Genomic DNA, 556,467 nt, shown 5'->3' with positions numbered 1-556,467 from the left:
CCAGTCTCTGGGAGTCGGGCTCGAAGCTGGCGCCCTTCGACCAGGAAGTTTACCTGGTGCTGGGCGTGGGCGTGGGTGGTCTCAGTGACTTCCCGGAGAACTGCCGCACTGGCCCCGATCGCCATCCGAAGCCCTGGCGCAACACCGATCCCAGGGCGGAGAAGAACTTCTACAACGACAAGAAGAGCTGGTATCCCACGTGGCAGGGCGAGGAGGCGGGTCTCCAGGTGGACTGGGTGAAGATTTACTCCCTGTGAATGTGCCATGCCTTATCTCTAGCGACTGTAAGTTGTCGTGCGACAATAAAAATGATTAACAAATGTACATCACGCTTATTTGAAAAGTTTCCGCTCACCGTCGAGCATAAGCTTTATGGGCAAATGTTTGAAGGGGTTTTCTATTCAAGAATGCAGTGTATCTTGACTTGTTTCTGCTTGTTTTAAGTGAAATGAATGAATGAATATTAAACTGCCTAAATATTAAAATCGTCAATCCATTATAATCATTTGAAGTTTTAATCCAAATACTTGACACAATTTTCTACACTTTACACAGACACAGTGACTTTCCCTAAAGATCAGGTGAGGGTTAAGCCACTGTTCTTTACTCATTCGCTTTCAGCGCCCCCTTGCGCGCGATAGCGCTCTCCAGTGATGCTTGGCTGCTGTTTATGTGCCACTTCCGCCCATTTCTCATCTCTTTTCCCACATGCTTCACGACATCGCGGCCCATATTGCGGATGATGACGGTCCAGAACAGTTGCACAAGAGCCGCTGAGAAAGTGATGACCCTCGCGTGTCTTCCTTATTTCCCACCCAATTTCTCGACTCATCGCGCGCGCCCTGGTAAATTGGGCACTTTTTGGCGCACCGCGAAGGAGAAAACACAGCGCCCGAGGGTCTGGCGTGAGCTCAAAATATGCACAAAATCAATTGAACAAGAGGGAGTTAACGAAAAACGACGTGTTGTGCAAGAAGCATGAAGATGGGATTAGTGGCAAGACATGCTGAAGAGGTCCACAATAGACTTTTGTAGCGGCGAAGGCAAAGCTCATTAGGAGCGAAGTTTGCATTTGGCGGATTTTCCAAGAGCCATGCTCGAGTCTCTGGCATTCCTGGCCATCACCTCCAGTGGCAGCCCAACACTTTTGCTTCCGCACCTCGGCGCGGGCAAATGCAATTTGCTGGCACAGCTGCAGAATGAGTGTGCACGCAATCCCAAGAGACTGGTTATTACATTCGCCGAGGATTGATTGCTCAAGACAATCTGCGTTGCGTTGGAGCCAAATCTCTGCTCTCATTTGCCTTTCTTCGCCAGGCCCGCGGTATTTCTGCCCCACGGGAGGATTCCTGACCTCGCGCGCTGGGCGTCCAAATGGGATTTTCCCGCATCCACTGACTTTGGCCACATCACCATCTTTGCTCACTGCTGCAGAGGCAAAATTTTGCATTTTCACGCAAATTGCCAGCTGTTGAAGCAATTTTCCACCATCACAACTTCCCCATGTGGAAAACTCTCCTTGACAGTTGGTCATAACGTCACGAGTTTGCCGATGCAGCAAATGGAATGCAGCTGAACGCCTCTGGGATTGGTTTTCGGATGGAATTCTGCGGCCACATAACGGTGGCCCACGTGCACTTTGCATTATGCTGGAAAGTATAGGAAGCAACGCAGCTCGGGATGTCGCGAGACGACCCCCTGTGTGCCCAGGAGGAAGTGACCAGAAGCGGAGACTTGCCCGTTATTCCGAGCGCGATTTAATAGCAATAAATTTATTGTGGCCGCTCAGCAGCGCCAACATCGGCGTAAACAATGAGTCGTGCGCGGCAAAGGAGGTTCAAAAATTTGTCTTCAACTCCATGTGTTTGCTTTGCACCGTGGAGAACATTGAGCATTTGATGCTGCACTTGAAGGCAATTTGGCGCGAGAACTCGTGCAGCATTTCTTCTCCACCTCTCTATATACTCTTTCCATTTGGTTGCTTTTTTATTGTGCGAAATTAGCCGTTATTGTGTTGAATATTTGCAAGACAAAAAGAACAAAATCCAAAAATACACGATAAAAGTAATATCTGTGTTGAAAGTCAAAAGAATGACATTGTCTTAAGACATTGTGACGAATTGTCTGAGATGACGCGATGTTCTTGGCCTCTAAAAAGGATTTTAGTGTTCTTATAAATTGATATCTCTCAATTAGAACATGATAATTTTCACCCAATTTGAAGAATCCCGTTCTAAATGTCTTGTGAGAACATGTTCTTCAGCGTGTTATTATTCAATTAACGGAAGCTTACAAAATTTTTCCCATCACGCCAATGATTACACATCTTCTGATGGGGAGAAGTGTGGGCGCGTGAGTCACTCAAGGTACAATCTTCCAGAATTCCATTGAAATTATCCGATATAGAATTGGTTTTATGGCCGAGGCAAAAAAGCCACCATAAAATCATCAAGACTCGCTTGTTCCATCAATGGCTGACAGTGAAATGCTGCACCATAAATTATCGAGTGTGGCTCACAAATATTTCGTGGAGCAGCAAATACTTCCTCATCGTCAATTGACCATTAGAACACTTCTGGAGATAGACTCCAATGCAAAACACCGCGCGCGCGCGCGCCCTTTCCAGACGCTCTCCGTGCCATTCTGCCGCTCACCTCGATCCTCCTGACCACACATTCCACTCCGTGAGGCGACTCTATTGGATTGAATAATTGCGTTCTCGAACGTGTGCGCCTCTTCTGCCCGTTCTCGCGGCCTCGGCACAACGGCATCGCCGGCGAAAAGGCGGCAGAAGGAAGAGACGGGAGATGAGTTGTGTATACGCCAAAAGAAGCAACACCGAGAGGCATCTTGTACGTACATGATAATTGTACAAGAGTCAACGACACCGGTGAAAAGTGCTCATTGCCAGGCTGAAGAAGGGAATTCTGCGCCGTGCCATGAACTTGGCTAGCCGAGCGCCGCGAGCCAAAAACACGCTCGTCGATCGATTGGTTCTACTTTGTTGAAAAATCGCGTAATTGTCCGCGATCTCGCGTTCTGGCCAAGGCGCATATTCATCATCAAGTACATCACGCGTGGCACACGAACATCTCCGCAGCATCGATTGGAATCGCGACCTTTTGTCTGTCGCTCCGGCGGCCGCACAATAAATTAGTGCGCGGCGAGTGAGAGCACTTTCCCGCAATTCCGGAATCGAAAGTGAAAAAATTCACAAAGTGGAAAGATTCAATTGCTCAGATAAGTTCTGCATTTGGCTCAATTTGCAAACAATCGGCTCTCACTCGCTCAGCACTTGCGGTGGAATCCAAGTAATTGTCCACGCAGCGAAGACAGCGCTCGACTGCTTAAGACACACACACTCGCGCAAGTTCAATGATCCTAAAGCGGAGATGATGACTCCAGAAGGAAGGATTCAAGGTGATTTCAAGCGAATCCTGTGGCGTACTTTTCGTCATTTTCCCCAATGACGAGAGGCGGAAAATATGTTCTCTCACAATCACTTGTGAATGTCTCAGAGTTGTGATAATTGACTGACTCATGTTGATTGACGAAGAAAATCAGAAATCGCTGTCACGAGACTTCCACGGCAAGATTGAGCGGACCTCCGTGACAAAGGCGTATTTTGTCAGGCTCGATTCTTCGCTAAAAATCGATGGCGAAACAAGAAGAGCGACAAATTAATAGATCGCCTGTGTTGGCGATCGATTTCTGATCGACAGGTGTCGCTCTCATTGGGCATCTCAGCCATGGAATGGAAGGAATGCGCAATGAGCTCCCTTCAATCTTCATTCTGATACACAATGCGTGGTTTTTCCCATGGCGGCACCAACAGAAGAGACAGTCAAATTTATCGATGACACAGTCTTGACCTTTGCCTCTGAGGCATGCATAAATTGTCACCCCAAATTAGTGGACGAATTTGAATGATGAGGAAAAAAAATCAACCATTTATCAATGATGGGAATGTTGAACACAGAAACCAAGTGAGTGAATATACAGCAAAATGGGTAATAAATCAGCGAGAAAACTACTTTGGGTATCAAAACAGGCAATATCGGTGGCAAAAGAGACTGGCGGAGAAAAATTATGCTGAAAGCTTGCACAATCATTGAAATGAATGTGCTTTCATTGCACAATGATGCCTGAATTAACGTATAAAATATTTTTTACACATCTTCGTCAACACGTTTGACGAGTGACAGACAATGGACTTGGCGAGGAGATGCGATTAAATATTTATTGAGACCCATTCACTGCTGTCCGAATTCGCATTGTAGATCTCTATGACCACACATTTCTGCCGAGTGACTCTGTTTTCCTATCTTATCGCCAATTAGAGACTTCGAAAATCAATCATAAAGGCGCACAGCAATCAATATTCAGCTTGACATTGCTCGAATTCCTTTTCTTTCTTGGCTTTTATCGCACTTGAGCCATAAAAAGAAGGCCTAGAAGAGTGTTAAGAGCTTTTCAGTATGCTTGAATAGGATTCTATGCAATTCTCAAGTCTTATCAGCACTCACAATTGGCATCTATAAGATCGATAATGTTGTTTGCCAGAGTATAAACTTCCCTGTAAATTAATAAATCAAAGATCAACAAATTGAAATATAACCGCTCTTTTTTCTTGCACACCGCGATCTTGAAACTCCCAGCCCGATGAGTGTCAATGTTTTATGAGTCAACTAGGGTGAGAATGACAATGAGCAAAGTAAATATTTAAAAAATAAAGCAAATGACTAAATCCCATTAATGTCTCCCTGATAAGAATTTCACGCAAGCAATTTCTAAAATAAATTCCTTCACGGCGGTCCATCATCATGAGTTCACAGCGGGGTTAATCTCGATCCATTTGAACCTCATCAAGGAGAGTTGAGAAGAGTCGCGACCAGAGATTAATTGGGTGATTTGCGCCGCAAGAAAATCAGAGCAAGAATTTGAAAGGCGAAAGAAATGTTCTCAGAATCAGATTGAGATGCCTTTTGTTCTTCCAACGTGAGGCAATTTTCTCAAGCACAAAGTTGTATCTCTTCTCGACCGCACTCAACAATCTCTCGTAAACTTGATACACTTCCCAATCAGCATTTCCACGGAAGACATTCCAACGGATGTCTGGCTATGAATCTGCTGTCCAGTGCAATTTTGTGTACCTTTATTATTCCGTTTGCCTTTTTTTACAAACCGTCGCTCAGATTAAGCTCATATTTCTCTCAGAGAATCGAACACACTTCGTCTTTTTTCACAGGGGGAGGATAATATGCCTTAAATTTGTACACCACTTTCGAGATACTTTCGGCACATGAAATTTTCTGACTGTTTGCACACAAATTCTTTTTCTCTGTTTCTCTTAAAAAGAAGTAAAGAAGGTAAAAAATTCCATAAACTTTGTGCGATAAATGATAAATCTTACGAATTGCACAGGAAATGTCCACGACTTTTTTAAGGATCATCAACAATAACAATCGATTTTTGTCTTAAAACAATTAGCACAAGACGTTGTGAGTGTTTTATGCTGTCGTTCGGATAAGATTGAGTACTTTTTAGCTGCTGATACGCAATATCCGGATGTAGAAGCGAATATTTTCAGATTTTTAAGCTATATCGACTTCTTTAACTGACTTTCTTCGCTCCCAGCAACATTGTAGAGCCCAATATCGCCGCGTGTTTGCATATTAATCCATATTACAATGTTCTCAGAGCTCACAATGTGTTAGATTGTGCTTTTTTGTGCCCTTCGTGTGCACACATTTCTCCGCCAATGGGACAAACACTGGGCAAAGTGCTGCATTTGCATTTCCAGAGTCACACAGAGCTCGGCATGAAGATGTTTGCTTGGTGATGGGAAATCCAGAGCAATTTTAACCGTGTTACATTTTTCCCAACAAATCAGTTTGTGTTGTGACCGCATCGTGGCAATTAGCAACTCGTCATTGAATTCATTATCGAGCGCTCTTCTTGCGCGGATCTTTTGTGTGCTAATTCAATTTATAAATCCATCTGTGAACTCTTAGACATCTGCATTGAACTCTTATAACTTGGCGCACGCTTTTTTCCTCGATTAAGAGTTAATCTTTTTTTTTCTTCCCTTCCCAAATTGCATAAGTGGCGCGTTTTTGCACCTCACCACAAACAATATGGCGAGAGTTATTGCTCAAGATTTATCAGGGCGCGAGAGTGTGGCTGAAAAAAAAAGAGACAAATAAAATTATCTTATGGCCCACAAGTTGGGAGATTTTTGCCGCGCAGTGCAGTTTGCCGCTGAAAAAAAGTGACTTTTATTATTTCAAACATTCGCTGGAGTGACTTAAACCTTGTTGCAAAAGGCAAAAACACTGTTGGCGCGCGCGCGAGAGGAAAAAAATTTCTCCGCTTCGGCGTCCAAATACATTATTAAATATTATTACGAGGCGATTATTTTGTGTGAAATCACCTTCCTCTTCCCCACTGAGATCAATTGTGAGGTGAGTTGAGGTGAAATGGTGGTAGATTAAGATGAGGATTTGAGCGAGTGTTGAAGTGCTGAAATCATCCATCTTCAATCCGCGTCGCGTGCAACTCAAACTTCCATTCAGCGAAGATAATAGTTTTGTGATAGTTTAGCGATTACGGTACACAAAATTCAATCAAATGCGCCCGTGAAAGAATTAACTGTGTGCGTGTGTACTTTTTCCCTCGACGCATTGTTCCATCATCACGATGGATTTTCCTCCCGAAGAATTTTCCAGCCCAGCTGCGCGCGCTCTTGTTCATTTGCCAATGCATCGTCAATGCGCGCAAACAATTATTAAATTGTACATCTTTTTTTCTCTCTCTCTCTCTCTCTCTCACTCAATTGGCTTGCATTGTTGCACCGTCTGACCCAATTCCATTCCATTCTCATCGATATGATTATTGTGCTATTCATGCATATCTTATGCGCTGGCATAATGTGGGCAATTTTGCCATAAGATCTCATTTCTCTCCATCTCATAATCATGCAGATTTTCTCACTGGTCGGCCTCTTGACTCTCTTCCAGGACGCGCAACACATCTTCCGGGGCGAACAAGGAATCAATGGCCAGAGACATGAGAACGCGCCGCTACTTTACAATCACGTGGTCGTGAGCACTTCACATTTCCCAGTGAGATTCCATGTGATGTGACGTAGTGGTATGCTTCTGTGTCCAATCGCATTGATTTATCGCTGCAATTAGGCGCACTACATGCACAATCAATCACACCTGCGACACATTTCTGCAGATGCCTCGAATTGCCATCGTCGCAGGAGGCTTACATCCCGCTCGCCGGCGTGCCGAATTCACAGGAATTTCCACCATTTTCACACTCCTTCGCTTTCACCTGTTTCAGCGACTATCTCAAGCTAATTTTAAAAGAAATGCATTTAGCACGTTTGCCATCTAATGTTTAAGACACGAAAGTTTCCTCTTGAAGCTTATGAAATTGGATTAAAATATGAGCGAAGTGAAATTATGCAGTAATGGCCATTCAAATTGACGTTTTACGCCGACAAATTGTGATCTGTGAACAAATTGCTTTAAACATACTAAGTTTTCGAAGAGGGCGGGAAAATTCTGCTGCCTTAAAGCTTTATTAAACTCATATTAAGACATCAGAAATTTTTCAGAAGGCATATATTTCTCTTGATCCTTTCTCAGAAACCACAAGATAAGTAAGGCATTGTGTCTTGCCTTGAGCTCTTGATTGTCTTACAAAATCACAACAAAGTTGAACTTAAATATAAATCAATATTCATTTAATCGAATACCACTTTAGCTTCCTTAATGAAACACTGTAAATGCGAATAAAAGCAGAGAAAATCATATTATTTTTCTAAATTCCTTTCTTATACTTCAAGATAAATCCTTCAAGACACGTTCATCCTACACATTTTCAACATTATGTCTCATTTCTTCACATCTTAAACAACTCAGAATGACTTACGATATAAATTTTATAAACTGAAACAAATAATGGAGTTCATTTTGTGTACATTTTGAATAAATTTAGCTACTTTTTCTCACAAGCAAAACACCCGTGTGACGAGAATATGTAATCAATTAGATTTTCTCAAGGTTTCCACGAAATGTCGCTGATCAATCGCAAATTCCACGGAAAGATTTCTCTACATGTGCAGCGTGTGATGCAAAGACAGCGCGCGGTCGGTGATATTTTGAGTAAACAAGATGAGAGGAATCCAATGAATTTCCGCGGAAAAGTGAGAGTGCCGGCGAATCATTCCAATTCGCGATGCCCTCAATATTGGCGGAAATATTCATTGATGTCACTTTAAGCAATTCCGACGCGGAAAATTCAATCCGCCGCACTTCATGTCATCTGCACTAAATTGAGAATGATAGTTGAGCTCTTGGGCACTCCTTTCAATCACCATCAGATTCACAGTTAGGGAAAAAAGCATCGACAATTTGCTGTGTTTCTTGAGGAGATTTTGTCGGATAAGACAACAGATGCGCCGCAGTGTAACAATGGATTTGCCACTCATTGGAGATGAATTAAGAGATGGTGTGTTGGAAATTTGGAATCACTTGGAAATTTACTGGGCAGGAAATTGAAAATATTTGCAAACTTGGCGCCCCTCCAGGACGGGATTGATTAAAATGAGGCGCGCAAAAGGGGAGAAATTGAATTGCGTCGCGACAGATTGAATTTGCCTGAGGCTCTCAATGGAGCCGAAGAATGTCTGCAGAATGCCAGTGAATTGGTGAAAAATCAATTTGCCGTCCGGACGCTCTTCTCACCTTTCTGGCGACACAGGATGTTCAGTCGGACCGTCGGAGAAAAAGGGAACAAATAAGAGTCCGTGTGGGATTTATTGGTTGTTGCTCACAATGCGTGTGCATTGCGGGTCGCCATGGTGTATTTTATAGCAAAATCAACTGATTGTGACTCCAAGTGGGCGAACGTGTTTGAACAACAGTCACAGAGTGGCTTTTTTCTCCCTCCTCAAGAACTGCGCGCGTCCAGAGGAAGCCACAAGAAGTCTGGCTGTATTAATTCAAGTATGACAGAAATATTTCTTCTCGCATTTTTTCCATCTTAACCACCTCAAACCCGGCGATACCGAAAATTCCTCCATTTTTCGTCTTACACTTCAATTTACATTTCTTCTCTCGGCGATCGACTTTTTGCTCAAGTCACTCTTTTGACTCATGGTTCTTTAATAGACCGATGGCAAGAACATTAAATTGCTTTTTTGTCCCATGATTCGCCCAGGGTTCTTGAGAGGCGAACGAGTTCTCGAGTGCTGATCTTTCGGGAGCACTAAATTGAAGCACAAATCTCAGAAGTTTTAGTACTAAACATGATTCAAAAGATGAAAAAATCCCAGCTTTACTCATTAAAGATGTCGTCCAACAAATTGCTTCAGTCATTTGAAGTCCAAAAACAGCCGTGGTTAATTATAAATGACACTTTTTCACTGCTCGCGTCATTATTGCTAAAACCAAATGCATTTTTAATGTTCAGCCACGGTTTTCTGGTTGCCAACAAAAAACATTTATGCAAAAGTATACTGCAAAAAAAGCGGAGTATGGAATTTTAATGCAGTTGCGAAGGTGTAGCATTATTGCAAGAATTGTCCTCTGGATTCTCTCTCTGTGTGTCGAAAGTTTGGTGGATTTTTCAGATGGTTGAGTGGAAAATCTAGTTTCTGGGGACTTTTCCTATTTTCCCATATATAGAATTGATCCTGGGCAATTTCCCGCACGTCTCTATAAATTCGGTTTCAATTTCAATTCCACTGAGAGCGAGATGGAAGCAAGTTTCATGTGCCGTTCTTTGTTTCCTGACCTACAATGCGTCTCACTGCGATCTGGCCGCGAGGGAGATTCATCTCAGGCTGGGAGGCTGCGTCTGGCTCTGTCTGGCACGTGGATGTGCTGGCCCAGTGCTACCTGTGTCCCCGAGAGTCGTCTCGCTCTCGCCGGATGCCAGATTGGCAGTGCGATTGCGTGCCGGACGCCACTGCTCGATGGGTTTATCTCGCCACTGGCGTGCTTGAGAGTGAGCGAGACGAGTGTACGCTCGAATAGTGGCATCATGACACCGTAATATGAAACCAGCAAAGAGAGTCGAATCAGTTTGAGTTGAGTGTGCAATGAGTGAGTTCGTTTCGTTGACGTGGAGGCGATTTTTTCACTAAAGTGTCAATTTTCCACCCTCTTTTCCCACCATTTCTGGCGCTCGAGCTTCGTCTGTTCGTGTTTTCCGGGTGGGAAGCGGAAAATTTCCCGTGCGAAAGTCCTGAGAGACTGAGTGTCGCTAAGGAGTGTACAGGACATCACCTGAAACGTCACGCGAGTACGTCAAAGTGACAGTTTCTTAAAAAGGATATACATCTTGATATATAACACACAAAAATATCAGTGGCAGGATATTTTCTTGCTACACACACAGCAAAGTGTGCCACATTTTCAACTTTATAGTCGCCTAAAGAACGATTTTTCAACACAAGTATTTACTCGTCATCGCATCGAAGTTCGCAATCGAAGAGGGAGAATCCTTTCTGGAGACAGCGAAGAAGAAAAAAGAGGAGTGAAAAGTGATTTGAATTGAGGTGTAAAGTTTTATGTGCGGGAAAAAGCCATCGAAGAAATTTGTGTGCTGAAGCAAGAGAGGCAAAAGTGTGTCGTATGAATAAATCCCTTCTTTTTGGATAATTAATTCGAGAGACACAAGCATCGATTTGGCGTCTACAACGGTCAATGATGACATAATGGACTACCTTTTTTGCCAGGTACTGTTGGCACTTCTTTTCCCATTCAGTATTTACTTTCAGTGTTCTTTTGCGGATGCAAAAGTGCTTCTGTGGCGGCAAGAATTGCTGATTTTTGTCAAAATTTACCCACTCAATTAGCATCAATTCACATTTATTCAGTGGGAAGAAAAGTCTCAGAGGCGCGCACTTTGTGCTTAGGGTGAATCAGTTGGACATGAGTTGATGTTTCTCATGCAATGGCGGCAATTTATCGATCCATCGCCGAAAAGGACACCCACCCAGTTTTTTTTTTGTTGTGTTTGGGAAGAAATTTTGGTATTTCTTGCAGTGAAAAACCCCCGAAAAATGGGATTTTCTTCCTCAAGCCAATAAACATTGGAAGAAATTGTGGCTCTCCAGAAGAATTCGGAGAAAGTTGATGGCTGTTTTTTTTGTTGATTGGGAAGGGCATTTCATGAAATATTGATTTTTATTTCGTCGCAGTTGAGCAAAAGATTTTCCTCGATCCCTGTGACGTTGGGAGGTATTAATAAGTAAAGCTGCTTCATTGGAATACTTAATGGCACCTTTCACGTGGGTTTTCCTCATTTTCCGCATCTGAAAACGCGTTTCTTTCACAAAATCCAATTAATTATTCGGTTGATTTCATTCAATTACTGGCGGATTTAATGCAGAAAATTTGATGACCCCTAAAGCAAAGGAGAACCTTGAGAGCCGATGGAAATCGGTCAATCTTTTCTGTTTTCACCTTGACGAAATTGCCTGAACAGTCAATTAGTTATAAGGGAAGAAATTGATGAAGCCACGCCCACTCAGAAGCTCCGCCCCGGGAGTGAATAAATGCAGATTTTTCGTAGATATTTAGAATATATTTTGCAAAAAATCATGCTCTGCATCTCGAATTGTGTTGTTTCCACTGTTAAAAAGGGGAAAAATTTAGTTTCTTAAATTTTTCTACCTGTCACCTTAATTCAACATAGAGTCACATTGAGTGTTCAAGTGTTGGATCAATCATCAAGTTGTAAAATGGTCATCGAGAAGCCGTGTGAATGAGAAGAAGACGATAAAGCGATGAAGTCTGATGGTTAAAGAAATCAGAGACTCTCTGAGCTTGTGATACGTTATTTGACCTTCTACGTTCGGTTTCCCATTTTTAACCCGTTTGCTATCATTATTCCGGTTATAATGAGGGGAATTTGATTCAATTTTCATCGTTCTATTCCATCCCAGGTGATGATTCGTCTGTCGCTTTTTCTTTTTCTTTTGGGAGAGAAACCAATCATTTCATGTGGCGGTGGCAGGAATTTGGCAAAACTTACAGACAAATATTTGTGGATTCCTCCCTTTTTGCGCTTCTGTCTCGCCGATAAAATTGGATGGAATGACAGAGACTGCGAGATTAGAGCGTTCCACATAATGGCGAGGGATGTTTTCTTATGCAAATTCCTCGTATGTGGGTTGGATGTTGATGAACATGGAGAAACAAATAGACAGGAACATAATGATTGTGTTGGGAGAAATCCGGGGGCATTTTCTATGGAAATCTGATGCTCCTGGAGAGACTAATGAGTGTTGGATTCTTCACAACTCAAACACTCGCACTAGATTTGCTGTTATGATGAAATGAGAGCCCATTTTTTTGCTCCCTTGTTGTGAAAATTGAGTGAGAATTTCTTGGGCTCCAGAAAAATGCCTATAGATATGCAAATATGTCTGAAATACTTTTTTTTGGGCCCAGAGCACAGAAAATATGCTGATGATGGGCGAAACAAGGAGAATTCTGTCACTGATGAATTTTTCATCAGATGCTAAATTCTGGCAGCTCTTAAAGAGTACTTGATGTGAATTTGCATGGGAATTTTGTGTGTGAAATTTCTTGCTCTCAAATTACAAATCGATTTTGTGGTTTTTTCGACTTTGTCTTTTGGATTGGTTTTGCTTTGTCTTTTCGCAGCTCTTTGAAGTGCGTAAGTGAGTAATTTGTCCATCTTTTAGCTAAGATAGAAAAAAGGGAAGTTAGGCTTATCTCGTTGCCATTATCAAAAGTGGAAATCGCAATTCCTCATCAAAGAGCAAATATTTGGTTAATCTAAAATTTTTTCGCTGGAATTCAGTGATTCACAGTCAGAATTATCGCCTCTAGAAACTCGCTTGATTTGATTCTTGTGATAGTGAGAGCTTTAGCGATTGCGGAGAATGAAGTCTCAGGATGTAAATTCAATAGAAAATCACCACACGTCAAGTATATGAAACCTAGACAATATCACGTAAATCACTAAATTGGTAGGCAGTCGTTTTTTTTCCCTCCTTCAGCTACTCAATGGAAATTACGCGCCAAAGAGACATGAAAGATACATGCGAAAGACAGACGTACGAATTTTTTGTTTTCGGTGAGAGAGAGAGAATAAAATGTGGTTAAATTGTTGTATTATGATTATGCAAGATTGAACCACATTTGAAATTCAATTTATGTGAGCCGCGCTTTTCTATAACGTGCCAACCACTGAGTTGAAAATTGTGGTGCACAAACATTGGGGCGATTTGCTGCAGTTGGGCGCGAAGTTGGAGTGTCTCAGAGGCAATTTCTTGGCACTCTGGCGAGAAACTTGTTTTCCTCCTTATTTATTTTATGGTCATTTCTTCAGCCATTATATACCGTTGTCCCGACTGTGATTAGTATCTAATTAGGCCTCTAAATGTCTACCTGCAATTTTCGCTGAAAGGTCAATTCTTCCTGCTGATGGGGAATTTTTCACTTGTTCCACATTCTCGATGGCTGCACTTTATTCCCTCTAATTCAATTACCGCGTGTTGGAGACAGTTGCAGATACGCTGGCAAAATGTGGCCGATTGGCGCGGACAAGAAGGAGATGTTATGGTCAGAAGTGGTGTACAGATCAGTAGAAGTTTAGGGAAGTGTTGCAATTTATGCAATATTTGAGGTGTTTGTCAAAAAAAACCATAGATTTTATTACAATGCCTTCCACTATCCTCAAGTTTACGTGGAATTTTATGTGCACCTGAGAGATGGCAAACAATTTGCCACAATCCCTCAGGGTGGCAGCATAGACATTGAGAATGGCGTTCTATAGGCAAAGGTTATTACACTGGGAGTAATCCTCGTATGCATTTCTGGGCTTCTCTTGTATGCATCTAACCTCATTTCCCGTGCAATTATTCACCCATTGCGCCGCTGAATGGTGGAGCCTCTGCCACGGCTGTTTTTTCCGCTCACTCACGGGGGAAAATTAATTTTCATGTATAAGGCACAAGAGCGCCAAACACCACGAGACGACGGGGTATGTTTATGCTCGCAAAGGGAGGGAAATCAATTGGGAACGTTGCCATGACAATCTCAGATGGGATTCGGCGTCAGCATCCCAACTTCTGATGATATTCACTGGGTGTATATAACGCACTTTTTCTTGCTGTGCCATCGCAGGAAAGCCAGAGAGACTCCACTTGTTCGCAAGTGGCCTTTTTTCTTGCCTTCTCTGCATTTCCAGTGCGACTTTTTCTCGCCAGCATCCCAACAATAAATGCATTACTCGAGAGGCAGAGAGAGAGATACAGATAATAGGCATCTCTGGGCAATTTATCTCCGACTATCAGATACAACAAACAGTCGTCACAGATTAGATTTAATGGAGCTAGAGTAGGGTCATGAGTTCTGTGAAAATATATGAAAATTTCACAGTAAGAGAGATATTTTCTTCCGTATCTGAATTGGTTTTATCAACTATTTTTGTTGCAAGTGGAGAAAGGAGGGATTTTCATTGGTCTTATTTGAAGGAAAGTCGATAAAACAATTGAAAAACTATGTCAAGAAAATGCTAAGCAGTGAATATGACCTCGTTTTAGTCACAATATCATTTGATTTATCAGATAATTAGCTTGCTCTTTGATCTGAGTGCAATGGCTAATTGCATTATTACATGGCATAACGAGTTAAAAAGAAAGCTTTGGGAAAAAATTATGCATTGCGCGATTATTATGTCACTTGACGATATTTCTATGCGATAATGAGATAATTTCACGATAAAATAATACTCACGTTGTCAAATAAATGAAATTTTCTATTCAATAGTGTATAAAATGCTTGCTTTGAAGGTTGAAATTGGGACGTTTTAGCGCATAAAAGTTATCACTTCGCAATATTCAGATATCTCTCTCAACTCCACACTTTATATCGCACTTCTCGCGTCAGTAAAGCTGAGACACAGTCAGAAGTTTTATGATCCAAATAAATTAGACAATTTAGTAGGCATTCACATATGATTGACAAGCGTAACCCTTCACAAAAAACAGCATCTGAGGGTGACCTTAAGCCCAAAATCTCCAATCAATAGCGCATTGAGAGGCGTCTTGAGGCAAACACTTCGAGCCATTCTTCTGGGATCTCCCATAAAGTTTCCCAATTGGCCGAATTAATTGAGATGGTATTATATCGACTGTGAATTTAGTACCATTTTCTTTTTCATCCATAATCTTCTCTGCTGGGACACAATTGCTGTTGGGCCCTCTCTGAAGCTGGAGAGACGCTGAATTAAGGCGTCTTGTGGGAAAAAATTGCTCAACACCTGAGAAACCACGAGCCATAAAACACTCCCGTGAATTAATTTCTGACATTGCATCAGTTTTTGAGAGCACCTGAGAATGAATTCCATCGAAAATAGATATTATGTGTGGCGGCAGCTCGAAATTCGTGTTTTTCACACATTAGATCGCCTTTTGCATACAAAATGCGATGAGAAGGCGAAGAAAAAAAGTGGTCACAGGCTTGTGGGTGGGAGGAAAAGTGGCTGAAAAGACGGTGGAGAGTGAGAGAGACCCTGAAAATAATTCCAAGGAAAGTCACAAAAAGTCAATATTTATCGCTGATCTCAAGCGAACGGAGGTGAATTTGATGTTCCTGTTCTTTTGACCTCTGATTTCTTTATGCTCTCCATTTCGCATTTTCAGGACGTGTGTGCGCGCGATTCGGCACATTATTTGTCAAATGTGTGGCTTTCAATTGACTCTCGGCATGTAAATTTTCCATATTCACCCCAACTGCCAAAGTGCCAGAGTGGTCAATCATGAAAATCCATTTTGCCATCTCAATTGCCAATTACAGTTCTGTGACTCTTCCATGCCTTTTGTCTCTCAACAATTCTCGCGTGTCCAACAATTCCAAGGACAAAATTGACCTCATCAGCAAATTGCTGGGTTTATCTACGAGCGCTTTAGTCTATATTTTCACCGATTCCACCATCTCATTTCAACTGTCACATAGCATTTCGCCTCCCTCGTGGTTGAAAATGAGGAAGTGGTCAATTTGGGTTTATTTTGAGGCTGTGCGAGGAAAAAGTTTCACTGCTTTTGCACCAGTGAAAATTTCCCGACCCCGTCAAAGTGTGTGCCTGATTGGCTTCCATTGTGAGGAAGTCGAAAAAGGATTTCCGCCCAGACAAATTTCCCACGAGACATGACAATTTTTCCCCAATAAAGATAAATTGTCGCCTCTTCAATTGCTAATGAATTCACATTTCGTTGCCGATAAAATACCTTCAAGATTGCCTTCTATCTTTGGATTGTATATACAGCAAAAAATTCATATTTAAATTTGTTAGATTAATTTGTCTGATGAAAAGTCAAGCAATTAATCCAACGGCTTCGTAATTGATGTGATGTTTTTTTTCTTGTGTGAACACATTTAATGAGAAACATTGAGATTCGAAATACTGTCGCACCAGATTTTCGAGGAAGGGCACAAAAAAGACACAGTTTGACATTTAATTGAGTGTGTGATAAAAAAAAAAGCCAGATCAAAGAACATGCCATCCGGAGTGAAGTTGGACTATTTGAATAATAGAAGGGGGTTTGCATATGTAATGTCCAGAAAAAGGTTAAATGCCCGTTGATCAAACAGGTGAGCGGCTTCGAGTGGCTTATTGACAATGATGTCATCTTAAGCCATGCTTTCAGCCAATATTGGACTGCTAAAGAGATCTTGTAGTTTCTATAGAGCTTTATGGATCATTGGCAATTTGAGCGTGCGCGCGAAAAAAAGTTGTCCACAAAGAAGGAAATGAATAAATGAGGAATACAAATTGTCACGCAATCAATTTGATATATATATATTTTAATAACTTCGAAGCTCATGACTTCGGATAACACACGTCTGCAAGTCATATCATTTGCATTAACTCTGTTCACCTCTTTTCAGGCTCACTAAGCATTCAATGAGGACAACCAAATAGGGATCGAGCGAGGGTGCAACTGAGTGTTCGCTATGGATCCTGGAGGCTACGCAGACGACGATTTGCCACCGCCAGCCTCTCCGGAGCCTCGCGATGGTTGGCTCCTGGTGCGGATTCACGTGCCTGAGCTGAACGTGTCCAAGTGTCTCCAATTCCCGGCCGATCGGCTGGTGTGGAATGTGAAGCAGCAAGTTTTGGCATCTCTTCCAAAGGTAATGAAGCCCATCAGAAAATTCTCTCTCTCTCTCTCTCTCTCTCCCTCTCTCATTCGCCGCGCGTCGACAGAGTTGCGAGTGCCATAGATGGAAGACAAGACATTAATTTACGAGAGATATGTGCGAAAATTGAGTGGTCAATGGTGGCTTGAGATAGTATTCAATTAGAGTTGAAAGTGTATTTTGCGATCGTAAATTATGTGGAGATGTTTACGAGTGTGGCTATAAAAATTTGCTGAAAATGGACAATATTGACTGGGATATTATTTTTGTGGAGTCTCTAGAATTTCTGGGAATTCACTGCGGGAGGGGTTAATAGGTTTCCCATGCTGATAGTGATCTACTTTTGGGCAGATCTTGATGACTATTGAGCAGCTATTGGACAGAAGTTGAATTTATTGGCAAAATTCTTTCGCAAAATTAGATGGAAAAATGCATAATGTGCACTTTGAGTTGCCTAAAGTCCATCGTAAAAGTCTTCTAATGGCCACCATAAAGCTCTCATTAAATTTATTAATTGGAATTCCTTGTACGCTTCCTGCAAAATGGCTCGCCAACAAGTCACCTGCTGGCAATTTGTATGGCTTTATTGGCAAATGGCAATCAGTCGATCATCATTTCACTATTAGGAGACGCGCTCAAGGAAATCTCATTTATGGTCTCCAATCTAGATATGAATGCTCGACTATCGCAACTCTGACGCCTTCTCGCATGAGATTTTCGGCCGTATCAGACGCCGAAAGACTCCTCATTCGCGGCCAGCAATTGACTCCAAATGAGGGTCAATTAAATTGCCTCAATTGGGCCTCAAACAGAGACTGAAAAATGAAATTCACTCTGTTCCACTTGCACATGAGAATGTCTCAATGAAAGTAAATGCCTTTCTTGCCATCCGACAAAATTGAATCATTTTCTGTGTTACTATTTACTTATCTTATCGTCAACACTTTTGACCATGCGAAACACACGCATTTTGTGGTAATCGAGCCTCATAGATGGCAATCATCCAATAATATTCGCTTTTGAAGCGCAACGTTGACCGAAATCTTTGCACACACAATTGGGCAATTTCGATATGTTTTCCATGCGGAAAATTGAACGTTTTCTTGCGGAGATGCTTTTGTCGACTCTCTGCACATAATTTTGAGCAAGTGTATTAAATTTTTCTACGCTCTGGGACTCTCACTTGTGTAAATGCTCTGCTGTGTAATATGGTATTTACACAAGTTGCCTCAACTTTATTATTTCGAGTCGCCTCTTTTTTTTCGTCCGACACTCGCGGGAAGTGAACAATGGCGCAGCTTATTGAGTGCGAGAGAGAGAGAGACAAATTCCGCCAAAGTGAATAAAGTGTAACATAAGAGTAGCTCTCAAGTAGCAATATTAGAGTGTGTATTTTTTTCTTATCGCATCACAGCCTCTAGAATTAATGGAATCGCAATCATAAATTTTGCTGATTAATTTCTCACTACAGTTGAGACACCGCACTTAATCAAGCGATAAGACAGTGGAATTGTCTCTTCTTTTTCGGAAGAAAACTACGCTAAATCTTGTGGCATGGAAACATCTTGGTGGGCGTTAATGGTTTTCGAATAATTGATAAAAGCAAATTAGCATTCATTTTGTGAAATCTCACTGTTTTAGCACTTTAAATGCGATCATGTGAGTTTCATATGGAAATTATATGTGAAATGGTGAAGAGGAAAATTGCTTAGAAGTTCCGCCCACTCATATGCGCCGCCTCCACACAAATTTGGAAACAGACTCAATTTTGGACTGATAATACAACACAAAATAGACAATTATTTGTTGTAATAAAGCCATGTTTTGCATACATTCTCTGAATTGTTGCAGAAGTCAGTGTGAATTTTTCTGATTATGGGTTAATCAAGGGCGCACTTTTCATGAACCAACTTTTGAAATACCTGAAATACAAGAGAAGCGAGTGTAGAAAGAATATTTCGGGTGAAAACAGGCTCATTTTTGTACGCAATTCAGTCTCTCTTTAGTCATCAGTAATCATAATTCAGCCAAAATGCCCTGAAACTTTAAACTGCTATCAATCACGTTCAGTTTATTCATCCCATTGGATGAACAGAACGGCCAAAATTGCCCATATTTCAGCTTAGTGGGTGAAAATTGATAAATCCCTGTCGATAGTGATATCTTTATTGTTTGGTTGTGTACTTAAACAATTATTCAGCAGATTGTTTGCCTTCCAGCTGCAAATTAAAGCCCGATGCCTTATCAGTCCAATCTCAGTCGTATTTGTTCTATTTATTCCATACTCAAGAGATTTGTTCCATTGCAATCACACTTGTTCCTTGCCACAAGAGCGTATTACACAATAAAGAGCAATTCAAGTTGAGAAGCAGAAATGGTTGTATTTTCTAATTAAATCTGAGCAGTGAATTTGCGGTGAGTTTTCTCTCACAGCAAATGCAAGTCTTTTGCCAGTGACAATGGACTAAAAAAAAAGGCTCTTTCTTCACAACTTCCTGCGACGGAAGGAAGTGGAGGCAACAATTGAAATTTGTACCTCAAATCATTGATTCTTGTGGGAAAAAGGCACTCTTTTTTCTGTGCTCTTTTTTCTCTCCCACCTTCTCAGTAATTGTGTTTACTTGCCATTGAATTTCCTGACCGTAAATTTTGCTTTAGTGGGCATAAAAAAGTCACTGCAAGAGTGTATTTATGCAAAATTTCAATTTATTAACTCTCTGTCTCTCTTTCACATGATATTTGTCATTATTGTTTTCCACCATTCATCGTTTATTTAATTAGGCACTTTTTTTTTAATATTTTATACTACAATTCTCTTTATATATGTTTTTATTCACGTCACCGTCAACGCTCAACGGGCTTTTCTTTTTGCTAATTCTGTCGTTCACACTAAAATGTTGTTCTTACACGGCTAAATTGTTGCACACAACACAACACCAACAATTTTCCTACATACAACAAAAAAAAACTCACGACGAATGTGTGGCTTCAGGTTGCTTTTTGGTTTCGGGTAGGTGGAAAAAGGCTACATATCAAGCAATGTTGTTGTTGGAACGCACTTTTCTTGCTGCAAGTTTCTGCCTCTGAAGCACGATTAAAATAGGCATGACAAAATATTTAGAATCTCTCTATATATTGCAACCTTCATGGAATGCTCACTCAAGATATTATACGAGCAATTCGCGCGCATGATGTTCCTGATTGTTTGCTGCCCATTAAATTGCCTGATTCATCTTTTTACATGCATTTATGTCACACTTTTATGTGCTTTCCAAAGACGTTCATTTTTGCCATTACCATATAATTTACATAATTCATCTACACTTTTAGTTCACTTGGAGGTTCTTTTTGCCTCCGCGTCACTTGAACTCACAACAATAGAAATAATTGTAAGGACAATTTAAGGCTCCGCCCCTTCACCTGCCCCGCCCTTAAATCTGAATATCCTTCATATGAAGCTTGAATGTCACTTTAAGTGATCTTTTTCAGTGTCATTCACAGCACAAGAACTCCAATTTCAGCTCCAATGACTATGGATTTGATCTGATTATGTCTCTCTGTGGCTTTTTCAGTGGTGTCACCAATTCAGGTGACGCTTCTTAGGTTTCTTCTACGCTGTGGAATTCACTTTTCGCATATAGAATAGCATTTTCTTTGCCGTTCGTGACCGTGCAAAGTCATCTTTCAAGGGGTTTCTCAGATTCGCTAAACGCTCGATTAATTGCTCAACCGGGAATAAAAATGGGTCACAAAGTCATAGAGAGCAAAATGTGGATCACACGTATTATGGAAATGAGATTTAACATCTCACACTGTCTTCGCCCACAAGTGCATCGCGAGTGACGTTGGAAAAATTGTATGCAAATATAATTCCACATGGCATTGTCACTTAATGCCGCGCCACGGAGTTGAACATGTGTCAAAATGTTGTGATTTTTTGGGCGTACAATGAAGGGGATTTTTCTCCTCCTCTTGATGCCCATTGAAATTGCAACCAACTCAGGCTCATTTCACATTCAATGGATGTGAATAATTAAAATTTTATGCGGCAAAATAGATACTCCCACGCTTGCCAGACACTGTTTCATTTCACCCATTTATATTGCAAATGCTTGCGGGGCGGCGGCACAATTGACAAACTTCTTAATTGCAGAGCTTCAATTACAATCGTCATCTGAGGCAGTTTTGCTGCAGCCCCAAACTGTTGTTATCGTTTGCCATAGAGAATAGACAGTGTTTATGGGTGTCTAAAGTGTATAATTTGATCGTGAGGCGTGCTTTCTCACTCGATGCCTCTTGCCAGAGAAGCCCGGCATTTAATTTGTACAAATTGTGGTGTGTAAGAAAAATTTTATGGTGACTTGAGAAACAAGCAATTCCGTGCCCCTTTTTAGACAATTGTCTGCACGCCAAATTAATTGAGACAGATGAACGGACGGCGCAGGGAGGAAAAAGCGCCGTCACTAAATTATTGGCCGCATGGATAAGAAAAACATCACAATGGTGTTGGGCATTTCGCGAGCAAAAACGCCACTTTTGCAATCAATTCGCCCAGTAATTAATGACGCGATAGTGACAAGTCGCGCACGGGGAAATCAAATGCAAGAGAGCCGCGAAGGGAGAGCGAAGAACCAAGGCCGTCATCTCGCGAGATTATTATTTATATTCGCAATATTATATGTTTAATGTGCTGCGTTGAGCCTCTTTTTTCTTGGGAGCGCTGTCGCGTCTCAATGGCAAATCCGGCGATTCCAGTGGCATCACGAGGCTGAAAAACAACACCTGTTGTTCTTCCGTGTTCTCCCACAATCATCTCAGGTGGGAGACTCTTGTCGGGCGTCTCAGAACGACGGAAGAGTGAGGAATGTCTGTGTTTTACTTTCATTGTGAATTGAGGGAGTTTTCTCGCGTGGAATCTTCATTTGGCAAATGGCATTTTGCGCTGATGGGTAAATACAATAAGGAGGGGAGAAAAAGCTTGAGAATTAAACTTATTTGCCCTCCTTAAGATTTATATATTTTAATAAATGAGTGAGATAGACAAATGGAAGAGAAGAAAATGATCATAATTTCAGTTTTTATTGGCAAATCTTGATGATCTGAGGATTAGTTGGGAAACTCTTGCAAAATGTCATCTTTTTTATGTTAAATATCTTAAGAATAAGGCAATAAACTCTATTTTACCTTTCAAATATCAACTAAAATCATGCTTCAATTTGATTTTATTGAGCTTACAGTCTCAGAAAATTTTAGAATTGTCCACACAAATTCCACAGAGCGCTATTAAACTTAAACCCATAAGAATCCTTTTAATCCCCAGCGAAATCTCTCTTCACTTTTAACTTTTAATCCCAGAATAAGAGTATATTTCAGTGGGATATCGCATTGAGAGCTGTTTGAGAGTCTTTCTCTTATATGTAGAAGCGATTTTATATTATTAAGTTATTTATTAACAAGTTCAAAGCCTCTGGAAGTATAATCGATCAATAATTTTCCCCCACTTGAAAGTCCAACAACGCCCGTGTCTCTAAAGAACTTATCACAAATTACAGAAATCTGGTATTCTATGGATTTTCCCCATCGTCTTTCCCTCGAGGGAAAGACGTCTCTTTTCTCCTAAATTACAACGTGTCTGAAAGTGCTGAAAAATACCCCGTAATTAATGACTTCCCCCCGATTATCTGGTAAATTCTCTCGTCCAGTGTGAAGAAGAAAAAAATCGTTAATCATTTCACGCAATAATGGCAATATTCGAAGTCTAAGTCGTCGCAATCTCACCGAATTGCATAACGACCACTGACTTTATGGTGGCTTTAAGACTTGACCATCGCGCGTCCACAAAAACCACCGTGAAGTCACTCTTTGGCTGTACAGTTAAATTGGCGGCAAGAGGTGTGATTTTTTACCTTCTCCGTTTCCAACTCTATGACATAATTTTGTCATGAAGAGACTTTTTCCCAGGAAAGACGGCAAAAAATCACCCACGAGGCGCAGAACTGATGACGATGGCATTCCACGAAGTCTGCGTGTCACCTTTCATGAATCTGCCCAGACAATCTCCCTCGTGTGGGTTCCTGTGCTGCATTGGAAACCCTTGAAAAAAGTCCCGGCGCGTGTTTAAGTAAATGAAACCTTATGGCAGCGCATTGAATTGCTCAGCAAGTCAGCAAAATTGCCAGAGAGTGATTAAAGTGCTGATTGTGGGCCATCCTCAGGGAGTTGTGGGTGTTGTGACAGCAATTCCCGAGGGGCGATGCACATGAAAATTGCGCCTTGGCATTGATTTCTAATTGCCGCACACACGCTAATCGGTGCGCGGCGCAATTATGGAAAATCTTGAGGAATTGCATGACCGTTGGCGCTTTTCTTTGTCGGTTGATCGCAGAAAAATCGCTCAACAAGTGGAGATGTTTTTTTTTTCTGTGTTTGACGATTAATTGGTAATTATCTGGCTAATTAAAATGCACCTCTCTGTGATCACTTCGCTGATCCCAGAGACTTCATTAATCATCAATCGAAAGTTTTGTGAGAAGAAATCCGCCGCAGAGCAAAATATCACACATTTTTACGTCATTTTGTTAAATAAACTACACATACTCACAATTTGCTTCAATTTAGCTTAAAGAGCCATTATTTCCTAAGTCATTTTCTTGTGGGAACGTGCCAAAGTGTCTCACTCTCTCACCTCTTGGACAGATACAATTGGGAAAAAGTGTTAAAATTGAAGAATTTCACTAATTATTTCGATTACGTAAGTTCATTGCAAACCATAAGCTTTGTATGTTGATGATTTTAGTGAAAAAATTCCCATTACTTTGCCGTGGTTTGTAAAAGTCAAAAGAATGAAGGTGTAATTCTAAGAAACTATGGAAAGTTTAAAGTCTTTCTCCTCCTCTGTTATTTGAATAAATATTTCACTTTTGCGACTCTGCAAACTATTGCAGCTTAAGCATTCTTTCGCCAATTTATTTGCATTCAAGCGATTTATCATGATATTCTTAAGTTATGCATATATGCATAAATAACAAATGACTTGAGGATATTATCCGAAAATTCTTCTGTCTGCGCGCAGTGTCGTGCTATTGACCCCTCAACGGAGGCGCACCTGAACTTCTGAGGGGCTCAGGAGGAATTGCATGATGTTCGCCTTTGCCTCCCTTTTTATTATTGCTTGGTTTGTTGTTGAAATTAAAAGCCAGTTTATTGAGCCTCTCCTTGATTTTTTTTCCCTTCTCGTGACATGACAATTTCGAGGACAACACAATGTAAAGAGCGCTTCTTTTTCAACCCCTCTTTCGACAGGAGCTCAAGGAGTCATTCAACTACGGCCTCTTCTGTCCGCCATCGAATGGGAAAGCCGGAAAATTCCTCGATGAGGAGCGTCGCCTGGGGGATTATCCCTTCAATGGGCCCGTTGGGTATCTCGAGGTGAGTGTCCTGGATCGCTTTCTGCACTTTTTCGGCTAAACACACACTTTCTCTCCCCTTTTTGGCAGCTGAAGTACAAGAGGCGCGTGTACAAGATGCTGAATCTGGACGAGAAGCAGCTCAAGGCGCTGCACACCAGGGCGAATCTGAGGCGCTTCCTGGAGTGCGTAAGCGGCGGTCATGTGGAGAAGATCTCCAAGATGTGCGCCAAGGGTCTCGATCCCAACTTTCACTGTCCGGAGACGGGCGAGACGCCGCTCACGATGGCCACGGGTGCCAAGAAGCCCAACAAACTGCTAATCGCTCTAGTCAACGGGGGCGCCATTCTCGACTACCGGACACGCGACGGCGCCACGGCGCTCCACAAGGCGGTGGAGAGGGACTCCCTGGAGGCGGTCTCGTGAGTATCATACCCTCAAATTCAATTCATTTAACAGTGAAACCGCGTCCAATTAGGGCATGGAAATTGAGTGGCTTTGATGCATATTTCACAAAAGGTCCCTTTGAGTGCATTTTCCCTGGAAATCATTTTTGCAGAGAGTCAGGAAATTTAATTAAGGGATGGTTTTGCACCGTGTGTGTGATTGAATTTCATAATGAAGCCTGCAGTGAGGAAAATATTAAACCACAGTGGAAAAGAGTTAATCAATGATATCATATTGCTAATAATTTTAAAGTCAATTTAAAACACAGTTAAGAGCAAAATTGTTTGCAAAACAATATAATTTTCGACCTGCCATTGTTAGATAGATCATTTGATGTGATTTTATTGATCAGTTCAGGGCTATATTGGATATCACGAATGATTACGTGCGCGTTTGCAAGTTGATCAGTGAGAAACAGCCTTGTCACCTTCGCAACAAACTGTGCTAAATCATCAGCAACTGCAGAAACTTCTTCTGGGATTGTATGTGCAAACGTGAAAGAAAGTCTTCTGAAAACATTCTAAAAATTCGCCAGAGTCCGAGGCGTTGCATAACTGATAACGTTGGCTGATGAATCGAAAGTCGCACGAGGCGTCAATCAACTTTCGTCGCGTTGGCCCACATCTTGGGTTTGAGTGGCAATGGAGAGACAATGGAAAGCTGATGGATTGCTTAGCATGAATTTGCTTAGCGGGGAGTTTATGAGGTTGTGTCTTGGCGAGATGAGGAATTTGCTCAACAACAAGAGTCTAGATAGAATTTGCACAGAGCCGCGCGCGCGCGCGCGAAGAAGGTGAAGTGGAAAAAGAGGTAAAGGAACTCGGCAAACTGTTCACAATCAGGTGCGGATTGTGATCAAGCGCGCGGGTCAAATCCGAATTCAATCGTGCTGCTCTGCCAATTGACATTGCAGAGACATTGATCTGTGAGTGGAAATTGATCCAAGGCGAGAGAAGTCACTAATATTGATGAGGGCATGCGAGGTTGGGGTGAATGAAAAAAAAAATATGTATAAGAAAAAAGAGAGCCAGAAAGCCTGTGATATTTATGACACGCAATCTGGGCATCAGACAATGAGAGAATCGATAAATCCGCACCTGATGGCGAGAGTCCGCAAGATTGAAGAAGTTGGAAAGGAGCAAAAAGAGGCAACAAACGCGAGATTTCTGTGCTCACGGTGAAAACTGGTTTTACTCTTGGCCATATTTGAGCCTCTTGCGAGGCGAACCCGCAAAGTATTCAACTATTGTACCTCGGCCGAGTGTACGCAAACAGAGACTCTCGGCATATGAGGTGATTTGCGGTGTGGATTGCCATAATTTTATTGGCATCCACTGCGCGCAATCTGGTTCTGTGCCATGCTCTCAAGAGCTGTGTCTCGAGCGTCGCGAAGAGGGCGAACAGAGGCAGAGCCTTATGTCATCGTGGGAGATTCACGTCGCGCATAATTGGGAGTCCTTTTGGTCTTTGGGCGCTGCGCCAGGAAAAAAGACCATTGACCGTCTCGTGGTCTTCAAGAGGATATCGGCTTCGATGTCCTACTCGAAATGCCAACGATCTACGATGAGTTCACCATAAGACTTGACCATAAATTCATGAGCACAAGATTGAGTGCAAAAAAAAACAGTCCCGCGAGAGACGAGAAGTTGCGCACGGGAGTGGATAAAAAAGGGAATTCTTCTAAGCCAAGCAAGAGCACTCTGGTGAATGACAATCAGCACAAGTTCTGCGCGGTGCCCACACTGGTTTGCCCAAGAAGGCGGCGGAGGAGAGACGTCTAATGTCCGGATGTCCAGCCACAATCTTTCAGCCATAAATTTCTCTCGCAATTCTCCTCCTTCATTCTTTCACCGCGCACCATTCCAGGGTTCATTGTGGCGATGTGTAATTGAGTTTAATTTGTTACTAAATGGACGTGGTCTCACTATCTGGTCTATTCTCGGGTCGTCAATCTCATGAGCGTGCATTTCTCTTGTCCAAACCACACTCACACAGAACTCTTCTCGAGCTGGGCGCTTCGCCAAACTACAAAGATATCCGCGGAATGACGCCCGTGTACTTGTCAGTGACGAAGAAGACGGACGCCAAGATATGCGAGGGCCTCCTGCACGATCACGCCACGCTGGGCACGCAGGACACCCAAGGATGGCAAGAGGTGCACCAGGTAAGTCTGCTGATCATGCAAACGGTGGTGGTTCCATATATATATTTATTGATTTTCTCAGCGCGCCCTCAGAATTTCTGCAGCAATTCAATTAACCCATTGACTTCCGCCACCATCACAGCTCTCAATCTGTCTATATTGTGAATATTTAACCTAGCAATTTGCATCTCCACTCATCAGTAGTGCAATTTTCTCCAACTACCCAACAGTTAAATAGCCTCCGCTGCAGAGGACTGATTTTTAATTGCTTTCCGGAAGTCAATTAAAAGTTGTGTACTTTACAAAATGCTCTGAATTTTCGTGGTTATGGACGAGTAGGTAATTGATGGAGAATTAAAGTTCTGATGTTGTATCATGAAACACTGACTAGAGAAATGGAGAATAGAATTCTCAAAAATAGACTGAAAATGGGGGCAAATAAAAGCAATTTCCGCTTACAAATCCATTAAGGGAAAGCATAGGAAAAATTCAAGTAAATTTCAAACGTATATGAATAAAATGTTTGCTAGATTTGCACTTTAAACTGAATTACTTCACTTCACATCGAAGATTAGACTCTGACCTAAGTTTCTCAGATGGTTTTATGGGTTAACCAAATGAGCTATGTCAATAACCCTTTAGTTTCCCATCGCAACTGATTAATTAAAATTCTGTTATGCATGAAAAATGCCTGAATCTTAGACGTTTTAGCTTATCCCATTCATTGATTTGATGGAAACCGTAAAATTCTTCAATATCTCTCCCTCTCTCTCTCCTGTTGAGAGAGAGAAGAAAAGAGAGGAAAAAAACTGTTAAGAACGCATCTCGTTGGCGAGAATGCATCAAGTTGAAGGCTTTTCAAGGTCTAACGATGATAATTGCAATTTCTATGATTTATGATCGTGATAATTGCACATCACTCATGATCCATCGATTGAGATAATATTTAGGTTCTGCGCCTTGATAGCGTCTGGCGGAGATTGAGGGCTGTTCTGGTGTGTGCTGAGCCTATTTATAGTGCCGAATTGAGTGGCTTTCGCTCTGTGAGAGGGCGGCTGTGGTTGGGGGTAGTGCTAGAGTTGGACTCACTTGTTGGTGTCTCTTGTCGCCGCAGGCCTGCCGCAATGGTCTGGTCCATCACCTCGAGCACTTGCTGTTCTACGGTGCCGACATGGATGGTCAGAATGCGTCTGGCAACACGCCGCTGCATGTTTGTGCTGTTAACAATCAAGAGGCTTGCGCTAGAATGCTTCTCTTTCGCGGCGCCCAGCGCGGCGCCCTCAATTATGCCAATCAGACGCCGTATCAGGTAAAAAAAAAAGCATAGAAAAGACTGGTGACTGACTAACCTCTTTGCTGATGATCTTCTCTTGCATCCCTGGCCAATCTAACCTGTTGCCTCCCAATCTGCAGGTCGCCGTGATTGCCGGCAACTTGGAGCTCGCCGAGATGATCCAGAACTACAAAGCTGAAGACATTGGTAAATATTGGCCAGAGCGCATCTGGAAAGAAAGAGAAATTTTATTAATTGAATGTTCCTCTTTCTCTATTCTCTTATTATTTTTTTCACCAGCCTCTCTTTCTCTCTCTCTCTCTCAATTGATACATGATGTCTTTCCTTAATAACTCTGGGCACTGTTTTGCCCAAAGAGTGAGAGAGAAAGGGAGGTTTTTTTTCAATTAAATTTCAATAGCTCTAAATTCACTTCATTGTTCTCGTTGTTTCGCCTGTTTATTAGCTATGGATTTTATTAGCTTTCTTACTACGTTTTTTCGTTGTTGCCAAATGAGAATACCTTTCTTAGAATGCTCAAATCCATCATCCGAAATGTTAGTCCAGAGAATTCTGAAAAAAAAGAATTTGTTCGTTTGAATGTGATTAGTTTTTCCCTCCATTCAATATAATTGTTGATCTCTTCATTTTGTCAGCGATCAATGTTGAGTGAGATTTTGGCCGCACTCAGAGAAATTCGAGTCTTTTTTTTTCATGTTTCATGGGAAAATCTTAGCCAATTTTTACGTATTTTTCTATTAAAGTTGAATTGTCGGTAATTTTCTCTGAGTGCATTTAAATCAAAACCATGAAGATTCACCTCGATTGGCAATCAATCAATTCTCAGCACTGATCGCAAGAGTCCTAATTTCATTTCATCCGTAATAATGTTTACAATTTCTTTTCATCACTGTTACATGTTACGAGTTCTTAATCTCTTTCTTATTGGCCTGTTCGACATTAGTGGCAGCACAATATTGTTTAATTGCGTGCTTCTTGATCTAGAAATGTGCCTTGGAATATAACTTCCGGCCTCACGGCCGGAGTGGTGTTGAGATATTAGGGAAATGCAGGGCGAATAAACTGGCACACAATGGGACATTGGAGAGCATAAATCTGGTCAGTGAAGACACACACACACACTTTTCTCCACAGTCCCCTTCCGCGGTCCGCCAAGGTACAATCCGAGACGGCGCTCGGGCGTGGCGTGGGGCCCCGCGAGCGCCATGGGGCGCCTCATGGGGCCGCCGTCGCCCTGCCCGAGCGAGCATCCCTTCAGCTCGGCCAGCTCTAGCCTGTCGGAGAGCTCCTCCAGCCACAGGAGTCACGAGGACGACATCAGCATCGTCACAGGTAATCCGTGCGCGCGTCATCCGCGGTTGCATGTTGCCATGCTGTTGCATGTTAGTCGTGTTGTTGAACCCTTGCATCTTGCGCTTCTAACCCTTCCTCTGCTCCACCATTGCTCATCCTCTCGCTCTCTCTCTCTTGGCTTCCCACCGCGATGACACTGGCTCACGAGTCCCTCCTTTGATCCCCACAGACAAGAGCCTCGGCGACACCAGCGACATCATCAGCGACTCCTCGGGAGTGGGCACCAGCTCGGACAGCGCCGCCTGCTCCATCGGCCATCCCAGCACTACGGTCGTCTGCATGGAGCGATACGTGGCCCAACAGCAGGGCCACCTCACCATCCAGCCGGGAGATGTGATCGAGGTCGTGGGCTCCACTGACTGCGGCCTGCTCGAGGGATATGTGCGCGGCACCAACAGATCTGGCCTGTTTCCCATTCATCACATCCAGGAGGTGAACATTCGCCAGAAGAACATCACGAACGTCTCGACAGCAAGTCAGGAAGTCAACACCAGACAGACACACTTTGTCCAGGACTTCAATGCCACAGAGCCGAGAATAAAGAAAGTGTAAGTTACGCCAATTCCATCCATTTGATCCTTCCACTCACGACCATTTATTATCCCTTTCAGAGGTCTTTCGGAGCCACGCACGGTTGTTCTGCACCGTGGAAAGCGAGGCTTCGGATTCATCCTGCGCGGTGCCAAAGCCACATCTCCTCTCATGCAGCTGAAGCCATCTGAACGGTGTCCAGCTCTGCAATATCTAGACGATGTGGATCCCGACGGAATCGCCGATATGGCTGGCTTGCGTCCCGGTGACTTCCTCATAGCCGTAAGACAGCAGCACTGATAGTGTTGTTCTGCTCTTCTCACACTCTTCTCTTCACTTCTAGATTAATAATGAGGACGTGAGGGCGGCTTCTCACGAGCACGTGGTGGATCTCATCAGGAATTCCGGCGCACTCGTGTCGATGACGGTTATTTCGCAGCTCTTGCCCGGTCAGCCTGTGCCACAGGCGACTCAGAGTGGCTTCCGGACGCCGCTAGCCAATCGCCAATGTGCCACACTGCCACGCCACATGTCAGGCCTGATCCCAGGACACGGAGGCAAGATGCCGGCGCCTCTGCCGCCACGGCGCGATCCCAAAACTACCCTCAGCGTGGGTCGGGCTCGAGCGAAGTCGATGGTGGCGGGCTTGGAGGGTGGCAGCACGGCCGATGATGACGACTTGACGCCCACGGCGAAGTCCAGTTCGGCTGAGAGTATCCACCAGACACAGAGCGCCGTATCGACACCCACTCAGGGCGGTCCGGGGACTCCGATACAGCCCAGGACGGCGAGCATCAAGGCGCGGCCCACATCGGGCAGAATCACTGCGGCGGAGCTAGAGGAGTTGTTCCAGAGGCAGCAAGGCGACTCCACGGGTGACGCACGTTACTCAGCCATGATGACCACCTCGAGGTTCCAGTCTGGCGGCGACAGCGGCACTCCGACGCCACAAGTATCGCCCCAGAAAGCGCCTCTGGTCTACAGCAGTGTGGCGGACATGAAGCGGAAGAAGAGCCGCCAGGGAGGCGCCGGATCACGCGTCAAGCCATGCTCAATTCCTCTCGTCAATGGCGAACTCCGGCGTAACTTCCACAGCACTCCGGATCTCGCGTCGGCTGGCCAGTGGCCGTCTGGGAGTGTCAAGGGCCATCGCAGCCAGGACGATGTGAATGTGCTCCACAATTCACTGCAGCGTCTCAATCTGCCACCGCCCACGCACCCTCCACCGCCGCCGCCCGTCGGCCAGGTGGTGAAGGTCGACGTCTCGCGGTCGGAGTACGAGAGCGCGGCATCTTTGCAGCAGAAGCTGAAGCTCCAGGCGGCCAAGGAGGCGGAAAATGTTGAGGTCATGTCCAGCTTCAGGCCAGCCGCCAATGCCAAACTGTATGCTTCGCCGCAGGATATCCGCAATGTGGGCTATCGCGGACGTGGAGACGCCAACAGGCGGATGACGACGTCGATTGTGGGACCACAGCCCGTGGGGAATCAGTACGCGCAGCCCTGTCGCTCCCTCTCAAATGCATCCCAAAGGAATCAGCCTGCGCCTCAGGCCGCCTCGAATATCCCGGCGCCACCCATTCCCGATCCCGACTACAGCCTCAGCGAGTCCGACGGCGAGGAAGACAACTCGGTGCTGCAGGCCAGAGTGACGATCAAGACCAACGGAACGGCCAAGGAAGCGCCGCCGACGCAGGCTGAGAGCAGCGGGAACAGCAACACTAGGTGAGTCTCCTTAGCTGATATTCGCTTCCATTTCTCCGTAAACTGTAATGTTTATCTCAATTTGCTTCTCTTCCGCTCTGAGCAAAACTCTTAGGCAAAGTAATTCAATAACTATACAGTGGAAAATACACAAATAGAAGCACAAATTGATATCGATTGCTATGCAAACTATCGAACTAAATTCTCTGTGAGAACACTAAAGTTTCTAGAAATTCTCAAACGAAAACATTCCTGAGCGACAAATGAGAATATTGCAGTGGAAGTTAGAAATGTAAATTTCTTGCAAAACTCAACAACTTCCGTTTGTTTGCAATTACAGCGGAAGCAGCACCGGATCCAGCTCAATGCCGCACTCCTTCTCTGTGGAGGAGATCCAAAAGATGCGCACCAAGCTGAAGTCCTCCAAGTCATATCCGCACGACTTGCTGGGCGGCCAGGCGGCGGTGCAGCAGCCAGTGGCCGAAGAGGGTGACAATTCGTCGTCGGGCGTGAGCAGTGACCAGGAGATCGCTCTCAGTGGGCCGGAGAAGCCCAAGGGTGCTCTGCCGGCGCCTCTGCCCAAGCCCGAGGCCGACGCTGAGGTGCGCAGCGATGACGACGCGAGCCCCAGTCCGCCGGCCAAGGGATTCCAGCGCCACAACAGCCTCACGCGCAAGCAGGCCGCCAGCATTGCCATGAGCCGCGCCCTGCAGACCAAGCCCGCCGTGTCGCTGGCCCAGCTGCCGCCGCCAATCGAGACGGAGTCCGACGATCCTGACTGCGCCGTACCGCCGCCCATGCACCTCCTCCACCATCGACACCACATGCACGCCCTGCCGCACGCAGCCCCCGACGACAGCCTGGTCCTGGCGCCGCCGCCGCAATTCTGCGACTCTTTCGACGTCCAGCCCCAGCGCAGCGTGCGAATCGTGGGCGCCGTGCCCAAGGCCGGCAAGATACACATGCAGTAGAGCCCGCCCAAGAGTGACATCAGTCGGGAGGCTTGCGCAGGGCGAAAGTCATTACAATATATGCAATTTCCCATTCATTCCCCCAATTCAAAAGAACCCTCAGGACCTTGATTAACTGTGAAAGCATCCGCAATGAAAGCCAATGCATGTGAAAGCACCTGAAATTAGTAGAAGAGCTTTTTGATGGCGAATTGCGTTTGCCAGAAGATAGCGCGCAATGGCGCAAGCAAGGTTATCTAAAAGAGAAAATCTCGATGCTTCTGCAAATGTGTTCGCTGAAAGGGATTCAATATTGGATACAAAATGCCAGCATGCTTCTGTGGGCGATGTTTGAAACTTTGAAGTACAAAACCATGAGAGTCATTTTCAAGGTCTTTCCATTGAAACTGGGAAACTTGCTTTGAGTTGTCTTTTGAATCCCAGCATTCAGTGGCATTAGGAGCGGCGCAAAAACGGCAGGAAAAACCTTCAAGTATTCTTGAAAGGATATCAAACGGTAAAAGTTCAATAAATCCTGTCTTTGATAAATGATCATTTCACTTAAACTACATTTTTATGCCCTGCAGTGAAAATATTCCTCTGCAAGGGCTTATTTTCTCTCTACTATTGGCTTAATTAAAGACATTCAATTTATTTTCAACACATTGATTAATGATCTTGAATACAGAAAATTTGAAGGTTTTGTTTTGCTCATTGTAATTGAAATGGAAAACTAACGCCTGCAGAAAGTAGTCAAAAATGTACGATATTTCATCACTTTATTTGATCCCTTTGTGCATTGAAGTGTTAGGAAAAGTTAATCAGAGAAAAATTCGTCAATTTCATGCATTAACATGCGATGTATTTAATATCTTTAGCTTCTGCGAACACGAGCCTTTTCAACTGACTGAGCATTCCTGGGGACAGAAAATCCCTTCCGGCAATTAGATAATGTTGCAGATATATTGGAAAATGTGTCTAAATATTAGTCATTGAAGATGTTCACTCACATTCACCTTCGCATTCACGGAAAAGAGAGAAAAAATATCGATACACATTAGACTTAATACAGAGATATTTCTGGGGGAGGGAAAAAGTACAGCGCATAAGAAGTGGAAAGAAAAGTCGCTCATGAGAGGATAAGACGATGACAGAGGAGGTAGAGGAAAAATTTATACCCGTCTTAGGAGTAGATAGAAATGCACGAAATAGTTTTTTTCCACGAGACAAGAAAGTATTCTCGGAGTTAGAAAAATTTTTGCTCAATGAAAATACTTGGCCTCATTGAATTGAATTTGCCCTCCGTTCAACATCACATGCGATGAAAAGGAAAAATATATATCCACATTCACCGGAGCAACGAAGAACTTCGTCACGTTTTATAAGGACTCTTTTTATCCTCTTTCTACAGAATTTTTCACCAGACATTCGGCAACAAAAAAAGACCTAAATACACACGATTTTTTCGATACAAATGGCAAATCCATAAAACTGATATTTCACTTTGATAGTGTGTGTAGTTGATAGAAGATTTCGAAGGTGGGGAATTAATGGAAATTCTTTGCTATATTTATACCTTTGCAGGAGATTTTCAGTTTTTTATATTATATATAAAAGATGACTAGAGACAAATTAGTAATTTAAATGAGAGGCATGATGAAAAGTATGTAACACTGAATATTAACAAGATTGATATAGATGTTTTTTTTTCATTCATTCATTCATTAGGACAAATTATCTATAATACTATCGTATAAATTTCTTGGTATTATTTTGTAATTTTGTGATATAAAATTAATTCAATTTATGCAATTCTTTCGAAAATAAATAAACATCATTAGTTATTGACTTTTGTAGATCCTAAGTTTGCTCATAAGTTTATTTATAAATGCAGTAAGAAAAGACAAGATGAGTGAAGAAAATTCAAGTGTGGAAGAAAGCAAAATAAAAATTATACAATTACACTATCTACTGTTAAATGAATTATTATCAGTACGTAAAGTATAATTAAAATATAACAATTTTGAAGACAGTGAAAGAAAAAAGTAACATTGCAAGAATAAATTCAATTTAAAACATTAAAGGTGGCATTTGTACTTCGACTCATCATCGGAGTCACTCTTTGGTCACACCCAATTTTCCACATTCTCCCCCTGCTGATGTTGGCCAGCGGAAGAGGGTGGGGAAAATGACTAAAATACTTTCCAAGGATTTTCGGTCATTAGCAGCGCATTAAAGTGGGCGACAATTACCATTTTGCGGCAAAATTATATCGTTTATATTGGGAAGATTCATAATTGCTCTGATGAGACCAATTACTGCATTTATTAGCTTCAGAGAAGTTGAATATTACAATTAAATCCCAAAGCTTTTTCCCTCTTCTTGACTCGCGACGTCGCGAGGGCACAAATTGCGTGATGAGGTAAATTTTTAATACCCATCTTTCAATCGCGAGTTACAAGTTGGGAGGACAAAAGCATTCCCAGCATCATTAAGAGTGACATAATTGAATCAATAATCGGATAATTGAGAGCAGTCATCAGCTTTTCCGTGGCAAATGCGCTGAGTTGCCCAATGATTGAGTGGCTTCTTCATGTCCCGTGGCCGATTCCATCGAGCCTGGCAGCTCAGGAAGACCGATTAGTGTGTCGGGGCGCAGCTTAAGGGATTACTTCTGGCAATTGAGACTCGAGTAGCATCGCACTCTGAGTCCGACTCTGATCGCTTTCCCCTTGTGCGAGAACTTTCCCAAGAGAGAGCGGAAAGCTCTCACTGGAGACAGCAATTACAATGGAAAGAGTTATTATTGCTTATCATCGCTATGCAGAGCGAAACTGAGAGAGCACAAAATATCTTAGAACGACTGAGAGAGAAAATACAGTGACCAGAGCGTGAATAAGGACAGCTTGTCCTTATCGCACAAACCTGTAGAAATCCTTTAGGGATCTTTAAAGCTAAATCCTTCTTCCCAAAAGGCCGAGCAGACGCCAGACGCGTCCTGCAGTATTCCATGAAGAATCCCATCCTAATCGTCCATTCCATTCAAAGAGTTAATAAATATCATACAAATGCTAAGCCGATAAACCGCAGCGATAAAAATAATATCTGACATTCTAAAGAGCTTGCAGAGTATCCAGTGTGTTCCTATTCCAACGAACGCTACTGTGCGCTCAAGAAAACCAGGGCTTAGTGAATTACAAAGAGACTTCACTGTCGCTTGCACGTTGAAACAGGGGACTCTCCAGCAGTGCTGCGTGACTGAGCGTGCGAGAGACGACGGCCAAGCAGCTGAAAGCCCCCGGAGCCTCCCCAGATGCCTTCGACTGGCAGACGGGCTGCCGTCTTCTTGAGGAGAGCGCCTGAGAGTCTCTCTCTCTCTCTCTCTCGAGCATCCCGACGCTCCCCTCTCGAACCCCTAAAACGTAGAGCAACAAATCGCCGTGAGAGCGAGAGAATCACCGCCCCTGCGAGTGGTTCGGCAATGTTTTGCCAAGCTTTAAATTTCAGGCTCCAACAGTTTTCCCCGGGCCTTCCACAGCACCATTTGTGTGTGTCTGTGCCGTGCAGAGATTTTTCCTCTGAGCGCCTTTTGTCCATACACTTTCTGTGCGTTGTGTGTGCCTTCTCGCCCTTGTTATTGGTTTTTTTTTTGGTGGGAGGGACGCAATCTCTGGGCTTTCGCCCTTGTTAACAGGCCAGCAACCCGTCACTTCGCGCCGCATAGCGTGATAGTCCTCACCTGGTCTTTAAAGGGGAGCCCATCGGATTCAACAGGACAGAGAGTCACCCTTCATGACTTGTCCCTTTTCTCCCATGCCAACACGCTGAATGCGAAATTAATTTTCCCTCCCAGAACTCCACATTTTGCCATCCCCTCATGCAAAGTCACAAACAGAAATATTCTCTCAGTGACAAATACAAGCATTTGCCTGTGTCATTCGCAAGTGAATTATTTATTTTCAATATCTCTCTACGACGTTGTGGTTTAGCAAAAAAAAAGAGAGAGAGAAACGCAAGTCAAAACAACTTCTTCATCCGCTGGGAAATCGGGAGCAATTTTCAAGAGCAATTTCACATCAATTCTCCCCACGAATTATCCTACAAATTCGTCCCACGGCACAAAATTCATGGAAAAGTGAATATAATTAACGACACACGGGGATATTCTCACTCAATCCTCTCTAACCATGGTTTAATAATTTAACCCCATCCTCATGAGGACACAAATTCCACCCCCGCGTGCGCTAATCCTCGCCACATTCAATTGCAGTGCTTTGAATAGCCCCCACAAAGCGGATCCCGACATTGGGCTCTGCCAGGAGTGTTTGAGAGTAAAAAAAAAAAAGTGAAAATGAAAGGACGACACCTGAGACGACGATTTAGTCTTCAGCCGTCTTTCATGAAGGACGACTGCGAAGACAGCAAGCACAGGAGAGACAAGTAAGATGAGCCTCATTCCTCGCCAAGTCAGAGCGATTCACACTGTGACTGCAGAGAAAACGTGTCAACCGTATTTTAATATAAATAATTCCTTCCGCACAAATGCGAAGCAGTGTGACTTTTACAAAGCATACTTATCATATTTCAAATGTTACACAGGAGTCTCTTGAAATTAATAGCATCTCTTTGGATCTCAATCACAATAAGAAATCACAAAGTCACAATGATAACAACTGGCTTTGACCGCATTTTTACTTGTCAATTGAAGGTTTTCGCCAATAAAATGGTGACAACTGCAGAGATAGAAAGTGTGTAATGCTGAGAAGAAGAACATACTCTTAAACCACAAAAGCCTCTTTTTATTGCAGACAACTTGGCACTTGTTTTCGACAGTCAGTAAAGTGATAAGATAATTGAGAGGTTAGCAAGAGTAATACAACACGTAGAGCAACACAAGATGGCTAAAGAGATTTAGAATAAGTCATTTTACTTTTCATAGCATTTTTTCTGACGGTCTTTAAGTTAGATTTCACAAGTGGGCGGAACATACAAGTGGGCGTGGCTTTTCCCTTTTGTCCCTTTTCACACAGCTTATCAGTACATTTTCCAAATCACGGCGCTCAGCTGATGGCCCAAGCTCTCTGGATGTCCATAAAACACTTCCCTTCTACAGAAGCATGGAAAATATATGGTACACAGGCGATTTCCCTAAATAGAAGTCTATCAGCTTTTTTTTGGTCTCCCATTGAGTGTGGAGAAAAATCCCTCCTAAACAAGTGGAAAGGCAAACAAAAACCCCCCACACTATATATTGTCTCAAAATATCAGTGGAAAACATCCGCAAGAGTGTCCTTGTCATAAAACACTCTCTCACTGAAACAATCAATGGCTCATAGTTTTGCCATATTCCATCGCACCCAAAACATCGAGCTTCCACACTTTCAGGGTGATCCTGAACATTGGGTGCCCGATTATAAAATCACCCTCACTTTGTGGGCAAAAAAAGGCAAACGAGCCACCCTCTTTCGCATTTGAATGTTGTGGATTTCGCATTTCTCCCCTGCCCTGGCTCGGAAAAGTTCTTGTGTCGCTCCCATCCTCGTGAGGATTGATGGCTCAAAGACGAGGCCCTGAGAACAATCTCAGAATGGGTGCGTGTGTGTCTGAATTAATGGCAGAGCCGCCAAGGGAGTCGCAGAATACACAAGAGACGACAGTTGGAGGCAAAAAATGGCCATAAAACTAATTAAATTAATTAAAATATTCACAAGTATGAATTTGAGAGTCCTCCTCAAATAGGGAAGGCTTTCCCAACGGCACACCGTACGCCCGCTCAGGATTGTTGTGTGTATTTTGCCATATTTTCCACGTGGAAAATTGGGCGCAAAGGGCGAATATTTATTGCCATCGATTGAGGTTACAAATCAAAATTAAGTACACCAATTTAGACCTCTTATTTCCATTCTACATATATGTATATCCTGCAATTTGTCATATTAAATGAGAAATAATCGCATGTAATTTATATTACACACTAAATCTCATGTGAATTGGCTTCAAATTTAATTATACAATGAACACACAATGAAAATGCAATCATCAGAGACTATGAATTTACTAGATACTTTCCTCCAGCACACTAACTTTCCCACTCAGTTGTGTAAGTATACTTTGCAAATGTTCCGGGAACTTTGGGGCAAATTTGAATCTCAAGCAGTTCAAATTGCAAACCCCAATCAAGGAGTTGCATCGTACAGAAGCTGCAAATACACATAGCTAATAATAGCTCAGACTATGCCAAAGAGAAAACTAGATCAATACGATTCGTTCACCTCCGGTTTAAAGTCAAGTGTTGCAATTGAATAAACATAATTTGCTCCGTATCTTAAGCATTTATACAGTGCGCTAACGAACAGCGTCATTTGAAAAACTTTTAACAAGTTCTATAAATTACCACAATCAAGTTGAAAACTGTCGACTCTGTGAATCTCATTGTGGAGGGAGAGAGAAAATATGTCCCTGGAAATCTTTTTCATATTGACAGTCCGATTGACAATTGATAAAAGTTTATCAATTTTCCACACTTCACTCAGGATCATTCAAATGATTTTGTGTACAGTTGACAAGGCAGTGTGGATGACTAATTAGAAATTCCGCTCACATTGAGATTGATAGACATGTCAAAAAGCACCGCAATGGATCCTTTCATGGTCGCAAAAGTGCCAACTTGGCAATTTTCAACACTTGACGACAATCCCTAAAACTCACACACACACTCGTTCAAGTGTGGGATGGCAGAAGAAAAAGTGTGTGTCTTTTGACGAGTGCCTATTGACCTGACCGGAAATTGATTTTGATGACCTTTTTCTCCCATTGAGAGTGTCCAATTTCAACTACACTTCTACCCAGGGTCCATCGACACGATACGGAAGACTCAATTGGCTCGTCCAACGTCCGCCACAAGATCGTCGTGATGGGCGCGGCAAAGGTGGGCAAGAGTTCCCTCATCAACCAGTTTCTCTACAACAAATTCACCCCAAAGTACAAGAGAACCGTGGAGGAAATGCACCAGGGGAACTTCTCTGTCTCCGGCGTGGGACTCACGCTGGACATCCTCGACACATCCGGAGCTAATGAGGTGAGGAGGCAAATACGGGATTGGGGGGCCACATGAGCCTGAAGGATATTCATATTGGAAGCAATAGACATATTAGCTGACTGTCCTATAATATTCTATTGAATTTTGACCGACAGTCGCGGGATTATCGATGAAATTTTAGATATTAATTGAAAGAAAAATCATTGGAATGTCTGCAATCGTTTGGTCTGTTATTTAATTACAAATCAGGCAATAGAAATGCAATTTTGTCCTTTTGATAAAATAATCTAATTTTTCATTTTACGCATAAAAGTTTCACAACGCGGAGAAAATGATGTTTTTAACCCAGAGAAGAAACAACTAAATTACAAATGACCCAAGAATCATTCATCAAGTTTGAGCGAACCTTCCTATTTCCATGATTAATCGTCATCTGTGTGAAACTTAGAGTAGCGTCGCTACAGCTAATTACCGGCCACAGTGGCCCCCGCCCTCCCCTAGGCTGCTCATTACCGTGTCACTTGAATTTGCACAGTTTCCGGCCATGCGGGCGCTCTCCATTCAATCAGCCGACGCCTTCATCCTCGTGTACGACGTCACGGATGCCAACAGTTTCTGCGAACTGAAGCTGCTGAGGGACCAAATCCACGAGACAAAGGCCACGTCTTCCGTGCCAATTGTGGTGGTGGGAAACAAGACGGACCTCCTGATTGAGGACAGCGATCGCCGCGAGGTGAGACCGAGAAATCCTGCCCATATTGCCTTATGTCGCCCACCTTTTCTCGTCCACAAATCCCCCCCACAAAATATCACCACGATATTGCCAAAGCCTCATCCAGGGATATCAGAGATTATCGATTCGCCACTAAGCCTCAATATTGGGCAAAACAACTCCACATCGAGATTCCATTCTGGACAAAATGCCACGGCATGCGAAGGTGTTGTCACGCGTATTTGGTGTGCATTAGTTGGGCCACAAAATACGACTATTTGATTTTGCCCGAAAAATCCTCTACTCGGAAATCTGTTCAATTAAATTCATCATGTATTTCCATTAAGTCCCTTTCCATGCCCATGCTTTTCAGCTTTTCCCAACCAAAATTCCATGAGAATAAAATAATAAATTTATGCACTTATGAAATATTTTACCATCGAATATTAGAGTGGTTTAAAGCGCTCTTTGTGGCAAAAATGGAGATTTTCACAGAACATTAAAAATTTAATTGAAAACATTTTGCTTTAACCTATTTTGCTTAATTAATGTATTTATAGGCGTTTTTCCTGCTAAACGTCAAATTGTAGTCACCGATACCAGTGATAGATGCTCAATTTCCAGGAAAATTCAAAGCTCTCACTCATTCTCTCTTGCTCACAATCACACTTATTATTCACACTAAGTGTAATAGAGTTTGCAATGCAAATTCCAGTGAAAAGCACCGGCATTTCTTTGAGCTGAAGTGCGTGAATTATTGGCCCCTCGGAGCGCACATGAATGAATTTTGCATAAATCCTCAATGCTGTACTTTTTTTAATATTGTTTTAAGAATTCCTCTGCGTCTCCTTTTATCACAAAAAAAGAAATTCAATAAAATCACAATTGTTCCGAAACGACAATTTCTCTCAGGGTTCGTTTATCTTCAACATTGAAGCTCAACTTTTCCCGATACGGATTCTCGTTCATTTTATTCTCCCTCTTTCTTCACCATTTTGGGAAAGAAAGGGGAAACTTTTTCCACTTTTGCTTTGTGACTTCTTGCTTGAGAGAATGCGAATGAATAAATATATGTGAGAGTAGATTTTCTTGGAAAATAAGGGGATAATATGCACGAAATTAAGCACATAAATTGGTCGAGATAATTTTTTTTTTCTCATATTTAAGCGCAAAAATTACCGGAAAAACCTCTAGAAAATATTCACACAGCAGAAACAAACTTTCAAAACACAGAATTTATGAAGTTTTGGTAAATATATTTTTATGATTAAATATACTTCAAAATCCAGTTGTTTGACAATCACTGGAATTTTCATGGAATATTCATCGCAATATTTTCCCCTTTTGCTCATACTTCTTTTGTGCCATTTGACGTGGATAAATGCCGCGAGAGAGGTTGAATGCTGCGCAGGGTTAATTGAATATATGTGATATTTTTCTGACACTCATTTGCATATTATGTCAGGTATTCCCTTTGATGCAAACGCCCTCAATCATCTGGCTGGCTGTTGAGTTATTCCTTTTGTGCCGCCGGATCACAGAGAGAGAGCAAAAAAAAAGCTGCAATTTCGCTGTGGGTGGTGGTGAAGGAAGGAAGCAGTGAATATGGAACATAATTTAATTAAAAATTCACTGCATTGGAGCTGAATGAGCGCCCCTATTGTGTGGCATTATTCAGTCTCTGTCACTGTGTCATTTGCAAGCTCGCGGCCCGGGAAAGGGTAAACAATCAACAGGGGTAGAATTGTCGTGTTGAAAGTAGGCGGGCAAGAGACAATTGAAAAGTGGTTTGAGCCTGTTCGATCGACTCGTGTTGGTTCAAATGAAATTTGCGGGTGAGAATTGTTGCACAGATGAGTCGAAGAGTTGCGGCGCTTTTCCAATAAATGATTCACAAGTGTGTGTGTGTGTGTATGTGATTTGAGAGGTTCTGGCAAATGATATGCAATTCAATAAGCTCCCGAACTACATACATACAAACAGTAACTTTCCTCCGTGTGGGCCGCAAATTGATTCTGCGACAATTTTCCCAACCGCACAATTGCGGCGAGACGCCGTGAAACAAAGAGAGAGAGTGTGAGTGAAGTTTGCTTCGCCAAATGAAATTAGCAGCATTGAAGGAATAATTAGAAAACCACACAAAGTACAATTTTCTCCCCATTTCCGCCTTTGGCACTCTGTGCGCCGCACAAAAGAAAAACCCACCCAAACTCCCAGAGTCATATCAGATCAACATGTAAAAAGGCGCCGCAAGAGCATGAAAAGCGTCTGTGGTGAATTTTTCCACCGTATCCAAACCATGAGCACCAAATAGAAAATCATATTAAAATGCTACCAAGGCAGAAAATTGATTTAAAATCACTAAAACGATTTGCACACCCGCGAATGTGCACACAGACTCTTTTGCCGTACATCGTCTCGATCCCGACGGGGGAAAAAAAAGGAATAATATAATAATATTGGAGAAATTACGATTGTCGAGACCAAATTAATTCCGTGACAATTTGCAGAATTCAATCAAAATTGAATATTAATTGAGTTCTCAGGAAGGAATTATCGCGTGTCTTTTTCTCCGTCTGGTGAATGAAGTGCTGGGGAAAACTTTAAGCTCCTTAATGGAGTCCTTAATGAATGCATGAGATACAATGTATAATGAAACCTTGGGATGGGAAGAAAGGATGAATGAAGATACAATGAGAGATTCATTCATCAGGCCGTCAACACACTTTTCTTTCATGTCTGTGAAACATGAAATGCTTAGACAACTGCAAATTGTCTGTCTGCGTGTATAAAATCAGGGCGGAATTGTGCACGCGGAGTAGTGTACTTCCGCTTCCGACAGTATCGCAGCAAATTTGCAGTTTAAATCAAATTATTGCGATCCATTCAGAATGTGAGATATTCAAATTTCACAGTGATCATGTGAAATACATTAAATTGGCCAAGACAGAAATCAAGTTGCTTGAAAACCGTTAGTGTTTGAATTGGAGAATGTGAACAAAGAAAATACACTATCTGAAAATGTGTTTAAAAATTGCAAAAGAACAAACCTTAAGAATCCTTTGTGTAATGAAAGAAAATTCAAGCACAATAAAATTTCGGTGTACATTTTCAACTTCACTACATTTCCCATTGTAATACTTTTGAGATTTAACCCTTAAGCATACTTAGAAGGGATTAAAAGAAGGATTCAAAAGAAACTCCACTGAAATGAAAACCAATTTAATGAAGAAATGAAAATCTCCACAATCCGCTCACCGTCAATTCACCCCTTTTTTCTTTTGACATTCGCTCAACTACATGCGATTTCACGTGAATCATCACAACAAGCATGTTTTTTTTTCACACTTCCTCCAACGTGAGGAAAGTCTATTTGATAAAGTGTTTCCTCTGTCACAATCACAATCAGCGACTGAGTGTGAAAATGTGTCAGAAAAAGTCCCTTCTCCGCAGAACTTTTGCCACACTTGCTCGTGTGCATTATTAATCCCCCGTTCTCATTACGTTATTTTAGATGAATCGGGAAAACACGGAGAATGTGGTGACGATGGATTGGGAGAATGGATATATTGAGTGCTCAGCGAAAGACAATGAGAATGTCACTGAGGTGAGCGCATTAAAGTCAGCAATTAAGGGGTTTTTCTCCACTCACCTCTCTATCTCCCACATTGAAGATCTTCAAGGAGTTGCTGGTGCAGGCGAAGATCACGTACAATCTCAGTCCGGCTCTTCGTCGGCGGCGTCGTCAGTCGCTGCCTCCGCCGCAGCCCGGCGGCTCGTCCTCTGGCGGCCCTCCTGGCACGCCGCAGAGTCTGCCGCCGTCGACTTCCCACGTGCCATCGCCAGCTCAGCTGCAGCACCTGCAGCAGATCCAGGCGCGCTCAATAGGCGGCAAGAGGAACTCCTGCATCTTGTCTTAATCCCCCAGCTGAGTCACTGGTAATCAATCGATTTCCAGCCACCGCAGATTGTAAAGCTGCTCGACTCAATTCATAATGAAATGATTAAGAATTCATTCGACGGAAAATTATTGCAAACAATGATGAATTATTCAAATATTGATAACCGGTAGATTTTCCGCAAACACACACACACTCACCATTTTCCCATCCCTTTTCCCAGTGCTGTGTGAGCTTCCGTTCGGGCGGAGAGACGTTAGATAAAAGCCGTGGGATGGAAAAACAAAACCGGGGAGAACAAAAAGCCTGGCGAAGTAACCAAAAATTAACATTAAAATAAATTTAGAAGATTGCGAGAGGAGAAAAAAAAATGAATTAAAATATACTTTAATTGGTGTCAATTGGACTGCTTTTCTTCATGCATAAAAAAAACAAATAGAGGAAGATAGAGAAAAAAAAGTGTGTATAAAAATATAAAGAAAGCGAGATGTGTTTTTAGGATAAGCAAAACGCTAAAATCAAAAGATAATAAATTGATCTTCAACCCCAAAAAAAAATTGTGAGGGAAAACGTGTTCCTGTTTTCCCAGGTCTTAAGCAGAAGCGCGCCTCATGTTGAAGAGTGAAACCCTTCATGACAGAGAGAAGACGGCAAAATCACTTCCACCGAATCCCTTGTGGGAACCACAAAGTTTCCACCGTGAGCTTTTCCTCAATGGAAACCCCTTTGAGAAATACAATATTTATCTATACAACTTTTTCCCCAGTAGAAATGTGGACAAACTCTAATCTGTATGACGTAATGAAGTGTATAATAAATGTTTCTATGTGGCTGATAGGCGTAGTAATGGAGATAATATGAACTTAGCTGTTTAAAGGAAAAAAAAAGAAGAAAAACTTGTGAAGATATTTTACATAATGTGACAATCATTATTCTACCCCCCTTTTTTCGAGAGGTATTTTTGTGCATATAAATAGAGAACAGATAAATAGTGAAAAATGTGTAGCAAAGTAATAAAGAAAGAGGATGTGAAACTAAAAATACAGAATATCTATTTATGGTAGGGAAATTTGCAAGGAGAAAAAAGCCCACTTTGAGGGAGTCAAAATTTTCTTTTGCACACACACAGAGAGGCACTCAATAACATGAGCTAAGTAAAGTGTATTCTGTAGATGAAATACCATGAAAAATAACACATACGGGTTAAGTCAGTGTACTTAAGGGACTTTTGAAGTATGAGATATAAATTTTACGATGATTGTAGATTAGCAAATGGTTGAAGCATGTCAGCAGAGTGAAGAATTTGCATTCTCCCTCACACACACAAGACTTCCATTCAACACAGTGTCTGTATTTGACAAAAAAGAACTCTGATATTTATTCTTTGTCGTTATTTTTCATTGTCTCCTTACAACTATTTACTTAAAATACAAGTTTGAGAAAGGAGAAAACTCCATTCCCTGCTCCAAGTGTGTCTCCATGAGACGCACATCATTACTTTTAGTAATATTCTCTGTAATCATTCCTTTCTTCACTCTGTCTCTCTCTCTAAACGTGAACCATTGACAAGGATAATCAATATTCCTCTCCTTTCAAAAAGATGTCTAAGAATATTGCAGAAAAATATTGTAAAATCCCCATTCATCTCCAAACATCTTTCCACACCGCAACATTGTCACACACTTAATGCCATTGATAACCATTTGATAGGGGACAAGAAAAACTGCAATAATTCCCTCTTTCATTCTCTCTCTCTCTCTCTCTCTTTTGTGTCTGCCTGGCGAGAGATTTTCCATTCAAATTCGCACAGATTCCAAAATAAATTCCAAGACAAATCTCCTATGCTAGCAGAAATATTTCAAATGTCATGCGAAAACTCCTCCTGATTAATTAGTTTTACATCTTTCCATCGCACAATTCTGATTCTGACACTTTTGGCATTGTGTTTTTGTCCTAGCAAATCCCTCTCGTCTCTGTCAAAATCACCCCCCAAAAACATCCCCAGAGACTTTATACACAATAATGTTACTTTAAAATTGGTATGTTTAGATAGTGACTAATGAATATTTAGACTTACGTTGTGTAACAAATAAAAACTGACAATTAGAATCCTTATCAGCTAATGTGCTTTTCTTCTTCTTCCCCTTTAAAACACTTCAGCGGCTTTCGTAGCAAAAAGAAATACATATTTCTTGTATTGGAAACTGTTGGCAGTTTCGCTTTGAATACTATCGAGTTTTGGTAGTTTTTTTTTTGGACAGTGTCTGGCTGAAAAATCGGTGGGAATCCAGCGAAGCCACTCTTAAAGATCCGTATGTAGAACAGGTTGCATTCGTGGTGTTGTGCTGGATGTTTGCTGCTCCTCGCACGTTTCGTCCTCAACTGGAAAGGAAGGCACAAAAGCTCAATTATTTGCATTCTTGGACAGTAGAAAATTTCTATGCACTTTCAGACCAAGAAGATTGACTCGGAGATGCTTCTGAGAACCATTAAATCCTCAATTCTTGGAAATTCACCTTAACAGTTTATAAATCTAAAGCTGATAGTGGATAAAAATTCATGAATTTCTCAGAACTTGTTACCAATGTTGCTTTTGAACATTAAAGTGAATGAAAATCTTTACATTTCAACGATTTTATAACATCAGAAAGATATTTTCTAAGTCAATTTCCATCCTGATCAACAATCAAATTGCGTAGAATACATCGAATGCACAGGAATTCATGAATTCCAATGACAAATGGCATAATTTTGCATATGCGAACATGTTTTACATTCCCCTTGTGAGTCAATTTCCAGCTGAATTGCATAGAAATAGAGCACATTTCGCTACCTGGCGGCGATTGCTGCACGCTTCCCGCTCTTGTGTCCTTCCTCTGTGGCGCTTGGTGGGTCTGCGTGGTGGCAGCGCCGCGCGATGTGGATCCCAGCCTCTCCAGCACGCTGTTCCTGCTTCTGCCGAACTTGGCGAAGAAGCTGTTCTCGATCTGCAGCTGGGCATTGGCCGTCTTCGCGGCGGCACAAGTGCACGCCTTGAGGAAGCTCTTCTTAAAATTGTCACTCAGGAAGGCGTACAAGATGGGATTCATGGCGGAGTTTGAGTAGCCCAGGCAGCCGACCAGCACGAAGATGGTGATCTCGAGGCGAGACTTGCACACCACCGGCGGCGAGTAGATCATGGAGATTTGCAGCACCCAGTAGGGCAGCCAGCAGCCCACGTAAGCTGTGTGTGTGTGAAGTTTATGAAAGAAAAATGAATGTAATCCTCCTCCTTCTCGCCCTAAATTCCCATTCCATCGTCTGGTCGCACCAAATCCGACATTTGACTGACAAATACAATTTTCCAGGCAAATTGATTGCAGATAAATCACACAATTGGAGTCCTTCTTCTTCTCTTTTTCCCGTGATTTTTTTTCTCATCACTGCAAATCCTCAGGAGAAAGTCACCTTCTCAAGTGCCTCTCTTTTGCAACACTCTTGAGGCTTCAAGAACACGCTCTTCGCATCATTTTGGGGAGGACATTATTAAATTTCATGTTGACTTTAATCACTGTTCCGCAGCTTTTTTGCCTCTCCTTCTCCCACATAATTAAATCTATACGCAACATAAAATATCACAGCTGTGAGCATTAATTTTGCAGCAATCTTTGTATCTCAAATTTGCCATTTGCAACAAAGAACTTGTAACACAACATAAATACACGTGTAGGAGAGTTCAACGAGTAAATAATCCCCTCCTTTTGATAAACTAAATATTCCCGGTGAATTGAAAAAGAGTATTTTCATGGTAAATTAATTAGATTTCCCAGAGCTTCTCGCAAAAGTTTTAAAGCACATCAAAGGGGAGAATCCACTTTATGCCCTGCGGTGGTAATTTTTCCATTATACCCTCTCCTCGAGCACGAGTGTGCCAGGGAAAGTTTTCAACAAATGCAATATCGCATTGTTTAATGCAGTTTTGTCTGGTAAATAATACTCTCGCTCACTATCTCTGGATGTGTGCGAAGCGCAGAAAAAAATGATTCAAATGAGATTCACTGATGGTTGGAAATGGGATATTTATTAAAAGTTCAACAATGATACTCAGATTGCAGCTCAACTCCATTAAATCCCTCCCAATTCCCTGAGCACGTCATTTTAAATTCAACGACTCTGCTCATTTCAATTTCCATACAGCTCTTTCTCGTCCATCTTCGCGCGCGTGTTGTCAATGCCCTCAAGAATTGCGGCCGAAAAATTAATTGTGCGCAAGATATTCCCAACCCTCATCCCCATTTCCACACAGAAAAAGGGTTGCCCGTGAGGTGTGCCCAGAGAGCGAAAAGGTTCATCGCTATTTGATATTATCATAGCCAAACAAAACACCTTTTCCCCAAAACTCGTCAAAGCAGAAAGAGCCCCCAGAAAAGTGTGTTATGCAAAGTAGTGAAGAACCGAGAGAAATCGACAGTCTATTTTGAATATTAAAGGGAAATTTTGTGACTTTAACCGTGATAGAATTGTCTCTATTTTCACCATGAAACATCCTCGATTGAGCTTCATTCCAGCAGAACAACTTCTATTTGACTTTCGCCAGCAAACAAATGGGCGTCGAGTATTTTTTCAACCCACCCACAAGGCCAAAAGGATGTTTAGCGGAAAATTCACGGGGCGCCAAACTGTTTCAATGATTATCGTGATTTTTCACAAATGAAGTCAATTTCGTGCAATTAGTGTTGCTAGAATATTTTCACCAAATGAAGCACAAAGAAGTGCTGAATGCAGTGTAAAGCATTGTGCAGCTTATTAGGTGTCACGCCCACTCGAATACTCCGCCCCAAAATATTGAGGTGTTCAAGATAACTACATTGACGAATGTGTCTCTATAGTTGATATTATTACGCGCAACTCTTCTCTGATCAATTGCACGCCCCCTCGACGAGAGACACCCATTGTTGGATAATTGCGAGTCGGAATCGGTAAGCCTGGGGGGATTTTGGCGGGTGATTTTGTGTTGTTGTCTTGCGATAGTCCTCGAGGAAATGTGCAGAAATTAAAAGGAAATATTTGAGAGTGATTTCAGTGGGAAAGCCCCAAGAATTCCACTCTGATCTCCGCACATTTTTCTCCCTTTTCCCCCTCCCCAACCCACCTAGAACTTGCGGAGGGACATTTGTGGCTGTGGCGTCGCCAACCTCGTGCCAGGGGGTTGAGGAATTAATTCTCGCATGTCACACCACCGCAGAGAGAGAGAGAGAGATAATAGTATGTGGAGAGTTCATTCACCTGTGATGACGGTCAGCACCAGCTTGGTCACTTTGCGGTGCGAGCGCCTCTTCTCCTTGGACTTGCTCTTCGGCCCCACCGTCTGCAACTTCCGGATGACGAGATAGTAGAAGCTGAGGATGAGACACAGCGGAATGGCGAAGCCCAGCATGAATGAGTACAGCGTGAATGTCGTGCCAGAGCGCACTTCCGCCTCCTCCGGCCAGTCAATTATGCAGGATACCTGGAAGATTTCGCGTGTACAATTAGGACTACCGCCTTGAGTATTTCCACAACATAAAGCACAATTTCCAATTACGACTCTCTTGCGAACTTCCCACGGATGACTGTTATGTGGAATTCGGTTTGTGTGTGTGCGCTTGAAAACCCTTTCAGCATTTTATATATCCTTTTGAATGTGTGAGCACTACGCTCAGGAGAAGACACACTGAAGCAGATTTACAAGATATCCCTCTTATACTGAGTACGTTATCACTAAAAGAGCTCTCGACGAGATGATGGATATGTGCTCAACTAAAGTGACTTCACACAAAATTCACCTACACACACAGACTTTAAAAAGACACAACATTTGTGGGTGATTCGCATAAAAATCCGTATTCTTATAATTTATACCACTACGGGCTGTTATAATCTGTTATAAAACATACTTTACTAGGTCAATTACATGTGAAATAAGATCCAGATTGTAAAATCTCAGTTCACGTCGCGACTATAAAAAGACAGAATGTCCAAATGACTTCAACTTTCCACCCATTTGAGTTAAGACCACCCAGACGTTCGCCCAAATGAGGGAGTAATTTACGATTGTCTCGCATGTTTAAATTTTCGCCATGCAGTCGACAGAAAAGGGATTTTTATGGGCAAAATGACCTAAATGACTATGAGAAATGCTCACACTTTTGCTAATTATTGGCCACAATAATTCAAACTTAATTCACCCTCAGAGAGACACCATAAAAAAGAAGCGAGCAACACTCGGATATTTTTGACGGTCGTAAAAAAAAAATCCCGTAAAAGCGGGATGAAATGAGGCCAGGAAGAGTTTTGCTATGAATATTTTTCCTCATATTCTCAAAATATATGTACAAACAACTAATGAAAGACTAAAATGGGAAAACTTTCCAGTCAAATCCCTTGTGATTGACTTCAACCGCCAAAGTTTCCATCCGAGCTTATGGCGAGAGTGTCGAGGAAGTCTGAAGAACCCATCAGTTTGTGTGCAAGATGGCCAAGACAAGTTGAAGAAAAGTTGCCATATATTGTGCATTATTGATTTTTCCTTGCTATTTGCAACATATTAACTATTAACTGTCGGCATAAACACATGCACATATTAATTGCTATTGGAAATGATTATTGAGTAAAAGCCACTGTTGCATGAAATATTAAACAGAATATGAGTTAATTAGTTTATAGTCAATTATAACATGTTTGCATGAATTGATATTAATTCCGAACTTTCCAAACAAAGCCTCCACGTGGCCATTCATTGGATATTAAAGTAGCCTCATCTCCACACTCTCACCACTGTGCTGCGCGCATAATATTTTCCACCGTTTAAGCTCTCTTAAAGGCGCATCACAGGAAAGCGTGCAGGAAATTCGCATAAGGAAAGTTTTTCTTTTTTTTTTCTCTCTCTCTCTCTCTAAAGTTTCTCCACCATCTGTCGTGGGCAGTAAAATAAAAAAAAAAAAGAGCAACTCACAAATCTCGAGATATACACTTTTTTTTCTCTTCTTCATCCCGAAAAGAAAAAAAAAACTCCCTTAAAACCACCACAACTTAAATCCTCACTCCATCTCATGTCAAGTGAAATATTCACCCCCGGGGAATCTCTCGTCGCACTCTGTGCGTTGTACATTGAGGCATATTTGCCGCACAACATAAATTCCCCAGAAGACTACAATTCGAGGGACTGTAGAGAATGCGCGTAATCAATCGAGGGAATCAAACAAATGGGGACAAGCCGCCCGTGGGCGTGAGAGGGTGGCATTCCTTGGCTGTTTGTCGACAGAATTCCCACGTGAGAAATCTCAATTTATTCACGATGGAATGGCGCATGGAATTTCCCATCGTATCGCATCATGATTCATCATTACACCGCGTGTGATGAAAATCCCCAGCGCCTCTGATCGGCAGAGCACACAATGCAGAAATATGCAATATTTGTTTCCCCCCCCCCCCCCAAACACACGAAAGCCCTACAAAAAGCTCCACAAAAGCGCATTGTCACTGTGGATCCAATTCGCGGAATTGCGTATGTTTAACGCCCCAAGCTGTGATGCTGTTACGCAAACATCCACAATAAGGGGCATTAAAATTGCAAATACTTCCAACAACACGACAATCAAAATGTCCTCTGCTGAAATGGGAATAATTCTTATCATCAAAAATTGCAGCGAGTGAAAGGAAACAGATAGTAATCGTATTAATTGCATTTTCACATCACTTCTCGCTACCGAATCAAATTATCTAGAGACTTTTCTCTTCTTTCAGCTTCTACAATATTAAGATAATGTAATGAAAAAGACAGTAGAAAAGTTTCCATTCTATTTAGCATAAGGAGAATTGGTATTTTGTGTTTTTTTACATTGGAATTTGAATTTTTTTAAAATCCTACAAATGGAAAATCAGCGAAATTATTGAAGCATTCCATTAAAGTGACAGCTAAACTAATTTCTAGACGTTAGAAAATGATTTTCTTTGTTTTCTAGCTCTTTAGTGCGCTTTCAATCCATTGAAAGAATCTTCAATCTTGAGCGAAACTCACCGTTCGGTTCCTGAACGTCTGGGCCGTGTTGGCGTACATCATGATGGGCACCATCGTGAGGGCCGACGTGGCCCAGGCCACGAGGGACACCACTTTGGAGACAAAGGGCGTCCTGTAGCGCGGCGAGGAGATCGGATGGCACACGGCGATATATCGGTCTGCCGACATGATGAAGAGAAAGATGGACGAGGTGAACTGGGTGATGGAAGTGCTGATCATGTAGCCTTTGCAGGCGGCGCTGCCGAACTTCCACTCGCCCACGTACATCGTGGCAATGAGAAAGGGGATGCCGATGAGGAAGCACTCGTCGGCGATGGCCAGATTGAGGATGTACATATTGGTGACGGTCTGCATCTTGGTGAAGCGCACCACCACGTAGATGACCAGCGTGTTGCCGCACAGGCCCACGATGCACACCACAGCGTACAGCAGCATGGACACGACACTGCCCACGGGCATCTGCACTGACGGACAGTGCAAGTGTGCCGGGGTGTCATTGGCGCCCACCCAGACTCCGCCGTCTAGCGTGTCGTTGGGCCACATCACCACGCGGCGTTCCTCCGCCACTCGAGCGCGCCCACGGAGATTTACGATGCGGATTCACGCGCTGCTCGTGGCAACCTGAAAAATGAGCCACATCCATCAACTGTCCCAGAGATAATTGCACAAGTGTGGGTGGTGGAGCCGAAATTCATTATTGACTGCCACAGGCACACACCCAAGCAATATACAGGGGGGCGAGAATCCTGGGGCGGTTCCGGGACAGCGAACACACACACACACACACGCTGACACTAATGATGGGAAAATGAAGTGAGAAAAATATCGTGGCAACTTCTTATATCACCACAATAGAAGAGGAAACAATATAAACAGAGTCATGAAGGGCGGCATGAGGACAACACCGCATTGGCGAACAAGTGGGGGCGAATTTAATTAATTACAAAAATTGGCAGGAAACAGAAAAGGAGAAACTGGGCCACTCTTTCTCTGGGGCACACGAGAAAGAAAAATTGCGACAAGGGTTAAATTAACTTCAATGAAGAGACATTTGAGTGCTTGATGGCCTGAGAGGAAGTCAGGAATTCATCTTCATTATTGGGTGGTTTTTTCGCAGAGAATGAGAATCACTCTCAGAGTTAATTACTTTACAAAGAAATTAAATAGTGCAATCATTGCAAAATTAGTTCCCTCGTCAGCTGACTTCATTTGTCATAGTTTTTGATAAAAATTTTCACATTGATTTTACCATAAAATACCCGCAACTCAAACTCAAGAGATCACTCGACTATTTGTCGATAAAATTTCAATAGCCAAAGTCCTGATTGGGTGTATTAAATCAAGAGACAAAGTGCACAAATGTAATTTACGTACTGCAAACTCAAATAAAGGACTAAAATGTGTTCGAAACAGATAACAAAGTAATAAAATTATCAAACAGTTAATAAAATCAAATTTATTGCCAAAGTTTCGTGGTGGAGTTTTCCGATTACATTGTCTGCACGAGCGAATACTTTGTCACACTGTGAGACATTTCTTTTTCTCCTGGGAATTAAATTAAGTTGTCTGAGAACAGGTGAAAGAGGACAAATTGAAGTGCCTCAATATTTTTTTAATAGTTTTCCTCACTCGTGATTCTTTGTTACATTCTTCTCAGACCCCCAGAATCAAACATAATATAATTACATTGTCATTTGAGATACAAAGAAAAAAAAACAAACTTTTTGCCATGTCATAAATCACGAAGAAAGTTTTGCCAAGTGTGACACTTTTTCAAAATTAGCACTTTTGTTTACCCGAGTCAATTTGAAAGTGTCTCAGTCTGCAGAAGTCTTCGCCAGCGGGAAATTGAATTGAAAAGCACCCACAGTGAGCTTTTGCAGATCTTGACAAAATGGTAACTTTGTCAAATTTAATTAAAGAAAAACTCTCCCTCTATAAACATTTGCTGATGTCCGTCCGAGTGGGTGTGAAAGGATGAGAGATGAAGAGCACTTTGCCATGCGATAACTTTCACTCTTCCATAGTGTGAAAGGAGATTTTAAGTGTGAGATTAAGACAACATAAATTTCAATGAAAATTATCTCGCATCCTACTTTTTCCGCTTTCCACTCAAACACACACACAAGGAAAAAAAAATCCCACAGAAAGGAAAATGGATAAAGGGCAAAAAATTGATATCGCTTTTTTAGATCTTAATTTATGTTCCGCTCTCTTTTTCTCCGTGTTGTTGCTGCTCCTCATGTTAGCTTCCGGACGTTTTCTTTTTTCCGGACGCACACGCGGGGCTGAAGAGTGTCGTGGTGGGCAAAAGAGAAGGAAGAAACTTTCATATCTCGAGAGGATTATTCAAATTTTTTTTTTCCTTTTTTGGGAAAGGCCATAAATTTGAGATTTTGCCAATAGGGTGGAGTGACCTCTGTCGGTGAAATTATTATAATTTCTCAACCATAAACAATTTCCCATTCCTTATACGGCCGAGCAGACCCTCTCTCAATGTCCATTGTACTTTAGAAGTCCTGCGCCAAGACAACACGGATATTGCAATCAACCAGATTAAACAATTTCCTTGAAATTCTCATTCTAGGCATAAAATCTACACAGACTTCTACAAAAACTGAAGATTTATTACTCAATTTCAACTTCAATAATAAATTATGAAGATCCTGATGGTCCCATAAAATTATGGCACTTTATAGGACACTCTGATAATCGCCAATTTGACTGTTTTTTTTTTTTAAATTAACCAAGTGCAATTTTCACATTTTATGCCTCCCAAGATAATCTTTTTCACCACAACTTCACTCTCTGTTCACCACAAATTTCATCCCCAATCTTCTGAAGGAGAAAGATAAAGCGTGTCGCATCAATCGTTTATCCCAATTGAAAGGGTGGGCGTGCGGGAAAGGGACAATTTTTATATTAAACCCCATAAAAAGCGCGTCGCTCTCCTTGCCTTCCCCGTTCGCATTGCACGTCTATTCTCTAGTCGCCCCCCATAAAACATGCCAAATGGGATTTTTTCACCAGCGAGAGCCACAATGAAAGAATGGATGGAAGATTTCCCGTGACTTTTGTGCGCTACATTGGGGGGATATTTTGCAAAGCTCACAAAAAGCGAACCCCAGGGAATTTATCAGACAATTCCCCAACCCGTCGACCCCCCAGTGATCCATCACGCGGCTAAATAATGAGGCTCCAACGTGCGAGGTAAATGGCAAATTTGTTGCAAATAATTAAGGATTCACTGTGGCTTTTCGCTCCGCTCGCACTCGACTTAGTTGCGGGTAGAGAGAATGGCTTTACAGCCTGCCTGCCACCCACAAAAAAAAGAGCTTTGCAGTGTTGGAAATAGCGGCAATTTTCCACTCAAAATCCAACGTGAGAATGAGGCCATTGGTTGTGAGGGTGTGAAAACATTTAATGTATATATTATCATGCACAGTGAAATGATATAAACAGCAATAAAATGTGTTACACGACGATAATATACCGAATATACATTTTTATGTATGAGAAAGATGCAGCGGCAGCAGAGCCACCGAAGAGGCGGCATTAAAATGTGGAATGTCGTGTGAGAATCGTAAAAAAGGGACATCCCGAGGTGAGAGTCGACTGAGGACCGCACCAAGAATTCCGCATACTCCTTCGTGGATTTATGTATAAATATGAATAACCAAGTGAATAACTTTGCGTATCGCGGTTTTTATGGCCCTGAAATCCCACTAGGCTCCGAGGGATAAGAAAGAGTGGCTCACAATGGCAGACCAAAAATATTTAGATGCGGAGAAGACATAAAAGATAAGAGATAAAGTGCCTTGGAATTTAATAAGTAATTTGCAGAGCTGATCAAGAGAATAATAGGAAGGAAGATTAGACTGTGGAACTGAATGCGAAAGAAGCAGCCAGCTATCGCAAGAATGAAAGACGCATTTATCTTTGAAATGATCATGTTTGTCATCAAGCGTCTTCAAACGCAAATCATCTCTTCACTAATTACATTTTCAGCTTCAAATCATTGGAACAGTGCCAGATAGAGTTATGTATTTGAATTTGTTCCTCAAAGAATACACACTAGATAGAAAGGCAGCCAATTTAGGAGAAAAAAGAAGATTTGAGCATGCCTTATCAAAGATACAGATTTCGGAAGAGAATCATTAAATTTTCAAATGGTAACGAGTAAAAAGATAAGGAAGTCAGTAATCCCAGGAGAAGTGTAAAAGCGAATAGGATAAAAACGGACAGCACAGAACGGAGAAAGCGAAGACTGAAGGAAAAAGCAGTACACACCGCCAACTATTAACAAAGAGGAGACAAAGCCTTGGCCGCGGCGACTCGCACCTCTGGCATGTGTGAGAAGCACCTTGTGAGAGTTCCCATAGCAACTTGGAGCTTTCTCATCATACACATTTTATGAATGTGCTTTCAGCGAAACTTTATCCCGTCGCTGCACTGAAACTCCCAAATGGAAGGAGGACAAGCACAAGTGTGGATGGGAGTTGCAATAATAAAATATGAATTAATCGAATGAACCTTTTATGACCATCGCGCGGGAGCTCTTCTGAGGTGTAACCATAAAAAGCGCGAGGGAAATTCACTCGATCGTCTTGGCCTCCTTCTGGGATTGAAAAGTGAAATTTATCCTCACAAATTTTCCACACTCGCACTCGCGATTCGTCGTCATGTGAGTTGTTGTAGTTCATTTGGAATCAATAATACAGAGAGTTGCGGGAGAGAAAGTTCATATCATTCAACCCTCTCTTCCTCCCTTTCTGTGCCAACACCCCACAGATTTGCCCTGACTCATGTGTTGCCTCTCCCATATGACCAAAAATGCCGCGCATCAACCCCAAATATTTGAAAAGGGTTACTTCTCCTTTTTTTTCCCTCGTCCTCCCAGAAAGCTCGCCACTGAATTTACGCGTCCGTGGCAAAAGAAAGTCCCTCACTTAGCCAACAGAAGAAAGAGCTTTCTTCTCCCATATCGCCTTTCTTGTCGTCCATTCTCGACGGTATAATAAATTTCCTTTCAAAGGAGGCGAATTTCCTTTTTGCTCATCGTCTTGTGAGGCAAAAGTGAAAGCGATTTTTGTCTATCATCCACATCACATCGAATAGAAAGACACATGACGCTTTTTAGGCCATCGAAATTAATAAACCATGCCCGCTGTCACGTTGTCTGATTCATCCTGTGGTCGAGGGAAAAAAGGGTCAAATATGTGATTTATTGAGATCACACAAAAGGAGGAGAGAATATCGATAGGGAGAGTCAGACTGTAAGTTGCCATAAAGTGTGCCATAAAACTAACCAACAAAATTGGTATGCGACAGCAACACAGAAGCATAAATGAGCATGTGATAATTACACTTGCTCTTGTCCACAGATTCTCACGAAATAATTATTTCATGGGCCAACTCAATATTCTATCAGCAACGCACAGCTAAACCCGTGAGGTGACACACTAATGATGCCAATTACCAAACATATTCCCACGTGACATGTTCTCCATGCACGTTCACGGATTTATCACATATAATGTCTGCGGCAGTGTTAGCTGTGTGTTTCCAACGGATTACACGACGTCTCAAAATTATTATTTCGCAGCAATTCTTCCCCTCTATTCAAGTGTTAAAATGCAAATATTCCAATGCTATGTTTCCCAGGGTGGCATAATATTTATTTTATGGCTCTTCTCTCAAACTGCAATTCTCATGCCGTTTGGCGCGTTCTCTAAATAAATATGCGAATTATAGACATTTCCTCACATCTCCGCTCATCCATTCCAACGCCATCAACAAGCACAAAACACACAGAGACACCATTTGAATGACTTGGACTTGGCAATTGGATGCCATAAAAGACAGATTTCTGTGTGAAAAATTTTGCCATAAAATTTATTTTCCTCCGCAAAATTGCAAGAAAGCGGAAAACCAATGCGAAGAAGAGATATTCGCAATACCACATATCAAATGGAAGTGGATTTTATTGGGTAAATTTTTATTATAAATCCTCCTTCCCTCACCGCAATAAGGATGTGCGCACGGGGTGGCGAAATTAGACATCCAAAGTGGATTTTGATTGAAGAATTGATTTTTCCTGTGGCTTCTCTGCAAGCAATTCGAAAGACGATATAATGGAAATTGATAAGAATTCTTCAAGTCAACAATGCCGAACACACACAAGTGCACAAAATTCCATGCCTTGAAGAAATAATAATCGGTCAGGACTTGTGGATTCTCCCACGTTTCATCCTCTCACATCGTGTAATTTATTTATCTTGGGCGACACACAATTTTCCTCCTTGTTGGAAAAGCTGCATTCTGGCCATTAGCACGAAAGGAGGCAATATCTGGGACGAAGTCGCCGCTCTAGATTCACCCACTTCTCGTGAGAGACTATTTATTTTTATGATTATTTCTAAACAATTGCAATAGTCACAATACACTCGAGGGTTGGATATCGCACGAGAAGGAAAAACAATTAAGCCAAAAATAGACGACAAAGTGGAGAAGGTGAAAGACTTTTCAGCTACATTAGTGTCAAGAACAGGAAGAGCTTTTAAGATATAACTTTCAATTCCATTTAACACTCTTTTGGTAGAAAATCTTACATTGCATATTCAGACGTTATTTTTTCCACACTCTTCCAAATTAAAAAAAAAAAATGAATCAATTTATTCAAAGATAAGTAATAGAATTCAAACAAAAATAATAAAAAATACTCAATATCAGCTTGAGAAAACCTATTTTGTTCACCTGACAAGTTGAACAAGTTCTTATTGAGTGAATTCTCGACCGATTTGTGAAATATTCCCATCAACAAACTCTCTAGACGAGAGCAAGTGAACTCCTTGTGAACTTTCTTGGATATCTTCGGAAGAAAACTTCACAAAGTGAATATCACGCAAACAAGCCATTTTTCCCCAGCAAAACCCAAAGCATCATGAAATACATTTTTCTCGCACCTTTCTCACTCTTTGTCGTTGGCAGGGGAAAAAAACGAGCAAACTCTGGGCAAGTGGATTGAATTTCACACGATAAAATATTGTCAGTGCCTTCAGGGGGTGTCTCTAATAATTTTCCACCCACACCCAGAATTGTCATGTTAGTTTTCCGCCGCGACAAAACAAACAAAAGAGGCCACACACTCGCGCCTGGAAAAATGTGCAGTGTTGTGCGCTGCAGACAAAGACCTGCACTCGAAACACCACGTCAAATGGCAAACTTGAGCATCTCACAGTGAAAAATAGCGAAAAGTCTCACCATAAATCCAGCCACAGACGTCCCGATGCGGCCGTCTGTCCAGTCACACCATCGGCATCCAGGCGATGCCCGCAGAAAGACCGTCGCGCAGAGCCTCTCGCCGCCCAGAGACGCTGCCCAGGAAGACTGTGTTGAGGGTGCTTCTGGACAGGGAAGTGCCACTTCGCGGGGCGTGCAGAGCGCAGTGAATGTGTGGGGGCTTCAGAGGAGAGAAAGGGTCGCGAAAGAATGTGACCGGGACATCCTTTTGGGATGAGAATTGACATTTAACTGATGCGAAACACTCATTCTGACTTTTCCTCGCCCCTCCTCAACACGTTGGGTGGGAAATTTTCGCCGCACCGCGAAAATTTTCACCATGGTGAGCATTTTCCGACGTGGACTTTTGGGCGGGAAACATTTCGCGCCATTGCAAAATTCGCTGCATGGCGAAAACACAACCCAGATGATCGACAATCCTAAAGGAATATGGCATGACAAACTGCTTACGGTGGGGAATATTTCAAGTTTTACTCAAAAATTTACCTGAAGATGTACGAATTTAGAGAAATTTTGACTGTAATGCTTTGTCTTGACAAATTTTTTATCAAATTCTCTAGCATTTAAGCCAGTTAAGCAGTTTCTTTCTATATTTTTAAATGTCCAGAAAGTTTTGTTCCCTTCTTGAATCACAAATTTTAGCAAAATAAAATAAATTACTGAAAAAAGAAAAAATATCTAAGGCAATTTTGCACTTTACTTCCACATGAATAATTCAAGTAAATGACTAAAATTACAAACTACTAACTAGTATGAAAACATTTCTAGTGGATCACCCTGTGAAATCACGTCAGCTGGGATTTCTCACCTAACCTCACAAAAGGAAGCGAGAAGTGTAAACAAACAGCTGAGGAGAGACTCTTCTTCCCTTCCCTGGCCAATTTCCAGACATACCAGACCGCAAACACATTGAGCAGGAATGTCAGACGGTGAGAAACTTGAAATTCGCATGGGAATGTCGTTAAAATTGCCTATTTTCCCGCAGAGGAAGTCATCAAGAGGCGCCTCTTGATTGACGGCGACGGAACTGGCGACGACCGGCGACTGAACGTCCTGCTGAAGACCTTCATCAAGTGGTGCAACACAGCCGACACTCCGGAGAACACCGCTGCCACGTACGACCGGATGCAGGCGCAGCTGGCGCAGTGCGAGTTCGCCGTGACCAAATCGGACTTCGCCACGCGAATGATGCAGCAGGAGTTGAAGAACTATGAGAGCATCTCGCAGACCATCGAGAAGGGCATCGAGCTGGCCAAAGTGCAGATTGAGCACAGCAAGGAGAACCTCGTGCTGGCCAAGAAGATCCGGAAGAACCGCATGGAGTACGACGTGCTATCGAAGGTGATCAACCAGCAGCCGGACAGGAAGAAGACGCTGCAGCAGTTGGATGTGGTGAAGGAGGAGCTGAATCAGCTGCAGGACTCGCGCCGACAGCTGCAGCGCAAACTGGCGAGTCGCCGGAAGGAGTTCCTCGTGCTCATGCGAGCGATAAAGGAGCTCCAGGGCAGTCTGCAGGACGACGATGAGGAGTCAGGTGAGGAGAACGCCGAATCACCGCCACATTCACCGCCTCTTCCGCGACCCATGTCGCCATAACAAGTCTCTTGTGTGGAAGCCGATTGAATTTTTATTGAATAAAACACAACCCCTTTTTGCTACCCCAACAATTGAGACAGTTTTTCTCCAGTCAAAAGTTCCCTAAATCCGAACGTGGAAAAAATGCACTAATATATTAATTTTGGCACGTTATTATGCTTCGATCGAAGCACCTCAATTTAAGCTCAAAAAACACCTTCAAAACATTTGGCAAAAGTGACGCGCGCGAAACCTGTGAAATCGGGAAGGAATTGCAAAAAAAGTACTCACACTTCAGAAGCCCAGCTTAATCTTCATCTTGCTGGTCTTGGGCACGTGGCGGATGGTGAGTGAGATCCTTCGGCTCCTCGTCAGGACGGTTCCGGACTCGTGAGTCGTTTCGCAGAGACTCAAGTTCGTCACGCGTTCGTCAATCTTGTCCTCGAAATACTCGTCAATCGAGTGCAGGTGATCGTGATAGGCCTCGTCCTTGATCAGCAGCAAGCTGCGCGGCTCCACGAGGATCTGCTGCTCCTCCTCGCCGCCGGCGCTCCTCTGCAGCCGCAGAATCGTGTGCGATCCGCAGGAGATCGTCGAGATCACGGGATGAAAAAGCGGCCCGTCCGTGTGCGGCATGATTCCCTGGCCGGGAAGGTACTCATTCACCAGCACGTGGTTGGCCTTCTTGTCCTCCAGCACGCCCAGATTGTTGATCTTCTCCACGAACGTCAGCAGCCAGCGCGGCATCTCCTCGGCAATCATGCCGTTCTTGTGCGGCACGCCGCCGTAGTTGATCAGCCGGCGGTTCAGCAGCTGTGTCCACTTCGGCTTCGGCGCCGACGCCACGGACGCCAGGATGTGTTTCTCTTCATCCGACGTGATGAAGTTGGGAATGTAAATCACAGTCTCTGGACACTGGAATCAGTAAAGTCGTTAACTCATTAACGGATAAAGGAGTAAAAATATCGAACTCCGAAAGGTAATTCTAAAATATCAAGATTTCAGGACAACAAATCCTAAGTTCCTAACTTCCAATGCTTTTAGAAGAACAGCCTGACTTAAATCCTTAACGAGAACGTAAACGAAATTGATAAACTAGGCATAGATTTGTTGTTCCCATCGTCCTATTTGGTTAAATACTTATGAAGGACGAGTTAAATATCTTTCTAGCCAACTCATTGCCTAGGATATCCTTTTTTCTTAGGCTGTCCTTCAGTTTTCTGACGCCGGAGGAAAAAACTCCATGAAAAATTCCTTTCTAAGCACGTTATGGGTTAACTTCGACGGTTTCTCGAAGCTTTTCATGGCATAATCGCCTAAAATAATAATTCTCTTCCGTCCTCAATTAAGCTCGCCTGAGGAGGAGTTTTATCGCCCGCCAGACAATCAGATAGCCTGAAAATGTATCACCGCCACCCAAATCTTCAGCCCTCATCCTCAATCATCGCCTCTGATGGATGATTCAGGGCAAAAATTCGCAATTATTCAGCCGAAAATGAGGCGCACGTGAATTGATGAGGAGCCTTGAAGAAGGGATGAAAAATTGGTGGGCAAATCGAAAAGGAGTGACCCAGAAATATTTATCTCCTTTTTACGCACCTGTTGCTCAGCGCGGTTTGATCGATAGCGCCAAGTGTGGAGAATCCAAGGCGGAATGGGAAGTTCTCAAGAGGTGACTTCAGTTCTCAAGGAAGTGGCGAAGAATGAACAACGCTGACAAGGCGAAAAAGTCCAGGAAGTTCACGCACTCGTGCTACTTCCACAAGTGCAATGAGATCCTGCACCTCATCGTGGAGTGTCACTGTTCCGGCGGCGAGGAGGCCAAGAGTGAGCCAACGAACAGGAGAGTCAGCTTCCAGAAGCTCAAGGAAGCGCCCGGAAAGCGCGAAAGACGTCCTTCGCGAGAGCCCGTGTCTCTGAACTATGTTCTCATGGAGAAATACCTGAGGGACGAGGCTGCTCCGCACCGAGGGAAGCTTCTGCAGGCCATCCGCTGGCGACTGACGGGAGATTCTGGTCTTGGCGCCAAAACAGCCCGCGAAGTTGTGAAAAGTGATCTTTTGGGCGTGCGAAAGTTCACCGGGAAGATTCTAGAGACGCTCTTGTGGACGTCCGAGAGGAGGAAAGAGACACACCATCTGCAGAACTCAGCAGCGAGATTCCTCAATGCACTGGCCAGTTATCCGGAAGGTGTTGAGTACCTTGGAAGAGCTTCAGTTGTGGAATCCCTGACTTTCGGGGAGCAATTCGCCTTCATCTCTCTGAACAGGCAATTTGTGGACACTCACACTGCTGGTCAATTGCTGGGCACGATGAGACGCTTGAGTGGACGCCCGGAAGTAGCCAGAGAGATGCTTTCCCGGAACTTCCTGCCTTGGATCATTGAGTATCTCGAAGAAATTGAGTATTCTGGTGGAGATTATCAAATCCATGAGGCTCTGGGACTCCTGACAACCCTTGTCAGTTACCCTGAAGCCTTTGGAGAGGAACTCTTCAGCAGAGCTGCTCAGTTTCTGGCCTTGTTGGCCAGATATCTCAACAGAGGCAATGAAAATCACTCACGGAAGATTCACAGCATCGCACTGAGTCTCTTAAAGCGCCAGGAAATTGCCACAGTGGCCAGGGCGATGGACTTTGAGAAGATCCTAACAACTTCACCTGGTCAGGATGTCAAGAAATCCACCCAAAAATCATCCGGAAGAGAAATTGACAATGAAATCGATGACAATGACCCAGTTTCTGATCTGCCAGGACTTGAAGGTGAAATCTTTCTGGAAGAACACTTTGCAGAGCTGAAGCCAGAGGTTTTGAAGAGTCAGGAGAAGACTTCCCAGATTCCTGTGCGGGTGGAGAAGCCCGGAAAGAAGGAAACTGCAGAGGTGTTGAAACAACGTCCGAAGAGAGTGTCTAAGAAGGATATTCTAAGTGACAGTGATCCAGAAATTTCCCAGGCACTCAAGGCCATCTTCCCAGGTGATGGAGAGCAGGAAAAATAGCGGGAAATCCCATCTTAAGCCTCAGACATAACCTCACTCTCCTCTGCAATCTTTCAGCAGAGCATTTCAGACAATTTGTAATGGTATTCAATTATTTTCACTCACCTGCGTAACAATAAAATCACTATAATCCATCTTTGGGCTTGGTTTTTCTAGTTTATTGCGTGGAAATTGGTGAAAATAAACAAACAAGTGAGGAAAACATTTCTTGCTCTAATTTTGTGTCGCTTGACGCACTATGAAGCATATGTTGCATAGCATCAGCTGTTGAAATAAGAAATAGAGAAATTCATGTTTCATGCGTTTAAAGCGTGTTTCAACAGTTCATGGCCACAAAATAAGTTCAAATTGACCCAAATTTATTACAGAACACATTATTCTGATATATTTTAGCGCATTACATATAATTCCACTGTAAATAGTGCAAATCTGCCGAGTGGATCAGCAAAAACTCGTCTGTTTTGTATCAGAAACTCAAATTACATGCGCATTCAACTGTAAACTGCACATTTACAATAAAGGCTCAATTACAATCCTTCACTGAGCCTCGAGGAGTCTCTTTGCAGGCGGTCCGGCATTGTTTCCCGCACCCTCTCACAAAAAGGTGCCGTGGCAAGAAAAGAGGCTGATTGTGCAAACAAACCGGGTCACAGAATTCCCACTCCAATTGGCACAATAATAGTGTGTCTTTCGCTAGTCATTTTCATGTGAGATAATCTTTGTCAATTTGTTCTGAAATCACCCACAAATTGTTTAGATTTGCGGGTGTAATTTGTGGTAATTTAATTAAATGCTCACGGAAGGGCACTTTTGATGGTAAAATTGGTAAAATTACATAAGAAAAAAAAGATCGAATTGACAGATAAAATTACAATTCGGCGGAAGGGTGGAAAATTCGCACTTTTCATGGACAAGTAACATTAATTTTTACAGTTTTCCTCTCAAAGTTGTTTGGTTTATCTGTTTTTTGAAATATTTCTTCTAGAATTTGACTGTTTAAATGATAGATAAAACCAAGATCTTGAGATTTCGCAAGTGTTCGGAATTCCTCGTGATGCTATCGTGAGGCGGGAAAATTCAAATTGAAATCAATTACGAGGGTAATAAAATAATTGAGACACAAAAGGGAAAATGTGCCTTCGAATGAAGGGGAAAAGCTTCAACTAGAACTTCCGTTTCCCGAAAAATCTGCCCTCAGTTCACACATCAATTCGCCAATATGTGAAAATTGCAGAGTTCCGTCTCGCCTTCTCGCTCACTCACCCTCACATGGGAAATTACAATATCATCCCAGTATCGAATTTCCAGCACAGGCTAAAGGGAGAAGTTATGCACAGCTTCTGGGCTGTGGATTATGATTCTACAGCGCGCCACTCATGAGGGCATGAGAATGATTGGGAGACAAAAGGGGCGTCTTGAATTTCGCCTGAGCTGGTGTTTCTCTCTGGCAATCCCAAAGGACGAGGAATCAGCCAAGGTTAATTCACTAATTGAGCCTCATTTCCAAACGCACTGCGTCGCATTCACTTTGTCCGCGTAATTATTTTTGATTAATCAATTAGTATAATTCATCATGACGATTTGAGGGAATTAAATTGAGACCAATCGAGAGTTATTGAGAGACAAGAGCGCTGTTTAAATGACGAGCAGAGGCGAAAAACAGTGAAAAATTATCCATAATTTCCGAGAGATGCTGCATTGGCGTGGCCATTGTAAAATTTCCCCAGCAACTCATCGCCCAGAGTTTTAAGAACATATTATGGCCATAAACATGAGGAGGAAATTTGAGGAAAGCCAAAGAGGGTGAGAGACCGAAGCGCGTCAGAGCTCAGCTGTCAATCAAAGGCAGAGTATAAATCGGATTTAGCGATTTATTAATGTGGCGAAAGAGCTCAAATTTGGGATGCGTGAAAGGAAGTTGTTTAGAATGCATCGAACGAAGAGTCCCAGTTAATAGAGCCCATCCGGCAAGGGTTTCCACGTCATGGACTTTGCAAGCGCGCTGTGTGTGTGTGAAAATGGAAAAGTTTCTCGCTGGCGCTAATTTTAGGTGAAAGTGGAACAGTAGGACTCTGTCTGGCGATGGCTGGAAGTTGATGGAGACATTAGGACATCAGGCAGAGGGAGGGAGAAAAAACTGGCGCCTCTTCTGGAGACAGAAACCAACTGGCTTGTCATGAAGATTACATCTCGTGACTTCTCTCCAGAAAACTCCTTCATTATCGATGGTGACAAAAGTCGAGGGAAAAGAAAAGTGGAGAAAGATTTCCCGAAGATTACTCAGCAAAAAAAAAACTTTACCAAACACAAATATTACTTAAGCGTGAGTCTTTCAGCGGAAGTTTCTTAAATCCCACTAATATAGAGAGGGATGAATTAGATTTCTTGCACTCTTCTTCTTACGTATTTGCCGTATTTGTTACGTGTCGACGGGAAAAATTGGGAGAAGTGGAACAAATTTATGGAAAAAAGAATAACAAGTGATTTTTTACATTATAAATTATTATATTCAATTCTCAAGCAGTGAGCAAAAGTAAGAATTAGATTTGAAAAAAAGAATCAAGACAACTGAATTCGAAAATCAAAATGCAATAGACTTAATTTTGCAGCACAAATTCTCAATACAACTAAAAAGAAGAACACTTCTTAGACTCTCCTTGGCCTTGGTTTAAGTTTCAGTGCTAGAATTCGATCGATAAAATAGTAAAATAATTCTACAACTTACTTTTCTCTATTTGGTTTAATGCCTTTTTCAACAAAATCGCAATAAAAATGCTCTACTGGCATTTTAAAGTGTTTATCTTCATCTTGAGGTTTGAAAATACCGTGTGTTTGTTTGATGGTATTTTCCAAAATCCATCCACATTCGGTAACATACGCATTAGCTTGGCTGTTTTGCTCGTCGCAAGAGAAAAAAGCGACTTCCATTGCAATTTTTCTTCCCATAGATAAAGTTTCCTTTCAGCGCTCCAGAGTGAAAAGTTTCCTTTTCACCGGTGGAAAGTAAATAAGTATCTTTACAACTTTCCCACCTTTCCGCCCGGATGGATTGGTGCGGATTCTGCGGAAGAACTTCGTGCCTGTTTTCGCAGGCGCACGCCTTGGAAAAATTGAATTATTTAAATCTTTTCCCCAAAATCTGCCAAAGTGGGTTTACTCGTGTGCCTCTTTTTTTGCCATCATTGGGAAAAGAAGACGAAAAAAAAAACCGTGCGTTGCGCTGAATTGTTTACGCGAGCCGCGAAGATCTTGTGTCAAGTTGTCTTGCATCATCGCCAAATCAATGTCACTCGTGGAGATGTGTTTTCCACCTTCCTGGCATTTTGTCACCGCGGAGAAAATGACTGGGGACTCGGTGAGAGGCTGCGGCTGTTGGTGAGCCCCAAACCCGAGCGCGGGCAGCAATTGCAGTGCCGTTTGGCGCGTCCCGGGGTGGAAAAAAGTGGATTGTATCCATTACGATGTGAAGGAGACAGACGTATGATTATGTATGGGGCATATTTTATTGATACCCCAGACCGCAAGGACGCCGGCGCTGCGTCGCACAGGCAAAAAGTGCTCTCCTTTTTGCCCAGATGTGTAATTTGTGATAGCGTCTCAAAATATCCCATCTGCCTCTAGACAGAGCGAGAAGCCCCTCTGGGTGAGCAATGAATCCAATCCCTCTCAATGTCGCCCATCCGGTTGATGGTGTGGTATTCCGGGCATATGCCGTCTCCCTCTGCGGCACCGCTCCGGCCGCGTTGCCCTGGCATTGGCGCGAAAGAGACACGGCGCACCGTAGTTCCCTCCTTCCCAGCCGACGATTGGCGTTCTCGTGTCGGCTAATCGTGAGCCAGGCAATGGCATATTCTGGGCGTTCCTCGGCGCCGACCAGAGAGAGCTGCGACCTGAACAATGGCAAGTCAGTAGCTATTCGACGGTCTCACGGCGCGGGATACTCGCGCGCGCGATCTGCTCAAGCACCCAAGCGAACTGTCCGCGGCGATCGAGAGTGCGTGGTGATCAGGAGTGGCATCCGGTGTCGCAAAGTGAGCAAGATAATCATCCAGGGTGTCGACGGTGCCGTCTGTGGCGTCCCGAATGGGGGTGGGTGGCGGTGTGCGAGTCCGGGAGTGACTGTGGATCAAGAGTGTGATACGTGCACAGCTGGCAAGATAGCGCCCAACGGCCACACTCTGGCGGTGGTGCGTCCATCCATGGTGGTGCCGCCGGGTGGCAGTCCCCCGGCGGCCTCCGGCCACCCACAGCAGCCCCATCACATTGTGGCGCCCAGCCCTCTGTTCGCGCTGCCCACGCTCAACTTCACCGCCGCCCAGGTGGCCACGGTGTGCGAGACGCTGGAAGAGTCTGGTGACATTGAGCGCCTGGCCAGGTTCCTCTGGAGCCTACCCGTGGCGCACCCCACGGGCATCCGTGAGCTGGAGAACTCCGAGGCGGTGCTGCGAGCACGCGCCATCGTGGCCTACCACACCGGACACTTCCGGTGAGCGTTTGTCCTTCCTACTCCCTTTCAATACTCGCTTTCAACAGTTTGCTGTCCAGTGGTTCGCATTCCTCAAACGCAAATCTCTCACGCAAAATTCAACCAATTTCCCCATAAATCCTGTTTAATAGTCACTCACGAACATTGAAATCATTTCTGCGTATTCATCCCCAAATCTGTTCCCATTCGTTGTACAAAACATCTCCTCCTTTTATGCCAAAGAACATCATTACTTTTTCTCCTACATAGGGATCTGTATTCAATTCTGGAGAGGCACAAGTTTACAAAGGCATCCCATGGGAAATTGCAAGCCATGTGGCTCGAGGCGCACTATCATGAAGCGGAAAAATTAAGAGGTCGGCCTTTAGGTAATTTTGTTAGTTGACCAAAAAAGACAAGCCTTTGAAAATTGTCTGAAAAATTCCGAATCTATATTAGTTAATTCACCAGCATCGATATTCATACGCTCTAATCCAATTCCGCCGCCGCACTTTGCAGGACCCGTGGATAAATATCGGGTGCGGAAGAAATTCCCACTACCCAGAACGATCTGGGATGGTGAGCAGAAGACTCACTGTTTCAAGGAGCGCACGAGGAGCCTCCTTCGCGAGTGGTATCTCAACGATCCCTACCCGAATCCCAGCAAGAAACGTGATCTAGCCCAGGTAATAGCCTCGCACCCACATTCCACAGCCCACACTAACCCTCCCAAATCTCCGCAGGCGACTGGATTGACCCCAACGCAGGTTGGCAACTGGTTCAAGAATCGACGGCAACGAGATCGAGCGGCGGCGGCGAAAAATCGGTGAGTCTTGAGTTTGTTTTCTTGGGATTTGTGGTCACCCTCCCGTCAGAGGTAATCCCCCATAAATTATGTGGTTAGTAGAGTGTGGAAATCCCCAAGCACAGAGACCCTCTATTGATAGTGACAACAGATTTCGCAGCAGGGGCGCCTCATTATTTCCATTGTGCAGTCCTAAATGGTGTTTGGGACACATGCAATAAAAATATTTGTTGCTTTCCATTCCGAATACGGACAAAAAGGACGTGCATCACACTTTCGGAAAAATATTATTTATTGGCCTCTGCACTGGACGTCTCAATCGTTGTGGGTTTATTCTTAATTTCCCCGGCTCAAGCACGAAAAGAGTGAGACCAGAGTTGAGCTGGGCATAGGAAAAGATAGATGAGAGATTAATTCGACTCGTCGGTAGCGTTATAATCGACAAATTAATAGATTTTTACAAATGGATAGAGTTTTAAAAAGAACAAGAAATAAAGAATATTAAAAAAAATTTGAAAAAAACTCATTTTGTTTAATATTAAATAAACTTTACTATTGTTCAAATAAATTATAAGTTTAATATCTAAGTAAGTCTTGTCCTAAAATCAAAATCTTCATCTTTATCTACACAATTCCCGCGAGACAGTCTGTGTGGCTCCTGTTCCTTTTGGAACAAGAAGCTTGCGTGTCGAGTGTTCCTCTATCGCGAATAAAAATGGTTAAATTACACCTGAATATCAACGGGAAATGCGGCCGTGAGTAAGAAGGATTGTGGCTGGGAATCAAAACAGTGGAAATGTTTAATAATTGCAGATCAATAAATTTTGTGTGGCGCGCGCGTTAAAAGGAAATTGTACGGTTGGGTGTTTGTAAGTTTCTCGAGAGGAAGGCTCCGGCTTGAATTTATTATCAAACGATATCCACCGTGATGTCTTATTGCAAATAAATGTTTCAATACTAAAATATGATACACTGTGGCCGAAGGGAGAAGCTCCAATGCTGGCAGGGGAAGATTTATGGCTCATGGCGATGGTTTTAATCGTCCCGCCACTGGTCTCGTGCGTGTGGTCAGGCTTTTTGATGGAATAATCAAGACTGGGTCAGAGGCTGGCCCAGCTGGCTAATTATGGGACAAAAAACCCGCCCCCCGAAAAGCGTTTTGGGGGGTTTCGGGGGCTGAGATTTTCACTCTTTGCCACTATGATAATCCATGTGCTCTTCTGGCCTGTTTAACAATTCATCTTCGAAGCCACTCTTGGCCTATTTGTGTCAATATTTGAAGCTCTGCTCGGAGCTTTTTGGCCCCTCTGTCTATGTGGAAAAGCTCTCTGGGTCGCTGCTCATCCGCAACGCCATAAGCCATTGAAAACAGGAAATTGCTGCTGAACAATTTATTAGGCACAGAGGCGGCATAATGAATTATTGGTGGAAAAACATTTGTCGTATGGGGAAAAACGTTTCTAGTGTTTATCTCTCATTGGTAGGTTTTTCTATCACATAACACAACTCCCTATATTTGTTTAATTTGACCCTTTTTGCTGTGCGCGCATCTCATTTTTCTGACACATTCTCGACTGCACTTTGCAAACTTTAACACCTCCATTGCGGAACGTCATTTCCTCTTTACAAAATCCACCTTTTGATGCACTTTTCCTCCTCATCGCTCTTTCGCGCCGCGCGTTAATTCCGCATCAATGTGCCGAAGGATAAATTGTTGTGGAAGCAATGATGATGATTGTGTTACGTCTCCATCGCTCTCCCACCCTTCCCTTCTGACACCCATGATTAATTGACACACGATGGGGTTAATTATTAAAAATAAAATTACCGACTCTCTTCTCCTGATGCACTTCATATGGCAGCACTCAAGGGGCCGTCGGTAACTGTTGTTCAGCGATGAAAATGCAAAAGAAATTTCCCCTCTCTTTTGTTTGTTGCTTCAGAGGAAAAAGGTGCCAATTTATTAATGAATTCACAAAATTGAATCAACACCTGAATTATTGCGAAAAAAAACCCCCACATTAATTCACCATGTAAGCTCTCTTGCTGACTAAATATCTTTCAACACCTTTTTCGCAATTGTAGTGGAAATATTTGGTGCGTGTTTCTATCGGGAAAATTTTAATTGCCAACAAATTAGCCAGTGAATATATTCAATACGCCACTTAATGAGGATTTTATTGAACAATTTGCTGGGGCAATTAATAGACTTGCCAGAGCATTGTCCCCTCTGACTGCCGCGGCAGTGCGGAATGCTCTCGCGGCCCTGGACCGCGGAGTATGTAAGGAAATGGTCTCGCGGAGGCACACCTCGACTTCATTTAGGTGTCTGTCACTCGGATTGGCTTACACAGTCTCTCAGAAGGTCTGCAAATGATTGTGCGCCTATTTTGAGGGGGTCGTTCAGTGTCGAACAACTGAAACTCTCAATATTTATGAAGTTGTTGTACAGCACACAAGAATCTCTTTTTATTCCTCATCTTCCTCTCAATCGGCTTGCGTCTCTTGGCCGCTGGGAGTATTGCAACTCGATATGCAGGCACAGTTCGGCATCAAAAATAGTGGAGCAGTTTACAAAAAAAAAATCCTCATGGGATTTCTCATGGAAGACCTTCATGGGAAGACGTTTGAGAAGATTAACGTTGGACTGTCTGATGAAAATATCAGACTATCATACGAGATTCCCATAGATTTTCATAAGATATTCCCATGTTTGATCCAATTCACGAGGCAAAACGAACAAGTTTTTTTTTTATTAATACCAATAATTGTGCTCCAGTATTTTTACCACTGCAATTCAATATATTATTCCGTGCAGTTGAGGCGAGATCGAAGGCTTTTCACTCTTTCAATGTATACACAAGTACAATAAATCGATTTACTGGCTCTCGTGGAGTCGCGTTCTCTCTCAATTTTCATCTCCTGCAGTTTGATTTATGATCTGCGTTTCATTTCACCGGTAGTCACAATGATGAGTGTTTGATTATTATTGAGCACTCCAGCATCCCCTTTTTCTTCCCATCATCTTGGACAATTCCTCCAGTCTCTTCGGCGAATCTACTTGAAATGCAACACCGGGAGGCTTCTTGATGAGATTCACCATCGAAATTGTCATGTCTTTTGTCGCGCAGGGCTTTTTTATCGCCCCCAAACCTGGTGGTCAAGTTGTCTTAATTTAATTTTTTCAAGTCATATTGATGGGCAAATTGGTGGACAGAACTGCTAATCTGTCGCTGAAATTCTGCGTGATTTTCGAGGATGAAACACAATCCTTGACTCGTGTTCGCTACATTACGCTGTGCGTGTCTCAGTTCAGGTGGAAAATGATGTTGAGAGATCAGAATTTGAGCCTGAGACTCCCGGAGTTGCAGGCATATGGAAGATACCCATCGAAGATCATCTCCCATTTCGTCCATATCCATTTCATGTGGTCCAGTTTCGGTGAATGGGAGTGGAAAAATGCCAAAAGCCATTTTACACACTCGAGACTAGGGTGAAATTTCAGCAGACAAATCTATAAAAAAGTGCCCACAAGATACACTTCAACTCTGGATTCGAAGTGCGCGGTGAGCAATTTCTCAATATAACGTTGAAAAATACCTCATAACAATTCCAATTGAGCCCCAAACAAAGACACACAATAGTTCTTTATGTGATGGAAAAAATACTTTTCCAATTTTCCATGGAGAAAATTCCCAATGAAAGGCAGAGGACAGGCAATCTAATTGAGGGCACGAGAGGAAGAAATTGAACGTGCTAAAATGATTAATGAGGCAGTTGCGTGATGAAATTTGTCTCTAATCAACTCACAATACAATCTAATTCCCAACTCCACTGCATTTCATATCCCATCTTTATCTCCTAATGAGTTCCGATTTACTTGATTTATCTACATTTCCTATTCCACTGACCGTTTTTCTCCTGCCTCTTTTTCCCTCCTTCCTTCTGGAGTCGCCACGAGAGTCGTCTTTTTTGCATTGCTGGCCCAAAAATCGTCCTGAGGCTCTTCAGGTTGAATCGAGTGGCTGAGAAAGTCATCGTAAAAATGATTAGTTTGAGCTCGAGTGGCCAGACAAATAGAATTATCAATAAAGTTGCAAGTCACCCTGTCGTCTTGTTAGCCCGCAGAGCAAGACAGCATCTTTTTCACTCAAATTATTACTTCTTTCAATTGAATTGGAGGCACCCAGATTATTGTGATAATCATTCTGTTGGCGCCATTTAATCTTCGTCATTTCATTCAATTCCTTCTGCATCGATTGTCTCCCTGTTGGTTTCCCCATTTGTTTCTCTGTTTGCCAAGAGTGACCACATCGAGAGGATCTGACAGTCCTTGTGACCAAATGAATTGCTGGTTGCATCGAAGAACTATTAAGAGCCCCATTGAATAGACATCATTTCCTCGATACAGAAGCTCATCGAGACGATAAATTTCTTCTCATTGGAGTGTATTTATAAACATCTTAAGCGAACTCTTTCAAAAGTTGGATTTAAATGGATGGAATTTCTATTAGTGACGCAGTTCTCAAGTGTCATTCCTATGGTTGATGTGTGTGTGTTTGTGAGATTGAATATGAAGCATCTCAACGAGCTTATAAATTTCTCGGACCTTTGAACTGTTGAATGCAAATATTTGGTTAAAAACGTCTTTTCTCTCACTTCATTCAGCTGAAAATCAAAGTTTGGCCTGATTTTTGTGAAAAATCATCCACTATTTTCACGACAAACAACGACAAAAGTTCATTAGTCTTTCCACTCTTTTAAGGAAACTCTTCGAATTTGTCCCAATTGTACCAAGCAAATTAGCAGAGGAAATCAAAAAAGTTTTCTTGGCACTTCCATAGTCTCTAAAACTGTACGTCTCTCACCCTCACGGCCCGCAATCTTCATTAGTCAAGATTGTAATCGATGGCTGTCACAAAACCTCGTGTGTTTGTTCAACTTAACACAAACATATTTCATTTTACATACTTTCCTGGAGTGTGAGAGGCAAATTGAGTCTCCCGTAATGTTGTTCTTTGTGTCAAAAAATTTTTCCACCCATCATTTTCGTTGCAGACAGAAAAATGATTTGGTGAAAATCACCAGCTAATGATTGTGTGGCAATTTCCAGGCACTGTGTCAATGCTTGATTAGGTAGTCTTGGCGGTGTGGGTGGAAGTTTTCCACACCTTGAGATTGTTCTCATGGCGAGAAGGCTCAACGGGGTGTCCCTATTCTTGGTGCTGTCGTCAAAGGAATTCAATGATATTCCCCGCCAATTACTCTCTTGTCGATGGCAGCGAAGGCACTTGGCATTTTCCCTTTTTGTCAAAGGAAATCACACACTTGTAAATTACTTTGACTTGGTTCACGAGGTTTTGTTTCGAAGTTCAACGGATTATCTGCTACATAGTGGAAAATATTGATTTCCCAAGACGAAAAAAAAACCACCCAGACGTCACTTGTTATCAAATTTGTGAAATCTCGTCCGGCTAAGAGCCATAATTTGACGCCATGTGAAGAAGTGTCAGGCAAAAAGTAACGTACAATTGTGTCATGATTATTGAGTGCATTTGATACACACCGTCTGGCTTGTGTGACTTGGCAAAAATCGCGCGAATCGCGAGTGCATTTGCCAAGCAAATTTACAATGATGACAATGCGTTGACGATTTATTCCATTACGACAGGTTGGAGAGAAAATGTCCCATTGTTTTATTAAGGACAGTGAATTTGCAACTTCTTTCCCGCGTGTGTTTTCGGGTTAATTTGCGTGTGACGAAATGGCGCGAATTGCAAAGGTCCACAGAGAAGAGATTAATGATCAGTGGCGAGAAATCCTTTTGATTTCCTATCGACATCTCAAGTATAAAATTACATCTTTGTGCATGGATGATTCTCGGGATGCACCGAGTGAGAGAGATTGCTCCGTCTGTGGCTAAGTATCAAATTGCCATTAATTGACTCATTACGTCCAATCGGAATGGTTGGATAATCAATTCGATTTGCCTCACCACCAGAAGCTCAAGAGCATCAGCAGGAGGGAAATATCGTTCATAATTGAAAGAGATAGACACATATGATGAGATTCTCTTTGCAATTCAGCGATTAAAATTGATTTTCCTCTACCATCTTTTCTGGAGGATGTGTGTAAAAAGTGTGGTTTGGCATTGGAGATTGTTCCAGGTGTCGCCACTGTATCAAAATAGCATGTTGTGCAGGGTCCAAAAATAGCGCCGAGTATGTCTAAATTAATAAATTGCACCAGGGAAGGTGGGCAAGAGTCGAGGCGCGCAATTATGAAACAATAATTTATGTACTGCAAAGAGAGATGGATGATTTGTATAGTCCATGGGGCACTCTATCTCCCCATGTACCTTCCCAGCAGATTCCATTCTCTCACATATTGCATTTCGCTACTGCATTTCGCATTCGATTGAGTTGTTAAAGACGCTTTTTTGCACGCCATTCCCGCTTCTCGCGGCTCTCTGTCTTGCAAAACAGAGATATCAAGGAGGGCCGAACTCGACGGGAGGCACCCTTTGGGTTCTCGAGTTCAAGGGGACTGAATCCTCGGGAAATCGTGCACTTGAGCTGCGAGGAGCACATTAGATACGGGTTTGTCAGAGCGTATGTTGACTGTTAAGACGTTATAGGTGAGTTTGTAGCAGCCCTGCAAGGGCGATGCAACTGAACAAGGAGTTCAGGCTGTTTTTGACCGAATCTCCGAACACCAGCACAACATCCAAGCTTCAAATTAAACATGCAAACCTCATTTAATGCTCCTAAACGTGCACTTGCAGTGGATTGTTTGTGGTACTTCACGAGCGAGTATCGCGAGAGATTTTCCTGCTTCTGTGGCAAAATTAAGTCATAATACGTCGGCAACACCTTGCAAGAGAACAAACAAATGGTCGGCGGGGCGGCGGCCGGGGGAGGGCGCAAAGAATGGAATTGTAATGCACCCGAGAGATACTTTGATGATGGAAATAAACATTCTTAAGGTTCATGCGGTGCGGAACTGAACACGCCAATTCCACCTCAATAAACTCCAGCTTTTCCATCACTTTTTCTTCCCATCCGTGATGTCTTCATTCGTCGTAAAATTGCCCAAGTGAATCTCCCAAGAGAGTGATTAGAAAATAGCGCTGGAAATTAATTGAAACATCTTAACTCGATTAGCGTGCGCGAAGGGCTCAGGAGGGGAATTTCGGTGTCTCTGGTGAGTTCAAGGGCATAATACTCAGGTATTTCGGCAGCGACAAGAAATCGCGCCGAAACGCATCGCGATTTAGCGCCACAGATGACGCCAAATACCACAAATGCCATGCTCTTCTATTTCATCCTCCCCGTTTATTATCTTTATCGCGATATGGCCGCAGAATGCGAGGCGACGAGAGGCGGCAAAATTGCTTAACCCTCTCGTTTTGGCTTTGCATACATTTGTGCACCCCCACACCCTCGCCGACGAGTGCTTGTGTTTGCTGAGGACAATTCACTTTGAGGACAATTCTCGGGGCCCTTCGCAGAAATACACTCAGGAAAAACAACCGACTCTTCATTGAGCCGGAGGAAAACACACTCGAGCCGAATATGGGCATATTATACAAATTCTTATTCTGCAGAACACACCCTTTTACGCACTAAGTGGGCCTTTCAATTTATATTAAATCAACCACTCGCTCAAAAGGATGCTCTTTTCGCCAGAAGTGCCAGTGGGAGTCTAAGAGGCGCGCCAAGCTAATTTCTGACTCTAGAAAATGTGGTCAATAAAGAGACATATTTACTATAAGATAAGATATATGAATTCATATCTAATATAATGTGTTATTCTGACATCAGACATGATGGAAAAAACTCTTTTTTCTGGTTATTGAGGCATTATTCAGCCCATAATGCTCGATCAAGGGTTAATGTAAGACTTTTTTATATTGCCTGTAAATTTTGTCAAAATTAATCAATCCAAAAATTGCCGTATAAATATCCAGACATTGGAGACAAGCCCAAATCCAGCAGCAAGAAGTGTAATTCGACTCTGAAATACCCATTTTTTACCACTTCTACCCTCTGCCAATCTCACGGTTTTTCGAAGGCCCGTGAAAGCCCCCCAAAATGGAGTCAATACGGCGTAAATCGTCTCAAATTTCAGACTATTTAACCATCATCGAGCATCGGATTTTGATCTCTGACATTTTCGTCTCTTCTTTGTGATTTTTCTCCACTTCTTTTTTTTCTGCTCTGCACCATTTTGCCACTCGAGCCCCTTTTTGTGCACCACTTAATCTCCCTCATTCACATCCAACCATTTCCACCCACCGTGTGGCCACGGAATTATTACAAGGTAAACCGTCAAACTGCGCTGATGGAGTTGCACTTCCGAATTCCTCACCGATATGCCCATTGTTTTCGGCGGTCAGGCAATTTGCCAGTGATACAATTGAGAGAAAAAAAGCAGTCGGTTTGAAAAGGAAGATCATAAAGATTTTTAGTGCACTCAAATTGCCACTCTGTGTGCTTTTTTTATATTTAATCCTGGCGGAGTAATCAATTTAATTCGCCAACGCCCCGCGGCATGATCGATTCCGGCGGTTTTGTGACATAAATTTGTGCCATTTACTCCCCTTGTGCCGTCAGAAACCACATAGCAGTCATAATTTGGAGTGCAAAAGAGTGTGTTATTATGATGAGAATATTTTTGTGGGGTCCAATTACACATCCACCAGAGTGAATTCGCCTAATTCCACCACGCGAAGCAGGTGTTTAATCAATGAATTTAAAAATTTTATTTGTATATCGCTGAGGTAATGATGCCACATAAAAATCACAGAAACCGTCAATTTTCGTCATAATACATTAAAACTAGTGCTGCTGCGGAGGAGCATAAAAAAGGGCCGATTGTTATCTTGCCCCAATGGCAAGAAGCATTCATTCCAACTCGACGCGTTTCTGGTAATTTTTCCTCCCATGAGCCTGTCACATCCGTCACAACTTTTTTTCTCCTACCTTCACATCCACATTCAGCCAAAACATCTATTAGTCGAGATGGAATTATCAGCACATCAAGATCTCTCTTTTCACTTTGGCGCACTTTTAGTTCGCCCATCGCACAGGGTCCAATGCGAGGGCAATCATTAGGCCAGAGAGAAAAACGCGTAATAACAGCTATAAAGCGACAACTTTACACCTCATTTTGGTAAATAATTCGAGCGGAGAAATGAGCACGAAGAATCTCATGTCAGTATTGCTGTTGATGCCACAAAGTCACCCTCATTGTTTTTGCAAACTCTCTAAATACCGTCAATGTCTCGCTCATTGTTCTGACGAAAAATCCTCCCTTGAGCCCCTGAGTGACACATTTCAGCCCAGAGAGCACACACAATCCTAGCCACCCTCGAAGGATCTTCCGAGGAATGTGCTGAGCGAGGAAGAGAGCCGAAGTGGCGGTGCAATCATGTGAAGTTTCCAACCTAAGTCACAATGATTGCTCAATTAGTGAAAGTATATTTGAATATATTTCCAGTGACTATTGTGAAGAATATTTCAATCACTCTTTTTCGCACCCTCTTTATATTCTCTCCATGAAAATTCTCACAATGGCAGAAGCTTCTCTCAATCTTCTCCTATAGTCTATTAAATAATAAAGTGTCAGATGCTTTGGAAACAAAGAGAATCATATTTCAGAACATGTGCTGAGAGAGAGAGAAAGAGAGAGAGAGAGGAGAGTATTAGGAAAAGGTGACTTAATGCACTATAATCTTCTTCTGGACAAACAGCCCTTGTTTTCTCTTCCATCTACAAAGAAGCTTTTCTCCACCCCAAAAGAAAATATACATTCTCAACTTTTCTCAACAGATCCCAAAATCCCCCAAAGACTCTGTGAGTTCATGGGTGCGAATTTCTTGGAAAATTTGTACGTCTCTGAGAACCCCTTTTTGTCCCCTCCCCACAGCGGCGCAACATGATCAAAGGGCGCCCAAAAAAGGGGGTGGCGAAGTGACTCCCATCGTCTGCCATGTACTCTGTAATCTGCCTCTCACACCCACGCCAGCAGCACAGCTTCTGTGGGGCGACAATGAGCGCAAGTCCCGAATGCGCGTCGCACCTAATCATTCGCATCCGTCATTGATCGACAAGGTGATTCGCCAGAAGCACGCGATTTTTACCCCCAATTCGAGCCTCAAATTGCCAGGCAGAATTTCTGGCTGCCATCGAGAATGAAATTGAGAGTCTGAAGATCGAATTTCCATAAGATTTTCGTGGCAAATCACACGGAAAATTGAGAGGTAATGACACAGTGCGAATTCATGGGCTTAACCCTCTAACGTGTTTTGTCCCGCTGAAATATGAGTAATCAATGAAATCAATGTCCATCGGTTTATATAGAATGTTTTAGAGACGTTTTGTTGATGAATGTAAAAAAAAATCACGGATTCTAATAGCAGAGAGAAAATGCAAGGAATTTCCGTTGATTAATCATTTTATTCAAATCTGACTCTTCTTGGAAGTGTTAAGGATTTTTCTAGTAAAGTCTTCCACGGAAAAAATAGCATGGTATTTTTGTTGGTTTTTATGTCACAAATGTACATCGAGAATCCACAATTTTGGACTCTTCTTTGCTATGCAATTTGATGTGACAAAAAAAACAGGCTATTAAAGTACAAAAGTGACGCTCTTGACAGAACTGCAGTATCGCTATTTCACTTAAGCTCTCAATTACAGCACATTGTAAATATTGTAACACATTTAATGCGTGGCAATTGGTGCTTGGGTAATACGAAAAATGGTCACGTGTCACTTGGCTCAATGCGACTAACCCTCGAGTAAATCCGACGCGAGTGGGTGCGAAAGGCGCGCTGAATTGAAATAATATTAGAAAAATAAATATCGCAGCTCGCAAGATACTAATTGTCTAAACATAACATGCATCTTGGGCGCAAGGGGTGGAGTTCGGCGAGGGTGGAAATCCTTGGCTCGGATTTTCCCTGCACACACGGGCTCAAGTGTACACAGAGAAATGGGGATTGAATTTATCCCTCTATATTCCTCCTCCATGTGACAAATTGAGGGTAAACAGCGTGTAATTTGAATTGTTGCAGCATTGTCCTGCATGGAAATCGATTTGTATTGGGGGATGTTGAGCTTTCCCTTCTCAATTTTCCAACTCTATTTTCCGACCTCATCAAATGACAATGAAGTGCGGAAGAGAAAGTGCGGGGAAGGGTTTAACGTCGCCCTGAGAAGGCAATTTGTGAGGATTTTTTTTTCTTCTTCCTTTATAACATATAGAAAACTCGAGTGATTCTCCGAAACTCTTTCGACGTTCGGAATTTCTTTGTCTCCTTCAGTCGTTATTTGTGGAATTAAAATTTACAACAATATCTATTCTTTGCGTGATCAATTTGCAAATCAACCCTTTTGGCATTTCATGGTATAATTCAATAACGGCGAGTCACCCCTTTGGCAATTGAGATTTTTCTCCTTCGGCACTCTTTGGCAGGACGGAATTCTTGCGCGCTCAAGAGGGCAAAAAGTCACAGAGTAAATTAATTGAGAAGGCCACTAGAAATTGTGATAATGCGCGATGGGAAAATGTCTCAATTTGCATTCACACCGACCAGCTTTGGGTGCCACAATTACCATATGCGAAAATTCAGTGATACAGATTTCCACTCATGTCGAGACATGAGGAATGCCAATGGACCCTTTTTTGGCCCATCGACTCTCCGTCTCCAAGACGTTCCCTCATTAATGGCATTCCGAAAATCGAATGATACACATAAAATTTAATAGTTGAATAAGTAATTAATAACTTTTTCGCTCTCCCTTCGCCACATCCGCCTCGCTTATGCATGAGAATAGAATGTGAGGTATGCCAAAGACGGTCTCGCGAGCTCCTTTCTGGCTCTCTTGTCTCCGCGCGCATCGATTTTCCCCGCCATGGCGCGGAATCGCGTGAAATGTGTGTGGAAAGCGTGAAAAGTGCACAGCAGCTCCCCCGGACAACCCCAAAGTCACTCCAGCGAGAAACAAAGACGCGCGATGGTTGTGTGAATATCATTTTTTGCGATGTGTGCGCACTCTTTCTAAAATGAAGTCATTAGCGGCATTCTTTTGGTGTGCAATCAGAGGAATTCACATCTTCATGTATGTACATGTGTACTATCTGTTCTCCTTGGCTGCTCGCCGTGCTCAGTATTACACTATATCATCGCCCCGGCCGGCAGCCGCGCTCCCCCTGCGGCCAGGGACCATTCGCGCACACTGTATCCGTTATACATTCATTTTAATGCCCCGTGTTTATTATGACGGACAACGCATCGCGAATTCCGACAAAGTCCCAATGCTGCGGACGATCTTCTGGAACTGAAGTTCCTAAGCTCTTTACACTTCCGATTAATAGTTTCCGATCTGCGATGACATTGAACTAAAGTCTTCTTTTTCTGAGAATTTTCACAAAAATATTGGCTAAAGTAAGGGGTGATTTTTCATGCATGAATTTCATATTATTTTCCATAAAAATTCTGCGTGAAATGCAGACCTGTTTCGCACATTAAATTGGACTTTTCCACGATCCCCAAAATAGAGGATTTAGTAGAATATTATAACTTGCTGTGTAGTTAAACTTTTGCACTTATTAGCACAGTATATTTGCCGATGAGATTGTGTAATTTAGCATTAAATTTGCACCGAAGTTACACTTATAATCAAAAACTATCCAACAATCAGTGTAAATAGTGAAACTATAGTGTGACCAATAACATAATTTAGTGCATATTTCTCATATATGTCTACTAAATAGTCAAATTATAGATTACTGACAATAGCAAGTGTAATTCAAGAAATTGCCCTTCCTACCTTACTAATTAACTGATTATCAGGTTTGCAGTATGCAAACAAACACCTCGAAATGATGGTTTCACTTTTCAAAGCATTGGTTGCAAATTAATGAGAAATTCCGTGCAATAATCGATCCATGTTGGATATAATTTTGCCTGAAAATTGCAGCATTATTTATAGCACCTGACACTGTGTGTCGTTGCATTCCGGTGGCAATTTATCTACCTGCGGAATCACATCGAAATTGAATGATTTTTTTTCATGACGCCTCGCAGCGTCTCAATTCCAGGAGCGCGGCAAAATTGTGTGTGCGCCATTCGCGGCGCAAAAAGAGGACTTTAATCGGTCAATTGCAGAAGCGAGAAGTATAATGCACAAAAATGTGACAAGTTGAGGTGGGATTGAGACAAAAAGCGCAATTTCTTCTGACACAGACAGATGAATTACTCTTTACCAGCGATTAAATAGCAGCGTGAGTGAATTTTTCACCTAAACCAGGGTTGGTTTGGGGTCACAATTTCAAGAATATTGTTGGTCAGTGTTGAGCTGGAAAAGTGTGCAAAAACTCACAGATATTTCACCCTAATCACCGTGAAATGTGATGTTAAAATTGACACAGAGCCTTTGGCAAAATCACAACTAGATCCGGAGGACAATGCCGTCCCTGGACTCTTTCTTGCGCCCTTCTCGCGTCATTCCGCCAGCAAAATGGAACGGGAAGGTGAAGAAGAGAGAGAAAAGCTCATGTATGTTTGCAAACGACAAGCGGCGCCTTTGTTCACAGGTGATTTATCACTAATTATCTGTCTCAATTTATATTCTCCTGGAAGCATAGGACTATGTTGTTACACCTAAAAACAGACAAGGAGGCAACATTGACGCAATCGATTGAGGTAGAGACAAAAAGGCTGGGAGGAAGAGCCAACGACATTAACAAATTAACAACAAATCGTCACTAGAAGTGTCGTGAACAATATAAATGATCCGCGGCAGGGTCATTGAGATGGAAAGTCATCTTTGGAGTGTAATTTTAGAACGCACTTGCACAAGAGTTGACGTCGAATTCATCAACTGTCTCTGGGTTTTTCCGTATTGAAATTGAGAGTTTCAAATTTATTACATAACCTAAAAAAGCAATAAAATTCATTTATCTAAGCAAAATAATTTATAAAAGTTGCTTCAATTTGTTAAAAGAGAAGCATTTGCAGGAATTTCATGAAGTTCATGCCCTGCAACGCGTAGGCTTATCTTTCCTCAAACTCCAGCTAATCTGTCTCCCGCCTAATAGTCCCAAAACGTCGCCTGGGCGTCTTCAAGATGCCACTCTTCTCGGGACTTTGGAGTGCACAATAAACTGAAACGACAAGCGAAATGCACTCCTGACAGGATTTACCAATGGCATTCCATGTGACATTTGGTGACTTGCTGCATAGTCTTGTGCAAATAGGGAAGCCATAGTCGCGGTGGAATTTTCGTCACACATTTTCACACCCAATCGTCAGCGCAGAAGACAATCGCTGGTGGCAAATGTGTGTACATAAAATCCCCCAAAATGCCACATTAAACATCGCACAGTTTTCCCTGGGAGAAAACCCCTTCGAAGCCCCCAGGCTGTGTGGCTTCAACCCCTTTGCCGGCACCCTCGCGGGCAAATAAATTCGATTATCATTATTTACGCTACGTATTTCACACTGATGAAAGCCAGCAGAGATACTCTCTGTGCTGGTTGTTAATCAGTCGGTGAATTCTGCGGAATCTCCTGTGGCGGTAGAGATTTAATAAAGTCCATGATATTGGCAGGAAATTCTCTCTCTCTCTCTTCTGTCGTCACAGGAAAGTTTTCACTCTCAGACACTCTTGTCCCAGTGTAGAAAAAAGCCCACAAATGGACTGAAGATTATACTTTTTTAGGGATGAAAATCAGATCCAGGAAAAATGGATTTATTTTGGTGTGCTTTGTTTGATAGGAGATTAATATTTTAGTGAGTTTTTCAATTTAACTGGTAAAAAAATAGAATTACCCATTTTTTGTTTGGCATATAATCTATTGATGGAGCAGTTAAAAAAAAAGATCACTTTAATGGTTAAAATGGGAATTTTCCATGGAGTAAAATATGTAAATTTCTGAACTGAAACTTCCTTATAGATTCCCGAATATGATTTCCACCATATTTCCTCGAGATTGCATCCCTGAATTTGCTGTTCTCATCAAAGAATCGAAGGGAATGTGGCAAGGCAAATAAGATTCAAAGTCCCTGGAGGTTTATGTCGTCCTGGAAAGAATATTGAATTGATTCTTGAGGGCTCCAGTGCTGTGTGGCAATCGAGGGACGCGCGCAGGAGACGCAAGGATAGAACCCAGGGATATTGTATATTAAGTTAATAATTTCTGGAGTTGTGCACTGACACACAACGGAACAAAAATCTTAAGAGGGGGAAAGAGAGAGAGAGAGAGTCTGACAAATGACAATTTGTCCTGCCATGCGAAAGGATTTGGAATTGTGCCCCGAGGACACTGTTTACATGATACACAATTCCACGGCGCGCCAGTCTTCGGGGCAATGAATGCCTATTAAGTGAGTCTGGGTCGGAAAAATGATTTTTCCCATTTAAACTCCAACTAGTTAGTATGCCAATTTTTCAGAGGGTCTCGCACGAAACCTCACAATGCTTAATTCCATTTGCCATCGTTCGCCGGGAACTCGATTATGGAGTGCATTTGATTGGGGAGGGAAAATGGTTTCTCTCGTTGCGTGCATGATGCCAAGATCAAAAAGGGTTGCAGTTAATAATTCAGCAGTTCCAGAGCTTCACGGTGAGATTTGATGCGATAATGATCCCCTTCGGCTCACATCCTTGCATGGTGCTGACAATTGTCCTGACAATTGATACATCGCGCCGAGGGGACGGAAAATTCTTGCCGCTTTTCCTTCCTCCGCCCAATATATTCACTTTGCTATTGTTCCACACAATTTTTTCATCGAGATCCCTTTTAGCATGTTGATATTGTCAATTTTCCCGAAAGCGCCGGGGAGAGGAAGAGAGAGAGAAGAAATGGAAAAGGAGGCCAAAAGAAGCATGATTTTAAGGGTGGTCAATAAATATTTGTCTATTTGCTCTTTCATTCTTCACTCAAAATGATGACGATGGAGAAATACCTAGATAAATATTTATTAAAAATAATATTTTATTCATGAAATAGTTGAGATGGTGTGTGAGAAAAAAAGGCCTAAAAGGTGGCTTCAGCTGCCACTAAAGTGGTATTTTTGTACAAGCAGTTGAAGATCGAGTATATTTGGTATAAATAAGACACTCACGGAGGCTCTCATCTTCGATAAACTCCATTTAAGTCGCTTTTACTGCTTTAGAGGCCTCTCAGATCACTCAAGACAATCATAGAGGGAATCAGTTTTCATAAAAGAACATTTGCAAACGTCTTTTTGCATAACAGTAACAAGACAATTAACGAATTTTAATGGTGAAAACACAGCATTTGTAATTTGTAATTTGTCCGCGATCATCTCTTTCTTCCCCTCGCGTTTCGTGTATTTTCCTTCCTACTTTGTCAGCGTCTGACTCTGACATGTCGAGACAGCCACTGTGCGAGTAGGAAGGAAAATACACGAAACGCGAGGGGAAGAAAGAGATGATCGCGGACAAATTACAAATTACAAATGCTGTGTTTTCACCATAAGCGTTCAATAAACTCACAAAAATCTGCAAATAATTGCAGCTTGCTAAGAAATCGACCAGGAAACACATAAGGAAAGGCTTTCATGAGAATCAATAGAAATCCTGGATTTAACAAAGAAGCCAATCATTACCAAATTGAGGAGGAATGATACATGCGTGCACAAATGCAAGTTCTTCTGTAAACAACCGCTTGACGCCACACTGAAGGGTATTTACTTAAATTTGGTAACACAACAAGTTGAAAATGAGCATTAATTGATTTGTGGTGAATGGAAAAACTGTCTTGGGTGGGCGAAAGTCTCCTTCTGCGTTACTCCGTCGGATGTTTATTTATGGAAGTCAAATTCAAAATGCTTCGCCATGGAAAACTCGATACTAATATGTCAACTCAAGTTCGTATTTCTATCCAAATACGATGGGAATCCTCTTTTGCATTCACATCTCCGCGTGTTTACCGTTGAGCATTTTCTCAATGGATTTCCGTGGAAGTGTATATTCTGCAGGAGTTTCTCTATATATGGAAAATCTGCAACTTCTTCTCACGCTTCGCCACCCTCTTCAATCAGTGGGAGATTTATCTCTGGGGCTGTGTGGAAAAGGGAGAAAATTGTAACGATATCCAATTGACATCTAATCAATCACATTGGAGGAAATCTCATCGCAATTGTGCAAGTTTGTGATCATAGATTTTCTCTATGTGTCGCTCAAGTTTCCGTGTCAAAGTCGATTCAATGCAAATAGAGAGGAATTTTCGGGGCGAATTGAGACAAAATGAAATCAAGCGACACTCATTCGATTAGGCTCAATCTCATTGGCTTCATCATCAAGCTCAAACCCACACTTTGCAAGCGGACAGAGGAAAAACAACGAGCAAATTGGCAGGCAGTTTCGATGCTGAGAATAATGAGATCAAAACCAAAGCCTATTTTCAAACATCAACCAACTCACAATCCGCCTCGACAACTTTCCTCCAACTCGATATTACTTTTTTTCTGCCCCCGACTTTTGGATAAACTCAATTTTTTCTCACTCACACCACGTGAATTTCTTTGTTGGCGAGGATTTGGCCAAGGATGCGCCAGAGAAATGCAATTTCAATTCAATTTTGCACATAGAAGGATAATAATTCAGACATTCACTATGCGCGCGTCATCGTTGATGTTGTAATTAATGTAGTGACCACAAATTTCCCAATAATACAGCTTTATCGCCATTTAGGGAAACTGATTTTCTGCATATGGAATTTTAGTTAGTAATTTGCTAGATGAGATATGGAAAGCCGTGCGTAATGGGGCTATTATTGACTTAATTTATGCGCAGGTGTAATTAAATGTTAGGCTTGATCTCTCGCGATTATTCAGTCATTTTAATCATCTTTCCATCACTGCAGAATGCAGCAGCCGCCGCTGTCCAGCTCTGGCGCCACGTCGCTGCCGCCGCGGCGCGCCGATGCGGCGCTCTCGCCGGCGCCGTCGGACGACTCGGACTCGGATATCTCGCTCGGCACGCACTCGCCGGTGCCGAGCAGCATGTCGATGCAGCACAGCCCTGGATCAGGATCGGGCGGCGGAAACGATCGCGAGGAGCGGCTGGAGGAGCGCGAGAAGGACCTCAGCAGATCCTTCTCGGCTCTCAACTCCTTCCGCTTTGATGTTCACTCACCTGCGACGATGGCTGGTGAGTAAGTTTGTCTGAGAATTGGGATCAGTTTGACTTAATGGACTTCGTTAGGTGCGTTCACGAGCCGCTTCTTGCCCACTCTGCCTTATCGCCTGGGGGAGAATTCTCCGCCCATCGGCTCCCACTCGCCACCCATCGGCATGCCGCCCCACCTGCCCCTGCAGCCCACGGTCCTGCGGCCGCAACCGCACTTGCCCGGCCTGCATCACCAGCTGAACGGCTCGCCGGCGCCCCTGTCGCCGCTGCGCATCCGCGTGAGCTCGCCGGGCCGCATCAATGCCACCGAATTGGGCGCCGCGGCGATGGGCATCTCGGACGCCGGCATCATCCGGATAGCGCCCCCCACCGGCCCGCCGCTCCTCCACCGGCCCTTCTCGCCGTCGCCGCAGCCGAAGGACGTGTCATGATGGAGCGCGCCGCCGCGGAGCACACCTCCTCTCGAGGGCTTTCACAGGCCGTAGGACTGTCCGTCGGAAATCCCCTCCGCCAGTCAATTACTGGGCACCGCACGAGACTGCAGAGCGTCATCTTAGCGGCTTCTGTAAGTGTAGTGTTAGTGAATTAAAGAGCCTCCCAACGTCTCAGCTTCTCGCAGAGCATCGTTATCCATCTGATATGAGAATAATCTGCCATCTGAGATGATAATGAAGACATAAAACATCTCTCAACGTGAGAAGCAAGAGTCCGAGCGCCATTTTTAACCAATTCCCCGGCATGTGAGTGCAATTAAGGCAACATTGGCAAGAGGAGCACACAAAATTTTCAGGTGAACGCCAGAAGAAGGGAAATTACATTTAATAGATATTATACATTTAATAAAAAAAAAAATTTTATTTGATGCAACTGCGCTCAATGACGAATGTTAAATATGGGAAAGAGAGAGAGAGGAAAAGCGACGCAATTGCATTCGACGCAAACACATAAAATTTTATTGTAGTAAAATTAATTTTTACTCAAATGACTCATTGGAAAATATGCGTCATGTTAATTGCCCGCCATGCTTGCGACTGTTGAATTAATTAAGGCAAACATTTCGACAGAGATGCACTCAATGCTTCTCCAATCTTCAACTTGATCATGCCCAATTATGAGGAGGCGCAGACTTTGCGCGTGGATTTGAGACAGTCTTCAGCCCTACGATTTGCGAGAACTTCAACTCAGTCTCGACGACCTGTAAATAAGGAGATTCACAGAGAATGAATAGGAGTGGAGGGTATTTACAAAAGAAAAAACAGTAAACGTATTGAGATGATGAAAATGCAATTTTTAGGATGCACAATGTAAAGTTATACCTTTTGGTCCATGGCCAAATCAAAAAAAAAAGAACAGTGAATCTCTCACTATTTCGCGTGAGCGCGAGTAATAAAACAAGGAATTATGTGACATGAGGCAAGAATTACTGCGTTTCTAAACAGTGGAGAAGAAGAATTAACTTGAGTATAAGAGTGAATAAATGAGTCCCTCAGTCTTTTAATTAAAAAATTGTATGTTAATTAAATTAATATATATTATATTATTGAAGAATGGAATTAAGATGATGTAAGAAGTGGATATTGATGAAGCTGATGAGCATAAAGTAATAGAATGTATAAATAAAATGGAATAATTGAAATTCACAAGCAACCAAATGACTTTTATCTTCATTAATTTGGCTGAATGATGAGAAAAAAAACATATTTTTTATCAATCTTTTACTTTAGATGTAATTATTATTATTCAATTATTGCCACAGCTGACAGTGCGTGCATGCCAAGACAATTGCCGCGTACATATTCACCCATTCAGAGGCGAATGATGAGACTTCTGCACCCTCCAATTTGTGTCCTTGTTTGAAAGAGAAACTCTTAATTAGCGAATGGCGTCACTCAACCTGAGACTCATCACTGCGCCACCCCGAGTGGGCGGCTAATCAACTTACCCGCCACCCACGGGCGACCTCGCGACCCCTCGAGCGATCATTATGAGATAATGCCGCCGTAATTATAGATCGAGCCCGAAACTGGCGCGCGAGCGTGTGTGCGAAATTAACAAATTGCCACCCAGAGTGGGTGGGAAAAAGCGCCATGTCACAACTGGTTAATAAATTCCCGGGGAGAGAAGCAGGAAATTTTTGTGAAAAAGAAATATTAGTGTCATTGAAGATTAATTGTAATTGTTTGCTCTTTTTATCGTAATTTCCCTCGTGCATGTTTTCACCTCTTTCTACACATTCATCATTTGTCACAGCGTTCTAGAGGTAATTTTCTCTGGCAGTTTGTGAAAAGTCATTGCTGGAAATGTGATACAATCGTGGTATGGATTTGTAACACTGGAACTGAGTACAGTTTTAATTTTCAACATTGATTCAGACATTCAACCATTCATTCTTGAATAAAATTTGAGCTGTTATTGTGAGAAATGCAAAATCTGGAGCATAACTAAAGATTTGAACTCTCAAACTAACTAAAAGTACAAAGAAGTAACGAAGAAAGCTGTGAAATAACTTTTAAACTCTTGAATTTTAGCTTAATGTCTTTAGGAATTCCATTCCCAAACGATACTAAAACTCTGAAATTGGTTCAAAAGATTTGTTTGTATAAGAATTCTGAAACAACGTCAAGAATTTATCGAATTTTATCGATAAAAATTAAGATTGACAGAATATTTGACGGTATGTTGAAGAAACTCGTTTTCTATGCACCCTTTTAGGATCCTTTAAATTCTTAAAAGTGCTCTAAAGGTGAGTATAATGCAAGAGAGCATAACATTAAAGCATTGATGAGTAACGAAAGCATAGAAAATGTTTGTTATGTTAAGAATGTCTTCCGCAATTTAGAATTTCCGAAGAAGAACAACAAAAGCATCGAGATTTTACCAATAGTTTGCCAAAGAAACATTTCCCTTGCCAGAGACTTAAACACATCTGATGGATGGTAATTAGGCAGCTTTTTGCATTTACTTTGGTGTATATGTGATTTGTTTGTTGAAGGAAATGAAGAGAAAAAGCCTCAAAATGACCCACAAATCCGCTGTGTGGACAAAACATTGTAGAAAATGTTTGGAAGCCAGAGCTCTGAAAGAGCTGAAGAGACGACAATAATGATTATTATCTTAGCTCTAATCTGGGGGAGTTAAGTTTGGCCAAAATCCCCCAGAGATTAGGCGATTGAAAGCAATTCCTCTCGGTTGAGATTTCATGGGCCAAGAGAGTGTCCATTTCGTCCATTTATGATGTCTATAACACGCGTGCGAAAAGGAAAGGCCAGAATTCCTGGCATGCAGTGCTCTTTGTCCGCAGCGAGGCTGAGGCTCAGGGAGTCTATTAAGAGTCATGTGACAATGAAAAGGTGCCAGAGTAATCTGGGCGGATTATCGCCTTCGATGTGCTGAAATGTAACACATTTGCTGCAGGGCGAGAAAGGAGGCAGTCAGGGGATTTGGATGGGAAGTGATCTGGGCAGAGTGTGACAATGTGGCCTCGGAGAATAATGGCTGTGAGATGCCTCCGGAGAACATTGATCGTCAGCAATGGGATTGTGAGCGAAAAGCCTTTCAGTAAACATCAACGAGATCGCTGGCAACGCGAGAGGGAAAAAATCATCCCAAATGATCCATTAGAGAAATTGTAGGATTTTTAAATTAATGCGTATATTTATTCAGCTCAATTTTCTCCACTCCATCCGTCTTTTTGTTGATTGAAATCAATCAGGTGTCTGGCATATTAATTTCTCAATCATCACTGAGCCACTCTTTGGGGGTTTTCACGAGAATCATGAATGTGCGTCTCGCGCTGATCCCGCAATTCATGTGTGCGCCGAACGAAAATGGTGGAGAGATGAGGAGGAGAGTTACACAATAAAACATTTCAATTAATTGTCCATCGCTGATTCCGATCAGAGACAAGAATGCCTCAGAGTGTAAAACACTGGCGAGCCCAGGATCGCGGGATCCCGGAGGAGGAGGCGCGTGTCTCACTCCCCGCCGGATTATTGATACAAGCGTCTTGTTAATACATGAAATTCATCGATTAGAAAATTATTCACTCGCATATTGTGGATCCACATCTCACATCTCCCGTGATGGCTTCATTTCCAACAACTTCTCGCAAGTCATGCGAGACGTTAAAAATCTACATTGAGACCCCCTCGCGCTCCCAGACACCAAATCACGCGTTCTCCCAGAGAAATTGTGGCAATCATTCTTGCCTTCTCCCGAACACCAAATCCACTAATGAGACCCAGCGTGTCCATCTTGGAGTGGTTCTTGGAGCCATCACGAACACCATTTCAACGGCACGTCGCTCAATTTTGCATTAGCTTCTGTTTCAACCTGTCGTGCAGATAAACCTCCTATTTGCCCCTCACAGGATAAGGTTTAGCTGGGAGATCACATCTGTTCATTGTGGAGTAATACTGTTTTTCCGAGAATCTTCTATTTGAATCGCTTCTTCATTGGTTTTGACAAGGAAAGCCAATTGAAAATTTGATGTGTTGGCATTCTTCAACTTCCAACAAAATTCTCATCTCTATAGATAAAAAAGATTAAAGTATTATAATTAATAAACTCATAATTACCAATATTTTGACTTTGAAAATTTGTGTTCAAATTTTGTTCCTCAAAAATGTTATGTCAAGTTTTATGTTAGTAAGTGTAGTGGAAAATAGTGGACAAAGGCGAATTTTGCTTCATGATCTCAATATATAGTTCTTCATTTCGTTGCCAAGTTAATCACCCACAAATTGCCTTCCAGTCGAGACTTGGACAAATAATGCTGTGCCAAAGACGTCCTTATTTTACCACCCCGAGTCATGAATCAAAATATTCATAAATACAGCAAATAGCGAAGGTCGGGGTAAATGGCGCGGAAGAAGCCAAAGGGATATGGAAATTCTTTACACGTCTCAAGCAATATTTGGCAATCAGAGATTGTGAGACGTGAACATACAATGATAATCGCTGGATCTCCAACTCCATCTGTTTGTTGATTGTGCGCCGAGGGATCTCAGCGTATCTGACTTGGCCGGAATTATGGTTTAGAGAGAGAGAGAGTGGAATAAAATGAATGAATGCAAATGTATTCACCCTCGCGACATCGTTAAACGGCGCAATCAGCCATGCTGAGGATTCCTTGGCTTCGGGAGATGTTTTTCTGCAGGATGGACACAGTTGTGGCGTAATCAATTTGCAGATTAATCTGCGAAATGGAGCAGTGTGTGTGTGCAACCCTTCTCACGCACTCCGGCCGCCCCTTTTGTGTGTCTTTCCCCGCCACATTGAGGCTTCTGTGCGGTAATTTGTTGTGTTGTCATTTGAAATTTTCACAGATGGAAACTTCCCTCGGAAAGTGTGTTGATTTTACTCATCAACTCCGTGTTACGTCTCTTTGGGAAATTCAGTGGGTTTATGAATATTTCATTGAGGCTTTTTTATCCATCCAATTCAGTCACACTTGAAGGTGAGAAACCACAGGAATTCGCAGGTGAGTGAAATTGAAACTTTGTCAGTCTATAAATCAATTCACTGATTAATTGGTCATTCAGCGTTGAGTGACTTGAGAGGATTTCTCACTGCACACATATCGTTAAATCCACAGCGCAAAAGCGCCGCAAACTCGTTATTGGCCGCGCTGAAGGATTGTGGAAAAATAATTGGTGGAAAATTCGTTAACACTTGGAAAGTTGTGGGGTCAGAGAGGTGAACAGTTTTGTACGCATTTGCAGTTGAACAATGCCATCCGGAGAATCTCCAGACTCTCTCGCCTCTTCCTTAATGATGACGATGAGTGGCATGTTTGGCAGGTTTCTCACCGCAGCCGTAATCGACCCTTCTCGCCAGTGCCCAGAATTGAGAGCCCACAATAGATGAATTGTGCGCGCCCGATCTGTTTATTTATTTAGAATTATTTTATTGGACTCATTCCCATTTGAGATTCAAATGATGCCAAAGGGAGAGAAACGCCACAGAGTGTCAATCATCCATTTCAGTCGTCTTCTTGCCATGAATCAATTGGCCAAGTCGAAGGTTTCACGATAGGTGAGAAGCTTAGCAGATCATTGTTCACATCGGGCTAATCTGCAGGAGACTGAGAAACGAGTTTAGAGAATTTCCTGGGATTAGGAGAAAAATAAATGCATATCTTGTTGGCCTGGCAGGAAAAAAAAGGACATTCATAAGATCATTTCTATGCGACAAACTCAGAAGAAAAGCGATTTTATCAATTTGTTGGTTTTCTTTTCTCTATTTCGGCTTCTATCAGGAAAATTTCTAGAAAATCCATTCATCTCCTAAACTTGATTGTCAATTAACTTCCAATTCACGAATTAAATTTAAAAGAAGACAGAAAGTGTTGAGAAAGATATTTTCCAGACCGCCTTCAAAGTGCCAAAAGAGTAAAAGATTCTGCATGAAACTTGTGGAAATGCAATAGGAAGTGCTGTGCAGATTCTATTCCAATTTCCACATTCCATTATATTGCTTCTGTGCAGGAAAACCTTGTGGTTTCCTTATCGGTTTTCCATATCAGGATCAATTTGAAGGAAATTGTGTGAAACTCGAGGAATCTCTGGAAATTCACAGTGTTTCGAACCAATTTGTCACACTAGCACAATAACAAAGGAAATGTGAATAAATTAATTGTTCTCATCATTTCTGCCTAAATCACCTGTCGAGGAACACTGCAAAGTCCTTCACTCTCTTCAAATTTCATTCCTCTTGTGCAACACACAAGACTGAGTCCGTGCCTCGGCGTGTCATGAAAATATCGCCAGTCTCATGAAATTTTTACCATATCGATGGAAAATGCGTCGAGTCATCGCGTCCGAGACTCTTTGTGGGCATCGCGCGGGGAAAGAGTTGAGAAAAAAGTGGTAAAAAGCATGAGGCAAAAATGATTATGACTCCAGTCGATGATGGTAGAATTCCGTGGGGGCAAAAAGACGAGTTGGGAGCAGTCAAAGCTTCTGGTCTTTATTAATGTTGTAACATGTTAATGCTGAGGTTAGAGATACTGTGCGCTGAGTGCTTGTCTAATCAGGGTCGGACTGACGCGTGATAGGCAAATTTGCATGCAATCGAGCTGCTGCACCTGAACGTGATTTGTCTGTTTTCGCATGGGTGAATTGAGGGGCTAATTGGGCGCCCATGTGAAGGACAATCGTCTTCACACCACCGATAATCGCTTCGCTGGAAGTGTTCACGAGAAATCCTCATCGTCATCGTCTCACCGCGCAATGCTATGATTAATTCTCTAAGGTGAGTCCGCGCAGCAATTGGTGGGTTGAAAGTTGAAGAAAAGGAGAAAAAAAAACTCCGTCCAGAAGCTCTTCGCCACTGCAGAATTTCCGGTAATTTAATCTTCAATATTCAACATGAGTTGATTGTGCAAATTGATGTAATAAAAATTCGCACCGGAAACCATTAAACGTATTGTGGCTCATATAAATATTTTGGGCCATTTTCATTCCCTTTTGTCTCCCACATTGTTTAATTAGAGAAAACAGCGCCTGAATGGCAGCAAGTATTCTTGAAATTAATTTAATAAACATCCTCAATAGCTCAGTTTTTGCCATGAATCGCTCTTTTTGCGGGTTTAAATTTCATGTTGGCAGGATAATGAAGGTTGAATGGAAAAGTAATCTGCGGATTGGATTACAAGTTCATTGCTGTGCGGATTTTTTTAAAGGTATTTTGGAACTATAAGCAAAATCAGATCATGTTTCATCCTTCCTTATTCATGAATTAGGTGAAGGAGCAATTTATACCAATAATTCACTACAATTTGTCCGCATCAGTTTCAAGAAAAACCCACCATAGAAAAAAATGTGAGACAAAACGGTGAATTGATGCTGAAAAAAGGCATGATATTAACACCTGCTGTGCAAGTCCAGGAATTCCGTCTGGCCGCGAACAAATTGATTAAGAGGGAAATGAGAGTGAATAAAAATGTCTTGGCAAATGGTTGGTGGAAAAATATGAATTCCATATTTCGAAGGGATCACGCATAAGTGTCGAAGCGTGAATTTCATTCATTTGGTGAAAGTTTGACACGAATATTTAGGCTTAAGGCCGTTTTTTGTAGATGAGAAGGTGTTGAAGTTCCAACGGAAAACACTTAATTGCTATTTGAATTTGAATTCTGACAGCTGTCAGTTGAAAATTATCAACGTTCTGAGACAGATTTAAACAAATTAAAAGTCTTTTTCTCTACATTTTACCTTTATCTGTTTTGTTCGACAATGCTGCGACATTCAATAGACTGTCCGATGATACTCCTAGCGAATGTTATTGGACATTCCACCGAATTTTTCTAAATAACCGAATTTAGACAACAATTACAGCCGCTGAGGCCGGAAGGGGTCAAGCAAAAGGCGTTAACCGACAGTGCCGAGGGAAGTGTGAAGAGCCCCATTAATTATCCCATCATCAGCGATGCTTCTTGTCGCGATCGATCGCAGGAAGTGATGAGGTGGTTTCTGAAGGAGTCTCAACCTGCCCAGATGTCTCAATTCGGGGCTCCTTTCGCTCGGATGGCAGGTGATGAGAGAGAGAGGGAGCCTGGGATCTGGAGATGTGCGAACAAAAGATGTGAATCAATATCGATATCAGTAACCAATTCATCGGCAGCGATAATAATAATCAATCAATCGACACAATGAGGCTGTTGTAACTGGCCGAGGGGAGACACACCCATCATTAACTCCGCTCACAACAAGCACAATTTTGATTGAGAAGCCATGGCGATCATAGATCTTCATATATGGGAAATTTCTTCTGGCAAACGGTCAGATGATCTATCAAAATCATCAATTCACATGATTCTTCAAAAAGCCACCTCGCCTTTTTCCTACAACGCGCCAAGTGCTGGGCTCTTTGCCCCATTCCTCGATGGCTCTGGGAGATTAGTTAATAATTTTTAACAATCATCGTGTCATTTGCTGACTTCTCATACTTGATCAATTCACTCGGGCGCCTGATGTACACTTGCACGCCTCTTCGGGAAAAATCCCGGGCCGTCAAATTTGGGGTTTCTCATTTCTAAGCAATATGTGTAATGCCGGAGATAATAATACTTGTTGTATGGCGAGCATCGATCATGATCAATTTTGGCGATCGATTTTTTTTTCAGTGGAAATTCTCATGAACCCTCTGGAGTTGGTACAATTGGATGATCCATCAGTGTGCGCGCGATCCTCGCTGATCTCTTGTCAATGGATCGCGCCATGAAAATAACATGATTTGAACAATGAATGTATTTTCCCAGCAAATGTCTCGCGAAGACGCTCAAATCGGACGTGTTGAATTGAGAGAGATGCGTTGGAGAAGAAAAAAAATGTGGAGATCGGAATCCGTTTAACACGATTAATTTACAATCATCTGAGAAGAGTCTGGCCGACGAAGGTGGAATGCCGAGATGGTGAAAAAGACCTCAACAGCGTGATTCTCGAAGATGGGGATCGATGACTGCTCTTTTGTTTCGTATGATCGATGATTTATGTACAATTTATGATCTCATGGCCGATGGGGATCCGCGCTGATAAAAGTTTTGTTTGTGATCGAAGCATGTGCTGACAAATTGGTAGAGTTCTTGGCTCACAACTTCACCAATTCATCTTTTTCCCCGGGTTGACTTTTATTGTTTGAGGCCGAGAACTTAATCATATTTCGGAGGTGAGCGTTTGCAACACGCCTCATTTATTTTATGAGCCATGACATGACAATAATGCATGTTTTTTCTGCCTCTACACAGCAATCCTCCATTTCCGTTTTTTACCCGCGCGCGCGATGCAACTTTCTTGAGAGGTTCAAAAATTCACGCATTAACGGATCAATTGTAGCACATTTTGTGAATTGTTGCTCACGCCAACGAATTTTCAGCATTTTCCGCGTCAGTGCACAAGGAGAAACTGCCGTTTTGCTGTGCAATTTTGAAAATTCTAAGTAATTCTTGCTGATCATTGGCAATTCTGCGATCGCGTTGATATCGAGCCATTAATTGATTCGCACAAAAGCCACCATCGCGAGCCGACAAAGCAAGCTTGAAGGATCAGTGAAGATCCAGTAGTTGTGGCACTTCAAATGAACTCAAGTCCATCTCAATGGCCCAGAGATTCTCAGAAGATTTACTCCGCGCGCGTCTCTGAAGATTCTTTATGGTGGACTTTTATTCGTCGCCATATGAGATTTCCGATCATCTTCGAGTGCGCCGTGCATGAATTATTGCATGCTCTCGAGCAAATAGACTTGACGACTGATCAGCCCTTCAGCGCGGTGGACTTTGAATTCAGCACAATTCGCAGCTCCCATAAAACTCCTGACGAATTGCCGTCTTTGTCTTCAGCCAGCAATAAAATTTTCACACTCTGGAACGATACTTTCACGCACCTATTCTGAGTCGTAACTCAACTGGAGCCCCGTGCAACTGTGCTGGAAAAATGTCACAAAGTTGCAGATTCTCCGCCAGATCACACTGTGCAGAATCCAATATTCTCAATATTAAATCATATCGAGTGGCCGGCACTCGAGTGTCAACAGACAGTTGAGGAATCAGGGGCGAGAGCATAATGCGAAAACTGCTTCCGCTTCTTGGGCGCCCAAGGAGGGTTGTTGCAAATGCTGATGACATTCAATGTAAACTGTCCACTCGATTGAGTTTACTTGAGAATCTCTCCCCTTGTAATTTTCCTCCCTATTCATGTCTTTTATATTCAATTGCTTTCTCGTTTCTCGCCTCTGTCAATTTCCTCATTTCTCCTCCACTTCCCACTGGATTTTCCCTGGGCAGCCAATGTGTATCTTGATCTCTCGCGGAGTTCACAATTTCATTTAAGGATTCAGCAAAGGAATATTGAGACTGTTGTTCAGGAAGAAAGCTCAGAATATATAACACGAATAGGGGAAAGTGGAGAATTTTTGTACACACATTTAAAACAATAACACAAAAACAATAAAAATATTAGCTTCAAAGTCCATAGCGGACAGTGTGAATCCCGCGGGATTCCATTAGGGTAGTTCAAGGAAAATGTCTATGAAAAAGCAACAAAACTGCTCCAAAACACTGTTCAAAACAACCCCATTCACTGGAGTTCATTGATCACTGATAAAGCCAGGTATTCTCCATACTCTTCGCCACTCTGCAGCTCTGGTCAGTGGATGATGCAGAATTTTAACATGTTGATGATGGCAGAAACGGCATTTAAGAAGTCGAGTGCACAAAGCGCGCTCGCGGAGAGTCAATAAATCATCTTGGCGAAAGGGGCGTTGATTTTAGCTTGCAAATTATCTCAGCATTTGCCACTATTAGGGCTTCAATGACTGTCCGTGTCTGCGAGTGACTCCTGATGGATGGGCGATGTTGTTTTTTGGGTGCGAGACGTTTTAGGAGTCGGTCAGCAATGAGGGTCAGTGTTTACGTAATAATTTGATGGGCCCGCCCAAGGGTGGCCCTCGGGGCGCATTGGAGAGGATGCAAGTGTATCTTTTACTCTCTAATTACAGAGGCGTTAATGCCTGGCCAAGTGCCAGAGAAGTAAAGTGCCCGAAGAGGCTGAAATGATGACAAATGGCGCGATTGTTTGTGGAAACTATGGAAGGGGTGAGAAGAGCCAAAGAATTCTTTATCCCCCAATTTCCATATGCTTGCTCTGCCCTTTTTTTCCCATCCACAGCAATAACACAAACTTTTCGCCCTTCTCGGCTTGCACTCATTTTGTGGATTTCACGCGGGAAAATCTTTTCGCGAAATGGATTAACTTAAAAGCAAAGTATTTACTTTAATGTTAATCCATCACTCTAAAGTACTCCAACTTCCATCGCCACACTCTCCGTGTCTCTTTCGTCACCCGAGAAGCCAAGGATAATCCGCTCTTTTCGCGGTGTGTGGCTTCCCGAAATACTTTGTCGACTAAGAATATTGTCAGTCACGGGATGAACATGGCAAACAGCTGTTGATTTCCTGAAGAAATTGAACATATATCCGCACAAAGACGGTAAATTTGAATTCATATTTTAATTATCCTCCAAATTATACTATCAATTCCTGCCTATATTGAAATACTAACTCATTTTCCAACCAATTTCCAAGAATTTCTCATGAAATCCACGTTTAATCTCTTCTCCAATTCGAACCCTTTCTCTGAAAAAAAAAAGATCTTTGAATACAATATATGACACCTAAAAGGTGATTTCAATCCAAAATATTCAAGGGTTGTTCGATAGCAATCGAGCTGAATTGTTGTATTTTGAAATCTATTCTTCTGCTCGAAGGGTTGGTCGGTCGAGGGTGGGGGAAGCGCAGCACCGCCATCTCTTGGCAATGCCGGCAAGCCAGAGTGAAGCTCTCAGCAGAGGCGCTGAGCAGTAGCGCTGCTGGCAGAGGGTCTCTTAGCATTAAGAGAAGGGTGACTATGTTGAAAGCCATCGACTTCACCCTTCGCCGGTTCGCCCATGAATGAGTACGATTATTTCGCTCTCATCGGGGAAGTGTGAGAGCATCCAGTGGCAGAGGAGGGTCTTTTATCTCACCATCGGCTTTTCCACTGTGTTTTACATGCTCCGGAGGCGGGATCATGGCTGTACATAATGGCTGCCATGCTGCAACATTGCGCAAGTCAATGCCTCACCCTCGGCTCAATCCCGGGAAGACTCCTTTGTTTGCTGCCCCGTCACTGACAATGACGAGGAGTTCCATGATAAGGATATTGAAAATTATACATCGAGTGAGACGCCCGAAGAAAAGTGATGCTGAAGAGATTTAATACAATTTTAAAGCCCCCCGTAAATGCATTGTACATACAAATCCAATTCAATCAAACCAGAAAAAAATTGAGGATAAAGACCACAGAATTTGACACCCGAGGCCACAGACGTATTTCAATACAAATTATCACTCTATTTTTCACCAATTTTAACACCTCAGAAGCAGTGTCAAAAATATCACTTCCATTTCTCAAAGAAGGTTGACAAATCCCAATGAAACTCGATACTTTCCACTCACTATATTCCTCCAGACTTTAGTAGGAAAGACACATTAAACTTGGCACAAAATAATGGGTGAAAATCATTTTATATCATGCATTCAATGCACTCTCAGTCTCAATGTGATGCAAATTTCCAGGAGAATAGATTCATAATACCAGATTATATATTCAAGTTGCACATATTCGGAATACAAATCATTTATTAACCCCTTCCAAGTATCAAATGATTGTGTAAAAAGAATGGATTACAAAGAATACTGTAACATTGTAAGCCAACAGGAATTATTTATGTGATTTTAATTCAAATAACACTACAAAAAACAGAAAAATCGTATGATTAGTGCAGTTAAGAAAAATCAAAGTAGATTCAGCTGTTGCGTTTCTTATGTGCCTAAGAAAAAGGAGAAAATTTAAGCAATTGCGCAATAAAAAATTTTTCCTAAACTTCAAAGTGCACCAGAAATTCTCAGAGTGAGAATTTTAGAATCGAATAGAATATTTAACAATTAGAAGAAACAATTTTGGAGTCTTGCAGAGATTTTTGAGCACTTTCATTTGCATTTCTTAACAGGAAATTCTGTAATAAATGCTCAAATTTCAAGGTATTTCTTTCATTATTAATTAAAGTGTGAAATGTAAATGTCAAATGCAGGTTTAGGCAATTTGGATAAGCAGCAGCTATTGGGAAACGCTCGATTGGGTTGACAGAGTCCCATGGAAGCCGTTGTGTAAGAAAATTGTTGTCCATTGTGAGCAAATTGCCCAATGAATTAGGTTCAGCGATTGGGCAGCGCGATCACGAATTCCCAGCGTCATCGTCAAGTGGAAGATGAGGCCCAAATCCTGGGCCCAAGATAGCGATCAGTGTGACCACGGGCATTGTGAGAGGGAGGCTGAAGTTGGTGGCTTGGGATCTCTTTCGAAACGAGACCCATAACAACAGTAACAAACAAATAAAGTGTATAATTATAGCAATAATAATATATTTATGTTGAAACCCCATGAAAAGAATTTATTATAGATATTAAAAGGCTTCTCTCTCTCTCTCACTCTGTTCGTTAGGCAAAATGACTCGACAACTTCTTGCTCAACAACTGAGAGTTCTTTCAACTGCCTGGGCATTATTTGAAACACTTTCTAGATGGGTGTTGAGAGGCAATTTTCTTGTTGGTCATTTCGACAATTTTGTCTTCCATCTCGGCGTCAATTTCCTCCCATCTTTTTCTTTCAACGCAGTTTCACTGGTGTGCGGATATTGCCAAATTTGCATCAAGAAGAGATGCGACCTCAGGTGGAAATCAAATGTGTGCATTAATTGTGGTGAGAGGCGTTTCTCATGCTTGTCTTCTTCCTCAATCACCGTATAGTAATTATTGCTATTATTGCCAACTCTGCCTCTCCAGAGGCTATTTTCCACCCATCAATGGACACTCAATATCCCAGTCTGGGCACGCATAGAGCAACTAAATAGACACCTATTGAGTCTGCTTATTGATTGACTGAATTGATATGTGTTTTACCGATGCTGATCAGCACACCGCAGAGCCAAAGAGAGAGAGAGAGAGAGAGAGAGAGAGAGAGAGAGAGAGAAATGTGTGCAAGACGGACGTTTGGAGGAAGTGCAGGACAAGATGAACTTCATCAACGAACTCAATTTCCACCCTCAATCCGTCACCTTGAGCCTCCTCGAGTGCGAACTCCTCACTTCCGCATGGCAGAGTTGAGTTTGCCAGTCTCAAGACTTCTCTGCCAATCCCCCAGCTAAATGCTCACACCCTGGACAAATTGGGCGCGCTCGAGCACCCCTTCGTGACTCATGAGAGCTCAAGAATCTCTTGACAATTTGACGGGCATTTTTGAGGATCACTTCGACACATTCTCTGACATGCTCAACCCCGTGCAGCCAAATTAAAATGAATTCCATGTCGCCATGGAGAGGATTATCCTCTCCATTGGTCTTGTTTCAAAAACCTCCTCTTCACATTTCCTGGGAGAAACTTTCCATGATTTGCACGAGGGACGCGCAACTTTGGACAGTTCTTTTGATGAATTAAAAATTCACTATCCCCCCAGAATGGAGGGGCGTGGGATTAATGAACTTAGAGTCGAGGCGGAAGAGAGACATTTTTCCACTGAAATTGCATACTCGCGCGCGCGAAAATGGGCGCCTGGTTGAGGGGGTGGATTTGCAATTTCCCCCGCGGGAAATGGGATTGTAATATGAGGCTGTCGGCAAAGTATGAATACATCATCGCATGTATCATCCATTGTTCGAGCCCAGTGTGGCAGCCAAATTGAAAACAACCCCTCATTTTGGGCCAAATGATCGGCGGCGGATTGAAATTCTAACGACGACGGTTTTTGTCCCGTCACATGAAAGCCATACTTTGTGCGTTTTCACATGAATTTTCCCTCAGCACGACAATAAATAATATACGTGACAATGATGGTCGATTACATAAGTGACAAAATTCGAGGGCCTGTTGACGTGTCGGAGGGTCGGAAAAAAAGTCTATTGCACAAGTCGATACTCAACTGTGGCGTATCAGCATGAATAAAACATTTCGCCCCCTTCTGCTGTTGCCCTCCATCGGGAAAATTCAATTACACACCCCGAGAGAGGGTAGTTTTTCGTATATATGTTCTCAACTCGAGGGCTGAAAATTCTGCAGCAATTCCATCAAAATACGGCCGTTTTGCCATTGTGCCGTAATGAATTTATACACGGCAATTACACACATTTGCTACACAAAACTTCAGCCCAATTCCCGCATTCTTCGCCTCTCTTTGGGATCCCGCTGGAGAACTCCCGGCCAGCATGGGCGTCTCCTCATTAGCAAAACGCAATAATGGCACCGCGCGCTTCCTCTTAATTGCATTTCATCGCCGTCATTCTTTTGCCCCCTAATTAAATTCACACTGCAAATTGAAAATGTCTCACAATTGAAATGACAAAGTGTCTCGAAGGTGATTTGCAGCCGTGCAGAAAGTTGTCCAAGTTGGGAAAATTGATTTATTGCAGGATTAACAGAAGAGTGTCTCGCTGTCAATTAAAATCGGATTTATTGGCTTCATCTCCAGAGAAACTTATTATGCTGTCGCATCGTGTGAGGTCCACATTGTGAGAAAGGAGCGGATGAGAGAGCTTCATTTGTCAGTTCTACTCAAAGGATCGATTGAGGAAACGACTTATCTTTACGATTATAATTAATCCATGTGCCTTCATACAAAACTTCTAGGATATACGTGCTTTTTTAAGGCGTTTGAAGAAGCTTAATTTTGATTTGAAGTTTTTATGCAATCGCTTCATGTTGAATTAGAATTAGAAATACCGGAAATACTAATCACAAGATATTAAATAACAGCAAGAAGACTTGTATTGTTCTAGTAAAATTATCTAAAAATCTATCACTTTTGGTCAAAATTTCATTGGAAAACCCTAAAATGTGATCAGAAGAACAGAAAAAGGAAATTGTGACTGTTTTATTACTTATAGTTTCATGGCAATAAAGCAAAATTCTATATTTTATCTAAGAATAAATTTTTGAATGAATCAGATTTTCTGATCTTAAGCTTGATTTTATTACAATGCACAGTGACTTAATTCATTCTCTTTTATATTACGAATAAGAAAAAAATATTCAATGAATATTTATCCATTAAAAGCGATAGAATGATAATATTATAAAACATTCGTGCAACTTTTCTTACTTAACGTAAAATGAGAACTAAGAAACTATTGTGGTGTTAAGTAATAATTCAATAAAATATTTGGTTATATTATGTACAATTTACCTGTCAAGAGATAAAAGAAGCTCAAAAATTAACAAAAATAACGTATTTTGGACTTCAAAATCTATATTAAAGCCTCTCAATTAACACTGAAAGATTGATAATTTCTGTTCTTTCTTCAAATTCACTCTCCAGATGGGAAAAATCCGCCTTAATTAGTAAAAAGAAGCACTCATTTCCATTGCGAATCTCGAGATTTTCCCACTTTTCTTCCCCCAAAAGGCATTGGTGATGGCACAAAAAGGGAATGAAAAGCGCTCTCGCCATGTTTCTTTTTCCCTGAGCAGCGAAATGAAGGGATGAGGTAGGAAAAAAAAAACGCAAAGAAAGCGCCAGAAGAGCGGGAAGGGTGGTGACGAAGGGCGTTGCCGTGCATTATGTAAGCGACGGGGCGCGTCTCGAGGGGGCGCATAATGCAAATCACAAAATGAAACCATAACGAGGGTGAGACGCGTTGGGATAGAATCGGGATGTCATGCGAGCGTTCTCTCTATGAGGAAATTATCAATTGGTGCGTCGCATTTTCGGGGAATACATACAGTATATGTACAGCAGTGTGCTGGCGAAAGGGTGGGAGTCTGTGCACATTTTCCGAATAATTCCTCCTTGTTGAGTATTCAACTCGCATTTCCACCAGCGCCAACAATAGGGAAAACCCATCAGGAGGGCGCCATTCTTCCATGCACGGTCGCCAGCGGGGGGAATTACTTCAACGCGTTCAATATCATTTGCAATCGTGAGGGTGGAAGAGTGCTCTGGAGACCTGGGCTTTTATGACATATTGAACATAATATCGTTATTGCTTCGCTCCGAAAGATCCGCATTTCAGACACTCCGCATCAGCGAAAATTGCAGTTGTGACGCAGTCACGAGTCTCTTGGAAGCCACTTCCTCTCCGTTCTGTGCACAAAGTCGCGTAGATTTTCGGTCACACGTGAGCTCGCAAGACCTCCGCGTCCAGATGAGTGCACAAAAGGCCTGCAGATCCGCCGGAGTGACATGAGTACGTGAGATAAGAGCACATTTCACGCCTCAGACTTTCAACGCCCGTCATTTCGGAGATTTGATGAATAGAATTTTGATGATAAGTGCAAGATAGCAGATGAATGCACTCTGAGCAATTCAACCCTCTCGAAAGCCTCAATTCATGTTCAGCCTCAAATGCTCCAACCGCTATCCTTCCGTCGGGAAGACTGGCGTTCTCGCATTGTCGTTGGGAAAAGTCTGAATTACAGTCCAAAGTTCTTAAGCGACACATAAATTCAAATGTACATTTAGTTCTGATGTACAGTGAGTTCTGATGTAACTCTGCGGTTAATACGAGAAATGATTTGTGAAAATAACATTTAATTTCTGAAAAGTTATGCTGATATTTTTCAAAGTATTCCCTATGAAAATCAAATTATTCTGTGTCAATCGATTGAATACTGCTAATTTGCTAAAGTCACATATCCTTTGAAAGGCCTCAAAGTCGACTATGAAGCACTAAAATCAATAAAAGCTTGTGCTCTTGGAGAAGAAGAAGTTTTAATGGTGTTTCAAAGGTATTTTTTCTATTAACAAAATTGAATCTTTTGTGCATGAACTCAAACGTGTATTTTTTCCACTTAAAACTCACAAAGTTTCCTTGTAAAAATATATTTATAACATACAAAACGAGAGATAAATTGTACTGACTTAATATCAAATGCAGAAGAAACAACAATAACAGTGATTTTTCCCTGAATTTCCCGCACGGGAGTGAGAGAGAGAGTTTGGGGTTGATTAGAAGGCTTCCGTGGCTCTCATTTGGACAGAATTGTGAATCTTGTTGACGCTGTTCGACACGGCGCCCAGCATGAATCCCACCAAACCCTTGTTGTTCACCTTCTCCGGCTTCTCCAGCGTCTGGCTGGCGCGAGAGCCTGCAAGTGGGGCGCTTTTAGGGGCGACAAACACACAGAAGCCAACAACAGAGAAACTCACCGACGAGGAACTTCAGGACGATGCGATTGAACTCGAGCGGCGTCTCTTGGTGTGGCCAATGCGCGGCGCCCTCGATGATTTTCACCACGAAATTCTCACAGAAATCCGTGCTCTTGATCACAGACTCCAACCGGAAGAGCGGATCGGAGTTGCCTGCAAAAAGCATTCAAGTCCTTTAGCACACAGAGGATATTCTGCGCTGGCGCGCGGACACAAACCCGTGACGATGAGGCAGGGACACGAGACGAGGGATCCCTCTCTGATGCGGTAGAAGGGCAGGTTTCTGTAGTAGTTCAGCGGTCCATTCCAGTCCTCATTGCGACTGAAGATGTACTTGTACGCGTCCAGGATGTGTCCCTTCTCGTTCGCCGAGCCGTTCAGCGGCTGTAGATTGTTGTACTTGGACTTGGAACGCGTGTTGTCCACGTGCGTGAAGTTGCGCTCCAGAAAGCCACTGTCCGGCCGCACGTGCTCGATCTCCGGGAGGCACGGCAGCTGGATGAACTTGAGCCAGGCACTGTTGATGGGCACTTTGGAGCTCACCAGATTCCGCCAGATGAGGTTTGGGTGCGGCGCCGAGACGCAAATCAGCCGATTCACCACTCGCGGATTCGTGTGCGCCAGAATCCAGCCCAGCATTCCGCCCAGATCGTGACCCATGAGCGTGACTGAGTTCACGTTGAAGCTGTGAATGAAGTCCACAAGCTCACGACACACCTTCTCAATGCGATACTCTGAGCGCCACAGCGGCTTGTCCGAGTCATTGAAGCCCTTGAGGTCCAGCGCGATGACGCGAAAGAAGCGCGAAAGCTCCTTGATCTGCTCACGCCAGCCGATCCAGCAATCCGGGAAGCCGTGCAGCAGGAAAATCACGGGATCCGTTGCATTTCCCGCCTCGACATAGTGAAATTTGGTTCTCTGCAATGCGCAGAAAGACAAGTTCACAGATCAGAGATGCTTTTTTCTATGTTTTTCGAGAATTAATTGAAAAATTGGAATATCAGTAATTAGAGAATTTTCTACACTGTTTTAGCAAAATATCCAGCAAAAAAACATTAGAATAGTTGTTTAAATTGAGTAGAAGATAAAATACGCTATTTTTTCCGCTGTTATCTTAATTATTTAGACGACTTATTAACTGTGTAGAAACAATTTAAATTAAAAAAGTGTCGTCAAAGAACATTTTGTTAGCACTTTAAACCTGTTTTAAACTGTTATTTTGTCACTCTTTTTCAATCAAACAAATTGCATTTCTCCTATCAATTGACTTTTCACTTATAGGAAATCATCCGGCAGAGTGAATGACAATGACTTTGTGTTGCGTTCACTGTTTATCATTGCCAAAGCATTCCCTTGACTTCACGCAAATGCACAAGTCGCTCTATCATGCGAGACACTTTTTTTCCGCGGGATTCTCTGTCCACCTCTTGTTATCAGTGAAATGTCGGAAGAAGGTCACTGGCGGGGAAAGCACTGCCGATTGGCGGACTCACGCTCAGTTTCACGTAGGAATGCCGGCCGAAGTTGCTGTCCACGAGGTACGATGGTGGCTTCTCGGGCGCACTGTGGCTCCTGGGCGGCACCGCCCTGGGATTCACCACGGTCCAGAGGTAGTGGATCAACCACTTGACCATCACCCAGACGCCCAGGAAGGCGCCGCCGGTGCAGCACAGCAGGATGTCCCACTTCGGCACCACTTCCACCGCTCCGTAGTCGGACTCGTCGCTCTGCTGGAATCGCATGATCGACACTCTGGGACAGGAGGAAGAAGTTTCTACAACATCACGGAACACTCTCTGCACGATACAATTCCGAGCACTGCTGCACACTGACTGACTGGGCCGAGATTTATCGGCAACTCTGTGAGCTCCACTGACAGTGATAAGGCCCGATAAGGCGGAAAACGGGCGAGCGCCAGTGAATCTCGTGGCAAAAAAAGCACTGATCGATGACGAGGCGAGCGACCACACGATGCACTCCCAAAGGTCGTGCCTTGTAATCTCGACAGTTTTGGGCAAACGGGGAAAATTCACCGGGGAGAAGAAGGCGTCTTATTAACCTCGTGGACTTTGATTCGCAGTCATACGTAAGATTGAGTCAATAAGGCTGTAATTGCATCTTATGCACATTATGCAATGTTCGATTGGACGACAGGAGGGAACTGAAGTTGAGCAATCGCTGCCGATAAGCAATGAAGCTTCAGGTCTCTTTTCAAGCTCATTTTATTCATTGTCAATCGTAAGAAATACTGATGAATATATTGTCTAAAAATCATAGTCTTGATTTGAAAATTGTAAATTAATTCAATTAAATAGTTGTTAATGTGACTCCTTTCTCTGGTCGCCACTGTATAAAATTATCCTAATTGTAATTAAATAAAAATATATTGCAAAAGGAAAGTTTTTGTGACGATTTTCGGTGCTAAAAGAATGCTTAAAAAATACCCTCAAAACCTTTGCGAAGTCTGAAAAGCGAGTATTACAAATTGCACTTGAACTCCACAGAGTTGGAAGACTTGGACGGATTATCCGGCGGCGTTCAGCGTGAGTCTGAAGGCGATCTCCACGAGATTCTGCGGCACGTCGGCCAGGTGGCAAAGGTAAGTCTCCCTGCCGGTGGCCAGGAACAGCCTGCCAATGACCCAGAACTCCAGCGCGTTCATCTTCAGCAGCACGCCGTGCTCCTTGATGGCCACCAGCGAGCGGTGCGAGTTGGGCTTGCTGGTCTCCTGCGAGAGCAGCTGGCGGAAGCGGATGGTGTTCTGCAGGACGGTGTGGATGAGGAAGCAGCTCTGTCTGAAGGCGCGCACGAGGTCGGCACTGTGTGTCACCGTAGGCGCTAGAAGAATGCCCTCGCCGATCTCCAGCTGCACGAAGTGCAGCAGGACATTGTTGTGGCCACTCGTGAGGCGACTGGGAATGATGTCAGACACTTCCTTGAGCAGCGTCTCGGTTTCCGACATGTCAAAGCCACTGCTGCTCTTCTGGCTGTCCGGAAAGCCATCCCAATCGCTCTCGCTGTCGTCGTCCTTCTTATGCGAGTCCTCGCTGGGCGTCAGACTGCTAGCCACATCGACATTCTCACTGGACGTGCTCTTGCGCTTCAGAATGGAGATCAGTTCCATCTTCTTGGTGGGCGAAGTGCTGGGCTGCGCATAATCCTCACGGACAGTGCTCGTGACGCACTGCGGACGCCGATTGGAGGCGATCCAGGTGGACGCCAGCGTCTCAATTCCACCACTGCGGAGATGCTCGAGTGTGTCCTGGATTTCCTCCACATAGAATGGCGACGGTGGGATGAACTGGGCAGTTTGGCTGGCGTCCACGTATCTGGACTCCAGCAGGACAGCAATAGCCATTTGTCCACGCGCCACAACGTTGAGAAACCACCGTCCTGTTGGCATTCCGTAAATCTTCCCATTGGCCGTCAATCCGCGATCGCAACTCTTGAGGAAGACTTCCTTCCACACAACGCAATCCTTCACACTCTGCTCCGCGAGGAGTTTGGGAACGCTGTGAAGGCGCAGAAAGGCATTCAGATCAATCAAATCCGCCACGGGGAGATGACTGGCGAGGAGGAAGCCCTTAAAGAACACCGCACTGCCCAAAATATAGAACTCACGGTGCGATTTCAGCGGTTCGTAGTTCCACTCGCGATAGTCCATCGCCTCCATCTCGCTCAGGGCATCGTCAATCCTCAGCTGAGCCTCCTTGGGCAGCGGCACCAGGTGCACTTCCCTCAGGATCTCCTCGAAAGCGAAGGAATCGCCGCGCGCGCGGCGTATTCGAACGCTCCACTCAATTATCTGACAGAGATCTCGGAGGCTGGCCGAGTTTCCCTCGCCAAAAGCACTTGGCAGGACGCGATAGGAGAATTCCAGGACTCTGTGAATCTCTCTGGAGAGAAACACAGCCTCCTCCGGACTGCCACACTGTGTGGACAGAGCCACAATCATGAGATCCTCATTGAAGGGCGTGTAAACAATGTGGAACATCTTTCCGTTGATGTCCAGTGTTGTAACCTGAGGACTGGCGTGGAAATCCGTGGTCAGGAGTGAGTTGAGTGTCAGGAAAGTGCCTCTGGTGGCGTAGAAGCTGTTCTTCTCCTTCTCCGGGTAGCAGAACAGCGTGTCCTGATTGATTGGTCCCACATCTCCGTTCATTGTCAAGTACAGCAGCGCGAAGAGCTCATCTTCCTCATCAACGACGCCCGGAAAGATGACACTGAGATTGTTTGCCATCATTGAGAGATTAAAGAACTTCGTCGGGCTCTGCTGGGGCTCCTCAATGGGCTTCTCATCGGCGGTTTGCTGCAGCGTGAGCACAGCCTCCTTGAGAGTGTCATAGGCCAGCAAGAGTGTCTCCCAGTTCGCCACAGTCACTTCCTGATCGTCAATCTTCGTAATCCAGTCGCCAACCTTGACACTCTGCAGCACTGACGAGAATCCCGCCACCATGACGCGCTCCCCATCTGGGAAGGGACACGTGGAGATGCCCAGGAGGGATTCGCTGATGGATGTGCGGCGTCCGAACTTGTGGCGACGCGCAGGATCCACCAAAATCGTGAGTTCCTTCACTTGACCGGTGGAAGTTTCGCGAAAAGTGACCTTGTTCTCCCCACCGGACGCCTGCGGCATGGGCAGCTTTGGGCGTCTGGAGATCAGCTTTGACAGCTTACTGATGCCAGCACTCCTCGCGCTCCTGCGCGTGCTGACGCGGCCGAAAGCGTTCCGGACGGAAGCCAGAGTGTTGACGACATTCTGCTCCTTGTTGGCATTTTGCGCTGCCGGATGGAGTTCCAGGTAGAATAGCTGCCCATCGTAGGTCACGAAGGGCTCCCAGTCGGGGATGTAGCTGTCGTCACTGTAAGATTCCCCGAGAATTAGCCCAGAAACTCCAGCAGAAGCGCAAAACTCACCTTCCGCTATACGAAGATCGGGAGGAGAAACTCGATGAGGAGCTGTGATCACTCCACTCAGCCGAAGAGCTGGAGTTCCTCTCGCCCTTGAAGGGAATCTCCTGGGCTTTGCTCATCCCTTCTGCGAATAAACCCCTGATTTCCAGGAGGTAAATAAAGCCAACAAGTGGTTGTTTTTGACGTGAGGTCTGCGCCGAGTTTATTTTTCCGGTCCAGATGTTTGGTGAATTTGGCTGGATTCTTCGTTCGGGAATTGAACAGTTTCCTTGTTTACCCGCAACTTCGGGAAACGTTTTTTAAAGTGCTGCACTTTTCACTGAAAATGTCCCTATTTCCTGCATATTCTCAACCACCGGCTGATGAGAATTCCTCCAAGGATGAAGGTAGTATCTGATTTTGATGAAAAACCCGTGAAAATTGATGTTTCTACTGGATTTTCAGGTGGAAATGAATGGCTGTCAAATGCGAGTTTCGTGCCTCTTTGCCTTCCTGGAAAATCCCCAGAAAATTCATCATCTCCTGTCCCATCAACCTCTGCAGACACAAGAGCTGACGCTGAGGTGTTCCAAGACAGTCTGGAAGTGCCCAAGAGGAGGTCCAAGAAGAAGAAAAGCAAGAAAAAGCGCGAAGAACCTAACCTCACATTGGAGTTCACTGGCCAGGAGAATTACTATGTGGACAAGAAGAGTGAAATTGGCTACTTGAAGATTGACAAGCTGTACAATCCCGCCTGTCCGCGCTACTACACATCTCGGGTTGTCTTGGGAAAAGCGCCAAGGAGTGAAAATGTGAAGTACAGAAGGTATTTTACCCGGAAGCCCAAGAAGTCAGATCAAGTTCCGGACAAGGAGGGCAAGTATCAGCTGTCAGAGGAGGAATTCCTGGAGAAGAACAAAGAGCTGAATGCGAAGGTGAGGCAGGAGCCTTACAACATCGCCAATTGGGTGGAATTTGTGGAGTTTCAGTCGCTGACGTTAGTCAAATCGTCCACGACGAAGGTGAACATCGCCGAGCGAAAGATGGGTATTCTGGACAAGGCCTTGACACTGAATCCTGCTAATGAGGAGCTCTACGCGGTCTATGTGGACACCATCACTGCCGTTTTCCCCTCCTTCGAGGTCAGCAAGATTCTGGACAGACTCCTAGCGAAGGATCCCGTGAGCTTCACTCTCTGGAACGCCCAAATTCTCGCCACGCAGGGCTCAATGGCGCGCTGTGTGGTGCCGGACGTGCTGAAGCTGTACGACACGTGCATGAGCACAATGTACAGGAAGCTGCGGAACGACTCAACGATGCTGAAGCTCTTCACCAGATGCGCCTTCTTCCTCCGTCAGGCCGGTCTTCTTGAGCAGTTCTTCGCGCTCGTGAAGCTGGCGCTGGAGCTGAACGTTTCTCCGGACAAGTTCACTGGCATCGATCCACAGGAGGCTGATCAGCACTCTCTGGTGGAGTTTGAGGAAGTTGTGCTGAGCTCTGGTCTGCCTATGAATGAGATTTGGCTGCGGATCGAGAAATTGCGCACGAGCTTCAACTTCCTGCCTTGTCCCGTGGGCATGAGTTGCACAGATCCTCAGCGTTCGGTGTTCAACGAGGATGTTTGCCACTTTATCTATCCGTTGGTGGATCACACACGCTCCCTGGAGTTGATCTTCATCATCTTGCGCCTCCTCAAAGTTCCTCTGCCGCACCATCGCGCTTTCTGGGACGATGAAGGCTCACCTGCAGATCTGGACGCGCCTGAGGAGATGCTCAACTTTCTGCTGTGCTGGAACTTTGCCAGAGAGGACACAATTACAGAATCCGCAGTGAGTCTCATTCGGGAACTTGCGGTGGGGCCGAGTTTCATGACAAGTTGGATTGGGAGTGAGATTTATGCGAAAGTCGTGGCGGAAATGCTGCTGAAACTCGCTGAGTGTCATTCAGGACGTCAGAGGAGTGTTTTTGTCCTCCTCTGGATGCGCTTTCAGCGACTCCTGGTCACTATTGATCGACTGGAGGGTAAACTTGTGGAGAGTCGCGTGAAAATGTACAGGAAAATGATCAAAAGTGAACTGAAGAAGGAAGAGAATCGCCAGGAAGTGAATCTCTTCACTGAATACGCCCTGATTGAGTTACAATTGGCCGGCAGAGCGTTGGCTGAGAATGTTTTTATGGGAGCAACTGCTAATTCTGAGGGAGCTTTGAATGCAGACAGATTTTTCGCCGGAGTTTGCTTCTGTGAGATGTTGCTGAAGGAAGGCGACCAGGAAAAGGCTCTGATCGCACTTGGCAATCTTGTAATGCAGAAGGGAAGTCTTGATGCTCCGCAGAAACTTCTGCTGGTGAAGAAACTCCGAGATCTTCTCACGAATCTCGCGCAGGTTGAATTGCAGTGTGAAGAGATGGAAAAGGAACAATTTATCCTTCCGGATTACCTTGAGAATCTCATCAAAGCGAATGTCTATGCACTGTTTCTGGTTAAGACATCAGAAGAGGCACTAGCCTTAATTCACAGTCTAAGGAGGAGGTTTTGCGAGAAGAATGCCCGACATTCTTTCCTCCGGGAGACGCTTTTCGAGGTGGAGGCGAAGCTTGATACTCTTCGTGGCCACAGTGGGAGATTTGAGAGTGTCTCTGCAGCGCTAAAGCACTTTCCGGCCAATATCTTCCTCCACAAGTGCCTGATTTCTGTCCACTCGACGCCTTGGTATCGCCTCAAGAGTGCTCTGGTGAAATGCGACACTCCGCAGGCCATTCTCAGTCTCGTCGTGGCGGCGCGGACGCGTCACGCCGCCCAGGAGGATGAGATCATGCGTCGCAGTCAGCAGCTGCGCGTCCTCACAGCCCTCAGGGCGATCACCGGCGACGGGAAGCTCCGCAAGTGCCCGCTCATGTGGCGCCTCCACCTCCGCAGTGCGTACGAGCTCGAGGCCACTCTGCATCAGTGCCGCAACGTCCTCTTCTCCGCCCTGGACGAGTGCCCGTGGAGCAAATCCCTGTACCTCGACGGCGGCGTGTACGTGCCGCACGAGCTCACCCAACTCCAGGACCTCATCATTGAGAAGCAGCTGCGAATTTACGCCCTGCCCGAGGAGCTGGAGATACTGCGAAGCGATGGGGTGAGTGACTCTAAGTACATTATCCCTTGGCAGCCCTGTGCTCAGATGGGCGGGCGCGCTGCTAATTAACACGGTGGAATCACACACCTTTTGGCGGAAAGGATGCGATTTACTCATTATGTCCCTGAACTCATTCTCGGCACCGTCTCAGTGTCACGGTGTCGTAAAGTTTCACTAATGATGATGAAGAGTTGACACGGTTTCGAGGGTGGCAAAGTTCAGGAAACGAAACTTCTTCGCAGTTTCTCTCTTTTGCTTTGATGAAGTGTCTCTGATTCATTACATCTTATGTCTTTCGCCTTTTAAGTTTAACGTGATTTGTAACTTATTTGGAAAATTTAGTACATCTTCATCTTCCTGTTCAGTGCTTTGCAATGAACTTACATTCTGACAGTCTTTCCTTTTTTTCAGGTTTACGTATTGTGTCAGATAAATGCGTGACATTTCCCGTGGTTTCTTTTATCCTTCTACTTCGAGTTCCCTTTTGCCGATATGTCATCGAATCTCTTAATTTTCTGTCCTCTGTACTCTAGAATCTTCAATTTGTTGCTGTTCTACTTTGCAGCTTCTTTAGTTTCTGCCCCAGAAAATAACTTGCTCTGTTACATATTTTGTTGTTCCATTGTTTATTGACTTCTCAATTCTCATTCGATGCTGAGGAGAGCGTCACTTGTTCGCCCCTTGATGGTGAATGTGCCATCCATACTAATTGCGAGGAATCAGTCCTGGAAGGAAGACGAATGCGGTGCTCAAAGTATATCTCCGTTGATTAGCCCCACGGCGACTGGCGGCGGTAAAAGTGTCCTCCGGAATCAAATTCACTGGCTGCCTAATTAGTTATCTAACACGACTACAGGAGAGGGTGATTTAATTTGAAATGCGAATGGCTCAAAGTTGAAACGGAAACGGTTTTAATTTCTCTCGCATTTTGCCAAAAAAAACTTATTGTATAAATTCAACTAACTTTTGCCTCCGCATCTTTTTTTTCACGCAGTTGAGAAAGGAGATTTCTACATTTGTATAGTATTTGTATTTAAGTGAAGTTTCTCATTGTGTGGCCTTTTCTTTTGCCGCGTCTTTCGAAGGGGGGGCAAAAGAGGTGCGGTGTTGGGTTTATTAGGAAAAGTCTGTCTTGGCTGATGTGGTGAGACACTCCCTCGGGTGGATTTTTCATTGCCTGCCACAGAGAGTGCAGATTGAGGACGAAGGGAATCCGAGAGTTGGGAAGAGGGTGAAAAATGGAATGAAAAGTGTTTCAATTCGCTACTGTTTGTATGAATTAGAAGTTTGTGGTGAGCACAAAAGAGAGCAGCGCAACTTTCCTCCTATTTTTTTTTTCTCTCTGGGCATGCGAAAATGTGTGAGACGAAAGCAATGAATTGTTGGAATTGATTTAAAAGTTTTTCACTTTTCTTTCACGTCTGTTCTCTCTTTCTTCTCTGAGAGTTGCTGTTTTTTTTTTTAATGACGCCTCTTCGGAAAAACTTTCTAAATTATTCTTTTCCCCAGCGCGCTCACTTCATGTCATTTGAGACAAGTTGAAAATCTCTATTTCCTTCACACTTTTCCCTGCAAATGCTTAGTTGGAAAATGAGAGGGGAAGAGTGGACACTTTGGTTGCTCAGGGGAGAGATGTTATTGGTTGAATCTAGAATTTCCCATATGTGTTCTGTTTCATCAAGTCTTCCCTTCGTTTTTCCACGTACAAATTGGATACAGAGTTTTGTCGGAATGCTCTTTGATGATGGATCTTGAGTTTTTCTTCACTTTCTTGCATCTCGGAGCAAATTAAATTGGAAATGAGATGAAATAGTTAGGCATGTCTGAAGAGTTTTCTTCTGAAACTCTTGCTGATTGATCTTTAAGGTATGCGCAATGATTCACTTTACAGAATGTTGTGATACTAAATTTTGTAGGATGTTGTTTAGTGCAATTATTACGCATGATGCTTTTGCTACACTCACTGTAATTGTGATCATTCTCTGTGCAACAATAACACAATTCTAGATTATAACATGAAACTCTCACATGTCCAAATTCTATACTTTTCAAGCAATTAATAAGATCCAATGGCAAATTGGACAAAACTCAAACACCCTTGATTCCCCTATTTGAGTTGAATGTGCATTAGTGAGACAAAACGAGCGCCATTCGACAGAATACAAAAGGGATAATGTCAGTAAATTAGTGTGGATTTAATTTCTATTCACTATAGAATCAATTATAAATCAGTGGAGAGCTCTTTCATAGCACAAACAATGGTATAGATTCTATCGGATAAATCCTTTAATGGCACACAATTTATACTGTCAAGATGAGCTTGGACCCCCACTTTCAAATTACTAATTTGTTCTCACAACTTAATTGGATGCATTTTGCCATGGCACACATTCATGGGAGAAATTGCATTCATGGAGAGCAAAAATAATATTTACCATATCTCTTGAGCTCTGAATATGTTGTACTTCCCTTCCATCTTGCATGCCAACGGCGAGAGAAGAGACGCCGACACAATGTGGGAGGAAAAGAGATTTTTGACGTTATATTCAGTTTCGCCTTCAAAGTATCGGAATCATTCAATTTTCCATGGCATATTTGCATACCATTGCGCGCAAATTATCATATCTATCGTGATGAAATTATATTTTCACAATTCGCCCAAATTTTTACTTGACATTTTGGCTGGTGAGTGTAATTTATACAAAGCTATGTTGATTCTTGTGGGAATTCTGTGGGATGAAATAAATTTAAATTGCTCTATCTTATGGTATCTTGTTGATTTTGCCAGCACATAAATAAAAGCATTGTCTGCAAAATAGTGCGATAAGCACTCTAACGTGTATATTTTTCCGCTTTGTTAGTTTTAACTTACACTTGACAGCTGTCAAATGTAATCAATGCTTTTTTATCACTTGCATCTACATGTAATGATATATGAGGAGCCTTCAGGGCAGCCTTTCAATTAATCACGTGAAATGGTGTCCTCGAAATGTGTGTTTGATGTGATCAAATAAAATTTAATTACACCCTTTAATTACGCGGGGGAATATGACGTGCGAGGGGGCAATTTGACTGTGAGATAATGCTCTGGATGGCACATCAAAAGCCCAGAGAGTGATCCCTTATCAGCCATCCGGATATGCTCAGTTGTACGAAACATGGGAAAAGGGACTTCATAGATATAAATTTAACGGGTTGTTCCCAGCCGACCCACCCTCTTTTCACCCCTTCGCCTCGGGCCCATTCATCGTATGTTGGCAACATACACAAAATGGAAATTAGTACAAGTGATTTAATATATTACCATTATTGTATGGGAGCATCTTTAAAGGGAGATTTCCCTGACAGATTACAGCCATGGACAGTGAGAGCTCTCGAGATCCCATTGGGGACTTTATACACACCCTTGGCTTTGGGGATGAAATACAACTAAGCACTACATCTTGTGCAGGACATTTCATTTTTAATCCCAACACACATGTAAGAACATTCTCAACCACCTTTTTGGCCGACAGCTCAACATTCTCACACACACACACACACACACATGAAATTCATGGGAGTCTATTTGTCAATTGAGAATTCAGGGCTTAATTGCTGGGTATGTTTTAGTTTTGTCCCACTTTTAAATTACTAATTAATGCATATCATTTGTCAATGGGAGCTTTTATCAGCACACAAAATGAGGGCTTAATGAAAATCGATAAGATACTCTTAAGAAGGGTATTTTCAGTTAATTTGCATTGTCATCGTGAGAACTGCTTGTAGCTTTACTAAGCAATTCATAACATGTTTTCTCCTTTTATTCATACAAAACGTGAGATTTAAGATGATAGATAAGATTCCAGTTCTATGAATGCTGTGAAAAAAAAAGTATGAAATGTGAATGATTTGTAGGGCAATTTTCGTTGAAAAGCAACACAATTTCTGGAAGAAAATTGATACAAAAATGTCTTTCTCTAGCCAATTCTAGGCAATCACATTGAAACTCAGTGTGTGTGTGTGCGTTTTTTTTTCCTTGCGAAGAGACGTAAAGTCGGTAGAATTTTTCACATTGCTGAAGTGTGCAAAAAGATTTTGGGAGAGAAAAGTTAAGAAGAGAGTGGAGAAAACCAATAAATTATTCATTTGCTGTTAGACTTCCATTTCACCAACAGCGAGACATGCAATCAAAATTCATATACGTTTTGGGTGAGAAAAAATTCCTTTACAACTCCTTTTTGTACTGAAGAAATGTTGAAGAATCGCGCGCCATTCGCCCTCTTGGGCAGAGTTCAAAGTTTTTCACTCCTCCGGCAACACGAAGCGTGTGAAGGGGGGAAGGGGCGTCTTGAGAAAATTGCTGGCACAAATGAAACTCATCTCAATCTTGGAAGCCAAAGTTGGAAAGTCAACAGTAATTTTCTTCCGGACTAAAGAGTCATAGTCAGTGGTTTGTGACACTATTTTCCATGCAACACACTCACACCCTTTCAGATATGTCTTGAGGAAGTCATCATGGGGCGATGAATTTTTCAAATTCATCCACGAGGCAATGAAGAGCCATGAGCGAGAGGAAGTTTGAAAAAAAATAATAATAATCAGAAAATGTTTTTTGAAAGTGCAAAATTTTTCACAAAACTTCATACTCCGCCTTAATTTTCCCTTATGCTCGCAGCCTGCACTCTATGCTGCTGAATAATTTACTCATAGAACTTTATGCTTTGTTTCCTCTCCAGAGTGATAAGAAAGCACCCCTCAGAAAGTGCCTCAGGAACTTTTTTCCCCGTCGCTCTCTGAAATTTATATCAATTTCCAAATGAAACACTTGGCTTTTGATTTATTATTCACACACTTTCTTGACCATACATTTTAGAGGAAAAAGTTACTTTAGAAAAAGAGAGAGAGAGTGTTGTTAAACATCGACAGCGATTCATATAGAGGAACTTTTGTGTGTTCGTGAGAGTGTGACAGCGACAGGAACTCTCTTTTTTTGTTGTTCAGCACAATCCTCCTGATGCCACGCAGTAATCAGATAAATCCCAAATTGGCGCCTCGTATTTGCAGAGCTCTTCCCCCTTCCCCGCCCTCTTCCCCAGCATCACTTCCGATGCCATGTTTTTCTGCGCATTTCTGGCTGTTCGTCTCTTCATCACTCTAATTACATGATGGATTGGAGTCCCTCGAGGGCATCCCAATTGATCCCTTTTCGGTTTAAAATTATATCCCCGACGCGCGCGCCCCTCTCGTCGCCCGCTTGTCGATCAATGCCCTTTTCCGCGTGCAATGCTCAGTGAGGCAATTTTGAATTTTATGTACAAAACCATATACAAAGTGCTGAGATTGCAACGCACCAGCCACTAAATGCATATTTAATCCTCCATCATGACTCGAATGCATTTCCACATCCACCCTCAATTCCGGGGCTCGACATGCATTTTTCTGCGGGGCTCATCCAGCTTGTGTGTTTGCAGGCGGGCGTCCGGTGGGTGGCAAAAATGCCATAAATGTCTGAAATCTTGGTTTTTGAAATGGCAACGTAAGCGCTTAAATATTCATTATGCTCCATTCACATGAGCTCTGCGCAATGCTGGGTTGTGTGTACCTTCCGCTGGAATGGAATCACATACAGACGAGATTGCACACTCCAGACTTGCCATTCACGACAGGATTCACCAGATTCTGGGAGCATCTTCGGCGACATGGCATCAGAGAACCCCTTAAGACTCCCTCGACTGGATAAATAAAGTTGTATTGCGGGGAGAGTTGTCTGCTTTTGCCTTATGTCTCAAGAGTTTTCGCCCGCAGACGGAAAATGAAATTAGACACACACATATTTGGTGCGGAAGACTTTCATATTAAACCACACAGAGAAGAATAATTGGTTTGACTTGGGGTAAAAGTTTGTAATTTCCGCTGAAGAAAGTCATCAGATGTTGGGTGGTTTTTAGTCGTAGTGTTGTTGTTGTTGTTGTTGAAACGCAGTTTTGCTCTGTGTCACATCAATAGTTATGTACAAATAGAAATAGTTATTTTCACAGGACACTCCAATCTCACAAATTTAAAAGCTTTTATTGGAAATCTGAAGTATTTTTTTTACAAATGTGACAGAAACTATTTAATTTTTTGTCCATCTATTTTCATGTTTTGACGTCAATTTTAAGCTTTTATAATTGGAAATGCAAATCCGATATAAATGATGAAAATTCTTTGAATTTCGAAGCTTTTAACGTCGGAATTCTGCTTTTCCCAGAATTTCTTGTCCTTCTGAACATGTCTTTCTGAACATGAAAAATATGTGTAAAGAATTAATTCAGATCAATATTATGAACATCCTTCTTATTAACAACATTTCAACTTTAAGACAGACTTTTTTTTCTCTTAAACCCTCCATACAATCCTGTGCGCATCGACACAGAAGGTGTGAACTATTGAATGAAGCTGTAATTCAATAAGCCAGTCTCGCTTTGAGAAAATAGGGCGAAGTGGAAAAAATGTGACTCCCTAAATTTGATATAAAATTGCGTCCCTGTGACATATTTCGCCACCCTCGGCAGGAGACAAAGCTCTGCGAATGTGGGCTAAGGAATGCGATGATGGGTGAGAAATTGATGGGAGGTGAAGTGAAAATATTGAAAAAAAAAGCGAAACCTCCCACTCGATGGCCTCGGTGACGGAGGACTTCCAATCGACTCATAAATTTCTCCGTCGATTTATCAAGGAGATTTTAATAAAATCGGGCTGGCGGGCGGGTTCACCCTTCACACTGGTCCGAGGGTGAAATGCAACAGACGGGAGAACAGATCGGAGGCAATGGGGAGATTATTAGATTCCGCACTGTCAGGCTCAAGTGATGATCAATAGCGTCAAAATATTACATTGCTGCCGAATCACTTTCTTTCCCCTTTCAACGTCTTCTCACTCCTCGTGGCCGCCTTAGCCTTATCCCACGCTCCACACTGCCATCGAGTGTGATTAAGAATAATTGACTACTAATGGAGAAAATTACTGAACATTAAATGCTAATTAAAAGAAAGTGCCATGAATTATTTATACACGAATATATTTCGCAACATTTTCCCATCAAAATTATTTAGAGAAAATCATTTAAGAGGATTTGTGAAAATTTCGCTTTTTTGCAAACACTCAATTTTCCACATAACAAAGCGCGTCACGATTTTCAGCCCTAATTAAATATTGTATGAATTTGCAAATACAAAATTTTGTGGTGTCATTTCGGGGAAAAACGTATATAATTTCACGCTAGAATATTCATGTTCATGGTATGGAAATTCTTTTGTAATGACTATCAACGCAAATTGTCACGAGCAATTTTGGTTTTTAGATTTTCATATTATGTTTTATCGTGCTATTTTCAATATTAATTCAAGTCAAATAATATAATTTGCACAGAAATACACTTCACACATTCCTGAATATTAAATTCCAAACTTTCTGTCTGTTCACAAATTTTGTGTTGAGCAGATCAAAAAACCATTTAACAAAACCACGAAGATGCAAATTGTTTGCTCGCCTTCACAAAACACCCCTTTCAACGAGGGCACGAGATTTTGAGAGCAAATAAATTCAGAGGCGCGGCGGAGGCAAAGTTTTGGGCGGCTGTGTTTTCGGAATTTCCTTAAGTTCAGTCGGAGCAACAAAAAATCCTGTGAACCTTCACTGGCTGGAGGGAAATTGCTGAAAGATAAACATAAACTGCCCGCAGAAACTATCTTGAGCGAGAGATGCTCATGCGAATCCAAGGGAAAATTCATATCTTGTCTGGGTTGTGCCTTTCACTTTAATAACTTTCCTCTCCGCCTAATTCCGTCCCTCCGCCCGCCGGAAAGTGTTTTCTGATGAGATTGAAAATGGCTCCGATGTCGAAAAGGGACGCAAAATCCTCTGGTGGCTTTTTGCACATGGAACAATTATTTTTACCCCCAGATCACAGAGTCTCCATGGGCACAAGCTGATAAATTTTAATGTAAATTCATTAACTCTGCCAAAGGGGCGTCCAAAGGAATCTTCCGCACCCCTTTTTGGTGGAGTCTCAAGTCATTTTGTCATCTCAGAATGGTTTCGGGATTCAAAAGTACTTGCGAGATGCAAATTAGATGCGCTCTGTCTGCATCCTTTCCCTCTTTGAGTGCTTGGGTTTTGTGCTGCTTCATCAACTTAATTGCATGGTGATTAAAGACATGAATGGCGAAATCATCACACATTTCAGCGTGGTAAAATATATGAATCACAGAACAGCAAGTGTTGAAGAAATGTTGGAATTTATTGCAGTTTATTAATTGGAAGATAGTTCAGAGGGTTATAAGTCAAGGAGGAATTATTTACAGGAGAGTACACTGCAATTCGACTGCATTTTCTCAAGTCACAATTAATTTTATTTATGTGAATTTAATACATTAATAATTTAGTTTGAGACTTCAGTCCTGAAAATGCAAAAAAAACCAGTGAAAATTGACATGAAAACTTACATTTTACAGCCGAATCTTCCCACTAATGTAAGCATGGTTTGTGCAAAACTCTAATAGGATAATGTCAAATGAAATAATCAAAAAGTGATCAATTCAATGCAGATTTGCTACTCACAATTGGAGGGTTGAACAAATGGGAAATAATTAAAATCGCATTTGTGATTTGCATTTAATATCCCAAATCGATAGAGTCCGCTCTGGCGACTGAAATTGCCTTTGAGGCCGAAGAGCAGAGGCCTCTGGATTGGCATTCCCAGTGTAGCATAGTGATAGTTATCGTCTCATTAAGTCGTACATGGGAGAAGCTCATTGATGCGTGAACTGGCAAGATGGGGTGAATTCGGTGTGCCCATCTCAGCACACACCCATGCAACTTGCCCGGAAGTCTGTCGGGGTCCACAGTGTGCGGTGGGCGCCCGAGAAGGGGTAGAGGCGTCAGTTCATGCAAGCGGGGAGAATTTGATAAAGCAATTTGCGTGCAGAGGCGGAAAATGTTGACGTGGTTTTCTCTCTCTGCCCGGGCAACGTGAAAACATGCTGAGGGTGAATATCAAAGTGGAGAAGCGAGAAAAACAACCCCAGCGAGTTGTTCATAATCATCAGCGGACAAGCTCCGTGATGCCACGGCGATGGGGCGCGCGGAGGGGCTCAGAGGTGTCTACACAGGGTGAGAGAGGGGGGGGGGGGGAGAGTGTGTCACCGAGCGAGGGGAGGTGATAAACTTCACCACGGGCGGTTTATTGGAAACCTATTATCTCCATGCAATGGTCAATGTTGGGTGACATTCGCACACCACCAAATTTCAAGTATGGCCAAAACCCCATCCGCACCAGCATCACACACACCCCCCAGACCATGAACTAATTACATGGGGAACCGAGCAAAACTAATCTCCAACAAAATTTCACCGTGTGCCACGGGGTATTTCACAAATTACACTCGCCTCTATCATTTCCACAATCTCTCCTGAGAGCCACTCCTCCCGTAGGCCCATATCAACTGTGCTCCTCCGGAATAATTCACCGGCTGAATGGGAAAAATGCTAAAACACCCACTCAGCATTTCTCACCCCGTTTCTGGCTTAGGCGAGAGAGCCTAATTCCGCTAAAGTGCAAAAAACTGGAAGTGTGATAGCGAGTTGATGTTGCTTCGTGTGAAAGCGGAAGCGGAAATGCTGGAAATGATTCAATAACTCAGCAAATATTGATATGTTTGCATCTACTTCTCAACATAATACTTCATTTTAACTTGTTTGCAAACTTGCCTGAAGACATTTTGTCCAGCATTCAATTTGTCCATGATTGGATCTCTTGAGAACACCCAATCTAATTCCCCGTTTGTCTATTGACAAGTGCAATTTCACAATTGGGAAAGTCTTGTCGTTTTGGAAGACCAAATAGCGCTCTTCTCCTTCTGTGAAGTCTCAGAGACAAAAGGAGTCAAGAAACTTCCTATTTGGCAACATGATTTACCACACACACAACATCCTGAACACATGAAGGAGGGAAGAATCCTGCCTTTGTCCTCTCCTCTCTGATCCTCTTTCACTGCATTTGAAGAGTCGCTGGCCAACCTTTGTGTCCACCCTTCGTCATTTATTCCGCACAGAAATGGATTAGAAATTCCCCAGACGGACTGGTTTTTGCAGAAATCCACTTTGTGTGTTCTCTGGCCATCAAAGGTGTGATAAAAGAGATTTTTTCCCCCACACTCGACTATATTGTGTGCACACCTGTTTGTTTCCTTCGGGGCTTAGATTGAACAAGAAAGTCTGACAATTCCCTATTGAAGTTTTAATGAATCACTGAGCGTGCTGTGTTGAATTGGGTAAATTTTTGATAATTTTCATCCAATTAAAGCACAAGCATTAATAATTCTTCCCAATTTTCTTCAGATGAACTTTCTGTGGATGCTTAATTAAATATTGAAGCTATAGATAATCAAATTTGGAGGCGCCCAGGCGAAAATTTCATCCTCAATAACATTGAATATTAAACTTCTAATTAAACTCCTTCATCCAATGTTTGGTTATCAGAGTTTTCGTCGTAATGATTCCTGAAAATGAGCATTCTAGCACCATCAGCAATATTTGTGAGAGTTTTTGAGTCACGAAAAGTTAAAGCATTTTGCAAGGTTGTGTTTAAAATTTTCTTAAGATCATTAAGGGTAAACAATTAAAATTGGATGTTGTATTGAATTTGAAATTTTACTTACTTAAAACACTCAGATTCAAGTGTTGAATTTGCTGTAAAATATGAAAAGTTGACTGAAGATCTTACTTTTCTTCAGTTGAAAATACTGAAAGGGTTCTCAAAAGCTATATTATTCAGATGTTTTCATCGACTTTACAAGAATCTAACCAGTCAAGCATCTTCTATGCTTCAGCAGAATTATTACCATCTTCACAAACTTCAAGTACACTTCCATGCTCCTATCATTTTATTCATCAGCCCAACAAAGTGAACTTCTTCATAAGTTTTTGTATGTCGAAAATGAACATATCCTGTAGAAAATATTATACAAATGAAGCTGGCGCGGTTCGGGATGTTTAAAATTTCATTTTTCATACAAGTGGATGCCAGGAGAAGCAAATTAAATTTGCTTTCCCAAGTCCAAATTAATGAGGATCTGCCCAATTAAATTTTAAAGGATTTTTCCCCAATGTAAAATTTCCTTTCATCATTCTCACAATTAACCTTCCGCATCACACCGCAATATTGGCCCTTTTATGGTGCTGGAGAAAAGGGATTAATTTTGCATAATGAAAAATTAATGGGAAGAAAGGGCGCGTGTTTTTCCCCCTTTTTTGGGGCGGGTAAAAAAAAAGATTTTCATTTGATGAAAAATATATTTATTTCATTTTCCGAATCATTTATTTACTGAGCAATTATTGCACTTTTTCCACCGCAAATGTGTGTAATGAAATTTTTTACAGAAGAAAACCATGTTCATCAATAGCTTTTCCATTGATATTTGAGCTTGCTCAGTGAAAATCTTCTTAACTTTGCATGATTCACAATTTGATACTTTTGATGTCATTCTGAGCTTTGCTCACTTTGTGTGTTTTTTGACTGTGGAGGAAAAAAACATTTCTGGGGAATCGTTGGTGGAGCTTGAAAATGCGAATGTTGAGCAGGCGAGAGAAAGCATTCAGGGATGCACTTAGAAGTTGTGTAGTGTGGTTGGTTTATTATTCATACAGTCATTTCCAAAGTGTACACAAAAGTACACCAAACAGGAAAATGTTGGACAAAGAATGCGGTGAAAATTGAAGCTGATGCACAAATGAATTCAGTGTGTGTGTGTGCGTCGATATGGCCAGAGTGAAAAGTCAGGGCAATAATTGCATACACAGAGCAAGAGTGAGAGAGAGATTTTGCGGGAAATCCCGGGAGGTGGGCGGACATTTCCCGGGCATCCGGTTCTCGTATCCATCGCACATCTCCTGAATAATTCATCCCTGAGCATCGCCCACAGTGGCACACAGAGTCATGGGCGGAAAAGAGTGAGCAATTGCGAATCTCGAGGAGATACTCTTGAGGCCCAAATTCTCCAAATTAGATTATTTCATTAACCCCCAACCCGAATGTGCGGGCATCCCTTCTCGCAACTGCTGTCGCTCGGAGCCCAGAGATTGCCGTCAAATGCGCCTTCCTGGGCCAATCAATCGATACACGCCGCAGTGTTGGAGCCCCTGAATGATTCTCTGTATCAATATGTGTTCAATTTGTTACACTCTCGAGATCCTCTGGTGAGTCTTTCCGCCACTACGTGTCATCATTTCAATTTGTCTTTACCACCGGTGGCGTCCCACCCACTCTCTTCTCACCTGGAGAGATGCTCACCATTGCCATGGGGGAGATAAATCGCATTATCGCCTAACCCTAAAGCGATTTGTTTTTATGATGGGAAATTATTTGGGGTGGTTTTTTTTCTTCAGGAAGATCGTGAGGCATTACTTGATGGAATTGGAATGCGGTTGCACGTGTAAAGCTTTTAAGGGGAGTGTTTTGCCCTGGACAAGGATTCGATAATTACGCTTTTCTTTAAGAGTCCGGAAATTCTAAAAAAAAAACACTAAATGCTATCTCTTTTCTAATCAATTTTGATTGAACAATGGGATAATCCACAAGATATTCCCTCCTTGATTCATCACGCAGTGAAAATACCCAGTGAGAAATCATTTGAATATTGAGTGAAACTCACCAGAGATTTTTCTTCCAAGTCTCTTTCGAAGAATTAACCGACATGGGCAAATTTATCGCTACTGCCAGAACGTGAATTCATTTCACTGGCACCTGAGATTCCCGTGAGACCGCGTCTGGAAAACCCCCAAAAACTTTCCCAACTGTCGACTGGGAGTCTTTGGCATTCACTTGAGTGCGGCGAGAGGAGTTTTTGCATTTTTTACCATGTGTCTGGAATAATGTGAAAAACGTGGAAAATTGAGTCTCTAATGAGTGTTAGAGGCTTTGCCATTGGCTGTGTGTGTGTCTGTGTCTGTGTGTGTGTTTCTTGTTATGTGAATTTCACATGACACGTTGACGAACGGAGAGTTATGAATTTAAATGAGGCTCGCGTGCGCTCAACCCCTGATGAGGCCCCACTTCAATTGAACATCACCCCATCGTTAGGCACTCAACATGACAATTCTCTGCGCTAGTGCTCTGCTCCACACGGTTGCCTTTTAGGTTTGGGAACTCTGGGAAGGGCCCCACAAATGAACTATGCTCATTTCGTATTCATTGTTTCGTTAGTCGCTAAACCATCCTCAACTCAAGGCCAATGAATCTAGCCAAATGTGCGATAGTGCTAGGGATCATATTAATTAAGGACGAGAGACACACATGCCCAATACTGTGGCAGCTTGATAAACGTAGACGGAAGCATAACTACATATTTGATGATGTGTCGGTCTACAAATTGAGTGCCGTCGTCCTTTCAATAATTCACCCGACAGAGTTGCAATTTAACTTTTCACCCGTTCAAATTTCACCGATTTCCCATCGCATCGTCACCAAGCAGGAATTGAACACATAAATGACGAATTCCATATGATATTCTCCAGCCACCATGCGAAGAAGGGACTTTTACCTAGAAGTTACCGAGAGAGAATGTTTTAATCTCTGCTCACTTCCGCTTTCCACACACACACACACACACACATACTCCTAAATTCCCTACTTCAGAAGGCGACGGTCCGACAAGAAGTTGTTTCAGAAATGTGGTCAAATATCCCAAGAGGATGACATTATTTTGCAGCTCACCTGAGCAGAGTACTCAGGAAATTGATATACTTTCCCAGGAAATGCTACTTCGTCAATTAACACAAGTTTCAGTTGCCATCAAAATAGTTCTCGGCTGTGGAAATCAATTGGATTTCTCTGTTCACGGAGAGGATAGTGCATTCCTAATCCCGTAACGGAAATAATAGAAATGTTCAGATGCTCCGCCCACTCAAATGCCACGCCCATTCTCAAAATTGTGATCGCAGTTCTTCGCTTGTTTCTGCTAATGAGATTCATTTATCGACTCATGTTATTCACAAATTAGTTTGATTTTGACATCATACACGTGATGATTTGTGCTTAATTCCCCAGAACATTACATAATAAACCCTGCATATGTAATTGTTTTCCAAATACGGGAAAAATCCACATTTGACCATGATAATCTATGATAATCCATGGCTTGCAATCTATACAAAAAAAAATTCTCTGAATCTCACATGAAATCATTTATTCAAACAGATAAAAAAGCGATGCCGCACGATCTGGCATGTAAATAAAATTTATCTGCGATAAAAATGAAAAATTATGGCAATTGAATGTCCAGTGATTCAATTTAAATACATATATTTTATCACATCGCATTTGGTATCAAATTGTTGCAACATGTGCTGAAAATTTTTGCAGTGGCTTTTAATCAATAATCTCGATGGTGTGGACAAATTGATATGTTATCTTGCCCTAATCATATAATCCATCCTATTCTATGCGGGTTTTTGCATGTGTGAAAAAAACTTTTCAACACACTTGTGAGTGGAAAAGTTACAGTGAAAAATCCACCGCACATTTGTGAAAACACATCTCACTTTATATGCATTCCGCTGAAACTTTTGACTCAGCAGGAGTGCCATTAAATCAACTTTCAATACGCCGCGCGCTTTAGGATTAATTCACTTTGTCGCGCGAAAAGTCCCAAATGTGCACCCAACATGCCAACGTGTTTCATGGAAGAATGTGGCAAAAGTTTAATTTCGCCAAATTGCATCTTGCCTTTTTCCCACCCTCTGTCGAGGGCGTGTGTGTGTGTGTGTGTGTATTTTCCTCTCTCATATTATATTGTGCCACTTTGAATGGGAAATGTGCCGGGAAAAGAGGTTGAATTGCTGTTTGGCCTCTTGTAAATAATTGTGTGCTGTTTTGGGGAGGTGAAAGCGGAGTCTTCTTGGGCTATTATTACTTCTTTTCCCAGAGATTCACTCTCCTTTCGCTCAAGGTTAATGGTGACAAACAAGACCATATTTCGTGGGTATTCAACGTAAATTACACTGAGAGCACTGAGAGAAAAAAAAAGTGTGGGTAGGAAAAATGTCGACATGAAGAATAAATGATTAGAAAAGTTCAATTCAAAGAGTAATGTGATGATTGAAAAGACGCCAATTGGCGAATGTCTTTCATACTCTTCAATGTAATTTCTCAAATATTTAATCAATTTATCTTGAATAAATAACAAAAATATTGCCTCAGGGGAGGTAAAGAAAAATGTAATTGAGTTTCACAAGATCACAGATAAATTCACAGGAGAAGAAAGAGAGAGTGGTTGAGAAAAATTTCAATATTCCCTCCGTTTTCTTTTCTTCAGCATCTTCTTTAGGGAGTTTTTCCAACAACCCCCACGTTTGAGGATTGTGTGTGTGTGTGTGCGAAGGGATGATTTCACCCTATTTCGCATCTTGTTTTCCTGATTTATCTTGCTCCTCTCTGACTCCATCCTCATCTTTGATTTCCTTACTCAATCACCCTTGGAAGAATTCCCGAGGAATGCCAACCTCACTCCGTCGTGCACTTCCCATCGTTACATGGCGTAATCTTCAACCGCAACGAACACAGTCCGCCCACTCTTGTGTGTGGGTGGTTTTTGGCATGTTTGCCACATTCTTAATTCTTCTCCCCTTTTCTCGGTAGATTTGTAGACTGTGACGCGTCGACTCTTAAGGCAGTGGCCCACGTTTTCGGTTTGGCACAAGCAAGCATCCTCCTGTGCGCTCATCTCCGGCGAGAGCGAGCATCTTCAGCCTGTGTGTGCGACTCCCAACTTCACTTTCAAGTCACGTTTCCGCCGAAGCAAAACTAATTCTCTAACTATATAGAAAAATGATGGAATGAGCAAGACAGAGGGAAGAGCTATTGGATCTCGCACAAGAGGAATGAGGAAAAACACGAAAACCGAGAGCCAGAGATCGCACATCAATTTTTCTTGTCAGCACCAACGCTAGAACACATATTTTCTCCTCCACATTCCAGTGAAAAACCATCGTGATTCACTGCACACCAGAAAATGTGCCACAACAATATAAAAAAATATATATATACCATAAATAGCCTTTTGCGCGGCGGGACACATAATTATGAGTCGTTTTTCAATACACAGGCGGAATAAAATGCAAAGCCCAGGAAATCCCTTCTTCAAGCCCATGACTCAACGGATTCTTGACAATTCCTTTGGTTTCTCATCGTCTTTAATTAAGTTTAACCATTCTGTGAGGAAGAATTTGCCGATGACTTCTATTTTTCCGCCTTTCTATCTCTTCAAAACGATTTTTCGCTGGTGTAAATTTGCAAATAGACGCGACAAAGACAAATAACACAACTCGTGCACTACGAGAAAATTACGGAAAATTCAACCCACTTGAGGTGTAAATAATCGTTTAAGATCCGAAATTTAGCCACGTTTTTAGTTATTTACATCAACATTCCAGCAAGACACAAAATTGTAATTATTCAGGGGTGTTTTTCAAAGGACACCCCATCAGAGTGGCATGCGAAAATAGCCACAATTTATGTGGGCATTGATTTTCTTCATTGGACCCTTCTTTCCTTTCTTTCGCTTGTTTCCATCTCACTTTCAAGTCATGTCCTCAGTCACCGCAAATGGTGGAATAGAAAAGAGTTTTGGTCTCTCCAAAATAAATGGCAAGAGTTGTGAGTGGGAAAAGAGCGAGAGAGAGAGAGAAAAAACTAAATTTGTGTTGGAATTTTCTCATTTAAAATTTCCATCTCTTTTGCATATCTTCGTGTTAAATCGTTTATATTATCTCCGTGGAAAAATTTCGAGTTTCTCCCACTCCAGTGCCGTGGGATTTTTGTGAGCAAAACCAGGACAGAGATTGATGCATATTCACCCCCAAAAAAGCCACCCACTCGCAGAAATGCTCAATTCACTCCTCGTGAGAATTGATTTAGGAATTTTTATCGCTTTCGCGTGTCTCGCACTCATGGCAAAACTTGTACACCACCAAACATACATATCCTTCTACCTTCATCCTTAGGCCTGCACAGTGGCACTAAAGTTGTGTGCGAATGACATTCACAAAGCACAAATCTCACTTTAGCCCGCCAAAGTGCTTTTCCGCTGTGAATTTCCTCCGCACGAGACGGAGATTTTCGAACGGGGTTGAAATCCTTTATACATTTAGCTTAAATTTCTCGTCCTGCCATCTCGCTGCTATCCATGTTATTTTTGGCGGAGAATAGCAAAAACAGCACATTCAAGAGTGAAGAAGGGAGAGCACGAATCATATTGTATTCGAGAACTTTGTCAAAATTATTATTGTCCATTCGATAATTTCACGAAAAATAGTGTGAATCTTTCAAAGAGTCACTGTCTTCGGTAAGTTCTTCTTCCTCTGTTTAGGGCCTCGAATAAAATAAATAAAACTATTAATCGTGACAGATTCAAATTGTCGCTCTACGAAGCTGAATTTCCACAAGTCTGGTCACACATTCGGCTTGTCTGTCGTTCTCTTGATGGTGTGAGTAAAGTTGGAAAATGAGTTGGTGATTTTGCTAAGCTTTTTCACGCTCCTCAGTGAAATTCATTCACCCACTTTCCATCCGTGGTTCTGGGTTTCCTCTATTTTGCAAAAGAGATACGAATTTGTATGAATGGCGCGCGGTGCTTCTGTGGAGTGTGACATTTTTATTAAATTCCTTCCCTTCTCTCTTTCTCTTACAGAATTAATTGCAAGACGTCCTCAAATTTTGGAGAGAGAGAGGCAAAATAAATCGGATTGCTGGTGTTGTCGTGGAGAAAAAAGTGGGTATTCAAATTTCTTTTTTCGTGTTAATTATTCGTCTTTTTCTCTCCAGTACAATTTTCCTTTCTTTGAAATCAGAGAGAATTCGAATAAAAATCACCTAAATCTCAAAGTTTATCTCTCTTTGTGGAGTGTGTGATGCTGTTGAGAAGCTACGAAAGTCCCATAATCTCCCATGGCGGAAATACATTTTCACTTGGGGTTGGAAAATGTTCAAGGGGAAATGCGCGTGATTTCACATTTTCGATTAACAACGAGAGTGGATAATATTTTCTCAATAGTGCAATGCTCTTTATTGCCGCCCGTCGTGTGTAAATTTTATTCATCCCGCAAAAAACTTTGTTCAATATTTCTTTCCGCCTCTTCCAGGGTGGGTTATTGCCTCCCCCCTTTCTGTGGTGTTCCATAGAGAACAGTGCTTCTGGTGCTATGCACACTATTCAATTAAAAAAGTTTCACAAAAATTATGTTGCGTCCCACACTGGGTGAGTAAAAAATTACCCTCACGAGAGAGTGTTGAAATAATTTTCCAACCATGCTTGAAACTATGCGAATTGGGGCCGATTTTCACAGCAATGGCTTTTCTGCAGCACTCGTGCTTGCTTGTTTGATTGATTCCATTGGGGGATGATGGTGATGATGATGATGAATACAAAATGCATTGCAGTTTATTTCGCACTTGGAAAATACCACTTCTTCAATGCTTTTTCCATCACATCATCACCCATAAATGTTGTCAAAATTGTGTTGTGTTGTGTGAGAATAAACAACAATAGGAGAGAGAGAAAAAAAATAATGGAGGGACTCACAAATTCAGAGGGTGGATCAATCAAGATGTTTTTTTTTTTCTGCTGTCAGGCATTAGCTTGAAATGTTCGCATGAAATTATTCACGGTTAGGTAATTTGATTTTCTAGAAAAATTGACATGATGGAAGATGTTTTCAATTTTGCCCACCATCGGAAAAATAGGCACAAAAGTGGGGCCATTTTTCCTCCTACGATGTAAATGCAAATATTCCACTCACGATTTGGTAATTTGTCAACCCCTCGCGCTATCCGAAAAAAATAGAGCAGAGTGCTGGAATCATGTTTCATTTTAATTAAAATTGCTACAAGTAAAAATAAATTGTGCATCAATATCATTTTTCATGGGGCGCTCGTAGTAATTCTTCACGCGACCAAACACGATATGGCCTGAAAAAATGCGTGTTTTCCTCCTCAATTCTCCTGTTTTCCGGGTCACTGTTGGCCCTCCAGAGAGGCATGAATTACCATACATAAAAAGTGTTGTATGCCATCGTGGCGTGGAAAGTTGAATTAGAAAAGCTATTTTTGGCTTTCTCCCCTCACAAACAACCAATGTTTGCCCAATATCCATTGACTGGGAGTGATTTTTAAATATGCCCTACAAAACCTCCCTCCCTCTCTCTCTCTCGGGTTTTCTCTTTTTAGACCATGAAAATGCAAAGAGTTTTTATGCATGGAAAATGGGAGAAAAATTCCATCACAAACTCCCAGCATTTGAGTGTTTATGTTGATTTCAAGTTAATGCAATTGAGAAGGAAAAAAAACAGTTTTATTGCCCATTCAAATCTACAGGGATTAATCTTGCAATTTGTGCGAGTGGAAAGCGATATTCTAGTTGGAAAACAATTTTATTTCACAGTTGAATCTAAATGGGAATTTTTGAAAAGCATGTTTATTGAATTTGTCTCCATTTGAGTAAATCAATTAATATTGAACAGTCAATTGTACGCGGAAAATATTTATCTGTTTTTTTTGGTTGTTAAAAAAATTACTTGTGGACTTTATATGAACAGATTTAAAATGCAACTCTTTACTGTGGTTGAAGTTGAATTGCAATAAAATATCTTTTGAATTACATTCACGGCTTTTGACTCATAAGCCGACTAATTGTGCGCTTGATGCTCTGAAGTTATGCTTCAAACATACCATTCACAATTCCTCCAATCCGCCCTATTGAAATTCTTGTTAGGGAAATATTTATGTTGGCCAAATATGTGTGAAAATCTCACGTTAATCCTGCCGAATCGTCCATGGACGGTGAATTTGGGGAAAAAAAAAGAACCGCACGAGGAGTGTTTTAGGGGAAAATCCATGGCTATTGAGGCTCATTTGGCGGCGCTGAATCTCACCAATTAATTTCCCTTTTCCCAACTCCATGTGCGTCTCAATCGCGGCCTGAGGATTTATATTCATTTCCTGGGCACGAAAGTGCGCTGGGTTGATTCCTCAAATTTGCTGCCTCGGCCGCTGGGACTGCGCAGTGGGCGAGTGGGTGGCTGGGCGCCGTCGAAACTGCTAGCCTCGCCAGTGGGTGGCCGTTCATTCCCAGGCGAATTCGCCAGCACGAATAAATTCAGTTATATGGTCATTGTTGTTTGGTGTCTATTATTCTGCTCTCCACCTCGCCATGGACATGATCCCGATGATTGCCAGATGGAGGAAGAGACAAATTTACAGCAACAGATTTTTCTTATACCCACTTTTCTCTGACACCCACTCTTGATGGTGTGCGCTTTCTCTGGCGAGGAAAAGCGAGATGTGAAATGTATATTTCGTATGTCTGTCAATTTATTTCTGGGTGAGGAGAGAAATTCGTGCTGAAAATTTATCCAGGGAGTGAATTTTCATCTCTCATCCCGCAAAAGTGGTGCACATTTCGCGACAATACGCTCAAATACACCCCAATGGAAATGACTTTAATGAAGCTATTTTTGAGATAAGAAAAACACCGCACGAACATTGACAGCGATCCGCAAAGTGTGAGACTATGGATGAGATGAAAACACATCTTCAGACCTTTTTTCTACACCCACGAGACAATAATCTTAAATCTTATCAATCATGAAAAGGGAAAGTGTGCGCGCAGGGCGAGAAAAATGAAAAAAAAAAGAATTTCTCAACGCATAAAATTTCAATGTTGACGAAGAGCAAAGCGCAAAGGATGATTAAAGGGAGAATTTATGAAAATAATAAAAGATAACGATGGAAGCAGTGCGAGATGAAATTCTTTTGCTCAACTCTGAGGGTATAATTTTGTCTTAAAAATAAATTTTTACTGTCAGCCATACGAAAAAAGAGACGACCAACTGAAAAGCCACTTCAAGTGTCATGAACTGCAAATATGAGGCATTTTTCCACCTCACCAAGCGTCAATTGCCAGATCATTGTGTCTGGCGAGTGGTTGGACTGAGTGTTGGATGTTTGTGGGGTAATTTTCACGTGAAAATTAATTTTCTCATAAAGCGAGCAAGCAGAACTGCACTATGTTATGCCCGGACTGGGTTTTTGGAACAAAGAAAACCTCATGCAATTTCGCATAACATGCACACCAATTATGAAATTTTATATATCACTGTCGCTCTTACTCTACAACCACAAAATGCACCCTCCGGCTTCGCACTAATGCTCTGCAGCATTACCTAAAATTCACTCCCATTTTCACAATTGAGGTGAATTTTCCCATGTTTTCAGCATGTGAAACTATTGTTTAATTTTCGATATGTGGCATCAATTACTCTAACACTGTTTGTAATATCTTTTATGACAAGTTCATTCACTGTGATTTTCAATTCATATTGCAGTCACTGCTTTTACACTCGCTGCAATGTCAGGGATAATTTAATTCAGCTTCATACAAAGTGTGATACTTTATAATGTGTTCGAGAATTATTTAAATCCCTTGCGATGACTCTTTATGATATGTTGATTAATTTGTTAGCATAATTTGTGGTCTGAAAACCACGTAAAATTCAATTAATTATTTAAATGGGCGGGGCATTCGAGAGGGCGTGGTTTAATACTATATTAATGCACAAGGAATGTCATTTTGGGAGCTGAAATTAAAATTGAATGTAAATTTTGACAAATGCGTAACAAAGATGCAAAATCAACAGAAACTTCTATTGTTATTCTTCCAATGATTTCATCACTTCAAATCTCATCTCAACCTCAAGTCTCAATCTTGTGCCAAATATTCTCTATTAAATTTACCTGTCTTCCCTTCAGGAAATCGAAAAGGAAATGCCGGAGACGTGTGTGATTTGGTTGGAAAAATTGCATGAATTTCATGGGTAAATTTCACATCATGAGCGAATGCTCAGTTTGAGAAGCGCTGCGACGCCAGCTTGTAACTCTGACTCGTCGCCTCTCAGCTCCGACGCTTCAGTCTTGTGGCGTCCGTCGCGACGAGAGTACGCTGTTGCCAGTGAGCGCCTCTGTTCGCGACCCATCGAGCAATTAGTGGTCACATTCAGCTGTGCAGCCTCCCTGAAAAGTGTTTTTTTGTGGAGAAAAGCGTCCAAAAACTCCAGTGTTTGGACTGGGCAAATGAGAAAAAATTGTGTGAGCTTTCTTAATCCGGCCGCAGAATGAAAATTAGTGAGAGTTAGTTTTACCGGCGTGTAAATTATCTATACTTGTGGCAGTGAAGAGGATTAAGTGTAAAGATGAATCAGAACGTGGGGACTTTTGTGCTGGCCGTGTGGCTGACACTGTGGGGCTCTTCAGTGGGACAATCCACCGTCGCGGCGTCGGCCGGTCCCACCACTTGCCACACCGGCGACCGTCTGGCCGTCTACAGAGGCGTCTTGCACACCTACTGGACGCGCGAGCTCTTCCCCAAGCACTTCCCAGACTGGCGGCCGCCAGCACAGTGGACAATAACCATCGGTGAGTGTGTGTCATTGTTTCCCAATCACACAACAAACAAATCCCTGAACACTTCCCGCATCTCTTTTCCACCGTCCCCCAAAATTAAGGGTTTCACTCTTGCGAGAGAAGCAACAGTGATTTGATTGAGGATTAAGCACTAATCCATTAGCTATTGACCAAGGGTCAATTTCGGTCTGATGGCTAATATGGCCTGATGAATCATTCTCATCACCCAGAATTGCTATAGCAACAATCGGTGGATAAATCTCGAATGCACCTCATGAGCGTTGTCTGGATATGCTGTGGCTTCTATCTTGATGCTTTCTTGCTCATTAACTTAATGCGACGAGCGACGGTGTGGAGTTTAAATGCCTAACATCGGGGAGAATGTTGGCGCACTTCCGCTAGACATTGTGCTCATGGATTTCCATCACAGAGAGAGAAAGAGAGAGCATTTTGCCATTAATTTCAGTTTTATTGCAAAATCCCGTCCGCTTGGGGAATAAATCTCAATTGCAAATGAATCAAATTCACTCAAATGTGCTCTTTTTCCACGCCATTCGCCACGCATGATCTAATGTCTCTCTCCACTCTCGTCTGCATGAATTAGGTAAATTCAATTTGGCCAAGAGTGTCACTGGCATCGCTCAATGGAGTGTACAAGGAGGGTGTATGGTGTCGTGTGCGTGCGGCACACGTGAAAAGAAAGGCAAAATGTCTCGTTACTGAGCTTAATTCTATTAATAAATCCCCGTGGGAGACGCACAGAGAGCGCCTGGGCGCCCGAGTGCCTAAAAGGGGGAATCAATTTACTTCACTGTCACCGTTGTTGGGATATTTATGAATTTGATTGATGGGGTTGTTTTGTCTGACAAACCCAATGGTGGACTCCAACAATTCACATTCCCTCCTTTCCTTCCCTCCCCCCCGAAAAGTGTTGGAGAAACTACGAATTGTGGGGAAGCTTCGATTAAATTTAGGATGTAAAGAGTTTTGTGCTCTTGACAGTCTTTCCTATACTTTATGTTCCATAGTTTTTCAGTAAAGCTGCAACTGACAAGCCTTAAATAACTTCTAGTCGAGTTGATATGAGCTTTTTCAGTCATTCCCTTTTGATTTTCCTATCCGCTTATGCAGTGATTTGAAAAGGGCGCCGAAATGTGAGATAAAAACTTTCTGTAATGTTCTGTCTTTTTTTTTTAATTGTTGTCCTTTTAATATACTGGATCATACTGAGCTTCACTGTGTCTAACTCAGATTTTTAATAATAATGCTAGTAGATAGATTTACAAAATTTGTTGCAATGCAACAAGTGCCAAATCTAGGAGATAGATTTTCAGGGATCAACTCGAATGCAAATCGATCAGAAGGATGTTAAGTAGCTCTTCATGATCAAATATATCAGTTTTCATAAACTTTAAGTATCAATATACCGTAAAGTTTATCCATAAACATCATGTAATTTCCAAACCCACTCTTGATCATCTTAACTGTCTATTCCTCAACGATGTAATGAAATTCCGCATCGTGCAGACATTATACCGGGAGAAGTGGTGTCAAGTGAAGCAATTCTGCTTGTTATTTCACTATTGGAGCCTCCGAAGCATGCTTATGGCAGTATTGCACAAATTTCCCACCTTCCCTTATTAATCTCCAAAGTATTTTCCAATATGGCAAGCGAAGTGGAAATGCGCATTTGAAAGTTTTGATAGCTATGAGAATGAAGGCATCGGCGGGAGAGATAAAAGTTTCTCCCCTTGCTTTGAGCGTAAGACTTGCACAAGTGGCAAAAGTTATGGCCCAGAAACCACCCTGAGTGCCTCTGTGTGCAAGCCAAGGGGTGATACTGATGGGGGTGGAGATTGTGTACAAAGTTTCCTTGACTATTTACACTCACTCTTGATGAATATATGCACCTTGTTGTGTGGGGTGTAAATGTAATAAATTCATCAAAAGTTCCAATATTGGGTGGAAAAGTTGAAATATGTACACTATCACAGCACTAATATCGAGGGCTGTGGGGCGGTTAGATGAGATTATCTGCCGCAAAGTGGAATTGAGAGGAACTTTTACTCTTTCCACATTTTTATTATAGACACTTTTAAATCCCCACCTCATCGTGGAAAGTCATTAAAGAACATCGTTAGAGAAATTCCCGAAGAATGACTCTCATCTGCGCTTCTCCCCAATTTACCACACATATCTATATTGCAACTGAATGATCAGCAACACACACATTTGATGAATGCTTTATGGACCGAGGAGGAATCAGTGCTGCGCATCTTAGGAGCACGAAAGAATTACATGGCAAAGTGATTCAGTGAGACATTTATTTTGAGAATATGCTCCATGTCGAGGGGATTTTCCCCAACGCAAGAGAGAATATCTATCTTGAGAAGGTAGTTATTAAATTCCCTGTGAAATCACCCAACGATACGCTTCATGGGGGCTTTGGCGAAAGACTCCCATGAGAGATTCAACCTCATTTCTGACTCAATTTCAATGGTTTTAGCCGTGCTCAATGTGCAATATGAGGTGTACTTTTTCTCCTCTCTGGATTTCCTTATAACCCCGAGTGCACACACCATGGGTGGAAGTGTGAGAGGATGTGGGTGAAAATGTATGAATTTATTATTAAAACATTATCCTGGCGAAAAGGAACAAGTGTTGTGGGTACATTCGAGATAATTTATTTCCTTAATAAGCCTTGGGTGTGAAGCAATTTCCCCTTCTCCTTTCTGTGCAGGTTGAGCGGTAAGAAAAAATACGATTTCCTCCTGGAAACTCATTTAGAGAATGCGCTTTTTGTCTGGCATGGTTGTGTGTTTTAAAAAATGGTGCACATGGAAGAAAATTAGCAGAGCTTTCAATGATTTTTTGCATATAACATCAAAATATTCGCAATAAAGTTCAGGGGATTATCAGTTAAACAAACGTGAATGTTTTTCAAACTCTCAGAAATTCCCGAAGCGTGAGAATTAAATTAATTACCTAGTGTATTAACTAATAGAACAATATTGTACTTGCAATTCTCCTTCGCCTCCATTAATCAAACTAACACTTGAATATTTAATGAATTCTCACTTGAACTCATGCTGTAATTTTATTTGGGCACAAAAAACACCGCATTAATATTAAAATTCCCGGCGCATGGAGCACAACAAGAGCGTGGAAAATCTGCATCTGGTGAGAAATTTAATTTGATTTCATCCACTATCTCTTAATAACGCCGCAGGTAACACGGAAAAGTGGTTGAGATGTAATTTAATCATTTGTTGCATCCCCACGAGGCAATTGGAGTCCAGAATCATGTCTTCCGAGTGTGAGTTTTTGGAGAACAATGGCACAGAATCCCAGACTGTCAATTCACCCCCGCTCAGTCTAGCCCACGCCACACCACTTGTTCGACACAATGGAACTCGTGTACCCTTGGAAATGTCGCTTAAAATACACTTCCTACGTGTCAAGCGAGTGGCTACAGTTGCTAGACGAATTATTGCGACCAGTGGAGAAATTCGAATTGAAAAGTCGACAATTCATAGTAAAAACTTTTACATGCAGTTGCACAATAAAAGCGAGTTTCCCACCAATTTTCCTAATGGAATCGGAGTGACAGTAATTTTGTGCTTTTACCGCTCGAGAGAGAGATGCTAAAACAATAAATTCGGGGATTTCTACACTGGAAACGTATTTCTATAAATTTATTGTCAAAGCTCAGAATTCACGAGCGAAAAGCTTTGGGAATATGTGAAAAGTGGCGAAGGATAATTTGCAGGTTTAGTAGGAAATATTAATGTGTTTAATGGCTAAACTTTATTAAAGCCAAAGTGCTATATTCACAAATTTGAATTTTCTAAGCACTGAGAGAAACACTCATGAAGAATTAATTAATTGCTCTCGCGCTCCTTCATGCGTGACATTCATGCCGTTTTCTAAAGGACAGTCAGCGGACAAAGGAATAAATTGTCTATTTGATTTCCATCGTTTTTGAGAATTTTCTGAATTTTGAGTGAAGTATTAGGGAGTGTGGAAAACTTGTTCAGAAATCTCAAAATAATATAAAGTAGTGTTAATGTGCAGAAATATCATGAAATGTCTGTTAATATTCTTAGAGAATATTGTAAGACTGTCACTATCAAATAACCGGGAGTGAAACTGTGCCTGAGAACACGAATTTTCTTAAGACGATCGTAGAGTTTTTTTTTCATAAATGAACTCTTGATGAAAAAAGGTCATTCTTTCCAACTTTATCCCGACCCATTTGACTCGTGCTTGAGATTCTGGATAGCAGAAGCTTTGAATGTCTTATCTGTGCAATTAATTCTACAAACAGTGACTAATTATATCCCTTGTTTTTTTGAGATTCACTCTCATCCAGCATATCTTTTTGGCTCGTTTCCTAATACAATATTTACAGACTCAACAATGTGCCAGGGATTATTTTCCATCTCAAAGTCTCCTCCATCGCGATAGCCTTAAGACATGACCATGCGGAGGTGAAGTGATAAAAACACGGCGTCTTTCTTTCTCCTGCAAGTCATCGTGAAATTAAACTTGCTCGCGAAGATGGCATAAAAAGCGCGCCGTTTTAATGCTGTGCACGACATTTTAAATTTAGTATTACGAGCACCCCAGCGCGCATTCTGCGAAGAGGGTGAGAATGGCGGGGGATTGTAATTAAAATTTAGTATGAAATGCTAAAGGTGGAAATGCGCGAGAGAAGCTGCAAAGTGAATTCGGAGAAAATGTTTTACAATCTCGCTGTTTATGTGATGCCATTCTTTGTGAGTGTGCAAAAGCATTTTATTGTGGCATTCGGCCAATTTCCATCTCCTCTCCTTTTCCTCCCTAGGTCTTTTGCCACGCTTTTGCCCGACCGGTGGAAAATTCGCCCGCGTGCCGCGCGATGAGAATGATCAAGAGGAGTGAATATGAAAATGAGGGGAAAACTTTCAAATTAGAAAATTGTGTCAAAATGAATTTTTCCTCTTAATTCACTTTCCTGTTGCGTGTGTTTCTTCTCCTCACAACGCGCATCGCGGGAAAAAAATTCCGACGAAAATTCCAATTGAGTGTGTCACGATGAGGAACGGAAAAGAGAGAAATACACGCGTGAAAATTGGCACAAGGCGCACGATTTTTTTTGTCTCCCCCTCTAAAATTTCTGACAGTGTCCGAGAGTGAGATGGAATTTAATGGTATTGATGCAGAGATTGCGGAGGAGGAGGAAAGGAAAACAGTTGGAATACAATTGAAAATAAAAGTTCAACCCAGATTCAACGTCCATCGAGATTAATTGACAAGAAACAAGCGAGAAAGTGGAGTTCTTCTCATGAGACCCAAATTTAATCTCTTGATTCGCTCCTTCTCGTGTCTTTTTTTCCGGCCATTCTCAGTGTGGCGGACTTTCGGCTCAACTTTCTTTCCTCTGTATTTACCCGAGAATTTCCACACAGCCTGGATGGCAAAAGTTTCTTCATGAACTTTTGGCCGAAGAAATTGACTGAAAATACACTAACGCTTTGGCCATCCAGAGAATATTATTTTGGATCAATTTATTTGTGAATGCAAATGAAATGTAATTTAATATTCTTACCAATTACGATGGAAAGTTTCGTGATTTTCCGGACGCTGTCAAATTGTCCTCAATGGCAACTGTGAATATTTCATTCATGACAAATTGGTTGAATCCTGATCGTCCACAATCTCTCGTGGGAAATCTATTCGAACATTTTCATTGTTTTAACTGACACAAGACCCATTCAATGGTATTATTTTCATTGGAAATAAAAGTATGATTGTAACAATTTATACCGTGTCAGTAAAATGGGGTTAATTGAATAAATATTTCAGGTGAATTTTCAATTAAACTTAAATTGTATTCGACATTGTTAAAAATTCAATCAAAAGCATTTTTCCATACCCAAATATTTAAAATTATATTGGGAAATACGTGAAATATGCAGAAAATTCTTTACCTCATCAAATCTAGCTTTATTTCTCAATATATTCTAGAGATCTCTGAGTGTTATCGATAACTTTGTTAGCATCATTAAATGTCCCGAACCACGATTTTGCGTCACGTCTCGCGGTTGTGTGGCAAAAGTGCCCCGCAGTCACTTATTAATCAGTTGTGCGAAACTTTGCTAACTCCACATCAAATCCATACATACAATGTCAACTATTTTCCGAGGAAATTCCCTCTTTTTCTGCTCACTTCTTGCTCGTGTTGGCACAGTTTCTCGTTCGCCTAAAAGGTCTTCCGACCTTCGTCTCACTGACAAACACATACAAACTAATTAATTAGATTGATTAGAATTTCTGGGGGAGGAAAGTTGAGTGAAATTGAGTGGCACACACGCAATCGAGAAGTGCGCTGATTGTCGGATTAAATTACCGTCGAGGCGCGAGCGTGGGCGGAGAGCGATATTTGGAGAATTAATCCCTCAACTTTCTCACCGTCTCATCTCAACCCAGGTCGCACCCATTCGCCGCACTGGCGCCTCTTCCGCGAGGGCCAGCTGGCGTTGCCGGGCGTGAAGCAGTTCGCGGAGACGGGAAAGAGTGACGTGCTCACGGACAGCTTGGACGAGGGCGTGTTTGACGCCTTCACGCTGCCCGCCATCGGCAGCGGCAGCGGACGCAGCGAGGGGAAGTTCTTCGTGGACAGCAATCACAGTGTCGTGTCACTACTCACGCGGATCGTCCCGTCGCCCGACTGGTTCATCGGCATCGACTCGTTCTCGGTGAGTTTTGCCTCATTAAAATCATCGTCAGTTAATTGAAATATCATCTCAACTCAGGCGAAAAACATAATTTTCATAGTCAAAACTCGTGCAACTCGCGTATATGTTTTTCACCGCGAAAGGGAACCTGAATTATTCACATCAGAAACTTTAATTAACTCATAAACTGACAGCGTGAGACTTTTTGTACAGATATGTTTTAATTAATTTTCCCGTGGAAAATTGCGACCAGTCGCGTGTGAATATTGAAGGTGATTGATTTTAATTACGCTCATCAGGCGCAATTCTGAGCTAAACGAAGTTTCGTGGTGGAAAGAGTGGTAGAAAAATGCCGGAAAGCTTCCAAGCCATTGACACAAATCGTTCTCGTGTGGAGGAAAAAGGGGGAAAATGCTCACCGTAACTCCTTGTTATCGCTAATGCATTTCTACCATTCTGTCTCGCAAAGTGTGTTCAGAAAAGCTTTTCACACAGGCAAAGGAACAACAAAACTGTAAATCGTTAATTTAAATTTGAGCCTTTGAATGCCTCTGAATCCCACTTTTGAAAGTGTTCTTGACCAGATGAAGAGTTTTATCTGGCACAGCGCGGTCTGAAATTGGCAATCACGCGACATCCTTTCGACACTAAATGGCACCATTGAGGAGAGATATCGGCACAGCATCTCCGGATGAGCAGCGAGACAATCTCTCGTTAATAACCTTCCGCACAGAGAGGAGGCAAAGGGACCCGAAAAAAAAGCATTGTGACTCCCTATTCTCTTTGCAGTTGTGCTCTGGAGACACATGGATTGATAGTGTCACAGTGGAAATGAATCCAATGGACGCTGGAACGGATAATGGATTCACATTCACTGCCCCGAATTGGCCGACAGAGCCGCAGGGTGTGATTTATCGCATAACAGCTCGATATCCTGCCCACCCGGCCGGCAGCTTTTTCTACCCGCAGAGCGCTCGCTTGCCGCCGATTGGGACGTTCCAATTTATTAAAGTGAGCTTATTTCACATCTCAATTCTCTGCTGGTCGCTGGCGATTTGTGCACTTTGCCGCCATGCCAACCAAAATATGCCTCTCTTGCCCTTTTGCAGATGAAAGAGTATGAGCTGAGCGAAGTGTTCAATCACGAGGAGGACGATCGTAAATATGAGACTCTGGCCGTGGCGAAGACACACTTGAAGTCAGAGCGGAGTCATGTGGAAATGAATAACGAGCTGTCGGCCAACATTGAGCGGGAGCGCCAATATGAAGTGTCACCCTTGCCCAGCATCATCACCGAACGCGATCGGATTCGCGCCAGATTGCTGGCCAGACTCAATCCCAAGTAAGTTCCCTAAGAATTTCTGACTTGAGAATATATGGAAAGTTGCGTGAAAGTCTAAGTTGTACTGCTTTTCATTGGCTTTCTTTCTACATATAATTAAAAACCAACTTATAAGGATGTAGAGAAAGACCTATAAAGACAGCAATTAAGTGCTTAATTAAAAGATAATTACGCAAAGGAAAACTATGCTAAAATTTCCATTGAAGTTTCAGAAGATTTAATTAATACCATTCATATAAAGTGTAAACGATAAAATAATGTAACGCATAAACAGTTTTTTTTCCATGTGCTGAAATTATGCATTTATGTACATCACATAATAATTATTTGCTGACATATCATCATAAAAAAAAACTGTACACCGAATCCCAATAAAAGTCTCACTCTTGGGATGGCTTTTTTACAATTTCAGTCGGCATGAAAATTTACGATATGGTCATAATATTGGGAACATTTTCTATTCCCACGCGATGGCAATTGATTTCAAATGTGACTCTTCAGGAGCATTTGTCATACTGCTGATTTATTGGATATTTTCTGCAATTTTACCCTCCGCAAACACCCAAATATTTGCACATTCTTCCTCCGCCAAATATTCACCACCATTTCCGAACACACAGTTCTCGGTGTTTTCGGGGTGAAACTTTTTTTTTCACCCCACTTTGCACTTCTCTGCAGAGGATTTGTGCCAAATGTGAAATTGAAGGGAAAATGCTGTAGAGTTACAGTTGGTGGTGAAGCGAAAGCTTTGAGGTTTCCAAAGCTTCTTTTGTGAAACTATTTATGATGCCGTGTTAAGCGTAAACAATCCAATGCACTGATGAATTGTGGTCAGTCAAGTTCCATCGATTGACCGGAAACCACGAGATGATGGGGATGAAGAACATCAATTGGGCAGAAATGCGATATGCCAGTGTGTGGCTTTCTCTCAAAGCCTAAAGCTTCATGAACAGCTGAATAATTGGAAGCATAATTAACATAACTGTGGAACATTTGTTCCCACTTTATTGATTGCCTAAATAAATAATGTGCAGCTTTTCTTTTGAATTATGCTTAAATTTCAATGTATTTCAAGACGTACTCCTGAATTTTCTTCCAATTCAAACCCTTAAGAGAATAAGAATTCGTTTTATTTACTAGTGAACTTCTTTCTTTTTCTCTGCAGCATCAACAACAGCAACGACTCCGTGTCCACTGTGATCCCGAAGAACGACAAGAAGGCCCTACTCAGCAACATAATCGACAGCTACTCGACTGCAACTCCGTCACGGGCGCGCAACCGAGCGCGGCCGCGCCGTGACTGTCGCGTGAGTCACTGGACGGACTGGAGCGCGTGCAGCCAAACCTGCGGCATTGGCGAGATGCATCGCCGGCGACACGTGCTGAAGCCGGCCAGGCGAGGCGGCAGGCCGTGTCCGCCGCTGCTGGAATCCAAGTGGTGCGGTTCGGCGCGCGACTGTGCCGCCGCAGAAGACTACTTCAAGTGGTGAAGGCGTCAGTGTGTGCCCACGTTTCCCAAGGTATGTTTAGATGGCAAGCTACATAACCCAAGTACACGTTCCCCGCGACAAGATACACTGTCTGTAATAAATGTAACAATGGCGACAATATTTGTGCAGAAGAGAAAAGAAGAAGTGGGCGAAAAGGACAATTTTCCTCAAGAGGAGATTCTTCCAATTAGACTCGTTAGCTCACTCTGAATAAATTTATTAAATGTGAAATGTTCTCGATGTAAGTCAGCGTACAGGAGAGAAAGGTGCAGAAGAGGGCAAATTTTTGATTTGAATTTGCAAACCTGACCAGAGTTGCTAGGCTGTTCGTTGACTGAGGATTGTCAATGATGAGCCTTTCAGGGCAATTTCATTGCCTCCAAATGTGAGTATTTAGGAAAATCATAAGTGGAAAATGATACACATTTCATGAGAGAAAATTGAAAGCTCTTAAACATCATCATCATGAATACTAATATTTGCAAGCAAGGATTTGCATCCTTAATCTGTTTACACTGCAACTCTGTTCAATTTCACAATATCCACACTAAATTGGCGCTGCGAGAGCTTTATAAAAAAGTCAAGTGGCAGCGCGAAGGAAGAATGTGTAATAATTTTTTTGGCAGTAGAATCACTTTCTCTGTGTTCACTGAGCAAAAGTCTTGACAAAAGTGGAAATTCCTTTCCCAGAGAGGCTTTATATTGCATATTTTGAACAAGGAGAAAAATGAAGATGTGCGCCGTGAAGAAATTGTCTTTTTATTTCCTGCGTTATATTTTTCATCTTTGAGCTATTTTTCAACAGGAAAATAACCGGTGGCTTCTCTAAGTTGTCCTTTATTATCCTGGCCTCCCTTTCTCCCGTTTCGTCGATAAACACGCAGTTGGAGAGAAAGTGAGTGAATGTCGAATCGAAGGCACGTGAAGAATGTGTTTGACGAAAGGTCGATGAAATGTGTAAATATACAAATAAAGTAGAATTTTCAATAAAACTCACGTGGGAAGATGAGAAAATATTTGTAAGGCAATTTTGGGTTCTTCTGTTTCCCCCGTGTGGAATTTTACGAGAAGGAAAACAATCAAACTCTATGTACTTAGATAAGTCACTGAATTTCTGTGTCACTCAATATTCTTCGTGCGAGAAAAGGATGTTTTTAGAAAACAATTGAGGAAAATGACATTTATTTTGACTAGAGAGAGAGAGAGAGAGAGAAAGAGAGGAAGAAAAAAAAACATATTGTGGAAGCATGACAGACAGAGGAAAATATATCAATTAAATATAATTATTGTATTAAGGAGAAGAGAAATAAAGAGTGGAATCTTAGAAGCTCCCATTTTGCTTATCCATCGAGGAACAAGGGAAGTTGTGTGCATTCTTGTTGATCTTTTCCGCCCTGACCATTAATCATCCCCAGCTGAGTTAATGGGGTGTGACTAAATTCCACCCGAGCGCCCAACTTTTCCGCAAAATCCTCGAGCTGAGTTAAAATGTTATCAAGCTCCGGGGAATTGATGATAGAAACACACATCCAAGTGATGATTTGTCGAAACGGAAATTGGGTGAGGTCTCGGGGGAGGAAGAGAGTGAGGCGGCGCCACCCACGCCGCGGCGTCTCCGGAGCATTTCGTCGCCTGAATGTAATTTTCACACTAACTTTCCTCCCTTAAGCCACCGGCTGAAGTATTGACTTAAGCCGACACCGCACGGAATGTTTTATTGTTACGCGAATCGGTGTAGAATTAGTGGCTGTGTCGTAATGAAGTCTCCGTCTGAATTTGTGGTGAATTGACTAATGGCTGCAGAGAAATATATTGTGAACTCAATAAACTGGGCGGTTGGGAAAGTTCTTCAACACTTGAGGATACTTTATGATCTCCAGTGATGATTTAATACCCTAAAGAATCAACTATCCACACTTTGAACTCTCAAAACTTGCTCAGTTTTACACAAGTGTAAAAAAAGGCATAAAAATTCCACAAAATCTCAGTTAAACAGTGATTGTGATGCAAGAGAAAACAATACAATGTCTGTGTAAGTATTGTAAAAACCACTCATTAGCAAGACACAACATGGACCAAAGAGACATTCTGTACTCTTCACCAGACACCAAGTGTTGTACGTGTAATAAATCATCATGATGGGAAAATCCAGGGGTTTTCACTGTGTCGCTTTGGGTATTATTGACTCAGCAAATTTCACTGAATTAGTCGGTTTATTTTCAAGTACACACACAAGTGCGAAGAAGTATTAACATGAAGAGTAAATTTCAATTAATTCACATTCAATACGGCATTTTCATGAATTCGCTCATTTTCAAATTACACAGAGATTATTTAATTATACTTGTGTGAGACTCTCGAGGGTTGGCAGTTTATCATGCCGCATTCGCGGTGTATCTTTATGGAGTTTTCCATCCCCTTGTAAAATTCACATGGGGCTCGTGTGATAAGGACGATTCACGTGGAAAATGATACGCTGGCGAGATGTGGAGAAAAGGGTCTTTAATCTGTCATCAGAGCTGAAGAAGTGATTTTTTCTCCCTCAACTCTGCACAATGCATCATTGGGAGATGCTCGGGGAGATTGTCATGTGATTGAGACCTTTTGTGAGGGCAAACTCTGTCTCCCCCCTGGCTGGCTGGCTGGGGGATTGAAAAAGGGATAATTTTCTCCTCAAGTCTCGTATTTCATACAACCTCTCATCCCACCTCGAGGGCACTTCCGTCCTCCGGTCTGATTCATTGGGAAGAAGGTGGGCTTTTTTCCTCTCTGCAAAATGCGAGAACCCCTAAAGTCTACAAACGGAGATGTAAATAAATTCCCCTTTCAGGCCACGTACTTCCAAATGAGTATTTTATGGGAGTTTTCCATTATGTGTAAGACAGAGGAGCTGCGCCCCATTCGAGTGGGGACTGGCGTATGTAAATGGAAATTGTACATAAAAGATGTTTTCCACCCTATGCTCTCCAAGATATCCTCTTATCGCACGTTTCCTCCACACTTCGACTCCAACTTCCCGCCGCAATTTCGCAAGGGGATGCTCACCGACCGACTCTCTCTCTCTCCCAAGTGCTCCTCGCCAGATAATGATTCCACTCAATATGGTTGCCTTCCGGATTTGGGGATTCGCCCTGGAAGCGCCGCTGCTGAAGTGGGATCAAGAATTTCCATGCGATATGCCTACAAGCCTTCGGGAACCAAAAGGAGCAAACACCTCAAGCTACACGCTGAGAGATTTGAAGGTAATACTCTTAAGATCTCGATCGTTGATCGTTCAAAAAACCCATTCTGAATTGCAAATTCAATCAAATTGAGATACTAAACGATGAATTGAGTTAATGTTTGATTCTGTTTTTTAAAGAAATTATGCGAATTTGAAGAATTTCACTGAGTTTTCTTCGCTCATTGTGTAATTGTGGAGCATTCAGTAAATATTCTCACGTTTTTCTTTCGGCCTCGATAAAGGTAGTTTTATTTGTAGGTCTAAAATTTATACTAAATTATTCATCAATTCGCATTTTTGATCTTTCCATTGCGACGATAGAAGTCAAGATGTGAGTGTGGAAAATCCCTTGGCAGCAGAAATTTGGGTTTATTGAAACACTCCGATCACGTGCGATTCAACTGTAAAGTCTTTCCCAGGCAGAAGTGGGAGTTGGAGCGATTTCTTCCTTTTTAATCAATTCAAATGGTTTTCCTCGCACACTCGATGTAACATTTTGATCCTGTGCCAGCGATTGCATGCCAAACCCTCATAGCGAGCTCACTTTTTCCCTGGTATAAAGAGAAAGTTTTAAGCCCCGAACCAAACCCCACCGTTCGCCACCTTTCACGGCCCCGCGCGCACACGTCGATGGGAACATTTTAATGGAGAGTCGGTGGATTTCGTCCCATTCCCCCATATAATTCGATATTTTGCACCACACCGACGACGTGCGCATCAACAATGGTCGTACGATCGCGCTCTGCGGAAAATTCACACCGGCAAATCTGAAATGCCTCTCACTCAGCGATATTTCATGAATATAGATTCGCATTTAATGAGATTCCCACTTTATATTTAATAAAGTTTGCAAATATATTTCACAACAATATGCATTTTGCAGTGGAATTAAAGGCGGATTTCTCATCACACAATGCCACTGGTGGAGATGTCAGCAAATGGAATTACATTTCCATCAAATGTAATTAAACATTTACATTTGCAAACATGATACAGATTTATCCTTGGACTTATCAGCACTTTATTGATTGGAAAACTTTTGCTTCGCCACTTGCACAGTCAGTCGACCGCACTATTATCAGGATGGGGCGAATGGCCCCAAAAGAGATCCTGGAAGGTGAGGCGAAGGGGTGGTAAAAAAGGTGCTCGAGCAGAGGAAATAAACCAAATTGTCGGTTCATCGATGGAAAATCTATTTCACATTTTATTTTATTGCTTATCGAATATATTTCTCTTCTGTATTACTTCTCACCACTCAATATGTTTTCCCTTTCTATCGTTCTCTCCTGTGGTGGATGGAATTTAAATTCTTTGTTTCATCCCTCACACACCGCGCGAAAGAAAAACCACCCGAAAGAAGTGAAAAAAAAACTTCAACCCTTCTCAAGTGATCGACATTTTCCATTTGATCTCACTTTTTGCAATTTTCGCTAATGGTTTTTGTATCACGCTCTCTGTCGCTGCCAAAGCACACAGTCCCCAAACTAATAAATGATTTTGGGGAGCTGCGCTATTTTCCTGCTCGTCTTACCCTCAATGGTAGAAGGGGGCGAAAGGCAATTTTCCTGCTGCAAATGGAAAAGTTTATAGAGTGTCTGAAGTACTTGAAGTGGAACGTGGTCAAAGGCAGGAAAGCTGATTTTTCAGGAGGGAGGAATAGAGAAAGAGAGGGAAATCGCGTGAAAATCGGTAAAATTCGAGGGTGATAGCATTCCCCCGGAGACTTTGACCCCAACTAACAAGTCAAACTCGTTCCAGCTTTCCTCGTCATGTTGATATTTTAGCAATATTTGTTAGATTTCACAGTTCAAAAATATTTCGAGAAGAAATATTTTCTCTAGCGTTAAAGTAACTTGAGAAATATTAAGAACGCTATATGATTGAATAGAATCTGAAATCTTTGCTTATGACCGATAAAAGTAAAAAAAAAACAGTTGCATTTGCCACATTGTTTTAGAGTTTGTTATAGGTCAGTTGGAATTATTAACTTGAGAAACTCTGGTATTGATGAAGTGCTTCGTGATCGAAATATTCCCTTGAAAATTCCTGTGGCATTATTGTCACCAGGCTATAATGGAATTTACAATTTATTCAATGCTAAATCAAGTGCAAAATACTTAAATGATAAGCTTCAAGGTTAAAGACAGTGAAGAAGATTCACGATTTCAGTTCATTTGTATATTTCATGGATTTTGAAACCATGACAACAGTGATTTTATTTTCATAAGTTGGTAGAAGAGTTATGATCACGATTTTTCAGCATGAAATGGCGTTGACAACAAAATTTCCATTCTCGATCATACCAAATCTCGTCACGATTCTTGAAGTATAAATATGGCTGTAGTTTGTCAAATGATATCACACGTTAATTGAGTTTCTGTTGTGAAATATCCTTGGAAATATCAAGTAAAAGAAGGACAATGAATAGGTTTTCTGCTAAAACTCTCTTCATTTGGATGCTGGTTTTGGTCTTGCAATTCCTCCAACATGGTGAATATTACAAAGAAAAAAAACAATATATAAAAAAAAACATTCTGAGATTTGGGCCTTTATTTTAGCTGAGGCATGTGATGGTTTCCCGCTTTGCTTAACAAAAAGTCTTGGTGGCAAGAAAAAGAAATAACTGCAAACTTTCCAATTATGTACAAAGAACTATTAAAATCTCCAAAGCGTTAAAAGGTGTTGGTATTATGGTAGAGATATTATGATATTATGTTGAAAAATGAATAATATACTGAATTGAAAAATTATACCAGAATATTTTATTTATAAAAACATCAAGCTGATATCCCTGACTTTAGGACGACTCGGAACTGTTGACTGGGTACGCGTTCACCCCTCAAACGAAATGCCCAAAAGTGTCAAAAATCACACTGAAATTGACGCTCAAAGCTACCCACATGAGTCACGAAAGAGAAATTTGATTTCCAGCCGGAAAATAAACAATTCTCACACCCCTGCAAGTGTTAGTTTTCCTCCCTTAGCTTGAAGCAAGAGTGGTCCTTCAGTGCCACTGCAAGGGATGTTTTTCCACATTGACTTTCGCCACAATCTGTCGCTGCTTCCTTTAATTGAATTCTAATGAAATTGAATTGGAGGGGGTTTCTTGGTGGTAATTTTCCTACAAGCAATAACTTTAACAGTTCGTCTCCAGCGAATTCACGGCTATTCGCAGCTGCTTTGAGTGCACCAAAGAGACTGAGAAGCATGAGTTGGAAAGCCACGGATGTGCATGAAAGGGACCTCCAGCTAATTAATTTCACTTCAAACACCCAACCATTTTTGCCTCTGCTCCTTGTGCCAGAGAAACTGAGAAGGTGCAGCCGCACAAAAGTGGAGAGCAGAGATTGAAATAAGCTCATTTTCCGTGTCCTTCTGTCGCCCATCATCGTCCTTCCTGTGCACAGAGTCGAGTAAATATTTGTGTGTCTCTTTATCACTGCGACTCCTGTGCCACCCAGAGTGGGTGGGAAAAGGGTCAAGCTGCGGTCTTGTGTTCTGCTGGTCGTCGCCATAAATATCATGTTGACAAGAGTCCCTTTTTCCCCACACACACACACACACCCTCCGCCCACTCGCCCGTGAAAGTGATTTATGGCGACGCTGTCGGACACTTTTTTGCCGCCTCTCCACCCACCAGGCGCCCCATCTTCCCCGGTAATTGTCTCTCATCTCGTGTTCCGTCCATCCAAACACGGCCTGACGACACAGCACAAGCAGCGTCGAAACATGAGAGTGATTGTAAGGAAATTCCCCTGAAGAATCTGATATTTGCATTATTAGCAAAAATGCCTACGCTTCTTCTCCACACTCAACTGCCAGAGCCCGCTTTCTCACTTCCCAAGGTGAGTCTTCTTGAGCAATAATTCAATTACCATGAAGCTTCCCAAGTTAATATAGTGGTAATGATTTAGGGTTGAAAGGTTGATGGAAAGACAACCAGTGCCACTGACACTACATTTTCCCATTACATTAGACCCTAAATTTACTAACTCCGGAGGAAGTTTTCATGCAGAAGACTTTTCCTTTGATATGTCTAATATAATAAGGAAACTTTCACCGCAAACATTCATCACAAGATTACTTTCAAATTGAAAGCTCTGAAAGCTGTACACAAACTGCTTCTAGGGCTGCATGGAATTGTATTATAAATAAGAAATGCAGAATTATTGTGTGATTGATTTTTTGTGCATTTGCCTCAAAAAACCTTTTTTTTTTCATTTAAAAATAATGCATTCTAAGCATATTTCATAAGACTGACTTAATTATTCTAATTCTAAAATAGCTCCTCTTATAAATAAAAAAAAATTCTAAAATATTTCTAGGATTTTTTAATACGAAAACTGTCAGTCTAAAGGTTACTTAAAGTTAGAATCAATGCTGTAACGAATTTTTAATTGCATGAATTTAACTGTCCATCGTGTAAGGAAAATTCATAGACTGACGATGAGTGAAGTAGAGAAAATCCAGCAAAAATACGTTGATAATTCAATTACTTTGATAGCAAGAAGAACAATTGAACTCTATCCAGGCCTTGGCGGCCAGAATTTCTATTCTGCAGAGGAAGTGCGGTCCAGGACAGCGCTATTGAAGGTCCTCGAGGGCTTGATTTACGAGTGCAACAGACGCGGGTGCAGCGAGAGGTCATATTGGGAATATTCTGGCGTCTAAATTGCGCCGGCGATAGTGGATGAAATATTCCGGGAAAGATTTCGGCTGCAGTGCCCTATCTGGGCCGCCCCACCCGAAAATCCAGCACTTGTGGGTGGCGGCATATGTTGCTAACAAGGCGTAAATCATCCCCAGTTCATGAACTCTCCTGAGAAGAGCGCACAGATACTGGAGAGGAAGGAAGCCGACGTGGGTTTGAAGGCAACACTTTATCATTCCTCATCCAGCGCACAGCATCCTGATCGCTGATCATTAAGACTTCATCAGTGCCACATGTGGGATGCCCTCCACCCCTCGCGCCAAGGAAGTGTAATTAGTTTCTCTTCGGCACACTTTTTAGCGCACCAACGCTGAAGATTTTTGATTCGCTGTTTGTGTTCTCAGGGTGAACAAGCTAAGCATCATCAGTCACGTTCAAAATCCCGGGAGTTTTTTTCCTATGGCGAGGGAGGGAGAAGGGAAGGATTGAGAGGGGAATTCCAGAGACTCACAGATTTCCCAGGAGTTGGAAAATCACCAGAGAGCTGATACGATAGCTTTATAATGAGATTTATTAATTGGCATTTGCATAAATCATCTCTTCAGCAACTTCCATACGGCATAAATCAGTAAATCTATGTGATATCACACTCTGGGTCATTAATGGGTTAAAGCGCACAAATTAAGTGTGGGCAAAAGTGGGTTGAAGGGGATTTATACCATAGGAAAACTACATCACTGGCTAATTGGATAAATCGAAAATGCTTCTGTTTGGCGCTCAAGTGGGAATTGGCATGATTTTCCATCCACTTTGCCAATTGAGTGCTTTATGTGCCATATCTCAGTCATGTGGATTTTCTCTAGATTGAACTTCCCACCTCTTCAGCCCGCATTTCGGCAAAAAGACGCCCCGGGAAGTGGTGGAAATTTTATCCTTTCCGTCGAACACGCATCACGTTCCACTTGACGATGCTCATTTTCGCTCGTTTTCCTCCTCGCACCACTTTTTATTGAATCCCCCGCACACATATACACGAGATGCTGGCAAATATTCATTGGGCGGGTGGTTTGCCCTCCACCAAATTACCCCTTTAATATTTTATCGCGCACGACAAAATATGCTCCACATGTGGCGACGAAGATATCCACTCCTGGCCAAGTGACAACATCCACCAGGGCATTAGCCAAAGTGGCACGTTTCCCCTTCACGACAATATAAACGGCGAAGCAGCAATCTTCATGGGTGATTCTTCACCCAGACTTTTCACTGGAGAATTGAAAACAATTTGAAATTGAGAGGAATTTTTCATGGTAACTCTTTATTTCGATAAAAATTGCAGCACTTTCTTCACTGCATTCTTGCACAAAATGATAACAAAAGTCATTCCGGTGACAGTTACAAGGCTGATGATGGCGTACATATACCATAAATTGTTTGCTACGTAATTTATGTTGTTTGATAGGTAGCATTCGTAGATATGATTGCAAGTAATGTTCTGACACTGTTCACCGCCAAACTGATCTACAGAGACTAAAGAATCTTGTTCGATATTGAAATTTAACGCAGTATTATTAAAAATATGTTCAACAAGAGTCACTTTATCCTCTAAATAGGTAGATTCTGCGATGATCCAGAGACCAATCTCACGATATTCATAGAATGTATTAAAACACGTCCAGAGAATGAAGTACTTCTTTAATCTGTTGTAACTCACTCGAATGCCAGTCGCCACTGACGGACAAATAGACGAGTTATCGACTTTTTCCATATCTCTAAGATCCTTAAACAGATTCACTAGATATATAAGGCAGTTGGTGAATTCATCATAATCACTGCACCAAAGTGTAAAGCGAAGAATTCTCACGTCAGATGAATTGAATTCCTGACAAAACAGGGAAGAAAACACTTGTCCTAAATCTTCATATCCATTCATGTAAGAGCGCAATCTTATATCGGTCATCGGCGTGTAGTACAAAACAGAGTAATTTTTATAGATATCCATTGGAAAGCTGTAGAATTTACAGCCTGAGAAGTGCAATTGGACATCACGACATTGCCCAAGTAATTTTAAAGAACTGCTCACTGAAAAAGCTACCAAAAAGCAATAAGATGTTGCTATCCAAGACACCATGATTTACAGTGACTCCTTTGAGATTTTTATTCAAAATGTTGTGATTGGTAAGGTGCGTTTAATCTTTATTTATATGAAGATTCTTTCGAAATGACAATCAAAACAGTCTGTTATGTAAGAAAGCACGTATTATAAAAGTTTTCTAACTAGTTGTTTGAGCAACTTGAGCAATCCGTAATAAGTTTTTCAATGTTAAATGTAGAGAACTCAAGAAATAAGTGATTTATTACTTTCTCATGAGGTTTATGACACAAATTGGTAAAAAAAAATCTTCACTTACAGCTTTGGAAAAGCTTTGTTGCTGTTTTGTAACAGAAAATAGATAGCAACGACATTCCGATTAAAGCCATGAAACTTGTGACGAAATAGTAAAGATAAATTGATGATTTTATTGGTTCTACTTTGTCATTTCCTAATGAGAGATAACATTTGTAGATATTATCACAACTTATGTTATGACACTCATCATGAGTTAAGACAAACAAATCTCCTGAGATGGCAAACATTTTAAGAATTTCATTGAAAATCTCATTAGCAGAAGTTGGTTCAGCCTTAAGATAAGTGGTTTCAACAATTGCCCAAAGGCCAATTTCTTGATAATAACTGTAGACATTCAAGCATGTCCATAAAACGAAGAAATTCTTCAATTTGTGATAAAACACTTGAATACCAGTTGAATATGGTGGACAATTAGTCGAGTTCGGGTCTTCCTTGAGACCAATCTCATCCGGATTTAGTTGATATATTAAGCAGTTGGTTTGTCCAAAATAAATACCACACGTCATTGTGAATCTAGGTGTTCTTACAAGAGATGAATTGAATTCCTGGCAGAAGAAGTAAGAAAACACTTGCCCGAGATCGTTAAAGACATTGGGAGCAGCCAAACTTATATCAGTCAATGGTATGTAGTACAAGACGGTGTAGTTTTTGTAGATATCAATTGGTAAACTGTACATTTTGCAACCTGAGACTTGCAATTGAATGACCGGACAAGATCCACGCGATTTGATGCAAAAGCTCACAGTCAGAATTGCAAGACAAGAACAAACTGTTAGCCAGGAAATCATGACTACGAATGAACACTTCGAGGCTCTCATCATAAGTGGGTTTTCTGTGAAGTTCATTTCGAAATAAAAATCATAGTTTTGTGACGCAAGAAACGATTTCTCTCTAATAAATCAAAAATATAGTGAATTGCCATGTAATTCACAATAATGATTCCAATTGATGTGTGGAAATAATGAAAGGTATCAAATTACTGATCAAATGCACGAAATCTTGTGATTTCAAAGTCAAATATCTTTGATGGCGAGACAAGCGAAGTGAGAAAATTTTCATATATTTCTACACACTTCTCAACATTACAAATTCACAGTTGAGCGTTAATTCTTATCTCAGAAAACGCCCAAAAGCAGCTCCTAATCTCCCGATACCTTGCCTTAATGGTGCCTCAGTGGACATTTTCACGAATTATATCACTTTGTAAATGCCAGAGATAGGAAAAATCCTGTGGTATGGCATTAAATGTCATCCTTCATGCCATTGAAATTAAGATTGAAATCCCCTGGAAAGTGGCGATGATTAAATTATGGGCATTTTCTCATTTCCTCCTCCACGAAGACGCGACGCTATTTAGGTCCTTGCGAAGCCTGAAGAGCGCCTTGAGTTGGATTTTTTTTCTTCTTCTTTTTGCAATGAAATTTGACGCTGCCAACGATAAAAATGTCCTCAAAGCCACCCAATTATCTCATGGGAAATCGCGTAAAATCCTCGTGGGATTCAAGGCGGAATGAAGTGTATTATTAAAATAATCTCAATCGCGATCGGACTAATTTCGCCTTCGCGTAATCTCGCGCCATTACAGCTTTCTTCTGGATGCCCTGGAGGAACAATTGTCAGGATAATGGGCTCTGTAGCTCACTGTCTGTGGACTGGAATTTTTCCTGCAGTCACAAACAATAAGCATTCTCTGCCATTCTTCACTCTCACACCATGTGGGTGGAACAGATGTGGGATTTCCACCCATATGGACAGATATTCTGGGTGACAGAGATCAATTTCTCTGTTTTTTCGTAGTTACATAATCTCCGATTCGATGCTCGTGGCCCCAGACGAATTACTCCTCATTGACATTTTGATCTCAATCTTATCCAGCTCCTTTCAGGCTTGTGGGGTGGAAAAACGACTGTCACGGGGAGAAAATGAGGGAGATGCGATGGACAAGAGAAAAAAGAGGCAAAAACTTGTCTATTTGCTCATAGATTTTCCATTCAACACAATGACGATGACAGGCTCAAAGCTTCGTCTTTCGCCCGCTTTTTTGCCATGATGGTCTCTTTCCACATTGAAAGGCCGAGAGGGGCACTTTTATATGCATTCGTTGGGATTTTTCCAGTGCTTCTCTTTGTCACTATTGAGCAAATACCGCCATAAGACTTTGATAAGGGGTTAGACAGAAATTCACAATTCTCCCCTATATTTTTCCACCTCACATCATTCACACATATACTCTCCTCCCCATTTGTCAAAGCTGTTAAGAAATTAGTTCATTATGCATATTGCTTAATGTGTTCTTTAATAAACCCTTTATTCCTGGCTGAGATCTTGCTTCGCTTCACTTTCTAGCAAAATGTTTCTGGGCAATTTGTGTGAATAATGCATCAAAGTGACTGCACTTTTCATCCAACTGCACTACAAGAGATCCATGCTTAACCCGTGAATTTCCCCACCCCCAAACGACAAGGACTCCCTTGTCTGCTCGTGAGCCTCAATGCTTGTGTGTCTCTCCCAGGCAGAATGCGAATAAAATCAGAGAACGCGGAGTGTCTTTTCTCTTTGCTCCATCATCAATCTCAACATGAAAAATAGTTGCAATCCATTTGAGCGCAACGGCATGAGAAGAATGACGAATGTAGAGGAATTTTAATAAACACAGTGGTATTTTTCTTGTTCTCAAAAGTGACATCGAGGCATGAAGGAGTGAATCATCTGGAAAACTTTCACCTTTATTCCGCAACATTAACTCCGGATTCCCTTTTATTCTTTCGCCTTTTTGGCAAAATGTGTAATGGCAGTGCTTGATTCTTCTCTATCACTTCGTGGAGCCCTCAAAAGGGTAAGATTAAATGTGAGCGGCTTTTCATCTATCCAAAAGAGTCAAGAGATGTCAAGAATGATGGGACTTTTATGCATTACAACTCTTCAATAGCAAATTAAATAGAACATATAGCTAAGAAAAATTCATCTACAATTCTTTTAATGAGCGCATCAAAGGAGAAAAACTCTCTATTGAATTGTGAAGAAAATTCCCTCTTCTTATCATCATTCTACATAAAATTATTTCCTCAAAGCATGAAGGAAAATGCACTAAAGATGCAACGAACTTTTGTAATAACATTGTGAGCTTTGAAGCTCTCACAGTGAAATTTCATTGACAGGAAGTCTGTTAGAAATATAATTAATTATTTTTTAGCAACTCACGTGTGTGTGTGCCCATAGCTATGATTCAGAACCGCAAATGTCAAGAACGTCTTCAGCAAACTCGTCCGCATTTGCCACACAACTTTGTAGCGTCTTGTGCGCGAGGACATGAGAGCAAGAAAACATGCTGTGTGTGCATCTTGCTATCATTAATTACATAAAATTAATTTAATTCTATTCACTGTCTCCATACTTTGTGTAGGAAAAGCTCTCGTCGCACGATCAAGTCTTGGGCGCTCTTCCAAAATGGGAAAACGCAATTTTGCGGCGTGTGCGGAGCTCACAAAACAATTCCGCTTTGAAAATTCCACTTCGTGGCAACTTTCAGCAATTAATTGAGAAAATAAATTTCATTTCCTTTGTCCAAAAGCTGACTTGGAGGTATTTTCTTTGATATTCACTCACACACTCTCTCTCTATCTCTGTGGTCCCGCCCATGCAAGATAACATTTTCCTTCCCCAAGAGGCTCTCGTGGAAAACGAGAAGTATTTCTCTCACCGCATTTTCTTAGATTTAATCACACACTGGAAATTGGGTGAAATGTTTCAAACATTCCGAATTGTTATGGGCACATAAAACACTCGCCTCTCGCAAGTATTCTGTGAATGCATTGCAGAAAAGCGTTTTCGAGTTGTTGAGAATGGAAAAAGCTCGTTCAACACCTGATTTATTGGAAAATCCTAGAAATACTCTGGAAATCCACCAAGAAAATCCTTCAAGAACTCAAGCTTGACAGATCTAGAGTTTAGTACAAAGATTCATTTCATGCTTGTCAGGTTTTTTTTCCCAATTCAAAAGCCAAAATTCACAGAATAACAGGAACGAAATTCCTTATTGTAACCTTTATTTATTACACTCAACTTTCAAGGAAATTTCTATGTCGAAATATTACTCACACATTTCCGTTATCATAATGATTGCATAAAAAACTTACACGAGAAAACTTTCAAATTGTCTCTCTATTATTCACTAAATTTATTGATTTATATTCATTTCGAAATAACCTCCATATAAATAAGAACAAAATCCGTCACACTTTATTATAGACAAAGAGCTTAAAGGTGGTTTGTTGTTAACACAATGGCGTCCAAAGAATCTGTGTTCTTTTTCTATCTCACAGCATTATCGGTGATTACTAGTTATAAATTCAATGGAAAATGTCCAGATATCCAATTACACAACTACGGCTGTAAATTCTACAGCTTTCCAATGGATATCTATAAAAATTACTCTGTTTTGTACTACACGCCGATGACCGATATAAGATTGCAGACTTATCAAAATGGTTTTGAAGATCTTGGGCAAGTTTTTTCTCACCTATTTTGCCAGGATCTAATGTCGTCAGATGTGAGAGTTCCTCGTCTTACGCTTTGGTGCACTGATTTAATCATGGATTTGAATGAATTCCACACTTGCTTAATATATCAAGTGAATCTGGATAAGGTAGGAGAGCTTGGAAGCTTGGAGAAACCCGAAAATTCGTCCAATTGCCCGTTGTATTCAACTAGCATTCGAGTGACTTATAGCAAATTAAAGAAGTACTTCATTCTGTGGACATGTTTAGATATTGACAATATTTATCAAGAGTTGGGAATTTGGGTATTTCTTGAAAGCAACAATCTGAAGAATGATCCAAATCTTGTTATTGAGATTGCATTGAAAGTTTCCGAATTATTTTCTATGGATCTAAGTGCTCTCACATTTATTGGGAAAACGCAATGCCGAAATATCACTTGTGAACATTTAAGCCAATGTTATCTATCATCACTAGGATTAGATCACGTTACCAAGCAATCATTACGCATTCACTACTTACTTATAGCCTTCGTCGGACTAATCTTAATATCATTTTTGCTTACATATTGTTTAAAACTTGGTTTTAAAACAGCAAAGAAGTTTTGTAAGTGCTGCAAATAAAAAGTAGCTGTTTTTTGAGTTTTTATCACATTCCCTCGAGTGTAATCAAATGAGTTTTCCTCACACGAAACTTTCTGCAGATTTCATCCAGCTTCCGGGGAAAGTTTCCCGTGGACATTGTGACAATTCACATCTCAGGATTCCCGCCGGCAGCACAGGATCAAATTCGTAGAATTGAAGGGTTGGAAGGAAATTCATATGGCAGTTGTGGCGGCAAAGAGGGCGTTTCGCTCCTCCGGAAATTGAACACAATAAATATATCGTCGCTTCGCATTCTCTCTCGCGTCTCTCTGATATGACTGTAATGAAATATGCTAGCTGGTGTGCAGTCTTTTACCTCAAATGCAATTTATGGCAAAGAGAGACGCCATGGCAGCCGACTTCCCTCGGGAAAACAAAGGTGTTTCTCGCGCGGAAGCGACTTTGCAATGCGGTTTGTAGTGTCTTTCAGAACTAGCACAGAAATTTTTGCAATACATTTCCCATTAGCCCGAAGCGAGCATCCTTCGGGCAAAAGAGCGAGAGGGAGAGAGAGAGAGAGAGAGTGGTGAAAAAGATGAGAAATACTTGCTGTGCGGTGTTGAAGAATGAGGGTTTAGGAATCCTGAAGGGATGAATGAGTGTCAGTTGCGTGGCCGGAGGAGAAATTGAGCAGCATTTTTCAGCCGCCCCAGATTGCTGTCAAGCATGAAGGCCAGAGTCTCAGGGAATTTATCTTATTAGCTGTGCACATCGTACAATTTATGGTCCAACTATTAACTGCTTGCCGGCATCTCGAGGCAGATGCCACGGATCAGTGAGAATGGTGGAAAAATTGCCGTCAATTTCACTCTTCTGCCAAATGAAAATTCCACCCCGAGAGTCATGATTGAGCACAGCGAATTTATATCAATTTTCACAAGAAGTAAAACGCATCAGCGAATTGCCACAAAAAAAACCACCACCGTATTCAAATTATTTCACTCACTAGAGCAGAAACAATGCGATTTCTTTACTACATATATATATATATACTCTCTGTCCACACAATTTAATCACATTTATTCGTTCCCATAATTTATTCCAGCAATTATTGCAATTTCATTCCCCATCGGCAACATTTTGGATAGAAATATATTTCTCCTCAGCATTTTTGATGGCAAAAAAACTTCTGCTCTTTACATAAATGATCACTTTTGCCAGTGGCGTATTGGGGAATTTTGGCTGATTCAATGTCAAGCCATCTATTGAAAAATATACTTCAGTGGATATCTTTTCGACTTCTTCTTCGGATAAAATTGACTTTTTCGTACACTTTGACTGCCCATGAAATAAACTCACTTCATCTTCTAGAACGTTTTTCAAATTGCATTATTAGCACGCTTATAAATCCTATCGGGCTCGAAATCTTCAAGAGTAATAATCCACAAGCGCCTTTTATCCCAGAATATAATTGGGGTGGCAATTAGATGTGCGAGATTATCCTCTGGCATCCCTGCGAGCTTTTGCTACGCCACTGAGCTTCTGCTGCCTTTGAGCTGGGAAAAATATCTCGTGCGTACTGGTTGTCGTGGCTGGCGGAAGTGGGGAATGCGGGAGTTGTTGTGCAAATGGAAAGAGACACTTGGGAGACCTTTTCTCACCCTCTTCCCCACCCCCTGTGAAACACCCCAACCGTGTCCCCGGAGTGCGATTCCGTTGATGGAGGAAACTTGTAGTTGGTGAATGGATGAAAAAGACATCGAGCGAAAGATGAAACAAAGTTTGATGTCACCGCAGCAAATGGAAGTGAGAGCGAGCTTTGACAATTATGCCACAAGAAATCCCCATCATTTTATCCATATTTAAGTGTTTCCGGCCCCCCTTTTTGTGCAACTGGAAAATATCTAGTGAGAAAAATCTCAATTTTTTTTCGTACAGCATCTGTTATGAAATTTTCGCGTCTCGCCTTTCTTGTCTTTGGCGTTTTTTTTATTTTTAGACACCACAAGCTGTGCCGTGAAGCTTTGAGAGTGTTCCTAGAACTCTGTCCACATCTTTTTTTTTTCTCAAATCCCGAAGGCGTTTTTCTTCATGCCAACGACTTTGCGCCTCCTCTGCAATCAAATACACACTAATTAGGGTGAAAAATGTACATAAATGTAAAGCAAACGTCTTCATTTCATCAGCCAAGAAGCTAAATTGATGATTTTTCTTGAAAAACAGCACCATTATTGCAGAGCAAAGTTCTTAATTGCTCCGCTATCATGCTGAAAGACCTAAAAGACCCAGATCATTATATAAAGTGTACTCTTTCCGTAACAATGCTCAAGTTTCTGCAATCAACAGACAATTCCTGCCACTATCACAATTTTCCTCAAGATCCCATCGATGCTCCCTCTATAGTTAATTAATTGAGCTGCATTTGATTCCCCAAAGGGAATTCATCATTGAACAATCATTCGCCCTCTCTCTGCCGCCCCTATTAAGACTTGTTTTTTCTTTCCCCACTCAGCGCGACGTCAGGGTGAATTGTTCTGTTGTTTACCTTAAGCGACAACTTCCCTTTCATTTAAATGGATAAATCAATAGACAGCCAATCGTGTTTAATGGCAGAAAAAGCAGAAAAACATCCACACCGACGCATTGTGATTTTTATTGTTGTGCCATATCGTAAAAATGTCAAGCGCCAGAAGAAGGAGCAAACCGAAAAAATCCAGCCCAGAAATGTGCTTTATTGTGTCTTCAAATGCCATCCGCAATGTGGATCACCCACTTTTATTTGAAAGACAACCCCACCCTAACCACGGAATCTCACGCGCACTCAAGAGGGTGGATTTTATTTCATTTTCGCCCCTGTGACCCGAAAATAGGCGCCCCAACAGCGCAAAACTCCGCGTCCTTTCGCCACGGCAATCCAACTCACGTAGGCAGCAGAAAAACGGCCAAGTGGAAGAAATTATATATATCAACAATTTCTCAGAGCACAACACTAAATTGACAGGCAGTCATTGGAGAGGAATAGGGGAGAGCGGGGCTGAATTTAAACCTATTGCGCCAGTATTTTCTCCGATTCTTGAATGAATGCGGAAACCTCAATATGAATATGTGTTTGATTTAATCAAAAAACTCCCTTAGTATCAATATGAATTATATTTTATCATAATGTGAAATCAACACTGGAAACATGGTTGTTTTGACTATATTTCAATAGAAAGCTTCAAGTAAACACTTAAGGAAGCCCAACTTCCTATGTCTTATCCATCTTCTGTCGCATCTCTGAAGATTTCCTCAGTTTTCCAGCGAAATTTCACACCAGAACACAACACATGGGTGCTGTTTTTTGCATGAATCATAAAAAAAGTACTTCCTTTCAGCGGGATTGCGGTGTTTGAATCAACAATGAGCCACTTCGCGGGAGAAATTTTATCGACACACTACGCTGGGAAAATGCCATAAAAAGAGGGTGATTTTTCACTAAAAATACATCAAAGTAATGAGGAAAAATATATTCAGAATTGCAACCACAAGTCACCAAAAACTATTCTGCGGGGAGAAAAAAAGGAATCTCGCAGACAAGCTCAAAAGCGTGGCGCGTCTGAACTCTCTGTCACCTGCCCGAAAAATTCATCAGCAGCAAAAGGGGACTTTTGCCACGGCACAATGGTGGCTTTTAGGTGGAGAGAAAAAAGGAGAGCGCCACAGTCAATATAATATTTTAATTAAAAGTTCCATCGTTGCAGGGCGTCGAGTGAATTCGAGATGTGACAGAATGTGTGTGTGTCTGCTGAATAATAAATTTGGAGTGTCCTGACGCGCCGCTTCTGCTGGAGTTAAATGAAAAACTTTCACTCCAGTCAAATATTTCCACCCAGAAATATTCTCTGACTTTATTTGAATATTATCGTGGGATTTGTTGTGAGTGGTGATGGATAAAAAAAAAGCAGGGCAACAGTGAAAAGACATACAGCGGAGGAAATTGTTATTGATGCACTACATTTTGGATGAGGAGAAAACTTTCTCAGCACAGCATTTTCCCACATGAATTGCAACTTTATGGTTGTTTGACTGGCTTTCGCCACCAATGTTTAACAGCTTGAAAAGCTCATTGAATTATTGAATCACCAAACAATCTAATTGGTAATATTGTACTGGGAAAGAGAAGAACTTGTGCAATTTTGTTATTTTCCTATTTGTGTCTGTTTTTTTTTTATTATGCTTAGTGTTAAAAATGGGTTTTTTTTTCTTAATTAGAACATGTTTGAACAACCAATTGAATCTGAATGCATTTGAATTTTATATACATAAACGATTAATTAGTCTTTTTTACGATTATTCACTGCAATTCAATATGTATCCATTAATTTTAGTTAAATATTTATCACACTTTTGAGTTGATTATAATATTCTGAGTGTGAAATTCTGATAATTTTGCAAATCGTGCCTTTTTCAAGGGTCAAAACCAAGTTAAATAAATTAAATTCAAGCCCGGGTTTTACTTAATTACAGAAGTTTCCTCATCTCGTGCCTTCGACGCGCAAGTCCCGCTTTAAGATGATTTTGTGGCAAGGCTGGAGAATTTAATATCAACAGATTGATTGTTTCCCGAGAAGCCCCGGGCGATGAATCCCAGATGAGTCGAGAGAGAGAGTGTGGGCTGCCAAGGCGTCTATCAGGATTGGAACGGGAGAGAAAGGATTGAGAGAGAGACAGAGACCGACATTTACACACACGGCTGACGACAATAAATCACCGGTTGATTTCCCTTCCGATCCACTGAGTCGGAAACTTTCCGCCCGTCTTCGCGCTGCATATGAAGTTTTTATTATTATTTAATAATGTCGCACAAGATGACTTTATTGTCTGTTCGCTGGAAGCAAAAGCCCGGACCTTTATTGTTCCTTTATCAAGTCCTTTATGCATCCATCATGTAAGGATTTCGCATATGCAATTCAAATGCTTTTTGTAAGCCACTTTCAGCATGGAGAGCCCGCCCACTGTGAAGCACAGGAGATCAACAATAGCACAGCCACTTTGGCGAGAGGATGCTGAACCACACAACATCCACATAAATAACCCGAAGGGAAAGAGTGACTCTGAAAGCAGTGGAATCAAACGTTCGATTGGTGTGTCGTAAAAGCGGAAAACAAGACTTGTTCACTGCCAGTGAGCAAATGCACTGTGATGGGAAAATTGAATAAAAATTAAGTTACAACGTAAGAAGCTTCGGGCGGAAGCTTAACAAATGCATTTCAGCTTACCACAACTACCTTTTGTCTCTCAGATTGCAACAAATTTAATGCAGATTCCGAGAATGCAGACGGATTCAGGTGAGTTTCAGTTGCAAACATATGAATACGGTTCATATTAATCTTTCTTTTCATTCCACTAATCTCAGAGTTTGAGTAGATTTTATGGAAAGTTTACACAGTTAAAAGCACGATTATCATGTAATTCTCTAATTCGTGTTTTGTTTCTGGGAAAGGAGAACTTATTATTGATATTGTACATTTTCTCACAATTACACACTTTTGTGGATTTTTTCCACAGCATCTGGATGAGGAATGAAAGAAAAGTCATTCGATTTACCATTGAGAAATTTATTTCCTTTCTTCAATATTTATATATATATATATATACTCAAATCACATTTTCCTTAAGATTGATGAAAATTCAATAATAGAAAAAATAGGAATTCTAAGGGAGAAAAATCATTAAATTTTTACATTATTATTTTTTACTGGATCTCTTTCCTTTCCATCGCCTCTCACTTTAATCGCTTCTGGATGGGACAAAATCGAGCTCACAGCGGATGATCTTTCTTGCAAAAAAAAAATACCACTGAGAGTCGCGCGCTTATTCAACACTTATAACATCCAATGACAATCCAACTTTGAGTTATCTTTATCGCTGTGTCCATTAAAAATTATATATATATATATAGATATTCTCTTCCTGCATATTTACATTGTACTTAAATTTATAGTTTTCCCTCTCATTCTTCGTGCATTTCTTGCCATTTCATAGGTTATTTTTCACGTTTAAATAATCTTTCAGCATTACGTACCTCTTACCTCTATCGCTACATTCTTATTTTCCATTCATATTCACTCCTTTTTTCTGCTCTCTTAATCATATGCATTATATCCATGAAAGAACTCGTGAGTTCGACGGTTACAGATTTTCACATCAAGTATTGTTTTACTCTTCTTCTTTTTTTTTTAGTACAGCAAGAAAACTGAGAGTTAGTGTGTAAAAAATATAGGCTGCAATTAATAAATAAATTCAATATGCATCGTCTAACACTCCTAATCCGAATCTTATACAATATAAATTCACATAAGATTTAAGATAAATTCTTTCCTCCTCTTATTCTTCTCGCTCTCTCTCTCTCTATCCCTTTATGTTTTGTTACACAGTAAGACGTATGTTAAATCTAATCATAATAGTCAATCTTACACGCTATCATTTCCTATTTACAACTGTGACTTTTCAGTGTCACAAAAGAATCTCTTTTCTTCATCTCTCACGCATTTTTTTTTTATCAATTCTTGTGCGTGAATTCTTCCCCCTCTCCCGCTCAAAAAGGACGCAAAGGAGAAATGCACTAGAAAATCCGGCAGAGTAGTCAAAAAAAAAAAAAACCAAACGTGACTTAAAGAATAGAAAATAGTGTGAAGAAATGTGTTATTCTGTGATTTATCAATCACATCGTGAAGAGAGAAATGAAAGGATGAACACAGGACAGATGGAAATAGAAAACATGAGAATTATTATGAGCAATTCACAGAATTCGCCTTAACAGTTCTAGATCGACGCCTAACGACTGTCTTTATATCCATCTCATCTAATGTCGCACGCCACGCACAACTTGGACGTTCCCACGCAGGAAGCGTGCGAGAAATTGCCGCACTGCTGGCAAATGACCATCGCATTCAGCGAGCACGAGCAGTTTGGCGGCGTTCCTTCGCCGGCCAGGCCGAAGTTCTGCAGTGACGGATCCATGCTAATGTCGCCATATACTGCAAAGATTGTAACAGAAAAAGTGAATTCGTGGCTCCGCAACACTTTGCCATGTCTCATCATCGACTCACCTTGATTCGGTCCGCGGCGTGTCACCGCCTGCACGCCCGGATTCGGCCCCACGAGGATCATCTGCTGCTCAGGCAGCGAATCCACTTCCACAGACGCCGGCCGACCACGACTGCTGATCGGGATGCCATTCACACCGTGCAGTTGCTACAAAGACAAGAGAAAGAGTCAGAAATTGAGCATTTATAAAGAGTTTTCTTCAATTTGTCAAGCAAATTTCACCACTTTTTGCCACTTTTTCCCATTGAGGCGCTTTTTAACCGTTCTTCGCGCAATAAGTGCAGGAAAAAACACAATTTCCAATTAATTGTTGATTGCAGTAAAGCTCAGCAAAAGCTTTAATGGTCTTAACTAAGATTTTGGCTAAAATTGTCTACATTGTTCCATGAAAGAAATGATCTTTAATTACGCTATCTTTATCTAATAATCCTTCTGCCATAATAATAAAGTACAAATTCTGTAGATATTTCACATTCACGAATGATTAAAGTAAAGAAACAGAGATAGTACTGAAATAAACAGATAATAACGCAATAATTCTTATATCAATAACCGATATTTTCTTTTGTTGTTTTTTGTGAAGAGGATTTTTCTTTCACTTTCCACGGAATTACCCCAGGCAAATATAAAGAAGACTTACAGATGAATTGACACTCAATCAATGAGTCAGTATAAATTACGTCTTAAGAGGCTTTTCTTCTGTATCCTTCATTTGCAAGAAGATATTTTAGAAAATTCTTTTCAAATTGTGCTTTTTTAGAGATTTTAAAAACAAATCATAGATTTTTTTTTGGTGTTACAAAACTTGATTTGACTTCTCTCTAATTATTACTCATTACTTTCTTATCCTTGAGCTGATTTCTTATAGAGCAATTGAACATCTAGTTAATGGAATTTTTCACTTGCGATGATAACATACTTCACAACGACAGTAATTCTACTACAAAACCCGATAAAAAGCCTAATGTGAAACTAACGAGTGATTTACAAAGTAGGCAGAAAGACTAATTGCACTACATTCATGCATACAAAAAATCTGTAATCAAATTGGAACAATTACGAGCAACATATTAAGCTAATAATAAAGTTCGTGTGAATCCCACTATAAATGATGAGCAAGACTCCTCTTATCTCGCATTTGATAAATTTCAGTATAGAATTTCTTGATTATCATTTTGCATTGCAGCAGTTTAAGTTGTGATTTCTCCTAGGTGAAACATGAGTACCAAATTTGATCCGAACTTTTACAAGTCAAACATCGAATTGCGCGTGAAACTCGTGCAAAGATGTCTCAACAAAGTGTCACATTTGTTGCAATGGCAGCCAAAAGGAGGAGATTCTGTGCTGGATATCGGCTGTGGCGTGGGTGACATCACACGCGAGTGCTTCTATCCACTCCTTCCGGCCAACTATTCACGCTTAGTCTGCTCGGACATCTCAGAAAGTATGCTACATGGCGCTCGAAAGACATTTCACGGAATTGATAGAGTGAATTTCACTCAAATAAACATCAATGAACCTCTGAGTGATGCCAAGAAAGTGGAATTGAAGACATTTAATCACATCTTCTCTAGCTTTTGCCTAACATATGTGAAAAATCAGAAGCAAGCATTTCAGAATGTGTTTGATCTTCTGGAAATGGGTGGTGATATCATGATTACCATTCAAGCAATAACACCATCAATTGAATGCCTCTTTCGCATGGCAGAGCAGAAGAAGTGGAAGAACAAATTGTCAAACATACGTGAAACTTTCGTTTACAGCTACAGAGAAGATTCCAATCCCAAAGAAACAATAGAGAGTCTCTTGCGATGCCTTGGATTCACTCAAGTTGTTGTGGAACTCGAAGAATCCTTTGAGACATACAAAACTGAGGAGTATTTAAAAGGTAAAATTCTTCAAAAAGATTCCTCAATGCACAACCCACTTCTAAACTACATTTTTCAATCACTTTGCGCAGATTTCATGAAAGGCCTTCCATTTGGCAGTGAAGTATCGGAGATGGAGAGTGAAGAATTCTTCAGGGATCTCGTAAATATTGCCATTTCAATGAATCTGATTGAAGAGCACCTCAAAGGAAGCCCACCATTGGAGGGTAATGTAAGAAAACTCATTCACATTTATGCTATGAAGCCAAATAAATGAATTCCTTGCTTATCAAAACATCAATTCACCTGATTCTGTGCTGGTGGCGCACTTGAGGCTCTCGGCATTGATGCATTGTCAATTCCCGCACGCTGAACCAGAACATATTGTCCGTCCGCATGGAGAATTTGCTGCTGCTGTGACTGCTGAAGATTCCCACCTGACGGAATGACAGAGATGAAGTTGCCTCCACTTCCTTGGTTAGAATTCGACGTGTATACTTGTCGCACGAGCAATGGTGATGTCTGTCTCTGGGCAAAAGTCTTCTTCTGCAATCCAGTCCGCAAGGCATTGCCTTGAATCTGCGCGCCAAATAAAAGACATTAAATTATAGGAAAGACAGCTTAATGAGTCAATTGCTGAATACCTTGTAAACTGTCCGATTCGTCGACGTGACCACACCGTGTTGCGTCTGATCCTCCTTCTTACCGCCACTATTGCTTCCCGACTCGGACGAATTGGAATTGTCACTGCCGGAATTCGCCGCGGCGGCCAACATCGAGGGCGGCGGTCGCAATTGGTGCTTCAACTGATGCCTATTTGGACTGTTCTGAATGACAGCTTGGCAAATTTGATAGCTCCTCTCCAGATTCACCGCTCCCGGCGGCGGTTTATTGCTCTGCGATCTCCGGCCGCCACCACCCTTCGCCGCCGGCGCCTGGGGCGTCTTCCCACGTCCCGCCGTCACTTGACTCACCACATTCGACACTGACCTCAGCGGCTGCGCCGCCGTGAGACTGAGAAAGGGCACAGAACTAGAGCTGGCGACAACAGCGGCTCTGGGCGTGGGAATTGGCTCCTGCTTCACCGCCGCCACGACAATTGGCGCCACAGACGCACTCTCTTTCTGACCACCCGCCGTTGTAAGAATCATCGTGCTGGGAAACTTGCCGCCATGCGTGACAGTCTTCTGGCCGCCGCCAGTAGAACTTTGCTGGGGTGGCGCAATCGTGAGTGGCGTCTTGGCCAGCGGCGCAGTCGTCACTGGCGTCGGCAGACAGACAATTGTTGTGGGCGGGAAGACTGTCGGTATCTGCTTAGATGCACTCTTGGCCACACTGCCCTCATTGCTGCTGGCATCGCTGTCCACCTGACTCTGCACTGTGCTGCTCACCTCCGCCTCTGGCGTCACATTCACCTCAAGCTCCAACTTCACCTGTGAAACACAGCCGAGAAACCAGTCAATTTCAGTCACACAGGTAGGAAAATAGTAAATTCAACAAAGAGCACACAAAATTCCAAAATAAACACTTGCCAATCAGGATCACTGACTAAGAGAAAAACAATCAGCAATCAGTGGAATCTGGGCTCAAAATTACCGAACAAGAATGCTTAACATTTTGCATTCCGTAAGCAAAATTTAATTAACCAACTGAAATTCCACTGATTGCACCCTCGCGCAAAGTGTAAAGAATGCCGACTCGCCTGTGACGCTGCCGAGAAGGGAATGATGGACTCGCTCTTGACCAACGCACTGGCTCCACATCCGCCCGTGTCACTGGACGATTCACCACCGGAGCTCACGATGAATGTGTCTGGCGTCGTCTCCATCTTTCCGCTGCTACTCTCACCCGTGGACGCCACACTCGCGCCGTCCGCCGGCGACCAGGGTGTTGGCAACTGATACGTGCTCTCCTCCAATCTCAACTCCAGCGTCTCCTGCATGGGAATCACCTCTGTACTCTCCGACGGACTGACGACTGTCATCGCCACGGACGTTGGAATACTATCGAGTGCTGCAGAGACACAGACACACGGATCAGTTACTTCTCCAAGAATTCCACCTTCTCCCGCGCCACACTCTCTCCACTCTCATCTCAGAAGCGCGTGTGTTGCGAAAAAAAAAAGAGGAGTTCGGGGCACAACATATAGAGTGAAGGGAGAGAGAAAGAAAGCGTGAGGAAAAGAGGATCAAATACAATATTTTCATATGAAATCAAACAATCAATTACGACGAAGAGACCAACATTATGTATATTCAAATTCTGGGAACTCACATTAATACGCCATGTTTATGTTTATGCGTTTTTTTTCATCATCATCATCATGTGTATAGTGGAAGAGAAGACAGAGGGAAAAGGAGAAACTCCAGAGGAAAGCAAACACACACAACACAGGGAGCACATCCCATACAGAAAACACGACAACGACTGCCCTCAGTCAGCCAAACAAATAACGAAGAGAGAGAGAGAGAGAGAGAGAGAGAGAGAGGGAGAGATTATCTATCAAACCCAGCGAATTATCATTTTCGTTACAAAAATATCCTCAAAATTTCCCGATAAGGCTACAGAAAACGGAACTTCTTCTTCTTCTCTCTACAACACTTTTCCCAACAACAGATTGAAGATCTTTTTATCATATATATTTTTTTTGTACATCAATAGCAAATTATTCTCAATAAAAAAAAAACAATTAATATCCATCAAAAGAAAAGAAAAACATTGATTATATAACATTGAATTGAATTATAACACTGAATATTCAAAAATTCAATTCATATCCACCTTTTCGGAACTCTGACGCCAAGTCCATTGGAGTGATCCAAAAAACCGGCCAAAAGCCGAAACTACCATGATATTCTATACATAGCAGAAGAGACTTTAGGATCTTTTTATCTGCACTCATTATATACAAACCCATTCTTTTTAGTACTCACAGCCAATTGAAAATTAAAAATACGAATCCCCGAAAAATTCCAATAAAGCCAATTTGCAATTAATCAAAATCATGCTGCGCTTTAGCACTTTTGAATGCATTGCGCCATAAGCTGCTAAATAGCTTTTGGATTGAGTGTTAAACAGTGCATTCTCACCTCGAGCCACAGCCGCAGCAAACAAATCAGCCTGAATGTCCTCGCCACTGCACAATTTGGGGCCAATTGACAGAGTTCCAGAGCCTGAAGAGAGTGTAGTAAAGAGAAGATAAGACAGTGTATAAACAAACATTTTTTTTAGTGATTTTTCACTGGAAAAACTGACAATTTAGTAAAAGTATTCACTGAAATTCATTTTTGATTAATTTTTTCATGTGTCAAAGAACTTTTTCACATCAGAAATGCAAAAGAAAAAAAAAACTCACCTTCATCGTCAGCAACAATCTCTCCGGACTCCAAGACGTAGTTCTCAGCGTCTGTAAACGTCTGCTCGATATTCTCATGATCCACCACATCAATTGGGATGTTCTGAATCGTGGGTTCGAGTTCCTCCACAGCCGCCGGATCGACACTGTTCTCACCACTACAATCCGCGAGCACAGAAGCACTCGATTGACTCTCCTCATCCGCAGCGCAGGGCAGAGCGTCTGTCTGCAGAATGAGAGTGCTGGGCTGAATCTGCAGCACTCCTTCGAAATTCTCCTGATGCTCCTCCAGACTGTACGTCGTGACAGTCTCCTCGTCGTCATCCATCATCTCCACTTCACTGGGCTTCTCCTCCTCCTCCTCTTCCTCCTCCTCCTCCTCCGGCACTTGCTGCGCCACGCATTCCTCCACAATCATCGGCACAGCCGACTCCACGTAGTCGTGCTCCTGCAGTGTCATCGTCTTCACCGGCGCCTTCTCCTCCGGGATCTCCTCCGCCGCCGCCGCTGCTGCTGCTGTCGCGTGGACAGCCGGACACTCCTCGGGTACGTCCATGGGCTCATCTTTCGGCTCATCTTTCGGCTCCTCCTTCAACACCTCCTCCTCGACACTCGGTGGGATTTCTGGGCCGTCCAGAGAGTCTGTCGTCTCCTCGGGCTTCATCACTTTGCTGGGCCCTTCCTCGGCTACAACTGGCGACGATCTCTTGAGCGTGGGCTCCTCCTCCTTCAATATCACAGTGACTGACTCTCTGGCCTCCTTGGCCACGGCCGGCACGCGTGTCGCCTTTGTGCGAATGGGCAGCAGGTCCGGCAGCGGGCTGCAAATCTTGCTCGGACTCTGCTGACTGTGCAAGCTGCCCGTGGTGCTCCTCGTCACCGCGCCCACCGTTCGCACGCGCTTCGGTGGCGTCGGCGGTGGCTCCACGACGGGCTTCTCCTCTTCCGGTATTGCCGTCGTGCTGGTGGCAATGGTCGCCGTAGGCTTGAGCTTGATAGTCGTCTTCAGAGACGGCCTGGCCGGCATCGGTGTGCCTTTCTTGCCCACCTTGTCGCCCCACATTGGCTCAAAGTGCTTCAGCTTCCACGGATCCAGACGCTGCTTGTCCCTCTCCGCCTCAGACTTCATCCTCAACTGATTCTCCGGCGTAAACTCACCCTCGGCCAGCCTCTCACGCCACTCCAGGCACGCCCTCGCGAAGAACTCATTGTTCAAGCTCGAACTGTTCAGCCTGATCCCACCCGGATCCTTCGACGTGCTCGCCTCACCCTGCTCATCCGGCCTGTCCACATGCGGCAGCAACTGCACCAGCTTGTGCTGATACAGCGGCGGCAGTATGCTGAACGTGTGCTTGTTCAGCAGCGCGCGCAAATTCGTGCCCACCAGAATCGAGTCTGGCGTTTCAAGGTCAATGCATCCCTCGCGCGTCTGCTCCAGCTGAGCCGCCGTGGACATCTTCTTGTTCCTCCGCCGCGGCTTCACGCTGAAGCCCGGAATCGACGCCAGAACCTCACGCATTGTCGACGCTTGCGATGTTGGCGGTGTTTCCGGTTGACCCTTCATCGACTTCATGATGATCCTCGGCACTGAGCGACGCAAACTGTGATGATGCTTAATGACCTTTGGCGCTGGCGCAACAGGAGACGCTTTGGCTGTTGCCACTGTGGGAGGAGGAAGTAGAAATTGATAGAGAAAACCAGTGAAAAATGCTTAATTAGTTTATCAATATTTCCAATTAGTCCCAATTAATTTTGAGGTATTTTAAAATCAGGACTGCAAATTATGAGCATGTTGAAATGCAACGATGAAAGGGATAAAAATAGACAACAAAGAGTCACAGGAAATTTAACCCTTTAACCAACTATTTCATTTCATTTTTACACTCATTTTAAAAAGATACAAATTTTTCAAAAATTCCAACTCTGGTGGAAAGTTACAATTTTACTTACTTTAGATTCTGCTTTAGAATCTGACTTTTGAATTACCATTTAACCGTGAATTTCACCACAAACTTTAAGAAAACTTTTAATTTCTCTGATTTGTATTAAGGATAAAAAAGATTGAATGATTTTGTGATATGAATTCTATGCAAAACCCTTGACATTTTCCCAGGAATTGTGAAATCAATATAGGAAGCGATTTTCACTTTGACGATTTTTTTTTTCACTTCCAGGAATATCCAGGGTATTTCAATACACATTCATCTCATATATATATATATATATATGGTGAATCTGTGCTTTATAGATTCAAACGATATGCTCTTTTGTTTTAATAATTCCTCACTCTGGTTATGGAATTTATGGAACTTACCAAAGAGCCAAGCAAAATGCCTGAGTGCCTTCTAATTGGACTCAAATTCCCTTCCTATTTGCCTCTATAGAACTTTTCCCAACTCGCACCTGCGAACTTGTTGCACTCAACGCTCCCCAGATACTGAAATCCTGTTGTGCAATTTCATTACGAGCCCACAAACTCCCTCTCCAACCACTTTTCCTCATTGACAAACGCACGCATATAGAGAGGATATTTTTCCCGTCAGTACTTCGCTGTAATTCAATTTTCCACGTCCCTGCGCGGTAAATTCGAGAATTTTCAGCAAGCCTTTTCCCCCACTGCACCACATGCAGCGCCGGGATACACTATAAATAGTCAAACCCTGGGAATTCCAGGAATCACAATTGCAGTCTCTCTTACCCACTCTCTGCAGCGTCGCACGCCTGGGCGTGGATTCTGGCACCTCGGGCTCACTGGGCAGCACCTTGGCGGCCGGCGGATCGGACTGCACGGCCGATGCATCCTCCAGACTCTCCGACAGGATGACCTCCTCCTTCTCCGGCACTTCCGTGATGGTGAACTTGACGATCTCACTTCCGGCGTCCTCGGCAACGCCGCCACCCGCCTGCTCGGGTGTCACATCGCACTCCATAGTCCCCTGCTGTCCTCACACGCACTCCCGGCGACCTGAAAGCGGTGGGAAGTGAGTGAAAATTGATTTTTCCGCCAGCCTCCTGCCCAGGCCCAGGCCAAACGTCAAAATGTCAGACATTTGGGCAAACACCCTTTTTCCGCCCCCAAATTCCCACCTCCACGCCCACCCGGCGGCCCCTCGTGGCATCTGCGGTCCATCTTACCTCACATTGCCATGGAATGCACGCCCTGGGCGGCCTCGAAAGCAGCAAAAAGTGGCAAATGGCTCAAAACAGGCGATGAAATTCCTTTGTCATGGAGCGCCCTATCAGCAACATCGGCTTTTCCCTCCTCCGGCCAAGCAAACCCCCGCGGGGCACCAGCAACACGCCGCAATCACGCCCAGCACTGCCCGGGACACTGGGGCGTACTTTTCACTTGGGAAATGCACGCGAATCGTCGTGAAAAGTGGCAAATTATGCGAAAATTTTCCAATCAGACGCGGATTTGTTATACAACTGTTCTACACACCATCAGCGCCCCACGCGGCACATGACACAATCTTAGGCGTGAAGTTAATTGCAAGACAGCTCGTCTAAAGTCGCGGCGTGAGTGTTTTTTTTCGGCCCCAAGAAAAGCGCAGGCAAAACAAAAACATTGGCATCCCTCAGGAAAAATCTCGCCAGCATTCTAGGAAATAAATTGGGACCCATGAAGCCCACAATTGTGGCCGACGAAATGTTCCCCGAAGGGGCGGGACCGTTCATGGATCTCGAGGAGGTGAGTTTTGTTGTACTCTGGTGGAAAATTCCCATGCACTGACGCACGGTTTTCCCCATCTTTCCCCCACCCCAGGCGGGAGGCTCTTCCGGACTGCTGATGGATCTGGCGGCCAATGAGAAGGATGTGCACGCGGATTTTTTCAATGGTAAGTTGTAGCTAAAATCACCATTGAGATGAAACAAAAATCCCCTAAAGTGAGGTTACGTTTTGCAGCCTTCGAGGATCTGTTCGACGAGAGCGATATGCAAATCTAGCGCTCCGCCCCAAGAAGGAAATCACAATGTTTTTACGGTTCCACATTTAAAATTTAATATATCTTAAAAGGTACAAAAAATCTTTCTTCTTGATGCTTTTTCTCTCTTCTTGAGGTCTGAGAAAATATTTCACTTCTGCCCGCGTCGGGCGGAAAAGGTGCTTCAGCGGGGCGCGCTCTAGAGCACCCCCATCGGATCGGTGTTCTCAAGAAGGGTAAAATAATTCATTATATTGTACTCTTCGCACACTGAAGAATAATTACGTTTAACAATTCTGCCTTTTTCCATCTCATTTTGTATTATTGATTTTACCTCAAATAGTGCTCAATATTCTTCCCCATCAAATCTACTTCACAATTCACTTATAGTAAAAATATTTTAAAGTTTATAAGGTACTGACTACTTTTAATTTTTTTTCCATCCTTAATTCATTATGTCTGTGTGTGTGTGTTTGTATTCTGCCAATATAACATCAATTCGTTCACTAATTTTTCTTCTCTCAAATGTTTACATTTAATTACTCTCCTTATCGAATGGCAATTGACCATCTCTGCTCCCCCTCGAGACGTCCAAAGACTCTCTCTCTCTCTCTCTTTCTCTCTCCGGACAACGTCTAAGAAGTGCAACGGGGACAAATAAGACTCTTTCTCTACATTCTATTGCAAACAGACAAGCTCTGTTCCTCTTTATAATCTCTCTTCACAACATCCGCGAAAGTCCTGCCCTTCCGCATCTCTCTTCTGGTGCTTCGCGAATCAAAAAATGGGGCAAAAGAATCGTTAGACAAAAAAGAAAAAAAAATCAATTAGATACTCTTGCTCTAGCTTAATTCCCATCGCTCTGATCAGACATGTCGTCGTCCTCGAGATCAGCACTGTCCTCAATTTCGTGCTTGGGCGAAAAATACGAACTGTGGCGTCCGCTCTCGTTCATGTCCCAGTCATCTGACAAGCTCTCATCCGAGCCCCTGCCGTAGGCTGCAAAGAAACGCACAAGAAGCGCCTTTATTCGTCAGTAAAGCATGCTTAGACAGCTATAAAAATTCAAGGTAGAATTTTTTCGAAAAGATAGAACATCAGAAGTCTGTTAATTTCAACGATATTAAGTCACAATTTGCCATTCGTATTGACGGCAATAAACGCATATTCCAACCACACGGGGCTACTCACATTCAATGTACTTCCAGAACTGCTGTGGTACCATCGTCTTGAGCTTCTCAATGTCCTCATATGTGCTCTCGCCCTTGTCCAGACCCAGCAAGAGTCCCATCTGTTTCAGGACCTTCACGTGGTCGTGAATCTCAAATTTGTCATCAAACTTGAAGAAGTACTCCGTCCTGTGGTAAGAATTTCCACCCTTTTTAGTCACATATTCAATCGCGCTCGCGCGGCAGTGAATTTGGAACATCGCGGGAACGCAGGATAATCGCGAGACAGGGAATTATCACACACACACACTCATCTGGGAAGCTTGAAAAGACGTTTTGCCGGAAGGACGTTGAGGAGACAAATACGGGAAAGTCACTTACTTGTCGTGAGATATGCTGCAGTTGATGTGAGTCTCTTTGTGTGTATTAACAACTACAAAAGGCAATTGTATGGCAGAATTGGGCGTGGGAATCAATCCTCGCTGTTCTGCCTCCTTGTTTCGCGCCACGAGGCTCTTGAAAGAGACTTGCTGCGGAGGAGAGAAAGCACGCGCCATGTCAATGCACAAATCAACACACAAAAATATTACAGCAATATTTACCAGGAGAATGAGTTCCTTGAGTGTCTGCGCCTTGGTCTCGATGCGCTTGCGACGCTGCTGATTCTCCAGCTCAAGATTCGTGCAGCGCGCCGTGGAGTTAGACGGCAAGCCAATCCAGCGGATCTCCTTCTTCTCCTTCGAGATGATATTCATCGCCATAAGCACATTCAGGGCGTCGTACACGCGGCGCCGGATGTTCTTCTGGTCGCAGCTGGACGGATCCATCGGATCTGAGCGGCTGCTGTCCAACTCCTCCGCCACCAGCTCGTCCGCCACCTCGTTGTACGTCGTGATCATCTTCTCCTTCACCTTCTCGCACACCTTCATGGAGAAGTGGCGCAGCCCTTTGCCCAGCTTGTCCGACTTGCGGCGGCGCGACTGCACGCCGCCTGTGGCCACCGGCGTGCCATGGCCGCTGCTGGCCGGCGAGAACGACGACGCGCTCATCGTCGTCACCGTGTGCGTTGCCTTGCCGCCCAGCGCCGGGCTGTGGCCCGCCGGCGTCTGCCCGGGCGACTGCATGAAGTTGAGAATGCGCACCGGCTGCTTCGCGTCCGTCTTTGTCTGTGGAATGGTCATCAATTCTGCGGGCGAGAGAAGTGCGTGCTTAATTCACCCTCCAAAGAAGTCATCCAGCGAAAACCACCACGTCACAGCCAAAAGCGTGTCTATCTCTCAGCGCGAATCTCACTGATAACGCAATGTGAGTGCATTTAACACTCAAAATTATTAAACAATTCATCGAAGCTCTTAAATGCACACTAAATTATCTTTGACGGAGAAAAAAAATTATGAAACCACTAAATTAAGCACCTCATAATAGAGCTTACATACGTGTGGCTTAAGGTTTATGAATGATAAAGCTTTCTGTTCTAAATCAGCATTTTAGTACTATTTAAGAATACGAAATCCACTAAACCTTTAATCCAGAAGTAATAAACAATAATTTCTCTCTGGTTTGCAAAGAAAGTGAAGAATAGTGCATAAAAAATGTTTGCAAAACCTAATAACAAATGTATTTTTCAAAGCTTTTCTCTTGTAGAAAAATCAAGCTTAAAAGCACTGCAAAGTCTCACTTTTGTCTTGCTCAAGTAATTGTTTTGTGAAAATCTCTTGGACATTCGCAGAAATACTCGGCACAAAAACGCTGTGGGTTTAAGCTTGGACTTGAGCCCACACAGTATAAACACGGCATAAGCAATCACTCAAATTCTGATACTCACTGGAATTTTGTGGCATCGAGAACTTCTGACCCATGCGACTCGTGGAGGTTTGCTGCAAAGACAAGGAAGACACTCGTAGAGTCCCGCCGTGGGCATTGAGATTGCCGGACAAGTGATACTCACTGCTGCCGTGAGGACTCTCGTGGCCTCCTGGCCCGTCACCTCCTTCACAATCGCCTTCACACCGTCCGCCGTGAGCGGCCTGCCGTTGGCCGAGGGCATCACCTTGATCACCTGCTTCTGGCCTGCAATCAGGAAGCGCGCCCCATGAGACTTTCGCGCCATTTTGTCGCGCAGCAACCCCAGCACAGTGACGTCAGGACAGGAGCCCCGAAAAGGCCGACAAGGCGGAGCAAACGCGCGAGAGCGACAGAGATGCAGAGATGAAGAAGTGCGGAAAGAAAGAACCGAAGCGGAGGAATGCGATAAAAAAGGGGAAGTTTTTTGATAGCGTGGGTCCTCTTTTCCACCGCTCTAAGCTGCGTTCTGTCGGTGGGGGGCCTCGGTGGCCCTTTTGGGTAAATTTTCCGAGCTCTGGGGGCCGCTGCGGAGCTCCATGTGGAGGGAAATTCAGGGAAATCTGGGGGTGCTTTTCAGGGGGAATTTCAATTAAGTTGGGGGCAATTTTCCGTGCCAAAAACTCCATCGATTTGCCAATGAGACTCTCAGGAGTGCAACAAAGTGCACCCGGAAGCTGTAGATGGTGGGCAAGTGGGGGAAAATGAGGCTTTTCCGGGACGCGCAGCACTAATAGGAAAGCCCAAAACAGCCGCTTTGCTGTGGAAATGCTTCCACTCACCATTGGAGTCCTGAATGAGCAAATTCACCGGCTGCGCCATCGCTGCTCTCAGGCGAGATTCCCGATCACCTTCGCGCACACACTTGCACCACGAGATGCGATGAAAAGTGAGAAAAAGGTGGCTGTGAAAAGTGTGATTTTAGCTTTTCCCAACCGCGTTCAGTTGTCGGACAAAATGGCGTTTTGGCGAGATCACAAATGTGGCATTTTCTTTGCCAGCGATTTTCCACCACACCGCACACACGGATTACAGATGTCTCCTTGGTGTTTTGCCACTGGCACACACAGCTTCCGTTTAGGTGGTTTTTTCGGCTACTAAGCACACTTTGCCGGCCACAATGAGTAATTGAAATTCACCAATTCTGTGCAATTTCTGCGTCGAGAGCTTCGGGAACCGCGGAAAATGACATGACAACCCTCGTCGAGTGCACATAACCTCAACATCGCAGAACTCGTCTAAACGTCACGGAGGCCGTCGTAGACCAATTTTCACTGTTTTCACCAGCTTCCAGAGCGAAAAGACGGGTTTTCCACTCAGCCGAGCCATTTTCCTCGCTTTTTGCACACTGTGTGCGTTGCTCTCGTCTCTGTGGCGCTGTTCAGTGCGAAAAAAGGCTGATTACGGTTGTTTCCTTCCAGTTATCTCAACATAATGAACAACCTCCTTCCGGACAATGTTTTGGAAGTAATCTTCTCATATCTGGATCTCCGGGAGCTGCGTGACTGTTCGCTGGTGTGCAAAAACTGGTATCGCTACCTCAATGACGAGAACAATGACGTGTGGCGGATGCACTGCGTGCGGAAGCTGGCAGAAGAGGCCATCAAGAGTGACTTGCTGTCCACCTTGCCATCGTACAAAGCCAAGCTGCGGGCCTTCCATCACGCCTGGAACCCCAATGACTGCTCCCGCAACGTGTACATCAAGCCCAACGGCTTCACACTCCATCGTAATCCCGTGGCGCAGAGCACGGACGCGACGCGTGGCAAAATTGGTTTCCGGCAGGGGCGCCACGCGTGGGAGGTGATCTGGGAGGGACCCCTGGGCACCGTGGCGGTCATAGGCATCTCCACGAAGGCCGCTGCGCTGCAATGTCACGGATATGTGGCGCTTCTGGGTGAGACAGTCTAATTTATGCAGCGCTGTTTGTCTCTTATTGACGCTCTTTGGCCATCTTCCAGGTTCGGATGAACAGAGCTGGGGCTGGAATCTAGTGGATAATCACCTGCTGCACAACGGCGACGCTCAGGGCAACTATCCACTCCTCAATAATGCTCCCAAGTACCAAGTCGGCGAGAGGATTCGCGTGATTCTCGATTGCGACGACAACACGCTGAGTTTCGAGAAGAACTACGAATTCCTGGGCGTGGCGTTCCGCGGACTACCGGATAAGAAGCTGTACCCCACAGTCTCGGCCGTGTACGGCAACACGGAGGTGTCGATGGTGTACTTGGGGCCGCCGCTGGACGGTTAATAGTGACGAGAGAGAGAGAAAGAAAGAGTAGCAATTCCCAAAGACACTCCCAAAAACCCCCGGCGTTCATGATGACGACAGACTGCGTATAATTCTAAGGTCCGCAACCGAACGGAGATCTTATATCCCCCCCCCCCCCAGAAAACGTACAAACACGCCCTTCACTTTCATTTCCGGGAGACGCGAGAGCCGAGGGAAGTGCAGAGAAGAGTGTGGCAGAGACAAGAATACCATCGATGCCTTGTGCTAGTGGCAAATTCAATGGATTCGCTTATTTCCGGGCGAGAATGGGAGTATTTTCTTCTATTGTTTTTACTTTACTCATTGAGGGGCTCTTCTCAGCTGACTTTCAAACTAAATCCCAGTTTTAATCTCAAGCTTCCACTTCAGGTTCCCAAAAAAAAAACAGCTGAGAAGCTCCTCACCTGCAATTATGATCTCATTAAGTTATTAAGCAATTCCTAGGCAAAAGAAACTACGTTATCGTGTCATATTTTAACTTATATATTTATCTTTAAGACTAATCACAAATTGTTATGCATTTTATCGAAAGGCGAGCGACTTATTTATACACCAAAAGAGTGGATGGCAAATGGAGAAGACGAAAAAATATATAATGTGCAGATTTTAGTCACTATTTTGTAGGGTTTTCTTTAGGGCATTCTTTTCCCTCCTCAACATAAATTCCTCCTTCCAAGAGTTTTTAAGTAGAAAGAGAAGACAATTAATCAGCATGAATCAATTTTAATCTTGTACATAAATGTAAAAGAAAAAAAACCAACAGTAAATCTGGCGATTGTCGTGTGTAATGCAGAAAATGATGTCTTGCAACATGAATTTACAGTGGCGGAAAAGATTCTTAAATAAATAAGATATTCTTTGACTAACACGAGTGTTTGTTCAACTGTTTTTCCTCTGTTTCCCTGCAAAGTATAAAAGGAAGAGAGATTTATGGTGGATTTTCCAGTTGGAATTTGCAAATATGCAAAGAATTATTATCAGTGCATTTGGAATTTTGTGCTTGGTTTTTGCAATTTATTGCACTGAAACCAAGAATTCTACCCAAAGCAATGCCAATAAAAGTGAAGTCTTCAAAATTTACTGGAATGTTCCAACGCATCTGTGTAAAAATCACATAAAACATAACGTTACATTTGATCAACTCTTAACAGAATTGAACATAATTCACAATATTAATGATTCCTTCAGAGGAGAAAAATTCAACATTCTTTACAGTCCTGGATTGTGGCCATCGCTTGAGCATAACAAATGTATGTATTTTATGCTAGATTAGTTAAGTGCAAAATTTACTTTCAATTGAATCTCTTATTGTCTCTCAGCTGTAAATGGAGAAATGCCACATCATGGAAATCTAAGCTTACATTTAACAGAATTGAAGAATTATGTTAATCATAATATCAGTGATAATTTCACTGGTTTAGCAGTGATTGATATGGAATCTTGGCGTCCAATTTTCCGACAAAACACCGGATGGATGACCATTTATCGCGAACGTGTATTTGATGAAGTGATAAAGGATAATTGTACCTTAAAAGGACAAAACATTACCTTAAAACTTGTGAATGCGACAAATTTGATATTAAACCAGAATTATTCAGCTTTATCTTTGGAAAATGGCACTTTACGAATAGATAATAATACTTTTAAAATGGAAGAAAATTCTATTAGCCTCAATCATGTGGAAAATAGTACTTTAGGACGTTTAACACTGGAAAACTGTTCATTAATACTGAAAAACCACACTTTAAAACTTGAGAATTGTGCAATAAAACTGGAGAACTGTACTTTAAAGCAATTCGAAGGCAATCTTAAGGAGTTGGATAAAGAAGAAAATAAGTCTTTTCGCAATTATATATTCAAGAAGGCTGCTGAAATATTTGAACCCATGGCGAAGATGTTCATGAACGAGAGCATCGCCTTAGTGAAGAAGTTAAAATCAAATGCGCACTGGGGATATTATGGCTTTCCCTATTGTTTCAACATGAGATCAAATGATAGAAATGAAAGTTGCCCGGAAATTGTCCAGAAGGAGAATAACAGGTGAATGTCGAACTTTTCTGATTTTTCCTACTCCCAAACCAACAATTATTTTTTTCATTTTACAGGACTGACTGGCTATTTAAGTCCTATGATTACTGGTTTCCTTCCGTCTACATTTCCAATGATAACTTCACAGAAGATGAACGCAGACAACTTGTAAGCGGAAGAGTGACTGAATACAACAGAGTTCGTAAATTTAGCAACAGTAAGGCAGAGATTTATCCTTACGTTTGGTTCCTTTACAATCTCCGCGATGAATATCTGAATGCGACTGATATGAAAATGACACTGGAAACCCTCAAAAATGGCACAATGAATGGGGCCGTGATTTGGGGCTCGTCGGCCAATATTAAGAATGAAACAATGTGCCAAAATCTTTATAATTATGTCAATGGAACACTAAGATCAGTTCTACAAGAATTAAAATTAATTAATAATTCACTACAAGTATAAGAGGAAAATAAAGCTTCTTCTTAGGGAATTCTACGTAAATCCGCAGCAAAACTCTTTTTTACTAGCTAGAAAAGCTCTCTTTATTCACTTCTTCTCACTTTATCACAAACCCCCTATTTCTCAGTTGATGTCCGGCAGGATTTTCTCCTCAGTCTCACTGAATTCCTCCTCATCTTCGCTCTCCACGTCACAATCTGCATTGTCTGAATTTTGGTAAAACAACCTGTTCGTGAAGCTCTGAAAGCGCTTCGTGGCGCTCGGCAGCGGCATGGTGATCTGCAGGAAGTCATCATTCATCTGCACCATCTTCTTCCACATCGTTGTCCTGATCTTCTTCTGCGGCGACTCCTCCGGCGCCACTGCGGACGCTCCTTTGCCCTTGAGAGCCCTCTTCTTCAGCGCCTTCTTGCGACTGTCGCCCGAAATCGCCTCGAGCGTCGTGTCGGGATTGAAAATTTCATTGATCCTCCGCAGTCCGGACAGGATCTCAGCGGCGCAGTTCGACTGAGGCAGGAGTTTGTCGTTCCGCGGATCCTTGAGGCCCTCCTTCATCTCATTGTATCCCAATTCGACGAGTTGCAGCGCTGTGAGAATTCCACTGCGTTCGCCAACGAAGTTCATCAAATCCTTCTTCACTCCATTTTCTGGGTGGCTTGGCTGCTCGTCGTTGTCAGAGTCCACTTCCTGCTGGTTCAGGTACCGATCAAAGCCGTACTCTTCGTCAGTCGCCACGAAGAGGAACGCGTTGATCTGCACCAGCTTCCAGAACGCCAATCTGGCCTGGATGAACTCTTCCGACAGCGAAGCTTTGTCCACAAAGGCCTTCAGGATCTCCCAATCCGACTGACGAATGCGGATCTTTGTGAACTCCTTCGCGGGCTGCTTCAGATAGAGGCTGTAGAGAAGATAAAAGGCTCCCAATTGTTCCCGGAAGTGTGCAGCCTTCGCGAACAGGCGCTTTACGACGGGAATGGCGATATCTGTGAATTCTATGAGTTCGAAAGTCCTGGAGAATCCGCTGGAGTGACAAGGAGACTCATTAGATCAGAGAAGTTTGGGGAAAATCAGAGAAAGCGAAGAAAACTCACTGAAAGATGTAATAAAACTGATGTTTTGTCCACTGTTCGCAAAATCCATTGAAGGAATAATTTTCTTCAGTCACAAAATCTGATATGAGATTCTTGCAATCCAGCTCAAAAGCACTGTCTTCCATTTTCCAGTGTTTTGGCGAGGAAAATGCTTTACTTTACGTTTGCAGAGAAAACCAAAACAATCCACATAACCTCGCTTTTCGCATTCGCGCGTCAACAAAAATCTTTCAATTCCCCATCACCAGAGGGAGAATTCGAATCTTCCCTGTATAACGGCTAATCAGCACTTCAATCCAATGAAGATTTCATCTTTTTCAGTCTCTTGCGCTCCTCCTTCATTTCAATCCCTTTCCCAAGTAATTTCTCCATCACTTGAGATCTCAAGCAGCACCCAAACAAGCGTCCAAATTCCACTGCATCGGCGCAAATGTGATAATGTCTCGACCCTTCGTAATTGCTTCTCAAGAACACACATTAGAAAAGTTTCCTCAATTTGTTATGTGTCACAAGGATTAATAAAGAAAAAAAAAGAATGAGGACACTTTCGAGTGGATTTTCTGTAACCATTTCCAGAGATCCAGACGCACGGAAAAGAGAGATTGTTTACCAGCCAAATGTTCATACATGACTTTCACATGTTCGGGGCGAAAGGACCTCACGCGATTTACGGTCAGTGTGTGAATGTTGAGAAATGGGGCGATAAATCATGCAGCAGGAAAAACATAGGAGAGACACTAATCGATCGTCCTGGGGATCTTCTTTGCGAGAATAAATAAACAAAGAGACAATTTGTGATCATCAATTAATATATCCGCTTGGCTTGTGACAATTTGCCATTGAATGATTAATATCCGATGATTTGTCGCTGGATCATTAGGGTATTTTTTCCCGGTGGCAGCGGCGCTTTTTGTCAGCCGAAATTAGGAGGTCGGCATCGCAGCTATTTTGGCTCCATCGATCTTGTCGAGGAAGTGTCGCTCGTTGAGGAGAGATCAAATGGCTGATGAGTTTGTTATCCTTGTCAATCAAATTGGCAGCTTTTGGGAGTGTCTCTCTTGTGTAATTCAACACGCCAAATTGATACACTTCGGTCTCTTCTCTGCCGCACAACGCCAAACGCCAAATGATTGGCCATCCATCCGGAACAATGGCAAGAGATCACACAGGATCATCCTTGCGCGGGACAGCTACCCATTAGCCACACACTCTCTGGCGTGCAGCATGATTTATCTGCGTAGGGCTAAGAGAGTGTTTATTTTGTCTTTCTCCTCCGGAGACTCTCACATAAACAACATCAATTCCCTCTTTCTCCCATGCAAATGCCCAATGCGAAAAAAAACACGCGCGTGAGACAAAAAAGAGGCCAAAGAGAAATGGGAAGAAGTGACATAATTTTTATGACTTTCAGTCTGATCTTTTTCTTCTCAAAAAAAAACCTCCAGAGCGATGTTACGCCGACATCTTTGACACTCCAGAAACCCACCCCTTTTTCGCGATCAACACCAGCCAAAGTTGCAGCCATAAAAGCCTCTTTGCGGCACAGAGAGAAAGAGTATTTTTAGCCAAATCTCTGCTGATCACCGAAGCGCATTTAATGGATCCTAACATCTGCGGAAGAGGCTGATAACGACGTGTCAATGGGATTCGCGGACGTCGGCCCGTCTGGATGTCTTTCTCACATTGACTACACGCTTTTCGCCATGTTACTTGTCTAATTTGCAGGAAAGTTTATTTGGCACATTGAAATTATTGTTACATCAGCTTTAAAGCAGCACAAATCCATGTTGTGAATCGGCGAGACTTCATTCAAAGAGGTCTTTGTCAGCTTCACCTGCAAAGGATATTGCGAGGATATTTAGATTGTGGATGTTAATTGGAAAGAGGATATTTAAGTATATATTGAAATTTTTGAGACACTTTTCGCGATAATTTGAGCTGAATTGAACAATTTTCTGTATGGATTAACATTGAAATTAACAGAAAATGTACTTTTGTATTTTTTCAATCTGCATTTTTAAATTATTTCGTTTTTAAAACCTGATTTCATCATCAGTTTTCTAATAATTTTCCTTAAGATTATAATTTTTAATATAGTTTTCGATATTCTCACCTGGGCACAAAATCGATGTATCCTGTGTGCCGCATGGGCGCGTAGAAACCCTGGTGGTAGGCGCCGGAGTAGGAGGGCACGGAGACCGGCGGCGGTGGGCCAGGCGGCGTGAGCTTGAACTTGTCGTAGGGACTGGCATAGCCGTTGCTCGCCAGGTGGTGATGATGATACAGTGGCCCAAAGGAGCTGGCTTCGGAGGCGTACGGCTGTCCCAACGGCGAAGTGGCCGCCAGGCCCGCCTGTGGGCTCTGCGAGAAGCGGCCGGGCTGCAGGTTGGCCGGCGGCGAAACGCCCTGGTGTAGATCGGCGGCAGCGGGCTGAAGGTGCGGCGGAAAAGTCTCCTCGTCCATGACTTCGGGTGAGAGAAAGTGATGGGGAAAATAATCAAATTGGAGGCAAAGGCATTTCCACACTTCTCTTCATGTATCTTGTGCCACTCATGATTAAACAAACGACTGTTTATTTTTTCACAAACAGACAACGAGAATCAGTGGAGGGAATCTTTTTTCATCTCGCCACTTGGCTTCTGTTTTTTTTTCGGTGGGCTCACCTTTGGGATTCGATGCGGAATTTGACGATCGGGAGGCTGAAGATCGCGATCGTGTTGAGTTTGATGGCGGCTGCTGTGGCATGTGAACACCATTGATCATCTCTTGAGATCTGCAAGGATGGGAAAAGGTCACATTTCACAGGCATTCCCAGCGATCGCTACTCGATATCGGTTGCATCACACATGGCAAAGAGTTGAACATGGAGGAGAGCGATTAATTTCCTACGATCAAAGGGCTCCTCGTCAACCGATCTCTCTACAAATTCTCAGAGCCACTTTCCTCCAGTGCTCAATATGTTGTAAACATGATCACGATCATGATGCTCACTTTCTCCCCTCGACCCGAAACGCCCAGCAAAGGCGCAGCACTAAATTTTAAAATGGTGCATCTAATTCGGTTTTACATGTGGTTCCCGTCCCGGTACTTAACTTACGGTGATGTAAACACTTCAATTTTTGATTCATTGCGCTTCGTTGATCCCAATGCGATCCTCAAAACGCACACAGAAAAAAAGGCAATGGTCTCAACAGCGACAAAGTGCATTGGACGCTTCACGTGATCGTCATGAGACTTTTTCAACCCTATAGACTTCACTCTGCAACTTCATAAATAATGACAACTCATGCGTTGAGTTTTCACGAGATTTTACGACTCGGCTCTTTAGATCAGCTCCTCAAACTCTAAACATCTCTTCACGGGCTTATGGAAAGCCGCAGAAATTGACGTGCTAAATCACTTTCAGTCAGAATATCAACATAACAAATTTTCATCCACTTAATTAGCAAGATTTTCCACCCAAGTCGAGGAAGTAAAAATGCTCCACTAACGAAATAAATCACCGCAATGGTGAGAAATGCAGCCAGAAATAGGCCACAGATCGTTTAATTGCTTTCCCCCAAATTTATTTACTCAATCATATTTTTCTAATTAAACTGCTGACTTTTGTGGAGGAGGGGGGAGTTGAAGATTTCTTGTTTATGAGACGCCAGTCCGAAGTGGCTTAAGAGATTAGTTGCTTGAGACATTTAAGCGATGAAATTGTGAAATATTGTGTCATCAGCGAAAGCTCATGTCAAATTATTCACCAGTGGCCAGATGGAAGGACAAAAAATCAGCTGGTTTCGATCCTTTAAGAACTTTGGTAGCAGTTTTTTTTTCACTTCTCAGCGTGAATTTCCTCAACGTCATGCGGAGAATGGAGAAAAATGCGCTTGAGAGGAAAAAGTTTCGAGAATTTATGATCTTATTTCGCCTCAGCATCTCTAATTTATCGCTCTTTCGCATCAACAATGGGGGTTTTTTCGTATTTATTGAACTCTCTGAAGGCAGGAAGAGACACTTTTTCGGGCCCCTGAACATTTGGGTGTGTTTATCAAATTGGCGCCTTTTTCGCGGAACAGGATATTTGGTAGAGAGATTTGTGCTCACGATGGTCTTGAGAAATGAATGTGATCACGCACAGATTCTTTTCACCTCCTACCACATATCTAAATGGTTAATGGTGAGCAAATAAACAGACTTTTTTCCATTAAAACTACCCATCTTTTGAGCAAATAAACAATCTCGCGGCCCATATGAATTTCTTTCCATTTTTCATCTGTGGCAATCTCTATCGCGATCCAGGCTATAATTCCCAATTGTCCGTCTGTCGGTGGGCTGAATGTTTGGATTAACTTTTAATTAAATTAAGTGCAACATAATTTTCTCACTCTCAGGAAAACTTTGATTCGCTTCTCTGTAACAGTTTTTCTGCCACACTTCCCATGTTCTTTCCCCAGAGCATGTGAATGTTAAAGGTACATTTATCACTCGGAAAAGTATGTAAACATGACACTTTGAAGGCTCAGCGTCAGATCATAACTTTATTTATAGTGTAAAAGAAGCATTTTTATTCATTCACCTAACACATCGCCTCAATGGAAACACTTGTAATTAATTTAATGAGAAAAGTGCCACTCAATTTGCCATCTAATGAGCGGGAAAATTCATAATGATTTCTACAATACTCACTCATCCGTTGAGTCACTCTCTCGGAAGCCCTTGGCGAAGGGATTGCTCACAATTTTCAGTTGAGTGACCTAAAAAAAACAGTGAATAAACAGAAAGAAAAAAATAGAAGATTTTAAAAAAGAAAAACTGTGTCATAAACATTTTTGTGAAAACAGAACCGCAAGGGAAAATAGAAGAAGAAGTAAAAAAAAAAGAACGTCTCTCATTAATTTCAATTATTTCCCAATAAGCAGAGCAACCAAAAAATCGCGTCATAAATCCAGAAGGTGCCACGTCATAGATATTTATTTTCCGCTGCGCGTCTGGCGAAAAGAGGCAGAAAAATCATAAATTGATCTCATGCGAGAGTTGGAGCACATGAATAAATTTCCATGGCGACACTTCACATATCATCTTGGGAAAAATTATACCCAGATCGACTCCTACCTCCCGCAGGAAACTTTATGCCCTAATATCTGTCATGCATTCCGGACGATCGCACTGGCGTCAAGCATATTTCACTATTATTGCCGCGCTCAGCATTTATTAAATTTTCACTCTCCCCCTCAACTTGGCACCTCGTGAATCGCGCGCGCGGGAAAAGACCCACAATTGAGCTGGGGAGAAGATGGAATAAATTGGCTTCCTCTTGATCGAGAGACTCACTCTTTGGTTCTGATACGCCGTCACGGCCGTGAATGCAGTCTCGGGAAATGTGAAAGTTCTGTAGTGACTCTGTTCTTCGGCAGCCGCCGCGGCGACCCCAACTCGCGACGCCGTGACCTTTGGCGGAAGGTACACAATGTGGAAGCGCGGCTGGTAGCGATGCATCGAGTTGAGGATGATCTGCAGAAGTGATCATTAATCCAGCATTTATCAGATTGTAGCAAAGAGGTTTTATTGAGTATTTTTTGTTGTTTTTGTTTTGTATATTTGTTGTATTTTTTAAGCAAAAATCCAAAGGTATTTAAAAGAGGTTTTCAATTATGATTAGTTTGTACTTGATTTCTGGATTCTTACATGTCCGTTCTCGTCCAGTTGATTATTTGTGAGCTTCAGCTTGTCAAAGGAGACAATCTGCTTCATCCACGCCGCTCCTGGGGCCGGAGAGTCCGGATGGACGTGGATGCGAGGCGGGGAAATGGGATCAGCCTTGCCAGCCACAACCCAACTCGAGCTTGCAACGGAATTTGTCGGAAACTTAGAGCGAAGGACCGCATGAGGAGTTTCTTGGGAAGCTTACCTGTGGAAGGCGTATCTGTAGCGCTTGTCGTCGCAGGGCACGAAGTCCATCAGCATGATGTAGGTCGCCTGCGGATCCAGCCCGAAGATGCGCACCTGGAACGTGGGGAACATCCTGCGGCCGGTCTTGGTGACGATCATCTCTGTGCCCTGCTCGTGGAACTTGTCCCACAGCTGCTTCGTCTCCAGCATGACGCCGGCCGTGCTGAGCGCGGGATGCGGATGGCCAGGAGTGTCCTCGTCCCTCTTGCTCCTGGCATTCTTGACAGACTCCGCGGCAGCATCTTCGGGCTCCGCGCCATTGGATCGCGTGCGCTCCTCCGGCCTCAGGCTGTGATCTATGTGCTCGAGTGGCTTGTACGATGATCTATCTTTGCCAGCGCTCTGCAGGCACGCTGAAAGACACATCCCAGAGCGGAAGGGAGGCGAGATGAGTGATGTTGCAGCACAAAAGAGGCCCAAGTTTGAGCCCAAGTGATAACAGAAGAAAGGAAGAGCGCGAAGGAACATGTGTTGAGCACAGAAACATAGTTTATTGTCCACCAAAATAGACAAATGGTGATATTTTATCTAGGCAACAAAAAAATTATCGCAGATTTCGTGAGATTATTTTCCTGTAGAAACATTTTAATCCAATAAATTATTCCCTCTTTCAGCGTGATAATTAATTTCAGGTTTCCTCAGCACTTTTATTTGTTGGCGCGGCAGAAGACGTTTATTTTTTCCCGCCATTGTGGGGGAAAAAAAGGCAAATAAATGTGGTATTGATAAATTGAAATCATCCACATGAACAATATGAAGAAAAAAGGAGTTGTCGCAAAGCTGAAAATAGCATTTTCAATATATATGCACTCGGAGGAGCGCATATTCGAGAGAAGGTGTTGAAAGGCGCGAAAAATCCGTTTATACACACTGGCATCGAAATGTAAAGCTTCGCACTTATGCAGAAAATCATAAATGTGTCTCTCATGAGTCTCTGAAAGGCTCTTGTCAGGCCTTTTCATCCTCAGTTCTTCGTACTCAATAATTAATTGAATTTCAGCGCAAATCGACGACCATCGCTAATTCTCACTTGTTGCACTTCACCAAGTGATGATTTGCACCACGTCAAATTAATGCTGTGACACGATCACTTTTGGGTATTTATTATCGCTGGCAGAACTTATAATTTAGGAGTTACCGAATTTTGTGAACCTAATTCGTTTTAAAAATCACTCAATTGAATTTTTTAATACAAAATTTCTACAATAGATCGTATTTCGGACAGAAAAAATTGCTATTTCAGAGTAAAATTTGAAAGTTACAAATCACTTTTGTGATGTCCTGAAAACAGAATTGCGAAATATCTTAAGAAATTCACTTTAAATCAACCAAGTCCTATTAAAGTTCATTTGTACTAATTATCGTTTCAGTTTCATGATAGGAAATTTAGCTTGCCGAATGTAATGTGTCAGCTTGTCTTGCTTCTCTTCCTTCCTAAAAATGCTTGTGAAAGCAGCTAAATTAGCACAATTCCCGACAGATTTGCAGAGAGACTGCCTCTGTGCTCAAGATCTTAGAGTGACCCCGAAAAGGGCGCGGAATGCCATCAATTGCTGAACAAGACATTGGCATGTTTTGCCCGCGAGCAAATGTTTGTTTTTAGCCAAACATCCCGATGTCATTTCTTTTTCCCTCTGTACCACAGCCAAAGCATTCTGGTGCGATCTTTCCCGGCCGAGGAAAAGAAATTCTGGGCACTCCAAGCGAAGGATGAGCGAGAGAAAGTGTGCGTTTAATTGTTTGCCATCTCGCTCGGAGTAATTAGTTGGAAATGTTTGCTTTCTCACGTTATTTTTAGATTGATGTAACATCGTATTTGTCAACTACATGGTCGAAGATTTATCACTTTGCTGATTACTGACTCCGTCTAATCTTCATGCCATTCCATCAGAATTGATCACAGCAGAATTGAGCACATTGGACAAGATAATTCAGTCGTGAGATTTTCTTTTTCTCATATCCAGGATTCAGTTGCAATCATCAGACATATTAATCTTGCCTTTTTCCTCCCTTTTGGGGCGCAGAAGCGTCCACAAATTTGTAATTACCACCCCGACTCTTAAAAGTCAATAAATTAATCCCACTGTCTCGCAGTGTCTTTGCCTTAGTCAGCCAGAAGGAGGTTGATTTATATGGCATTTTCGGCTATTTGTCTCATTCATTGCACATTTGAGCATCTCATGTATGTTCCATGACAATGTGTAATTACTTTATCAACGATTTATATGCCTTTTTTGCCCACCAAAAACATTCCTGGATCATGTCTAGAAAAAAAATCTAATGGACTAAAAATGTTTAAGTCTTGGTTTAGAGTTAAAAATTTTTGAAAATTGTTTGCTATTCTGTGCAAAGTCTCTCTTTTGCCCTCAAAATCACAACAATTTATTAAAAGAAAACTGAAAATACTTCCAATTTAGGTACAAAAATTATTATTATTATATTCCTATGGATAATAAGCGACTGTAATATAACGACACGTTCTTAAGAATTCTAGGCTTCAAAATCACCTTTTCAAAACGTCCTCATTTTTCGCAAAAATATTAATGAAAATATTTTGAGAGAAGATGAAAAATGCAATTAAAAGATCTTCAAGAACAATTGATAAATAATAAAAAGAAATCTGTAATTTTTTGGCGTACTCTCTCAAAATCTTAATATTAACAATAAATCTTACGTTTAGTATTTGTTCGTGTTTAATATTTTTCAATATTGAAATATATAGAAAAGGAATTTGAAATCATGTTAAAATCATTCTCACTTTACACTGTGACAGGGATTTTTAAAAATTTTCTTTCTGCTGGCGAACTTTGAAATTTTTTGTGCTATGTTGAGTTTAAATTATTGACTAAAATTGTTAGATTTGGTGAGAAAAAGTTACTCAAATTGACATTCTTATGTGTTTGTTTGCTTTTTCTAAGCTCCGTTCGCTTGACTCTCTACCAATTCCCTTCGATCTTCACGGTCCTCACTGATAAATCCGCCGCGGAGCGTCACTCTACCTTCCATCTGTTTCATGGGGTTCAGTCCGTTGGAATAGGGAGTGACCATCCAATTGTCACCAGCGAAGAAGCACTCTGTGGTTGAGGTCATAATCCCACTTTCCACGCTGGCGAGGCCCGGGTTCACGAAGGCACAACCGTCGGTGAGTGATCGCTGGTACGAGTGATGCATCTCCCAATTGGCGATCATTGGCGCGATCCTCTGGCATCCATGCGGAATGCAGGAGGCATCAGCACATTGTTTCGCACTTTTGCGTGGGCAGCAATCAACGATCGGGCACAATACAATGGTAATTAAACTTTCAACTCTTTCTGCGGATATTCACGGGCACACTGAACGCCACATTCACAAAAACGACGGGATCTGCTTCTGATCACTGGCGAAAACGACAAGCACTCCGTTTGTTTACACATTCACTGCGCCTCGGGTAAAGTCAAGAGAGCGCTCCTCAAGATGCTGATCACACAGTCTGACCAGTTTCGGCGGCGTGCGAATGGGAACTACTCACAGTGCCACTCCAGACGCTCCCTCGGGAGCCCGTCCTCTGAGCGAGACAGACGAAGGGAATGTGGGTGTCATCCGAAGCAGGGTGATCACGACGAGAGCACGTCTCTCGGCACACAAATCACTCGGGCGTCCACAAATAACTCAGCATCAACTTGCGGGCATCCTTGTGGCAAAACGAGGCGGTTCTTTATTGCGACTTGCCCACAATTTACTCAACACGTCGGCCAATGGAGGCAAAATATTGGACATGATCGTCATATTTCTCGCCAGCACTTCTTCATGATCACTTCTCGATCGCGCGGAGCTTTTGACCCTCGCTGAAAAGTCTCTTGTTAGATCACTCGATGGCTTCTCTTTGCCACCTTTTCCCCGGGGGAAATGACAAGGGAAAACAGACTTTTTTCCTCAAGATTGTGGTGCGAAATAAAAGCCTCTCTTGACTTGAAGGATGATTTCTATATAACTTCCTTTTATTGACATTCAAAGCATTCAAAGCACAATGATAAAGACATGAAAGTGGCTACTTTAGGAATGAATTCAATGCACTTAGAAATGATTGTGGAAAATCCTCAGTTGAACTGGCTGAAGAGAATCGCCATCACGGCAAAGCCGAGGAAGGTGAAGATCGACGTGATTCTTCCGGCGCTTCCGGGCGAGTCTGGGAACTCAATCGACGAAACATTGGCAAAGTTGCAACCCTCTCCGATGCAGGTGTAGCACCCGCCGCCGCCCGCCTGACTGCAGACTGGATCATCGCTAACGCAACCCCGAATGAAGTTGTCCCCTTCGCGACGCACAAAGCACATGTCGCCGTCGACGAACGTCGGACAGATGATCGCCGGATTCGTTTGCTCGCCTTGGCAGTCGAAGTTGATACCGGTGTTGCACACGTGGCAACGCTGACGGTGTTCCGGGAAGATGATGTTGTTGCATCCCGGATGGAAGCCAATGCCAGTCTGGACATTTGTGCATGATTGGCAGGATTGTCCTGTGCACTGGAACTGCTCAGGACCACTCAGAGTGTTCAGGCATCCTCGGACGGTGCTTCCATCTGCATAAGCAGCAAAAACCGTTAGTCAAAGTGTTTGAATTAGTGTCAAAATTTGACATCTTACCAGTGTCGATCCTCACGAAGCACTGACTGTCCCAAGGAGTACAATTCTGCGACGGAAGATTGTCATATAAGCAATTTATATCGTGTCTGGAGTCACAAATCACGCATTCTGCAAAACAGAAGAGAGGATTTTTATATTGACCTAATGGCAGCTTGTGATTTCGTACTGCTGAAGTGGACGTGATTTGGTGATTAGATAATATTTCGAGCACATGAAAGGTAAGTTTTATCCACTCTAAATCGACATTGGAATGTGATTTGTTTAATTTTCTCCGAATTCGTCCATTTATTCACTGATAACACTCTCGATTACAGAGTTCCCAACTATGTGTTCGCGGTGTTCCCTTATCTGTGCTCCCCATTAGAGAATTGGGCTTCTGCACAAGGGAGTTTTCTTTACATTCACACGTAAGTTTTACAGTGGATGTCGTAAAAATTGTGCCTTCTTCAGGAAAGAAGGGGTTTGTTGGCTTCATCAATGTTGGCTGTGTGCTTCTATTAATAAAGACTTATGCAATTTTTCCATGACATAACTTTATCTAATCACAGATAATTTACTCCATTTCAGTCACACTTTCTCACCCAAAATCAACCTCACCTGCGCTGGTGTAGATGAAAAGAGTCGCCAAAACTGTGGCACCGATAATGTATTTCAGCATTTTTCAATGCTTTGGAGCTATTAAAAGTTTGCACTAAAAATTGTGAGGAGAGCTAGAAAGTGTAATGTTGTCACCTTCGCGGGCTTGAGTCAACTGATAATTCGTGAGTCTCTATGTGAATCAATGCATTGGGCTGTTCTTATCTCTTGGAGCTAGATAAGAAATTCGGCAGGTAAATAATTAACTTACGCGCACTGCAAAATACACACGAAGTGATTTTTTTTTTGGCAAAAAGTGAGTCAAAGTTGAGTTCGAAGAAGCAAAAGAAACTCACGAGAAATTTGGAGAAAAATATTCTCATATCAAAATGAAGTGATTTGCAAATTCTAGTTAGAACTGGAGCACTTCTTGGCGATGTCTTTCATGTTCAAGATCAAAACATATCCTCACTGCGTTGTCAATGTGTGAATTTATTGCAATTCCCTGCGCTGTAAAGTGACTTGAGGGCAGATCGAGCGAGAGTGAGGCAATAAATGCGATGCTGACGGATGAAATTAAGAAAATTTCCGTTGGCCATATTTCCATCAGCGGCCCTCGGCTGTGCGCCTCTTAAGGAGTCGAAAGGAGGAAATGGCCTCTGAGGCTTGACGGTAGTAAAATGCACAGAGCGACTCTCTGCGAAGCTCCAAGACCTGGTGGAGAGTGTTTATCTGCGAGCGGGCTATAAATAAGCGGCACTCTCATGCGGGGCAGATCCATCTCAGCATCAGTGGCGAACGGCAGCGCGAGGGTGTGAAGCCCATCCATCGGGTCTGGAGAGAGGAGCGGAAGATATCGATGCTGTCAACACATCATTTTATATCTCCATATATAACAGCTCTGATGATGATGATCTGCTGCCTTCAATTGAAGCCAGCAAGAGATGCAACACGGAGTGAGAGTCGCTGGGCAATAAATTTCGGAGTCCGGGAACATTATTTTCAGATGCGCGTCTTCTCCAGGAAAAAACATTCGCTCTGTTGTGCGCTGAGTGATGACAGGAGATGAAATCCTGGCCCTTTGTCTGGAAAACCTCTCTGTTTCTGCCTCTGAAATAGTTGCCTTTATTCGCTTTATTGAACCGTTTTGTAGAGAAAAAACACAATTTTTACGATGTAAAATATTTTATTAAATCAGTTCGGATTCAAAATTAACACACATTTTACAGATTAGCTTCCTTGTGCAGCCAATCGCGCACTGATGCAACACGCGAATAGACTCCGGGATATCCTTTCTCGGCGCATCCCTCTCCCCAAGATACAACTCCCACGAGGGTTCCATTCTCCACCAGCGGACCGCCGGAATCTCCCTGACACGCGTCCTTGCCGCCCTCTTCGTAGCCAGCGCAGATCATCCGGGGTGTGATCATGCCATTGCCTCCGTAAGCTTCGCTGCAGACTTCGTCATTTGTCTTTGGCACAAGAGCTGCGCGCAGCTTTTCTCTGGACTCCTCAGCGTTCTGAGTGTTGCCCCAGCCGGAAACCAGCAGCAAAGCGCCATCCTCCACATCCTGATCCTGCTCCGGCAAATCAACTGGCTGACACGCTTCGCTGAACGTCAGTGTCTCCGCCAGTTCCAGAAGGGCGAAGTCATAATCGATAGTCTGAGGATTCCACTGCGGATGCTGCACAATTCTCTTGACGTTCACAACTTTACCGCCCTTTGCGTGGTAGCTGGATCCGACCCTCAAAGTGAACATATCAGCAATTGCGTCACTGCGAAGGAGATGAAGAACAGAAGTGATATTAATACCCGATTTGGTCTGATGTGAGAGCGAGATCATACTCAGTGCAGTGGGCAGCAGTCAGGGCGAAATTCTCGCTAATAATTGAAGCACCACAGCTGGAGTAGTCTGTCTGCAGTGATGCTTGATATGGAGCCTCTTCAACGTTCACCTCATAGCCACCAACAATCTTTCCATCCAGCCTCAGTTTCGGGTAATTCTTCAAATTGGCACCGAAAGCTCCCACAATCAGGACACTCAAAACCACAAAGCGCATCATTGTTTCACGAGTTCGTTCACAAAATACCCAAGAAAATACTGAATAGTGAATGATGTCCAGACAATTCCAGTCAGTGTACTTATAGGAAAACTGAGAAAAACTGATAACACTGATAAGCAGAGATAATTCATTGAGTGTCTTATTAAAATCCGGAGATCTTAATAATGAGATCACTTCAAGTGGCCCTTATGTGAGACTCGTGCTCGCGTGGCTTTCAAGAATGATAGGAATTTATTGATTGAATATATCACTTCCGTTTTGAAAAGCTACAATAAGACTCAAATCTGGAAACCTCACGATTTGGAAGTTAGCAACACTTGAGATACCGATACATGAGCATCCACTTTATGATGGTAAAGTATAAGTGATGAACGTTTCAGCAATTATTATATTTTATTATTCCTTGCTGTTTTATATTATAAATCTCAACATCATCACGAACAAATGTTGTCTAAAAACAGCCAAAATATCTTGAGATTCTTCAATAGCGCCTCAACAATTTCCCAATATGTAATGTTTCATGCTTGTTTGAAACGAAATAAATTAGCCGAGACAGAAACCGCATTTCAGATCTGGGCTGAACTTACCCGACATTTCGACTGTGAGTTCACATGAAACATAAATGAAACAGCGAGAAAAGGCATGAGTAATACCTTTTCTAAGGCGAAGCGTACCACTGGGAAGTCGAACGTCAAGCTCACAAACATCAAGTGTGTGAATGTAAACAGGATCATGGAAAGTCCACCAAAGAAGGTAGAAATGGTGAGAAAGCGCTAATAATTCCCTTGACACAGTCTCTCAGTCTCGGTTCCTCTCCCAGGGTGTCCTTGGCGCCTGCTCGTTCAGCAATTGGTACAGCCACTTCGAGAAGATCACTATCAAATCTTACGTTTTGCCCATTCCGAATGACGTGCTGGATTACCTGCGCGATGACATGATTATTCTGCCCAGGGAGTGTTTGGAGGCGCACGAGGAGGTCGATGAAGAGAACAACGTCTCCTTTCCCGACTTCTCTCACCGCATCCGGGAGATTCTGCAGAAATTGCCTCGCGGTGCCTTCCTGAAGACCAACTGGCATTGTGCCAGAGACGCTCACTGGATTATGCCCGGACAGAGTTTGAAGGTGCACGATGTGGCCGAGGTGTATCAGCTGCTGAAGGCGTCGAATTACTCAAAGATGGACTTGAGTCCTGAGCGAGGATTCGCGAGTGGCTTCAATTTTCACGTGGTGCTGCGCAAGTGGCAGGAAATCAACCCAGCAAGTGAATTCCGGTGCTTCGTGAGGAATCACACACTGCTTGCCATCTCCCCGAGGGCCTGGCCAGAGTACTATGAGCACATCTATCAGCAGAAGAGCGACATTGTCCGAGACATTTGCACAATGTTCAAGGAACACATCAAGAATCGATTTCCTCTGAAGGATTGTGAGTTATTTTTTTATCAAGTTGCTCTTCTTGGATTCTCTTCTAATTCCCCACATCTACGTGCCATTGCAGATGTCTTTGACGTTGTCCGGGAGAAGAAAGATGTGGTTCAGCTGCTGGATTTCAGTCCCTTTGATCAGCAATTCACAAATTCTCTGGCCTTTGAGTGGCTGGAATTGGAGGATGACGACAAATATCCCGCAAATGGTGAGGATGAGCCTGAATTTTGCTACCTGAAGCAAGATATTGGCATTCAGCCTAAGCAGAAGAACCTGTACGGTCTTCCACTGGAGTTCACCGCGCTGGCCAGCAATTCTGACGCCTCTGTGGCGCAACATCTGACGGATTTGGGACTCTAGAAAGCCTGTCTCAAGGACCAACGCGCACAATCTCACCCATTTTCTACCCACACCGACAAAGGATTTCGTTGCAAAATCTCCCTTTTGTACTTAGCATTTATTCTCTATGTCAAAAGAAGGATTATTTATATACAGTCAATATATAGGATGTTCAAATAATTTACTCTACACTCTATTTCTTCTTTTTTTCATTCCAAGATAGTTTTAATGATAAAAAAAAATTAGATGCTCAGAAGCACAATTACTTTTCCAAAAGAGATAGAGAAAAAACACTTGAGACATCGCGACTAAAACAGGCTATAAAGGACCTTTTCTCGCACTATAAAACTAATTTCCCCAGGGAAAAACACACAAACTCTGTTCTAATTTGTCTGGTCGGACGTCGTGTCGACATTTGGGCAGCTGTTTGTTGTGTAAACGGCCTGATTGACCTGAAAACATACAGAGGATCTTAAGTCCAGATGAACAGAAAAAAATGATCACAATTCAGTACTCACGTCCCAGGAATTGGCGCCCCACTCGGCTCCGTTCACGCCCTGCGCCGCTCCGTAATTCCAGCCGGCCCAGTTCTGCGCTCCTGCATTCCAGCCGCTCTGCTGCCATCCTTGAGCGCCCCATTGGCCGGCCACCGGCCACTGCTGCTGGCCTGCCCAGCCGGCGCCCCACGACGCCCCGCCCTGTGCTGCCATTGCCGCTCCGGCGTCCATTCCGGCATGCGAAGCGCCGCTGTAGTTCTGGAAGCAGACGAGAAACACTTAAACTTCACACACTCGGCGCCAGAGAAATGCCATGCCTCACCTTCATGGCCGACGAGCTCCCGGAGTCCCTCTTGGACGAGGAGTAGTCACGGCGGTTGCTGCGAGAGCTGCTGTGCGAGGAGCGACTGCCGTAATTATCTCCTCCACCGCCACGGTTGTCGCTCCGACGCTCGCGAAAATCCTGATCGCGTCCAGAGCGCCCGCTGCGACTGTCCCTGTCACGATTTCTGCTGTAGTCCCGGTGTCCGTAGTCACGTCGGTAGTCACGCTCGTTCGAGCGACGTCCGCCGCCACCGCCACCGCCGCCGCCACTCACCCATTGCGGATTATTCCAGCGATCGTGGCCCGCACGCCGATCGTATCCGCCTCCGTAATAGTCGCGTGGCGGCTGCGGGCGCCATCCAGACGACCCACGAGGGTTCCCGTACGGCTGCCAACGATCGCGACGATCACCTCCACGATCCCAGCGGCGATCGTAGTTGTAGTCTAGAATTATAAGTGTACAATTTTCATTAATTAATAAAAATGTCAATTTTGACATGAAAGATCAAAGATTCTTGGGCAATCTTGATATTTGAGGCTCAAACCAAGAGTCAAGATTTCAAGAGATTGTTCACTATGCTAAACAAATAGGCGATATAAAATGATTTCTCCCCAATACCTCTTCGACGGCGATCCCTGTAGTCATCGTAGGGACGACGCTTGATCGACTGCGGCAGAGCCCTGCGTCCCTTCTCATTGTAATCCTCAACGAGCTTCGTAGCCGCTTCGTCTTGCAGATCGACGTACTTGATCTCATCGAACCACCCAAGATCTGTGGTCGGCAGCGAGTAGTTGGCTAGATTGCAGAAGAACAAGCATATTAGATGACAAGATCTTGAAAATCTCCTGATTGTCTACAAAGCTAAAAAATGAAAATCACTCTACAGCCATTCAGCAATCCACGCTGCTTCTCATTTACCATTCACACACTCTTAAGGTCTAGTAAAAAAAAAAAAACCAAAAATGATAATAATAATAATAATTGTGTGATCCTTAATTACAAGTTTACTAAGTCATCTAACGAGAGGTGCTAAAGTGAAAAGGTATAGAAAAGCATAAGAGAGGAACAGAAAGTAAGGATGATTAGTGCCTAATTGGTTATAGATTTTGAAGAAAAATACCTTTCATCTCATTCACGGCGAAATCTGCTATTTCTTTGCTACCGCCCTCATTTTTACAAGCCACACGCCTTTTATATTCCTCGTCGTCCGGTATAACAATCACCGCAATACGTTTGAAGTCACCAAATCCCTTCATTTTGCGCCTCTGGGCCGACGCAAAAACGTTCGTCTATTCAATGGTGAAGATATAGAAGATCACAAGATCGTATTCCAAGATGTTAGATTTCATTGCATTGTTTGTTGATCAGGAAGAGTTACAATCATTTGGCTTTTATCGGAGACTTTGGCCATCATCTTTTTCTGGATTTGCCTCAAGATCACTGCTTATTAATTTTTTGTCTTTCTTTCTTAGTCGCGCCATCACCCATTTTCTGCCATTTGTGTGCATTTTCTCAATTCTCCTCCCTCCCATTTTCACCCTTACTGACTAAATACTTACCACTCATCACTGTCGATCGCTATGGGCTATTCTTTTTCAGAGAAAAATCTATCATTTATATGGAGACAATAATAATGACAAAAGCTATAGAAAGGTTATGAAGAATCCTTACCACAAAAATCGCTGCTCAAGGGGCCTAATTGTGCATTTTCACCTCAACTTTGTGACTCTCAGCAAGAATTTTTTCCTCATCTTTACAATACATTTTCCCGAATATTCATCAAATACTTTTAGCAAAAAAAAAATTCAATCCAAAATCAAGCATTTTCGAGAGTCTCCAAAGTTTTATCCTTTCATGCCAATATTTTTTCGCTGTTTATCACACTATATTTCTGTTTTTTTTTTTCTTAATTTTCGCTCTATAACTAATATTTACCTGCACTTTTCAATGTATTTTTCTAATGGATATTGAAGTGTATCGCCGCTGCAACACCCCAAATAAATAATTAATTATAAATTGTACGAACCTCTACATAAGAATAAGAGTGAAAATATGATTTTTTTTTTAATACTCTCAGAGCCAAAAAATTTGATGCAAAAGAATAGTTTTCTCAGAAAATATATATATATAAAAAAACAGTCTTTACAAAGATGAAATTAACCTTCTGTTGGACTATTTTCGAATTATTCCTATGACACAAGAAGTGCAAATCATCTTTGCAAAGACCTCAAAAGTCAAATGATAACAAATAAGAAAAAAAATGAGGAGATAAAATGCAAATATATCAAAAAAAAAGTATTTAGTGGGATAAATAATTAATTATTGTCACTTGTTTTTTAGATTGTAAATAAAATTGTAAACTCAATACTCAAATTTCTCTCGCTGTTCTAACATTTTCCCAATCATTTTTCTCTCTTTCTCTCTCTCTTTTCACATTTTCCCTCAAGTCCCTTCTCTTTTCATGGGCTGACAGACAGTCTTTTTGCGCACATCTTCTCTCCATTTGTGATCGTCTTTTGAGCAAATCCAGGCTTCCGTTTTGTCTCTTTTTCTCTGCAGTTTCTGGCCAGTTTTCTCCACTTTTCCATCACTTCTCTTCGGCTGTTTTTCCGTATTCTCTTGCCTCATAACAGTCTTTATAACTACCAACAATACTCTTTCTTTCATCATCTTCTTCTTCTTCTCAATAAATCGCAAAAAGGGAAAATTCTTTAGATTCATCACTTAACATATTGCCAACTACTAATTGTCTATTTTGTGATCAAGGGAGATTCTTATCAAGTGATCTCACACTCACCTGATCCAGAATGTAGTTCCTGCGCCTCTTCTGTGCCAACTCCTGCAGCACTGTGAAGCTCCTGTTGCACATGTCATTGAATTTCTCCGCCTTTGACGGCTTCGTGCGATTCTGTGGACAGAAAATCGACTGATTAGTAGAAAGATCTTCCCAAACACACACGCGTGCTCGTGCATCGTCAACTTACCGTCATTCGGCTGTACAGGTAATTGTCCCCAATGATGTTGTAGCGCTTCTCCGGATTCTCCTCATTCCACTTGCTTACCCAGTGAGTCTTTCCGGCTCCCGGCAAGCCAATCATCATGATCACCTCACACTCCTTCCTGGTCTCCGGGCGCTTGTGACCCTCCACAAGTTCCTCGCGCGGCAAGTGAGCAATCAGCACGAAATCCGGCAGACTTTCACGATTGATGGGCTGCTCGGGTTCCTCCTCCTTCTCTTCCACCTCCATCTTCTCCTGCGCCTCCTCCTCAGGCTTCTCCTCGACCTTCTCTTGAGCCTCCTGCTCAGGTTTCTCTTCCGCAACCTCCTCTGTTGATTCCTCTTCTTTCTTCTCCTCTGCCGGAGTTTCCACATTTTCAGGCTTCGGTTCCTCCCAATCTTCATCTTTAGGATCATTGCTCTCAGACTGAGAAGAAGTCCTCGGCTTTTCCTCTTCTTTGGCCTTCTTCTCACCCTCTTGAGCCTGCTGTGGCTTCTGCAATACGAAAAGAGAGAATCACAATTATTGCAAAGAATGATTGATAGTCAATTTACTCACCCTTGGCTTGAATTCCGACAAAAGAGTGTTCTCCAACTGACCAAAGTTCACCTTGAAGTTGATATTCTTCGTGAGCACATGCGGGAAGAGCGCCTGGTCATTGAGTGTCTCCTTCTCAAACTCAAACGCCACTCCCTGATCCTCGCCATTAACCGTGTATTGCACCTTGCAGGGCGTCGACTCCAAGTCCAGGTACACTCCAACCACGTCTCCCACGGTGAACTTCACGCCAAAGTCCTCCTCATTGTCTCTGTGATACTTCTTCCCCTCTCCGCCATATGCGAAGCTGTTCTCAGCCTCGCCCAGCTGCAGATCTGTGGCCAGTGTTGACCAGCCGCAGCGCAAATCGAACAGATTCTTCTCCTCAGGGAAGCTCACGCGGCTGTTGCGCTGCAACAGTTGCACTTCGTAGAATACTTTCCCACTCTTGACACCATGAGTGGCTCTGGCGCCCGCCCACATCAGTCCCAGCACACCGTCGCTCATCGTTCTGCCCTCGCAAAAGTCTGCACTGCTGATCTTGAGGTGGAGATCAGAGTCCACCCACGACAGGGCGGGATTCTCCGGTAGTGCCGGCTCATCCTCGATGTTCATGAAGTCATCGGCATTAGCGCTTTGAGAGTCCCGACGAGGCCTTCGTCGGGAACTCTCACTTTCCGACGGAGAGCGGCTTCGACGGCGCTTCTTGTCCTCCTTCTCAGCTTCAGGCTCCTCTTTCTTAGCCTCCTCGGCTGCGAGTTGCTCCACTGCATCCATAGGCATCGTCTCGTTCTCTGTGTAAGCATCCACGGAGTCGTCCTCTTTCTTCTCCTTCTCCTCCTCCTCATCCTCTTCTGGGGGAGTTTCGGTGGTTTCCTCTGCTGCTTGCTCCTCCTGTGCCTCCTGAGATACCTCCATGGGCGCAATTGGCTCCTCTGGCTCTTGTGGCTCCTCTTGAGGCATAGGTTCTGCCCTTTCTGCCTCTTCTGGCGCCTCTTGAGACATCGTTTCTGGTTCCGGAGAGGCTTCTGGAGCGACTGGTGCAACCTGTATAGCCGGTGGAGCCTCTTCCATGGGAGCATCCACCTGTGTAATCACTTCTGGTTCACTCTCCGATTCGCTGTCAACAGCTATTGCCTCTTCCGCCACTACCACGGGAGGCGCTGATGGTTCCGGAGACGGCGAATGCGTGGTAACGCCCTGTGCCCCTGACAAGTCGTCATCCGGCAAAACAGAGTCCTGTTCTGGCCCCTCATCCGACACCTCCTCGGCATCATTTGACTCACTCTCCTCTGCAACTGAATACGACGAATTAACCATGATGAGTGAGATTTTGAGAGGGAAAAACATGGCTTTTGTACCACTTACCATCCCCTTCGGCCTCTATGGCGGCCTGCAGCCGCGATATGAGAATAGCTTTGACTCCCTTCGTATCCAGTCCACGGTTCTGCAACTCCTGCTTCAGATCCACCACGCGCAACTTTGACAGATCCATTCTCACACTCACTACTTTTCACGCACGCAAAATCAGTGAATTTGTGGTAAAATGCGGAGAAAATGTGCTGCTTCGTCTGAGAAAAACAGAGAGACGCCAAAGACTGACAACTGGCGAATTTGCTCACTTGGCGCTGCAATCGCTGTGGAGGACACGAATTCACTTGACACGTCGATCAAATTGTGGTGGTTCAGCCTCTCGGATTTTCCCAGAATTTCCTCACTTTTCCGTGTGTTTCCTCATCAAAATCACCTATATCGTCTTCAGGAAAGATGGTGAGTTCTGGTTGAGAAGGAATTTGAGGACTTTTGGTTGTATTGATTGAGATATAGTGCATGAAAAGAGGGTGTTTTCTGCCTGCCAGACACCATGTTTTTCCTCCAATTTTCATTCTAATTTTTCTCCGACACTCTTCCAGGTGTTAATCGCTGCGGCAGTCTGCACAAAAGTCGGGAAGAGTGAGTTATTACTTTATGGAATAATGTTAGCCTGTAATGCAATGCGGTTCTTGTGAAATTGCAGCCATAGTGTCGCGACAGTTCGTGGAGATGACGAAGGCCAGGATTGAGGGTCTCTTGGCTGCCTTCCCGAAGCTGATGACTCCAGGGAAGCAGCACACATTTGTGGAGACAGACTCTGTCCGATACGTGTATCAACCAATGGAGAAACTCTACATGCTGCTGATCACTACAAAGGCCAGCAACATACTCGAGGATCTGGAAACGCTGCGCCTCTTCTCGAAAGTCGTGAGTATTCTTGCATCAGGAGGTGATGTTGAATCACACTCATTTCCTCCACTTGCAGATCCCAGAGTGCTGTCGAACACTTGAGGAGCGAGAGATTCTGGACAATGCCTTCAATCTTATTTTCGCTTTTGACGAAATCGTGGCTCTTGGATATCGCGAGAGTGTGAATCTGGCGCAGATCAAGACATTTGTGGAGATGGATTCGCACGAGGAGAAGGTGTTCCAGGCGGTGCGCCAAACTCAAGAGCGTGAGGCGAAGATGAAGATGCGTGAGAAGGCAAAGGAGCTACAACGACAGCGAATGGAGTCCGCGAAGAAGGGCTTGTCATCGATGAGGAGCAGCGGTTTCTCAGCCGGTGGCGATTCCTTCGGTTCTGGCATCTCGAATCTCACTATTGGCTCCACGCCGAGTATCAGCACGGTGAATGATGTCAAGCCGACGCCCACGAAGGCGCCGGCTGTGAGGAACGCCATGAAGCTTGGTGGGAAGGGCAAAGATGTGGACACTTTTGTTGATCAGCTGAAGAATGAGGGCGAGAAAATCTCTGCCGCGCCAACTCAAGTGGCCAGCCAAGGTGTGGCGAAGCCGAAACCAGTGTCGGACGTTCCCATGGAAGATGTACATCTGCACATTGAGGATAAGCTCGTGGTGCGCCTCGGCAGAGATGGTGGAGTGCAGAAATTTGAGCTGTCCGGATTGCTGACGCTCAGGATAAGCGATGAGAAGGTGGGCAAGATTCGCGTGCAGCTGGAGAATCGCGATCAGCGCGGTATTCAGCTGCAGACGCACCCGAATGTGGATAAGGAGCTGTTTAAGTCCAGGACACAGATTGGCCTGAAGAATCCAGCCAAGCCCTTCCCACACAACACGGACGTGGGTGTGCTCAAGTGGCGCTATCAGACGCAGGAGGAGAATGCAGTTCCGCTCACCATTAATTGCTGGCCTTCTGAGAATGGCGACGGCGGCTGCGATGTCAACATTGAATACGAACTGGAGCACACTCACTTAGAGCTGCGCGATGTCACAATAACAATTCCATTGCCGTGAGTTTATTACTTCAATCTTCACTGAGAACAATTACAACATGGGTGTTTTCCTCTTCCAGGATCGGGGCTACGCCGTCAATTGCTGAGTGTGATGGCGATTACAATCACGACTCCAGGAAAAACACTCTCACGTGGAGTTTGCCGATTGTGGATGTGAACAACAAGGCTGGCTCGATGGAGTTCAGTGTGCCAGCGTCAATTCCTGGTGACTTTTTCCCACTGCAAGTGGCTTTCGTGTCCAAGACGCCCTATGCTGACATCAAGGCTCTCGATGTGGCCACAGTGGATGAGGAATCGCCGGTGAAGTTCTCCTCGGAAACGGTCTTCTATGCTGAAAAGTATGAGATTGTGTGATGAGGACAACCAATCGTTCGCGCCTCCTGGCCGGGCTGGAGGTGCTACTTTACTATCCCCATTTTTCCCGCCCATTTATTTGCCCTGTGCGGTGGTATATTAAAGGATCTATTGTAAGAAGAGTAACACTAGTTGACATCCGGTGAGGAAATTAGAGGATTTGTCGTGTTGACGAGGATGAGAGTGCTGTGCTGAAGAGGCAGAATGTCGCTGATCTTCACATAGTGGCCTTTGGACAGCTGCTCGGGTGAGGAATAGAGCCTGAGAAGAGGGGATTTAAGGGTAAGTTAAGTTATCCTCAAAGATTTTACATATTCACTCACGCTAGGATGTCAATGGGATCGAGAATGAGCTCGGATTTGTAGACTGTGACTAGGAAATTTGTGAAGGCGGCTGTATTGCCGCCCATTCGGTAGTCTGAATCCGTTGCCAAGGTGTCTGGGAAGTTGTCTGTGGGCACACCAAAGCGTGTTCCCCAGAAACTCACGACATTGTCATCGGAAAAGACGATGGATCCTGTTGAATTGCACCTGACTTTAATGATGAACTTACTCTTGATGCCCGTGACGAGATTTGCGACATCCGGTGGACATTTGTTGTGTCCCAAGCCTCGCTGGCCATAGAAATTGTCCCCGAAAGTGATAACATAGCCGCCTGGAAGCAAAGACACGCACTAGATAAATTGGAATTCTCAGCTTCTGATTGTTCAAACCTTCGAGGATAAATGCCGAATGTTCCTCTGCAATGGACAAATCTGTGACTTTTTTCGCAATTTGATTGATCTTCCTAAATTTTGGGATTTTCCTGACACTCTTGCCGAATCCCAGGCGATTTTTCGTGTTTGCTCCACTGGCATAAATCTCTCCGGTGTCCAGAAGGGCCAGAGTGCAGTTTATCCCAGCATAGATGGCCGCCACTCTAGTGTCTCCAGTTCCCACTGAGTCCACTTGAGTGGGAACGGTCACAGAGCTGATGCTGGTTCCCAGGCCAAGGGCTCCCGATTGACTGGAGCCCCAGGTGAAGATAATCCCTGTGGAAGTTAGAGCGGCCACGTGGTGACCTCCACAGGCCACTTCAATGACCTTTAATCCGCGCAATCTTTCTATAGTTAAGGGTCGAGAGCGAGACAATCTGTCTCCGTGACCTAGGGCGCCGGATGAGTTTTCTCCGCAGCTCAGAACGACTCCAGTATTGGTCCAGAAGATGGTGAATTGATCACCGCAACTTGCCCTGGAAGATTATATTGCATTACATGTGAGTTTAGAGAGTGTTCGAGGGTGGAATTTACCCAACAATTGTGTATCCCTTGAGGCTCTCAACTTTACTAGGGTAGTGCTTGAAAGCTGATCCCTCAGCTCCAGAACTAGCTCCCAGAGCGAGCTGCCCTTTACCGTCGTCTCCCCACGTGTAGACCACTCCATCGGTCATCACTGCCACAAAGTGCGCCCCATTTGTGGCGACACGAGCAATCTTGGCGGTTGCAGGAAGTGGCAATGCTCTCATAGAGACTCCTGTGCCAAAGGAGTGCAGCTGATAGAGGACAGAGCGCTCAGAAAGGGGCTCTGGAAGGCCAGCTGTGACTTCCTCAGTGTACTGCTTCAGAGATAGCTGCTCAAGAGCTGCTGCTGCCTCTTCCTCAACCTGTCTCGGGTACGTGTATCCCCTCTGGGGCCCCAGGTGGCGGTAGACAAGAGGAATCCAGTACTGCAGCACTTCAGTGGCTGCTGGACGATCCGCTGGATTGACCTGAAGGAGGAGCTTGAGGAGATTGCGGAGGCAAGTGGAGTAACCAGCCGGTGGCGGAAGATACTGTCCTGCCATGATCTTCGCCACAAGCTGAGAGAGATTGGATGCTGAGAAGGCCTTCTTCAGGCAACACATCTCACCCAGAATGCATCCCAACGCCCACACATCGCTCTTGGCGTCGTAATCTCTGCCCTCGCACATCTCTGGGCTGAAGTAGTACGGCGTGCCCAGAATTGTGCGAGTGTCTATCTTGGTGTGCATAATCTTGGAGATGCCAAAGTCCCCGATCTTGGCCACGCCGCGGCGACTCAGAAACACATTGGCAGTCTTGAGATCTCGATGAAGAATCGCCTGGGCGTGAAGATAGGCAACAGCGCTGGTGATTTGCTCGACAATCGTGAGAATTTGACGCTCGGGCAGGCGATCTGTAGGTGTTCGGGCAGAGATTACATGTGCCAGAGTACCTCCTTCGGCGTACTCCATCTCGATGAGGAGCAAATCTCCGCGAAGGAAACTTCCCAAGTAGCTGATAACATTGGGATGGTGGAGTTTGGAGAACACCTCGACTTCGTTCATTGCCATGGCGCGTTCATCTGGAGTCAATTCACTGAGTTTCACCTGCTTAAGCACGACTAAAGTCTGGTCTGAACGTTTGCGATACAGGACAGCAATTCCGAAGGATCCTGAAGAGGAAAAGTGTGAGTATGGGCTGAGGATATTGAGGAATGATTATGGGAGTTGAATTTCACCTCTTCCCACAACTTTGAGTCGCTCAAATTCCGGCAAGATGACTTCATCCGAGGTGCTGGTCATCGTTGCCGGCACTCCGGGATCCCTGAATCTGGACAAAGTGGACAAATTGGATAAATCTGAGGAAGCCTTAGAAAAGGCACCGACTTTCGACACTTCCCGACTCTGGGACATCGCGAATGAGACTAAACACTAAAGAGCGCGCGTCCCAGAAGTGCATTTGTTGCTCTTTTGTGGTCTCCTAGGCGATGGACACCACCCGGAAGGATTCCCACGCTTTGCTCTCGAATCTTTTCATCCACTGACCTCAATCTGATGGGAATTGAGAACAAAGAAATCACGTCCACACACGCAATTCATAAGCTTGAGGATCGTCTTTATTGAGTATAAGTGCTACAGGAAGTGTCTATGAAGTCTATCTATAATTACCACAGGCTGCTTTTATGATCTCGATTGCGGCATTTACGGTGTCTTTCACTTGATCCTCGTTTCCTATCCTTGGGTTCACTTCCACGAGATCCATCACGTTCAGTCGTTTGGTTTTGTGCACCTCCTCGACGATGTGGATGCCTTCGCGGAGAGCTAGGCCGCCCGGGACGGATGTTCCGGTGCTAGGAGCCTCCAAAGGATCTGCAAGTGTTAGGCAAGTTAGGTAATTGCATCCAATGATCTCATTTCAAAGCTCATACTCAGGGCGTCAATGTCGAAGCTGAGGTGAATAGATCGACTTCCATCGGGATCTATGGCCTCCAAGGATCTGTTGATGACATCGTGAATGCCATACTTGTCCACATCTCTCATTCCGAACGCTGTGATGTTGTACCGTGCGATCATGTCCTTCTCGAAATCATCCACTGATCTCAGGCCGATGTAGGCGATATTCTTCGTGGACACGCGCGGCACCTGCCAGTCCATGTTGGGCAGATACGGCCACATGCCGGCGAACTCCTCGGCCAGCAGCGCCAGAGGCATTCCGTGGATGTTTCCTGAGAGCGAGGAAGTGTTGGTGTTGAGATCAGCATGAGCGTCCACCCAGACGATCGCGATGTCCTTTCGCTGGCGCACATGACCATCTACAGAGCCTATCCCGATGGCATGATCTCCACCCAAAGTGATGCACAAGTGGTCGTCGGAAAGGATCTCAAAGACCTTCTCAGACAGGCGCTGGTTGCAGGCCACAACGTCGTCATAGCCTAGCATGTTCCTAGGCTTGATTTTGGTTGTCTTAGGCTCATAGGTGATGTCTCCGAAGTCCTTCAAGCTGATGTCATCTGGAGAGAAAGCGAAATTTCAGTTAAAACTCAGATTTTGCAGTTAAATAGTACTAAATCTTAAGAAGGACTTGACGATTATTAGATGTTCTTTATTTTTTAGCTTTCTTAGATTTGTAAATTTCAACCAACAGTACAAGGAAGCTTATCACACTCCCTATCAAGAGGACATAGAATGGCAATTGAAAGTCTACAAAGTCGTAGATCCTGAACTTCTCCTCCTCGACGAATCCTAGTCTTCTCCTATTGAGCCAGGTTGTGTTCCAGTTCATTTCCTGAATCCACTTCCCCATGAAGCCACCTCTGTCGAGATGTAGCATGACAAAGTTGATTTGCTTGAAGAAGACTGAGTTCTTGGGCAGGACATAGGCTAGGTTGTACATTTTGGGACATTCGGGGACCAGAAACACTTTTCCAGTGTGAAAATACTTGGCGTTCTCGAGTTTAACTGTGGACTTTCTTGTGACTGTGGCTAAGCTGGGGTCTTTCATGACCATTTCGATCAATGGTATGGACAGCAGATCAACAATCTTGATCTGGTGTCGAAGATGTTCGTTCAATTCGGAATCTTCAGGTGGGAACAAGTCATCCAGCATGCCTTTGTACTTCACACCAATCTTCAAGTTCGCCTTGTCCAAGGCCGCCAGGGACGTGATATCTCGATAGTAAATCGGCCTAGTGAAGGCGGTGCTGAGATTTGACTGGAAGATGGCCACGACTACGACACTCATCATCAGAACTGAGGCAATGAACATCCGTTCGCTTGTCACCCGCGTATGTCGTCTTAGAGGAGAACTGATGAAGATGATCGTGGTGTCGATGAAAAGCTGCAGCGTTTTTCTAGATGACTGATTCTCGAGTTGGATTAGGAGTTCCTTGTCAGGGAACATCCTCTCTTCACACCAGCGAATTGCTCTCCAGAAGCTACTCGAGGCCAAGATGCTGAGAAGAAGGCAAAACCAGACGTACTCGTGAAAGCAGAGCAGGGGAATCCAATACTTGGGGATTTGCTTTGCCTGGGAAACCAAAGGAAGTGGTTTAGTAACAAAAGCTGGATAAGGAAACATCGAGCCTTGCCTTCTGGACAACACAACAGAGCTCATCGAGATAAACCGGCATCGTAAACTCCATGTCCGGATTCGAATAGTCCTTGACGAAGAAACCCGTCAAGGCGAGATCACTCTTCCTGGTGCTGATTCTTCCCAGGGTTCCCGTGAAGCTTCCGTTGGGCAGTTTGTATCCGAACATATCGCCGTCAGGTTGCTGGAAGATCGCTGAAATGCAAAGTCTTTGTGGAAGAAGGAGTTTTCCAGACAAGGATAGGTCTTACCGGTGAAGTTCATGAAAACTCTGAGAGCTCTCATGGCCTCAGCATCGGTTCCTTCGAAGTACTTAACACCAGTTGTTTTGTTGATCCTCAAATAGTTGAAGGCTGAGTGGAACATTTCGATCCTGAGCGGATAACCATTCATGTTCTTGATGAAGTTTTCCGGTCTCTCGCGAAAATTCATGAGAACACCGAAAGAGTTGTTTCGCAGCGGATTGCGCATGAAGGGATGAATAGTCAGGGTGTCGTTGTGGAGCATCACGTAAACTTCATAGGATCTCTCAACTTCCCAGGCAATCATAATGTTTTCATAGACTTTCTCCAGCACCTCCTCCGTGGCGTCAACGTCAAGGAGGATTAAATAAATGCCCAGAGGATCCACAAGACAGTCAATGGCATTTGGGAGCATCTCAAGGGACACAATAACGATGTAGCCAGTAATGGCAGTCCTGAACCAACTATCTTGAAAGTCTGACAGACTTCCTTCCATTCCTGCACTGGAGCGCTTTCTTCGCCTATAGTTTTCGGCGTAGAACCTTTGTAATATCTCATCTCTCCAGGCACTGAAGCAGAGATCTTGCTCATCCAGATCCCAGGAGAAGTAGTAAACCATAACGCTGTGATTGTGCTTCACCACCGGCACTAAATCTCCCAAGAAATCTCCTGATTCGTAGTAATCACCATCGATGGCAATTGCGATAGTTTTCACACGATTCAAGATAGCTGAGAAATCTTCAGTGAAACTGGGAAAGTGGTCCAGAATGGAGATTTCGGTGAAGAATGTGAGATTTTCTCCAAGCACCGAACAAGAGAGAATGGAATAGACGAGGAGTGAGCTTGTAGCAAGATTTCGCGCCATTTTCACACCGATTCTGGTCTAGATTGTGTAAATCAATGGGATATTTATAATAACTCCTTCCATGCCGAATTGCCTTGTTTGTTTAGTTACAGGAAGAAAAAAAAATGTGATTTCATATTAGGATATTGAGATAGTTGTGAGTTTTGGTAAGATTTCAAGAAGCTCTGAAATATTACACACTGAAACAGATCAATATATACATTTGCATATCTTCAGTGTTTTTTATTTAATTACTAATGGAATTTTGATTAAAATTGCGAAATTTTCACTCTTAAGAAATTCTTCACGCCTCTTCTCTGCCTAATAAATCGATATTCTGTCCATAATTCATAATTGTGTGCTGGTTTTAATGGTGTAATTGGATGTTTTTGGGGGTGAAAATCACTGTGAAAAATGCCCACGACCTTTCGGCGTAGTATAAATATTTGGAAAGTAATCACAATCCTTTGATAAAGAGACATCATTAGTGGGAAATTCGACTGGGAAAGTAATTGAGATGTTATTTGTCAGTTTGATGTTGAATATTCCAGAATTGAGCTGTGATAGCGCGCGAGTGGGAATATTTCAGAGATTTGGAAGTTCTGTCGTCAGAGTTTGTTTACAATTTTAGCATCATTCGCTGTGATGATCATTGGCAAAAAAGCGCGTGGAATTATTGTGATAAGGACATGGTGAAAAAAAATCCGGTTCAGTATCGTTTCCTTGATCTCTGGGAATGATAAAGGCGCGCCACGCTGGAAGAACACGCCATGTGGCGGGGGATTGCTTAAAAGCGTATATATCTTACCTGAAATGTCAGCGATTTCCTGGGCCAGACCTGCATCTCGGATGGCTTTGGGACCACACTCGACCCCGAACTTCTTCTGTCCACGCGAAAAGGGCACACCAACGATGCCGATCTTCTGCAATTTCCTACGCACATCGGCATGTGGCTGCCTCTGGATCTGGTGAATAGCACGCCTGAGTGTCTGGAACATTCTGGGTGTCACGAAACCACGGGATATATTCGAGAAAATGAATGTGGGCACCTTGAAAAATTTTCCACTGTCTGGCAATGTTGTCTCTCTCTTGGAGAAAAAGTATGGCTTTCGTCCACAACAATCTCAAGATAACTGACGATCAACTCCTCAGAGTTGTCCCAAAAAACCCGTGTGAGAACTCATCCGAAGCACCAAAACACTTCTATCCTTATCACTCTCGGAGGTCTTTTTTGCCGCAAAACGCCCCACGCCGGTTGTTTTCCAAGACAGCATGGAATATTCCTGGAATCTTTGGGATTATCTTCTATGCTAATGAGCATTTTGGCCACTCCTTGTCGTCAGAAAGGAGGGACTCTTGAACTGGCCAGATAAGCCCTACTCTTGCTCAACAATCCAAATCCTCGTGTTGTGATCGGCGGAGGAGTGAATGGGGCTGAAGAGAAGTCGCGGGGAGACTTTCTCCGGATGCCGGAGGCGCTGATAGTGTGCCCGACGTATCAAGAGGAAGAGGATGACGAGGGCGAGAATGGGAGCAGAGCAGAGGAATACAGCCAAGAGCACCATTTCGAACGGAAGCGCGCGAAAGACTGAGGGAAATCAATCAATTTATGCTCCAGAGAGCTAAAATTAGTTCCATTCCAGAGGACGAGAGAGAATAAGCCACGAAATACTCCTGGTTTCAGAGATTCTTTCACTTTGTCGTCCATACAAAAATCAATTTATAATAATTTTATTAAATTATTTACACTCAAATTATAGCACAGTTTTTTGTGTGTGAATCATTTGCACCCAAGACTCAAACCATGGAAATTGTGAAAATGTGTATTTTAGTCATTTCAGCGTGGAAATAGAGGATTTTCAGTTAAATAATTCCCTCAATTGAATAGCAATAGCTGTGGGTTTGACAGCCTGACCGCAGATGCTTTGTTCCAATTACTTAATTGAACCCATTTTGCAAGGACAATGGGAGAGTTCAGTGATGTGAAAAATCATTAAAACGACATCACATAATCTCCATTTATTGCTCTTTACCTGGGAATGGTGTTCACATTAAAAATCTAGTCAAGAGTCACTGAGACGTCATAATCTGCCTATATTCTGCCTGATCCTTGAGGAGCTTTTCGAATACCCTGAATTTCTTAGCATGGTAACTGATGGTGGCCTTTTTCGGTTCGATCCTTTGGGTTTTCCCGCCCATTTTGGCCGCTGCCTCGGGCAGACTGGGATACAATCCAGCTGCACGCGCTCCCAGAATGCTGGCACCGAGAAGAACGCTCTCTGGCTCACTGGGAACGAAGACAGGAATTTGGCAGATATCAGCATGAGCTTCCACATAGACTGGATTGAGACTGAGACCGCCACAGATGAGAATGGCGCGGAACTGGCGAGAAAACTGCACCAAAATTTGTTTGGTGCCGTATGCCAGAGCCTGAACTGTGGCCAGATAGAGGAGAGCGAGATCCGTGGGCTCATGATTGAGAGTGAGGCCAGAAATCATCCCTCGACGCGTGGGATCGGCTATTGGTGAGCGATTCCCATGAAAGTCTGGGCAGACGTGAAGATCCGCAGTGAGTTCGTGCAAAGGCACGCTTTTCTGGGCACTCATCTTGGCCAGGAGGACATTCAAGTGCTCATAGACGTCTTTGAGCTCTCTGGAGTTTATTTCCTGGCAGATTTTCGTGAAGGACGGATGGGAGTAGAGAAGATCATCCAAAAGCTTCCCAGTGGCGCTTTGTCCTGCCTCGTGAGCATACATTCCGCTGAACAGGACGTCTTTGTAGGGTCCCCAAACTCCGTCCACCAGCTCCATTCCTGGCGCCACGCAAATGTGGCATGTGGAGGTGCCACAGATGAGAGCAATCTTCTCTTCCAGCTGGATTCCTTGGTCAGTTTCGGCTCCCAGGAGGGCCAGAGCACCAGCGTAGGCGTCAATGACTGACGTTCCAACAGGAGTGCCTTCTAGCAGTCCCAAATCTTTAGCTGCAGCAGCAGTTAATCCATTGCCAACACTTGCTCCAGGGCTTTGGACATTCTCCCCGGCGAGAGAGATGAAATCACGGCCATTCAGATCGAATAAGGAGGCAGAATTGAGGAATTGTGAGTCCCAGCACTGCTTCTGACCATCGTAGTTCCATTTGCAGACAACGGAACAGAGAGATCTGCAAGAATTACCAGGTATTAGTCTTTTGATCGGGTTTCTCGCCAAAAATCTCACCTTGAAGTGTTCCCAGTGCTCTTGAAGGTGAGGAAGTCCGGCAGCTCTATGAACTTCCCGACTCTCTCCCAGAAGTCTTCGGGGGCGTTCCTCTTTAGCCAGAGTATCTTCGGGCACTCCATCTCTGCAGAAACGCGCCCACCGACAAAGCTCAGCAACTCATGCTTCTGCGCATTGATGTCGTTGGCCTCCTGAACAGCTCGATGGTCCATCCACATGATGATATTCCTCTTGTCCACGCCATCTAAGCACACCGATAGTGGTTTGTCTGCACTGTCCAGAGCTACTAGAGAACAAGTGGCTGTGAATCCAATGCCGCGAATTGACTCTGGCGGCCTCTGCTCCACAACTCTTTTTACACATTGGCGAACAGCGCTCCAGATCTCCTCCGAGGACTGTTCGTAGTGGTCCTCGAGTGGGCTCCAGGTGGGAATTCCCGCAGAGAAGGTGGCCAGAGAGTGTCCGGAGGCACTGAAGAGTCCAGCCCTGGCGCTGCCACTGCCCACGTCAACACCGACGAAGAGGGACTCAGACATGGCGAGGAGGAAGGCGCACTGGAGGAACGGGAAGAGTTCAATTAGAGGAGATCCAACGTGCGGTCGTGTGACCCAGAGAGATGAACTCAAAGTGGAGCTGTACACTCTCTCTTTTGCGCTCTCTCAGCGCGACACAGAGAAGGGGGCAGCAGAGACGCACTGGGACTGAATGGGGCCCACGCCTGGAGAAATGAGATGATTTGGAGAGAAATAAGTTTTCATTCTCTAACCAGAGATCGCATTTGCCTGCTGTTTTTAATGGATAACATTCAAGATAGCATTTTGGAATCTGAATTCATTTAAATTAAATGTGTGTTGTGATTATTAGCCCCTCACGCGTAGTTTCTGGAATACATATCACAGCAATTCGCAGGCTCGTTAGTTGTCCAATTAACTTTCACTGAGCGCAAAGTGTGGTGTACACTCCCAGTTCGACCGATAATCGCCTTTCACTCTTATCAAAGTCTCTTTATTATCTCTTACTGCCCTGATAAAGCCGTCAATTGTAATTGGTGAGCACTTGAACTCTCTGCGAAAAGACACTCACACACAGAAACAACGCGCTCTGAAAGCCGCTCTTAATTCAGTATGAATCAACAAGAAAATGGAATATGATCAGGTACGAATTGGATCTTCCTCTGGGCGACTTTCGACCCTCGACTCTCTGGATTATCTGGTCACTGATAAGATTGTCTTGCTTATCAGTTTGTGCGGTGCAAGTGTCCAAGGAGGGCGCAGCATAGAGTTATGTTGACAAAAGCTCTGTCGAGGTTTAATGGCATTTAGATAAACTGCTCCCTAAATGCGATAAAGTGTCATAAATCAGCAGAAAATCTCTAGTGGGCACTTATCAGTGGCTTGATAATGCTATGCAGGCATTTTCTTATGGCTTTCCAATGCCTTGAAATGCCTTTGGCATTGATCTAAGCGGGAAGACGAAAGAATTCTACATTTCCTCTTCCCTTCGAATTCTTACTGTAGAATTGCAAAATTCTTTGGCTAGAAATCTCCAATTAATTCTTGACCAACGCGTGAGTGAAAGCAAAAATTTCCGGTTGCTCTTGAAGAGGTTTTCACACACCCAAACATACCATCAACCGGTCACGCTGCAGTGGCTCAAAAGTGATAACGATGGACAAATCTGTTATATTCCGTTAATCCTGGATCAGATTATCCCCCAAAAAAAACAGTGGCTTACATCATTCGGAATGCTTTATATCTTCACTTTCTGTACATTTTTCTATGTATAAAAAAATCCCCCCAATTTTGCTTGGGGGTTTTTCTTGGCTTACAGGCTGAATGACGAGGAAAAATGCTCCCGTGAGATGAAAGTGTTAGTTAGCAAGAGTGATTAGAAGCTTAGAATAGAGTGGGTTGGCTTTTTTTTTGGTAGTTGGGCCGGGGCTGGACTGTCGCATCCTCGGCGTCTCTTCTGCGCTTCTTTTGGAGGTGACTTAGACAGCCTTGTAGTAGCGGACGCACTTGACATCGCCGGCAGTCATTGTCTGAAAGAGCCCAGCAATTAGCCTCCAATTGACTAATTGAGGAGTTTAGCCAATTAAACTTACAGCCGTGAGATCGGTGTCGGTGAATTCACGCACGATCACGGTGGGCTTCTCGCCCTTCTGGTCGTGAATGAGTTTGTTCGGCCCGTCGAACGTGCACACGCTCTTCACCTTGCGTCCGTCTACGGTCTCCTCGTCGAAGTCCTCGCCCAGCTTGAACTTGATGGTGGTGCTCTTGAACGTGGACACAGTGTTGAATGTGTACTCGTCGCCGTTCTTCACCAGATCCACCGTCGGTGTCACGGTGTTGCCCATCTTGCGCAGAACCATGCCGACTCCTGCAGGAAAAAAAAAACCACCGCGAGAGTTGTTTAGTGCCTTAAGAGTGGACTTTCTGCATTCCACAGCCGATTATTCTATTGGATTTATGGCTTTTGTTGTGCATTTTGCACTTGGATTTGCAGAGAAGAGAAGAGTTGAAAGTTTCATGTGAAATTACTGATAAGTTTCAAATAATCTTTCATCCACATTTCCAGAAGTCCAAATAGGAAAACGCAATATTTGCTGCTTTGAAGCTTCTGGACACATTCTTGATGAAATTCGCATGAAAATATTCGGCTATGAAAACATGGACAATAATGTATTTTATATTGTTTGAACTCCATTAGCACATCTCGCGCCTGGTCTTGGAATGACTGTCCGATTAAGACTGACACACAGTAGTGGAGCGAGTGGAGCAATTAATTAAAAAATGGTTGTTAATATTCATTCAGGGCATTTAAGCATCTTTTTCCGAAGTTGTTAAACATGTCGTAAACGATTCTTTGGAATGAGAATGCTATTTTAATTTCGTCTAATGCAGATTAAGGTATCTTTACGCTGTTTCTTCGGATTCTCCGTATCTTTGGATTCCATGGGCGTTTTCGCACAAATCTTGTAAGCTCAATTATAAGCACGCAAGCATTGCAAAAAGTTACCGCAAAGGAAGTTTATTGTAAATTCTGGCGTGACTAAGTTGTTGGAAATTTGCTTAATTTTGACTACAAGAGGAGATCAAAGCAGAAGAACAATCTGTAGTCTCTCTTGATATTATAAGAAATTCTATGTTGAATGATAAATAAGTTCCACAAACCCGACGTCAATTAGGTGACAGAGTAATTAGGTAATTATAGTAAAGTTTTGCAAATATTTGACCTCGTTTCCGTTTAATGATCAGCCAATATCAAAGTTCGAAACCTCTCCCAATATGTGTGAGATTCTCAATGAAATTCCTCTTCATCGGCGACTGCAGAATCGCGCCCTTAAGCATTTACCCAAATTACAGTGCAGCGCGCAAAGGGAGTGACTGACCGCGTGCCACGATGAGAGCATAATTGCTCGTTTTGTTGTTCAGCACATTGTTTAATGAGTTGTTGAGTGAAAATGTGCATTAATTAATCAACATTGCAATCATCTCTCCCACCATCACGTGCTGCTGAATGCAGCAAAAAGTCCCTCATCGCAGAATGCCATGAATAAAATATGTGTAATTCGTCTGAGGAGACGCGAAGGGGAAAGAAAACATGTGTTATGTCTACTATGCAAGTCATACGAGGTTGTCGTCACCGCGGAAAAGAGCAAAACGGCCCAACAAATGGGTGGTCACGCAGAGTGGTCGAGGCGGAAAGAAATTTTTGCATTTTTCCTCCAATCTCTCCCGTTTTCGCCTTATCTCGCATGGCGTGAAAGTGAAGACATTTATTTATAGAAGAGGCAGTGAGTAAATAAATAGCTTTCCGATAATTTTTATTTTCTCACACTGGCCTCTTGTGTGTAACATTGGGTTGTGCGGTGTTATGCAATGCGCTTTTCGCTTCGAGAAAATTGAGTTTTCTTTATCAGCAACACAACAGCCATTGATCTTTGGCGCAAGTCTTAATCTCAGTGGCTTTACCGGTGAATTTTTGGTTAGAAACTTTTCCATTATGGTGGTGGAAATGAAGAAATTATGAGGCGCGATAAGAACCAGATAAGAAGTCCATTGATTAGGGACTTTGCCACTGGCGTGAGAGACCACAAAATTTGATAAAGAGAGAGATGATAAATGACCTTTTCCCCAGGCAAGAATATGCATCCATCATGAAGTAAAAAACTTGTGAAATTTGTTAATTAGATTGAAATAATGTCAGAAATAGCTTAAATGCTAATTGTCTGCACTATTTCCGAGGAGAAATCGCTCAAATTTCCCACTTTCAGTTTGGCGAAACAGCCTGGAAATGCCCTTGAAACATCCTTGTGAGGAAGAAATTTTCGGTGAAATTTTAGCATGTTTTCTCAACCCTCAGCCAATCAATAGAGCGTATTTTGACCTCTTTGCTGCACCGTCGTGTGATTTATCGTGTTAATTGCATGAAAAGCCGCCACAATTGGATGATGTGGGGCCGCAGGAAGGCCCAAAGAATTAGTTGACAATTGATTTATTCACTTTGAGTCAATTCCCAGTGACTTATTCACGCCTTTCCTGGCCTTCGGCCTCCGGCCAGACACACCGCATGCTTTGTATTAAATTACCATCAACTCCCGGACATACTGGAGTAATTTGTCTGGCTGCTGGGGCGCTTCCAAGGTTTGCAAGTGGGACAAAAACGTGCCGAATTTGAGGGAAACGCGATGGTATCAATGTTCGACAGAAAAAAAATCGATTAGCCGGCAAAGCACCGCTTCGGCGCCCTCCTCCCAAACCTTAGCTAGAGTTTCCGGTCATACAGTCGACGAGAGTGATGAGAGTGAATAATTTAGAAGGGAATTTGCCAGAAACCGCACCGAAAGCCGGCTTTATAAACAATGTGAAACATGAGAAAAGTTTTCTCACCCAGAGCCTTCATGTACTCGTCGAAGTTGTCGGATTTCTCCAGTTTGTACTTCTTGCCTTCCCACGCAGCCATTCTGGGATGATAATTGGGTGTTCACTGGGTGAAATATGCAAAGAAATTCACAAATTCGTGAGAATCACGCGAGGACTGTCAAGAGAACTGCCTGGGAGCCGCCTTTTAAAGCCCGCGCGCCATCAGTGGCCAAAATCTCGGACCCCTTCGCATCGTATTCGACCACCTTCGCTGCCCACTCTCCGCATCGCTGCGCCATCTGGACACATGGTGGTGTTTACTTTTCACGCTTTGGCGTCACATTTATAAGTAGGTGTAAAGAGGTGGTCAAAACCAGGCAAATAATCCCCTAATCCCTGTGGAGATCAATGGTTCGCGTAAAGTACAGGTGGGTCTGTCTTATTGGACAGCTTGTAGAGGAAGATTCTCTCTAATACACTTACAATTTCAGGTACAATCTTGTAAGGATTGTCACACTCGATGGCCGAGTGTTCCGGCCGGGAATTTCGGATCTCACGGAGAATCTCAAGGCTCTTTGCCACCAAAGCTATGGGGATGTGGGTCTGGCATCTGTCCAGAGCCTCAAGATCAAGTATATCGATGAGGTTTCACCGGTATTCATAGTGAGACTGCGGCATGGATGTCATAGATTTATGACGAGTGTCTTGCCACTCGTGAAGCAGGTGAATTTTAGAATTATCTTTCTCTCCTGCTTTTTTTTAGAGGTACTAAGACACTCGTTCTCTTCGGCAGATTGGCGGAACCCTCGTGAAGCTGGAGTTTTTATTCACAACAAGCACAATTAAGCGATGCTATATGTTTCTTGTGGAGAATTCTGAGAAGATTCTGCTTCCGGAAGCTCCAAAAATTCTCACCAAAGTTCAATCATCGTAAGAAATTGTGAGTACAATTAAATGAAACCAAGAAAATTTGCATTTCACGTGATAGTTTCCACTTGGGAAACTCCTGAAACAACTCCATAAACTTTTCCTAGCGCTCATTCATATATTTTTTCTATCGATCCACAAAGTGAAGAGCCAGCAATAAATCATATGGTTTCCGCCTTCATCCATTCTGCACGACTTATTTATTCCGGCAGCGTCTCGTGGTGGCTTTTCTCGCCACGCTAATGAGTTGAAAATGCTCTCCATCCCGCCCTTCATGGGCGAAGGAGGGCCCGGAAAAGTCGTGCTGTGGAAAAAGTAACTGAAACCTTAAGAGGATTCTTTGCCCGCCCCTCGTGAAGAGTCGTCGCATGTCGATTGTCCGGTGATTTTCCGGGGGTGGGAAAGCCCGCGAAAATTGAGACAGACTGGGGCATAAATCGCGAGGGGATTTCTCTTGAATCTCTCACGCAGCATCGCGTTAACCCTCGTAAGGGCGAAAAATATTCTCTTCGACATTTTCAACAATTTGAGGGAAACAAATAGATTTATTGTAAATAGAGATTTTTGAAATCAAATCCTAAATTAGCTTTTTATATGTATAGTGAAAATATTTCTGCAAACAACAATCTTATTTACTTACCTGAAACAGTTCTCGCACCCACTTGAGGGTTAACGCAGTCTTGGCGAGACTTTGACTGCGAAATTCTCTCTTGGAGCTCACAATCAAAGTGCAACCGACACGCTGTGCAGACCAACAATAGTCTCTCCGCTCTTCAGTGGTGGTTATCAAGGGAAGGAGTCATTTTTCCGGTCTCTTTCCTCATTTCTTGCGATTAGTGACCAGTTTGTTGCTTTGTGGCGCGAAAATGGAGGAGAATTCCATGGATTTGATGGATCTGATTGACGAATTCCTCAGGGATTCCCTTGAGTTTGCCGAGGAGTTGCTGTGTCACGTGTGCGGAGAGAAATTGGTAGGCGACGCGACTCTTCAGCATCACCTCGAGGGTCACGGTGACAGTTTGAAGGGCTTGAAGTGCCTCTTCTGCTCGAAGAGCTGTTGTGACATGAATGACCATATCGCTGATTGGGACTTCACAGAGGATTTGCTTGATATGTGTCAGATTGAGGAGGATGCTGAGAGTGAAAAGCAAGTTTCTGATGAGAATCCAGAGGGGGAAAAGACAGAAGCATTCCAGGAAATCAGCCAATGCGAGATTTGCGGGAAAATCATGCTGAGATCTTCAGTGGGAAGTCATCTGAGGACCAAACATTCGTCAAAGAAGCCTTTTGAGTGTGAGAAATGTGGAAGATGTTATAAATCCAGAGGATCTCTCAAGTTTCACCAGGAGAATCACAGGAAGAGAACAAAGTCGTGGACTTGTGAGAAGTGTGGCAGTTCATTTTTCGATGAGAAGTCACTTCAGGCTCATGTGAGAAGGATTCACGGTCAATATCCAAGCTTGAGCTGCTGTCCAGTGTGCGAGAAGTCCTTTAGGACGCCATATGATTTGAAGTATCATCGAGAGACTGTGCATCCAACGTCGGAGAAGAGGTTCAAGTGCCAGACTTGTTGCTTGCCTTTCAAAGGACTACAAGGACTGCGTCGCCATGAGGCTAAGCATTGCGAGGGTGAAGTTCTTCCTTTTGAGTGTTCCTATTGTGACGTGAAATTCACTAGTCAGGCTCCTTGTCGTCGTCATGAGGAGAATTGCAGTGGCCAGATGAAATATCCATGCAAATTCTGTCCGGAAAAATTTACCACCTACATTAGACTCAGAGGACATCGCAGGAGAGAACATAAGGAGAAGATTTTGAGAAGGAAGCCCAGGAAAAGTCAAGGATCTTTGTGACTTTACGTGACATTTACTTCTATTTAATTACAGTAATTTTAAGTACCAATAAAAAAGTGACTGTAAAATATCACTCAATGAAATTGATTGATAATCAATCTGACTATAATGGATTTGAATGGCACCTAGGTTCCATTTTAGGAATGACGTTGAGTCTGTCATGTTTGAACACTTAGTCTTCATCCTCACTCTCCATGGCGGCTTGGATTTGGCTCTGCAACGATAAAAGACGATTTAATAATGCCTATTCAGTGCCTAGGTTCCAATCTAAAGGCTGTACCTCTCTAACCAGTCTTGCGATTTCGGCTTTCTTCTCCCTCTTGAAGAATCCAAGCTGAAAAAAACGAAAGACATGATAAGTTTTGTGTCAGAATTTGATGGGAAATCGCCTTACCCTATATAAAACATAGGTGATGATTGTCAGGAGCAATAGTCCACCTATTACCGACACAACAATCACCCAGATTTGCAGCTCTTGTGGAATGTCTTGCACAAAGTGTGTGTAAGTGGGTGTCTCGGAAATTTTTATCGTGCTCCCTTGCTCGTCATCGTCTCTGGTTATTGAAGGGACGATTCTCAGCACTAGGGAGTCCCTGTTCTCATCCAATACTGAGTTGACAGCCTGCAAGTCCACTGGGAAGGTGAGTTTAATCATAACTGGAGGATCATTTGGTGTGATTGAGGCTGGAATTGACACTGATCCCTTGATGCAAGACACTTGCTCCTGTTTACAATCTAAAATAATGGTTTTGTCGATCCTGGAACCTAGAAATTGAGATCGGAATTAGGGAAGTTCAAAGTGTAGTTATGAGTTTGTCGGTTCATACCCAAAATAGCATCATCTAGGCTTCGAGCGCTGCTCGGGTGGTTTTCAGTGAGTCCTAATGTGTAGGGATTGAAGGAAGTTGTGGTTTCTAGACTCCTTCTCTTTCTGTACACTTGATTGAAGTCATCGTCATTGTTGTTCTGGTTGTTTGTGTCTAAATTGAGATCGAAACCCAATTTGGAAGAATCGTAATTGTTTCCACTGAGATCATCAGCAATGGCAGGGAAGCTGGTTGTGTATTCTGTAGGGTTCTGAAGGAGAATGTTGTTATCTTGACTCCAGGAGATGAGCAAGGCTAAGGACTTGTAGTGGGCGATCGCTATGATCTCGCTGAACTTTATGAATTGTACCGAACGTCGGCCAAACATCATAGAAATGGGAATATCGAAGTGAATCTCGCCCGGCCTCAGTGGTGTTGGCCCTAGGTTCCGGAATTCGAGATAATAGGTGATGTTCTCGTTGTCATTTCGGTCCCTGATGGCCACGAAAGGAGGATGTGACTTCCCGACGATTTCAACGTCGCTGAACTCTTGAATGGGAATCATGAACTCTATAGTGTTATCTTCGGGTGTCTCTTCATCTCCTGTACTTGAAACATTGGCTGTTATGAAGACTTCCGTGCCCTCGAGGTTTGAGGGATCGAGTCTGAAGGCGATGGAGCGACTCTGTCCTCGAAGAAGAGGCTCAGAGGAGAGATCACAGGTCATAATGTCCTCGTCTAGGTGGCACTGCGGGAGAACTTGCATGAAATTGAGGCTTGGACTCTTCTCGACGGATATTTTAGGAATGTAGGCTGTCTCTCCGTGGTTCACCACCTCATACTGGACTCGGAATGTCTCAGTGGATCCTAGAATGTAGGGCTGCGGAGCGAATAGTTTGCCAGAAATCCTGAGATCCGCTCTGCAAGGAATGTTCTGGCATCCTGTGTTGAAAACTGCTTGACTGCGGGCGTAGGTTGGATCATTTGGGTTGACAGAGACACAATTTGAGCAGAACTCCTCATCTTGTTGAATGTTGCTTATGATCTCCCAGGACATCTCCAAATCCATAGGCTTAAAAATAGTCTCTGCTCTAGATTCAACGGATGCCTCAAATATCTTGCATTGACTAAAGCTTTCGGCCTTTTGCTCGAATTGTAGACTATTTTTGCTCTCGGGAAACATTATTCTTCCATACTGAGCGTCTGCGGTGATGTTCATCGAAAGGATGATGTTGCTGGGGAAGGTCGTTGGGGATTGAAGGGACCAACAGACTGAGATCTCCATGCTCCTCTCCCCGATGTCCATCTCCCGTTTGTTGGGGCTGATCGTGCCGATGACCTTGACTACTGGATAGGTGCGATAGACAAAGACCTTCTCATCTTCTGGGGCGCCAATTGCCACGTCCACATATCCGTTGGCATCGATGTCCACTCCGCGGGAGATGCTGTAGCCGAAGAGGCGATTTCCTCCTGGGGATAAGATCTTCTGGACGGGTTTTTTCTGCAGACCTTCTCGGCTGCCCAGGAATATGTACACCACTCCACTGTCTTCATACGGAGCTCCGACTGCGAGATCTGGGAAGAGAAAGAGTTGATATTACTTGAAAGGAAGTGGCAAAATGAGAATATTTTCTGCAATCGCGAGAGAAGAAGTGTAGTGAAACATTATATCTGTTTGTCTTTTCAAGGGTATTGTGTGATAGTAATTTGCTGTGTAACTTACCATTGAACCCATCCAGATTGATGTCCCCAATCTTGCCGAAACTCGTCCCAAATCTTCCTCCAAGTTCATCAGATGTGATCACCAATGGTTCTTCAGAGAATTGAAGCTTTCCCAGGTTTGTGTAAACGTAAATCGCACCTTTGTCAGTGTCATCTTCGCGATGATATGGCGCGCCTACGACCAAGTCTGGGAACTGATCACCGTTGAAGTCCTCAACTAACAAACTCGAGCCGAAGTATTCGCCGAAAGTGGGCGCTTTGAAAGTCCAGTACTTTTTGATTGATTTTATCACAATATCTGTGGTTTCAATGTCGAATAGGTAGACTTCGTTGGCACGCGGAGCTCCGGCCACGTAGAGGATTTTCCCAGTTCCGGGACCATGGAAGAACCCGGATCCGATGGCATAGCCAAAATAGGAATCCTCCTCTTGTGTCAATCTTGATGGGATTGGGATCTCTTCACTTAAATCAATGCTACTGGTGAATCGGGCTGATTTTTCCTCATGTCGGAGGCTGTTTGTCTCTCTCCTGGACAAACCACCGTCGAAGGAGGTCTGCTTGTACCGTATGACGGTACCCTTCCAGTTATATACTCCCACAGCGCCCAAGAGGATCTCCTCGTTGTTCTCAGTGACGTGAGAGCTGAATCCTGCCTGTCCCATCATGTACAAATACACGCTCTCGGAGTTAATCTGAATGCCAGCATCCTTCTTTCGCAGCGGCATGAGCTTCCGGATGCCCTGAGGTTGCGTGTCTGTTGTGTTCTCAATCCAGTAGCAAATGCCGTGGAGAAAGTGTTGCGAAGTCATGTTGATGAAGTTGCGCGAAGCGCAAGCAACGAATTTGGCCTCATCGCGTCCTGGACCGTCAATTGAGGCACCCAGCCACTGCTCATCCTTTGTTTCTGAGTTTATTGGACTCGCCTCTGCTTGGATATTTCCCAGTTTGTCGAAGACATAATGGTGACAAGTTGAGGATTTAATGTCGCATTTGTAGATTGCTCCTGGTTCACGAATTTTCCGCTGCGCTTCAATGCGAGGCGGCGCCCGAGGAGCTCCGACAAGGAGGCTAGAACAAGGATAAGAAAGCTCTAATTAGTATGATTTTTAACTTATTTTTCAAAGCATTCGTCTTATTTAGTGTCTTTTCAAGAAGTGCATAATAATCAAAATTTTCGGACGTTTAGACGCTTGACTCAATTCTGATGATTCACACAAAATGTCTCAAAAATAAGCACGAAGAGCAAGTTTCTTTGTAGCCCATCAAAGCATTTGTTTACATTTCTTTAAATCAAACTACATTTGACACTAATTTAAGAACTTATGAGATGTGATTTTGGGTGCTGAACACGACGAATTTCTGCTACATATATTGGTTAATTTGTTTACACATTTGCTCAATTTCCCCATATTATTCATTCACATTTATTAATCATCACAAGCCGCAGTGGTTTCAGCGGAAATTCACCTCAAGATTTGTACATGATTTTCTGGTGTTTAGCAGGAAAATGACGATATATTTAATATCATTCTTGAGCTTCTTTCCTGCATTTTACGCGATAACACTTTGCACAGAATGTTTGATAAGCGCTGTGTGTTCGCGGCCAATCGCGTTTGTGCGGCGATAAGAATCGCGAAGACGGGCGGCGGCTGGATAGAAAAATCACTCATGCGACACTTTTTCTCACCTGTTTGGCCTCAGATTGAGGCTGTAGCCGAAATATGAACTCTGGTTCTTGTGCGGATCGAAACTGGTGATGAGTGGCGGTTCTTGTAGGACGTGATTTGGCGTTGGGGACAAATTGTAGGCAATTGTTGGCGCCAAGATGCACAAGAGTGGCAAAAGCGTGGCCCAAAAAGACATTTTTCTGATGATTAAGCACTCAGCAAAGGTGACTAAAAGCGTGATTCACACACAGAAGACTTTCAATTCAGGCGAGACAGTGTGTCTGTTTTTTTCTGTATGTTTTAAACAACTAGTTTTGGGTACATCTTCTCACATTGAATATCCGCGAAAGACTAAAGTTGAAGCTCGCGCGTGAAGTCAAGTTTGTCGCAACAAGTGTGACGCTTCTATGACTTGATCATGCTTCTCGATAAAATACACTGAGAGGAATTTTGTGTGGGACTCAATTGCGTCTCTGTGGATCAGGAATTCCCCAATCAAATGATGATCTGTATTTTTTTTTGTTCTCTCTTTACAGAAGCTGTTCATGGATCGGCGGCGCTCTGGATTTCCTGATTGATCCAGTCGCGATAGTGGGAAACGCGCACGAAGACATTGGGATGGCCACTATTGCAGGGTGGCATCCAGAAGCTGGCAATGCCAACGAGAAAGCGATCCAGAAAATGCAGCAGAGGTCCTCCCTGATCTCCGAAGCAGAGGCTAGTTGTGAGACTTCCCTGTGCGCACCACGAAGCCTCAGTGACCAGCTGGTTGCCGTACACGATCTGGCACTGGTTGACGGGCAAAAGAGTGGTGAACGCTTGCTGCAGAACGTATGGGACGGCGTCCGGAGTGGTGGGATTGGTGGAGCCATAGCCGAAGTAGATGTATTGCATGGCGGGCATTAAATCAACAGGCGCCATGACGATTGGCGTTGCGATGTTCGCAGCCACGGATTCGGTGAGTTGAATAATAGCCAGATTGTTGTTAAGGTTGACAGGATTGAAGTTGGGATGAACTGTGGCATTCTGACTAACGTAGAAGTGCATCAGCAAGCGATTTACATGGCCCAGACCGACTTTCCAGCGATGGTAGCTGAGGAAAAAGAGGTGTTTTAGAGGGATTTGGACTCAAAGTTTTGCGCCACTTTTCTCACCCATGAGCTGCTTGACCAGCCGTTAAAACGTGCGATGGCGAAATAAGGACGCCGCTGAAAAGATATCCGTGGTCTGTGGATGTTTCCAAGAGGCTCACGATGAGACAAACATTCGTGAATTCATTAGCTGCATTCTCGCCTCCTATTATGAACTCCTCAGGTTGATTGGCAGCTTGATTAGTTGGGCTTGCCTGCAACAATTGAAGAGCAAAAATACTCTTGAGAAATGCAACTCTTTATGATCGTTACTTAATGTAAAAAGAATAATGGTTTCCTGCGTTTTCTGTTTAAATCACCGTTAACTACTCTTCATTCGTTTTATTAGCCTTTGTTTGATTAATTCATACTTAAAAATAGAGGCTTGATTAGTGACGAAAGGAATTTGTCCAATCATTTTTTTGAACTCCAATTTTTTTTTTTAATTTATGACTTTCAAACTACAAAAAGTGTGTTATTTTCTTACATGGAGATGAAGAATGTCGAGAAGGTGAAACAGGATAAAAATTTTGGCAATTTTCTGCAACATTTTCACAGCACTGAATTTGACTGAAGTTTCTTCCACGAAAGCTTCCTTGATACTGACTTTCGTGCGAAATCGTGTCATTGTTTCTCTGCTTTTTTTTATCGCTACTCCGTGGGGATTTTATCTGATCCCGGGGTGGCTTAAGATTGTCAGAAAAAAAGAAGAATTAATGCATTTTTCAAGTGATGAATTTATTGATTTTCCTCCAAATGATTTCCAGGAAAGTGTTCAGGAAATTGGAGCCGCGATAATGGTGTTGATCCAGGTAATGTGATAATCCACGCGCACGAAGACGTCGGGATTGCCACTATTGCAGGGATTCATCCAGAAGTTACTCAGGCCCACGAGGTAGTTCAGCAGGACGTGGATCACAGGTCCGCCTTGATCACCGTGACAGAGGCTAGACATGAATTGGCCACCGCACCAGGTGCCGTTGGTGATGAGCTGGCCGCCGAAGATGGCTATGCAGGCCTCTTGCGGCAGGGAATTCGTGTGGCCCATCTTGACAATGTCTGGGATGGAGTTGAAGTCCGATGGGTCTGTGATGCCGAAGCCGTAGTACGTGTACATGGGACTGCTGATGATATTGTCGGGCGGCAGTGAGATTGGCAAGGCAAGGAATGGCGGAATGTTTTCTGGCATGATGAGGATGCCGATGTTGTTGTGCAGATTGGCGGCATTGTACGCTGGATGGATCTCTGAGTCGGAGACGTCGAAGTACTGCATGTAGTGGCGATTGACATTGCCCAGGCCAACTTGCCAGTTTGAGAAGCTGAAAGGGAAGATCGGCGGATCAGTGTTTTATTCTATGTCTTTAATCTGTGCTTCATACTCATGGATCGCTTGACCAACGGTCAGCGTGTGTCGAGTCGAGATGAGACAGCCCGTGAAGAGCCATCCATAGTTGGGATTGTTGTCCTGGAAGCTGACAATGAGAGCGACAAAAGTAATCCCATCCGGAGCGGGATTTCCGCCAACGACAAAGTTCTCAGGCAGAGAGGCTGGCTCAATAATGGGAGAGGCCTGAAAGAGAGAGAGGAAGAGTGCGAAACCAGTCCCTGAATAATCTCACAATAGTAACTGTTCCTGATGCAAACAGACAAAGAAGAGCCTTTCAGTGTGACTCTGGCGGTGGAGAAATGCGGCTGGGCGTAGTTTTGGATAGTGAGAATGGGATATACTTTGCCGGTGACAAGATCACCGGCGAAGTAACTGTGGATGTGGAGCGTCCGCAAGCGCTGAAGATGATCACGGTGATGCTGCGCGGCATAGCGAAGATTGCCTTCAGAGAGGGAGCGGGTCTGCCTTTCTTCCTGGCCACCAATAATCTCTGCTACGACCAGCAAACTATAATGTCCCGCGAGGTGATTGTCTTTGCCAACTCCAATCCGTCACCAGTGATGGAGAAGGGCTCGTATTCCTTCGGGTTCAGCTTCCTTCTGCCCAACCTCATGGTATCGAGTTTCAAATCATCACACGGATATGTAACTTACACGCTGGACATTGTGGCGAAGAAGAGGTTCTTCGTGGAGCGCCTGCATAAGGAGCTGAAGATCTTCGAGTTCAACGAGGACACTCCTCAACTCTCCTACAGACCACTGAAATTCGAGAAAGTCATCCTACCACGGCTTTCCTGTCTCTTTCGCTTCTTCCTTCAGCGCGAGGACATCACGGCGCGATGCCACATTCACATCCCGAGGATTACATTCTACAGCGGCGAGAGCATTGACGTCAACGTGGTCCTCATGGACTATCAAGTGGGAAGTGAGTATAGAATTTCATATTGGAAGGCTTTTTCTTAAGGGAAACGTGGAAAACCATTGACTTTTAGCTCATGTTGCCTCCAAATCACGACGTTTTATCTTCTTGACTGTTAATCCTTGTGGATTTGAATTTTTTATTGGACTCAGTGATAAGATGTGGTTCTCTTTGACCATCTCGCTTCCACTATCTTGTGGAATTCCAGAGGAAATATGTCAGAAATATCTGGTATTTATAGAATCACCTTGACTCTGTCTTCCAGATCGCGGAAAATCGGCCGTTATCATCACTGAGCTGCTGCAGGAGTTCGCCTTTCAGGGGGGCTTTAGCAGCCGAAGCCTGGTGGAGCCGCGCCGGGCCATTGCAATGAAGAAGACGAAGGACGTGAAGGCGTATCATCAGCTAATTGTGCCCCCTTGTCCCAGAACTGGGGGTGTGTATCGCAGGGCGCGCGTTGGCTACTACGTGAGGGTGCGCGTGCAGATGCGATGTCGCCAGTACCACTTGCTCATTCCCATCACCCTCACTGGGCCACTAAACGACATGTCCAGGAAGTGGCAGAGTCACTATGAGCAACATGACCAATCGTCAGTGTCGTCGGAGCCGGAATTGGCGCCGGCCGAGAGCATGCAGCGGCACGCTGTCACTCTCTTGCAGCTCCTCACCACCAAGAAGGAGCACTGCACAAGCATGGAGGGATTGGACATTCCGCAGTCGGTGCCAGAGGTGGGTGAGGATTTCGACGAAGTCGACATGATAGAGAAAATTCGTAGCACGCCAGACAGCCTTGTGACTCTAATTACGCCGCCCGAGAGTTTTGCTACTCACCCTGGCCAGGAGCACGAGGAAGCCGGTGGTGATGAATAGGAGGTGTGTCTGCATCTTAATGGATGTGTCCACAATGCACGAGAGGTACTTTTTCACTGATTTTCTTTGAATTTTCTCGGGGTTTTTTATCACACATGGGATTATAGATAACAGCAAGAGCGAGTTAGATTTCAATGGAAATGCGGCTGTAATTGATTGAATGGCAGCGAGAGTCCCTCGGCTGAGGATTAAAGAATATGATTGTTGTAATAAATGGGCATTTTCTTATCAATTTTCTGTGTTTTTCCACGAATTTCCATTCTGGCGCGCGCGGAGGCAATTCTAGCGGCGTGAAGTTGGTTACAATACACGCGCAGCGCCACTTTGTCAGCGCGCGGTGACATTCGGCACTACGCCCCACTCTTGCCACCTCGAAGTGGAATCTTGCAACCCTGTTCAAAACAAGATGTCCGCAAAAATCGCGTATACATTATCACATAATTTAATTATCGGATTTTAATTGGAATTTTGAGACATTCTGAGGTGTGTGATGTGCGACAAAGTGCTCTGTGTGTGCCCGTGATGGTGTTGTGACGCCCCATGTGCTGCTAGCCGCGCTCCAGGTGTGATTTTCAGCGATCAGTGTTGAGGCCCGACCTGCTCACATTGAGGCGCTTGCGACGGGGGCCCGTGAACAGCTGCAGACGCGGGAGGCCACTGTGTGGATTAGGTGGTGCGACAGGTGACTAAGGGGGCGCGTGGGAAAGTGTAGAAATCAATGGGAGAAATTAATGGGCTCAGATAACTGTGCTTTGGCCACCATTTCCATTCTGGCGAGATGGTAGCGCCCTCTTGCTGGCGCCCTGCAGCCGAATTGCGGCCCTTGCGGGCTGCTGGGCGCCCACGGGGGTCACCCACCCACTCCTGGGACACCACCCCGTGATCCCCAACCCCGGGCTGAGTGCAAAAAGCACCCTCATTTGCTGTAATCCGTGTAGGAAGGTTGGTGTGCGAGTGTGAGTGACTCCGGGAAGCGTGTGAGTGAGACGGAGTGTGAGAAAGCAGAGGCGAAGAAAATGCAGCGAAAAGTCAATTTCCGCGAGATTTTCTGCAATGGAAATTGCTTAGCGGGGTGCATTAGATGTCAAAGAATGACATTTTGTGGAAAAGTGCGGGATATGTGGTGTGGGATGTAGTGAAAATGCGTCTTGAAAATGTTTCTCCATCTCCCTCCCGCCCATTTACCTTCCGCTGTAATACATAGAGGCGCCTACTATATGGACGACAGCTCCATCTACGACCCAACCTGACTTTGTCTCGCTCTCGTGTGCGTCTCTTTGCCTGGGCGGGCATCGGAGTGCGAGAGAGACGGCGCGATGGGAGCCTGTTAGTTGGGGCTTCGAAAAGGGGTGTGAGAGGATGTCGCTAGCATCTACGTGGAGGAGAGAACGAGAAAGAGAGAAAGAGAGAGAGAGAGAGAGCGAATTGCGGTGTTGCCACAAGAATCGACTTGGAACATTGTGTATTTTCTTCCGATTCTTATTTATCACGAAATTTCTCCACCTCACTTTGATGGGTGTACATAGGGAGTATATGTGTGTGTTGGTACATAGGCTAGGCTCTCTTGTGGGTACATAAAAATAAGAATTGATGTGTGAGAAGAGGCAAAAAGGAGAGACTTTTTCTCGGGTCAGACTCCCTCTCACTCTACCCAAGCGCCGCCATGAGGAGCGACGGTGAGAAGGGGAGACTCGAAAGAATTTTCAACCATCTTTGCCTCTCTTCTCGCCATTTATTATTATTAATAATATTTATTGAAGAGTTTCTCACAATACACACACAACACGCAAGACGGGGGGACGAGAAGGAGGCAAAGAAGCAGTGCAGACGGAGGAGAGACAAAGCAAAATGACAGAGCGAGAGAGAGATGGAAGTGGAGAGAAAAAAGACCTCTAAAATTTGTATTTTTTCGTGTTTCTTACAAGAGAGAACCACCTTTTTTTGCCCACTTCTCGTACATTTCTTAAGACGGTGTTTTTTTGTCTGCACTCTCCCGGTCAATTGAAGTGTGGCGAAGGTAAAGCCGAAGAAAATGAGAGGAGAAAAAAAAAGATGCGGCGATTTTTTCAAGCAAAAAAGGTGATTTTTATTGGCAGTTGGCATGACAATTGCCTGTCACACACGAAGTGACGAGAAAATGGCTAAAAATACGACCTTTAATGCTGATTTCAGGCGAAGGAAATCCCTTTTTGTCTCTCTCTCGCTCTCACTCTCTCTGACTTTGAGGTTATATTGGGGCTGTGATGAGTGAAAATTGCAAGGAAAGCCAGATGGCTTAATGTTTGGGGGGTGATAATCCGGAGAAAAGGGAGGTCTTTCCTATCGATTCACTGCATAAGTATCCATCTTCCGCCCAGTTTGTGGCACTTTCTGCCCTCTTTCACCCTGAAATGTTGTTTATCTTGTCCGGAAATCGATAATACTGCCTTTCCATTGCCTCCTGCATTCGCATTTCTTCGATCTTTTTGTTGTTGTGCGAACAATTTAGGGCGGAATTTGCGCTATTTGCAAGTTGAATGCGGGAATAAAAAGAGGGTATTTATTAGCGAAAATTCTTGTCATTGCTTTTTTTTTCATCTTACTTTAAAGAGAATCGATGGGAAATTGAGGCGTAGTTTCCAGACTATTGATTTTTTCTCATGATGCTTAAATTTAGGAAGAATTTGAGTGCCAAGAAAACAGATTGCCAAGGAAAAGAGATCCTTTTTTTTCTTTCTCAGACGATTATTTTTGTATTTAATAAGTCGCTATTTTTTCCCTAAATAATGTCGTCGTTAAATTGCCTGACATATCTTTGTTTTTTCTTATTAGATTCTAACCTCTCTCTCCAGTTTGATCTTCCTTGCATTGCTTAAATGCATGTAAAGCTCAAAAACTGGTTTAAATACTCATGTGTCCGAGAATAAGCAGTGTTTTCACATATTTTTAGATCCTTTCGTGAATCTGTATATCTGACAATGATTGTGTTTAATACCATCAAATGCATCCTTGATGTATTAAAGGCTCTTTGTAGGGGAATTCCTTGTCCTGCAACAAAGACTCTTTACTCTTTTGGCATCTCGTCTGTAAACGCACAAAGCCTGCCTTTCTGCACCACGCCAGCTCCTCCCTTTTCTCTCTTGTCACTTCCTGGGCTGCTTGTGACGTCTCACTGACCTCTGAATCACCCCGTTTTGCAGGAATTTTCGCTCGTGGGTGCAAAAAAGAGCTTGAAATGTCAGTTGGAAAAACGTGTGTCAGGAAATTCTCGATGAATTTGCGTCTTTTGATATATCTGGGCGCGCGTGTGTGTGCGTGAGAATTCCATGAGTGGGAAAATATCAATGGTGCTTCTTTGCTGATGAGAGAAAATTGATGAATTTCCTCTGTGCTGCGCCACCTTTAATGTTGGCGACCGGGCGCGACTTTAAGAGGCTTGCGTTTTTGGTAAGGGGGACGGGAGAGGGAGGGAGGGTGAATGTGGGGTTGTTCGATGGGCGGAGGGAGGAGAGTTCACGGTGAAAATAGAGTGAGAGAGAAAGAGAGAGTCTCTCTGTCGCCAGAGGGGAAATTGGGAAAAATGCTGTCTTATATAATTGTGTTTTGGGGGGCGCATCAGGACTTCTCGCTCTGTCGTGCAATATAATTTTTGTAATATTTGACAGACGACGGCCTTTTAACTCATTCTTGGCATGATTGTGTATGTGTGTGTGTGTGTGTGTTTGAGGAGGAAATTGCCGTCAATGTATAAATAGCACTCCGTTTTGGGTTTGAGACGCGAATGCGAGCGAGATGACTGCATGTGTTGCGGAATGGGTGTGAGAGCGAGAGCGAGAGGGAGTGAGAGAGTGAGTGGGATGGGAAGCTGTGGAGCTGTCCTAGTCTCGCCCTTATCCCGTTACGTGACATCAAATGAGAAACACACGAAATTCACTGTCATTTCCAACATGGTGTCTTGTGTCTTTGGGGCGCACCATACATAGCGAAATGTCCCCTTTTCCGGGTGCATCCGCGGTAGCTGGTGGGGCTCTGGGGGTGTCTTGCGTGGCTGGATTGCGAACAAGTGGGTGTGCTGAGATTTCTGCAGGTGGAGGGAGAAAAACACCCTGAAATCCCAGGGTAAACAGGCTTCGAGGGTGGCTTTTGGGGTATCCCAGGGTGATCTCTGCAGGGTGAGTGGAGAGTATTGGAGGGGAGCAATATGGTGGCAAAAGTTGGCTCATGCCAGATCGCACTTCCGGGTTCTTCACACTCTCAGTCAGTGTCTCAAAGGGTGTTTCATTGCTGGAAAGCAGTGTCGTTGTTGGGTGATGTGGTCTCGTGGTTTGTGTCTGCTTTTCATGATTTACCCTCTGTAGGTCAAAGGCGCGTGTGTGTTTTCTGCTGCCATATGTGATGATGATGTGAAGTGTGCAATCTGACTAATAAGTGTCTTATTTGGCTTCTTTGCAGGCGCTAAGCGTATAAAAAATGCCCAGTGGATGGCCAGGAGTGCGCTGAAAGTGAGGGCGAGAACCAGAATCAGTGTGGCACAAGAGAGACAGAGTGAATAGGAGGACAAGCGAGCAAGATAGTTTCTAAGATATAGTTGGTTAGATTGAATTTGTGTAATTGTACGCGGTGGCGAGAGAGAGGAGAGAGAATAGGGCAGTTTTTTTTATACACAGAATAATCCATCCCAAGAGCACCCGAGTTATTAATAATAGTGATAAGTCCGGTGATAGACGATAGTTTAGAGAAGGCTGGAAAGAGAGAAAGAGCCAGAGCGAGAGAGAGAGAGAGAGAGTTTCGTGTCTGTGTGTGAAAAATCTCTGTGAAACAAATTGGACGATGCAGGGTGTGACGGAATGAGATGGAAGCGGCTGTTCGACTAGTGCAAGGTGGTGGCCCAAATGGGCAGCGGATTGACACGACGGGCGGCCAGGGTGGGCAGCAGCAGCCGAATGCACTGACACATCAGGTGCGGTCAGTGCCGCCACCGGGAACGCCGTCGGGGGTGGCGCAGGTGCGCCCCATGGACATCCAGGCGGGCTACGTGGGGAAGCTGCAGGCACCCATGCAGAAGGTCAGCCGCTCGAGTCCAATGTCGCCGCCGCGGACTGTCGCCACCACGTACTACACGGGCACGGTGGTGCGCGATCCGGGGGCGCGGTACAGCCAGCAGATCCCCTACAGGCAGGTGGGTCAATACAGAGAGACTCCCTACAAAATGCCAGCCAATGCAAGTTTATTTTCTACCATAATAGATTCGATCTGTACCTAGAGTAGAGTTTGTCAAATTGATGCTGGAATGCTTCTTGCAGGTGCACCAGATGGACTACCATCGTCTCGTGTCGAATGTGTCCTCGGCGACAAACAGCTTGATGGTGGGCGGCGGTGGGAGTGCCGGGCCGGCCATGCACGAGGCGCCACCGCCTGGAATTGTGGAGAATCGCCAGCGAATCTCACTACTGCCGTATGGAGCCGGGAGTTTTATGCCTTCGGCGCAGACGCGTCAGATCCCAGCAGCGCCTGAGCATGAGTTGGACGGGCAGCCGGGCATCAAGAGGATCTGCCTGGGTGATGGCCAAGGTATGCTGAAGATTGAGGAGCAAGATCAAGGGTCTGGCTATCAGCCGCGAATCAAGAGAATTTGTGTGGATGAGACGACAGGAATGCTGAAGGTTGAGGATCCGGAGGCGCAGTCGGCGGGATATTTGAAGAGGATTCGCTTGGGTGAGGCGCCGGGCATGCTGAAGATTGAGGTGCCAGACGCTCCACCAGCAGCGGGAGCTTATCATCCTCAAGTGGAGGCGATCTCACCCACACCCGATTCCGCCGAGGAGTTGCGCGCCACGAAGGACGACTTGCTGCAGCAGATCTCGAAGGTGGACAGTGAGATTGGGAAGGTGGAGAAGTCGATTGAGTCGCTGAAGAAGAAAGAGGCATCGCTCCAGGAGGCGTCAGCCAAGCCACCCGCCACAGAGGAGACGTCCGAGACGCTGCCGAAGCACCGCAGCTTGGCGCAGAAGATCTATGCGGAGAACAAGAGGAAGGCTTCCCTGGCGCACGCAATGCTGACTAGTCTGGGTCCGCCCATTGATCTGCCGCTGTACAATCAGCCGTCCGATGTGGAGGCGTGCCGGGATGTTATTCAGCGGAATGTGGCCTTTAAGCCGAAGCTCCTGCTGCACTGTCAGAAGATCAAGTCGGAGAAGTCGGCACGGAGCGTGGCATTTGCTGAGTGCTACTTCCAGAAGTCGCAGGAGTGGCTGAGGCGGGTGGAGAAGACCGAGGGCAGCGCCAAGCGGAAGACGAAGGAGGCGAAGAATCGTGAGTTCTTTGAGAAAGTGTTCCCGGAACTGCGAAAACAGCGCGAAGATAAGGAGAGATTCAATCGTGTGGGTTCGCGAATAAAGTCTGAGGCTGATTTGGAAGAGATTATGGATGGTCTTCAAGAGCAGGTGTGTGTTTTTCCCCGAGCACTGCAGCGTGTGCGTTGTGTGTCAGATAGTCATGCTTTCACTGTTCTTTTTATTTCACTTTGCAGGCAATGGAGGACAAGAAGATGCGCTCTTATGCTGTAATACCACCACTCATGCTCGATGCGCACCAGAAGAAGTACTTCTTCATAAATGAAAACGGCGCTATGGCTGACATGGAGGCTGATTTCAAGGTATTTCACAGCATGGCTGAGATATATAGAGCATGACCCAATTCACAATTTCCGCTGCATTGTAGGATCGTCAACACTTGAATCTGTGGACGACTGGTGAGAAGGAGATGTTTAAGGAGAAATTTCTGCAACATCCCAAGAACTTTGGGGCAATTGCAGCCAGTTTAGATCGAAAAACTGCACAGGTAAGGCAAAGTTCTGCACATTTGTGAAATGTGACACTGATGACGTGTTTAATATCGCTGATTTGTGTTTGCAGGACTGTGTTAGATATTACTACTTGAGTAAGAAGACGGACAACTACAAGCAGTTGCTGAGAAAGGCACGTCAGAGGACGAGAAGTTCGAAGAATCCTCAAAAGTCGACAATAAATCAGTCTCAATGTATTATTGATGCACTAACAACTGGCGTGACGACAAGGTGAGATTGGAATTTTGGGTGTTTGGTGACTTTTTGGCTGACTCTTGTGTGTTCTTTTGCAGATTGCAGCGCGAACAGCAGCAGAAGATTGGCGGCCGTGATCGCTCCACGGCAACATCAACGGCCAGCAGTCAAAATAGCGCAGCGGCAAACACTTCAACCGCTAGTGGCGCAGCCACTCCAGTGTCCGCGGCCAGCAGTAGTGCGTCCGCGCCGGCCAATGTGGCTGTGGTCGGCCAGACGCCAGTGAACAGCCTGGCGGCGTCGAGTAGCGGCCAAGAGTGTGGCACCAGTGAACATGAGACGAGCCAGTCTTTTCTCACGCAGACCACGAGTCAAGTGACCACGACGACAGCCGGCCAGAATCATGTGGAACCGAGCGAGAGTGGCGGACAGAATCACCAGCAGTCGGAGGCTTTTTCCGGCACGCCAAGCGACGCGTCGGCCAACGAACAAAACACCAGTCAAAATTATGGTGCAATTGACAGTATCTCAGTGCCTCTCCATCAAATGGAGTCACATGCGACGACTAAGAAGGACTTGAGGTGAGTTTTTCCTTCATCAGCAAATTCCTGAAATTTTCCATAGAGTCTCGCGGTGCGTGATATTGATGGATTTGTATGTGTTTTTTTTCTTTCTTACTAATTCTATCTTTATTCGACTCTTCACGCAGCATCACACTGGAAAGAACTGGTAAAGATGACTCAACGGAAATCATTGCAGTGGATAAAGGTGAGTGTTTTTTTTTCCCCGTTGTCTCTTTGCGTTCGCGTGTTGGGTTCAAGGGAGAATTTTTCTAGCTTCTCTATTTGGAGGTTTTTCAATGAGTCACACGGTTTTATCTTCTCTCTTAAGCAAGTGATGGGTTTTATTGCTAAATTGTAGGTATTTGTGGGATTTGAACTGAAGTAGAACAGACAGTTTCGGTAGTGAGGAATTGAGATTCTACACAAGATATGATAGTTTGTAAATAAATAAGAATTCTCACATTGTTTGAAGTCTGAGTTGATGAACAGTGACAAATTGTTAGTCATTTCTCACATATTTTTATTGGATTTTTTGCACACTAACAAAATTCTTCAAACCTCTCAAGGAGAGAAAATTTTCAGTTTTATATAGGTTTTTTATGGGGAAGAAAAGTCTCTTTATTGATATGTTTTTTTTTCTGATGTTGTACAAATTCAATTTCTCAGCATTATTTCTATGCTCATGCCTTTGCAAAATTCAGCATATTTGGAGTAAAATTGTGTATTTGATTTCCTGTGTATTTGTGTGTGTTTGTTTAAAATCAGATAAATTGTATTGATTTGTTTATTCACTGATTTTTCATCTCAATTGTTTTTCATGGGGAAATGACTGAATGTGTGTGAGTTGCAGAGGGAAATTTATTTATTCATACATTCGATGAATCGATTGGCCGAGTGTGGGTGGGTGGGTGGCAATTATGAGAAGGGATGGGCAGAGGGATAGCCCTTTGTCCGCAACTGCATTGTTACTCCTCGTGAGTGTTTCTGTGGCACATTTTCCTGTGCTTGTGGACAAAGTAGTAGCTGGGAAACTTACAACCGCAGATTTTGCACGGATAATACTGCACATTGGTGCTCTGAGTGGACTCTTCGGGGGCTTTGGGCGAGACGGAGGGTAGTTGGTGGGGTGACTGAGGCTGAGAGGTGGTTTCTGGTGGGTAGAGATGGCGCTTGGCGTGCTTCAAGTAGCAGTATTGCGAGCGAAAGGTGTGCTTGCAGTGCAAACAGGAGAAGATTTCACTGTTCTGCTGACTCGTTGCGGTTGGCTTTGATGGCTTCTTGGGTGCTGTGCGGCGAAAGATGGGCATCTCCTGAGATTCCTCACTGTCGCGTCGCGGTGAGGAGGAGGAGGAATCTGTGAAGATGGCCAGATTGAGGACACGGCGGAATCTCACGGGACCATCGCAACTGGCAATGTCCACAATTGCTCGGGAAGAGTTGGGATTGTCGCTCTTGGTGGTGCTATCATCGCCTTGGGGAGAGTTTGTGGGTGTGTTTCGGTCTCGCAGACATCCTGGTGGGCTCTTGGTCGTTCTGTCCTCTTCACTGGGCGGCAGCAAGGTGTTGCTGACCGCCCTGAAGGGTGTCTCAGATGCGCTGGGCAGGAAAATGCATGCCGACGGCGATGAGATGAAGTTGAAGTCTGTCTTTCGTGCTTTACTGGCGATTGGCTTGACAATCTTCACACACTGTCTGATGTTCTCAATGTCTCTGACACCATCGGAAGCCTGCGTTCCGGCGCCCATGTAGTTCCACTCGGTTCTAAGTTGATGCTGAAGCATGAAGGACGTGCAGATCTCCAGGACTTTGGGCATGTGCAGCGTGTGGGCGGCGAGGAGGACGCTGAAGACGCTCTCGGCGGTGATGTCCAGGAAGCCAGTGTACATGTAGTTGAGGAGAATGCTGAACTGCTCGCTGGAGATGGTGGGAAGGTAGAGAGTCTTCTCAGGTTCTTGGCAGTCCTCCAAGAGGTTTCGCAGGTAGTGACTGTGATGGATGACTAGAGAACTGTGCACGGCGAATCTCTTTGAAGGCGGAGCGCCAATGTCCAGGATGAGGTCAGGAATCTGCTGACCACTTGCCACATTCCAGTAGTTGAACATAATTAACTGTCTCTTCACTGCACTTTTGGTATTGCGAGAGTGGTTCAATTGTCCTCACTAATTAGTGTCACTTCATTCATTCAAGTGTTACCTTTAACACAAATTTTCGTGGTCATTCTGACAATTTCTCTACCATGACAAAGTTGAGATGTGTCCAAAATAACCACGTTTATCCACTAATAACATAAGCAACACCTAATGAAAGAAGTTCAAAGGCCAGATAGTAAGGAATGTCGTGCTGTCTTATTATACAAATTATAGAGTGTCATAAAGATATTTAAAATGTGCTAAAAATCTCTTTGATGAGTGTCGCATTCTTTCATCTGGAATTCTTAATTGGTGAATCTTAGAGAATTACAGAGGAGGGGAAGAAAAATGTGAAGAGGGTGGCAGTCTCATTATTATTTAATTTTACAAAAGGTGGGATAAAGTGGTGTTTTTTTTTGCTCTCTCTCTCTCTAGAAAGTCAAAAGAATGAGAATAGAAAGGAGAAAAAACAAAAATTCTCTTTATACAATTTTCAAACATTTTGCCTTCATGCTGACTTTTGAATAATTAATTGACTTGTAATTAATTTGATGGTGCGTTTTGTATTCCACTCGCTGTGAACGCATTTGTATATTGCCTATATACGAGTGTGTGTGTGTGTGTCTTTTTTTTGCTGTTATTTCTTTGCAAAGAGACACAAAACAATTAGTCACAAACTCTAAAAAAAAAAAATTTACTTCCGATTTGGAGATTTTGCTAAAATTATTCACAGTTTTGCAAAAAATAAATAAATCGCACGATAATTCAGTGTTGTATTTTTGGTGATGCTGTCGATGCGCGGAAAATGTGCAGAAGGACGATTATCTGAATTGCAACTGAGGATATTTTTGGTGAAACGTGAGATTTTATATCATTTGACTGGTTGGAAAAGTATAACTGACTGTTTTCCATGGAGCATTTCTCCTCTCTCGTCATGAGAATTTCCCCTTCGGAAGTTTGTTGTGATATTAAGACGCAGGCAGAAAATCTGCAAATATCATACATAAATTCATTGAAATGATGAATTGTTAAAATTTTAATCAATTGTTGTTTGCTTTTTCGATTGTGTGATATTAACTGTTTCGGTAATACGCATTGATTACTAGATAAATTCCCAATTAGACATGATTTGTTGTATGACTGTTGCGATCTGCGCAGGTATAATTTGGAAGGGATGATGGATGATTTTGTACATACAGAAAAACCTCTGAAAATCATTCAATTGAAAATTCATCTGTTTGTTCTTCATTTTGCTGAATTGTTTTTGAATCATTCAAGCGTGATTTGATTAAATTTCACGGAGAGGAAATTCAATGAGGAGATTTGTGGTTCATTTCTGATTAATTAACATGATTTTATTTTTACTACCAAGGGTCAGTTGGCTTCTTTAATTGTGAGTCAAATGAGATTTTCCATGCCTTGTGATGATGATGAGGAAGGGTAAATTTGACTGAATGAATAGGTTTTTGAAGTTTTTCACTGAATTTCTACTGGAAAAATCTTATGCAATTTGATGTTCAAGTTTGGTCATTCTGTCCTCAGTCGTTTTTATGTCTTTGAAAGGTCCAAATCAGAGGGAGAAAGTCTGACTTGGATAATCATTTCTCATTCTATAAATCTCTCTTGAAAGCTTTTTTTTCACCTTAGGCGCAATCCTGTTCAAACAGTGTCTTTTCTTCTGAATTCATCGCTTAATTTGGAGAATTTCGCCCTCAGGGCGCTTGTGGGACCCTCAGAAATCATATCATTCTCCGGTGTCAATCGAGGGTTTTCTGTTGAAAAATCCCTCGTTGGCAAATAGTGGAAAATGTGTGCGCTGTGTCGAATTTAGAGAGGGGAGTGAATTTTCCGGCTTTTCCCGCGAATGCAGAGAGTGAATTTTGTGTGGTGCGGGTTTCACATATTAAATATGAGAGAAATGTAATTCATTTTGTCTCTTAATCACGGCAAATGTATCATTCATTTAATATTGACACTAACATTCCCAATTAACTTCCTCCTCTTCTCTTGCACACGCAGTAAATCTGTGCATGTTTGGATTTTCCACTCGATTCCGGATGGAATATCACATTTAACACTGTGTATTTTGTGCCTTCCCGAGAGAAATTTGCCGCTCAATTTTCTTTGCCTTTGATTTCCTTCCATTTCTCATTATCTCAATTGAAAATTTTTCCTCTCGATTGCATCTTGTCCATGTGTCAATTGATTCTTCACTGTATGATTCCACCCTGTGTGTGTGTTTGAGGGATGAAAGGGCGGAAGAGGAGCTCGTGAAGTTCGTGAAGAGGCGGAAGGGAAAGACAGGAAAAAAAGGAAAGATGAGCGAATTTGGAGAGCAACGAGAGAATGTGATGAGATAAAAAAGTAAACGGTAGAGTTTAAATAAGGGGTAGAAATATTATTTGCAGAGAGGAAATGTGGTGGTTACAATATGGCAATATTGACTTAATCGGAGAAATGCTGAGTTGAAGTTATAAATCTTTTAATGATAATTATATTTGCACAATTTCCACAAGAGAGAGAGAGAGAAACAGAAGTGAAACTGGGAAATAAATGTATTGATTTTACTCCTTTTTCTCAAACCACCGCCTTTCATGCATTGCCACCCACTTTTCATCCCTTAGCTTTCTGTGTGGTCAAAATGTGAAGAGAGATTTTGTGTGGGGTTCGAAGTGGAAAGTGTGATTGCAGTGAAACAATAGGCAATTTAATTATTTCACTTGATGTAATTCTGTTGTGGAAAGACTTTTTCCTCGCTGAAATTTGATTGATAAATATGATGATGTATGAAATATTGATTATTGCGCGATATTCTTGATCAATAATTCCCTTTGATGGCATTTCCAGCTGTTGAATAATTACATTTTCCATTGATTTGCGCTCTTAGAGGAGGAATTGATGAATTATTTGCTGATATGCTGTGAATGATTAATGTTTATTCGAGAGCTCTTCATTCAATTGAGATCAGATGCACTTTTGATTCGCTTTGAACAGGAAATTGAGTGTAATATTTGGTGTAAAAGTTTGAATTGCTCACTTGAAATGTTTTCAGTTTGAATTTTGTCTATGGAAAATCTATGATTTTCCTGAAAATTCTCATATAAAAGCACTCAATCGATTGGTGGAGGAATAAAAAAGAGTTAATCTCAGTAATTCCTCAGTGTGAATACGCAATGAAATTGCTTTAAATCGATTGTTTTCCCTTTGCAGATGTCCTCCAGTTCTGCTTCGTGTGCAAGGCGTCGCTGTGCTCTCGGAGTCGGCCGCTGGAGAAGAGCCGGTGCAAGCAGTATGGCATCCCAGAGGCGAGTCTCGTGGCCGGAGCGCGTGTTTGCAACACGTGCCAGTGCAAGTCGCTGCGCTCCAAGTACTCCAGCTGTCCACTGCCGACATGTCCCAATGCGAAGGATCGCGTGAAGCGCTTCAGGAATCTGCCGACGCGTCTGTTTGATCTGGCGCCAGAGATTCGTGATGCAATTGTGGCGGAATTCCAGATTCCGCCGGGCGTGCAGAAGTGCTGCTCGGCTTGCTTGATCAGGATCAGGCGAAAGTTGGCGCCACACATTCAGACGGCGGTGTTCACGGATGAGGAGGTGGGGCGGCTCAAGGGGGCGCTTGGCGAGTGGGGTCACAACTGGCAGAAGCTAGAAGAGGTGATGGGCAAGCCCGCGGCCACGGTGAGGATGTTCTACTCGGTGAACAGGAAGAAATGTGGTCTGGAGGAGGCGGTGGCGGAGTACTACAAGAAAAATCCGGGCGAGATGAGGGAGATGCAGGGCGAACTCTCGGATGTGGACGAGTCGGACTTCAGCACGTCGTCGTGCGATGAAAGAGAGGCAAATAGTGACACGGCGTCGGCTGAGAGTCCGCCGACAAATGCAGCGCCTGGGCAAATGCCATCAGTGGGAGTTGTTCCCACCGGGAAATTATCTCTCGAGGTGGACGCAATGGCAGCTGGTCAGATGGGGATGGTGAAGAAGTCAGAGGAGGAACGCCTGCCGCAGCCAGAGCCGGCGAAGCGTCACTCGATGAAAAGTGTGGAGGAGTGTGATTCGTCGGCCACGGAGACGGCGGATGAGGAGAATGAGTTGTCACCAGCCAACAGACAGAGTCCCAAAGTGCTGTTGTATCCCAATCAGACGACCATCACGATGCTGCCATTCTCTGGCCAAAATGGACCGCGTGATGTCTCTTCGCCGCCGCAGAATGTTCGCGATGTGGTGCTGAATGTGATTGAGAGGAGTTTGAAGACTTCTGGGCCGCAATTGACGACACCGGCGAAGGTGGGCATCATCAAGACGCCATTTGCCATGGAGCCGCGGCCGGAGTTGTACATGCGTGAAGTGAAGGAGCCTCCGCATCCGTCCGACACGCTGGCAACGATTTCCGTACTGAATAGCCAGAATCGCGCACTGATGGCTGGTCAGCAGCCGCCACAGCATCATCCGGGCGTGTCTCAGGCGGCAGCCGGACAGTTTGCGGCAACAATTACACCAGTTCCGCTCACAAAAGTGATGTCACCGGCCACGGCGGAGATGCAGAAGGACACGATGAAGATGTACGCGGCGATGCGAACTGAGCCGGAGCCACAAACGCTGGATTTGAGCGTGAAGAAGCAACAGACGAGGGAAATGGTGCCGTCGGCAAAGAATCCACCGCCTACACAGCAACAGATGGCCAACAATGTGGTGGCAATGCTGAGAACGGATGCTGGGACGACGCAGATGAGTCTGCCGCAGCAGACAGTGTCGCCGAATCACATCTACCAGACACACCAAGGATATCATCAGCAACAAGGGCCAGGTGAGTTGTGTCAGAGAAGTGGCAAATGTTGTGATTTATTTGCTAATTCTTGCTTAATGCGCACAGGCGGTCGATCGGCCAAGTCACCATCCGTGTTTGTGCCCATTTCCGTGGGGCAGCAGCAGATGTATCATCAGGTGCCGGCGACCAGAGCCACTCCTGTCACGGCCGCCACGATGATGAAGAGCAAGATGAGTCCCAAGCCAACAATGCAGCAACCGCCGCCCCACACGTCGGCGAATCCCAAGGGTTCCATCACGCACGGCACGCCTGTGAGTTCCGTGAGCCAACCGGCCACTTTCCTGCTCCAGGCGCCGCCCAATGCGTCGCCTCGCTTTGATGCAGCCGCACAGCCGGCGCCTGAGAAGATTGGGAGTATCACGCAGGGCACACCGGTGCACATGCCGCCCCATCATCTCAATGACAAGCACCGCGTGTATGAGTACTACAAGAACAGCCGACAGAGTCCGGCGCAGCCACCACCGCCGCCTCCACAGAGCAGTCCGCAGGCGAACTACACTCCCTATGCGCGCTCCTTCGGCATGGATCAGCAGCAGCTTAGCTCGCGACAGATCATTGTGAATGACTATTTCACGTCGCAACAGATGCACGGACAGTCGCGCGGTGCAAGATCGGCTCAGCCGACGTCCGAGAAAGATGCACATTCGCCGCGAAATGTGGCCACGATCAATGCTGGATCTGTGGCGATGTACTACGATAAGGAGCGTCAGCGCAGTGATTACATGAGCAGATCTTCGCCGGCGGACAATACGAATAGGTAAGTTGGATAAGTTTGCTCTAACAATTCCGCGAATGGATTTTTATTTACCAGTCTTCGTTTGTGTTTGACAGTCTCAATCGATCGCTGAAAACACCGCCGCCGCCCCAGCGTCAGGGCGTGATTCAGCGCCACAATACTTCGGGCTCGAAACCTTCGAGTCCGGCACCGAATCGACTGCACGTGATGCAGCATCACTACCCGCCGCCAGGTGAGCGAATGGCTGGAGCAGTGAAGGAGCGCGAGCGTGCTCTAACCGGTGCCACTCTTGCAGGGCACGAGGCGTTCTCGTCGCTCGTGGATGTGGCTGTGCAGCAGCCACTGTTGCCCGTGCCGCAGGACAAACGCCCACCCACTTTCCAGGGCAGTCCTGCCACGCATCACGACATCCGCCTCCACCACATGGCTTTCCAGTTGCACCAGCATCAGCAATTCCAACAGCTGCAGCAGGTAGAACATTTGACTGGGGAGCTTTGCTTGATTTAGCTCTCTACTAACTGTGATTTCTTGTGTTGCAGCTCGAGAAGTTGGAGTCGCAAAAGAGACACGCATCGCACATGCCTGGAGGGACATTTGAGGAGATGCAATTCGAGAGGGAACGTCGAGAGGATCACTTTTCGGGACGTGACAGTCATCCGGGTGCGCATGAGATGATGGAGCGACATGGACACCATGAGCGTGAGCTTCACTCTGACCACGAGCGCTTGATGGAGCGCGATGCGATGCTGGCGAGTGCGAATGAAGAGAGAGCGGCGGCTCTGCACAATGCCGAAATGGAGAAGGCTGCTGTGGAGCAAGAGCAACAGAGGCGTCTGGCCATGGCGCAATCGACATCTTATGAACCACCAAAAGTCACTGCTCGACAGATTCTGGACCGTGATCGCGAGAGAACGGAACGGTGAGGACAAATTGGGAGAATTTGGGATTGACTTGAGTGAGATATTGATTGATTGATGTGTCTCCACAGATCCTTGGGACCGCCGAGATCGACAGATGGAACACTGACTGCGGCCAATTTGATTGACGCTATCATCACGCATCAGATCAACCAGAGTGCATCGGAACCACCGCCGGTGTCCGTCAGTAGAGCTCTCCACAAGACAGCTTTCGTGAGTGTTTTCACCCTATCAACAAGTGTCTAATTATCTCCTGGTCAATGTAACCGTCTTGTTTTTTCTTTCCCTGCAGTTTGCTGGACGTGATCTGCACGGTGGCTCTGTGTATGAGAACAGCGGCAGCTCTGGCAGTTCTGGAGGCGGCAGTGGAAGCGCCGGCAGCGGCTCGAGTGGCTCCCAGGCGGCGAATGTGATAAAGATAGGCTTCGACAATGAGCCAGACACGCGAATGCCGTCTGCCGGGCCAGTGATGACGAAGAACATCACGATTGGACAGCTCACAGACTCCATCATTCAGAAGGACTTCGGGCCGAATCCCTTCCATCCGCTGCGGCAGACGCAGTTCATGCAGTATCCGTCGGCGGACGTGCTGTTGGCGGATCAGTGGGGCAGACGGCTGAGTGGGAAGGAGGGCGTCGTGACGGTGGACAGACTGAAGAAGGCGGCCGCGGAGGAGATGAAGAAGGAAGAGGGCAAGGTTGGCGACAAGGATGACGGTGCTGAGGATGTGAGACAAGTGAGCGGCATGAGAATGACAGCGCCGAGTCCCAATCATGCGGCCGCACTCAAGTCCACGGCCGTGACTGTGTCGGAGGCGTCGCCAGAGCCGAGCGGGGCGTTTTATCACTTGAACGACTCAGATCGGCGGCAGCACGGCGCCATTCCCGCCCATCAGACTCAATTTGCGCTGGATTGCTATGTGAAGAACAGGATTGTGGAGGCGATGCGCACGGAGGACGAGAAGCGGAGTGACACGATGGAGCGCGAGCGTGAGCTGCGCGAGATGGTGCACATGAAGCAGGCGGCGGCGGCAGCGGCAGCGGCGGCGGCAGCGTACGGAAAGATGGAGGTCGTGGTGGAGAAGACGGCGGCGAGCGACGCGGCGGGCGATGAGGCGACGTCAGCTGGTGTGATGATGAAGCAGCAGAGCTTCGTCCCGGCGACGTCGGTGACGAGCTTCTCCGCCAGCGCCTATCCGTATCCCTTCAGCGCCCTAAACGTTGTGGCCCAGGCACCGCCCACGAGCATCGCCGCGGTGGCCATTGCGAAGAGCAGCGAGGAGAGCCGACCGCCACCGCCGGAGCCGAAGCCGCTGCTCTCGGCGCAATACGAGGAGCTGAGCGATGAGGAGTAGGCCTGCATTTCGGATCACGTGAGCATTGAGATTACTATGATTTCTTCATCTCCACTCTTCTGACAGTCTGTCCTCTGCCTCTCTCTCTCTCTCGCCCTCTCTCTCCCTCTCGCGCTGTGTTTAAGAGGGAGTCTTGTAATTTTCCCTTTCCCCACTCTTGAGCCCTTCGTTTCGCTTTTTATATAAATATATTATATATACAGATATACAGTAAATTATGTATAAAATAACAATGAGAGGAGAATGTTGTATTTAATAAGGATAAGTCGAGGCGTCGAGAGAGAGAGAGAGAGAAAGAGAGTGGAGTGGGGAGAGGGGAAGGCGAGAGTTGTGTGAGTGAAGAGTGGAGATCATTTTTTGTTTATCTTTTAAAATATAATAAAATATAGATAACTACCTTTTCACCGTGAAAAGTGCATATAAAAATAAAATAGATAATGAGCGTGTGATTCACACTGATCCACACACACACACACCCACACAGAGTAAGAAAATATACACCCTGAAGGAAAGAATAAAAGAAAAAAACACACTCAGAATGAATGTAAAACACGTCTTTTGTATGACAGAAAGAGTTAGCAGAAAAGAAAAAGAGGGAGAAAGATAAAATATTAACTATTTAGTAAGTGAAATAATATTGCGTGAGGGATGAAGCGCGAGGCGATGTTATCAATCCATATGTTTTTTGTTTCTTCTCTATGATAAAGAAAAATCTATTCTTTGTTTTTGAAAGATGACTATGAAGAAATAAGCATGCAAACCATATTTTGTGTTGACAAGAGAGAGAGAGAAACATTAGTGCGATTTTTGTTCCCTCACGAGAGACACAGAGAAAACTGCTATGAGAGCGGAAGAGTATAAATAATAAAGAAAAAAAAATATAGTGAAAAAAAACAAGTCTTTTAGGAGCGAAGAAAATCTATTATTGAGAAAAAAAAACTGCAGACATGAGAGAGGAGAGAATGACTTGAGTTTTTTTTTTTTTAGATGGTAAGAAGAGGAGAGATAAGAGAGAAGTGAAAACAGCTGAAAAATACTTTGTAAATAGGCGTTTAGGACGGAAAAAGTGTGCGAGGAGAGGAAATTTGAGGGAGGGTGAAGATGATGATTAGATGAAAATAAAAAGATGATAAACTGTTGGAGAACTAACGATAATTTCTTGTCTCTTAATGAAAAAAAAAAATGGAAATATATATACTACACACAAGAAATGGTAAATACAGATGAAAATGCAAATTTTACGCTTTTCTTTCACTCTTTCTTTCGCTCCGCAGCCAGATTTGTCCATCTGCCATCGCTGGTAAGTTCTTAATCTCTGTGGTAGAACTGTGACTGAAATTGATTCATTGACTTAGCGAAATTCATTTATTCTGAGCCTCAATCATTCAGACCACAATGTAGTTGTAGAGATAGAATCTGGCCAGATCGTAGTTGCGCGACTCCTTGTAGATCAGGTGCAAATTGTACGCCGTGGCGCGCTTCAGGTCCACAATGTGCGGATGCTGCCTTATCATGTCGCTGGTGTGCTGCAGCACCTTCTTGTAGTAGCTCACGGCGACGTGGTGGATGCCGATCTGCTGGTAGAACCTGCCCATGTTGTACCACACTTCGTGGGCGGCCTCCGGCTCGCGCTTCTTCACGTACTCGTCCATGAAGGTGATGCCCTGCTTCAGGTACATCGGCCGGTTACCGAACTTCTGGCTGCCCAGCTGCAGGAAGGTCACGCCCACGAGCAGGGCGTTCATAGGATTCTTCGTCTTCATGTACAGCGACATGTAGTCGTTCAGGGCGTACTTGTACGTGCCACTGGCCAGCCAGTAGTTCGCCCTCAGCACACTGGTCCTGGGATCTAGCTCGTTGCCGTGCCTGTTGAGCAGTCGCTGGAGGAATCTGTTTGCGCGCACCTCGTCCGAGTTGTTGTTCATCACGTTGAACAGATTCCACGCTCTGGCCTCGTGCAGGTTCTTCATGAGGAACTCCTTGACGATGTAGTAGCCAATGAGGGTGTCTCTGTTGAGCAGACACGCCAGCAGGCACATGAAGCCAATGTCCTTGATGTGACTCTGGAATCTCTTGGACGTCAAGGCGGCCAGCGTGATCTTCTCCATCACGTCGTATCGCTTGCTCTCGCCCACTGTCCTCACCACGTCGCAGAATAGCGTCCACTCCTCCTCAATCGTCGGCTCCTCTGTACTCTTCGTGAACTCCGGCCCATCGGCGTCGTCCATGTTCTCCAGGCGCACCTGTCGCAGCTCCTTGATGCTGGTGATCTTCTGCGAGTATGTCTGCACGAACGCCGCCACCTCCACCTCCTCGCGATTCCTGTACTTCACGCAGTGCCTGGAGAAGAGGATGTAGCTGAGATCCACGTACAGCTCCAGGTTTCCCGTCTCCTTCAGCATGAAGCAGCGCTCGTACAGCAGCTTAGGATCGATCAGATCACTCTCCAGGTCCTGCTCCAGCGCCTTCAGCGCCTCTTGTGGCTGATTCTTCAGCTTCAGCAGAGCCGACAGCGTGAGTCTGGCGTCCAGATGCGTCGGCGCCAGACTCACCACCATTCGGTAGGAGTTGATGGCGTCATCGTGCCTCGCCATGGCCCTGTAGCAATCTCCGTGGCGAAGCCACACCTCGGCGTAGCTGAAGTTCTGGCTGTACACGAGCGGATCGAGGAGCTTCAGCGCCTTCTCGTACTCATTAACCAACATCAGCGCCTCAGCCACCTCGAGAACGCAATCGCCGTCCACCTCCACATTGACGTACTTCAGGATGTTCTCGATCACCAGGTCGATGAAGGGCTTCACCTGCAGATGTATCAGACTCACCGAAAGCTTCGTGCGGAAGTCAATGATGAGACTCTCAGGGATGACACAGTTCGTCACCTTCCCTTTGATCACAGTCACTCTGGCGTCGGTGTGATTGCAGAGGATCTCCACAGCCTTCTCGTACATGCCCTGCATCATCAGCAGTTCCAGCAGGAGATTCAAGTCCGCCGTGGTGAAGAGATTGGGGATCTTTTCGTACGCCCGCCTCATGGCCTCCAGCGCCTTCTGGCAATTGTTCTCCTGGTGGAACTTGTGCGCCACCTTTTTCGCCACCGACAGCAGATACTCACCCTGATTCTCGGGAATGTACGAGATCATGGTGAAGTAGCACTGCAACACGAAGCGATCCTCTCCCATCTTCTCCAGCAACTCGATCCGCTTCAGGCGCAGCTCAAAGTTCCGCGGATCGTACTTGAGCGCCTTTGTGAGACAGAAGACCGCCTGCTTCATGTTTCCCGCCTCCTCGGACAGCTCCGAGAGGCGCATCCAGTGATGAGTGTCGCCGGGATCCAGATGGGCGGCGATCAGCATGAATTGCATGCACTTCTCAGTGTCTGTCATCTCGTAAATCTGCGCCAGCGTGTGAAAAGGCTCCGCTGCCAGCGGCACTTGCCGAATGATCTCCAGACAAACCTTCTTGGCCAGTTCGTTGTCACCTCTGGCATAGCAGAGATTCGCCTCTCCCATCAAGCCCTGCAATGCTGGCGGAAGGATGCACTTCCGTCGCCTATACAGCCGCCCATCTTTCATTGTCGTCCCAGAAAGTTGACCTCTGAAGGCATCCCGGCGAGACATCATCAGCTCCTTCTCGAAAGCCTCTCCCTGATTACCCTCTTCCGCATCCTCCTCAGCACCTATGTCTTCAGTATTGGTGCCCATGCGCTCACTGTACTCACTGAACGACAGCTCGCCGTTCACCAGCTGCTTGATCAGTTCCTCTTCCTCCTCAATTGAGCTCACCAGAGGCTTCCGAGGAGGCAATTGCTCCACTTTTATGGGCTCTAACGGTACGAACTTAGACAACTCCTCCTCATTGAGAGTAGCACTGTCGATCTCTTCGATAATAACATCTTCCACGATCTTGGAAGTGCTGGCAGTGCTGGCCATTCCGGAAGATCTGCAAGGATCACTAAAGCCGGCAATAATAAGAAAAATAATCAGAAGAATAGAAATTATTCAACAAGTTATAATTGTAGGCACTCAAAGAAATAATATTCACGACAAATACCTTGCAAGTTGTCTGTTTTCTATAGTTTTTCGCTGCTTTTCCAGAGCAAAACATCCAAACAACAACAAACCAATTCCACGTGACTTTGACGGCCGAACATCGCCCCTCAAGCGACAGCGGCGCCGCGTGTCGGAAATAGAGCGCAAACTCGGTTTAATGGAGTCGAATTGGTGAAAAGGACCCAAAACAAGTGATTTTCCCTAGGAAATAGACTCTTTTATACTCAAAAAGTAGTGCTATAGGACAGAAAAGTAGCTTCGCCAAGGATTACAGTGTTATCTTATGAGCTCGGAAAGCCAGAAAACAGACGACGATTCAAGGTGAGATGGCTTTTCTTCAATGTCATCCTCCCGATCTTGTTATCATTCTTTGTGACCCCTTTTGTGCCCCATTTACTCAAATATCTCTCATCTGGGAGGTGGTTTTCCAGCAGCCGATGGAGGCCAAAAGAACTACAGTGTGTTTGGGCAGGAAAGTGCGATGAAATGTGTGCAAAAACAAAGTTAAGAGACAGATCAAGGGAAAGTTGGGTTATGTTTGGGATAATGACGACGAAGATGGAAAATTGCGTGGAAAATGATATTTCCCAGACGTCGGAAGTGCTTTCTTTTGTCTATTCCTCTCCTTCGTGACACTGCCCATCTCTTTGTCCCACTCGTGGTGACATTGGGTGGTCGGAGGCGGCGAGAAAGCGTCCAACAATGAACAGAGACAAGGAGAGCGACGGTGATGAGCGATTTTCTTTGATTTTCCACACTTTTCCGCCCAGTCTCTGCACCGTTACCCAGGCTTATGGTCGCGTGAGTGCTCATAATAGTGCTAAAGTGGAGTTTATTTGCGGAAAATGGGTCTCTCGCCGGATTCAATTGACTTTCCGTGAGTTGATGGGCGTTTTCTGTGGGCTCTTCTTTTCGCACATGACTGGTGAAAATCCCTTCCAGGAGAGAGATATTTGAGGATTCCCGTGTCCCGTTCTGTGGCGCATGTGTCTTTGTCTAAACCTCCAATTTGCAGGGCTTCTCAAGGATCGTCGTCCCCAGAGTCGCAGGACACAGAGACGATCCTGCTGTCCAGCGTCGGATTTCTTCCTGAGGTGCTCGACGCCCAGGCGTGCAGCAGTGCTGAAAAAGAGGAGGAGATGAAGCGGCAGGCTGTGAAGAAGCGCATCGAGCGCTACTTCTACCAATTGCTGGAGGGATGTGGCAATTCTGAGTGTGGCAATCGCTTCTGCGCCTCCAGTGGCAAGGTGCCCGCGCTGACACCCGACCAGGCGGCCGCCAGGGCGCTTCAGCTGTTCGCCGAGGAGGCCACACTCTGCACATCTGTGCAACCGTCCAAAGTAGCGAGAACTGAGGGCAGTGAAACTCATCCCAGTTCATCAGATTCCAGGTATTTCTCCAACTTTGTCGTTTCTTCGTCCCCCAAGAGTCTCTCTCTCTCTCTCTCCTGTCCAGGGAATTGTGCGGAGATGTGTCGGCAAAGGCTTGACGAAGAGAAGGATTGCTTATCTTTGTGCGTGTATTTTCAGTTCAGAGCCGATGGCGTGCACGAAAGGTGACGAATCTCCGTCGCAGTCCTCGAGTCACACCAACTCTAGTCAGGAGTCACACAGGGACACCAGGGAGGGATGCACGCACCTTGACGAGGAGGTGATTGAGGGCCTGGTGGTCAGTTGCATCGAGAAGAACTCACCGCTGTTGCTGATTCGCAGTCTGGGGGCGATTTTTTCGTCCACTGACGCCGTGGCGGCCAGTTTTCGTGCCCGAGCGGTGACGCCTATTGATTTGCTGTTGCGAAAGGCGCCGCAGAAGGATCTGAGACAGCTGACGAAAGAGGATCTACGCTCGTTGGAGGGGGATTTGGACAAGGATGAGGACAGCTCGTGTGCTGGCAAGGAAACCCCACCGGAAATCCATGAGACTGACGTGGACGTAGTGGGATTGAGGCGATCGGTGAAGCAACTGTTCGGCCTGGACGATCCTGAGGCCAATAAGCCGAGGAACACGTTTCCGGTGTTCGAGCCAGTGAATAATGCCCTCCAGACGCTCGCGACGTCACTTAAGATGGACCTCGAGGTCACGACACAGCGAGATGCCATCGAGGACATCATCAGGATCTTTGTCATTGTCTTCGAAGTGATGTGCATCTGTGAGTATTTTTAGCAAATCGAACAATGGCTCTTTTGTCTCTGTCGGTGTTATTGAACCGGGAAGTCATCAGGGACACGAAGGTGACCGAGTTTCTCGGTGTATATTGACAGAGTGTGTCTGTGTCTTTGCAGCTCCCACGGAATTCCTCGAAGGCGCTCTCACGAGGATGGCCAGCGCCGTGGTAAGCTTACCGACGTGGGCTCAGGCGCGTCTTGCGTGGATTTGGGCGCGGAATTGTACGCCGATTCTGCGGCCGCTGCTGGAATCACTGCAGCAGATCATCACACTTCAAGTGATTCCCACGATGATTCCCGTGCAGGACAATGAAGTGATCGTAAATGCCACGAAGCTGATGAAGATCCTGTACTACGCGGACATCCTGGCGGGTGAGGTGGATCCCGTGCAGCTGCGCGAGGAGGATGTGGCCAGCGCTGAGGCTGGTGACGAGGATCTCGAGGCCACGGCGCGATGGAGTTTTGACGATGTAAAATTCGCCGCCACGGCGAAGGCGGACGCTCTGGCACAGGAAGTGGGCGTGCAGCCGGTGGACGCAAGGCGTCCATTTCTACCACTGGCGGAGTTCTACAATGAGTCACTGAGTGACACCATCGAGATGGACTATGACTATCTGAACTACAAGAACATGCACATGGATGAGAAGAACATGAACAAGAAGTTTTGCTTCATGCTGTACTCATTCATCCTCACGCCGGCCACGAAGACATTGGCGCTGTACTACGACAGTCGCATCCGGATGTACAGCGAGCGGCGGATTAACTTGTTCACCACCCACTTGTCAGGACAGACGCCCAATCCATATCTGAAGCTGAAGGTGCGGCGGGAGCACTTGATTGACGACGCTCTGATTGAGCTGGAGATGATCACGATGGAGAACCCGAAGGATCTCAAGAAGCAACTCGTGGTGGAGTTCATGGGTGAGCAGGGAATTGACGAAGGTGGCGTGTCCAAGGAGTTCTTCCAGCTCATCGTGGAGCAGATCTTCAATCCAGACTATGGCATGTTTATTAATCAAGATGACACGAACACCATGTGGTGAGTGAGATTAATTGATTGTTTTTGAGGAGTGTTGTGGGTGATTGTCTTTCTTCTTGATTCAGGTTCAATTCAACATCCTTTGAGAATGAGGCGCAATTCACACTGATTGGCATCGTGTTAGGACTAGCAATATACAACAATATCATTCTGGCTGTGAACTTTCCCATGGTGGTCTACAGAAAACTCCTCGGCATCCGTGGCTCCTTCCCAGATCTCGAGGACTGGAATCCCGTGAGTAGAATGGCGGGAAAGTGAGTGGGGAAGGTGCTCACTTCAGATGGCTTTTGCAGAAGCTGTTCAGGAGCCTGAAGGTGATGCTGGAGGACGACGAGTCAGACATGGAGGCGGTGTACATGCAGACATTCGAGATTAACTACCAGGATGTGTTCGGGAATGTGCTGAGGCACGAACTGAAGGCCAATGGGCGCGACATTTCCGTGACGCAGGAGAACAAGCGGGAGTTTGTCGATCTGTACAGCGATTATCTCCTGAATGGGGCCATCGAGAGGCAGTTTTCTGCCTTCCGCAAGGGTTTCAGAATGGTGACGGATGAGTCACCGCTGGGGCTGCTCTTCCGGCCTGAGGAGGTGGAGTTGCTTGTGTGCGGCAGCAAGGAATTTGACTTCGAGGAATTGCAGGCGTCCACGGACTACGATGCCGGATACACGGCGGAGTCGCCCGTGATTCGCAACTTCTGGGAGATCGTGCATGCGCTGCCCGTGGAGGCGCAGCGGCAGCTGCTGGAGTTCACCACGGGCAGCGATCGTGTGCCCGTGGGCGGCCTGAGCAGGCTGAAGATGGTGATTGCGCGCAATGGGCCGGACAGCGATCGGCTGCCCACCAGCCACACGTGCTTCAACGTGCTGCTGCTGCCCGAGTACGCCAGCAAGGAGAAGCTGAAGCTACTGCTGCTCAAGGCCATCAGCTACTGCAAGGGATTCGGCATGCTCTGAGGGGGGAAAAGGACGACTCAAAGACGATGATGACAGTAAATAAGTCAAGAAAAGTGTAACCGAAGATTTTCTCTTGCTTCTTGCGGGATTCTTGCGTCGGTTTTTCTTCCTATTTGTGTTTTGTGCAACATTGTCCGGAATCTCAAGATATGGTGAGTACAAAGAGTGATATTTATTTTATCGATTATATCTTTATTACACATTTCTTTTATATGTATATATCTCATAGTAAATGTCTAAGTTAGAAGATATTTTGTTAGGATTCTCTTAACCTTTCTCTTATCTTGAGGTGAAAGAAGAAGTTGAAAAAGTCACAATTTGCATGTTAAACCACTCCTTGTGTGGCCGCACGAAAATCCATAATCTCAGTCTCTTATTAGTCTGCATTAAATAGTTTTTTTTTGATGTTGTTATATAGTATTGAGATGTTAAGTCGGTAACTTAAGAGCTAAACTCTCTTATCGTCACTCAATCATCGCGAAAATTAATATTTTAGCCATAAATTGTATATAAAAGAAAACTAGATTCTCTTGACCAGCATTAGTAAAAGATGTTTAAATTCACATAACGATCCGCCGCACGCCACATTCCATGCAGAACTTGGCCGTTTCCACGGGGAAGCGCGAGCCGCACTCGTGGCAGAATTTGCAGAGCTGCGGCGCCGGCAGAGACTTGGCCTCCTCCTCCTCGGGCGTGCACATGAGATCCAGCTCCCGGACGCTCTGCAGCAGCTGGTGTTCAGCCTCTTCGAAGCTGTCGCGCTTCGGCGTCGTGGCGGATTTCGCCTTCTCGGCGTAGTTCGTGTCGATGGGCTCCATCGGCGAGGGTACTTCTGGGCTGCTCACGTCTTCCTCGGTCGCCTCGGCGACTTCCTGCTTCTGTTGCAAAGGGGAAAAAGAGTGCTTAACTTACATTCAACAGACGACTTCAATCTGTCTCACCTTTTGCTCTTCTTTGGACTGCGATGGTGCCTCACGCTTGTCCGTCTTCTCCTGTGGCGGCGATCTGGCCAGACAGTGATCATCTGCCTTGTCCTTCACGCGTCTCTGTCTGCTCAGCATCAACTCCTTGTAGTCCCTGAAGATGGGGAACTGCTCGTCGTCCTCGAAGGACGTGAGGAACTCCTCAAAGTCGAAATCATTGAAGAGCTCATCGAAGTTGGCTGGAATTTTCCGCGGCTCCGCATCCATCAGCTCGATGGTCTGATCATAGGCATCACTGTAGGGATCTGGAGCGTCTGCTGGGGTGCTCTTGGGGGCATCGAAGAGGATATTGTTCCTGTCCAGCTTCACTTGGCGCCTCAAGTGTGAATTCTTCTTCTCCGCACAGGTGTTTCTTTGGTTGTTGCTCTGGACGCGATTATCTGGAACTTTGGAGGGTGACTTCATCGTCTCGCGCGATCCGCTGCTGCTCACGGTCTCGGAGGAGTCCGAAGACAACTTGCCCACATTCAACGACAGATTATCACACAGATTTATCAGCTTTGGATCGATAAACGTGCCGCTGTCCATCTTCTCGTGCGGCTTAAGGATCTGATCCAGCGTGATCGGCGTGAGCTTCGGCGGCTTCTCCAGTGGCGCCAATCGCAGCGGACGGATCTGAATGTCCGCCACTTCCGGGGAGTCTGCTGGCGTCTTCTGCTGCGATCGCAGGCTGTTGCTCTTGTCCTTCAGCTCCTTCTCGGACATTGACGGCGCCACGCTGAGATCTCGCTCGTAGTTGAGAAAGACCGCCAGGGAGTCCGTCTTGGCGATGGGAAAGTCATTTGAGGGACGATTGGGCTTCTTCAGGTCCAACTTCAGATTTCTGCGACTGGCCGGCGTTGAGGGCGTCTGCGGCGTCTTGCGGCCACTGCTGAAGTCCGTCGCATAAACCGACCGCACGGGCATTTCGTCATAGTCTTCGGGCTTGACGAAGTTCGAACTGATCGGACCCTCGTCTGAGATGCCGCGCTGAATCTTCGATTCCACAGCTCGCGATGGATAGTAGGTCTTGGGCGGAGATGTCTTCTTCGGCATGCGCAGCGAGGAGGTGCGTCGGAAGTTGGAGGTTTTCAGCTGATTCAGCTGCGTTGTCGGACTGATTAGGCTGCTTTTCGCGCCATTCGACTGAGGAGTCTTGGCGGGAGACTTCCTGACCGTCGGCGTGGTCTTTGTGGGCTGTGAGGGTGAGAAGAGCTCCTCCAATTGCCGCTTAGCAGACACAAATGGATCGTACTTGTCCGAGAAGCCGCTGAAAAGAAGGATTCAGTGAACTTAGGAATAACTAAGGCTAGACTTGACGAAGCGTTTTTCCTTCTTTATTCTAGAACACTCTTGATTTTGATCGCCCGCTTCTTGATTTGACGCTCATTCGCATCTTCTAATTGCATATCTCAAGCTTCTTGAGTTTGTCCTCGAATGATTTCTTCGCATACCTTTCGCTCGTGATTGACGACGTCATTGAGTTAGTAGAATTCTTCCGGCCAAAGTCAATTCGTGGATTACACGAGACGATCGAATTTGGTGTCATCGTGCCGCACTCTGAGTAGGAATCATCGAAGCCTGGCGAGTATTTCTCCCTGTTCAGGCCGCGCTTCGTTCTGCAAATGTTTCACAGTTTATATATATTATTGATATTGCGATCATCTGTCGCGAATCAATCTTCTCTCATCCACTCACACGTTTTACTTTCAGCACGGAAGCAAGAAATTTAATAGTCAAACATCTTGTGAGACGGATTAATATCTGGAGCGTGCAGATTTGAGGAAAATCGCACCAAGAAATGCTATAATCTGAAATTCAATCTGAACATCAGATACAAACACAAAAAATGCCATGAATTTATTTAATCTTTATGGCTTCCGAGTGTCTTTTATCGACGAAGAAAGTTGTGTGATAAAGGGCAAATGGCGCAAATTGAGCCAGTGAGTGGATTAAGGTCACGCTGCATTGACGATTCTCACCTGAGTGTCGGCGCTCTGTAGTTGATCCTGGCGTTGAGGCGCTCCTTGGCCGCACTCACGGTCGGCGATGTGGATTTGTCCAAGAGCTTCGCCTTCTCCGCGCACCACTCCACGTGGCGATCGTAGGCGCGCATCCCGAACGTCCGCTCGCAGTGCGGACACTTGTCCGCCTGCGGCGGCGCGATTGTGCGCCGCCTGGACGTGCCGCCCACGGACTCCCTGCCCAGTGAGTTAAGTGACTGCGTGGAAGAACGCCTCTCGACGGACGGCGATCTCACGTGTGATCCGCGCCTCAGAGTGTTCTGCAATGTGCGTGAAAGTCAGCTGATTGTGCAATATGCGCAGCCCCCAATTTGGATGTGCGACAAGCTACCGTTTTTGGTGGTGAAACTCGCGATTCTCTTCCGTTGGTCAGGCTTTTCGGCAGATAAGTCGCCAATTCTGTGCCCTCGCGGCGCTGCTGCGACGAATCGAATTGCTTTCGCTTCCTCGTCGCCGTCTTCTCGCAGATTATCACGTGCTTCTCCAGCGTCGACGGCACGAAGGTGCGTCCGCAGTAGGGACAAGGCTCCAGGTCCATCGCCGTTGCCCGCTCGAATGTGCTGTCATACACTGTGGAGAAAGTGGAGATCATTAGGCTGATGTCTGGACGCGCATCTGTTGGAAAAGAGGTCATTCTGCAGCCTCTGCACACAATTCCGTATGAAGTGAACATGTCTTTCCACTCTCCATGGATTAAGAATCACAATTGATTTGAAAATTCTGACTCACAGTGCCAAACAACATTTTTCAACCATAAAGAAATAATCTTCAATTGATCTTCATTATAAACGATTATATTTCTGTAAAATATTTAAATCTGTTTCAAGTGATCAGCAATCATTTTATGACTGTTTTCTCTTCTGCTCAAATTTCAAAAGCCTTTTTGTCTAAGAACCATTGTGCGGAATCTTTTACGACTTTGCTTTGTCTTTGTCGATGATCTTGCTAAGTGATCGCACACGTTTCCTAAAATATTTCACATGCAAACTAATCTCAACAGTTGGAATTTTAACCATTTCCTCGTGTTCTCTCCATCCGAAGACTCCGTGTGCTGTGTTGGGGGGTTCATTGAAGGAAATTGAGTGATGTTTCAACGAATAATTAGATTTTGCAAGACGCTCGTCTTTCGCAAAACCACACACACATACAAATTCAGAATCCATCGGACAAAAGACGCTGGTATTTTTTTTTCTTTTACTCTACGCTCCCTCAGCAAATTACGAGAGATGAAAGGAGAGGAAGAAAAAGAGTTGAATTAAGTACGATCACGATTATCTGATCTTGAGAGAGAAGTTGGGACAAGTGAGGAGTGAATTAATCCACTTTAATTCACTCGTGACAATTTTAATTGCAGAGTTTTGTGCCTCATAATCGTGGGAGTTTATCTCACTTTGGCACACCAATTGAATGAATATTGTGGGAGAGTCTTTTTTTTTTGCTATATAGCATTTCTTTTGGATGGTTATATGGAAGTGAAATTTGCAATACAACAATATATCCGTGGTTTTTCCCCTTCATTTGAAATGTGATCTTGGGTGTTTTTCTTAGACGCACTTCTTCCTCCTTTTCGTGAATTTCGTGGGTGTTTCACGAGTGGAATTTATTTCTGAATTGGGCACACACTCTCAGGTTGAGTATCTGTCGTTTGCAATGATTTAATCTACTATTTACAAACAGAGTGTTTTAGAAATATTGGGATGCCTAAAAGTTCCCTTTTTATGATGATCAATCTAATTCTGCATCATTTTGGATGCTCCTTTTTCTGAATTTCACACCATTTCACTATTAGGATCATGTGGCTTCTCCTGAATGTGTTCGGGCGCGTGAGTGTGCGTGAGTGTTGTGACTAAAATAAAGTGCATTTGAGGGAACCTGAAGATGCTGCCGATGAAGTGGAAGATGAATTGAAGTGGTTTCTAGATTGATGAATTGCCGTGCCTTTCGGGTCATTGACAGAAACACTGTCGACTGATTGACTCCCCGAGTCACTGAGTGTGTCGCCATCTTCGTCCTTTTGCACCTTCAGCAGGCTCTTGCCACCCTTCCGCTTGAACAGCTTATTCCACATCCTCACGATGCACAAATGCCGATTTATAGTATTTGCCTCACACTCTCCCGGGCCAAGATGTCAATCTTGCGGGCGTGTTTCTGCCACCCAGTGTCGCAACACAGTGGAAAACATTGTTCACAAATGGAATTCTTCAGCACACAGTCATATTCTATATGGCTCTCTTAGACGTTCCAGATCACTTGCTTTTTTAGCATTCCGCCCGAGAGGCGCGATGGAGTAACAAAAGCGGGGAAGTGGAGGAGTGTTGACGAAAGAAACCGGTCAAGCGCGTATTTGTAAGATGGAAAATGTGCACAATTTTCAAACTCTACAACACAACTCAAAGAGTCATCGCACGATCACAAGAGATCACAGAGGATCTCACCACAAGACGTTTCCACCCAGTGCGATCAATCACATGAAAATCACCACAAGAGTCCAGCGAGTTTGCAATAAATTGCACGATATTTGCTAAAATTGGCAAGATGGTGATGAAATGATCGCCAGATGATCGTGATCCTCGCGGCGACGCGCTTTGCTCACTGCCACAGACCGCAGTTGACTGAATTGTACGAACGCCTTGTGGCGACTCGAGACTCCCAATCTTGGCGGCTTTTGCCATCTCTTTCGTCGCCCTGCAACAGTCATACAACCGTCCAATTTCTTGTGACGCCGTGCTCTTTCTCTTGCAAAATACCATCTGAGAGAGCGCGCCGAGTCTTCCGGGAGAGGCTCGCATTTAACATAATAGAGCAATAGACCGAAGAGTGGAAGTCTCTTTGACTCTCTCCGCAGTTGGTATTTTGGGAAATGCGATGCTAAGACATAAGAGTGTTTTGGGAAGAAGATATTTGACTTATTAGACAATATTTTAGAGTATTATATATGCGTTATTTCCGTGTTTTTCTTGGTCTTGAACTATTGATTTACTGAACATATTAATTCAGTATCGTAAAAACGACAGGCAACGTCTTCAAATTGAAATAAATAAATTGAATTAGAATATCAGCCTTTGATGTTTTGATTTCATACAATTCTTGCTCAAAGTCCCTAACAAATTGCTTTGCTCTACACTTCATTTTCTAGTTTACTGGCTTTAAATGTTGTTTGCAAATAAAAGGACGAGACAAACAGAGGTAATCCGCCCTGATTAGTTGAAAACAGGTTAAAAAGTCATAAAGTGGTGAAAGGGACGATAATCCCTTGGGTAATCCTACGCTCCGGTGCCGCAGGTAGGCCGACGACAGGCCTATAAAAGACCAGCTCGACGGCAGATCTGCACATTCAGTCTTCGGCACCAGAGCAGAACGGTTGACTCAACTTCTTCTCTCTAAAGCAAAAGCCTGCAGACTTAGTCTTTCCACTATGGATTCATTCGTCGATCAGCGTTCTTCCACCCCTCTTCACTTCCTGGAGGACTCCTCCATGGACGTGTCTCACATCTCCGCCCCTCCCCCGCCCCTGCCCCAAAACATCCCGCCCTGGGTGTTCATCCTCGCTCCGGCGCTTGCGGCACTGCCCATCGTTGGCGTGGATGAGCCTCTGTTCCATCAGAACTTCGAGCACGACAGCGCTATTGACTGTCCGCCCTTCCTGGAGTCCGACCTGGACTTCTCCGCATCCACTTCCGATTCGGAGAGCTCCACGTCTGACTCCGAAGCCCCACCCGCCCACGCCCTGCCCCACCCCTCGCAGATCTCTTGGTAGACTGCCGCCCCCGCCCCTGCAGACCTCCCCGAACCACGGACGCTCGACGACAAGGGACTCTGTCCCGCTTTGGCAGTCAGTCCCTGGCGAGGCTTCGTCCTCGGACCAGGGAAAGTGCCCATAGCACCTCCTCGCGGTGGCTGCTGGCGACCGGATCCGCTCCCCAGGATCCGGGACTAAGCTATGGGTGCGCCTTCTAACCAACTAACTAACACCTTCCATTGTCTACATCGCCCTAAAACCGTAAATATTTCTGCTGACAATTTATTTAAAAATGTCTTAAATTCTTTCCGTAATCTTTCTTTAAAAAATCACGTAAGAAATCACTTCTAGTATCTTAGTTCGTAACACTTATAAGCCTTTTGACTTATCCAGATTCCATAGAGATTCTGCGCAGCCACAAATCCTCACACACTCTCAATGTGACGATCTCAAAGACTGGCCGCATCTAAATTTACTTCCACCGCAAAAGAGTGAATTAGAAAGTCAGAAGAGACATTCAATGGGCCGCCTTATCTCAAGAATGATTTTCCCTCTTTGGAATGAAATCATGCCCACTAGAGAGAGGCCTCATCTGAGGCATTTAAATAGCACGAAGGCAAAAAAGAACTGTTCTCCAGAGAGTGTGGAGAGAGAGAGAGAGGAAAAAAAATGTGTTGAATGAATTCTCTGGAGAACAACTTGTGGGCGATGTTGGAGGAAAAAAAGATCGCCTTGGTGCCATAAAACATGAGAAAATTAAACATTTTGCACAAATACATTGCACAATGTTTGAGATGCAGCGCGTCAGTGGTGGAAAAAATCAACACAGCTCTTATCGTGTTTCTCAGTTCACACGAAGCATGAAAGATGGTTTTTTCACCTGGCCAAGATTGCATCGCGAAGCATCACAGGTAATTATATTATCCAAGAACTTCTTACTGCATTAATTACTTGCAATTAAGGCACCTGTGCGCCTTTTCGTTACTTTGGCGTTTCTAAATTAATTTCTCCTTCACATCAACAAAGCATTTCCTTGTCAACGAGATTGAGAGTGACTTAGAATTACCTACACAAGCTTCTCTCTGCCATTTCATGAGTAATTTGCGTAATCTTTCCGCGAATCGAGACACCGTCATTACACTTTATTTGCATGCAATAGAAAAGATCCGGAAGGGTTCGCCAGTGCTGCGATGATTATTGCTCATATGCCATTTAATGCGCAGCTAATGATCATCAAGTGGATCAATGAGAAATCCCTTCCGAGCCATTAAGGCGGATCCACTTTAAGTCCCGTCGTTATTAGTTTTTCTTAGTGTAGCGTGCAACTTGACTTATGAGACGCTCTTTCTTGGCATGCGACTTGAGAAGGAGGCGAAATCCCATTGAAATCTTATTCTATAAACAGGGAAGAGTCTTTTTATTTCACAATCACACTTGTTAGTGATGCTGCAGAGCGGGAAATTTGAGGAAAATGTTGTGAATTGAAGATTTTCCAGAGGGCGTTTGAAGGTTGTTTCAAATACATTGGAAGCGATGATGAATTGATGTTTAGTTTTTCAATAACTGACAGTGCAATCACTATATGTTTTCTCATTTTCTTATTGATGAACCTCCTGATTTCCATTTTGGTCTCTTTGTTTGATATTTCGAGTGCAGTTCTAATTCCGTGTCCTCGAGTAAATCCACTCTCACGGAAATTTGAGTGGAAAGTCAACTGGCGCACATTCTGAGCAATGGACAAATATTATTCCAACCAATCAATCAGTAGCAATTTGACAAAGTGAAGCGGAAATTGTGGTACTTAAGGATACAGTGATTTTCTTCTTTGCCTCACTTTTTTTTCACACATACACCAGTTTTTGGGCTTGTTTTTGTCAACGACTTTCACGTTCATTTCCGCAGATGGAAACATATGTTTTCATTGGAATTGTTCGACAGACGACAAGTTGAGGTGCTGGCTTTTGGGGCCCTCGCAACTCTTTGCGTTGCGAGAATTCCTTGGGGGAGAACAGAAGATGGTCTGAGTGAAGCTGAGGAGTGAGAGAAATTGAGCATCAAGTGCTTAATTGCAATTGAGGATCATTGAGGGAATTGTGGCCTAAAAATACACTTCAATTGACTCAAAGTCACTGTTATTCTTATTCTTTCCACCATTGGATGATTTTTGAGAGCTCTGGCGTATGGAAAAAGTCACGCATTTCAATCTTCACTTGGAGTCGAGCCATTTGTTTCGCTAAAGAAGATTTTTCGCACGATTTCTCCTAATTAATTGACAATTATTCTCCTTGTCACATGCGCGCGGAGAAATATGAGATGGGATCAATGTGAAAAGTCATCCAATTGTTGCTTATCTGCACGAACAAACCATCTCTGCCAGCGTCACAATATCGGGATTTTTCATTCAGACTCTCACCTGAGTGTGGAGACACGAAAACAGTGGAATATAAATTGCGATAAAGGCCCTCGAAAATGCCCACGAACTGGCGATAAGCGCTCCACTTGAGAGATAAGAGAGTGTTTTTTCTCCACTAAATATTGCGTACCTTTTGAACACCACATTATATATTGTTCCATTTCACACGATCATTTGCGACGGAATATGCGCAAAATTAATAAATTATCATCTCTTTTTTCACGTGGCGTCTTCAAGGATTTATGGCTAAACCAGTAGAGGAATAACTTGATAATTGATTTCTTTCAACATTTCCAACCAATTTATTTGTTTTTCCCGCGAAAGGCTTCAAGGTATGAGAGTTATTATTCTTTCGTCTTTTATGCTCTGACCTGTGATTTATTGCAATTGTTTTTCTCTCTGGCGCTGATGATTCCAATCATGAAGGCGCATCATCAATATTTGGACATAATTTGAGGCAATCTACGCGATAAAACATTCTATCTTATCTGACAATTACTTTCCAAAGTATAAATTTGATTTTGGCCAAAATATTTCATTGATTTACCCTGCGATAATTTCTGCAATCGTTCACATTCTTTGAAGAGTACTCAGAAGGATGATAAGAAGTGGTTTCCGGAGATTATTTTTTACTTAGCAAGTTCCAAGAGGAAAAGTCACTAGTTGATTTATCTCTTAAAAGTCTCAATCAAATATTTAAATATTGATTTTTACTTTCTGTGACAAATTTGTAATTCTTTTTTGTTTTTTTTTCATCTATAGCATTTTTATTTATAACATTATCTCACACTATTTAATGAAGAAATTAAATTTTTGTACCATAAGCAAGTTTTCCCTGGTTTGGTCGGAGAGTAATTTTGAATTTGAGGTATAAAATATGAATAAATGTTCTGCAAATATTACAAATGCAAACATATTCTTTACTCGAACGCCTCGAACTTGTTCAAAAGATATCAAATACTGAATTTTTGTAAACACACATCATTTTTTTTGGAATGTTTGTGCCACAGAGGAAAACCACCTAAACTGCCAATTTAACGTGAAGAAATCTCCTAAAATGACAAAACTACAATGTGTTAATTATTACGGCCTCGTCGCTATTCCAGGTGGAATTTATTTACCAATTGACTCAATTTCATCGCATTATCATTTTACAAACGTGCTCTTCTGTGGGCGTCTCTCCGGAGGCCAAGCGCACTTCATTCAGCTTCTTTGCGTACAAAATGGCAACACAACATTCAGCATTGATCGACTGTCGATCAATTGGCGCAAGATTGCGGGCAAAGAGTCGCTGAATGAAGTGCGATCGTGAGTTGAGGAAGTGGCATTTTATCAATTGAGATTATTTGGGGACGGAAAATACAATTCAGCCCACTTCTTCGTGCTCTGTCGATGTGTGTGTGCAGAAAATTCCTCAGCTTTATCTACTGAAGCATGAATCGTCGGAGTAAATTTGATCATCTTCGCGCTGTGGCGCTATTATTTTTTGTGTTTCTGTATGCAAATCAGCTGGCATTTTTTTCGTCGCGGGCTCTTCGCGAAGGAGGATCTTTTGGAGGCAAATATGGAGGAAGCAAAAGAATATTTCACGTTGTTTATTTTCATCAATTCCTTTTTGCGATGGCGCGCGCGATCTTTTATGCAAATTCCACGACGGTCTCTGGACTTTTTTATTGCCCTGTCCATTTAATCTAATTAAGAAAATAAAACACGGGTTTGCAAATTGTTTCTCAGCGACTTGCGCGGACTGATCGTGATTGCAATTAGGTATGGAAAGAAGCTCAATTTGAGACGCGCACTTGTGATCTTCTTTTATAACCAATTAAGAGCGATAATGAGTGAAAAATCATCAAGACAAGAGTCTCAATTTGCTTAGACGTGATCGTGACTGTGTGAAATTTATGCATTTTCAGCGTTGAGTTTCTCTCCCCAATTTTCCATGATCTCCCGCCAACCCTCAGTGAAATTCATCAGCCAAAAAGCACAAAATATATAACATGAATTATTTATCGATAGAAATTGTCTCTCCACAATTCCTCGCGCGCGCACAGCTGAAATTTATCAACCAAAAACACCTACAAAGAAAACGAGCAGAATTGTGTAAGATTGCGAGAGGAGAGTTTTTGAATAAATTTTTGAGAAATATACACTTTTTTCTCTCGTAATAAATTCCTCTACGCCCTCGAAAGCACTTGCAAATTTGCATAAATGTGGATGCCAATTAAGATTCAGACACTTTTCATCTACTCTAAACCCAGAGTAAAACGCAGCCAATGATCATATTTTCCACAACACTTGACTTTGATTGAAGGCAGAAATTGAAAACATACTCTAGCGATCTGTGACCTGCCAAAAAGGTCAGTTGCATTCAATTACCACCATCGCGATCGCTGAGTGCATATTTTTTCATCAAGTGATCACATGTGTCCATGTGAGAAATTTAATATCTTGACATTTACATGGTGAATCTCTCGCACTATCTCAATCTCCGGTTTATTTATCTACTATGAGATGAAAAAATGCTGTTTGACGATGAAGAAGAAAAAAGTCTCCAGCGGAGAGAACGAGTTTCAAGGTCTTTCCTCACCACGATCGCGAGCTGGGTGTCTCTGTCGTTGGCGTGAATTAGAATTTAATCACCTATTTGCCCAATGGACTGAAATATCCATTGCTATTTGACGGCATCTCGCCATCTCGCTCGGCTCCTCAGCGGTGATCTTGCATAATGATCGAAGACATGGCAAGAAGCAGCACACGTCTTTTTCACAAAGTCACTCTCCATCGTGCCGAGTGTGTTCAAACAATAATAAAAATATTTCTATGTTCGCACCATCTCACCCACAGACCCGAAAAAATTAGCTCTGTACTCGAAAAAGTCAAGACAATGTTCCAATTGAATTTCTAAGATTTTGATATTTTTGATATTTACAATTTTGGACTTTTACAGAATGATAAACAAATTGTTTCACTTCATTTTCTAGTTTACTGACTTTAAATGTTGTTTGCAAATAAAAGGACGAGACAAACAGAGGTAATCTGCCCTGATTAGTTGGAAACAGGTTAAAAAGTCATTAAGTGGTGAAAGGGACGATAATCCCTTGGGTAATCCTACGCTCCGGTGCCGCAGGTAGGCCGACGACAGGCCTATAAAAGACCAGCTCGACGGCAGATCTGCACATTCAGTCTTCGGCACCAGAGCAGAACGGTTGACTCAACTTCTTCTCTCTAAAGCAAAAGCCTGCAGACTTAGTCTTTCCACTATGGATTCATTCGTCGATCAGCGTTCTTCCACCCCTCTTCACTTCCTGGAGGACTCCTCCATGGACGTGTCTCACATCTCCGCCCCTCCCCCGCCCCCGCCCCTGCCCCAAAATATCCCACCCTGGGTGTTCATCCTCGCTCCGGCGCTTGCGGCACTGCCCATCGTTGGCGTGGATGAGCCTCTGTTCCATCAGAACTTCGAGCACGACAGCGCTATTGACTGTCCGCCCTTCCTGGAGTCCGACCTGGACTTCTCCGCATCCACTTCCGATTCGGAGAGCTCCACGTCTGACTCCGAAGCCCCACCCGCCCACGCCCTGCCCCACCCCTCGCAGATCTCTTGGTAGACTGCCGCCCCCGCCCCTGCAGACCTCCCCGAACCACGGACGCTCGACGACAAGGGACTCTGTCCCGCTTTGGCAGTCAGTCCCTGGCGAGGCTTCGTCCTCGGACCAGGGAAAGTGCCCATAGCACCTCCTCGCGGTGGCTGCTGGCGACCGGATCCGCTCCCCAGGATCCGGGACTAAGCTATGGGTGCGCCTTCTAACCAACTAACTAACACCTTTCAGTCGATCCATTGCCCTAAAACCGTAAATATTTCTACTCACAAATTTTTAAAATACTAAACAAAATACTTTAAATTCTGCTTTAAACATACTGATAATGGCTACTTCACCTTCACATTCATGTATGAATGCCTCATCTTTCGTGACGACGGACTTCAGCTTGGGTCCCCCTTAAAACCATGTTCAGTCACTTTTTTCGCGGGCGTGCGCCGTTGAGAAATTTCTTGGATGACTTAACACTCGATTTTAGTGGCTTAGAGACTTCACTCTCGTGCCTAATTGAAGTGCAGTCATTCGCTCGGCAAATGACTAATTTATGCACCCGCAGCATCAAGTAAAGAAAGTCTAATCTTGTGCCACTGACACGTTTCACATCAAAATTGTCTCCCTAAACAGTTCGTGGAGACGCAAATCATGTGTGAAATGCTCTTTGATTTGGCGCTGTGGGTCAAGGCGATAGCGAGAGGTGTCGCCGAAAAAAGATTTCATACGTGATCATGCTGTTTGTGGTGGCGCGATCTTGCTTTAAGATCAAAGTGTTGCCCAAATACCGTCAAATATGTCTTGCAAATGGTTGAAATTTGCAATTTTTCTGGGCTTTTACGGATTTTTCTTCATATCTTTTCAATTTTGTGAGCAGTAATGCGATGAAATATTTCTTTCGAAGTGACTTTCACTGGTGTATTTCACTTTATCTTACATAAAATTTATGCATTTTGCAAAATCTTTAGCAATAAGAATGTTACATCCCACATTTTTCATATGCAAATACCTCCACAATGAATCTCTTGAATCACTCCAATTGCCGTAATTGTGTTATTGTTTGAATAATGATATCTTCTCGTCTAATTATATTTATCATAAACATGCCCCGTGATGTGCCGCAAAGTGATAAACTCGCCCATTTTCTGGGTTTATTCTTCACAATCTTGCAAGCTCACAAGACTTTTCCTTTCTGCGTGAAACACAATTGCTATTCACCAGAGTGTTTTGTTGAGTATGACGTTCAATATGCCAATTTGGTCGGGCCAAAGCCACCATCAAGGCTCTTTCAGACATTCTTTCCGGCCTGATTGGTTGGCAAAGATTTGTTTTTGAGTGGATTTATGACTTCTCCAGGTATTTTACACGTTTCTGCATCTTTGAGGTGCGATCGTGATCCGTTGACATGACTTTGGTTGGGAAATGCATGGAAAATCTCGTAGTTTTCCATCTCAAGATCGACTGCAAACAGATGGAATCGTGTGTGTGTGTGTTGTGAGTGGAGTCGATGCGACAAATTGTGCTTCAATTGAACATATTTATGGATTTGTTTCAAGGACAGCCAATCTTGTTTCATGCTTGAGGGAAATCATGAGAAAAACCCATCGTTTCGGTGGTGTTTCAGCCCCAATTTACTTACGCATTGCACTCTCATAGAGCATCGTATCCATGTTTTTTTGGGCGTCGAAACTGCGTCTCAGGCACAAAATTTTCACGTGAGCTTTTCACTCGAGTAACACCGCACTTTTGCAAATATGCTGGAGGAGGTGAAAGAGTGTGGATTAGGTCATCTTCTATTTTCTGTCACGCGGCGCGCCGTTTCTATGTTTGTCTTCTGTGGGGCGGAGGAAAAATTGAGCTTTTCCAACAGGCACAGGTGAATGTTGTGATGGTGAAAATCGATTAAACACGGTCAAGAGACACACAAAAAAGTGGCGAAGCAGAAAATAGTGTCGCGTGCGGTGGGCATTGATTAAACAAACCCATGGAAAATTTTGTCGTTGCTGAGGAAAACTTCCCAGGGCGGCAGATTCGCCACAAACACAGGGTCACAAAAAGGGCACTATCTGCTCAGACGGCAGATGTTCCGCGCGCGCGACTGCTCAATCTACCTGCCCGCACGACACTGGAGTCAAGATAAACCACACAGTCGCTACCTGGCCGCTTTTCCCTAACACACTCGCGTGGCGGTGCATTTGTTGGCCCCTCATCATCACTATGGTGATAATATTTGTTGAGAATTGTGTCGCAATTGGCGATTTTCAGTCAATATTCATGCTAGATTGCATGCAATGGTCAGTTTTCCGCGGGTTTTCCGGTGAAATGGGGACTTTTCAGAGTGTCTGTGGGTGATCTCAGCAGGGCAACGTGGGAAGAAAGACCTGCCTTGGCGCCAAATGTGAGCTTTGAGTGAACTCAGCAAATGTGGGTAAAACAGATCGAGATCATGAGTTATGTAATGAGTTCAGTTGACACAGAGAGCTTTATCCAAACGTTGAAAATACACATTCAAGGCGGTGAAAGAAGGCAGAATGCTCGAAGTCAAGTTAATGAGCATGTAGCAAACAAAGCAATAAATCATTAACTAATTAAACTCCGATCTTTCGTCGTTATGCTCTTTCTTAATCACCATTAATGGCTTTATTGCACTTCAGCCATTTATGGGGTCATAATATTGACTCTTAAATACATTGAAATGTTGTGATAGATTGCAACATTCCTCCTTGTCAGGATATTAAAAGAAAGAGCGAGTTTTAGAGGCTGAAAACTTGTTGATTTTACACGAACTGTGATGTTCCGCATTTTCACATCAAATTTCCGGCACTTTTCCAGCGCCAGGAGCAAACTCACTCTCTGCACCGAAAAGGATGGCGTGAGGAATATAGTTCTGAACAATCCCAAAACCAGGTACTCACCAACTTCCGAAATTCTCTACTTCTCCACCGGATTCACTGTTTCCACACTGATCACTCTGATTTTTGCAGGAATTCCCTGTCGCTGGAGATGATGCGAGATATCCTTGAGGATTTAACGAGGAATCTTGAGGATAAATCGCTCAGAGTGATAGTCTTGTCTGCCGTGGAGAGTCCTGTCTTCTCTGCTGGCCATAATCTCAAGGAATTGGCTCCTGATATGGGCGAGGAGGTGCACAAGGAGGTCTTCAGAGTGGCCAATGAGCTCATGATGGCTATGATTGACGCTCCAGTGCCGATTGTGGGGAAGGTTGATGGCCTAGCAGCGGCTGCAGGATGCCAACTGATAGCCAATTGTGATATGGTTGTGTGTTCCTCGAGGAGTTCCTTCTCAACGCCTGGGTAAGACGCCAGGGATTTTTCTCAAGAATTTAAATATGATCCGATTTGTTGAATTTCAGGGCGGCGTTCGGAGTTTTTTGCTCTAGTCCGGGAGTTGCAGTGGCCAGGAAGGTGTCTAGGATGAAAGCGGCTCAGATGCTCTTCACTGGACTTCCGGTGTCTGCCCAGGAAGCCCTCAGTTGTGGTCTGGTGAGCTCTGTGGTGCCTCAAGAGGATCTGGATGCAGAAATTGAGAGGATTTGCCAAGCGATTTCTTCGAAGAGTCGCTCAGTCATTGCTCTGGGCAAGAAGTTCTTCCATCAGCAAATGGAGATGGGCACCAAAGAGGCCTTCGTGGCAGCGGGAAACGTGATGGTGAGGAATCTGGCGGAGCCTGATGGCCAGGAGGGTGTGAAGAGCTTCGTGGAGAAGAGAAAGCCGATCTGGAAGCACTGAGATAGGCCCCGAAAGTGGCAGAAATCTCTTCAAATTCTGCTTTATTTCGCGTCTCATTGGGACACTCAAGGATTTTACATGATTTTCTTCATTCAATTTCAATTTACAATGTTTTTTTTTTCTCCCTATAGAAGTGACTAAAAAGATTATACATTGAGTGTGGTTTTGAGAAGGGAAATCATCTTTTTTTTTGGGGGGGAATTATATAGAATGAAGGAAATATTTGAGATTCTTTTAAACGTCTTTCACTAAACTATTCTCAATTTCTTCAAAATACAAATAATGCCTTCGTTGCGCCTCTTATTGTGGCTCCTTGGCTTTGGAGGAATTTAAAAAGTGTGTCATCAGCGCTCCGAATTAACTAACATGACCTGTCAAAGTTTCATTTTATAGTTACATTTAAGTGATATATATATTATATACTCGATTATACAGTTTCATCATCTTCAAATCTACCCGAAAAACTCTCAGCAATTCACTAGATCGAGGGGCGCGAGCCCGAACTCATCAAAGGACATTTTCATCTTCTCTGGAGTGTCTTTTGCACATAAATTATCACGCACTAGAATTATTAGATTTCGACTTGACCGACGATCCGGGGATGGAGTTGTCGAGGACAAAAGTTGGACTCTGTTGGGATGTGGACGCAATTGGTTGGTAGTGATACCCTTGGCGATTGCGATTGCTCGACTTTTGGGGGTTTCCCAGCGTTGGGGCCTTGTTGAAAGCCTGATCTGGACGTTTGGCTGCCGAGAGAGTGGAGAAATTCGTTAGTTCTGCTGTGAAAAAGATTGATTTTCATGTTGGTTCTCGACAGTGTGCCTTGGCTAAACACAGTGACGATCGTGAGAATACGACACTTTTCATATTTTAAACATTTCATCAACAGTGTAATTTTGTGTGAATTATTTCTTGTTTTAAAACAAACGTTTTAATGGGAAGCTCAAATTCCTTTTCGTTCTACAAGAAATTAGCTTTGACGGATTGCGGTGAAAATTTTCCCTCCTGTTGCGCAAAAATCGATTTCAAAACTTAAGCATTTAAACAGATAATGCGGAAAATAGAAAGTCGGATTATGATTATGTTGATAACTCGTTCAAGAAGCCAGCCTGATGATCAAAAGGCGCTCTTTACCTGCATTTAAGTCTAAACTAAGTCTTTGTCTAAACAAACACAAAAGCAATGTTGTTACAGAAAGATTCAAATTCCTAATTGACTCATCGCTGAGCACTCTTCTTACCGGGTATGTAAGGCTTCTGGTTGCAAATCGACGCCGTGGGCGTCGTGGCCTTGATCAGCGAGTTGTGGGAATTGGGGCCGTCGGTGTGGGTGTGATTGGGCACTTCGGACGTGCTGAGTGGACTCAGCTCACGGTCCAGCGCTTCGCTCGGGTCGTCCGGCACTTGGCGGTACTTGGACGGGCACTGCGTGAAGGCGGACAGCAGGAAGGCCTCCAGGGCGCACACGTAACCGATGATCTACAAGACACGGCAATCAGAGAGTCTGAGCGTTACAGTATCGACAGAGACTTACGGCAGAGACGAAAAGGGTGTCTTTGGTGTGCCGCGGCACCCAGATGAAGGCCTCGGCGAAGAGGACCATGTGCAGGAGTAGGGACGAGCCCAGGATGAAGATCAGGCCGATGCTGAGGTACAGCCAGCCGTTGACGCGCGCCCAGTTGAAGGGCAGCACGAGGGCGATGTGGGAGATGTCCAGGAAGAGCATCAAGCACGTGAGGAGGAGCGAGAAGAGGGCGCAGAACACCATTAGGCGCAGGCGTCCGATCAGGGGCAGCAGGAAGAGGCCCACCTGGACAGTTCCGGCCGAACACTCGCATGCCAGGCAGATGGCCGAGGAGACCTGCAAAGAAGGCGCGTGAGGAAGTGCTGGGGACATTGGAGACAGAAAGAGACTCACCACAAGCAGGATGCGCACGATCCCCGTGGGAGTCTTGAGGTGCGTCGTGTCGCAGTGCAGCTGAACTCCTCCCCAGGGCACCTGCATGTTCCCCAGCCTGGCGCGGTACTGAGCGTGTGAATCCCACGAAGTCACGGTGCCGAGCGGCGACTCGAGAGATATGGACAATTCTCCGGCTCTGCTGCCAGCGATTTCAAAGTCCTGCAACAGGAGAAGGACAGGCTGTCAGCATATCTGATCGCCAGGAGTTCTTATGTGTATTTCGTGATGAGGTGAGTGGCAAATGGACTGTGTTTGCATGGCGTGAGGGAGACTAAAAATACTGTTTCTATTTCTACCATTCCATAGAAGGATTAAAAAATGACCTGAACTTCCTTAAAGTGTGTCCTCAACTGTAGAATGTGTCTTAGGAGGGAAATCCATATTTAAAGTCAAAGAATTTAGAACATAGGGTGTTTCACTGAGACTGCAAACGATTTGGTATTTAAATCATCATCACTGTGAATGTTAAATGAAAACAAAAGGCACATTCTGTGCGTTTGCAAATTAATTTTCTACCATTCTCACATGATTAATGGTGTCAATATCTCGCAATGGAACACCCTATAACACGTGTGAACTTTATGAAAATGCCTCAATTTTCTTCTCCTCAAGAAGCTATTTCTGTACCTGGAAAATGACACCTTTTCCCCACCGAAACAAACATCAATAAAATTGCTAATGAATGAACTGGTCAATTAAAAAGAAAGCCCGCCTTAGTGAATTCAAGCGATGGGGTGGTTTTTGGTGGAAGTAAAAAGAGCGCCAGTTTGAGGCAATTTTGTGTGTCACGGGAGGGCGAAGGGCATCAGAAATCGATGAATGGCACAGTGTAAATAGGGACTTTTTGTGCTCCTTCCAATTAACCTAATTGCTCCGGAGCGGCAAGAGTGCATGGAAGGGCTGACTTTCGCTTTCTCTACCCCGCCTTTTCACGCACTTGGGGTTTCCCTTGATGGTGATGGAGTGAAAGTGCAATACTCACGTGCGGACTCTCTACACACTCGTCATCGTGTACCTGAATATCTTCTAGCTGACAGCAGGCCGGCTCTAAGTCTCGTATTTCTTCCAGCAGAAACTCTATCTCATCCGTCCCGTACAGATCAGAAACCGATGGCATGTACCGGGGTTGTTGCATTTCTCGCGGGGGTTCCAACCCCCATCACCGGGTCCAGGCACTTCCCGCACGCGCCTCAAGCTGTCCTCGGGCGCCCTGCAAGACAGTGCGCGGCCTTCAGTCACTGCACCACCAGCAAAGTGACCCCCAAAAGGCGCGCCCCAGCGGGCGTCCCAACACGCGAAAACCCACGGCAACAGTGCAGAAAATCACTGCGGAGGAGCACACACGCGAGGGCCCGCGGCCAGTGATACCCCCAACCCATTTCTGGCTCACCTGCAATCCACACCTCAGCCGGATCACTCACAGCACAGCGATTGTCCTCACGGGAAGCCGTCCGCTCGCGATTTTGCGACAGAAACACTGGCAACTGGATGCTTGAGAGGCGCCATTGAGGGATATTTTGCGACCATTTTACCAGGGAAAATTTCACGGGAAATTCCACAAGGAAGGACTTAACACTTCCTTGTAGTGAAACTGACACGAGTGCTCGGCAAAATGCATTAGAAAGGCACTTTTGGCCTCATTTCCCCCTCGAAATTCACCCTCTTGCCATTTCAATGCCACCGGAAAGAGAAAAGGAAGGGAGAATAATGTGAAATATAGCAGGAAAAGGGACAAAGAAGCATTGAGCAGATGTTGTGTAACACCCTGTGGAAGATATGAAAGAAGGGTGGAAAATTGAGAGGGAAATTTCCCCTCGATTTAGAATGGGAGTAGCAAAGACACTCGATTTGTAGCAGAAAATCATACACTGATAGAAAAATATGGCTTGAGGATTGAATAAACGCAAAATTTTACGCTCATTTCTTTAATTTTAATCTTAAATTTTAATTTGATTTGCTTCAAGAAGAGCACATCCTGAGAACATCCTGAGAACCTCGCCTTTCTAGGTCAAGGACAATGCGGGGGCTAGTAAAAGTCGCACTTTAGCACCGAAAACTGAAAGAAAGGCCTTTATTTCCTTCCGGCAACAATATTACTGAGTGTGATGTTATTCGTAAAAACGGGGGCGGCATTAATGTTGAGGTGCTGGGATTCGGGGTGCTGAGGCCAGGTTTAGTGCGGGGATGATTAGACTTCGGTGACGGGTCGCTTCTCCACCCAGGCCTTGATGCTCTCGATGGCCAGCACGTTGTCCACCACGGCCTTGAGGTTGGGGTACTTCTCCGTGAGGTCGGTCTTGGTCATGTAGTTGAGGTAGTCGATGATGCCGGCGAAGTACAGGTCGGCCCACGTGAGCTTGCCGAGGGCGAAGTGTCCCTTGTTCTCCCTGGCGATCACGTCCAGCTTCTCCAGGTAGAAGGGAATGACTTCGTTGTTGAGTGTGACCAGCTTCTTCTCCTTCACATCATCATCGGGCTCGTACGAGACGACGGCGATCTCTGCGGGAAATTGCAGGCATTAGTCTTGGGGTTGATTGGTTGAGGGGTGGCAGTTGAGCTACTCACTGAGGCGGAAGTCATTGATTGTGTCCACCACAATGTCGATCTGCATGTCCTCCCACGCGTCCGCCCCAACGAGACCCACTTGCTTCGCCAGGTAGCGCGCCATCGAAATGCTCTGGTGAACTCGTCGTCCGTCCACTTCCAGCACGGGCATCTGGCCCATCGGCATGGCTGCGGAGAGTGAGAGCATCAATTTTCCGGTCGCTGGGCAGATCTTTTTGTTCTGTGTCGCTAATTACCACGCCATTTGTTATGCATGGGAAGGTCGGTGGAATTCTCCCCAAATAAAGGGCTCCCAACGCTATTCTTTACATTGTTTCTGCCTCGAAAGATGACTTTTGAGCACAGAATAATGAACTGTTCGGGACCGCTTGTAATTTAAATGTATATTCAACACTAGAACTACCGACGATTAGTCATATTCCTCAAATTCTCCTTGATCTTCATATCTTTCAATTGATTTCATTGAAACATGAACTGTCTAATCTCATCCCTATTCTTGGCTTCTCGCCATACTGACTCATTTTTTCCACCACTTTTCCTCCTCACTTAGCTCGCAACACGGGATTCTTATCACGCGAATTTATGGTCAATTAAATTCTAAGCACTTTTCAATTGACTCTTGTGTGTGTTTCGGCTTTTTTTTTCCACATTCCAGATGGGAGACGGCTGAGTGTGCGCAGCATAAATACCAGCGTCAGAATAATTAAGCGAGATTTATTGTATTTGCACAGACACTCTATTATCTTTTTCCAGCGAGGAGAGAATAAATACAAACAGTAGTGATAATGCTTGGCTTGTTCTAAACCATTTCAATTACACCTGATATGCAAGTGCTTGTACACTTTGTGGGGCAATTTATCATATACGGATTGTTGATAAGAGTTGTTGTGATAAAGTGATTGTTGCATAATAAATAAAGGCAGTTGGCTTTTCGTGATTTCCAGATAATTGCGCCCGATTTGTGTCCGATCTGGCAGGAAATTGAGAAGCACGTCTCGCGGTGATCGTGAATCTCGAGTGCGCGACGAAAAAATGCAAAGAAGGGAAGATCAGAGTGAATTGCATGCATTGAATGTCTGAATGTGGGTCACACAATTGGACGTATTATTAGAAATCAGTCGAAAAATCGCGACAATCAATCGATATAGGGCCTCGAATCGTGGTTATTTCTGTGCGGTGAATTGGGGTGAGTGTGTCAACTTGTGCGTGATCACCCAAAGTGGCTCTCACGATCACGCAGATTTGATACTTACAGGACTTGAGGGTGGGCCACTCTTCGCGTGATACACGCAGATCCTCGAATTCAATGCCACCATAGGCCAAGAGGAAACGAAGAGGCTCGGCCAGAGCCTTAACATTGAAGTAGATCACTTTGTAGTTTGGCATGTTGACTTCCTCTTGCTTACTTCGTCACTGAAATCTGCAAAAGGAGAAACAGAACAATTTGCAAACTTAATCGGCAATGCTTCTGTGGCGCCAGGCAAAAATTGTCTTAAAAAGCCAAGCACTAGATGTTTGCCCACACGAAAACGCCTCAATAAAGTGTCTCTCTGTGTGACTTTGAGAAGTGGGCGTTGCTCGATCGCGACTGATCTCTTTTCCGTCGTATATTATCACCACAGTGATCATCACCATATGACATGATTTGTGTCGATCTTCGGCACTCTTTTCAGCACTTTTCCACTCTATCACTTCACACAGAGTTTCCACACGTAATTTTCCACTCACTGAAAGCCACCTTACCTGAAGACAATGGGCCGGATACCACGGATATCGCGAGCTGACGAACCTCTCAAGTGGACTGAGGTAAGAGAGCGGCCGGCGTGGCTTTTATATGCCCGCCGACAAGCGTCGAAGCCAAGCCGGTTGTGTTGGTGTATTTGAACGATATGCGATGGAAAAGGGACTGCGAAGGGCACTTCTGCCAATGCTAGAAGTTCTGATTGAGCAATATGATGAAATTGATGAAGCCAGAGAAGTTATAAACGTCTTTCAGTTCTCCGAATAGAACTCGGAGCAAAATTCTAATAAAAGAAAGTAGAGGAAAAAATAAAAATAAACCATAAGTAGGCGTGGCTTCTGAGTGGGCGTGGTTTAATGGAAATTATTCAATTTATTCCTCTGCAGTGAGAAGTTTCTGAGCCGCATGACTTACTATATTGCTTCTTCACGCACACTGAGCTGCCTCGGAAATTTCACTTTACACTCTCACACTCTTCCTCATTAACTCGATCGACTCCCCTCGACAGCGTTGCCGCAATACTGGATATTTGTTCTTGAACGTGACGAGGCTTTTTCCCACTATCAATGCTCTCCAGAGGCGAACTTGTTCACTGATAACGGACTTATAAATAACCGGCCGGCGAATGCTGAAGATGCCAAAATCACACAAGTTCCTCGCGTTTCGCGCCCACGGAAAGTGCAGAACATTCGCGATAGTGATAAGATTCGCAGCATGACTGAGCACTCTATGATTAGATGATAAGCGCAGAGGCGAAAGTTAATTGGATGATGAAGCCAATGTCGCCTATCAATTTTCTTCGCATTCAACTGGTTGGGATGACCTTGGCGTGAAAATTTGAATAACACCAGCGGAGATTCTCTCAGCCATTCTGGCAATCAATGACAGGTTTTATTGATTTTCCGGGATTTCTCATTATGCCACTTATGACGTGTTACATGTTATTGACCTGATATCGGGGTAGAGAGTGAAGCCAGAAAATCTTATTCATTCTCCACGTTGGCAAATCGTGAAATATTCATTCAGGAAATCAATAGAAGATATCTGTGACAATAATCAATCCAGAGAGGCTAAAAATAGATGAGAAGAAATGGCGGGGAACGAAGTTTAGGATGCGAAAACATGTTTTTTTGCAATTGAATGACAAGAAATTTTCAGAATTCTGAGAGAAGTGAGTTATTTTTAAATTAAACTGGTTTCAACTTGATTAGATTAGAACAATCTCTTGAGCATTAACACTACAGAATCACTTGAATTTTTGTGATCACTTCGTGCAATAATATTTTGCTTTACTTAAAGAGGCCAAAAGTAAATAATTTAGCTGAACATAAGAATTTAATGTGGTTTTTCTTGGAGTTTTTCAAATAATTCTATAATGTATGATTGAAGTTCTAGTGTTAAAAAATAGCGAAAATACATCAATTTTCAATGTAATCAAACGTAATGTCTGACTGTCTTATGATATCACAAAGACGATATTGATTTCTCAGAAGCCGTTAAAATAAATTCACTTCCGATAAGATTTGAATCATTTTCTCAAAAACTGTTCTCATTTCAAGCTTCAAACCTTTACTAGGAAAGCTCTTGCGCTCTTTGTTAACCAATTGACGTGGTTTGCCATTGTGAATTAAATTGTTTTTTTTAGTTTATTGATCATAAATAAAAATTAAATATTTAAGATATTGAAGGATGTGTCTTTAGCATTTTAATAACTTTAATACACGATAATTTGAATGTTTTCCAGGAGATCTTATCAGGTATATTTCAGCCACTTTTCTCCGAATTTTTGCTTGATAACTCAAGTGCTTTGTAATTATCGTGAGGTGGGTGCTGAAAGTTGCTTCAGTATTGTGTGGAAATTCTTGCAGAGTGAACGTGTCAGTTTGTTTCTCTCTTATCAGCTTCAGTGAGATTCATTATAATGGATCTGTACAATCGTTGTTCAGGTGATAGTGAGGCGGAACCGCCTGAGATGAATTCAGGCATTGCTTCATTTAGTGAGCGTCGATTGCTCTTAGAATCGACTTTGAAGAAAATTTCTGAGAAATCACAAGCTGAGAAGACAACGAAAGCGAATAAAAGAAAAACTTTTGGGTAATAAATCATGGATAAGTGTGATTATAGTGAATTATGGTTTTGATATGCTTTCTAGCGACTTTACACAAGTGCAACAGAGAAATTCATCGTTGTCAACAGATTTCACGGATGACTTTGACTTCACAGATTCTGATAATGATCAAGTGCCAAATCCATCAGAAAGACAGGAAATACCCAAAAAGTCGTAAGTTGAACTTCCACAAGAGTACGAATCTTTATAATGCCATACAAGTGGATATTTTCTATCTTATCGAACAACGATTGGCTTATCATCAGGCAACGTAATGTGCTTATCTTGCAGGCAAGTGGTCTGCTTACTGGACGAGATAATTAGAAGTGAAAAGAGCTATATAAACAATCTTCAACGCGGAATCGGTGGCTACCTCAAAGTCTTCGAGCATGATATTCCAGCGACACTCAAGGGGAGAAAGTTCACGATTTTCGGCGGTCTCATAGAAATCTATGAATTTCATTCAAATATCTTTCTGCCTAAACTGAAACGCTGCAATGGCGTGCTCGAGGAAATCTCCAATGTCTTTCACAGATTGATTACAGAAGATCACTTCTACAGCTATGTTCACTATGCCATGAATAACTGGAAGGCCAGTAGTATTTGTAAGGATCACGAGCAGTTCTTCGATGATCACAGAGAAGATGCTGGCGATAAATTGGGTATCATGAGTCTTCTAGTGCAACCAATTCAGAGAATTCCGCGATACAAGTTGCTCTTTGAGCACATCCTCGATGAGTTGGGCAAGCAAATCGAGATCTCCACTCAAGTCAAGTCACAACTTGCTGCAGCTTCCAGAGCGTGGAAGGCGATAGAAAAGCTGGCAGTTTGTGTGAATGCTTCGGTGAATGTTAAGGATATTACAGAGTGTTATGAGGTAAGATTTTGCATGTGAATTATTAAATTTCAGTGTATTGAAAGAAAGTCTTCGCTTTTCTAGATAAGTCTGCCTCATCAGGGAAAGTTCCGTGACATGCAGGCCTTTGAATTCCATGACAATGACGCTGGAAAACGCTTCAAAGGCTACGTCTTCCTATTTGAGAAGTGCATCGTGTACACTGAATCGAAGAACAACGCGAGTCAGAAGAACTTCATCTATCGTGGTCATTACGACGTTGACAGTTTGGGCATCATTCAAGATGTCAACCACGGAAAGTTATCTCTGTTCAGACATCGCCTCGGTCAGAAGCAGCTGGACATTTCCGGTCCATCTCCTACCATCAGCAAGTGGAATGAGTACATCAAGAGACTCGTCTTGGAGCACTTCACGCAGAAGAAGCAGAAAGGAAGGTTCACATGGCACGGACAGACGACATCAGAAATCGACAAGTGCTGGTATGCAGATGTAATGTAGCACAAGAGCACTTTCATCAGAGTATATATATTGTAACGTATGAGATTTATCGATGTACAAATATATTTAAATTTCCATTCAACAAGAATGAGAACAGAAATCAGAAAATGCTTTTACCTTCAGCCATTCATTCTCACACTTCTTTCGCCAATCCTTGTATTTCAACTGTTTTCTGTTGCTTGAAAATATGCGACAAACTGTTTCCAAGTTTGAATTTTCTCCTCAAACCATTCGTGAAAAGCTCTATCGGTGGCGAAGCAACAAGTGTGTTATTTCAGGCATTGTGCTTTTCAGTGTGAAATGCTCTTTGGTCGAAAAACCGAGCATTTCTCGTGAATCTCAAGTGAATATTCAGCATTAATTGCATTTCGCACGTAAGAATTAATTGTTCTGCCTCTGAAGATGTTCTATTTTTCATCAATTTTCCACTTTTTGTAGCTATTTTTCTTGCCAAATTTACCTGTGCTGTTATCAGCACGCATACTTGCAGATTCTCTACTTGTATCAGCCAATTGATAAGGCATAAACCGCATCAATTCAGAGGCAAGTGTGAAAATTGTGTCAGTGTTTTGTGAAGATTTCGGACGAGTGAACGTGTGACTTTTCTGCTCTTAGTTTCTTTATCAAGAGTCCCCCAAAGTGATTTGTGGCTTTTCCTCCGCGGAAGGCGCAAAAGAATGGAGAGTGATGCCATGAATCGTGTTTCCAGTGACAGTGGCACGAGTTCGTATGAGTGCGAATCGGAGAGGATGCCAGAGAGACCTCCGCGAGGGATCAGAAACTCCTCCTGCCCGAAGAATATCGTGCAAATGCGCAAATTGCAGTTTGAGCGATTGTGCCAAGAGAATCGCGAGGAGCCGCGATGCACGAAGACCATCAGGATCAGTCCGGAGTTGCCCAGGAAAGCGCCTGAGCCCCAGGAGGAGCCCGAAGAGGAGAATGATGAGGAGGAGGAAGAGATCGTCGACACTGAAGTGAGTCATGCTGAAGAAACAACGCATGAAGAGGAGGATCGGGAGGCAAACGATAACCGGAGTGTTGAGCAATCCACTGATAACGCACCAACACAAGCGATTTGCGATTCTAGGTACAGTGCAAAGTGAATTGGTGGGATTAGAAGAGAGCATTGAAGACATCTTTTATGCGCTTTCAGTGATTTTGAAGAGGCTGAAGATGGGGAAGACGTTGAAACTTCTGTATTGCCTGTGATCGAGGTGAAGAACACAGAAATCTATGACGACACTCCTCAAGACTATGACGACTTTAGCGAGAGCACTTTCGATTCGTCGGACTCTGACGATGATGATTACCTTCAAGTACCACAGCAATCGCGTCCAGTGTCTCAGGATTCAATATCAACGTAAGTTTCATATCATAATTGTGTCAAATGCGTGGATTTCTGAGGCTAAAATTCCCCGCCAATTTGCCTCATATCTTATCATTGAGAGCTCTCTATGACAAAGAAACACTCTTGCTTTTGTAATAGCAAGTTTTGGGCTGTTCAGATGTTGATTTAATGGAATTCCAATTGAAATTCTCTTTCAGGCGAGTGATTCTCCTCGTCGACGAATTGATCAAGACAGAGGAAACCTATGTAAATATTCTTCAGCGAGGCATTGACAACTACACCAATGTCTTCAAGGGAGAACTTCCGCCAACTTTGCGTGGCAAAGAGAATGCCATCTTCGGTAATCTCAAGAGAGTGTGTGAATTCCACGCGGAAGATCTTCTGCCGAAGTTGAAACAGTGCAATGGAGACGTTGAGAAGATCTCGAGTGTGTTCATGACGCTCATTGGCGAAGACTACTTCTACTGTCACGTTCTCTATGCTATGAATTGCTCCAAGTCCAAGAAAATCTGCGAGGATCACGTGAAGTTCTTCGCGAGCAAGATGGAGGGAGTCGGTGATCGACTGGGCATTCTCAGTTTGCTTTTGCAACCAATACAGAGAATTCCACGCTACAAGCTGCTGCTGGAGAACGTCTTGGATGAGCTGGGGAAGCAAATTGAGGCCTCTTCGGAGGTGAAATCCCAATTGGCCGCCACATCCAGAGCCTGGAAGGCTGTGGAGAAGTTGGCGGCTTGTGTGAATGCTTCGGTGAATGTTAATGACATCGTTGAATGCTACGAGGTAAGAAGATCGGGATCACACTTAGTGGCGTTACTTGATCTCTCTTGTCTTTCAGATTAATCTCATGCATCAGGGAAAATTCCGTGACTTTCAGGCCTTTGAATTTTATGACAATGACACCGGCAGACGCTTCAAAGGCAACGCTTTTCTCTTTGAGAAGTGCATCGTGTACACGGAAAACAAGAGTGTTTCGGATCAGAACAACTTCGCCTACCGCGGACATTATGGCTTTGCGAAGTTGGGAATTCTTCCGGATGTTAATCGAGGGAAGTTGTCGCTGTTCAGGGACCGCCTTGGGCAGCAACAGTTGGACATCTATGGCCCAACGCCGTCCATCAGTCGATGGAATGATCATGTGACGAGTGTTCTTATGGAATTTGCCAATGAAGGTATGATTGGTGTTTAAGAGAGGCAGCGAGAAGTGAGCTAATGTCGTGTCTTTCGCACCTTTTCAGAGAAAGAGAAGAACAGCCGCGGAAAGATAAATCGTCAGAGCTACAAGTCAGTTGTGCCGGAGTTCAGGAGCAGCACCAGAGGCAGCATTATGAGCAACCTGAGCATCGCGAGCTCGTCGAGTGGCTACAGAAGTAGTCAATATAGTAGTAAGTTTCCTGCGACGGAAGATACAGACTTTGAATGATCTTCCTGAGACGTTTAGGCAAATCTTTCTTACGCTTTTCGCTCTTCTCTCCTCACATTCTGTCCAGGTGATCTCGATATGGACAGTCGAAGAACCACATGGTACGTGAATTTATAGTTGCACGTTATGCGTATTTAATTTGATAAAATTCGACATGAAAACAGTATCACACTTTAGAGACTTTTATACTTAATCCCACTTTATTTATTGAAGCTCAATAAAGCGATCATTTTGCGGGAATCTCCCACACACAGACTCTTTTATCTGCTCATATGGTTGATGATTGCATGTAAATATGAGTTTCTCTGAATGTTCTTATCTTTCTCGTCTGTATTTTCTCTCTCTCTTCTGGGGGATTTTCTAGGTATGAGAACAAGAACCTTCAGATGCTGCTAAACTCAGAGAAGCACTACGTCTCAATGCTGTACACGTACAAGAAGAAGCTGATCGATCATCTCGAGCCAGATGTTAAACAGTTAATCGTTGGCTACATCAATTGCCTAGAGGCGATTTGTCAGATGCACAGAGACAGATTTCTGCCCAAACTGCAGGAATGTGACATGGTTGCTGAGGAAATTTGTAATCTCTTCAATGACTTCATATCGGTAACTATCAAATTTTTCCTAGACACATTCACAGCGTCTAATGATCTGTCTATCCTTCCTCAGGATGGCTCTTTCGGCATCTACATGACATACGCGACGGAAATGATGAGTGTTCACCAAATTCTTCTTGATTACAATGTAAAATTTTGCCCACGAAAGGTAATGTACACGCTTTTTCGCCTCCTCAATGTATTTTCTTTGACCATTTTCTGCACAGAGACAAACAACACTGATGAGTGAGGATTACGAGACCGGAATCAAGGTGTTTCTGAAACTGCCAGTGAAGCGATTATCTGCCTACGAAGCTGCCATTCACTTTATTCTTGAGGTAAAAGCTGTGGGAAAGTTATCAGGAATCATTATATTTAAGTAACATTGATCTTTGCAGTGCTTCTTCAGTGAAGGAGTTAATACGATGAGCTCAATCTTCAAAGTTGCCGCTGTTCTTGAGGCTGAACTCAACAATCTGACCAAATCCGTGGAGAATAACTTCAAAGTCTTCACGTGCAGTGATTTCAGGGTGAGAATGCAGATCACATGGGCGGGGCTTTCAAATGGGCGTGGCCTAATTGTATTTAACTACAGATGAGTCGCAGAAGTGTTGGATTCGTGCGATATGCTGATGACGTGGCCGCCAGTACCTTTGGAACGTGGAATTACTGCATTCTGCTGATGGAGAGACAGATTCTCTGCTGCAAAGTCAAGAAAGATCAAGTATGTCCACGCAAAATCACTGTTACATGCAAGCTTAATGTGATTTTCCCGCAGGACTCTTCCTACTTCTCTTCCGTCCTTTTTCACACCACCTATGATAATCTCGTTATTCGCGAGAGCAAAATGAATGCCAATAGACTGAAGTTCTGCCTCAAGAGTGGCGATCAATCCGTCTATCCGCTCCTCTTCCGCACGCTGGACAAGAAACAACTCTTCATGAGGAAGTTCACCGAATTCTACCGAAAGAGTTTTACGTCAAGAAAGTGATAAGGAATTATTTGATAAAGACAGACATTTTTGTAACTTTGCATGTTTTAATCACAATTAATTGGGCGATCAATTTGTGATAAGGCTAGTATAGGTTTTTATCTAAGATCGTCTTTCAAGTTTGCCAGTCAGTTGGGGAAATCTTTCACTTTGCGAGAGGCACAGCAATGAAGATATTCTCACTTGTGGTGTTTTTCACAGCGATTTTTGCTTGCGAAGCAAATCCTTTTACAGACGCTCACGCGTATCTTCATGGAGTCTTCCTAGACCAGAAAAACTACCTGTAAGTAGGAGAGAAAAACAAAACTTCTTTGGCTTTTCTAACTACATTCTCTGCTTGCAGCGATGGAGTTCGAGAGTTTGTGAGTGTTTACAGCGAAATTGTGGCTTATGACATGATGGAAATCGTGGTGACGGAGATGACAGGATGGGAAACGCGTGGGAAAACTTGTCTGGAAAACATTTTCAGGCCCCGGAACAACGAAGAGATTGGAGAACAATTCAGTATCTGCGTCTTCGGAGCCTCAACTCATGTCTTCACAGTGCAGTCTCTAATCTTGCAGGCTGTTGAAGACGCCCAAGAGGAGACTTATGAAATGCAGCAAGCACTCTTGAGGGAATTGCAGAGGGAAGACATCCTGGAGATAAGTGACAACTTCTACGATCATGCCGTTGAGATGGGCAGGCAGATGACAGAGAGATTCTACAACGAACGCTATCCGCTGGTGGTGGAAAATCTGGATAGCATGGATTGGACAGTTGAGAATGTTCCGGGTTTGCTTCAGAACTGCATCAGCGCAATTGCCAGGAAGTACACAATCTTCTGCTGATACTGTTCGGAAGTAAATGATTTACTTATTAAACAGAAAACAGTGAGAAAATCAATCAATTAAATCATCGTTGAACTGTTTTTACGTCAGAAAAATGCGACAGGAATTTTCCAATTCAGTAATAACCTTGTTGAGTGTCTGATTTGCAATACACACTGTGGAGAAATTCAATTTTCCCGGCATATTTCCGTGACTGCGAAGCAAGAGGAAAACAGCATCAACTCCTCGTCTTTGTGAAAAACAGGCAAATATCATCATCCACTATCAGGATAGATAAAAGGACATTACCAGCAGCAAATTGACATGGGGATGAGGCGGTGTGTGTTGGGGTGAAATGAAGTTTTCCTGTTGCGAAACGCCTCGGGAAAAGTGGGGGAAAAATTGACAAAAGGACATCAGTGAAGGAGGAAAACAAATTGCTGCAGCATTTTCGCCACCCATGATGGAAACTATCGGGAAGAGTGAATTAAAAGTGGAGGGAAATGTCTGTTGGGGAAAAAACCACCCCCGCAGATTTGCTGTCTGTTCGCTTAAATCAAAATTAATGAAAGCGAGAGGGAATCGAACACACCTTCTGACGTGTCATTTATTCAATTGATCCCACTTCTTTTCGGATTCTTTTTTCCCATGAAGACGATTGATTGAGAGACACGAACTGTGTCGCTAATGCCACAGACAAACTCCCCCGAAAAAAATTCCAGAGATTTATTGAAGACAGACATCTATGACTAATTCAAATTGATGAGTTCTTCCTCGTTCGCTTTGGCATGGAAATTCTACTAGTTTTTTTCATTGTGAGCGAATGTTTGCTATGCACCGCTCAAGATCACCAGGAAGACTCCTGGATGCCCACTCGAGTTCACTGATCACGTCAGAGAGGTGAGGATACACTTCACCGTTAAATCTGGCATCGATTGTCCTTCCAATTGTGCTCATATGATCATAGAATTGATTATAATCTTCCAATATATCGAAAGTCATCAATTCTCGCAACACCAACATTTGCATATCTTGAGTCTCTTGCTGAACTTTCTCAAGTTCATCGAAAATTATGTAATGAATGTCGTTGAGTTGATTTGTCGAGTTCTGGACGCAAATCTGAAAAGCATCGCCGATTTCTGTACTCGTCTCACTATCTTCCCAAGTCTCGATCGCCCTAGTTGTTTCTATCATCAAATCATCAGCTGTGAGTTGAGTGAAGAAGCCAATATAGCTGCGAACAGCTGATCTGGAAGTTCAAAAAGCTCTCTTAAACCTTTCACATACGCTTAACGATAAAAATCTGTACATACAGAGTCGTCGAGTGGCGAAGGAAGATCAAGTGAAGATCTGCATGTGCTTGAATTAGAGGATTTGTTTGCTGCGCACTTGAAAAGTATGGGAAAAGACCAGAAAAAACGATGAAAAGTAAGAAGTTCATGTTGGACTATTAGACTAGCAATACGAGAGAGTGATTTTAAAGCAAATTACTCGCGCAATTTGAAGTGGTTATCACTTAATTGCAAATGTTTGCCAATATATCTGATGGAATAACAGGGCGCGTGAGTGATAATGCAGATATCGCATATCGTTATGATGTTTCGTGATATCGAAATGTGTTCACACCCACAAATATTTCGCGCAATAGTCACAGTTCCACCCTGATTTTCCATTGCAGCGCTCCAGAAAATGATGCCAGACCATCAAAGAATGTTTGATTACACGCTAATTAAGTGGCATTCGGCACTGCGGTTGATAGGGTGTGAATGCTTCATTTGGCCAATTGGTGGACGTGATCGTGGCCAAAATGGGGGATGACGTGATTTAATTGGGAGCAAGAGACCAACCATGAAGACGGCACATAATTCGGCATTTTATGTGACCCTCTTCGCCACACAATTTGCACTCCAATTGCACCTCTGACACCGAAGCGGCGTGTGACTGTGCTCGTGGCAAATATTGCACTCAAGTTAATTGAGCGTCATTGCAGAGTCAATTCGATGGCAGTCGGAGAAAATGTCGTGGAAAAAGTCAGAGAGGGATTTCCTTCTCAGCAAATTAATTAAATGCACAGAGCGTTAAATTGAACTGAACGTTAGTGATGATATATTTTAATCCATGCACAATTCTGTCGCTTACAGCAATTCTCTCACATTCAAACCCGCACTTTGTAATCCAATGATGCACATTTCACTGGACAAGAAGATTCAATCCGCACACACACACAATGGGTGGATTCGAGGGCAAAGAGTGGGGCAATTTTGGGTGAGAAGGACTTTCTCAATAAATTCGGGGAATTGCAAGTATAATGTTTGTGTGCAAAAATTTCCCAATTTCACTTGATAATTGAAAGTCCTTTTCCTGTCCACGCGCTCTCGCCGAAATGGGAAAAGTTGGGAAAATTCTCAAGTTTGGGAAGAAGGTGAAAATGTGCCAATAAAAACTGGCCCGAATTGGAAAAGTCTGGTGATCCCCAAAAGTGTCCAATCGTGCTCATTTTGGGTGAAACTTTCACCGAACCCCCTTCGCCACACGATGAAATGGCGCCGAAAATGTGATACTGGAAGCTCTAATTGTGTATTCGGGAAGCACTTGCACGAAATAATGTGTTAATTTAGATGCCACCGAAACTCCAATCACCACGACATTTCCTCACCTCATAAAGCGACACGCATTTAATCCCATCATCCCCATTTCTTCAGGAGATGAACTCAATCTGCCAGATTCACCCTCGTTGACGAACTCACCCCATTTGCATCGTCTTTGATTTTTCAAGGAAAGATGACTCTGTCTATCTCCCTTGGAGAATATCCGCAATCGTATGCATTTGCAATTGATTTGAGGGATGCCTGGGAAATCGACGAGGGAGCCACAGAAGGATTCCACATGACTCCTTTTAATAACACGAATGTACCAACAAAGAGATTGAAATAGAATTGGAAGAACGAATCGGCGATGACTCACAAGAGGTCAAGTTATTGCATTCGCCGGAGTTTGCAAACATGTGAAAAGGCGAGAAAGATTAAGTATATTTTGAATACGAAGCTTTGAATAGAGAAACTGGAATAGACAGATATTTAAATTTTCGATGTACTGAATTTTCTAAAAATATTAACACAATTATTATTCTACCACTTTATTTTCTTTTCTTCGATAACAATTTTCCTGTGCCTCAAGAAAATGATTGTAAGAGCGACCGTAAGTTATTTTACACCATCTCACCCACAGATCCGAAGAAATAAGCTCTGCACTCGAGAGCCGGGACGATATTCCACTTGAAATTTTAAGATTTTGATATTTTGTCAGAATGTCTAACAAATTGTTTCACTTCATTTTCTAGTTTACTGACTTTAAATGTTGTTTGCAAATAAAAGGACTAGACAAACAGAGGTAATCCGCCCTGATTAGTTAGAAACAGGTTAAAAAGTCATTAAGTGGTGAAAGGGACGATAATCCCTTGGGTAATCCTACGCTCCGGTGCCGCAGGTAGGCCGACGACAGGCCTATAAAAGGCCAGCTCGACGGCAGATCTGCACATTCAGTCTTCGGCACCAGAGCAGAACGGTTGACTCAACTTCTTCTCTCTAAAGCAAAAGCCTGCAGACTTAGTCTTTCCACTATGGATTCATTCGTCGATCAGCGTTCTTCCACCCCTCTTCACTTCCTGGAGGACTCCTCCATGGACGTGTCTCACATCTCCGCCCCTCCCCCGCCCCCGCCCCTGCCCCGAAACATCCCGCCCTGGGTGTTCATCCTCGCTCCGGCGCTTGCGGCACTGCCCATCGTTGGCGTGGATGAGCCTCTGTTCCATCAGAACTTCGAGCACGACAGCGCTATTGACTGTCCGCCCTTCCTGGAGTCCGACCTGGACTTCTCCGCATCCACTTCCGATTCGGAGAGCTCCACGTCTGACTCCGAAGCCCCACCCGCCCACGCCCTGCCCCACCCCTCGCAGATCTCTTGGTAGACTGCCGCCCCCGCCCCTGCAGACCTCCCCGAACCACGGACGCTCGACGACAAGGGACTCTGTCCCGCTTTGGCAGTCAGTCCCTGGCGAGGCTTCGTCCTCGGACCAGGGAAAGTGCCCATAGCACCTCCTCGCGGTGGCTGCTGGCGACCGGATCCGCTCCCCAGGATCCGGGACTAAGCTATGGGTGCGCCTTCTAACCACTAACCAACTAACACACACTTTAATTATTATTTTATTGATAGAATATAATAAGCAATTAATTTAATTTCAATTAAATTCTAATTTGTTTATTTTTTACTTTGTACCTTGTTCATAGCTCTCCTTAAAATCATCTCCAATCGTAAGACTTCGTCACCCGCTGCTTTGACCGTCTTTTGTGCTGAACTTCCTTTGAGTCGCACTTGCCGGAAACCGAAGCAGGAAAGGCGGATTCGATTGTGGCACACGCCAAAGACTTCCAGTGATATGGAATGAAATTATTTTTTCTTTTGCCTGTGAAATATTTAAATTTCAACCCTTGGTGCCGATTCCACAGCGAGATGATATGCAAATTCCCGCTTTTTGCCATTTGATGTGCAATGAGAGGAATTCCCGCACCCGAATCTCTCGCCACTAAATCTTCGGCTCCTGGGCAGAGGAGATAGGAATCAATTTAATGCATATAGAGAGGTCTTGGGACTTGATTTCATCTGTTCTCCCGGCGGAATAGGCCTGCCTTCGCCCATCAATTCTCAGGGAATTGGAGTCCCTCAACCCTCGGCTGTGTTGACAAGAAGCGTAATGCTGTTAATTTTCTCAGCCTCCGCCTTTTCCCCACGCGCACTCTCAAGACATGACATTGGAGCTTGTGACTTTATTCAGTGCGTGTTTTTCCCCGTTCACAAATATGTAATTTAGTGGCATTATGGGTAAATTTATTATTTCCTTCAACGCCTCATGCAAATTGCACATTGACACACTCACCCTGTGTGTTTTGGGTGAAAAATTTCCATCATCCACACCCGATAGACCTCCATGTCTCGTGCCATGTGTGATGTCACATGGAGTGACAAAACGTGTTAAGAATATTTAGTGGATGATGGAATAAATAAAAATTCGCCAAAAGTATCTCTCATGGAAGGGGGAAATTCCCTTTCTCAGGGCCAAATTGACACTCTCTCGAGTTTTCCCTGGGAAAACTTTCATATAAAACATAATTTTCTAATTTATCCTCCTTGAAATTCGTTCCTTTACAACACACCAAAGATGGAAACTTTTCCAAGTGCTGCAGATTGAGTGTTTCCTCAAATGCAGGAAAAGTTTATATCGCCAAGAGGTGCATCGGGTTTCCTCCGAAAAGTGTTGCTGGAGAATAACATTCGCCGAGTAACTTTCAATTTATGAAAGGTGCGAGATTTCTTCTGGACAAACTCTGGATGAATTTCTGGAATGCACAGAAGTCTTGCCATGAATTCTTCCATACTCGCATCAATTATCATTGATGCTTCGTGGAAGTTTCTTGTGGCAGCAAAACAATATTTAAATTTATGCTCTGGAGCTTTTGACGAGACATGAAGACAGCGATACATCATAAAGTTTTGCATGTTAGCTTTTTGGATATTCTCTGTCTTTTCGAAGGTTTCTGCTTCAAAGCCCCACTTGAAAATTCAGGTGGAAAATCACGGATGAATTTAGAGGTTTTCCTGTTAAGATTAATGATCTCTTTCAGGGGTTGTTGGTTGGGCATTTTACATATAGCATCTTGTGCATATCAGTGGCGGCAAATCCCTCCACTTTCCGCATGTTTCCGCGTGTTGTGATGGAAAAAGTGGACCCAATTGCCGAAGGGTGAGGAGGTGAATCATGGGGGCTGAAATTGAGAAGAATTTCCCAACACGATCTCATCAAATGGCTGAGGATTACCAAACGGCAAAGTATTATAAATGACCTCTATTCGGGAGGCTGAGTATTCTATTACGTAATGGGGATTTACACAACTGCTGGAGGTTTGATTTTCCATTTTTCCTCCCCCCCCCCATCCCATTCACAGATGCCGAGAGACGAAACGGCCCCAAAGAAAACAACCCCATAATGAACGGTGGAAACGTGCACAACTTGGCAAATGCCACACTATTCCATGCGGATTTCCCTCGCACTTTCTGATCGAATTCCCCCTCACAGCCCCCCAAAAAGATGCTGGCAAGGCTTCACCGAGGTCGAAGGGATGCTTTTTTTCGACTCTCTTCAAAATTTAACCCCAACTTAGATTATTATGTACGTGAAAGCGCCTGCTGAGTGTAATCGGAAGCGATATAGTCTCATCCATTCCATCGATTATCGAGACAATAGGATGGATAGATTGAGTTAATCAGGAATAGCCAATCTCTCACTCCACCCCGCCTGGCGACAACTGCATAAATTTGCAATTTGGCGCCCCCCAAAAGAAGCTCCCCGCCGGGCGATGCTGATTAAATTGCACTCTCGAGCTCCATTTCATCAGTGGAATGCCCGGTCCAATGCGACACTTTATCACTCGGGCCTGAATCCGGTGGAAATTGTTTTCTCCGTTGGGTACTTCTTTTTTTTTTCACCGCCGTGAAAATGTTTTAATTAGAAATTCCACGAAGTCTTCGAGACACGGTGAATTGACTGTGAAAAATCCTTCACGGCGCGCCTATTGAGCTTCATCCGCACGCCTGAAAATCGATGGAATTCTTAAGGGATTTCCCGGATGTGCGGGGAAAAGTGTCTCACCATCGAAAGTCGCAAAGGTGTAAAAAATTTATTTATCGCTTGATTTTATTCAGTTATCTTGATGCCAAATGGCAAGGAAAAGCCCCAAATATTGAGCTTTCACGTGCTTTTCACGCACTTTTGGGATTTGTCCCTGTTTTGGGGATGATTCCTTCCTGGAAAAACGTCACATGCACATACTTTCGACGAATTGAATGGGGGAGGTAAGAGAGACCAAATTCCTCTGGATTTCCACAGGAATTTTCTCATAGAAGCACACATTGAGGAAAAGTGTTCAATGACACCCGCGGAATTTTGCTCAGCCAAAGTGTCCTCAATTTCAACAAAGAGGCGCGTTTTGTTAGATATACAAAAAAGGCACTCGCGAGGCGCGCTCCTTGATTGTTTCATTTCCCGCACCACTTGTGGAAAATATTCAATTTCGTATTCATCTTTGACGTCACAAATTTCACCCTACCATAAATATTTTCCGGCATTTGTGTCTCTTGCCACACATTCGAAACACATTTTCCAGCGTGTGTGCGTGGCGGGGGTGGCAAAAAATTGTAATCCAGCGTGCTAAAATATAAATAAGGCGCACAAGAATGGGGCGCAAAGATGGAGCGCCAGATTCGCATTTGTGCCATTGAAATTTCCTCCGCGCGGTGATTTATTCCTCAATGACTGTTAAGCACATTGACAAGATGAACAGTTCTCGGTGGAGCTTTTTAGGGCGCGGGGCGAAAAAATGCCGTAATCTCCAAACAATTACCCCCTGAATGGAATTCGACAGTGTATTTTCTGAGCTTTCAGGTGTGCTTTCAGCATATTTAAAAATACTTCTTGCGCCGCTCTCGTGACAAAGTGTGCATTTCTTTGTAAAATTGTAGATTTTTTTCCCTCCTCGCACTCTTGAGGGTGGAAAATTCACCTGAAATCCACCCAAGAGAGTCAGTGCGGGGTTGTCGTAAAAGTGAATTCAATTACATGGTGGAAAAAGTGGAGCTAAACTGTTGTCTGGGGCGTCAAAAGGGAGTGAAACTATGAAAAATTTACCACGCTGCGAGTCATTCATATGTGGAACATCACATAAAATGTGTCCAAAGACACGGAGAATCTATTAAATCGTAAAACATGAGACATTTCCTATAAACAATCCATTTGCCAGGCGGTGTCTTCTCGACCATAAAATCCTGATCCATTGGATTTTCCGCACATGAGAAGTGGAGCTTTTCCCGACCGCCCAAAATCCACCCCACGGAACAGTGACTCACCTTCTCGTGGGCTGACAATTTAATTTAACCGCCCAATGGGGAAAAAATACACCATAGAGATGAGGGAGCTTCATTCGAGGCACTAATTAATCCATCGAGCGCCATGAAAAGCGCTAAACGCAGAGTTCATTGGGAGAAAGTAAGAAATATCATGTAATTATCGTTAAATGCATCGTTTCACTTCGATTAGCAGTAAAAGAGCGCGCATTGCAGGACAAACAGGCCTCATTTGTCGGATTCGATGACTCATGAAAATGTCCCCAAACCGTTTTGAGGACCTCAAATTAGAAACTTTCCCACCCACTCGGGGAACACTCTGTGGCCTCAGCAAAACTTTCCATTCCGGCTTTATTGCCAAAGTGCGGTGAAACATGGCCCAGAAAGACATCCTCATATGACACTGTGCCATCGGAAAGATGAAGAAGTAATTAGAGACGCCTTTTTTCCTACCCGGTCAACGTGACGCAATAAATGGAGGCGGTTCACTCAGAATTTTCACCCCCTGCCACACACGAGGGAAGCGCCATGGACTTTTATGTGTTGCGCAAGATGAGGCATAAAATAAAAGCCACTTAATCCACTTGAGGGAGTCATGAGAATTCATCCGGGGGACTTCCTGGGGATGGGCGGACATGTAGCTAAAATTGCGGATTTTCACTGGGAGCGTCTTATGATGAATTGAGGGGAGAAAGATGGTCACTTTGCAAGTCATTTGGCTCCTAAATGCCCAGCATTAACATTAAAGTTGAAGCTAGAAGTGCATTCTTACCATTTTTGTTTAATATATGAAATCTTGATATCTTGGTTCTTATAGTTGTTGTCTTCGGTGTAAAGTTAATTTGGAGTAAACACGTAAAATTACGCTTATAGTGAACATGAAGATTGCCAGAGTTTGCATATCAACTTTCAGACAAATCATCCGAATCATTCACGTTCGCTTCGTTGCCAATTATCTGGTGAAAAGTGCATGATTGGTGTCTGGAATATCACAGTTATAAGATCACATTTTGCTGAGATCAAATGATTCCGGTGAGCTGAAGTTCTGGGTGGATTTATCAATATCTCGACCATTGTCACATCATCCCCTCGTCAATTTGCTGAACAAGGCGCGGAGGGTGGGAGAATGCGACAAGTTCTCAAATAGAATTCATAAATTTAAATCGGTATATAGTTGGTGCATGGCTGATAAATTGATTTTACACACATTTGAGTTATTATTCATTGAATTTCACATCCACTCACAATAAAAATGCCCCACGGCTGGGGTGGTGAGGAGTTGAATGTTGGAAAATGTTGAACAGGCGTCCCCGTGACTGGTCAAATGGACGCCGTGACGGAGTATCAAATTAGTGAAATTAAAACTGGCAAATTGCACAACAAAAAAACGCACACCCAGTGCTGGAGCTGTGCGACTGCATCAGAGTGCATGCATAAGTGTAATTAAATTTTCCCATTGCAGCTTTTAAGGTAATAAGCGGGGAGGGTGAGTCCGGCACACGCTCGGAAAGTGGATTTGTAGGACGACAACACAGCTCTGGTGCAATCAACATCAGTGACTCATGGGTTCAATTCACACAATCGCCCAAACTCGCCCGAAAGGATTTAAGGTCACGCTTCGGGGCGGAAACACGGCGGTGCAGTTTCGCCAGGAAGGTGAGGACTCTGAATTTCCTCGAAAGCCTTCCATGACGCCAAATTGGGGCCGGAATGTGGGCGTCGGGCGGACTGACTTGCTTTCTCTCCCTGGACTGCAATCGCTCTCTCAGTCCATTGAGTTTTTCCGTCAATATACGCATTTGAGGATGCGGAAAATATGCCCGCAAACAAATATCCGCGATTAAATTGGATTGAAAAAGGGCCAAGCGGAAAAGCAATTATCGCTTATTTGAATTGGGGAATAATTAAAAATATACCCTATTTAAATTACTTAATTGATTATAAATTCACATTACGCGATGTGAATTTTCCCGACAATTCCGCTTCCGGCCGCTCTCGCGCATAAATTTGATGCCATGAATTTTTACCACTCTCATTTCCATGGACATGGATAGTTGGCGTGTGGCATTCATCATCCGAGAGGACTCTTGAGTGTCAGAAACACCAAAAAAAATCACCCAGAGAAAGTCTCCTTTTCCCCACGACAGTCTCTCGAGAGCGCACGAAGATGGAATCACATGCATAAAATTAGCTTCTCGGACAGAGAAGGAAGACGAAAAAAAAACACAACAAAGTTATTAGCATTTGTGTGGAGATTGGAAGTCCCAAGTCAATTACAAGATATCCCAAACCAATATTCTTGGGCGGGGGCGGAAACTCATTCCCGGCCGTCCCACACTCGCGGCCACCCCATTCTGCAGTCTTATCATGTTCTCCAATTTACACCTAGTTACCCAGGGATAATGACATTTGTCACACAGCGAGGGTGGGGACAAAAGACGAGGACTTCCTTATTTTGCTCCTTAGAGAAAATTCTACCAATATGGAAGATACAAGGCGCATACGCTTGCTCTTGACTAATGTACATGTGAGTTTGTCACATTGTGTCGTGTGACAGTTCCTTAGACTTCCATAGGACACATCTGAGCAAGCCGAAAGGAATTGTGTCATCATTCAATTACAAAAATAATCAATAAAGCTTCTTTTTGACGTTTTGAACGTTGAAATGACATTGTGATTATTCTTTTATTATAAATTAGAGAAAGAACCGATATTCCTTTAATTGTCCACAGACAATCGTGTGAATATCACATGTCATATAACGATTATTCTCATGAAGTTTTAACGACAGTCCTTTAGACGCAATATATTATGAAATGAGCTGTGCGAAAGCGTGGCGAAATATGGAAATGTCTTGACGACTCAATTATGCGGTGTACTCAACACTCACGGACTCCATCACGCCCTGCTGGGTGAAAATATATTCTCCACACGCTATCACTGGATGGTGTGGAAAACTTCATCAAACGGAGGGTAGATGCAGGAATAATTAGAAAATGGAATTTTTGCCATTGGAGGTGTGAAAGTTTTGTCAAAGTTAATTTTGCAGCTGAAGAATGATGTGTTTGAAAAATTTTGTCACGTTTCAGCCACGCGAATTTTCCCATGAATTTCCACACTCAAAAGAGTTTGTGAAGAAATTGGAGAAAAAAATATACTTGGCAAACACTTTGACCGCCCGAGAGAAATCATTTGATTTTCAATCAATTATTTAAGACACTTTCCTGAGACGAAGAGTGGTTATAATGGAAAAGTTCGCGAATGCTTTCCGGTGGGAACGATTCGCCACCAAATGTCGATTTCGAGCGAAATTGAGCATTCAAATCAGGCCACAGAGACAAGGAGAATTTCTTCCTTCCCTTCGTCGTCGCCTCTTTGGCCGATGTTGGGGAGGAAAATGCATGAAAAATTTTGTCATATTGGCGAGAAGAGAGTCAAAGAAGGATGATGGAGTGAATTTCTGATTGAGATTCTGCTCAAGATTCCAATAAGAATTCGACAGAAAGAGAGCAGAAGAAGTGGCATCACGAGATGGGGCGATCAAAAAAAAAAATGGTGAGAAAAACGTGTTAATTTATGGTGGAAGGAATTTTTTTTTCCACCCCCACAGACGCCAATGGAAGAATTAGAATGACGAGGAAAACCTTATTAATTTAATTTCACACCTTGTCATTCGACTGAATCCCATGAAAAATATTTTTCCAATTAGTGGGAAAAACCCGAAGACAGTTGGAGAAACTCAATTTCGCCTGTGACAGAGTGGTGAAAAAATTCACATAATATTTACTTCTCTTTCCTACCATTAGCCAAAGAGGTCTTCTTTATGACAGAATGCAAATTTCCCGCATAAGACTCGAAGGAAGACGTCAAGAGAATGAGAAACGAATACTGAATGCTTTATTACTTTTTTTTTCTCAGACTTGGCGCTTCATGTCAAAGCAAAAATTTCAGGCAGTGAAATTGATTATCTGACATGAATTTTTGGCCACACTAAATGCCTTTCTGCAGAATGGATAGAAAATTACTGTACATTTTGTGTCAATTTAACTTCTAAGATTGGGATTTGTGAAGTTTCCTACAGCATTTGAAGAGGCGAAGCAGTAGTAGAATTTCACACAAGAAATCTACAAAGCACACTTGGCGAAGTCACGTTTATCAAGGAAGAACTTCCATCTTTTTGCATATTTTTGAAGGAGTTTCCGACATGAGTATTCTCTCTCCTCTTTCCCAATAAATTGTTTTGTTTTATAGGAGAAAAATGTATTTTGTGCACAAAAATTGGAAAAGTAGCAAAACAGTCACACAAATTACAATGAAAATTTGTCCCATCTTCAACATTGCCCAAAATGATGAGGGGCCGAAAAGAATGGGGAAGTGCGAGAGTACAAAACTTTCCCTTTTTATTATTCATATTTTTCCCATTTTTATCTCTTACCCATTTTCCTCATACATTGTGTGTATGTGTGTTTTTTTTTCCTTCTGTGTCGCTTAGTGGAAAATGTGTGTGTCTCTGAGACACACATGAAAGCAAAATTAATAATGCCAAACACAAATACCATTCTTCATTGTTGGAGGAGAATTCAGCGAAAGAAATGACTGCCTCGCAGGTTGTTGTGTATTCAAATTTTCATAAATCACAATAACCTAATCCTATATAAATTTCTGCATCGTCGTATCACGTACCGTTCATGGGCACACGAGGGTGGAGAGTAAATAAATTCTGCTACCCTTCCTTGCCTGCGGGGGTGGCGATGGTGTGGGCTAGCGATAGAAAAATGCTACACAATAGACTCAACATGGAGTTTCGAGGAGGTTGATCTGGCAATGTGGAGTGTTTTCTTGAGAAAATTCTTTTGAGGATTTATTCGGCACACCTTTGAACAGCCAATCCAGTAGCGAGAAAATCGCTTTTCTACTTATCAAAGCTGCGGGATTTGTGAATGCTCCCATGCCACGCAGGAGTGAGAGTGTTGATATTAAATATGACGAGCAGCATCAACAATGTAATCCATAATTCATCACTTTTTATCCCATAAATAAACTTGCATGCAAATCCAATTGCATCAACTTCTCCATAACGAAGACAATCCAATGGCGAAGCGTGTCAATTAAAGCACCAATGCTGCACAATGTTGAGCAAGAGTACAATGTTGCCTGGGATGGTCTCATTTGGAGAGTTTTTCATCCCACCCCCAAGAACACGTCCGGAAGCTGATGCTCTCAAGGCATGGCGAAGCATTTCATTTCTGCTCTGCTCCGCAACACATCCTTCCATCCTCGCCCGTACGTGTGAGACTGGGATAAATTCATTTATAGACAAAAATTCTCCTTAGGAGAGGAAAAATAAAATTTTCCGGGTGCTTCCATCACGCCCCATTGGGTTGGGCGGCGTGACGCACGATGGATGTGGTAGGAAAATGTGCAAAGAAGAGGATATAAAACATCCTGGGCGAGTAGTTTTGTCTGGCGAGAGCTAAAAGGCGGACTCTCATGGGTGGGTAAATGGTTAATACGGCAAATAGGCTGTAATTCAGTGGCTCTCTGAACACGGGAAAGCGTTTATCCCGTCGACGGGAAAATCAAATGAGTCCCACCCCTGAAGCATCTTGTAGCTGAGCAACAACAACACACATTTCATCCCACATATCACCGAAATTACTATATCTCGGGCGTCAAATTCATCTTTCATCACCTTTCACCACCACTCTAGACCGTCTCTGGGGCTGGTGGAGTGCTCAAGAGCAGCTTTATGACCGTGTTTCCCGGATTAGGCTGCAGGGAAGAAGCCAGTAACTGAATTGTGGGTCAGAATCTCGCCTCTAAATGAGACTGAAATGTGTGAAAAAAAAAATTCAATCTCAGAGGAAAACTGTTTATACAATTAATTCTATACTACAGAATATTTAGGGAAAATTGATATTACGGAATAGACTTTCTTAGATTCAATGATTAATTACTAGTTCGCAAGCCTTTTGCCGCCTCTTCGACTCGCATTTCACGCACTTTTCTCACGATATGCTTCAATGACGGCAGAGAAAGTCGCAATCTCGTGCCGTTGGAGACAATGGGGCGGAAAAGTGGCGGAAGAGGAGCGAAGAAAGGGGAGAGCGGCGCAAATTGGCGATTTTCGGAGGTTGTGTGACGTACGTGGTGTATCTTATCGCGGCTCATTCTTGTATTGTCTCCAAAGGCGCGCGAATTGGCTCGAAAATTTGCAATTTGAGCGACGTAATTTCTGGGCCTGACTTGCTCGCGCTTATCTTTCCGGCAGAATTTCCAGCGAAAGACAGTGAAAAACACTTTGTTCAGCATGAGATTTTCACGGGTGATAAATGCAATTTTCCTGTTGGTATTCCACATCAACAAAAAAAAAGAGGAAAGAAACGAGAGAGTCTCGATGAAATGATTTCTCTTGCTGGGTTGTGATTTCCGCAGAATTCCAAAGAGGCACAGATGGTGTACAGAATTCTGCCGCTTCATCGGTCGCCAAAAGGGTGGAAAAGTGTGTGGATCCTCAACTCTTTCCTCATGGCAAGCATGGAAAATTCATTGGCGAATGCGATGAGTTCTTATGGAGCGGAAAACTTTCTCTCGCTGCACTTTTGCACGATGCCAGATAGACACCAAGAGAGTCGTGTATAATCTGCTTTAAATGATAAAATGAAACACACGCATCGATGCAAATTCTCAACTCAGCGAAGGCGGAAACTTTCAACCCAGCAAAAGTTTCCCTAAAAACTTTCCCTGTGCAGGTTTCTCACCCTTCTCGAGAAGTCTGTAATTTATTCATTTTCTCCCTTGAGTTCTTCCTACGCAAAGCTGTGGTGACGTTGAGAAAAACCATCGCGATCCGGAAATGCTCAAGAGTGAGTGAAAATTGGGTTCTTTGGTAAATCCATCGATGATGCAATCGCATATTCTGAGTCAAGTTCATTAAAGTGACCACCTGAACAAGAATGTCTTGTACAATGTTTTCAGCCTTCTGGCGCCGTCTTTGATACAAATAACGCGATAGTCATGTGAGGTCAAGTTGTGATAACGTCTTCTCTATAAAACCATCCACAATTGCCACTTCCACAGTCATTTCGCGAGTGCCCTTCAACGACCGCGCTTGAAGGATGAATTTAGTGAGTTTTCTTGTGTGCCTGAGCCTGTTTGTCAGTGCTTTCGCGGCTCCCCAGCTGAGGAATGATGAGGAAGTTGAGGATCTCTTGCCGCTGGCGCAGAGCTGCGATCCCGCCATTTGCACGCCACCAAACTGCAGATGCTCCTCAACGCAGCTGGACGAGTCCATCCCTCGTGAGGACACGCCACAGCTCGTGATGATGACCTTCGATGACGCAGTCACGGCCCTCAATTTCGAGTACATTGAGGAGGCCTTCAAAGGACGAAGGAATCCCGACGGTTGTCCAGTGGCCGCCACGTTCTTCGTCTCTCACGAGTACACAGACTACTCCAAGGTCCACGCACTGTGGGCTGACGGCCATGAGATCGCTCTGCACTCGATCACGTGAGTTTTGGAATAGGTTCCCAAGCCCCGCCCACACTCATGCTCCGCCTACAATGGTAACTTCTGCTTAAAGTCACACGCCATCCACCGAATACTGGAAGTCACTGGACGTCGACACACACATTCGGGAGTTCGGCGAGCAGCGCGACATGCTGGCTCACTTCGCTGAGATCGATCAGGAAGATATCGTCGGTGTGCGAGTGCCGCATCTGCAGCTGTCAGGAAACAACAGCTTCGAAGCCATCAGGCGCTTTGGGGGACTCTACGACTGCTCTTGGCCAACGCAGCACTTCGTGGGCCCCGGAATGTGGCCCTTCAGCCTGGACTACACGTCCACGATGGACTGCCCCCTGGGCAACTGCCCCACAGCCTCCATCCCGGGAGTCTGGGTGGTGCCCATGCTTGATTGGATAGACACTGAAGGCTACAAGTGCGCCATGGTGGACACTTGCCCAAATCTGTGAGTTCTAGCTAAGTTCCTATCGCTTCTCGTGAGTCACACGCTTGATTCCTAGGCCTGCCGATGACGTCGAAGAGACCTTCGAGTGGATGAAAGAGAACTTCGAGAGGATGTACAACTCAAACAGAGCACCTTTCGGTGTATTTCTGCACAGCGCCTGGTTCTTGACCAGAGCCAGCAATTTCCCAGCTTACAAGATGTGAGTGTCTTTGATTGTGGGATTTGGAAGAGTGGATATATTTCCTGGGTGCTTTAGGTTTGTGGACTACATGAATTCCCTTCCGGACGTGTATCTCGTGAGCGTGTCGCGAGCTGTAGAGTTCACGAGGGATCCTCGGGCTGTTACAGGAACCAGTGCTGTTCCTCCGGAATTTCCTCTGGAGTCTGAAGAGCAAGAAGAGGAGGTCGCTCCTCAACCCCAACCACAGCCTCAGCCTCAACCTCAGCCCCAACCTCAGCCTCAACCTCAGCCTCAGCCAAACTCTGCACAAGAGCCCGAGCAGGAAGTAGAAGAGGAGAACGAAGAAGAAATTGAAGACGCAGAAGAGGAGGAAGTCGAAGGGGATGATGAGGAGGAAATGGAGTCTGAAGAAGAGCAGAACGAAAACATTGTGCCGCTGAGAAGGTCCAGGAGGCAGGCTCGTCCGAATTCTGCCTTCAATGAGTGCCAGGCAGTGCACGAGAAAACCTGTGTTCCGAAAGTGTGCCAATTGACAAAGACCTCGACTGGGGAGGAGCGCTGGATGACTTCTTGCGCACCCTGCCCAGCTGTCTACCCTTGGCTGGGAAATCCCCTGGGTCTCCGCGAGGTGCCACAGCCCGATGAGGACGAAGAGTAGTGGTCGCCGCAAATCACCGTCAAAATATCAATAAAGGAGTTATATGAAAAGAATTTGAGGGCTTTTGATCCCAATGCTGAAAATTGCCTTGCTGACAACCTTCAGCTTCCCCGAAGGCGAACCGCTCCGCAAAGTTCATACTGCATAAATCACTTTCTTGCCGATGTTAGGCTCGTATTAGTCTAAGTACGCTCCACAACCGCCCACAAATTGATTAGAGCCCGGTCTGATTAATATACGACGCAGAACTTTGCTGTCTGTGCGGCTAAGGTGGATGATTTGGGCCCCAATATTGGTGCACAACACGTGGAAATGCGGAGGCGGGCAGCATTTCCTCTGGGCCTGGAAGATGGAAGGCAAGAAATCAGTCGCCAGATGCAGGAAGACGATTCCTGGCACCATCCTATCGGCAACATCTGCTGTTTTAATAAATGTGTTTCTTATTGAATCTCTATCCTCAAAAAGTCTTCTTTTCCCGACGCCCCCCGAAGAGGGGGGTGGCAAAAGGTGGGGTGGAGATTGTCTCGCAAAGTTTCGCTGGAAAAAGTCCTATTTTGGTGTCACATGCCGAGCAACTCGTTGAATTTTGGCTCTCACATGTGAGGGAAAAATCCTAAACATCTCACTTTCAGTTGTGGGCGGATTTCCGCCCCCTTTTCCGCCCGCCAAGGAGCGAGAGAAATTGTATAAATTTTCCTGAGCTTGTTTTTTGGCGCTGCACTTTCCAATACGTCGAGTTTTGGCGCAAAGAAAAGGGGTTTGTTTCGCGAAAGTGAGATGTTTTCTGCATAAATTCATTCATGACACTCCGCATTTCCCACCCACCGTCGAGGTTTTTCCAGTGAGGGTGTCTAAATTGTTGCCTTTATGCCCACCCTGGGGACCGAGGGGCGGCAAGGAGGGAAAAATATTTTTCTCGGCCGAGAGAAGACACGTGAAAAATTGATTAAGGTGCTGAATTCCCAATGAATTCATCCCGAATGACGACAGTTGAGCTCCTGAGAAGTGGAAAAAAGGGGTTGATTCTCGGTGTTTGTCATTCGTCGACGGTGGTAAATTGCATTTTTTTTTCTCTCCTGTTTTACGGCCACAAGGCGACAAAAAGCGCCCCCGAAGATTCCGTCCAAAGACATAAAATCGTGTGCGCCTCAGAATTTTCCACCTGGTGAATTTTCAATATTCCTGGCCTCTCCGGAAGAGCCCGAAACGCCGGCAAAATGATAAACATTTCATTGGCGGCGCCCCAGGGTGTGGGTCAGATGTCTCACCGGAGGCAAATTACATATTTATTATTCTGAATGAGTTTTTCTGTCTCATTCGACTTTCACGGCGCTGCGTCGCGATTGTGCGACTTCATTATCATATTTTTAATTAACTTAAATCACTCTGAGTGACGCACGAGCTGGAGAGACCATGTCATTAATTATTACTCCTTTTCGCCACACGGCCCAGCAAACATCCGCCCATAAATCTCACCGGAGCATCTCTCAGGACTCCTTTCATCCTCACCTCGAGAGTCCTTCAGCCGAAGAGGCTCGAGAGGTCTCACGTGAGTGCTAATATCAGAACGGCGGCAATTCAGCGAGTCAATTGCCTTTTAATTTATGTCATTCCGAAGCAAAGAATTTCTCTATTCACTATTCAAAGGATTTCCCTGGAAAATCGCAGGCAAAATGCGAAGGACTCTCTTCAGAAACGTCTACTTCAGTCCAGGGTAAAGCGATTTTCTTTTTGCTCGGATTTTTCAAGGGAAAACTCACTACGATATCTCTAACCAAGCTTTGTGATTGCTCAATCATTTTTTGGATCGTATTTAAAGGTTGATTATTATTTTCTCTTAATATTGCTGCTAGATGGCAGCAGTGTAAAGGCACGTAGAATTTCCGATTGTATTTCCCAAACCGAATTCTTCTAAAAGGGTTAAGCTAACCGCAAGCTTTCAAAGTTGAGGTACTGAAGAGTAACAATTTCTTATGTAAATTCAAGCAGAAAATGCGTCTTTTCAGCTTTTCGGTCGGGATATTGAAATTTTCCGGAATTCCTGCGAGTGCGGCGCTGATAATTCTCATCTCTGGCATTGCGAGCGGGAAAGCCTTGGATGTATTTTTTCCCGTGGATTTTCCATTCTCATCGACTCTCGCATGCCATGTAATTGGCAACGAGTGCTGAATTTTAAATCACAACACCATTTGGCGCCATTTGGGGGCGAAAGGAGCAAAAGACGGGATGATTCCTCGAGTGTTGCGTGAATGACTGTTGATCGCTTTTGGGAGGAATGGATTGTGGGCGGGGGAGGGGAGTACAATCAAAATGAATTGCACTTCGTGTTGGTCCGTGGGTGGAAAATTGCTACATGATTGCTGGTTTGTCGTGCTATCTGATTGTGGAAAATTTTCTCTCTCTCTCTCTCTCCGTGGGCAACATTTTCCACTTCCCCACAAGCTCGGAATCACCTTCAGATTTTCGGGGATGTTGCTGGCATCCCTCGTACAACTCCATCCACTGCTTCATCGTAAATTCCCATGAATTTCCTCTTTATTTCCCAAGCTGGAAGAGAACAAAACATACTGCAAGACTTTTAATTAAAATTTATCATCCGAACTGACTTTCTGTATTATGCAATTTTTGCTATGTGAAATCCACTTGTTCATAGTTCTTGGCCACATCGCTTCTTCCTTTCCCGCTCAGTTTGTGGCGGAGATTTTGCAACCGATAGACAATATAATGCTCTGCCAGTCGGGGAAATATTAATACAGCAATTTTATTGAACCCACAAAATCACCCTCCTTCGCAAATTCATGAGTCTTTTCCGGGCAGCCACAAATTGGACCACAATCAGAGCCACTCTCTGATTTCCCGGCAGAAGTGAATTTGAGACGCTATTCCAGTGCGAATTGGGTAAATCTGTTGGTGAAATCGACTCGAGGAGCGGCTCAAGTGTTGCAATTGTGAGCCAATGTCAACATTCAAATCCCAATTTGTCGCCTTTAGACACGAATCACTCTCCGAATGGGGGGGAAAATCGACTGCGTTTGAATCACTCTGTTCACCTTTTTGTCCTTGTCGCCAAGGGTGGATTTGCCCTCCTCAGTCTTCAAGAGCTTTTCCATGTTTTATGGCCTGTGTGATTTTTTGGCAAAGATTCTTCCGCTGCATTGCGAAATTGTGGACATAGTCACACTTTTTTGCAGCTCCTCGATGCGTGAGCTCTTCCCAATATCCGCGTCATCTCTTCGCCCGCGCTCAACACTTTGCAACAAGTCACGATCGTGGCGGAAACAAATTTGTTTGAGTTGTTTTGCGTTCGTGTAATAACCGCCCGTCGAGCGGGAAAATTTCCATAGTGGGTGGGGGGGCGTGAGGGTCCCCGGATTGGGGACGGTTGGGGCGCCAGGGACTCTTTGAAATTCAATAAATATGTCAAAATTCTAAATTGGTGTTGAACGTGCGAAAAATATCCAAAGAGGCAAAATTACTCTTCATCCTTGGATGCTCTCTGTGTGCCATCCACATTGGAAAATGATAAAAATTTCCCTACAAATTGTCTCCCAGCCAGTGAATATTTGGGGAGGACGTGGCTGAGGCAGAAAGAGAGAGAGAGAGAGACTGAGAATATTTTGTCAATTTATAGGAGCTGCATTGCGTATCGCTGGGAGAAATGAACTTTTCGCCTGTTTCTCACTCACGCGCTTTCGCGCGATGTTCTTCCGGGTGGTTGGGGGCGAAGTGTGTGTGTGTCCTTGGCTGTGACACCGGAGGAATTATTTTGGGCGCAGAACAGAGAGAACATATCATTACAATGCGGGGAGACTCGGTGCCAGTGAAACATTGATGAAGCACATGAGATGAATGCCAAGGGGCTGCGCCGCCCTGGCAGTCGAAGATGTATAAAAATTGATTCATAAATAATAAACAAGTGTCGGGCAGGCGGAGTGGGACGCGCCGGGGCCCGCAAACTCGTGGCTGCACGAGACATGTCTTTGAGGGATTGATATTGGCGAGCGGCAGAAGAATGGAGTGCCTCGGCAAATTGGCAATTCGACCCCAATTTGAAGGATCACTCAAACTTGCCGCCGCCCGCCCACCCAAATTGGCCATTTGGCTCCCAGAAGAGGAACAATTTGTTCACTTGTATGTCGATTCATTGCCACATTTACATCAATTTCGCCGGGAAAATTGTGTTCAGATGCTCGGGTGTGCAAAACAAGTGCGAGAGACGGATGCAATAAATAATAGAGGAAAAGCCCTCTTTGCGCCCCCGGCGAGAAGGGGTGAACTGCTGCTGAAGGACACGTGATCGCACTTGGGCGCCTCTGAGGCAGAATTGAAGAAACACTCCAGCCGTGATAAGACGGCTGAGGTCGAATTGCAAGATGCTGATTTTGTCCTTTCCGATGGCGACCATAAAATCCTTCTGGTGTCCCAAAACTTCACCTTCGCCCCCGTAATTTCGCATGCAATTTTTGCTCCAAAGTGAAATATTCTGCTGTATCAGATATAAACAATTTTCCCACCCCCGCACAGCGACACAAGCATGTGTGTCTTGCTCAAGTGTGGGTAAAAAGCCATGAGGTGACATCAATATTTGCTGTCTTCGCGCGGAGAGAGTGAGAAACTTTAATAAAACAAGGGAAACAAACAACAGTGGCGACCATAAAAATTTTAACTTCGCCACCCCTTCGACGAGGCAAATTGAAGGATGGGAATTTTTGCCATGTTCAGAAACTATACACATTTTTTTAGAGTCACGTCCTCTGAAAATTGGCAACACACTTTATGGACTGAACAAGAAGCGGGACAGGAGTTTTCCACTCACACCACAAGTCTTTCCCATTCGACTTTTTTCCCCCCGAAGCACGATCCGTGGAGGCTCTCGTGTGAGGAAGGAGAGAACAGAGCCGCACAGGAGAACTAGGACATTTTTCTAGATAAAATATTTATTTGAATTCATTTGTAGCAATTTACTGAGCCAATGTAGCCATTTGTATACAGATTTTGGCATAATTGAAGCAAAAATTGCTGTAAAATAAGCAGAAAATTGATTATCTTCAAACTGTAAAATCATCCATTCTGATCGTGAGTCTCTTTGCGGGCTGAAAGTGGAGGCAAAGTGAGGCGAAATCCCCAATGATTGATGGACACAAGACGAAGACGCACCACACTTAATATATGTTAAACATCCTCTGTGTTTTTTCCCGGGTTGTGTGCCGACAAAAACTCCTCAACTTTCCGTGCCACGCCATGGAAATTAAGTTAGAAGCCATCGAGGGACTCACGTGAGGAACTTTCGACTTTTTCCGCCCCCAACTTTAAGTTTCCCCACTCTTTGGGGCGGGAGAAATGAGAAGTGGCGTCATGCAAACGAGTAGCGCAAGAATTTATTTTCGTGATGTCACACCCTTTAGCCCACAAAGATGACTCCTTGTCGGTGGCAATTGAGGAGCGCGCGGAGTTTCGAGATGGTTGCCAAGATGAAGATAATATGCTTTAAATCTCTACACCACTTTCTGTTAAATTCTTATCCAATATTTGTGTAAGAATCCATTTAAAAGCACTTTTTGAAGGATTTTTCTGACCATAACCTAAAAAATATTACCAAGTGATCTTTAAAGACTCTGTTTGGAAGCTTTCTGGATCACAAAATCCAGACTGCTCGATTCTTGAGCTATCTTGAGCTCTCTGTTGCTGCCGGTATTTCTAGGCTTCAATGGATAAGAATGTACATGCTTTTGGCTGGCAAATGCTTAATTATGCCAATGATTGATGATCTTTCCGATTTCAGCGCATGAATTGATGTCGTATTTTGCGAATTATTCACCAAAAACTTCATAGATTCATAACATAACCTCAAAAAGAATTTTTATGATTGTTTCTACATAAGAAATCAAAAGAAATCTACAGAATTAAGATAATTTATCAATGAAAGAAACACAGAAGAAATAAATATTGTAAGTTTTTCAACACTTTCACTTCCTAATAAATTCTGCTGATCTGTACACCATTTCCGACCAGAGTCTCTCCCCCTTTGGGGTTGCGAAAAGTGACCAAGAGGACTGATAATTCTGACCCATTTTTGTAAGTGGTTCGCGGTGATTAATTATTTTACTCACATCGTCCTTTAAAAGTTTGGCGCACTTGGGATGAAATAAAATGCCATGAAAGCTCCAAATGAATGTCGGAACGGTTGTAAAAAATCACGAGCGCGCATGGTGAAGAGAATAAATATTAAATTAAGGAGTGTGGAGCGAACATTCAACATCAAAGACAAACTTTTCGCATAGACACGATGATTGAAATATTGCCATGGCGATTTTTTTGCTTTCACAATTTGGCTCACAATCACTCTGCTTTTCCACTCATTCCTCAGCTGTGCGGGCGGCAGGAAAAAAAGGGGTTCAGGATGAGGAAAAAAGGCTGCCAGATTAACTCCAACTAATAGAAAATTTCATTAGAATTCAGCGAGAGAAGTTTTTACACATAGCAAAAGCTCACATTGTGAGACAAAGAGGATGCAAAACCGAATCTCACAAAGATATGTTGTTGGAGAAGAAGGGAGTTGAAGTTTTATGTTAATTAAATAATTAATTACTTTGCAATTCTGCTCGTTTGAAACTTTTCACACTGCTTTTTTCACACCCAGTGCAAGCGAAAGCTTTTGATGCAAGTTTCGGCAGAAATAGCCAAATCGCCCTCAAGCCGTTTAATCCATATCCACTGACCGCAAGAAGTAAGACCAACAAAAGGGAGTTTTCTGAGCGGACTGTGTGCTTTCGAAGTTCGCCAGGGGGCGAATTTCGGGAAAAACTGCTGATCGAATTAACGACATTCAGGTGGATTTGTTTGACTTTTGCGAGACTTTCACTGATTTTCCGCCCTGAGCTGCTGGAAAGTGCGGAAGCCAAGGGGCGGATCAGTGCACTGAGGGTAGTTATGAGTGCTTCAAAGAAGCCACCTTGCCTTGCAACTCACTTCAAAGTGCCTGTTTTTCTCCGTCATCAGACAAACAACCCTTCAATTTGGTCACTTTGGCTGTGATGACAGAGGAAAAACCAGCGTCGATGTGCCCTCAAATTTTGCCAATCTTTCGCCCAATAACAGAGCAAGAAGTTTCGGCAAGAACAAGCGCAATTGGACACCCCCTAAATAGCGAATCGATAGAGAATTAAGACAATTTCCATCTCATTGCCTTCTCCTGCTGCACAGTTGCCATTAAATCCACAATCTCTGGTGAAGTCTCGACGAGTCGTGAGGTGAATTTTATTATTCAATCAGATTTTTACCCTCACTTGAGTTGCGGACTGACTGGCGAGGATGTCGTCGCATTGTCTCCAAAATGAGCCGCTTGGGAGACAACTGCAAAATTGCACTACAAGACATTTGGCATTTGCCATAAGAAGAAAGCTCCATTAGCCTCATTTTCCATCCCACATTTCGCTGCTTGGCTTTCGCTCAGAGACCGCCTGATGCGGCTAATTTTTGAACACTTTCCAATTCCATTCCCGGACGCATGCATCTCAATGCCTCTTGGGCGTGCTTAAAGCGGAAAATATGAGATCTATTAAAGAGAAGCATTCCATGAAGGATTAACAGACTTAGGCGCCAAATTGCACACTCTCGCGACGGTATTGTGTTAAAATAATCCTAAAAATCGCTAAAAGTAGAGTCAGGAGTGGAAAAAGGCTGAGAAATTTAAAGGTGCTTTGAGATATTTTGCTTAATTTGGTGTAATTTTGACAAAAAAATAATAATTAGCAAGAATTCAGGGTCGATCAACGACACTGTAAAACGACACGGCAAAATAAGGTAATTATTCACAAAACCTTTGACATGTTTCTCATATTTCTCCATACAAGTTCTCAAATATTTACGGTGTTTTACAGAAATAGGGCGTAATTCAAACGATGCTGTATTTAAAATAAGGATATAGTTCAATTTTAACATTACACCGTCGCTGGAATGAAAGACTTTGCGTTCTAACTAATTTCATCCCGAAATTATGCGCCCTAAACCTTGAGAAAGTCGAAAAACGTAAGATTACAGAAATTCTATTTCTGTTGCAAAATGTTGATTTTTTTTAGTGGCAATATTGTGTCAAATAATGCATTTCTCTGAGTGCATTTGCACAGATGCCAATTGAGTTGTGATCCAAAGGTGCAAAATCACCACCCATTGCTAATTGATTACTTCGCGATGCAGCTGAGCAATTATGAAGACGGTGAAAATGGCAATTCTGCGTGTTGCCACAATTAGATGATTGTGCTGGGCGTCTTCTTTGCCTGGCTATTTCTGCCTCTGGGCGCGCAATGCTTGCCAGAATTCACTGATTTACACATTCACAGGGTTTTCAATTTCATTGACATGCGAAGTTGAGGCTGAGTGTTTTCCAATTGAGCACTTTTGACCCGTTTGGCCGCTCTCCAACGCCATCTTCATTGATACTTTTCCTGCACTTTTTGCCCTCTCGCACTCTTGAGGAATGCTTCAGATGTTATTTTGGCCTTTCGCTGTTCAGGCAGATATGTCATGATGAGCTTGGATGGATTCTCCCAAGTGGAAAAGTGTGAGAAATGTCATGGAGGACAGAAAATGAATAAATTGTGTGACTCTGCAGCCTTCCCACCGCGCCAGGAGCTTATCTCATGACAGGACATCGTAATTTCCCAGCCCGACTTCAGCCGTCAAAAGGCATCTTTACGATTCTCAGACAACGCGCGCGGGTAGCGCCTCAAGACGGGCCATAAAAGATGTGCAGGACATCCTCGCAACCCCTTCTTCCTGGCGCACACCGTGGCGAGGACAATTTGCTGCATCAAAGTCATCTTACGTGCAAGTTTTACGTGGTCTGGCTACGAGTAATGTGTCTCAAACGAGGACCCATCAAAGCGCCAAATTTATACCAAGTCATCAAACATGACTGCATCGAACTTGCAGAGCTTCCACTCCCGCGTCTTGATGCTTTTATTGGCGGTTCGTGAGCGAGAAATGTCGCATTATGATGCTTTATTGAGACACAGTAAAATTATTCAATTTTCACACAAGATTTCATGGGATAATTCTGCAATTTATTAACCGTCGCTCGTGAGAGGAAATTTTTCATAACATCTCTCATCGTCTGGAGAGCACTTCGTGCTTTTTTTAGTGGCTGAACAAGGGCGCCTAATGACTTTCATGGGTTTTGGAGTTTGGTCGTTGAAGTTGTAAAGTAAAGAGGCTGGATTATTGTCTTCAGATCGCATTCGAATGATGAGCAAAGAAAAAAAAACGGCACATTGAAGATGACAGAGAATTTACATGCGATGGAAATGAAGCTTTTACGAGTGCACTTTAAAATATTCTTTGACTGTCCTCTCATTATTTCTCTGTCGGCTTTACTTCATCTGTTCATATTCTGCTCGCGAATGGAACCCAGAGTCACCCTCGCAGACTCACTCTCACCCATTATCCTTATTTGCAGACTCATATAAATTTTTCCTCCATCCTCATAATTTGCTTAATGCTAATCCCCCAAATGTTCTTCCCTTGTTTATCATCTCTCGTCGCCCTCGCCTCGTCGAGCGATAGTTTCATTTCCGCTTTAATAGTCATCCCATATCCCTTTGTCTCTGGGCTGACCCACGAATGGGGTTCACATACGGGTAATCAACCTACACTCTGATGAATTGTGCGCCCAGGATTTAGTGGGGGGGCGGGAAATTGATTTTGTCCCCCGGTGTCATCGATTTTCGCAATATGGGACGAAGGAAGTTCACTGAAAAGCGACTTTATTCGCAAAATCCTTTGGCCGTGAGTCGATTTATTTGAAAGGCTTTTTGAGTGTTCCACCATAAAAAAGCACCACCCAAGCTTGGACTGCGCTTCCTCCATTCGGCGCGCACATATTCTCTTTTACAGCATATTTAATCGACGATAAAACGGCGATACTTTCCAGTGAGAGTGCTTTAGAGGCGAATTAAAGGAAATATATACTTGATAAAATTGTTTTCTCTTCGCATGGAAATTCTTATTCTTTTAATTACAAACCCTTCACACACTCGATGGCGCGCGCACGTCATCGTTAACCGCGCGCGAAGTGGGAGGAAAAGTTTGTTGTTAATCAGCAATGATGGGTGAGAACTGTAACAAGTTTGAATGGATGATTTTCCGGTAAATTTGTTGTAACATTTTATTGCACCATTTCGCCAAATCATCGAGCAACAAAGTCAAGAGGAGCGAATCCGACAGAGAAAGAGAAGAGACATAAAAGAGGGGCAACATTATGAAAAGTGACGCATTCGGCGGCCTCCCAGCCAGAAAACTCACCCCGTTCCACCCTTTGCAACATGCAAAAGTTGAGTGGGATCTTCGACAAGGAGTATTCAGCGTCTCAGACTTTTATTGGATGTCTATTCGCCGTGAAGAAAATATATTGACATTTTCGTGGGTGGACAGAAATCGTTCCATTGCAAGAACCCCAGAAAATGCTCGAATTCACATGTAAATCGGTTATGAGGAGAAAAAGTTGGGCCATTTTGCCTCCCTCGAGCAGATTTGACTCAATCATTTGACATGGGAGAAGTTGATCGTTGGAACTGTGCAACAGGAAGGACACTGCAATTGATTCTTTAGAATTTGTGAGAAATGCAATAGAGAAAGTTTTGCAGAACACATCATTTTCCTACTGAATTCTGCACACTTTTTACAGTACAGCACACAAATTTGCTCTATAACGAATTATTTTAAAAGAATTTTATAAACTCTTTTTCGTTGTTGCTTTTTCAATTTGTTTGTGCCATGAGATTGGGTGTATTTTTCAATTTACAAAAACCAACCTTAAAATGAGACCCTCTTAAGGCGGAACAAGCCTTTCTGCGATGGAAAAATCTCAAGTCAGCAGTTCAGATGACCTCAGGTGGTTGATTTTGAAATAATTGCCCGGGAAAAGGGGCAAACGGAGCCCTGACAAGCGTATAAGACCCGGAGAGACGGCAATTGTAATGAATTTTATTAAGACACAAAAAGTCTCGTGGAAGCAGAGTTGTCTCTAATGGCGCCATGAAGATTCCCTCCTTGCACATGATCTCCAGCATTTAGCCTGCACGTGGGCTTTTGCTCTGAATTCCAGAAAAGTATTAAGGATTCTGTTCATGTAGAAAATGGCCAGCTAAACTTTTTTTCTTCTCCTGGCGTTTCGCTAATTAGATTTTCGTCTTGGAGCCTCCCTTTGGTCGGCCGTGTGTGTGTGTGCGGCGGGGGGACATTTGAAGGTATTTGCTGTGCTGTTGGGGGATGGAGAAAGTTGACTAAGGGATGACTTCTCCATGTACACAAAAACACACAATTGCTGCAAAACGTGCAAATCATCAGCATTTTCCCTCCCCCAAGGGTCGTTTTTCTTCTCTATTAATTCCACCCTCTTTCGCCCTAGTCGACCTTTGTGTCCATTTTTTTTTCTCCCCTTCCGGCCTAACTTTTAATCCCATTTTGACTCTTCGAATGGTATTAATAGAAAAATCCACGAGATTAAAGGCAATCCACTTGTGCAATTCCTAGGGAACAATTTAAATCTCTTTCCCATGCAAATTGACACTCATTGTTGATTCTTTCAATTACGTCTCACTTTCCAACTCAATTCCTGGTGCTTGGGAAGTTATCACATCTGACTGGCGATATGATTTAAATGAGGTACTTTATTCACAGAGTTATCTGAGTTAATGGAGAAGAAGTTCCAACGAGTGAACAATGGGGAAAATTATATGGAAATCTTTGCTCTCATTTCTAGATGATCCTCAGATAATTGCTTTTCGAATAAATTGAATGTGTAAGGTTGATTTGGCCAAGTGAAGTATTCAGGTGGGTGCAAATGTCATGGTGACTGTCACAATAAATGACGTTGCGCTCTAGTTAACGCAAGATGGCGCATCCCAGGGAAACTGGACCTGTTGCCGTCATCTTAAAATCCCATAGAAACTTTCTGCGATTGAGAAGTCGAGAGTGGAAGGGAAGCAGTAAGCAGACTTAATTAAATGTCTTGCGATGTCATCGCATGTTTTCCTGGGAAGAATTTTATTATTTTTAATGGAATTGTGTTGTTTGCGATGGCGCTAGTGAAGGCCCATAAAATCCTTTCTGCCAGCCTCCGCCGGTGATCCCTGGTGCTGTCCAGAGTGATTCACGGCCGTGGGACGTGTTGCTTTTATCACGCAGTCCAATGCGGAAGATGCGGAGAAGTTGGGGCGAGAGGGCAAAAAGTTGGCCCGACGAGGGTCGAAATGGGCAGGGCTATTGGAATAATTGCTGGTGGCTCACTTGAGATGCCACGAAGATGTCCATAAGAGAGATAATTGAACGTCATTGTCGTTGGGAGATGAGAAAGTTGTTTAAATGGAAATCACGCGTCATTCTGCCATTTCCTCACCCACACTCCCATCAATCTGCCACACAATTGAGGCCATCGCCATGAGATGGAATTGATGAGGAAACTTTCATGAGTGCCACCAAGATTAAATTGCAATTTTTACATCGATCGACTTGGGTGAGAGATGAATTTTTCCTTCTCTTCAACATTATATTTCTTCAGATGATACCATCACGAAGACGATGATTCAAGCCCACCAGTCAACTCACACCCACTTGGCGCCCATTTAGATGTCACGGAGGAAATTTATAGGGAAAACTATTATTTTCCACACTGGAAGAGGGCGGAAGAGTGGATCGAGGGAAGGGAACTTCAGCGATATCAAGAGGAGACAATTAAGTGTGAAGTTTGAAGAAGAATATAAATAGATATCTCAGACTTGTTTAAAGGCATAAAATATGCAAAATCTATATGATTTAGAACTGATTTCAATATATGACAGAAGTTCAGCTCACATCGTGACAATCTTGCTTCTTGTCCACATTCTTATGTGTTGTTAAATAAGATTTGAACACTCTTCCGCACTTCTCATTTTTCCTTGTTCTCTTGTTCGCCTTGGCTGCAAAATGAATTTGAATGAGATCCTGTAAACATAGATAATCTTAATCCGTAATTATTCACGTGGTGATTAAATTGATTGAGTCTTTCACGATGTCCGGAAAAATTAATTGCTTGTGGTGGCGCTTAAATTCCCACTCGATTTCACCCTCCGCGGTGCGTTAAAAATTTTTTAATAAATAATAGCTAGGATAGGTGGTGAATTTACCAGAACCTTTTTGTTCTGCACTCTTCCCAATTGAGTGGCGTATGAATTGTCCCTGGAGAAAGGGTGGAGTTTATGATAGGATTATCATGCTTCTATTTTGATCGAATAGATACAAAATGATTCTGCCAGTTTTGCAAACAGTGGCAAACACAAAGATGTAAAATGATGGGGAGCTTTGTTTGGTTCGCAACCCCTCAATAATTCCGGGCCGGGGCGGCTTTTTTCCTACCCCCATCATCATCATCATCTATTTGTCTGTCTAGACAGAGAACTCATTTCACAAATTTAATAGCCACACCACCGATGACAGAATGCGCTGTACAGCACTCTTTTCTGCCGGGCGACCGAGGGATGCCACCCTCGCCGATTGTTCAAAAACAGGGGGTGGCACGCAATTTTGGGTGGGTGGCGAAAGTGTCCATTGACAGCATTAAAATCGTAACTAACAATTTGTAATTCAATTCAGTGGGAGCTTTGGGCAATGTTTTTCTTCATTTGCAAATGTTGGGGTGCTCAAGGGGGTGTTATTGTAGTAAGAACTGGGTGTGCAGTTCAGAAGAAGGGCGAGGAAGTAATGTGTATTAGACAATAGAAATATTAGAATATTTCATGCAACACCTTGAAGTGTGGTTTAGCCTTATTGACTCCCTTTTGGGACGTTCAAAGGCACGTTTAAAGTGTTAAATGGCGTTTCCGCGAAAAAGGCAACAACACGAAGCGTAATAATGGGATTACCGTCTCTATTTGCTTTCATCATCGCAAATTATCCGTCATCGCTTTGCCTCGCGATGAATAATTAGCTATTGACACAATAACGACCCATCCACGGTGTCGCGAAGGGGTTAAGAAAACGACCGGGGGTGTTTGTTTATTTTTCCATGGAAAGTCTCACCCCGCCTCAACAGGTGTCTGCCGGATCCTTTCGCTGACGCGGCGACATTTCGCGGAGGAATGATGCCGCAATATCTCAGCTCGACGGTGGCAAGTGATCAGGAAGTGGGGGTCAATTAAGTTGTGAGGAGCAGCTGAAATAATTCACTGGGGAGTGCATTTGGGGCTGATGGTCGCGCTCCAGTGACATGGAGCTACTTGTGCCTTACTGCGAAGTACTACCGCCTCGGCGCCAGCGCGACACAGTCGTCGCGGCGCTTTGGCGCCCATCGACGTCGCCCGGCGGAGTTCCTGCGGCTGTCCTCGATCTCGGGCGCCAGAGACGCATTCAGCGCGACTCTCGCCTCACGCAAAATTGTCGCAGTGATGAGGAGTGAAATGGGTTGTGAGAGGAGTTTTTAAAGCATTGAATTAAGCTCAGAAGCTCCTCTTGAAATTCGCCTCTGCTGATCTTCGGGGCACAATCTGAATCCTTAAGAGTCCGACATTCAATTGTGCTTCTGCCTCAAGCTTCTCGTCACCATTTTCAATTTTTTTCCAATAAATTTGCCATATTTCAGTCAAAAATTATAATAATTAATTATAATAACGAACGATTAGAAGGTTTTTCGAAGATTTTGGGGTAAATGTTGCAAATTTCGCACCGATATTAATGTAAGATTTGAAACTCACTCTCTTGAAAAATGGCGATTTTGACTTTTCATCATTTTCAATTCATCCGTCAATATGGCTACATGAGTTTTGGTTACATCGATATTAATGAAAACCAATCAATCAATCATACTGAGGCACTTTCTTTGCTCAGTCATTTAATCAATGGCAAAATGTAAGTGATCAATTCCAACGTAAGGAACTGAAACAACGTTTTATCGATGAGGGAATCTCATGTTGCTTCCGAATGTTTGTATATTGTGAAAGCTCCTCGACTTTCCGCAAACCCCCAATTCTGGCCTGATCTCTCCGCATCTCTTTGTCCAACTCCGTGCGGCGCGCAGTAAATCCAAAGCGAAATTCGAACGCAATAAATTTCCACTTAACCACGAAGTACGCAACGACAAATTCCTCTTCTTGCACTTGTCGGGGTCACACGAGGCGAAACTCAACTTTCCGAGGTGATGAACTCCTCGCTCTTGAGATTTTCCATTTGCCGAGATGCTCTCAATTTGTGTGGCAGATTGAATTAACTCGACACTAATTTGTGAGAAAGGAAGAATAATGGGCTGCATTTCAAAAGATGCACTTCTCGAATGAGGGCGAAGAAAGGAGGGTTTTTTCTAGAGAATGCAGCACTTGTGTGTGTTGGGTTTAATTTGCGAATTAGTCGAATGGCAGATGAATTCCAATTGGTGAAATTGTTATGAGCTTTAGGTAATGGTAATTAGTGTTCGAATGTAAAAGCTACTGAATCATGTTTTTAATCAAATTTCAGGCTTGTTTTGCAGCTTTCATCGGAAACGCATTACGTAGATTACATACAGATTGCGAGGCAGAGTGTATTGAGTAAACCATTAAATGCTTCTGCGCTTGTTTACTCTTCACTTTCGCAGGTAAGTCGCAAGAGCGATGTTTTATCCCTGAAAATGCTCTCATCATAAAGCATTGGCCGCAGGAAAAATTCATGGGATAATTTGAAGCTGTCGGTAAATTCTCCTCTTGTACAATCCACCACTAAAAGCTCCGACATCCGATTGTACGTGTAAATTCTTCATGTCATTGGCTTATTTGTGTCCTTTCTGCACGTCTCATTTCTCCTCGTTTCTTCCATCTCTTTGGCACTTTTGTTTGGCTTTTGTGGCAGGATATTTCATGTGCGGCGGAATTGTGGGTGGACACAATATTGAATTACTTTGCCGTGTATGCGGTGGCATCCGTCGATGGTTCATATAGGGATGGAGAGCATTCAATTTTACCACCTTTCATCCTCACACTCGGCGCCGCTTTTTGCCCGCCACCCCCTCAGAAACGAGTGGGTGTCTGTGCTGGGGATATTGAATTAAGTTGGCCAAATCAAATAATTAGAGGATGGCCTGACGAGGAGTCTCTGACTCGACCCCACACCCTTCTGGCCGACCAAATGAGTGAGATGAAGAGCTTTCCCTCTGGTAAATCTTCATCAATTCCCATGCGTCAATTTATTTCTTCCAAATAACAATAAGTTTTTGTTTGAGAACCCCATGCCATTGTTCCTCCTTCGCCACCCCCAAATGGTCCCAATTTGTGTGTGTGTGTGTCTCTCTCTCTCTTCCTCGGCGTGTCCGAGGGTGGAATGGCAAATAAAATAAGTACATGGCAACAACAAAGCAATGAATTGAATAAATGAAATTCAATACAAGGCACCATTACACAATTCTTGTTTTCCTTCCCTCTTTTTATGGCTGTTCTTTTTCTCCAGCATCCAGAGAGTGTTTGCAGCTTTGTTAGCGTCAACACCCCCAAATTAGCGCCTTCTCCCGGACAACGCCTGAGTTTTGTCAAAGCTCTCAGTTTTGCATTGAATGATGCTCATAAGAAGCTAAGACAAATCAACTCTGATTCTGTTTGAGCAGAGTCATCGAATGTAAAACAATAGTAATAGTTTTACAAGTTTTTTTTATTTAAATTTTAATCATATTCTTCTAGTAAAAGTTCAAAAGTTCCTCTATTGAGAGTATACTTTTGGCTCATTTCTTGATTGTTACCATATTTTTCTTAATCTTATGATTTTTTGGTCTTATTTTGAGCACAATTAAAATAAATTTCATGTCTCAATCTCAAAGTTTCTTCAAGTTTTCATTAAAAAATCCACTTTAATACGCACACACTCTGTGAGCCATACTTGAGAAACTCTTCCTTATTGTTGGGAAAACGTCCGGAAAATAATACAAAACATTTTCAACATGAGTCGCGCAATGAAAGTCCAGCAATTTGTCACGATGAAGAAGAGGGTGCGAAGCGAATGTGGGTGGATTTGTCAGGGCATTAAGTTTATTCCGAAAGATGCTGTAATTGCGACTTACGAGGAAATTATTTCAATGAAATGGACGCGCTCAACACTTCCTCACTGGATATTGTCATAGTTGTGTCATTGTCGTTATTTTTAATATTAACACTAATTTTGATGGTGACATGAAAAGCACGCGGTGCCGAGAAATCTTCGCTGTAATTACAATTGCAGGGCAGAGGGTCATGTCTTCCGGGTGGCTGGAAAGACGCGCTCTGGCCGTTTTTTTTCGCGCGGTTTCTTTTCCCGCGCGTGATGCACCGCGTGGGATTTATTTGATTTTGCGGGGTGGGAAAAAATTGAATATCGACTTGCGTGGGCGCATGTTTTGGGGATGAAGAATGTGTGTGTGCGGAGGTTCATCTTGCGCCTCAGATGTGTTTTATGATAATTATTCTGCCAGGGAAGCTTTTGCCCCACCGTCAAAATCACTGGGAAGCCATGCTAATGGGTTAGTTTGATAACTCAGCCCTCGTCATTTGCGTGGCTTAATCTGCACGAGGACGAATTCCGTGTCGCGATCCTCACGAGGGGCTGTTTCTCCATCTGGAGCGGCTGTTGCACGGCAAAATTGACACACGATGAGAGATAATGGGCACAAGACAGACGATATTTGGTGCTCCGGATGAGGGAATTTCTGTGTGGGAAATGGTGTGAGAAGTATTGCCATTTTGCCCTCCCCCACAATTCACTCACCCTTGGCGAGGGTGCAGAGCTTCTACAGAGAAAGCCACAAATTGTACGAGGATGAATCTCTAATTAAATTATTTATTTGAACTCTCTATCCTCACAATTGCTCAACAATTTTCCCAAGACGTGACTTCGTGTGGGTGCAAAAAATATCTCAGAGAATAATTTATGTTGAAACATCTTTGCGAAAATTCACTGACACAAAAAAAACACTTCCTTTTGAGATCCTTTTTTTAGATGGAAAGAATAAGAATGTAAAATATAAAATACCTTTTAGTGTGTGTGTTTTTAAGGAAAGGCGATCAGTGAGATTTAGGAAAAGGTTGGGACGAAAAGTCTTTGGCGTGGTGCTAAAATAAGAGATTCAGGTGGTGCACAATAAAACAATTAAACCCTATTCTTAATTAAAAGTCTTAAATTTAGTCGTGAAGCCTTTTTTCTCCTCTTCTCGCTCGCTCGCTCTTTGTTTTTCCGTGGAAATTAAGAGACAATTTGGGAAAGGCAACATCTGGCCTCATCGCACTGCAGAAAATCCCTGGGAAATAATTTTCTTTTAATTTTTATCTCAAGACGCTCATGCAGTTTCCTTGGGTGGGTAAAAATTCATGAATTATCGCGCCGTTTGTCTCCACGGGGAAAACACAGAGAGAGAGTGAAATCCACCTTCTTCGGTGAGCTGGCAATTGACGAATGTGGCTGAGAAGAAGAGTGTCTTGAAGAGGAGCATCGTAAATTTTCTCCGTCCTTTTTCTCACCCCTTCTCGAGGAATTTCCTGGGGTGATGTAAAATTTTTTACGATCGACACTAACACGGGAGAAAAAAAAACACACACGATAAATGAAATTGAATTATCCCGTTGTGGAAAATTCCCCGTTTTCGACGCGGCCTCTGAGAGACAATAGCGCATATCAGCCGTAAAAATGGATGTCATACGGAAAATTGGATTAATTCACACCAATCATGCATTGCCCAATAAATTTCTCCTCGTGCGACACTCATTTCATCAGGTCGAAAGTGTTGGGCGCATTAATATTAAATTTCACTCTCGCAATTCATCATCAATAAAAGAGGAGTCTCACCGGCGCGCATTCCTCGTGAGGAAAAGCCCGCAGGAAGGAGGAAAAGAGGCATCGTGAGCTGGAGAAAATGTGATGAAGACCAAACATTTCTTGTGGTGGTTGTAACTTTTTTTATTGAATCATTTTGTATCCATTGACGCGAGAAAACATAAATTCACCAAGGATAATTTGACATTCTCGTGTGAAGTGGATTCCCGGGGTGGAAATATTCACCTGATGGCCTCGATAAAAATGCGGGGGAGGCGAAAGGTGAGATAAAAGTGCAGGAGAGTCATATGCTGTGGAGATGAATTGGGAGTCATTTCGAAGGGTGGAAAATTCATGGCAGACTTCAGCTGACAGCCAAGAAGTGGATCGTCAAAAGTGTGATGTTACTGAGAAATTTCACGGGAAATGTCAAAGATTGACTACAAATAATTGACCTGAACTGTTTCATTGTCTATTAAGACGAAGAAATATTTTGTGAATAATTCTCACAATTCTTTATTCTCATAGCATTTAAATAAGCTGTCAAAAAAATATACGAAGACCTGTTTCCTGACATTCTAGTCAGCAGAATTCTTTAGGAATGTCATCTAAAACACTTCAAATTAAGGATAATCGCGAATGAAAATATCTTGCCAATACGACTCATCAAAAACTGCGAAAACATAATTGAAAAGCATAAAGTTGCAACCCAGATTCCTAATTTTTACAAATTGAAATCACCAAATCTGTAAAGTTGCAACGACCACTGAATCTAAATTAGGAAACATTGAATTAATGGCAAGAGAAAATCCAGATACACTTTACAATTCATTTGAATTTCAAACCTCTAATAAAGTGTAAATTATTATTTTCACTGTTCACACATTCTTTTCTCCGCTACTTTCCATACAATAATTTTCCTCACACTGCAAATTAAACCCATAAAAAGTCATCAGAGAGAAATACTTCGCCCCAGAAAAAGGGAAAAGCACACAACAATTCTCTGTGGAATTCTCAGGAGCTTTGCGAGCTTTCTCCAACTCAAGCACTGCACAGAATGCATTTGCCGCCGCTGAGATATTTCAAAACCCACTCCATAGTTTTCATACTTTCACGCGGATAAAGGTGAAAAATATCGCGATGGAATAAAAGGGAAAATCTCTGGGTGGGATTTCCCATTGTCTTGCTGAGCATCTCCCCCAGACCCGGAATCCTGTGCAGATGGAAGATGAAGAGAGCCATCGACATTGTCTCACAGTGTTTCGCAATCAGATCCTCGCACGCAAGACATTTTGCCACGGGAAAATTGTGTTGTTTTGCGGATGAGGGGGAAAATGTTCGCATTCGCGTCGACTTTTCGTGCCAACCCCCAAATGAGAAAGCAGGCAGACTAAATTAGTAATAAATTCTCGGATTAAATTGGCGCATTTACTTAAGGAAAAACCAAAGAAGCATTTTCCACGCAGTGAAATAAAGAAATCACACACTCTGCCGTTAAATTTCCAAAGTGGCGCGAAAATGACGAGATTCCTTCAGCCGCACGGGTGTTAGGAAAATGGAAAATACCTCGGAATTGAGGGTGTGGGAAAGGAATTTGAGGAGTGAATTGTGAGAAGGCGCAATAAAATGTCTAACAAGGTGGAATCATCCTTTTTTTTCTTCTCCTCTCCGCCCAAATCTTCACATTTTTGCAGCAACTCCCCTTCAATTATGCGCGCGAACAAGAAAATCCCTACAAGAGAGGGAAAAATCCATTGGGTGAGTGTATGGAAATGATCCCTATTAGCGAATTCGCATCCTTTGTGCAATGCGGCAGCAATTGGGAAATCTCACTGGAAGAATCTTGCATTTTCCACCGACGAAATCACACTCATAATTTATTCAATTTTCCTCTACTGGTGAAACTGTTTTGCTACTGGGAAAATCCACTGGGAAATAAAGTTGAAAGTTTTGTCTCAACTTGTGGTGAAGATTTTACACAATTCTACAATTTTTTTTACTCTTTCTACTCTTTCCTCTAAATCTTATCTGTGGATGGGAAAAAGATCTACAAGATGTTTAGAAGAAATGACACTTCAAGCAAATGTAATGAGTTTCAAAGTTGCAATAACTGAAAAGACGCAAGAGAAATAGAAAATTCAAGAGAAAATTGGGGTTTTCACTATTTACCAATATAGCTGATAAAGTTCTTTTTCAATTTTTCTAAAGTGGTAAAAGTGATTTTGGAAAGAAGTTTTTCAAGGTTTTAACTTTGAACTGTGCATATTTTCATCAATCTTTCAAAAGAAATCGCATCTTTAGGCGTTGTAGAAGATCACGCTACCAAAGGGGAGATAATATGCCCTTAATCTGTACACCACTTCCTGATCCTTCCACAGAAATTTTGCAAAAAATTAGACACTTCAGAGATCTCGGTTTAACCTATAAAGATCAAATTATTTAATTTTCGCGCCTTTTCTGCTCTTTCTAGCACTTTTCCAGCAGTCACTTTCTTGCCCTCTTCCAGCTCTTTCCAGCACCTTCCAGAGCGCGCGTCTCTCTCTGCCACCTGAGTCTTGTGTCCGCGAGAGAGCGAGACAGCTGCAGTGTGACTTGTGCCGAATTGTCCAACGCGCACCAAAATCGCGCATATTCTGGTAATTTACGCGTTAATCGGATTTTTCCCCCAATCTCGAGCTTTCATTTGATTTTCCGGGAAACGCTGATCTTCACTCACCACATCAATTTTCCCTGTGAAAATTCCGTCTTGATATTTGAACAGGTGTTTGACATGTTCGTCTGACTTTCCGGTTTCTTTTTTTGTGTGACACTCTCACCCAATTGCATCTCTCTCGCACTTGTGGCCTCACGCCTGACTCCAACCGGTGCGTCCATCTCGCTCGCGCACAGTGCAACAACTCCAGCAAGTGGGGAAGGGAGTGAGAGGGACGAGCGTCTGTTGCAGCGCGAAGTGAACGTAATCTGCGCGTCAGGCACCAAAATCGTTGACTATTTTGCACAATTGTGCGTTTTTTCGCTCAGCTCCCGTATTGCTTTTGCCTTCTGCTGTGTATTTCTCCGTGTGTTTTGCTTTAAGTGTCACCCCCGCTCCCGAAGTACATCCCTGCTGTCCACCCACGATCCCCGGTGCCCTGAGAGTCTCACCAGAGAGGAGAGAAACGTGTTTCGTAAAAGTTGGAAAGGCAGTTCCAGGAAGATCTGTGAAAAGAACCGTCGAAAAAAAGGCCCCGACTGTCACTGTGTGCGTGTGAAGGTGGCGGAGAGCAAAAAAAAAGAGAGAATGATGAAAGTGAATAAAAGTCAACAGAACTGTGTGCGAGAGTGAGTCAGAGATAGCATTTCTCCAACATTGCTCTCTGTCCAGTCGCAATAAACTTGTTCCTTGACGTCAATGTGTGAGTTTCTTCTGCTCTGAAAGTGTCAAAAATTGAGTTTCCATAAATCGCTGATCGTCTTGTCTCAGCCCAACTCAAGTCCGTTCATCGTGTGACGGAGAGAGACAACGATAGTTGACACGTGCAACACACCGACATTTTTCCTCTGGTAAGTATTTTACGCTAATTCTGAGGTCATTTTCCATGGCAAAAGCAGCACAAGAGTGCCGAAAAATCCTCCTAAATGATCATTTCTGACGGATTTTTCACACTTTTCCACACTCGTGTGCCAGCGAAATGTCAGTGCGTTGTCCGAAGATTGGATTTTCTGCGGACATTTCCCTCCACGCGAGCGTGTGTGTGTGTGTGTGCGTGGACTTGCAGAAATGCTCGGTCTTCTCGCTTCAACCACGGAGAGTGTATTTTTCTAATTGGAAATGATGACGTCATGGCCATATGATTTATGTTTTGTCGAACAACAAAAGCCACTTAGTCCACCCTCGAGGCCACGTCTTCACGCACACAGAGGCAGCGTGATGGGCGGCTTTGCAAGGGGTTGAAGGGTTAATTGCTAATACATGCACCATTTGGAGTGTAATTGGACTCAAATGATGGTGAGCTTTTCTCTCTGCTCCTGATAGCCTTTGACCATGAAATTTTGGCCATTTGGTCACGGACACGAGCGCCAATCCTCATTGAGGGTGGCTGAGGTGCTTTTCCCACCCCAAACGTGGAAATTGCAGCGCAGAAAGCGGATAATTTGTGCTGTTTGCAGTGAAACAATATCATAATCCTCTAAATACATATTCACTCGTAATAATACATTTGGAAACGTATCAAATGAATTTAATATTCTTCCTGTGATTTGCAATAGAACAGAGAAATATCATAAAATGTGGTCTTTTGGAGTTCTCAGGGACTTATTAAGACATTAATTGTGTGAAATTTCCATTTTTTAACAAAATTTTAGTTGAAAAAAAGAAAGATTATTAACTAAGGAGTTCTTTGACCATAAAATTGTGTTTAAAAATAATAAATTGTACGCAATTTGTATCGATAGTTGGTGAGTATTAAGAATTTCACAGCGAAAAGAAGCAAATGGGATAAGACGATTAGATTTAATGCTTTCTTCGGGGTTTCCTGTTAATTTGAATTTGTTTGACACACTATTTTTTTTTTAATTAAATCAAGGACTGTCAGACAATTTCTCTTGTCATAAATGCTTTGATATAAATTAAATAGACTATTATTTGCTTCTCCAAAGCCCTTAAATTGTGGTGGACTATTGCGAGAGTCTCTCTTGTGTCCCATTTCTTACACTTTAAGCCACTCTCAGTGGCAGACAAAAGTGGCAAAAATCAATGAAGGAGAGTATCGCAAATGAATGAAAACGACTTGGTGCCCACATACAAATTAGCCGCGGCAATAAGCACACATGCAGAAAAAAAAGGAAGACTAGAGAGAGAATCAAAAAGCAAATAGTCACTTTAAATTGCTTGATCTCTTGACATTTAGGCAAATGCTCATTTTTCTCTGTCACTCCTATTTGCCGCCCAAAAAAGCCGTGTGTGTCGCGCGTTCTCCAAAGTCGACGTGCACACAGAGTCGCGCAAGCGAGTGCGAGAAAAATTGAATATATCGACAATGGGGCTTCGCGTGTATAATGACATCATCAAGAGGAATTGAAAGTCGTCGCTGGGCTGAAGATGATGCGAAGGAGAAAAGAGTTGAAGAGAGTTGATATTTGAGATTGAATGTTGACAAATTAGATTCTGGTTTGGACTTGAGTGGATGCCATGTGAAAACACGAAACAAGCTTGTTTGTTGGTGCAATTTTCGCAGTCTTTTGCACGACGAGTGAGACGAAAAAAAGGCCCAGAATTCATTGCATGTCTTCCACTGTGTGCTGTGGTGGCAGTCAATAACGGGCACTCTGCTTGGATAATTGCCAGAATGTCATTCTCGCGAGTGTATGTCCCACAAGTTGCCATCAATTGCTCTGAACTCTTGGCTCTCACTTAACATGTTGAGAACAAGGCGTTTGATTCATTAGGACGAATTCCTTCGTCAGCGTGCAGAGAAGAGGAAAAAGGGATTGCTTCTGAGGGCAGCAGCAGCAGAAAGGAGTGCCGAAAGGCGTACATCAATTATGCATAAAACACAATTGAATTGGTGGATTTGGGGATTTTTTATTCGGCGTGTCTGTTTTCACGGCAAACAATAACAAATCATTAGCATTAAATATTTTATCTCATTGACTTGGGAAATATTTACCTGACAACTCGCGCGCGCTTGATAAAAAAGCAGCGCTCGTTGAGCATTAAATGAATTATTGAATTTTCAACGCAAAGGGACTGTCGATGTTAAATTAAATATTTGGATTTGGGGCACAAAATAATATTGTTGCACAGAGAGTGGCTATCTTTTCAAATTGATATCAATACCAATTGGACAGGAAGTGTTTATGGGGACGTTATTGTCGTGAAATTGCAAAAAGATGCAGCTTAAGAATAAATTTCTTAAAAGCTGTCGCGGACCTGTTTAGAATGAGGAAGTCCGGAGGGATTCTCCAGAGTGGAACCGGACAAATAGGATGCTAGAGATCTGGGGACTTAAAGTGTCCTTGCAGACATGGTTCAAGGGAGTTAAAGGCAAATAGTAAAGTTTCCATGAGTACAATGTTCACGGTTTTCTGTGCAATGACGGAAGTATTTCGGTCTTTGGTAAAAGCTGGGAGAGGTGGAGGGTAGAAAAAAGCCAATTATTATGATTGGGTTAATGGATAAGGACTCTTTTTTCTCTTGGTGGTTCTCCCCAAAGTTCTGACGAAAGTTTCATCACATGATTAGAGGGAAGTTGCGATGTGTCTCATAGGAATTCTCACCACATCCACTCAAATGAGTATAAAATTGTACGTGCCGCTGAGATTATTTTAATAACGTCAAAGACTCCAGCCACATTCAACCCCATTAATTTATTTCTTTTGCTCACTTTTACCCCAAAGAACAGTGTGTGTGTGTGTGTGTGTTTGTGCTTAGAGAGTGGAAGGGAAGCCTTTGTCGGGTGAAGAGAATGACTTCACAATGGGAAAAACTTTATTCATTTCATTATAATTTTTGCACCTCTCCAGAAAGTCTCCTTCCCTTTCTCCACCTGTATATTTGTCAGTTGTGCGATGCCGAGGGAGGATTTTGCCGTGGCAGAGTAAAACTCACCCTGTGAAGATGTCAGTTTAGGGAAGTTTTCATCCACATTTTTCTCACAGTGGTACTCAAGACAAAAATCTAATTTAACAAAACACAATCTAATTTCATGTGCAAATTGTGAGGGGGAGAAAATATATTCTATGCATTCATCTCTCTATATTTTATTGGGTCAGTCAATCTCCTTCTCACTTCTGCCGGGAAACTCTCTGGGTTTATAAGACAGTCTCGGGTTGATGGAAATTTGCATATTGGCCAGTGTGAAAATATTTTCGCCATGGCGAGTGAAGAGCATGGCTGGAATGTTTGATCCTTTTTAGTGTGTGCGCGGAAAAGGCTGGGGTGGGGGGGAATTTATATGATAGACTGCCCCCATTGGAGAGATCATCAAATGAATGAAAATGAATAAATATCTCTCCCATATGATATTTATTCATCCCACCCACAAATTTCGTCCCTCCACCCCTCCAGCAGTGGTGAATTTAAATTTTAAACCAATTCCCTCATGTGGTAGAATTTATTCTCTTGCAATTCAAATGGTTTGGAGTTAATAAATAAAATTTTTGCCATGGCGAACACGTTCGGAGTCCAGGAAAAAAGTTCTTTTTGTACTGAAAAAAAAAAAACAAATTAAATAACAATTAAATTTTATGGTATTTTCTGTGTTCATTTTGCTTGGGCGTCCAATTGAGGCGAGGGAGAAATGTCCAAAATCGAGTGACTGCATAGCGATACTTTTCCCGTGAAAATGTGGTTCTCGGAGGAGTCTGAAGGGGGGGGAGGGAAAAAACGAGGTGTTTGTCGGATTTGTGTCACACAGAATTGTACTAAATCTCTTCATGCTATTTGCATAAGAAGTGTTAGAAAGGGAGATAGATTGAAATCCTCTCATCGCAGTATCATTTAAATCCAACATTCGGTGGCGGAAAAAGGAGCCAGAAGCACTTGAGGAAGTGTAAGGAGTTGCCAAATCCGATTGAGCGCCCCAAGAACGATGAGGAGTGGGTGGAAAAGCCGGGTTACACAGTCCTTCAAAATTCACAGTCACTCGAGAATGGGAGGCAAGAAGAAAACCCGCAGGGTTTCCACTGACTTTCCCACGCTCAACAGTCCACAATGCGGCATTCCGGAATTATACACTGACTCCTTGTGAAGGCATGGAGAAGATTAAAAAGACAGAGAAAACACACAGTGATTATTTATATCAATGATGAAATATATTATGAAATATTTATGCTATTGTATGATAAATCTCTCGGGTTTTGTGTATATTTTTAGACCTTTCAACGAGTTAAAGATCATAAAAATTAAATAATCTCATGCTCGTTTAGCTGAAAATATTTAATTGCGATTTGTTATTAAAATTAAACATTTTGATTGAGCTTAAAGCTTTTCCTACTAAGCCTCTTACAGTTGCTATTGCATATTCCGGAGAAGTCTTGCTTTTATGCCTCTACAGTAATAGTAAATTTCTTTCCATTTTTCCAATCAATGTAATTTTCTCTGATTTTTGAATAAAATTGTATCTAAAATTCTGCAAATTGCAGGATAAAGAAGAAATGAACTTAAGAAATGCGCTGATCTCACTTTTTTTTTGTCTATGATTTTCTTAAACAAAGAAAACGCCATGCTTAGTGTTGGGAATTTGGGATGAAGTTCAACTTTAACAAATTTCCCGCACCTTTTCCCCGACTTTGCAGCACAACTCGCTTCACATTGGAAAAATCAAATATGCAGCATCTCCAAGCCTTGCCGGGTAACATGGCAGATTTCAGGGTGTGCACATATGGAGAAATTGTTAAGAAAAACATGTCGCATTTGAGTGCAAATTTATCCTTTTCCGTACATTCCCTTTCCCGCCGCTGCTCAACCCCTTTTTCTCATCAATAAATTGTGGATGAGTTTGTGTAATATTGTGCTCAGCTTTGTCTCTCTCTCTCTCTATCTCTCTGTCTATGGATGCCAAATGAATTTTCCCTATGGCTCCATATTTACTAGAGTACTGAATTTTTCACCCATCAGAATTTTTGCCTGAGGTTTCTGCATTTTATTAAAAAGTTAAAGTGAAAGTTTTGTGAGTAATGATATGAGCTTTCTGCGTGCATCAATGTAGTTTAGTTTGATCAGTTTGTGATGAGATTTCCTGGTAGAAAGAGAACAAAAGACTGTGAAGAAGGCAAACATGTATAGAGTGCAGGGAAATGCCATGGGAAACACCATCGAACAAGGGGTTGATTAAAGTGCTCTGAAGATGATCTCAATGGGGCAATTGTCTTTGGAGTGTTCATGGATTTTTCCTCGTCAGTCTCAAATCAGTCCTTCTGGCGCCACATTTGGCATCTCAAGTTCATGGACGGCGGCCAAAATTGTGGGAAAAGCTTTGAAAGTTATGTTCTGGTGAGCTTGAATTGTAGATTACTAAATGGAAAACCATTAGACGAGAGGGGAGGAAAAGGTGACATGTCGACTGGCTATAATTGTCAGAGTGCATAGAAAATGGCAATTAAAATTTATGTTTACTCAATTTTGGTGTTTGAAACAGTTTTAAACTGATATGAGAACAAAATGTTGTATGTCATCTGACATCCTGAAGTAATTTCCTGTAGAAATACCACTGAAATTGCCACGGAATATCCTTTAAGTTGACTAATTGTTTTTATTCCTTCTCATTTCTCTTCAGATTGACGCTTCTGTGTGACATTCAGTGGCCGTTTCGGTGAGTGTTTGAGTTTAAAGACAGAGTCATAAAGTAAACGTTATGAAATATTGAAACATTGCCCCGATGCTTTATGAATCGTGGAGAATGATCTCTTAATTGATTGTTAAATTCCTGCGAGTGGGACAATTATATTCTTTTGGCTGGCTATGAAATGAGTGCGTGATTTAGGATTTTTCGACACGAAACACACGCTCAAGATGAAACTGTCATTCAGTTAATATTTTGTGTGTCTAAATTAAATTATTGCCAACACTTTGTTGCTGGCAAGACGATCTTGACTTGGATATATGAAAGTGGATGGTTATTAATAGAAAATTTGATAAATTATATCTCAACTCTATTTAGTCGATTTTAGCCACAGAAAACTCTGCGTGCAAAATCGCACGATTTTTTCCATGTTTTACAAACATTTCCGTGACTTCATCGCATATATGCGCCTTTCCTATTCTTAAATACTATGGATTGTAAGAGAAAATTGTGTTTGTGGAGAGAACCATCCAATATCTATAATTAAATTCCAAATAATGATCCACTGTGTGTGTGTGTGTGTGTGCGTTTGTTGGCAAAGTGAATTGAGGGTGTTCCTCGAGGTGGGTAAAGAATATTTTGAGAAAACTGCAACAGCTGCAGGTAAATTGCTAATTGCAGGCACACAAAGTCTACCCAAAAAATCCACCTGGCAAAGGGAGAAGAGAATTTTCAGTGAGTGTATAATAAATTGCGTGCAAAATTGCAATTTCGATGCATTTCACCCTCAATAGAGTGGCAATTTTCCGTCCGATTTTCATCAAATGCCCTCTAACAGTACACTCACTCTATCATGTTTTCACCCCGTGACTCATTTTTATTATTTTATTGCAATTCACTGGACTTTGGTCGCCATAATTAAATCACGCGACCGAATTAGTTGCTGACAAGACGCAACAATTCTTACACAATAAATTTTTGGTGCCTCTAATTGACACGCTTTGGAGGATTTCATATTGAGAAAGAATCTTGCTGATATGCGTTCGACATTTGGTGGTTCTTTTGCCACCCTTTTATTTGTTATTTCGACAATGATGGAAATTTACGGCAAAGGGACATGTTTTTGGGCAATTTTGCGTGATGTTTGGCTGTTAATTCTCCTCAGTGGTGAATGTTCATGACAATTTTTATTGTGCAAGAGGGAAAAAAAAGGGGAAATTTGATCAGTCACGGTGTAAAAATTTGAATTTGTTGATCGCCTCCAATGAATTTCCATTGCAGAATCACGCGCACTTCCGCGACAAAGTGGTGAGTTTATGAGCTTTGTGTGACACTTCAAAGGACTCTCCATCAGAGTATAGAGGCACCCTTTTAAGCATATATATATTTTACCCTCCAGGCTGACACACTTTATGGCGACACGTGTGACGCCGCTGAGCTTCTGCAATTTTGCAATTGTGCTTTCGCTGTGCGCGACAATTGGCGCCAAACGAATCTAATCCACTCAATCATAGAGTAACTTTTAAATTAAAAACCATCAATAGTGTGTTTGTGTGGGTGGGGAGAAAAAAAAACATTGAAATGGGCAAAGTTTTTCCTGTTCTGCAGCCAGTTTTTTGTATTTCTGCATTGAGTTAATGAATATCCAGCCAGAGATTTATGAATCACACTGACGCTCTATAATAACTTGGCAGAGAAATAACTGAAAATCCGCAGAAATTGATGAATTTTTATATTGCTGCGCGGTGTTCGCGAGAAAACTCACACTCTCGCGAGCCATGATTTAAATGTTGAATAACAAGGAAGTATATTTGGAGGATTTATATTTAAAATTGCTCATTTATATTCTTTCTCATCTCTTCTCATAATGCCATCCCGCCCGCCCCGCACCCGTTTTTTGGGGTGGTGTGGCATCAGGAGTTGCGGGGTGAATTCTCTATGTGCGCTTTTCCAAGGCAAAGAGAGAGCAGGAGAAATGTCATGAAAATTTGTTTTGCACTGAGTTGTATTTTAGTCATGTTTCTAATGATGCAATATTAATGACAAACATGAGTGGGAAGCGCAGGCACGCTCTCTATATGTACACCCTGATGGAATATGATTATCGAGGTGAGACGGGAATTCAAGTTTGATATGGAAGGTAGCGCGGTGGTTACTTTTGAATTTCAAACAACCTTGCACGACAATTGAAAGTGTGAACCACCCGCAAAATATTGTGCACCTCACATGGAATATCTCTCGACGAGGACTCCCAGTGTGAGCCTTTTTTCCTGCGCCTCAAAATCTCACCTGACAACAACCCATCCTCATCGCCGCACCCCTCCAAGACGGTCCCAGCATTCGTCTCGTCAGCGAGTGAGTGTCGTGTGGAATTTGCGTTTGGTATGCAAGACGCGACCTGAGATGCTCTCGCCTGCAAAATTCCACCCACCCATCATTCGAGATGGAAAATTGCACCCACTTCTATCTTTCATATCAAGTCCATTTGGTTACCACGTTCAACCCTCAACCCGCCCATCGAGTCACTCTTTTGCAGTGGCCACAAAGTAGCGAAAGAGACGAAGGGGTGCGTCATGCTTCACATGATGAGTACACTGGAGGTTGTGCAGAATAAATGGCGCTCCAGCTGGTTTAGAATCTAATTTTGAGGGTCAATATTGTTCAGTTTGTTCTTCTATATGGTTTTTGGAATAGTGGAAAAGAAGCCCGGATAAAATTCGAATAATTTCTCCAGTTTCATTTGCATTTTCGCAGAATTTTATGTGAAATTCTATCCAAACTTCTCATTTAATTACTTTTGAAGATAGGGGAGAGTGGGCAAAGTGGTATGAAAATTTTAGCATCGACTTTTGATGTATTTTCGGTCTGTCTTGGAATTGTCTTGGTTGTGAGCTACAAAAGGCCATTTTACTCTTCTTTCTTTAAATTACCCCTCAGTTTGGGGTAATTTTGATGCACACTTTAAACTGCAAATCTTTTGAAATTTGATGCAAAATCTTTTTTTCAATATCTTAAAGTTCATCTCAATGTTGGAAGATTCAGTGCTAAATGTGCCTTAATGTATTTTTACTCAGTATTTGCATTAGGGAATAAATACATGGCAAATCGCATTATTTACTCTCATAATATTATCCTTAAAGACTACCAGGAAAATACTGGGAAAATTGCTCGGAGCTAAAATCAATGTAAGACGTCTGATTCATTAAAAATTCATCTCAATTTCATCATTTGCCATGCAAAAGAGATCCTCAGTGGAATTTAATAGGAAAATTACGCGAATATTTCGTAATTAATGGCAATTAATGGGGAGGAAAATTAAGAGATTGAATTAAATGGGTGGGCGCGTGTGACATTAATTGAGTGCGTCTCGGCATTTTCGCCTAATTGACGCTGAAGGTGGAATGAAAAAATAAAAATTGACAAGTATGGATGTCGAGGTGTGTGACTGCGTTGCCCCTCGTCAAGGGGGAGCCGGGGGGGGGGGGGGTGATGGTGTGGCAGAGAAGATGACTGAAGTACGGGCGGAATGGGAGAACAGCAGTGGTGAACCCCAAGTGTTTGGTTCGCGTTCGTTGCAGAAGAGCTCATGGTGAAATTTCGCATTCTTCAGTCCGAGAGGCATCAACAAAAATGCCACCCTTCCCATGCTCCGGAGGGGGGTGTTTTCAAAGGGAAATAAATTCCAACTAAAATGTAATATTAAAACTCTCCTTCACACATACACAGAGGTATTAATTAGATCCTGGGACAACGAGGAAAAATATCCCGACGCGCCACTACATAAGGACACACATTTTGCCATTTTTGCTCTCCTTTCTCCCACTGTTTTTCCACCACGACACCCGTAATTTATTGGTTTCCTCTTTCAGCTTCGCTAGAGAGTGGCAAAAGTGTGAGTGTGTGTGTCCGTTGGGGGGGAAAAGGGAGGTTTTGGTATGAATGGAGAAAAAATTTCGCCGTGTCAAAGGTCAATTTTAATAAGCTCCTCTTCCCGGATTATTTGACCGTTTCTGCATTACACGCAAGCGAAGCGCAATACGCTGAACACACACACTCTGCATGACGTTGAAGTTAGATTGGAGGGAGATTCTATATGGTTTTTGGGGTTAGAACTTTAATACGGAATAAATTGCAAGTCTTTATAACATTGGGTGTTTCCCAATCGATTTTAATCAGCTCGAGTTCAAGTGACAGGAAATTTAATTGTTTAAACATCTCCAGTTAAGACTATCAATTTGATGCGAAGTATACTGAGAAAAAAAATATTGCAAATTATACCATTTGAGCTTTATAGGGGAATTTTTCCATTCTTCATTTAACTTTTTCAAGTATTGTGAGGATTTTCGGCAGATTGTGATGTAAAATATTTGTAAAAAAAAAAAACTTGATAAAAAATGTTTGGTTTACGAATTATAGAAAACAATAGCAAAAATATAATTTCTATAAAAATGGTAGGAAAGCTTTCAGAGCTTTGAGAATTGGTGTAAAAGCTCAGATGTGATTCATTACCATAGAGACAATAAGCTCTGAATTAAGGATTTTGATGCTGTATATTTCAGTGTAGGTAAATTATCAATTTACACCTTCGGTGCGTTAAATGGGAATAATTGAATGAGATTTTTCTCGCTCTGGAGAAAAGGGGAAATAATTGAGATAATTGAATGGTTGCGTGGAAGATTCACTTGCATGTGTATGAAATGGACAAAAATTCACCATTGAATTGTCTCACACGATGAATTTTTGCGACTCCGCCGATGAAGATGGAGAAGAACATTTATTTGATTTAGTGCTAATGGTTTTACTGTGTGCAACATTCGTTTCATTTTGTAACAGGTTTTCTTCGGGGCCACTTTTGCTCCTTTTCTGCAGTCGAAGACGACTGAGAGAAGATGGCTGAAACTATAGAATATTGTGCTGCATTTTGGTCGAAAAGAAGAGTCACAAGGGGGTTTTTGATGAGGAGAGATCGGCACAAATTGAATGTATGAAAATGTCTTTGATGCACAGATTAAATCTTGGTGGTGTGCAGAAAATCTCTCGACAAAATGCCACCCAAAAATTCCCAAACTTGAGTCTAAATCATCGGAAGATTTTTCATTTATGGTCAAGACACCTTTTTTATTTCGAAGGTATTATAGAGAAGTCTCTCTTCATTGGAGAATTTCGCAAAATATTCGCCAAGTATAAAACTCGTTTTTCGTTCATTCTATTCACCACGTCTCGCCTTCTGTCCGCGTTCTTGTTGATTTTATTTGCCATCTTAAAGGCAACATTGTCGTTTGGCGTTCTTTTTTCGATTTCCTTTTTTTTTTTGGTACGTTTTTGGTGAATTTTTCAATCCCAGAAGGACACAGAAGAAGCGAAACCTTTGCAAACATTAAAGTTACACTTCGCGCATTTGCCGAAAATTTCCGTCACTGGCTCTGCAATTATCATAAATTGTCCCAAATAGTTTTTGGCTCTATTTCTGTTTTGGCAGAGGACAATCCCTTCGCATCATGGGTGCCTTTTTCCCTTTATTGGGTCGGTCAAGTGCCAGAAAACATTCATGCCGGCAAGAATCATTTCAGTCATTTTCCACTACAAAACATTTGGGAGAATTGTGTGGGATTTCACATTTTTCATGCACCCTTCTGCGTGGGAAAAAGCCGAGAAAATGGGACATTTCTCCAGACGACAATATGACTGTGATTACAGAAATTCCAATGATTTATTCCCTCAGTGGCGGAAAAAAGGGTTATAAATGGGAAAATGAATGTTCATATGGCGATTTGTGAGAATGCGAAAAAATATCATGCGAAGCCATCAATTTGATGTTGTTGTTTCTTTTTTTATTCAAGAAAAATTGCATGAATTGCAATGCAAATTGTTGTTGTTTTTTTTTGTGTAATTTTATTTAATGACGTATTTTTTTTTATTTAATAAGAAAATATTTGGTTTTATCAGTTTTTGTCACAATTTCGGATGAAAATCGAAAAATCAGGAATGTAAATAAAATTAATAATTGGGCTCAACCAAGATATTGTACAAAGAATTTATGTATAATAGATTTTTAATCTTTAATTAACATTCTAAAGTCAATAATTAGATATGTAGGAAAATTATATTTGTATAAGAATCATATATTTGAATATTTTCTTGCATATTGAGGTAGAACTTTACAAATTTATTTGACGAAAATTACACAAGAACACCATTTGAAGACTATTATATGTTTCTTAGAAAATATACCTGAAAATATCTTCCTCATAAGATAAATAAAACAAACGTTCTCTAAACAAATGTTCACCATGTGATCTTCTTCTTCTTTTTCATCATAAATATTTGCCTTGTTTCAGGACAATCCAGGAGCGTGCATTTCGCCAATTTTCCTACACTCACAGCAGCACAGTGGCGCCCGTGCTAAGGAGAGTAAAACTAATATGGCAAAGTGAGTAAAATTTATTTCTTTAGTCCTCCGCCAAACAAATGAAGAGTGTTCTACGACGCGCGCTTCAAACTTTTTTAAGTACTGCTCGCGCTTTCGGGGAAAGTTTCTCTCTCGATACTTTGGTATGGTGAGTGTGTGAGCTGTTTTTTTTGCGTCTTTTGCTTTTTCGGCGCGAGAGAGAGAGGGTGAATGGCGTTTGCGGTCGAGGGTGGGTTGCAAATGTTTGCAGACATTCTGCTGCTCGGAGGTGTTTATGACGCCAACTATTTGCTGCTGTATCCCATGGTATTGATGATGATAATGTTGCAAATAGAGGAAGGAGCGCGTCATTCCATGGAATCGCTGTGCCGGCGTCTCGAGGAGAGAGAGAGCTTTAGACTCGAGCACATTTTCCCTCGCTGATATCTTTCTGTACGTGGCCACATTATTGGGTGATGCTGCTTTTTGGAGGGGGGGTGGAGGTTGATTTTTCGATGGAGCTCCTTCGTGTGCATGTGTGTCTCCTTTTCTCTATATATCGCATTTTCCTCTTCAATATCGAAATAGTTTTTCTAATCTACCCACTCGAAGCCACTTCCTCCCCTGTTTGCTCTCTTTGCGCGCCATTTCAGCTTTTCTTCCATATATACCCGCAAGTGAGAGAAGAAAAGCTGTGTGGGTGAAAAGTGATTTTGCAGCGAAGCTTCCCGATGCAACTTCTTCATTTTCCTCATCCTTATTTCATTTTCCATCTCCTCGTCCATCCGCCGTTGTGTCTGTTGGCTTGAGTGTGGACAATGGTGAACGCGAGGAACGTGTTTGAAAATGTTTGCCACCCACACACATGGAGTTTCAAAGGGGAGGGAAAGCGTTGTGGAGCTTTCGACGTGTGAAGTGCTTTAAAAAATAAACCAAGCGGAAATACTTTTGCCAATCTTTCGCTATATACATATGGGGGTGGAGGGAAAACTCTCAGCAGCATCTCCTCGAAAACTCCTTCAAGTGATCCCAAATCTCACGAGTGGCTCTCGAGGGATTTTTCCGGTGTAATTTGCAAAGTCATCAGTAAATATTATTTAAGGGGCAAATCACAGTGTGTCGTCGTGTGTGGTCCGATGCCACAAAAGTGCACGATCGCTTCGTCAATTGGAAAGTTGTGCGAGTGCTTTTTGAAAGAGAAAAGAGGAGTTTTCTTGCTGAAGTCAGAACACGTCCTGATGGGCAAAATAAGCTTCCCATCTGAACTTTTAGCGCATTCAACGATATTTTCACCCCAAGAAAGTTTATTGGAAAGTGCTTGAGAGCTTTTCCTCGAGATATTCCAGTGAGAGCATCTTTTTGAAAATCATCCACTCCGAACGAGGGTGCTTCGCAAATGCACGGAGTTTACGTTGAATGACAGATAGTTGTAGAATTATTGTGCTATTATTTATAAATTGCATTTTAAAGATTCTTAAAAATAGATTATTGGGAATTATATACTGAAATATGAGTAAAAATTTAGTCGTTTTCAGCATATATACAAGAATAATCACATTGAAAACCGACAAATCAAGATTTTCGTCTTGATTTTAAGCGAAAAACACTAAAATTTTACTGCGAAGTGCTGTAAAGCACTCGAAATTAAGTAGGTTAGAATTGTGATGCTATGAAATGGCAAAATGTGGTCTAAGGACTTTAGAAATTGCCGGAAAAACATCAGTGAAGCGTAATAGAGCAGCAAAAATGAATTGTCTACTCCCATTTTCATGGGTGAAATCCATCATTTTCACTCTTTATCTTGCCTGGAGAGGCTCAGAAAGGGTCTTCCGATGAGAAAACTGTCATCATATTTCTCTATGTCGTCACTATTTGTTATTGTTGAGGGGGAGGAGGCACGAAATATTCTCCTTCACGCTCTTCAACTCGAGAAAATGACCAAATTGACCCGTCCGACCGCAGAGAGAGAGAAAAGCCAGTGACTGATGGATATTTACATGAATTGACGTACGTAAGTGTGTTCAGTGATTTTTCCTTCGTCGTCGCAATTAATCAATTATTTGCTACATGAAATGATGCATCAATGACAGTTTATTATGAAATGTATTTTGTGCGGAGAACCCTTAAATTGACTGTGCAAATAAGTGTGGTTGTTGAAGAGTGTAATTCGCTAAAACAAACCATTGCATTTTGTTTATCAATTAATAAATAACATTAAAAAATATGCTTTTCCCTTTAGTCAGCGGAATGGGAAATGCTGTGCAAAAAATCAATTTAAACTTTACTGTGTATAATTTACTTAATGGACTTTTATTTGAGATGAGTTTTTACGGTTGTTGTTTTTTTTTGAATGCTGAAATGCACCTGAAAAGTGAGGGGTTTTTGAAACTTCTTTTTCGGGGGCCTCATTAGATTGTGACTGGTAAATTTTTGCCTCGAATCCTGTGAAAGTGTGAGGAGGAAAAGGCATGGAGCGCAACGGAATGAGGAATAAACTACATTTCATATTCATTTTGAATCCTTGGCACGTCCATTCCAATTTCAACTTTTCCCTCTCTCTCTCTATTTTCCATTTCGTCTTCTATTCAGCAAAATATGTTTTAGCATAAGCATCGCACCCCTCCTGAGGAAAAAAAGGCGCCCTTTTGCTAGGATTTTTCTCCGCTGAAGGACACAAAAAGCTCTTCTCCGCACCTTCGGCTAAAATGCCACAGAGAGACTTCGTATTAGATTTTCTTCTGGCACGCGCGTTTTTCCTCGCCATGGCAAAAGGCGCGCTCTTCTGGATCCCCTTTTTTTCCAAACGGGGGCTGCAGAACAGCGGCCAAGGAGGAAGGTGAGGGACAAAAAAGGAAGCCGAGAAAGAAATAAGGGTGGAAGTGTAAGTAAAAAGTTAACTTTGTGCAGTGGAAAAGGAGATGTGAACTCAAATCAATTTGTCATTCACCCTATACTAATTTAACCCTCTCACGCGTGCTGCACGTCAAAGGGAGTTTCGCAAATTCTGACTATCTTTTTGCATCATTTTCTCCGACACGTGAATTATTAATTATATTGTGGGGAATGGATTCCGAGAAAGAGATTTGTGGTATTAGCTTCGGAGAGTATTCAGAAATATTTAATGATAGCACTTTTTTTTATCAAAGGGGAGATTTGTTTGAGAATATATTCGCTTGTTATTCCACTCTTAAGGAGATTCGGTAAAGAGAATACTGATAAAGAGAAAATAAAAATGGTAGAGAATTAGAACGATGGAATTTGTATTGTAACTCCGCCCATTTCTTCGCTCCGCCTTCTGTGATCAACATTTACAGATTATTTATTTCAGGAGCGAATTAGAAACACTGGAACAATGTGATCTTGTTCGAATTCAGAGAATATTCCTTTACTTTGCCATTCGACAGAATCTTTGTGATGAATCTTCCCGATCAACCCTTCTGTGTGGCGGGAAGACAAACCGTCGTGTACCGCCTGTAAAAGACAAAAGAGGGGGATGGACAGCGACTTAAGGAAGAAATTCACTGAGTTTATTTATTCCCAGTCCAATTTTTTTGCTGGCCATTCTTGCACCCATTCTCAATTGGCAAGATTCTGGCTCGGCGAAGCATTTGCGGACGACAGGGTGGCTGGGGTGCAAAAGGGGTTTGAGCTAAATGGAGCAAAAACATCCCCTCGATCATGGAATTGTATACACATAATTGAATTGGTGTGTACAAGAGAATTTTTTCATCCACTTTACTTTTTCATCTCATGCTGTTCTCTCAGTGTTTTTTTTTTGTCGTTCTCTGTTTGTTGTTTCTCAACTCTTCGACTTGTGCGTGATTTTCATCCGCCCTTCTATCACTCTATTAAATTTGAATTACGCGAAAAATTCAAAACCATTTCCATACCGTAACATGCACCGGCATCGCGTCTCTGGAGCTGTTTTTTTTTCTACTCCCTTCTGCAGACATCATCATATTTTTCGGAGGGGTCACAGGGAAAGGGGTTAAGTTGGCACAATTAAAAAAGGCTTTTTTTTTTGGCCAAACTTGCACGCGATGAGGAAAGAAATGAAGCGAATACGTTGGCAAATGCTTTTCCCCCATTTTGACTGTTCGCAGGTGCAAATTTAGTGGTGAAGAAAAGGAGGGAAATGTTTGGCGAAAGCCGGCAAAAACGAGGGTCGATTCCTCGGCTTTCATGTTTGCCGATGAGGTGAACAACCAGAAAATCCTTATTTTGCATAGAAAAGTAAATATTCGGTTTCGTGGGCGAATGAAGGGGATAATAATCGCACACACACACACACACACACACACACACACATGTCATTATCAATTGTGCACTGAGTCATAGATGTGGAGAAAAGAAGCAAGTTGGAGAATCGATTTTGTGAGCTCATATCTTTCTTTGAATTCTCCACTTCTTCTCTGGTGTGCCTCTTGGGAAGGGAGCTTCTTCTGCGGCTCTCCCGGAACAGTGCAAAATCAATACATCAGTGCATCCTGTCAAGCGAGAGCTCACAAGGCTTTGGATATGTTGCCCACTTGGCAAGATTGCATGGACGTGAAGATGGGTGGCTCTTGTCAATTCCCAAAGAAGGAGGACAGCCAAAGTGGATATATAAAGTTTTACGGTTATAAAATGCTTCAACTTTTATATATTGGTCGGGATTAGAAATCCCCTTGAGGACATGTCAACGATTGCACTTTTTAACTAGAAAAATCCTTATCTTACACGCCATCTCTTTGTCCACTTCATTTGTCACTCGCCATTTCCGTCCAGGACCTTCTTTTCAACTGCTGGGATGGTCGTCAGATTTGACATCAGATGCTGTTGGTGATTGTGAGCACCTTCAATGGAATGATGTCTTCAATTTTTCCACCCGCACAATAGAGGAAATTGGATTGTGCATTGAATTGAGTTGGGGAAACATCAGCAAACCAGTCGATCGTCTTATCAAAGGCTTTTTTTTCACAATTTCTGTATTAGGTTTCGAAATAGTGCATCATCTGATTTCTTTACGGTTTTTTTTGAGTTAACTCCTTTAAACAAATGCCCAAAATACTAAGTTTTTTTTCCATTGAACTCCTGAATTTTGATTCATTTTCTTAAAACCTTTTCGCAATGGGACTGAATGGATTCTCTGTTATCAAATTATACGGTGCGATATTGAAAAGAAGAACACCTGATTGTGTTGGATTAATAAATAACAAAGATACGGTTTTGTGTGAGGATTTTTCATTTTTGTCTTCACATTCTAAGCAGCTTAAGCACCTTTGGATTGATTAATACATTTTTGGTTTTAATAGTTTGTAAGAGGATTAGGTTGAAATGGTCGTGAATATGATTTAAGGGTCTCATAATCGACTATGTAGAACCATATTGAGGTGTTCCTGGAAGAGGACTAATCAACAGCATTTAGTGTTGTCATTTGTGATGTGAAGTAAAGAAATTCAGAGCTCCAGATGCTCAGAGCTTTTTGAGCATAATGCACAGTAATTCCACTTGCAAGTTATGTGCTGCAAACTACAAAACTCCCTCTGGCCACGTCTCGTGTGTGGCGCACTCAAATCGGCGCCCCAGACCCTCGTTGAAAGTTCAAAAGAATCCCCATATCTCATCGAATGGGGGTTAATTTGACCATGATCACCCTCCAAAGTGTGCTCTGTGTGCCTTCACTTCATTTTCTTGTCAAGGATAATGAAAAGGATTCACTGGAGACATGCTCTCCTTGTCTCGCTCACCTCATGCGCCCCAGGAGAATCATCCTTCTGGGCTTTTGACCTTCGGGGCTTGAATTTCCGTGTGCGGCCAACATTATGTCTCTGCGAGAGGATTTCCTCTTCCAACCCCGCGTCGTGCTGTTTCGCTCGCGCCAATGGGGATTGTCAATGGGGGCTTCTCTGTCCGATTCGTGACATATGGTGGGGTGAACATTCGCTCTGTCGCGGCGAGAGAGCCTGGAAAGGATGTCTGTCTGGCGGGGGAAAATCCTGCCACCGACAGTCGCCGCTCGCAGTTCTCTCAGTGACAGAGAGAGTGAGTGAGGTGCATTTTGCAAGGCTACAATTACCTTCGTCTCGCTCGTGAACGTGTCATTTGGATAGTGAAGAGTGAGACGAAGCGGCGCAGATCTGCTATAATCCGACTGAAGAGGGGAAATTTGCCGACTCTCCATGATCAACACCAATTTCGTCTCTTTCTGCCTGCCCTGCCACACAATCTCAGCTCTCGGTCGCACTATAGTCTGGTAGACACTCGACATTCGCTCTCTGTCGCTCTCCATTCGTGTCACAGTAGGTTGAGTTTGCCGGACGCCAGGCAGAAAATTTCAGTTCACCAAAAACCGTCTTCAGTCTACGAGCGACTACGTGTACGAAAGGTCGCGCTGTTTCGCATCCCCGCAACATTTTTGCCGCTTTTATTGCTTATTAATGTATAAAAGGAATTCAAGCAAGAATCAAGTAACAAAACCGGTGAATTGTAATTCTCTCTGAAAAAAAAAGAATAGAAGAAACGGAATAAAAAACAGCCAACGTCTCCAAGATTAAAAAAAAAAATACACTCTGAGAAAAGTTTCTTGTCCGGAATTGCTGAGAAATCTCCGCTAGTTTCGCAAGATTTTTGGTGAGATTCGCAGTCGAAACAGTTTTTCCGGATAATGTCAATACCTATCATCAAATCTACTGTCGTAGAGTCTCCGTAGGAGAGGTATTTTTTTGGCAAAGGAACCGCTGGATAAACTCCATACTTTGAATCACACGTGCGTGAAAAGTTATTATAAAAAAAAAGAAAAGGAAAAAAAATTAAATCAAATCTAATCTGCAAAGTTAGTTCTTAAAAATTAAAACACACGTTAATCAACATAGGAATTAAAGGCAAAAGTAAAAAAAAAAATTGTAATAAAATTTCTGAGTGATTGTGAATGTTCATAAGGTTTAATCTTAACTCCAAATATTCTCGATAACATAGAAAGAGAGAGAGAAAGAGAGCTAAATAGAGATTGTCTAACTCAAAACTACATATTTTGTGCTATAAGATTCAACTTCAGTGGTGTTTAACAATTGAAGGCAAGAAACACACACACACAGTGCTCTTTTGAGGATCGCAGGCATTGGATTTGGTGTAAGTTGAAACTATCTTTTCTATGTATTCTATCTGAGCCGAGATGCAGGGATAAGTCGAGAGCTTTGCGGACATAAAGAGTTGTATTTTCAAGTGAAAAGTGAATTTCCTAACTTGAAAACATATATTTTGTATGATCTAAGTCGAAGTTGTATCCGAAAAAAACATAGACGAAACATAGAAAATCTGTTTCTGATTGTAACTACAAAATTTGGGACTAAGACTGTCTGTTAAATCTATAAAAACAAGTATAAAATGTCTAAAGCGGCATGATAAGACGCTGTGTTATCAGGGAATATGTCATTTTTTTTTTGTTCTACCGAAAACTGAATCTCCGTTTACTGTGTGGCGTTTTATTGACGATGAAATCCCAGGTCGATTTTTTTTGGCGATCTCCAGAAATCTCCGCGAAAAAACGGTCAGAGAGTGTTTGCGATGCAGGAGTGAAACGCGGTGCGGGCAAAGAATTAAAACCAGTTTGAGCATGTAATCATGTTTTCGGGGCATTAATTCAACGAGACGAATCCCCAGTTCGATGCACAAAAGTGGCTTTCTTGGGTGTCTGGTCTTATTGTTTTCCACTTCTTATTTTTTTTTTTTCGGCCAGCGCGCACTGCAAAATGTGCCAAAGTGTGTAGGAGATAAGGTGGTCGAGGCACAAAAGGAAAAAGGAGAGCAAGAAGAAGTGAAAAAGAGGCGAAGAAGGGAGATTAAGAGACGAAAGAAGATTGTGTTCTAACGATCGGGAGGGTTTGCTTCTTCGTCTCTCTTGTCCGTTTTCTTTTCCCATTTTATATTTATTCTGCACACAGAAATTCTTATTCATCGCACACAATCTCTGTCGTTCTGGGTGGACGCCACTCAGTTACAATTTTTTCATCACATTCATGCTTCTTCGCCCGACTTTTTCTTATCAATTAGCCGAAAAATACACACACACACAGACACACTGTGGCGTGCTCAAACTGTGACGGGTGATGAAAATCATGCTGAAAAATCAGCATTTCAAATACGAAAAAAAAAAATGAAGAGAGAACCACAGAATACTTGATCTTCTCTCCTCTCAGTGTTTTCCTTAAGTCGCAAGTGGCGAAAGAATGTCCATTAAATCAATATTGGGGCGCGCGAGAATGAAAAGATTGCTGGCGGTAAAAGTTTTTCACGAAGAAATGCCCAACTTCTCGATATTCCAACGAGAGAGAAAAGTGTGATGCTAAAAATAGTGCAGATGAAGCCAAATATCCACCCACTCATTCAACCCAACATCACATTTTATCTGTGGCTCCGCACCCATGAATTTTCCCAGACTTTTCCTGCCAACTCACAGTGTTGGTTACTTCGGGAATTTTCACGAGATCCCACATTCTTCAGTCAGGTGCATCTTGCTTTTGGTGTAAAACAATATTTATCTTAAGTCAAAAGTATATAGTTTTGCAAGTTTTTCCTTCTGACAAGTTTCTGGTGGTGTTCATGAATGGAGAATTCAGAAAATTTTCATGAAAAGATAACTAGAAAATTCATGGTACATCAAGCGAATTGTGTTGGAAAAATAGACATGTATATTAAATGTTAGAACTCACTAATTATTATAATGCACGAAAACATAAATGTTAATGATGAAAGAAGTGCACAAAATTTTAAGCCGGTTCTTCTTAACAATGTTGAAGACTTATTCTTGTTTTCTCTTCTTATGACTTTATTAGGAAATTTTAAAATTGCTTAAGAATTGTTTATCATTTATTTCGATTATTGGAATTCATTTTTTTAACTATGATTTGTGGAGCATTTTGATATCCATATTATCACCTTTAGTCAAGGGTATCTTTGGATTTCATGTCTCTCTGTAATTAAGGAGAATTGAAGCCTCAATTGCACTTGGTAATTCCTTTTCAGTAATTAATAGAATAGCGAAGCTAGAATATCAAAGGCATGCATTGAAGCCTGATGAAGATTTTCATTCAAGTTTCAAGAATTAGAACAATTTACTTATAATTCTGGTAATTCTGGTCTAAATATCGTCTCTTTGACCTGTATTTCCAGGATAATAAAAAGAAATATACGCAATGGAAGTTCTTAAAATAGCTGAGGGAATAATCAGCATGCAAGAAAAATGATAATGATGTGCTTTCGTCGACGAATTAATCCCTCTCCATGAAGGTTACGCTGATAAGTGCGCATTGAGTGTTGGAACTTGAGTGATTTAGAAAGCGAAAGAGGTGTGATAAAACCCCAAATCTGATAAGGTTTATCACTGATTTCCAGTCACGATGGTCGTGTGGCATAAATACACACATAAAATTGATTTTTTTCACGACACTTTCTCACCGTTTTTTCACAGCTATATGAGAGAGAGAGAGAGGGTGAAAAGAGGAAGGCGAATCTTCAAGTGGAATTCCCTCTCGATTCTCGAAAGTCAGAGTTTGAAGAAATATAATAATGAGTCTCTCCGCAGGCATGAAATTTTTGCTTCATTTGCTGCACAAGACGTTCTCATTCGGCTGCCATTCATCATGCCATACAGCATCTCGAGAGAAGGGTTGAAAGTGCTTCATTTTCAATTGTTTAGTGCAAAAACTTGAATATTCACCCCTTTTTGCCCTTCTTCTCCGCCTTGTCGAACTGCTTGAGAATTAGGGGTCTTTTTGGAAAATTCCTCAGTGGAAATTCCGGGCAGCAGTGACATGAGAATTGTGTGCTGTGTCCCACTTTTCACGATGGGGTGGGATTGGGGTAGCTTTTCGCCAATAAATTCCACCCTGAAGCGAGGCGGGGGGAGAGACTTTCCGTGTGCATTTTCTCCAAATCGAAAAGTAATTTCATGTTACGGGCGCTTGTTAAAATTGTCTTGCATGCAAAAGTTGGGGTTCTCATGCAGAAGAAAGTTTTCTTGAGCGGCGATGGAGAACTAGGAGTGTTGTGTGTATGTATATTAGTTCCACATTCCGACGCCCAGAGATCATCTCCATGAGAGCTTTCTGTCGCTCACTCTCCTGGGATTTTCACTGTTGGGAAAGTGAATGACCTGGAAAATGTTTCAAGAGAAAATCTCCACTAATTCGTGGGGCTTTTTTTTCTCGCCTTCGTCTTCCTCATTACACATCAACTTTGTACCTTTTTCCACGAAATGACTCTCTCTCTTCGGTGTCTATTTTTGGCCGTTTGGGGACGATGAGTGTCTTTTTTCGCCAACTCGCATTTTCCATTCCGACGCTGAAACGCGCACACCTTCTAAGACGCTCTCTGGCTATAGGGAAACTTTTCTATTTGTCAATTTATTGCAGTGGAGAAGGCATTGGGAAATTATTGCTAAAGTTTTTCCATGTCCTCTGGCAAGAAGACAGTGTGTGGCAATTCAAACGCAAGGCGTATCACATTACCAGACTTTGGCGGGTGAAGAAAACATCCAAAGTGACGGGTGAATTGAAAACTATGAAAAGTTCATTTTTCCAGGTATTTTTGGAAAGCAATATTTTCTGTTTTTTTCCATCAACTTTGCCATATTTTACTCACAAATATAAATAAATTGCAATAAAATCAACTGAAAAATTCAGAAAATAATTATTATAGAACCGATTAGAAGGTGTTTCGATAGTTTTCAGGTAAATTTGGTAAATTTCGCAGCCACAATAATAGAAAATTTTCAACTCACTTTCTTGAAAAATGTCGATTTTGAGTTTCCTTAGTTTTCGATTCACCCGTCAAAATGTCAACGACTTTGTTGGAGGCAAAAGTAGGACAATATTCTAAGTATAGAAATTATGTCTGAAGAACAGCAAGAAAATGTTAACCTTTTACAGCAGTTGCATTTGCATTGACACAGTCTGTGCTCTCAAGCAAATTAAATGATTTTTCCCGATGACGATCATCCATTTGTTTTCACTCTCATGAGTGAACTCAGTGGCAATTTTCCTTCTCCCCCCCTTTTCAGATGGTCGCGCGCGCCAGTTAAAGTGGTTTTTATTTGGGCTGTAAAAAGCTTAATAATGATGTTTTCACTTGCAAGAGAATATATATATGGTGGCCTGGAGAGGGAGAGAAAAACTTAACGATGTGGTTTATTTTTAATATCACTTGGAGAGCGACCGGTGAACCTTGAAGAACAATCCCAGCGTAATTCCTTTAGACAATTCCACGGCGATGAGTGTCGAAAATTCGTACATGGCGAAGTGGAGTTTAGATAAGGGAATGGCAGAATTGAACGCGACAAGGCATATTTGCCATTCGGCACATTGAATATGGTAATGGGCATAATGGAAAATTCACGGGTGAAGAAAATTAACTTGCTAATAGGTGAGACACATTTTGTCCGCGCTTCCTCGCACGGGCACACAAAACCATGTTCTTTTTTTTTCTGGGCTAGAGAAGTGTCGATGTTGGCATATTTTTCAACTTTCCTCCGCAAAAACCAATAATTGGTCATGGAATTTCGGTGTGGTGGTGAAACAGCCCCGAGGAGGGAACATTCCCACTCTCACCCTCGTGAAGGAGCGCCAACACAAGAGAGAATCTTCCCCGAGACTGTATGCCGAAAGTGTAGCAGATTGTCCAAATATCGCTTTGGCGCGCCAGATTACAAACTTTTTCTTGTTAGAATTTCCTCTCTCTCTCTTTCTCTCGCTTTATACCTACTAATATGGGGAAAGTTTTTCACCCTCGATGTGAATTTTCTTCATTTTCCCACTTCTGCTTCTCAGGAATTTCCCAGGCGTCTTCTCGAATGAGTGGATGATCTCAGGCAGTGATGTTGCTTCTTGTTTTAAATTAAAAGCTGAGCTTTTTGCTACTGTCTGTGCAGATGATTTTTTTTTTGGTAGATAGTTTGCCAAGTTGAAGACAGTGGCGGCTGTGTATTCAAATCATGTTAAGCTTGAGTGCTGATATTTGAAATTTCACATGAATATGACGCGCTATTATCAAACATTGACATTCTACGGATTCGATGACCGCTGCCGGGTTTCAAGGAGTTTCGCTAATGATTCTTCATGCACCAATTGAAAGCACACAGTTAAAACAGTCATGATGAATTCGCCCTCGATTCCTACCGAACAATCCATTATGTCCTGTGTGATTTTTTTTATGTGGAAATTCGCTAAAGTTCCTGATGGACAACAATAGATGTTCTCGAACAAATTTTGATGGATTGTGTCTGGGCTTTTCCACCGTCTATGGGTATTTGTGTAAGAAAATCCATTGTCTAACCTTTAAAATGCGTATGAGAGACTTCTTCTTATTCTAGACCCAATGCCTTGGGATTTTTAATGGTTTTTCCAGTGAAAATTCAAAGGAATAACTCTTTTAGGTTCCAAATAAGACGAAAAGGACCTCAAACGATGGAATTCTAATAGATTTTTCTGAAGGAATCTTGTAGAACTATGGAAATACTGTGGATACCGAATTGTGTTTTTGAAGTTATGAAGTTAGGCCTTGAAATCTAGCCTGAACAATTCGTTGAGAAAGTCCAAAATATCGATAATTACCAATTTTGCATTTGCCCTTTCCAGTTGTGGCGCCATCTTTTCGCTCAAGACACCCATTAATTTCCAAATGACTTTTGATTTCTATTTTCAGTCAGTGGTGCAAAACTACTTTTCTCCGTCCAAACATTTCTTTTAATAAACTGTAAAACCTATAAAGCATTTTGTGTGGCTCAGCGTGCGTTCTTTGTCCTCGTCTGAGATAATGTGAATGTGGCACGAAGGGAGCAAAGCTTGAGCCAGTTTTTTCCGAGGGAGGCGCCTTACAGTCACTATAATGTCTTTTATATGGAGAGAATTCTCCGTGGCGGTTTGAAAATTCACCCTCGCCAATGGGGGGCGCGCGGCGAGGGTCAGGGGATTTTCTTTGCTGTCTGATGGAAAAGACACAGTGGCGACGAGGCGCCTGCAAAAAGCCCCCGAGGGCGACCAAAAAACCCACCCCTTCGCGCGCCACTCAAATATCGATCAAACAACAAAGTTTATCGGTTAAATAAATTTTTGCTCGTCTTTCCTCACCATATTTTCCTTGCCTTTTCAGTTTGGATCTCTCTTTTTTCAGCCGCCCACCTCCCCCAAAAAAGGCACCCACTTTGCGGATATGTAGAGAAAATGCACATGAATATATGAAAAGTCGGCTGCAAGTGATATTGAGGTCATCTTTGGCCCGCGGAAAATTCAAAAATCACTTCCGATCGATGGTTTCGAGGGAAGCTGAGTTTGGTTTGATGGCTTATAGGCGAAATTTTGCTGTGGAATATTAATAATTTTAAAGTTTATTGGGGCGAATTGCCAGAATACAATGAGGAAATTATTAATAACTCAGACATGCCCGGCTTCGGGGGCAAGAAAGCAGAGGCGAAGAAATGGCAAAATTAACTCTTCCGGTGATTCTATGGACGTTAAGCTTTCTCTTGCATGGAATTCTTGGCTGTTTACAAGCAAAAGTGATTGTAAAATATTCTTACCCACAAATTACATAGTCTACATTTTCCGTGTACAGAGAAACTAATCAAATTCCTCCTCTGGCACAATGTTTAAACGTTGAAGAACCTCTGGAGCAGCTGAAACTGTGCTACTCTTTCGCAATTCTCTCTGTCTCGCCTTCATGGTTGGCTTTTCCACAACATCTTAGAGAAGATGATGATTTTGATTTTTGAAGTTGAATCTAAAATTAGAAAATCGCGCCTCGCCTACACTTATTCTCTTCTGCAGCCACACATCAAAACCACGTCACTCTCAAATGCCACTCTTTCAGCGGCTCTTCGAAAACTTTCCGCGCGTTCAGCTGAGAAGAAAAAGATCGAGTCAAATGGTTTGGGGATTAATTAAATGATTGCTCAATTGCACGTGGTTTTCTTGGAGCATAAAATGTTGTCACAGTTTCCGATGCTCAAGCATTTCTATCGGGTGATTTTCTATGATTTCGTGGGCAGGATTGTGACTCACTTTTCTCAAGAGACGTAACAAAAAAAGTGCACACAAATACATGGAAGAGAATCGCGCGCTTTACCCAATGACCTTAAGAATTATGCTAATGCGGCTCTATTTGGTTTTTATGTCGGCGGATTTTGCTTCTCGGCACTCAGATTGCTCACGCACACAAACTCATACCTTCCGGCCAAGAATGCCACCATCTCGACTTCCGGACGCATGGCGTCTGAAATATGATCCTGCACGATCAAATAACCCGAGGAAATCGTCTCAATTACTTCTCAGAACTGAAATTGGGGTGATTCCCCAAAAAAAAAACCCCTCGAAATCACCCCACGCGAGTGATATTTTTTCTCACCCTGTTAATCATGTGTGTGTATATCAGGAAAACACTCATCATTTGTATGCTAAATACAACATCCCAATGAACACATTGTGACCCTTTTGAGATAGATTATTGCTATATGGGTTGGATGATAATTGTGTCCCAACACGGGGTGTTTTTCGTGGGGGGTTGAGAGCTCCCCATTTGATTGTCGTTCACTTGGTGGTAAAAAAAACAGCAGAGTATGCAAATTGTAACGTGCGCGACACGCATAAAATAACCAAAATACCAGATGAGGAGAAAATGATTACAATCCAGCCACAATTTGCCAGCTGCCGAGGTGAATATTGTCTATTTTTCGCCAGGGGCTGCCTGACCACCCTCGCAAATATGTTTAAATGCCACACGACCACGGCAAAGGAGGAGGCTATATTATGCAGTTCCACGGATGCGAACAATGCTACTGCAGCACAATTGATATAGTTCATTATTTCTGGTGTTTGTTGTCACATTATGATTCTATAGTAATTTTTTAAAATGTTTTTTTTTACAGAATATTGCATGAATAAAGCGAATAGTGCAATTTGCTCTTTCTTCTACTTCTGAAATTTTCCTTATCCAACCTTCAAGCTTCTGTTTGTTTCTGTATTTCGAAGAAAAGCAATTCGAATTCTATTGCAACTTCATTTGTATGATATAAATTGACTTTTCTCCAATTTTCTCCTAAATCGGAATATATCGATTTTTGGCATAACTTCAAATATTGTGAATATGACGAATTTGTCTTTCTATTTTCCGAAGTGTGTATTCAAAACTAATTGGACATCCTTTATATGGCCATTTGCAGTCTCTCTCAGTGACCAGAAGTCAACAGATGGCGAAATTATGTGCCAAAATGCAATTTACAATCATTTCATGAGGGCGTATCGGTGATCGCGATAAGGAAATGAAATTACAGATAATCATTATGTTGCAAAGAGGGTTTGCTTTTTCCTCACCGGGGGAAAATTGTAAGAGGGCGATGAATGGAAAATCCAATGCTTTCCAGCTTTATGGATTGAACCTCACATGGATGTGTGTGTGTGTGTGTGCGTATCTATAACCCTTCTGGTCATCATCCCTCAGCACAAAACAATGCGGCAGTGAAACCCTTTCGCATCGTCTCCAAACGACTCAACCCCTGTCCATTGAACTCGTTGTCTTCCTCAATTCTCGGGGTGGGAAATTGATGTGAGTGAGATTGTTCGGAATATCATATCGTCAGTTGTACATTCGGAGTTCGGTAAACATCGACCAGAGAAGCCCCACACCATATTGCTCTGGTGCTCATTCAATTCGATTGCGAAACGTGTCGATCACCGAGCGCCGGCCGGACGCTTCCTGTTCTGACGTCACACGGTGCGGGTGGGGAAATCAGGGGGGGGTGGCTATGGTGGGCCGAGGGTGAGGCCTGAGTGATTGCCAGAGACTCGAAAATTCGCAAGATGTTTATTTTAATTTAAGAAAGTGACTCCACTTTTTGCACTCTCACCCTGCCAAGTTTTTCTCCGGGGAGTTTTACTCCGTCGCCGAATGTTTTCCTCAATGAATTGATTGCTGTACGACTTGTTGGTGACTTTTCTGCAGATGATGGAGGATGGGAATTGTTTATTTCAATTACACAGCACGTAATTTATGTAATGGTTGAATATTAAATTTTGCAATATGAATTTTCCTATATGGACACAGTTGTATAACTTTAACCCTTTGCGAGTGTCTACAGGCGGAATTATCTCTCAATTCAATTATCTGGGCTGCTTTTCACTGGCTGCAAAATTAATTTCAACCAGAGAAAATTCGATCTCGTGGAATTGAAGTGTTTTCTCAGTGAATTTTCATTCGCTTTGCTGTGGATAGATTCCTGCCAATTTGCTCTCTGTCTGGCCTGAATGAAAGAAAAACGTCTCGAGGCGATGCAAAATCTGGGTGGAAAAGAGGGAAGTTTCTGGTGCTGAGAAACCTCTCGAGGGGTTTGTCAAGGCAATTCGCGGTGGAATTGTGATTCGCTGTCTTGAGCATAAGAAGGGAAAGTATATGGAATAGAGAATCATAGTCGGGACCGTGAAGGAAGGGCTTCAGGAACCCTCCTTTCCATATGGAAAGGAGAGAAAAAACCCCACCCCAAATTGACTGGGAATTTATATAAGTGCGCACAATGAATAATTTATGCGGAGTATGAAAACTACGTCGTGTGTCCGATAATCAAAATAATACACAAAAGTTTGAATTTATGGGTGACAATAATATGGTGAATGGCATTTTGGCGGCTTCGTCGCTTGTCCATTTAATCCCCACAATATTGAATATTGCTGCCGGACATTTTGCCACTCCGTGCCTCAAGTACACTCAATGGGCTTCACTATTTCTGTCCTCGAGAGAAGCCCTTCCAATTGTGATTTCTCTCTCTCTCTGTTCGGAAATATACACACAACAAACACTGGGATGTCTTTAGTTAGCACAACAAAAGCTCGACAGGAGGAAAAAAAAAAATCACAGATTGAAAATAATTGTTATTAATTGAATCATTAGTTCATGCAAAAGCTTTTAGCTTTACATTCAGTATTTTCATTATCCAGCTCATTTCCTTCTATACAAAAGCCATGGAGAAGTTAGGGAAAAGTCACGACGAATTAATGAGTAAAAATAGAGAAATTATGCGTAAATTCTAATTGGAGTAATTGGGCTTTTCCTACACGTTTTTTTTCCACTCTCTTCTCTATTGGTCTCTTGGGAACTGAATTCCATTAAAAGCTCAACATGTGGAGCTTTTCAGCACTTTAAGGGCGCACACATTAGGTGAATGTACATTTTTATGGGTGGGAAAAAGTGTGATAAAAAGTGTAATATGTGTAAACAGAATTTCCGCGGTTTTAGAAGGAATTATCTGAGAGTGTGAGAGAGAGAGAGAGAGATAAAGAGCTGGAAAATGCTATAATATCTCGGTCTACAATATTGGCAATCATTAAAAATGCATTTGTGACCATGGAAGACGCCTCAGCATTTCGGAGAGATGGTCGTGACAAGCACAAAAGCCGCCGACGTTCATTTTAGTATGTCACTGGCAAAATTCATTCTCTCCTCGCCACCAAATACATTTACATTCTCCAGCATCTCGAGTGCCATTAAAATGCACAAACAAATGAATGAGATTCTCGTTTGCCATCCCCCCACATCAGCCTGTATCTCTGAGAGGCACCACTTTAAGTTGTTCCCTGTCTTCTCTGTCTCGCCAATGACAATTCCATGGGCGAACTTGAGCACAGAAAATTCCCTCAGACACACAGAGGCATAGTCTCTTGTGCGGCATCGAGTGAGAGATTGAGTCTTCAGGATGCACTCAGGGAAAGCTGGGGATGCGACAGAGCCTGGAAAGTTTGTGCACTTGTGAGCTTGTTGGCGGATTTGCTGGAGTACAGAAGCGATTGTATGGCAAAATGGTCTGAAAACCGCATCTACAACAATAAGTAAAGAATATGAGACGCTCGAAAACTTTCTAATAATTCCACATAGCTCAGCTTCTCTTGTTGTCTTATTATTCAACAGTCGTTTGACTGAGAGAATGCACTGTGTCAACAATTCTTTCTCACTCCATATAATTTCTGCGTTTGCAATGCAATAATGACAATTGCAATATATATTCCCTTGAGATGTGCACAAGAAACGGAAGAAATCCCCAAGGCATCAGTGCAATTTGCATTGGGACATTTTGCAAAAATGAAGTATTTTTTTTTTTTCGGAATGTATGGCGATGATAAAATGGCACGATGAATAGGCAGTCATTTTCCAAGCATCGCGCATTATTGCATTTTACGAGACACCGTGAAAATTTGTGTTTATTGGAAAAGGGGTGGCGGTGTGCAATATTTGTTCCATTTCCATCGTGTCGGCATGATTTAATCATCTCAGGGGAGTGTGGAGGTGGAAGGCGACAGAACTACCCTCACGAAAAATACCCTGGGAGACTCTAGACAGTTTGTGCTGAAAGATAGGAGCAGCCGAAAAGTCGCAAAGTCGACGAGAATTTATGGGATGCTCTCCCACTTGTATGAATTTTCCACTGACTCTGTCGGCCCAGCCAACAGAAACTTCCCCAACCTTATTTATACATGTATCCCCGAGATGGTGGAAATAAAAAATAATAACATTCCCAGGGAGTCTCGGGAAATTTGGATGAATTTGCTCAAGTGAAACAGAGAGAGAGAGAAATAGAGCGACCAGGGCGAATCAGGCAGAGGCTAACAATCGAACCAAGTTATTTAGTTTTGTGATTATTCAATTGATACTTTGCTAATCATTTCAATTAGAATTTGAATAGAATGAAATATTGAATATTTTTACCACACATTGCCGCCAGAGGGCAGCAGTTTAGAGGCAAGTAGAAGTTTCGATTGTACTTTTCAAATGCAAATTTGGCCCTGTGATCAGAGCGCTGCTTTTTTCCTACTATTAGGACATTGAATTCAGTTTGTGGTAAAAAAAAATCAATATTTAAATTGAGATTCCTCAAAAATCAACTAATGACTTTCCCCTTGTGCAGAGGTTAAGAACTGAATAGATATAGACATATCACAGCTCTTCAATCTCAATGGGAACCGTGGCAATAGTTTTTGTATCGTGAAAAACTTACAGTCTTAGTTAAGTGTTAAGGTGACAAAGAGAAAAGTGGAGCATTGTGAAGTGTCACTTCTTGAGCGCTTCCTTCAGAATGCCAATTAAATTGGGACAAATGAGATTTCCCTTTAAGTATTTAGGGATTGATTAAAGCGTAAGATTTCATACATAATATTATTAAAGGAATTCACCATCGAATTCCTGTAATTAATCAAATTAGGTATTGCGCGAAATTTTGTCTGTAAGAAATTTTGCAAGAGCGCCAAATGGGGTGGTTTTATGGTGAGTGACACACCCTTCTACTCCCGAAGAAATCTTCACCCCATTAATCGAAAATAGCCCCACCAATAAATTTAATCCAATGGAGACAGTTATGAGGCGAAATTTGATCACTCTCCCTCTTGTCACCCCCTGTGGAAGTTCGCCGCAGAATATTTCCTTCACTCTGATGGTTAGTTACATTATTAGTCTCCGAAGCCCAGTGTTTGTTTGTCAAACTCTGCAGAGTCATAAAAATAAATGAACCGATCGATTCGCCTCACTTTTTGCCGAAGTGGCCCCGGAAAAAGAAGCGCGTGCGAGGTTGGAAGGAGTGGGTGGATGAATTTGCCGCCCAATATTTATCAACTCACCATAAATTAGGAAAATATCCCCCTTGTGAGAGAGAGAAAGGACAAGGGCAAGTGGGGCGTGTGTGTGTGTGTGTGTGATCTCCAGACGAGGAATGAATGGCGGAGCGCCATAATTGAATCGGGAGTGGCATATTTGCATACGATTTTTACAGCCACACTCTCGCCTTTCTAGGTCACACACACAAGAAGTCATCTCGAATTTTATCGTGCATTCGCTTCTTCAATTGATTACATCATCAAATGTGACTAAATATGCCTTCTCGCGCCTCATCGCGAGCAACACTTGGAAGGCAAATTGAGCTGTGAGACAAACACAATGATAGAAAATATCAATTCACGGTCATATTCGTGGAATTATATCAATTTGACGCCTGTCACCCGGACAAATCGGGCGGAGGTTTATCAATCACACAATTGCAAGGCACAAGCCTACAGGCTTTTCTGGACGGTGGAGCTTTCGTGTGAACAGTCAGAAAGCGCACAGCGCGAAAGCTCTCAGACGTCCCCAAAGGGGAAATTGTGTGGTGTTGTGCGGACGGGTTGAATTTGGGGAGATTTGCTGAGTGGATTATTCAATTAAAATGTTGGAGAAGTTGCAAAACTTTCCATCACATAATGCGATATGGTTGAGGATTCTTGCAAGAATTCTCCTTCCTTGCAACACTCGCCTGGAAATCCCACGCAAATTTCCGTGGGGGATTATCCGCCATTGCGAACATGGCTTTAATGAGCGGATGGCTTTCCCTTGGGCTTCTCCCGAAACTCCAGTTGCTGAGCATTTCGTCGTCTTCTTTTTTTTTGTTGTTTCGTACGATAAAAGAACTGATTCAAGAAATCCATTAGTCACCGAGTGAAATTCATTTGAATAACGCGATAACACACGACGGAGTAGCTTCTTGTGCTCTGCGCAGTGCATTTTGGGGGCACTAGAAATAGATTTACGATCATGTTTTGGGGATTAAATGATGGCAGGTGGTCAATTCTCACAGCAAACTTCTCCTTGTCATACGGAGAAACAGCTCTGACGCCATCCTTTCGTTGGAGAAGATGGAAATACGGCGCGTGACATGCTTGAGAGTGTCAAAACAGGAATTCACTCTTATGCTCCGCCCCCTCGCAAGCTCCGCCCAGTTAAAAGAGTTCCTCAACAAATTTGGATGAAAAACTTGACTGTAAACCTCTAGAAAAAATTTTCTCTCTCTCTCTCTCTCTGTCTGCAAAGCGCTGATCGACAAATATTTACCAATAGCACGTGAGTTTGTGTTATTTTTCGTTTGCAGCTGTCCAACAATGTTAGAGGAAAGTTTCCTCTAAACCTTCTACTTTTTACAAGTTTGACTTAATCACAAATCTCAATGACATGCTTCGGCTCTTGACGCACTCTTGTTTTTGCATGTCGCGAAGAGTGTTAATGTGCGGGTTTTTTTCTTTCTCTCTCTCTATCGTGATCGTGATATGTTGATCGCATTTGTATGTATATTGTTGGCTTGATGGGCGAATATTGCAGAAAGAGCGCGCGATCAATTCTTTATGATGAATTAATAGGGGCATCAGTTGGCAAGAAATTCATATTTATATAATACTTTTGGCATCCATTGGTGGGAAGAGTGAGACGGTCTGAGTGTCGGAAATACATGCGAAGAGGGAAAATCTCGAATTTATAATTTTACCATCTGTTGCCATACATTGAAAATTTCTGCTCGAGAGTCGCACTGGATCACGAGATCAATGATCGTTTCAGCGAAAAACCTTTCTCGTGCTTCGCCTTTTTGCTACTCGCTTTATATATATATATATTCTATATATTTTGTGAATAAATAAATATGATGAAAATACCCGTGTGCGTGTGCCTGGCTTAGCAGAACCAAATGTAACAAACACATGAGGTAATGTGTATCACCTCAGACAGAAAGGAGAGAATTTCTTGCGCGACGGCAGAACAATTGAGCATTTCAAATGTGGTCGGATTTTGTTGCCTCGCCGGCGCTCTGTGGCAAAATTTCCAACATCAATGCCATCGCGCCCACACACTTATCGCACTGTTCTTATGTCTCTCGGACGGAAATCGCCTTAAGATACGCTCGCACACATGCAACACTGTTGCACGAAGAGATCGTATAACAAGCGACGCGGAGTCCACAGGCCGAAATTTGAGTTATTCCATTTACGGAGAACAATGGGACACACATCTGCAGAATTCAGAGATTATTTAGGTTGAGGATTGCGTCTTTGCTATCACGTGTGCTTTTGAAATTGATTCTGAGACTGCAAATGTCATTTGTATCCAAAGATTTAGGAGTTTTTTCGGTGGAACGGATCATCAAAGTCTCGGTTAAGAAACAACAAAGATATGAAAACTCTATTTAATCCTCATTAGTGCTGTTCTTATGATCTGCTGATGTTTAGCAGAGTTGCTGCGTTTTACATAGTTTCTTGATTAAGTGAAAAATCAGGGAAAACGCACATGTACTTTATATTGAGCTTAAACACTTCTTTCTTTTCTCTATCTTCTTTCAGACTAAATCCCTGAAGTGTGTAACCTGATCCTGGCTTTGCTGTAGAGCTTTTCGGCTGACGTGTGAGGGGAAGATCGCAAGGAGAGCACTGAGAAATCTGCTGTCAGAGAATAGCTTCTGCTTCGCCCGTGAGAAAAAGTGATCGCAAGCTGACGAGTCTTTGCTGTGAAGGAATCAACTCTAGTCCCAAATTTGCCATCAACTGACGGTGTTCATGAGAAGCTTCCCAACATCGATCGACTTGTGATACAGTGAGAAAGAGAGAGAGAGAGAGAAAGAGAGAAGCCAAGAGAGAGACTCCTGAAGACGCACACCGAGTAAAACTTTGAGGCTTTGTCCTGACATATATCTGTGAGTGTTTCGCGTGTGATTACCACAAGGAAGAGAGCACAAGAGCAAGTCGCAGAGATGGCCACAATGGTGAATATGAACAATCTGCTGAACGGCAAGGACTCACGCTGGCTCCAGCTGGAGGTCTGCCGTGAGTTTCAGCGCAACAAATGCTCACGCCCGGACACCGAGTGCAAGTTCGCCCACCCACCGGCAAATGTGGAGGTCCAGAATGGTCGAGTGACCGCATGTTACGACAGTATTAAGGTGCGTATCGTCTTCAGCATTGATCTTCACATTCACAGAGAGCGCGAAGGCGCGCTTGCCAAGGAGTGCGTCACACACTCAATTGGGCGCCACGATTAGACATTCTTCGTGCAATTAATTGATTGACACGAGTCGTGAACTTTGACGCGAAATTCCACTGATTAATTCAATGTCTTCAGTGGCAGTGACTGTGATTTTACACCGAAGCATGCGACCGCGAAGCTAATTTTGGTGTATGAAAATTCGATCTGATATTTGGGATAAATGCAGTGTGATTTCATGCTGAAACTTTATTCAACAGTAAATTAATACTGAAAGTTATACGGTATAGATTACATCTAGGGATAATTCTGTCTGATAGTTGATATGAAATCAACCAAATAATATGGAATTTGTTGGGTGAAATTCTATGAAATCTATAATGAATTTATTGGAAATGTTTTTAATAAAGCTCACTAATTAGTCAGATTTGCAATATTTTCCTCTTTGAAGTGATTTTATAATCCTTTGCAAAAGTGAAACTTGACAAAGGATTTTCTATCTAATTGGGGGATTAGATTGGGCGTTGAATAAGGTAGAGATTTATTGAAATTTCGATTTTTCCTCATTTAATGTAAAAATTTCACAATTATCCAAACAAAAACACAAGAAAAAAGTGTTTAAACAACAGAAATGGTGAAATCATGCATTCAAATTTACAGCCAAAAAATCAGTAAAACTTCCCACTTTCGTGTTTTGTTTTGTGGAACTTTCTCTAATGAAGCTATTTGCCAAAGCCGACGGCCAAAGAGGCTGATGCGTTGCACGCAATTCGGATAATTCCTACTTGCAACCGCCAACAACATAATAACACATCATTATGCAACAACATGAGATTTTCCGTGCAATTGTGCGCGCGCGCGAGCATCTTGAAGAGTGCGCGTGGCTCTTGGCGTCCCTGTTGTCTGTTTCTCTGTTGTTATTTTTTTTTATCTCTGTTTGGAGAGCGCTCGCGCGATTTTTTTTTAATTGATTTCCCATCGCGAGAATGCAGATTCTGAGCGAGGGTGGAAAACTCATTTTCAATGTTCGAAAAGGGGGAACAGAGAGGAAAGCTGAAGTTGGAGAGCAAACAATTTGGACATCATTTCAATTCATCACCATTCAATAAATGTCAGGGCAGAGCGCGGTCTTCCCAAGGGTGGGATTTGCATAATTGCGAGTGTGTGTGTGTGTGTGCGAGGAAAGTCTCTAGTGTGTTTCCCGTGCGAGGAAAAGAGGCCGTGGGTGGTGGGAAAAGTGTGTGATGGCGCATAATATTGAAATTAGCGTATATTGGAATTGATGCGTTTCTCATCGCTGTGAATTTTCCTGGGCATTTTCATTTTCCAAAGGAGGGTGCGCGTATATATATTTTGGAACAATGTTTGCGTGAAAAATGCCTCCAATAATTGACAATGAGGGAATTAATTTCCCTACGCTGAGGCGCTTAGAATGCGAGGTGAATAATAAAATGGGGCCGATTTTTGTAACTAATTAGTGGAGGATTGTTGTAGAAATTCCATGGCGTGTGGAAGGAGTGGAAAAAAGGCCACGGAATGTGAAACCTTTAATTTTCACCCGCAAATTCCTCTTCACTGCTAACATTTTGCCGGTAATTTAATCCAATTTCCCTTCCCCTCTGACTCCCATCAATTGGATTCTGGGCGGCCGCCCTCAATTAAACTATTTCACATTCATTTCATGTCTCAGGGCGCGCACTTCCCTCTGAATTTGTCATCAATCAAAGTGATGGTTTGAGTTTCAGCTGTATGTGGATGCTCTCAAATTGCCCTCCGGGCGCGCGCTGTAAAGTGGGACGCGCGATATCTGTCGTGGTGAAGATGCTTGCAGAGTTCATATAAAATGCTGTATAAGAACCACAAAAGTCTGCAAAAATCCGTACAGAACAGCATATCGAACAGCATCGCGCGCGCGAGTGGAAAAATCTCTGGCAAGAGACCTTTGGCTTAAGTGACTTCCTCGGGACAGCGAAGCTTTTCTGTGCAAACAAATTGAAAATGTTTAAATCTAATTTTCCACCCCGTCGAGCGTCATCAGCCGTCGAGGGGCGACCGGGGAAATTGGTCACCACCCGTATTTGACTGCAGAATCACCCACTGCAGGTAGCAAACATTTGGGGTGGCGCGCCCATCCATTTGTCTACACGTTCGCCCACATTTGCGACTGTGTTCAGCGATTGTTTTCTTAGGTGGATTTTCACAATGGAGTGTAATTAACTTTAAAGCGATTCCGCACGATTATTCAGAGGACGGTTTTAAACCTGTGATCATTTCTCCAGGAGAGAATTTTGGGGTGTAAAAGTGCTGTATTTATCAGATGGTAAAATTGTCCGCCATTTTGAACATTCCAAGAAAACGTTTTCCTCATTTACTTAGTCTCTATGGAATGGATCAGATCCATATTGCAGCATGATATAGCTGACATCGAGACTATTCCAATGAACCTACACTTAAGGCTCTGTATCCTTCCTGATCATAGATATGAAGGACAAAATTTTGAACAATAAAATTATTCTCATGCTAGGTTTTACCTCTAATTTCCCAGAGTCTTTTGAGTATCTATTAAATCAAATACCATCAGTCAAAGCTTTCACGGGAAATTTTCGGAGTATTTATCTCATAGTGAAAGCTCTCTGAAAGACGAGGGACTTTGCACTTAATCAAGAGTGAAGGGTGAATAAAATCCCGCGCAATGTTTCATCTTCCCGGAGTGGAAATCCACTGAAGAGAGTTCCGAAACCATTTCTCAAGTTGAATCTGACTGTGGAGAATGCCATCGCGGAACTGTCACTTTGGCAGCAAAGCTGGCGAAAAGGCATGTTGCATTCAATGTGAACGCTCGTGTGACTCTCGGGGGTGGCAGAAAGGGCAGTGAGAAGGACCCCCGCGATGGCACTGAGCAGTGAATTGTATGTGCAATTCGGGGATAATATTGTGAGTGGGAGAGAGAGAGAGAGAGAGAGAGAGGACGAATTGGGGAGGAAAAACATGACATATGCATCAAAAAATCCATCGGAAGAAAAGGGCGCCACGATGGAGAGCTTTTCCTCACTCCGCAGTCACCCACTTTTCCGGCACGAGACGTCGCGCACGCCAAGAGGTGAAGCGCCGCACAAATCTGCTGCTCATAAATAAGTATGCACACACACACACGTGGGCAAAAAAAGAGCCCGCGTTGTGGAAAATTGCACAATAACAGAATGGAGTGAGCGAGAAGTGAATTTTCCGAAGAGAAATTTTCCACCCATTCCGCCTCTTGCAACACTTTCAGCACACAATATTTGTTGGATTGTGTCGCATGTCGTGAAAGCATGCCTCCTCTCTCTTTTTTTTTACGCCCACCCAGTGCGCGCGCCCCTTTTTCGGCCTGCAACGTCAGCCGAGAAAATGGCTTATTTTCCGTATGGAAATAAGTCACAGTGATTCACGAAGGGATATTATTTTTCAAAATTATTCCACAACACTCGACACTCTGGCGAAACACGCAAAAATATGTTGTCGGTGGGCTTTTTTTTATATTGGTACCAAACTTGAATTTCCATTTATCACAAGGGGAAGTTTTTACTGCATTGCCCAGAGAGAGAGAAAGAGTCCATATAATTTTCCATGACAAAACAGAGGAAATCAAGTGAAGCTTTGAAAACTGCAAATTAAACTGTTCATGAGTTCATACATATTTTGGCAAAATCAACAAATTTACACCACTCAATGCATTTTGACCGTTTTCCACGAAACTTTCTCTATTGGGTTAGTGTGCTGTAGTTAACTATATTTTCCACACATTTTACCCTCAATGGTTGGAAACACAAAAACTTCATTTCAGCATAAGAGTAAAGTGTCCACTTTGAGGCTTGTCTAACCGATAAATTTTCATACAACACACAAAAGTGGGCCCTTGAAGAGCATACTTTGATGAGTGTGAATGTTGGTTGTGGAAAAAAGCTCTCGAGAAACTTGGCGATTATATGAAAGAAGGAGTTTTGAATAGTAAAATCTCAACAATCATATTAGCGATGTTGGTTTTTTTTTTTTTTTTTTGAAATTGCCAAACAAAAAACATTTTTTAGACTTGTGTGTGTGTTCTTTGAGAGTGTGAGCAATTTTAGCTCTCTCTGACAAGCTTTCTCACTAACTGTGTTGGGATATTTGAGAGCTTTTGCTCGCGCGAGCGTGGGTGTTTTGTATGATAAAATTGTCGATGTAGAGCAAATCGAGTGAACTGTGTCGCCTTGGCTGTCGGCCAAATTGTTGTCTCATAAATGCAAATGATGTTTTCTGACACAATTTGCCACCCCCTCGAGCTGGTCAATTTAATCTGAGCGCCTAAGGGTGTGGGCTTTTAATCTTATTTGCCATCCGGTGCACAAGAAACTCAGCGCCACACATTTCTTTTGTAATTCAATGCACGGCGGCATTTTTCTCGCCTGAGGAGATTTCTCAGGTGCCGCTTTTGGAGGGGGAGGGGGTTGGTTTTTATCACATTCCACGGCTGGGAAGCCGACCAATCTTCAAACAAGCGTGGGCAGAGCTGAGGGATTCCTTGGGATGTGAGGTGACAAAAGACGGTGAGGGTGTTTTATTTTTTTCTCCCTTCGTTTCACCTTCACCTGGAAAATGCCATTGACACGACGGAAATGTGAAAATGACACACAAGAGCAGGAATTTTTTCCCTGGACTCTTTCACAGTGCCAAATAGCGATGAAAAGGGTGAGATTTGAAGGGATTACCGTGATAAAAATTACATTTTAATGGGTCATCCTCTTTAAGATGGAAAAATTTGTCGGATCTTCTGCAAAATATTATTGCAGAATGACGAAATAAAAAGTAGATCGTCTAGAAAACATCTGGCAATCCTCTTAGTTTAGGCTTTTTCCCTAATGCCTTTGATAGCATTAGTTTCTCTGCAAATCAGAGAATTCTTTAATCATCCCTCATTTAAGCTTCCTGTTTTGGGGAATGAAAGTTGCTCATGAGGAAGAACAGGAAGGGTGAGAAGCTCTCCCTGGTATTTGAAGTTGTGAGTGAATAAATCAATGTCATGTTGAAGAATCAAGTGAATTTTGTCGAGTTTATGTTGAGTCGGTTAATTTATACTTCACCTTCTGCAACCCTCTGAAAAGTCACTTTCTCAAAAGCTGCCTCGAGAGCTTTAGAAGTGCACAAACCGGAGAAATGTGAGCATTTTAAAGTGCAATCATTTGAATTCTGCACTTTCAATTAGTGCAATTATATTTCTCAAGGGTTGCGAATATGTTCATGGATTTTGGTGATGTTGAGTGTGGAAAATTAAATGGGCATGACACTAACTTTTGCCATTTTCCAGCTGGTGAGCACAGATGCTGGAATATGTGGAGTGGCAAGAGTGACTGCAAAGCTCAGCATTGACTTCATGGGCCGAAATCGAGTCAATCAATATTGAGTGGTCAATTGGGAGAGCGACAAATGGACATGGCTAAAATTCAATATCAAAAGCATCTTTGGAGGATAGTCGAAAATTATATTAATTGACTTGATCTCGAGTGGGTAGAGAAATTTCTCCGATCTCTCACAGTGGTTGTAAAATGGGTGATGCTCAATCAAATTGGCAAAATTGGGTTAATGCGATGAACTAATTGGGCGACTCACCTTCTGCTCTTTGGACATGGCTTCCCTTCGAGACTGGGATTAATTTGACCTCTGAATTGGCTCGTAAATACCATTGAATGGCTGTTCTATTTTTACCCAACGCGCGCGCGAAGGCGTTCTGTAAAAGGCATCAAAGGGAAAGGGATTTTGAGGAAAATTTCAAAGGACAAACCATCAACCCGGTCGGTGTTGTTAATCCTCAAAAGTTCTCTCTCTCTCTCTCTCTTTCAGTCTTCGTGCAATAAATTGATATTATGTCGCAAAATCATTTCAGACCAACAGTGCTTAACAATTCTGAGAAAGTTGATGGCAAAACTTAATGAATGTGTTGATCAATTGAAAGAATAATAATGATATCTTTTGCAGAAATTCACATTAATATTATTCTATGGTTGTTTTCTTTCTTCTCTTCCTCTCTTTTCCAGGTAAGTGGCGGTGGTGGAAAACAGAGAAGTGGGCGCGTGCTTTCGGGAGAAATTAGTGAGTAATTGAGGGAGTTTCTTTTCAATTGATCATTATAGTGTATGGAGGAAAAAAAAAACAGGATGGGATCCAATTAAATTTCCTCTCTATCTCGTTTATTCTCTCCCTCTCTCTCACACACTCTTGAATTTTATCAAAGTTTGCACAAGTGGAAAAACTTTTGCCATTTCGTCAATCCTCATTGGTGGATATTTTTCCCTTCCATCCCTCCTGAGAAAGTGAGTGAGATTGGGTATTTTGAGAAATTGCAAGAGTGTAGGAAAATTTATCATCCATTCTTATTCTTATCACGTATTCGTGTTTTATTTGGCGAGCACACATACTCAAAATCTTCATGAAAATCATGGTGCAGAGGAGCTCAGAGAGCGATTTTTCCGACCTTCGTTGCTTCTGCTTCTTAAATACAGCTGAATGTTGCCCCTTTTTCTCCCCCTTTTCCCATCCCACACCCTTCGCCATAGCCATAGAGTTGGGAAGATGCTGAGGATGGATAAGAGCACACCTTCTCATTATCTGACGAGGGCTTTTTTATCAGGATAATTTTTACCTCCTGTCTCACCATAGTTTGACCGAGCAATTCTCCGTGATTATCTTCATGTTGAGGGATGATCCCCAATTGTTTGTTTATTTACTTCGTGGGCCAATCATTTCCGAGGACAGACAGAGGATGGAAATGAAATTAACTTTCTTATTTCCCTCCCCCACCGAAAAACCTTGAGCAGCAGAAGTTGTGCTTGGGTGAGATGAAAAATTATTTGGCGAGCGCTTCCATCGGCTTCCCAGCGTACGCTGATTAGTGGAGGACAATGTCTGTCTGCGTGCTTCATCACAATTAACTTTTTCACCTTTTGCCAGAGGAAATTTTGGCGGAAAGTTTGACAGTTGAAATAAATCTGGAGGTGTTAATAAGGGTGAAAAAGATAAATTGTTTTCCTTGAGAATTTATGTATGTATTAAACAAAAAAAAAATTATATATGGAAATCAAAATTCCAAGCTTAAAATAACCAGATCGCAATGTTGAATCTCTGTAACTTTCAATATGACATCATGCTCAATTAAAAGTGTGGGGGATTCCGTGGGACAACATTAGAGTGTGTAAAAGTTCTGGAGCACTCTTCATCTTCTCACTTCTTCCCGCTTAAGGAGCCATAAAGAGCGGAGAAAGCCAAATAAGCTTACGAATTTCCGTGGGAAAGCACCTTCTCTCGGGGCCATGAGAAAGAGCAGACGAAGCATGTTGGGAGGGAAAATTCAATTGCAGACTCAAGCAATTCTCTTTCCCAAAAGCCCTCATCGATGCATGATTTCCAAGAAAATCCTGCCAACTAATCACTCCTTGGCATCAAGGTGGGAAAATTGAGTGAATCCCTGGGCAAAGTTGTGACACAGCGACAAGTTTGGCGCCGATGCGGAAATTGGTGGATCCGAGAGAGGAAGAGCTTCTGTGAAGATTGCACGACTTCCTTGGGCTCTCTATGTATAGATAGAGGGGTTGGGCTGCGGGGTGGCGAGAGACTGTGGCTATTATCTGGCAGAAGGGCCGTCCCAGATCGTGACACACATGGTCGGTCCATTAAAATATTATTTAGCAATATAAATAATCAAGAGATAATCTTATGACCATCATACAGTGGATAATGTCCTCACTCGGGCACTTTTGCCCACAAAATCGACTATTAATTGACTTTCTCGCCCACTCCCCGACTTGACACTGTCATCCACGTAAATTCCAGGGTGACATGAGACCAAGAGTTGACCATTTAGTGGGTGGTGAGTGATGGAATTATAATCACAACTGCAAACTTTGTATCTGACCCGGTTTTGGGGATGGTCAATCCATCCCCACTTTGCACCACACTCTCATGGCTCGTGCAAATAGCATGGAAAATCATTTTATTACATTCTCAGGGTGTAAAGCAATATCCACATCATCCAGATTGATAGTGAGCTTTACCTGCAGAGCTTTGATTTTTCGCAAAATGTCATGCAAATTCCTGATTAGTGAAATTCCTGCTGACATCAATTTCAGATAATGCTATTTAGATATGATTTTCAGTTGCGAGAAACACTAAAAGGGTCCGGAAATCGACTTGAGCGTATATTGTGACAGTCTTGATTCCTGTTCACGTGTCTGTTTTGTGTCCCATGAATACGTGAAGCTTCTAGAGAACATTTTAGGAAAGAATTAACAATGGGAATATTTTCAAATTGACGTTATAATGAAAAAAAAAATTGTTTTTCAACTGCATTTAATTTATTAAAATATTCAGATAATTGATCTGTAATATTTTACACAGAAATGATTTTTAAAATAATCTGCAATTACAATAATCATCATAAAGCTCATTATGAATTATCAGTGCATTGAATATGAAATGTGCATTTTCGTCACTCACAATTTAGCAGTTACAAAGCGAAGGGCTCTCTGTGTGTGCATAAATTTGCTTGCGATGCGATCTTTATGAGGACTATTGAGGCAATTGAGTGTGTTTGGGAGAACCTATTCTTCCGTGAAGACCATTCTTTGGGCTTTGGTGTGCCAATTTCGCGTGATGTCCTTCAGTATCATCATGAAATAGAGTGTGAAAATAAATGTGGATGATATGGTTGAGAATGTGTGCTAATTAATGGCAAAGGTGAGGCACGATGATGTCCAAGCGCGTGAACTTTGCGCGGGCCAAACTTTCACTGCACTCACACCATTGGAGTGAATGTTTGCAGTGGATCGATTTCACGATGGGGTGAATTCGCGCCACTTTTGCCATCAATGGGCGGCACATGAATCGATAGTGTGTGCGCCTCTTTGGCGCTGTATTGAGAGAAATGACGCTAAAATTAGACACTGAGGGTAATTTATGGATTGAATGTGGCGCCACAGCTTGTTAGACTGACTCTCAACCCCCGAAGGAAATGACTTTCAATATAAAGATTCCTAAATTGACGGTGAAATCGGCACGCGAGACTCTCCTGTCCTGACTGGGGGGGATCGATACACAGACTGTATTGGGGTGAAGGAGCTCTTCTGCATCGCACCTTCTTATGCACTCTTTTTCGCCACTCCAAGTGGCAAACGAATTCGATTAATGAGACGCCCTGTTTCGACGATTGTTCACAGTCCTTTTTCCTATTAGCACTCTGCGAAGTGTGAGAGGTGTAATTTGCTAAAATAGCAAATCAACATTCGTCTGTTTGCAGTGTGAAAGGTGTCTTTGCAGGTGTTAAGTGCGGGTGTGAGTGCTGAAATGAAATTCCCCATATTGTGGCAACATCATCCATCTATTTATTCATCCATCCATCCATTTAGTGAACCTTCACACGCCTCTCTGTCGCTTTCCGTCCCCCCTTCTCAGAAAATGGGGTCTTCCGGTGATGGTTTGGGTGGTTTCAGTGTCACTTTTCCTACAGTGCGAGCGAGAGAGTCAGAGAAAGAGAGGTGAAAAATTCCCCATCAATTTGACGGGAAACAAGATGATTGCACGTGGGAGAAAATCACAGAGTCTCCAGAGTGAAATTTCATATTTCTCCTCTCCCTTTCACTTCTTTTTTTTTCCCTAGCAAATCGTACAAAATTCCACAATGATTTTCCCTTGTTCTCTGGGGGATTTTTTCCCCATGTGGGTTTGTGTGTCAGAGAAGGGGTGAAAAGTGGGTCAGAAGTATAATTTTCTAGAGTCTATCAAACTAGAAAAAAAGAAGAACTCTAGAAAATCTTCATGAAGTCTCTTTGAGAATATAAAAGACTAACTTTTGCTCATGTAAGAAAAGCTGCAGAAGAAAAGCTCCATCATCACTCGCGCGGTGACACAAATTGCCCGTCTCTGACGTGGCCAGAGGCACAATTTTCACGGTATGAGTGAAGAAAAGTATCACATCGAAAAATCACCCCAATTAATATCCAACAATGAAAATAAAATCTGCGCCCATCAACTCATTGTGGGGTGGCTTTTTCTGGGTGACGAAAAAAAAAGAGACATTTGGTGGAAAGTTGTGACAGAATTGCCGCCTTCATCATTTATCCATGGCGAAAATTCACCCCTCGAGCGTCTTCAAAAGCTCCCCCAGAAGCACACTCGGCATTATGTATGGCGATATGATGAAAAGCTGACATTTCCCTTCCATTAATTTTTTCCGGTGCCATTTAATTGTTGGTTTTCGGGGGTGGGTGGGGAGTGTGGGGTTGGGCGAAGAGAGTGAATTCGGGTGACGCGCGATTGCAAGATTTTCCGGGGGTGCCCGCGTGGAAATGCTAATTTCAGCCAACCCAAAATGGATGTGAGAATCATGTCATCGTTGGTGAATTAAGTTCTTTTTGTGACTTTCACCCACATTTGGCGTTATGGAGTGGTTTCATGCGTGGTATTTTCCGTCAAAATGCCAGAAAGGGGAGGGTTTTCTCTTTGCTACACACAAAATCAAGTGCGCACGGTGTGTATTACTGAATCTACAGTTAGGTAGATGGCGTTATTTCTCGTGTAAGCACGAAATATCTCCTAATTTCTTCCGGGTGGGAAAGAAAGGGGTGAACAGAGACATCCAACTGTGCGCTTACAGTCAGCCATCATCATCAACATCTCAGGGAGCTTTTCCCCGGTGGGAAAGTGTTGTGAAAAGCACCCCTATTCTGTCGACATGTCTTTTATCACTCCATCATGATATGCTTTTTCCATCCACTGTCTCAAATTTCACCTCGCCCCCCCCCCGACAATCACACTGAGAACATAGAGCATCGAAAGCATGTGGATTTGTGATTTATGGAAATTTATCGAATTTTCCACCGCCTGCGAGAAGAGCCCCGGAAGACAACCAAAACATGGAATGATGATGGAGGGCGAGATAGTGTGTGTTTTATACTTGAAAGGATTTTGCGATGGGATTTTTCAAACATCCAGCGCAACATTTTGCAGAATTAGGGAAATTCCACATGCCAAAGTTCGTCCGGGAAGTTCTGAAAAGCTCGAAGTCATGTGATATCCCACGGGAAGATTTTGTGTGCATGAGTTGGAAAATGATGATGACTTTTGAATGTCAGAGAGAGAGATAGTGTGTTTGGGAAGAGGAAGAAATGAGATTTGATGATGAGTGGGAAGGTCAAGTTGGTCGATTTCGAGACCAAAAAGGACTTGAGGAGCATCCAGTGAGAGAAGCGCAATGTGGGGGGGTAAATGAATACAGCCGCTTTGGGGGAAAGTTTCCATCTTAAGGGAGGATGAGAGAGAGAAAGCTTTGGCAGCGCCAAAATGCGAATCTCGTTGAATTTTGGCGGTGAGACAATGGCACAGAGGTTCACCCCATTTTGGCGAGAGAGAAAGATCGGGCATGTGAGATATTTTGGACAAAAGAGGAAGATTGTGTCTTACAGAAGGGAGAACAACCCCCTGGAGGGTTTTACGCCGCGTGCTCCCGGAGTGAGAGCTGCAGTTGTAACCCCTCTTGACTTGGCACATTTTACCTCGTCTGAGGCCATGAATCTTGTCACTGACTGATCCCGAGAGGGTTGTTTGCTTTCGCCTCCGACTGACTCCATTTTCCCATTTCGCCTCCCCCAAAACCACCCCATCACTCCCGGAGTTGGCGCGCGTGGGTGGAATGCGTCTTAAAGTGTGCTGTATTTTACTGCACTGAACAGCCCCTTGTCCACCTGAAGCCAATAACATCTGCCCTCGAGATCACTCTGGGCAATGGATGGAAATTTGCCAGAGTGTGAAAAGGGTCTTCAGAATCACCCTCAAAATAGCTCGTCTCGTAGTCATTATAAATCCCTCTCTGATATAAAAATTAGACCCCGAAACGCCACCTTTCAAGAAGGTGAAATCGCTGCCCCTTGAAGATGAGGGAGTAAATAAAAAAAAGGGGGCGAGAATCAATAAAATGTAATGTGCTAATTACTCAAGACCATTTCATTGTGCGGTGCAAAATGATGCGTGTGGTCCAGTTGAGTTTTATCCGCCAAACATTTTCGGGAGGGCCGTAAATGGAAGTCATCGTGGTCGTCCCTTTTGCTTATGGCTGGTGGGATACAGAAAAAAAAGTGCCCAGCTAGCCGACAATCGACCCAGAAATGAGACTATTAGTCACGGCAGATGGAGAGATTTAACGATTACGACAGCAATATTTTCCACTGTATTTTCATGGTGTGCAAAATGACGAAAATTCCTCCATCCAACAGAAAAAAAAGAGCCAATCAATACCCGGTGGAGAGTTGTACAGCTAATAGAGAATTTTGCAGATGTGAGACTCAAAGGGTTAAAATATATACATTATATAATGATATGCCATTCAGAATTATCGGTGGAGTTGAAGGGGAGAAAAGTGATGCAAAATAGCGAGATGAAACAATCAAAAAGCAACATTTTCCATGGTCGTGTGGAGTGAATTTGGGGATCTGCAGGAGTTCTCTTTGCTCCATCTTATCAGATTCACACTCATCTCACCCGGAGGAATGATATATGGCGAGTGAATTCGCTCTAGTTGCCATCGAGAGGCAGATACAGCATTTATTAGTGTCACATGTCCGCATGCAGTGGCCCAATGCAGACCCACACACCCAGCCGACAGAGAGCGCGCTCTGCCCAACCCCTAAAAAGTTGGGAAGGCGCTGGAATATGAGAATTTATTCACTCCCCTCTTTGACTATGAAGGACTCTCCAGGATTTTGCTGCGGGAATTAAATCCAAAAGCTCTCGAATGCAAGCAGAAAAGAATGACAAACTCTTTAGCGTGGCTCTTTTCCCTTTCATTTCTCTTCATCATGCCCATGGTTCATAAATGAAGTGGAATGAAGGGGTGGGAAGCACAGAGAGCTTTTGTGTGAGCAGAGAAGATCTCTCTCTAGTCCATGTTTGATTGAATGACAGTCTGTGCAAATATTTGAATGTGAAGAGTGAGGAGATTTTATTCGCAATCATTCCTCGATGGATTTTTTCAGCAATGCAGCGAAAATACTTGTGAGAGCTTCAATGGGAAATTTTAATCTCCGCAGTGAAAAATGCATATTTAGAATCACATAGTGAGTCAATGAGGTAATTTGCCAGTGAAATGCAGTGGAAAATGTGCTGCTATTGATGGATTTGAATGCAATTTTGCAAGGCTGAGCACTTTCATGCAATAATGAAGATGATTCTTGTCGAATAATGGGTGAAATATGACGATGAACAGGAGTAATAGCATGTGAAATTAGGTTATGCCTAGTTTCGAATAAGGATAATAGATAGGTGAAAGTAAGACACTGTCTACTGCATCCTTTTCACAAACTGTCCTGAGCAGTTAACCTCAACATCAGTTGTGAAGGATTAATAGTGAATTGTGTACATTCTGACACTGACTACAGTTGTTCTTCTGCATGAGATGCTTTACTTTGAAAAATTCGGAGAATTTGTGTGACAAAAAGCTCAACAGGACACTAAATCCTACCTTTATGCACTTCCATGAATTTTTCCCTGAGCTTTTTTTCCACTGTGCTTCCCACTCTTTACGCTCTCATCCTTCGTTTCTGGATGGGAAAAAAGCGTGTGATAATCGATATTTATCCTGTTTGCGAAGGAGAAAAATATCGTGAATCCAGAGTGAACAAATTCACTGACCTTTTTTCCTCGTCCCCTTCGTCAATACATTGATTCTTGTGTCTCTCCTTCCCCAATATATTCGCTGTTTTTTCGCCCGCCCCCGGGGGAAATCGATTGTGTGAAAGAGTGTGGGATATTCATTCTTCTGGACACGCTGAGTCTGAGAGAAAAGCTTTTCTGGCTTTCGCAGTGGCAAAGATATCTGGTGTGACGCTCTCTTGGCCATTTCGATTGTCAGACAGATTGACACTACAAATGTCCAACTCTATATATATAAAGTTTCTATATTTCTACTGTCGGAGGGAGGAAAAAAAAATGGTGGCATTGGTCTGTCGATGTGCGATGGAAAAACCGCGGAAAATCTGCTGTATTTAGTGCTTTAGCATGGAAAATTAACATGAAATTTCACAAATGCTCCTCGATTGTGGATCACCCGTGTTTTTCAAGTATGAGCGCGCGCGGATGGTGTGGGAAAACCACGAAAATCAATCTGGCTATATTTGACATTCTGCCATTTCCCATTCATTAAACGTGGGCTCTCTCGATATCATATCCATCGACTTGCAACCACCAAATCATTCCAAACCCCACTTTCACAAAAGCCAATCCCCGCCTCAAAACCATTTTGCTTCATTTGCTAATCGAATGGCGGTTAATGTTTGATGGTAACTCACTGATTTTATCATTTAAGCATACAACCTCCCTTTGCAGCTGCCTCGCAACATCATTTTCGCTGCCACTTGTGATATTTTACCCGGCCAGTGAAGAGAGGGCGGATTTTGGGGGGGGGGGGGTTCATGATAAATGGAAAAAGCTCAAACCGAAACAGTGGCGCTCAAAAGTGTTCATGCAATTTCGCTCATAAATAAAATATATTTCCCACCCCGCAAGTGTTCAAAAATATACCAAGATGACGCTGAAAATCATGAGAAATGGAGATACTCTGACTCTGGGATGATCCAGCAAAATGATGAATTCCCCTCGGAAAGCACCCAGTGAATTGGGTGAATTGCGAGGAATTATTTGTCAGTGAATTAATGCAATGATTAATTGCATTCGAAATGCGAACGCCACGTGGAATTTTCCCCACACACACACACACGCACGCGACTTTCCTCGTGAGAATGCCAGGAAAATGGCACAGCAGGAGACACTTCCGCTCAATCTTGAGTGTGCCACAGTCCATGGGTGAAAGAATATGCTGTGTGGAGCAACAGGCGTGCGGATGCCTCCAGTGTCCTTCCGCACAAAAGTCGGGCCGCCATTGAGGAAAATGAAAAATATTGCCATAGAGAAACTTCCCATTTGAATTAAAATGAGCCAAAAGCGGAGGGCAGACAGGAAAATGAGGCTGGGAATTATGTAAATTAATTCTATATTCACACAATGGCACCCACACCAAAACCAATTTATCTCTCTCTCACCCTCACTTATATTTTAATTGGGTAAATATTTGAACAAAATGATGTTTTTTCGATTGATTGGGTGTGAGATGAAATTTTCTGTCATGCCAAAATTAATTGAATTTCACTCATTTTGCGGTCAAAATCATATAGCATTATTTCATCACTTTCCACCCGGAAAAGCTTTTTGCAAGAGGATTTCTTGCTGCATGTGTGAATTTAATGCAATGTTTTATGGCACTGAAGGAAGTTATGTAGTTCATTACCATTAATTAAGTGTGTGGTAAATGAAATAATTGGGCAAATATTGAACACTGTTTAGCGCTGGCTGTTTAATTTGATTGATTTCAATTATAAATGTTATTTGGCGATTTCGTAGCATTTATGGATGATATTCACATAGGCATTAGTAACCAATAAATTCCAGTTTTGGCACAAAATTTCAAATTTTTCCTGTTAAATCCACAAAATTGCATCAAGATTGAGAATGTTTGAGCACTAAATTAGATAAAGTCACCCAATTTTCTCCCCAAGATATCGATATGGAGCTTTGTTGGCAGTAAATGCGAAAATATGTGCTTTTAATGAATCCATTTCAATTCACCTGACACTACTCCGCATTCGATATTGTTTGCTCCTGATGCCTTGGCAAGCCGCATGAAATAAATACTGCATCACTTTTATATCCAATTCCAACCCCCCCACCAAAAGTGTCACTCCTTTTTCTCCCCGGGCAAAAGAGAGATAGAGCATCAATATGAATATGTAATGGACAGGGTGTGGAATACAAAATACCTTCATTGTGTGTGACTTTGAGGGGGTTTTGGTGATGTGGAGGAGGTAAATTGGAAATAATATCTAACCATTAAGTATAAATATTTTTCCCATATTGTTCATCGTGTTTTCTCATTTCATTGCCACATCACAGAGACATTTTCTCTCTCCAAGAGTGGGCGAAAATTTCATTCGCTGACATAAAAATTCAAGGAAAAATACCCACTATAATTTCCCATTTGCTTCACACACACACATCCAACTATGGAGCATTTTCATCTCTTGTTCACGTAACATTTTCCAACCCCAAAAATTCCCTCTGTCGCTTCGCTTATGGGTTGCCTTCTTGCAGAGGGAGAAAAGCTCATATACGTGCTGTGAAGTGCTAATGTGGTTGTATTTTTATTTGTGTCGCAAATTTTCACTCCTCCAAATCCCTCGGAAATGCATCATAATCAATTGTAGATTAAGCTTATACACAACTGTGATGTGTGCAATATTGATAAGCGATAAAGTCAAATTAATTAATTAGATTTGAGGTGTGAAATGTGACACACAGTGTGCAGCAATGACACGGTTTCCCAGGTGTGCCTTAGTGTCACTGATGAATTGGATTGAATTAAAGGTGTAACTGGTGGGATTCTCCTGAAGATTCCCTCCCATGCTATTGAGCAATGTCCCCTACTAAATTGTTTCAATTTGTATAACTGATGACTTACAAGTTTCACTCTGGAAAACTCCTTCTCAGCAGTGAATTTTGCAGTTTTGAAGAAGAAGATCTAAAGTAAATTGTGGTGAGTTTGTGGCTTAAGGAACTATTTCTTGCCACCCTCACGAGAGATCGTCAACTTTTAATGGGCAGGGTGGGGTGTTTGTGTGTGTGTGTGTGTTTGTGTGGTTCGGCAGTGACACGGAGTTGTGTGGGACATCACAAGTTGCTCACCCATTGAGCTGATGGGAAAATGGGGAATATAACTTTCTGAGGAGATATTCAACGGATCATCTTCAGACACAATCAACAAAATTGTCCCCATTGAGACACTCCACCACCACCCAAAACATGCAGCAAATACACTTTCGCCATGGGATGTCATCTTCAACTCACACGCCATTTTCAATGAGACGTCGGATACAATGCAAGTTTTACGCACTACAAGGAAAGCACTTACAAAACATCCTCTTAATGCTTATCGAAAATGCTGTTTCATCGCCAGTGGTCTTGTGGGTAAATGAGAGCTTTTCCGTCTGTACAGAAGAGATAGGAGAGTATAATTGTAGAAAATATGTCAACGATGAGTGCATAAAAACCTAGAGAACGTTAACAGAGTGAAACTGATGAGATTGCTAAGCTCTTATCAAACAACGTCTTATGCTCTTCTTCGTGTAATCTACTATAGATTATGATTTTTGCTGCACTTCAAAGCAGAGACACTTGCTATGAAGGAATTTTGGTTTTAAGGTATTTTAAAGGTAGATGATTCACAGAAGCTCCGCCCACTCTTAAGCTCCGCCCCTTAAATTGACACAATAATGATTTTCAGACTCACTTATTGCTGAAATCACTCTGTTTGTTTAACATTTTCTCACTGGTGACTTTCCTATATAGTTTCTTACATTCAAATCCACCCCCAAAATAATGCATCCGGCAACTATGAGGGTGAGAAAAAGAGTCCGTGCGAGCCTTGGGGGCAATTCTAAGGAGGTCTCTTTATCACAAGGGGAGGTGGAATCATATAATTCTGCACATAAACAAAATGGTTAACATAATGTAACAAAATGCCATGTGAATGGCAATTTGTATGCAAAAAAGGATCTAAGAAATATGTTATGAAGGATGAAATAGCACAAAAATGGTGGAATTATGAAGACTCTTTTTCTTTCTCTCCTCTATTTTCCTTTTTTTCCCTCCTGCCCAGGAAAGCACACGGGGCGCGCCTTTTCAATGGATGGGGAGGGGGAGACGGGAGAGGGAAGAAAAAAGTGGAGACACAATTGGTAAATGACGCCTTCATGCCCTATTTCCAATTCTTCGGCACACAGTATTGTGCTTAGGAAGCCTCGGAATAAAATTCCAATATAGCGCATGAGAGGGATTATTTCGGGATGGAAAAGTGTCTTAAAAGGATGCTTTTTCATCCGCCTTTTTTATCGGTGAATATGGGAAATGGAAAATTATTATAGGCAGTGAAAGGGGGAATTTTGGAAAAAAAAAATATCCTGAAAGCACTGAACAAAGAATTCTTTTTTGGTTTGCTTCTAGCATTATCACAACTATTCACAAATCGTACGCTAATAGTTACTTTTATTTAGTTTTGCGAAAAGCCCATGGGCTGTAGCTAATGCCGAAAGCTCAGGAAAATCCGCCTTTTCACGCATCATCGAGGCACACTCATTGCAAAGCTCCAGGCCAATTCGGCGCATTAATTGGGAAATTCGCGAATACCGGAATTGGCGCTGTGGCTTCTCTTCGTGAATTCCATTTTAGGGGTGTATATAAATGTAGCGAAAGCTTTTGCATTTTGGGGTGATTTTCTCAAAATGTCGAGGTCAATAGTCACGCATTCTCCACACCCATAGGCGCATTTAGCACGTTTTGTGTGCATTTTCGAGTTCGGGGATTCGAGTCATTTGTGGTATTTGCATGAGCGCAGCGTTCCGCCTCCTCAACAGCCCCCAAAACAAATCCAATCCCCCGTCCGACACATGGTAGGAAAATTCAAGCCCCAAATGTGTCAACATAATTGAATTCCCATTTTAACTCATTGCGTTTTGGATTGTAGGCCCAGAGCGCGCTGTATTAGTGATTTTCCAATGCACGAATCCCTTAATTGTATGATTCACGTGTTGACAGATATTTTCCCAATGAATTTTCCAAACATCACATGCCCTCCTGCCTCAAAAAGGGCCACGGCTGCCCCGCTTGAGATTGCGGGGCTGTGTGAATTCAAGTGGTACATTTGAGTGGTTAATTGTGATGAAGTGAGTGAGAAAGTGGGCTGCGAAATGCAAGAGAAAATTGTGAATCGTGAGAGGAAGTGGAATTTTCCATTTGACTAACCTTTCAACTCTTTCGCCGAGATTTTTCAAAGGGAGAGGGAGAGAGAGAAAATTAATAGAGTGAAAAGATCGTAAGGAAATCCATACTAGAGAGAATTTTACACAGAGATCCTTTTGGAAATTAAATTTTCCCACCATAATTTCACCCCCAAATTGACAGGGGGAAAAAATATTTGTGGATATTGTGGTGAAATGTGTCGGAAATTGCAGTTGTGGTGTCAGTTTGCTGAAGATTGAAACTCAACATTGAGCACTTGATTAGAATATCTAACCAGGGAGAGTTTCCATGTCACAATCAGACAATTAATTTTCCACCTAAACGGCCCATCACGTGAGACACTGGAGAAAATTTCAATTGCAATCTCCGATGGAATGCTCAAAATTACCTGTCACACACTCTCCAGGATAACTAAATCGCAGGAATAACCATCAATTGACGTAGCACTGACGTTTTCCGGGCTGTGGAAGTTCAAAATTATTGAATTATAGAAGGGACGGGAAATTCAGGCGGTTACTTAAAAAGCTCTCACGTTATATGGACATAATCTCTGAACTTGAATGCGAAGAGTCTGAAAGCTGCCGGGAAGCATAAAATAAAATAGGTATTAAGTAGAAATTTCCTCGGAAATGACTGTAAGATCGAATTTGTGGATGGCAAGAGGAAGCATCCAGAGTCATATTTATGGTAAAATGTTTAATATTTTCCCTGGGTTTTCCTCTTTGCGGGGTGTCTGTGTGTGTGTGTGTGTGTGTGTGTTGGAATTTGACTAAACTGTGTGAGTCATGAAGTCGTCTAATTAACATAATTTTCCACTTAAGGCAAATGATGCAAAAAATGCTTCCGCACGGAGAAATAATATTCTCGCTTGTAGCAACTGGAGAAGGAGCAATGAAGATGATCCGAGGGGTTGGAAGAGGGACAAGGTTAGGAGCGAGAGAGGAAGCAAAAAAAGAGGCTCGCGGATGAGGAAGATGGAAATTAAATTGCGATTATGTGCGCATGAAATTACCGACAAGGAGTAAATGGCTTGAAAATCCTCGGCAAGTTCTCATTTTTTTCATGCTCCACAGTCTCATGCAATTATGGGATATAACAATTTTTGGAATTGGTCCACATTGAAGACAAAAGTGGCCAAGATTCTCGTGAATCGTACCGATTATTTGTCCCTTCATGCCTTCGTTTCTTCACAGTAACTACTCTCCTATTGTATAGTTTCTGAAGAACACACTGTGTGTCTTGCAATTGAGCCAAGCCAAGAAATCTATTTGAGAGAAACCCCAAATTCCCTTGTTTCCCTAAAAAATATCGAACGCAATTCATGAATAAAGTGGATTATAGAACAGCAATTATCGTTACTCCAACACGAAGGATAATTGCTTCGAGAACTTCTCGATATCCGGAATCATTCTTCTGATTTGTCACATTCAGACTTAAGCTCTGAAAGCTCTGCTAGATTTGATGCGCTTGTGGATATTGGAGTCCTTTCGGGACTCCTTTGCAGTGGCGAAGGGATAATTCTGACCAGTCACGATGCTCAATGGGATGAGGAGATGGCATGACAAATGAATGGCAAAGTGCCATTGAATGTGGGCGAAGCAGGGGGAGAGAACATCAAAAAGTCATTTAGGGTGCCACTTTAATATGCTTCACATATCATGTGAATGCCGTCGAGGAGGCCGCAGAGGAGATAGTTGAGGGGTTGTGGAAAAATCCACAATTGGAGGGAAATTTCTCAAGACCTTTCAAGCCTCTTTGGTCAATCACCACACAGGCCAAAGTGGCCCGATGCTATTGAGAAAGTCAAGTCACACGTGAAGACTGGCGCGCCCCTCAAAGGAGAAGTCCTAAGAAGAGAGTCTTCAACCCTTACGGGTGCTATTTTGATTTTTATTCTCTATATGTGGGAAAATCAACTACCGGTAAGAGTTTGAGGCATCATTATGATGTTGCTGGTGGAATATTTTCCTGATTTTCCACTCTACGGTTAGTGGAAGAGGTGGTGATAAAAATCCCCGCATCGGTAATTGAAAATCAATATTAATAGGCTATCTGTGAAAATTCATCATGAGCTTCACTCCACACCACTCATACTCTTGCGCGACTGGTGCGGGAAAATTAAAATGCAGCAAATTCCCTAAAGAGTATATCTTGGCATAGTGGAAAGTATTTTTCAGTGTGCGCGCGGGAAAAGTGCATTCGAGTGTGTGGGAGATGGGGGGGGAAAAGTAATAAAGCCACACGACGGGGGTGATTTGCCGTTAGAGGGGGTTTAGGGTGAATTCCAGCCCGAAGAAAGAGAGCGAGAGCATCTTCCGATATTGGCGTCATCATCATCTTTTTCACCACCTCAGACTCTATCCTTCATGCTACATTCCAATTTATCTTATGCTATCGATACCCCGTACTTACTCCTCCTGTGGCGGCTGTCGGGTGGCGGAAGATCCACCCCTTTCGCCGCGAGGGATGCAGTCCTCGTGAAATTGGTAGCTGTGCAGCTTTGTGTATAGCGCCAGAGTCTCAATTTTGCAGCCATAGAGACAACAAGGCGCTCTTTTGCTGCACCTTAAGGACAATACAAAGACGACGACATTCTTTTCGCTATTGTGATCCGGACTGACTGTGAAAAGGCCAGGATGAAATTTCACGTCAATGCTATTGCCATTGATTGCTCATGTTTCAATAGGTAGTTGACATCGTAGCTGTGTCTTTTCTGTCCAGTGGAATTTTAATAGCAATATCCACTGTGAATTGAATAGATTGATTTCTCTCTAAGCACTCTAATTCATTCTCAATCTTCCTCGTGTATCTACTCGTGTTGCATCGCAATAATTAATCTTCACGCGGCACTTTGGTTGGCAAAACTACCCCCAAAAGCTTCCCATATAAGCTCACAACCTTCGTTAGATTAAAATTGCATCTCGCGCACATTTTCATATATGAAAATAATTACTCGATGGCGGCAGCACTTTGGTGTGAGTCGATTATATTCCCAGATTATCACATATTACAGTGTCTCTCGCACCCGGAAAATTCACCAATGAATTCCACCCTTGGCGGGAAATGGTTGCGGTGGAGTTTTCTCTGGGTGCCTCAGCTGCATGGCGAGCATATTAGTTTGTTTATTATGATTCGATGCAAACGAGAACAAATTGCATTTAACTTTGTTCTGTCTGGTGTTTTCGATGTGGTGAAGCGCTCTTTCAATCCCTCGAGGCTGCATTTTGTTCAACTCTTCGGATGAGATGTCTTTTTTGGTTCTCTCGCATATATTTCACAACTATTCTGGACATGATTTGAAGTTTCTCATTGTCAAATGGTATGGAATTTTGCATAGCATATCAGTGGCTTTAAAGGACTGATCAATTTGCCCCTCCTTCTCTATCTGCGTAATTGCATTTACTGTTCCCACATGGAAAATCTGACTGTTTATCAATTCAATTTGCTTTTCCCTGGTGGAATATTGTTTGCCATTTTCGGGTAAGTTTTTGCTCATTGGACTAGAAAATGCAAATAAATTGCTGGGCCGCGCAAAGCCAAAAATGGGAATTTTTAATACACTCTCTTGAGCTTCAGGGGAAAAATCTGCAATTTTTTTTTCATTCCTCTTGCGCATCAATTTCAATGCATGATTATATTCATAAATTCGTTATGTGAAATCGTGTTAACCAATTACGATATCGACGCATAATGGATGGATGATTTGGTTGATGTGCGATGAAACATGAGATTTAGCAATCGTACGTCTGTCATCGGCAATTTCATTGTGCATTTCATGCACATTCTCTTCTATCTTCTTACATATTATCGCTTAAGAGGATTGTGGGGTTTTTTTTTGAAGATTTGTCAGAATGCCTGCAAGTATTCGAGTGAGTCATTCAATCAATAAATTGAATTTTTTGCCCACAAAGCAATTTTAAAGCGATGCTATTTATAATTTTGCTTATACATTTGTCTCATAAACACTCCCTTTCGTCGACTTTCGGGACGACTGAGCAGCATTTGCGGCGAGGGTTGCTTCTTACAGTGGGTGTTTAGGGTCCGAAATTCCTAACATTTAAGAGTGAAACATCCACTCAATCATTGTAATGCGTTTTTTCCTCGCCATCCTCTCACTTAGCATTCCACGAAGCCATGGCGCTGTGACATAAATAAAATTGTGTGTCTCACCATTGGAGGGGTTGAATGGAAATGTTCTTGTGTGCAAATTTCCATAAATTGATGGCAATTTATATTAATTTACTCTTAATCCATCTGCGGGGTGTTTTCTGCGAGGGCTCTTGAGGGTGGGCGCGCTAAATGATCGCGCGCGAGCGCCGCCGTCGCCGCCCCAAGAGGGGGCGGCTCTGTGGGGCGATGGCGGCGGCAGGCGGAGAAGAGAGAGGCCCAGGGAAAATTGATGTGGAGAATGTGATGAGATGAAAGAGACTTTTTGTGGGGCCGCACGAGGGGTGAGAGGACAGCCAGAAAGTGTCTCGTTGAGGCGTCAAGTCACGTTCTGAATTTTTATCCCTTTTATTTCTCTTCACATTTCTCCAAACCATTCCACGTCGTCGTTTTTTTTTTCTCTTCCTTCAAGCTTCACCCCCTCATTCTCACGATGCCTTCGCGCCGTATTGGAATTCCAATAAAATTTCCTTCTATTGACTTTCCACTCTCTCTCTCTCTCGCTCGCTCTCGACTCCATCTCAGATATTCAAGCCACACCATTCGATTCCACACACCAATCCACCCTCTGGTCCTCTGGCCCCACAGTGAGAGAGTGTCTTGTATGCAAAAATATTTACAGACATTTTTCTCCATTGATTCCATTGAGTTGCACACAATCGGCCATTGCATGCTCGTGAGCTTTGTAAGCTCGCGAGAAAACTCTCCCCCATCCAATAGTGCGGGTTGAATTGTGCAAATATTTTCTCTTTCGACACTGTTTTGCCACCCTTTCGTGCTCCTCACACACCGCCCAACATGAAGCTCAGGGCAGGCGACTAACAAATGACAGAGTTATTCCATCGCTGAATATTTCCACTGTCATCAGCATCTATCAGCTGAAGCGATAAAGTGATACTCCATCTCGCATTGACAGTGCTGCCGTAGAGGGAAAAAAATCAATATAGAGAGCTTTCTCCTCAGATAAAAAGCACGAAGAAGTCAATTTAGCTAGGGGTGTCGGCACATCCGGAGGTGTGAGGGGTGCGAAATGAATTTATTCAACTGTCACGATCGCGATTATTGCAATGAAGTTGAAGTTGAGTGTGTAAATTTGCAATATATCTCACTCTCTCCCTCTCTCTCTCCTTCGGGAAAAATTGAAAAGCTAACTCATTTCCTCATTGAGACCTTCCCCAGAGCTTTTTCACCAGATATTATGCGAGGACTCTGCAATGTGATGTGTAATCACATAGAAATCTGAACTGAGAAATGAACTGTGTGCTCTGAAATTGATGGTAAAAGCGCTGTATTAGTCTGCAATTTCCTTTATGTCATGAGAGAAATCAGGGTATTAGAATCATAGAATATTATTGAAGTTGTTTTGAAGGGTCGGAAGAGATGTTTTGTAACCGCAAACAGAGTTTCTCGACGACAAATACACACACATAAAATTATTAGGATGCCTCAACACTTCGTGACAATGATGCAAAAATATTATGAATAGCATTTGAAAGGATTGGCCTAATCCCACTGTTAGTGGCCTTGTTTCGTGTTGATCTGAAGATTGACAATGAACCGGAAAAAAAACATATAATTCCACTATGAAATGGCCTGAAATGCGCTATATTGGCATATTTACAATATCGCCTTCCAAATCGGCTCGATTTCCAATTAATCACTACACATCGAAATCGATAAATTGGTGATTTTCATCCGCCGAACAATGATTGGGGCTCTGGCAAATTGTTGGAGAAATCTGTCACAGGATATGACTGGTGAAATTGCAACAGAACTCTGACGCGTGTCGAAGTTGTCGCGGCGCATGGAGATGAACATATTTGCGGGTCGTGATGCAGTATACACCCTCGGTTGTATAGTTCTCATTTTGGCGGAAACTATTCACCAATTATTGCCAATTGTTTTCACATATTTTATCCTTCATGCGGAAGGATGAGCGAGAGCTTTTCCCTGTGTGACAAATTAATCGCGCGCGCGCGCCCGTAGATGGTGTGATGGTGGTGGTGGGTTGAATCCTTTGGCGATGGGGGTGCAATTTTCCGAAATGGTTGCAACATAAAATTGCAAAGTGCGCGATGGTGAGAGGGAGAAATTTCCATACACGTTTTTACATATCACTTTATGAGAGAAAATGCATATAAAAATATTCAATTGGAGGGTGGTAGTACGCGGTTGGGGTGGAAATAATTTTGGGCCAAAGGAGGAAGAATGTCTCCTTGAGAGGAATTCATGTGGTTGTGAAAGGCAGCCAGGGAAAATATCAAATTTCGATGAGTCATAAAAATTCAATATTGTCCTTTTGGCTGTGCCGCAAAAGGAGAAGAGGGGAGGAATGAGTCCAATCCTCCGTTGAATGCGTGGTGGCAGTGCCACTGGGGGTTGCGGGGGAGGGTGAGATAAAGAAAAGCGATGAAAACAGAGGCACTCTGTGAAAGACTACAAAACATTCATAGTTGAATGTATGACGGAAAAAATAATACTATAAACTATAAAAGGAAATATTGCATCCCCAGAGCGTCAGAGGGTTGTTTTCTTTTTTTTCTTTTAGGCTAAGGGAAAAAATTGCCTCCAACTTTTAGTGAATTCCCTCCCACGCCTCTTGGCTTTTTATGGGGTTGTGGAAAGTTTTTCCTTCGTGTGGCAAAACACTAAAATACTTTTAGAGCGACCCTTTGCCATATATGCGCTAAATATTTATCCCTCATCCCTTCGGCGACATGTGATCCAATGGGAAAATATTCCCACCTCACGTGTGCAGTTTTTCCTTTCTTCATCTTCTCTCAGAGATTCGATGAAAAGGTGCTTTATTTTGATTTTTCCCCAAAAAAAACGCTTTGATGAATTTTTGCCTCCGGGCAAAAATGGTCACATTGAATGGATTAAATGACAAGGGATGTATTCTCCATGGCCTCCACTCTTTCTCGTCTTTTATTGGAATTTTTTCCTCATTGAATGATCCAAGAAAAGTTTCTTTTTCCTTTCCCATTTTTATCCAACTTTTTTTTCTTCTACCCTTCCCCACCTCAGGACAGTTGACTCCTTTTCTGTCGTCCCCACACAAAAGGGGCGGCCTTTCCACCCACGCCACATACACTCTTCATATTCCACGGGTGAAAGAAAATCTGTCCGTGATTGCAGAATGAGATAACATCCATTGTGGAGCTGCTGCACTGCGTCCATGGCGCAAAAACAACCTCCCCACGAACGGGTGGGGGTGGGGGTGTGGATGGATAAAAAGGGGAGAATTCTACGGAGGTAATTTGTCAAATGATCCAAAGTTGCACATATTGGGTGAGCACAGCTGTACTCCAACTATCAAAATATATCACTCAACTTGCGCGCATCAGCACGGAATTTTATTTTAGCGCCCCAGCACAACACTTTGTGGCATTTTACAGCGCGCACACGAAGAGGCACTTTAATCCCCGAATGGGAATGGCTTGGATTTATCGTGGAGGGCATGAAAAGTTGAGTTCTAAAAATTGAAAATATACTCGAGTTTTATAGTCACAACTGGAGTGCATGACATAATATGAATTGAAATTGAGAGAAAAGCTTGAGAGGCCAATATTTTGAGAGATAAGAGAATGCATTGCATTCATCCAGGGCTTAATTTTGGATTTTGTGTGATGTTTTTATGCTGAATTGATGCATAAATTATCCACTTTTAATTGATCCTACATTATTAATTATAAACACACACAATTAATCCTCTAATGAGGAGCTTTCCGGATACTAAATAATTTTTAAATCTCCTTCACGTGACGATGTGGCAGTGTGAGAAGTACGAAATTTCCCCAATTTTCCTCAACATGGCAGAGGAAGATATTTTTACGAGTGCCAATGAATAAATCGAGTATTGCTATAAATTTGTCTTTCCACCCAATTTGTAATACATCGTGACGGCAAATGCGGAAGAATATATTAAAGTGTCGTGCTTCTCTTGGCGAGATGATTGAGAGGGAGGCCAAAATAGCCTCCCATTGAATATTTTATTTGCGTGAAATATTGAAGAGCGAAGAAATATGGCCATAAAAGGTCACGATGGGTGAACATTAACTCGAGATGCAAGGATCCGAATCGTCAGTGTCATTCAAATTTGTCGGTTTCACTCTCACTCTCCACTTGCTCTGTATCCTTTTTTTAGGGCTCGAGTGGTGTGAGATAATAAAAATGTTGATATTTTGCGGGGTTACTTTATTGGATGGAATGCTGTGTAGAGTTCTCTTAGGGGTGCTTTCTGTCGTTTCAATTGACGGTAGTATTCTTTTAATTGTGCACGATCTCTGGGAGCTTTGAAGCTCTCTTCATTTGGCATATTCAAAAGATTTCTTTTTATAGACTCAGAGGGTTGCGATTGTGGGTATAAATTCTGTGGGGATGAAGTGGGGGTGGCACTTGGAGGAGTGGATAGGAATCAAAGTGATTTTTCTCTGTATTCTACAAAAAAAATCTTTTTCTTCTCTTTCCAGGTAAGCACAGTGAGAGGGAGAAGCGCATGAGGGGTGCGAGAGGGTAGTTTGGCCGAGAACTAGGCAGATTCATTTCATCCCCTCGTGCAAAATCCCGGAGGGTGGCAGAGACTCACTCTCATCTGTGTCGAAATTTTGGCTGCGGAGGGTGAAAACATCCACTTTATCACTAATATATCTGAATTATGACTCTGGGTATTTTCCTTCTTTTCTCTCTCTGAGGTAAGTTAAATCTGCCATGGAGATATAAAGAAAATTTTCCTCCGTGGCAAAGGAAATCTCAATGTATGGTTGAGGGGCTTAATGTATTCACCCCCTCGCGTATCCAACGAGGCCCAAAAACACATAAAATGTCTAAGTGTATTGCGGGGGATGTTGGAATTTTCTGTCGGTGGTGGGTATAATTTTCTCTGCGTGATGTCTTGTACCGAGAGATTCCGCCCAACTCAGACTTCCGTCTCGGCCAGAGGAGAAAAAAGTGTATATACACACACCCTCGTAGTACCTTCAGGGGTGCTCTTAATCGAAATATATTGATGCAATAAAAATTGTAGGCTCCTCGTGGAGATCTTGCTTCAGCATCACTCACTCCCTCTCTCTTTCCCTCACACTGTCCAATCGCGAGGGACGGTGAGATCTAATATCATGTTTAATGTATCGCATGAGATATTCCATACACAATAGAGAGACAAGACCCAGAGTAAAACGCCACGAGATTAAATTTCATTCTGAATTACACTATGATTTTATTAGGTATGTTTTTGGGACAGATTATGGCTTCGGGGTGTATAATTTCCTGATCTTCTACGTTAACTTTGAGTCCGCGTATCTCACGAACGCTTTGTTCGATTGCTTTCAAATTTGAAAATGTGGTTTAAGAGGCTAAAAACTATCTTTTGAGTGTGGGTTTGTATGAGCGCTTATTTCTTCAAATCATATTATTTTAAGTTTAAAACTTTTTAAGTTGAAAAAGTGGAAACATACATTAGTAAAGCTATCAAGGCTATGATTTTAGCTTCGTTCCACTGATCCTTTAATTTATGACGAAAGTGTTAGATTTTGCCTTAGAAAGTTTATCCGGTAATTTTATTCTCTCTAGGTTGTCTGAGCACACTTTTTTCCCAGCTTTCTTGCGGTTTCTCTTGGGTAACTTCTAATGAACATGCTCACTGATGCTTTTCTCTCTGGCAAAAGTTATCCGAAGGACGATTTAAATGTTTTAAAGCTCCTTCTGTTTCATCTTCATTGTATTTATCTCAATTGGTAAGGTCAAACTTAAGGGCATTGTGGAAATTTCCTCCTCACCTGACGCTCACAGCTTCACCAGCATTTTTGACAGTCTTCCTCGCACCTTCGGCCACTCCGCCCCAAATCTTCGGCTATTGAGCGAGTGCGTAGTGGGAAATTTCCATTTTCATTTGCATACATCCAATTTTGGCGAAACACCCAAAATCATCCCTGTGGTCCATGCTCAATAGGTCACTGGGGAGTCTGCCAGGGTATCTCTCTCTCGGCTGAATTTAAATATCAGCATGTCTCAACATTTTCTTCGCCTCCTTCTGGCATGGGAATGAGCCTTGCTATCGGTCCCACGCATGTTTCTCTATATATCTCTGCAATTTCGTGGGGCGAGAGTGTTTTTTTTTCTTCCCCCTGCTCTTGTGCTGGCTAGAGGGTTGAATTGTACTCGTGAAATGGTTGTTTGGGAAGCGAGGCAAAATTCCCATTGTCACATAATTGACCGGAAATTCCATTTGAAAGCAGTACGAGCCCAAGAGATATGAGAGGAAGGTGCACACAATAGCGAGGGTCCTTTGCAGAGGTTTCTTTCTTCTCCAGCCGCGCACTATTTCGCCGTGCGGGTGTGGATGCGAAGTCGCGAGCGAGAGTGGCTCTTTTCTCAGGTGTTTTCCCGCCAAAAACCCACGTGGCCACGAGGGATGGGCCGCGAAGGAGCTGTGAGAGATAAGAGGAAAACGCGAGAGAGGATCTGGTGGTGAAAACTGATTTTAAATTTAAATTACTTCCTCACTTCGGCACCTTTTACTTGTACTTTGGGCGTGCGATTCTGCGACGTTGAGGGGGGGAGGAGAAAGACACCCTCTGCGTCTCAGGGGAGGTTTTTCTTCCGGATGGTGTGGCAGTGAGTTGAATGAATTCTATGTAAATCACTCCATTTCTTCATGTTACTTCGCTCGCCCAAGGAAGGGTTCGCCGTTGACGCGCGCGGGGTAAAAAAGCAGAGCCGAGATGAAGAAATGTCGGGGAGTGTTGAAAACGACGCCGTCATACATTAAAGCGGATGGGGTTGAAGGATCGGATAAAGGATTTATTTATTCAAAACCGAATTCCCGAGTTGAAATTCTGGCTGTTGCGAAGCAGAAGGAGAAAGAGTGAGAAGAGAGTTGGCAAGTGGCAAAAACTTAATTTTAATCACATTTTTTCTCACATAAAACTACCCTTCTCAGTTCCACTCTCGCGAAGATGCTGGCGACCGGCGGTGTTAGCAAAGGTCTTCAGCAATGTGGGAGTGAATTAACTTTTATACCGTCGCCCTGGTACTTTTTTTTCGATCTCGAAATTCAGTCTGCCTCGGAAAAATCATTGTTTACACTTTCATCGTGCGGAAGTGGAAAATTCCAATTCAAATATTTACCCAGATATTGTGTGTCTCTTTTTCACGGCGCGCCCTCAAACCCAGCGAGGCTTCATTTAGCCTGATATTGAGAGCTTTTTGCCCCATCGCTGCGCGATGAATATAAAACAAAATTGAAAAGCTTCCATCATCTAATGCACCCTCACACCAAATGCTATAATTAATTTTTTCCGTCTCAGTCTCTGTGTTTTGTGAAATTTATTCGCTCGTGATGATTAAAATTGATGCTGTAATTTATGGTATTTGAAGTGTAATTCTGAATGGGGGTTTGAAATGCTGAAAGGGTGTGTTTGGTTTATCAATGAAAAACACACCCTTTCAACTTGTGAACACTTCTCAATCTCCAAGTCTTTCTTGCTCGGCGAAGCAGTCATAAATTCTACCACTGAAGTGAATGGAAAAGCGCCAGGAGAGGTTTTTGAGGCATTTTAAACGTAATTAGAGTGTATATTTTCCTAATAGCTCAGTTTTTGTATAATAAATTTAATACTTTTTAGTTGACTTTAAGATGTTTTTAAGAGATACTTGAGAGAAATATGAAAAGTTTCTTTTGCGCTCACAATTCAACAATTTAGTCTGAATAACATGTTGAAAATTGTCTCCTATTTTGAAGCAAAATTTCCATACCTCGAGCTTCAACCGCATATTTGAGGTGTGATTTTTTGCTGTGTGACTCTTCTCAAACATCGTGGAATTGACTTGGTGGCTGTAAATAGAGCAATTATTGCTTTTGTTAGCGCCTCAGGAGCGTGTTGAAGAGATGTTTCTCTCTCATGCTGCGGGAAAATTGTTTGTGTGTGAATGACGCAGATTTTTCGTGAAAGACACATTAAATTTAACACATCGCACGCCCATCTAATTTTAGTAAGTATAACAAGCGAAATGGTGAAATTCACACAAATCCCAAAACGATGTAAGTTTGTCTGTTGGCGCGCGGGTGGAGAGACTTTTCCTCGGGTTTTCTCTTCCATGAATAGAGAGAAGAAATTCATCTCGCGAGGTGTTTTGCTTGTTGAGAGGCGCAATAGACAACATCGCCGGCGATGAGGATGAATTGAATAATTTGACAGTGGAGAGACAATAAATCACAATCACCATTATATTGACATCGGTATGGGGAGATCATCATAAATCTGCGGGCGAGGGGGTGGATTTGGGGAGTGCGGGGCACGTTGGAATTCCATAGGAAAACAAGACGCTCGATGGGGTTAACGAGAAGCTCCTTCATCTGAAATTCATGGGCGTCACAGAAGGATGTTTTCCCAAGAATCTTCCTCGCATGTCTGCCAAATGGACACATGAAGAGGCTAATAAGCTGTGAAATTTTAAAGTTCCGTCATTCTTCTTGATTTATTAAGTTTCTTCCATGGGAAACTGTCAGACAATTACGAAGCAGAAACATGAAGTGTGAAGAGTGTCAAGATACCTTAATTGAATTCTGTATGTGTCCTTTAAGGGTGAAATGAAGAAATTATATTGTAGGGAAATGTCACTGTATTTCTGGTACTTTTCACCCTCTGAATGTTTGAGGATTATTGGGAGCTTGAGAAAAAGGGTGGGATTTTAGAGCATCGTAACTCCTCTGAATGTTTACAATCTTTCCCGCTGGGCAATAAATTTCTTGGACGCTGAGACTTTCTCACGAGCTTATTTGTTGCACTTCAAATTTACCCATCGAATTCTCTGTGCTGTCAGGTGTGGCGGAAAAAGACGCCAAAAAGGACTCCACCCCCCAATAAATATTTAAATGTGCAGAGAAACAAGCAATTTGACACGGAATAATACTCTTATCGGGGTGGAGCAGAGTCATGGTCAGAATCACGTGAAATGTTGCGCTCTTGGCTCTGGCAACAAATTCATTTGTTTCTGTGCTTGGGGTTGAATTGCATTGGAGAAGTTTCACCCTTAAATTATATGTGCAAGAGGTGGAGCTTTCCAATGGCGAGGGTGGGGGGGGGGGGAGAAAATCTCTCCTCAAAAGTGCACACGAAACATTCGCTGATAAATCGAATAAATTCGTGTTTATGTTGAACATCGTGCAGAGCAATAAATTTCAATTAAAAGAAAATTATATGTTTACTTAGCCAAAAAGAGGAAAACTTTCTCACTCTGCACACATAAATTGCCACGGAGCTTTACCCCCAGCTCTTCTCCAAACCCAATTTTCCAGCCAATTCGACTGGACGGCGGGGGTGTAAAATTTCACGGGATGCAAACAGCAGAGTTCTAGGGGTGTGAGAGTAAATGAGATAAATTTTTTGGCGCGGCGCACACAAAAACAGGTGGGAAAAAAGCCTCGTGGTCTGTTAATCCATTTGTCGAAGAATGGATATCGCCCACGGGAAAAAAGGCGCCACACATCGAAAAGGAGATTTTGGATTATCCTTTTTCGGCTTTCGCAGGCGTATTTATTCACCTTCACCCCCTCCGGACGCACCATGGAGATTCACCGCAAGAAAAGAGGATGAATTAGAGGTGTTAGTCGTAAATTCTCGTAACAAATAAAATACAATGGCTATAGATTTTCGAGGGGGGGTGCGAATATTTTCACAACAATGTACCTTTTCATCCCACACTCCGCTTGATTACGTAGTCAGCAATTAATTCTCGTGAGAGCTTTTTCCGTGGAGTACAGAAAAGTCCTCTTGATATAAGCTTCAGTTCATTTCTCTGAAATCGTGTGACCGTGAAACATTAAAATAACTGGACAAATTATGAGTGGAAATTCATGCTGAAATGGTATAATTTGAACTTCAACTGTAATGCAATTTTCCATGTGGTAGACAATATACTTCATATGAAAATTGAACTAATTGCAGAATTAAATTCATCATAATTTTCCCAACAACTCCACCTCCAAATGCTACACTTGCACCATGTTCTCGGCGATATAATAAATAAATATTGCTGTGTGCGGTGACAAAAGTGTGGATGAGGAGAGCTTTTTCAACTTTAAACTTTCTCCCATTCGCTATATATGCTATTTTGCAAACGATAACAAAGCTCTGGATGAAAACTAAATTCTGCTGATGGAGGAGACAATTTCGCATGTGTGCAATGGGGATAAATTTCCATTTAAAATTCATTGGGAAAACACTCACCAAAATGAAAATGCACAGAGAAAAGTATTGACAAGGAAATTAATGTGTGCACCATTTGTGCAGCATGAGATGAGACATTATGCTGGAGGTCAATGAGAGGACTATCAACGTCATTTCATGCTCTTCTTATACTGTTTTCTTACTGTAATTAATGGAAAAATGTTTCCAACTTTTGTGCGTATGCATTGAGATATAGAATTTGAAGGTATTTATTGAAGATTCATGAGATCTTTCTCGGGCTTAGAGGGTTTCAAATAAGATAAACAAACACTATGTCACTAAATCCAAATCGTATACTTTTCTAAAGAAACTATCGTGTGATTCTTTGTGTTTATATGCGATTTTCTATAGATAGAAAAAGTCTTTGAATACAATGTGTGTCCTAAGTTACACTCGTGCCAGTGCTCTCAATGTAGATGGAATGGCTCTTGAGGAGAATTTTCCAGAAAGCTCGCCTTACTATTTCTACACAACATACATGCAGAATTTCCCACGTTAAATCTCCCACTTTCTGGCATTTCTGGCGCGAAAATAATCTCCCAAAAGTGCCAAATCATTGTCATTGGGTGAGAAAACATGGCGAGAAATGAGTGTAAAAAGCTCAATTTTGTCTCAACAATGTAATCCAATGGGAAGCACATGCAGAATTGTGTGTGTGTGTAATCCACCCCAGCAGTGGAAAATTCATCCTTCCGCCTTGATAGTGAAAATCGTGATGCGAATGCATCATGCTTTTTTCGGGGTTGGGCGGGAGGCGCGCCCTCGGGAGAAAGAAAGACGGCAGAGACTCCGCAATTGGAATTTTCTTTTCCTTACAAGATGCGCGCGGGGATGAGAAACAGACGGCAAGATGCAGACGGAAATTCAAGAGAGTGAGAGAGAGAGAGAGGGAAAAGTTAAGGATGAATATCGGGAAAGGAGAGGCTAGAGAAGCAAATGTATGGAATTGATGTTGTGACTGGAATGTGATTCGAATTCATGGGGTAAAATCCACCCTCTCTGCCTTTCTCCCCACGGCATCAAAACAGTGTGCATTGAAAATGCAATTTTGAGGGTTGAATTCCACCAGCAAATCGATTGCATTGGCAAGACAAGCCGAAATGTCCTGACTTTGGCAACAAATTCGAAAGATAATTCATTATTCATCATCTGCCAAGAGAAGGAAATCGTCTCTGTGTGGGTGGATTAGGTGGATGGACTGGGGGTGAATTTTACATGGAGACTTATCGAATTCAGCCAGAAATTAATTTGTCGAGGAAGGAAATTTGGGAGGATTTCAAGCATATGTTTGCCAAAACTATTCTGTAGCGATGAGATTAAAAGTTTCCATACAACCATAAGATGTGATTCAGGCAAATAGACGCGCGCGTGTTTGTGGCATTTGAAGTAGTCTTCATTTCTTTTGAAAGAGTTGTTATACAATTATGGGAAAGCTGACCTCTGAGAAGCAAACTTGAATGGTTTTGTGTATTTGTTTGGTTTCCTAACTAATATTCACTGGAGAAATTCAATGGTGGAATTCAAATCCCAGAGAATCTCATCAGGAGAGGAAATACAATATTTCCACACAAAGTGATATCAAAGGAGAGAAGCGCATGCTGAAAATCTGCATATATGCAGAAAATCATGTTCACATTTCACGTCGAAAAATTATATTTCCACTATAGAGCACAAGAATATTGTTTTCTCTTGTGAATCCGTGTTGAAATCCCCAAAACTGCCTTCGCCTCTTCTGCTATGTGTCTTGAATAAATGTACAAATAATTTTCCTCATTTCTCTATTGTGTGAAAATGTGTATTAGTTGATTTTCTCATTTGTTCATTTTCATTCATCAGCTCACACCCAGAGAGTCTTTGTCTCAGCCGCAGGATCACTTTTATTCGACAGAGTGTGGGGAAGCTGTGAGTTTGGGGAGTGGAAATTGTGGCTTTGCTTTTCTGTAGCTACAAAATGAAATAATCAACTTGGAATATAATACATACAATTGAGGAGGAATTTCAACTCACTCACTTTTTCCACCAGCAACTGAGGCATCATCTGAAAATGGATCATTTTCTCACTCTCCTCACGCCGTGTTCTATGGTTGATTACAAAACACACGGAAAGTGACGATGGCGCTGAATTTAATTCCAACTTCACTTTGGCGCCATCCGGAAGCTTTCGTATATCAAAAGTGCGGAAGGAGGGGAGCTTTTGGTCGCCCACCTGTGCTCGAATGTTCAGCATCTTTCGCTTTTCTGCGGGGTGAATTGTGAGGATAATACACATTCAAGTATACGACGAGTTTGTGTGATTGACGCACTTCACAAAGGGAGATCACAATTGATAATTTCTCATTCAATGACATCCCATCGACCTCGTACATGTCACATAGGGGGAGAGCGAGTGTATATGTGCGCTTTGGCAGATAGTGCGGTTAATTTCAGCAAGTAGTTTTGAGTAACAATTGCCAGAGAGCGAAAGGGATGAAATGTGCAGATTTTTGCTTTGCAATATATTGCGACAGTTCTAAGCTTGGTATTGTTTTCGAGATGAGAAGGACACAAACAATTAAAAATGTGATCAACACGACAACTGAACTTTAATACAAAAACTTAAAACCGCCATAACTCGGTTTATGAAAGTTAGAGCGCTTTTAAAATTAAAACTCATCGTTTGATCGCTAAAATACAGACGTTATAATTAATTTCAATATGACTATGACTTACTAAAGGGCATCGTGACATGTGTTTTAGGGGAGGGAAGATCGAAATCAATCATTGTAACTGAAAAGACACATTAAATCAGTTTAAATTTGCATGACTTTTAGAGCTATCCTCGCATTTATCGAGTGTTTTCCAGCACTTATGTTGAATTATTGACATGAAATGATCTAGCTTTTCCTTTGTGTTTCCTTTAGTTCGCAAATCTCTCTTTTATATTATTGAAAAGTGAATCAAGTGGCAAAAGCAAATACATGTAAACTTCTCGCATTAGTCACACAATTATTGTGTTATACAAGTGAGATCATAATTCCTGAAAAGCATTGCAAATGCCGTGCATTCAGCCCCATGAGCTGATCAATTTCACTGTGCATAGAAGCTGAATTTCATCGTCTATCGATGGACGTTTATTTAGTGCTCCAACTGCGGATTGATTGGATCTCAGCCGTGGGGTGACGATGGCGCCGGGGAGAGTCCACTGGGGAGCCCTCCAAATTGATCAAATATTGACAATTGTCGGAGTCCATGGAGCCGCGCGCGCGCTCACCAGATGGTCGACACCGAGTGCCCGGGCGTGGATGTGGAAAACATTCCGCACTGGCAACAAGCCTCAGACATGGCTATTTGCTCAGCCACCCCGCGGCAAAAGCTGCCGCCGCTCGGATGTTCCGGCAAAAATTCACACAAGTGCCAAATATGGTTAGTGTGCACGCACCAATATTAATATCAAAAGGAAATAAATAGATTTTGTAGGCACGACTGAAAATCTGCGTTGCTGAATATATGTTGAAATTTTAAGTGGATTATCAATGAAATCCATGAGAAATGCATAAAGTATATTACAGTGGAAAAAAACACGATCCTGTCGAAAGTAAAACACGTGTGTTTTTCCACTCTTCTCAATGTATATAAATATATATATATATAGCTGAAAGCTCTTGAAATCCAAACTTTATGCTGAGGAACTTTGTCGAAAATGTCATGGAGAGTAACAAAAACAGACAGAGAATAAGGAGACAATTTCCATTGATTATCGAACAAAGAGGGGGAGAGAGAGAGAGAAAGCGATTAAGTTAAACTGCTGGACGGGGTGAAAAAGTTTTGCAAACCCACAAAGTACAAATAGAGCTTTTGCATAATCTCTGTGGCACAATTACATAACAATTTCGTGTCAATTGCAATTGAAACAGAAATCGCAGAAAGAAGTTCTCCAACTCAATTTCCCAGACTTTCTCCTCTCGTCATTGTTTGTGGGGTGGAACGAGGGCATTCTTGGGAAAATTGAAGAATGTTTTGCCAGCACAAATTGCACGCTATGCGCATTTTTCACGTGCGGCGACTGCAATTCCACAGGGGTTGAAAATCTCCGTATTTAATATCACATATAAACAGTAAAAGTCTCTTTGGGCGAGGCGACAGAGTGAGAAATAACTAGAAAATATGATATGAAGAGAGGAATATTGTTGTCAAACGAGAGTGTGAGAAATGAGGAAGGAAATGAACAAATTTGGCTCTTTTTCTGCCCTATCATTTCCACCCACTTTTGCGCCACATTTTTTTTTTCTCTCTCCTCCTTTTGCTCATGAGGTCTTTTTTTTGGCTTGAGAAGCACATCCACACTAATAAATAAGCATAAAATATGCGTTTCTGTGAGGGATTTCACTCCTCTTTCTCCCTGTTAATTCTCTCGAACCAACCGAGAGTGAGAGGACTTTTCTATGGGGAGGATTTTTTTTTAAAGCTTCCCCGCAGACTACATCTTTGCTCCTTCCTCACCTTTTGTCCCCGTTGAATTTCATCATTCTCAAACTCGTATGAAATGGTAGAGAATGAAATAATTGAATGATGAAAAGTTGGTGGCATTTTTTGTTGGTCTTCCTGCTTCTTCTGGGTTGAATTTCCTCCGCTGAGAGAAGCGAAGGGGGTTGAAAATTCCAGACAGAGAAAAGAGAAATCCTCAATTAGAGTTATTTCGGATATATATATGTTTTTACTGGTGCACAGCTTTATCTTAAGGAGCTTTAAGAAATTATATATAGAGGAAATTGTCTGTCCAAGAATAGCACATTGGCATTTTGTCCCACCCACACGAGCTTCCATTCCTCAATTTCAATCAGTATTGACAGATTTTATTTTCTCCGAGGATATGTTCTTTATGTGCTCTGTCATTTTGGGGGGGAATTGTATTGCTGGAGGAATGAAATTAAATGGTATGTATTTTGAATGAATGTGATGATAAAGGAGGTATTAAAAAAAATTGGGAAGCTCTAAAACATGTTTAAGTGCAGTCTTCCTTTTGTGAGGACAGTCATACCTCGAGGGTGGTTGTAATGACAGCTTCCCCCTTGGCAGGCGCCTTGCCAAGGGGTAATCAAATTTGGGAATTAGAATACGTAGCTTTAAATAAGGATAAATCGAATTAGGTAGAATTAATGGAAAGAAGTTGAGAGTTGTGGAGAAGTTAATCAGCTAAATAATACTTAATTGCTATTTCTCAACTTGAATTATGGGGTTTGTTTAAATAAATTTGCTTTATTGTTTCTCGGAAAGAGAGTGGGGAAAAAATGAAAAAGAGCAGGAAAAGATTCTTTGCACTGTATTCTACAAAGTATTCAAAACATAATGCGGCAAATGGGCTTTGGATTTAAATTCTAAAACCCCGTGAACAACGACCGTTCTTCTGAACTCGTGATTTTCTGCCCGTGGAAAGGAAGGTTCGTCCCCAGAGTCTCTGATCTACAGGAAAAAAAAATCGTCAACACAACTTTAATCGGATTAATTTGAGAGGGGAAACGACTGGCGAGATTTTGCTGAATCTATTTCCCAGAGAGACGGAGAGAGAAATTCAAACGAATATTCAACCTAACAATGGTCACACAATTCATGAGATGGTGGAGAACTGGGAAGAATTATTGCCATTTTATTTAGTCTCCTCCTCACACCATCACTCTGCCACCCCTTCAATAAAGTGGAAGCTTTGCGTGGCATTTACCACTAAAAAACAGAGAGAGAGAAAGAGAGAGAGAGGACTGGCTGGGTGGGCTGAAATGGCGATGAAACATTTTTGCAACCCTCTGACGACATTTTCCTTCCATGTTGGCACATTTTCTTGGCATCCGCGAGACAATTACGACGCCCGTGCGCCCCCTTTCGCGCAAGTGGAGTGTTTGGAGTTCGAAAATAATTTTATGACATTTGCTCAAGGCACAGTCGTTAAAATTATGCAAATATCTCAGCCAGTGCTCGCAGTCAAAAACATTGTGCATTAATTAATATTTTAAATATCTGCACATACATGCAGAGAGACTATTAAGAGTGGATGTTTTTATTGAAAATTGACGAGCTCGCTAATTTTTGTTCTCTCCTCTCCACAATTCATGCTGCATATTTATATGATGTGCGCGTGTTTGTTTGGCTGAATGATATGAAATGTTGCATTGAGTGGCTATTTGAGCATTGTCGAAAGTGCATTGCTTTGGGAATTAGGAGAGTGTTCATTAATGGGCTTTGGATATTTTCTGTGGAAATGGAAGTGCGTTTTCCGATGGAATTCATCACCACAGTGCTGCCAATTAAAATCCACCGGAATTGCGACACGGGATGAGGAAGTTGGTGGGTGTTTTTGAGGATGAAACCGGAGGTGAAGGAGTCCCAGAAACAGAGGGGGTGACGAGCTGACACGTGCTGTCTGTGTAATGAAGAAAGCGTCTCTTCGTCGCGTATGAGAGAGTCGTGACTGGAATATAAGATTGTCATTTTATTTTTGCCGACCAAAGGAGAAAATTCAACTTATTTCTATCATCCCTGCACAACACCCTCATCACCGCACTCACACATTTCCTTGCCGCTGGCGGGAAAAATCAGTCGTCCAGAGGTTCAAAAAGTTACCAGATGGCTTTTAAGTCTCACCAACTTTTGCGCCCATTCAATTCCACACCCAGCATCGCACCGAAAAGAGTATTACTCGCGGAAAATGTCGAGTTGACGTGGAGGAATTAAATAGAGAAAAATTTTCAACTAATATCCTCTTCTCGCTCATACGCGCAATGATGGCCAAAGGCCTTTGGTTTGAATGTTGAATAAAAAGTTGCCATGTAGTCAGTGGAATAAAAAAAATCCGTACCCAGAGAAAAGAGATGCGCGGGAGACAGAGGAAAAACTGTGGGGAAACTCTATCTCTCTAGATCCAAAAGCATTCCCACTCGGACGCATCTGAACAAAACCTCGTTACCATTTTTTGATGAGATTCACACATTTCCATGTTTTGGGTGTTTTTCCCAGGCCCTGCGGCGAATTTTCGCCGTGATGGAGAAGAGGAGAAATTAATGGATGAACAAAACAATTGTCACTGTTCGCCATTGATATTCTGCCAGTGAAACACGTCGGTGCTCAACAAAAAATGTAGTGAGACGAAACCTGGGAGCTTTTTCCTGTCCACCACGCCCGCCGATTTGCGAGATTGAGCTTTCGCTCAAATCACACGGAGAATGCCAATGCGATGCCGCTGGGTGCGCTGAAGGTGAATATCTGTGGCAGATACGCGCGCTAAATATACACCAAATTACTTGAATTTGAACCCCACAAGAGTGGATGAATGTGATCAAATGTGTCGCTTTAAGGGAGAAATCTCAACGTTACCTGACACTTTCGATGGTTTTTGAGAGAGCTTTGGCACTTCCACATTTCTCAGTTGCACACCCCTTGTTTGCAAACAGGCGGAAAAGAGTTGGGAAAAAGGGGTGACAAAAAACGGTGCACGGCAGAGAATTTGTGGGAAAGAGTCCTCAGTTGGGGGGCGGGGGTTGAGACAATGGAGTGCCCGTGTCCGGCGATTTCTCCCTCGGCAGCGCGGGGAGGATGAATTGCAGCCCCTCGAGCTTTCGAATATGCGACAAAAGTTGCCACCCAATTGTTGGGCGGCTAATGGAGGTGACTCTATTGTTGTGCCGGCGCGCAAAGATGGGGGGTGTGTCGCCTCAATATGTAGTTAGTTGGATTCAATAGGTTTTTGTATTTTCTCAGCAGTTAATTTGCCCCATTTTCCAACCCTCCCCGTTATGGTTTTTCTGCCCTGCACACAGTCTCGCTTTTGGGTCTATCACAGGGCGATTATTTGGGTTTTGTGCCTGGGGATTTGTTCTCTATTGGTGCGTCTGCAAAAAATGTCTGAGAAGGCATTTTTGAATACGGGTGAAAGGGTTCAAAGAGAGTTCTCAGAGCTTCGGATTTCCGCTTCATTGAACGCAATGCTTCAAGAGGGAAATTGATGCTCAAGCCATTCCTCAAACTCGCACACGCATCGTGAAATTAATCCTCGTGAGCGGTGTTGACCAGAAGCCACAATGAATTTTCCCACAACGGTGTAAAATCACTGCAGCACAATCCTCACTTTGGCTGTGATCGCATGGTGAAGATGCGTGTCCCAAAGTGGGCAGCAAAGAGCCTCCCTCCCGCAAACAATGAAATCTCATTTAAGGATCATCCATCAAAGTGTCGTCCATGGGAGTGAAATCACTCAATTACGTCACGGTGAACAACCCTTCCGCCTATTTGACTCCTTTCACCCCACCCCCCTTCACCCTGCCGGCAACACCCGGAGAATTTGGCCGGGCTTGTGATGCCCCAAAATGAAAATGCAACACAAACACGGCACTTCGAGGGGAGCAAGCGTGGTTGCAACCTTAAATCCCCTCACGCCGGAGAGCTTTGCGCTCCACTCTGTCACGGGCTTTTTCCACCCTGCGCACCCACTTTTCATCCGGCAAATTGATGATCAGCAGGATTCGTGCTCATATAGCTTTAAGTTGTGTGCGATTTAAGCTCTGAGTGGCAAGAGCGAGTCAAATGAAGAGCTTTCATGTCGAGATTCAACATAAGATCACTTTTTATACTGTTGACTGCACAAGAGTTAACATTTTAATTAGCAAATAGTCGTGAAACATCCTTGCCTCTAATAAAACAGACACAAATCTGATTAGGATATTTTCCTTTTGATAAAATATATTCTGAAAATCTGAGTTGTGATCAAAGGCTTCGTCTCATTCTGAGAGTCAAAGCGCCTCTGACGCGTCCTGTTTGGAATTCTCAGCGCAGAATGTATAAGCAAAATGTAGCAAAAGCCCCTCGTGCGTGTGTGCAAAAAGGTGATCGAAAGCAGACTCACCGCTGGGATGGAGCTTTTAATAATTGAGGCTTTTGCGCCAAAAAGTGACGTCTGATTAATGCCTCCCCAGCACCATGACGATCTCTCGTCTCGGCCAGCAACTCGCTCTGGTCATTTTTTGCACCGCCCGCCTCACTTCACCACCCTGTGGCGACAATAAACAGCGACGTGCGAATGATTTATGGCGGGTCCGGCGTAAAAATGTGCAGCGCATATGTCATCAGTCGGAGCTTTTTCCGAGAGAGCCGTGTGCGGGTCATTCATTCATTTATTTAGTGAGTGAGCGCCGAGCGGCAGTGGCAAATGCGAATTCGCCAAATTGGTGGGTTTCCGCCAATCCCGGCCGCGAGGGTGGCCCGCGGTGTGGCGGGGGGGGGAGAGGTGGTGAATTACATTTTAGTGACACATAATGTCCCATTGATAGTGTCATTAATTTTTGATGAAAAATAAATTGTGCAGTTAATCGGAAACGATACTGTGCCGAAATAATCATAAATCACGGAGACGATGTGACTCACGCATTGTTTGCATTGGCCGGCCGTCCTTTTTTTTTCCTACCCCCGCCGAAACCGTTGCAATTTTGTCGCATTTAATCTCACATTGTGCACGACATATTGTTGTTATTTAATGTTGAATGCGTGTGGATTTGTGATGGGAGGTATTATGACAAAATTAAATATTTTCACAATGAGCCGCCCTTTTGCAGCATCCACCCTTCGGCTGGATGGGGGGAGGGGGGTTGGGAGAATATGGACTATAGTTTCCGGCTGAATGTGGATGTATACGAAGTGAATTGAATTCCCCGAGGCTAGTCAATTTCAAGGCAAAAGTGTAGAATTCCTGGAGAATGATCAGAGCGTCTTCAGGTGGCTTCTACCATCTCATTCATTTTATTGACTTATCGCGTTACAGATGGGCGGAAGTCGTTCTCTATCTTCCAGTCTCTCGGCATGAAATTCCACAATTTACACACGATCCTCTGTGTTGGCGTAAATTGCGCTCCGCCGTGGCGCGTGTTTCACGTGGAAAACTTTAATGACACCCTCAACTCCCGACCACTTGGCAGTCTTATTTATGATTCTCCATGGCCCACATTGGAGAGAGCCGTGCAACCCCCACTCTCAGCCTGGCGTATTTCCCATGGAAATGCACTTCTTTTGCGGGGGCGTCTGTGGCAATGGAGAGAAATAAGATGCCATGTGGATGATACCCAGATCCATTTCCAACCGTTCCCGTGCTCAGCCATACCCCGCAATATTGTCACTTCAACCCCATAAACTTTCGCAACCCCGCACTGTCGCGCTCACGCGAATCCAGGGAATGGTTTCTGGGAGATAGAATTTATGTCCCTCTTCTTGGGGAAAACTTATTTAGCTCTCTGTGTAGCCATACTGCGTGTGTATGTTGTTTTTGATAATAACTTTAATTAAATTCCTCTTTGACGGCAATTAACCAGATACAGATGGAAAATGTTCCAAGGAGACAAATACACCCAAGTTGAAACTCAATTAGAAAATTGTATCAAAATTAAGTTGGGAGAAAATTAACTTGAGAGAGTCAGAAAGCTCTCGCTATTCGGCCAAGGCCAAGGCGAACATACTGAAGTCCAGTGTGACGGTTAACTTTACATGTCAACACGTCGTGTGTGTGTGTGTTGCAGTGATGTTTTGGGTGATAATTGAGTGATTAGCAATTGAACTATGTGCGATGTTCAGTTTGAAATTTCTGCATGGCTTCAATTTGGTGCGCGAGGAGCCAAAAAATTCTGCTCAAGAACGAGACTCTCGGCAATATTGCTACCCTGGATTATGGATCAGATGGCAGGGAATTGCAGAGTACATTGGAACACATGTTTCCGCCACATAGAACACGAGTTATATGGTTGGAAGTTTTCCCAGGGAAAAGTTGTGTGCGGGGATATTTTTTGGCAATGTGACAAGCGTGGGAAATGTTCCGTGGCGCGACTCAAGGAGTGTTGTCTAGACATTCAAAAGTAAATTTTATGCAAGCTCTTTCCAATAAATCCCACACCTGAGATATCTCCCATGCCAGAGGGATATCACGTTGAATTTTTCACACCCAAGGATGAAAATGGTGGGTGGTAAGATACATATGTCGGAATCACAATCAATTCTCCCCCCCCAAAGCCCGCGGGGGTGTTCTTTTTCCGTTGGCAAAAGCTCGACAGATTGAGAGCTTAATACCCAGGGCGAGATCGTGACGAAATCTATAATTACGGTCTGTCCAATTAGACGGTATGGAGCAGTAAGAGACAATTTGATGAATAATTGATCAAAGCCATACAGAGTATTTGCGGTTTAGTGGAAACTTCCACAGCAGGAATGCAAAGCAGTGTATTTGCCATACTTGCCCAATTATTGATTATATTGCTAGTGATAAAATAGCTGTGATTGAAATAAAGCTGAAATATGTGAATAATATTCGCCACAGGATATAAACTCGCTGCATTATTCACCTCTTTGCATTGCTAACCAGCATCCTAGTACATAGGATGGAATCGATAAAATGCGAATATGTATAGAGGGAAAAACAACGACGAAAATTTTCTCACACCTTCGAAAATTTGCGCGCTTTTCTCTGTTCACGGGAAAAAAAAAGAACTTCGACAACCACACGAAAAGTTTTCTTTTTCGCCGAAAAAAAAATCTTACTGCAACTTTCCCAGCAAAAATGCAAGATGCTGCTTTTCATGGTGGGGAAAAGCTCAAGCGTGGTGCTTTTCCGACAAAGGACAAGTTTTTAATAAAAATTGAACTTGAATGACGTGCCAGACATTTTGCTGGATTTTTATTTCCCGTCGAACTCGTGATGTGGTTTTATGATTTTTCCACTGACTGAAGACGCTCACAATGTCACACACTTGACAAGGTGAGGATTATTGTGAGATGGTGTTTCACAGAGGGATGATTTTGCGTATTCTGTGTGCAGTTTATTTATAAACTAGTCGCTTTTTGCGATGGATTTTTGGCAATCATTGTCAAATTGAATTTCAAAGACGAACTGACATAATTTCAACGTTCAAGAGTTTGAGCAACGCATGCGATAAATTGTGATTACATACTTTTATCAAATTGATTCGCGAAGATTTTGACGATTTAGTGTCATGGAGACTCCAAATGACTCTCTAGAATTTCAAATATTGAACTTCGCTGTGCATAAATATGCTTATCAGCCATGAATATCATGGCAAATTATGTCTCACAAAGAGCGGAGGAAAGTTTACAAGCAAATGAAAGACTATTTGCCATTGACGGTCCTTCTTTTCGCGACAATTCTCCATTGAGGGTGAAATTAAAGTTACTGTTTTCCATTCGGGTACCCCTTTTCCTTGGTTGCTCACACCCCTGGAAAATTTCACATCAACTTTGGAGCTCTTTTCGCGGCAGTTTTCTCCTGCTCTCTTGCGATGTGTAATGAAACTAATTAAATTTCGCTGAATTTCTGTCTTTGAATTAATGTTTGACGAAGTGAAGGGGGGTTGTGGGAGAAATATGGGCACGCCTCAGAGCTGAGAAAGTTGGCTCTACGATAAAAAATATAGATGCTCTCTTTCTGCTAAAATTCCTGACAATAAGGCTTCGGCGGAGAGAGAAAATTTCGGTGGGTTTGGAAATTGTGAAGAGGCAAGAAATTGGATAATTAAAATTCATTTTTAACTTTTCATCGCGCATTGAAATTTCATGCAATATTCGCCCCTTCCTTTTTCGCGAAAAGTGAGTTGTGGAGAATGTTGCTCAAGTTTCTCAATAAATTCTCTTGGGGAATCATTTAAAGTTTTGGTCTAAAGAAACACTTTTCCATATAGAAATGTGAGCGGGGAAAACTCATTGAATTTCTTTTTCTCTACTCTGTGTATGTGTCACATAAAAATTCCAGATTGTGCGGATAATTTTCTGTGTGACAGCAAAACTCATGAGAATTAATGGCACATTTGAATATTTCATTTCTAGCAGCAGTTTGTTCCATCCCACAAAATGCATTTAATGTGTTATTGGCAAAACTCATGCCTGTAGAATTAATTTATGATGCAGAGGGGAAAATGAGATTTGTGGCGATAGAATTCAATTTAATTGCAGATAAACAGACACTCTAATGAGTCCTCGATGGGAATTATATTCCTTGTGACAATTGCACATTTCCCGATATTCCCAATTTTTGCCCACCCACAATCATTCGACAACCTGTTGACAGGACGACCAGCTAATTTTCCCACCCCATTGCTGCCTTTCACTTACAATTTTCCCCGTTTTTTTTTTTATTATTATTGCTGAACAAATATCTGGTGGAAAATTAAAATCTCCACTCACACGGTGTGCCGGGAAAGAGCTTTTCACGCGAACACACGGGGAAATGTATGAATAATTGATTGTGCAGATTTACCGATGGCCGCTATTTGCGTGAATCTAAGCCTGGCCAGGCGAATTGATATTCAAACTGAATCAAGTGGTGAGTCGGGGGATGAGTGAACTGCCGCGGATTAAATATTAAATTTGATGATTTTTTATACAAAACGTATCCAGGAGAAATTTCCCCGTATTTTTGGACGAGTGGGATTTTGAGTTTAGTCCGATTAAAAATAAACGGTTGTGGTGTTGGTAAAAATTTTCCAGGGAACAGCAAATGAGTGATTCAAAGTCTGGCCGACATGTAATTATATAGAGTTTTTTTTTTCTTCTTATACTGAAAGCATGGGGTTCAATGGCTTTCATCAGAAAACGAGCTAAATCCTCTTGATTTTCACTGGTAAAGCCTCGCGATAATGCCCCACAATTGTGGGTGGGAAAATTCAGAGAAATTCACTCGCCGAGGGAGTGAAGAGTATCCGGACACACAGTGGAAAGAAATTGAATTAATAGTGAGTGGAGGCGCCTGGTGGCCGCACTGGCGTCTCATCGCTTCGGGAAATCGCGTGCAGAATGTTCCAGTGCGGTGCAATCGATCCGTCCAATTGTACACGGAGGAAAACGCAAAAAGAAGCACATACACACACACACACACACACACACTTCAGAGAGGGCTGGCAGACTGACGGTGGGTTTGGGGTATTGCAGTGAATGGGAACGGCATAAATATTTAATTTGTGCTTGTGAATTTTGTAAAATACCAACCCCTTCGACTCTTGCGTCACGAGACCACATGGAGCCGTGGCGCCATGAGATAGAGGGGCGGCGAAGTTCTCCAAAGCGCACACATTTTAGGCCATGCTTTTCGGGCGACTCCCAGGCGCCACCCAACGACCATCGAGCACGCGACTGTCTGTGCAGAAAATTAATACCAATTTAATCACATGAGGCAAAAGCATAGACGAAATCACTCTTTATCGCCCCAGCGATGGACACATAAAAAATATCGAAGGAGCGTCTTGAGTGTGATGATTCTCATTTGTGGTCCGGCGCTTGTGATTGTGAATGCGTGCTGTGAAAGTTGCGACGAAAGCTGAAGAAAATCCCTCATAATCGCTCGATAATCTCATACTCACTTCACGCGATGCCACTTGAAATTTCCGCCCTGTGTCCGCGTTGGGAATGCAGAAAAGCATAATGATTTGTATTGAGGCGCGAGCACAGTAAAACACCATAAATGAACTTAAGCGCTTTTGGTGAAGTGTGAGGACTCTTCAGACCAGAAAAAAGTGCGTTGAAGCTCTGCAGTTTTGCTTTAACCAACACTCCAGCTCAACTTAACGCTCAGCCACTACAAGTGGCATTTTAAATAACCCTGAATAATGTAATTGAAAGATATGAAAAATGGTTAAAAAGCTAGAAAAGAGACTTCTTATTGATGTCCAATTTGACGGGTGAATGTTGAAAAATGACGATTTTGACTTTCAGTAGTTTTCGATTCAAACGTCGAATTACGATATGGCAATTTGGGCTGCACTTATGTCGATCCATCCAAGAATGATTTCTTTTGATCTCTGCAAGTGAAGAAACATATCTCAGCCAATGTCTGGAAGCGCGGAAATAATGTGTGTGTGCGATGACAGAAATTGGCAAATGAAAATATCCACAACCACTTGTAAGGATGTGTCTTTGACTGTGGAAAGGCTGAATGAAGAATCTCGAGATTTCCGCATTGGTGAAGAAAAAAATGAATTTCCACAGCATCACATTTTCCCCACAACAGTGATTGTTCAGTGAACCTTGGCGGAGAACTTTCCTCCGCCACAATTGTCCATCGCATGAGCATTCCTTCTGCTTCGTCTCTCTTATTCTGCACTCCCCATTGAAATGCTCGGCATGGCAATATCTATTCATACGGCTGCTGATAAACTTTCACGTGAATCGACATGATGGGAAATGGTGGATGATGGAATTTTACCCCAAAAAATTCACCCAGAGAAGGTTAATCAAATTGCACTCTTGAGGACGACACAATGGGGACCTTTCTCAGAATATCATTTCAATTTGGCTAAGGCAGAGAAACATCCTGTCAACATTGAGTTACATAGCTTTTCACAGTTGCATAACTTCTTTTCTTCCGAAGGCTCTTGAAAAAAACAAGAGAGACTCGATCAAGACACTTGGAGAATTCTCAAGATTTCAAGAAATAGTTTGGAATCAGCAAATGGTCGCGTCAATACTTAATGGTATGTCGTGGTGTCTTGATTCTTTTGTCCTGAAGGAGTTGCTCTCTACTCACGTTCCATGGCAGTGAATTTTATGGTGCTCACCTGAATTATTTTCAGTGTATGACTCTCAAATTTGTGGCTTTTTTCCCTCTCAATGCGAGAAACATAAAATTCAACCCTGAAAGCTCCAACCCCAGAAGTGCTGGGGATTTTATTCTTCTCTCTTTGCCTCTCTTCAGTGGTGTAGTGTATGCTTTTGCAGCACGATATTTGGCCCTTGTTGTGCCATTTTCACTGTGCCACTGACTCTCTTGCTGGCGGATAAATATTTGAATGTCTCCGCATGCGGAGGTGGAGTCGACAAATTTGCTAAAACGATGAGAATTTCATAACATGCCCCCTGAACATGGCAGCACAACCCCTTCTGGTGGGCCTGCATTCGACAATAATAGCAATAAAAATAATAATATTGTAATGTTTGGAATATTTAAGCGGGAAGGAGTGTGTGTATGCCACGAAAAGGGGGCTGGAAAGATGGAGTGGAAATTCACAACACTGAACATTTTTTACGACCTTTTTATTATTTCGCCAAAAACCATCCCTTTTGCCTTCACTTTGTCATACACACACACACACACAAAGTACTCCACTGTGACTTTCACCCAAGACAAGAGAGACAGAGAGCTCATCCTTTTTGAATTCTCCACCTCCAATTATCGTGACCATGTTTCACTGGCGACATTGCGAGGATGAGGTGAAAAGTGATTCGATAATTTGATTGGGACATTTTTCCATCGCGCCACGTAGCGGAAAATCCGTTATCATAGGAAAGAAAGTATGGGGGATGGAAAATGAACGGCACACACGCAACAATTCCACACACTTGCACATGATTTTTCCTGAGAGTGGGTTGAGTACTCGAGCCGAGCGAGAGACAATCGAGTGATTTATGACATAAACTGGTGAATAAGATAAAAGTTAAAATAACTACATAGGAAAATTCATGCGCCCCTTCCGTATATGGTAAATTCCATTGGCTTCCAAACGCCCAATGACATCATATCCACCCAACTCGGTCAAATATTGAGGAGAGAAAGGAGAAGCATCCCAGGCAGACATAAAAGTTTTATGTACAATAAATTTCGATTTAATACACAAACATGAGTCGCTTTTTCTGCCTTGTGGCTAAAGGAAGAAATCACCCCCTAATTCTCTCACCCGCACACATAGCATAACTCCCCAATCGACGTGGTGGAGTTTAATGTCAGCAAAATGATTTATTGATTACAAGTCGTAAAAAATTCCCTCCCACGCGCATCACAAGCGAGGGGCTGTGGATAAAATTGTCAGACTTATTCACTCTCAAACCCGTGACCTCACATTGTCACCCACTTTTCACAGAAGCTTTCGTGCGCTTTCCGATCTGAGGAACTTCACCTCAAACTGAAGCCATCAATTTTTACTCTCTCTCTCTCCCTCCCTTCGCTTTCACCCTCGAGCCCAATCACTTTTTTGTGCTTATGCGAATTTTCCGGGCAAAAATGACTAGTGCTGATCTTCCAAAAGGTCATTGTTCGCCTGGGGCTTCGGGCACTTTTCGAAATACCTGAACGCGAATGCTAATGCTTTGCGACGACTTTGCTAGAAAGTAAGATTTGGCAAATTGATAAGTATGCTTAATAAAATTGAAATGAGGTAGTAAAAAGGTGTTTTGAAACACTTGAAATTACAGTGATTATTCATGATCATATAAAGTCTTCCATAAAAGCCAAATTGCAATTCTATTAGCACAGAAAAGTGCCACAAAACAGAAGAACAGTCTTGGCCACGTGTTAATAATGTGCAAAAACTTGATAATTTTTGCAAAATCTAGACACTGTTAGAGGAAAGATATTAGAAATTATTATAAACCAACACTTTAATCTTCTCAGAGCACATTGTATCTACTTGAAGTATTGAATATGTTATCTTGAATTGGATAAAAATGTAAACCGATAATTTCTAGAGCAAACTAAGAACACAGAGTCTGTTTATATTTCTTGTATGGAATGAAATGTTTCTCGATGGGAAACTGCAGAATGGTATTGAAAAGCTCTGTATGGGTGGGAAAATGTTGTAGAAGAGCAACCTTCTCATTTGGCATCTCCTTGCACATCTCAATTCCATTGAATATTTATCAAGCAATTTCTTTTATTTCGCATCCTCCTCATCTGAGATCCCTGGAGAGGGATTTTCGGGGTGGATTTTCCGCCCAAGAATGCGAAGGCGTCATTTTGCCTTCAATTGCTGCAGTAGTTTGTGTTTTTATTTGCCTCTCATGCGAATTTCTCCCTTCTTTCTCTCTCTCCTTGGCAGCAAAACTCACAAGCCCATCTCCGTGGAGAGATGAAATAAAATTGCGGAGTGGCAAAGATATACCTTCGCCTCTCGCCCATCAAGAATCCAACACCCTGTGGATGTGCTGTGCTGTGGATAATTCATAATAAATGAGACATTTCCCAAACCCCTCGATCGCCATTAAAGTTGTCTCTCGTCCTCCGCAGATGTTGCCAATGGTGCCATGCTTGATTTCGCCTCAATATCGCATCCAATGCTCATTTTACAGCTTCCGCATGGCACCGAGACGCTCACAACCACCCAAATGGATGCACAACACGCATAAAAGGAATGGAATTGAATTTATTTTTCATATAATACCGCATCCGTGAGAAACTGGAGATGAAGAAACACGACCCAAAGATATTCGTGCCGATCTTGTTAATAATTCAGCACTCGATGTCATCGCAATTATTTCTTTCCACCCCTGTTGTGCGGAGAAGTGCACAGAATAATCTTTTGCCCATCCCGTGGAAAGCTCTCCGCTTGTTGTATCGGAAAGCTTTCAGTGTGTGGGTGAAAAAAAAACCCATCGCAAATTCGTCACTAATCTCTTCATGTGCGTAAAAGCTCCACTCTGAGCAACTATCTGGCTAAAAACTCCCAAATCCCCCTTGAAATTTTCATTAAAATTATACTCCCCGTCGCGATTATGGGCATATTATCGGGGTTAATCTGTTAATTTCATTGGTGGGATTTTACCTTAATGGGGTCGGCTTTTGATGTCGACCAGAAGTATTTGACAAGAGTGTTTCTCGTCCTCCGCACCAAAATCCACCCCTGGGCACTGCAAAAGTCACTCCAATCGATTGAGTTTGCAGCTGAATTAACACTGGACCATTCATTTGTTACACTGATAGTTCAATTTATCAGCCTCGGTGAGGAATTTCACACGATTTACACAGGATTCCAACTGACATAGATGCTCCATGTCATGTTTTGGGGGTGTTTTTTGGGAGATACAGCAAAATGGTAAAACTGAGCTGATATAGCTACAATTTTAAACTTTATATGTAGCAGATTTTCCCTTAAATTTGATCCAGTATTTAAATTATTTTTATTAATCACCTTCAATGTCCATTTCAACTGTAACATTATTGCAAAGTTCTCTTTAATTCAAATAAATACCATGTGCTTATGCTTCTTGCACTCAAATGTGAAATTATTGGCCTTTACCGGAAAATTCTCAGTGAGACTATGACTCAGTCATGAATCATGAAAGCTTTCTCCATACAAAATGAGTCACACACTGAGGAGCGACACTTCTTGAAGATCCCTTAAGCGACCAAACGAGGCAAAAATCCTCTTCTCTCTGGATATTTGCATGAAAATGTCTAGTGCAGTGATTTTTCACGTGGCGTCTGTGAGTGAAAAATCGATCAAGTGTGTCCCATTTCGCTGGGCGGCTTGGAGTAGGGTGAGTGCTGGACTTTCGGGGGGGTTCGCAAATAAATTGCCGGCAGCACATGGTCGGCGACAAATATGGGAAATGTATTTGACCACCCAAATTCCACCCTATTTGCTTCACACACACACACACACACACACACGCTCTCTCTCTCTCTTTGAGTTCGATGCCCGAAATTATGAGCGCGGCGGTGTTGAAGGGATGATTTGTGCCAATTTTATTGTCTCTATAAAAATGCGGGATATTCAACTAATGACTTGTCTCTCTTCTCTTTGCAGGTAAGCCAACTTCTTCTCTTCCTCCCCTGGGCGAATTGCGAAAATGGCATTAGGCGGCGAGGGCGATGACTTGGTGGGTGGTAAAGGTAAAAAAAGTTGCGCCGAAGTTTGAAGGAATTCTATTAAAATTGCCACCGAATGGGGTGGTCTTTTTGCCATTTTCACCCCCGTGTGGATGAGGAACTCGAGAGTGCGGTGTGTAAATTTTCCGGAGGCCACGACATGCGATTGCCACGCGCTATCAGATTACGCTGTCGCGCGATTTTCCAACGAGGAAAAATCGATTGAAGCCCATCCAATAATAATAAATTTTCCTCTAATTCTCTTTTGCACTCGCATAAATTTTCCGATTCTAATCTCAATGTCCTCGGAAGGAGAAGTGAGTTGAGTGGGTGGGAAAGAAACGGCGAGGATATCCAAGCTTGAGAACACGAGAGACAAGCGAAGAGACAAAGAGAGGGATGAGGGTGGAAATTCTATCATCATTTTTATGTGAATTTCACACAAACAATTTCTACTATTTCTTCTACTCTCATTTGTGACGATGTAAAAAATTGCCCAAAATAAACTCCCTTTTCATCTTCATTACTGATGCCGCTTTTTTGCCCGCGCGCGCCACAGAGTTGAAAAGCTCCTCTCGCCCACTAATGAAAGCTCTCTTCGGCGCGAAATGACTCCGCACGTATTTTGGGGTTGGCAGAAATGAGGGTGGATTTACACTTTGCAGAAAATATTGTGAATGATGACTTTTAAATCCTTGAGAGGGTGCGGAAAACTTCCCTTCAAAAATACAAATTAGTTTGGCATTTTGCAGGCAAAACACGCATTTTTCCTGACACACAAGAAAATCCTCTCCTTGGTGGTGACAAAATCCCATCGAATATGCAAATGCCCTGGATATTAATCCCTGGTCTTGATCTTCCGAGGGATATTCCTTGGCATCAGATCTCTCTCTCTTTCTCGGTCGTCCCCTTTTTTATGTGCCGCACACATCTTTGCTGGCTTTCTCTGGGATTCCACCTCATCCCAAGTCCATTAAAAATCCCCAACTTTTCCGTATTCGCCGTGATGCTCCATCATAAATTTCAATTGAGGCATCGAAAGGCAACGCTAGAGACAGTGGAAATCCTCTTGTAAATTTGGAAATATCACTGAATTTCCACCCGACCAGGCAAAGCTATATGGATTGGGTGAAGAATTTGGGTGCGAAAAGTGAGAAAATTTTCCTCATATAAGGTGCAATATTCACCTTGTTAAATACAACACAATCTCTCCATTATTCGCTCACATTTAATACCATCCATGACCCCATAAACAAATCCTCCTGCCTCACTTTCCATCCACTCTTGGCCCGAGGAGAATGTCTCTTGGCGTAAATTCAGTTTTGCAATTTCATTCCACTTAAACGACTAACAATTACAATCTAATCTCCCTCGTTTTCATGTAATCTGCTAGGACAAATAAGTGACGCGAATTGCAGCATAGAGGCGCTCAGGTAAACTAGAGAAATTGCAATGGTGGGATATTAACGTGTCCAAGTATATGAGCGCCTCAGTCCTCGAGTCTCGAGTGTTGGGTAAATGCAGAAATGGGTGTGAAGGTGTGGAAGGGAAACTCCTTAATTCTCCAACCCCATTTGAAGGCACAATTCACATGCAATACGGTGGAATGCATAAATAGTGGCTCCAAAGTTAGATTGGGTGCGGGCGATCCACTTGCAGATGAGTGGAAAGCCACACACCATCGATGGGTTTCGGTCTGGAGGAGTTTGGTTAGATCCTGAGGCTCTCCTTCCGGGATAATCCAGCTGAAGAGGTGGGAAAGTGAAGAAGGTGTGACAGAATAGCGGTTTTCGAAGGTTGTTTTGCTACTAGAATCTGTCTCAATATTGTATTCACACTTGAGATGGCTTAAAGATCATTGTGAGGACATTTGCCCCATCAAATAAGTTTATAACACTCATTTAGCTTTGTGATCGTGACTTGGTGGGCGGAGCATGTAAATGGGCGTGGCTTTTGGAAATAAATTATCGCAAAATGATGAGTTTCATCAAAATTCAGTCAATAAATTGAGCGAGTAATGAGAGTCTCTCAATTGCTTTTCCTGTAAATTCTGCACATATTTGAATATTTCGGGAATGCTCTGAGATAAGGACAAACGTGTTAGTTGGGATGAATCTCTGGGCGACTCTCCAAATACATGGGCTTGGGCTTTTGAGTATGGAGTGATTGTCGCTCGAAGGTAATTTCTCGTATATATATTTGCATTTAACAATATGCAACATGACAGGTACAATGACCAAAACTCACGACACAAAGAACCCATCCCCAGAGGCCCAGCGCCTGGATGCAGCATCAATGGCCTCACACCCTCCTTTGCAACAGTCCACGTGATTTATTGATACCAATTAATTATTTGAGGAACGTCGGCGAGAAGGGGTTGCCGTGGAGGGACATGACAACAAAAAGACACTCTCTGTGGGCCTCTTTCAATGGCCCTGTGTGCGTCCTTCCTCCAATTTGTCACTAAATAGAGCGAAAAGATGAGTGAAATATGGCTGCACATGCCATTTATTGACAATGTGAGCAAATTATCGGGAAAATTGGTCACTCCTGAGTGTCCTCGAGGCCTTCGGCTGGGAGGGGATGCATTTCAATCCGGAGTCACTTTAAATGTCATAACCTCTAGTGGGAATTTAAAAGTTTAATAAGGCAACGGGAATGGCAACATTTTCATGTGGTGTTGAATTAATAAAACAAATTGTGCTTTAAGGATCGTAAAAAGCACCTCCTTTTTCCCTGCATCTCGGGTGAGGAGATGCAAATAAAGTGCTGAAATTGCAGATAGTAAAACTCCACTCAGTGAGAGATTTTCTCACAAGAACCATTTTGATGGGGGTGGAAAGTTGAGAAGGAGATCGTTGAGAGCTCCGGCAATTGGGCCACAAAATTGAGTGTTTTAATTAAAAGGTCTTCTCATGGACGGCAAACAAGGTGGCAAATTGGGGAAGTTTCTTATGACATAAGTGGGGAAAAATTGAATATGAATAAAATAGGTGTATGTGTGTGTGTGCAAATTATGATAATCTCCCGTGAGTAATTAATACTTGGGTTGTACTGTGTGACCCAGGCGAAATGGCAGAATTATAATATTTAGTGTCTCTGTTGAAATATTTCAAACATACACGATGGAGAATTCTCATTAATTATAAAGTTTTACCATGAGAATACTTTAGCAATTCTCGGGGAGCATAAACAAGGTGGAATTTCCAAATATTTCCATCGTCGTGTGTGAAGCTCTCCTGGCTGGGATATGTCAGCCTGTGAGATGCGGTGTGGGGATGCAGGTGGAAGAGAGCTTCCAGCCCACCTATGAAATATTCTGGGTGGAAAGTTTTCCAGTGCAACACCGTCGAAAATTGTCTGTGTGTGTCGATTTGATGGTTAATTGTGGAAGTTTTAATAAATAATAAAGTTAAATTCACCTCACACTATAGAGCGCTCGCAAAACATGCATTCAATGAGTCTCGAGAACTTCTCAATTGTCTTCCTCAATCTTCATTATTATTTCACCGGTGCTCAAAGTGGAGAATTGTCGGGTGTTGTGTTGTCGACTCGATCGGAAAATCCCTCCTGTGATGTGCTCAGCGCCATAATGAATGCTCATTAGGGGTGAATTTTGAGGTGAAAGCCACATGGTTAAATATCACCTATAAAAGGTGACTTAATTTCATCATTGTGGCACATAATTTTCTCCCTTTCTCACACACACATTTGCAACATTTGCGCAACTTTCCACCCACAAAATCTCTACAATGTTTCTGGCTGAGTTTCTGGCAAAAAAAAAAAATACTCCACATAAATGTCAGTCTGGAAAACACCTGAAATCTCGAGATGAGATCAAAGAAATTCGTCTTGACGTGTTGGAAAGATTGCAAGAAAAAACATCCCTCGAGGACATCAATCAATCTTGCTGAATATTTAATGTTGTTGAGCATGATTTTCACCCTTGAGGCTATTGTCCTTTCTAATTGGAAAATTTCAACTTGGATCAACAATCCAAGCTTCCAGAGCGACGGTGAATTTTCTCAACGGCCATCGACCGAGATTGACTATTCAGATTGTCAACTATAAACTTTGCCATAGATTCAGGGAAAGATTGATTGTCTGCACGAGAAGGTAAAAAAAAAAAATCAGATGAATTTCACTAAAGAGAAACAACAAAAGAATAGAAATCTAAGTCGTTTTAATCTTGTGGTGAAAATCCCTAAAATTTGGATGAATTTTCCTCAGAACATTAGACAAAGTCTCGGGTATTTACTGTGCATAATAACAGCTCAAATACACACCTGACTTTAATCTGCATTTTCTATGTTTCATTTGCCATACCTTTTCAGTGCTCGCTTTGGCAAAACAATTCTACCGCCAACGTTCAGACGGACTAATTGAAGTTGGTTTATTTAGAGACTTTCATATAACATTCCGGACTGTGTATATGTATGTTTTTGGCATCCATGAAAAGGGCGAAAAACTCCAGAGCTACTAACTCCACGTTATAATTATGGAAATAATAAAATCAGTGCTCAACAAAATCCTGTTTAAAATTCTTCAATCACAAAAACACAATTGATAATTAATCAGTAAATGAGAAAAGATGCACGCGAAGAGTGTCTGAAAAGATGAAACATGAGCAAGAAAATTTGCAATCATCATAAAACCTCGACTTCTCGGCAAGGCGAAAAAAAAACGATGAGTTTCTTCTACTCTTGGCACAGATCTCATGACTGAAGATGAGTACATGCGAAATGTGGTGAAAGGAGTGTCTTTAGGTGTAGATATTTTTAGGCGGCGCATGTTAGAATGTTTGAGAAAAAGCGATGCGGAAAATGATGCAATTGAATCAACGCAGCGTATAAGTTCGCCTTGTTATGGGAATATGTTCATTTTGGGGAGAACATAAATTAAAATTCCACATTGCGAGAATACCAAAGGAGAATCTGCTTCTTTCAGCATTAAGTTTTTCATTAAATCCCCCTTCCACAGAAGGGTTGAGCGCCTCAGAGAGGAATTCTTGACCCGTCAGATACTTTTCTCGCCACTGAATTCCACACACACACACACACACATACACGGAGAATGTTTTACGATGAGAAAATTGCTGCAAATTGTACGGGATGGTGCACAATTAATTGCAGGAGAAGACTGCAGATATCCTGAAGCTGGAAAGGGCGGTGGAGACTCACACTAGAACATTCCTGGGAGGTTTAGTTATGAAAATATCCGATTGTTGACCATACAAAGTCGTAAATGCAGTGAGACAACATCGAGCTGCACATTGTTTATCTCACACACTACCCATCGCCCGAGAGACTATATTTACCACAATGGACAGGTTGATGGATTAGAAAAGCGGATGCTTTAAAGTTTGCCAGAAACTTAATATGGATTTAGGAAGAGTATAAGAAGTTTTATTTCGATCGTGAATGTTTTTTTCATGTGAAAAGTTATTCAGGGAGTTGAACAAAAATAAACTCATGGCATTATAAGGTTTGGATTTAAATTCTATATTACATTCGATGTAATTGATGTATGATGATGTAAGATCGCAGCTTGGTCTTAAGACAAGACACGCAGTGCCGCAAAATGTCGAAAAAAAAGGTGAAATTCAAGCTCAAGAATGTCCAGTCAACCGCAAGAGTTTGGTTGTCAATAAATTCAGCAAGCAACACATGTGCTTTTCCCTCCTGATTGGAGGTGGAAAGGCACGGTGTACTCGCTGACGGTGACTAAGCGTCGCCTTGGTGGGGCAAAACCCCACTGAAAGAGTCCAATGGAGTCGCGACAAAAAGAGGCTGAAATAATGGAGAGAAACACTGTGTCAATTCGGAAGTGGCCATAAATTTTTTGCCACCATTGACTTGTTAGACATTTCCGGTGAACATGGCGAGAAAGCTCGTTGCAACTTTTCCCATATGTTAGTAATGTTCCATTACATAATTTTTCCCCGCACCGTGCAGTGTCGACTCTTTCCATTCCTAGGCCCTGCAAGAGAGGCGTGCACAGAAGTGAAAATCCCGAGGCTTTTTCACTCATTTAAATAACAAGTTGGAACATTTTGGCCATAACAATGGTGCTTCGGGTTAAGAATCAAGTGTGAGCACAGAAGTTGAGGGCGGTGGGCGAGCATCAAAGAAACATGGAAAATGGGAATTTATTCATGCCACATGAATATATTGGTACCGGAGTTTAACTCTTGCACGGGTATAAACTGGCCAAGGGAGTGATATATTCATTTGGTTAGCCAACGCCGGAGTCTCAAGCTCTTTGGGGCTCACCGATACCCTCAACTTCCCTTTTGGAAGCTTCCCGACCTGAACAGGGGAGAATTTCTCGCACAATGGGAATTTTCATGGTGTTTGACATTTTAAAATGGAACCATGAAGGAGATGAATGGCAAAGTCAACCTCTTTGGCACTGTCCTGTGAAACGCAAACCTTTGCTGTATGTGTGCTGGAGAATGTCTTGAAGATGCCACCAAGAGGATGAATTTGCATGAATCTCTATGTGCAAGAGGAGTTCGTCTTACAGATTGACCATGGCTGAATATTTCATTGGTCCCCTGCCTTTTGTGCGAAGAGGGTCAAAGTGAAGGAATAGTTTCTCATTCTCATCGTCTCGAGAGTCACTAAATTTCACCCCTTGTGAGACAAGAACTCGTTTGTGTACTTTATTTACCCTCGTCGAGAATGGCCTTAGGTCAGTTCTGAACACCTGGGATTTTGCCATCGTTCACAAATTACACCCAAGCCATTCTCCCTTGCCAGACACTTCCGACCACTGAAAATTGCCTTCATTTTCTCTTGAATCTGTGAGGAAATAATTAGTGATAAATGCCCTATTGGATTTTTCCCTTAAAAACTCCCAAAAATTTGTCCATATTAAATGCAACTTTAAGCTTCTTTCTCTCGCCGGGGCGAGTGTACAAATTTTGGCCGGTGGCGTGAAAATTTCCCCATGAGAGTGGAAATTTGTGAAGGGGTGGAAAAAAGGTGAGATCCTGCGAAAAAGTTTTATCAGTGACCCTGAGTTTAGGGATTTTCCACTTGCCGAGAGTGCAAAAGGCAATATAAACTGCCATTTCCTCTGTGTTTTCCACCCCTCATTATACATAGAGAAAAAGGTCAATGAATGCCACCTGTTCTTAATGATTGTCATATTTGCAAAAATCGCTCGTCGCGCACATTGATTTCTCCTTATTTGCCACAGATAAGACTGTCTGATGGGAATTTTTGGGTTCGTGGACACATGAAAAATGTTCTTTGGCGCATAAATTGAAAGTCACTATCTTGATTTTAATTTTTTCTCTCCACTTTTTCCCACCGAGTCTCATTTTCGCGTTGGAAAATCACACTCAAGAGACGCTTTCTTTATTTTTTCTTCTTCTTCTTCTTTTAACGTGGAATGAGGAGCCGAAAAGTGTCTTGAATTTCATTGGAGATGAGCTAATTCTGCTCACTTTGCGGGATACTGTTGAAGTCTTCTAATAATTGAGGGATAGAAAAACATGTTTCTTCAGTCGTTGAAACTAGTTGTCGAATATCTTGTGGCCTCCGCTGAACCACTTCCAATTGAGACCACAGATGCAGCATCTCTCGTTCAGGGGTTGAGAGTTGATCAACTGGTTCTCCAATAAATTATACACACATCTTTTAATCTCAGCCACTATGGGAAAATGCCGAGAATGTGGGTCACAGCGTCACATGATTGAGCATGTATTTTTAACGGTACTCCAAAAAATTCCTGGCCGCCTTCCAAGTGTGACGGAAGTCTTAATTGCAAAGACACCGAGGGCAAGAGGATGCCGAGGTCCCATTCGGGGATTGGCTCGCGTGCCGCAGAGACAATCTTCATGTTGAGGATTCACCCCTCGGTGGAATGTGTCGTCCCGTTTGGGAATGGCCAGCACGTGGATGGAAATGAGTTGGGAATTGCTGAAGAGGGGTGAAAGGTCCTCGTGTCACAGATTAAACGGGGTTTTTACTATCTGTTCACGAATAAATTGTGTCTTTATGGCAAATAACGCCAATTTAGCAGATGAGTTGATTTGGCTGGAATCAATACAATTCTTTTACTATTATTTGGGAATAATGGTGATAAAGGTTCACGTGAAATCATTGATTGCCACAGATGTTCAGTAATTAAGAATAGAACATCACTCAACAAGAGAGACTTTTTTTTTATCAAGAATCATCCATTCTTGGCGAGATTTTGTCAGTTTCAACTTCGAATTAACTTAGAACAAACTTTGAAACCCCTCAATTTTGACTGAATGGATCTAAAATTAGATTACTAGCTGCTAAAAGTGTATTTTGAAATTGATTTATAAACAGTTACATATTACTTAAACTTATGCTGTTCAGTAATATCTGCGAAGATCGAGTAGAAATCTTGAGACATTTTCTTTGTATAACTCTTCATAAAAATTTCACTTCTATTCAATGTTTGAAGGAATAAGTTCTGGAAATCTCTGTATAAAAGTGTCACGACAAAGTCCATAAAGAGTAAATAATCTTAGAGAAGTAATGTTTTGGACTCAACAAACCATGACAGGAGTTTATAAGAAAGTTTTATAGATGTAATTGAAGAGTTATCTGTCTCTATTTGCTAAGTATCAATGCTCATATTTGTTCACACAATTCCAATCGATTTTACCTTAAGATTTTCCTACAATTGCGAATGCCATAAATTTGAACTCTCGTAAGCGGAAAATTTGCTGTACAATATGGTCAAGAGGGAACATCTGGATGGCCGTTCGTCCCATTTGGGAATCCACGAGCGAATCGCGTGGAAGGGCCGCGAAAGGTGACGCTGAAAGAGGATTCCTTGTAATAACAGTGTCTGGGTGCGGGAATTTGATGATGTTTAACGACTTTTCTTCGACCCTCTTTTCCTCACCTCAAAAACACGGTCCATTTGTCCGAGGAGTTGAGAAGGTGTGCTATTTCGACCCCTCGATTTATGTACACAGTTCTCAGGATGTTTTCCCCCTTTTTCTTCTGGACGCTCAATCTCGAGGACCAACGTTTTTTTCCCCGGGGGTTGTTTTTTCCAACGTGGTCGTCAGGGTGATTTTTTTTCCACCCATAGCGACAAATTTCTCCTGCTTCTTATATATTGTAATTGCCACAGAAATCTTCTCTGTTTGTTGAGATATTGCGAATATTCTTGGTACTCCAAAAAGATGAAAGTGTGTGTGTGTGTGTGTGTGTGCGAGAGAAAATATTTGCTTATCAGAGATACTCTTTGGGAAAACCACCCTCGAAAACTTCTGTTTCATTTCAAACTTTATTGCATGAGACGATTTTTCATCTTGAGCGTCTGGCAATTCCTGGGATAGAGCGATGAAATCCCTTCTCGGCCTGCACGCGAATGAGTTTTCTTTGGAGTGAAAAATAAAAGCCGCACACACAGAGGCATTGCCATGGGTAATCGTGAAAGAGTGATGCTTTAGCTCGAAGAACAAATTCAATATCATTCCTCAGTAAATATTTGCTGCGCCGTCAAACAACATTTTCCCCCGTGTGGTTGCCTCTGGAAAATTAAAGTACAACCCTTGAGAGACGCCCTGCCACCCACACCACCCATAAATTGCACCTTGCAAGATGCAGCGTGTGCTTTGGAGAATTTTCCGACGAGACTGCAGAATTCTAGAGGTATTAAATTGCCTGGGAAGCATATTGAGCGTCTCACCTTGGGTTTCTCGTGCCAAACTGTCCATTAACTTGACTTTTAATACACAAGAACGGTTGGATTTCAAAAACTTGAGCTTTTCTAGCCATAAAGTTCTACTATGTGCTGCATTCTAGTGAGAACTGAGAAGCACAATTCATCAATTTGAGAGAAATAAGCTAATAACTTGCAAATTTGGATTGAAACAGTGTATAAAATTAATTATGAAAGGCTGCAAATGGCAAATACAGTCATTTAAAAAAAAAATTTGGTTTGACATAAAGTTTTTATAGTAAGTTATACATATTTTCAACATCAAAAAGGCCACTTAATCCCCTCTATAATTACTAAAAAAAAATTATTTTTAGAGATTCAAAATTGAATACCAAGCGAGGATTTCAATTGAATTTTAATTTTATGTTTGTGGTTAATCCCGATATGAAATTTGTTTCATATCCTAATCATTTCATATCATTATTGATACAAATTATAGTTTAATGCTAAACGATAATTACCAGAATTTATAGTGTGAGTCTAATTATTGCAATTTTTTAAACTTGCTTTCAAGGAAAAAAAAGTCTTTCAGTGATGGGATTTGGCAGTAACAATTGCTCCGCGTACAAAATTTGTTAGGTGTGCACACAAATCTCTTTAGACTGAAAATGCCAGGCAGAAGTTATTCTGCAATTTCATGGAATTTACACCGAAAACTCTAAACAAATGGAGAACGTTGTGTAAGATGTTATTTGACTGATGGTTGAAATTCTCATAATTCCACCTCAACTCTTGCATTTCCCATCAAATAAGTCAACATTCTCCTCTCGTATTTTCCTACAAAACTTACAAAATCACGAATGAATATTTACCCGGTGTGCTTCTCACTGGTAAAAGTATAGGAAGGGTGGAAAGTTTTGTACACTGTGTGTTGTGTGTGAGTCGGTGAGAGGCGGAAAACAGCGGCAAAAGGCTTTTCACAATGAGCCCAGAAAAAGCACTCAACAATTTTATTCATTTGCACATTTTGTGACGAGTGTAGTAATTGTTTTTCACCCTCCGCCAGAAGAGAATTATTGTATTATTTTCCCATTTTCCCAGGCGTGGCTTTTTGAGTGTGCAATAAAATCATAATTTTGAGTGGGTTTGGCCAGAAAGCCAATTGAATTGGGCATTCTTGAGTAATTATATTGCAATTGTGATGCGCTAGAGTGCAATGAATTTGCGAATCAACTACCCTAATTAATTGGTAAACAGATCCACGTGAATTTTCCGGCCTCATCGTGTGTCCGGGTGGAGGGAGTTAATCAACTCTATTTGGGCTCTATATAGCCTTGTTTTCATCCAATTGGCCAAATTGTGTTGCGTTTGATATGCAGCTTTGTGAGAAGGCAAAAAAGTGTCAATTATTTTCTCTATGGAAAATTCACTCTGTAATTTCGCATGAAATTTTCCGTACAAATTGAAAAAAAACATCTCAAAATTGTAAGAAATTTGTAATGGTGGATTTTTCTCGGAAAAAATGATTGTTTTTCCACTCCAATCAAATTGAATTTTTTCCTCCATCATTCTGAAGAATTTTCGCATTTGACTTTACTATCGGAGGTGTATGATGATTTTTGTTAAAGTATGTGTGTGTGTGTGTGTTTTTCTTATAGCTGCAATTGATGGTATTTGAGGAATTTTCATTTAATCGCATCCTCGCGAGAATAGAAGAGGAAAGTTGGGGTGACGAAGAAAAGCTGAAGTTGAAATGCTCATTCGACAATGGCGCGAGACATTCTTGAATTGCATTCAATTGACTAAAGGAATTTCAGTTAAGGGACGGTGTGAAAATTTTTCCCTCAGCTTCAAGTATTTCCTTTCCACTTAATGCTATTTCCGGGATGCTTTTTTTTTCCTCTCAATGACAATTCTCAGCAACTTTTAATGAATTTCCAGGGTGCATTGATATATTGCTGCATGGTTTTCTATCGGTGATTTAAAAGATAATCATGTTTAGCTAAGTGGGTGGAGCTTTCGAGTGGGCGGGGCCTGAAGATTCCGGGTGAATTATAGATATCAATGTATGAAGTTTGTAAAGATTTTGCCGTAAAGCTCTTATCTAAGATTGAATTAACGCGAAAGTTGCGAATGAATCCATGCTCGAAGAGTGACAAAGAGCCATTTTAATGCTTTACAATGTTTCAAAGTCCCCCTCTTTACGATCAAACTTGGGCCATTTTTGCCCGGCAAAGACGGTAAAATCTCTTCCTTATAGTAATGAGATAAGTTTTGGCCTGCGCGTGAAATTTCTCTCTACATTAATTTTTTATGATATCTTTCCTGGTGAAATTCACCCAGTAAATCACGACTGAGGTGTGGAAGAAGCGGAGTGTATTAATATTCATAGATCTCTGACCGAGCACTTGAAGGATGAGTGGAGATTATTCACCTTAAATCCTTCCGGACACGGTCTTCTTTCCTGTTTTGCCCGCCACAAAACCAAATTGAGTGTCAACAGTTGCGGAGTTGCTGAAAAATTCACCAGCCACTTGATTAGCTTTGCCAGAGAAAGGATGAATGAGGGGTGATTTTCAAATGCAAACAGCAACTTAAATATAACACCCAACCGTGGAAAGTCTCAAGAGGGATTCACACCGGCAAGAGCCCAAAGACACTCAACCGTCGTGTGTAGTTAATTAGAAAATTCACGACAAGAACTGAAGAGAGCTTTTCTAAAGGGTGGCATTTGTCGCTCGCAAAGCTGAGACAAAAGGCAAGTTTTCCCGCTAGCTAAACTTTTCGACGCGAACTTGGCTTACATTGCACTTTTGCTTCATTTCTCAATACATCGCGGAATTCAGGAGTTGGCTAAACTTCACACTTCCTCTATAGTCTTCTATTGTTGAAGTCGCTGTGATCGAGTATAGATCAATTTCCGTAGAAATGCGCAATTCAACTCACATGGATTCTATATGCTGGAAGAGTGCTCGAAGATAAACATAATTATGTTGAGAGAATGAGTCTCTGATACGAAATGTTTTCAGTCTAGGCAAATTTGCTTAGAGAATGCATGAAATCTCTTGGAAAACACTTTCGTCTGAAATTCAAATTTGTCTGAGGAATATCAATGATGAATTTCTGAGTGTTGGTCAAGAAGTTGCCCAATGAGAATGGTTTTATTTCTCAAACAATGAGCGATTTTTCTCTCGAAATGACATTTTTTTTTCTTAAACCTTAAAATCCTCACTGTGAAAGAAATTTCCTTTTATCAAAGCTCTCTGAAATGTCGTCAAAAAAAATCATCGTGAAATTTGTGGCATTAAGTGATTAAAGCTCTTTGATTCACATTTTTCGGCGTTTTTCCTAAAAAGTTGCGAGGATTTAGTGAAAATTAATCTTCTCATAGTGCCAACTTTTGTCATGCACTTTTCATTGGCAGTTTTTTTTCCTCCTTCTCATCCCACAAATCGATATTTTGACGCAAAACTGATTGAACACACAGGGGAAAGAGAGAGAGAGAATCTCTGGTATGAGTAAGATAAAAGCTCGCTTTCTGTATTTTTTTTCTGGTGGTGAAACTGCAAATTGAAAAGTGCACAACAAAAGCTGCATGGTTTCGCTTTCTACTGTGGGATAATTTTGCAGTGGAATTTCCGGTAAATTATATACTTCCTGACATATCACACTATAATGAGTGAAACTGAGTGAATGAGCTTCACGAGGTTGATCATTGAATTACCGTTTGTTCTGATTCTGCGAAAGTTCGCATCTCGCAAACATTTTTCAGGTAATTAATTTAATTTTTCTCTCTCTCTCTCTCTCTCTCTTTCCAGGTAAGCACGCCTGTCTGATATTCATGAAAATTTTTCTAACTGGGTTGGCCTGAGCTCTTCCGCCTCCGCCATCCGTGAAAAGCCATCGGGCGAGGTCTGTATTTAATAATTAAAGTGAATGAGGTGGGCAGCGAAGAAGGAATTCCATACGGATGAGTTTCTATGGTGGAGTGAAGGAGGAAAAAAAGGTGATTTTAATAAGTCTGAAGATTCTCCCGACCAGAAAAAGCTCGAGAGTGGGCGACCGAAGCTGCGAGGGTGGAAAAGCTCTTCACTGCACGAATGCAGTGAAGTGTGAGAAGACAAAGTGTGTTGAATGGTGGAAAATAATAAGGAATTTCCCTTTGAAACGAGCGAGCGAGGGAGAGAGAGAGAGAGAGATTGAAATTTTTAAAATTGTAATATCTCTCCCTCGACATTGTTAAGCTTTTCCCGCATCACGCAATGTCGATGCTTGAGCTCCGCAGAGCGTTCTTGTTTGTTTCCACCCCTCATCGTCACAGGGTGGCGGGTGGGAAAAAATGTTCAATTGAGTGAACACACACTCAAAGTATTCTTTAATGCAATTCCTATGCAATGCGCCGTTGAGGGTTTTTTTCCTCCCTTGTCAACATCCACTGAGGACAAGAGGGAATCCTTTCTCACTGGAATTCCTCATGCTTTAAAGAGATTGAAGCCAGATTGTTTTTCTCACTTAAATTTCTTAAGGAACTTTCTGTATAGTACAATTATGAATACTTTAGAAGTTGTTGATAAACACTTGGAGGAGATTTTCTTGGAATTCGTAATTACATTCTTCGTTATTTTTTCAATATAATTAACAATGAAAGATTCTGCTCATTCATCCACATTGTATACTTTACATTATCTCTTTTTAATTTCCCGATTGAATTTTCATGAATTTTCTGCATCGCTAAAAATGCGAGAAACAATAAGTGTCGTCACTTCGAAGTGAACACACGTAATCCATTGCTTTGCTATAAAACAGATCTCTTTGCGCACCACAAATGAATGCCGCACTTCATTGCCATCTTCAGCAATTCCCTGAATTGTAGTAATTGAGTTGATCTCGACAGCGGAACGGGGATTTCCATGGATGACAATTGTAATTAAAGTATTGGGAGGAAGGGAAGAAAAGTGCAAGAAAAAAAGCTTCGAGAGAGATTACGAAAGTTCCTTCAGTGTTGCATTTTGTGTAAAGTTTTCTCCCCATGTACACATTGAGACCCAAAGGATAAAAGTTCATGTTTTGCTGCTACTTTTTTACCCCCTCCCCACACACTCCTCTGTATGTTTTCATGTGACATCCGGTGAATTTTCGCGAAGGAAAACAGGAAACTCCATTCAAGAGCGGAGTTGAAATGAACTTAATTAAATTGTTGACGTTTCTAAATGACTTTTCCTCCACCGGCAACCCTCTGTTTTCCTCCTTGCGTCCACGGAGTGTCGCAAAATGATTTTGTGGAAGTTGTGAGACAGAGAGAAAAAGGAGCACGAGCTCGAAAGCACGCGCACGGTAGCAAAAGTCTCGTCTCGGGGGCGACTTTGGCGCGTCTGTGGCGGGTGGAAAAAAAATGCGCTGAGGATCTCATGTGTCTCGCCCACAGCATTTTCCAGTCCTCGGCTTTTTGGCTGGCAAAGGGTGAGTTTTGAGACACCCTCGAGAGACTCTCGAGTGGGTTTCCCAAGTGCCCGGAGCGTTTTTCGGCATGTGAGAGCATTTTAATTGCACTACATAAAACCGCTTTTGACTCATTTAATCTCACACCCCTTCTGGGTTTCAATCAAGCCCACCGAGATCGATGCGAAAGAACTCAACCCCTCGCAAATACCTCGTGCAGTCGTTAATGACTCATAAACTCTCGGCTGGCATACATAGAAATGCAATTTGAGAGATGTTTAATCTAAATTGCTGAAAGCTCTTCGGCGTTAAGCTTGCAAGATTAACACTAATTGCGCCACTATGATATTTCTCAGAATTGTAGTTCTTTTGAAAAATTGTACAAAAACTCTATATCGTTCTGTTATTGATTGTGTAATTAATTAACTTCTGGATATACTTTAAGGGTTTCACGGAAACTCGATACATTCATTCAATGGGAATTTCTGCTCTAATAAAATGCTTCGCCAAAACTCGTGAAATTACATCCATTTCGCTAGGAGCTTCCATCTATGAGGAAGACAATAAAAAGATTTTATTTATTTGTATGCCAATTTCCTCTTCATAAATCCAAATTTATGCTTTGCTTATTAATTTAGCTGGAAAAGCAGAGTGCAACTCGTTTTTCACGAGATGGAATTTCCTATCTCAGCCCCAGTGAAAATTTATTTTATTGGCTATTTTTCCGAGAGTAAACTGGGTGGAAAATACCTTCCACCCCACGTCCAGAATGCCCTCAAATTTTCCATCCTTGTTCGCGTGGAGGCATAATGAATTTTTCTCAGCTCCTTTCATCTTTTCAGCACGATTTAATTGTCGAAATCAAATAAAATTTCACCCCGATCCACTTAAGGCACGAAACGCGGGGTGATTTAAATGGGTAAGTGTGAGCGAAAGAGAGGGCTAAACATTTTATATATTAATTTTGGGAGATGAACATTTAACCACCTCCTCTCGTCATTCAATATTTGCCTTCTCGAGTGAAGCTCAATTGCTTGTTTCAACTCTTGGTTTGAGTAAAATTTCATTATGGAAATAAATTGAGTGTCTTGAGATAATTTGCACTTTCAATTGCATCTTCTCCGGCGCGAGATTCTCGCTCGGCAATATCACTCGAATTGCAAACACACGGCTTAATGTCAGAGGAGGTTTTTATAACCCCGGCAATTTGTGTTGCTCACTGAAATGGACACAATTGTAAATTCGCCGAATTTGTGTGTTAATAAATAACAAGATCACGCTGGGGAAAATTGTGTGCGGGCGTCGCGGGGTTGAGAAATGAGATAACAAGAGTGGAGGTATTTGCTCAAGGGTGGAAAATTCTAACCTACTTAGCGGCGGGACAAGGAAAAAAAACGCACCCTCGAGCTTCAACCACCCGCTGAGCTTTTTTGCTGTGTGCTCTCTCGCCTGGCCAAGACGCACTTTCCATGTAATTTGCTGTGAATTTTTAATCACAATCATTGCCCAAGATTTCCGAGGTGTTAAATCCAAGCAGAAACACCGCTGAAGCGCCCTTCTCGACTCCTCATTAATTCCACCTCGAGGTTTTTTATTCATTTTTAATGAAATTGATATTGAGCGCCCCTCGCCAGGAGTTTCAACTTTCTCGCGCCATTCTTGCCGCGCGCACTTATTTTCCCGCACTTCCGACTGTGAATTATTGACGTGATTTCTACCCTCTGAAAATTGCCCAAAATAAAAATATGAGCTGCCACTGTATCTCCATCTCATGGAGAACTTCGCACTTTGCCACTCTGGTGCGATTCTGAAGAGAGGGAGAGAGAAAAAAAAGGAACAATTTGAATAGATTTTCAATAAACATTGTGCGCTTTCGCTCTTTTCTTTTCCGCGATGTGCCAAATTGAATGAAATTAAATTAATAGGAGCTATAAATTTGCCTGGTGACTTCACGACGAGGGGGCGCCAAATATTCATATTAGCGGTGGGGAGTGGGAATAAAAAGAGAGGCTGCAAAGCCCATACAAGAATGTGAAGCAAATGATTCAATGATATACACAACAATAAATGTCTCAAAGGGGTTTTCCCTGAGCTAACATAGGCAAGAGGCCGCCCGACAGCCAGATAAATGGCCCCATTCTCATTAAACACGTGAGTCTCTCTCAGAAAACACACTCCAAATCCCACCCCAGCAACTTTCTCTAATTATTTAACACGTAAAACGTAAATTTCTATAATTAAAATGAAACAAGGTGCAGACGAGAGGGCGCCAGTGAAGTACACCTGGCTGCAATTAATGTACAAATATTGGACGGTTTGTGAAGTGCTTACAAAAATTCCCGTGATGGACACTCAAATTGTTGATTTTCTTTTGCTCAATTATAAAAATCGTGAGCTTTGGTTGTATTTTATGTGCTATTTTCGTAAGGAAAATGCCTTTTGGTCAATTTTTTTTTTAGCTATTTGACCGGTAGAAAATGCAATTTGTTCAGCGAAAAAATCAGTAGCAAAACACAAAAGATTTCCTTTCACTCTTATTTAATTAAATTTACTGACCAAAGTGCATTTTTTTCCCGGAAAATTCGATTAAATCGGCGCTGATGGTTTATATTATAAAGTTTTTTTTAACCGTAAGCCTTTGTGTAATTTATGAAACTATTAAATAAATTATTATCTTACACATTATCCATTATCTTGACAAACTTCTTAGGAGGTTTGAATGGTGGTAATTCTGCGAAATGAATTTCTTTTCCCACTAATAAAGTTCTGAAAGAGATAAAAATGCTTTTTTGCCGACTCAAGAGTGCCACAGAGAAGCTCATTCTCTTGTGTATTTGTCACTCGAGTGGGATTAAATAGTAGAAAGTCCCTTCTGAGTGTGCGAGTTTCTCAAGACGCATCATCATTAGTTTTATCTCAGCACCAAGTTTTTCTTCCTTCGCCATTCAGACACTTGGTGGAAAATTGTCTGCGATGGCGAAATGAAGAAGGGGAAATGACAAAGCGAGAGGCGCTCACATCACACAGATGATGTGTGGTTGAAAACAGTTGCAAAATAACCATTAAACACTTTCCATCCGTGACATCACAAACCCATTCTCGTGCCAGCGAGAGCGAGAGAGAGAGAGAGAGAATCGTTCATCCCGAAAAGCATGGAAGAGTGATAATATTTGCTCAATGTGTGGAATTCCATTGAGCTCAGCCCAGAGACTGTAATCTTTTCCATTTACAATTAACCATCTTCCCAAACTCCCCACAAAACGCCCTGTTTTTCAAACTGAACGCCAGGGAGTTTTGGACGATAAGCTGTTTGCAAGATCATTTTACTTAAGAGAAAGTGGTTGAGATGCGATGAAGCAAATCGGATTTTCGGGTGATGAGTGGCAGGATCATTAGATGGAGTAAATCTCCATTAAATTATTCCCCAGCATCAATTTGTTGTATCTGTCTTGCCATGGAATTTGCGAGGGGGAGCGCATCATATGTAATTGCGATACAAGTTCTCAACTTTCTAGGGTTGCGGAATGGAACTTCATGGGGTTGAACAAGCGGGCAAAGTTTGGCGCACAGCATCTGAAAAATCCCAAAAATTCTCCACTGCATCACCTCGACATTTGGGGTGTGATGAATTAAATGTGAATTCTTCTCTGTCGCGCTGGGGTGGTAACAGTGAGTGGGGGGGAGAGGGGGGTTTGTGCACATTTCGCCCCTCTACTTTTTCCAGGTAGAGAGCACTAATATTTCACAAGCAATTTCATTTCTTTCCACCTTCAACTTTTTCCACCAGCGCCAAATGCCACGAATGATTTACGACTTGTTAGTTAGCATTAGGTGCCTCTACTTATGCACAAACAGCCGCTCGAAGGTGGAGGAAAGCAGTCGTTTGAGTTTTGAATTTCTGCTAGAGAAAATGTCCCTGACGAGCTGGGGAAATCAATAGGGAGGCGGAAGTTAGCAGAGAAAAGTGTCTGAATATCTTGGCAGGATGAAGAATCATCTGCAGCCGAGACGAGATCATCTATGGAGCTGCAGTTTCGGGGAATTCGCCCAAAGCTCTCTCTCTCTGTCTCACGGTGAAAACAATACCTAGGGGATGAAAATTAAAGCTCTCTGTGGGGGAATCGCGCGCGATTTATCGCCTCACGATCCCCATGGTGTGAATTATTTAGCATTTTGGCGCAAGGAATTGAATAAATTTGCGTTTGGGAAATTCCAAAGAGGAAACATTCGCCCAGAAGATGGACTGAAGCTCGTCCGTGCAATTTTTCACCGACTATTCATTTGATGGTGTGGAATCGCGAAAAATCTCAAATAGTTGAGCACACATAAAGAGGAGAGGGAGAGAGAGAGAGAAAAAAATGCTGATGCCGGAGCTCAATTTCGAAGTCAAGTCATGCAATTCCTTCCCAGTGAATCTCTTCCTTGGCAACTGGCGATGCTCCATCGTCTATCTGCTAGCCGTGGAATTGGAGGGAAATCATGTGAGGAAATGGTAGCTATTTATGGATAAATCACCACGGCCCAGATGATGAGGAAAGGGCGAACTGTACAGCATTCAATCTACGTGATTTGCTTCTCTATTTGCTCATTGGACCGTTGGAAAATATTTTTCTTCACCCCATCATATTTCTTCGGGGCTGACGACCCACACTGACTTCGCCGTCGCCCTGAGGAGCTCGTAATCGATTTCAAATGCATGCAACTGCCACTATCTTAGCCCATTCTCGCTCGCAATGCATATGATTAATGCACTGCCGTCGCCCTGCGTCTGAGGTGGTGGCAAAAGCGCCTCCCCTTGGCAGCTTTTGAGGGATGGGCGAAGGAACTTTCAACCGCATCTCTTGGGCGAAAAAGCCACAACGACCCAAGTCAAATGCTCTTCGACATATCAAATATAGTATCTTAATTAACCATTTAAAGTCGGTGCAAGTGAAACTTTTTCACCGCCAATTTGAGAGCTTTTCCACCACACCGGACTTTCCCTTTGACTTTGTATTCATCGTCGGGCAGACTGGGAACAAAGAAAGCTCCAATTTTCCACTGCACGGATGCTGTATGTGGCGTGTATCGATAAAAAGCAGCACCGATTAATTGTTTGTGTTTCACATTTCCTGTCCTGCTGAGGCAGAAAGGTAAAATGTGAGGAGGTTAATTGCATTAGGGAGTGGAATTGAGTACAAATTATCGTGGAAGGGTTTTTACAAAAGGATCCCGGGGGTGATTTAATTGATTGATTTTCTCCCTCGCTACTGAATGGCTATCAACTGGGCTCTCTCTATTCAACCCTCCTTTGAACCTTTTGTATAAGTGAGTGTGTGAAAGCACAGGTAATTCTGAAGTGGTGAGATAAAGAGGAAAATGCTGAAGAATGCTCATACATTGATCTCTCATATCCTAGGATTCCATTATCTCTCCTATAAATTGCATTCAATCTCTTTTACAGTGGATAATCTGTACGTCAATTTATATTTTCTGGCGTGAGAGCTTTCAGCTTTTCCATTTCTCGTCAAACGTGTGCTGACATTAAATATGTGAAAACTGAGCGAACTCTTAGAGCGATTTGGTTGGAAAAATATCAGCAAATTTACCTAGAATTTGGAAAGTGCTTCTCTCGAAAATGTTCACAATTCCACTTCATTTCCCAAGTTTGCTGTAGTGGAAGGCGCCCAAATGATGCTTCAAGTGTCGTGTTCCCAATTAAACTCCGTACCATTTTAATGAGTTTAATGAAAAATCCTCTCAGTGTTCCGGCATTTGAAGTGCACCAGAGGTAATTGGCCAAATTGGCAAATGTATGGACTTTCTTCATAGTTTCTTTTTTTTTCATGTCCTCATAAGCAAAAGTCCTCACTCAGCATTTTCTTCTCCCTCATACTCTCAAGGCGGAGAGAAGTGATAAAAATTTAGTGTCATGTTGAACGTGTGCTGTTATACTTTAATATTAATCGATAAAAAATGGAAAATCTGTGCCAAAACTCAATATAATTTTATGTTTTTCCTCCTTTTGCCGCCAAGACTCCCCGAAACGATATCATGTACAGTCATTTTTTCTTCTTCTTTCCCCGAAGAATTTGGAAGGATGTCTCACAGCGCAGATGTTTCCCATTTTATCCCATTCAGGGTGGAAAATTCCTCGCAACACCGCTTTTAACGCGCGAGAAACGGAATCAAGAGGGGAGCGAAAATGTGTCTGCAGGAATGAAAATCAATTCGGAAGTCATTTCTAAATTCACTCACAGCGGGTGAGCTTTTGATGGGGAAACTAAAGCATGAGAGGAGTCGATGAGCTTTTACTTTGAATTTCCTCAATCAAGTTTGTCATCTCTCTGCACTTTTCATCTCGCGAAGTATCAAAAAAAAAATATCACTTCAATGTGAGACTCTTGAAATGAAGCAAAGGGAAATGAGTGTGAAAAAACTGTACACCGCGTAATCAATTTGGGAAAGGTGACAAGATTATGCTGTTCAATAGCGATGATCTTTGGATTGGTGAAAAGCTCTCGTAAAATACTTCACTGGTTTCTGGACTCTTCCATTATATCTACGTGCTCATAAAGCTGTTACGCCGCCCTACATTGTGCTGCCCATAAATCTCTCCACCTTGCATGTCGTGATGGATGCAACAAGAGGAAATTAGCCAGATACTCCTGCGCTTCTGTTCCTCCGTGAGAGATGGATATCAAGCTTTTTGGCGGGAAAAAAGAGCACGCAGCACGGAAGACGGCGCAAAAGGGAGGAAATTTCATTTAGAGCGCCACAAGAATCATCCACATGACTTGCTCCATAATTTCAAAACTCCGCGCGATACACCCCCAGCATTCTCTTCCACCCTCTGGGGATTATACTTTGCATGAATGGGAAGAGTTTGCATTCCACAATGTTTTCTTTCCTCACACTCGCGCCCTTTTCCGCCATACGCGCATTTTCAATGAATTTTCCAACACGCGCTCCGCCGAGGGAGGGATAGAAAAATGCGCTGGATATTGATTACGATGGAGAATAGCCTTAGCTTGGAATGTGTGCAGACGGGGAAAAACCGCGAAAATATGAGGGATACTCTTTTGATGGGAGTGTGCAAAAAATTATATTACATTTCTCATAGCCAAATTCACTGCATTAACCTCTGAGCTGAGAGGGAGAGAAAGAGCTTTAATGCTATGGAAATGCAAGTTTTGCGATGGAAAATCCGCTGAATTGTGTGTTTCAGTTTAATTTTCGGTGGCTGTTCTTTTTTCCAGCATGGCAGAAGAATTAAAAATGGGAGCTTAGAGAAAAATTATTGCACTTTATTAAAGACTTTTTCGCAAAAACTCCCACCCTTGCCAGGAAAAATCTTCCGCCAGGGTGATTTTTCCGGGGGTAAAGCACGGATATTCTCACCCAATTTCCACCGCTCCACCGAAAGAGGAACGTGTTTTGAATTGGGAAGCTCTTGGGCGCCCATGAGAGTGTTTTGAGGATGATTGGTGGCATTTATTTCATGTGAAATTTCACCATATACAGAAAATATGAGAATTATGAAGACATGAGGGGTGATCGGGTGTTGGCGAGAGAGAGAGAGAGAAGGAGAGAGAGAGAAGGAGTGAATGAGAAAAATATATTGAGGACGAGATGAGGAAAGCTGGCAAGGCGTGAAGGAGAAACTCCATTTCTTCGCCATCTCAATGGCCACTTGTGAGTGCAATTGAAGAAACACACTCCCCACTGTTAAAGCTTTTATTGCATCTCTCCCTGCGCACAAGATGTCAATGGAATGGTGGAGAGAGAAAGTAATTTAGCGAAATGCCCAAGACACACAATTTCCATCGTTGAAGGGCAATTAAAAAATATCGCAATTGCTGTTCTCACACCAGAAGAGCAGCCCATTTTCTCCCCTCCCTCACCCTTGCCCATGGGCAATAACTTGCCCACAAAACTTTGCAAGTTGCTGGCGGAAGTGAGAGGCAGGAAGTGGCAAAACTTTTCTACTAAGCATCTGTCTCATTGGCTTCTTGTACACACTCTCGTGTATATCCTTCTGGTCGCAAGGAGTGGGATTAATCATAGTTTCAGCTAGTTTTAATGCCCCGTTTTTTCCCACCCCATCAGATAGACTTTCTTTGGTTCTGACGCCAAAAAAAAACACATAAAATTGTGGGTGGCAAAAGGATGCGACTGGTAACTTAATTACTCGCCGAGCATTTCTCATTCTTCGCCCAAATCTGAGCCATTTCCCAGAGCTGAATGCGACTTGAATTCATCCGCAGTCATTTCCTAACTGTGCGAAAAACAAACTTCCCGGTATTACATCGAAAGAATCTGCATAATAAAAATATATAGATGAGATGAAAGGCAGAAAATGAATGGTGATGGAATCTATTTTATCGGAAATCCTTCGGAGAAAATGTTCATTCAGACGAGAAGAAGTGCGAGGTGCGCTTTTCCCACCTCCTGCAAATCTGAAAGCTTCAGAGCTTTCCCAGTAGAAGGCGATAAGCGGGGGTTGTGCAGTGATAAAGAATTGGCTGGGTTTTCCACCCTCACGAGGAATTTCCATCAGGTAGCATGTGAATTATTGTCAGAGCCACTAACTACATCGTCAAGAGAGGCACCTTGAGAGGGGCGCACGCGGTAATTTATTGGACCGCCAAAATGGCATGAATTATTGGATCTCCTCACTCTCCATTTGAGCTCTTTCCACGTGCCTGAGATCGTCGGGAATATTGAATTTTCCCACTCGTGTGCATCCGCTCTTTTTCTATGTGCTTCCTGCACCTTTTCCATGGAAATAAATGTATGTATATGGAATGTGTGAAATTGTTAGTGGGATAATTGCATTCTCACCATTTCTTTTGCCAGCACATTCGATAAAAAGGATGAACACAAAATTTACAATTACGGCGGGAATTTATCTGTTTCACCTTCGCTTATTGCAAAACTCTTTTTCTCCCCGAGTAGGAGAGAGAAAAAAAAACCACCCCAAGAGGCAGAAAAGTGTGATTTTTGGCCAGTGGATGCGGAAAAACATCAATTTTCATCTCACACCTTTCAGCCGACGTCGAGGTGGTCAGAGAATTTATCGGACAATTCACTCTCCTCAGGGACAAAACATCCTTTCCAAGCCTCCTCGGATAAAATTGATGAAGGAAGACGAGTTGAGGGTAAAAATTCAATCATTTGAAATTTGATACCCTCGAGAGTGAAAAGAAAAACAGACATAAAATCCAAATATCCATTCAATCCATAAGTTTTCACTCTTTCTCTCTCTCTCTCGCTCCCGTTCTGTCCACAATTTCGAGAGCAAATCTCATGTATTTGATCCCACCCTAAAAAGGATTGAAATGCATTCAACTGTAACAATTGTCATAACATTCAATTTGATTGTTGGAATTTTTCCGAGTGCACCGTTGGTCAGAGTGGGTGGAAAGACGATTGGAAAAGCCTTGGGAGGGAAAATTGAAATTTGTCCACCACGAAAATTTCAATTGATGGGGATTTTTTGCCCATTCACTGGGACTTCAGCACGATTTTAGGGGTGTCTGTTGGGATTACTCAACGTGAAATGCCCAAGGAGGGAGTGTTCATTTCTCACGGTTAAAGAGCTTTTCGGAGCTTTAAAGGTCGATCTGTCTACAGGCAGAGCGAATAATTTCTGGTTAATCCGATTTGTTCATCTGTGCACATAAATATATCACAATATTTCACAATAATTCCACAAGTGAATTTTATCTATGCTTTCACTGTTGGCGGAAATTGCAAATCAATTTGTAAAGTTTTGAAGCTTCCAATGCAAATTTGATGTATTCAAATTAGGTTTATTAATATATTGTAGACACACTTTCACATAAAATAACTATACATTGTCAGAGAAGTATTTCATTAATATAATAGGTATATGTGATAAAGTTTTCATTGCAATTATGCTTAAATTAGTTCAGTATATTATGCACTATTTAGTCAGAACTCAAACGTTCTTTGACATTCAATAATGATGCATACATTTAAATTTCGAATCAATATCAATTGAATCATTTCTCTTGAATGAACATCATATTAAATGTTATACTACAAAATATCGTGTTTATTTACAAAATTTGCACTCATGAAAGGTATGTTAATAATTTTGCTAATATTGCGAATTGTTCCAAAGTGCTGAGGTTAAAGTTGACGAGATGAACAGAGATCAAAGAGCCGTGCTAAAATCAAGGCAATCAGGGCACAAGTGTTCTGACCCTCCCAAAATCCGTCATTTAACATCCGTTCACATAAAATCAATGTTATAATTTCCTGAGCAAGATGGCAACATTTCCCTTGTCTTTCGCCAAAGTTACCATTTGTGCCGTGAATCATCCTCAGCACGACAATGTGTGTGTGTGTGCATGTGTGTGTTTTTGCTGGACGAAAAAGGGTGTGATTTGGATGTGCAAACAACATGAATTTCATTGTAATTCAGAAAGACAAACAGTTTCACTGCATAATTCTCTGTGTTAATTAGTTGAAAGAGACCATGTGTGTGAGTGTCTCTGAACTATCGCAACTTGTTGAATGTACCTTTTTTGATGAATTGCACAAACACTCCTACACCTTCCATAATCTCTTCTTCCCGACATAACTCTGTCCTCTGGTAATCTCATCACATGGCGAGACTGACGGTGCTGCGGTTTAATATCCTGGATTTTGCGCGATGTGATGGATTTCAATCTCTTGAATTTTCCACACCAAAAAATCACCCTCAATTTTCCCTCAAAATTGACCCTCAGAGAGGCGATTGTGATGTGACTTGAATAGAGAATTGGTGTCAAGTTGAACGCACTCGAAGGGGGTGTTTTTTCTCTGTCTGTGAAAATTGCAGCACAAGAAAAGCGTGTGTTGACTGTTTATCCCTTATTCGCGTTGAAGCACAGAGAGAGAGAAAGAGAGTCTCTAATTAAGGGAAAAATAAGACTCTATTAAATTTATGCTATGCAAATTCACCCAACAATTCAGTCCCGCAGGGACTTTTCCAATGCAGGACAGGGAAATTGCAAGAATTTATTCCCTCCAGTTGTCACCCTCTTATATTGAGATTTTCCGCTCGACGCTGTATGCAATTCTTGTCCGAACGCCATCCAATTGCACACTTCCGCCCACCCACATTCTACCCAGTCGAGGCGACCGACCCCTAAATTTAAACATCCCTCCTTTTGCCAGAATGCAGAAATGAATAATTCATTCGGTGGCAAAATCGAATCGTTTGCATTCACTCGTCGAACATATCAAATTTTCACATTCGTTATTATTTATTTTGCACCCATTCTCTTCATCCGCAAATCGTCCTGGGAAATGTGAAGAAGATGGCTATAGGGATGACTCTACCACCTCAGACAGCAACTGAGCGCCCTTTGTCTCGTGGATTTTCCATCAAATGATCACCATTCGAGTCATTTTTCAACATGACACTATTTGTCTCTCACAATGTGCCAGGGAAAATCAATGGGAAACTGTTGGATTGCTATATGGAAAAATCCAGTAAATCAGTGGTAAAAGTCCCAAACAATTGTACAGTAATTAAAAACAATTCTCACTGAATAAATGCACAAAAATTAAAATAAACCTGTCCCCGTTTCTCATTTTGAATGTAGATGGAAAAAAAATAATACACAACATACAAATTCCACTCACGATTTTCACCAAAAACTCCATAGCGCGCATTTGAGATGAGCGTAAATATTTTAAAATGAAAAATGGTTAAAGAGCACGTTTTTGGGGTGGGATGTGCAACATTGATAGGCAACTTTAGTGTTGCAAATGTAATCACATGAGAGCACTGAAATCTTCTTAAGACGCTTCCATCAGGTCAATTGAATCAACTCACTATTGACACTCATCCATTAGTTGATATGTGTGGCATTTCACTTTGAATATAATCTCACTTTCAAATGCAAACATCAAATTACAGAGCAATTCTAAGCGTAGAGAATTGGTTTAGTTGATGGAATCGTGCAAGAGTGAGAGACTGAGACGAGGATTGTACACAATTCTATACATGATGTTGCCGGAAAGGAGAGATTAGGACTACATATCTGTCCTGAGGAATTTGATATTCAAGTCATTGCGAATGAGATTAAACTACCTTTTGATTGGCAATGCAAAGATTCCTGAGTCAAGCTTGCAATCCATCTATTCATACATAACTTTACTTGCATTCTTGAAAGTCTTTCAGTTCAATTTCTGCAATATGTAGTTTCTTCCTTCGTCTCTTCGTATGATATTTGTATTAGTTTCTCAAATCCTCGATTTAACATGGTCTTAAAGCCATTCCCAGTGTCTGTACAGCTCCTCAAGAGCTCCCCTGCCTTGGGGTGTATCGGTGGAAAAAGGGGGGCGGCGTTATGCAAATTGAGCAGGGTGTATATTTAGCACAAAACTGATTTTGGTGCATTGTGTACTGGGAAATAGGGTGGCAGAAGGAGGTGAGGCGGAGATACAAATCCAACAGCTACAAGGAGCATTAATTACTGAATAAATGTCCTGCCTTCGGTGCCAATTCATCCCCACACCCTTAGAAACTGCTCGTCCTCCTAAATATCATCGATACGATCGTGCCCTTCTCCGCCCATCATTTGCGCCCTGGGAGAAATAATTGAGTGCTCAGTGAGGGTGACCAATAAAATTCATTTTATTTCCGTGTTATAGAATTTCAGCAATTCGGGGACTTTTGATGAAAATCAACCCCGAGTTGGCGAATGGGTCGATGAAGGAGGAAATGAGACACTCCGCCAGTGTGAACGCATGATTTATGCGATAATTGTGTTCATTAATTTTGGACAGGAACTCACACACAGAGAGACAGAAAAATTCCATTCCCGGGCCTATTCCACCCCCTCAATGTGCATTTTTGGGGGTGTTCTTGCAGCAATTAAAGTCTTTATGAGCGCCCAAGGGGTGATTTTTGGCGAGAAAATCGCAAAGACAAGCAGTCAAAGATGTGAAGATGAGATTACGAGGGTGAAGGCGAAGTCATTAAAATGCTTAGACGAGCTTAGGCGAATTTGGAAACCACAATGCCTAAATTTAAATAATCTCATCATGATCACAAGTACAGACATCGTGAGTCACTCATGTGAGAGTCACCGCTCTATGGGTGAGAAAATTCTTCCCCGGTTGTTGTTGTTGTGTGGATAATTTGACGAGGAGGCGGAATGACATGAAAATGATGGGGTTCATTGGGATTGAGACATAAAAATTCACTGGAAAACATATAAAAACCACCCTCTATTGGCCAGAGATTAAAACAATCCACTCTGAGTCACGGAGAACAAAGGGACTTTCACCCCTTACGGAAATCATCCCCCGAAATTATTAGTGGCAACACGATGACAATCGCAATATCTCGACTGTATATCGAGAGGCCGAGAGAGAGAGAGAGAATTCCACCCTCCTCGGCAACAATAACAAATCACAGAATTCATCTCAAGCACTTTTCACCCTCAAACTCAGCATCTTTCATTCGTCTCATTTGCTCTCTGGCGAGAGCACTTGGTGATGGTTATCTGTATTTAAATGGGCGAAAAAGGAAAAAGTCCAGACACGGCACAATTGAAAGCTAATGACAACAACTCAATTTGCCTTTCAAATTCCATGCAAAACCACTCGAGCCCTGTAATTTTGCACTGGCTGAGAACCCTCGACTCAGCTTCTAATTACACAATTTTCTCTGATATTTGAAACTGCACATTTTCCAACGAGAGTCGCCACTCAAGTACAGAGTCTCGATGTGTATTCAAATGAGGTGCAGAGTGATTAAATGGGGGTCCGCATTTGGAGATTGATATGTTATTGTGCGGATATTTTTCCGGGTGGAAAGAAATCCATTCAAATCAATTCAGATAGGCGACTGCATTCAAGTTCTTTCCTCATTTTTATTGCATATGTCGCGTCTTGAAAGTAATTTATGTCGCTGGGAATGTGGAATGGCGACACGATAAGGGAAAATGTTCTCGATATTTTCCCTTTGAATAAACTTCCTGCCCATGAGAGAGTCCTGGACCGGAAGCAGGGCGGCGCGAGGGTGGGAGCGGAGGCCCTGAGAGGGCGAGATTGGCCACAAACAAATGGTCGCCCCGGCGATGGGGAGGATGGAAAAATGCGATAATGCCCGGGAGTGAATGTCAGACGACGCGACAGGGGTTGAATTTTATTTGCAAGACAAACTCAAGAGGGTGGCTCTCTGGGGGTGGGACTGGATGAAGGAGAGCGTCTCCACCGGCATTCATTCAAATTCGATGGATACACATTTCAAAGAGAGAGAGCATACTTGCAGACTGCAGGGAAAATGCTGATTTCCAGTGGGGGTGGGAAATTGAGAAGAGTTGTCGTGAAGACAGAGAATTTTGCTGAAGTGGAAGGAATTTATAGGACTCCAAACGAGAGCTTTCGCCCAGAAATTGCATGTCTCAATTTAAGGAGCGCAACTGTGTGGTTTGCATGAACTATATTGAACAGGGGGAGAAAGGTAAAGAGACAGCTGAAAGTTTTATACCAACAGTCATAATTTTGCAGCCTTCAAGGCTCAAAGTTGCATGAGAAAAGAGTCTTAGCAGATTCTTATCTCTTCTGCTGTCAGAAGGAGAACAAAAAAAACACTTTAAAATCCTTGCAAAAACCTCATTAGCCTTTAAATTCAACTGACAATTCCTCTTGCGATCCCTATAAAGTTATATTCTGAACTTCCCCTTGAATATCAAGAATCTCCTGACACAGTTTTGATGTTAAAAGTGCTGCTGAAAAGATGGCAGATTCTCAGTCAATTTTCTCCGTGATGCGAATGATTTTGCCGCGGAAATGTGCTTTTCCACGGAGAAAATGGCGTGGAAAATACAAGAACTGGAGTGAGTATCCTGAAGAATTCGCCCTCAATGACTCTGTTGAGCTCCGACGCGCAATGTTGGCCTTAGATATCGCCGCCGATTGAGCAATATCTGGAAATGCCTCACCGCCCTGAAATATTTCCCACACCTGCAACAATGCCAGGCAGATTAAATCGAGCCCAGAAGCAACCCCTTTTACAGCCATGTAATCCTTCGTTATTGAATGAACTCATTTCTGGGCTGTCGCTGTGGATTTGGCGCGAGGGTGGGTTTTCACGTCGTCCCCCCGTCGGAAAATATCCAAGTCATACAATATTTTAGCAAATGAAATGGAAAATTTTATTGGTGGGAAAATTCTCACTCATTCTCCCCTCATTTTGTCAATATCTTTAAGTGAATATTCACAATATGTATAGCTGGATGGATCATCTTTAAGAAAATTGCTTGGAAAAAAATATCTCCATGAAAGCAATTGAATCACTTTCGCTGCCGAGAGGGTGCAAGAGCTCGGAAAAACAGGAGTTTCGGATAAGCTAATTTGTTTTGGAGTGAGACTAAAATAATAAGAAAGAAAATGTCAAAGGGAAAATTGATAATCCTGTCACAATATTGTTGCAGAAGACACTTTTGGATTCTTCTTGCTTCGTTGAGGTATTTGCAAAGCTTTTCGAATGAAGAATAGTGACTAAGAGGTGTATATTCCAGTTCTTTTTCTTGTGCAACATGAAGTTTTTCAGGTCAAAGAGTCACTGAGTGACGAACAGTAGCAATACAAACAATTTAAAATACTTTCGTGACATTTTCTTGGCACCAGCGAGTCAACACAATTACTCCCTGCCAATGTAATTACTTCAATGAGTGTGTATTTGTACATTAGAAACATGGATAGTTGAGTAATTTTTCCCTCACGAGAAAGTGGAACAGAAAATCATGAATAGCAAAAGTTCCACAAGAAGTCAATTTAAAAAGTGAGGGGAAAACTTTTTTCGGAGTCGTCCTGTTGATGGGTTTGAGGTGGAATTGTTGAAATAATGGCGAGAAATTAAATCAGCAAGGTTAGTTGGATGAAAGGGAGAGAAAAAGCTTGCAAGTGGGTTGGGGAAAAGCCTCTGGGCGCCAGCTGAATCGCACAATAATAAATTAGGTTTGAATTAGCATTAAATCCATAACATCGCGTGACTCGTGTGTGTTTTCTGCGGCGAATAAGGTCACGATGCATAAAACCTTCCAACCGTGGAAGCTTTCTCTCTCTCACTGGCCAACCCCAAGCTTCGACCCTCACGCCCCCAAAATGGGAAATGCACCGAGAAAGTACCCTACAAGCCACTAATTCCAAGTTTTTCTCTCTATTGCAGGTAATTTGGTGGATTTTCTCACCGTGAATCGAGGAGGACTTAAAGTGGTTGAAAAAAAACATGGTAAATTCATTTGAATGCCCAAAAGTGTGGAGGGAATTTTAAAAGTGCCATTAGCAAACCCTCCACCTCGATTGAACTGCTGGCGAAATGACGAATTTTACTGTAGGCGACAAGAGATGGTAAGGTCTTGCAGCTCTCAAAAACATGTACACTCATCCAAGCAGTGGTAAATAACTTGACGATTGCTGCAAACAATTTCAGCCTTCAAAAATTGTATTTTCCCCGTAACTTTAGTGTCAATTTAAATTAACTTGACAGAGTTTATTCCGCTTCCAGCTTTTGTTCAGTAAACTTCTCTTGTGCGCTGACTCCGCCCATTTACAAACTCCGCCCTTGTGAAATCAGATCCTCTATTATCTCTACCTTGGCTTCGATATTTGCGGATTCCATTTGAAATTGGAGCGAAGACCATCCCCTAAAATCGCTGCGGGCTTCTTCGCAGTCTCATTTTGTGTAATTTTAATTCCTAAGCTCTCCCCAAGAGAAGTTTCGCTTGGTTTTGAGGGGTGAAATGACAACCCAATTATTTCGCCCTTAATTGGGTGGATCGGAGATGGCATTTTTCCACCCTTCACTGCAAGCCACTCATCAAATGGGCGGAATATTGAACGTTGCTCTTCATGCTCTGCAAGAAATGCAATTTTTCCATCATGAAAATCATACCCCAGGGAGTTTTTCTCCTATGATTATGACTGTGACGGACATGAAAATGGCCAGAATAGTGAGTATGCTAATTTCTTAATGCTGCCACGGGACATTTTCTCATTTATGCACAATGCAAATAATAGAGAAAATTAATACAGAAGTTTAAAATTGGCGTACAATTCCTGTTTTCCTCGGTGGATTCAATGTGATATTGAGAAAAGGATAATGTGATTTTGGAAAAATCAATTGAATCGAATTTTCTGCATCATTTCAAGCACAACTTCCATTTTCTATCGTCAACAATTTGCATAACATCGGGTGTATTATTTCAGATTTGTTTTTACATTTGAGTAAAATAATGAAAGGATAATTGGAAATGATTGAAATTATTAAAAAAAAAAGTAGTACGTTTTATATGAAGTGATACGCATTCCAATTGACGTTAAATATTCAATAATTTTGTGTTATTCATTGAATATACAATTATCATATTGAATTACATAAATGTAGATAATGAGAAAAATATCGAATGTTTATGTTAATTGCAAGGACTTTTTCCGTGATTGTTAAAGTATTCAGTAAAGATAGGACTTAAAATTCAGTGTCTGCAATTCCAGGAAAATTAGTCGACTAACAAATAACTGAACTCTCGCCATGGCATCAGCTTTAGCCAAAAATAATCTGTTGGATCTCAAAATTGCTGTGCAAACTGAGAGAATTTGCGATGACTGTCATCATCATCAGGGACATTATGATCCCTATTCCGGGGCGAATGGCGAGACTGTCGTCCTCGAGGACGTGAAGGAACGTCGGTTGACATCATAAGCTGAAATTTTGCACCCCCAAAAACCCATGGGCGCGCGCTCTGGTGTGAGACTGTTCCATTGACTCTCCTAATGTCCGCAGGAGAATTTCTGGCAATTTCAGTGGGTGTGTGTGTGTGTGTGTGTTTTTCCGCCATGCGAAGGGGTGGGTTTTGAAGTTGCCAGTATGTGGTTTTTATTGAAATAGCACCGACATAATTACACGAATTTATAACACAACTCTCTGGCTGGCAAGACACTATTTTGTCCAATATTTCTGGGGGTGTTTTTTGGTCTATGGCAACTGCCGTCCATTTTCACCGTGTTTTCACACCAGATGCAAAGAGAGTGACTATTTTGATGTGGTTGTCTCGATGAGCGCCAAAAAGTGTCGTCTCGAGGGTGGAATTGGAGTTGGGCCTTTTCCCGGAGGGGTGGTAGCCAAAACAGACAGGGTGGAATGTTAATAATTTTATTAGGGGCTTTGTTTGCCTGTTTCAAGAAGCTCCTCAGCGGAGTTGCGCTTTTTCTACAGCTGTAAAGCCGTCTGGTTTGCTCAACAGAATTATTTACTCGTAGATAGAAACTTTGTGTGAGAAAAACCATCACCTAATTCACCGCTTAAATGTTGATATTTCAAGACTTAGTGCTGCCTTAATTTTGCAGATTATTTGAAAGTGGAATAAAGTAAAATTAAAATAGCGTAAACTGATGCCTTGAATATAATTCGCATTCGTAGATGGACGAGATTAAAGTTCTGCCTACAAAACTAATACATAGCAAATGCGGGTGGTGCAAAATCTCACACTGCGAGTGTTTTTCCACACCCCAGAAAGTAGAAATCGCTGTTAAATTATGCAAACAACTGGCCCTGAAGCCCTCAGCCTGGGAATGGAGTGAGTCTATTAGGAGGATCTGAGTTGGTTGCTATTTTCCACCTTCATACGATTCCCTGCGTTGATTTATATTCCCTCAACTTCCCAGGTGCTGCTGTCAAGGATTCCTCCTTGAATAATCACACTGAGAAGATATCTCTCGCCTTTTTTCCCACACAACGAGAGACTTTCGCTGCGGATGATAGTCAAGAGTCTATGAATTATTCAGTGATGGCCAAAGCGCCGAAGATGAATTCTCACCATCAAGCAATTAACGAATAATAAAATAATCTACTATACAATATTAAAGAGCCTCATTGCACGATATGATGTTAAAGCGGTGTAAATCTTTAAGATTAACAGCATAGGCATTTTTGGGTAATCCAAAACCGGCCAAAACAAATTTCTCCCCACTGATTTTAATGCAATTTCCAATAAGATCCATGGCCCTCTTTCCTGAGGGGGCGGCGGAAGATGGGAGAGAAAGCCAAATCCTAACATCATCTCGGAGGCGATATCTGTTTCATTGGAACCCCTCAGAAGAAGAAAAGAACAAGTGCAAATGGGTGAAATGCCAATGATTTCCCGCCTGCCGAAACTTGGCCAGCAATAACATCCATTACAATCTCCTGAGAGGCCGATGGGAGCACTGAGATGTACGATTATTGGTGTGGCGTATCGATTTTCAAAAACAACCCCCCGATTTCCAAGTCATCCTCATAAACATATCGTGTTACAGGGGAACTTCACTGGCCATGGAGATGAAATTGAGTGCTTTAGTGGCTTCACCTTTCCATTTGCACCCTCCTTTGCGCCTTTTTCCGTCCGTATTTCTTCATTTCATCGACTTTGAGTGACTGTAGTAAGTTGGGAATGGCATTAAAAACCCACGCGTGTTGATAACGTTATCCTATTTTCTCCTCTCTCTCTCTCTCTCCCGGAGATGAAGAAAAAAAAACTACTTCAACTGCAGCTCTCAGCATTAAGATTTCATGGCACATGGATTTAGAGTGTCATCCACTGGGAATCCACTTATAATTTCACATTCCTGTAATGATTTTATGTGTGTGCTGAAGCCGCAAAATAGAGTGAAATACACCATCTAGCAATTTAGTTCCCAGCAAACATATGCAGAACACCTCATCTCATGCCAGCGCCTCCCCTCTCGCCATGGGAGGATAAATAACTCCTAATGCAAAATTAACGAAGGGCTGAGCTTTGAGGCGACAAACACAACTAAAATATTTATTCATTCACTTATGGGCAAAAGTGGATGGCAAGTCGGAACAATTTGAGGGAAAGTTTCTCTCGATGGGGAGAGGAAGTGCAATTGATGAGGGGGTGGAAGAATGAGACATTTTAGTGCTACTCGGCCGGGGCGAACGGGCTGGAGATGGATGAACTTTAATCAGGGGGTGTGTATGTGGTCATTTAGGGAATTTCGAGATAGACTTTGCTAGGACAGAGTCTAATGGGCGTAGTTTAAATTGAAAATTTCACATCATTTTCTGAGTGTTTCGTCCTCTTTGGATGCAATGCATATTTTGGAGCCTGGATAGATTCTATTTTTGTATTTTTTTTAGACTTTTTCTATATTATTATTATTTAGAGAGATATTGGAAAGCCTACACATTCATCTAACAAGCCTCAGCAGTATCAATAAGGCAAATGACTGCCGTGACATTGGTTTAATTTAAAGTAACCGTTTAAGATTGCTTAAATGCTTTAATTTGGGAACATATTATTAGTAAATATTCACAATCTTCGTGTACAAAGAGAATACTTGTGATTTGGAGAGAAAATTGGGCCTTCAGTGTTGACATTTGGTCACTCTTGGCGACTGTTAACACGTGAAATCTCAAAGGTGCGGAGTCACCCTGCGACCTCAGAACGTGAAAGTCCTCATGATCCCCTCGGGACCATCCACCCGGACGGACTGAGGAGTTGGGGCGAATTTGAAGGGAAGTCACGCACCTCTCGGGACCTGAAACACCAAAATGTCACTCGGAGCTGCAATTTCTTGGCCAGACATGAGGGGTGGACACTTGCAGAACGGGTGGAAGTCAATTAAATATTATTAATATGGCAACCGACATTCTCAGAGCACTAAAACTGATGACCACTTTGAATTTGAGCTGGGGGAACAATTTAATGTGACTTCAGGGGCTTGTTTTGCATTATCTAGCAAATAATCACGGATTCACCCTTCACAGTACGATCGACTGCCATCACAGCTGACAAGGTGAATGCTGGTGAGCTTTTCGCGTTTAGAAGGGTGTAGGAGGTTGTCGAAAAGCTCTTTTCTCCGAAATGAGGGAAAATTTAATCAATTTTGGCGAAGCGGAATGGAAACAAGAGAAAGTTATTAGCTCATTTGCCTTTTAATTAAATACAATATGTCCATACCTCAAACCCCAAAATGCACTCCCTTAATTCTTCACTTCAATGATTTTTCCATTTCCCGGGGAAATTTTATCACCCTCTCCCACAATTCGGGGCGAATTGTGTTGGGTATATATTATTCCGAGGCAAAACTTTCAATCGCGATAAGGAAAGTCAGGGGCAAACCGGGGAGATTTGCAGGAGTGAATTGTGGATGCTTCAGCCCCACGATAGTCGAGAGAAAGGAGGTCCCGAGAGGGCTCCTCAGAGCGGTCGAAGGGTGGTGGATGAAACCACAATTAAAACTAAAAACTAATTTCATATCTCGGTCTTTTCTCCAATTATTGTCTCCTCGTGTGGCAAACACCGCAAAAGGGGGTGGCAAAGTGATGAGTTTCCACTGTCATTCCGGACGATGTCGAAGAAAGCCCACAACCTGTGTTCTACAGCATCTCAGTGGGATTAAACTTGCCACAGAGATTGGTTATGGAGCTCATGATTTGGAGAATGGCAAGAAAGAAATCAACAAATAACAATCAATTAAAGTGTCTTCGCTTTTGGGAGAAAACACCCCAAGATTGATGAGCTTCACTCTCTCTCTCTCTCTCTTTCTCTGTTCAGGTCAATATTTCCGCAAATTGAGGGTGTGTTGCGATTGGACGATAAGAATGGATTTCTGCCTTTCCATACACATGACTTTAGAAGCTAAAGCTTTCTGGCCATCTAGTATTTCACAGAATGTACGTGAAGCTTCTGCTGTTAAACTTTCTCAGGCTCATAATACCCTGTCTTCGTGCAGTATCACAAACAATATATGCACAACAAACATCCTTCCGCAGAAAATTGCACAAGAAATCCATCTAATAATAGCCATTGTTTCCCGAAGAGTCAAAATAAACCATCGCACACCGATGTGGAAAGTGTGACGCCATTCCGGCAAATTTCCACCCCATATTGTTCAGGGGGTGGCTGGAAGTTTTGCCCGGGACTGAAAGTGAATTAAGACACTCCAATATTGGATTTAAATACAACAAAAGCTGAACGATTTGGCGAGATGAATTTTCTGGGTGATGCACAGCGGGAACTTAATGAAATTTGCCGGAGGGCATTCAACAAGGCAATAAGGCCGGAGGTGAAGTGATGCAATATTCTTTCTTTGGCCCTCTTGGAGGGCTTTCTTCTCCCCATCGTCCGGACACTCAATCAGATTACTGAAGGCGTCTCCAGGCCCACCCACAGCGAACCGAAATGGCTCCTGAGGTGGTCAAAATGCAGAGTGTCTTTCTTTCTTTTCCGGAATTGTCGATACAGCAACACGTGTGGGTGGGAAGGAGTCACTCACTTTCGCATATTAGATGCACAGAGGGGCTCAGCATCCCTCGGAAAAACGTGGAGCATCTGTTGGTTGGCACAACTGTGCACTTTGATATTAGTTTTCTCATATAGAGACTCACGAGCAAGTCACATTATAGTTTGACAACATCATCAGTGTTGGAACCTTTTGAACCCCCCGTCTGAAGGGGTTGCTCTCCATTGTGCCATCTGTTCGCCAATTCCGCCTCACCCGAAATTTTTCCGCCCTCCCACCCCCTTTCCCGTTCCCCTGTCGGAAATGCAGGGGAGAAGACAGGACAAACACAGAGAGGCAATAAAAATCGCCCAGAAGAGACAGAACATGAGGTCAGAGGGCCAAATTGCGAGGGTGGACATCGCCTCATGTACCAATTGATGACCTTGTCACCATTTTCACCGACATCGTGTCCGGCAGAAGTCAACTCCCCACAGGAGGGTGGCAAACAAGAAAAGTTCAGACACTCCACCCACTTCGATCTCTCCCAGAGTTGCAGCTTTTCAGCACGCTGAAAAATTTAGATTAATAGAAATGAATGTGCCAAAATGGTTTTCACATTGCAGAATTTCATCCAAAAGTACGCAAAACACATACATTTTAACATTTGAAAAACGCATTCTCTTGCCAAACTTATAAAAAATGGAAATATTCGCCACAAAAATTAAAATTTATCATGAACAAATACCTCAAAGTGAGTGTAAAATTTTATCTGAAATATTCGGAAACAGCTAACAAATAGGCGAATAATCCAGTGAGCTGTTACCGTGGCGCAAAATTTCCCTTAATCCATGCTAGAGAGTTGATTGAATAGATTGAAAAGCCATCAATGAATGAATAGCATCAGCACAGCCCTAAAATCAAGTGAGAAAGCTCTATAAAAAGCCCATAAAAGATTTTATCGGCCGACGAAACAATCGAAGCCTCTCATCGTCACCTTGTCACAGCGACGGCTCAAGGTAAAATATTCCGGATTCATGGGACATTTAGCCAGGGGATGAGCGTGAGCCCGGAAAAGTGTCCTCAAATCACACTTTCGATCCATTGACTTTCACTCTTCGTCCCAGCAAATTTCTGTGGCTTCTGCCCTCCGAAGCGCACCTTGTGTAATTGAAGTGTGGAGGAGGGAAAAAAAAGGTGTGAAAGAAGAGCGTGATTAAGATTTCCATTTGACCACGAGCACAAATCTGGAATTAGTGCGTGTGCAAAGGGCTGACAAGTGCGTAATTTCTAATCTCCTCTTCGTCTGTTTTGCTCTTTCAGGGACGATGCAATCGCGAGAAGCCACCCTGCAAATATTTCCATCCGCCACAGCATCTCAAAGATCAACTCCTCATCAACGGCAGGAATCACTTGGCCCTCAAGAATGCTCTCATGCAGCAGATGGGCATCGCTCCCGGACAGCCGGTGATTCCCGGTCAGGTGCAAACAGTGGTAAGTGGAGATGAATGGGACTCCGCCCCATCTGCACTTTCACCTCTTCGTGTGACTATTTGTGTTTGAATTCAGTTTTCTTTGGAAAGTCTCTCTTCGGTTCTTCCCTTTCGTTACTCACCCATGAAATATATACGCTTTGAACTTTATAATACCTCTTTTGATTTGTGTGTTTCTTGTCTAATTTGATCGCTCTTTTGACTAATTCTCATTAGATTTTAGACATAACATTTTATATACACTATATATACTCTTGATCTCTTTTATATAAATCCCCAATATTGCAAGTCAACTTAGATTTGTGGCACTTTTAGAGTGATTTTAGGAATACCTTCAACTTTATCGTTAGCAACCTATTTATTTATCTATTTCTTTTGCAAATTACAATCGAAAAAAAGGGAGCACAGAGATATTAAATATCATCTTTAGATGAGTACCTCTTTGTTTAACAGCCAAAGGAAGATTTCAAATCAATTTTACCTTATATATAATTTTCTTTACGCCATTCTTCATCCTATAAATCCTCTTCTGATTAACAACAAAACATATCTTCATATACATTCTCACAAATAACAAAAAAAAATAAACAAATGTACTGTTGTCTGTTCACAACTGATGGTTAAACGATAGCCATAAAAGCTTGACTTGGTGTTGTGTTTTTTCTTTAATTTCTTGAGGATGTCCAGAATGGAAACACATCTGTATCGCCTATAGGATTTTCACTTCAATTTGGATCGCAGCCCATTATGGTAATGAGACGTTATTTTTTTCGTTTCTCCCTTCAAAAAAAAAAAAAAAAAAAGAAAAATAATTTTGCGCTTTTCTGCACCCACTCAGAGGGTCTTTCACTGCTTCGCTGGCTTTCCAACTAGCAACTGAGCTGAGCTTTCTCATTTCCGCATGTGCTTTTAAGTGTTTTTCTTTCTTCTTCTTCTATCTTCTATCACTATACAATGCTGAGGATAAGATTCTGTTTCAGGGATTGCGTGTGGATTTCATTGGCTAGGGAGTCATTAATGCGTGTTCTCTTCACTTCAGGCCACAAATCCCTACCTGACCGGCATGCCGACGAGCACCTATAGTCACTACTTCGCGCCTGGTCACCTGATGCCAACCATCCTAGGCCCGGATCCATCCACAGTGTCGCCGCTGGGTCCAGTCGTCCCGCAAGCCGTTCCAGTCGCCCAGCAGAAGATACCGCGATCGGACAGACTCGAGGTGAGATGCCAAGGCGCGCAGGCGATAACTCTCCCCAGGGTTTAGGTCTAGGGTGGTTTTTTTTCTACTTTCCTCTATCTCGGTTCCTAGAAGCTTAAGATTTTTCTTTTGTACTCTCTTAAAGAAACATTATACTATATATTGTCAATTTTCCACATCACCTGCCAGAGGTAGTGACATGGAATTTATGAGAAGATTTCTGCACCTCTTAACAGATACACCGCCTCAAGTGAATGCCGCTGAAACAGTTTTTACCAATCAGTTTTCTTTTTCATTGTGTTTTTTCTTTTTCTTTTGGATAAATCAAAATATCACATTTGGTTTTTTAGTTGCTGCAGCCGCTCAATTGGGGACTGTTCTGTCCCAAGCCCACAATTTAAATGCTCCGTCTGAAATTGTAGTGAGAAAAAATTGTTGGTTATTCGAAAAATATGGCGGGAAAATGATCACAAATCACGTGCAGTGGATAACTTTTGGCATATACAGCAAACAGGAAAAAAGCGGGTGGGTTGGTGGGTTTGAGGGTAATTTGATATTTTGAGCATGAGATTTTTCATATTAAATGCGCTGGTTTAAAACTGATGTTAAAATGATGAGAAGTCTGCAATGTTGTGTATTTTGTTATGCTAATTTTATGTGCGAGCGTGTGTGTGTGTGTGTGTTGAATATTTCCAGAGTTTATATACACACTCTCTTTTTCATAATCTGAATATTAATCCCTTATTAAGTGACTGACTGAGTGAATGATTAATTTTACAAAAAAAAAGAAATGGTATGGAATGCACTATATACACTAAAAACCATATATTTCTCTTATGTTTCCTTTTCACGTTATCCAATTTATGAGGAACTTTCTTCATTCTTTTAGCTTTAGCGCACGTCATTATATGTTCGTCAGTGCATTAATTTTTGTTAGAAGTGAAGAAGGGAAATTTTATAGAGATCCCGCCCACTCTCATGCCCCGCCCACATTCCCAATCACACGCAATTGTAGTATATTTAGCTCAAATGAATCGACTTTTTCGCAATTCTGTCTCGGGTTTTTTTTTACTGTCCTGATTGTGAATTTTCTCATATGTTGCAGTTAATATTTTTGCCAATTGGGCGCAACAAAAGGGATGTGGGCATAGCGAAACAATGGTCAATTGTAGCACTCATGAAAGGCATCAGTGACAGAGAATAATACCACATAAATGTTTCGAATATTGCAAAAATTCCCACCAAACGAACATGGGCACAATACACACAATATCCTATTTTTTTATTCCGGGATGCCATATATGCGCGCCCACCCAAATGGGTGGCTCTCATTTTTCACTACATACGCGGGTGATATAAAAAACTATCAAACGAACACTTGGGGGGCGTCAAATGTAGTCAATTAGAGCGACATGGTGCAAATTATTGCAATGATTTTGAATTTTGACGCTGAAATCTCCACAATTTGGCACAGACTTTCGAATCAACCCAGTGTCACTTGATGGAATTGAATTTTTGCTGACTGATAACAACGCTATGTTTGTGTTTATTTTGCGTTTAGGGACTTTTTTTCGGAAGAGCGTCGAGTTTATCAGGAGGGTGTGTTTTGTCGGATAGAAATCTCTCTGTTGTCTTTTCCGGTGCGAGTGCGCTTTTAAAACTCATTTCGACTGTGGTATTTTTTCAACACTTTATGCTGTTTGTGTTGGACTGGAAAAAATTCGTTAAACCGCCATAGCTGTCAAATCCGAAATAGCTCTGATGACTGTCAGTGTGACATTTCAGTTGGTGCCGAGCAGCAAATTACTGGGAACTTTTTCTTCAACACTCTATCCAATTAAATTCTCTCCAGTGACGCACATTTTCCCTGACAGTGAGAATTGGAAATTTGATTTTATAGACAAAAATTCAGCAAAGCGTGGGCGAAAGGAATCCAATGAAAATGGACAAAAATTGTGCAAATCCAATCATGAGTGTGACTTTTTAATTCACACACCGGCACAAGCAAAACGAGAATGCCAGGCTAAATTAATTCAAGCCTTAATTTCTTCTATGGAAATTCTATCATGTTGCAACTAGGATTTGAACGCACAGGACATGATAGAGAGAGAGAGGGAGAGTGAGATTATACCGATTTCAGCAAGATTTATACCGGAAAATCAAAATTCCTCTGTTGTTGGGAAAATTCTGGATGTGTGGCGAAGAAGGAATGGGAAATTTTCCACATCATTAGTGCTGGGAAAAATATTTATGGATTAAAGTCCTTTCTGCGTCTCATGACAAAAAACTGCAAGTCAGTTTTCCGATATTTTTCATCAGTTTTCATCAAATTACACCCAACTTCACCCCCAATCCTTCCGACAGATATTTTGCCTTTTCTTCTTTTCTCTTTTCCTTGAGAAGTATTTTATGCGAATGCCATTTTACTATGCTCTATTGTTTTGCGTCTTGAAATCTTCTTAAGTTTTCTTTTCCCATTTCAGCGCTCCCACTATGCATTTTGACTTTTATTCTTCTCTTTATACTTCTCCTAAGTTTGCTCTTCACTTTCTGTAGTCACGTTTTTGATTATATATATATAGTTTTTTTTTCTCTTTGCTTCCTAATAATTTTGCTGGCCATGTTTCTATGTAATCCTCTTTCTGTTCTGTGTCATTTTCTATCGTGATCTTCAGGGTTGTTCTTGTTTATTCACACCCCAGAGAGAATTTCTCTCTGTCTTGGACACTCAATTGATATAAAAAAAAAACTAATCTCGATATGATTTCTGTTACTCGTGCGAGCTTCTCACCACAATATATAAATAAAACAAGAAACATATTAACCATATATGATGTTAAAACAATCAAAATTCTGCATGCGCGCGCCAAAATCGCACCCCGCCTCAGGCTTTACAGTTTAACAAGCGTTTTGAGAAAAAAAAAAGGAAATTTTGAGTGTCCTCCGGGGCGACAGAGAAGCAAATGTTGAGATGAAGCCAAGAGCTAAAGAAGTGAGTTTTGTTACAAGATGGTAAATGCTAAAGACAGTCGCCACCCCGTTTTTGTCTTAGGTGTGTCGCGAATTCATGCGCGGCGCCTGCAAGCGAGCCGAGTCCGAATGCCGTTTTGCTCACCCGCCTCAGGAGAGCGTTTCAACGCACGAAGACGGTTCCGTCACGGTGTGCATGGACGCCGTGAAGGGTAGATGCGCACGTGACCCCTGCCGCTACTTCCATCCTCCCTTGCACCTTCAGGCGCAAATTAAAGCAGCCCAGACACGCGCAACCGCGGTATGGCTCATTTCTCCAAGACACCCCCGTCCGCCCTGTGTGAATCCCGTCCACTAAACGCCCCACCGTGTGCCGTGGACCTCATACTCACCCATCCTCAGCTGCCCAGCTCCCGGCTTCCCTCTTTGTCGTTTGATTTTATGTGTTGATTCTCCTTTGTTTGCTCATGTCTGGCCCTCTCTCGACACCTTCCCAACGTCCTGCAGAGCTTTTGCTTGAGAGTCGCGCGCGAACGCAGTTGCAGACGAAGAAACTGGAGCCACAATCTCCAATCTATCGGCCATCCAACTCTGTTCGGCGACTCAATTCATTCCCAAACAGCCACCCAAGTCCGCTCTCCTTTCCCATAAGACAAACAATTGTGTGTGTAATTTCTGCAATTTGTGCTTTCAAATCAATTTGCTAAATTCCTCAATCGGCGCTTTAGACGTTCTTTGTGTTACTTTTACCACAACTTCAACATTACACAAATTAAAGCAGAAATAAGCAGAAGCATATTTAATTGAAGTCGCGTTTTTCAGGGGAGAAACGCTTGCCGTTTCTCCAGATTGTTGAATCAATTCGGGGGGGGAGGGTGTAAGAGGGGGGATATCAGTGGTAAAATCAAGAGAACAATAAGTTGTGCACGACTAAATCTCCTTCTATTACCCATACTTTCATGTAGATTCTTCAGTTCTTTTCTCTCCTCATTTGACGGTGTGTTTTATTTGATGTTTTCGACCTGTGTTGTCTGTATTTCATCCTCCTGTCTGTCTTCTCCTGTAATTTCAACAAAAGAAAGTTAAACAATGATTAAATAAAAGAGTTGAAAATATTAGTCCCTACTATACAAAACCACACTTTTCTGTAAGTAGACTCAAAGTTAAGTACCAATTGTAGTTGGATTTATTTAGTTACACGTTTACCTTTTAGATCAATAGGGAAATATTCTCTTAGTCTCTAGATTTTTTCCGCTCCTCCATTCCTCTATATCTCTACTATCTGCAAGAATTGAATGACCAACAACCCTCTCGATGTGATCCTCTTTTTCATTTTTTTTGTTTTATCTTTTCCTCACATTGGCTCTCTGTAAAAGCTTTTACGCCAGATGCAACGCCACATTTTCTCACTTTGGGCCTCGCTAAGTGTCTTCCATGAATTATATGTGTATACTTTTTTATCCTTACACTTTAGTTCTGTCCTTTCACTACTTTGGCAACAGCGCATTGTTTTGTGTGCATTTCTGTGGAGATATTTTTGTCAGAGCGGAAAAACACGCGCCGAAGAAAGAAAGGAAAAAAAAACACACAAAAGTGTTCGAGAAAAGCACAATTCAACTTTGTGTCATTTAAGGGTGACTTTGAAATAAAATTATGGCTGAATTTAATAAGTAAACACTAGTCTCTTAATTCTATTAATATATCCTTTTAAGGGGGGAGATAATTTAATATTGTTTGTGGCTATTTAGGGAAAATGGGACAAATTTGTCATGCCATAATGCATATTATTTCTCGCTTTATTCAGTATTTTCCATATGATTTTTATGGTTTCAAAAAGTAGAAACGTCTTGAACTACAAATATTGGATTGCGAATATAATAACGAAAAACTCACAGAGCAGAAAGTATCAAATCTCCAATCCGAAACTCATGATATTGAACACTTGAGGAACTCTTATAGTAGGAAAATTGATTCAAATTAATGTGTGGCTGTTGTATTGAAACTCCACCCAACAAAAATCTCTTATTTTACCATCTCTTGTGAGGTTTGTTCCTGTGTGTCTTACTTTCCGCACACCCTGTGTCTTTACCCCCTGAAGTGCATGAATTTGTAAATCTCCCTCCTGACATTGCCTTCAAGCTTGCCTTCGTGCGACTTTCACCCGTAAATATCAATTAGCCGACTGTTTTCTTAATAGATTTCCCTCCCCATTGGCTGGAGACTTTTCTCTAAATTTCAAATAAATTCTAATTATACCGCGCTGAAAAGAGAGGGCAACAGAATTGGCGACAGTCGCCATGCAGAATTATTATCTCTGGCTGTGGAAGAACTGGCCATGCGGAGCTTTTGTGTTAGCTCAGAAAGCTCCCGAATGTGATTCTCAAATCGCGCTCGACAGTGCCTAAAATGGTGTATAGTTTCCAGGAGACTGCTGATGAGAGTGGGTTGAACATCCCCACCCAGTCTGAGCTTTTATGTTCCCCTTTTTTCCGTATACTTTATTCAGTGCTTCTGACCGCACACACACACATTCTATAGCGGCAAATTACGCGCGATTTAACTCAACGTGTCGTTAGACTACACGGATAATTTTAATTGCTGTTTCTTCTGTGGACGTTAATTTAAAGTGGAAAAAACTTCACAGGCACACCCCAAAGTGGGAAAATTCACCGTGCATCTGAAATGAAAGAGACTTTTTGTTCATTTATTTCTTATTTTCTCCATCACTTTATTTTGTTGATCAGTGTTAATTTGTTCAGAAGAAATACACAGTGAAAGTGGTGTGAATGAGTATGTTGTTGTTTTTTTTTTCTTCTCTCACTGAGAATTTCCAGGCCAACATCGAGTGTAATTAGAAGTATGAAGACGGTTATTTGCCATGCCATCATCTCAAGTTACAAAATTGAGTTTTCATGCAATAAGCAATATCATATTGAAGGTAAAATGAGGCAAGAATGTGAGAAACTGCAAGTTTTGCAGGGAGAGTTTCCTCGTGAAATAGCATCACAGCAGTTAATTGAATCACGACCGAAAGTTTGTCTCAACGTTGTGAGAAATGTGTAAACACTTCAAACGTCATCGTCAAAAGAGTTTTCTTTCAGCCACAGTGGAGACTTTTCACCACACCTGATGGTGCAGCTAAAAAGAAATTCAGATAAATTGCATTTATCTTTGATGACATTTCTAGCATTTCAGCATTTGTTGCATATTTATAATCACACACACAGAACATATTCAGAAATACACATTATTTTCATTAACTTGTGACTTTTTTCTCTGCCAAAAGCAGAGAGAGCTTTCGTGGCTTTTAGACAAAACTCTAATTAGATGGACTTTTGATGTTTTAGTGAAAAAGAGAGCGGCTAAAATCTTCTTTTTCTTTGCACAAACCGCTGAGGAACAGCATCAAGAAGAGATTGCTTTTTGGTATCATTTCCAAAAACAAACAAACAGTCATTATGCTCTTCCTCAGTGTCTAAACTTATGCTTCAGTGAATGTTTCTTTCAGCTTCATTTCGCCAATGTCAAGAAAAGAGTTTTTCAACAACCAAAAATTGTAAATAATATTTTGATTTTGCTTGTAAATAATTTATGATTTCACATTTTATTATTTTCTAGGGCGATAAAATTATTTTTTTCCAAATTTATGTTTATATTTTATTTTTATTTTCTCTTCTCTCTCTCTCTCTGACATTTTGCCTGATTATCGTGCGTGCTTCTCTGGATTGATGGATCTCGCCTATTGGATGGTATCTTCACACACAAAAATACACGCAAAATCAATTTGAATGCGCGCCTCTCGCCCACGAAAAAAAAACCTCCCAAACGCAAATGCTTCACTCTCTCTCTCGCTTTGGCTCACAATCTACCTTCCACACTTCAACTAACATCCTTGGTGACCAAATCCCATCCTCGGACAACTCCTGGACATCCCGGCCGAAGACTGGCCCCGTGGCGAGTGTCGCTTCCGGACAAATTCTGAGCACCTCAGCCGCCGCCGCTGCCGCCGCAGCCGCTGCTGCCAATTTGCCGCCGCCTCACGCCGCCCCGGCTCCCCTGAGCGCCGTCCTTGGCCATCCAGTGGAAGTTGGCAAGAAGCGTGCCGCCGAGAATGATGCCATGTTCCAACTGGTACTGAGCTTTTGCATCAGCTTTTGCATGATTTTCCCTCGTTTGCACCGTTTTTCTTTTGCGCCTCCGCTTTCTGTTTCGCGCCGAAGGTGGAGATTTGGGAAGATCGAAATCGTGCAATTCTTTGAGCACAATCGACCCGAATCTGCACCCTTTAGCTGCCCACTAACCCTCATGATCCCCTTTGCATGACATGATGTTGTTAGTGTGTGATAATTTCTGTACGCTTCTGCCGCTTGTGCCAATGAATTTATCTGAATTCACCGAATGCTGCAAGTCTCGTGAAACTCCTTCAGACACACTCATTCATTGTGGACACTGATACTTGAGGTTTGCAGTGCGATCGATGGAGCAATTTGACAGTCAGTTGTTGAGGATGAAGAGAGCGTGTGTGAGACTCCGGACTTAATTGACTAAATTGACTATTGATTCCGAGGTGTTTGCAGATTGTGTTTCGCGCCACTAATTGACCTAATTATGATAGGTGTTTGCGAGAGTGTGTATTAATTGCAAAAGTGTCTCATTATTCATCTCTTTTTCCATTTCCCTATATCGATTACTTTTCAAATTATCCCCTCACCTTTTTCAATAGTTTTTCTATTCCTTTTTATTCAAGTTTTATTGACTACCATTTCCCTCTTGATCTCTCTTTCACTAAAAAATAAAATTACAAAAACACTTCGTACTTCATAGTTGGGAACACAGGACAGACATGTAATTGCGATTTTTGCTGTACTTGCAGATGGATGTCAAATCCGTTGGATCCTTCTACTATGACAATTTCGTAAGTATACTCTCTCCACTACCTTCAATATCAATCAATCTAGACAGACATGTTGGGATTATTTTGAGCTTTGACTTAAGCATCTCGTTGCTTTACGTTTCTTTGACATGGTTTTGAAGCTTGAGAGCTCGCTAAATTGCCAATTTGACCCTTCCTCCTCAGGCGAAATGCTGCAAATTCTGATTGATTTTAGGATGCTCTTTGGCTTCTCACTAGGTTCCGAAAGCTTTGAGATCTTCTCAGCTTAGACAAGTCCCTAACCTTCTCCGGGGCCTGAATGCCTAGTACACCACCCCCACCCCCACCCCCACCCTGCTGACTATCTTCTGTAATTGTGAGAGAATTTTCTGTGCATTTTCCACCCCTTACAGGCTTTCCCCGGCATGGTACCTTATAAACGGCCAGCTGCTGATAAATCAGGCATACCTGTATATCAACCAGGCGCAACCACTTATCAGCAATTGATGCAACTGCAACAGCCATTTGTTCCAGTGTCATGTGAGTACCCTAGTCCCAGTCCCGCAGCAACATCAACAATTCCACATACATCCACAGCAAATCCCATCGCTATTGTCAATAGTAACACTAACAGCAGTCACTTTAATCCGACAACCAACAGCAGCAATAGCGTTGATGTTAACTGTAACAGTACGAGTAGTGTTAGTTGCTCGAGCAGCAGTAGTCAGAATAGTGTTGCCAGCGTCGAGATCACGGCTGTGACCTCAGCCTCGGAGGTCGCGGTCAATGAGACAGAGACGCGCCCCGTGTCCACGCAGAGTATCGTGGCGATTCCGCAAACTATCACAGCCACCCCGGTGCCATATGCGATCCCCGCCAATGCCGCGCCACCGCTGTACCCCGACCCAGCCGCCATTGCTAAGGAAGTGGCGCAAAAGAACTATGCCAATGCGCTTAAGATGGCGGCGGCTTCTCATGCTTTGAAACCCCCTCTGGCGGCGCTGAACTACACCGGCGTGGCGCTCAATAAGTCGGGAGCAGGCATTCTGCCACCGCAGCCCGTCAGCCCTGCCGCTGCTGCCGCCGCCGCGGCCGCTGCAGCCCAAGCTGCCAAGAATACAGCCCTTGCTCGCCTCAAGACACCCTTCAGCGTGGCTCCGCCGCCCGCTGGCCACTCTTCGGCCGTCTCGATGTTCCCCACATTGGCCAGGCCACCCCCGCCTGTTATTGTCCAGGCTCCGCACCTTTTGCGCCCCGGTCTGACACCGCAGCACCCTTACATGGCGGCCGCTGCTCAGCCCAACCCTCAATTTCTGCAGCAGGGCTTGGTTTATCCCGGCTTCCCAGCTTCTAGCTACTTAGCCAGTCCCGTGCCGGGAGCCGTGCCGCCTAACCTCCACGGCGCTGGCCTGGGTGGCTTCCAGGCCCTGCAAGCGGTCCAGCAGGCGGCTGCTGCACAGCAAACCAGCACTCCTGGCAGTGCCGTAGTCCTGAATCCCTACAAGAAAATGAAGACCTCCTAAGTTGCTCTTAGGTTCGCGTAACTAATTTTTTTTAACAGTCAGACAAATGTACTTAAACCCCTGTCCGAAAGTTGAGATCCTTTTTTCTGAGATTCGTCTGAGAACCTCATGGCCATATGAAATTGAGACAATGAACTAAAGGATAGTGCCTCATATTTACAAAAAAGAAAAAAAAAAAGAAAGATAGAGAGTGACAAATTTCACGAGTTCTAGTTTAGACCCAACATCCCTAAAGAGTCAAGCAACATTGCATTTAATTCGTTTTACTCTAGGTTTAGGATGTCTCTTGAGTCATTTCTCTGTGATAGTTTGCAGAGTCCCCAGGTCACTTGCGCAATAGAGAGGTCCTTTTCGCACTTAACCTCAAAATCCCTCAGTCGCGCGCCATTTTGTTTTTTTAAAATTAGGAAGTGAGTATTGTTTTGATGTGTCCCGCTCGTGATAATTCAACAGCGAAACTCGATGAAATTGATGATAACGAATTAGCATAGTGGGAGCTTTTCTCAATGCTTGGAAAAAGCTCCACGTTTCGACAATATGTCTTCCAGTTTTTCACAACTTTCCTTTAATGCTTGCATAAAAATTTTCCGTTTCTTCGCACATGAGAATCTATGGAGAAAAGTAAATTGTGATACATTTTGTGGAATTGGTAGGGACACTGAGAGAGAAGAGTGTAGAAATTAGCTTTAGACTTGTTGTCACTTTGATGTTTGGATGTTTAGACTAGAAAGTGATCAAAAGCTTGAAGAAAATCGTCTATTTTGGCTGATTTTTTTCCTCTCAGTGGTGATTCTCCTAAAGTAAATGTAATGAAAGCGGGATTTTTCCGGCGATTTTTGAATCCAAAAAAAAAAAACATTCGAAACAATATTCACTGGTCGTAGTTGAGGAAGATTGAGTGTAAACTTAGGAATAGACTCGAGGAGGAATTAGAGTAAGAAGTTGAGATCGATGAGACAATTTTATGAATGAGCATCTGTAGTCGAGTGATGGTAGTCAAACTAAGCGAATGCGTATGATAGAGGACTTGAAGTGGAAGCTAACAATATAAATTTTACTAAAAAAATTATGTAGATTGTTCCTCGAAAAGTGCAGAAAGTTTCTGACGTAGATTGATAGTGAAAGAAGAAAAGGAAATATTTTAAATAAAACTTTAGGTGTTGTCGTGATTGAAGAAATATAAATGATAAGATACAATATTGAAAGTATATAAATTTTTTAGTCCTTAGACGAGTTACAGTTAATCAACAAAAAAAATATTCGACTAACCCATATAAGATTAAAGTGACTTTTATTTTAAACAATGTTCTATTATTACTAAAAAGAAATCTTGCATCGATAAGTCTTTCTCAAGAAAAACATACGAATAGACTAATTATAAAATGATATAAAAAAAAATTCGACATTTAGACGAGTTTTACATGTAATGATTAGTTATTTGATTTTTATTTCTCTCTGTATATTTGTTGTGTAAAATAATAGTGTATAGAAAGAACTCGAGGACTTTTTCTTTTTACACTTTGAGTTTTGAATCTAGCGAGATCATTTAACCCTTTACCTGCCAATTACTAACAATTTTCTTTTAAAACCATAACCTTAATACTTATTCTACTCGTGCTGCGAAACACGACATCTGTTTATGTTACATGCTGCTGATTCTCTATGCATTTAATACTTTACAAAACAAAATAACTTTCTTATTATATGTGTAACAAATCAAATTAGCGGCTTCTAACACTGTTTTATTCTTTATTTGTCTGACCAAATTTACCCCTGAAACTTTATTTTACAATTAGCTTCACGTATTTTTTGGAAAATAATATATATAAAAAAAACCCAATACACATAAACACATTTACACAATAAAATTTAATATATTTAATATCTCTCAGAATAAGACCGATTGAAAGTGTTCTTAATTGAAGTGCTATATAAATTGTAGTTGAATGTTTAGTTTTTAAAGAAGAACAATAAATGAAGCTTCTTTTGTATGTTTAAATGAAAATGGCATAACAATTTTATTTTTCGCTATGAAGAGAAAAATTTGTGAAGACACCTAAAAAAAAACTGTATTGTGAATTTTTTGATACGAACACAAAGGCTTGAAAAAATGTCAGCTAAAGGGTTGAAATATCTTTTTTTTGGAGTGTAATTTGATAAAAGTAATAACACAGCATTAAAAGTATGATATAACAAGATAAACAATATGAATAGACTCAAAATAGATGGTAGAATTGAGAGTGAAGATACACATTTTAAAGTAAACTATTGCTAAGATATTGCATTTACCTTTTGAAATACTTGATAAGTCATGATTAGGATTGTAAAGAGCAAAGATGAATAATTTTCAATGAAACATTCGCAGAGTTGCAAATTTTATTAGTTCTTTTTTTTCTGTGGCAGAGAAGCATATTTTGCTGTTTATTTCTTTGATGCCGATAAGCTCTGATACAGAAAATACACCGTGACAGTGTTAACGTAGACTTGCTATAATTGTATGTTTTCATTACCTATAAATGTTTTTGTTGATGGAAAAATTAAAATGTCATAAAGACATGAAATTTTAGGCGCAAGTCGCTGCTTTAGTTGAGCCTCTCGTGATTTTTCACTGTTTTTTGCTGTTGTTTCGAGAACAAATGCTAAATAGTAGTTCAACCATAAAATATAGCAAACTTTTCTATCCACAATTTCTATATGTACCAAAACTTATATTCAATCATCTCTCGGCCACCAGCAAAATTGCTGGTGACGAGGATGAAAGTGTGGCTTTTGAGTGGTCCAATATTTACTATAAAAAACCTTTTATAGTCGCCATCTTTTGACACACCCCACAAAATCACATAAAATCACAAACACACCACAGTAGACACTAAATTGACAACAAAAAAAACACACTTCCAAATCTATTTTTGCTATAAAGTGCGTCCAATTTATTTTATGGTGCAACAAATATGAAGCATCTGTTTTTTTGTAATGTAGATAATCTTCCCTGCAAAACATGGAAGTGCCATAAAATTTTCTTGGTGGTTGTGAAATCTTTTCGGAGCTTCAAGACGCGCATGCTACATATAATGAACTTCTCAGCGCCAAATTCCCATTCATTTTCTTTTGTCTGTCCGCCAAGCGTGCTATAAAACTATAGTTTTGCGTAATCAAGTGCATTATAGCAAATATAAACAAAACTTGGGATAAGAGTTTTAGTCTGTGTTTTTACTATTTATAGTACCTTTTATCTTAGTATTTCAATGTTTTTCACGCTCATCGTGTTTAGATCTGGTGACAATTTTTGTGCCATAATTTTTTTTTTACAATCTTCAACTGTCATGTCTCTGTAATTCTTCCATACAAAAAAAAAGAAATCAAGACTAAGTGGATTTGAGAAAAACCGTAGCATGATCCGAAACAATGTACAAATATACCATAAATGCTTTGCAGAACTACTTTTTCCTATAAAATTCGCTCTCATAAAATAACATCCCCCACTCGATAGAGCAACACGTGAAAAGTAAGTTTCCATGGCATTTCTCTTGAATGTTCAAATGCTTTTAATTTACTGGAATAATGCGAAATGGGTGGACGGTTATAAATTCATCATCAATTGAAGTAGCGGCTTTCGTCTATGTTTCTTTACACCTTCTCTTTTCACAATACATTGATTACAGTATTTTCTTGCGGAAATAAGATACTTGCGTAATGAAAGATCGAAGAAATGAGCAAATTGTGGTCTATTCTGTAGATGCATCTGCCTCACAAGTGCCTCTGCCGATAATTTTCCGGTCTTCCACTGAAATAAGCTTTGATGCTCCAAACTGTGTCACTTTGACGCTCACTTTGGAGAAATTTTGCTTTAAAAATAAACACCTAACACCCCGGAAATCTATCGGTAGTTTCATGTAATTTCTTTAATCCGAAATTTTCTCCAACAAAAAAAATTGTGTAATATTTTTTTTTTCTTATTATATCTTATGTTTATTTTATAGCACAAAATTTTCTGTTTAGATCAATTTTTATTTTATAGGAAATTTTTATTTCTGTCTAAATTGATATTTTGAATATTTTCCGTTTTCCACTGGAGAAAATTAAAAAAAAAAAACGTTCTATGGAAAAGAACATAAAGCACAAATTGGTTTCAGTAAATTTTTCGGAGAAAAGAGAGAAGTTTGAGGAAAAACTCTCGAGAAAAGTGGTAGTATTAGATATTCAAGAAATAATACATTTAGATGAACAAAATAATAATGTGTTTGACATATTTTCACTATTTAGCCATATAAAAAAATTCATGAGTAGAAATATTGTGAGAAGTATAAAGATTTGGAAAGAACATGAGCATAGAAGAGTGTGGATTTAGTATCATATATGAGAGATGGTGATGAAACCAACCAACATTGAAGTGAAGATAAGAAGAAATATTGAATTAAGGCAGTATTTGTAATAATTGCTTGATAATGCATGATTAATTGTTTTAAATAATAATTATTATACATATAAAATATTATATACATTATATTGTGATTGAACGCTTTCTCTTTTCATTCCTTCTTCGGCAAATACCAAGAAAAACTTACATGATCAAATATTACACTTTGTGACTATTTTGAGCCACCTTCTTTCGTGTGAACGGCGCTACTCTCAACCCCCTTTAGCCATTTTTCACCCCCTCAGCATCGCTCATCCATTATATTTATTTTAACTCTTACTTTGGAACTCATTGCAAAAGTCGGTGCTTCTCTTTTTTACTTTTGCCTCATTCTTGTTACCTTTCTCCGTTTCTGTATACACAAAAGGAGCAATTTTTGGTATGAGAAATCACTGAAGAAAGTGCATGTTTATTTTTTTTTTTAATAAACGTCTCACTTAAAATACCCCAAATATAGTCTGAACGAACGAAAATGATCTTTGCACTTTTGTTACACCCAAAATTGCTCCTTCAACAACCTGAAAACACTGAAATTCTCACACATTTTGAGCCTTTCTTCGGTCACTTTGGGCGACAAAGTGTCTCCTAACTCTATGTTGATTTTCGTCTCTTAGAATAAAAGCTTCAGTGTCACAGAATTATAGTTGATCAGAACCAGCTCTCAAGTAATCTCAATGTCGCAACAAGATTCACACCTTGGGAAACGTGCAAAGAAATTAGACTGCAATTTTTTCTGTGTTTTTATATCTGGTGATTGGAATTTACACACGCAAGCCGATAAAATGATAACAGCCAAGTTTGCATTCCCCGTTTCAAATTTTGAGTTTTCCATCATTTTTTATTGCTGTCGCATCATTTTCCCGCCACATGGATTTGTTTCTTTCGTACTTTTTGGCGTTGTTTGATGTGGAGGGGGTTGAAATTGACCCCCCCTTATGGAGAATACGACCCTGTGTTTCTCTGTAGAGAAGAAGAAAAAAACAAGCGTATTTTGCCTTTCTTTGAAGATCGCTGTGCGAAGAGTCTGTTCTTTATTTCTTTTGAAGAGAATTTAGTGAATGATGTGATTTTTCGGTGGAAGATTTTCGCTAAATAGTAAACTTTTTGATTTTTTTTTTCACCTTTTGTTTAGTCTAAGAATTGTGTTGTTCCTTGGTAAGCTACAATATTGAGTTGAATTTATGTTTACAAATTAGTTGAATTTTGATTATTCAGACTCTCCTGTTGAGAGGAGAAAAACAGTGCAGCTAGTTTTTGGTTTGAGAATCCTTTTTAAATGTTTGAGAGACTTTGACGAAGAGAGAGAGAAATGATATTTTGAAAGAACTTGCAGAAGAAACAATAATGGAAGATTATTGAATTTCGTATTTTAAAATAGCTTCGGCTGAAAGTGCGAGCTAGAGGTAAGATGCACTGCCTTAGCTTCTAACCATTCCTCATTGATTTGTCTGTGTTGTTCGTAACTTTTCGTAGTTATATTTGGTTTTTATTAGTTCTTCATTATTGAAATTATACTTTATAAACTTTGTCTTTTTAATTTCTTTATACATTCTCTATTTATTCTCCATTAGTTGAAGTCTGATTGCGCTCACCTGTAAAATATCTTGATTGTCATAAAATTTTCAAATTACTTTTTCTTACCTTTTCAATTGTTTTCATAATTACTTCACCAATTATTCTATGAGTGCGTGTGTGAGTGATTCTACTGCGCATAAAATGTGTTTTCTGCGTGTCTTTAACTAACATTTAAACTTTAGATATATAATAATTATCTGAACAATAGTATGATAAAATAGTTATTAAATATTTTTCAAGACTGTTTTTGCAGATTCACCACAAATTCATTTGGATTATACACTGCTGCACAGCTTTGTTGATTTTACGATAATATCTGTACAAATAAAGAATAAACCCTTCTTTCCTCAGCGTCAATCCAAAAAGAGATCCTTCTTCCTGTATTTTTCACACTGTTTAGAAGACCTAATAAAAAAAATATGTGTTTGTAAGCAATATACAAGTGAAAAGTATATTACAAAAATTGTAAAATCTCATTGATCATCCATTTTCAAAAGAAGAAAAAATCCTATTGCTTTTTTCTCGCCTCTAACAATCTAACCTGTATTTTCCTGTGATCGAAATTGAATCAAGAAAAATTGTGTTTTGGCAGAGCTTTTAACCTAACCTGGCAAAGCTTTTCTCCCGCAAAATAAAACCATCCTTCACCCCTTCTGTGGATCCTGCAATACTTGGCCGCCTGTTTGATGCAAAATAATGCATAGATACAAAAAAAACGCTATCTCTGTGTGGACGCAATGGTAATTTTTATATATTTTTAATAAATCATGTAAAAAAAAAATTCCAGATTACATTCCGCTTCTGCAGCTTTTGCTATCGAGCCAGATTTCAATAAGATCTGGACCGAAGCCATATTTGAAGCTTATTTTGTTCTTTTTTTTTACTTTTAGACATCGCATCGAAGCTTTAATCCTGCGAAATCTAACTTGTAAAAATGTCCTCCTAAGAAGCTTTTCTTAGTTTACGCTTTTCTTGCTGATTTTATCTCTTGCCTTCCGATTTGCCACTTTTTTTGAACTTTGATAATAGCGCATGATGTATTCTTATTGAGCTTTCTTCTTTTTTTTCTCAATTACATGCCTCCAAAATGGCCTCTTTTGCCTATGTTTTTTTTTCTTACACTTCTGTTCTACACTGCGACCTTTTATTCCTGTCAAAAAAAAAAACGCAACTAACAATCACATTCATCGCCCTTTAAAAAATACAATCACCTCTGGAAGGATTTGTTTTGTTACTCTACTATGTATTCTTGATGAAAATGCGAAAAAAAATATGTTCAAAAATTGTCACAAATATGAAAAAAAAAAACTCGTGATTCATCCTCCCCGCCTGATCGCCGCCACTGCATGCATGTTAATTGCGGGGGGTTGTTGTGCAGCATCTCTTGTGCCCCCTAATGCTCCCTACGTAATCTACACTGATGCCAATGGACAGGTACCAAAAGCTTTTGTGTTAGTTGGCGCTTTGACTCTATTTTTACGCATCTCACGCAATTTCACACTGTTGGTCCGAAGAGGAAGCTTTCGGTTGGAGTTTTGTATGTAATCTGCGAGCTTCGCGAATGACAGAACATCCGTAATCGGAAGCTTTGACCAGAAACTGTGTGCAATTGATGTGCTTGCGGTGAAAATGAGCTTTTTATCCAGTTTAAAGAAACGCACACAATGTCATAATATCCACACTTTTTAGGGCAAAAGAAAATGCTTTAAACTACAAACGCTCGACTCATTAAACAGTCTCGAGTCAATTTCTGTAAACTAAACAGAGCGTAGATATAATTCCTGATTGTGTTAAAATGCTTTAATATCATTATTCACATCTTGTCTATGTAGAATTGGTGGTGAAAGTCAAGCCAAAAAAACTCTGATAATCAACAAATTCTCGTCAATTTATCGTTGTGTGTTACTTTAGCTGAAGCAAAAGCTTATTTTTCGGCATTTTTAGACAATACGTTTTTATTCTATCTACATTTTAACCCATATTTTATGTAGTTAGGGCATTTTATTGTTTATCACACCAAAGACTGTTTATTTTAGAAAGTATTTTAATGTCATGTGAGGAACCATAATTGGCGTTTCATTCTTTTAATTGAAGAAAAAAAAAAGCTACTTGACAAGCCTTACTTTTAACCACACATCAGCTTTTTTTTATCTTTGTGTTTATCTACTTTTCGTTCTTGTCAGTTTTTTCCGCTCTCTAACTATATTATTTGTCATATGATTTTGTGTGTTTTTTTTTTCTATACTGACACAATCAAAGGACACGTTTTAACACAATTTATAGTTTATTCTTGTTTGAGAGATTACCTGGATCAGGCGATATAAATAAAACTACAGATCAAATATTGGCTGCATGTGATAAATTAGATATTTGAAAAGCTTTTCGAGAGCTTTTCCCACTACACACTGTTTGAGGAACATTTCGCTGAAGGTTGTGGTCTTTGTGGACATATTTAGAGAGGTTTCTGTACCTTTTGACAACAAATAAGAAATTATGTAGGATTCAAAGCTTGGTATTTTTGGCAAAAACAAAGCTTTCTTTGCAATGCAACAAACAGCAACTATTAAAAGTGACTTGTTTTATTTATATCGCTTTCTAACACATCATTGAACAAAACAGAAAAATTCCAATTAAACAGCAAATCTTTTTTGTCAATCAAAAAATACCTGCAGAAGATTGTTTTATTTTACTTAGAAAGCAAAATGTGTTTTTTTTTATGTTAGAATTTTCCTGCACGATGTCAAACTCTTTGTCTTATTTTTCAATTTATAGTTTTATTTAAGCTTTTCCTCGAAAACAGTCGTGGATTTCTTTTAATCTCTGCATCCAGAGATTAAGCGTTACATTGTATATTTGCTTAAAGAGATTTTTTTGTGTATAATTTGATTACGATATTTGAAAAAAAAGCAGTACAAAGTTACACAATGAAAATAAAACTCTCTGTGAGAGATTTATAGGTTATTTTGTTAAAAAAAAAATTAGCCGACACGAAATATGAATACAATATGCCAAAAAACAGGGCAAATTTAAGGAAAAAAAAGCCTATTTGGATAAATGTTAACAAAATCAGAAAGGCTAGCTCTTAAAATTAAGATAACAATAAGAAGAGTATGATTATAGTCATAAAGTCTAGGGTAAACTATATTTTCCAAACACTAGATAGTAAGACTCATATGACAAATCTCTTATTTTTATTAACCATTCTTATCGCTAACTCATCGGACGTTTTTGTTTTATTTATTTTTATCTCTTCTCTTATCAATTGCAAAGATATTTTCTCTCTGCAATTTTTCCCATCTGATCAACCCTTCGCCACGATGATCACTAATTTCGGTGTTTTTCTCTTTTTTGCTCACACACCACCGACTTTGGCTGGAATTTCAGTTACTGGACACCCTCCCGGTGTGCCAAGATTTTAATAAATCCAAATGCAACCGTCCAACTTGCAAACTTGTACACTTAACTGAAGGTAAAAAAAGACTGGAGCTTCTTGACAATTTTTATGATTATTCTTCATCTGCTTTCTTGTTATTTATTCTACAGTGGACAAAGTCGAAGTGACCGATCAGAGAGTTGCCGTGTGTCGAGATCACGCCAATGGAAATTGCAGACGTCATCATTGTAATAAATCGATAAAAACCTACGTATTTTTCGAAATATCCACGATTTCATCAGCAATTGTGTGTTCAACGATCATTCTTGTGCTATTAGCCTTTCTGACCTATTTAAGAATTGACAATCAATTTGAGTGAAACGTTTGCTTCAATTGCAACAGTTTTCAGCACTATTTCTTCAATTCAGTGTGATAACATGAACACTTTGCTTGATTTCCCTAATCTCTTCACATAATTCAATCTCTTTGCTGATGAAATCGTCGATGTGCGACATCCTTAAGATGCTGTTTCCTAATCCATCCATTGTTTTTCCAGGTAAATATTATCACATCCCGGTTCTACTGCCGCCTGCAAGTGTGATGTCTGCCTTGTACAGAACTTCGTCGTCTTCTTCCTCCCTCGTGGCCGTGACCTCAAACTAGCATAACCCAAGGAAGGCCAGCTTCGGCTGTTTTGTGTGCAAAGATGCCTGGACGCAAAAATCAACCATCAGGAATGGAATAAAGGAAAATCAAAAGAAAAGTGCGGAGATGATTGAAGAGCATTGACTTCCGTGGAAGAGAAGAGAAAGGGGAGGTAGTAATTTTTAAATTATTCAACTAGAATTAACAAATTTCTCTATGAATAGCATAGCTGATAAGAGCGCTGAGGAATTTTTTTATTTGGATAAAATTGTGGAAATGGAAGTGTAACGAGGTGGAAAATAGAAACAACAATTTTTACTGACACGTCCTACTGGAGCAACGATAAATTAACAAAGAGGAAAATAAAATAGAAAATGGAAGATTTTACATGATACAAAATATGACGTTTGTATTGAATATTTTGAATATAAGCACTTTTGAACGATATTTCGCAGGCAAACATTTTCCTATTTTTTTCAAAACCGAAATTGGGTCAATTTTTTTATGTTTGTTTTTTTCGGAGAAGTCAATCAACACGAAAAAAAACTGTTGTGACGATGGGTGATCTTTATAAAAGACACCCAAGATAATTTGGTGGTTAATTTTTTTTGATCAAGTTTTGTTGAACTCAATTTCTTCATGTTAGTTTTTAAAACCCAACTTTCCTATCTTACGTTAGAGTTTTCTTTTTTGTTATATTCTGTACATAACTAAAATATCTTATTTCAAAAAAGGACCTCAGAAATATTCAAAAAAAAAGAAGAAGAAGTAAAAGAATATAAATCGAAAAGAATACTCATCAATAAAGAATAACTAACAATAAATCTACTAATAAATTTAGACTCTATCTCTAGAATTCACTCACACACAAAAAAAATCTTATCTTAAAAGGATGAATAAAGTATGATGAATATTCTAAAAAAAAAAAATTAATTATATTAAACTAAGAAAATGGAAAGATGAGGAAAAAATCGTGGGAAGATACTTTCTGCAATCTTTACCTGCAAAAAATCAGAGACAATTAAGTAAAGAAGAAAATGAGGCGAAGAATTATTGAAATTAGGGGGTGGAAAAAAAGGGGTGAAATCAATGAAGAATAAAATGTATTTTTATACTAAGAATTATTGATAAATGAAAATCAATTTGATTTTATATACAAAATATATTACATTGTATAATATACCTTAATTAAGAGTGACAACATAAAGTGGTGAAGAAGAAAATGCGTGGATAAAAATTATTCACAAAACAAATAAGAAAAAAAATATGACGTATAGATTTTAGTGAAAGTCGCGAATGTCAAGCCTAGAATTTACCGATATCAGTTCGAAATTTCAACATTCCGGCATTTTGGTTTCATCTTAGAGAAAGATTTTTATCAGAGAACTTAAATCACACTTTTTCTATTTTTACACATTTACCAAACTACGTAAAAAAAAAAGTTAATTGATTGCGTTTCAGAGCTGAGCAGCTTGACAGAATTAAGAAGAACTTCTTTAGGGTAAAAGAGTTTTCTTTTTTTTTTGCCATTATAATTCACAGTATGGAAAAGAAGTATAGAACTTACCATTAGAATTAAGTCCATAGTAAGTCTTAAAAAATTTAAAAAGTGAGATACTTGAGTGTAAGTTAAAGTAAAAATAACTAAATTCATTAAAATTACACATTAGTTAGGATATTTTACAAAACAAGGTGAATGTTAAAAATATAATAAGTATAAAAAATGGTAAAAAAAAACAAATTATTTTCAACTCTATTTTACTTTAAAATAACCCGGAAGAAATTTCTAAGTGTACATAAATGATAAAATTTCACTGTGAATGCATGAGCAACAATAAGAAGATTTATCGAAAATGGGAAAAAATAGCAACATTCATTTATGACATTGTAATATTTTGTTGAGAATAATCAGCAATTTTGTTCGATTTGTTCGAAGAAAACTGTAAAAAACAAAAACTTTGTAAAAAGTATTTTTAATGGAATAACATGAAATTGCAAAACTCCCCAACTTCGGGTGAGTTATCGCAATAGGTAAGACAGTAGAAGAAAGAAACATCGTTAAAAATGTTTTTGAAAAAATGCGAGAAGTTAATGCATTTTCGCGCATTTTGTTTCGCATTGAAAATAAAACACAGTGGCTAAATGTAAAACCGAATGGAAAATGAATAATCTGGAAGTAGATTCATGGAAAAAAAAGATCAGAGTGGAGCCAATTGGATGTAAAAAAAAAAAACGATATTAACTGAAAAAAATTAAAACAATCTCAAAATTATCATATAATTTTCGAGAAGGTCGCGTGTATTTTTAATTTTTGAAAAATAATAAATGAGAAAAAGAATATTTTGATCATTTTCACGATTTGATTCAACGAAAGAATAAAAAAAAAATGATGCGGAAATTATTGAGTGGATAAATTGTTATTTGAAACTAAATGCAAACTGTGATAACATTTTAGGTAGTGGATGAAAAAAGCTGTTTTGAGAGGGTTGAAGAGTAAAAGAGAGAACAAAAATAACTTGAGGAATTCAGATTAGGAATGGACATTTAAAAAATGCGAAGATAATTTTTTGGTGACGAGACGTTTTTACAAAAGAAAATACTTATTTAGTCACAATGAGAAATAAAATGAAACAATATACAATATATTAAAAAAAAGAAGAGAAATCTTTACATGGGAAATAATTGAGAATCTAGAGAATAGCATCGAACTTCAATGCAACGCTTCCAAAATTTTTGATCCTCAAGATGTAATTTTTTTTTTTATTTGAGACAAAAAAAGGATTGAAACAGAATGTTTCCACTGACAATTCCTCCCGCTTTTCCTTTTCGCAAGTTATGAAAAAAAAACAACACACAAGAAGCAGTGCGAATCCAGGCCTGAAAGTAAAACAAGAAAACTTGTTATGTTTTTCTCTTTGGTCAAAATTTTTTCTAGTCATTGCGCGAAATTTTCTAAATTTCACGATTCAACGCGCTTTAACTTTTGCGTTTTCATCTCGAATTTACTCGCATTTTCATTTAGAAGTTTTGAATTTTGGTTTATCGTAGGATAAATCGATCACATATGGGCGGAGTTTATGTGTGGGCGGAGCTTCGATATGACGTTTCCTGAGCGATAAATTTGTTCTTGAGTCACTTGAAATTTTGCTTTGAGAAAAATTCAAAAACAACGCGAAAAACTCCACAAATCACACGCATGCACACTTAAAAAAAAAGAGTTTTCAAGAAGAAGAAAAAGAAATCACGAAAAAGCCACTAGAATACATTTCTTCTCAATATGAGAAGAAACAATTTATAAGGAGTAAAATTAAAAATGCCATTTTCCTGGATGAAGGAGGTGAAAATCTTAATGAATTAGTCATCTAAGTTGTAAAAGAAGTGAAGAAGAGAAGTGTTTTATCTGTAAATAATGGTGAAATGAGAGAAAGTTGACGTATAGGAACTTGTGAATATTGTGTATGATCACTTTGAGTTGATGAAAATATTTCTTTGTTCTTCTTTTGATAAAATATTGAAAAAAAATACATTGAGGAAAGTGAACGACAGCACATTAATGGCAGTTAAGAAGTGTCACCGGACGATATGTTCCTAGAATTGTGTTTTTAGAAAGCCAAGATCTCATTGATGATCGCTTTCACAATGATCACCGATGAGAGCATCGAGAAACAAAAAAAAACGGGCTACAGTGAGTTTCCCATTGAAAAAAGTCTCTAAATTACATTTAAAAAGAATTAAGGAGTAAAGTAAAAATTAAAAATAACTAAAATACATGTAAAATGCTATGGAAGTAATTATTATAAATTATTATTAATTACATATTTAGTGAGTTAAGGAGACTTTTGGAGGTGAATATGAAACGTAAGAAACACACGAGGAGATTATAAAATAGTGAAAAGAAATTTTGAGACAAGTTGTTGAGTTAATTCGCATTGAAAACGAGGAGAAATGATAAGATTATAAATATGTACATTCAGAAGAAACATAAATTTAGAAGGAATTAACAATATCGAGGTCGATTTCAGTGATTGAATGGACTGAATGTGTGAGAAAAGGGAATTTTTAAGAGAATAATATTTCGCCGTCGAGCTTTGACCAAATAAAACTAAAAATTGCTGAGTATCGGAGAGCTTTTCCGTCACTAGTGGATGTTGATGGGACTCGACAAATCATATTTTCAAGGAAAAGGAAAAAAAGAAACATTCAAAGATGAATAGGAAAACCAATAAAAATCATATTCAATTCATATCATTTTGCGTGGAAAGAAGATTTCCAAAATAAAGTTGTGACTTTGACGACGGACAAAAGCTCTCTGAAAGCTCAAGCAATTTTCTCTTGAATCAGAAAGTCAAACAATCAAATTTTTCGGATGTTTAAAAAAAAAATTCTTTTTGAATACTTTCCACATGATAAAAATCTTGATTTTCTTTTTAAAGCGTCATCTTAAATATTTTACAAGGAATGAACAATAGAAAAAAAATACACAATCACCATAAATTAAAAAATAGTAATTTAAAAATATAGGAAAATCATATACAAAAAAAAACATGAGTTCAATAACTAGTTACTATTCTTGCAGAGAAGATGTTTTAGTGTCAGAAGGATAAATATGAGAGTGACAATTTTATTTCAAAATACATTAGAGAGAGAAAATAATTTAAGAATAGCATATAACGAAATCACTGAGAGAAAAATCTCGCGAGTTACATTTCAGAGGCAATTAAGTAATTCTGGGGAAAATCAGCCGGAAATTTTACTCAAAAAATGATAAGAAAAATCTTCAGTTGACAGATTCCGAGAAAAAAAATGATTCAAACCTCCAGAAAGATAAGAAATAGAAAAAAAATCACACACACACACATTTTACATTTAAATAAAGGAATTAAAAGGAAAAAGTATATAAAATATGGAAATATTACAACTAATAATTATTATGATATATTACAAATATACATATAAATAAAAAATTGTGAATCTTTATACAAAACGTAAAATATTTATATATATACATTAAAATGAAAGGAGATGAAAGGATGGATGAATAACGAAGAAAAAAAATATGATATTCCTTTTTAATCAATAAATGAAGAAAAAAAACACACACACATTAGGAAAGAGATGAAAAGAAGTTGAAGGTGGGAAAATCATGAAAAAATCCACAAGAAGAGTGAATATTGAAGAAGAATTAAGCTCTGAAAATACAAGAAAAATGCAACAAAAACACACACTATTGACATCACGAATAATTTTACAATTTTTTCAGTTTTAAGACTATACAATTTAAGAAAATATAAAAATGAGAATGAAAATCACGAGAGAGAGACATAAGAAGAAATAACAATAAGCGTGAGGAAGGTATAAATCCTAGGTGAATAAAAAAAAAAACATGAAAAATAGAGAAAATAGACGTGAAAAAGAGTGAGGAAGTGAAAAAAATAAAAGGAACAAAAGCGAAGAAATTATTCAATATTTTCCATTGTGATGAAATATAAAAAAAAAGAATAAAATGAGAAAAAAATCATGTGAAAAACTATAGAAGCTGATGAATAAAATAAAAATGTTATTGATAAATTGACCAGAACTGTTTCAATTTGCTGAATCTTTTTGTCGTGTCTTGAATTTTTGGCTTAAACTTTGAGAAAATACATCAAAAACAATTCTATTCACACACTTTAAATCAACTTGCAATTTAACACTTGACAAAGCTTTAGACAATTTGGGGTAAAATTCCAAATTAGGATTTCTTATTCAAAATCACTCAGCCAAAAATGATGGGCTGATTTTCTGCGTGACAAAAGCCCCAAAATAACTCTCCATCGACCGAAATCAATCGCAAAGGCACCCTATCGCGGCATTCTCACGTCCATGGCAAAGTCCACCAATTGACTGAGTTGATGAACCCCTTGAGAGAGTCTCAAGTGCGCCTCTGGCGAACAATCACTCGAGCAGAAGTGATTCAAGCCACGTCTGTTCAGTGTGCGGTGATTCTCCGAGGAGTGAACATCCAGCTGATCTGCTGAAGTCTCGCTGGCTTCACAAGTGGCTCAAAATGTGCGATTCTTGACCCGGAAAGTCTCAAGAGCCCACCTAGAAAGCCCAGCATAATTTGTCGCCATTGATTTTTGTGCACAGTGAAACCAAAGAAAAGCTGCATTCCAGACTCTCTTGCATTGTGCATTTTGTGGTGATTTAAGGTGAAAAACAATTGCACGATATGAGGAATTTGCTGTGAGAAAAAAAGGTGGAAAAGAGAAAGAGAAGTTGCGAAAAGCAATAAATCCCACATTTGTCGACGACGAGGAAAAACATCCCAGACACTCTCAATTCTATATTTTGCATGGTGAGTAGTAGAAAACACTCTCATTACCATTTGTTATCTCGAATATGATAATGAATATATCTTTTTATCGATTTACTCTCCGCGGACGCGCGATAAGCCCATATTTTCTCACACCCGCAAAACTCTTTATTTTCCACTTTGCCGCGTTGTCCCTTTGCCGGCAAGTGCGTGAATGGGAAAAGACTTGAGCTGCGGGGAAATAGAAACTCAAGCCACCAACTGAGTCAATTGCTCAAGAGCAAACACACACGGTTTTTCAATTGAATAAATTTAACAGTGAACACCACAATTTGTTCGACTTCCAGTCTTTTGGCGCGCTTTTTTCCCGCTCCTCATCAGATGATGAAAAAAAGCAATGTGAAACGCTATTAGCGCAATAATTCGCACAATTTATCCAGCATTAGCGATGGAGACGAATTATATTCGCACTGTTGAAACACAGCAAAATCTTCACCCAGAAGTGTTTTCATATAGAAATCATTTGTAATTGCTGAAAGTGAAGTTGTACATTTTCATTTGTGTACGACAGCATTGCTTTGAAGGCACTTTCATTCATTAAAACGTACTTTGGCAAAGCAGTCATTAAATTAGATTCCCTTTTCTCTCTAAATCATGCTTCTCAAGCGCATTTGCGGTCACTGCGGTCACAACATGAAGGGAAAACGATGCAGAATTCGTGTATTTCGAGAGAGATGAGAGCTCTTATCTTTCAATTCAACACACAGACAATAGAAAAAACTACACAATAACATGAAAATTTGTAAATGGATCTATTTAAAAATGCTAAACATTTCACACAAGGAAATTAATTATAGGATAGATAAAATTGTCACTTGAATTTTCAAGTCTCTGCTTCATCATGGTAAAAACTCTGTCTCTTTATTTAAAAAAAAAGTCGAAATGTATCGCATTTTCTTAACACTTAGCGGATGCATTAATATCCTTTCCAGAATTAGACTATAGAACATTATTCCACATTGTTTCGTGCATCTAATTGGCATTGCCTTACTCATTGAATATTAAGTGATAAATTAGTGAAATCAATTTGCCTTCGCTGACGCTCTAAATGTATCTTTTTTTCCAGGAAAGCATTTCACGGGTTTTTCTTAGAATGCAAGAGCCTAAAATAAGTTATTGACATACTAAGTGGGAATAAGTGAGCCATTATATCACAAATGACTTGTTCAGTTCTAAGTTTGACCAATCTTACTGCCTTTGATGATCACAGACTCACGTTTTTCACCATGATTTTCTAATTATTATTACCTCAAGCTGAACCGATGATTACACTAAATGTCTGATAAGTGAAGGACAGTGTGAATATTATTCGCAGACTCTTTAATCTGGATCTCTTGCTGTAAATTCAGAATCGTCAAAATCTGCACAAGAACAATTCTCTTCCATCTCTCATTCTGCCATCCTTCGTCTCGATCGTGAGAAGATCACCTTTTCGGCACTGGGAAAGAAAATTACAGAGAATCCCCAACATCTTAATTGCTTTTAATTGCGAATCCGTGCTAAGTGAATTCATCAGAGAGAAAATCTCTCAAAAATTCTGAGAAAATCAATCATTTTTCCACGCAACATCGCCAGATCGCTAAAAAGATCCGCGGAAGATGTGTGAGAGAGTTTGTCGCGTGTGTCTTATTAGATTGAGGTGCTTCTGCGCCGCTCGCACACCTGATTGCGCCTCTCTTTCGCGCACCTCGGCCAACAGATCACTCGTGACGGCGAGATTAAAATGCTGGTGAGTGACTCTTTGCATTGTTATGTGACCTTCCACGCGCTTTTTCTCCCTCTTTGTGGGTGGGAACGCGCGCGCGCGTCCAAGAACTCTCGCGATATCAATTAGTGAACCCGTCACGATTGCAATTTCCCTTGAGGATCGCATTCTTTTGCACTCTCCTCAAGCACGATTTATTCCTCCCTCTGACCTGCTTTGCCTTGGCCACATGCCTCCTCATCAGTATTCTCACCACGCGATCGACAGTGGACAGAAAATATCGCAGCGAACAATATGTTTTTGTATGCAAATTACTGGTGAAATAGTTTTAAATTGATCCCCAAAAGTGATCCCTTCTGGCGAGTTGTTTACCTCAAGGGGCAGATATTATGCTCGGAAGTGGTGTACAGTTCTTACGGTTCTTCTGTTTCACCAAATTGAGGTATTCTCTGAATTATTTTGCTGAAAGAAATCAATTTTATTCCTTTTTCTAGGTAATGTGATTGATTAAAAACAGCTTCTACTGATTAAATAACCCTAAAAATCATCAAATTTGTGTTTAAGTTTGTATTATATTGTGATAAGTTAGAAAAGTGAGTAATAAACAGTTGAAGGAGTCTAACTAGAGATGAAAAATGCCTTTAAGAACGTTCAAAAGTGTCTGAAGTATTAAAAATACTGCAGGAATCCGTCAGGAAGTTGTGTACAGATTTAAGGCATATTATCTCCCCCTTGGCTTGCCTCCTTTAATTGCGCATGCAAGAAGCGCTTTCCTCGCAATTGGATACATTGGACTGAGATTGATGATCAACGGAAGATCACATTGCAGTGCGCGATCGTGGCGATATTCGATGCCAGAGGTGCAATTGGAGAATCAATTCGTTATTATGCAAATGATCGGGTTGAATTTACGTGTGGTTCTGTATTGACTCGCCGGTTGTTCTTGAGTAATTCAACATTCGGTGGCTTCCTCAATTTACCATCGATCGACCGATTGTGTGTTGAAAATCCGTGACGTGAGAGGCAACTCTAGATCAATGATAAGAGATCATCAAGCAAAATTCACTTGAGCGATGATCAGAAATCTATCATCGGCACCACTCTGAAGCACGGCAAATCTTTTCAGTGTGATTCACCTGAGCTCCAGAGGCCGAAACGGACGTCATCGCGCAGAAAACCAATATTTACACCGAAATTAAGTGATCGTATATGTTTTAATAGTTTCTGTCGCTTGATAAACTTCCTCAACGTATTTGACTTTTTTCGGCGATCTTCGCCGAGTCACAATCTCTCCTCTGCGATCAACAATGTTGCCTGATCACGGGTTGATGTCGATCTTCCGGCTCTCGAGGCGCAAAGGTAAACGATGTGCGATGGCAAATGAGATGATAAACTGCCCCGAGGGGCTCTTGACAGTTTGCCGAGGCCACTTAGAAAACGATAAAAACCACCCAATGATCATGTATTAGAGCCATCAAAGGTATTAAGATCACCACTCGGCGATCGTGAGATGCTTTTTTTCCAATACGGCAAACTAATTTGCCGCTGATAGAATGCAATCGTCAATTAATTGCACGTGATTTGCAATCGTGTCCTCCCCCTTTTGGTGGAAAAGGGAAGCACGGATAATCGGACGGAATTTTTGTATTACAAATCTGTCCAGCATTAGATGTGATTTAGTGCATAGCGTGACTCAGGCACTGATAATTAAAAGCAACACACGATCGCAAAAGAGGTGGAGACTCCCAGTTGACTCTTTCGCCGCGCCGATCAAAAGTGTACGTGATTTATGTGCGAGAAGTGAGGAAAATATGGCGGGGAAAATTTATATTTGCTGCCTTTTCCATGCCCATCATCGCGCTGTGCCTGTCACAGATTTGATCTATCGTTACGCCATTGAAATTATAGGGATGATCGTCAACAGTTCACCAGACGTTCGTCAGATTGATTGATGATTTTTACATAAGTTATCTGTAATGATTTTAATACTAGTGAATAGAATAATTTTCCCTCATTTGTTGAAAACTCATTGTCACTAAATGAAATCTAACAATATTTATCTAAACAAAAAGATTAATATGATAAACTGAAAAGAATTATTTTATATGAATTTTCATAAAGAAAGAGTAATAATAGGTCAGATTTTCTTACTTCTCTGTGTATTGTAAAAAAAAAAATTCAGATCAACAATAAATCCCCCTCAATATTTTTTCACACACTCGAGGATCTCTTGTGAAATTCTGCATATGAGGCAATTGGTGGGCAAATTCATTACTATTCCATGAAATAGTATGCTAAAAATGCAAGAAATGTCGATCAGTCGACATTCGCGACGGTTTTCTCCCACTGTTGCTGAACGTCTTTGATGTTGTCGATCGCGGGGCCGCAACGGCAACATCTGGGCACCTTTTCTTCGCCACCGCAAGAGTACATCAATTATTCATTTCAAGTACGGCAGAGCTAATTATTAATTATGGAAAAAGGTGGTCGGCTGTGGGCATTCCGTGGATGCTTTAGCGTAAAATAATCACCATAATTGGTCGTTTTCTGCACAATTGCGTGATTTTCACGAGGTGTCACCACCACAGATAAGGATCACATGAGTGCAAACAATGTCCAATTAGTTCTGAATGCATTACACTGTATTGTTCAGCAAATAGGGTCAAAGACTAGGGCGCCGGCTAGCCAGAAAGCCTGTCCGGGATCTCCTTCGCCAGAGAACAGCAATGCTGAGAAAGCATCCGAAGCAGAGAATGGCCAGACCGCTGATGCCGAAGATTGGAATTAGAGCATTCATTTGAGATTCACTCGCAATTTCCTGGCCATTCGGAAGAGTGACTCTAAAGGAAATCCTCGATTCTTCAAATTGAGAGTCTTTGAAGCTTCTCTTGATTCTAGAGCGACACTTGGTCAGATTCTGAAAGATTTTACCATAATTTACACTGGTCAGGACATTTAGAATTCCTCCAAACTCACCGGAAGACAATCTCTGGGATTCAGACAAGCATATAGCCTGACATTCAGCACGATTTCCTCCCCAGAAATCATTCCAGGAAAGCTGGCGGCCTTGAATCTCAACTTCTGGCCAAGAGGAGGATCAAAAGAGGGGTTTTCTGAGCAAATACTTCTCATGGCAGGATTCACGCATCCTTCTCGAGTGATCAGATTTGCGGAGTGGAGAATCTCGCCAGCCGGAGAAAGTCTGGACAGAGAAATATCAGACATTCCTGTGAAATTCCATCCTGAAATTAATATGGAATCACCTATAAAAGTTCATTTTATCTGGAAAATTCAATTGAAAATACCATCTTCTGGCCTGACTTGTGCTTTCAGCATTAGTGGTTCTCCCAAAAGAACTTCTCCTCCTTCAGTCAGAGCTTCTGAGAAGCTTCCATCTAGTCTGTTCCTCTTGAAGAGGCCCATTTGGCTTCTAAAGAGCATCTGACTGCCGCCCTCAATCACTGAAGAATCCCTTCTGACCTGATTCTCCTCCACAGACAGTCTCAGAATTTGATTCTGAGTCACCAAAGGCTTTTGAGGGCGACATTTCAGGGTCAAAAGACCGTCTGAGGCAGTTTTCAACCCTTTCACGTGAGGGAATCTCATCCTGAGACAAAGATTTTCTCCACAATTAGACACTCCGCATTCCTGGAAATTCTGTCCCGGAATCTCAATCCTCAGTTGATCTCCAAAGATCCTCACATGGCAGTTATTTAATGGGAAAGCACTGTCTATGGAAGGCAGGGCGGGAAGAGATGACTTCATTTGAATTCTGGCGCGGAAAAATCCTCCCGAGCAGCATTTCAACTCCTTCAGAGTCATTTTCAGGGACGCAGAAGCACTGTTCACTGGTAAATAGAGTCCTGAAGTCTCATCCCGATTGATTATGATCTCTTGCGGTGGGTAAACGAAGCCAGAAACTTGCACAATCACCAAAAAGATCACCAAAATCATCATCTCAAGTGATCACGATAGACTGACCAAAAATTAATTCAATCCGCAATTTTATACACTCAAAATAAATGTGACAAAATCGTGATGGCAAGATTGAGAGCTATCACGACATGTTCAAGTGTCGATGCAGCAATTAATTTCTCTTTTATCCGCGCTGTGAGAAAATGATTGTGGAAGAAAAAGGTTTAATGCGCAGAGAGTATAAGAAATGGCGCGATCGCGAGTGATGTTGTCAATGAAGCAATTAAAATTCCACTGATCGTGCCAGAGACGCCTTATTAGAATGATCTTTGGTGATCAGCACGAGCCAGAAAACTATAAAATCACTTGCGAGCACTTTTTAGTGGAGCTTTTGCAAAATAAAGTACCAAGATTGCGGATTATCTTACAAATTGCTTGTTCGCTGACTTCTTTTGGTGATCACAGATCTTTGATGGAGTGATCAATCAAGAGAAGATCACTCCAAAAATGTGACTCAAGCAAATAAGATCACGCATTCTTCTTATCTTGCTTCTTCCTTTCCAGCGCGCGTCTCTGAGCCGAAATGTCTGGCAAAACCCCCTTGGAAGCCTCCTATCCCGATCGCCTAGCAACTCCTCCGCCGACCAAGCGAAAGTTCAGCTTTCCCGCCAATCTCACATCTAATCTCTTGGCCGTCGATCCGGCCGTCGGGGCGGCTTCCTCCGCACGCCGGCGCCTCAGCAACGTGAGCGACGTAGTCACGCGGAAACTGTCCAACACAATCGGCTGGAAGGCGCCGCCGATTCCCAGTCACGACATCATCACGCAGGGCAGGTGTCTGTGCTACCAGTACGTGCGCAGCCGCCTGAAGCGAGCGGGTGTGTTCACGCGCAAACTGGGCCTGCAGCGCGTTCGGAGCATCCTGGGCACGTCCTCAATCGAGGTGATCCGGGAAGTGTTCCCGGCGCTGAACTACGTGGGTGAGGAGCTCGAGAGGATGCATCCGCGGGTGTACAGCGGCGTGGCCAGACAGATCTCCAGGAATCCTGGTGGCGAATTGCCCTCGGAAGAGGCCGCGCCCTGTCTCATGAGCGCCGTGGCGCGTGATCTCTTCCGCACCGACATCACGTGGGCCAAAGTGATCTCGCTGTTCGCGATGGCGGGCGGATTGGCTGTGGATTGTGTCCGTCAGGGGCACTCAGACTACCTGCCGAGGCTCGTGGAGGGCGTCGCGGAGGTGATTGAGGACGAGCTGGTGCCATGGATCAACGATAACGGTGGATGGGTGAGAAATCTATAATTCGAAGAAAACCCATATTCCGCTTATGCAGAACAATCTCTCTTTGCAGATGGGTCTTAGTTATCACGTGAATCCCTCCGGAACCACCGAGCTGAGCGTCCTAGAGTGGATTGCCCTGGGTCTGGGATGCATCTTGGGCATTTGTGTGTTCATCTTCATCATCAAATTCGTGGGACATTTCCTCTTTCCCGACTCACAATGACTGTAGCCGGAATTCCCAAGTAAAAAGACTTTAGCGAATGGTCGTTATTTTTATGAAAAAAAATTATCTCCACGCGACTGATCGCAGCGCCATTCCCCTCCACTGCGCCGCGTAGGCGAACGAGAAGTGACATCGTTTGTATGAGTGACTATCACGAATTTTCGTCTTGCGCTCCGGGAGAATGGAAAAAGCGGAAAAAAGTGGATTATTTGATGGTCTCACCGCAGGATATTATTGCACAGGTATGTGGCGTGGTGTCCCAGAGGAATTTCCCCCGGATTTGAGTGGCAGGAGTTGGGAAAAGCAGCCTCAAGTGGTAGAAGAAGGTGCGCCTGGGCGTAAAAAACAAGGCATCTCATCCACAGATGTTTACTTTAACCTTGTGAAGAGGTGCTAAAAGACACTCTCCACATGCCACTTCCTGCCCAGCACAGCCAACACACCAATTTGATTGGATTATTCTCACTCGGCGCCGGTGGAAAATGGGCTATTTTGGGCGCGAGTGTGCGAAAAGCGCGCGCATTTCCCAAGGCATTCAACAGGTGTCTTTCTCTCTCCACTTTTGCAGGGAAAGTGTCTCTGTTTGCAGTACATCCGTTTCCGACTCAAGCGATCCGGAGCCCTCAATCGGAAGGTCATCCAGCGCCTGAGAACCATCACCATCGACTCTCCGGCCACAAACTCCGTCATCCGAGATGTGTTCCCCATCATGAACGGGGTAAGATTTCATCTGCCCGTTTTTCCGTGAATTCCTCTGACACTCCGTGCCTTTGCAGCTCGGCGAGGAGCTGGAGAGGATGCATCCGCGCGTATACAGCAACGTAGGGCGCCAGCTGTCACGCGCCTGGGGTGATTTGCCAGAGGCTGAGACGCTTTCCGTCCTCCTGGCCGAGGTGGCCAAGGAGTTATTCCGTGGCGGCGCCTCCTGGGCGCGTGTCATCTCCTTCTGCGCCGTGTTGGGCGGTGTAGCGTTGGACTGCGTGCGTCTGGGCCGCTCAGAAGCCCTGCCCAGGCTCGTGGAGGTCTTCGGTCACGTCGTGGAAGAGGATTTGATGGCTTGGCTGGAGGCCAAGGGCGGCTGGAAGGGTCTCCAGGCCGTCCGAGCCACCGGCACGGAGTGCACAGTGATGGGCTGGCTATCCATCAGCGTGGCCCTGCTTAGCGTCATTTACCTGGCCACGTGCGTCCTGGACTCCGTGCGGAAGCTCATCTTCTGACGCGCATTAAGTGGGCGCCTTCTTGGGCACTGTTTTCATGGTAGGTTTTTAGCTCAAATTCACTCAGGACAGATTCTTGGGTAGTGAAATTTATGCAGACATGTTTTTCTCTAGCTGAAAAAGTGCAATATTTTTACAATTTAGTGTTATAAGTTTGTCTATTATGAATGGTGAAAATCATTTATCAATAAAATCCACAAAATACACAACGAATTCATACCAAAAAGGCGCCCACACGCGAAAATCCTTCAGAATCTGTTTAATAAAACACCTGTTATCGCTCGGACGTTCATCCTTGCATTTGTTGAGAACTTGTGTACATTTTTTAGGGAAAATAATATATATATATTTTGGGGCACTTTTTGCAATGCCTTCTCATTTCTTAAAGACCATCAAAACCGCGGGTTAAATAGAAGAAATCACACCTTAATCTCCTCATCCTCGAGCTGTTCCTCCGCCACGACGCGTCGAATCCAGAGCAACGCCTTCTCGATGCGCCTGAGACTCGCCCTGACCAGAAAGCTGGAGATGAGGAAGTACTCCGTGAACTGCGCACTCCTCTGGCCGCGCGAATCCATTGCATTCTCATACAGGACCTTCGATGTGAGACAGAGCAGCCACTGGAGGATCTCCGAGTGGGCAGGAGCGCTGGCAGAGGAGCGCAGCCAGGAGGACGGAGCCCAGAGGAACAGTTGCATCACATTGGCGGCCACATCGGCACTCAGTCGCTGCAAGAGACATACTTCTGTGAGAACACCGCGAAAGATCGCTAAATTCAGACTCTCTCACCTTCTTAGGATTCCTCTGCAGGAGATTTCCCACCAGCTTCTTCACAATCAGCGGCACATCGTCATCCAGTGCCGGCAGATCTTCGTCTCTGTAGGAGTAGCTCTTCAGTTGGGTATTGTAGAAGGGATTGGCCATGCCGAAGATCTCATACGCGATCGCCCCAGAAGTCCACAGATCGGCTTTCGTGTAGTCTAGCGTGGCGAAAGTCCCTGGATTCTGGGTGATTATCTCGGGAGCCATCAGAGCTGTGTTGCCGCCCTTGTCAATCTCTGCCGTGGGATAAGGTACGCGCAGACCGTGCTTCTTATCAGCCAGACAACACCCAAAGTCAGCCACAACGAGTCCTGGGGTCCCATCGGCGCCCACATCAATCAAGATGTTGTCCGACTTCAGGTCTCTGTGCGCCACTCCGTAGCGATTCAGATGCGTCACGGCTTCCAGGAGCTGCGCGAACAGTAGCAGAGCCCATCTAGTTGAGGTTTTCCCTCCCTTTGACGCCAGAAAGTCCGCCAGACTAGCGTGATAGCGTCTCATAAGCAGGAAGAGACTCATATTTCTGCCAAAGCCGGATTCATGGAGTCTCGGCGGCAAAGCCGACGGATAGAGCGTGCGAGCGCCCTCCAGATTTGGCATCTGAGCGCAAAACACTCCCAACATAGACACCACATTCGGATGAGGCGGAAGGAGAGTCGCCTGATCCGCCAGATGCTGCCAAAAGCCAGCAACTTCCAGAGCTCGATGCTTCGCCGGAACGGTTTCCCTGAACATCGCTCTCACGATCGCCAGGGCGTTGCTCTGGACGTCGTAGTTGAACATGATCTTCAGAGCTAGTGGATAAGAGCGGTTCTGGCCAGAATCCATGCTGTGACGCTTCAGGGCGGCAGCGTGAACAACAGCTGAACATCCCTTCGCAATGGGCGCTCCAATCTCCAAGTCATCCAGCCCAATTGGTGTGTTTCCCACAGAAGTCTCCTCCTCGTCCCAGGAAGGGCGGAATTTCACAACGGTTTCCTGCAAAAAATTCACAAACAATCAAGTTTCGGAAACCTTTCAGGATCGATCAGCTGACAAATTGAGGTTATGCAATAGCCAAACACATCCTCAATATTACTCACGCGGATTTTCACGCAAGTCTCCTCCAGTTCGGCATCCTTGAGCAGCACAGCCCCTTCGGATACAGCTGCAATGCCCACAAAGGCCAGGACGGGCACAGAATCGTTTGAGAAGAATCTGAAACATTCCCGGATGCTTAGACTTTACACTTACCAAATATTTTCGATCTATCCTGCTTACCTCTTCACCAATTGAGCGCGTAATTCCACAGGGGGGCTGCTGGAGGTCCTGTTCACCACATTGTCCAGCAGAAGCCTCCTCGCCTGGAGGACAAATCGGGAAAATCCGTATCGCTGGAAGGGCTCCTGGTATCTGACGATTGCCTGTGAAGATCAAGCAATGCATCAGTTAGGGAGCTCTGCAAATGCATGCAATCTGCGGAAAAGTTTCTCCAGCATCTTACCTGCTCAGTTTTGGGTGCATTTTGTCGTCTTTTGCGGGAGTTTTCCGCAATTTTCGTGTGAATCTGTCGTCGATTTTGGTGTCGCCATAAAACTCGTCCGTGATGCACAAGACGCGTTGAAAGGTATCGAATCATTGTCTCCAAGGCTTTTTAAGTACTTTTTCACTTACTCTTGCACAAATCTTCTCCACTTTCTGCCGAATTTTCTCACAATTTTTCTACGCATCACTTTTCTCCACCTTCCATTGATGCCATTTATTTCCGTAGCGCGGCGCCACACGGTCGTCAAGCGGGTCCGTCAAAAAAGCCAAACAAACACCTCATAACCTCAAAGATTGAGAGCTTCCGAGGAACGTTTTCCCGGGAAATCCGCGAATTCTCACAGAAGTAAGGCTTTTCCTTTCATTTTACAATAGTACATTGTTCTTTAATCCACTGGATATTGATTTCCCTTTGTCAGATGTCTTCAGGACTGGAATCCTACATAAACAACACGGTTTCTATCATCACCTCTGACGGGAGGAATTTTGTGGGGACCCTCAAAGGCTTTGACCAAACCATCAATGTGATCCTGGACGAGTCGCACGAGAGAGTATTCTCAACAACCAATGGGATAGAGCAAGTTGTACTGGGTCTGCACATCATTCGGGGCGATAATATTGCAGTAATTGGCCAAATCGATGACTCCATCGACAGCCGGCTGGACTTCTCCTCAATCCGAGGCGAGCCTCTGGGCCCCGTGGTGCACTAGACACACCAGTGGTTACACAAAACCTCGCCTCTATTTCCACACATACACAAATTACATCAATATTCGGCACTACAATGGTGGAAAATGTGTCTAGAAAAAATCAGATCTGCCCGGACACGATTCCAGCACCCAGGATAGTCACCGAGGATCTCAATGGAGGACGGACAACTAAACAAGTATGGATACTGTAAATAAATACTGCGATCAGGAATGTCTCGGTGAGTCTCTGCATCCCTTCTACACGATATTTATCTGGATTTTGATGGTCAAAGTGTCTCGGAAGATGAATCCGCGTCGCTCAATGTCTGTGATCGAGGCGTATTCCAGGAAGCCGAAGCCTCGTGGGCTCACGCCTTCCTGCGTGGGTCGGTGGAAGGCCAGAATCTCTGGCTTAGACATTATGGTGTCCATCTGGGACTCTGAGAAGTTCCTGCAGAGGAAAAACCACAATTAAAACGACTTCTCACAACTTGCAGCTGAACAGCACTTACTTGGGATGAATCATGCTGATCCTAATGCGCCCCTTGAAGGGCCAATCCAGGTGGTAATCATTCTCAGACTGCATCATGTGCACGTGCAGTCCAATGAAGTCCTTCACTTTTGGCGAAATGTTCACTCTGGCGCAGAATTTGTAGCCGTGCGGCGATGTGTAGGCCTCGCCGCTGTAGAACATGATGTTGGGATTGGCACTCATTGCTTTGATCTTGCTGTGGAACTGCCCGATCTGCCACACGAGCACGCCGTCGGTGTATTTTGCCTGGATTTCCGCCTGGGAGCACGTCTTGCTCAACTGCTCGCGCATCTTCTCCACCTTCGCCGACATTTCCTGCTGCTTCTGCTCCAAGACGACGATCCGCTCGTACATGGAGCGCACCAGATCGGAGGCAGCCGGAGGGCCGCCGTTGGCCTTCATCGGTGCGTCCCAGAGACGCGATTCGGACTCCAGGGTGTTGTTGTGCAGAAACGCTTCCATGAGCAGCTCCAGATGGTGCGCCATCTCGCTCTTCACGTGAGCGTCGAGCGCATCATGCGTCGGGGCGGTGAATTTGCAGCCGCAACGCGCGAAGTAGCAAGAGAAGTTGGTTGTGCGACGCCGAAACTCGCAGATCAGGACGTGGGCATCCATTTCCACGGGCGAAACGTTCGTGAGACAGCCGAAAGTGGCGTTGGGACAGGGCTTTTTGATCTGCAGAATCTCGCGGCGCGTGAAGTTGTCCGGGAAAATGTCGGATTCCATGGAGAGCGACTGCTTGTCCACCGGACACACGGTCTCCTTCTTCAGCCACGACGTGATGCACTTGCGGCAGAAGCGGTGGCCGCAGGAGGTCAAGACGGGCTCGTTTAGCCAGTAGTAGCAAATGGGGCACTCATAGCGAGACTCCAAGTGGCAGTCATCCTCCTTGGACATCTCCTAAAAAGGGAAAATCACGATTAGTCAACAAGGTCTTTCCATGTAACAAAAAATTCATGTTTTAAAAGAACTCAAGAACAAGATTTTTGCATTCAGAATTTCCCAGGGAAATGAAAAAATGTCTGGGTTTTTTTGGGAAAACCTGAATGGAAAAGGTCATCACCTGAATATTACTCTCCTGTGCCGAAACACTCCGGTTTATTGACTGGGCCATTCCTTTCGTCACTCCTTCAGTCCTTTAGCTTATCACTAACGTTATCAATTATTGCCACAAATTCCATCAAAGTGGGTAAAAAGAAATCTAGAAAAATATACGCTTAAAAATTCCACGGATTTGCAAAAACATCGCTTGACACTTCCGGAAGACTTTCCGGATCAATTCTGCAGGCAGATGTCGCGGCGCTCGACGAGGAGTCGCGACGAACCTGTTGCAGTGACAGGTTTAGCATTTATTTAGTTGCTCTTTTCTCCCTTTATTTCCTTTTAATTAGTTCACCGCACACGGTTTTTCTCGGTTTTCCTTGGTTTTGCGTGTTCTTAGGTTAGTGTGGAGTCACCGGTGCGTGCCGGGCAAGGGAAATGCAGTGGTGAGGAAGTGCCTGGAATCCATGGTGAAGTGCCTTTCCCGTCCCGCCAGTCCAGCAAGATGGTCACGCAGCATCCGCAGAGGCGCGTCTAGGAACCAGGTGAGCCAGCCACAGAGGCTTCCGGGCGCCCCGCGGTCGGAATTCGCGCCTCACCTACTTTCCGTCTCGCTCGCACCTGTGCTGCTATCTCAGGTGAAAACTCGGCGAATTCTTACCAATTCCACTGGATTTTTTTTTCACACTTCGCGTCTGGCGTGGAAGTGAGAGAAGGCGAGATGGTGAGGCTGTTCTACTTTCAAGATTGCACTCTTCGATTTCATTGTAACACGAGCACGCGCGAGTCCGAGAGAGAGCTGATTTATATTGGCCACAAATTCAATCAGCCAATGCCACAAGGGAGCCCCCAATCAAACACATTCCTCAGAGAGATCACGTGAAAGTAGGCCGAAGATTGGAATTCCGGGAGTCCTTTGGGAGGCCACTACAGCTATGCATATCAGTGACACTCGAGTCGTTCAAGCCCTTGAAAGGCATGAAGTAACTCAAGTGTGCATAAATTCTTGGACGCCTTGAAATATTGGTCAATTCAAGAAACATGGCAAGAATTTATGATAAGCCACGTGCGCGCAAGGAAATATAAGGAAAAACGTTTGCTTTGATTTGCATTCAGCTCTGAAAATGATTGAAGAAAAAAGTTTTTTTCATAATAGAAAGAGATAATATAAAATCTGCAACTTTATGGTCACAAAAAAATCATTGTTTAGCGATTAGTTGGTTTCAAAGGACTTGACATTATAGAGAACCTCAATAAAATCACCCCAAAAAAGGCGTTTTACGCCGTGACAAAGTGCCAAAATAAACGCAAACAATTAATTACAACTACTCAGCCATAAATTTCGTAAACTTCCCATAAATTTTACTCCAAATCTATAGCATTTTCTCTTTCTTTCTGAGGAAAACTCAAAGAGAGTGAGTGAGACGAGATAACTAATATTATTTTTATATAGGTATTGTGCAAAGGGAATTTAAGGAAATTTACCCAAAATCTCATTTAGAAATGCAAGTCATATAAAAATACAGCAAAGATTCAATATAATTTACTTATTTATACGTGAAAAAAGCTTTTTTTTTTTACTTATTATTACTTATGCAATTTGCTCGTCAATAACAATTTCTATTAATCTTATTGATTCCATTCAGATGAATATTTTTAGCAATGCATATTTCTGGAATGAGGTCATATTTAATTTTGCACGTTTATTCACAAACAAAAAAACTTCATCAAATGCTCAATGATGAATTCTTTGAATAGAATTAACAAATTTTCACACTCTAACTAGAGCTAAATTTTATGGGATGTTTTTTGTGCCAGAAAAACAGTTCGTGTTATGATTTTTTCATTGTGCGACGAAGTGTTAATTCGTCATGTATCACAATTTGCGCGAATTCCATAGATTGCAGTTTTATCGATGTGATTGAGGCTTAAGTTCTGCGGCAATTATGGCGTTATCATAATTTCAAGTGGACGTTCTTTAGTGCAAATTCCGCACTGTAATCAAAAATGTTTTATCCATTGTTTCACACCGAAAAAAACGAGACCATCAATTCTCAAAGAGTGTGGCATGGATTTCAGAGCGAGTTTCCTCCACACATTTTTCTTCACATTCGAGTTCTTGCTCAAGTGTCTCTCCGCCCGCAACCGAAATTTGAAATTTTAATGCAATTCACTTTTGTCTCAATTCATTAATTATTTATTTGTTGAGCAAACGTGAGTGAGTTGGAAAAAGTACCGCGTTATTTCTCCCAGAATATTTGCACAGAGTTTCTGTTGTGGAATTTTTGGAGCAACTGGCGAATTACTAAGATTTCAGTTTTTTCCACGTTGATAAGCCTGATAAAGATGAAACGATTCAGGAAGTTCCGCTTGAATGGTGAATTAATGAGCATCTTTGGCTGTGAAGGGAAGACATCGACGAATTTTCCTGAGTGAAATTCAATTTCCTCTCGGACATTTGAGCAGCGGCGCTTCCTCTGTATCCTGGGTCGCGTCTTCATTGATGAAAAGTCGGGTGTTATTAGTGCAGGTCGGCTTCGGGGGAGGTTGATAAGAGAGCGGGTTTGGGGCGCTCGCAGAGCTTTTTGGCCCGATGTGTGCGCGCATGCATTGGAATCTTTGCGTGCTTGGTGAGCCGATGAGAAAGACGAGAGAAAGAGAGTCTGTCGGTTAGCACAGTTTCGCCGATATTTCAGTGTCAAGCTGTCTGCTGGTGAGTCCGGATTGTGGCGCAGAGTCAGTGTGTGTTCGAAGTGATTTCCGGCTCGGCGGAAGAATGGAGAGAGGAAGTGTGCTTGAGTGTCTGCAAGGGTGTTGAGATGTGAGCCATATTCTTGGACAACAGTGTCTCTTTTCAGATTATGTCAATTAGCATAAAACAATAGGATTTTATCGTCGTATGTGAGCTTAAGAATTTCGTGTGGAATTTCTTTTCCACAGCAAACAAATCAAACAAACAGACTTTCACCATTTCTCTGCAATCTTCCCATCACACTTCTGTTGAAATAGTAAAAAAAACAACAACATATTGGTGTGATGTTGAGCTTCAAATAAAAATCAGTGATCGATCGTGAAGGATCATCAGAGTGGAGGTTGAAAAGAAAATATGTGTGAGCACATAATAGCAAAATATTGAGACGGTGAAAAATTGTGTGGGAAAAGTTTCAAAAAAAAAAATCTTGCGGAAATTATGATGAGTGCAAAAAGTTCTTTCCTCACTTTGTGATTGATACTGATTGAGCAATTTACTGTCTGTGTGTGTTCGGTGACACGTGGAGTTTTCAACTGCGGAAGTTTCTTTGGACTTTTCATAAAGGTGAACGTGTGCTGAAGAGTAACTTTTTTCCTGAGGTGAGGAAAAGAAATGGTTTTTGAGAGAAGAAGTGGATTTGGCGATCCTGTTTCAACTTCTTTACAGTCTGCGATAGTTTTTCATGTTCAAAATTGCCCTCCAAGAAAGCTTTCGAGTGCCAAAGAGATTAATCAATTCAGACAAGTAGAACTAAAGTTATTTTTATTTCTAGATGCAAATTGTGATAATTAACCGTTTAGGGCAGAGTATGACATTTTTTTCCCATGAAAAGAATAATGAAAGCAAAAATGGTTTATCTAATAAGAATTGTCAATCAAACACGTTGATTACTCATGCTATACATTTCCAATCAGTGATTAAACAGAGGTCTTTGAATTGAAGTAATTATTTCCTAATGAAACAGGTAATCAATAATTCTCTGATAAAGCTTCTTGACAGAAAAGTTTCTTCAATTGTATTTCATTACATCTATTCAACAATAATGCTGAATAGATGAGTGTGTAATGAAAAATTACAATATAATTTTCTGCGATGTTCTGCTAATATCTCATGTTCCTGACAAGGATGACATTTTCCGGACGGAACAAAAGCCAAAATTCAACATGATGCTTTAGGAGAGGAAAGTACGCAAGGCAGTTGAAATTGTGTGGCAATATGTGGAGAAGTTTGTGCTTGAATTTATCTCACAACTTTGCTCTCTGGTGAATTCTTTCTGAATGTGGTTTTGTGTGTTTGGTTTTCCTTGGGCATGATGACAAAAATGTTTGTGTGTGTTTGTAAGTGAACAAGAAGTGGTAAAATGTGAGACATGTGGAGAGAAGGTAATTCATTTTAAAAATTACCTTTTCGTACTACTCTGGCCATATTGCCACATATAAATGTGAATGATTGAAGAGAGTGAGAATGTCTTGAAAGAAATCAAGTGATAAGATATCTTCTGTGGCTTTGTTACTGAATAAATGAGTGGTGTTTGTATGTGCGGCATTGTCTCAAGACACCGTGTTTTTCCTTCATGACCACGTCTTTTTTTTGCTCCCTCTTATCGCTCTGTTTTTCAATATCATCCACCAAAGCGGAGCAATTACATTGTGGGGTGGAAAAATGGCGAGAAATGGGGCTCCTTTTGGGGTCATTCATGCCAAAGTATACAACAATATATTGTTATGTAACAACTCCGCCGCGGAGGGCGAAATGTGGCTGTTCTGGTTGAGAGGAGGGATCCAAAAAGGAAGGAGGCCAAAGGTACTCGTCGATGGCGTTTTACTATAATTAGACTTAGACTGGATGTATAAGTTTTTCATCGTTTGGCAAAGAAAAGGAGTTTTGTGTGGAAATTGCGAGTCCATAAATGAGGTGAGGGCAATAAAGGAGGGTCAGGAAGAAATCCTTTCGTGATTTTCCTTTTGCAGAAGCATTTCTCTTTTTTTTCTATTTTCGTGTCTGATAGTTTCGTGTCTTCGAGGTGGAAAGAGCGTTTTCAGAAGACAAGAGAGTTTTGCCAAATAATCTTTTTTGGTTGTGGTATTTTTAGAGACAATTTTCTCAATATGGATTTTCTTCAACTGTTTCTCTATGCCATTCTAATTTATTGTTTCTTGTTCTTCCTCTTTGAAAGACGAATCCTTTTTTTCCTTCTCTTCGCTCTGACCTTTTTTTTCGTTATGAACTCGCGTGAGGGAAAAGTTGGGCACTTACGAAAGAAAGTTTATTGGTTTATTCTTTCAGTGGTGGAAATGGTTGAACAGAGGGAAAAGTGGGCAAATTAAATTATTAATTTAACTTCACTTGGCAATCCTTTTCATCTCAGCGAGTGTGTTCAAACAATGACTGAATTAATGGCAATTTCATGTGAAATCAGTGAAATTAAAAGGGATATACTTCTTCGAAGTTTAAAGAGGATAAGGAAAATATTATATTAATGGAGAAATGAAAAGTCAATATTTCGACTCATGGAAAGAAGTTATATTTCATAAGATCCTTTTCTTGAGAGGTTTCGCTCTCAGTTAGCAAGAGATTTACCACTTCAAAGATGATTTACGTTCTGGAAACGCTTAGAAAGATTCATTCTTCATTGGCATTTCCCTTATTTTCAGCTGTTATGACTTGAAAGAGTTTCAGCTTTCCACGAAAAAAAAATTCTGAGGTAATTTGAACAGACTATGAACAATAATACTATAAAACTATGAACCACACAATTGATTACCCTTAAGATGGGTTTTAGCAATTCATAACTTCCTTATTTTTCCATTAGGGAAATTGCTCATGAAAGAGGAAGATAATTATGCTAATGGTTCACTGATGACGAGTCGTATTAAGGTTTAACTTATAAAATTTTAGAATATAATCTTAAAGCATTAAGAAAGGCTTTTAGAATTATATTAACCTTATCAGAAATAAACAGTAAGAGAATTTTCGCGAATTAATAAGAAGCATAATTCGTTTATCACAAATTACATCACGCGAAGTGTCCGTCGAAATCCTGGATTCGCATGAGAAAAGCAGAAAGAGTCTCTATCCACAATTTTTTTATTATAATGAGAACATGATGGAAATGTGAATGAATGACTTTCGCTTCGTTGTGCGCAAATTTGATAGAAACGTAATCCTTAAACTCTCTCTTATGTAATATGTCTGCAACCCACGGAATGGTTGCAAAGATAGAACGTACCATGGATTTAACTCTGGGTATACATAGCGTATTATTGCAGGGTGGATAATGTTCAATAGATATCTCTATTATTAAATACAGTGAGGATTTTCACTCCTTTTCTCCCTTATTCTGGACAAACTATAAATTTGCCGTGTTTGTTGGGGGAAGGAGAGCGAAAAAGGGAAAGTAAATTATTAAAGTTTAATCTTGTTGCCGTGAACAATTAAATTTCACTCTTGATAGCTCACGGAAGGAGTCTCGAGAGACATTTTGGCAGGAAAAATGTTGAAAACAAGTCGCTTTGGTATATGAGAATGAACGGAAATGGAATTTAGAATGGTTCATTGCGCTAAAACAGGATGATTTAATATTTAAGAAGGTATTTGGTGCAATCTCAGGACTTTTTTTTCTGAACGTAATCCATGGCTATAATTACTGAGTATCTGCGCTTCGTGTTGTTGGATGAGAAGCTTCTCGAGCATGAAGAGTTGCTATGGATTCAGAAATTAAATGTTTATGGTCTTTTGCACATCGTCACACTATCCAACACAGTGTGGCTCAGTCTAAATGCCAGTTTGCGCACAGATTTCTGTATTGATGTTGACGCCACGAGTGGACATTTGGAATGCTTCAGTTTGTTGAATAAAGCTGTACTTCTTTCTAAAACTTCCTCGTGTCCAAAAAAAACGACTTTCAAAGAAAATTCTCATTGGCATGAATTATGAAATGTAGCAACTTTTACACATTTTTTTTACCCTGTGTTATAAATTTAAATTATTTATGATTTCGTCTTGCATGTGTGACGAAGGTAGAAGAGAGAATTTTTGATCAGACGAAGAGGCCAAAGAGTACTTAAGAAGTTCTATTATATTAATTCTATATTATGGTGCGTACAATATAAACAGTTACAATATAATTTACAATGTTAGTGCCCTTCTTCATCTCTTCTTCGCACACATTTTTTTTCTCCGCTTCCTCAACTCTCTGAGTGTGAGGCAAATGTGACTAGAGGGAAAAAAAAGCATTCTTCTCGGTAGAAAATTATGGATATTCGGTCGATTCGAGCTTTGCAATTCAACAGGATAACGTATTATCCTGTCGATGATGTCTGTCGATTTACGTCAATCAATTTTATTAAACGAACACCCCAACATTTCAAGTCAAATTGAGTTGTGTTGATGGAAATTCATTCTGTTTTTCCCCACACTTTTCTCTATCTTCTTTTGTTGACTCAATCATAAAAATGTTGAGGAGGAATAATATGGATGAAAAGATGGTATTAGATTTCAACATTGTTGGAAACTTTTCTTGTTTCTTGCTCTCCATAGGGCAAATCTCGCCTTTTTATCTGGGGAAAAAACAATGCAGAGAAAAACACCCTCGTGATGACCTTTATGGAGACGCTAAGTGGGGAAATATTGTGTAAACACGGAAGAGAAGAATGAAGTTTGTGGGGAATTTTTAATGGAACTTTTACGACGTGGAGTGTCAAAAAGGTTCTTCACAAGCATCTGGGGAATAGTTGAGGAGGCGCGTTTGGGCTTCAGACAAGATGTTTATAAATTGAATCATGTTTGTAAGTCTTTAGCAAGTGTTTAGGCTAATGTTGGAGGGAGAAAATTGCATTACTTTAAAGACACACCCAGAGAAATTCGAGACAGAATTTTCCATTCTGTTTTCCTCAAATCGTCACAACGAAGCTGTCGAAATTCTCTTAACGTTTATTGGCGAAAATTATAAATTTTGATGCGGTTGATAATAAGATACAATAAAAGCTGAATAATAATTTTAGTACATCATAGAATGAGTTGACATTTTATAAGTTGAGGAAACTGTGCAAAATCACATTCATTCTGAGTTTAATGACTGTTTAATTTCATTAGAATTTCACCATAATAACTTTCCTTCACATTTCTCCGTCACTGAGAATTCAATTTAAAGCTCCTCTTGAGATTGAAGTTGAATTTTTGGGTGAGAAGAGAGCTGAGTTAATATCATTATCTTCTCATGGATTCAATCCTTTTTTCGTTGTTGGTTAATTCAGCAATCAAATCAAATAGAGTTGAAGTGATCAAGAAAAGAGCACTTTTATGTGCCTTTTTTTCTGAGTCAATGAAGAAATAACTTCATGGTCGAGAGATATCACAGTATGTATTGTGAAAGCGAAAAAAAAGAAGCATAACCCATTGAAAGCATTACGTGATATACTTATGGTGTTGTTTGATAAGATGGTGAAAAATTATTAGTGACATATTAATTGTGATAGAGATTAGCTGATGGAGTGTGTTTACAAGACCTGTGAATTTTCACAGCCGCACTCTCAGGGTGGAAAGTCAAGGTGATTAAACTTCAGCATTGCACAATTAACACAGCGGCTAGAATTAATTTGTCGTGTGGATGAAATTAGATGAAAATCATTCTCTCTTGGTGAGCCTTTAATTTGCCAAACATAGCGTAATTGTTCACCATTTAGCATGTGAAGGTGTTCTGGGTTGACTTTGTCGCACTTTTAGATCGGTATTTGATGGGTGTTGATATGAGAGTTGTGGAAAACAGTAGAGAGAGAGAAAGAGAGCATTTTCGGTGCTTCAGTGACTATCAAAAGGAATGTTGAATTGTGGTTATCGGCTTGAAATGTGTTTCATATCTTCTATGTGAAAACGTTTTTTTTTTTTTTCTGGGTCCCACTTCTGTCATCTATGTATTATTTGTGAACATTTCACTTTAATGACACTGATATTTTTTGTCATAAACATGAATAATGTGAAACTTCCCATATCAAATGTGAATCAAATTCCATAGTCACAGTTTCCAAATCAAGTGCCAAATGGGAGAATGTGGAATGCCAAAAAAAAAGAGTAAAACTTTCTTTTTTGTCTTTGCACTTTATTTATTGATTGCGATTTATTTATATTTAGAATTGCATCAAAATTTTTTTGCACTTTGATGCATTCCACGAAAATTGAAGAGGAGTGTAAAGTGAAGCAGAGGGTGAAATTTGTGTGTATGTGTGTGTTTGTGTGTGAACGACCTGTGACCCAAAATGGCATGATTAACATGCACGTAACATGCAAAAGAGTGAATAAATTGCTGGGGAGTGAAACACATTGGAGAAAATTGCCTCGACAATCAAGATTCTTCCACCTTTGCCGATGAAAACTCTTCCCCTAACACGGATAGGAAAAAGATGGGTAGAAGAAGTTAGTTGTTCTGGACAAGAATAGAATAAATATACAGAATAACAAAGTATTGATACAAGATTTACGAATAGTGTAGTGAAAGGCTATTTCTGTGAAAACAATCTTGTAGCTAAATTGGGTGAATTTTAATTAAATCAATATTCAGAAACTTGTAACAATTCTGGCATATACATTTCACTCTGTGTATGGTAATTGGAAGGGGTTGATTTCCCACTCAATTTCCCAAGATAGAACAAAGACTTCCGGGCATTCTATCGTATTTTGCAGAGAGGTTTTGTGGCATTCTGAAGGAAAAGTAGTACAATTTGTGATTTGATGAATATATCCATATCAATACATGCATAAATTGATGTGTAGCTTTCGCTTCCACCAGCCTTATAAAATGCGTCTTATTCTCAGCGCTTTTTTTTTCTTATAAATGTCAAATATAAATCATTCAGTCGATAATAAAGTTATGAAATAGAATTTCTTTGCTCAAAAGTTTTATTCACGGATTTTCCTAATAAATTATCAACTTTTTGTGCTTAGTTTGTTGAATTTTTTTTTAGTGTGTGTCATTGAAGTAAGGAAATAGTTTTAATAAGTATCGATTTTTCTTCGCTCTTCACATGTCGCAAAACTGATGTTTCCTGGATGTTTTCGCACAAGAAACTTGTTAATTTCACCCCAATTCCTTGCCAGACATGCCACTGAATTGGCCAAGTGGAAAGAATAGATGTTGTGTGACGACGAGGGTGGATTAAAACTTCTGGGCTTTTTGTGTTCATTATATCAAAAAAAATAAATAAATTTCCAGACCGAATAAATCGAAAGGGTAAAATGGAAAATTAAAGTTTAATCTCTGTTATAATCTCTGTTGAGTGCGATGCAAAATTGCAAAGCTTTTAGGTATGCTTAATTCTGATGCAGGCAATATTGAATTTTCATATGAATTTCTACTACTTTTTTTTCTCATGGGAAATGTTGTTTTTTATTCTGCCTTCAACAACAGATATTTTTCTAGTAGAATAGAAAAGTTACGAGAAATGCAGTGCATATTTCCAATTTTCGCATCCATTCAACTCCTTTGGGGCATGTTTTCAATCATACACAGTATTTCTCGTTTTACTCAGGTTTATGCGTTGAAAAATTTATTTGTACACTGTGCGGGAGAACTTTTCCACTAATATGGTTTATTTGTGTAGTAGAAAATAATTGGAAATATATTTAATCCGTGATATATTTTGCGGAAATGGAACAATCCTTATAATCCATTCGTATGCTATGATTAAATATGTTAATTGTGTTTCTATTACAGCTTATAAATATGCTAAATTAACTATAATATTGTGAAATTTATTTTGGATGTTTTAATTAATGTATACATTATTTACATTCTTCCAATTTGATGTTCTCTGCGACCAATAATTGCAATAAAAAATGTCACCAAATTTTTAATTAAAATTTCTGCTTGAAATTTATTTAATAAAAAAAAATACTAATAGACATTTCAGTGCAATTATAAAGTAAACCGACAGGAAGTTTTTAATTTATAATTGAATTTTAGGAGAAATTCTAACGAGAAAACTTTCCATGGCAACAAATGTTAGAGAAGAGGTGAAAAATGTTGTGGGGAAAAAGTTAAGTTAGTCGCGTTTGTCGACAGTCAGTGTAATTTTTGGGGCTGCACAGAGACAGTGAATGAGTAATGAAAAGGAGCGACAACAACTCTATTTCGAAGCAACTTTCCACCATGTCATTATTCATGCAAAAATATCACTGTCTCGAGCAGACAATTAATTATATTCTATATTCTTTGTCATTGCAGAAAGCTGTACAGCGCGCGAGGTGATTTTTTCCGCCGCAAGAGACTGACTTTTCCAGCATTTTCGGGGGCGCGCCAAGTGCGGGAGGACGAGATAAAAGAGGCGAAATGGAGCATGCAGATCTTGTCGCGGAAATGGCTCAAGTGGAGCATCTCTCGACACAGGACCGTCTCCAGTTGGCACGAATGTGAGTTCATTGAATTTTATCGCAGGCCCATTCAGGAGCACTCAAAGGGCGGGTGTGTGTATGTATTGTTGAGAATTTGTGGGTTGACTCGCACCCACAGCAGAGCGCGCCTTATTTTAACCCTACACCCACTCAGCTGAGGCAAAAAAGGCCGGGGTGGCGAATCTCAATTGAATCGGATGTGCTGAGGCACGAATTTAGCCATGGTGTTTATTTATCTGATGATGAGAAGGTGGCGGATTATCGATTTGGCATATAACTAAATCTCATTCCGTGTTGTTGCATGGCAAACGGTGTGGAATTTAAAATCTTATTTCGGATTTTGCGATGGACAGAGATGAGGGGAGGGAAATTGTGGGATCTTCATGAGTATTATGGATGTTATATATTTATAGGGGAAACTCAATCAGAATTTTTATTGCAAATATAATTTATTTTTTATACACGCCCTTCATTCAATCGATTCTTCCTTCTCTGCAAGATTTTCCTCAAAGCTCAGCATGATGAGTTGAGGATAAGAAAAAATGTGAGAGAAGATTTGTTTTTATTAAAGATTTGTCCAACAATTTATCTTGTTATTAAATTTAGTGTGTGAGTGTGCTTTGTTGGAGAAAGAAATGTAAACAACTTAACATATGTAAATCAGGAGTTTTTTTTGTTGTTGTGAATTCTTTAAAAAATGTTTTCACTCCGTTCAAGTTTATAAGTCATTTTTTTTAAGCAATACAAGAAACTGAAATAACTTTTAGGGAAGAGTTTTTGAGTATCTTCTCTGCTTTATCCAAGTTAGGACTATTTTCAGTAAATTTACGATGATTTCCCTGTGAAAAACTTACGAACAAGTCACGATCAACTCTGCACAATGGTAAAAACTGTTCTTAAAGACTTCGATAAAAAGTGGCACATGTCTTGACAGTTGAAAAAGGGAGTGAAGAAGTGTAGATAAAGCGGGAGACAAGCTGTGGCAATGCGTAAAGTGGGAAGTGAAGTGGGTGTGAAAGGGGAAAAGCAACGGGAAGAAGAGATATTGAGACAATTATTAATGTGTGGGAATTGTCAGAGACATTAATTGGTATATTGTTCCTCAAAGTCTAATTAATCCTATCGTGTATATCGAGAATGGGTAACAGTGGAAGATTTAGCGTTGAGCAATTTTTGCTGGTTGAAGAAAAAAGTGAGTGTATCAAATAAATTTCCTCATCATTAGCATTTGATGGTGTACAATTTGATTATAAAGAGACGAGAGAGGGAAAGAGAGAAAGAGAGATGATAAAAGTTGGGAAAAAGAAGAAAGCCACAGTAAATGGCAAAGTCACGGCGGATTTTCACATTGTTGGTGGAAATAGCGCATAACAATTATGTCTTGCTTCATTTACTCAATGGATTCTCCGCGCGGGTCGTTTAAAAGAAGAAAATTTCCCTCAACTAGTATAGTTTAATTTACAAGAGCATATCATTTATCGCCAGTCAATGTGGCGTTGAAAGAGTGTGTGAGGAAACTTCCTGACAAATTGCCCAACTTCCAGTCGATATCGACAGAGACACGCAAATGAGCAGGTTGTTTTGTACGCTGGTAATTAATGGGCACCCTTCCTTATTTTTTTCGCTGTCCCAGGCGACGCGCACAGCAGCTGAAAGTGGCCAAACAGAAGGAGAAGGAGTGGCAAAAGTCCCAGAATCGCCGCGATCGGAACTCCAGCGTGAGCTGCCGAAAGAAGAGACACATTGAGTTCGAGAACAGTGTTATGCTGCTTGAGGCTGCCGCCAGGAATGACATTGTCGAGGTGAGGTTCAATCGATCATGGGGTGAAATCTATTAAGGGAGAAGCGCTTTCACCTCGAGGCTTTCAATCTTTTCTGTATGAGAAATGATTGAAAGGAAGAAAAAAGAAAATCCCTCCGCCGACGCGGACAAATCTCACGCGGCTGCAGCACATGGATGAAAAAAAAACAGGTGAAGAGGTGTGATTTGCAGAGGTGGGAAAAAAATTAGTCAGCCGACATGGCCACAAATTAAACATGGAAATGAGGGTCAAAAGGGCGAAAAAGCGGTGAAAATGGGTGGGTTTAAATAAATTTGAATACATTACACACATTTTCCATTAATCAACCCCCTCGGAAAGCCGTTTACAGATGAAAATCCAACTCTCTGTGTGTACCTTAGCTGGAGAAATGTGTGCAATTTTTCAGCCAAGAGAAATATTGCACAACTTTTTTTTCTTCTCTCTTATGTGAACATTAACTATTTGCTATGCTATATAATGTTTGACAAACATTGCAGTGGCTGGAAAGCTAATAAAACCGTGTGAGAGACAAGTTCAGGACTCTCATGCATATAATGAGATACTTATTACCCTTATCCTCAACATTCACACATCAAGAGTCGCTCTTGGTGTACACAAATGAGTTTTAGTTGGAATTTTGCCGCCATTTCTGTATCCTTGGGTGCTAAACTACATCGTGGGATTAATATAGATTATAGGGGTGATGTCCTTTTCTGACATGAAATTGCGGTGAAAAGTTTGTCACCGAGAACACTGTAAATCTCTCAAATGTGATGCTTTGCAGAGTTATTTCAGGAAAACAAATAAAATTATATATTCCACATCATACTGTTCAGTAACGGAGTGAAGGATTAAATATAAAATTTGATTTTACTGATAGTTTAGCGAGACAACAATAATATGCAGTGATTTACAAAGGAGAAATGATTAATTAAGTTTTAATTGGAATGTCTCAAAATTGACACTAAATCTCTGCTTAAATATTTGAGATTGTTCATTCCATTTAAAGTTCGATCTTTATTTTAAATTTGATCACATTAGATCTTGAGTGAATTAGAGGAAGGTGAAATGGATGAAAGAAAGATGAGAAAATGAACATTTCAATTGAAGTTATTGGCTTGAGCTTATCAATAAGAGGGACAAAATTTAACAAATGTAGATATTTCACACTATCTAAACTGCTTAAACTCTCATATAATTATTAGAAATCGCTCATCATGGATTAATTAAAATTTGAATGCCACTTTGGGAGTCCTTTCTTGGTGAATCTTATCAAAATCATCAATTTTGTCTGTGTCAAAATCCGCTGATAATTCCCGCATGAAGTGAGTGCTGAGAAGTGCAGGTTTTGTCATGCAAATGCACGGAGATTGCTCACAAAAGCCTGAGGGTTGTTTGTGCTTTTGTTCATAGTGTGCTAATGAAGTCTGTTTGATGTTTGCTAGGTGGCGAAATTGCTGCAGAAGGGCGTGACGCCGGACGCAACCAACGAGGATGGACTCACGGCTCTGCATCAGTGCTGTATTGACAACAATGCGGACATGCTGCGACTACTGCTCGACTATGGCGCCAATGTGAATGCCCAGGACAGCGAGAAGTGGACGCCACTTCATGCCGCCGCCACATGTGGCCACCTGAGCCTGGTGAAGTTCCTGATAAGTCGCGGTGCGAATCTGCTGGCGGTGAATGCGGACGGCAACATGCCATACGATCTCTGTGATGACGAGGAGACACTGGACTGCATAGAGGCTGAGATGTCGCGGCGCGGCGTCACACAGGAGTTGATAGATGAGACGCGCGCGGGCACGGAGATGGTGATGCTGAGCGACCTCGAGGAGATGGCCATGATGGGCGGCGACCTGGAGTGGCCGGACAATCAGGGTGCCACACCGCTGCACATTGCATCGGCGAATGGATACGGGCGCGTAGTGGAGTTCCTGCTGGACCAACACGTTCTTGTCGATGCGGTGGACAATGATTTGTGGACGCCTGTGCATGCTGCAGCGTGCTGGGGACACGTGAGTTCATAAGCCACACTCATAAGCATCTGTGAGGGATTGATTTTGTGGTGCTTTTTGCAGCTGGAAGTGCTGGAAATGCTGGCACAGGCGGGAGCTGATTTGTTTGCCAAAAATAGGAATGATGAGACACCATCAGGTGAGTGTGGAAGAAAAGCCCATGGTGACGGAAATACTAATGCTTTTCCCTTTCTTTCTTCGTGACAAAAAGATATTTGCGAAGATGCAGAAATAAGAGAGAGAATTGAACAATTAAAGACGGAACAGGAGAGCAAGAGATTGGCGGAGGCGCAGAAACGTCGAGTGAAACGATCCCAAAGTAACAATACAAGGTACAAAAGGTGCTTTGCTATTAAATACACAGAACACACACACACACACACGAGCGCTGGCGGATTTCCTGTGGAAGTATTTAAGTTTAGCAAGAGTGTGAGCATTAATCTCGAGGCGTGAAAGGGTAGAGAGACAGACTTGAGCAGTATGTTCTGTGTCATTCAGATGGATGATAATCCGCCTGAGGGTGGGAAAATGGGTGAAGACTTGAGAGGCTTTCGTGATATTTCTTTTCTCTGGGTGCTTCACAAAGAACACCGCACACAAGAGGCGCTTTTGACGGATGTGCAAATAGAAAGTCAATCTCTTTGGCGCATTTGCGTGAAATTGGTGATAATATTTTAAATATTTACCACTAATTTTCCCCGTCGTGAAGAGTCTGTCATTAGAAAATCCAATTATGGATATTTATTGCTCATCTTGATGATATTGGCACTTTGACAGTCATAAAAAATCATCCCTTGTAAATTTATTCTGAGTGCTTTCGTTACTCGAATCATACTTGAGATTTCTCTCGGTTATCCATAAGATTTATCCTCTGGCTGTGTGTTTTTTTTCTTCCAACTCCTCCCTTAACGAGTGGGCTTAAGCAAAAGGTGATTACGCTATTTCTTTCGGGCTTTAAAGCACAAATATGCAAATCCTCAATTGGGAACACAACTGCGTAGGAGTGAAATGATATATTTGATGCTGGGAAAAAGGAATCAGCAAAATAAAATGGTTCTGCCTTCACATTTCCAGGGCACAATCCGTTCGTCGCACATCACTGAGAGACAAGACATTGACGACAAAGAAGGACGCAGTGGAGGAGGCGCGATTGCGATTGCAAGCTCAAGAGGTGAGTGTGGATTGAGTCTGAATTTGAGAGTAATTGTAGGGGAGAGTGGGTCTCTTTGAAGTGAGGAATTCTGTATGAGATTGATACGTTAAAATCGTCTAAACAGTGAATTTTACTATGTTTTTTTTCACTATTTATCGACTCTGTACTTCGTAAACCAATCCAGATGTCAAAAATTACTCATTTTCCTGTAAAATCTCATAATAATTTTCTTCTGGCATTAAGCAAAACCGTAATAACCAAAGTGTGCTTGGATATTCAGAAACTACATTTATTGGATGACACAAAGTCTGATGATTTTCATTCTGAGAAACCTCAAAATTAATTTATAATGCCATCCTTCTGTTCAAAGTCTCAAAGAAGCTTTTCACTTCTAACTTTGTACTGGAGTCAAAAAGCTCCCCACGACTTGGTAATCAGATTATGAATGTGAAAGAGAGGTGTGATGCTTGTGTATGAAAATTTAATGTTAAATATTATTTGCAGACACTCTCACTTAATTTTCTAATTTCAATTTATTACTCTAATATTAAAGCCACAGAGAAATATGATTGGGAGTGAAATCATTTGGTGTGTTTGCTGGCAAATTAGCAGATGGTGCAATTGATGTTTTGCCCCAATTGGCACTCTCAGCAATATAATTTGTCGTCTTGTCCATCGTGCAGCGATGCAATGGCCTTGTGGTTGCATGATTTTCACAAAAATTTAATAATTGTTGGCGGCAAGTGGAGAGAGATTCGATTGGGGAGGGCGCGAAGCATAGATGGAACGCATGGACGAAAATGTAAACGGAAATGAATTTTTATAGTGTGTGGTTTCCACCTGGAGAGTCTTTCATGTCAGTCTCAAACTGCGTGTGGTGAGCGATTGATCACGCGGAATTTTTCACTTTTCCTTTCATCAGAGTGAAAATAAGGAGCTTTTTCTCGCTGTGAATTCGCTGGAATAAAGTGTTTGGCTGGTGATTGTGTGGATAGAAGAGATTTTCTTGCAATATTGTGGAGGATAAGAGAAGAAGATATTTTCATTAATTGTGTATTAGGCAAGATTTCTCATGGCAAAAAAATACCATTTTTTCATATTAAATGTCGTTCATTGTTTTCCTTGAAAAGATATATTTCAGTGACGTTTAAATTGAATTTTTGCGCTCGAAAAGCCAATTATAGCTAATGATGAGGAGGAGAATATTTGAGTGAAGAATTTTCGGAGAAGGATTTCCTGTCGTGCAAGGAATTCTCATTGTGGGAATGAACGTGATGGGAAGGAAGAGACAGAAATCCCAGTTGCGATTGACAGAGACGGGAATTTCTTAGCTATCACGTGCAAGAGACACGAGAGAATTCCTGCACGACTTGTAGATGAAATATTTGATGAATTTTGTCCTTATTGAACCTTGCGTACGAAGGATTTTTCTCAGCATGTTTCAACAGGTGAAAGACATGTCGAAACATTTCCTCTCGTCAATTTTCTATCAGTTACACTGCACTGACTAAAGTATCACATCTTGTGGAATGGGTTTGAAGAAATAATTTTGCAATTCAGTGAATTCTCAAAAGTCTTTGAAGAGAAAATTCTGTAAAGTTTGAATAGCTAAACTTTGTACATGAATTTATGATTGATCTTTTATGATCATTTTGAGCTAAAAATTGTGTTTGAACGCAAAATTTGACAATGCAATTTCATCCAAATCGTTTGCTTTGAACCTGATTCAAATCAAAAAAAAGTCAAACACAGAAATTCTGTTGTCTTAAATTGCTTGAAATTTCTCTATTTTCTGGATGAAGCAAAAATTTTGATCTCTTATGAAGACAATTCGATGTGCAAGCGTTAAACTGTATCAAATAATTCAATTGAATCACTATCCTTTCTGCGGATGTTCTTATCTACGAAGTGAGAGACGAATTTGAAGAAATTGTCAATCTCCGCTGCAAAATTTCAATCACAATCTAATCAAAACCGGACGAGAGCGATGCATTGATATGAGGAAAAAAAAGGAGAGAGAAATGAAGAAAGGAAGGAAAATCGATTGGGAGTCTCGGTGAAAAGTGGAGATTCTCCACTTGCATCGACATTTATGTGTTGGTTTTGAAGTATAGCACATAAATGTGTTGCATTTCCTTCCCTAATCAATAGATTTTGTGTTGTTGAATTTCCTCCGATGGGCATAAATATGACCAATGAGAACTTGTGAAACTCTGACGCAGTTGATGCGTAAATTTCCTGTTTACACACTATTTGATTTGCTATTTATTCTACCACCTTCAATGCTCACGAGTCAATGCTGTGTAAATATATTTACACATGCCCAAATAGTCAAGTGAAAGACAAGAGTTTTGGGCCTGAAATTCCCCAATCAATAACATATAAGGCTTTTTGTCTGCACACACAAAATGCAATTCCGCTCAAAGTAAATTATATTACCTATGTACTTTCGTGCAAAGAGGGAAGAGTGAGTGTGTTTTTTTTCCACTATCTCAGCACTTTGGGAAGCTCGTCTGTTCCTGATTTCAGTGCATTTTCACTTTGTGCGCTGAAGACGAGTTGTGAAATGAATCATTAGTTGAGTTTTCCACACATACGATAGACAGAGTTCATTATGAGGATGTTCTTTGTGCAGAAGTGCAGTGATATTGATAGTTGCAATATTGTTGGCTTAAAGTACAAGGTGAGAATCTCTTCAATGTTGTCTTGTTCATGTCCTTTAATAGATACAATAATCTCCTATTTAATGATGCTGACTGTGCCATTTTCCACCCTCGTCTGAGGAGTTATCTTTTTTTTCCCAGCACTAATCTTACATTCCCTAACGATACTCCCTAATTACAGTGTATCGTCTTATATCAATTCCATTAAGGGACAAACAACTTTATCTTATAGCTGGTTCATTTTGGGGTTTCTTTGAGGAATTTTAATTGGATTTTAATTGCCAAAAGTGTTTTTAACAGTCGCTGTGCGGAAATTTGTGGGGTCGCAGTGAAATGCTGAGAAAATTAATCAATTGCCAAAATATATTCTCTCTCTCTTGAGAGAGTATATAAATTGCGTTGAGATTTGACGCCGAGAAATTACTTGTGACCACAACAGTCTGTCATGAATTAGGCATCGATTTTCCACCCGTTGTCCTTCGCTTCGTGCCATGGAATGGGAGTGATTGCTTTGGGACGCCTTTGCAATTCATTTATGAACCATCATATTCTGAAGCCCTGAGCAATTTTGTAAATATACATTCAGGACTTCGGGCTTGTAATCGGTGAATATGTGCATGAAATGCAAGGGTGCATGAAATGCACAGCAAACCATCAATTTCCCCCTTCCAACAATTATGAGAGATTTACCGTCTTTGATTTAGTATGGAATCAGTATCAATATAATCACTCGATTGTAAACACTTTACCTTAAGCTCTCTGAATTGAGACGGAATATGCTGAAGGACTTTGCTAATATATATCATAGTTATTATGTTGATTGAGAGCTTAAGACTGGATAAGATGCAATGTTAGCAAACAATTCTATACAGAGCATTGCATTGATAAAACGTCCTGAAGTTCGTAAGAAGATAATAAATAAATACTTTTAATTCATGCTACGAAATTACTTCTTCTGTTTTGCTAACTACATTTTCTTGTTTAGAGAATTCATGCAAGAAAACCAGAGGTTCAGAGCACTATTTGCAAGCGAAGGTAGCAAGAGTCTTTAAAAAGGTGGTCTTTTCTCGCCGTTTCAGGGCTACACAACAACCGATGGCACGCCAGAGCCTCTGTCTCTGGCCTCAGAGTCTTCAGCTCCGCCGTCCATGCGGCCGAACAACTGCCACCACAGCGCCAACAACAACGGCAGCGTCCAGCAGAATGGCGCAACGCCGGGCGCCATTAACAACAATACTCGATATCCACAGAGCAATTTGGCATACGGTGCCACGCAATCGTCCATCAGCACGAATCCCAATCACGTGGACGGCTCGCCGACGGCATCGCACAACCGGCGCTCGCCGGAGGGCAAGGACAACGAGATGGGCAGCCTGCAGTACATGGCGGAGGATGGCAAGAAGGTGGTGAACAACAATGCACTCGTGTCTCAGCGCAACAGCGCCGCCAGTTCGGCTGACTTGGCGGCCACGGAGATTTACACGGCCAGCAATGAGAATGGGAAGATTAACGTGCAAGTCACAGTGCTGTTCGGTGAGTATCCTGTCATCAATTCTGTGTCGCAACTCACACTCCATGTCGCCATAATCGCGCCCCCGTGCGAAGGACCATCACAATTGCTATCGAAAAGGGATTGGAGAAATGAGGAGCACTTTTGTGCGATGGCTCGATTGTCCGGTGAGAGATGCGGAAACACATCCATTTGATGACTTTCCTCTCTGTCTCTCCCTAGTGGAGATTGTTGTGTCCATTTAAAGCGTTTAAAGTTTCAATTGACTCGTTGAAGAGTTTTTTTTCCTTAGTGTGATAAATCATTGCTTAACGACTGATAGTCGATAAATCCAGTTTTATTGCTTCGGGATTACATGGGATTTTGCAAATATTGGCAGTGAGTGTGTGTTTTATGGGCGCTCAATTCAGGACTGGACAATCATAAAAGGACTTCATATATATGACTATAAATAGAGTAAATTGAGCTCTGCATTGAATTTTTGACTCGACATATTGGGAAGTGTTGGAAAATATTTATCAGGATTCACTGTCAATATTACTAAAGAGCTTTTCGCTTGCACACAAATTACCGCCGCGAGGAAAAATGATTGATGATGTGCTCGTTTGTAAACAAGCTGTAATTTTTACCTCTTCGATAGCAATATTTCCATCGTTATGATAAAACCATATAAAATGTTTTTTATATGTAAATTTAATGATAATAATTGTGCATGATTTGACTTTTTTCCTCTCTCTCTCTCTCTCTTGCACTCTCCAAATGCTTGTGACTCCCTGACATTGTTGGTGAACCGCAAAACAAACACAAAAAATACCTGAAAATAACCAAAAACAAACCACTCGTGAAAATGCGAATCTAAAGATGCTCACACTGTAGATCACTCCATCGCAGGGACTTTGGCGGACCTGAAGAAGCATCGCGCACAGTCGAGGAGCAGCAACAGTCCGGAGAATGGCTCCATTCTCACCACACAGAGTCTCACGGGTGGCGCACCGGGCGGCGCCAGCTCGCCCGCCCTCGAGCTATCCCTCGTGTCGTCGCCCAGCCTCCAGAGCACGCCGGCAAAGTTCAGTGGCATCACTGGCGACGTCGTGAGCGACAGCACGCGCTCCAGGAAGTGCTGCGTCATTATGTAGATGTGAAGCGGCCGAATTTGGTGAGCTTCTTCGCGGGCATTGAGAGAAATCAGTTGAGTTAGTGATTGATTAAAGCCACGCCCATTCGTTTGCCACGCCCAATGGCGACTTGAGATCCTTTCCTTAACATTTTGTGTTGAAGCGCAAGAACTGTGAGGATCCTAAAGTACCTCTTGAGATGTTTTTCACTCGAAGAATTTCTGAATTTCGCCCCATTTTGTTTGATAAAATGTATGTTCCTTTTCTGAATAATTATCACTTATTTTGAAATAATCAAATGACAAAATTTGTTGTACTTTTGAATCACGTAAAAATCATTTGTTGACTTTTGCCTGCTAATTTTTTTCTTTTTCCTCTTATAATTCAATGTAAATATTGGATAATTAATTCTGCAATTCCTTTTCTTATACAAACATCCTGCAATCATGTGAATTGTCGGGAATTCCCATCGGAATGAAGGATTATTCTCCTTGATTCACTGGAGATGTAGAAATTGTATGTCAAGAGATGCAATCACAGAAAGTTTCCTTCTCCTCAAGCATTGCGACTTTTCTGAGGAAAATGCTGCAAGACATTTTCGAGTATTCTCTCTTGAGAGTGGAATTCATTTCACACTTGACGTACTATAAAAGTCGCCAGAGGGTTTTTGACGGACGAGATAAATTTTTGGGTGAGCAAAAGAAGAAGAAGAAGAGATTTCCTGTAATATCAATAAGTTCTTCAGATTATTTGCATTAATTATATATTTCTCTCAGTGTGTTTATTTTTATTTGCAACGTAACCGCGAAGAGACTTTCTTATCTCTTTATTTTTGTATTGTACTCTCTGCCTTCTTCAACTGCTATTTTCTTTGTAAATACTGTGAGAAAGATAAGGCAATTTCCATGCTATTTAGATAGGTGAAGAAATATAATGTCTTAAGGAGATGTTTTGGTGTAAAAGTGAGAGATTTTCGTTTGAAATGCGAATTTTGCACGGAAAATTGAGCAATATTGGAGAGAGAGAGAGAGAGAAAGTGGCACAGAAGTGAACTTTTTGGAATTGTGTTGAACCGAGGAAAAGCACACTTCGTGCTCATTTTCCCACCTTCAACTCTGCGCAAATTGTATCTGATTTTCCTCGAGAGAGAGACTCTTATATACATATAATTTTTACTATGAATGTAAATTTGTGAGATTGATACATATCAGTGTCTTTTTGTTCCTTTTTCTTCCAACGCGTGACGGGGAAAAGTGTATTAAGAGAAAAATGAAATTTGAATGATGGTTGAGAAGCACAGAATTAGTAAAAATTTAAGCATCACAGAAATTATCACACAAAGTATTATCTTATTAGCTCTTTGAAGAGGATGTAATTTAAAGAGAGTAATATATTTATTTTCCACATAGAATGAAATCATCACATTCCCTTGCATGTTGCATAAGTGTTATATAATATATACATACATATATTTCCATTGATGTCAGTAGAAAGAAGAATATTGAGAGCAACCATTCAGAGTCTTGCCCGGTGTTTAGCATTATTCCATTAAGCATGAATATTGAAGATGAAATTAAATGAGTACTTAAGAGGCAACTTTTCTTTAGTTAGTGATTTATCATTGTTTTTTTTTGTATAAAATGAAAACTTCCATTCGACTGTTTAGAGGGTATTTAAAGAGAAAAAAAAGTGTATATTTTAATGGGGGAAATTCTGAATTGCAACACGAAAGTGTGAATTTCTACCCGAAAAATTGATTGAAATCAAACAAGAATTGTACCTATACACCTTTTTTGTATATTATTTTCTTATATATACATATATATTGCAAAATATACAAAGTGTTGAACATTGAAAAAAAAAACCACAACTGTTTTATTTCATGAGAAACTCTACTTTTATTCATCCATAAAATGCTCTCCTCCATTCCATTTCTCATCCAATATAACAATCTTACACAACATATCAATAATTCATGTTTCATTTATATACAAAGTCATACAAATTGTTCTCCTCTCTTCTCTCCTACCCTTAAATTCACGTTTTACTCCTACGATTTTAACGTGCGACCCTTGCAAATCGCACCGCATCGTCGATACTTTCACCGTGTGTTAACTCTTTGCAAAATTGGGAAAGTAGCGACCCACGATTCCTTCTAATTGCACACTGAGCATCCAACCCGGCGCCTCAATTGATATCATGCGGAAATCACTTGTCTAGAATGTCAAAGATCAGCTCGACAATGATGGGATTGTCAATCTGCAGATTCGTCACTTGTCTATGCAATGTGGGAATAAGCTCATTATCCAGGACGTCCATGTAAAGCGGCGGCAGCTTCTGCTGATGACTTCCCGCTTCGTAGCAGACCTGCAAGGACAATAAGAGATTCAATTTGTATTACGTCTTGATTACTTGGCAAAAGCGCACTTCTTCATGAAAAGATAATTGCTTGCGACATTCTCAACTTGTGAAAAGAAGCCATGAAGATTAAATTCTTCAAGTAGTTTCTCATCTCAAACTCGACAGTATTTAATTACGTCCGCAAACACCGTCGAGTTGCAGTCTTTCAGCAGGAATTTCTCTTCAACTCTATTAATGTCACAAAGTTCATAATCGGTGTGGCATTTCTGTTATCTCCACAAATCATCTCATCTTTTCTAGTATTAAATTGAGTCAAAAAAAAAATAAACAAAGCTTCGCGAGAAAAAACTGAAGAGATAGAAGTAAATAAAGTATCAAAGCTTATACGCTTGAGTGCTTTTAAAGTTTGGAATTCTGGATTAAGATAAATGACGTTTTGATGGACCAAAAATGCATTGTTCTCAAGACGAATATTCAATTTAGTGACACAAAATATATACTTCAATTCATCACTTCCAACAAAAGACGTCTTTGTGATTGTCTTAGACATTCAATTTCTATCTTCAAACTTTTCCAATTCTCCTTGTGACAAGAAACTTTTGACCATCTTACAAACTTATGCACAACATGGCATTGTCATTAGCTTCCTGTCAACCACTATTAGTCTATTTTCCTTGAAAAATACAGTCTTTTCTTGGTGCGTCATTCGAGAGTCAAAGAAAGAAAGTCTTAAAGGCATCAAATGCACGTCGGCTGAACTTTGAAGAAAAACTCACCGTCTCTTGATCCAGCGTCGTTCTCAGTCCAATTCTCCGCAGTCCATTGGCCGCCAGCAAATCGAGAAATGAAACAAGAGCCACTGCAGTGCTTTGAGCAATCTGTTCTGACACTTTTGGGATGTTCACAGAAGAATGCGACGAATCGTCTTCAACCTGAATTGTTTTCACACAGAAAGTTAGTTTTGAAAATTAATTTGCTAAGAGACTTTTTTGTTTGTTTTCACTCACTTTGAGGATGAAAACCTCCGTCCAGCGAATTATGTGATTACTACTGGAGAAATCCTGTCCTTTGTGCACTCGAATACTCGGAATTCCGTCCATTTTCTTGTTGTCAATCGGCGAAACAACACTTCAAATGTGAAAGAGAGAAAGGAAGAATTTAATTAAAATACCGCATTTACAAACTTTTCATCAAATTCTCAGCACATTCACAAAAGATTCAATTAATTCCAATTCAAGATGCAACATTAAATTGCCATGGAAGTTAACTAATAAAGTACGAGAAAGAATAATTAAGAGGAATTTCTCTGTCTCTAAAACACCCACTGAAAAAGTACGAGACAATTCTTAAATGCAACCATGTGGAAAAGAAGAGATGAAATATAAGAGCAAATGTTCATGAAAATACGTTGAGAATTCACAATATGTGTCATCAATGAAAGCATTGAGGAGGAAAGTAATCAATATTGAACATTTTTACGCTATAATTGGATTCACTGAAGAATATCAACTGTTCGAGATGCTACAAATATGCTTGACAAAATCAATACATTAGAATTCCTTCCACATGCGTTGCATGTTATGCAGAAATAGCTGATAAATCACACGAGCGCGAGACAAGCTCGCAATCGAGCGCCAAATCGGGCGAAAAAAAACAACAACTCACCCAACATTGAACTCCAAATCATTGTCCGTCCACACAATATTGACATTCTCCGTCTGACTGGGCTCAGCATCAACTGCTCCGCACACGATTGTCACATCCTTCATGTTCTTGAGCGCCGCCCGCACCGTCTCCATCTTCGCCGGCAGGATCTGCACCATCAGCCCGTCCTCCACGATGCTGCATTTGCCCGTGAGGCCGCTCGTACTCTTCAGCGCGCCGTTCAGCACCAGAAAGCTGGCGCCTGTCACGTTGCGCGCGTGGCCCTCGATGTTGATGGCCTGCGTGGAGTACGCGTGCAGCTGGCCACTGTCGGCATCCGTGTTCTGAATGCACACCAGATGCCCGTCGGCCTTGCGGGAGAAGTTGCCGCCGATGGCCAGGATGTTGTCGCTGGAGTTGTTGATCGCCTTCACCACCTGATCGTACCGATTGCGCGGTATCATCACCGTCGTGTGGCCCTCCTCCATGTGTATCAGCAGGCCGCGGATGGAGGACAGCGTGTAGGAGTAAGTACGAAAGTCCTGCGAGAGAAGACATCATTAATTCCACAATCACAAGCAGAGTAATAATTGAAATTAAGCTATGATATTATAAAAATGTTACGTTGTTGTTTCATTTCTAACTTTAAAACAATGCCGAAGAACAAACTCATTTAACACAAAGGATTGATAGTCAACCGTGAAAAAAGACAATGTAATTCTTAAACACTTCATGTCTTCTATCAAGCATGAATCTTCACCACATTTTGCAATTCTTTACACCGAAATAGCATTGGAACATCAAGACATGAATTGTGGACAGCTTAAACATCACTAAAGGCTGCAAATGACAGCAACTCACCGCCAGGAAATTGATGATCGTGTCGGAGATCTCGGTGTAGACGCTCTCCCTGCCGCGGAAGGACACGTGCGGGCTGGGGTAGTAGCGATAGTATGCGCCGAGGCGTAGCTGCAGACGCAGCGGGAACAGCCTGGCCCACGGCACTTCCCACTTGTGGATTAGCAGGCCGATGAGGTAGGGCGGTTCCGGCAGGCACACGCCCTGAAGACACTGGAATGTTGGACGAATGTAGAGAAAGCCGCCGTGCTCGCGCGATCCCAAGAACGTGCTGGACGACGCCAGCGAGAAGCCCAGCTCCGTGATGGTCTGACCGCGATCCGCCTCGGCGTAGATCTCGCACAGATGCAGAAAGATGTCCTTTGGCACCTGCTCAGACTCGTCCACTTCCAGCAGGATGATCATCTCGTCCTGGCCGACGAAGCGCAGACCGTGCGTGGTGAAGTTGAACACCGTGCGATTCATGCAGCAGGACACTGTGGAAAAAGGCAGCGAAATGTCAGGTTGGGAAGCTCAAGGACGAAATTGTGCGTGGTGAAGAACACTTACGATCGATGATCTTCAGATGCACGTGAAAGTTGCGGTGAATGGCAAACTTGAGGGTCTCCTGCTTGAGTCTGGCAATGAGACTGGCATTGTTCGCCACGTCCTCGAAGCGAAAGTCCGTCTTCGTGGCGATGTAAACAGGCGGCAGGAGATTCTCCTCCTTCGGGATGTACGAGCCGGTGACTTTGTCCTTGATTGGCAACTTGACGTTCGGCGTCGCGCGTGGTTTGCTGGGTCCTGGCGGCGTCTGCACGCGCCAATTGCCGTTGCGCCTGGAGCGTCCCTCAGACTCATCCCCGTCCAATTCTGTGAGATCACAGCCCGGCCGAATGCCGTCACTGAAGATGACATTCTTGTCCTTCCGGCCACGATTGGGCGCGCCTTCCTTCTTCAGCACACCCGCCGGCACCATCACGGCGATGGGGCCCGCCGGCGTGCCCGAGACTTGCTGGTGCGGCGGAATGGTGGAGCAGTACTCCATGGGGTTGTTGGGATTGGGCGAGCGCGCGAGACAGCCGGTGTTGTTGTTCATGATCATCTCGGCGGCCTCGCGCGACATTATCGCATCGCACTGGATGCATATCCGCGCCTCCACGTCGCCGAGGTACTCCAGCTTCGCCTTTAGCGAGCAGCACGTGGAGCAGAGCACCTGGCCGCAGGCGCGGCAGTGGTGCCGCCGCTTGATCAGGGAGAACTTCAGGTTGCACTGCATGCAGAAGTTCGTGACGTTGTCCGGCACCCAATAGGGCGCCACCTTGCCCAATTGCTGGCCGGACGTGCTCAGCCGCCGCTCGGCCGAACTCTCCACGGCCGGCGGCTGCGCCATGGGCATGAAGTCATCCGAACTGGACGTGGACATTTGAGCGGAGGCCTCAGTGATGGTCTCCTCCTCTTCGCCACCCACGGCGCCCTCAGGTGGTTGCGAGTGTGTTGGCGTCTGCCCGGCGAAGCCCACATTCGCCACCATCGACAAGTCCAGAGAGTCCGGACGCTGGGGCTTCGCTTGCGGCGCCTCCTCCACCGCTTCAACCACTTCTTCTTCCACCTCACTTTGCTGTCTCAACTCCACTTCTGCCTCCGCCTGCGCCTCCGGCTCCAGCGCGTCCAGAGTCACGTCATTCTGATGCACCTCCACTTCAGACGTGGACAGAGTACACGTTGTAGGCTCATCGGCCAACTCTTCAGTCTCCTTCTCCTCCAACAGGGATGAATTCGAGTTGGATTCCTCGTCAAAGTCCACCTCAATGCGCTTCCGCGTGTCCGTGATCTCAACTGTGGATGCCTGAGAGACACTGTCGTGCTGATCCACACGCGGAGAATCCTCCTTCTCCGGCACAGCCTCCCGAATGGACTCATTCTCTAGCTCCTGCAGATAGCTCTCCAGCTCCGTGTCTGACACGTCGTCCATCGTCTCCTCGAAACCCACGGGCACATTCACCGGCGGCTGAGGAGTCTCACGGGGAATTATCACCTCCTCCTCCTCTTCCTCTTGCGGCATCTCATCGCTCCCGCCCAGCGCCGAGTTGTCCTCAGTCTCTGTGATCCTGGACAGCGTGGAGAGATTCGTGCCGAAATTGCGACTGGGCAAGATCGAGGAAGAGATCTCGTTGTCGATGCAGATTGACGAGGACTCCAGTGTCAACATGTTGGACACTTTGGCGCCCGGCTCCAGGCTCAGGCCGTCCTCGCTCAGTTCCGTCGTGTTGATCGACGGATTCGACAGATCCGACGAGCTGTCGGACGTCGTCGTCAGCGACAGCACGATCTCTGAACTGCGCTCCAGCGTCTCCTCCTCCACGGACTCACTGGCAGTCTCCCCGTTGACCTTCAGCTCCTCCACCGCGGACTCGGTCAGCTTCTCTGCCTCCGGCGAGGAATTGGCCGCAATCTCCACACCCACGTAGTCATTGAGGCTGGAGAAGACGCTGGAGACGTTGACGAACTGCTTGCTAAAGCCCCTCTTCCCGGAGTGCTCCTCCTCCGTCGCCCCATTGCTGCCCGCGGCGCCACTCCGGTCGTCACTCAGCTCAAAGTCATCCAGCACCTTGTCGATGTCCACGAGATCCATCGGACTGCGCGCCACTGCGGCCTGCGGGGGCGGAAAAAGAGAAATTGCGCCTGACTTTGGGGGAAAGATTGGAGCCACAGTGACATTCGCACTCACAACACTCTTGTTTCTTCGTGCTATTTGCGGACAGAGAGCGAGAACAGACACTTGTGCACACACACTGGCATCAAGGATGACTCATGGAACACCTCCTGGCTCTTTCACCCTCACTTTCACACGACAATTGCTGCTTTTTTCTGTACAATTCAACTCACGGGCAGATTTGTTTCCCAAAAAACTCCGATTTTGACATTCGCCCAGCTGGCTCGGCGTTCAGCTACTGATATCATGTGACTGCGCGTAAGCGGTGTGCAAGGTGTTGATGAAAGCTCGCTTCTAAAGCTTTTGTGTTAATCATCAAACTCATCAAACTGCTCTGTATTTTCTCGTCTTACAGAATGCAATCAGTTGGGATTTATATATTTTTTCTGTCCATTGCTGGAACAGAGTGAGAATATCTCTAAACTAAACACAAAGGAAATAATTAGTTGCTCTGAGAGTTCCTCAGTCGGGTATCCCCACTCTTTAGCTATTAGTGCTGGCCTTCAGAGGCGCTGTTGGCAGTCGAAGGCTTCGATCAGGCGCCAAATCTTGAGCTCCAGTGTGCGTTGTGGCCAGAAGATTGGAATCAGTGTGAGGAGCGAGATGACTAGAACACCAATTAAATCGAACTCAGTGATGTCGTCTGATACAAATGGAGATAACTCAGGTGCGTTTGTGGGCTTTCAGGAAGATTCCGAAAAGTTTTCCTGGCTGAAGCTCGGATGCTGCGGCTTTTGGAAAGACTTTCTGGAACAGACTATGGAGTGTGAACCGGCGTTTTCGTCTGATTTCACTCATTGAACTGATAACTGGCTAATGGATTAGCGGTTCATTATCCTTTCAATTTCATTTCTGTGCAACCAACATGAATGGCATCCGGAGGACTCTCAAAGGAGTCTCATCCATCAATTGCAATAAAGCTTAAATAGCAATTTTAAAAGGAGCATTTAAATAGCCATTAATTGCGAAAATTGGTGGCCTTCCCGCCAAAAACTCAACAATCACGTGGAGTCGTCCCGGGAGCGATGCACGCGCGGGGTTGGGGATGGAGAGCTGAGTGCCTGGTCCACGGATCATGCGCAAGAATTTTCTGTCGCAGAATCTCTCAGTCTCGGAAAAAGGAGTCCCGCGACGGTCAGTGTTTCCTCGTCTGCCCCAAAATGACTTTCCTGAAGCTCTTTAAGGCCACCAAGATGATGAAGCTGGTGCCGCTGGGCATCATTGTGACCTGCATTGTGATCTTCGTGACGCGCGTGGAGGAGAAGAGCGTGAGCACGGCGAAGATTGAGATAAATCCCATTCCCATCACGAGTCTCGTGACACCTAAAAGTGTGACCACGGAGGCAAAGCGCGTCCCAATTGTGCCGGAGAAGTACAACGAGGCGAACGTGCGGACGCGACTGATGCAGGAGAAGATCCGGCGACTGATGGCGCGCAATCACGAAGTGGCGCGCGAGGAGACAGGACAGAATGGCACGGAGCTGACGAGGCACGTTCACATCTTCTACTATGCGCCCGTGAAGTGGTTCCGCGACGGCAGAAATTCCTCCAGGGACCGCCGAGAGACGCCCAACATAATCTTCTATCCCGCCCGCGGACTATACACTCCGTCGCGCGAGATCTTCCAGGAGCACTGCCGGGAAATCCGGGGCGCTGGTATTGGTGTGCTCGTGATCTCCTGGACGCCAGCGTTCAGCGTGAATCTTCTGCGCGTGCTGATGAACGTTTCGCGGGAGAACAATCTCACCGTGGCGGTGAGCATCGACACGTATCCCGGCCGCAGTGTGGACAGCGTGGAGAAGGATATTCGCTTCTTCTGCGACACCTTCAGCGACTTCCTGCACCGCTTCCACGTGTCGCCCCGGAACAGCCCAATGGCGATGTTCTACATCAAGGAGCCCTTCGTGCTGCCCTGGACCGAGTGGCGCACCATGAGGCGCTCCTGCGACGCCCTCCTGATTGGCCACATCAGCGCCAAGGAGCACACGTCGCTCGCCCGTCGCGCCGGATTTGACGGCTTCTACACGCTCCTGGGCAGCAACGGAGCCACTTACGCCTCAACCTGGAAGCACTGGCAGCACCTGAACGCGTTCGCCACGCAGTACCGCATGCTCTTCATCCCCTCCGTGGCGCCGGGCTTCGCCGAGCGCAAGAGATCCATGCGCCAGAGGCACCGCAGCAATGGGCAGTACTACGGCGTGGCCTGGCGCACGGCCATCCGCCTGGGCGTGCCCGTGATCAGCGTGTCCAGCTACAACGACTGGCCGCACGGCGATCAGATCGAGGATGCCGTGTCGCGCGTGGGCTTCAAGGATTACAGCACGGCCAGTGGCAAGACGCACAAGTACCTGCACCTCACGGCGCACTGGATCGACGAGTTCCGGAAGGAGCGCGCCAAGAATCCACCCGGCACCTGCAGCGCACTTTTCAACAACACCATCTGTTTGTAGACGACTCCTGGCCAGACTCACACTCCCAGCACTCGTTAAGTATACTTGATCACCGAATCCCGGCTTCGAGGGCTGGTCAGGCGGATCGCCAGCGGACGGAGAGGCGGACTAGTTAACAGAATTATACTCCAGGACAAGTACTCCAGATGGAAAATCGTCCATATTTCGCAGGTTTGGATTTGAAAGTTAAGCCCATCATTGAATTTTTCATTCCAAACTCACTTCTAAGACTGTAGCATTTGAGTTTACCTTGGAGTTTACTGAGAAAAAAAACTCTCTCTTATTCTAATCATTCCCTATAATCAATTTACTTGCTGTTACTCCTTCACCCACATTTTCTCTGGTACAAAACAGTCTAAAGACACTGATGCAAATCTCTCTCTCTATTGTAGGATTAGAATTAAGTCTAGGTATAGACTTAGAATTGAGCTCCAGCTTAGGAGATAAGAATAGAGACAGGAGAGAATCATTTTTTATATCATTACAAGCTTGATAAGAATGCAACAATATTATAGTTTTGTAGCGCATTTGTCGAAAGTGAAACAATTATTTTTTACTAATTGAATTTGTAAACTCGGCTGATAATGAAATGCATGTAAAACTATACAAGATAAGCATCCCTTTAAGACAAGTCCATTGTAAATGTGTTGAAAAATATCTCTGTGTGATAAAATGAAATAAATTCGAGTCTTCAGAGAGTGCCAGAAAATTGGCAACTCCAATAATAAAAAAAGGTATCTTCATGTCCTCTTTCCTTTATTCCCCCACTTCCAAAGCTGTGCAGGAAATCTGATTTCAGTAGGAAACTTGCTCCGCGGCCTTTCGTGTGAAGTTCTTCAGGAACATCCTGTTGTCGTTGAGCAGAGAAAATGCTCCAGTTCCACTCTTGCACGGCTGCCCGACCATGAGGCGACTGGACGGAGAGCTCAGGCTGTCCGTGCATCCGGACACTGTGGCGGCCTTGAGGAAGCGCATGCACGACTCGAAGGACATCTGCTGCAGCGGCGAAGCGGAATTCTCCATGCCTTTGCGGCTCAGCGCAGAAATTGACCCGTTGAAGGTCATGTAATCAGAGATGAGGAACAAGTGGCGCGGATCCACCGTGATACCGTAGACCTTGAACACATTCTGCACCTCCTTCACGATCACCCGCCCGGCGGCTTCAATTCCATAAGTCTGGGCGATGGCGTGAATGTCATTGGAGTACAAACCATCGAGATCCAGCAGTTTGTTGTACTGAAACATCTCCACAATGTTGATGCCCTGCGTCTTTAGCATGAGCTGATCGCCCTGGAAGTACGTGATGGCGCGATTGATGTTGGGCACTTGCCAGATCACCGCCTTCTTCGCCACTTCCCGCAGCATCGCCGTCAAATCCAAGGATTTGTACTTGACCGGCAGATGGAAGACCAGCTCGCACCACAAGTGATGCTCCTTGTCGTATCTGTACGCCTCGGTGAACTCATTGCTCTCGATCACCGTCGCCGCCTCTTCGTCCTCCTGCAGTTCCTCCTCCTTGCCTTCCAGCAGCTTCTTCTCCTCCTCCTCGTTCATCTCCTGATCTGAAAAAACACCCGGGATTAGTCGCAAACACCAGAGGCATTGAATCTCTCAGCACTCACCATCAGCATCGGCGTCCTGCTTCTCCTCCTCATCGTCCGGCTCATCGTAGTCCTTCTGATCAGCCTGTTTATTCTTCCTGTTCGCATCCGTGGCATCAGCATCGTCCATTCCCTCATCATCCGTGCTCTCTTCACCCGAATTGCTCTTGCCCGTCGTCTTCTCCTCCGGCTCTGCATCGTCAATCTCATTGTCACCCTTCTCGCGCTGCGCCGACTTCTTCGGCTTCTCCTCGTCAAAGTCAATCACGGAGTTCTTCATCTGCGACAACTTCACGATGCCCCTGAACATGAGCTTGAAGAAGCTCTTGCTCATGTACTTGAGAATCTGCTTCGGCTTCACGCAGTAGTCATTCTTGTACGCCTCGCGCGGCAGGAAGCGGAACATCAGCCGATACTCCCACACTCTCTGCGGTCGCAGCACGAGACGCGACTGGACATTGATGGACTCCAGGACATCGGCCACCGTCACTCTGCCCAGCTTCACCCTCAATTTCTCCGCCATGGACTCCAGCTTCGCGTGCGGCTTGAAGGGAATATCCATGGACGGCGTCTTGATGTTCTTCGACGCCAGCATGAGAATCTCCCGCAGACGTGGAATTCCCAGCGTCACATTCATCTCACCACGACCGGCGAAGTGGAAAGTATTGAGCGTCATCTGCGTGGACGGCTCCCCCACAGACTGCGCCGCCAGCAGGCCCACAGGCTCCCCAGGCGGCGCCACAGCCTGCATCGCCTTCAAATACATCACTTCCGTGAACTCCTTGCGTCTCGTCGGATTCTCCCTTCCGTACTCCCTGATCAGCTTCAGCATTGTCTCAGTCACCGAGCCGAAGCACGAGCCCGGCAGGAACTTCGACACTATCGGATCAGGACATCTCTCCGTGGCCTTGCCACCGTAATCCATTCTCTCCTCCTCCGTCATAGCTTGCCACTTCCGACACGCCTTCTCGTCCGCCCTGCGCCTGCCGTTCTTCACCTTATTGCCATTCTTCACCGGCTGCGCCTCCTTCAGCTGCACACTGAAGTTCAAGAATGGCGAGACTCTCCTCTTTCCCGCGCCATCCTTGTTCTTCTTCTCCCACGACTTGATACTCTTCACATACTTCTGCAGTTTCTCACTCATCTCATCGTCATTCTTCACCTCCGACAAGATCCTCTTGTCTCCAATGATCTGCGCATTGTCGTCCAGGAAGGACAGCATCTTCGTCTTGAAGAACTGACTCTTGGCAATGTCCAGGCCATCTTCACCGTAGAGGAATTGCACAACAGAATTGTCACTGTCGCGAACTGTTTGGTCGTAATTCACATTAAGACCCTCCAAATGCTTTATCAAGCACCTCTGCAGATATCCTGAGCGACTTGTCTTCACAGCTGTGTCAATCAGACCCTCTCGACCTGCAAAGGAGACAAAAAGAAGACAATGATTACTATAGGAAGCGTCTCAAGGACGACTTCAATCTCCAATCTCACCTGCCATGCAGTGAAAGAAGAAGTCCTGCGGCTGAATGCCCGTCAAGAAGCGCCCATCGATGAATCCTCCCGCCTTGGGTGACGTCTCGAAGAAGGGAAAGCTCGGCAACGCCTTCCCAGACACCATCAGCGGCGGTCGTTTGCCCTCCAACTCAATCTGGCCCAGCAAGCAGGAGATCTGCATGGCATTCACGGCCGATCCCTTGGCTCCGGACTGCACCATCAGCTGCAGATTGTTGTCCGGAAACTTACTCACGAGTCCCGTCGGGATGCAGCACTTGTTGATGTTGTTGTTGAACTGATCTAGCGCCGACTTGAACTGCCTATCCATGATGGCCCTGAACTTTGGGTCACTGTGGAATGCCTGATCCATCTTCTCCCTCAACTCCTCCTCGCCAATGTCTTCGGGCAGATGCAGCGCCGTCGCTGCTGTGGCGTTGCCAATCTTGCGACTCTCCTTGATGATCTTGGCTCTCTGTTTGTCAGCTTCGGGCAGGACAACGATGTCCTTGGGCCCCAGTGTGAAGCCTTCCCATTGAAGGAAGTACGTGAAAAGCCTGGCGAATGCGCTCAGGAGTCGTGTGGAGTGTTCCGGACCGTACAATTCGTACATGCAGTGAATCAAGCTGTAGGCCGTCGAGCCGTAGTGCATCTTATCAAGGATTCCCACGAGCAATTCGCCCTGGCGAATAATCACCTCAGCCTCCGACATCGAATTGTCCTCGAGTGGTGTTCCTCCCGCCTTCCACGTCCTCGGCTTCGCACACTCCCAGGCCTTGGAGTTGATCTTGGAGGAGGAAGTGAGGCTGAGAAGTGCCTTTCCGCGCGGAATTATGTTCAGGATAATGGTCGAGAGCACTTGCTTGCCACTCCAGAGAATCTTGGGCTTGAGTATTGTCGGCGGCAGGAAGATTAGATCGCCTCGCTGTCGATTCAGGCCCTGAAAGATGAGCTGGAAGTAGTCTTCCTTGGTGAAGAATCTCCCTCTCATCGTGAGACGCACGCCAGAGATGATGTGATCCTGAATCAGTCCTCCCAGAGGTGTTCCGTCCTTTGGCACGAGATACTGATTGGGAACATTCACGAGATTGTACGCCTCACTCCTGCCCATCTCGTTCTGCGGACAGTGAGCATTCATCTCGTCCCCGTCAAAGTCCGCATTGTAGGATTTGCAGTTGGAGTAGTGAAGGCGGAAGGTCTTCTCGCCACGCAGAATTCTCGCCTTGTGCGCCATAATACTGGGCCGATGGAGAGTCGGTTGGCGATTCAGCAGCAGTACGTCATTGTTCAGCAAATGCCGATGAACGACCTGCAGACTGTGATGAACTGACGGCGTTGTCAACAGTTTCGCCATCGCCTCACGACGAACGGCGTCATTGGGCGGAATGAGGAGCTTCCCGCGCTCATCCTCCACGAAATTCGCCCCCGGATAGACATCCGGTCCGTTCATCACGTACTTCCGCACATCATGGATGTTCCAGGGTGTCACAGGCACTGGATATGTGAGCTTCTTGGCAAACAACTCAGGCACACCAATCTCCTCCACATCAACATTCGGATCTGGCGTGATCACAGTTCTCGCGGCGAAGTTTACTCTCTTCCCCATCATGTGCATCCTTATGATGCCCTCCTTCTTCTCCAGAATCTGCTTCAAGCCCATCCCCATTGCCTGCCGGTTCTGACTCATCGTGATGTCCAGCGTCTCGTCCACGTGCGACTGCAACTCCCGCCACGCGTTGTACATCTTCTCGTACTTGTTGTCGCCACGCGAGCTCTCATAGAGGAACTCAATGTCCTTGTTGTTCGCACTCCTGTCTGCAGTATTGAAGTCCAGGATCGCCTTCAGGGCCACATTCGCCGTGAGAATGCTCTTGTAGATCTCAGTTTGCGGATGCTCAATCACGCGGCCGTTCATCTTGCCCGCCGGCCGCACTTTAGGCGGCGTCACGGCGATGCAGTCCGTGAAGAAGATGTCAAAGGGCGTGACGACAGACGACGAGGCGTTCTTCAGCACCGGGAAGAGTTGCAGGAAGAATTGAGGATAATTCACGTAGATTTCGCGGCAATATTTGCGACATTCTTCGGCCAGGATTGCCTTATTTGAGGACTTCATGCGACTCTGCTGCTCCTCGAATGACAGCATGTCCGATTGGCTCTTGCTGAAAGAAGACAAAAATTAATTACAGTTGATGAATTCCTGCTGAAGAACTCCTCATACTCACTAAAAGTCCATCATTTCCGCCTTGGAGATGCTCATCATCAGCGTCTTGTACGAGTACTTGATTCGCTTCAAGCCCTGCTTGCAGTGGATGCAGAATTTCCTCAGGCCCATCTTCAGTGTCGTCGAGATGATGCTCAATCGCAGCTCCTCCGTGTTCTTGTTGTGGTAGTGATTCACCGGACTGCGATCCAGCAACTCCTTGAGCTCAGCAATCTTGGGATGCAGACTCTCGCCATTCTCCAGCTTCACTCGCGCCCCCTCAGCACACGCCGCCGCCTCGCACTTGAGGTACTCAATCTCCTGCGCCTCGATGATGTAGCCAGCGTCCACGAGGCGTAGCTGAAGCTCCAGAATCGACCTTACATGGTCTGTGAGCTGGAGTCTGAAGCACGATAAGCAACTGATGCGCAGGAGGCTGTAAATCGTCTGGATGAAGATGGGATTGTACACCAGCATGCACAGGTCAATGTGCCCGATGTGTCCCTCGCACTGCACGAACACACGGCCGCACGTCTGGCAGGGATCGGCGTCTGTGTCGTAAGGACCCATGCGGCGATCATAAAGACCTCCCGGAATGGCCAGGCCGAGACGGTCGATGGTCTGCGACGTAAAGATTTTCACCTTGCTGAGCTTCTTCACCTCCTCCGAGGTGAAAGCAGCGAATTTCAGCTCATTGGCATCCAAATGGAACGTCCCGGAATCGCCCCCACGATTGAAGTGGATCATTTTGAGGTTAGATCACAGTTGAACAGATTCCAGGGAGAATTAAAAAGATTTCACCTGTGATACAGCACTAATATGGTACTTTACCAGTAAATACAACTATTTCAATGGGGTTCTTTGCAAAATATCACGTATTTCTAGCGATTTTCACATGCGAAAGCGGAGAAACACAACCAAAACAAACCGTATTGCCATGTGTTGATTCCTGCACTGCGAAAAATTTGTTCAATATCGCATAACGCACGACGAACGATATTCTGCTGAAAAGTCGGTGGAAGTCTAATCATTTGTCGCACTCTGGCTTTGAGACTCTCTAACTGTTGAGAAGATGTACTCAATATTCCAAACCGATTGTATTATTATTTCCTCTTTATAGCCCATTTAAGGAAAAAATCTAATTAGTTTCTACCCCCAAAAATTGTGTGGGTTGCATATAAAAAATGACCTCAAATTAATGTCTTTTGAAGCATATTCATGAGCACATCGTAAAAATTACACTGACATAAAATAAATAATTTAAAAAAAATCTCCAATGGACGCAAGAGAAATTTTCTTACTTCTTCAAATATATCTAGAAGCAAGTCTAGAGGTATATTGAGAAATCTCAAAGAAAGAGTCGAACTGTGGAGTGGATTTAATATACTCAATGTGACACGTGACGATAAGAGTTGATAAAGAATTTTACAATAATCTCGGCATTTTGTGCGTTGTGGAAATGTGCTTGCATTGCCAATGCAGACCAAAGTCACGTTTCGCGAAGGCACAATATTGGAATGAACACGTTTCTCGCCAGGAAGGAAGATTGAAATGAAATTGGAAGATGTTAGCGTTCAATTGGGTCTATTGAATGCAAAACATGTAAATGCTCGATCAAAGAGCATATATGTATGATGACTCAATTAGCATTTCTTTGTGCTCAAAATTATTTTTTTTTATCAACTTCAGATAGAGTGTGTAAATGAGGAAGTAATTTCACTTAAATGGATTATAAAATATTTCGACCAGCCTCACAGTGTGTCCACGAGCTAAATAAACATCTTTTTACACGAGTTTCGCTATTTTAAAACCCACACCATCGTAAATTCTCGTTCGCTCACATTTGCTCCAACAGTCGGATTGTCTTGCATTTTTTTTTCTTCCCACAACGCTATTTTAATGAAATCATGTCCAAGAGGAATGCCAGGCATCGCAGCCTTGCTCCCGGTGGACAATGGGTGAGTCTCAGGAGAGCCGGGCTGTGGATGGACTCACCCGTGGAAGGAGAGCCTTTGGAAGTGACAGAGTCCGGACAAAAGTGGGAGAAGAGCGGCGCAGAAGAGCGTCGCAGTGGTGGAAAAGAGTGAGGGTGTCGCATAGAAAAGCAGGAGTTGAAAGAAAAGGCATCCAGTTTTTCCACAACCTCAGCATACGCCATTTGGCGTCTTGCTCCTCGTCCGTTTGACATTCTCATTCTTCAGTCAAGTGAGTCTCTGTGCAGTGTGCAGTGCAAAAGGCAACTTCCGGGAGCACCTCGGGATCCCGCTGGATTCCATCCTCTGTCCTCTGCGCGCCTGGCGGAACATGATGATATCCTCAGACTACATCCTCCTTTTATTTTATTATTCTGGTTCCTGCAATTGGCATCGAGAGACATCCAAGGTGAAAAAGTAAATTGTTCGCAGAACAGAACAGCACCAAGCAGGAGGTAAATGATACTGAGAATAATGTAGAAATATGGGGGTTGGGGAAAATCAATTTTGCTTTCCGTGCATCGCATTATTCTCTAATTTTATTTATTTATTGCGTCAGAGAGCAAGGAAAATGACTGCGTGTAGGGGGAAATGTAGAAGGGAACGCGTCACTTTTCCTCTTGCGGAGGAAATCCTATTGATTTTCCCAGTCGCATGAAAAATTACCCACAAAAAGAAGGTGATTGAAAAATCGATTCCGACTACGGCAGTGCACACAAGAGGGGAGAGCTCAAGTCGCTTTGCATTGTGCTGTCTGTCCACAGCAAACTGGGGCGTCCTATCTTCATTCGCCCAAAAGCATAAGACAAAGAGGGCAAAATGGACAGTATTCGAACACACTGTGCAGTTTGTGCAGTGAAGCATTCTAGTCTCCTCATTGTAAAGTCCTTTTGAGGAACAAAAGCGACAGGAGCTTTGCATCAGCTTCACTATATACATATGCACGGGGCGACATTAATACAAGGCTGAAGAGAATAATCTCCTGAGCACTGTTTGCACGGTGAAACATTTCGACAGTTTATCATCATGTGGCCAAACTTACAACATTTCTGTCAAAACATTTTGCCATTTGGATTTGAAGTTTCCTATCCTTTGACGCTTTTTTATTTATAACATTTCTCCAAACAAGACCCAAATACCAAATTGAAAGAACGGAATCCAGATTTATGGCGGTACTAATTTGATTTCACCAAACGCAATCCAACATTTGAATAACCGAAGACCTTCATTGATTCTCCCGTGAAAAATTCATCTGTAAATTGATAGTTGGAAGCCATTTTATTAACTCTAAATATAGGTCATCAATCTGACCCTTTTCTATACTGAAAATTGAGCGAATTCCCGTGAAAAGCCACCCCTTCGACATCACGAACGCACTGTTTGGCAACTTCTTGTGAGGTTTGTCAGATTTGACGTCATTCATCTTTGTTGCTGTGGTGAAATCACAATGAGACACACTGTGTAGGGTGAGAATGAAGCCTTCTGACTCATTGAAAACATTCCCACCTCGCATCTCAACCCTGTCGCGACGACTGTAAATAATTTCCCATTATTGCGCAGTGGAAAACATGAAAATAAACATCAGACTATTTAATTATTATCGTTATCACCAATTTGAGATTGTTGCTCTCTTTTTGTAGTGCGATTTATTTTTACAGCAAAATGTCTTTGGCAAATCTTGTCTATTTTTCTTTCAAAATTCCTTCTCTTCTCACGTTATTTTGCGTTGTTGGCACTGAGTGCAGAGCAAAAAGTGCATTTTTGCTGAGGAATAGCAAAACGATATTTACCTTCATTACATAAATTTATGATTATTATCTTGGCAACAATATCTCGATGGAATTCTACCAAATAAGAGATCATAATCGCGCAATAAAGGAGTTTCTAAAAAAGTGAGTCGCAAATGAACTTCGAATTCATAAACAAAGTTATGTGACTCTCAAACAGGGCGATTAAAAGCATTAGGCGACGATGAGGAATATTCCATAAGTGTTTGGCAAATAAAGTAAATCATGATCACGAATAATGTGAAATTAATGTAAGTGTCTGTCATTCGTTTATCATGCACGTTAGCAACAGAATCAACGTGCAAATTTGCTAAAAAACCATCAAAATGGAGGCTTCATTTGTGTGAAATTTATGAAATCAGCGGAAAATCAGCTGATAAGAAAATACGTACGGAGAATTTTCTCGGCCTCATTGACACACTTCTTATCAAGGGAGAATTTTCCACGAAAAAGTGCCTGCAAAAATTGCCTTATCTTGCCAACACAATGGAATTTGCTGCGGTGGGAATTTTTCATGTATTTGCGCATTCAATTAAAGCGTGCCTGTATTTCATGATAATCTCAGCAAATTCATGTCTATTTCAAGAGCCATCGCTTTGTCTGAAATCATTTTTCTGCACATCCGTGCAATTAACCAAGCACAATAAACGCCTGCATTTCAATAGCTGTAAAAGACTGATAAAAGCGATAAATGTCGTTATGCAATTGTACATCAGTGTAAGATTGTGTGTTCATTTGCAAAATTAACGAAGGTTTGATGTCACAACTTTTAATTGATCGCTGAGGAACTATGAAAAGCATAATTGGGAAATACTGTATAACTTACTAATTGCAACATAATTTTATCCTCTCAATATTCAAATTTATGCAAAAAGTTGTAAATTGAGCGCTTCAACATGATTAGAATATTTCATATTTAAACTATGTAGAAAATAGTAATAAATTTATACGCAGTAAAGTAATGTTTAAATATAAAATTTAGAAACATAAACTATCTTTGAGAGGTATTAATTTTAATTGACTCAGTAATGCGATTAGTTAGAGAAACGGTGATTTTGATCTTCTTATCACATTTTCAAGCTCGGAATTCGCATGCTTTTTCTCTATAGCGTCTGGTAAAATCGTTAAAAGGTTGACACACGATCTTCACAGTGACTTTTGGGCTGCGTAAAGCGGATTAGTGGGTTTTGCGGACAAATTCGCGTTAAGATAACGTTCTCCTTGAGCAAATCCACACGCACACACATCAGCTGATTGGGTTGAATGAGAACTTTTTATGCAAAATCCATCAATCGACGCAAATCAATTGCTCAATCAGCGACAGACTAAAGTTCACATCATGAGCTGAGATTGACGCTATGCTTTATGCGACGTTGTGCTCTCTTTTAGCACCTGTTGTTGGGCCGCAGGAGGGGAAGTCGAGCACCTGTTCCCGTCTCATGAGCCATCCTCGCCTTCTTCGTCAGCTACAGCGATCGGCGTCACAACAGAGAAGGTCACGCGGTCACATTCCGAACTCAAGGGATCCTGGGACTCCGTCCCACCCCGCGCAGGGGCGCTCACGCATACAGAAGCGCAGGTCAGCTCGTGTGCACACGGCTCAGCTGAGCGGACGGCGACAGTGTTGGTGTGCTGAGCTGCTGAGGAGGGGATCGTCCGAGTACGACGATAAGTGTGTGTGTCGAGGCTTAGGCGCCGTGATCTATAAATTCACTCAAGTGATTCAGTTGCCTCAGTCAGTCGGACTGGGAGTTTTCTGGAGTGCAAATCGACTGCTTGTCGACAACAGAGGTGATTAAGTGGCTTCACTCTGAAGCTCAGACTCTAATTGAGGGACTTTAAATCCAAGTTGAATCCACACACACTGCAAGGATAGGAGTTTGTGTGAGGCAACAGTTTCTGAACAACCGTAGCCAGTGAGGACACAGCGAAGAGACAGAGTTTCGCTCATTGCAAAGAGAGTTTCGGGAAAGAAAAAAAAACACATCAAAAGACTTTCCCTTTTTTCTTTTGTTACTTCTTTCTTTTCGCGAGCGAAGACGGAGACAACAACAATTTCAGCTTCTGGGGGCTCTGACCATTGTATGGGTAAGTAAATCCACACACTTTCCAATTGGTCACTAACTGTACAAATCATATGATTTCCTCTGTCCAATCTCTAAACACTGGAATTTCCACTTTACTAGTCAAACCTCAGCTTCGTCCAGTTATCTTTAAAGTGGGGAAGAGAGAGAGAGAGAGGCAATTGATATGAGTTTGTTTACTTTTGCTCAGCGAGCGATCCAAAAGATGCCTCGAAGGTTGTTAGCATGGTTGTTTAGACGCAATTGCGACGCAATTTCCGGAGCATTTCGTGCCTCTTTCTGAGTTCATAGCCTCTGAATTAACAGAGACAGCTTGACTCTATGCAAAGAATGTGGGGTGCGTCGCATCTCTGTTATTTGATTGCCAATAATACGCTTATGGAAATCATAATCTGGTTGATTTCAGCGGAAAATCCACGAATATCTGCATAATATGCGCGGGAAATTTACAGTCAGTCTTTTTATCTAAACTTTTGATGAGCAAAAAAGTGAAAAACACCATATTTACTCACTTTTAAAGTTTATTTTGTCCCATCCTCTAATAATTCAAATTGACGTCATCGATTGATTTGTCTCTTTGCTTTTGAGAGCACAAGTTCTAATGGATATCATCTCTGTGCGTAGTGGATTTTCTGGGAATACTTCAAATGAAGTTAAACAAGAAATACCTGACTTTGTGTTATATAAAAACACGATAAATACCGGACAAGACTTTTAATTAGCACTATTTCCTTTGTGCTGTCCTGAGAGTGCGAAGAAGTCCATGGTCTTATTATGAATGCTGTAAAAATGCACAATTTTCAGTATGACGCATAACATCACGTGCGCTGACGCATTCCTGGAGAGCTTCTGATGAAGCTTCTGAATCATTTAATATTGAAATGTGTGTGTCCTGACATATTTGCGTACCAGCAGAAGCCACGAGTGGTATTTCACAATTCTGAGACACATCGTAATTCAGTGGTGCTACAAACATCTGTCTCGCTACAATACGAGATCGCGATGTACTTTGTACCACGCGCGACATTCCTCTAATTGTGCAAGAAACTTCCATTATCTCATGCCTGATAATTTCCGACTCACGGGTGAATTTCTATTCGTCAGAAAAACACAAAGAACGCAGAGGAAAAAACACACATACACCAAGGCATATGAATATGTACTTTGATTTTGGGGTAGAGAAAATGTTCATGCAAGAAGTGTGTCAATTGTTTTGACCTCTTTGAAATCTAAATATGTGCCTAATTGATATGTATGTCTTTCAAATCCAGCCTCTGCCTCTTGCCACCCTGTGTTTGTATTGCTCAACAGGAAATTCACTTGGCATTTTCACGATTGTATTAACACTCCACAAGCAATTGGCTTTTTCTTTGTGTGGCATTCATCTATTTATTCTCCTCTTACACTTGACTATGTATTGAACAATAAAAACTTCCGAGGGTCCAATAACTCAATGCTTGGACCTATAAGTTAGCCACTCAGGCGCCATATTGCCGGTAAAGTCGTGATATTGAAGTAATTCTCAGTGAAAAATTGGCAAGGATTCAGAGCCAGAGAAAATAGCGCTGTAAATTTAAATTTCTCTACACAATGCAGAAATGACTTTCAGTGCTATGAACAACTTGTATAGTTTTCAGCAAAGCCCGTATATTTTCATTTTAAATTTTCAAACAATTCCAAGAGTTTTGCTCATACTTCCATGACAAATTATATTTTCCCTGCCACTTACGTATATTAATCAACATCACTCAAGGGCGAACTTTTTACCGACTTTGCCATGACTGACAAATTCTCCTTGATTTGTGCACAACTTTTTCCAATTCACATCACAGAAGCATTAGAAACTTTTATGTTTGTTAAATTAATTGCAGACAGCATTACTGAATTTGACGTCATGTCAATTCTCTGCGTTTTTATGGTAAAATCTGAAGTATTTCCTAAAAAAAAACAGCTAATAGATGTCACAATTTACTTTTGAGTATTTTCCTAACTTTGCAAACCCCAAAAAGCCCTGATGTTTCTAGGACAGATAAAATTAACTGGATCCCACTTCTGATATGTAAGAAATAGACATATTGGTCTCAAATGGAATTTGCCTTCTTCGTTGCAGAGCGTGAAACCAAGGCGACAAAGCGAGGGGACGAGCCGGGCCTGACCAAGTTGCAGGATCGGAGTGACGTTGGACCTGTGAGTCCCGTATCGAGTGACCGCCAAGATGGTGGCTACGTGCCAACGGTTGGCCGCTGGGGCTGCGAGTGGCCAAGTTGACTCGCCGAAGGGAGCCTTGGGTATGGACTCCCGGTCACCACCAGGGTGGTGGGTTCACCCGCTGCCGCTGGAGTGACACCGGACGACCGTCATGGACCGAGCCAATGCTGCGGCGATGATGGGGCGGCCGCCGAACTGGCCCTCGTGTCCTCGACACGCTGGGCCGCGGCCGACTCCTATCACCTGATGGCGTTCGATCAGCAGAACGGAGCGTGGCCCATCGACCATCCGCTCCCGCTGCCGGCGTGGTCGTCGCGCGAGAGACCGCGTCTCGTGGTGGACAAGGTGTGGCAGTATGAAGAGCTGGCGGCCATGACTGAGACCGTGCTACAGCGCATGCTGGAGGAGACGTTCTACGACACTGTGCACAATTTCCTGGACTTTCATGGCACCTTCAGGGGCTCCGGCGGAGCAGATTTGCGTCTGTTCTTTCAGCACTACACGCCACCCGTGAACAGGCGTCACCACATGTGCGTGAGCCTGGCCATGGAGATCGTCACGAGGCTGGCCGATGTGCTGCCGACCCTGGCCGAGCACCTGTTCATCGTATCCTGCGAGGAAGCCGTGGAGTCCGCGGAGCCCTACATCGCCAACTGTCACAAGGGGCGCTCTCTCGAGGGAGCCTCGCATTCGCTGGAGAAGGAGCACGCCCTGATTGCCGTGCACATCAGCGTGGCTGGCCGAGAAGGACTCATGATCCTGGACCCGGGCTATCACGTGGCACGAGCGGTCACGGTGATGAAGGACCTGTGCTACCCCCACACGGGATGGTTTACGCAGTCTGACGAGCCGCACTGCCGGCGCGAATACTGCTACAGCTACAGTCTGCACAGCACCAACTTCGTGGAGTGGTCCGAGCGCACGACCCGCGGGTCCACGGTCAACCACGAGCTGGCCCTGATCTACGTCGAGCGACCCTACAAGACGGCAATTGATGTGACAGTGCGCAGGAATCTGGTGTACAACTTCCGCTCACTGCTGGCGAGGAATGCAAAAGGACGCGTCTGTGCCGGACTCTACTTCCCTGTCGTTCCCGGACCCGACGCCCAACTGACGCTGTTCTATGATGGCGTCAATAATGCCAGCGTGAAAGCCAAGGTCAAGTTCTCCACTTTCAACCGCCGCGATTCGCTCAAAGTAAGTTTTCAACTACCTCGATCTAGGCTAACGCACTATCTGTCCCTACAGCGAGGCACCGGGGTCTATTTAGTGGATAGAGAAGTTATGATTCTCCAAATTACAATTGATATACTCAAGTTTTGGACATAAAGTACAGAAAATCTTGATTTTTTTTTAAATCTTTAAAAGACTCTTATCTTGAGAGAGAAATAGAAATAGACTTGTAGTCAATAGAAAGGCGGGATTTCAGCCTTGATTTCCCGATTGCCTACAAACCGTACTTTCTGTTCAAGACTATCTTTACTATCTCTACTGAATGAAGTGATTGGAAGAGACATTAAAACCACATTTTTGTTGCAGATTAGAAAAATCATAGGTGAGAAGATGAAGATGATAGATTAAAGCCTTTCTAATCTTCATCCTAGCTTCATCTTTTCTAGCCTATAAACGAGAGATGGTAAAAGTTACACACACTTTACTGCTTCTTTGCTCTAATCGTGGTTTTGGCTTGATTTCAATACATTTTTCTAAGTTTAAAATTCTTCCTTTTGGTGTGTTTAATTTGGTGTAAAGGTTGGAAAACTTTAAAAATTTGCAATGATAAACAAAAAGAGGAAAGAGTGATTTAATGATTTATTGGTGAGTTTTACTTTAATACCTAGAAGTTTAAGTTGAAGATTTTCTGGATTTTCTTCTGACAAAAAGTGTTTTAACTACAATAATTTCCGATTAGTTCGGCAGGAACTGTAACTGTAGTCTTATTTTTTCTTAGTAAATTGAGAGGTTTAACTGAATTGAATCCCGCAAAGTGTCGTCCAAATGTGCTTAGCTATGATATGAAGCTGATTCTTTTCTAATCCTGACCACTTTGTCTCATCTTCAGCTCCCGGAAACCGTTGCCGGCCACGTAAGACAGCTGGCCAAGCAATTGAGGATGGAGTTTGACGAGTTGCTAGGACTTTTGAACGACCTGGCGGACGTTGCTGCTGACCAGAGCTTCGTGCACCAGATCCTGGCCATCAATGAGTCCATCACGGAGATGTCAGCAGACAATTAATGCAGAGCAAAAGAATTTTTCAGCATACACAATCAATGTTTTGGCTTTCTTCTTGGACACTTTCGCAGATCTACACGCAATCCTGGTTCTTTTTCCCCAAGAATACCACCAAACTCTATCTGAATCTATCAGTGTTTTCCCGCTTCTGAAATAAACAACCCCAAAATGCTGAAGACTCTCTTGTTTCTTGTCTTGAGGATCTCTTTATTGAGATTGGTTTTTTAACACATGTTGAAAAAGTCCCAGTCTACCACGGAAAATGCTGGTGATTTACCTGGAGAAATTTCTGGGTGATCAATGAGATGACGATGAATTGGAATTTGTAGATAAATTGAGTCTTTGAGCCGCTTTCCAGCTCATCATTCCGGCTCCTTCTCTACGCCCTCGTGTACTTTCCCCAGATGTGCAGCATGAAGACGGACGCAATGAACAGGAGAGACATCACCAGAACAGGCACAGGTCCTCTAGAAACGCAAAACACATTCAAATCAGTTCCAATTCAGCCTCTTCGCACCACTCTCGGACTTACACTTTGATTCCGGGAGAATCGTCAGTGTAGAATCGCCACATTCCGCCACTTCCACCGCCGGGCGCCCTTGTCCGGCCGGCTGACGAGGACGAGGAGGTGGTCTTCCTCTGCTTCAAGCCACCGCTGGTCGCGCTCCTGGGCGCAGAGGAGGGCTTCGTGGGCGATCTGCTTCCAGCCCCAACGGATGTCGCACTCGGAGCCGATGGCTGGAAAATAGAGGACAGAATGGAATCTCCAGCGAATCCTGCACACACGACAGGCGAACTCACCATGTTTTCTTGCTGTTTTGCACGGGAACTGCTGAAGGAGTGCGGAAAACACTGACTGGAGAAACTCAGCCGGAGATGATTTGGTTACACGTCGACCAAAATGTCAGCAACGTGTCGAGTGGCCGACAATCGACGAGATTTTCTTTACGCGTAGCGTATTTTACCTACTCTGCGTAAAATACATCGACCTCGTGGGTGTAGAAAAATTGAACACTGAAAGTCTGAAGAATGAAGAATATAGGAAAAGTGAGCATTTTTAAATAAAGATATGCAATTTGTGATCATCATTCCAGAATCACATTTTACGGTACATAATTTAGGAATATTTTTTTGTGTAATTACAATATAAAAAAGTAGTAAAAGAAGGAATCGAAGGAACATTGATTGACGGAGAAGAGGAATCAATTGACCTTTCTTAGCATAATTGGTTAATGAGACTTGCTTAATGAGGTGGATTTTTGGCTTATAAAAGAAAACCAAAGAGGAAATGATTTTCCAGAATTTTAAGCGAAATCGCCACGCAAAGACCTGTACACAAAATGTTTCTCATTGTGCGGCGAGTCGTTGAGTTCTGTGACAATTTGGACAAGAATTGGAGTCGTGAGTGTTGCGCGGATGATTTTTGGCGCCAAATCTCTTCTCACATCTCACTTTCTGTGTTGCAGATCCACTGTCGCAGTATCCGATCATCCGGAGTCCGCTGTCCGTGGTGGCAATTGTGGCGCTGTACTTGCTGTTTGTGTACAAATGGGGCCCGCGGATGATGATGGACCGGAAGCCGTTCAGGCTACAGCGCACCATTATTGTGTACAATGTCGTGCAGGTGCTCCTCAATGCGTACATCTTCCTGGAGTCGAGTCACCTGTTCGTGCGCATGTACAGCCTCAAGTGTCAACCTGTGGACTACAGCGTGACGCCGAGCACGCTGCGACTGGCGCGCGTGAGCTACATCTACTGCCTCATCAAGATGTTCGACTTCCTGGACACAGTATTCTTCGTGCTGCGCAAGAAGAGCCAGCAAGCGTCCTTCCTCCACAGCTACCATCACGCCGCCATGGCGATCGTGTGCAGCTTCCTGTACAAGTTCGTAGCCAACAGCCACTTCATCTTCATGGGCATAATCAACGCCTTCGTGCACACCGTTATGTACTGCTACTACGGCCTGGCGGCCGTTAATCCCGACTACAGGAAGAGCATTTGGTGGAAGAAATACATCACGCAGCTGCAGATGTTCCAGTTTGGCATCATCTTCCTGCACCTCACGTCTGGCTTTGTGTCCAATTGCGGCCTGCCCAGGATTCTACTGGCGCTCCTCATGATCCAGACGCTCTTCATCACGCTCATGTTTGGCGAATTCTACTACAAGAACTACATAAGGAAGCGCCCGGCGAAGGCACTCAACTAGAGATGTGATTTAATGATATTCTCGAGATCCTCTATTTTTCTGAGAGAATCCTTTTTTCTATATAGCGCTAAGAGCAATAAAAAAAACACAATTTATCAGACACACGTCCATGGATTTGTCCTACGTAAAAATCCCTACGTTGGGCAACCCGCGAATCGACATTTCCCGCTCAATCTGGCAACACGGTGACTGCAATTTCGCCATCTCTCTTTTATTTGGACGTTCCACATGTTGAAGAATCAGTGCAAGTAAATTCCTAATGTATACGCTCGTACTGTTCAAAATCCGGCGAAAAACCCAGTTCTAAGTGTAGAGCGAGTGTGAACGTTGCATAATCCGGTGGAGGATCACGCGAAGAGGCGCCGCGGAGACGGAAAAGCGCGAGGGAAAAGAGGTTGAATAATTCCTCGTGGGAAGTGGAGAATAGCCATTGGGGCCCCGTTTGTCTGCCGTGTGCCAGAGTGAGACGGCGCGAGAGTACTCTCTTCAAGAACGCCATTTTGCCACGAAACCCTTTTTTTACACGACCCGGAGAGAGACACTCTCCTGTGCACAGCGCGACTGAGGTGTCCAGGAGATTATCCAGTGTGTGTTCACCCGGAGTGTGTGCGGTTCGGTTGATTGAGAAGGAATCATAGGCATCCCAGGGACAGCGAAAATGTCGAACGAGGAGACGTCCGCTGATCGCAATGTGGAGATCTGGAAGATTAAGAAGCTCATCAAGAGTCTGGAGATGGCCAGAGGGTGAGTGCACGCCAGACGTGTGTGTCTTGTGTTGGAAAGGGTGTCGCATTCATGGGGCAAAGTGGGCCTTGGCGGAAATTTTCCCTGAATCACATTTCTCGCGAGCAAGAGAGAGAAAGAGAGAGAGAGAGAGAGTGAGACCGAACTGGCATGAGCCAGACTGCTGTGATTGTGTGCGTGGACGCGATACGAAACGTCACGTTAACGAAATTTTTCCATAGACTTCGCGACAGCGCACAAAATCCATTGAATCTCATTGTGCACGCTCTCTTCAAATCCCCATCGTCCACCTTTCACTGCATTTTCTCCGTCTGGGCAGTGTGCGACATTGCACGAGGAACTCGTGACACGCCACTTGTCCCTGAGTGAAGTCAATGCTGCGCTATTAATAGGGCGCTTTGTAGGGAGGTTTATGTAATGTTTGGTGGTCAAATAGCGGCCAAACACGGTGCAATTGCTGCAATGGGGGATTCTCGCGGGCGGGGCTCTGGAGTGGGCGGAGCCTATTGACAGGTCATCACTAACTCTGCGTCTATTCTATGACAGGAACGGCACCAGCATGATATCGCTGATCATCCCGCCCAAGGATCAAATCTCGCGCGTGAGCAAGATGTTGGCTGATGAATTTGGCACGGCGTCCAATATCAAGTCACGCGTGAATCGACTGTCCGTGTTGGGTGCCATCACATCAGTGCAGCATAGACTTAAATTGTACACCAAAGTGCCTCCAAATGGTCTCGTGATCTACTGTGGAACGATTGTGACGGAGGAGGGCAAGGAGAAGAAGGTGAACATTGATTTTGAGCCATTCAAGCCGATCAATACCTCGCTATACCTCTGCGACAACAAATTCCACACGGAGGCACTCACGGCCCTCCTGGCGGATGACAATAAATTCGGTTTCATCGTGATGGACGGCAATGGAGCGCTATTTGGCACGCTGCAGGGCAACACGCGCGAGGTGCTGCACAAGTTCACGGTGGATCTGCCGAAGAAGCACGGCCGCGGTGGACAGTCGGCGCTGCGTTTCGCCCGGTTGCGCATGGAGAAGCGGCACAACTACGTGCGGAAGGTGGCCGAGGTGGCCATTCAGCTGTACATCACGATTGACAAGCCAAATATCGCCGGACTCATCCTGGCTGGTAGTGCCGACTTCAAGACCGAGCTCAGCCAATCCGACATGTTCGACAGTGTGAGTGATCAGACTCTGATGGGGTTGTTTTGCAGAAGAAGAATCGGTGCTAATTGGGCGTGTTTTGTTTGCCTTTGCAGCGACTGGCCACGCGAATCATCAAACTTGTGGACGTGTCGTATGGCGGTGAGAATGGATTCAATCAGGCAATCGAACTGGCTGCAGAGTCCCTGGCCAATGTGAAGTTCATCCAGGAGAAGAAACTCATTGGACGATACTTCGACGAGATATCACAGGTGAGCTGAAGATTTGGTGAATTTCTTAGACATTTTGGGACAAGAAAGGTCAAAATATCTCTCGTCTCTCGTTTTTCTGCTGTAATATTCGACTAACACCTGTCTTTTTGCTCTTGTTCGCAGGACACTGGCAAGTACTGTTTTGGCGTTGAGGATACTCTGAAGGCCCTCGAATTGGGCGCCGTAGAAATACTAATTTGCTGGGAGAATCTGGATATTCAGCGGTATGTGTTGAAGAATCATGCAAACTCCACGTCAACAACAGTATTGCATTTGACGCCGGAACAGGAAAAGGATAAATCTCATTTTACTGACAAGGAAGTGAGTATTAAATGCGATGGTGAATGTGTCCAGTTCTGTATAATGTGCGTGGCCATCTGGTCAAATGCTTGCAGAGTGGAGTGGAGATGGAGCTCGTGGAGGCACAACCGCTGCTGGAGTGGTTGGCCAATAACTACAAGAGCTTTGGTGCTACGCTCGAAATTATCACGGACAAGTCGCAAGAGGGAAGTCAATTTGTTCGAGGATTTGGCGGGATTGGAGGTAATGATGTGTGTTTACGCACTCTTTATATTTATGCTGTTTAATTGGGCTGCGCCTATAAATTGACATTCTATATATTTCTATTTACGCTGCGCTCCCGCTGTGGATTTGTTAGGCATATTGCGCTATAAAGTTGATTTCCAATCACTCCAAGCGGATGAGCCACTCGATGATGTGGATCTCGATGACTATTAAGAAAAACACACAAACAGACACACACACACACTGACATAATAATATAAAAGAAAAACTATCGAAAAGTATCTCTGAATTAGGTCTACTGCAAAATGATGATTAAAAAAAAATTGTATTGAACCATCCAGTGTCTCTCGATTCTGAGAGGGCAGAGAAAGAGTTGATAAGCTATCTTTAAAAAAGAAGAAGAAGAAGAAGAAATGGTGGCTGAGAGGAAAAGGAAATGTTAGATAAGAGAAAAAGACAGTAATTAAGCGACAAATTAATTTAACGCGACTTTTCGATTGATTTGCATAAATAATAAGATGGTTTTTCCTTGAGTTTGAGTGTGTGTACATTTTCTTTCTTAAAAACGAAAAAAATAAGAATGCAAAAGGGGAAAGTATTCATCTTGTTTGCAACTTTGTTAAGGTATTGTGGAAGACATCATCAAACCATCTCTTGTTTTTTTTTTTTTTTTTTTAGAATATATGTTGAAAGAAAGGACTTTTGAAGTGTGATTCTCATTGTTTTTCAATGTCAAGCAGACTCATTTCAAACTTGTAGCAAGGTGAATTTGAAATATGATATTTTATCAGAAGAGTGATAAATTTTTATCTGAAAGTCTAGAAAAGAATATTTGTAAGATAAATTTTTATGCTCTAGTAGAGACACATTTATTAGAGACACATTTCGTATCGAAGGATCTTATTTTGGATGCCTTAAAAGTATTACATTCATGTGAAATGAGTCGTTGAAAAGCAATTGAGGATGTTTTCAATTTTTATTTTAGTCGTATTCTCTTCTCATTGATTAAATCTACTGCACGTGAATTGGTTTTTCTTCTTCATCTATTCTTATTTGAAGGTGTTTCTTATCCTATAATAGCATTCAATTGTCTTTCTTTTGTAGTATTATTTCGTAAAGTGATTATGATTGATTTCACTTGTAAATCTCCTTTATGCACATGAATTGATTAACATTCTTCTTCTCTTCTTTGATCTCCTCAACAGGTATTTTGCGCTACAAAGTAGACTTCCAGAGTATGCAACTAGATGATATGGATACTGAACTCTTCGATTTAGATGATTACTAAGAATGGAAAAGAAATCGCTGTGAGGATATATTGCGACACAACGTGAAAAAGAGAGAGAGGATTTAAATGCGGAAAGGAAGTAAGGAAGATAAAAAGCAACACTTTGGATTGCGATTTGTGAATATGAATCATTTGTGTTATCAACGTATAAAACAGATATGATTTTTCTGCTGTCTGAAGAGAGAGAGAAAGTTCGTTTTAGGCAAAAGTATGTAGAGAAATTGTGGTGAAACATTTGTGTGTGAAGAGGATGAAAAAAAAAATGTGTGAGAGAATCATTAAAGAAAAAAGAAAAACACAAGAAAATTATACTTACAATACGTACGCTCTGAAGAATTCTACTTATCGCTCAGCATATTTCGAAAGTCACCCTTATTTTGCATTGAGTGCAATAATATTAAAAAAAAATGTTTTACTATCATCCCCAGATTTTTAAGAAAATGTTCATATTTTTAAATGTTCCTCCCCCCCCTTTTTTAGGCACCACAGAGAGAAAACAATGCAGAGCTTTTCACTTAATGAAAGAAAAAAAAACCGAATCGTTCTCTTATCACCTCTGTATAAAGTTATATGAAACAGAAAAATAGAAACAATATAATACGAATTGACAAAAGCGAAAAGTATGATTTTGTAAATAAATGTGGAATATTATATACAAGTATAATGATTATAAATGAAGTAAATCAAGATAAAGTGAAAGGAGAAAGCACACAATTCGATTGCGAACATTTTCCCAGCCACAATAATAATAATAATATTTTGTTATTTAACGAAAAGTGCTAAAAACATGAATTAATTGACGAGATGTGGAGAGTGAGGAGAGAAACTATAAAAAAAAACAGCGTAGTTCGTCAGTGAAGAGGAAAAATCCACTAATTGAAGCTGATTTAATATGTTATTGAACAGAAATCTGATGTGTGTAACATTTAAAAGAAGCAAACTATTTACATTTAATTTGTGTGGCAGCAGCAATTTGGTAAGAAAAAGAAATGAAGAAACAGAATAAACGGTCATTTATACAGAAAACACACTGTGAGTTTGTGCTTTAAGAGTGGAGACGTGGTAATTTAAATGCGGCCTCAATGCTAATGAGCGGGTAAATCCTTCACACGGAACTTCGTCCTGCGTCTCTGAGCGGTGTTGATAAGGCGAAAGTCCTCAAGAATATTGCAACTGGAGAGAGATTTGAGTGTGGCTTGGAGATTACAAAGCAAGTGACGCATCTTCTTGTGACACCTGTTCATGTTTTCCACCACCAGAGCAGTTCATCAGGAGTTTGCCACTTGCGGATATAAAGGATTTTCACGGAGGCGCGTCCTGAGATTGTTTGTACTTTGAAGTTTGTATCTTGTGAATATTAAGAAGTGCGCTTTTGGGAGCTGAGAATGGTTGGAAAATCGATTAATCCAACGACGCCACTGGTAAATCCAAAGTAGTTGATTCCATTTGTATGGGAAAATATTGACAAAAGCGAGCAAAACTGCATTTTGAGATGTTTTGCGCAAACATTTTTCCTTAAATCGGACGTCATCCGTGAAAAGTTATTTTCCAATGCGGAAAAATAGAGCGAAAGACAATATTTTCGTGCTCTCTCACTGGAACCCTTTTAGCCACACGGATTTCATTGTGTTCTCTGACAGACAAGACAAATATTTATTTGGCAGCATATAAATTCCTTATCTACAGCTCTGTATATTTGTCGTCTATCTAGGGCGCGTTATCCTTCTCTGGATAGTCTTCAATTGCTCGCTCAAGCCTTTTTCCCCCAAATTAATCGAAATTAAACCTGTTGAGCGGCCCAATAACAGAGGCATTTCTTGCCCATAAATTAACGACAATGCGAGGGGGAGGGGGGGGGGGGGGGGGAGATGTTGTGCAGGATCTCCGCATCCTTTTTCCTACCTTCCATACATAATCCGGCCGAAGTGGCTCACAAATAGTCGAAAGTTTCGGCTGATCATCAATCATTCATCCAGCGGAAAAGTTCGATTTCTTACACAGAGGGTGTGTGTTTGCTCCATCAGCGATTCAGTGGTGCAAGTAATTGACTTCCCTCGCCAAATTTATTCCCGCATTGTTTCCCAGGCAATGGCTCAAGCACACAATGTGTGTGTGTATCGTGTGTATATTGTGCTCGATATTAATATCAATTGAAATTTCACGAGAGGAAACTTTGCTGTGCAAATGTAGATCAAATATTTGATGAGTCCTGGTGGATAAAGTTTTGCATTTTCGCGCGCTTTTGGGCGATGCAAACATATATTTACATATATTACTCTCCTGGTTTGTATACACATTAATCAACTCAATTACTTTTTCATGATTACCATGGTTCAGTGGTGGAAAAAGGGGTTTTGGGTTCACTGTGCACAAGTCGTATTTAATGTGCGCCTCTTCGTCTCTCCTTCAATACTGTCAACAGATCGATGTGTTTACCCGAGTACACAATAAACTCGGGAGTTTACCATTGGGATAATGGAACGTGCTCCAACACGGGATTTATAGTCACTGGGATACTTTCATAATAATTAAGCCCTTTTCAATGTGAATTCAATTAAGGCAAAACTCCCTATCTAGGCCACTAACAGCAATTCAGTCCACACTTTCTTTTCCCTGATGTGCCTGGCAAAATGGCAAAATGATGGACGAAATGCAGAGAGAGAGAGAGTGTTTGGGAGGAGGTGTATTTAAAAGGGGATTTTTCACAAGCACGACGGCCTAAAGGACAATTTATTGCCACATGTGATGGCATTAAAACTTCCTCAAGGCATCCCTTGCAAGTGAGTTGAAAGGTGTCTGCTTGACTCTTATACTTTTATATACATCCCTTCCATGTACTCGCGCTCCTCGCACTCGCGCCAAATGTATATGGCTTTATGTGCTACATTGAAATAATTTCCATAATGTCATCCTGTAAATTGTTTTATGACGCGCTGAGCAGAAAATCGACATCGTCATCCTTCATTGACTCCCACACTTTACATGGAAAGTCACTGTGTACCAAAAGCTATAGACAATGGTTTAGGGAAGACTTTGTGCTTTAAATTCTACATCAAGGAAAAGATATTATGGTCAGAAGTGATGTACAGCTCAGTAGAAGTATTTGCAAGTGTTTCAATTTATTTTAATATAGTGGTAAAAAGTGTGCAAATTTTCATATCTCCACCCCTGAATTACTGGTGAGAGACTTCCAATCGATTCTATGAGTCAGTGACTGTGGGAGAAGTCCTGAATGGAGCAGGACAGGGGCAAGCTTAAAATCTAATTAAACTCAAGCGTCTCCCTTTCCGCTTCCCATCCTGCCTTTGAGCCATTGTAGCCTGTCTTCGGTGATTTGTTTGTATGATACAAGCATTTCAAATTTAATTGCGTCTTCACTTGTCCCCACAGAGACGCCTTGAGACATATTGCTTGAGGTGAGAGCGCACTTCGCTGTCAATTGAATTACAGTAGCGCTGGTTGTGAAAAAATATCTCCACCAAAGTCTCTCGGACATTTATCAACATTGAAAAATGATCCGAATCCAATTGGGAGCATTCATCCAAATATCTCCCTTGGTTGTCCTGTCAATCTCTTCCAAGTCGCACTGCGACTCATCCCTGATTTGCAACCCTTTTTCCCGCTCTCTCAATCGTGATTGATTCGGAGTGCGGGACGCAAACGTGTGAATAAGGGTTGTGTAATGGTGGGATTATCGTTCATGGACTTCTTTCTACGCACTCCAGGATGCGAATTTGCATAAAGAGCGTGCTGTTTTAATTGAATTACTTTCAATAGGGCGACTGCTCATGGGGTTGAAGCGTGCATATGTTTGAGAGAGCAAATATGCTGCATAGTTGAATTAATTGGGAGAGATTTACTATGTTTACCAGTGATAGGGATTCATGAGGAGGAAGAGAAGAAGAAAAAAACTCCTCTTCGCCATGTTCGACAACCATCGCTTCATTGCCTGTCAAATGTAAAAATCAATGGGACTTTAATTAAAATTCCATCGGTGAATTTCTCCTTGAAGAAGTCTATTAGCAAATCTGCAGTGAGAGAAAATCCCATTTTCCCCACACTCCTTCTGTTGGTGTCAACTTAAATGACAAAACACACCTCCGAAAAGTTTATTCAAAGTTATAATTAGAATTTTAATTAGGCAAGTTGCAGTCCAAGGAAGACTCGCTCGCTTTGGTCTCTGGGCGTTAACTCTATCCTGTGCGTTGGTTGTCTTGTGGCGCAATTGAGAAAAGAATCGAAGACGATGGTTGAGCAGGTGAGGAATAAACGAGTTAAGGACTTTCAAGGGATTTTCCTCCAACTCTCCCCAATTATTCACCCACTTTTATCCACTCCATCCATTATACATCTCCTATAGATTGCTATACACTGTGGCATCCAATTAATTTCAGGGAGGTATTAAATCCCTTCCAATATGTTAACCTGTCTTCAGTGCCACTAATTCCATAACTTCACTCAAACACTGATGAGAAGAGATTTCAATTGTTTCATTTTCATTGTTCGAAGTGATCAATGTGTGATCGATGTATGCAAACTCCTCACTATTTGGCCGGATTAAGGTTGCAGCTTGGTCTTCAGACAAGTCACGTGGCGTCGCAAAATGTCGGTCTTTCCAACTCTGGATGTCAGGATTTCTGAGAAGAAAGAAAGAAAAGGGGAAAATGAGGAGCAGGTCAGAGTGTCACTCGTTTGAGAGACCCGAATTAAACTCCATCAGCCAAGAATCCTCAAAATCTCTACAATTTCAACCAACTTAACTATGCACAAAGACGTGAAACCGCAAATTTCTCTCAGTGTCTGACAAAATGCCTGGGTGACCATTTTTCTCAAGGATGTAAGAAGGTTGAGGAATACCTTTGCCGCTAAGGAGAAAGGTTACCTTCTTGCGGAATGCTAGGCATTCCATCCGGGATGCTCACTCTCTCTCTTTGAAGTCCTTGAAGTCATTTCCAGGAGCACACAAAATTGCGATAATTACTAATTTAGCCAGTGGCATTTTCATTATTCCACCCTTTTCTCTGTCGCTCTTTGTTGTTTTCCCAACTCTCACATGTCGATGCGAAATGGGAAAATGCGCTCAAAAGAATTTTAATGAAATCATTCTAACA

The 556,467-nt window shown here is 42.7% G+C and overlaps 61 protein-coding genes across 96 annotated transcripts in view; 31 read left to right on the top strand and 30 right to left on the bottom strand.

Annotated features, from left to right (window-relative positions):
* Positions 1-324, top strand: part of LOC132265615 (beta-1,3-glucan-binding protein-like) — a 1,993-nt gene extending 1,669 nt beyond the window's left edge. Inside the window, exon 3 of the mRNA XM_059766348.1 lies at positions 1-324. This exon is cut by the window's left edge and continues 518 nt beyond it. Coding sequence (XP_059622331.1) covers positions 1-257 — 257 coding nt within the window. The 3' untranslated portion in view covers positions 258-324.
* A 9,794-nt stretch (positions 325-10,118) lies between these two features.
* LOC132256396 (SH3 and multiple ankyrin repeat domains protein 3) lies at positions 10,119-35,098 on the top strand. 4 transcript variants are annotated; one of them, XM_059752795.1, is made up of 12 exons: positions 10,119-10,756; positions 16,947-17,192; positions 24,501-24,626; positions 24,695-25,026; positions 27,047-27,215; positions 28,309-28,503; positions 28,608-28,674; positions 29,623-29,820; positions 30,011-30,389; positions 30,453-30,654; positions 30,716-32,094; positions 32,414-35,098. In XM_059752795.1, the coding sequence occupies exons 2-12, from the start codon at positions 17,013-17,015 to the stop codon at positions 33,042-33,044; spliced, it is 3,858 nt and encodes a 1,285-aa protein (XP_059608778.1). In that variant the 5' UTR covers positions 10,119-10,756; positions 16,947-17,012; the 3' UTR covers positions 33,045-35,098. The 4 variants fall into 4 exon arrangements, with proteins under 4 accessions (XP_059608778.1, XP_059608779.1, XP_059608780.1 ...); XM_059752796.1 differs by lacking the exon at positions 28,309-28,503; XM_059752797.1 differs by lacking the exon at positions 29,623-29,820.
* A 1,436-nt stretch (positions 35,099-36,534) lies between these two features.
* LOC132266077 (ras-related protein Rap-1b) lies at positions 36,535-45,014 on the top strand. Of its 2 annotated transcripts, none has more exons than XM_059766912.1 (6): positions 36,535-36,629; positions 37,294-37,463; positions 39,873-40,101; positions 40,598-40,795; positions 44,289-44,381; positions 44,449-45,014. In XM_059766912.1, the coding sequence occupies exons 2-6, from the start codon at positions 37,375-37,377 to the stop codon at positions 44,692-44,694; spliced, it is 855 nt and encodes a 284-aa protein (XP_059622895.1). In that variant the 5' UTR covers positions 36,535-36,629; positions 37,294-37,374; the 3' UTR covers positions 44,695-45,014. The 2 variants fall into 2 exon arrangements, with proteins under 2 accessions (XP_059622895.1, XP_059622896.1); XM_059766913.1 differs by having other exon boundaries at positions 36,560-36,636.
* Positions 45,015-46,425: 1,411 nt separating this feature from the next.
* Positions 46,426-53,254, bottom strand: LOC132265899 (somatostatin receptor type 2-like). Its single transcript, XM_059766691.1, has 4 exons — positions 52,712-53,254; positions 49,939-50,161; positions 47,507-47,896; positions 46,426-47,055 (listed from the first exon to the last, which is right to left on the bottom strand). The coding sequence occupies exons 1-4, from the start codon at positions 53,252-53,254 to the stop codon at positions 46,976-46,978; spliced, it is 1,236 nt and encodes a 411-aa protein (XP_059622674.1). The 3' UTR covers positions 46,426-46,975.
* Positions 53,255-60,822: 7,568 nt separating this feature from the next.
* LOC132265847 (THO complex subunit 7 homolog) lies at positions 60,823-61,868 on the top strand. Its single transcript, XM_059766630.1, has 2 exons — positions 60,823-60,942; positions 60,999-61,868. Exons 1-2 carry the CDS (start codon positions 60,933-60,935, stop codon positions 61,607-61,609), a joined length of 621 nt encoding a protein of 206 aa, XP_059622613.1. The 5' UTR covers positions 60,823-60,932; the 3' UTR covers positions 61,610-61,868.
* A 9-nt stretch (positions 61,869-61,877) lies between these two features.
* Positions 61,878-64,828, bottom strand: LOC132265846 (alpha-ketoglutarate-dependent dioxygenase alkB homolog 6). The gene is made up of 2 exons (XM_059766629.1): positions 64,690-64,828; positions 61,878-62,503 (listed from the first exon to the last, which is right to left on the bottom strand). Exons 1-2 carry the CDS (start codon positions 64,717-64,719, stop codon positions 61,883-61,885), a joined length of 651 nt encoding a protein of 216 aa, XP_059622612.1. The 5' UTR covers positions 64,720-64,828; the 3' UTR covers positions 61,878-61,882.
* Positions 64,829-68,516: 3,688 nt separating this feature from the next.
* Positions 68,517-89,662, top strand: LOC132265792 (homeobox protein SIX6). The gene is given in 5 exon segments (XM_059766567.1): positions 68,517-69,070; positions 69,320-69,438; positions 69,569-69,735; positions 69,793-69,875; positions 87,756-89,662. Coding segments are annotated over 5 exon segments (1,353 nt in total). The 5' UTR covers positions 68,517-68,783; the 3' UTR covers positions 88,453-89,662.
* A 16,750-nt stretch (positions 89,663-106,412) lies between these two features.
* Positions 106,413-108,824, bottom strand: LOC132265937 (epoxide hydrolase 4-like). The gene is made up of 4 exons (XM_059766735.1): positions 108,249-108,824; positions 106,974-107,673; positions 106,756-106,908; positions 106,413-106,694 (listed from the first exon to the last, which is right to left on the bottom strand). The coding sequence occupies exons 1-4, from the start codon at positions 108,495-108,497 to the stop codon at positions 106,555-106,557; spliced, it is 1,242 nt and encodes a 413-aa protein (XP_059622718.1). The 5' UTR covers positions 108,498-108,824; the 3' UTR covers positions 106,413-106,554.
* A 149-nt stretch (positions 108,825-108,973) lies between these two features.
* LOC132265893 (protein inturned) lies at positions 108,974-111,788 on the bottom strand. The gene is made up of 2 exons (XM_059766681.1): positions 111,673-111,788; positions 108,974-111,617 (listed from the first exon to the last, which is right to left on the bottom strand). Exons 1-2 carry the CDS (start codon positions 111,786-111,788, stop codon positions 109,280-109,282), a joined length of 2,454 nt encoding a protein of 817 aa, XP_059622664.1. The 3' UTR covers positions 108,974-109,279.
* Positions 111,789-111,994: 206 nt separating this feature from the next.
* On the top strand, positions 111,995-132,634 carry LOC132265892 (nuclear exosome regulator NRDE2). The gene is made up of 3 exons (XM_059766680.1): positions 111,995-112,055; positions 112,114-114,770; positions 132,479-132,634. Exons 1-3 carry the CDS (start codon positions 111,995-111,997, stop codon positions 132,482-132,484), a joined length of 2,724 nt encoding a protein of 907 aa, XP_059622663.1. The 3' UTR covers positions 132,485-132,634.
* A 4,128-nt stretch (positions 132,635-136,762) lies between these two features.
* Positions 136,763-147,540, top strand: LOC132265639 (spondin-2). Its single transcript, XM_059766379.1, has 5 exons — positions 136,763-137,256; positions 143,716-143,984; positions 144,753-144,974; positions 145,073-145,305; positions 146,471-147,540. The coding sequence occupies exons 1-5, from the start codon at positions 137,034-137,036 to the stop codon at positions 146,793-146,795; spliced, it is 1,272 nt and encodes a 423-aa protein (XP_059622362.1). The 5' UTR covers positions 136,763-137,033; the 3' UTR covers positions 146,796-147,540.
* Positions 147,541-167,740: 20,200 nt separating this feature from the next.
* LOC132256567 (polycomb protein Asx) lies at positions 167,741-177,867 on the bottom strand. Its single transcript, XM_059753062.1, has 9 exons — positions 177,607-177,867; positions 177,170-177,436; positions 174,472-176,133; positions 174,206-174,289; positions 172,819-173,129; positions 171,761-172,549; positions 171,423-171,695; positions 169,251-169,395; positions 167,741-169,178 (listed from the first exon to the last, which is right to left on the bottom strand). Exons 2-9 carry the CDS (start codon positions 177,399-177,401, stop codon positions 169,000-169,002), a joined length of 3,675 nt encoding a protein of 1,224 aa, XP_059609045.1. The 5' UTR covers positions 177,402-177,436; positions 177,607-177,867; the 3' UTR covers positions 167,741-168,999.
* On the top strand, positions 170,362-171,410 carry LOC132256569 (juvenile hormone acid O-methyltransferase-like). The gene is made up of 2 exons (XM_059753064.1): positions 170,362-171,136; positions 171,209-171,410. Exons 1-2 carry the CDS (start codon positions 170,467-170,469, stop codon positions 171,391-171,393), a joined length of 855 nt encoding a protein of 284 aa, XP_059609047.1. The 5' UTR covers positions 170,362-170,466; the 3' UTR covers positions 171,394-171,410.
* A 97-nt stretch (positions 177,868-177,964) lies between the features above and the next one.
* LOC132256571 (COP9 signalosome complex subunit 9) lies at positions 177,965-179,218 on the top strand. Its single transcript, XM_059753065.1, has 3 exons — positions 177,965-178,162; positions 178,238-178,310; positions 178,379-179,218. Exons 1-3 carry the CDS (start codon positions 178,094-178,096, stop codon positions 178,417-178,419), a joined length of 183 nt encoding a protein of 60 aa, XP_059609048.1. The 5' UTR covers positions 177,965-178,093; the 3' UTR covers positions 178,420-179,218.
* LOC132256568 (transcription factor Dp) lies at positions 178,449-182,584 on the bottom strand. The gene is made up of 7 exons (XM_059753063.1): positions 182,191-182,584; positions 181,515-181,636; positions 181,392-181,443; positions 180,169-180,752; positions 179,948-180,096; positions 179,589-179,755; positions 178,449-179,396 (listed from the first exon to the last, which is right to left on the bottom strand). Exons 1-7 carry the CDS (start codon positions 182,228-182,230, stop codon positions 179,245-179,247), a joined length of 1,266 nt encoding a protein of 421 aa, XP_059609046.1. The 5' UTR covers positions 182,231-182,584; the 3' UTR covers positions 178,449-179,244.
* Positions 182,585-182,696: 112 nt separating this feature from the next.
* LOC132265708 (F-box/SPRY domain-containing protein 1) lies at positions 182,697-184,553 on the top strand. The gene is made up of 3 exons (XM_059766472.1): positions 182,697-182,760; positions 182,830-183,305; positions 183,370-184,553. The coding sequence occupies exons 2-3, from the start codon at positions 182,843-182,845 to the stop codon at positions 183,660-183,662; spliced, it is 756 nt and encodes a 251-aa protein (XP_059622455.1). The 5' UTR covers positions 182,697-182,760; positions 182,830-182,842; the 3' UTR covers positions 183,663-184,553.
* Positions 184,554-184,585: 32 nt separating this feature from the next.
* Positions 184,586-186,176, top strand: LOC132265887 (hyaluronidase-like). The gene is made up of 4 exons (XM_059766675.1): positions 184,586-184,933; positions 185,003-185,190; positions 185,476-185,723; positions 185,789-186,176. Exons 1-4 carry the CDS (start codon positions 184,645-184,647, stop codon positions 186,174-186,176), a joined length of 1,113 nt encoding a protein of 370 aa, XP_059622658.1. The 5' UTR covers positions 184,586-184,644.
* Positions 186,177-186,246: 70 nt separating this feature from the next.
* LOC132255369 (uncharacterized) lies at positions 186,247-187,450 on the bottom strand. Its single transcript, XM_059751368.1, has 2 exons — positions 187,265-187,450; positions 186,247-187,194 (listed from the first exon to the last, which is right to left on the bottom strand). Exons 1-2 carry the CDS (start codon positions 187,387-187,389, stop codon positions 186,297-186,299), a joined length of 1,023 nt encoding a protein of 340 aa, XP_059607351.1. The 5' UTR covers positions 187,390-187,450; the 3' UTR covers positions 186,247-186,296.
* Positions 187,451-188,977: 1,527 nt separating this feature from the next.
* Positions 188,978-196,667, bottom strand: LOC132266131 (T-box transcription factor TBX10). Its single transcript, XM_059766981.1, has 8 exons — positions 196,201-196,667; positions 193,161-193,554; positions 192,938-193,094; positions 192,584-192,763; positions 191,939-192,006; positions 189,928-190,037; positions 189,378-189,729; positions 188,978-189,098 (listed from the first exon to the last, which is right to left on the bottom strand). The coding sequence occupies exons 1-8, from the start codon at positions 196,388-196,390 to the stop codon at positions 189,095-189,097; spliced, it is 1,455 nt and encodes a 484-aa protein (XP_059622964.1). The 5' UTR covers positions 196,391-196,667; the 3' UTR covers positions 188,978-189,094.
* Positions 196,668-197,177: 510 nt separating this feature from the next.
* LOC132266134 (uncharacterized) lies at positions 197,178-198,678 on the bottom strand. Its single transcript, XM_059766983.1, has 3 exons — positions 198,421-198,678; positions 197,824-197,931; positions 197,178-197,759 (listed from the first exon to the last, which is right to left on the bottom strand). Exons 1-3 carry the CDS (start codon positions 198,479-198,481, stop codon positions 197,278-197,280), a joined length of 651 nt encoding a protein of 216 aa, XP_059622966.1. The 5' UTR covers positions 198,482-198,678; the 3' UTR covers positions 197,178-197,277.
* An 893-nt stretch (positions 198,679-199,571) lies between these two features.
* On the bottom strand, positions 199,572-200,507 carry LOC132266133 (trypsin-1-like). The gene is made up of 2 exons (XM_059766982.1): positions 200,246-200,507; positions 199,572-200,175 (listed from the first exon to the last, which is right to left on the bottom strand). Exons 1-2 carry the CDS (start codon positions 200,461-200,463, stop codon positions 199,623-199,625), a joined length of 771 nt encoding a protein of 256 aa, XP_059622965.1. The 5' UTR covers positions 200,464-200,507; the 3' UTR covers positions 199,572-199,622.
* A 640-nt stretch (positions 200,508-201,147) lies between these two features.
* Positions 201,148-202,246, top strand: LOC132265689 (cell division cycle protein 123 homolog). The gene is made up of 2 exons (XM_059766447.1): positions 201,148-201,887; positions 201,960-202,246. Exons 1-2 carry the CDS (start codon positions 201,398-201,400, stop codon positions 202,244-202,246), a joined length of 777 nt encoding a protein of 258 aa, XP_059622430.1. The 5' UTR covers positions 201,148-201,397.
* A 7-nt stretch (positions 202,247-202,253) lies between these two features.
* LOC132265688 (heterogeneous nuclear ribonucleoprotein U-like protein 2) lies at positions 202,254-208,187 on the bottom strand. Its single transcript, XM_059766445.1, has 9 exons — positions 207,952-208,187; positions 206,605-207,881; positions 206,032-206,541; positions 205,845-205,955; positions 204,168-204,336; positions 203,666-203,842; positions 203,045-203,490; positions 202,744-202,980; positions 202,254-202,677 (listed from the first exon to the last, which is right to left on the bottom strand). Exons 1-9 carry the CDS (start codon positions 208,076-208,078, stop codon positions 202,609-202,611), a joined length of 3,123 nt encoding a protein of 1,040 aa, XP_059622428.1. The 5' UTR covers positions 208,079-208,187; the 3' UTR covers positions 202,254-202,608.
* A 44-nt stretch (positions 208,188-208,231) lies between these two features.
* On the top strand, positions 208,232-210,347 carry LOC132256224 (coatomer subunit delta). The gene is made up of 5 exons (XM_059752510.1): positions 208,232-208,353; positions 208,497-208,536; positions 208,601-208,824; positions 208,883-209,868; positions 209,931-210,347. The coding sequence occupies exons 1-5, from the start codon at positions 208,351-208,353 to the stop codon at positions 210,223-210,225; spliced, it is 1,548 nt and encodes a 515-aa protein (XP_059608493.1). The 5' UTR covers positions 208,232-208,350; the 3' UTR covers positions 210,226-210,347.
* On the bottom strand, positions 210,345-212,895 carry LOC132265879 (serine/threonine-protein kinase Nek8). The gene is made up of 5 exons (XM_059766665.1): positions 212,721-212,895; positions 211,514-212,654; positions 210,938-211,455; positions 210,549-210,879; positions 210,345-210,486 (listed from the first exon to the last, which is right to left on the bottom strand). The coding sequence occupies exons 1-5, from the start codon at positions 212,893-212,895 to the stop codon at positions 210,354-210,356; spliced, it is 2,298 nt and encodes a 765-aa protein (XP_059622648.1). The 3' UTR covers positions 210,345-210,353.
* Positions 212,896-213,086: 191 nt separating this feature from the next.
* LOC132255634 (arginase-2, mitochondrial) lies at positions 213,087-217,758 on the bottom strand. Its single transcript, XM_059751737.1, has 3 exons — positions 216,966-217,758; positions 213,411-213,992; positions 213,087-213,351 (listed from the first exon to the last, which is right to left on the bottom strand). Exons 1-3 carry the CDS (start codon positions 217,153-217,155, stop codon positions 213,137-213,139), a joined length of 987 nt encoding a protein of 328 aa, XP_059607720.1. The 5' UTR covers positions 217,156-217,758; the 3' UTR covers positions 213,087-213,136.
* LOC132255633 (uncharacterized) lies at positions 214,015-216,418 on the bottom strand. The gene is made up of 3 exons (XM_059751736.1): positions 215,323-216,418; positions 215,070-215,266; positions 214,015-215,008 (listed from the first exon to the last, which is right to left on the bottom strand). Exons 1-3 carry the CDS (start codon positions 216,176-216,178, stop codon positions 214,085-214,087), a joined length of 1,977 nt encoding a protein of 658 aa, XP_059607719.1. The 5' UTR covers positions 216,179-216,418; the 3' UTR covers positions 214,015-214,084.
* Positions 217,759-218,161: 403 nt separating the features above from the next.
* LOC132265605 (FGGY carbohydrate kinase domain-containing protein) lies at positions 218,162-220,019 on the bottom strand. Its single transcript, XM_059766338.1, has 2 exons — positions 219,374-220,019; positions 218,162-219,317 (listed from the first exon to the last, which is right to left on the bottom strand). Exons 1-2 carry the CDS (start codon positions 219,907-219,909, stop codon positions 218,228-218,230), a joined length of 1,626 nt encoding a protein of 541 aa, XP_059622321.1. The 5' UTR covers positions 219,910-220,019; the 3' UTR covers positions 218,162-218,227.
* Positions 220,020-221,103: 1,084 nt separating this feature from the next.
* On the bottom strand, positions 221,104-224,452 carry LOC132265548 (probable fatty acid-binding protein). The gene is made up of 3 exons (XM_059766255.1): positions 224,266-224,452; positions 221,478-221,752; positions 221,104-221,414 (listed from the first exon to the last, which is right to left on the bottom strand). The coding sequence occupies exons 1-3, from the start codon at positions 224,336-224,338 to the stop codon at positions 221,364-221,366; spliced, it is 399 nt and encodes a 132-aa protein (XP_059622238.1). The 5' UTR covers positions 224,339-224,452; the 3' UTR covers positions 221,104-221,363.
* Positions 224,453-224,545: 93 nt separating this feature from the next.
* LOC132256227 (uncharacterized) lies at positions 224,546-231,854 on the top strand. Its single transcript, XM_059752513.1, has 4 exons — positions 224,546-224,666; positions 224,730-224,961; positions 225,032-225,178; positions 231,747-231,854. The coding sequence occupies exons 1-3, from the start codon at positions 224,647-224,649 to the stop codon at positions 225,170-225,172; spliced, it is 393 nt and encodes a 130-aa protein (XP_059608496.1). The 5' UTR covers positions 224,546-224,646; the 3' UTR covers positions 225,173-225,178; positions 231,747-231,854.
* LOC132265877 (zinc finger protein 668-like) lies at positions 226,032-227,015 on the top strand. The gene has a single exon (XM_059766664.1). It carries the CDS (start codon positions 226,032-226,034, stop codon positions 227,013-227,015), a length of 984 nt encoding a protein of 327 aa, XP_059622647.1.
* Positions 226,995-231,474, bottom strand: LOC132265633 (integrin alpha-PS3-like). The gene is made up of 6 exons (XM_059766372.1): positions 231,231-231,474; positions 229,545-230,611; positions 227,843-229,396; positions 227,410-227,780; positions 227,296-227,349; positions 226,995-227,229 (listed from the first exon to the last, which is right to left on the bottom strand). The coding sequence occupies exons 1-6, from the start codon at positions 231,404-231,406 to the stop codon at positions 227,188-227,190; spliced, it is 3,264 nt and encodes a 1,087-aa protein (XP_059622355.1). The 5' UTR covers positions 231,407-231,474; the 3' UTR covers positions 226,995-227,187.
* LOC132265876 (brachyurin-like) lies at positions 231,754-232,968 on the bottom strand. The gene is made up of 3 exons (XM_059766663.1): positions 232,828-232,968; positions 232,365-232,555; positions 231,754-232,303 (listed from the first exon to the last, which is right to left on the bottom strand). The coding sequence occupies exons 1-3, from the start codon at positions 232,966-232,968 to the stop codon at positions 231,754-231,756; spliced, it is 882 nt and encodes a 293-aa protein (XP_059622646.1).
* A 147-nt stretch (positions 232,969-233,115) lies between these two features.
* Positions 233,116-233,613, bottom strand: LOC132265872 (brachyurin-like). The gene has a single exon (XM_059766659.1). The coding sequence runs from the start codon at positions 233,611-233,613 to the stop codon at positions 233,116-233,118; it is 498 nt and encodes a 165-aa protein (XP_059622642.1).
* LOC132256225 (uncharacterized) lies at positions 233,517-235,729 on the top strand. The gene is made up of 2 exons (XM_059752511.1): positions 233,517-234,651; positions 234,911-235,729. The coding sequence occupies exons 1-2, from the start codon at positions 234,027-234,029 to the stop codon at positions 235,513-235,515; spliced, it is 1,230 nt and encodes a 409-aa protein (XP_059608494.1). The 5' UTR covers positions 233,517-234,026; the 3' UTR covers positions 235,516-235,729.
* Positions 235,730-235,885: 156 nt separating this feature from the next.
* Positions 235,886-253,894, top strand: LOC132256217 (uncharacterized). Of its 5 annotated transcripts, XM_059752488.1 has the most exons (15): positions 235,886-236,197; positions 239,947-240,715; positions 240,798-241,937; positions 242,024-242,149; positions 242,215-242,334; positions 242,409-242,569; positions 242,632-243,114; positions 243,243-243,301; positions 248,436-250,028; positions 250,095-250,806; positions 250,881-251,017; positions 251,081-251,256; positions 251,325-251,704; positions 251,774-251,915; positions 251,995-253,894. In XM_059752488.1, the coding sequence occupies exons 2-15, from the start codon at positions 240,347-240,349 to the stop codon at positions 253,054-253,056; spliced, it is 6,660 nt and encodes a 2,219-aa protein (XP_059608471.1). In that variant the 5' UTR covers positions 235,886-236,197; positions 239,947-240,346; the 3' UTR covers positions 253,057-253,894. The 5 variants fall into 5 exon arrangements, with proteins under 5 accessions (XP_059608471.1, XP_059608469.1, XP_059608466.1 ...); XM_059752486.1 differs by having other exon boundaries at positions 239,947-240,673; positions 250,881-251,256; XM_059752483.1 differs by having other exon boundaries at positions 250,881-251,256.
* Positions 243,739-246,030, bottom strand: LOC132256226 (uncharacterized). Its single transcript, XM_059752512.1, has 2 exons — positions 245,924-246,030; positions 243,739-245,268 (listed from the first exon to the last, which is right to left on the bottom strand). Exon 2 carries the CDS (start codon positions 245,196-245,198, stop codon positions 244,062-244,064), a length of 1,137 nt encoding a protein of 378 aa, XP_059608495.1. The 5' UTR covers positions 245,199-245,268; positions 245,924-246,030; the 3' UTR covers positions 243,739-244,061.
* A 409-nt stretch (positions 253,895-254,303) lies between the features above and the next one.
* On the bottom strand, positions 254,304-390,045 carry LOC132256219 (general transcription factor 3C polypeptide 3). The gene is made up of 3 exons (XM_059752491.1): positions 390,040-390,045; positions 257,107-257,179; positions 254,304-257,007 (listed from the first exon to the last, which is right to left on the bottom strand). Exon 3 carries the CDS (start codon positions 256,983-256,985, stop codon positions 254,442-254,444), a length of 2,544 nt encoding a protein of 847 aa, XP_059608474.1. The 5' UTR covers positions 256,986-257,007; positions 257,107-257,179; positions 390,040-390,045; the 3' UTR covers positions 254,304-254,441.
* On the top strand, positions 257,252-261,355 carry LOC132256218 (ubiquitin-protein ligase E3A). 2 transcript variants are annotated; one of them, XM_059752489.1, is made up of 6 exons: positions 257,252-257,426; positions 258,121-258,495; positions 258,635-259,254; positions 259,388-260,309; positions 260,375-260,543; positions 260,603-261,355. In XM_059752489.1, exons 1-6 carry the CDS (start codon positions 257,389-257,391, stop codon positions 261,263-261,265), a joined length of 2,787 nt encoding a protein of 928 aa, XP_059608472.1. In that variant the 5' UTR covers positions 257,252-257,388; the 3' UTR covers positions 261,266-261,355. The 2 variants fall into 2 exon arrangements, with proteins under 2 accessions (XP_059608472.1, XP_059608473.1); XM_059752490.1 differs by lacking the exon at positions 258,121-258,495.
* LOC132256220 (uncharacterized) lies at positions 261,812-276,121 on the bottom strand. 2 transcript variants are annotated; one of them, XM_059752493.1, is made up of 6 exons: positions 275,633-276,121; positions 264,583-264,821; positions 264,210-264,511; positions 263,682-263,846; positions 262,207-263,497; positions 261,812-262,143 (listed from the first exon to the last, which is right to left on the bottom strand). In XM_059752493.1, exons 1-6 carry the CDS (start codon positions 275,661-275,663, stop codon positions 261,826-261,828), a joined length of 2,346 nt encoding a protein of 781 aa, XP_059608476.1. In that variant the 5' UTR covers positions 275,664-276,121; the 3' UTR covers positions 261,812-261,825. The 2 variants fall into 2 exon arrangements, with proteins under 2 accessions (XP_059608476.1, XP_059608475.1); XM_059752492.1 differs by lacking the exon at positions 275,633-276,121 and adding an exon at positions 266,124-266,578.
* Positions 276,290-277,745, top strand: LOC132265560 (enoyl-CoA hydratase domain-containing protein 3, mitochondrial). Of its 2 annotated transcripts, XM_059766274.1 has the most exons (4): positions 276,290-276,417; positions 276,826-276,900; positions 276,978-277,307; positions 277,367-277,745. In XM_059766274.1, the coding sequence occupies exons 3-4, from the start codon at positions 276,997-276,999 to the stop codon at positions 277,740-277,742; spliced, it is 687 nt and encodes a 228-aa protein (XP_059622257.1). In that variant the 5' UTR covers positions 276,290-276,417; positions 276,826-276,900; positions 276,978-276,996; the 3' UTR covers positions 277,743-277,745. The 2 variants fall into 2 exon arrangements, with proteins under 2 accessions (XP_059622257.1, XP_059622254.1); XM_059766271.1 differs by lacking the exon at positions 276,290-276,417 and having other exon boundaries at positions 276,762-276,900.
* Positions 278,295-281,198, bottom strand: LOC132265559 (uncharacterized). Of its 2 annotated transcripts, none has more exons than XM_059766269.1 (6): positions 281,092-281,198; positions 280,684-280,911; positions 279,660-279,860; positions 279,276-279,602; positions 278,983-279,220; positions 278,295-278,488 (listed from the first exon to the last, which is right to left on the bottom strand). In XM_059766269.1, the coding sequence occupies exons 2-6, from the start codon at positions 280,834-280,836 to the stop codon at positions 278,298-278,300; spliced, it is 1,110 nt and encodes a 369-aa protein (XP_059622252.1). In that variant the 5' UTR covers positions 280,837-280,911; positions 281,092-281,198; the 3' UTR covers positions 278,295-278,297. The 2 variants fall into 2 exon arrangements, with proteins under 2 accessions (XP_059622252.1, XP_059622253.1); XM_059766270.1 differs by having other exon boundaries at positions 280,717-280,911.
* On the bottom strand, positions 281,744-284,142 carry LOC132256509 (glutathione S-transferase). The gene is made up of 4 exons (XM_059752967.1): positions 284,010-284,142; positions 283,520-283,686; positions 282,267-282,434; positions 281,744-282,200 (listed from the first exon to the last, which is right to left on the bottom strand). Exons 2-4 carry the CDS (start codon positions 283,650-283,652, stop codon positions 281,890-281,892), a joined length of 612 nt encoding a protein of 203 aa, XP_059608950.1. The 5' UTR covers positions 283,653-283,686; positions 284,010-284,142; the 3' UTR covers positions 281,744-281,889.
* On the top strand, positions 285,858-287,562 carry LOC132266038 (triple functional domain protein-like). Its single transcript, XM_059766866.1, has 4 exons — positions 285,858-286,101; positions 286,160-286,288; positions 286,406-286,991; positions 287,055-287,562. The coding sequence occupies exons 1-4, from the start codon at positions 285,929-285,931 to the stop codon at positions 287,466-287,468; spliced, it is 1,302 nt and encodes a 433-aa protein (XP_059622849.1). The 5' UTR covers positions 285,858-285,928; the 3' UTR covers positions 287,469-287,562.
* LOC132255736 (uncharacterized) lies at positions 288,033-292,283 on the top strand. 2 transcript variants are annotated; one of them, XM_059751875.1, is made up of 13 exons: positions 288,033-288,555; positions 288,622-288,828; positions 289,014-289,599; positions 289,655-289,988; positions 290,055-290,201; positions 290,307-290,340; positions 290,604-290,844; positions 290,908-290,982; positions 291,062-291,172; positions 291,233-291,364; positions 291,430-291,558; positions 291,613-292,108; positions 292,169-292,283. In XM_059751875.1, exons 1-12 carry the CDS (start codon positions 288,146-288,148, stop codon positions 291,823-291,825), a joined length of 2,619 nt encoding a protein of 872 aa, XP_059607858.1. In that variant the 5' UTR covers positions 288,033-288,145; the 3' UTR covers positions 291,826-292,108; positions 292,169-292,283. The 2 variants fall into 2 exon arrangements, with proteins under 2 accessions (XP_059607858.1, XP_059607857.1); XM_059751874.1 differs by having other exon boundaries at positions 290,908-291,003.
* LOC132265864 (chitin deacetylase 7) lies at positions 298,447-309,396 on the top strand. The gene is made up of 5 exons (XM_059766650.1): positions 298,447-298,517; positions 307,750-308,097; positions 308,171-308,557; positions 308,613-308,756; positions 308,814-309,396. Exons 1-5 carry the CDS (start codon positions 298,447-298,449, stop codon positions 309,394-309,396), a joined length of 1,533 nt encoding a protein of 510 aa, XP_059622633.1.
* Positions 331,141-484,452, top strand: LOC132256221 (protein muscleblind). 17 transcript variants are annotated; one of them, XM_059752495.1, is made up of 11 exons: positions 331,141-331,707; positions 337,422-337,457; positions 343,766-343,857; positions 365,958-366,553; positions 458,137-458,307; positions 458,985-459,056; positions 459,346-459,525; positions 462,557-462,775; positions 467,348-467,389; positions 467,761-467,887; positions 467,945-469,099. In XM_059752495.1, exons 4-11 carry the CDS (start codon positions 366,365-366,367, stop codon positions 468,868-468,870), a joined length of 1,926 nt encoding a protein of 641 aa, XP_059608478.1. In that variant the 5' UTR covers positions 331,141-331,707; positions 337,422-337,457; positions 343,766-343,857; positions 365,958-366,364; the 3' UTR covers positions 468,871-469,099. The 17 variants fall into 17 exon arrangements, 15 of the variants coding, with proteins under 15 accessions (XP_059608478.1, XP_059608479.1, XP_059608485.1 ...); XM_059752496.1 differs by lacking the exon at positions 337,422-337,457 and having other exon boundaries at positions 331,690-331,707; XR_009468209.1 differs by lacking the exons at positions 331,141-331,707; positions 337,422-337,457; positions 343,766-343,857; positions 467,945-469,099 and adding exons at positions 350,805-350,925; positions 478,247-478,331; positions 478,406-478,482.
* Positions 484,453-484,870: 418 nt separating this feature from the next.
* LOC132256453 (bcl-2-related ovarian killer protein) lies at positions 484,871-492,414 on the top strand. Its single transcript, XM_059752879.1, has 3 exons — positions 484,871-485,217; positions 491,420-492,140; positions 492,205-492,414. The coding sequence occupies exons 2-3, from the start codon at positions 491,439-491,441 to the stop codon at positions 492,355-492,357; spliced, it is 855 nt and encodes a 284-aa protein (XP_059608862.1). The 5' UTR covers positions 484,871-485,217; positions 491,420-491,438; the 3' UTR covers positions 492,358-492,414.
* Positions 489,603-490,894, bottom strand: LOC132265855 (uncharacterized). The gene is made up of 3 exons (XM_059766641.1): positions 490,246-490,894; positions 489,917-490,182; positions 489,603-489,857 (listed from the first exon to the last, which is right to left on the bottom strand). Exons 1-3 carry the CDS (start codon positions 490,892-490,894, stop codon positions 489,603-489,605), a joined length of 1,170 nt encoding a protein of 389 aa, XP_059622624.1.
* Positions 492,415-492,418: 4 nt separating the features above from the next.
* Positions 492,419-493,748, top strand: LOC132256454 (bcl-2-related ovarian killer protein homolog B-like). Its single transcript, XM_059752881.1, has 3 exons — positions 492,419-492,599; positions 492,926-493,075; positions 493,134-493,748. Exons 1-3 carry the CDS (start codon positions 492,498-492,500, stop codon positions 493,572-493,574), a joined length of 693 nt encoding a protein of 230 aa, XP_059608864.1. The 5' UTR covers positions 492,419-492,497; the 3' UTR covers positions 493,575-493,748.
* A 100-nt stretch (positions 493,749-493,848) lies between these two features.
* Positions 493,849-496,162, bottom strand: LOC132256451 (serine/threonine-protein kinase Pink1, mitochondrial). Its single transcript, XM_059752877.1, has 5 exons — positions 495,880-496,162; positions 495,657-495,799; positions 495,479-495,593; positions 494,364-495,374; positions 493,849-494,302 (listed from the first exon to the last, which is right to left on the bottom strand). Exons 1-5 carry the CDS (start codon positions 496,012-496,014, stop codon positions 493,994-493,996), a joined length of 1,713 nt encoding a protein of 570 aa, XP_059608860.1. The 5' UTR covers positions 496,015-496,162; the 3' UTR covers positions 493,849-493,993.
* Positions 496,163-496,192: 30 nt separating this feature from the next.
* Positions 496,193-496,841, top strand: LOC132256455 (U6 snRNA-associated Sm-like protein LSm8). The gene is made up of 2 exons (XM_059752882.1): positions 496,193-496,266; positions 496,340-496,841. Exon 2 carries the CDS (start codon positions 496,340-496,342, stop codon positions 496,628-496,630), a length of 291 nt encoding a protein of 96 aa, XP_059608865.1. The 5' UTR covers positions 496,193-496,266; the 3' UTR covers positions 496,631-496,841.
* A 15-nt stretch (positions 496,842-496,856) lies between these two features.
* LOC132256452 (TNF receptor-associated factor 6-B) lies at positions 496,857-498,410 on the bottom strand. The gene is made up of 3 exons (XM_059752878.1): positions 498,205-498,410; positions 497,122-498,041; positions 496,857-497,060 (listed from the first exon to the last, which is right to left on the bottom strand). The coding sequence occupies exons 1-3, from the start codon at positions 498,253-498,255 to the stop codon at positions 496,868-496,870; spliced, it is 1,164 nt and encodes a 387-aa protein (XP_059608861.1). The 5' UTR covers positions 498,256-498,410; the 3' UTR covers positions 496,857-496,867.
* Positions 498,411-498,483: 73 nt separating this feature from the next.
* Positions 498,484-519,915, top strand: LOC132256449 (protein phosphatase 1 regulatory subunit 16A). 5 transcript variants are annotated; one of them, XM_059752874.1, is made up of 9 exons: positions 498,484-498,727; positions 509,153-509,337; positions 510,953-511,121; positions 512,567-513,139; positions 513,203-513,278; positions 513,351-513,471; positions 514,214-514,310; positions 518,035-518,488; positions 519,327-519,915. In XM_059752874.1, the coding sequence occupies exons 2-9, from the start codon at positions 509,258-509,260 to the stop codon at positions 519,599-519,601; spliced, it is 1,845 nt and encodes a 614-aa protein (XP_059608857.1). In that variant the 5' UTR covers positions 498,484-498,727; positions 509,153-509,257; the 3' UTR covers positions 519,602-519,915. The 5 variants fall into 5 exon arrangements, with proteins under 5 accessions (XP_059608857.1, XP_059608859.1, XP_059608858.1 ...); XM_059752876.1 differs by having other exon boundaries at positions 513,351-513,480; positions 519,357-519,915; XM_059752875.1 differs by having other exon boundaries at positions 513,351-513,480; positions 519,342-519,915.
* Positions 519,916-521,476: 1,561 nt separating this feature from the next.
* Positions 521,477-527,342, bottom strand: LOC132256520 (zinc finger FYVE domain-containing protein 9). Its single transcript, XM_059752984.1, has 7 exons — positions 527,154-527,342; positions 524,993-527,078; positions 524,447-524,919; positions 523,607-524,127; positions 522,949-523,069; positions 522,718-522,873; positions 521,477-521,947 (listed from the first exon to the last, which is right to left on the bottom strand). Exons 2-7 carry the CDS (start codon positions 527,055-527,057, stop codon positions 521,789-521,791), a joined length of 3,495 nt encoding a protein of 1,164 aa, XP_059608967.1. The 5' UTR covers positions 527,058-527,078; positions 527,154-527,342; the 3' UTR covers positions 521,477-521,788.
* Positions 527,343-528,260: 918 nt separating this feature from the next.
* LOC132265854 (glycoprotein endo-alpha-1,2-mannosidase) lies at positions 528,261-530,250 on the top strand. The gene has a single exon (XM_059766640.1). It carries the CDS (start codon positions 528,299-528,301, stop codon positions 529,586-529,588), a length of 1,290 nt encoding a protein of 429 aa, XP_059622623.1. The 5' UTR covers positions 528,261-528,298; the 3' UTR covers positions 529,589-530,250.
* A 100-nt stretch (positions 530,251-530,350) lies between these two features.
* On the bottom strand, positions 530,351-535,814 carry LOC132256519 (DNA-directed RNA polymerase I subunit RPA1). Its single transcript, XM_059752983.1, has 4 exons — positions 534,903-535,814; positions 532,681-534,839; positions 531,211-532,605; positions 530,351-531,150 (listed from the first exon to the last, which is right to left on the bottom strand). Exons 1-4 carry the CDS (start codon positions 535,625-535,627, stop codon positions 530,384-530,386), a joined length of 5,046 nt encoding a protein of 1,681 aa, XP_059608966.1. The 5' UTR covers positions 535,628-535,814; the 3' UTR covers positions 530,351-530,383.
* Positions 535,815-537,023: 1,209 nt separating this feature from the next.
* Positions 537,024-545,341, top strand: LOC132256127 (uncharacterized). Of its 2 annotated transcripts, none has more exons than XM_059752322.1 (4): positions 537,024-537,308; positions 540,030-540,728; positions 542,835-544,129; positions 544,472-544,650. In XM_059752322.1, exons 3-4 carry the CDS (start codon positions 543,179-543,181, stop codon positions 544,511-544,513), a joined length of 993 nt encoding a protein of 330 aa, XP_059608305.1. In that variant the 5' UTR covers positions 537,024-537,308; positions 540,030-540,728; positions 542,835-543,178; the 3' UTR covers positions 544,514-544,650. The 2 variants fall into 2 exon arrangements, with proteins under 2 accessions (XP_059608305.1, XP_059608304.1); XM_059752321.1 differs by lacking the exon at positions 544,472-544,650 and adding an exon at positions 544,995-545,341 and having other exon boundaries at positions 537,048-537,308.
* A 7-nt stretch (positions 545,342-545,348) lies between these two features.
* Positions 545,349-546,195, bottom strand: LOC132256128 (protein transport protein Sec61 subunit beta). The gene is made up of 3 exons (XM_059752323.1): positions 545,967-546,195; positions 545,698-545,903; positions 545,349-545,632 (listed from the first exon to the last, which is right to left on the bottom strand). Exons 1-3 carry the CDS (start codon positions 545,967-545,969, stop codon positions 545,545-545,547), a joined length of 297 nt encoding a protein of 98 aa, XP_059608306.1. The 5' UTR covers positions 545,970-546,195; the 3' UTR covers positions 545,349-545,544.
* A 310-nt stretch (positions 546,196-546,505) lies between these two features.
* LOC132265850 (elongation of very long chain fatty acids protein AAEL008004-like) lies at positions 546,506-547,371 on the top strand. Its single transcript, XM_059766633.1, has 2 exons — positions 546,506-546,566; positions 546,632-547,371. Exons 1-2 carry the CDS (start codon positions 546,506-546,508, stop codon positions 547,369-547,371), a joined length of 801 nt encoding a protein of 266 aa, XP_059622616.1.
* Positions 547,372-547,566: 195 nt separating this feature from the next.
* Positions 547,567-552,382, top strand: LOC132256126 (eukaryotic peptide chain release factor subunit 1). Of its 2 annotated transcripts, XR_009468201.1 has the most exons (7): positions 547,567-548,115; positions 548,662-549,307; positions 549,388-549,543; positions 549,667-549,864; positions 549,939-550,086; positions 550,202-550,692; positions 551,274-552,382. XR_009468201.1 is itself a non-coding variant. In XM_059752320.1 (6 exons), the coding sequence occupies exons 1-6, from the start codon at positions 548,030-548,032 to the stop codon at positions 551,354-551,356; spliced, it is 1,317 nt and encodes a 438-aa protein (XP_059608303.1). In that variant the 5' UTR covers positions 547,575-548,029; the 3' UTR covers positions 551,357-552,382. The 2 variants fall into 2 exon arrangements, 1 of the variants encoding a protein (XP_059608303.1); XM_059752320.1 differs by lacking the exon at positions 550,202-550,692 and having other exon boundaries at positions 547,575-548,115.
* The last annotated feature ends 4,085 nt before the right edge of the window (positions 552,383-556,467 follow it).

The sequence above is a fragment of the Phlebotomus argentipes genome, unplaced genomic scaffold (assembly GCF_947086385.1).
Source record: "Phlebotomus argentipes unplaced genomic scaffold, Phlebotomus argentipes genome assembly contig_5, whole genome shotgun sequence".
NCBI classification, from domain to species: Eukaryota; Metazoa; Arthropoda; class Insecta; order Diptera; family Psychodidae; genus Phlebotomus; species Phlebotomus argentipes.
The sequence above is the reverse complement of the archived record's forward strand: the minus strand, read 5'-3'. Positions and strand labels throughout refer to the sequence as shown.

Coding starts and splice junctions, on each gene's coding strand:
- LOC132256454 (XM_059752881.1), top strand. CDS start 492,498: ATGAGTGACTATCACGAATTTTCGTCTTGCGCTCCGGGAGAATGGAAA. Junction 492,600..492,925: donor CGCAGGATATTATTGCACAG/GTATGTGGCGTG, acceptor CCACTTTTGCAG/GGAAAGTGTCTCTGTTTGCA. Junction 493,076..493,133: donor TGTTCCCCATCATGAACGGG/GTAAGATTTCAT, acceptor GTGCCTTTGCAG/CTCGGCGAGGAGCTGGAGAG.
- LOC132265892 (XM_059766680.1), top strand. CDS start 111,995: ATGTCCCTATTTCCTGCATATTCTCAACCACCGGCTGATGAGAATTCC. Junction 112,056..112,113: donor GAATTCCTCCAAGGATGAAG/GTAGTATCTGAT, acceptor CTGGATTTTCAG/GTGGAAATGAATGGCTGTCA.
- LOC132265864 (XM_059766650.1), top strand. CDS start 298,447: ATGGGGGCTGAAATTGAGAAGAATTTCCCAACACGATCTCATCAAATG. Junction 298,518..307,749: donor GAGGATTACCAAACGGCAAA/GTATTATAAATG, acceptor CCTGTTTGTCAG/TGCTTTCGCGGCTCCCCAGC. Junction 308,757..308,813: donor AATTTCCCAGCTTACAAGAT/GTGAGTGTCTTT, acceptor TGGGTGCTTTAG/GTTTGTGGACTACATGAATT.
- LOC132266038 (XM_059766866.1), top strand. CDS start 285,929: ATGGATCTGTACAATCGTTGTTCAGGTGATAGTGAGGCGGAACCGCCT. Junction 286,102..286,159: donor AATAAAAGAAAAACTTTTGG/GTAATAAATCAT, acceptor TATGCTTTCTAG/CGACTTTACACAAGTGCAAC. Junction 286,992..287,054: donor ATATTACAGAGTGTTATGAG/GTAAGATTTTGC, acceptor TCGCTTTTCTAG/ATAAGTCTGCCTCATCAGGG.
- LOC132265893 (XM_059766681.1), bottom strand. CDS start 111,788: ATGAGCAAAGCCCAGGAGATTCCCTTCAAGGGCGAGAGGAACTCCAGC. Junction 111,618..111,672: donor CGATCTTCGTATAGCGGAAG/GTGAGTTTTGCG, acceptor GGAATCTTACAG/TGACGACAGCTACATCCCCG.
- LOC132265639 (XM_059766379.1), top strand. CDS start 137,034: ATGAATCAGAACGTGGGGACTTTTGTGCTGGCCGTGTGGCTGACACTG. Junction 143,985..144,752: donor TCGGCATCGACTCGTTCTCG/GTGAGTTTTGCC, acceptor TTCTCTTTGCAG/TTGTGCTCTGGAGACACATG. Junction 145,306..146,470: donor CTGGCCAGACTCAATCCCAA/GTAAGTTCCCTA, acceptor TTTTCTCTGCAG/CATCAACAACAGCAACGACT.
- LOC132266077 (XM_059766912.1), top strand. CDS start 37,375: ATGAAAGGACGACACCTGAGACGACGATTTAGTCTTCAGCCGTCTTTC. Junction 40,102..40,597: donor ACACATCCGGAGCTAATGAG/GTGAGGAGGCAA, acceptor GAATTTGCACAG/TTTCCGGCCATGCGGGCGCT. Junction 44,382..44,448: donor ACAATGAGAATGTCACTGAG/GTGAGCGCATTA, acceptor CCCACATTGAAG/ATCTTCAAGGAGTTGCTGGT.
- LOC132265877 (XM_059766664.1), top strand. CDS start 226,032: ATGGAGGAGAATTCCATGGATTTGATGGATCTGATTGACGAATTCCTC.
- LOC132256226 (XM_059752512.1), bottom strand. CDS start 245,198: ATGTTCAACTACTGGAATGTGGCAAGTGGTCAGCAGATTCCTGACCTC.
- LOC132265688 (XM_059766445.1), bottom strand. CDS start 208,078: ATGGATCTGTCAAAGTTGCGCGTGGTGGATCTGAAGCAGGAGTTGCAG. Junction 204,337..205,844: donor GGAACTACATTCTGGATCAG/GTGAGTGTGAGA, acceptor ACCATTGAATAG/ACGAACGTTTTTGCGTCGGC. Junction 202,678..202,743: donor GGGGCGCCAATTCCTGGGAC/GTGAGTACTGAA, acceptor GTATGTTTTCAG/GTCAATCAGGCCGTTTACAC.
- LOC132265846 (XM_059766629.1), bottom strand. CDS start 64,719: ATGGATTATAGTGATTTTATTGTTACGCAG. Junction 62,504..64,689: donor GTGATTTTATTGTTACGCAG/GTGAGTGAAAAT, acceptor TACTGATTCCAG/TGTCCAGAGACTGTGATTTA.
- LOC132256519 (XM_059752983.1), bottom strand. CDS start 535,627: ATGATCCACTTCAATCGTGGGGGCGATTCCGGGACGTTCCATTTGGAT. Junction 534,840..534,902: donor GCGGAAATGATGGACTTTTA/GTGAGTATGAGG, acceptor GTCTTCTTTCAG/CAAGAGCCAATCGGACATGC. Junction 532,606..532,680: donor CTTCTTTCACTGCATGGCAG/GTGAGATTGGAG, acceptor TCTCCTTTGCAG/GTCGAGAGGGTCTGATTGAC.
- LOC132256520 (XM_059752984.1), bottom strand. CDS start 527,057: ATGGATCTCGTGGACATCGACAAGGTGCTGGATGACTTTGAGCTGAGT. Junction 524,920..524,992: donor GCATCTGAAGATCATCGATC/GTAAGTGTTCTT, acceptor CTTTTTCCACAG/TGTCCTGCTGCATGAATCGC. Junction 524,128..524,446: donor CGATCATCAATTTCCTGGCG/GTGAGTTGCTGT, acceptor CTTCTCTCGCAG/GACTTTCGTACTTACTCCTA.
- LOC132256451 (XM_059752877.1), bottom strand. CDS start 496,014: ATGATTCGATACCTTTCAACGCGTCTTGTGCATCACGGACGAGTTTTA. Junction 495,800..495,879: donor ATGCACCCAAAACTGAGCAG/GTAAGATGCTGG, acceptor TGATCTTCACAG/GCAATCGTCAGATACCAGGA. Junction 495,375..495,478: donor AGACTTGCGTGAAAATCCGC/GTGAGTAATATT, acceptor AATTTTTTGCAG/GAAACCGTTGTGAAATTCCG.
- LOC132265854 (XM_059766640.1), top strand. CDS start 528,299: ATGACTTTCCTGAAGCTCTTTAAGGCCACCAAGATGATGAAGCTGGTG.
- LOC132256567 (XM_059753062.1), bottom strand. CDS start 177,401: ATGGAGTGCGATGTGACACCCGAGCAGGCGGGTGGCGGCGTTGCCGAG. Junction 173,130..174,205: donor TGCTGCGGCTGTGGCTCGAG/GTGAGAATGCAC, acceptor GTGTCTCTGCAG/CACTCGATAGTATTCCAACG. Junction 172,550..172,818: donor CCTTCTCGGCAGCGTCACAG/GCGAGTCGGCAT, acceptor TGTGTTTCACAG/GTGAAGTTGGAGCTTGAGGT.
- LOC132265559 (XM_059766269.1), bottom strand. CDS start 280,836: ATGCAACAACCCCGGTACATGCCATCGGTTTCTGATCTGTACGGGACG. Junction 279,861..280,683: donor AGTGTGTAGAGAGTCCGCAC/GTGAGTATTGCA, acceptor CTCCTGTTGCAG/GACTTTGAAATCGCTGGCAG. Junction 279,603..279,659: donor TCGTGCGCATCCTGCTTGTG/GTGAGTCTCTTT, acceptor CCTTCTTTGCAG/GTCTCCTCGGCCATCTGCCT.
- LOC132255736 (XM_059751874.1), top strand. CDS start 288,146: ATGGAGAGTGATGCCATGAATCGTGTTTCCAGTGACAGTGGCACGAGT. Junction 290,845..290,907: donor TCTTCAATGACTTCATATCG/GTAACTATCAAA, acceptor ATCCTTCCTCAG/GATGGCTCTTTCGGCATCTA. Junction 291,559..291,612: donor GCAAAGTCAAGAAAGATCAA/GTATGTCCACGC, acceptor ATTTTCCCGCAG/GACTCTTCCTACTTCTCTTC.
- LOC132265872 (XM_059766659.1), bottom strand. CDS start 233,613: ATGCAGTACTTCGACGTCTCCGACTCAGAGATCCATCCAGCGTACAAT.
- LOC132265633 (XM_059766372.1), bottom strand. CDS start 231,406: ATGTCTTTTTGGGCCACGCTTTTGCCACTCTTGTGCATCTTGGCGCCA. Junction 227,781..227,842: donor CCTAGATGATGCTATTTTGG/GTATGAACCGAC, acceptor CTCAATTTCTAG/GTTCCAGGATCGACAAAACC. Junction 227,350..227,409: donor TCACCTATGTTTTATATAGG/GTAAGGCGATTT, acceptor CGTTTTTTTCAG/CTTGGATTCTTCAAGAGGGA.
- LOC132265887 (XM_059766675.1), top strand. CDS start 184,645: ATGCAAAGAATTATTATCAGTGCATTTGGAATTTTGTGCTTGGTTTTT. Junction 184,934..185,002: donor ATCGCTTGAGCATAACAAAT/GTATGTATTTTA, acceptor ATTGTCTCTCAG/CTGTAAATGGAGAAATGCCA. Junction 185,191..185,475: donor GCGAACGTGTATTTGATGAA/GTGATAAAGGAT, acceptor TGTACTTTAAAG/CAATTCGAAGGCAATCTTAA.
- LOC132256449 (XM_059752872.1), top strand. CDS start 509,258: ATGGAGCATGCAGATCTTGTCGCGGAAATGGCTCAAGTGGAGCATCTC. Junction 513,481..514,213: donor AACAATACAAGGTACAAAAG/GTGCTTTGCTAT, acceptor TCACATTTCCAG/GGCACAATCCGTTCGTCGCA. Junction 518,489..519,326: donor GCAAGTCACAGTGCTGTTCG/GTGAGTATCCTG, acceptor GCGAATCTAAAG/ATGCTCACACTGTAGATCAC.
- LOC132256569 (XM_059753064.1), top strand. CDS start 170,467: ATGAGTACCAAATTTGATCCGAACTTTTACAAGTCAAACATCGAATTG. Junction 171,137..171,208: donor AACTGAGGAGTATTTAAAAG/GTAAAATTCTTC, acceptor CACTTTGCGCAG/ATTTCATGAAAGGCCTTCCA.
- LOC132256453 (XM_059752879.1), top strand. CDS start 491,439: ATGTCTGGCAAAACCCCCTTGGAAGCCTCCTATCCCGATCGCCTAGCA. Junction 492,141..492,204: donor TCAACGATAACGGTGGATGG/GTGAGAAATCTA, acceptor CTCTCTTTGCAG/ATGGGTCTTAGTTATCACGT.
- LOC132265708 (XM_059766472.1), top strand. CDS start 182,843: ATGAACAACCTCCTTCCGGACAATGTTTTGGAAGTAATCTTCTCATAT. Junction 183,306..183,369: donor CGGATATGTGGCGCTTCTGG/GTGAGACAGTCT, acceptor GCCATCTTCCAG/GTTCGGATGAACAGAGCTGG.
- LOC132256217 (XM_059752483.1), top strand. CDS start 240,347: ATGGAAGCGGCTGTTCGACTAGTGCAAGGTGGTGGCCCAAATGGGCAG. Junction 240,716..240,797: donor CCTACAAAATGCCAGCCAAT/GCAAGTTTATTT, acceptor TGCTTCTTGCAG/GTGCACCAGATGGACTACCA. Junction 251,705..251,773: donor GATCGCGAGAGAACGGAACG/GTGAGGACAAAT, acceptor GTGTCTCCACAG/ATCCTTGGGACCGCCGAGAT.
- LOC132256224 (XM_059752510.1), top strand. Junction 208,825..208,882: donor TGCGCCTCTTCTCGAAAGTC/GTGAGTATTCTT, acceptor CTCCACTTGCAG/ATCCCAGAGTGCTGTCGAAC. Junction 209,869..209,930: donor ACAATAACAATTCCATTGCC/GTGAGTTTATTA, acceptor TTCCTCTTCCAG/GATCGGGGCTACGCCGTCAA.
- LOC132256126 (XM_059752320.1), top strand. CDS start 548,030: ATGTCGAACGAGGAGACGTCCGCTGATCGCAATGTGGAGATCTGGAAG. Junction 549,308..549,387: donor AATCCGACATGTTCGACAGT/GTGAGTGATCAG, acceptor TTGCCTTTGCAG/CGACTGGCCACGCGAATCAT. Junction 549,544..549,666: donor ACTTCGACGAGATATCACAG/GTGAGCTGAAGA, acceptor TCTTGTTCGCAG/GACACTGGCAAGTACTGTTT.
- LOC132265899 (XM_059766691.1), bottom strand. CDS start 53,254: ATGTGGCCCAACGACACGCTAGACGGCGGAGTCTGGGTGGGCGCCAAT. Junction 50,162..52,711: donor AGACGTTCAGGAACCGAACG/GTGAGTTTCGCT, acceptor GAAATCTTCCAG/GTATCCTGCATAATTGACTG. Junction 47,056..47,506: donor CGTGCAGCAATCGCCGCCAG/GTAGCGAAATGT, acceptor CTTCCTTTCCAG/TTGAGGACGAAACGTGCGAG.
- LOC132256128 (XM_059752323.1), bottom strand. Junction 545,633..545,697: donor GATTCTCCCGGAATCAAAGT/GTAAGTCCGAGA, acceptor TTGCGTTTCTAG/AGGACCTGTGCCTGTTCTGG.
- LOC132265879 (XM_059766665.1), bottom strand. CDS start 212,895: ATGTCCCAGAGTCGGGAAGTGTCGAAAGTCGGTGCCTTTTCTAAGGCT. Junction 210,880..210,937: donor TTCGGCATTTATCCTCGAAG/GTTTGAACAATC, acceptor CTTTGCTTCCAG/GCGGCTATGTTATCACTTTC. Junction 210,487..210,548: donor GATCCCATTGACATCCTAGC/GTGAGTGAATAT, acceptor CCCTCTTCTCAG/GCTCTATTCCTCACCCGAGC.
- LOC132256221 (XM_059752495.1), top strand. CDS start 366,365: ATGGCCACAATGGTGAATATGAACAATCTGCTGAACGGCAAGGACTCA. Junction 462,776..467,347: donor CCCAGACACGCGCAACCGCG/GTATGGCTCATT, acceptor CTGTACTTGCAG/ATGGATGTCAAATCCGTTGG. Junction 467,390..467,760: donor CCTTCTACTATGACAATTTC/GTAAGTATACTC, acceptor CACCCCTTACAG/GCTTTCCCCGGCATGGTACC.
- LOC132255634 (XM_059751737.1), bottom strand. CDS start 217,155: ATGTTCCAGACACTCAGGCGTGCTATTCACCAGATCCAGAGGCAGCCA. Junction 213,993..216,965: donor GGAAATCGCTGACATTTCAG/GTAAGATATATA, acceptor CTTTCTCTCCAG/ATGACATCAGCTTGAAGGAC. Junction 213,352..213,410: donor CTTCGACATTGACGCCCTGA/GTATGAGCTTTG, acceptor TAACACTTGCAG/ATCCTTTGGAGGCTCCTAGC.
- LOC132256396 (XM_059752795.1), top strand. CDS start 17,013: ATGGATCCTGGAGGCTACGCAGACGACGATTTGCCACCGCCAGCCTCT. Junction 27,216..28,308: donor GATGGCAAGAGGTGCACCAG/GTAAGTCTGCTG, acceptor TTGTCGCCGCAG/GCCTGCCGCAATGGTCTGGT. Junction 28,675..29,622: donor CTACAAAGCTGAAGACATTG/GTAAATATTGGC, acceptor TTTTCTCCACAG/TCCCCTTCCGCGGTCCGCCA.
- LOC132265548 (XM_059766255.1), bottom strand. CDS start 224,338: ATGGCTGCGTGGGAAGGCAAGAAGTACAAACTGGAGAAATCCGACAAC. Junction 221,753..224,265: donor CGAGTACATGAAGGCTCTGG/GTGAGAAAACTT, acceptor TTTTTCCTGCAG/GAGTCGGCATGGTTCTGCGC. Junction 221,415..221,477: donor CCGACACCGATCTCACGGCT/GTAAGTTTAATT, acceptor GGGCTCTTTCAG/ACAATGACTGCCGGCGATGT.
- LOC132256571 (XM_059753065.1), top strand. CDS start 178,094: ATGAAGCCCACAATTGTGGCCGACGAAATGTTCCCCGAAGGGGCGGGA. Junction 178,163..178,237: donor CGTTCATGGATCTCGAGGAG/GTGAGTTTTGTT, acceptor CCCCCACCCCAG/GCGGGAGGCTCTTCCGGACT. Junction 178,311..178,378: donor GCACGCGGATTTTTTCAATG/GTAAGTTGTAGC, acceptor TACGTTTTGCAG/CCTTCGAGGATCTGTTCGAC.
- LOC132255633 (XM_059751736.1), bottom strand. CDS start 216,178: ATGGCGCGAAATCTTGCTACAAGCTCACTCCTCGTCTATTCCATTCTC. Junction 215,267..215,322: donor AGTTTTCATGAACTTCACCG/GTAAGACCTATC, acceptor TTTGCATTTCAG/CGATCTTCCAGCAACCTGAC. Junction 215,009..215,069: donor TCTGTTGTGTTGTCCAGAAG/GCAAGGCTCGAT, acceptor TTGGTTTCCCAG/GCAAAGCAAATCCCCAAGTA.
- LOC132265560 (XM_059766271.1), top strand. CDS start 276,785: ATGTTCCGCATTTTCACATCAAATTTCCGGCACTTTTCCAGCGCCAGG. Junction 276,901..276,977: donor CTGAACAATCCCAAAACCAG/GTACTCACCAAC, acceptor TGATTTTTGCAG/GAATTCCCTGTCGCTGGAGA. Junction 277,308..277,366: donor AGTTCCTTCTCAACGCCTGG/GTAAGACGCCAG, acceptor GTTGAATTTCAG/GGCGGCGTTCGGAGTTTTTT.
- LOC132265855 (XM_059766641.1), bottom strand. CDS start 490,894: ATGATTTTGGTGATCTTTTTGGTGATTGTGCAAGTTTCTGGCTTCGTT. Junction 490,183..490,245: donor ACAAGTCAGGCCAGAAGATG/GTATTTTCAATT, acceptor TATTAATTTCAG/GATGGAATTTCACAGGAATG. Junction 489,858..489,916: donor ATCCCAGAGATTGTCTTCCG/GTGAGTTTGGAG, acceptor AAAATCTTTCAG/AATCTGACCAAGTGTCGCTC.
- LOC132256225 (XM_059752511.1), top strand. CDS start 234,027: ATGCGGCTGGGCGTAGTTTTGGATAGTGAGAATGGGATATACTTTGCC. Junction 234,652..234,910: donor CATGGACTATCAAGTGGGAA/GTGAGTATAGAA, acceptor TCTGTCTTCCAG/ATCGCGGAAAATCGGCCGTT.
- LOC132266133 (XM_059766982.1), bottom strand. CDS start 200,463: ATGATGCGCTTTGTGGTTTTGAGTGTCCTGATTGTGGGAGCTTTCGGT. Junction 200,176..200,245: donor ACTGCTGCCCACTGCACTGA/GTATGATCTCGC, acceptor TCTCCTTCGCAG/TGACGCAATTGCTGATATGT.
- LOC132265876 (XM_059766663.1), bottom strand. CDS start 232,968: ATGACACGATTTCGCACGAAAGTCAGTATCAAGGAAGCTTTCGTGGAA. Junction 232,556..232,827: donor TCGACATTCTTCATCTCCAT/GTAAGAAAATAA, acceptor CAATTGTTGCAG/GCAAGCCCAACTAATCAAGC. Junction 232,304..232,364: donor GCTGGTCAAGCAGCTCATGG/GTGAGAAAAGTG, acceptor CTTTTTCCTCAG/CTACCATCGCTGGAAAGTCG.
- LOC132256568 (XM_059753063.1), bottom strand. CDS start 182,230: ATGGCGCAGCCGGTGAATTTGCTCATTCAGGACTCCAATG. Junction 180,753..181,391: donor CTCGATGCCACAAAATTCCA/GTGAGTATCAGA, acceptor TCTCGCCCGCAG/AATTGATGACCATTCCACAG. Junction 179,756..179,947: donor TGCAGCATATCTCACGACAA/GTAAGTGACTTT, acceptor TTCTTACCACAG/GACGGAGTACTTCTTCAAGT.
- LOC132265937 (XM_059766735.1), bottom strand. CDS start 108,497: ATGCGATTCCAGCAGAGCGACGAGTCCGACTACGGAGCGGTGGAAGTG. Junction 106,909..106,973: donor TCCCTGCCTCATCGTCACGG/GTTTGTGTCCGC, acceptor TGCTTTTTGCAG/GCAACTCCGATCCGCTCTTC. Junction 106,695..106,755: donor CGTCCTGAAGTTCCTCGTCG/GTGAGTTTCTCT, acceptor CCCCACTTGCAG/GCTCTCGCGCCAGCCAGACG.
- LOC132256127 (XM_059752321.1), top strand. CDS start 543,179: ATGGCGTTCGATCAGCAGAACGGAGCGTGGCCCATCGACCATCCGCTC. Junction 544,130..544,994: donor ACCGCCGCGATTCGCTCAAA/GTAAGTTTTCAA, acceptor TCTCATCTTCAG/CTCCCGGAAACCGTTGCCGG.
- LOC132256509 (XM_059752967.1), bottom strand. CDS start 283,652: ATGCCAAACTACAAAGTGATCTACTTCAATGTTAAGGCTCTGGCCGAG. Junction 282,435..283,519: donor GTGGCCCACCCTCAAGTCCT/GTAAGTATCAAA, acceptor CACTCTCCGCAG/CCATGCCGATGGGCCAGATG. Junction 282,201..282,266: donor AATCAATGACTTCCGCCTCA/GTGAGTAGCTCA, acceptor AATTTCCCGCAG/AGATCGCCGTCGTCTCGTAC.
- LOC132256218 (XM_059752489.1), top strand. CDS start 257,389: ATGAGCTCGGAAAGCCAGAAAACAGACGACGATTCAAG. Junction 257,427..258,120: donor AAAACAGACGACGATTCAAG/GTGAGATGGCTT, acceptor TCCAATTTGCAG/GGCTTCTCAAGGATCGTCGT. Junction 260,544..260,602: donor ATCTCGAGGACTGGAATCCC/GTGAGTAGAATG, acceptor TGGCTTTTGCAG/AAGCTGTTCAGGAGCCTGAA.
- LOC132255369 (XM_059751368.1), bottom strand. CDS start 187,389: ATGGAAGACAGTGCTTTTGAGCTGGATTGCAAGAATCTCATATCAGAT. Junction 187,195..187,264: donor CAGTTTTATTACATCTTTCA/GTGAGTTTTCTT, acceptor TTGTCACTCCAG/CGGATTCTCCAGGACTTTCG.
- LOC132256452 (XM_059752878.1), bottom strand. CDS start 498,255: ATGGCCCAGTCAATAAACCGGAGTGTTTCGGCACAGGAGAGTAATATT. Junction 498,042..498,204: donor CACAGGAGAGTAATATTCAG/GTGATGACCTTT, acceptor TTCCCTTTTTAG/GAGATGTCCAAGGAGGATGA. Junction 497,061..497,121: donor ATCAGCATGATTCATCCCAA/GTAAGTGCTGTT, acceptor TTTCCTCTGCAG/GAACTTCTCAGAGTCCCAGA.
- LOC132265689 (XM_059766447.1), top strand. CDS start 201,398: ATGATTATTCTGCCCAGGGAGTGTTTGGAGGCGCACGAGGAGGTCGAT. Junction 201,888..201,959: donor TCGATTTCCTCTGAAGGATT/GTGAGTTATTTT, acceptor GTGCCATTGCAG/ATGTCTTTGACGTTGTCCGG.
- LOC132266134 (XM_059766983.1), bottom strand. CDS start 198,481: ATGCTGAAATACATTATCGGTGCCACAGTTTTGGCGACTCTTTTCATC. Junction 197,932..198,420: donor TTTCATCTACACCAGCGCAG/GTGAGGTTGATT, acceptor TCTGTTTTGCAG/AATGCGTGATTTGTGACTCC. Junction 197,760..197,823: donor CTTCGTGAGGATCGACACTG/GTAAGATGTCAA, acceptor CTGCTTATGCAG/ATGGAAGCACCGTCCGAGGA.
- LOC132256455 (XM_059752882.1), top strand. CDS start 496,340: ATGTCTTCAGGACTGGAATCCTACATAAACAACACGGTTTCTATCATC.
- LOC132266131 (XM_059766981.1), bottom strand. CDS start 196,390: ATGATCGCCAATTGGGAGATGCATCACTCGTACCAGCGATCACTCACC. Junction 193,095..193,160: donor TACAGATACGCCTTCCACAG/GTAAGCTTCCCA, acceptor TTCCGTTGCAAG/CTCGAGTTGGGTTGTGGCTG. Junction 189,730..189,927: donor TTCCGCATCGAATCCCAAAG/GTGAGCCCACCG, acceptor TCTCACCCGAAG/TCATGGACGAGGAGACTTTT.
- LOC132256227 (XM_059752513.1), top strand. CDS start 224,647: ATGGTTCGCGTAAAGTACAG. Junction 224,667..224,729: donor ATGGTTCGCGTAAAGTACAG/GTGGGTCTGTCT, acceptor TTACAATTTCAG/GTACAATCTTGTAAGGATTG. Junction 224,962..225,031: donor TCTTGCCACTCGTGAAGCAG/GTGAATTTTAGA, acceptor TCTCTTCGGCAG/ATTGGCGGAACCCTCGTGAA.
- LOC132256220 (XM_059752492.1), bottom strand. CDS start 266,319: ATGTGGAATAAGCTGTTCAAGCGGAAGGGTGGCAAGAGCCTGCTGAAG. Junction 263,498..263,681: donor TCGTCAATCACGAGCGAAAG/GTATGCGAAGAA, acceptor CCTTCTTTTCAG/CGGCTTCTCGGACAAGTACG. Junction 262,144..262,206: donor AGTCCAAAGAAGAGCAAAAG/GTGAGACAGATT, acceptor CCTTTGCAACAG/AAGCAGGAAGTCGCCGAGGC.
- LOC132265605 (XM_059766338.1), bottom strand. CDS start 219,909: ATGTCTGAGTCCCTCTTCGTCGGTGTTGACGTGGGCAGTGGCAGCGCC. Junction 219,318..219,373: donor AGCACTGGGAACACTTCAAG/GTGAGATTTTTG, acceptor TAATTCTTGCAG/ATCTCTCTGTTCCGTTGTCT.
- LOC132265850 (XM_059766633.1), top strand. CDS start 546,506: ATGTTTCTCATTGTGCGGCGAGTCGTTGAGTTCTGTGACAATTTGGAC. Junction 546,567..546,631: donor TTTGGACAAGAATTGGAGTC/GTGAGTGTTGCG, acceptor TCTGTGTTGCAG/ATCCACTGTCGCAGTATCCG.
- LOC132256219 (XM_059752491.1), bottom strand. CDS start 256,985: ATGGCCAGCACTGCCAGCACTTCCAAGATCGTGGAAGATGTTATTATC.